General features: G+C 42.8%; 5 protein-coding genes and 1 long non-coding RNA gene across 14 annotated transcripts; 2 read left to right on the top strand and 4 right to left on the bottom strand.

Moving 5' to 3' along the window:
- Positions 1-29,176: 29,176 nt before the first annotated feature.
- Positions 29,177-60,241, bottom strand: LOC311514728 (inosine-uridine preferring nucleoside hydrolase-like). Of its 4 annotated transcripts, none has more exons than XM_084617414.1 (7): positions 60,217-60,241; positions 56,019-56,078; positions 55,207-55,397; positions 35,898-36,077; positions 32,044-32,155; positions 31,271-31,407; positions 29,193-31,012 (listed from the first exon to the last, which is right to left on the bottom strand). In XM_084617414.1, the coding sequence occupies exons 3-7, from the start codon at positions 55,384-55,386 to the stop codon at positions 30,662-30,664; spliced, it is 960 nt and encodes a 319-aa protein (XP_084473540.1). In that variant the 5' UTR covers positions 55,387-55,397; positions 56,019-56,078; positions 60,217-60,241; the 3' UTR covers positions 29,193-30,661. The 4 variants fall into 4 exon arrangements, with proteins under 4 accessions (XP_084473541.1, XP_084473542.1, XP_084473540.1 ...); XM_084617413.1 differs by lacking the exon at positions 60,217-60,241 and adding an exon at positions 58,349-58,497; XM_084617415.1 differs by lacking the exons at positions 55,207-55,397; positions 60,217-60,241 and adding an exon at positions 56,810-56,920 and having other exon boundaries at positions 29,177-31,012.
- A 13,182-nt stretch (positions 60,242-73,423) lies between these two features.
- On the top strand, positions 73,424-74,520 carry LOC311514729. Its single transcript, XR_014709925.1, has 3 exons — positions 73,424-73,497; positions 74,030-74,179; positions 74,348-74,520. It is a non-coding gene; the product is annotated as an uncharacterized lncRNA (long non-coding RNA).
- Positions 74,521-84,305: 9,785 nt separating this feature from the next.
- On the bottom strand, positions 84,306-290,556 carry INPP4A (inositol polyphosphate-4-phosphatase type I A). Of its 4 annotated transcripts, XM_084612411.1 has the most exons (28): positions 290,358-290,556; positions 209,947-210,015; positions 166,137-166,204; positions 165,481-165,535; positions 163,787-164,014; positions 162,729-162,773; positions 158,257-158,375; positions 158,025-158,141; positions 154,770-154,849; positions 153,226-153,337; positions 152,050-152,140; positions 151,236-151,383; positions 147,209-147,339; positions 142,686-142,790; positions 141,650-141,758; positions 138,378-138,395; positions 134,492-134,675; positions 131,991-132,209; positions 128,887-129,154; positions 116,351-116,383; positions 109,646-109,818; positions 105,769-105,892; positions 104,765-104,891; positions 103,024-103,164; positions 102,342-102,439; positions 98,193-98,305; positions 97,422-97,576; positions 84,306-87,306 (listed from the first exon to the last, which is right to left on the bottom strand). In XM_084612411.1, exons 5-28 carry the CDS (start codon positions 163,890-163,892, stop codon positions 87,174-87,176), a joined length of 2,949 nt encoding a protein of 982 aa, XP_084468537.1. In that variant the 5' UTR covers positions 163,893-164,014; positions 165,481-165,535; positions 166,137-166,204; positions 209,947-210,015; positions 290,358-290,556; the 3' UTR covers positions 84,306-87,173. The 4 variants fall into 4 exon arrangements, with proteins under 4 accessions (XP_084468537.1, XP_084468539.1, XP_084468538.1 ...); XM_084612413.1 differs by lacking the exon at positions 165,481-165,535 and having other exon boundaries at positions 129,016-129,154; positions 290,358-290,553; XM_084612412.1 differs by lacking the exons at positions 138,378-138,395; positions 165,481-165,535 and having other exon boundaries at positions 290,358-290,555.
- A 16,462-nt stretch (positions 290,557-307,018) lies between these two features.
- COA5 (cytochrome c oxidase assembly factor 5) lies at positions 307,019-319,912 on the bottom strand. The gene is made up of 3 exons (XM_084642118.1): positions 319,695-319,912; positions 310,788-310,871; positions 307,019-307,775 (listed from the first exon to the last, which is right to left on the bottom strand). Exons 1-3 carry the CDS (start codon positions 319,794-319,796, stop codon positions 307,734-307,736), a joined length of 228 nt encoding a protein of 75 aa, XP_084498244.1. The 5' UTR covers positions 319,797-319,912; the 3' UTR covers positions 307,019-307,733.
- A 35-nt stretch (positions 319,913-319,947) lies between these two features.
- On the top strand, positions 319,948-330,600 carry UNC50 (unc-50 inner nuclear membrane RNA binding protein). Of its 2 annotated transcripts, none has more exons than XM_084642092.1 (6): positions 319,948-320,092; positions 323,132-323,415; positions 326,055-326,175; positions 328,764-328,903; positions 328,988-329,089; positions 330,261-330,598. In XM_084642092.1, exons 2-6 carry the CDS (start codon positions 323,136-323,138, stop codon positions 330,395-330,397), a joined length of 780 nt encoding a protein of 259 aa, XP_084498218.1. In that variant the 5' UTR covers positions 319,948-320,092; positions 323,132-323,135; the 3' UTR covers positions 330,398-330,598. The 2 variants fall into 2 exon arrangements, with proteins under 2 accessions (XP_084498218.1, XP_084498219.1); XM_084642093.1 differs by lacking the exon at positions 319,948-320,092 and adding an exon at positions 322,243-322,696 and having other exon boundaries at positions 330,261-330,600.
- A 4,915-nt stretch (positions 330,601-335,515) lies between these two features.
- Positions 335,516-488,366, bottom strand: MGAT4A (alpha-1,3-mannosyl-glycoprotein 4-beta-N-acetylglucosaminyltransferase A). 2 transcript variants are annotated; one of them, XM_084646887.1, is made up of 16 exons: positions 488,212-488,366; positions 483,222-483,539; positions 427,885-428,052; positions 424,631-424,771; positions 421,814-421,947; positions 384,156-384,202; positions 383,399-383,512; positions 382,631-382,706; positions 377,552-377,666; positions 372,695-372,825; positions 368,929-369,036; positions 368,313-368,506; positions 349,548-349,626; positions 338,863-338,929; positions 336,253-336,365; positions 335,516-336,054 (listed from the first exon to the last, which is right to left on the bottom strand). In XM_084646887.1, exons 2-16 carry the CDS (start codon positions 483,310-483,312, stop codon positions 336,028-336,030), a joined length of 1,605 nt encoding a protein of 534 aa, XP_084503013.1. In that variant the 5' UTR covers positions 483,313-483,539; positions 488,212-488,366; the 3' UTR covers positions 335,516-336,027. The 2 variants fall into 2 exon arrangements, with proteins under 2 accessions (XP_084503013.1, XP_084503014.1); XM_084646888.1 differs by lacking the exon at positions 488,212-488,366 and adding an exon at positions 487,625-487,716.
- Between the last annotated feature and the right edge of the window lie 25,273 nt (positions 488,367-513,639).

Here is a 513,639-nt window from a genome sequence, read left to right as displayed (position 1 = left end):
ACCTCTGCTACTCAGTGCTTCCCCAGCAGGAGCAGTAAAGCAGACAAGAAGGGCATTACTATCAGCTGTTCTTGCTGCCTCTGGACAAAGCTAGAGCTATGAATTTCTGGAAAAGGAACTTTAGAAATGCAGGAGAGGAATACAAGAAAACCTGGAAATTCCTGGATTGTAGAGTCCAGGCTGACAGCTAGATCTTTGAGTTCACCAACCATTCTTTATATACTGTGTTCCATTACCTTTTGGTAACTAGACTGAACCATTTACAAGACCGCCTGTCACCAGCTCTCTATTTGCATGCTGTGGACAAGAGCCACTAACATGTCCTAGCATGTTTTCTCTCAGCCATCCTCCAGCTTTTCCCAGAAGAAAGAGAGCAACAAAACATCTGTATTAAGCACAGGGAGGTGATTAAAGCAGAATAGGTGCTACCTTTTTCCAGCAGGCCTTTGTAAGAAGGTATCAGCTGATTCAATAATGAGCCTCCATCTACAATGGCTTTTAACAAAGTTTATCTATTAACTATACAAAATATCAAAAGCCTAGATTTATTTTGACTTTATCTGGCTAAAGCACCTCAAATGCTAGATGTGACATCAGGAAAATTATTCTGCTGCTTTAAAGGACTGCCACCCTCATAGGCTCTGCTTCTTCATGTTATACAAACAGAGCTCTTGAGTTTTGGTCCTCAGACATGAGCCCTTCTCTGTTCTATTCCAAATGCCTCCGTTCCCTCTAGTTTCTACCCAAGCAGGAAGTGAGAAGACTCTAAAGCAAGAGCTCCCACCCAAACTTCAACTATACACAGCAGCAAGTGTGCATCTGCAGAAGTCACAACAGACCTTAAGAAACAAAAGTATAGGCAATTTTACCTTCTTGACAGACCAGATTCACAAGGTTCCTACTCCTGGAGAGTAAAAAATCTGAGGAATCTTAGCCACGGGTATTTGTAGTAAGTCATGGATAGGTCACGGGCAGTAAACAAAAATTCATAGCCTGTGACCTGCCCATGACTTTTTTACTAAAAATACCTGTGACTAAACCTTGGGCAGGGAGGAGCTGTCAGGGGCTCCTAGGCAGCAGAGGGGCACAAGTGCCAGCTGCCATAGCGCCCGTTGGCCAGGAATCACAGCCAATGGGAGCTGCAGAACTATGCCAGTGGGAGCCCCCCACCCATAGCCCTGATCCCCGTCCCACACACCCAAACTGCTGCTGCTGGACCAGGGGCTACCCAGCTCAGGCAGCCCCTGAGCCAGCACCAGCTGCTACAGAAGTCACAGAGGTCACGGAAAGTCACAGAATCCATGACATCCGTGACAGACTCAGCCTTACTTATGTTCCATTCCATCAGCTGACTCAGGTTCAGAACTGCACAAGGGCTTATATCTTTGGTCATCTGTCTGCTTTTGGATCTGAGACTTGAAAGTGGGAAACATGTCAATGGTATCTAGAAGTCTTTTCTTTAAAGGAGGCTATTGCCAATTAAACCTGAAGTATAGCAAAGCTTTTGGATGTACTGATATGACCCTAAACTGAGAAGTACCGCTAGCGCAGTGGTTCTCAACCTGTGGCCTATGCGCCATCCTCAGGGCCATATAGGTAGTATTGGATGTGGCCCACCATGGTAAATTGGTTGAGAACCACTGCACTAGAGCTTTGGGAGCTGGGCGTGAAATAAGAGATTCAACCTGAAAAAATGCAAGTTATTGTAAAACAGCTATAGGATATTCTAATCTAGAGGTGGGCAAGCAAGGAATGCCCAAAGAAGCAAAGGAATTTTGGGCTACCTGTAACTGCCTCAGAGCTACCACCCTCTTTCTGCATGGCCCTGGAGAGAATACCTGAAATACTGCACTCCATTCTAGGCCTCTCCACTGCAGAAATGTCAACAAGTTTGGAGAGAAAGCAGAGTTTGTTCAAATTGTTCCTTAATCAAGCAAATTAAGAACAAAGCACTTGACCAAATGACAGTAAGTGGGGAATATAAATCACAAAGTTTGCATGTAACGTAGAGAAATGGCCTACAAAGTTACACATGGATGAAACGGAGCAGAAGTTTCCCATTGCTATAGATGAAACAAAGTGCTTTAGAAGCTTATAGTGCAAGAAGCATTGGGCCTGGGCCTGCCCAGGATGACCTAACTCACAGCTATGCTTCCTAGAGAAAGTTTTCACTTGAACTTTACCTTCCCTAATTGCCAAATAGTATAAACCTGCATATAAGTGTTGGAGAGAGTTCATGGTATTCCCTCAATAGTCGTGTACTGAGGTTGTAGTATGCTATACAGCTCTTGCTGCTGCAACTGCTGTTGTCTAAATAATGCTACCAACCACTGTGGGTAGGCAATTTTCTTAAGTATTTTCTCTCCCTTTTTGCTTCTTGCTTCTCAAACAATGCTCCTTCCTGCTTTCTAGGTATTTAACCCTGTGCACCTAGTTTATATAAGCAGGCTTGACTACAAATGAGAGTACCAATTCCTACTCCAACCCAAGAAGTGGCACCCTATTGTGAGCAAGAGCAGCAGTTCGATGGATGTAGAAGCGTGATCTGCTCTGTCCTCCTAAGGAAGCTAGCTGCTATTATACACACAGATCTGTGTGTGCCCAGTACCCAAGGAAGGCACATGATATACACTTAAAACAAGTATTAAATTATTTTCTCATTGGAGAGCACAACCACCCTTTCATTCCAAACCTTCACTGAACTAAGGTGTAGTCAAACAAATACTTGAACAGGTATCTGTACAAAAAACCCTCCCCCCGCATCTGCACAGCCCAAACTCTGTTTTAGCCCCTAGCATAGACCTGAGCCATTTCTGAGTTTTAAGCCACCATGTTTTGTACTTTTAAGCCTGGGACAGCTGTGCCAGAGCTGCTCTTCAGTACTTACGCTAAGTTTTATACAGGCTGCAAATCGCTCAAAGGAGCAGGACAGCTGCCTGAATCATGAAGGTGCTGCGAAGCACAGGCCAGGTACCCCATGCAAATGCAGGAAGAAGTGATGAGATAGGAGGATGCTTGGTAACAAATCCTACACCAGCTTTATGACCACATCTATGAAGCATCCGGGGCCTGTGTGCACTTGCATCTCTGCTAGCTACCTTGCTGGCCCAGAAACTCATTAGCCTGCTAAATAATTGACTGAAGGCACTTTAAAATTTGCTTACAGCAAAACTGACCCATCTGTTTTAACTGAGCAGCATAAGGCACCAGCCAAAGCCCAAATGCTTGGCAGATGCCATTAAGAGCTGACGATATGAGACCATATTTATTAACTTGGACATTGCCATCCCACCTACTCATTTTTACTCTGTCTAGCGCGCACGTTACTTCATCTCCTTAGGATATTCCTTTTACCTCATCCTTTTCTACAACCTTGTCTGGCCACCCTTCTTCCTTCCTCTTTCCAATATACAGTTGGGTGGCTTTGATCATCAAGACTCCTGCGATCTTGGCATCAGTGCAGGCCAGAAGATTATGATGGCCTCTGACCTGCCTTTCCCCTAACTGCACCCCCCAGGGTAGTTTACTGCATAAGGGAAAGTTCCAAGATCCAAAGGAGGTACCACTGCAAAATTATTGTAGTCATCGGGCAGAGGTGTGTGATCAAGTGCCCAGACAGTCTGTGGAAAATGGAAGAAAACACCAGGAGCCCTAGACCTGACCAAGATGACATCTTACCCTAGTTAGAGGTGACTAGCTGAGCAAGTGTGGTGTGGTTAGGGTTTCTGAGCCCTGGGAGTTCTCACTGACCCTGTCTCCTCCCCGACCTTGTTCTCCTAATGTGACTTAACTTCCCTCACTGCCACTTCCTAAACTACTCCTGCTCGAACCCAGTGCAGGGAAGGCAACATGCATCACAGAGAGAGAATCAGGCAACAGGAGGCACGGAAAGGAAGAAGGAGAAAGAGGACTAATGCCTGTGTCCCTCATTCCAGAAGTCTCAGCAGGATGCTGCTGCTCCTGGAGGTTCCTCAAGGCTAATGGTCCTTTATCAATTAGAGACCCCCTACAATTAGGTCAAGTGCAAGCAATGCTGAAGACTTGTCATGGCATGTAAAATATAAGAACAGGGCCTAGGTTTCGTGAGTGCACCAGAGGATTTAGTCAGAATTTTGAGGGACCTCAACCATGCAGGGCCATAGAAAGTGACTGAAACGTGTTACTGCAGTGCGCTACTTGTGTGTGTAGTTATAGCTGCTTAGGTTACTGAAAGGAAAGGAGGATTTTTACCACTGGCAGCATCACAAAGCCCACTGCACTGCAAGAACAAGCTGGAGTCTGTCCTACATCAACAAAATTATCACCTAACTTCTGCTTTTTAAATCTTTACTATTAGTGATTAAGAGTGAGGCTGGAAAGAACAGCATGATTTTCTCTGCAGCCCCTAAGCTGATCCAATATCTGAAATTGTTCTGCCTCTGGAATCAGCTATGAATGGCACAGAGAATACAGATGAAATTATATTTCCCCAGAACCAGTTATTTGTACATAATCCCACTTTCAACTAGAAATCTATCAATGGAGGCCCTTTATTGCAACTGCAGCTCAAAATTGCCTTGCTAGAGGTTGCCCATTTACCTCTCAGGGCCAAATCCCGCTGCCGCTGGGAGGTTTTGCCATTGACTTTGTTTGCAGTATCAGGCCCTCGTTCCTGAAAAGTCCAATGGATCATGAGAAAACATCCAGTGGGAGATTTCCTCGGTTCATCGCCTGGCACAAAGAAAGGAAATCAGTATCATGAGCTTTAAATTCATTAGTGCTTGTAAAGTGACTGGACAGAGAATGCACAGGGAAATGGTACAGTTTAGATAAACTGCAAAAAAACAAGCGCATTTAAAGCAAGTGACAAATCCAGGCTGTGAATATTTCAATGTGTGTGAAAGAAGGTTCCCTTTTTAATGCTGGATGAACTCAAATGGCAAAAAGATGCTATGGTGTTTTTCCCCTCCCAGCTCACAAAATACACAGTGGAAGTCTGTTAATCTTTAAGCAATGACCATGGAGATCTGGTCATTATTGTACAGTTTGTTTTAGAATTACAAATTTTGGAGTCAGGCCCTATCCCTAAGGTTTCAACTGATGCTTACAGCCATTTAAAATGAAAACAAGGCCCATTAAACATACAGTGATACTAAGTCAGCATATAATAGCAGGCAAAAATCTATACTTCAGCTATTAAAACAATGAGAGTAGAATATTGCTGAAATCAGTAGGCTGTTGCCAGACAACTGCAGCAAATCGACAATATTTTATTGTGCTTTCATCTGTGTATCTTAGCGGAGCCTCCTTGAGAAGATTCAGCTATTTAGCCCCTAGGGCAGTGGAAACTGTTAGGGGGCTTATTCCTTCACCCGCTTCCTTCCTTGGTCCTTCTCACATGAACAGAGAGCAACAATACCCTAAGTCCAAAGGTGCAAACAATTCAATGTTTATTGGGGTGAACTTCCAGCAAGCATGATTCCAGTTTCCTTCCTTAGTATCCTCCTTCCCAGCTCTGACACCACAGAGCCTTACACCTGTGTCCCTGTTCCCATTCCTGCCCTTAGCAAAACATTATTCCAATTTCCTTACCCCTATTCCCTGTTCCCATTTTCCCTCTTTAGCAAAACATGATTCCAATTTCCCCACCCCCATTCCCTGTTCCCATCTCCCCCACCCACACACCCACCCTCTCACTTCCTGATTGACTGCAGACTATATAGTAAAACTTGAGTTCGGCTTAGCTATACCTTAACCAATCATTTTCCTGAAATTTAACTAACCAATCCTAACATATTGTAACATGATTATGTAACCAATTATATCCCACCACCTTAATTAGTTTACACCCAGCAAAATTAATTATACAGCAGACAGGAACAATCACAGAACCAGACAGAGATTATACAGACAAACAATAGCAAAGTGGGAACTATAACGACAAAACAATACAGAAGTGAGGATTTCACATCCCAGTACTGATAAGTGAGTTCTTGCCAGACAGGATGCTATCAAACTAAGTTTCCTTTTACATCTTCTAGGCACTTCCCTTTCTCTGGAGGTGATAGGAATACAATCCTGTCCTGATAGTGCCTAACAGCCCAATAGCACCTTATTTCAATGTGACTAGTTTGGAATGTGAGGATGTGACCGTTCGCTTCCTAGCTTATGGCTGCCTCTGCTGCTTAGCCAAAGGCCTTAGCCTAAGAACAGGGTCTCAGACTGTCACAGTAAGAGAAGACCCTTAAACCAGCAGACAGTGATTTTGATTCTTTTCTTTTATACCTCTAGAACTAGCCAAGTGATAAGAATAAACCTAAATTCTTAAAGTACAGGCCTTTGCAGACAGGCCTGAATATCTATATCCTAACAGAAACCACATTGGCAAATTTCCCCCACACTACCAGCAATTGTGATTAAATCAGCGATTTGCAAAGCACACCTTGTCTAACTAATTAAATTCCTCTCTGCACAGCAAATAACTAGAGAGCTTTAAATATAGATCAACAGTACCACTCTGTGGCTTAAGTAAATGTAGTACTTTGAGATGTGTCAGTTTTCAAAGGTAAGATGCAACATGCGAAACATAGGCCTTGTCTACACTACCACAGTAAGTCGACCTAAGTTACGCTACTCCAGCTACGTGAATAATGTAACTGGAGTCGATGTAGCTTAGGTCGACTTACCGCAGTGTCTACACCACACTGTGTCGATGGGAGACACTCTTCCATCAACTTATCTTACTCTTCCCGTTCCGGTGGAGTACCAGAGTCGACCAGACAGCGCTCTGCCGTCAATTTAGCAGGTCTTCTCCAGATCCGCTAAATCGACCCCCATGCATTGATCACAGCAGCGTCGATCTCCGGTAAGTGTAGACATGGCCATAAGGAGAAAGCAGGGCCAGACAGAGTCCATGCAATGAAACAGTACTTACATTTTGTGTTTGTACAATGCTTAGCACGCAACTGGGTCTTGGTCCATGACTGGGCCTCCTAGGTGCTACTGTGATACAAGTACAGTAAATGATATTACTTCCTGTAAATATTTTACTATATACTACTTGTAGGTCAAGTTATCTAACTAAACTGGACACTATGTCTCGTATTAAAGTGGCCTTTTATTTATTCTCTGTGACTAGCTCTACCCTCTTCCACCCTCCTCCAAAAAAGTCAATTTTTCATGTTCCCATTCTGCACCTGCCTACCCACTGTCTATTTTTATACAGTTTAGGTATTTTTGATTTATACATATATATATATATAATATTTTCCCCAATATATACGTATCATATTTTCCCCAATCCTTCAGACTGCTTTTCCCTTTCCTCCCTTCCATTGTTTTTCACCCACCCTTCTCCTAGCACACCTCCTTTTATACACGATAGTTTTACTCAAGTCTCTAGTATCTGGCTTGTAGTATTAACTAGTTTCAACAACAGAGCCAGAGGGTCTAGTTCTCCTTTTACTTACCGCAGCGGAAATTCAAAAGTAACTGTTGACGTCAGAGTTATAATGGTGCAAAAGTTGGTAAGAAACAGTCCCAAAAGCTTTAAAGCAAAAGCCTCCTTCAGAATGATCCAGTACTCTGCTTTAGAGAGGTTTCCACCTTTTTAACTCGCAACAGGGAGTTTCCCCCTTCCCAACACCAAGCTAGGACACTGACCTCCTAATTGGACTTTTAGGCACAAGCCTTGTGTCACTACCTTAACCCTCTACACTTATAGAATCATAGAATATCAGGGTTGGAAAGGACCCCTGAAGGTCATCTAGTCCAACCCCCTGCTCGAAGCAGGACCAATTCCCAGTTAAATCATCCCAGCCAGGGCTTTGTCAAGCCTGACCTTAAAAACCTCTAAGGAAGGAGATTCTACCACCTCCCTAGGTAATGCATTCCAGTGTTTCACCACCCTCTTAGTGAAAAAGTTTTTCCTAATATCCAATCTAAATCTCCCCCACTGCAACTTGAGACCATTACTCCTCGTTCTGTCATCTGCTACCATTGAGAACAGTCTAGAGCCATCCTCTTTGGAACCCCCTTTCAGGTAGTTGAAAGCAGCTATCAAATCCCCCCTCATTCTTCTCTTCTGCAGGCTAAACAATCCCAGCTCCCTCAGCCTCTCCTCATAAGTCATGTGTTCTAGACCCCTAATCATTTTTGTTGCCCTTCACTGGACTCTCTCCAATTTATCCACATCCTTCTTGTAGTGTGGGGCCCAAAACTGGACACAGTACTCCAGATGAGGCCTCACCAATGTCGAATAGAGGGGAGCGATCACGTCCCTCGATCTGCTCACTATGCCCCTACTTATACATCCCAAAATGCCATTGGCCTTCTTGGCAACAAGGGCACATTGCTGACTCATATCCACATATCTCGTCCACTGTCACCCCTAGGTCCTTTTCCGCAGAACTGCTGCCTAGCCATTCAGTCCCTAGTCTGTAGCGGTGCACTGGATTCTTCCATCCTAAGTGCAGGACCCTGCACTTATCCTTATTGAACCTCAACAGATTTCTTTTGGTCCAATCCTCCAATTTGTCTAGGTCCCTCTGTATCCTATCCCTCCCCTCCAGCGTATCTACCACTCCTCCGAGTTTAGTATCATCCGCAAATTTGCTGAGAGTGCAATCCACACCATCCTCCAGATCATTTATGAAGATATTGAACAAAACCGGCCCCAGGACCGACCCTTGGGGCACTCCACTTGATACCGGCTGCCAACTAGACATGGAGCCATTGATCACTACCCGTTGAGCCCGACAATCTAGCCAGCTTTCTACCCACCTTATAGTGCATTCATCCAGCCCATACTTCCTTAACTTGCTGACAAGAATACTGTGGGAGACCGTGTCAAAAGCTTTGCTAAAGTCAAGAAACAATACATCCACTGCTTTCCCTTCATCCACAGAACCAGTAATCTCATCATAAAAGGCGATTAGATTAGTCAGGCATGACCTTCCCTTGGTGAATCCATGCTGGCTGTTCCTGATCACTTTCCTCTCATGCAAGTGCTTCAGGATTGATTCTTTGAGGACCTGCTCCATGATTTTTCCAGGGACTGAGGTGAGGCTGACTGGCCTGTAGTTCCCTGGATCCTCCTTCTTCCCTTTTTTAAAGATTGGCACTACATTAGCCTTTTTCCAGTCATCCGGGACTTCCCCCGTTCGCCACGAGTTTTCAAAGATAATGGCCAATGGCTCTGCAATCACAGCCGCCAATTCCTTCAGCACTCTCGGATGCAACTCGTCCGGCCCCATGGACTTGTGCACATCCAGCTTTTCTAAATAGTCCCTAACCACCTCTATCTCCACAGAGGGCTGGCCATCTCTTCCCCATTTTGTGATGCCCAGCGCAGCAGTCTGGGAGCTGACCTTGTTAGTGAAAACAGAGGCAAAAAAAGCATTGAGTACATTAGCTTTTTCCACATCCTCTGTCACTAGGTTGCCTCCCTCATTCAGTAAGGGGCCCACACTTTCCTTGGCTTTCTTCTTGTTGCCAACATACCTGAAAAAACCCTTCTTGTTACTCTTGACATCTCTTGCTAGCTGCAGCTCCAGGTGCGATTTGGCCCTCCTGATAACATTCCTACATGCCCGAGCAATATTTTTATACTCTTCCCTGGTCATATGTCCAACCTTCCACTTCTTGTAAGCTTCTTTTTTATGTTTAAGATCCGCTAGGATTTCACCATTAAGCCAAGCTGGTCGCCTGCCATATTTACTACTCTTTCGACTCATTGGGATGATTTGTCCCTGTAACCTCAACAAGGATTCCTTGAAATACAGCCAGCTCTCCTGGACTCCTTTCCCCTTCAAATTAGTCCCCCAGGAGATCCTGGCCATCCGTTCCCTGAGGGAGTCGAAGTCTGCTTTCCTGAAGTCTAGGGTCCGTATCCTGCTGCTTACCTTTCTTCCCTGTGTCAGGATCCTGAACTCAACCAACTCATGGTCACTGCCTCCCAGATTCCCATCCACTTTTGCTTCCCCCACTAATTCTACCCGGTTTGTGAGCAGCAGGTCAAGAAAAGCGCCCCCCCTAGTTGGCTCCTCTAGCACTTGCGCCAGGAAATTGTCCCCTACGCTTTCCAAAAACTTCCTGGATTGTCTATGCACCGCTGTATTGCTCTCCCAGCAGGTATCAGGAAAATTAAAGTCACCCATGAGAATCAGGGCATGCGATCTAGTAGCTTCCGTGAGCTGCCGGAAGAAAGCCTCATCTACCTCATCCCCCTGGTCCAGACTCCCACCACTACATCACTCTTGTTGCACACACTTCTAAACTTAATCCAGAGACACTCAGGTTTTTCTACAGTTTCGTATTGCACAATACTTGAGCACAGAATTAACTCTCTGGCTGCCCATTTATGGCCTCTGTATCTCCTTATGCCCCATTCCTACAAACACAGACCCTGGACCTTCCAAAGAACCCTCCCCTGAAATCACTAAAAGTGGTGGTGGTGTTATAAAGGTGGCTGACCCTTCTGCACACAAAGCCCTATGAGTTGATTGGGAAGGAAGCCAAGAAGTTATGACTTTGAAAGTCTTTGTCCCTTATAAAGCATTTTGAGATCTATGGATGAGCAGCACTATACATGAGCTAAATATTATTATAGTAAGACTCAATATCATATTCTGGTCATAGCACATTGGACAACTACAGTTCATGGATGGTCATGAATTTTCTTTTATGTGTGTGTGTGTATATATACACACATATGCACACACACAAACAAGATAAGTGCCTGCATATATCTGCACAGTGAACTGCATAACCCCTACAATCATTCTCTTGGGTTTATGTAGTTCACTGTATGATCATAAGTTGATGTGTTTGAAGAAGAGAGGTGGATGAACTTCCCTTCCAGAAAAAGAGGGAAAAAATTAAGCATATAGAAAAAAAAGACCAAGTAGCTCTAGAGAACAATGAGAAAGAGTTCCAAGCTATAAGAATAACTTTGGAGAAGGGATCATGCATACAGGATTAGTGATCACAGGGGCGGAAGGCAGTGTTAAATAACTGAAAGGAGTCCCAGAATCTGAAATTAGGAAGTGGCATAATCATGCCCAAACATGTGGAAACTTTTCAGTGTACTTTGGTAAGATAGTGAGATGTGGGACATTAGCTCCACAAACAGCATTAAGAACAAAGAACTAGACAAACACAGCTAAACAGAAGTGGATCTAACATCATTCATTCATAGATTAACATTACAGAAAAAGGAATTCAGCCATTTTTCTCCCCCATCCTCCCAAAAAACAACATTCAGCCTGAAGGGTGACTATCTCCAGGGCACAGAGAGAACTCACCTCCTTTTGCTCCCTCTCTTTTCTGCCAAGAAAATTAAGTTACATATTAAATCACAAATAAATGAAAAAAAGCTTACTAACCTTAACGGTCTGTCTCTTCATTTTTTATTTTTTTATATCTAGGCTGAAAACCAGGTACATGGCGTGATTGGCTTTGTAGGTTGGACTAGAGATGCCCTGTACAAGTTTTAAGGAGACAAGTGAGGAGACAAATTTTTGGGCTTTTGCATCTGTGGACTTGTCAATATGCATATTAAAATATCCTAGGACGACAAGTCTGGGGTGTTTCACCACCATCACCAACAAGGTATCTGCGAGCTCCATCAGATACAGATGCCATTATGATCTAGAGTTAGATGCACCAGGGAAATACATGGTAGAGTATAATTTTATTATATCAGCCTAGAAGCAATGGTCTCTCTCCAGATAGACTGGGGGTCAGATGCAGGAGCACTGGCTCCTTTAGAAAACTACATCTTCCATGCCTGTTTTCTTTGCTCCCTCTCTCCTCCATGATATCCTGTAGCTCTCATACCCTAGTGCTTTAAAGGACACATAGGCATTGGAGGGAAGAGAAGGTTACTCATCTGTGCTGTAACAGGTTCTTTGAGATGTGTGTCCTTATGAGTGCTCCTCTTTAGATGTGTCTGCATCCCTGTGCCTAGGATCGGAGATTTTTGGTAGCAGTGCTCATTTGGCCCACAAATGCACTCTCCCTGTCTCATGCTGTGTTCAGCAGCTATCTAGCACTGTGTGGCCAAACTGCCCTCAGTTCCTTCTCTACCGTAGAGTTTATGTCTGAAACTCTGAAGTAGTTGGGAGGAGGGTGGCTAGTGAAGCACCCAGAGAGAGAGACATCTCAAAGAACCTGTTACTGCACAGGGTGAATAATCGTCCCTTCTTCTTCAAGTAGTGTCCCTATGGGTGCTCCACTTTTGGTGACTGTAGAGCAGTGCCTCTCATTGGAAGGATGGGGCTGCGGAGTTGGATTAGTTAGTGATGTTAAAACAGTCAATCCTAATGAAGCATCGGATGATGAGTCCCGCACAATGGTGTAGTGCTCCATGAATGTGTGAGCAGAGCCCAAGTCACTGCTTTACAAATGTCTGTGATTGGTGCATTGTTCAGGAAAGTTATAGAGGTGTAAAGCAATCATGTTGAGCATGTTCAAGTCCGATGGGGAGGGGGCGGGTGTGCAAATTATTCTGATGATAGCAAAGGTTAATACAACCAGAAATCCACATTTCAAAAGTCATTGTTTTGTATGGCTGATCCCTTCGATCTCTCTATAATAGAAAGGAATAATCTTGGTAACTTTGGGTTTGGTTCTTTTGCGATAGAAGGCTAACACCCTTCTAATGTCTAGTGTGTGGAACATGGCCTCCCTTTTATTCCCAGGCAGTCTAGGGAAGAATAATGACAGACGAATAGGCTGATTCACGTGGAATGACTTAAGTATTTTAGGTAGGAACTTTGGATGTGGTCTTAATAGGACTTTATCTTTGAAGAAAATTGTGAAGAGGGGTATGCCCTGAGAGCACCTATTTCCCCCACTCTTCAAGCATGAAAGGGAGTCTTCATAGATAGATGTATGAGTAAGCAAGTCGCTGTGGGCTCTGACAGGGGACCAGTGAGGCATTGTAGCACTAGGTTAAGGTCCAAAGGTGGAGTGGGATCTTATACTTCGGAGTAGAGGTTTTGAATACCTCTGAGAAATCTTTTTGTTATAGGATGGGTGAATACTGAGCGCTTATCAATCTTGTGGTGGAAGGCCATAAGGGACGTGAGATGTACTCTAATTGAACTTCAGGACTGTCCTGACTTTTTTAGCTCTAGGATGTAGCCCAGTACCAGTGGCAAGGGAGAGGTTGCAGCTGTGGCGTGTCTATTGTCACATCAGGTCTGGAATCACTTCCATTTGTGCAAGTAAATATATTGCGTAGTTGATCTTCTGCTATTTAATAGCATCTCCTTTACATCTTGAGAACAGGTCACTTTGATACTCTGGACCCATGCTTTCACATGGAGAATCTTAAGGTTCGGATGGTGCATTTGGCCTGCATCTGAGACAGGAGATGTGGAACTGGGTGAAGAATGACCGGTGGGCATACCACCAGCCATAAGAGGTAATGGAACTATGTTTGTCTGGGTCATGTTGGGGTTATCAAGATGACGCTGGCTTTTTCTTCTTTTATTTTGGGCATTACTTTGTGTATTAATAGGATTGGCAGAAAGGCATATAGCAGATATGCATCTCATTTGATAAAGAAGGCATCCCCCAGCAATTAATGACCCAGTCCTGCTCTTGAGCAGAATTGTGGGCACTTGCTGTTCCCAATCATGGCAAAAAGATCTATGCTTGGGATCCCCAACATCTGAATATTTTGTGTAGGATCATAGTGTCTATTTCCCATTTATGTTCCCGTGAGAATTTCCTGCTTAGTTCATCTGCTGTGGTGTTTTGACATCCTGGTAGGCAAGTAGCTGAGATGTTGACCCTGTGGTGAATGCACCAAATCTATCATTCAGAGCTTCGGCACACAGGGTGGTGACCTTACTCCCCCTTGTTAGTTTATGTAAATCACACAAGTGATGTTATCTGTCATTAAGTTATTGTTTCTGATTAGTAGTAAAGTGTGAACATGCATTCCGGACTGCTCCCAGCTCCAGTAGATTGATGTGTAACATCGACTCTGAAGGGGACCACTTGGCCTGTACTATGTAGTCCTGCAAGTGTGTTCCCCAACCCAGCAGAGATGCATCCATTGTCAGTATTAGTGATGGTGGTGGTTGTGTGAAAGGAACTCCACCACACACATTGTGGAGCTTTGTCTACCAGTCTAGTGAGCTTTTGATTGTGACTGACACAGAGAGAGACTTGTTCAAGTTGTGTCTGTGCAGAACGTATATTGTCCTGAGCCACCCCGAAGGCAACGCATATATACTCTGGCATGTCTTATAACAAAGATGGTCGCTGCCATATGTCCTAGTAGTTGTAAGCATGTTCTGGCTGATGTCTGTGGACATCAAATTGATTAGGGTGGTAAATCTGTGTGTTGCTAAGGAGGCTTTGGCCTCCTCTGCATTGAGGTAGTCCGCAGTGAATTCTAGGTGTTGTACAGGTGTCAATGTTGATTTCTGGGTGTTTATTTGTAGGTCTAGTCGTAAGACAAGGTCCACAGTCATAGATGACGTGGGCGGGGGGGATGTGGGGTCAAACCCCCCCCTCCATTTTTGCTTGGCCTGCCGAGGGGATGGGGGGAGAGGGGCTCTCGCCTTCTCCCGCTGCACCTGCCCACCCCTTCCCTCTCACGGCACACTCAGCCCCTATCCCTAGCAGCCTGGCCCAAGCAGGGAGCTGAAGGGGAGGGAGCAGCCACTTCTCATGCCGGCTGCTCCGGGTCACTGCTCTGGGCAGCATGGCGGCTGCCTGCAAGAGCCCAGCTGGTGAGGCAACAGCAGCAGGCCATGCCACCGCCCAGGCCTGGCTGCTGGGGACAAGGGCCGAGCGAGCTTGAGTCCTCCCCCAGCTCCTGTCAAGTCTCGCTCGGCCTGTCCCCAGCAGCCACGCCCTGGTGGGAGGGAGAACCTGATGCTGCCTCCTCCCCAGACAGGCTCTCTCTCAGGCAGCCGCCACACAGACCAGTGACCCAGAGTGGCCCCATCCCACTCCCTGCCCAGGCCCGGCTGCCAGGGACAGGGGCCGAATGTGCCAGGGGGAGGTGCATCGAGAGAAAGAGAGCACCCCCTCCCGCAGGTAACTCTGGTGGGCGGCGAGACTGCGGTGGCCCCAGGCTGGACACAGGGCAGGTGGATCACTGGGCAGAGGAATCATAGAACCATAGAATATCAGGGTTGGAAGGGACCTCAGGAGGTCATCTAGTCCAACCCACTGCTCAAAGCAGGACCAATCCCCAATTAAATCATCCCAGCCAGGGCTTTGTCAAGCCTGACCTTAAAAACTTCTAAGGAAGGACATTCTACCACCTCCCTAGGTAACGCATTCCAGTGTTTCACCACCCTCCTAGTGAAAAAGTTTTTCCTAATATCCAACCTAAATCTCCCCCACTGCAACTTGAGACCATTACTCCTTGTTCTGTCATCTGCTACCACTGAGAACAGTCTAGAGCCATCCTCTTTGGAACCCCCTTTCAGGTAGTTGAAAGCAGCTATCAAATCCCCCCTCTTTCTTCTCTTCCGTAGACTAAACATCCCCTGTTCCCTCAGCATCTCCTCATAACTCATGTGTTCCAGTCCCCTAATCATTTTTGTTGCCCTCCGCTGGACTCTTTCCAATTTTTCCACATTCTTCCTGTAGTGTGGGGCACAAAACTGGACACAGTACTCCAGATGAGGCCTCACCAGTGTCGAATAGAGGGGAATGATCACGTCCCTTGAGCTGCTGGCAATGCCCCTACTTATACATCCCAAAATGCCATTGGCCTTCTTGGCAACAAGGGCACACTGTTGACTCATATCCAGCTTCTCATCCACTGTAACCCCTAGGTCCTTTTCTGCAGAACTGCTGCCTAGCCATTCAGTCCCTAGTCTGTAGCGGTGCATTGGATTCTTCCATCCTAAGTGCAGGACTCTGCACTTGTCCTTGTTGAACCTCATCAGACACGTGGGTCAGTCATGTGCTCTCCCCTTTAGATTGTGCCCCCCAGCATCAGGGGGCATGAGTCATCTATGTCCACGGTGTTTTGTATAGGTACTAATGTGCCATCTCAAGAGGGGGCTTTGAGTAGGCAATTATCAAAGTATGGGAATATCATAATTCCTTGTTTTCACAGGTGCGCAGCCACCACCTCAAGGACCTTGGAGAACACTCTGGGGTTCCAATCTTTATCATTTGGGGTAGTTTTAGTATGGTATTGTCTGCCCTGTTCATTCACAGCTTCAACCACCAAACTTTGTACTGGTAGTGGTCCTGCCCCAGAGCAAATCTGAGGAATCTTCTGTGGGATGGACGGATGGTAATATGAAAGTATGCGTCTTGGAGGGGGAGGGATAGCTCAGTGGTTTGAGCATTGGCCTGCTAAACCCAGGGTTGTGAGTTCAATCCTTGAGGGGGCCATTTAGGGATCTGGGGCAAAAATTGGGGATTGGTCCTGCTTTGAGCAGGGAGTTGGACTAGATGACCTCCTGAGGTCCCTTCCAACCCTGATATTCTATGATTCTATGACCGAAAACCACTCTCCCTGGTCCAGTGCTGGGATTATTGTTGCTAACGTGACTATCCTGAATTGTTGTACTTTCATGAATTTGTTGAATTTTCTTAAGCTTAAGGTGGATATCCAACCATTGTTCTTTTTCTGAGTTAGGTAATTGTTAGAATAAAACCCCCTCCCTCTGTGCTGGATCGGAACTGGTTTTACAGCACCCAAGTGTAGAAGGTGGTTTATTTCCTCTCGTAAAAGGTGTTCATGAGAAAGGTCATTGAAGAAGGATGGGAAGGCAGGGTAGGTAGGAGGGAAGGATATAAACTGAATTGAGTATCCATTGTTTGATAATTTCTAACATCCACTTGGCCGAGGTGATACTCTGCCACATTGGGTAGAACAGGGTCAGGCAGTCGCCAAACTGATGGACACTTTCTAGTGGTTGCACCACCTGGGTCTGGGGGAGGCATCTCATGGCCTCGATCAAATTCTCAAAATTGTTGCTTTGAAGTGGATGGTTGAGATGTTGATGATTGAGATGGAGGTGGCCTACGTTTTCTTGCCCCTCTCCTCCTTTGAGGGCCATATTTTCCCTGAGGAGGAACGTATGGAGTAAGCCTGGATCACTGTGCAGAATGGTATTTACCTGGCTCTCTCTTTTACACAGGTGTGTAGATACTTAAAGACCGAAGAATTGCCCTAGAATCTCTTAAGGAACGGAGGGATTCATCCGTCTTGTCCGCAAACAATTTGGATTCTTCAAAGGGAATATCCTGTACCTCTTTTGGAACCCTGAGAGGTGAAGCCATGACACCCTTCACATTACTACAGCTGTAGAAATGGATCATGCAGCTATATCAGCTGCATTCGAGGAAGCTTGTAAAGTTGTCCTAGCCAGAAGGTGAACCTCAGAGATAATTGCCTGGAATTGTTCTTTTTTGTCATCAGGAATGTAATCAATAAATTCATTCCACTTTGAATAGTTGGTATGATTATATTTGGACATCAGGGCTTCATAATTGGCAATTCTAGAGCCAGTGATGAGTAGGCTTTGAATCCAAATAGGCCTAAACGCTTCCAATCTTTATCATTTGGGGTAGTTTTAGTATGGTATTGTCTGCCCTGCTCATTCACAGCTTCAACCATCAAACAATTAGGGGAAGGGTGCAAGAATAAGAAATCCATGTCCTTAGAGGGGACATGGTACTTTTTGTCTACTCTTTTACTTGTGGGTGTTTTTGTGGCAGGTGTCTGCCAGATGGCCTTAGCTGGGTCCATTTATGGGAGTGCAATTTTAGATAAGGTTGATGTATGTTTCTAGTATATCCAGCAATTTATGTTGACACTCTCTAACTTCTCTGAGTGGTATTTGTAGTGAGTCAGCAATTCTCTTGAAGTTTCTGAAATTGTTTAAAATTATCGGCTGTTGTCAGTGGAGGAGACATGGCAGCCTCGCCCGGAGGGGATGAGGAAATTCTGGTATCTTGTTTGCACGAATGGATCTGATCTGGTAACTGCCTGATGAGGTGGGGAGTGGTATGTTGATGTGAAGTAAATGTCACTGGAGGAGGAGGGGCACTGACCTGATTGGTAGCATTGAGTTGGTACCGAGTGCACTATGGGTGTGATCCATACCAGGGCAATATCAGTACTGAGAAGCTGAGATTCCAGTGTCTTCGATACGAGCAAGTCATTCTGGAAATGAAATTCTTGCGGTATCGGGATAGGCATCGGTACCAATGAAGATATTGGGGGCAGTACCGCTACAGTTGGAGCGGGTGACAGTGCCGAGGGGACTCTGCGTTCTGTTGAGTGATTGGTAGGTGGTGCCATAATCTGCTGCAGTGTTGATCTAATCAGTGCAACATGTCTGAGCAGCTCTGTTGGTATTGTCATGGAGGAGGTAGGCCTATTTCTGCCACTCCTTTCCAAGCCCGCCCTCCTTGGCTTTATCAACATCAGTGGTACCGGAGGATCCCACTGCTTCAAAGGTACTCAACTGTGCTCCTGTCGGTACTGATGTCATTGAGCATGCCGGGGATCTTTTCTTTTTAACTGGTTCCCTGGTAGGAAACTTGGTGCCTGCTTCTTGGCAGCCATTTGCGAGGAATGCAGCGACTTTCTCTGCAAAGTTAGCAGGGAATGTTCCTCTGAAGCTGTCATCTGGGTCGGTGGGGATTGCTGCCCAAAGTGGGTCTCCAAGCCAGGGTCAGAAGCCAGCCGAAGTGAACTCTCCATCATAATAAGTTTTAACTTGAGCTCCCTGGCTTTTTTGGTGCGTGCCTTGAGCTTGAGGCAATGCATACCCTTTCTAAAGCATGTGTGCCTCTCCTAGACAGTGGATGCACCATGAGTGTCCATCGCTGACAGGAATAGCCTCCTGGGGAACCCTGTTTGAACCCGGGGGAGCCTGGCATGCCCCTCTTTTTTAGTTGTCTTTCCCTAATAGGAAGGAGTATGAGGAGAACAACTATACTACTCTAAGGATAATTAACAAATCTTTAGTGAAAATATTTTTTTTAAATAATAAAGAAATAAAATGAGAGGGGAGAGGGTAAAGCTCTAACACTACACTACACTATAACAACAACATTAGAGATACTACAAACAGGCTCTGCAGAGGGCTCCGTCTCAGGCCAAGGGCAGTTGAGAAGGAACGGAGGGTGGTTTGGCTGCACAGCACTATATAGCTGCAGAACACAGAGGGAGACAGGGAGAGCACATGTGTGACCTGAACGGGCACTGCTACCGAAAATCTCCAATCCTAGGTGCAGGGACGCAGACACACCTAAAGTGGAGCACCCGTAGGGACACTACTCAAAGAACCCTCCCTTAATCTTATTTGGCACATACTCGTGTGTGTGTGTGTCTGTCTGTCTGTCTTCACACTAGGGAAAAAAAGAGTTACCACCACTTGCTAGGTAACGCGTGGTAAAATCTTAGTGTCATCAAGGCAGTTTGTATTCACATGACAGTAGGTCAAGTAAATACTAGGGGGAAATAAAACTGGATTTAATATCTACACCTTATTAATAGCCCTGTCCTATTCTCTGTCCAGTCTCAGGTTTCAAGCTGTCTCACTGACAACTCCTCTTGAATATCTAGCCACTATCTCAAACTCTCTCTCAAAAACTGATCTTATTTTTCCTCTTAATCTTTTACCCCTGCCATCTCTGTCTCTATTAATAGCTTCATTATCCAGGTTCACAACTTGTCACATTTGACTGCTCTCATCAACCATTATGTCAAATCTCTAAGACCTGTAGCTTCCTCCTTTTTAATCTCCAAAAATCCACTCTTTCCTTAAAGTCATCACTACTATATTCTCCCCCACCCCATCTTTAGCCTTGATTACTGTAACCTCATATCTGGCCTCCCCACCTCTCACCACTCAAGCCCATTGAAAATTCTGTAGGTTCCCCATCCCTGCTCCACCACATTACCTCACTCCTTAACTTCCTCTTTGGCTTCCTGTTTCAAATCACATCAACTTTGAGCTAGTAATACTCACAAGACCCTATAGGTGCTAACATACTACCTCTTTACTCTCATTTCCCCTAACTCTCTCCTGCCTAGACTTCTCTCGATTCTTTTGACATATTTTTTCCATCTCCTCCCACTTCCAAATTTGTGCTTTCGCTTCCAATTCCCTCTAATTAATCCATACTGGAATGCCACCAGATGCCTCTTCTGTCCTCTTGTGGCATCTGTAAACCTAGCTCTTCATGCAATCCCTCCAATCCTTTTAATTAGTCAATCTATCACACACTCCTTACCTGAGCTGTTGTCCCATGATATCTATCTTTGATTGTAAACTCTTTGGAAGGCAGGGACTGTATCGTCATTGGTCTGTAAATCACAGTGTGTACATTTCCAATGCTATGTAAAGGATTAAGAATATTTAGGAAATAGTATGTGATCACATAATTAGATTGCCCCCAGCGCACATATGTTATGATACAGAGTTAAGGCTGTGCACAACCTTAAAGTCCTGCTTTAACAATTTTTTTGCATTTAAAATGTTCACAGTACAAACTACTGTGAACATATTAAAGTTCAATAAAGTTAAAAGGTATTGGTCATGAACAAGTTGCAAGAAAGCTGCTGATATCCAAAGAAATTTTTAAATTGAAATCACTTTATGTAAAAGTATTTTTGTGTAGTTATCTTAAACTTAAAAAATAACCACATGCTTTTGAAATGCAGCTGGTGAAATGACTGAACCATATTACACTAATTTCAGAGACTCTGTAAATCACCTGTCACTTCACCCTCTTTAGGATTATTAAAATGCCCTGAATATCTTAGACCTTACCAGGATTAGTGAATGTATATTATGTACAAACCTTAGAAAATGCAATGCACTATTTAAGTGTAAACCATTATTTAGCTAGCTATGAAAGATAAGCAAGGGTGATTTCAGGAACACTTTTGACACAGGGTTTTTTTTTTAAAGTTGGAATAAAATTGTTTACAATGTGTCACTCAGCAAGGTTGCCAATTTTCTATCCACAAATGGATTAGCTGCAATGATCTCCAAAGTAATTTGTCATTATCAACTGAATATTTGAATGTAGTGTATTGACAATCCTCCTTTATGTGCTGCTGTGTCCAAAACTGAAGGGACCTAAAAATTTGGTATTAGGAAATAAGTTACTGAAGTGCTTTGGGGTTTCTGTCTTGGAGTGTTTCGTGGCTGACTAGTTTTAGTTTTGTGCTTTTGCCTCTATGCCATAAAAAAGATAGGCATAATCTTTTAATATAGAGATTGTTATTGAGCAAAGCATCAAAAATATATTCCTTACCTACTCGGCTGGTTAGTTGCTTTTTGTTATATCGAATTTAATTGTTCTTTTCTGAGCCGGCACAATCACAAAATATCTTTTGATCTCAGAATGCCCAATAACTGAAATCTGCATCTAATTACATGAGATTATTCAGTCTTCTCTGAAGCTCATGGAGGAAACACCACACCCAAAACTCAAGTGGAGAGGAAAAAAAGGTCAAATTTGCTGCATCTCCAATTCTCTAATGCTTTTCGAGCAAGTGGTCAGAAAATCTTCAGTGAACAGAATTCAGATTTTAGTCACTCATTTTTCAACGTGTTTCTCCTTCACTGTTGAAGGTCCAAATCTAGGAGGGCTAATCAGAGATTCTTGTACCAACAAAAAAATTACCACCACAACCCTACTGAAAGCAGCTTATATCACTACAGATAAAATATTACTTTATAAATAAATGAAGACAAAGAATATCCCAAGAAATTACCAGGTCATTTTAACACAGACACACACAAATGTGTGGTAAAGAGATTCTTTAAAAGGACCTTTAGAAGAGATGAGTAGAATTTACAGTTACAAAACCCCATGAGGAATGTTCTCTACAATTTTTGCAACCATTGTCACAAACAGTACACTAATTTAAAATAAGTCTCAACATGATGCATACTTTACACAAACATGTAGCTAAATAGGACTTGATCTTGCAATTCCTATGCAGACCAGACTCCTACTGAGTTCGAGAGTCAGGTAACCATACAATTAATACAGAAAAGAAGTGTTGTGAAGCAAACCCCACCGAACAGGAAAATGACGTGTTAAGCCACCTAACGATACATGCCTTCTACTCTTCTACCCAAAACCACACAGCTGCCGTAACGACCATACAGCACAGACCATGCGCGGCAACCTTAGTTCTGTCCTCCCACCCCACCCCACCCCCACATCACCCGTCTGTACATATTCTTTTACCAGAGTCCCCCATCTCCACACAAAACTAGTAGCTGCGGATGTTTGAGAGAGGGTAGTTTGATAAAGGGGTATGTGCAGAAAGGTGGCTTAAAGGGGGTGATGCAAGTCGGGTAAACGTAACTCTGCATCCTTATGGTTGTGGTAGATGGTCTGTGTTGAATGGTAGTTCTGGTAATGGTAAGTTTTCAGGTGTAGAGGTAGACGGTAAGTACTGTTAGGTAGCCTAACTTCACATTTCCTTACTTTTGTAGATCCATGAAAGGCAAATTGTGTGTGTACAGGAACTTTTAACTGCTTTGCAACAATTTTTTTGTATATTAGGTTTCCTAGGTTTTTTTAATGCTTGCTTGGAGGAGGTGACATGACAGATTGAGATGACATCTATATCAAATTGCAAACAGATGTGTGGGTTGAGACGTTCAAGGCCTTTGAGGAACCTGACCGTTATGTTCTGAGCAAAAACCAACCTGCCCTGGAGCAGAGGATGGAAGGCTGAAATAGCAGCCAAGTGGACTTTAACAGATGAAAGGGACAGGCCTTGGAGCTTGAGATGCAAAAGGTATCCAGGATCAACTACAGTAAGGCCCGCCCGAACGCCTTTTTCCAAGGTTGAATATGTGAACCACTTCCATTTGGCCAGGTAGGTCATTCTGGTAGACGTCTTTCTGCTGCCCAACCAGACCTGTTGGACCCCGGCACTTAACCATGCAGCAGCCACACGTTCAGGTGCAGCGCCACCAGGTTCGGGTGCAGAAGACTGCCGTGGTTCTGGGACAGCAGGTCTGACTGGAGTGGTAGCTGTAACAGAGCAGCCACTGAGAGGTCCAGCAGTGTGCCGAACCAGTGCTGGCGAGGCCAAGCCAGGTACTGTATCATAGAAGATTAGGGTCGGGGAGACCTCAGGAGGTCATTGTAGTGGGACTGAGTGGCCCCCCTCCGAACAGGAGAGCGAGGGATCATTACACTTCCCTTGGAGGGCGGAGCCTAGATTGCCCTGTCCCCCACACCTGAAGTACTGGGGTGTGGCTGGAAGTATAAAAGGCCAGCCCTGCAGCACAGTTGGAGCAGAGCCTGCGGAGAAGGACGCTCTGCCACATCCCAGAGGGGAACCTATGCCTGGCTGGTCCAGATCCCAGACGCCAATGAGGACTGGCCCGGAGTGCTTGCCACCGTGTACCCCGAGGAGCCGGAAGAGGCCTGGAGGCCACAGGTACCAACCCCTGGGGAAGCAGGAAGTGGCCCAGGGGCAGCTATGGAGCAATCGGCTGCCAAACCAGGTGTGGCTCAGTCAGCGTGTTGCGGCTGGATCCCCGCCGATGCAGGGGGAGCCAATCCTGCCCCAACCAGGGCCCTGGACTGGGACTCAGGGTGGGCCCGCGTCCCCCTGCCACCGCACCCTGGGGTGGCTGACTCCCTACACTGTGCAGGGAAGCTCTAGCCTTGAAGAAAGCGCCTTCCTTACCAGCTCCCTTATAGACTGTTTGTTTGCTGGCTGCCTGAGCACCGCCCAGGCTAAAGCCAGCCCTGATAGACTGTTTTGTTGCTGGCTGCCTGAGACTCCTCAAGCCCAGGCCCCTGGTATAGACTCTGTTTAAGGGCTGGCAGCTTGAACAACCCAAACCCATGCTAAAGCCTGACGGTGACTATTGGTCGTCCAGCCCTATTGTGGGCTCCTGACGGTCCTGTGGACTGGACTGAGTGGCTAGCCTCCCTCCCCACAGGAGAGCAAGGGACCATTACAGTTATCTAGTCTAACCCCCTGCTCAAAGCAGGACAAACGCCAACTAAACTGTCCCAGCCAGGGCTTTGTCAAACCAGGGCTTAAAAACCTCCAAGATTCCACCACCTCCCTAGGTAACCCATTCCAGTGCTTCACCATCCTCCTAGTGAAATAGTTTTTCCTAATATCCAACCTAAACTTCCCCCACTGCAACTTGAGACCATTGCTCCTTGTTCTGTCATCTGCCACCACTGAGAACAGCTGAGCTCCATCCTCTTTGCAACCCCCCTTTAGGCAGTTGCTGCTATCAAATCCCCCTCACTCTTCTTTTCTGCAGATTAAATAAGCCCAGTTCCCTCAGCCTCTCCTCATAAATCATGTTCCTCAGCCCAGCCCCCTAATAATTTTTGTTGCGCTCTACTGGACTCTCTCCAGTTTCTCCACATCCTTTCTGTAGTGGGGGTCCCAAAACTGGACACAATACTCCAGATATGGCCTCACCAGTGCAGAATAGAGGGGAATAATCACTTACCTCAATCTGCTCTCCTGGACTCCTTTCCCCCTCATATTAGCCTCCCAGGGGATCCTGCCCATCCATTCCCTGAGGGAATCAAAGTCTGCTTTTCTGAAGTCTAGGGTCCGTAGGCTCTCCTTTCTTCCTTTTGTCAGGATCCTGAACTCAACCATCTCATGGTCACTGCTGCCCAGGTTGCCACCCACTTCTACTTCCTCTACCAATTCTTCCCTGTTTGTGAACAGTAAGTCAAGAGGAGCACAACCCCTAGTTGGTTCCTCCAGTATCTGCACCAGGAAGTCGTCCCCAACGTTCTCCAAAAACTTCCTGGATTGACTGTGCACTGCTGTATTGTTCTCCCAGCATATGTCAGGATGATTGAAGTTCCCCATGAGAATCAAGGCCTGTGATCTGGAAACTTTTGTTAGTTGTCTGAAGAAAGCCTCATCTACCTCATCCTACTGGTCTGGTGATCCTTGTTACTCTCGCCTCTAAACTTAACCCAAAGACTCTCAACAGGCTTTTCTCAAGTTTCATACTGGAGCTCTGAGCAATCGTACTGCTCCCTTACATACAGTGCAGGGTATAGCCAGAGGATATTACGTTGAGCACCCAACGGTCTGAGGTCAGTCGTGACCAGACCAACTGGAAGGGACATGGGTGGTTGAGGAAAGAGTAGGAAGGTAGATCTTGGGATGTGACTGGGTGTCGTCCTTGAGCTCACCCTCAAAATGCCTGTTTCTGGCTTTCCTGGTTTCTGGAAGGGCTGGGCTGAGCAGATGAATGGGAAGATGAGGGGTGTCATTGTTTAAACCCTTGCCTCTTTCCCTTTTTTCTATAGGTGCTCAGCCAGAAAGTTCTGCAGGACCTAGGCAGAGGAGGCGGAGGACAGAAGTACTTCCTGGCCTGCTGAGGAGCATGAAGGCCCAGAGAGTGGAAGGTGGCACAGGAGTCTTTCAGATAGTGCAGCCATGCATCCATGAGCTTGGAAAAGAGCCCAGTTCCCTCAAATGGGAGGTCCTGCAGAGTGGACTGCATCTCCTGGGATAACCAAGACTGCAACCAAGAGCTGCACCTCATTACGACCGCAGAGGCAACAACGCTGGCCACCAAATCCGTCATGTCCCAGGCCATCTGGAGGGCACCTTTGGCTAGCTCTGTGCCTTCCCTCCACTAAAGCGACGAACTCCTGAGCTCGATCCTGTGGGAGGACCTCCTTGAATTTACCAAGGGAGCCCCACAGATTAAAATTGCACCTGCCCAACAAAGCCTGGTAGTTAGACATCCGAAATTGCAGGCTGGCCGTTGAATAAATATTTCTGCCAAATACGTCATCTTTAGCGTGCCACTTACCTGGCCCTCTCATTAACAGCAGACACAACCAGCTGGAGGGTGCGTATAAAGGTATTCAAATCCCTTTGCAAGGACTTAATACTTCTTTTCCGCCTTCTTAGAAGTGGGTGGAATAGAAGAGGGGGTCTGCCACAGCGACTTTGTGATCTTAAGTCTGGGAGGGCCCACCACCACTTTGTCTGGCAGCGAAGAGGACAATGGCATCACAAGGGGAGGGGCAGGTTCCCCTTTCCTTTTTAGTGATGGCTCCATTGCCATTAGAGCCTGCTGTGCTTCCCCCACGTCGGATTCCGCATTGTGCTCTGCCCCGGTGCCAGCAGTGCCTTGGGTGGGTTGTCCGAGGTGGCGAGGGAGGAGTGGTGGGAGTACAGGACTGGCATCATCGGTATGCCCCAAGGATTCAAATAAGGCCATTGAATAGGCCACTGTCCTTGCTGCCATGCTGCCGCCACGGATGCCGTGCCAGTCTCGCGGGTCAGCGGTGATTCACCCTTTCTTGGCGAGGGCCTGAACTCCTGCTCTGAACCAGACCATTCCCCTTCCGGCGATGAGGGCGGAGATGTGGAAGCCTGTGTCTGCCAACTGACCCTTGTCGGACACCGGCGTGTAGAGGGCAAGGATCGATGCCTGCCCGACAAGCAGTACCGGGGTGGTGATGACCAGTGCCACGATGCGGAGCAGTCCTGCACTGGTGGAGACTGATGCCTGGGAGATCGTCTCGGTGATAGTGACTTGCACCATGGTGATCTCTGGCGGGAGGTTCACCAGTACTGCGAGTACAGGGACCGGTGCCTCGACACTGGCATTCCATGCCTTACAGAAGGAGAGTGCAGCACTGGGGCCTTCTGCCCGGAGAATGGGGTTGCAGGGCCAGGGTCCTAGGCTGTGGTGATAGGGACCTAACCCTGCAGTTCGGGGATCGATAGTGTTCCACTGCCTTTTGGGCGGTCCCATGACTGGCTTGTCCTTAGACGGTAGGGCCTTTGCCGAGTCTGGCATTTGGCGCATCTGCAGTGTTGGCCGGCCCACTAGATTTTTAGCCACCTGGGCTGCTTCAGGCAACGAAGGCCTTAGGAGGAGCCAGGGTCCCCTGCTGTTCCTGGGAGTTGGATCCCTGGCTGGGCGTGGGGGTCCAACCGCAGCAGGACCCCCTTGGAGCTCTGGGGTGGGCACATGGCCTGACAGGTTCTTTGCCCAAGGCTCTCTTCCCTTCCTTAGGTGGTGCCAGGGAGCCCTTCTGCTGCTGCTTCTTGGGCATTGGCAAGGGGGAACAATGCTGGACTGTGACTGGTGCCGGTAGTGCATTCCGCACCAATGCTCAAGTGCTAGGAGTGGAGTCCAAATGAGAGGGCTCCAACACTGGACAAAGCTCAGCCTCGATGAGGAGGGCCTCAAACGGATATTCCGTTCCTTCTGGGCTCTAGGGCAAAAGTTCTTACAAATCCTGCACTTGTCCTTCATTTGGGACTCCCTCAAGCACTTCAAACAGCTGTCATGGGGGTCACTAATAGGCATCAGCCTGTTGCATGACTAACAAGGTTTGAAGCCCAGGAAATGAGGCATGCCCCGCTCCGGGGCAAAGTCCAATCCGGGACTCTGCTACTAAACTAACAACTAACACTTAAACTAATGGCTAAGTACCTAAGAACTATACACAAAAGAGGTAAAAATAGCTGTTATTACCTAACAGCTAACGCTCTTGCAATGTGAGACAATGCACTCTAACCGACCATTACACACAGTAAGAAGGAACTGAGAGGTCACAGGGCTGGCGGCGCCTAATATACCGGCTCATGGGCGCAGCACTCAAGAGGGTGCTACAGCTGACCTTACGGATATCATTAAGGCAACTGGACGTGCACAAGCTTAGAATGGAATCGACATGAGCAAGCACTCAAAGAACAATGGGTTTAATATCAGAAGGACTGTTGCTTTTGAATGACTCCACATAGAAGTTGTTGGGGGGCGGGGCGGGGAGACAGCTAAAACCCAAAACTTCCCCAGAAGTAGTACGTGGCCAAAAGGGGGACAGAGCCTGCTTTAAAAGAGGAGTACTTCTCTAAGCAAGGTCAGCAAGACCAAACCATCACAACATGCAAGAAAGGCCAGGCTTTGAAGGCTGAGCCTAAGGACTCTGACCAAACCTACGAGTTACAGAAAGAGTGAGATCACGTTTGGGGGACTGCATTCAGTATTTTGTTTTTCCAAAGATCTGTAACTCTCTAGCGTGCTTTGTTAAGAGTAAAGTGTAGGTTGTTGCTAAGGCTTTGTTCCTTGCTTTCCTGTCACACTGTTCCTGAAGGATTTAACTAGAAACCAGAGCTTCCATAGCCAGGTGGACTTGGGGCAGTGGGGAGAGAATGTCTCTAAGCAACTGGGAGTTTGGCAGGGTTGTGGCACTAATTCTATGGTCTGAAAAGGCCAGACTTCAAGATCCACTACCCAAGAAAGGTGTCAGATTCAGTGACTGCATATGGAAGTGTGCCTGAGAGACCCTGAGCTAGGAGGGCTTAGAAGCACATGAGATCTAGCGACTGTGTCCACTAACAACAGATTGGAGTCGGTCCAGAGGAGAAAAGCAGGCCAGGTCATGACAGGGGATTTAAGCAATGTGAGTGGGGACCTGTGGGGAGTAAGAAGTGCAGCTACTGATGTACATGAATCCCTTCTCTGTTGTAGAATAGACTCCGACAAGAGAAATGTAGTACCCGCTGTACATTTAATGTGTGCTGCCTCTCCACTGACTCCATCAACCAATTAGAATTGCACGCACAGTGCATAAACTTTCAGTTATGGGCATGAATAATGGCTAGAAGTGACTCTAAATTCAACAACGAAGAAAAAAGAACAGCCTCCTTCTTGCAACCGTTTCTTGCTAGCATTCCTACCTACCAAGTTTTGTGTAGACAGACAATGTTTTATAAGAGATAATCAGACAACAATGAAAAGCACAACTGCCAAGGGAAAACTTCAGCCAGAGCCCAATTTCAAAGGCTTTCATTTAAAACCGTGTGAAAATAACAACAACAACTACAAAGAAAATTCAAAGGGCATAAAAACTAGCAAGGTCTAAAATTTCACAGATTACCCACCTACTTTTAGAGAAATCCACCCCAGGAAATTATGCCTCATGTTGAAATCATTACCAGGGAGAGCAAGAATAAGTTATAACAGGGATAACCACAAGACTCATGATGAGGAGCATGGATCTTTCCTAATGCATGAAATAACTCATTTATTTCATTTCCCATTTTGCACTTTCAGGATTTTCCAAATAGCAAATTAAAATTAGCATTTGGAAAGAACACAGGCAGGTATTTAATATTTTTCTTTACTTCCAAAATCATACATGCTTCTTATACTAATACAAAATGTAATTAACATACTGATTAGTGATATCAAACATATGCAGTATTCTTAAAGAATCATATGAATTATATATAAAAATACAAGTAGCAAATGTCAAAAAATGTCAAGTTACAGTAGGATGATTTCTGAGTATTTGCCATTACTGTAACAGAAACAGCAACAATAGTTCAGATGTAAGTGTGAATATTTTTAAGTTATTCTTTGTGTTTCTTGTTAAAAGTTTAACCACCCAACAAATTTCCTATTGTTTTTGTTCCTGTTTGACAAACAGATTTGATTTCCCCCTACCTAAAGGGTATGAATTAGTATTCTTTTACTATCTCTTTGCTTTCAGCAGAATTATTAATTTGTTACACAGCTCTAGGAATAGATTTAGCTAATTGCGGCTGCTGTACCAGTATTAAGGCACGATTACAGAAAATACTTAAGCATGTTTGTAACTAAAATGATGTCAGTGGTTCGATTGACTACGTTACACATATGCTTACCAAACATGTGCTTACACATGTATGCACACTGAATCATAACCTTAGAGCATGCAAACTACGACATATTCAGTCCAGGTCCTACATTAACAAGTTGCTATTGTTTAGTTTCTAATTGCTGGAGAGCTTCAGACGCCTCTGAAGAAGTGGTTTTTTACCCACGAAAGCTTATGCCCAAATAAATCTGTTAGTCTTTAAGGTGCCACCAGACTCCTTGTTCTTTTTGTGGATACAGACTAACACGGCTACCCCCTGATACTTTTTTCTTATGTAAACTGGACTCAGGTTACAAACCCACTTTAAATAAGATACATAACAAATATAAGATGATAAAAAACTTTCATTCACTACATTTCTGGACGATTTTAAAATTAGTAACCTGAAGTTAAACAGTTTTGTTTCCCATGACCATGGTCCTTCAAATTCCTCTACATCTTCCCTTTTTACGTGTTTTAAATTTTATCAATATATGTTGAGCTCCTGGATCTTAAAGTGGCTTTTAAATAATACTTTACAAATCCTTAATCTAGATTCTCTAAGTAAAAATTGGCTTGTTTTTCCGTAATAATAAAGCAGTAGGAATTAGAACAGTCTATCTTCTCCATCTTACAAACTGATGACAGACATAATTTATATGCATATTCTAGATTTCAATGCTCTTTTATTGCTGTTTCTGTCTACCGAGTAAATGCATTTTTTGAAACTTGGGTAAGTTAAGTATTTACATGCTAAACTAGAGTACTAGCCTACCAGGTAATAAGTGCATGCAGAGTTATCTAACAATTAGGCTGCCATTTTAACTTGCACTTTGAATTCTCTCACTATTGTAGATTTAAATGGGTCCTTTTCATATTCACTTGAATGCACTTTGTTGGAAACCTGACATAAGAGAAAGCTATTAACTAAAAATAGTTTTATGTTGTCTGATAGTAGCTATGAATCTAAAGTTATCTGTACCACTGTAATGAGACCTACAGTTACAGTTCAAAATTAACAAGATTGGGAAATTTATCAGACAGCCAAATGTTATTTTAAAGCAGCAATGAGAAGTTCCTTGAACTTCTCTAAATCACACTTATTAATGACAAAAGCTTTATTTTTCTTCTTAAGAAGACCGGTCATATCCATTACCATCATTCCTCTAGTTAGTGAGCCATTCAGCTCCACACTTACAGCAACTTCTATGGCTTTTGTGACAAAGCTCTCGTCAATTGCAGCAGCCATAGCATAGGAATCACAAGACACGAATCCTGAAGTCCATAACATGTTGCCTGTATTTTCATGTTTTGACTCTGTGAATTTTATGCTGTGAGCAGATATTTTCTCCATGAATTTAGCTTTTTTGGTGTCCTGATTAACCCACTCACGATAGAATTCCTGCAAACCAAAAGAATAATGTTGGCAATTAAAAAATGAAGAGAAACATTGGGATATAGCTTCATGCCTCCTTTTGCAATTAAGTCAAGACTACCCAGCATTAGAGCATATACACAGCTTTAGATACAGTTATTTTTACATTCAAATTCAGGGAGCTCTGATTTAGGACCCAGTCCTGTAATCTGATCCATTTGGACAAACCCATGCAGACTGAGTTTCACCAGATTTACCTTTAACATTAAACATTTGGTATCTTACCCAAGACAAAGAATTGTGACATGTAAATTCCCATGATGCAATATAAGTAGGGCAAGTGAACTCATTTAAGACAACATAAGCAGCTTCTGGATCAGTTGCAAAATTGAATTCTCCACAGATCGTAGTATTTCCTCTGGCTAACAAAAACCGAAAAAATAACTGTTCAGTATATTTGCTTATTTTCTTCAATCATTTTACTTTTCAGTACCAAAACTTACAGTATTTAGTGCACCTTGTTCATTTTGCTTAGCAAAAAATCATAACACAAAAAAGAACATGTCCAAAATACACCATATTTTTAGCATTAAAATACTATCATAAATTTATCTTCTTATAAAATTCCAACAAAGATTTAACTTCAAGTTAAGGTCGTTAAAAGGTATTAACTGTGAGTGCGATTACTAAATATCAAAGAAATCACATATTATGGCAACATTCACAACTACACCATCTCATTTGGGGGGAGGGATAGCTCAGTGGTTTGAGCATTGGCCTGCTAAACCCAGGGTTGTGAGTTCAATCCTTGAGGGGGCCATTTGGAATCTGGGGCAAAAATTGGGGATTGGCCCTGCTTTGAGCAGCAGGACTAGATGACCTCCTGAGGTCCCTTCCAACCCTGGTATTCTATGATTCTATGATTTCCCATACTTAATCTAATACATAAATGCATGCAGTCTAGCAATCTTATACAAAAGACCACACAGCTTCTGAATAAACATACTGGAGTTATTAGTTCAAATGTTTGCCTACTGATCATTTTGTAAATGACTTACATTCTACATTTCCTCCCATGATGAACATATTTTTAAGCTTCATAGGAAATGTTGGATCCAATTTCACTGCCAAAGCTAGATTAGTCAAAGGACCAGTGGCAACTAGAGAAATCTACAAAACATAAACAAAACGCTTCTCTGTACATGTTACTCCAATGAAAACAAACCAAGAGAGACCCCAGATCACATTTTTCTCAGTGGCTTGTTTTAAATATTTGTTTACAGTTCTGTTAAAGCAACACTCCATCTCTGTGACTTCATCTTCTGGTGGATTAATTCTCCCACTTGCCAGAAGTATTAGCTATGTTGGGGTTTTTTGGAACTCTCACTGCAGATGTCTGGGAATCCCATAGAAGTCACATACTTCTTTTTTCATATGTAGTTGTTCAAGACATTACAGTCTTTTCTTGCTTTTATTGGAATACTGCAATAAAAACTCTACCGGGAGCTATCTATAAAGACCACTCAGAAGCTGCAGCTAGTCCAGAATGAGGCTAGGTGTTGTGAGTTGATATGAGCACACTGTGCCTGGGCTCCAGAGGTTATACTGGCTTCATATCTGTTATGAGTGCAAATTCAAGGTGTTGTTTATCATTGAAACATGATACAGTTTAGAACCTGGCAATTAAGAGAAAAAAATGTACCTCCATCCTTATGACATAAATTAGTTAAGATACTTTTGAGGACTGGAGGCAAGATATTTTCATTGGAGAGTGATCTGAATGTGGGTATGTCTACAATGCAATAAAAAACTTGTGGCATGGCCATGGCGCTTGGACTGTGAGTCTATAAAAGTACCATGTAGCTGTTCGGGCTCTGAGATCCCGTGAGAGGGAGGATCTCAGAGCCCATGCTCCAGCCTGAGCCCGAACAGTTACACTGCAATTATTAGCCTCAAAGTCCAAATTCCGAGATTCCATGCAGCAGGTTTTTTTATTGCAATGTACACATACCCTGTAGAGCTCTGAGCTCACTCCCTTCGATAAGCCATCAGAAGCAGAATCTACTAGCTTTCAAAAGAGGGAAATCTGTATGTTCTTGCACTATTTACATAGCTAGGTAGTAAAATGAGGGGCAGAACGGACCTGTAGGTGATTTTCTTAAAAAAGTTATCCGTGCCCTATATTGGTAAGATGAGGAAGAGAAGATCAGATTCCTCAGTATTTGGTTGAGGAAACATAATAAGGACGACTAGGTTTTTATGTCTTTGGGAAGCAAGGACATCTGTTGGGGAAGAAACTCTAAATGGCCTTCCATTCTGGCCAAAAAATTTCAGAAAGGTTGAAGAAGGGATTTAAACAAGGGGCAACAAGTGGAACACTTAAATCAGGCAGAGGACTGTTAGAGTGCATAAGATGGGTGATTTTATTGTCCAGGCTGAAGAAGCATCTGAAGAGGGGGGTGTTCTATTTTAATGCTACATTAGTAAAAAATAAAATGAGATGATGGCAAGAGAAATGGATTAAATTGTCTTTCCGGGAGTACCAGACTTGGCCATTACAACAACAATCTGATGGCATAAGTAGATAACAAAAAATAAAATGTATGCCATAGACTATAACAAGTAGAACAGGAGGAAATGTAATATATATAGGTTAACATCCACTCATCCACAACATTAACACAGCAGTGAAGTTAGATATTAACAGAATCACATCTATTAAGCATCATGGGATAAAAAGGGCTAGATACCTAAAGACACTTTATAATGTGTGTAAGCTAGGTTTCAGTGACAGTTTTAACAAAAGGAATTCCTCAAGGCTGAAGTCACAAGGGCAGCTAAAGCAGAGAACATAACTGAAATGGGAGGCTAAGCAGGAATCAACTGACAGTAGCGACAAACTTACAGTTCTGAAAGGGCCTCAGCAATTTGCAAGGAAACCTCTCTCTCCAAAGTAGTCAAAGTGGAAGTGGAGGGATGGAGACAGAGCCTACTAGACCTAGTTTCCACTGATTTTGAAGAAATCATTTGGATTTATGAGATTCTCTAATTGCTAGACACAAGCACCTAGAAAAAACAGATTTTGGGAAGGGAGATTTAAAATATTTTTGAGTATACAGAAGTGAACTAACTGAAATAGATATTGCAAAGAAAAGGGTGTTACATAGGCTGAGGTATACTGTAGTCTGCTTTTCCAGTTAAGATTTATCCCTGTTTTAAAAATTTTGTTAGAAGAAACTAACTAATTAACTAACTAAATAAATAAAATCTATAATTGCTTATAATGAAGATTACAAGCATATCATCAAAAGAAAAAGTCTTTATAAAACCTGGAAGAGCAGGAAAAATATAAGAAACTCATTCAACTGAATCTATCTACAGCATGTACAAAAATAATCATTACAGCAAAAATGCAAGGAAAACATGGTAGATACAATTTGTTCTTAATATTTTTTTAATGTACTAAAGGGAAGCCTGAGAAAAAGTTAGTGTAGGTCACCCTAAAGCCTAGAGGTTGACAGAACACATTAGAATGAGAAGCTAAATAAAGTTTTGCCAAAGGTGTACAGATTAGACAAGGAAAACGTATCGTAACAACTATACCAAAGATGGTGTTTGGGAGCATAGGATGAAGACAATATAATCATGAGCAGAGTTCTCTGTAAAACAAAATATTAAAAGAAAATCCCAAAATGCAAGAAAGATAGTCAATAGGATCCTAGGCTGCATTTGAGGAGAGACATTATAAACCAGACTAAGAAAATTAATATTTTAATTTTTCTATAAGTTTGAGAAGAGTGTTAGAATTAGAGACCCGGAAAATCAAGTAATCAGTTTAGCTACTGAACAGTTACACCATTGGTGAAGACAGACACTTCATTATGCCATTCCACCAATGTGCCACAACTCTGACCACCTCTAGAGGCAAGATATTGTTCATAGATTCCATGTCCATTCAATCCTTGGTCTCTGCTGGAACTGTTATCTATCTTTTGTCAATCACTATCAAGTCCAGAGGTGGCTTTTGTCATTTGTCTACTTGTCCATACGGAATTGGACTGAGCACCAGATCCATCTCATTGATCAAACACCCATCAAACAGTAATAGCTTTCAAGCACTACCAATGAGGCCAATCATCTGAATTTGCAATAAAGATGAAACTCTCTATATCCTATCTTCAGTCCCTCCAAGTCATGCAATCCGCCATAAGAAAAGCTATGACAGAGAAACACTGAGGCCCCAAAATGAAGTACCATGATAGTTTATGGTTCTTTTAACTCTGTAGGGATGCAAAAATTCTAAAGAAGATAAAAAAAAAAACCCTGATAAATTAAACAAAGGCATAGAGGGTCTTAGCTATTATGAAAGATTTATACCTTGTGCCTACACAGTAGAAGCTGAGAAAGAGAAGGTAGTAGGAAATCTTATTGCAATATATACCTAAAAGAAGATCACAAAGACATGAGTGAGGACATGTTTGAGGTAAGCAGCAAAAAACAAACAAACAAACAAACGGACTCTCCTAAATATTAAATAAAGATTTTATTTCTCTGGAAGAAAGGGGGATGGTAAATCAGTGTGTCAAATTCTTTTGCCTCCAGAATTACCTGACTAAAGGGACAGTTACTTGGACACCAGTGACTTGGGACTAGATGTTTAATTATGGTTATTCATGTACAGGGTGAGAAGCATGAGAAACAATTTCTTCCAACCCCAGTGTACAACGCCATGGACTACCAGGAGAAGGTAGGTGGGTCACCTTCCACTGAAGACTGAACCTGGATCCTCCATTAGGATTAGACAGGCAAAATAATGTCATATAATTGCAAGGAATTGGCATAAGCAGACTTCAGTCCTGCTTGCTGTCTTCTTTTACTACATAAAAAAAAATGATATAAAGAACATTCTCACCTGACCAGGCTTCTCACTAACAATTCTTAACATTGCAATCACAGCATGTTCTTTCTGTAGATGGTCTAATCCTGGAGCATTCGGATCAGGAACATCACCCAAACCATCTCTTCCATGATACAAAGCCCATTCCACAGGACCACCAAGTAAGGGAGTAGAAGCACCTTGATAAACTGGAATCTAAACAAGGTGCAAAACCAGACTGAATATACCATGGCTGCACATCATCTAAAGACATATTGCCTCTCTTTACATTTATATTATCCCAGTACTGCCACCAACATTTTATTTAGAGTATTAACCCTGTTGTTACAGAAATGCACATAATCTATTGTAAAGAGCAGATTATGTTTGGAGCAAGTCTCAGGAGTGGTTAATTACTATTCATGCTGTCTTCTTGTTACTGATTGAGGGCCCCCCCACCCGCGACTACCAGCTCCTCTCCCTCACCCCCAACTATGGTTCGCCTGAGTGCCTCCAGCCTCAGAGCATCGGGCAGGTGCCCCCACCCCCAGGCAGGCAGCAGCGCAGCCTCCCCTCCCCAGCCCCGGAGCACCGGGTGGGTGGGCAGACGGCACGTGCCCCACTCAACACTGGGTGGGTGGATGGCATGCGCCCCCCCTCCCACCCCAGAGAACTAGGCAGGCGGTGCATCCCCCCAGCCACGAAGCACCAGGTAGGTGGGTGGGCTGCATGCGGCCCCAACCAGGAGCCATACCAAATCCCAGCCGCCCTAGCGCCAGCCCCAGAAGGCTCCCTGGAAGAGGAGCAGCCTGCCTGGTCTGGGGCCAAGGGCAAGCAGGAAGGGCCTCGGGGCGGAGCATGGGCAGGGCCACGTGGGGCTGTTTGGGGAGTCACAGCCTTCCCCAGCCTATGCTAGCTGCCATCCATGACATCAACCATGAATGGGTTTACAAGGAAAGTGAAGCAGGATCTCAGCTTCTGCAAATCTTCAAACCTGTCCTGAAAGTCATCAAGCAGTCCCTGTAATTTACCTTTGTATTCTTTGAGTTTGTGATCTTCTACTTTGATTTCAGGAAATGTGTTTACCCTACTCTTGAAATAGGGAAAATGGTTGAAGTCTCTTGACACTATGTTTCTTTTCAGAAACTTTAACTTGTTCTGGAAGCTGAAGATGCTGAGTAAGGTCAGAAATAATCTTATCCTTCCCTTGGATTGCCAAATTGAGAGTTTGCAGATGCTGTATAATATCAGTGACAAACATAAGATCCTCTATCCATTGCTCATCTCTCAATTGTGGATAGGACTGTTCCTTTTCTTCAATGAAAGCACTGATAGGCTCCAACAGTTCCACAAATCTATTTAAGACATTGCTGGTTGACAACCACCTCACAATACAGTAGAAAGACACATTGTTGGGTTTATCTTCAAGATCCAGCTCTTCAGTGAAATTTTTGAACTGTCGATGAGTCTTCCCATTTGAGCGGATGAAATTGACAATTTCTGGGACTATTTTTGTAACATTTTCATACTTGAAGTATCTGCCTGTGAGATGTTCATGATGGATGATGTAATGAACAAGGAGAAACTCTGGAAATTTGGGATTGCTCTTCAAGAGTCCAATCAGGCCTACTTTTCCCCTCACCACCGCAGGTGTTCCATCAATTGCAACACTGACAAGTTTATCCAGTGGTACATCGGCATTTGTCAATGCTTCGTCAAGTGCATTCTTTGTCAACACCATGGGTTGGTTTTTTTAGCACCGAGTCCAACATTTCTTCTTTCACAATTACATCTGTGGAAACATAGTGAAAAAATATCGCCAGCTGTGGTTTATCTTGAATATCTGTGTATTCATCAACAGCTAGGCTGAATGCTAGAGAATTCTTTAGATCATTTTGCACGTTGCTTGCAACACCGTCACTGATCTGGGAGATCTGCCTCTCCATAATGTGGCATGAAATTGGAATCTGCTGTATTAATCACTGAAGTTTAGTGTTACTTGGATTTAAAATTGCAACCACTTCTGCAATATTCTTCTTAACAAATTCTCCATCACAACATGGACATTTAGCAGGAGCGATATTCCATGCCATAACAAAACTAGCTTCAGTCATTGTGTCAGCTTCCTTACTGAGCAGAGAAAGTAGTGTCTGTTGACTGTTGAGGCATAATTTTAATGTGATTAGCTTGTTTTTCCTTAATTCTGATCTAGGAGGGTACTTAGACGAAAAGTTATTGTGTGTTGTTTCAAGTTGCTCACTTTGTAGTGAGAGCACAATGCATTGCAGATTAGGCACAGGGGGTTGCCATCTTTACTAGTAAATGAAAAAGCTTCCTCCCATTCTGGCTGAAAACTTTGGTTTTCTTCTTCGTAAATGCATTTCTTACAGTTTGAAGATGTCATTGTCATCCATGAAATTAATTTAAAGTTAACACTTAAATCTAAAACTATTCAAATGCAACTTATGAACAGGAAACACAGCCTGTAGTGTGCAGCATGCAGGGAGATCACAGCACACGAGGTCTGCACAGCACTACAGTGATGCAGTTTCCTGTTATAATGAGCATGTACAGTTGCAGTCGGAGCCTAGCACCACCTGCAGGGCTGAAGCCCCCAGCACCAGCTCACCTCCTCCTGCAGGGCTGAAGCTCTGAGCACAGCCTCATTGCCTCCTGCGGGGCTGAAGCCCCAAGCATCAGTGCCCCCATGCCAGTGATGTGGAAACTGTGAGCTATGTGTCACCCTGCTGTAGAGTGAAACCCTGAGCCGCAGCACTGCTGCCCCACCCCCGCACTGGGGCTGAAACTGCGAGCGCCGACTTGCCCCACTTCAGGGGAAAGCCCAGAGCCTCGGGCCTCCCCCTCCACAGGGCTGAAGCCATGAGCGCCGGTTCGCCCTCAACATGGGGTGAAGCCCCAGGCTCTGCAAGCTGCAGCTGACCTGTCAAAAGAGTCGCATGCCGCTCACAAGCTGTGGTTTAGCCACACCTGTCATAGTATCTGACCACTTGATTTTTAAACCATCTATCTATGGTAAATGTGAAACTGCAGTGAAGCAAAATTGCAAGTCTGCTCCGTTAGCAAGGAATGAATGGCTTTGAGATTAATATGCGTTGGCAAACATTTGAAAACACAGCTTGTTAGATTAAAAGATGTCTAAACTATATTACAATAAAATAGGCATTTGCAGTGTTGTTGTAGCCATGCTGGTCCAAGGATATGAAAGAGACAAGATAGGTGAGGTAACGTCTTTTATTGAACCAACTTCTGCTTGCAGAAAGTACAAGCTTTCAAGTGAAGAGGAGCTTTGCGTAGCTCAAAAGCTTGGATCAACTTCTGTTGGCGGAAGGTATAAGGTTTTGAGCTCCTCTTCACTCGAAAGCTTGTACTTTCTGCCAACAGAAGTTGGTTCAATAAAAGATATAACCTCCACCTACACTGTCTCTCTCAATAAACAGATAGAAATTGCTGTCTAGTGATGCAATTTCTGATGTGCATGGTCTTGTTCAGGGTAATCAAGATTTCTAAGACCAATTCATACCAGAACAAGTCAATAAAGTAAGTATCCAGATCTACTCCATAAAATCAGATACCATGCAAGTAATTACTACCAACTGCAAGAAGATCTGCATTATTATGCTTAGGGGAGGAAGAGTTAAATGGAAAAAACAAAGTTTAAGAATCAGACTGGTATCTGTGAGAAAGCAGACACAGAAAAGAAGGTTTCAGAGTAGCAGCCGTGTTAGTCTGTATTTGCAAAAAGAAAAGGAGTACTTGTGGCACCTTAGAGACTAACAAATTTATCTGAGCATAAGCTTTCGTGAGCTACAGCTGAATGCATCCGATGAAGTGAGCTGTAGCTCACGAAAGCTTATGCTCAAATAAATTTGTTAGTCTCTAAGGTGCCACAAGTACTCCTTTTCTTTTTACAGAAAAGAAGATGCTTTTTTTAATTCTGCCATGAAAACCTCTTGTGGTTTAGATCATGGAGATAGGTTCAAAACATTGAGGACCTAGAAGATTGAACCTGCAAACTGATCCCTAGGTTACTTGGACTAAATGTTAGAGACGATACCATATATATGCATTTTGGAAAACTAATATAACGTGTCAATTACCCTATCTGTAAAATGAAAATAATATTTGCTTACCTCACAAAGGTGTTTCATATTTCTAAAGCACTATGGAAAATATGAAGTAAGTTTGTTATGTGAAAAAACGGTTATTTACCCTACAGTAAATGTGATTCTTTGAGTTGTGCTGTCCACATGGATTTCACTCTTATGTCACATGCACACCATCATGCATGTGAGACTGGATACTTTTGACCAGCAGTGTCCATTTAGGCTGTGCTGGCAGCCTAAGTGCCCCTTCGCCCCCAAAGGCATAAACGCAGAGTGGGCTCAACCACTCCTCAGTTCATTTACTAGTAAAGAATCTCATGCTAGTAGGACTCGATAATAGCAGGGTGTCATAAATATAAAGGGAAGGGTAAACCCCTTTGAAATCCCTCCTGGCCAGGGGAAAGCTCCTCTCACCTGTAAAGGGTTAAGAAGCTAAAGGTAACCTCGCTGGCACCTGACCAAAATGACCAATGAGGAGACAAGATACTTTCAAAAGCTGGGAGGAGGGAGAGAAACAAAGGGTCTGTGTCTATATGTTGTTTCTGCCGGGGATAGACCAGGAATGGAGTCTTAGAACTTTTAGTAAGTAATCTAGCTAGGTATGTGTTAGATTATGATTTCTTTAAATGGCTGAGAAAAGAAGTGTGCTGAATAGAGTAACTATTTCTGTCTGTGTATCTTTTTTGTAACTTAAGGTTTTGCCTAGAGGGGTTCTCTATGTTTTGAATCTAATTACCCTGTAAGATATCTACCATCCTGATTTTACAGGGGGGATTTCTTTATTTCTATTTACTTCTATTTCTATTAAAAGTCTTCTTGTAAGAAAACTGAATGCTTTTTCATTGTTCTCAGATCCAAGGGTTTGGGTCTGTGGTCACCTATGCAAATTGGTGAGGCTTTTTATCCAACATTTCCCAGGAAAGGGGGGGTGCAAGTGTTGGGAGGATTGTTCACTGTTCTTAAGATCCAAGGGTCTGGGTCTGTAGTCACCTAGGCAAATTGGTGAGGCTTTTTACCAAACCTTGTCCAGGAAGTGGGGTGCAAGGTTTTGGGAAGTATTTTGGAGGGAAAGACGTGTCCAAACAGCTCTTCCCCAGTAACCAGTATTAGTTTGGTGGTGGTAGCAGCCAATCAGAGGACAAAGGGTGGAATATTTTGTACCTTGGGGAAGTTTTGACCTAAGCTGGTAAAGATAAGCTTAGGAGGTTTTTCATGCAGGTCCCCACATCTGTACCCTAGAGTTCAGAGTGGGGGAGGAACCTTGACACAGGGAAAGAGAGTGGCTTGTGGAATCCATGTGTATAATATCTTGCAAAACCACACGAACTGTAGCATACATAACTGTTCTTTCTTCTTTGAGTAACTGTTCACATGAATTCCACTCTTAGCCCTGGTCTACACTAGGACTTTAGGTCAAATTTAGCAACGTTAAATCGATGTAAACCTGCACCCGTCCACACGATGAAGCCCTCCATTCCAACTTAAAGGGCTCTTAAAATCGATTTCCTTACTCCACCCCTGACTAGTGGATTAGCTCTTAAATCGGCCTTGCCGGGTTGAATTTGGGGTACTGTGGACACAATTCGACAGTATTGGCCTCCAGGAGCTATCCCAGAGTGCTCCATTGTGACCGCTCTGGACAGCACTCTCAACTCAGATGCACTGGCCAGGTAGACAGGAAAAGAACCGCGAACTTTTGAATCTCATTTCCTGTTTGGCCAGCGTGGCAAGCTGCAGGTGACCATGCAGAGCTCATCAGCAGAGGTGACCATGATGGAGTCCCAGAATCGCAAAAGAGCTCCAGCATGGACTGAACGGGAGGTACGGGATCTGATCGCTGTATGGGGAGAGAAATCCGTGCTATCAGAACTCTGTTCCAGTTTTCGAAATGCCAAAACCTTTGTCAAAATCTCCCAGGGCATGAAGGACAGAGGCCATAACAGGGACCCGAAACAGTGCCGCATGAAACTTAAGGAGCTGAGGCAAGCCTACCAGAAAACCAGAGAGGCGAACGGCGGCTCCGGGTCAGAGTCCCAAACATGCCACTTCTATGATGAGCTGCATGCCATTTTAGGGGGTCCAGCCACCACTACCCCAACCGTGTTGTTTGACTCCTTCAATGGAGATGGAGGCAACATGGAAGCAGGTTTTGGGGACGATGATGATGATGATGAGGTTGGAGATAGCTCACAGAAAGCAAGCGGAGAAACCGGTTTTCCCGACAGCCAGGAACTGTTTCTCACCCTGGACCTGGAGCCAGTACCCCCGAACCCACCCAAGGCTGCCTCCTGGACCCAGCAGGCGGAGAAGGGACCTCCGGTGAGTGTACCTTTTAAAATACTATACATGGTTTAAAAGCAAGCATGTGAAAGGGTTAATTTGCCCTGGCATTCGCGGCACTCCTGGATGTACTCCCAAAGCCTTTGCAAAAGGTTTCTGGGGAGGGCAGCCTTATTGCATCCTCCATGGTAGGACACTTTACCACTCCAGGCCAGTAACATATACTCAGGAATCATTGTACAACAAAGCATTGCAGTGTATGTTTGCTGGCGTTCAAACAACATCCGTTCTTTATCTCTCTGTGTTATCCTCAGGAGAGTGAGATATCATTCATGGTCACCTGGTTGAAACAGGGTGCTTTTCTTCAGGGGACACTCAGAGGAGCCCGTTCCTGCTGGGCTGTTTGCCTGTGGATGAACAGATGTTCCCCGCTGTTAGCCACAGGGAGGGTTGAGGGGGTAGACACGCAGTGGAGGGAAGCAAAATGCGACCTTGTAACGAAAGCACATGTGCTATGTATGTAATGTTAACAGCAAGGTTTACCCTGAAAGAGTGTAGCCACTGTTTTATAAAATGTGTCTTTTTAAATACCTCTGTTTTTTTTTCTTCACCAGCTGCATGTGTTTCAATGATCACAGGATCTTCTCCTTCCCAGAGGCTAGTGAAGATTAGAAAGAAAAAAAAACACACTCATGATGAAATGTTCTCTGAGCTCATGCTGTCCTCCCACACTGACAGAGCACAGACGAATGCGTGGAAGCAAATAATGTCAGAGTGCAGAAAAGCACAAAATGACCGGGAGGAGAGGTGGCGGGCTGAAGAGAGTAAGTGGCGGGCTGAAGACAGGGCTGAAGCTCAAATGTGGCGGCAGCGTGATGAGAGGAGGCAGGATTCAATGTTGAGGCTGCTGGAGGATCAAACCAGTATGCTCCAGTGTATGGTTGAGCTGCAGGAAAGGCAGCTGGAGCACAGACTGCCACTACAGCCCCTGTGTAACCAACCGCCCTCCTCCCCAAGTTCCATAGCCTCCACACCCAGACGCCCAAGAATGCGGTGGGGGGGGCCTCTGGCCAACCAGCCACTCCGCCACAGAGGATTGCCCAAAAAACAGAAGGCTGGCATTCAATAAATTTTAAAGTTGTCAACTTTTAAAGTGCTGTGTGGCATTTTCCTTCCCTCCTGCACCATCCCTCCTGGGCTACCTTGGTAGTCATCCCCCTATTTGTGTGATGAATGAATAAAGAATGCATGAATGTGAAGCAACAATGACTTTATTGCCTCTGCAAGCGCTGATTGAAGGGAGGAGGGGAGGGTGGTTAGCTTGCAGGGAAGTAGAGTGAACCAAGGGGCGGGGGGTTTTATCAAGGAGAAACAAACAGAACTTTCACACTGTAGCCTGGCCAGTCATGAAACTGGTTTTCAAAGCTTCTCTAATGCGGACCGTGCCCTCCTGTACTCTTCTAACCGCCCTGGTGTCTGGCTGCGCGTAACCAGCAGCCAGGCGATTTGCCTCAACCTCCCACCCCGCCATAAACGTCTCCCCCTTACTCTCACAGATATTGTGGAGCACACAGCAAGCAGTAATAACAGTGGGAATATTGGTTTCGCTGAGGTCTACGCGAGTCAGTAAACTGCGCCAGCGCGCCTTTAAACGTCCAAATGCACATTCTACCACCATTCTGCACTTGCTCAGCCTGTAGTTGAACAGCTCCCGACTACTGTTCAGGCTGCCTGTGTACAGCTTCATGAGCCATGGCATTAAGGGGTAGGCTGGGTCCCCAAGGATAACTATAGGCATTTCAACATCCCCAACTGTTATTTTCTGGTCTGGGAATAAAGTCCCTTCCTGCAGCTTTTGAAACAGACCAGAGTTCCTGAAGATGCTAGCGTCATGTACCTTTCCCGGCCATCCCAAGTTGATGTTGGTGAAACGTCCCTTGTGATCCACCAGAGCTTGCAGCACTATTGAAAAGTACCCCTTGCAGTTTATGTACTCGCCAGCTTGGTGCTCCGGTGCCAACATAGGGATATGGGTTCCGTCTATGGCCCCACCACAGTTAGGGAATCCCATTGCAGCAAAGCCATCCACTATGACCTGCATATTTCCCAGTGTCACTACCCTTGATATCAGCAGATCTTTCATTGCGTGGACTACTTGCATCACACCACCCCCCACAGTAGATTTGCCCACTCCAAATTGATTCCCAACTGACCGGTAGCTGTCTGGTGTTGCAAGCTTCCACAGGGCTATCGCCACTCGCTTCTCAACTGTGAGGGCTGCTCTCATCTTGGTATTCATGCACTTCAGGGCAGGGAAAAGCAAGTCACAAAGTTCCATGAAAGTGCCCTTACGCATGCGAAAGTTTCGCAGCCACTGGGAATTGTCCCAGACCTGCAACACTATGCAGTCCCACCAGTCTGTGCTTGTTTCCCGAGCCCAGAATCGGCGTTCCACAGCATGAACCGCCCCATTAGCACCATGATGCATGCATTGGCAGGGCCCATGCTTTCAGAGAAATCTGTGTCCATGTCCTGATCACTCACGTGACGTCGCCTCCTTGCCCGGCATCCCTCTGCCAGGTTCTGGTGCTGCATATACTGCTGGACAATGCGTGTGGTGTTTAATGTGCTCCTAATTGCCAAAGTGATCTGAGCGGCCTCCATGCTTGCCTTGGTATGGCATCTGCACAGAAAAAAGGCGTGGAACGATTGTCTGCCGTTGCTCTGACGGAGGGGAGGGGTGACTGACGACATGGCTTACAGGGTTGGCTTACAGGGAATTAAAATCAACAAAGGGGGTGGCTTTACTTCAATGAGTATTTCAGGCAGGACTTCACGGAGGGTTCCAATAAGAAATGGTGCACCTAAGTAATTGTTCTTATTAGAACAAGCAAGTTGGTCTGGCCTCTGACTGATACATGGCTAGATTTACCTTGCTGCACCTTCTCTTCTCTGCAGTGTGACCTAGAGGAATGAGTCCCCTAGACGGGGGGAGGGAGGGAAGCAAATGAGTACAAAACAAATCTGGTCTATTTCTTGTTTTGATCCATTCCATCTATCTTTCACATCTTTGGCTGGCAGCAGACGGTGCAGAAGGACTGCAAGCCATCCACATCTCATGGCTGCTCGGCAGAAGATGGTACAATAGGACAGTTAGCCATCCTCATCTCTTGCCTGCCCGGCAGAAGATGGTACAATAGGACTGCTAGCAATCTGTACTGCCTGCCTGCTCACCATAAGATGGTTCAATAGGACTGACTGCAGGACTAAAGAGAATGACCTGGTCAAGTCACTCCAAATTTAATCCCTGCGCCCATGTCTGCCCAGGCGCTCCTGGTCAACGTGGCCAAGAGCACCTCGGACATGACGATGACGGCTACCAGTCCTATTGTACCGTCTGCTGCCACAAGGCAAGGGGTTGCTGCTGCTGTGTAGCAATGCAGTACCACATCTGCCAGCACCCAGGAGACACACGGTGACGGTTACCTGAGCGGGCTCCATGCTTGCCGTGGTATAGCGTCTGCACAGGTAACTCAAGAAAAAAGGCGTGAAATGATTGTCTGCTGCTGCTTTCACGGAGGGAGGGAGGGAGGGAACGGGGGCCTGACAATATGTACCCAGAACCACCCGCGACAATGTTTTAGCCCCATCAGGCATTGGGATCTCAACTCAGAATTCCAATGGGCAGCGGAGACTGCGGGAACTGTGGGATAGCTACCCACAGTGCAACACTTCAGAAGTCGACACTTGCCTCGGTACTGTGGAAGCACTCCGCCGAGTTAATGCACTTAATGCACTTAGAGCATTTTCTGTGGGGACACACACACTCGAATATATAAAACAGATTTCTAAAAAAACGACTTCTATAAATTCGACCTAATTTCGTAGTGTAGCCATACCCTTAGAGACTAACAATCAGTTATCTACTGCCTGGAGGTGGGTATTAGGAGTCCTACTTAAATGGCTATAAGACAGCCCTAACAAAACCAACATCTGATGTGGGAGCCCTTACTAAGCAAGAGTGTCTTGTAAATGTGTGGTTTAAGCTCCACATAACTGCTCCTCAGATATCGTGGAATGAGCTCTAGTCTGGCTAGATGGATCTATGGCTAATTCATAATATGCTCTCACACATCTGGAGACCCACTTAATCAGGCTTTGGAAAGAAAACCAGGAGATGAAAGGACTGGCTCATATGGAACTCAGACAGTCTGGGGAGAAACCCGGAATGAGGTCTAAGAATGACCCTGTCCTTACGAAATACTATATATAGACAATATGTCACAAGGGCCTGAACCTCCCCTTCCCTGCGAGCTGATGTAATGGCCACCAGAAAGGCAGTCTTCATCGACTAGTGGGGAACAAGCTGCTGAGAGTTCGAAGTGGGAACCCAGCAACGCTGCTAATTACTATATTGCCACACTGTATTGAAGTCCCAAGAAGGGGGCGGGGGGCTCCTGCATTGGGGGAAAAACATGTGAGGCCTTTAAGAATCTTGCTACTATGTAGTGGGAAAACACAGTATTACCCAGGAGTGAGGGATGATGTGCAGACATTGCTGCTACATGGACCTTTATGACCTGATGTAAAGTCTAGACTGTTTCAGGGCTAGCAAATACTCCACTATTGCTGAAACTAATGATGTTAAGGAAGACAACTACCACTGGCATCCCAAGTAGCAGACGCCTTCCATTTAGCATTATAAGTAAGGTTGAAGGTTTCCCTGCTTTGAAGCAGAATGTTCTGAATCTCAGCTGAACAGTTTCTTTCAGTAGATGTCATCCACACAACATCTAGGCCAGAGTGGGCACACTTTTTGGCCTGCAGGCCACATCAGGGTATGGAAATTGTATGGTGGGCCACGAACAAGGGACGTGATAAGTCCAGTCTATTCAGCATTGGTGAGGCCTCATCTGGAGTACTGTGTCTAGTTTGGGCCCCACACTACAAGAAGGATGTGGAAAAATTGGAAAAAATCCAGCGGAGGGCAACAAAAATTATTAGGCGGCTGGAGCACATGATTTATGAGGAGAGGCTTAGGGAACTGGAATTATTTAGTCTGCAGCAGAGAAGAATGAGGGGGGATTTGATAGCTGCTTTCAACTACCTGAAAGACGATGGATCTAGACTGTTCTCAGTGCTAGCAGATTGCAGAACAAGGAGTAATGGTCTCAAGTTGCAGTGGGGGAGGTTTAGGTTGGATATGAGGGAAAAGCTTTTTCACTAGGAGGGTGGTGAAGCACTGGAATGAGTTACCTAGGGAGGTGGTAGAATCTCCTTCCCTAGAGGTTTTTAAGGTCAGGTTTGACAAAGCCCTGGCTGAGATGATTTAGTTGGGGGCTGGTCCTGCTTTGAGCAGGGGATTGGACTAGATGACCTCCTGAGGTCCCTTCCAACCCTGATATTCTATGATTCTGTGAATGCCCACGAAATTGGGGGTATGGGTGTAGGAGTGGGTGCAGGCGGGGGCTCCAGGCTGGGACCAAGGGGTTCAGAGGGCAGGAGGGGGATCAGGGCAGGGGGTTGAGGTACTGGGGAGGGGGGTGAGTGCTCTGGCTGGGGGTGCAGGCTCAGTGGTAGGGCTGAGGGGTTTGGGGTGCAGGAAGGTACTCCAGACTGGGACCAATGGGTTCAGATGGCAGGAAGGGGATCAGGGCTATGGCAGGGGATTGGGGCATGGGGGCTGCGGGGTGCAGGCTCTGGGCAACGTTTACTGCAAGCAGCTCCCGGAAGCATATCCCACCTCTGGCTCCTAGGCACGGCCAGGTAGCTCTTCGCGCTGCCCCATCCAGAGGTGCCACCCCTGCAGCTCCCATTGGCCGAGAACCGCAGCAATGGGAGCTGAAGGGGCGGCGCCTGTGGACGGGGCAGCACGCAGAGTCGCCTGGCCACACCTCTGCGTACTACGTAGGACCCGGAGGGGGTTCATGCTGGCTGCTTTCTGGGAACCATGCAGAGCAGGGCAAGCACCTGACCTCGCTCCCCAGCTGGAGCGCCGGAGCAGGACAAACCCCTGACCCCGATTCCCGGTGGGAGCTGAGGGCTGGCTTAAATGGTCCGATGGGTCGGATGGGGCCCACGGGCCGTAGTCTGCCCACCACTGATCTAGGCTGTCAGGTGTAAAGATACTGGATCGAGGTGCAAGATCTGACAATTCTGGAAGACTGTCAGGCAGAGCAGATAAGGTGATAAAGTGGCTGCACTGAAAGGTTCATGAAATCCAAATACCAGAACTGCTTGGCCCATACTAGGGCTATCATAATAACTCTGAATCCTGCCTCAGTATCCTGAGTATCACAGGGACTGGCAGAAAGGCATACTTCAACCCTGGCATCCAAGGGATGAGAAAGGCATTTGTCAGGGAGCCTTAGCTTGCATCCCTTCTGGAATAGAAGAATGTCTGACACTTGTTCTGGTCTGTTGCTACTCTTGGGAATCCCCATTTACAAAAGATGTTCTGTAAGACTGAGTCTTTGAGCGCCCACTTGTTGTCAGGAAATTGCCTGCTGAGTTGATCTGTCAAGGTGTTCAGAAGGCTGAAAAGGTGCACAGCCACACATGTAACTTGGTTCAGAATGTATCTATTCCATAGTCCCATGGCTTCCTGACAGAGTGAGAATGATCTTGTTCCCCATTGTCTGTTGACATAATCTACAGCTGTGGTGTTGTCTGTCAACACTTGTATTCAGAATTCCTAAAGAGGAGGTAGGAATGCTTTGCATACCAAGCTGATACCTAGCCCTAACACATATATATGGCAGCAAGCTTCCTGAGGGAACCAGAGGTCCTGAATTTGAAGGTCATAATCTAGATCAGGGGTGGGCAATTTGCGGCCCGTCAGAGTAATCCGCTGGTGGGCTGGGAGACAGTGTTTATGTTGACCATCTTCAGGCAGGGCTACCCACAGCTCTCAGTGAAGATCCAAGATAGGCTATCATCCCCCTTTCTTCTTTGTGATCAAAAAAGTAATGGGAGTAAAAAGCCAACCCTTGCATTGCTCCCAGCTGTAAAAGGGACAGTACTTCCTATTTTGATGGTCTTTCACGAGACAGTTCCCTGAAAAGAGACAGGAAAGGAGGCAGTAGGAGGGTGGAGAGAAGGATGGAATTGAAACTGAATGCCCCTTTGTTACCATCTCTGGGACCTATAAATCTGAGGTAACCTCAGCTCAAATTTCTCCAAAATAAAAGAGGTAGTTGCCAAGGGGGGAGGTGTAGAACAAACAAAGTTCTCTGATCATCCTATCAGTTTCTCCACTTTGCATTGCACCTGCTACCTAGTGGAACCCCAAGACTGTGGGGCAGCAGAGGAGGCAGAGGGTTGTCTCCAGTGGAATCTCTGTCTCTTCATTGGCAGTTTTGAAGTACCATGTGACTGACTGTAAAACTGGACTGAGGTGTGCTGTCTATAGGATGTTGATGTGGCTGCTTCCTTTTTGGGTTAAGAAAAGGAGTACTTGTGGCACCTTAGAGACTAACCAATTTATTTTAGCATAAGCTTTTGTGAACTACAGCTCACTTGGAACTCAAAGTCCTAAAGAAAGCAGAGTTGGCCTTGAATCTTTTGGAGGCCACAGGGCTTCATCAAATGAGAGGTTCTTGCTTGGAGTTTCCTGGGGATCCTCGAACACTGAAGCCACAAAGATCTCCTCCTGGCTATTGCAGTAGCTATTGTGTGCACTGTGGTGTCAGACACAGAATCATAGAATATCAGGGTTGGAAGGGACCTCAGGAGGTCATCTAGTCCAACCCCCTGCTCAAAAGCAGGACCCATCCCCAATTAAATCATCCCAGCCAGGGCTTTGTCAAGCCTGACCTTAAAAACTTCTAAGGAAGGAGATTCCACCACCTCCCTAGGCAACGCATTCCAGTGTTTCACCACCCTCCTAATGAAAAAGTTTTTCCTAATATCCAACCTAAACCTCCCCCACTGCAACTTGAGACCACTACTCCTTGTCCTATCCTCTTCCACCACTGAGAATAGTCTAGAACCATCCTCTCTGGAACCACCTCTCAGGTAGTTGAAAGCAGCTATCAAATCCCCCCTCATTCTTCTCTTCCGCAAACTAAACAATCCCAGTTCCCTCAGCCTCTCCTCATAAGTCATGTGTTCCAGACCCCTAATCATTTTTGTTGCCCTTCGCTGGACTCTCTCCAATTTATCCACATCCTTCTTGTAGTGTGGGGCCCAAAACTGGACACAGTACTCCAGATGAGCCCTCACCAATGTCGAATAGAGGGGGACGATCACGTCCCTCGATCTGCTCGCTATGCCCCTACTTATACATCCCAAAATGCCATTGGCCTTCTTGGCAACAAGGGCACACTGCTGACTCATATCCAGCTTCTCGTCCACTGTCACCCCTAGGTCCTTTTCCGCAGAACTGCTGCCTAGCCATTCGGTCCCTAGTCTGTAGCTGTGCATTGGGTTCTTCCGTCCTAAGTGCAGGACCCTGCACTTATCCTTATTGAACCTCATCAGATTTCTTTTGGCCCAATCCTCCAATTTGTCTAGGTCCCTCTGTATCCTATCCCTGCCCTCCAGCGTATCTACCACTCCTCCCACTTTAGTATCATCCGCAAATTTGCTGAGAGTGCAATCCACACCATCCTCCAGATCATTTATGAAGATATTGAACAAAACCGGCCCCAGGACCGACCCCTGGGGCACTCCACTTGACACCGGCTGCCAACTAGACATGGAGCCATTGATCACTACCCGTTGAGCCCGACAACCTAGCCAACTTTCTACCCACCTTATAGTGCATTCATCCAGCCCATACTTCTTTAACTTGCTGACAAGAATACTGTGGGAGACCGTGTCAAAAGCTTTGCTAAAGTCAAGATACAATACATCCACTGCTTTCCCTTCATCCACAGAACCAGTAATCTCATCATAAAAGGCGATTAGATTAGTCAGGCATGACCTTCCCTTGGTGAATCCATGCTGACTGTTCCTGATCACTTTCCTCTCATGTAAGTGCTTCAGGATTGATTCTTTGAGGACCTGCTCCATGATTTTTCCGGGGACTGAAGTGAGGCTCACTGGCCTGTAGTTCCCAGGATCCTCCTTCTTCCCTTTTTTAAAGATTGGCACATTAGCCTTTTTCCAGTCATCTGGGACTTCCCCCGTTCGCCACGAGTTTTCAAAGATAATGGCCAATGGCTCTGCAATCACAGCCGCCAGTTCCTTTACACTCTCGGATGCAACTCGTCTGGCCCCATGGACTTGTGCACGTCCAGCTTTTCTAAATAGTCCCTAACCATCTCTTTCTCCACAGAGGGCTGGCCATCTATTCCCCATGTTGTGATGCCCAGCGCAGCAGTCTGGGAGCTGACCTTGTTCGTGAAGACAGAGGCAAAAAAAGCACTGAGTACATTAGCTTTTTCCACATCCTCTGTCACTAGGTTGCCTCCCTCATTCATTAAGGGGCCCACACTTTCCTTGACTTTCTTCTTGTTGCCAACATACCTGAAGAAACCCTTCTTGTTACTCTTAACATCTCTCGCTAGCTGCAGCTCCAGGTGCGATTTGGACCTCCTAATTTCATTCCTACATGCCCGAGCAATATTTTTATACTCTTCCCTGGTCATATGTCCAACCTTCCACTTCTTGTAAGCTTCTTTTTTATGCTTAAGATCCGCTAGGATTTCACCGTGAAGTCAAGCTGGTCGCCTGCCATATTTACTATTCTTTCGACACATCGGGATGGTTTGTCCTTGTAACCTCAACAGGGATTCCTTGAAATACAGCCAGCTCTCCTGGACTCCTTTCCCCTTCATGTTAGTCCCCCAGGGGATCCTACCCATCCGTTCCCTGAGGGAGTCAAAGTCTGCTTTCCTGAAGTCCAGGGTCCGTATCCTGCTGCTTACCTTTCTTCCCTGTGTCAGGATCCTGAACTCAACCAACTCATGGTCACTGCCTCCCAGATTCCCATCCACTTTTGCTTCCCCCACTAATTCTTCCCGGTTTGTGAGCAGCAGGTCAAGAAAAGCTCCCCCCCTAGTTGGCTCCTCTAGCACTTGCACCAGGAAATTGTCCCCTATGCTTTCCAAAAACTTCCTGGATTGTCTATGCACCGCTGTATTGCTCTCCCAGCAGATATCAGGAAAATTAAAGTCACCCATGAGAACCAGGGCATGCAATCTAGTAGCTTCCGCGAGCTGCCGGAAGAAAGCCTCATCCACCTCATCCCCCCGGTCCGGTGGTCTATAGCAGACTCCCACCACTACATCACTCCTGTTGCTCACACTTCGAAACTTAATCCAGAGACACTCAGGTTTTTCTACAGTTTCGTACCGGAGCTCTGAGCAGTCATACTGTTCCCTTACATACAGTGCTACTCCCCCACCTTTTCTGCCCTGCCTGTCCTTCCTGAACAGTTTATAACCATCCATGGCAGTACTCCAGTCATGTGAGTTATCCCACCAAGTCTCTGTTATTCCAATCACGTCATAATTCCTTGACATCACCAGGACCTCCAGTTCTCCCTGCTTGTTTCCAAGGCTTTGTGCATTCGTATATAAGCACTTGAGATAACCTGCTGATTGCCCCTCATTCTCAGTATGAGGCAGGAGCCCTCCCCTCACAGACGTTCCTGCCCGTGCTTCCTCCCGGTATCCCGCTTTCCCACTTATCTCAGGGCTTTGGTCTCCTTCCCCCAGTGAACCTAGTTTAAAGCCCTCCTCACTAGGTTAGCCAGCCTGCTCGCAAAGATGCTCTTCCCTCTCTTCGTAAGGTGGAGCCCGTCTCTGCCCAGCACTCCTCCTTCATGGAACACCATCCCATGGTCAAAGAATCCAAAGCCTTCTCTCCGACACCACCTGCGTAGCCATTCGTTGACTTCCACGATTCGACGGTCCCTACCCAGGCCTTTTCCTTCCACGGGGAGGATGGACGAGAACACCACTTGCGCCTCAAACTCCTTTATCCTTCTTCCCAGAGCCACGTAGTCCGCAGTGATCCGCTCAAGGTCATTCTTGGCAGTATCATTGGTGCCCACGTGGAGAAGCAGGAAGGGGTAGCGATCCGAGGGCTTGATGACTCTCGGCAGTCTCTCCGTCACATCGCGAATCTTAGCCCCCGGCAAGCAGCAGACTTCTCGGTTTTCCCGGTCAGGGCGGCAGATAGATGACTCAGTCCCCCGGAGTAGAGAGTCCCTGACCACCACCACCCGCCTCCTTCTCTTGGGAGTGGTGGTCGTGGAACCCCCCATCTCAGGACAGAGCATCTCATGCCTTCCAACCAGCGGAACATGTCCAACATGTCCAGCATAGACTGTAGAGAAGTACATGCAGTCACCTGAAATCTTTAATGGCAACAGCACATCTCCTCTTGGTGCTCACCGAGCAATTATAAATTGAGACAATCGATTCCAGTTTAAAAAGTCGTATTTTGAAAGGCTGGATAGTTAGCCACCTTCCTCTGAAGCACAGCTGTTAAATACACCTTGTAGCTGAATAGATCCAGCCTTTTTTGGATCCTCTTCTCTTGACATACATTTAGAAGGTCCCTGCTGTTTTGTTCTCTCCTGTTGTGCGGCCACTAGAAAAGAACCCAGTGTTGGATGTAAACAGAAAATCAAATAAGAAGCAGGAACCCAGTGCCCACTGTCCACTCTTTTTGACATGGACAGGATGGATACAGATGTATGTCAGATGGCTTATGCAGGCTCTAGCAGACCTTCATTAATGGGAATGCTCATGTTGAGCCTCCCTGCTGCAGAAGGATGCAGAATGACCCAGTTTCCTATGATTTTCTTGGTATGTCTCAGGAAGTCGGAATGATTTAATCAAAGCAATTTAAATCAGCAGGCTGGAAACACTGGTTTAAATAATTGGTTTTAATCTTATTTTGCTTTTGTAATTTTTAGTTATTTTGCTAAAGAATGGTTGGCTCTCATTGGTTGGTGACCATTAAAACACGTTGATTTGGAACTAAATACAGCCTTTATACTAAATTTGGTACTACTTTTTGCTAATCAGGAGACTATAATACACACCCACACTTACTTACTTGAGCAACTATATATCTTAACTTACATTTATTCAGATTCTTATTGTTTACATTTTTCTTATGTTAAGAAATGTCATTCACCTTTTTTTCTTTACTAGATAATGAATAATTTTTTACTTGTGATTTGTGTCAATTTGAATGGAAATTCAAATCCATTAAAAATGCACAAAACAGCAATTATTTTATTAAGAAAACTAGCTTAAATGTGCTGGATACATGAGAAAAAAAGTAAATGTATCAAAACATGTTTTACATTTATAACTGATTTATTAAACAAAGTATTATCTGTAGCTAGTGAATTCAACCAATTGCTTCCAACTCAAATTGCTTCCATGTCCCTCAAGATTTTAGAACTCATCCTCTCATACCTATGCTAGCTGCCACAGGAAGAAAGAAGGAGCTAAAGGACAATTGGGCCTACTCCACCCTTTATGCCCATTAAGGGGGAGGTAGAAGGGGGCACAAGGGCACCCAAGGCACAGCATGGTCCCAATGAACACTGCTGGCCAAAAGTATCAAAATCTCACGTGCATGGATGCATACACGCAGTGTATGGAATCCATTTGGACAATCACTTGAAGAAGCAATATTACAGCATCAATTCCAAAAAATATCTTAGCAATGATCAAATTAGTGGCACTAAAATTACAGAGCCTTTATGAAAAGGGCAGAAATTTTACATCAGCCAGGAAAAATATATATACTTATAGGATATTTTTTAAAGGAGCTAGGAAAATTACTATTACTATTCCTGGGATCGATATGATGAAACAACAAACAAGTCAAAAATTACCCTACATCAGCGAAGAAATTATTTATGGAGGAGAAACTATAAAAGGTGACCCTACCCTATGCGAGTTGATGATTTTTAAACAAGACCTGACACAAAGATGAACCCATTCACATACATTTAAGAGACTCATTACCTCAAGCCTGTTACAAACTTGTAGCACACGAAGTACATTTTTGCAGACGTTTTCCAACTGTGTGTTTCCATAACAGCAAGTAATTCCCAGGATTTCAACACTGGGAGATGCCAGAGCCATCATTATGGCTTGAGCATCATCAACTCCACAGTCAACATCAATCAACAGCAACTTTGTCATTTTTTAAATACCTACAAAACAGTTAAAAGTGGATTAGACAACTAACCTAATAATTAAGATACTGTAGATCATGTGGAGAAAACATATTCTAAAGATATGGCTACATTTTAACTGGGTTTCAGTTCAAACCCTGTAGGTTATTTGCCAAAACCTTTTTCTACACACTTTTTTTTATTATTTCAGGTTACATCTGATTTTTCGTGTAATGTTTTATGTACCATAAAATTAATCCACCTCTATTTTAAAAGAAAATGTCAAGAATCACTGATTTGTAGATCAACAGGAAGCTAAAAATGAGTGGTTAACTAACTGGGACTTTTGAGAAGTTTTTATACGTTAACTACAACATTTGCGCAGTGACTTAAAAAAATAAAATCTATCATATTCATTTACACCCAATTAAAATAATTGGGGAAATTATAAATTACCACCTAATACCAGTTTATTTTAAAATTGAGATGATTTCTTAATCCCTATAAAAAAGGGAGTAGTAATGTAGACTCCTTGTGACAATTAAGTAAATTATAATCTGGGAGGTACAGGCAATACCCACATGGGGGGGGGGGGGGGAATCTGAAATCAAGGAAACCAGCACACAATTATAGGAGCTGGGACACAGCTTTAACACTTACCTTCCTCAAAGCTTCCTTCCCAAATAGAAAATAGTTTATGATGGTCTCCACTGCAATTATCTTAAATGAGATGAGGAAATATTATTCATACTCAGTAGAACTGCAACCATTTTCTGCTACCTTACATTCTTATACCTTCATAGGCACTGACTTCTAGTTTTCCCTGGAGGTGTTCCACCCTTGCTCCGTCCCAAAGCCCTGCACCCTTTCCCCGAGGCCCCCAGCCCACCTGCCCCTCCCTGCTTTCCGCCCTCCCCCAAACCCTTCCCTCAGCCTCCAAACAGCTTTTTGATGGCAGCTGCCGATCAGCTATTTGGTGGTGTTGCCGAACAGCTGTGGCTAGTGGGTACTGAGCACCCACTATTTTTTTCCCCTGTGACTGCTCCAGCACCAGAGCACCCATGGAGTTGACACCTATGCAACTGTTAAATCTTGTTGACATTAATGATAGGTTACTCCATTTGCTTTCTGTGACTTAGTTTATCTCTGAAGTTCAAAGCACATCCGCGGACATCTCCCTTTTAATTGAATCTGAGTCAACAAAGTCCCAAATACCTCTCGCAGCCCTCCCACGCCTTTATCTCACATAATCTAATTCAGTGCTCTCAACAACACTCCACTAGCTACACTTTCATGAGACAGTTCTCGGTGTTCATCTTTTGGATCCACCCTTAGATTTGTTTAATACTTCTGGAGAAAAATTGCTATTAGGAATGTGTGTTGACACACTCCTCAATCACACACCCCCAGGCATTCCTGAGACAGCTGTATTCAGTTGTTTTCCCCCCTACCTTCACCTCTAACAAGGTGCTCCTTGCTCGGGCCCATTTGAGAAGTCTTGCGGCAGAGAAGACTGAATTTTTTTTTCTGTCATTGTTTCTCTGCATTATAGCCACCCAATTAATTGATTAAGCAATAATGGGAGAGTAATATTCCAAAACAGGTTCTGCCAGGTGCCTTAGGTAGCCAGTTTCTGAAAATCAGCAGGAAACTCCCACTGATTTTACAGATAAAGGAAACATGTACAACGCCAGGAAAAGCATTTTGCTAAAACATGTCAATCTAAAGCTGTCAACCCACGTCAAATCTCCAGAGACCCATAGATTCCAAGGCCAGAAGGGACCATGTAGTCTGCACTCCTGTATAACACAGGCCATAGGACTTCACCTAAAACAATTACCAGCACATGTCTTTTGGAAAACATCCAACCTTGCTTTAAAAATTGTCAGTGATGGCAAATTGTTCCAATGACCCCAAGCAAAAGTGATATAAGTTGCCACATTCTACTCCTGAGGGAATTCTGTGCTACTGCACAATGCAAAATTTGCAGAAATTAATGTTTTTTGTGTAGAATTTCCTTTCTGCCACAAAAATGAGCTGCAGTGATGCTGGCTGACATTAGAGGCCACTGGATCCTCAGGAGGAGGTAGCAGGTGTCTGGGCTGGTGGGACCCCATGGCTGGGCTCTGGGAGGGGCAGGTTGTGGTTGTCTGGCCTCCCCGGGCTGGGCAAGGGGCCAGAGAAGCAGGAACCAGGTTGCCACAGGGGTTTCTTTAACTCTCTGCTCCTGGGGGAATTTGTGTCTGTATTGTTTTCTGTTTCGGAGTGCAGCCATGTTAGTCTGTATCCCCAAAAAGAAAAGGAGGACTTGTGGCTCACAAAAGCTTATGCTCTAATAAATTTGTTAGTCTTTAACATGCCACAAGTGCCCGTTTTCTCTTTATGTGCTGTTCTATTCATACTTGCTGACAGGTATTTTGACATAAATGACCAAGATAATCGAAACCGGTGGGATTATGTGGCGTTATTTTGACAAATAAAATTTGCAGAATTTTGCAACATTTTAAAATAGGGCGGGCAGAATTTTTCACGTTTTGGAGGCAGACTGCCCCCCCCCCCCGGCGCACCCGCGCTACGCCGCTGTAAGGTCAAGACAGACGGATGCTGCTCGGGCTTGTCCCCGCTCACGAGCCCCAAACCTCCCGCCGGCAAACCACGGGGGCGGGAGTCCAAAAAGCGCCCGCCCGCTCAGCGCCGGCAGCTTTTAGTTGCCGGGGTAAAAAACAGAGCCGCCCACTCCCCTCAGCGGGGCGGGGCGGGGAGGGGAGGGGGGGCGAACCGCCTGCGCCCACCACCGCAGCACCCGGCCGCCTCCCGCCGCGCGTCGGAACCCCGGGGGCGGCGCTTCCCACAGCCGAAGACGCCCCGGCTCCCGTCCGCGGCGCATCCCCCCGCCCCCGGGCCCCTAGCGCCCGGCACGGAGCGAGGCGCGCGCGCGCGCTCCTGCAGTTGGTTTGGGGCTCCAGGGAGGGGCCAGCCCCCGCCCCTACCTGCCGCCGCTCTGGGAGCCGAGCCCGCTGGGCGACGTTGCGCGTCCCACACACGTTGCGGCCAATCCCGAGCCGCCCCCGCCCCACGAGTCTCGCCCCTGAACTGGAAGAGCCGAGGAGGGGTTGGGGGAGGTGTCACGTGAGCTAACGCCCGGGCGAGGGAGGGCGGGAGGGGCGCGGGTGCGCTCGCTCTGCGTGCGGAGGCGGGGCAGCGCGGGCTGGGGGGGGCTGACCACGCCCCTGAGCGGTGTCCTGGCGGCGGGTGCCGGCCTAGCCCCGCCCCCCAGCGCCAGCCGCGGCAAGGGCGGGCGCTCCTGGCAGCAGTGGCGGCACGGGGTCGTGCCGAGTACGGGGCGCCCAGGCGCAGGGGCCTGGCCCTGCCGGGGTCCTCGCGGTGTAGACATTTGTACTTGGGCCGCGCCCGCGCTCTGGGACCCTCCTGCCTGGCAGGAGCCGAACATCTACACAGCAATGAAACAAGCCCCAGAGCCCGAGCCAGCTGGCACAGGGCAGCTGCGGGGTGTCCCGGTGCCATGTAGACGTACCCAGGGTCAGGGCATGCTACAGAACTGCAAAGTTCCCGCCTCAGGCTCTGCCCGTGCAGCATTCCCCCCCCCGACCCCCCCCTCAGTCACCCAGCAAGTCTCCCTCCTCGCCCTGGCCCCACCCTCCAGCAGTCTGGCCACTTAACTGGCCACTCCTATCACTCTGGCCATGCAACCACCCCCCACTCCATCATACAGCAAGGCACCCCCACCACCCTGGCCATTTAACCAGCTCCCCCATCACCCATGGCTCAACAACGCCCTCCCCCCCATCACACCCTCCATCACCCATGTGAGCAGGCCTCCCCCTCACCCCCTGGCCTAGCAAAGAATCCAGGACCTGTTAGCTGGTGGCCTGCCCAGAGCTCCCTGCTGTTCCATGGATGGTGGGGCTAGTCTTGCCACCACAATCACATTCAGACAGGGACTGATTACCTCAAACCTGTTACAAACTTCATAGTATCGTGGCTAACAGCATTCAGCATCAACCTTCTCCAAGCAGGTGGCTGGACCACAGTAGCCATTGAGCCACATGGAGATGTTAAGGACAGGGCTGCACACAGTTTTTCTATTGCTATCTCCTTTTGAAACTGATGTAGTTAGAGCAGAGCAATGGCCTAGTATATATACTTATGTAAAGCAGTATAGTTTATCTCCACAAATTAACACTTGTGACAGTATAGTCTATTCCCACAAATTTATGCTAAAAAACTTTACCAGTAGAACATCCTCATTAGGGTTGATTTAACTATACTGGTAATAAAATCAACCCCATAACAAAAATAGTTAAATTGGTTAAAAGTAACTGCATAGACCCAGCCTAGGAACAAGATTCCATCATTTAACAACATGCCTTGGGAACCTGATTCATGCGGTGTCCTCTCTTTGTATTTGGTTTAAGAAAAACACATTTATTAAGCTTAGAATAGAAACAAGACAGCTCCCAGAAGTGATCTTTAGAGATACCCACCTGGCAAGCCTCCCTGTGGGAGAAGTTACCATTTTAAGGACTTCAAATAGTTTTCATTCCACATAGTTACAATTGAAAGGTGACCATTAGTACCATGTTGACAGACATACTGCTCTGAAACCTTATAAACACACAGGTTTCAGAGTAGCAGCCCCATTAGTCTGTATTCACCACAAGTACTCCTTTTCTTCTTATAAACACAGATTTACAATGCAAGTAAATTAGTCAAGCATGGCTTTTTCTTCTCAAAACTATACCTATGTTGTCACGTCATGTTACTGCTCTTCAAGGTGATCTTATATTAAATTTTCAACAATATCCCCACAACTGACGTTAAATTAGCATATAGTTACCTGGTATGTTTTGTGCTACTTTTCAAATCTGGTGTTTTGCTTGCTGCTGCTTTCCAAGTATGTTGGAATTTGATCTGGAAGTAGAGAACTTTATAACATACCAGTTAATTCATAATTTGCTGAAAACAGAAGCTGTGTGTGTAGTGTTGTATATGAACTTGGGACTTGTCAAGGTTCCTCCCCCACTCTGAACTCTAGGGTACAGATGTGGGGACCTGCATGAAAAACCTCCTAAGCTTATCTTTACCAGCTTAGGTCAAAACTTCCCCAAGGTACAAAATATTACACCTGTTGTCCTTGGACTGGCCGCTACCACCACCAAACTAATACTGGTTACTGGGGAAGAGCTGTTTGGACGCGTCCTTCCCCCCAGAATACTTCCCAAAACCTTGCACCCCACTTCCTGGACAAGGTTTGGTAAAAAGCCTCACCAATTTGCCTAGGTGACTACAGACCCAGACCCTTGGATCTTAAGAACAATGAACAATCCTCCCAACACTTGCACCCCCCCTTTCCTGGGAAATGTTGGATAAAAAGCCTCACCAATTTGCATAGGTGACCACAGACCCAAACCCTTGGATCTGAGAACAATGAAAAAGCATTCAGTGTTTTACAAGAAGACTTTTAATAAAAAATAGAAGTAAATAGAAATAAAGAAATCCCCCCCTGTAAAATCAGGATGGTAGATATCTTACAGGGTAATTAGATTCAAAAACATAGAGAACCCCTCTAGGCAAAACCTTAAGTTACAAAAAAGATACACAGACAGAAATAGTTATTCTATTCAGCACAATTCTTTTCTCAGCCATTTAAAGAAATCATAATCTAACACATACCTAGCTAGATTACTTACTAAAAGTTCTAAGACTCCATTCCTGTTCTGTCCCCGGCCAAGACGACTACAGACAGACACAGACCCTTTGTTTCTCTCCCTCCTCCCAGCTTTTGAAAGTATCTTGTCTCCTCATTGGTCATTTTGGTCAGGTGCCAGCAAGGTTACCTTTAGCTTCTTAACCCTTTACAGGTGAGAGGAGCTTTCCCCTGGCCAGGAGGGATTTTAAAGGGGTTTACCCTTCCCTTTACATTTATGACACGCCCCCCAAATCTCAGCTAGGGTGAAACACTGGCTGGGATTTCTTCCTGGAGCTCTAGGAAAAACAGAGTTAATAAGACACATGCATCTCTAAATATACTACCAAGTACATAAAGACTAACAATATTTTCCATATCTCAAGGACGATTTTAACCAGTTGATTCTGGGAAACTTTCACGGGAGAGTGCATCAGCCACTTTGTTAGAAGCTCCTGAGATGTGTTGGATGTCGAAATCAAAATCTTGGAGAGCTAAACTCCACCGAAGAAGTTTTTTGTTAGTTTCCTTGACGGTGTGAAGCCACTTCAGTGCAGCATGGTCGGTTTGCAGGTGGAAACGCCGTCCCCAAACATATGGCCGTAGCCTTTCCAGAGCATAGACAATGGCATAACATTCTTTTTCAGTGACTGACCAGTTGCTTTCCCTCTCAGACAGTTTTTTGCTGAGAAACACTACAGGGTGGAATTCTTGATCAGGTCCTTTCTGCATTAAAACTGCTCCCACACCACGCTCGGATGCATATGTGGTTACTAGGAACGGTTTGTCAAAGTCTGGGGCCCTTAGTACAGGGTCAGACATGAGTGTCGCTTTAAGCTTGTTAAAGGCCTTCTGACACTTCCCGGTCCACTGAACAGCATTTGGCTATTTCTTTTTGGTTAGGTCTGTCAGTGGGGCAGCGATTTGGCTGTAGTGCGGTACAAATCGTCTGTAACAACCAGCCAAGCCTAAGAAGGATTGAACCTGTTTCTTTGACTTTGGGACAGGCCACTTTTGGATAGCCTCCACTTTGGCCTGTAGGGGGCTGATAGTTCCTTGACCCACCTGGTGTCCAAGGTAAGTCACTCTGTTTAGGCCTATTTGACACTTCTTAGCCTTAGCAGTTAGTCCTGCCTCCCTTATGCGCTCAAGGACTTTTTGTAGATGTTCCAGGTGGTCTGCCCAGGAATCCGAAAATATGGCCACATCGTCAAGGTAGGCGACTGCATATTCTCCTAATCCCGCTAGGAGACCATCTACAAGTCTTTGGAAAGTGGCGGGTGCATTTCGCAGCCCGAAAGGGAGTACATTAAATTCATACAGCCCGAGATGTGTGATGAAGGCTGACCTTTCCTTGGCAGATTCATCTAGCGGTACCTGCCAGTACCCCTTGGCTAAGTCCAAGGTAGAGATGAACTGGGCCCGTCCCAGTTTCTCTAATAGTTCATCTGTGCGTGGCATTGGATAGTTGTCTGGGCGAGTTACAGCATTTAGCTTACGGTAGTCCACGCAAAAACGTATTTCCCCATCTGGTTTGGGAACTAGAACCACTGGAGATGCCCATGCACTTTCAGAGGGGCGGATTACACCCATCTGTAACATATCCTGGATCTCCCGTTCTATAGCAGTTTTAGCTTGAGGAGACACCCGGTAAGGTTGGACCCTAATTGGGTGAGCATTACCTGTGTCAATGGAGTGGTATGCCCGTTCAGTCAGTCCTGGGGTGGCTCAGAACGTTGGCGCGTAGCTAGTGCACAGCTCCTGGATCTGCTGTCGCTGCATACGCCCAAGGGTCATGGAGAGGTTCACCTCTTCCACACCACCAGCACATTTCCCTTCGTAGTAAACACCTTCAGGCCACTCAGCGTCGTCTCCTCCCTAGGCTGTAAACTGACAAACCTTTAATTCTCTGGAATAAAAGGGCTTTAGAGAATTAATATGGTACACCTTTGGCTTTCGGTTGGAGGTGGGGAATGCTATGAGATAATTAACAGCTCCCAGGCGCTCCTGGACCATGAATGGCCCTTCCCACGATGCTTCCATTTTATGGGCCTGGAGCGCCTTTAAGACCATGACCTGGTCCCCTACTTTGAAGGAACGCTCTCTGGCATGTTTATCATACCAGGCTTTTTGCTCTTTTTGAGCATCCTGTAAGTTTTCTTTAGCAAGGGCTAAAGAGGTTCGGAGGGTGTTTTGTAGGTTGGTTACAAAGTCCAGAATATTAGTTCCTGGAGAAGGTGTAAATCCCTCCCATTGCTGCTTCACCAACTGCAATGGCCCCTTAACCTCACGGCCATATACAAGTTCAAATGGGGAAAACCCTAAACTGGGATGTGGTACAGCTCTGTAGGCAAAGAGCAACTGCTGCAACACTAGGTCCCAATCATTGGAGTGCTCATTTACGAATTTACGTATCATGGCCACCAAAGTTCCATTAAACTTCTCCACCATGCCATTTGTTTGATGGTGGTAAGGAGTGGCAACCAAGTGATTTACCCCATGAGCTTCCCAAAGGTTTTTCATAGTTCCTGCCAGGAAATTAGTCCCTGCATCTGTGAGGATGTCGGAGGGCCAACCTACCCTGGCAAAAATGTCTGCTAGTGCCTGGCACACACTTTTAGCCCTGGTGTTGCTTAGAGCTACTGCTTCCGGCCATCGGGTGGCAAAATCCATGAAAGTCAGTATGTACTGCTTTCCTCTGGGTGTCTTTTTCGGAAAAGGACCCAGAATATCCACAGCTACTCGCTGAAATGGAACTTCAATGATGGGGAGTGGCTGGAGAGGGGCTTTGACCTGGTCTTGGGGTTTTCCCACTCTTTGGCACACCTCACAAGACTGGACATAGGTAGAAACATCCTTGCCCATTCCCTCCCAGTGGAATGACCCCCCCCAAACGGTCTTTGGTCCTGTTCACCCCAGCATGGCCACTAGGGTGATCGTGGGCTAAGCTCAACGGCTTGGCCCGGTATTTAGTTGGAACTACCAACTGTCTCTGAGGATGCCAGTCTTCCTGGTGTCCACCAGAAAGAGTTTCCTTGTATAAAAGTCCTCTTTCTACAACAAACCTGGATCGATTAGAAGAGCTGAGAGGCGGTGGGTTGCTCCGTGCTGCCGTCCAAGCTCTCTGGAGGCTTTCATCTGCTTCCTGTTCAGTCTGGAACTGTTCCCTTGATGCTGGAGACATCAGTTCCTCATTGGATTGTGGACCTAGGCTTGGTCCCTCTGGAAGCGATATAGAGGATGGAGCTGTTTCTGTTGACTGTGAACCGCTCTCCGCTGGTGCACTATGTTGGGATTCAGGCTCCGGCTGAGCCTCTTGGGTAGGGTTATCGGCTGCTGCCAGTTCAGGTTCAGTGGGGCCCTCTGGTGTTGAGGTTGCAAGTACTGGATTCAGTGCTGGCACGGGGTCTGGTGTTGGTTGTTTGGCTGGTTCCGGTTCTGGGACTGGTTCCGTCTGGGTCTCTGGGACTGGATCCACTACTGCTGTTGCAGACATTGGCCTGTGGTCCGGGTCCATCACCTCTGACTGGGTCCTGATAGAAGTTTCCGGAACAGAGCTAGGCCTCACGGCTTGTTTAGCCTGGCTGCGGGTGACCGTTCCCACCCTCTTGGCCTGCTTCACATGATTGGCCAAGTCTTCCCCCAACAGCATGGGGATGGGATAATCATCATAGACTGCAAAAGTCCACATTCCTGACCAGCCCTTATACTGGACAGGCAACTTGGCTGTAGGCAAATCGAAAGAGTTGGACTTGAAGGGTTGAATCGTCACTTGGATCTCTGGGTTGATTAAATTGGGGTCCACTAAGGAAGCATGGATAGCTGACACTTGTGCTCCGGTGTCCCTCCACGCGGTGACCTTCTTCCCGCCCACACTCACAGTTTCCCTCCGCTCCAAGGGTATCTGGGAGGTATCTGGGCCTGTGGACCTCTGGTGTGATTCCGGTGCAATGAACTGTAATCTGTTGGGGTTCTTGGGGCAGTTGGCCTTTACATGCCCCAGCTCGTTACATTTAAAACATCGTCCAGCTGATGGGTCACTGGGGCGAGGTGGGTTGCTGGAGAACGGGGTGGTGGGACGATAAGGGGTCTGGAGGGTTCTTTGGGAGGTAGGTGGGGCTTTGGGCGGCCCCCGGTAATAGGGTGTGGTCTGGGGTGGTCCCTTCTGGTCTCCGCTCCAACTGCGACCAGTTTTCTTCTTCTCTGCCACCTCCACCCATCTGGCTCCAATCTCTCCTGCCTCGATTACAGTTTTGGGCTTCCCGTCTAGGATGTATCTTTCTATTTCCTCAGGAACACCCTCTAAGAATTGTTCCATTTGCATTAGGAAGGGCAAATTTACTGGAGATTCAACACTTGCTCCTGATATCCAGGCATCCCAATGTTTCACAATGTGGTAGGCATGTCGGGTAAATGACATGTCTGGTTTCCACCTTAGGGCTCGGAACCTCCGACGAGACTGCTCGGGTGTTATCCCCATTCTGACTCTTGCCTTGGATTTAAACAGTTCATACTTGTTCATGTGTTCTTTAGGCATTTCAGCTGCCACCTCAGCTAAGGGTCCACTGAGCTGCGGCCTCAGCTCTACCATGTATTGGTCAGTAGAGATGTTGTACCCAAGGCAGGCCCTTTCGAAGTTTTCTAAGAAGGCCTCAGTATCATCACCTGCCTTGTAGGTGGGGAACTTTCTGGGATGGGAAGGGGTACCTGGAGAAGGATTGCTAGGGTTTGTTGGTATATTCTGCTGGACCTTTATCCTCTCCACCTCCTCCACATGCTTCCTCTCTTTTTCCTTCTCCTCCTCCACATGCTTCCTCTCTTTTTCCTTCTCCTCCTCCACATGCTTCCTTGCCTCCATTTCCCTCTTGTGGGCAGCCTCCTGTACCTCCTTCTCCAGCCGCATGAGTTCTATCTGTCTTTCATGTTCCCTTTGTTTTTCCTCAGCCTGAAATTTGGCTAATTCCAGCTGTAGTCGAGCTGAGGATTTGGTCATTCTAACCTCTCTGTTTTTAACTAACTTTACACCCGAGGTTTAGAAATAAACAAAACGTGGCTGTAAAATTTTGCTGTGCTGGAATAGAATACCTATTCTCTGATAGTGACTGTCAGCCTACAGAAAAAGACAATTCCCTTGTCTCTGCTCTGGGCCCAAATTAAAGCAAAAAACCTCCAACTACTTGGAAACCTGCTTACCCAGCCCAAAGAAAAAGCAAATGGGTAGAACACACACCCCCTATTTACTTTTAGGAAGAAAAGAAAAAAAAACCTCTGGGTTGGAAGACTGTGAATTTCCCTGCAGGAGTTAAGTACCCTGCCTCCAGGCAAAGAAAACCTGCAATTCACAAAGATAATCCCCTTTTGTCTCTGCTTGGCCACAGTTTCAGCTTTCAGTTTCAGCTGCTTTCTGGACTTTCTTTCCAAAGAAAAAAAAATTTCCTTTTTAAAATCTGTATTTCTAGTTCAAAAAATCTCAACTGGATCTCAAAATGATTTCAGGTTAATCCCACCACTGTGCCACCATGTCAAGGTTCCTCCCCCACTCTGAACTCTAGGGTACAGATGTGGGGACCTGCATGAAAAACCTCCTAAGCTTATCTTTACCAGCTTAGGTCAAAACTTCCCCAAGGTACAAAATATTACACCCGTTATCCTTGGACTGGCCGCTACCACCACCAAACTAATACTGGTTACTGGGGAAGAGCTGTTTGGACGCGTCCTTCCCCCCAAAATACTTCCCAAAACCTTGCACCCCACTTCCTGGACAAGGTTTGGTAAAAAGCCTCACCAGTTTGCCTAGGTGACTACAGACCCAGACCCTTGGATCTTAAGAACAATGAACAATCCTCCCAACACTTGCACCCCTCCTTTCCTGGGAAATGTTGGATAAAAAGCCTCACCAATTTGCATAGGTGACCACAGACCCAAACCCTTGGATCTGAGAACAATGAAAAAGCATTCAGTGTTTTACAAGAAGACTTTTAATAAAAAATAGAAGTAAATAGAAATAAAGAAATCCCCCCCTGTAAAATCAGGATGGTAGATATCTTACAGGGTAATTAGATTCAAAAACATAGAGAACCCCTCTAGGCAAAACCTTAAGTTACAAAAAAGATACACAGACAGAAATAGTTATTCTATTCAGCACAATTCTTTTCTCAGCCATTTAAAGAAATCATAATCTAACACATACCTAGCTAGATTACTTACTAAAAGTTCTAAGGCTCCATTCCTGGTCTATCCCTGGCAGAAACCAGCATACAGACAGACACAGACCCTTTGTTTCTCTCCCTCCTCCCAGCTTTTGAAAGTATCTTGTCTCCTCATTGGTCATTTTGGTCAGGTGCCAGCAAGGTTACCTTTAGCTTCTTAACCCTTTACAGGTGAGAGGAGCTTTCCCCTGGCCAGGAGGGATTTTAAAGGGGTTTACCCTTCCCTTTACATTTATGACAGGACTCTTTTCACTGTTTACTCAATGTGCTGGCATAAGATAAAATTCCATTGATTATGTATTTGAAAGCTCAGACCTTTGAACTTCTCAGTTTTACTGCACAATAAAAATAGATGTCAAATAACTATCAGTCCTACCATGTTCTAGATTTTTTTTCACAGATTCAGGGTGTGTGACTGGGCAACAAAAAGACAGATGAAATTCAATCTTGATTAAATGCAAAGTAATGCATACTGGAAAATATAATCCCAACTATATATACAAAATGACGGGGTCTAATTTAGCTGTTACCACTCAAGAAAAAGATCTTGGAGTTATCGTAGATAGTTCTCTGAAAAACATCTGCTCCATGTGCAGCGGCAGTCAGAAAAGCAAACAGGATGTTGAGACTCATTAGAAAAGGGATAGAAAATAAGACAGAAAATATCTTAATGCCACTACATAAATCCATGGTATGCCCACACCTTGAACAACACATGCAGTTCTCATTACCCCACCTCAAAAAATATATATTAGAATTGGAAAAGTCCAGAGAAAGGCAACAAAAATAATTAGTGGTACAAAACAGCTTCCATATGAGAAGAGATTTAAAAGACTGGGACTGTTCATCTTAGAAAAGAGGTGACTAAAGGGGGATTTGATAGAAGTCTATAAAACCTTGAGTGGTGTGAAGAAAGTAAGAGGCGATTACTCACCCTGTGCAGTAACTGTTGTTCTTTGAGATGGGTGTCCCAGTGGGTGCTCCACTTCAGGTAGGGTCGGATTAACCTTTTGTGGGCCCCTATATAGTCATTGTGGGCTCCGAGTGTGGGCCTGGTGTGGCAGTGCGATTGGTGCCATAGTATACCCGGTACTGAATCTCAGAGACATTTTTCGTTTTGATCACACACCTCTACATGACTATCTGCATTGCCATACACAGCTCCCTCAGCCCCCAGTTTTTCTCATTGAGCTGTACACCCATGTGGGCAGAACTTTCATAGTGATTAGGGAAACTCCCCACAGATTTATCTCCTTCCTCATTCAGACCTTCTATAGCCATGTCTCCAGTACCCCCTGTGTCACCAGTCACCGTATGTGGTCCTAGTCTCAGCTCAAAGTTCCAAAGCAAGCAGATACCTGATCAGTTCTGACAAATCCCTCCCGCAGCACCCATTTGAGCAAGCCACTTGCAAACACCATTTCCCCAAAGTGAGGACTTAGCCCTTGGGAATCTGAAGACACCAGCCTTTCTCCCTCTGCTCCCTTCTACATGCTAGTCTACTACCTGATCACCACTACCTCTCCCCATGCTTGTTTCCTTTCTACTTTGGACATGCTCCCCAACCAGCTGGGGCTATCCTCCCGCTGCAAGCCTGACCTGCTTCCTCTTTCCCTGCTCCCCTTGACATTCCTTTCCTACTGGTGACCTCTGTTCCTTGAGGTTAACTCCAGTTTCTTTATCTGCTCTAGCTTAATGGCCCCCAGTAGTCACAGAGCCACCTGCAGCTTCTCTGGCTATAGCTATGTGGCCAATTGCCAGAGGCCAGCCTGAGATAGCTGCAGCTACTAGTCAAGGGAGGGGTGGCTATTCCAAGGCTGAGAATGCTTGAACCTTGCAATGGCGGCACTAGGGACTCTAAATCCTCAGCGCTGGCCCTAGGCAGCTGCAGACTCTGCAGTTATGCACTTCCCTCCTCTAGGCTATGGCTTTAAGTACCTGAGATACCCATCACCTGCAGCAGAGGCCAATTCCCATGCACCCCTCAGCTAGCACATAGTCTTGCAGAAAGTGCAGCCTGAATGATTTTGGAAGCTGGGGTGCCAGGAGGTTCCCATCCCTGAGCAGCAGCTCTGCAACAAGCTCACATGCCCCCCCCTCTGCTGTGGGACCAGGACCCTGTGAAGACGGTGGAGTTACCCAGTGTATAACCAGTTCCATCCAAAGCCTCTTGAAGTGAGTGGGAGTCTTTTCGTTGTTGTTGATGGGCTGCGTATAGAAGCAAAGGACCTCATTCTAGACTCTAGAAGCAAAGTGCATTCTATGCTGCCCTGGTTTACTGTTGTAACAGGAAGGTCTCACATTACCGAGTGAATAAGCAACACTTCCTACGGCACCTAACTTTTTCTGAGAGGCTTCCCACCCAATTACTAAATGTAAACCTGCTTTGCTTACCAGGGCTGAAAATATCAGGTAGTATGGTCACAAAAGCCAGGCACTTCTGAATTCAGTAAGAATTTTGGATGTGCACAGAACACACACAGGACTGGTTCCCGCCTGGTTACAGAACTGCAGCAAAGTGGAACAATTTTCAGTTTGTGTGACTGGAGGATATCTGGATCCATATAAGACTGTCCTACATAAATGAGGAAAAGTTGAGGTGTCTTTATTATTCTTTTGTTCCACTCTTCGTTTCTATGGGGAATTTGCCAATGCAATATTACTGTCTTCCTTTTAAACAAACTAAAAAAAAAAAAAAAAAAAAAGGTAATGGCTGTTGAAAAGAGCTATTCCAGTCCTAGTTAGCACTGGGAAGACCCCAGCATTTGTTGCTCAATTTTATCCTACTTTTTCTACAGCAAATTACAGTGGATCAGCATATTTGATTTGGGAGAAACAAAGTAACAGTTGCCCAAATTGAGCTTGAGAACTCCTGAATTTTGAGGGTGTTCAAACCTGGAAGGCAGGTGCTAGATTTCCTTTCTGAAAATTAGGTAAATCTGGAAAGGAAAAGTCAATTTCTATTTTCATGGTTCAGAAGTGGAAATCCTCCTGTACTGTATCTGAAGCTGCCCAGGTCCTCCTCCCCTCCCTTACTTTTCATGTTAACTTCTGGTGGGATCCACATATCTCCCTTGCTAGGCTTCAGACAGAGAGGTGCACTGTCCATTTAGTCCACCCAGTTCCTCCTTTGGGGGCTGCCCTGGTGAGGGCACACCAGCATCCCTAATCCAGTCTGGGGAAGTCTTCTGAGGGTGATATCTGGGGCCAAAGCGTTCTACTCCTTGGGCATACATGTTCCCCATTCACAGTACCACCCCCTTTTAGCAGCCAGCTCTCCATTCACAGCAAGCTGCGGTGCATGGGGTCTCACAGCTTCCCCACTTCCTCCCCCTCCCTTTCCTGTTGATAGCAGCCAAGGGAATGCTGGGAAATCTAGTTCCTTCCCTGCTCTAGGGCCAGCACTATAGGCAGGGAGCTGGCCAAGAAACGACAGTTCCCAGGGTCCCATAGATTCTCAGCTCCCATGCTGGATCCCTGCTGCTCTGAGGCTCCATTTCTGCAGCGCTACAAGAGGGGAGAAAGTGAGTGTTAGCCCCCTTCTGAGCTTGGGCCTGGCGCTATGGCGCCATTGACACCATGGTAAATCCGGGATGGACTTCAGGTCAAGGTGCGTCCCAGCACCTTCGATCGGAGATTCCTACAGCAGTACCCCTATGGGCCACACACGCACAGTGCCTGCCTCACGAGCTGTCAGCGTTTGAATAGCACGTGCACGGCCCGGGCTCCTCAGTTCCTTCTCTACAACGGAGTGCGTTCCAGATTCCGAAGTAGAGGGAGAAGGGTGGGTAGTGGAGTACCCACAGGGACACTCATCTCGAAGAACGTCAGTTACTGCACAGGGTGAGTAACCTCCTCCTCTTCTTCTTCGAGAGATGTCCCTGTGGGTGCTCCACTTCAGGTGACTGAAAAGCAGTACCTCTTAGGATGGTTGGGACTTCAGATCAGATAAGAAGGCTGTTGACAAGACAGCTCTACCCATCTTGGTGTCAGATGCTTCAGTGTGCATGAGCACGTAATGATCGGCAAAGGTAACGTTCGATGCCCAGGTGGCTGCCTTGCATAGGTCAGAAAACGGAACATTACGGAGAAAGGCAGTGGAGGTGGAGACAGCTTTAGCAGAGTGTGTCCTAATTGATGTCAGAGGGTGTATTTGCTTCAGTTGGTAACAGAGACGTATGCAGTCTGCAATCCATTTGGAGAGTCTCTAGGTAGAGATAGCTTTTCCCTGTGATTGCTGAGTGGTAGAGACGAAAAGTTTGGGGGCAGGTTTCTAAACGGTTTTGTTCTATCCGGGTAAAAGGATAGTGCCCTGCGCACATCGAGAGTGTGCATTGCTGTTTCAAAAGCATTAGCATGAGGTTTTGGGGAAAATGTTGGTAGGTGTATTGGCTTATTGAGGTGAAAGGAAGAGCGTATCTTAGGCAGGAACTTTGGATGTGTGCAAAGTGTGACCTTATCATGGAAGAACATGGTGTACGGAGGTTCTGCCATGAGCACTCCCATTTCTCCTACTCGTCTGTCTGATAGCAATCACATCTGCAAGGCGGTCTTCATGGATAGGTGGAGAAGGAAGAACGTAGCCATTGGCTCAATGGGTTTATCCCTCAGGGCTTTGAGGACCAGGTGGAGGACCCATGGCACACCAGGCGGTTTCATGTTTGGATGCCCTTCAGGAACCTTTTGGTTACTGGATGGGCAAAGACCATAGTGTTGTCGATCTTCTGGTGATTGCAGTGAGGTGGACCTTGAGCGAGCTCGTGGAAAGACCTGATGTTTTAAGGTCCAGCAGATAATCCAGTATCAGTGGGAGTGGGGCGGAAACTGGGGAGGTCTGTTTGGCAGTACAGCAAGATGTGAACCTCTTCCATTTATGTAGGTAAGTAGTGCGCGTGGTTTGTCCTGCTGTGGAGTAGAACTGTCCGCACTTGCTCAGAACATGTTAACTCCTCATTAGAGAACCATTGATTAGCCAGGCCCTCAGGTGGAGTCATTGTACGTCGGGGTGAAATAGCTGGCCCCTGCGATGTGATAGGAGGTTGCTGGGGAGGGGGGGGAAAATCGGTGGCTTGACCGACATCCACATGAGGAAGGGATACCATGGTTGTCTGGGCCATGATGGGGCTATTAGAATGATGTTGGATTGGTCTGTTCTTGTCTTCTGTATTACAGAGGTATTGGTGGAAACGCATACATGAAAGGTTCCATGGGAGCATGAACGCATCTCCTCAAGAGTGTTTCCCTAGGCCTGCTCTGGAGCAGAATGTCGGGCGTTTTTTGTTTATTGCCATGGCAAATAGATCCAGTTGGGGATAACCCCAGGTCTGAAAAATGCAGGACAGAATGGTGTCAAGTTCCCACTCGTGCTGGGAAGGATTGACTGAGCTCATCTGTGGTCGTGTTCTGAGAAGTGGGCTGGTATGAGGTGGAGATATGGATATTGTATTGAAGGCACCAGTTCCATAGTTTTACCGCCTCTGTGCAGAGGGTATGGAACCGGGCTCGGGTTCTCCCATGTCTGTTCACATAAAACATACATGCGATATTGTCGGTCATGATCCGAATTCTGCGGTTTTGGATAATGGGAAGGAAATGGAGGCAGGCATTGCGTATGGCTCTGAGCTCTAGTAGATTTATGTGAAGCTTAGTTTCTATAGAGGACCAGAGACCCTGAGTGGTGAGGTGCCCATTTGCGTGCCCCATCCTGTGAGGGATGTATCTATAGTGATGGTAATTGAAGGGGGTTCTTGTCAGAAGGGAACCCCAGCACAGAGGTTGATAGGAGAGTTCCACCACAGGAGCAAGTCCTTGACTTTCGGGGGCATAGTTAGCAATTTGTTTAATCTGTGGATATTTGGTTTGTATACTGGGGCTAGCCACCTGCGAAGGCATCGCATGTACAGGCGGACTTTTGGGACCACAAATGTGGAAGCAGTGGCCATGTGTCCTAACAGCTGCAGGGAATCTCAGACTATAACCTGTGGGCTGACGCATATCTGGGTAATGAGGGTGCCCATTGTGTGGAATCTGTCCTGGGGAAGAGAGGCAAGACCCGTGGTGGAATCCAGGTGGGCCCCGATGAAGTGGATTTGTTGGGTAGGTTGTAAGGTAGATTTGTTTCTGTTTATTTGCAGACCCAAATGGCGTGGAAGCAGTGCACGGTTGCAGAAGTCACTTGGATCGCCTCCAATTGAGTGGGGCACTTGAGGAGACAATTGTCTAGGTAAGGAAAAATGAGGACTCCTTTCTTTCTGAGATGTGCTATTATGACTGCTAGTACTTTTGAGAAGACACATGGGGCAGTGGAAAGGCCAAAGGGCAGGACCCTGTATTGATAATGTTCCACTCCCATGGCAAATCTGAGGAAACGATGATGGGCAGGATAGTGACATGGAAATATGCATCCTGGAGGTCGAGGGTTGAAAACCAATCTCCCTGCTCTAGCGCTGGAATTATTGTTAGCGGAGTAACCATCCGGAATGTCTGTTTCTTGACTAACTTGTTTAGACATCGAAGATCAAGGATAGGGTGCCATCCACCATTTTTCTTTTCTGCCAAGAAGTAGCGTGGGAGTAAAACCCTTTCGCTCTATGTTGAGCTGGTATCTGCTGTCTCACTCCTAGTTGTATGAGGTGCTGTACCTCCTGACGGAGCAAATGTTCATGGGAGGGGTCCCTGAAGTGGGAGGGGGTGGGAGGGTGAGTGGGGGATAAGGAGAGGACAGGGATGGCATAACAAGATCTGATCATTTCCAGGACCCATCTGTGCGTAGTGATGGCTTCCCAATTGGTAAGAAACAGTCGTAGATGATGTCCAAAGAAATGGATGGTTGAAACTGGTGCTGAAGAGGGTGTGAAGCTTTCTTTCTATACACTCAACCAAGACTTCAAATTTGTTTATTTGAGGTAGGAGAGTGGGTCGCCGTCGATTATGGAGGGCAATGTCCTTGGGTTCTGGGTTTATGGCATTGTTGTTATTGCATATCATATTGTCTGAAATGTTGATTTTGCGCAAAAGCATGGTAGCACGACCGTTGGTATGGCTGATATCTGTACTGCCTCTTTTTTGGGCAGGTGGCTGGATGCCTAAAGATCTGAGTGTGGCAAGTGAGTCCTTCATGGAATGGAGGGCCTCATTGGTCATAGAGGTGAAGAACTTGTCCCCATCGAAGGGGAGATCTTTGACAGTGCTCTGTATCTTCTTGGGAAAGGAGGAAGAAGCAAACCATCAGGCATGCCGCATGATGATGGCCACGGCTGTGGATCTGGTGGCTGCATCAACAGCATTGAGGGCAGCCTGAAGAGCTGTGCGGGAGATCAATTGGCACTCAGACACCACTGCTTTGAATTGTTGTCGTTTGTCTTCTGACACATCGTCAATAAATTGCATTACTTCAGCATAATTTTTGTGGTCATATTTTGCTAAGAGTGCCATGTAATTAGCTACTCGATATTGCAATTTGGAAGATGAATACACTTTGCGGCCAAAGGAGTCCAGTCTCTTGTTATCCTTGTCAGATGGGGTAAATTGGAAGTACTGGTGCTTATTTTTCTGATTGGCCCCCTCAACCACTAGTGAATTGGGTGATGGGTGTGTAAACAGAAACTCGGAACCGTTCAACAGGACAAAATATTTGCGGTCCAGTCTCTTGCTAGTGGGGGTTATTGTGGCCGGGGTCTGCCAGACAATTTTAGCGGGTTCCATGAAGGCCCCATTAATTAGTAGGGCTATTTTGGATGAGGTGGTAGCTTGTAATGGGTTGGTAAGCTCATGGTGGGTTCCTGGTACCTCCTCCAAGGTAATCTTGAGCTCATCGGCTACTCTTTTAAATAAGTCCTGAAAATGAGCGAGCTCATCAGTAGTGGAAGGTGGTGGGGACACCATGGCCTCCTGTAGTGGTATCGCCTTAGGAGAGGTGTGGGGAGCGATGTCCTGTGAAGGCGGAGCAGCTACTTCAGGTCTTATCTGCTTATCAGTTAAGAAAGCTTCGGGGAGGATCTAACATCTTTCCTATGGGCAGCACAGTGAACACCCGACTGTGTCGTGGTGTAGTTCCATGGACCCCGGTGTGGCCATTGCCCACAAAAGGGCATAGGTGGTCCCATCCAGCAGTTACCATACCAGTGTGGGTAGCCACTAGGATAGGAGGATCGTGCTTTAGTTTGTCTCCCACTTGCAGAAAATGGAATGTGGGAGGAACATTGTGAGGAAAACGTTCACCATCCTCCTCGTTCTCCTCCTCCTCCTCGCCACTTGAGAGGCTTGAAGCGGTAGGGGAGTACTGTAGATAGGGTGCTGACGGTCTCGGTGCCGAGTAGCGGAGATTCAGGGGCATGGGACACTCAAGTCCCCTGGATGTAAAAACTGAGGTGGTGCAGTGACTCCAGGTGCTGAATGATAAGGCAGGAGAGGAGTGAAGGGTGACTGAAATGGAGCTGGTGCCACTGCAGTTGGTGCAGGCAGAGTCTGTGGAGGCATCTGCTGAGGCGGCATATGTGTCTGCACCGAAGGTTGCCCTGGGGGTGCATATTGTGCTGAAGGAGTAGGTGCCCCAGAGGTGGGCACTGTCTGGCAGGCAGGCGACATTAGGCGGCTCGGGGCTGGGAGCGTCGGCTGCGGCGGGTGAGAAAGCGGCACCATAAGATTAAACGGTGGCACCGTGACAGCTCTCGGCACCGTGCTGTCAAAGGTGGCCAAGGGAGAGCTGTAGGAGGCGGGCAGCTGAAAGCCCTGAGCCTCGGCACCAGGTAGCTGAGCAGCCCACTCACGGTTGGTGCCTGAGGTGCCGGCAGAGTCAAAAGTGCTGAGCTGCGGGCACTGGTGAGGTGGAAGCCATCTGAGACTTTTTTGTTGAGGAGCAGCTGCTGAGGGGGGAGGAAGCTGGCCATTTTTTGTTTTGTCCTTCTCCCTTGAGGGTTTTAAAGAGCTTTTTTGGCCAGGGTCTGAGGGAGTTTTTTAATAGGAGCAGTTTCAGTCTGAGCTCCCCGTCCTTGCGGGTCCACGCTTTGAGCTGGTTACAGTGGATGCATTTTTGGGGTACATGAGACTCCCCCAACCTGCATACACACTGTGAATGACCATCCGAGATGGGGATGGCATCTGTGCAGGAGGCACATCTCTTGAAACCTGGGGAGCCGGGCATGTCCGTAGCCGAGGAGGTTTGGTTGGTTGGTTGGTTTTTAAATAACTCTAATAATGAAACTATTTTTCTTAAATAGTAACTCTAAAACCTAAACTGTCTAAATTATACTGAGAAACGAAACTAACTATGACTAAATCTGAAAGGACTGCTGAACTCCGTCTCTAGCCAAAGATGGTAGAGAAGGAACCGAGGAGCCTGGGCCGTGCATGCGCTCTTCAAACACTGACAGCTCATGAGGCAGGCACTGCGTGTGCACGGCCCATAGGGGTACTGCTGTAGAAATCTCTGATCGAAGGTTCTGGGACGCACCTTGACCTGAAGTGGAGCACCCCCAGGGACATCTCTCTCAAAGAGGTGTTATTTACCTCTTCCCATAACACAAGAACCAGGGTCCCTCAATTCGATTAACAGGCAGCAGATTTAAAACAAACATAAGGAAGTACTTCACACAGCACACAGTCAACTGAAGAAACTTGTTGCCAGTGTATGTTGTAAAGGCCAAAATTATAACTGGGTTAAAAAAAGAATGAGAAGTTCATGCAGGACAGTTCCATCAAGAGCTATTAGCCAAGATGGTCAGGGACACAACCCCATGCTCTGCATGTCCCTAAGCTTCTAACTGCCAGAAGCTCAGACTGAATGAGAGGGGATGGATCACTTGATAAGTTGCCCTATTCTGCTCATTCCCTCTAAAGCATCTGGCAATGGCCGCTGTCAGAAAACCGGATACTGAGCTAGATGGACCATTGGTCTGACCCAGTATGGATGTTCTTATGTTCTTATCACTTTAAAAAATAAAAATTAATGTTATAATCAAGTAATTACACAGTTGAAAATGCATCAAGCATATTAACTTTTGATGCTAACTTCAGTTTATTTCTCTCATAGGTTTAAATACAAAAAAATAGGAATGTAAAAAATTATGAACCTAGAGTTATACATGAAAGGGGACTGGTGTCCCCTTATTAAAACTCGGTGGGGGTGTTTTGGTTGGCTAGCTCCCAGTACCAAAAGAAAGTGGAAGGGTCGATGGGAAATCAGGACTCTGAGACTGACAGTCCCCAGGAACACTGAGGCCAATGCTCCAGGTCAGCCTGATCGACGGGGCGAGCAGGCTAATCAGGGAGTCAGGAGGCCAGGGGGGTCCCGTCCTCCGTGTGAGCAGGAATTGCCTGGAACAGAGAGTGGGGCCGAGCTAAGCCAGACACTGGGGCCAGAAAAGCAGCCCAGGAAGCAGGTCAGTGCTGGGAGCAGAGTCACAGAAGCAGCCTACAGAGCAGACCTGTCATGGGAGCAGAGCTGTAACAACCAGATCCAGACGGCGCCAGAGAAGCAACCCAGGGAGCTGGAGGCAGAGCTTCAGTAGCAGCGTAGCTGAGGCAGAGTGGAGCTGGGGCTGGAGCAGTCTGGAGCCGGGTGCAGTGAGCAGCTGGGGAGAGCGAGGGGGACCCTGGGCAGTGGCCCAGCTCAGGGAGACGCCCCCCTCCAAGAGGCCTTGCAGGCCAGACTTGGAGGGGGATTGTAACCCCAACAGGGTGGGGGCGACACTGGGAAGAAAGGCCCTGCCACCTAAAGCCTGAGAGCATGTGGCCATCGCCAGAGCAAGTGTCCAACCCACGGCATCCCTGCAGCACAGCCAGGGCCTGAGAAGAAAACCTGGGACTTGTGAGGAACAGACGGAACTTCCCTTACATTCCAGAGACGCTGGTTGTGATGTCCCCGTGCCACAGAGTGGGGTGACAAGTTTTCCTTTAACCTTTCCCGTTTTTTCCTTATTTTTTAAAATTGATTGCTGTTTAATAAATTGTATTTGCTTTGAACTGTATGTAATGATCAGTGGGTCAGGAAAGCATCCAGTGCAGAGAGAGTACCCTGGAATGGGGACACCCAAGCTCCTGCCCTAAGTGACCACGACAAGGTTGGGGGTCGAGTCCCCCAGGAATCCTGGGCCCAGCCCTGTGGGGGTTACGAGGACTCTGCCACACAGGAGAGTGGAAGGGGAGCCTGGAGGTCAGGCAGGCCTCCAGGTTAAGGGAGTGGAAGCGAGGACTCAGATCCTTTCGCTAGCCCATTTCACCGGGGTAGTGTATAAGCCAGGAAAGTTCCCCACAATAGCGGGACCATTCCCCCGCTTACATACACAAGTAATAATAAATAAAATTCCTGAAGGAGGAAAGAAACCAATGTAGTTCCTACTTAATAGTAAGATTTTTACTGATCCCTTGATGTACACATCAAAGAAGCTTTCCAAGCTTGTGTGAAGTAGCAAATTTCACCAAGGTGGAGCAACTAAGTACTCATCCTAGTTGTTAATAATGCATTTGCACATTTATAATTTAGATGTAATAGAATTACTAAAATAAAACACATTTAAAAGGACACACAAAAGGTTATTTTCAACATCAGGATCTGCTACTTTCACTCTGCAGGCTCAGCATTTGCACTAGCAATTCTTTTGATTTCCAACTCCAGATTTTCTACCATTATGCTTCAACTCCCAGTGTACTCCCTTCACACTCAGCCCATCCCTCTTACAAGACAGTTCTCCACTTTAATGGGACTACACACCTCCACTAAGATGATATCTTCCCGTTCCCACTGAAGCCTCTTCTAAAATTCTATATCCTCCCATGATCTCTCCCCCTCCGGCCATCTGAATTAATGAGCACAAATGAGTAAGTCTTGAGTTCTAATCCAGGCTCTGCCACTGACTTGGTGTGTGGCCTTTAGCAAGTCACTTCACCTCCACACCTCAGTTTCTCCATTGGTAAAATAGGGATAATTATACATACATTACCTACCTTATTGGATGGGGTGAATATTAATATTAAATGTTTGTGACACATTTTGACCACGTCAAGGGATATATAAATGCTAAATTATCCTGTGCCTACAGTTATTGGCACTTTGTAAGCAGCTTAAATAGATCATTTTTACAGAGAGAGAGAGACTCTTTCAAATTCCCAATCTAATAAACAAGGCTTCATTTTGGTTCAAACGATTCTGATGATCACTGCAAAGACAAGTATGCACATTATCCCACAGAGAAAGAAGCCAACACTTAATTGTATGTACAGTACTTGACACAATGGGAATCTATTCTTTCTGGGGCCTTTGGGTGCCACCATAACACAAATAAATAAATACACACACCTCAACTCATACATATTGGTTGCAGAAGCCAGAACTTTATAATAAGCATCAATATTGTTGAAGGCTTAATACAAGAAAATACAGAGAATGGCAGATATTTATAAATAGAATACTAATGCTGATGTTAATAAATTTTTTTTTAAGATGAAATACCAGTTATCGTGTTTTGGAAATGTCAAACTTTGCAACTGCATAAAGGGAAAACAGGGATTCTATCTACACAAATATTTAACCACACAAATAAGAGCTATTAGCCATCACAAATTCCATGTCTTGCTAATATAATTTCCTGCTAACACAAGCTCCTAAGTACACACAAAAAATATAGGTGTGACGGGTTTGGTCAGAGAGCCCCCCCTGGGACTGTCACCTGATATGCTAAAATTACCTCTGATCCTGTTTTCCCTGATGGCTTGGGATTCCAGAATCCTGCTTTGTTGAGCCAGACACGCTAGCCTGCTACAACACAGACCCAGGTCTGAATCACGCCCCCAAAGCTGCAGACGAACTGAAAACCACTCAGCAGGTCACCTATCTCCAGCACACAGACACCCAGTTCCCAATGGGATCCAAACCCCAAATGAATCCATTTTACTCTGTATAAAGCTTATACAGGGTAAACGCATGAATTGTCCGCCCTCTATAACACTGATAGAGAGATATGCCCAGGTGTTTGCTCCCCCAGGTATTAATCCCTTACTCTAGGTTTACTAATAAACAAAAGTGATTTTATTAAGTATAAAAAGTAGGATTTAAGTGGTTTTAAGTAAGCACAGACAGAACAAAGTAAGTTACCAAGCAAAATAAAACAAAACACACAAATTTAAGCCTAATACGTTAAGAAACTGAACAGAGGTAAATCTCACCCTCAGAGATGTTCCAATAAATTTTTTTCACAGACTAGACTCCTTCCTAGTCTGGGCCCAATCCTTTCCCCGGTGCAGTCCTTGTTAACTCCAGTTCTAGGTAACTAGGTAACATTTCTCATGACTGGCAGCCTGCTTTTTTCTGTTCCACCCCCTTTTATAGCTTTGGCCCAAGGCGGGAATCTTGTCCCCACCCATCCTTCTAAATGGAAAAGCACCAAGTTTAAGATGGAATCCAGTTCAGGTGACATGATCACATGTCACTGTAAGACCGCCTCCTTCATTACCTAGTAGCTAGAAGACAAGTACACAGGAAAGGTTGCAGGTAAACAAACCCATTCACAGTTCATTGATTCTGAAGCACCCTTAATGGCTTCCACTTAACATGTATACATCAGTAATACAAGTTTATATCTTATTCTCCTAACATAGAAATAATACATGCAAAGAAATAGGATGACCACACTCAGTAGATCATAAGCTTTGTAATGATACCTTACAAGAGACCTTTTGAATAAATCATATTCCAGTTACATCATATTCACACTCATAAGCTATTTCCATAAACATATGGAGTGCAGTGTCACAATAGGAACTATACATCAGACAACAAAGTTTAATACTGGCAAAACTTATGAAAAAAGATGTAAGTAAAAGATGTAGAGCTGCCATTATACAAATAATCTCTTATGTCATCAGCAACTGCGAACCTCCACATAACAGGCCACAGACCCACAGATAATTGTTGCACTACCAAATGGAAATTTGAGGAGCAGGGGAATAGAATCACAGGGAATGAGAGTCGTAGTGACATAGCAAGAAATCTGTCTGCACTTTAAAATAATTTGAGAGAGCATGTGAGCACAATTAAACTTGCACTGAGCCTTCCCAGTCACAATTTGAAGATCCTTCAGTTCACACCACCTCTAGGAAAATGGATGATGATGGCAATGGTGTAGCCAAACATGTTTCTCTCTTGGACACTGAAAGGATGGGAACTCATCAATAGAGAAACAATATGGTTATTACAAAACGAATTAACAAATACAGTGAAATAAAGACATCTTCCCTAAATGGCAGAATTCCAAATAAAGACAGAACATATTCAGACAGCATTCCCCACAACACCAAGCACATACCCAAGAAGTCACGTAGCAACATAAGCAAAAGTTACATACACATAAATCTACACATTCTTTTCATTGGAAATCTTAAATAAGATTTTTATTTTTGTTAAAAACAAGAGCTGTGTATTCCACATTAAACCTATTTTTTGTGGTTTCTTATCTTGCCCATTCCATATTGCATCAATTTAAAAGTTTTCTTTTATCAACACAAAGGCACCTTTAAAAGATACTTTGAACTGGTAAAGGGGTTTCCCTGTTAAGCTATTTATCCCTTCAATACTATATAAAACCTTTCTGAAGTGCAATACACATCCTTATAAAGAAGGCCAAATTCTCTCTTTGACCTATATGTTCACACAAAAAAGCAGTGACCAAGAGGAGAATCAGGAGGAAGAAATGGTACCCCTTCTGGTTTCACTCCAACCTCAACTCAGGAGTATTAGTTCCTAAAAGAGGTTTATGTCTTGATCCAGTGTTGGTTCCACAAACCTGCCAGAGCTCAGAAACTCCTGTTCCTGGCAGGAATAATCTGCACATGGAAAAGCATAACATGGGGCTGCAAAGAGGCAACATTTGGCTCTTACTTTTTTTTTTTTTTTTTTAAAAGTTGGTCTTTGATGATGTCAAGTTTCCCCTCCCCTCCCCATCCATCAAAACACCTGGGTACAAGGAATAAGCAGCAAAGTTTTACTGAAATGAATGAGATACTTATGTATTTGATCTTGTAGGACAGTGTATTAAATCTGAACTACTGTCTCTGGGGATTCTTTGAAAGAGCATAACTACATCAAACAGCGGTGTAGTTTCATTACACAAATTCCTATCAATAAAACAATTACACCATTAATACACTTTTGTAGCAAGTTTTATGCATACTGTATAAAATGTTATACCTAATTTTTTCTCTGTTTGCTTAATCCAGTTCCATAAACAACATTTATGCTACTGTTTTGATGGGACCATGTGCCAAGAATTTGCATTAATGTGCAGAAAGATAATGTGCAATGGGTGCAATTCTCTACCAGTCAGAGGGCCAGCATAAGGCCTAAGAACCCTTAGCTCCCATTTAAGCCGTAGCCCGAGGGCTTAAGTGGTGCATCAGTCTTGTGCGGTCTGCACAGGGGTGAATTACATCCAACCAGAATACGGCAGCTCGTGTCTTACAGTGTTTTCTTATTCAGTTGTACGTGGGATATATTTTCAAAAAGTAGGAAACTCAACAACAAAACTCCAGCACAAATAATCAAGATTAAACTTCATCCCACAAAATAAAGGAATTCAGTATTAAAGTTCCATCTTCATCTGTAACTAATCCTCTCATGCTTAGGGACCATTTTGCAATTTATACCGCACAATATCTGAAGCCATCTCAGAGCCCATTTCCCTAAGCACAGCAAGATAAGCTTGTGGTGGAAGTGTGAACTCTGCTCTTGTCTTCGCGGCAGGGTTAACTCAGGGTATCAACACCTGAATTAGCTTAGCTCAAGTGAGCGAGGGCACACTGACTACACACTGCGCAAAGCGATTGTGTCTGTAGCTGATGAGTGGTGCTGACTCAGGCTGTAGCATGTATCCACTCTCAGGCCAGCCACCTTGAGTTAAAAGCCCCACTGCACTTGAGTTAAGGTTAGTGCGTGTGGCGGGGTCTCAAGTTAGAGGCAACACTTGAGTTATAACTTGAGTTAACTCAGCAGTGATGTCAAGCCTGGGGTATCCTTATTTCTGTGGGTCCACATCAAATCCAAAATGGTATTTTTATACAGATTCCAAAAATCGTGTTAAAAAGGACACAGATAAATACTATTTTATTATATCTAGTTAGAAGCCTACTAATGACTTTTTTGCCTTCCACCAATCAGGAATTTTTACACTTGGCAATCATGATTTCTTTCTGCATTTTGGATGATGCTGAACATCATTTGGTTGTTTTCTGCTACAATTGTCCTTCCATTGTGAGTAGAAAAATAATCTTTCCAAAAACAAATACAGTTGCATTTGCCATTCTTGAAACACTCAGAGACAAAGCAAAAAATAACAGGAGTGAACATGAAAAGCTTTGCTTAATTCATGCAGAATTTATTGCAACTGAACCAAAATGAAGTTCACGCACTCAGAAGGGGCCCTGTTCCCCTCAAGATCTAATTCATATGGATGGTGAGGAAAGGGACTTGCAAGCAGGATGTTTGTATTATGTAAACAATGAATGCCAGTCGATTCAGGGTAGGGAGGTAGCAGAGGAAACAGGGAGGGATCAAATAGGTAAAGTTGTTCCAGGGGAGAGCTGGCTGTAGTGGAAGCAGGAACAAGAAGAGAAGAGATTCTGGAATAGAAGGGAAGCAGCAAGCAGTGAGGATGGATTGGGAAGTTAGAGAAACTGGGGAGATGCAGTGGCATAAACCACCTCATTTAGCTTGTTTGCTAAATGTCACTGTGAAGTCTACGCAGAATATTGGACCAAATTTGTGTCTGGTTTAAACTACACTGATGGCTGTTCTTCTATGGCGTACACAATGTTTTAGCAAGATCTAAAAAAATAAATAGCTCCATTTTATTCATATAAATGTGTAAAACATATCCATAAAAGATCCAGTGCCTTCCCCATTAGATAAATGTTATCAGATAGGTCAAGTCTGGAGCCAAAGACCTTGAAAGTATTGATTTAATTTATCTTAAACTGATGCATTTAAAAACAAGTCACCATCTCAATATTCTTGTCAGTTTTTTATTGTTTTTCATCCTAAAGACGAGCACATTTACAGCATACATGGATTGGATGAACTAGGAATATATAAAACACTAACCATATGTTTATGATATATTAATACTGCCCAAAAACAAATAAATAAAAGTATTTAAGTGCATAAAGCCTGGCAAATACAACAGTTTTGGGACAAAACAGTATTGTATTATACAATAATTTTACATATATAAATGAAACAAAAGGCAACTGTGCTGTGGGTGCTTTCACGGAACATACACAGAACATACTTGGCAACATTTTTTTAAACCTTAGTATGTTTTATAATTTAAAAAATGTACTCAAAAAGAACATTAGACAGAACTTCATTTTACAATAATCCTTAATGTCTTTCCTGTGCAACAGAAAAGCTTAAACTCTCATGTGAAGGTTCCTATATGTTTAGTTAAAGTTTCACAGTTTTTCTTTTTCGATGAACTGCTCAAAATCTTACTGTTCAATATGCCCTTTAAGCAAGCCTATTTATGTGCATGTAATAACAATGTTGTATATATAAAATATTAGCCGAACAATGATGCTTTACATGAAGTACATAGAAATTGGAATATTCTCCACAAAATAATGCAGTACTTAAGTTTGGTGTTCCACCGCTTTAAAAAGGTGAGCAAAAAGCATGCACATAAAGAGTTTTGGAATTCTTTTAGATTAGGTGTGTATATAAAATAAATAAAGGTCACTATAATTTAGAGTGGATTTAATTATTAAGAACTCCATAATGCTAGTGAGCAGCTCTAGTAATTGTAGTAACTCTCTTGCATTATTCCCCCTCCAAAACTGAACACAGAGTTCCAGTGTAACAATGTAAGAATTTATAAATATGCTTAACTACATGATTGAAAAATATATGAAACAAACTGATCAACTAAATGTCACCAGTGAGAAACTCTGAGTTCTACAGAGTACAGATTACATAAAAAGAAATGTGGTGTTTAATAATGGAATAGGGATTGCAGATTTAACAGAATGAATGGAATAATATAAATCCAAAGGATTCTTACTGAAAGTTGCTGGGTTTTTTTTTAACGTGTATTTGTTTTACATATTGTCAAAAAACAAACACAGGTTGTTTCATTTGGGATGAACAGAGACAGTGGAGTTCCCAAGGATTGTTTCTGCTATAGCCATGAATTAATTATTCAAAACAGGGACAGGACCATAAATACTTTTTACAAACTTCTAGACATATGCATATCTTACACAGTATTCGCCATTTTGCTATCTTAGTAAGGCTGAAATAATAATAAAAAGCTAGGTCAACAAAACAGTCTAACTGGCACGTGTGACACTGTTAAATGTTGAACGGCAAAAAGCAAAATGTGAAAACTACGGTACTTAAAACCCCCAAATTTATGTGGGAGCAGAATGAACATGATCAATAGAGCAGTGAGAACACAGACGAACACCAGGAAGACAGAGAAAGAAATGAGGAACTGCCACATACATACCTGGCTGTTGCTATTCTATTATGAATAAACTGACCATATTTCCCATTCTGAAGCCTACTTCCTTAAAATCCCAGGGGGAGTGAGCACTTGACTATTGTATATTGGGCTAAATGTGGCTAGGGAAGATTAATCCTGATAAAATCTGGAAATTAATGTTTACATTCATTTTTTAGAATCCATACCCTTTACAGAGACTATTTTCAAGGAGATCTGTTGAACATTTCTTATAAGATGCTTATCTGGTCACCTTAGTCATGAGATGGAATAAGTATGAGGTTTTAACACGTTAACAGTTACTTGTATCAAAATAGGACATTGCTAGATTCACCAGAAATATATGTTACGATAATAATAATCCCTGTGCATTATTCTGACAGAGCTCAGCTGGGCAAAATGCAATGCTAAACAGAAAACAAATTTTTGTTATGGAAGGATTTGGGCAGTTGTGGACATTTATAGACCATCGTTTGGTTAGCAGGTATTGAAAATATCATCAAAAAAATTTTTAGATACTAACACGATTGACCTGAAGTGATATAAAAAGCCATGGAAAAATGCATTACTTAATACACAATACCATGATATTTACTGACTTGCCTGTTATGCTATAAGTTACACTACTGTAATGGGGAGATAAAACTGTATTTGAATTTTATAATATTGTTTGTTAGCATTCACCACTAATCAAATGCAATCACACAAGTGTTTGAAAAATTTAAAAAGTTTCTGAAATCAAATAAGGTGATTGTGGGTCCAATCCTGAGCCCAGTAAAGTCAATGGGAGTTTTGGACTAAGTTGGAGCAGGATAGGACTTCATGTCAGTATCTGGCCTTGTACATTACTAACTCCATGTATGAAAGACAGCATTATATATACAGTAAAACATTTTAAACTCCTGACTTTTGTTTTGACATTCTTTTTTAAAAATTAAACCATTGTTGCTTGATTGTAACAATTCATTCTACACTCATCCGACTGCCCAGGGTCCAATTAATTTACTATTTACAATGTTGAGATTTTATTCTCAGTTTTAAAAAGTATTATGAAAAGCTTACTCTCACGTCAACTCAGTATAAAAAGATGTTATGTGAAACACCTGCCTAAACACCATTCATAAAGTCCTTGACGATCCTGGAGGTACCAAGCTATTTCCATTTAGGTAATTATTCAGTGCTACAGTATTTGTGCATTTTACATACACTGAAGGCTATTTAAATGGGCAGAGAGTCATCAAGCTAAGGTGTCAGAATAACCTTCATAGATTCCAATTCAATAAAGTAACATGCTCAATATAACCTAGTGAAATGTACAAAAATTGGTCATCTGGTCTCGATGACAAATTCATATATTAAACTAGAGTATATCCCTGTGTTTTAATGGAACAGCTAATTACAGGACACAGTATGCTTATGTTTCAACTTTTCCATAAGTTCCTTCTGGAGGCCTGTAATGCTTTGGGAAAGCCTTCAGTTGCAGGGAATTAAATGCATACTTGCGACATCCAACATTCTTCATTGTATTTTCTCTTCGACAACCCTCACTGGGGAAAAAAACAAGCACAAAAAAATGACAGCAGTAAAAAGGAAAATAAATAAATAAAAGACTTAAACTAAGATGAAATGAACTGGTTATTTCATAGCATTAAAAAAAGTTGATTAGTTTCAATGGGTGTTTGTGGATCATTTGCCATTGCAAATATTAAAAATGGTGGATCATTAAACAATGCTATTAAGAAGCACATAGAATGGACACATGCTATGTTTAATTGCTAGTTTTGCATTTCTAAAAAGCAGCAGTGTATCTAATGGAACAAACTTTTATATTTGAGATGGTTTCATGTATTTCAGGATACTTTTACTGTGAAGTTTAAATGCCATTTCATTGCACATGGAATCCAAAAAACCTGCTGAAATAATTTACTAACAAATTAGCAGAATTGTAAGTTGAAAAAGAAAAACTGCTGATCTCTGAACAGAATTTTTAAAATAATTTTATTGTCCCCTGTATGGCAGTATTATCAAAGCTTACTTAAAGAGTGAATACAAAAATAATGACTTTTCAGATAACTCTGCATGCATAAATTAATTTGAAAATTAACAAACTGTACTAGCAGAATCTAAATCCTGAAACGGCAACTTTGTATGGGTGGAAAAAAAGATTGGCTCCATGTACAGTCATCACACAAAACTGTTCAGAGTTTAGATTGCAAACCTAATGTTGCTATGCAGTTGCTCTATACCAGCAGAGGAGGCTCTGTGCTATAATGAAAGCTACCCCAGCTATAAGGCTTCTATATAATGGTTCTGAAATCTACTGCAAAGTTCCTTTGATTGTATGCAAAATCCTTGTTTTCCAAAAACAGACTTACAAAGAGGAAGCACTTTTTTAAAAATGTAGGTTATAAGTTAACTTAGATTCTCACGAGAATGTTTTCTTCTCTCTTTACTAGAGAAGGTAAAAAATGGATAATGATAATGGTTTAATGCTCTAGCTTGATGGTGTAATGTACACACCACCATCTTACGGCTGAAATGCTATATTATTCCCGTTTTAAAGACAGATGAAAAGCAGCATGTAACATACTCCAGATAAACCATAGTGACAATTTAAAAGGTTGGTTTGGGGTTTTTTACCTTTAAAAATCTTCTTCCAACATTGGCTCATGCTCATTGCTGGGCTTATTTGATTTTGATTAATTAAAGTGGTTGTAATTTTATTTGTTGCCTGTTTTAAATGCATTTAGCATTCTTAACTTTGTCTCCTAAAACCACCCTATTTAAAGTTTGAGGACTGCCTACTACAAATGTGCAGTAACTGTTTTTTATAGTATGGATCCCAATATGTACATTACGCCATTATTTTGTGTCTTTACACAAAATACTGCAAAAATTGTTACAGCCAATTAAGTGAGTGAGATATATTGTGAAAATTTCTTGAATATATTTTCATGTCATGGACTTGAATTGCTTCAAAGGAGCCATTAAAATACACTTTCATAAAGGATTTGCTTTCCTTTTCTTGGACAAATTGTTTTTTTAAAATTGTAATTAAAACATTAAGTTTAATTGTGTAATGGTCTATATTATTATGTTCACCACTTTTACAAGACTAGGATAAATTTTGTACAAGGTATGTTTTGTGAAATCATTTGAAAACTCAATCTGCTGAACATTATTGTCTGCTGATCATTATTGTCCTGGTAAAATGTGTGTATCAACATTGTATGTGAAGTTATAAGATTTGGCTGTATAGCATTGTTATACATGTTTCAAGGTTAAGAAAAGCAGGCCCAAGCCAGTTTTTCCAGAGACAAAGACACATTGACACCTCAGCCAAGTGTTAAAGAGCTATCACCTGCTTAAGCAGCCATTCTCCAGCAATGGGAAGGTGTGAATAAGAAATTTACATTCCATCACAGGGACTTGTCAGATCTCATGTCCACAAAAGACTACTTGTTGCCTGCACTCCAGCTGGGGGCAATCCTCAAAGAGGGGAGGGTGATATAAGAATGATGGCTTGGCTACACTTGCAAGTTAAAGTGCATTAAATCAGCAACGGGCTCCCTAACTCCTGAGATGTCCACACTGGCAAGGCACTTAGAGCGACTGGACTATGCAGCTGGAGCGCTCCTGGTAATCCACCTCCACGAGAAGCGTAGAGCTTGCTGTGCCCCGGCTGAAACAACCGGGTGTCAGTGTGGACGACGCGGTGCATTACTGTGCTGTGATTGGCCTTTGGAAATGTCCCATAATCCCCTGAAGTGAAGTGGCCACTCTGGTCATTGCTTTGAACTCGGTTGCAGGCATGCGGATATCCCCTTTCAAAGCTCCGTTCTGACAGCCGGCTGCTAATCTGCTCCGGGACACAGAGCAACCATTACTGTGGAATGCTGCTGCTGTTGCCGAGGCAGGTGTTCGTGTGTGTGTGTGAGAGAGAGAGAGGGGCGGGGGGGGGGAGGGAAAGTCTGCTGCTGTCTGAACTTACAAGACAGCATGCTGACACACTCTCTGCCCCCCAAAACACACGGTCTCTCCCCCCCACATACACACAACACACTCCCTGTCACACTCCACGCCCACACCCTTTTGAAAAGCATGCTGCAGCCACTTGCACACTGGGATAGCTACCTCAATGCACTGCTCTCTGTGGCGTTGCAAGAGCTGCTAATGCGGCTACACCACTGCGCTTGCAGCTGACAGTGTAAATACACGGCAGCATTTTCCCTGCTGCTGTCTCCGAAGGCTGGTTTAACTCCCAGAGCTCTACACCTGCAACTGTAGCCAAGCCCTGAGAGATTGTGGCCTCCCATTTTCCTCTCTCCTCCTTCATCTCTGCTCATAACATCAACGACTCTCAAAGAAGTGAACTAAGGGGGCAGGATCTCACGCTGAAAGTAGACCCAGCCTGTGAAATTTACTGCAGCGTATGGTGAGACAAAACCTTTTGCTTTTAAGTTCACTTAGCTTGTTAAGTTAGGTATTAGCTTGCGTTTTACTCTTATTTTCTTTTGTAACCAATCCTGACTTTTATGCATCATCACTTGTAATCACTTAAAATCTAATCTTTCTGTCGTTAATAAACTTATCTTATTGTTTTATCTTAACCAGTGTGTTTGGATTACAGTGTGTGGGAAGCTCCATTTGGGATAACAAGGCTGGTACATTATCATTTTCCTTTGATGAAATGACAGACTTCCTATGAGAAGGTACTGAGCAGTACAAGATGCACATTTCTGGAGGAACAAGGCTAGGACTAAGAATTTGTGGGTGTCACCCTATATGTAATTCATGAGTGACTGGTCAGAGCACAGATGTAATTTATCTGGGAGTGATTTTGAATACTGAAGGCTGTGAGAGCAGACCAGGAGTGGATGTTCTGACAGCAAAGAAGGGTAAAAGACACCCAAGGCTAGAGAATTAAGCTGTTCAGCAGTCCAGATTGCACCCTGGGTAATGTCACAAAGGGACAGTAGCATGGGACACAAACCAGAAAGTTAGGGTATTCAATGGTAAGTTTAGTACTGTTCAGAATTCATCCCATCATGACTAGTTATTGCACATGTCTGAAGTGAGTCACAGTGATGGCGCTGCAAGGGCTTTTTCCCCCTCCTGTGAACGTGAAGACAAGATATAATACGCTGTCACATATCATCCTCTGTGCCAGATTTTTAACTGCTGTATACCATCGACTTCAATGGAGCTATGTCAGTTTATACCAGCTGAGGATGTGGCTTACTGTTTGACTGGAAACAATGGTGACCAGAAATATTAATTCACGGGTCACTTTTTCTTTGATGACCTAATAGTGAACATAAATCCTTATTTCACCACTGAGATTCCTAGACACAACTGAATGAGTTAGTAACAGCATACTGCACCAACTGGTATCAAGCTTCCTTAATTTTATTATTTTTAGTCCTACCTTTAATATAACCTTAAACATGATCTAAAATATATTTTGATATGTGACCACAAAGGCATAACAATAATTGGTATTTTTACCTTAAATGTAGGGGTTATCTTTACCTTAAATTAATTAAAATAATATCGCACCTTTACCCTAGTATCTGTCAACATTTAATTAAATGAATGTGAAAACTCCTGCCCAAAGGTAACCAGCTGAATTAGAAGGTTACAGTATTGCTCCTTCATGCCACCACCCAAAGTTACTAAAGAGTGTTCTAAAATGCAAAGAATGGAGATCTCGTGCTGCTTAATACTTCTGAACTAATGGCACTTATGTTTATTACGCGGTCATTGATATGACATAACAGCCATCTCCTCATTAGAGATCCTACGCAAGGGTTTGGATCGAGCAAGGTGTCAAGTACTCCTATGAAGTGCTGAGCATCCTCAACTGAGCATCCGCTGAGTTCATTGGGAGTTCAGGCACTTGGCACTGTGCAAGACTGAGACCGTTGTAAAGAACCAGAATCTTAACTTAATTATGTGATAGTTTTTGTGAAGAATTAATTTCTTCTGGTTGAGATCTGTTTGCAGCATGCAGTAAACTTTTCAGTTCTGGAGACCTGAGTTTAAATATAGGCTAGGTCACAAACAAAGGATGAAATCTACGCCCAAAGAAATGAAATTGAATTAAGTAGGCCTAGGGTTTCACCCAAAGTAAGACTAATCGGCTTCTTAAATTAGAGTTCGATTTTGCAAGATGATGAGCATGTTGGCCCCAATCCAGCAAAGCATTTAAACTTGCTTAATTTTAAGCACATGAATAGTCCCACTGACTTCTATGGGACTAGTCATGTTCAAAGTTAAGCACATACCTGTTAGATTGGGCTAGTGTGCTCAGCACTTTGCCGGATCAAGGCCTTTGTCCATACTGGATGTTTATTCACATAATAAAAACACAGAATTTGGCACAAAAGGCAGGCCGTTCAGGGGACAAATAAGGCTGGAATCAGAAGTGTGTGAAGATCAGGGCTTAGATGCAGTGGTAGGATAATTTATACCTGCCACCAATTAGCTTTGTATTTTCTATTGCTGGCATGCCATGGCTTCAATTTCATTAGCAATAAGCTTTCCCAGACTCACTCCAGTATGTTTTTATAAAAATGAAATATAAATTTAAATAAATAGACTCACCGTTTTTTAAAAAAAACATAAGAGGGTATCTGGGGTGAGGGAGGGGATGGAAACCAGGAGACATTGTACTATACAATTTGATTTGGTGAAGACAAAGAAAATATAGCCATGTACTTTCTGATTTTGTTATAACTGGAAATTAAACATTTCCTGAATTTAAGAGTCTATTCTAACCTCAAAATTACATAGCTGCTTTTTCATCTTGCATTATTACTGGTCAGAAATGCTTCTAAAACATTATAATGAATGTATCAAAGTTACAGCTATCTAGGCTTTCTGAATGCTGCTATGTGCCTATTTGAACGAATTATAATAATAATGATAGAAATTACATATTAATTCACTGTCATCTATTTACCTACCTAGGTCCTTATGTGGCTCCCATAACCATAATATCTGTGCACCTAGCAAATATTTAAGAATAGAAATAACAGTAATACTTTGTCTATTGTCACTGCACAAAACCCAAATGCTTTGGCTTTGTAGTTCAGTGTAACCATGCTAAGGGAGCTAACTGATATACCTCTTTTCTTGCCTGGTATATTAAATGTCAACATAATTAACTTATAAGTAATTATCCTGATTCAGTATTCTCTTTTTTTATAATTTAAAAATGGACCATCTTTCCCCAAGGAAGCATAAATGGACAATTGATCACTATCAGTCTATTTTTACTACATACTCCTTTTCTGAGAGTCATTCACTTAAATAGGTTACAAAAATGTATACCTGTAAACATAATGGAATAATATTGCATGCAGTACACTGCAATTCAAGGGTTTTTTTTTAGTGGGTACAGTATATGCTACTGAAATAGATTTAAACATGAGAAAGGAACAAGACTATGGGTTCTGCGAACTGTTTACTACTGTAATTTAGCGATTATGCTTTGAAATGGAAGTAGAAAGGTGTCAGATTTGTTTATCTAGGTACATCTGTTATAAACCCCACCTATTTATTTTAAATTTTTCTCTTCATACCTCATAAAAATGAAAGGCAAGGTTAGCATACACTTAAAGATTATACAAAAAGATACAAATTCTTTTCAGACAGAGTTCCTTTCTCTGGAATACATGAAACAAGTAACACAAAACTGTATATATGAGAGAGACTCTTAGATCTGAAGGTAAGAGAAATATTTGGTAAGAGAAACTGATCTTCAGGCCAGCTAAAGTAACGAGGTAACAGCCAACTTCAGACTATGTTACAAGCACTGAAAGCATAACAATGGTTTAAACTTCCAATACAATTCCTCTTTGATAAAATAATTTGATGTATATTTACACTTTAGTACAATATAAACGTAAAATTGTAAGGCATAATAATAATTCTTGGCAGACATTGCTATGACACATTCCTTTGTCCAGCAGGTATCAGGTGGCAATACATATTTAAGCACTTTTATCTATTTTTGTTTTTTTAAGCTTGTCTTCATTTGCAACGTAATCGGGCCACCAGGTATGCTACACTCAGAAACAGCCACACAATCAGTAAATTGGGGCTCAGAGCTAGTAAAGGAAAAGAGTAGAGGAGGCTGGGGTCTAGCCCGAAATCTCGGATGGGCACCAAGCCACTCAAGTTCTTCTGGGTGACTACCTCCCGTGTTCCAATGCTGTGAAAAGGAAGAAGTTTGGGAGAAGGGAAAATAAAACAGAAAGGAAAGCAGACATGCAACAAATGTATCAAAAGAGATGGGAAAACAAGGTGACCAAGAAGGGAAATGAAAAACATGGAAGAAGCCACAACAAAATTAAAACATGGAGTAAAGGAAGAGTGGAGTAATGCCAAAAAAATCACCACAATTACAGATAAAAAGAGAGAGAAAGAGAATAAAAAGAGAAAAATAAGAAAAAATACTGTCGTCTACTGAAAAGAAATACATGTAGGTTGAACAAGAATGGTTTTCCATGTTCATTTTCTCAATTGGCCAAGCAATATTCCATGCTGCCCTGCCATGCTTCCACATGCTGCAAAGAAATGGAGCTCCGAAAAGCAACCTGAACATGAATAACCATTGTAATATTTGACCATTTCAAACATGCTTCAATATGAGTTGCAGTGAATTAATTCAACAGCCTCTGATCTGTCTGTTACAATGCAACAGATCAGATATTGTGCTTCAAAATGAATTCTACTTGTTCTCAAAATGCTTTTCAACACACACATTTGGGCAGTGTTTGATTTATGCAACTGTGGACATGGGCAATGGGGGAATCCCCAGGTCTCAGAATAATCATCTCAGAATGGACCCTCACTGCCCAGACTGTTTTTGAGCAAAGAGGGCCAACAGCAGAGAACACCTGTCCAGGTTAGCTGAGGTTTCTCAGCCCAGCTCTTTCTTTTGGATCACTAGTCTGTTCTTACTACTGTCCTTTTTCAAAGCGCAAAGCCACAAACACCTGCAAGTTTGGGACCTAATCTTGTGAGTAACAAGTGCCTCTGTGCAAGATGCTAAGCAAACTCAACTCTCTTTGGCAGCTAGTAAGATCTCAGAAACTTCCTGGAGGTCCCTCAGGTAAGCAGGAATGAGATGGACAGAGGAATATCTCTGTCTCCCCAACCCTTAGAAAGAAAGTGGGCACAGGAACATACCCACAGTAGCTTCCCCTGCCTGGCCTGCTACTGGTGAAGAATGGTGGTGGATTGAGGAGGAGTGGTATATGTGAAGTTAAGGTACAAAAAGGTGAACGTATTTGGGATAAGTGGGTGGGAATCAATATGTACTGGGGGGCAAAATAAATGGAGGGAGAATGCTGGGGAGTGGATGAAGGGAATGTAAATGGGTTTGAGTGTGAGTAGTGGAGGCAGTGAATGGAGAGCTAGAGCTGAATGGAAAATGTGATCAGTGTTAGAGAGAGATTAGACTGAATGGGTTGGGTGAGGGACAAGGAAAAGAGTTTTGATCTTGAAAGATGAGAGGAGAAGAAACAGAATACGGGGAAGGAGAGAGAGAGAGAACACAACATGAGGGTAAAGAAGAAGGAGGGAGGGAAGAAGCAGCACTGAAAGTGACAGGAAGACATACATCAAGGTTGAAAAACAGAGAACGGAAAACGAAGAGAAGGATGGGAAAAGGAAAAGAAAAAACAAAAGCACAGGAGATGTAGGGCTTGTCTACTCTTGAAATGATACAGCGGCATGGCTGCACCACTGCAGTTGCGCCACTTCAGCAGAAACGCTACCTATGCTGACAGGAGGGATTCTCCTGTCGGCCTAGGTAATCCACTGCCCCGAGAGGCAGTAGCTAGGTTGACAGAAAAATTCTTTCATCGACTTAGCGCTGCCTATACTGGGGATTAGGTCAGTTTAACTACACCACTCATGGATGTGGATTTTTCACTTTCCTGAGCAACATAATTAAGCTGATTTAATTTTCTAGGGTAGGCCAGGCCATAGGAAGTCACCTCTTTACCAACTCACGTAATATAAAACTGAATACCACAGGCATCCAGGTCAGTTACATTTATCCCAGGCTCATGCAGACACTCCTAAAGAGCAAAAAATGCTACATTAGGAACATACTAGATTGCGCCTAATAGTATGTATTTCATTTGACAAAGTGAAATGCTCATAGTGAGAATAACTTTACAAAGGAAAGAGAAATGGAGGAGGAAAGTTCCTCACTAATCTGGCACTTGAATGTGACCTAAGGCTAACTGCAAAATTGCACTTTAAAAACAGATCCATTTCCCTCCATGTTATCCGATGGATAGTATCACTGAAAAGATCCAACTTAGCTATACTAAAAAGGAACTATACTGCTGACGGTGATTAGATCCAAATACCTTGGATGACAGTCAGACTTCGGATCTGGAGGTGTCTGGCTTTATTGGCCTTTTGTTTGCTATTGTGTACAGAATTTCTGCTATATAGTACTTTGTAACATTATTACTACTTAAGGTGCTGTGTCAAGATACCTCAGGTTCTAACATCAAGGGATTGCACAGGTTTCATACATAGCATGAATGAGTCCACTATTACAAAACCATTAAACTAAGTGAGAAAAAGAAAGACTACTGACAACCAATCAAATCTAGGAGTGAAATCATTTAAAAAACAAAATTTACCAGAGTAAGAGGCTGTATCATGTGAAGTATTTTCTTGTAGGCAATTGAAGATTAAGAAAGGGTCAAATAGCAAAAACATACAGAAAGGATAAGAGAATTGAACACTTTAGAGAATTTGGTGAGAAGACACACAGTACAATACGTTCAGTAAGAGTGAATGTCAAAAACAGGACTCAACAGCATTGCTGAACTACATTAATAGAGACTAAAACTGGATTTCTTATCCTTTCTTTTGGTATGTGAAATACGGAGTTTTCCAGCAGTGCTTGAAACAAGGCATTGAACAACAATAAACAGATATTTTTTTTTAGTATTTAACTCTGCAAACATGTCTGCTGCTTCAGAATACAGAACATTGTTAAATTGATGAAAACAGAACACTGACAGGTTTGATGGGGTTTGGTTGCTGTATCATGAAACACTCATAATGACAATTTGCCCAGTGAGCAAACTGTTTCACTGCTAAGGAGTAAGCATAGCAAACCAGTGCAACCTGCAGATGCGAACCCTTCACATAAGAAAGAACAGAAAGGTCATCTCTGAGAAAACCTCCTGATCAAAAACTAAATTAAAAAGATAGCACCATAATGGCAGCCAAGGGTATGTCACAATCATTGTGACTTTCAAGGGGGCATTAGTCTTCTATGCTCAACTGGTAGCTCAGCACTGACAGTCTGTTTGAAAGTTCTCTCTTATGTGCTTCTCTGAACACTTCCAATACATTGTCGAAAACTAAGGTTACAAATTGTTTCTTTGCCCCTTAAAGAGCACGTTGTGCAAATTTGGCAATAATCAATTTTACTTTGCACAGGTCAAGGAATTTAAGATTGAAAGAGAGACAGTCTGACAGCCAGCTATAGCCTGTGGGGTTTATTTTACTTTATTTTTTGATGGAACTGATCCTTTCCCAAAGAGAGACAACCACTCATCTGCAGTTTACATGGATCCTGAATTAGGAATAAGTGACAAGTGAGCAGTCCAACTCTTACCTCCTCATGCACTCCAGTGCCTGGGTGAAGACCTGAGGAGCCATTCCATGTTCATGCTGCAGGATCAAACACTGCTCTAGAGTCACTGACATGGCTGTCCTGTCCTTGGCACTTTTACAACTTGTAAATCGAACACCATTTAGTCTCCGGCATATCTAGAAGTGGGATACACAATTCATTATTTCTTCTTTGTGGGAAACACTCTGGCTAAGAGAACACACTTATTTTCCCTCTCAAATTGCATTTTGCACCAGCTCACACTTTAGATCTCCGATGTCAAAGTCTTAGTATTAGAGGCAGCGTGATGGAACCACTGTACCTTTAATTACTGGTGTTGTGGGAAAAAGTTATTTTGGAAAGACATTTCACCAAGATGGTAATAAGATTTGTCTTTAATTTTGGACAGAGCTTTTAGATAGTGTTTTACATTTTTAATCTAGTGATTTCTGACATCTGCTTGTCAGACTGGTCTCTTATTCTATAGGCCAGAGGAGAATGGTGAGATTCTCTATGTGGAAAGACATCTTCCAACCCTTCCACCAAAACACCCTCTAATAGCTGTGTGAAGAATTTATTGGATTTAAAAGTGGATACTTTCCTTTCCCACCTTAGAGATTTGGGTAGGGGCCGCTTAAAAATTTACTTGCAAGACAACTGGGAAATTTGGAAATATAGGTTATAAAAATAAACTTGAAAGAAGAAAGGGGAGTATATACTGTACATGTACAAAACAGACTGTCAGAGCATGGCAATAATCAGAATGATAAATACCTCAGCAGCTTGCCAAAGAATATCAACATTCTTATTTTTTCTTGCATGTACATTCTGTCCCAAAAACCTTAACAGTTCAGGCAGGCACGTCTGACTACGAGATCGAGGTAGGCCTACAAAATAAAAACAACTCCTACTCATTAGTGGCCATTGGTTACACAATGATAACTTCTCAGGGCTGAGCTGAACTGTTACATGTACCAGCTAGAACCTCAGCCATGTTCTCCTCAACTCATCAGAGCTTTACAACTCTGAACTACTTAGCACTATTAAACAGCCCAAATTAAAGCTTCATTTAAAGCTAAACTAAACTGCAATATTTACAGTATATTCAGAGGATTTCAGTCTCTGGGAACTCAGAATATGACTGCAAAGTAATCACACAGGAAAACAGGATCAGTTTACTATCCTATATGTTGGGTGTCATATTTCCCCCCTCAAGAGGCCATAGTGGATTGCACCTGTCCCTGCAATAACTCTGGAAATCTCATTTTACTTTCTGCCCTCCCTTCAATGTCCAACATCACAGCATCCACAAACTTTCAGATTCCTGTCAGCATTATTCAGGTGGTCAGAGAAGTCATTACTGAGTGATGTCCCTGCAGGACTCAGCATTCTGTGGATTGTTTATTAATACTGAACTCAAATTAATTAAGGTCTTTGATTAAACTCCTACTGAAGGAAACTGACAGCCCTTCAAAATGCCATGGAAATTTCAATGGTCACCTCTCTTTATAATCCAAGTGTTATATATTATTTAGTACACAAGTATCAAGGTCCTGTACAGCAATTATTACATAGTAACGACATTGTACACATCTTAAAGCTGCAACTGGATAAATGAGGTGATATATACTGTTAGAGAATTATTATCTGACAAAATAACATGCTGTGAACCATGTGATTCAGTTTTTGGACCACGGCTCTTCTCTCAGATGGTATCAGGGCACCAGCAAGCCATGAGAATAGCTACTCTTAATGGTCTGCCCTGCTGGCTCCCTACACAGAGAGATTGCCTGCTGTGAGGAGGGTGTACATTCCAAATGTTTCTCAACAGGCCAAGAGGATAAAATAGAGGAGAAACACACTTCATATCCTCTCTCTCCAGCCAGGAGTAATTCATGCACTTGAAATCCTGAGGTGCTTAGATCTTACAAGTCTGGAGGGTCCTGCAGGAAGTTTCTTCTGGCAATAGGAGAAAAGCAGAGAAGTTGCTTTTGGGAGGCATTGACCCTGGTTGACTCCTCCTGAGTCTCCATTTAAGTAATCTGTGTCTCCCAGAGCACTTTTTCCCTTGAACAAAGGACCAGCAGTCTCACCAACGGCCATTCGTCCTTTGCACTTATGTAGTTGCTGATACCAACCATCTGCTTTGCAGCCCGACATCAGCTGGGGAAATTGTTAGACACTCTCCTTGCTCTGCATGAGTTGGACATGGGTTCATGGAGAATAGTGCCTGTTTCAGCTTGTAACCCTACTCAAATAATGCCACTCTGTGCTTGGAATAGAAGCAGGAAGAGAACTGCTCTGACTTCCTTCCCTCCTGTAAGCATACATCTGGTTTTATCCCAGCTTTTCATAGGATGTCCCAGAAACTTTTTCTGAGGCACCTGAAATGTCCCAATTTTTCACATCACTAATCAGAGTATCTGGTTAATGTATAATCACAAAACATTTGTTCAAGATGTATTGTAATACCAAGCAGAATTCATTCCTGGTAAACACAGAGCAAACACTCCAGTGGCAGGAAATCCAGTGTGATGAATGGTACTTGGAGTGAAGAGAAAAGCCAAATGGGTATAGACACTATCAAAGCTGTTCTTTCGCTCAAAGTACATATTAGTGACACTTTTTCAATGTTTGTTACAAATTATACCTGGTAGGACACGCGCACAACTGCTGCAAATTATACCTGGAAGGACACGCACACAACTGCTGCGAATTATACCTGGCAGGACACGCACAGTTCGAATCTAGGCTGAGGCACATGAACGAAGTCCACAACTGCAGAGTTCCCAAAAAACACCAAGTTTATTACGCTCGAGCGCGGTGCCTCCCTGCTAGCCAGGAGGGGACCCCGAATACAGATTATACAAAGGTTATATACCTCTTAGCAAAGCATGTTGCCCTCGTGCATCAGAAACCTTAGCCAATAAACAAACCCTTTTCTCATCTACCACCTATCCCTGCTTGGTGCATTCCTCGTGCTAAACTAGTATGTTAATTACACAGCATGGTCCTAAAGCAATGCATCAGTAACTTTTATTATCAGGATGGGAGGCCTCACATCAAAGGCCAGGAGATAGGGAGTTAGGGACAGACAAAGAACAGATACCGGGAGTCAAGGCAGGCTGGAGACAAGGAAGAGGATTTTCACAGGAATGCAGTATCTAAGGAACACTCCTCCTGGAGCATGATGTGCTTGCTTTTAGACAATGGTGGGCCCTAAACCAAAATGGAATCACATGTGCTAACTTTTCCTTAACAAAGTTTCAAGATAAATTTACTCAGAACATTAAGTTACTGTACGAAAGCTTCTAGTGCAGAAAATATGTACATGTTGGTATTGAGGTGGAAGCTGGAAGTATAGCACCAGACACCACTTTTTACAATAAGATGTACTTTTGTCATTTGAATGACTATTTCACCATGCTAAAGACACCATCAAAGAGGTGTCCCAGGGTTTTAATTCAGAAAGTATCATACCTCCTTCCAGCTCCACAAAGGACACAAACAAGAGACGTGTAGGAGAGGAAGACACTCTGAAGGTAAGAGGAGGGACAATGAAAAAAAGATGGAGCTGCAGTGAGTATCAGAAAGAGACTAGGGAAGATCAGAAGAAGATAAAGACTGGTGGACAACAGGACACGGTCTGTTCTTCCTAGCTTAGTTCGTCTCTCACAGGGGCACGAAAACAGACTGTAGGATAAGGAATGCTCAGGAAAGAAAGAGTGAGAGCTAGCAAAGCAAGAGACAAGAGACAGAATTAAATGAGCCAAGGGAGAGAGAAGGGAGAGGAGTGAACAAAACAGAGAGGACAGAATTGGAGAGGGAAGAAAAAATGATTTGAATAATTCCTCACATAGACAAGAAAATAAAGAAGAATGAAGAGAGAGGAAAAACAGAAGGAGACTGAAAGTTAATTATATTATTTAACATGTGGCACCAAACTATTACATTAAAATCAAATGTAGTTTTTGTAGGTGAAGTCGTCACAGAATGTGATTACGCGGGATTAATGGGAACTTGGAGACCAGGGGCCAGATTCTGTTCTCAACTGCACCAGGATAAATCCAGTATAATTGAGAATGCAATCTGGCCTCTGACTGTGATTAAAAAGGTGGGCAGTGTCCCATATTCCTCTGTGCAAAGGAGGAAGGGAATAACATGCCTTAGTTTGGGGAAGGAGGGATCTCCCTGGCATTGTTACCGGCCTTTCAAATGCTTATGTGTTTGTTTCTGTGTATGTATGTGTCTGATGCAAATCCCATAAATGTGGTTTGGAGCCCACTGGTTTTTGTGTATGAGGAAAGGTTGTGACTTCAGAGTTGTGCCAACTGATTTCTATCTTATTTTGTGGTCCCGTGCAAAGTCCCTGCCTCCAGATAAAAGAAAAGGAAAAATGTACAAGAAGTTTGCCCTCATGCAGAGTGGAATTTTGACTTGTAGCTTCCATACCTGCTCTAGCAGCTGGTTCTCCACTCTTTAAAGCAACCTCACTGGCTACAAATGCTAACATTTCACAGGAGCTTAAAAGGAAAGGCAGGAGGGATGGACTGTGTCCAGGGTGTGGTGTCTCGATCTCACAACAGACCATCATGCATGTGAAGAATACTACCATAGCAGCAGGCAGAGTTTCTGCCATGGTACCAGCTGTGAAAATATTCACTCGTCTAATTTTCCCCCAGCAGTCATATATTTTATAAGTAAATATACCACTCAGTGAAGGATAAAAATTGAATCAGAGTGAGCCTCAAATCATTTTATACAACACTATTTAACTCTGCAATTGCAACACATAGTTTCATCACTGCTCTGATGCCATTGATACTGCAGTAGTTTCAACATTTAATTTGATACAAACTAGTCAGCTATTTAAATGAAAAATACTGTATTAGGTCTACCTGCTATAAGTTACTGAGTACTTACAATCATCAGGCAAAACTTCCTTGAACTGCTCAAAATAGGAATTCAACCGAACTAAACTCTCCATATTAATTATTTCTTGTAACGACGTGTCTCCAAACCTTTAAAGATGAGAAAAGGGAACAACATTAGCCCAGAGATACCTTTACTCCTTTTCTTTTCTGATATTTAAGCATGAGAGGGTGACAAAGATTCAGCCTGTGAAAATCCTGAAAGTTCAAACCTCTACTCAGACAGTGAGTACAGTACACAAAGATAAAGAGATTTATTCCAGGAATAAAATTATATGTAGGTGCATACACACACGCACACACAGGTTATGGCAGTTAATACTTAAAATCTTGGTTTCTCTATCTTTCAATATTAAAAGCCCATTTATTTAGAAATTTCAAGTTAATTTTGATTGGGAAAACACCATCTGAAACTTTTGCTGAGAACTTTTGCCCTGTTGTTTTGCCAGAGACAGGTAAAAGGGGTACAAAACAACGACGATCAGGACTAAGGAGAAGGCTGTAGTCACTGATCCAAAGATATGTGACTGAGAAACATGCTTTTATTTATCCAGCATTCATTTTCTTTTATGACAATAATGCAAGGTATTCCATCATCGCAGAAATGTATTTCCAGCAGGGTAAAAGATTATCTAGCATCATTTAAGGTTGAATTTTTGTGATTGGATATGTACTTCTCTGCTAGGGTTTGCTGCTCATTAATTCCCACGTTGAAAAGAACAGGCTGAACTCTCAGTAACATGCCGCTCTGAATTTCCCGGGGCAACGAATCAAACAAGGCGCTTGGCAAAGGAATCCTCACATTAAATCCATCACTTCAAACAAACAAATGGAAAATATTACAACTGAGACATTTGCTTACTGACCTGTATTTTTAAAAATGTGACGCTTCTTTTTCAAAGAATAATAGCTGAACATACAGCAAATTATTAATAGGGTATCAAAGACACGCTAGTGCTTTTAAGCTTCGTACTGATTAGAAAAGAAAGCAATTTAAAAACTGCAGCACTTAGCTTACGTCCTGATGTGTTTATCTTTTGTATTTTATCTGTTTACCTCACTGTCAAAAATTAGTTTTCACTTAATTTAGTACTGCAGAGCGCACACAGCTCTGGGAGAACAAGCTGGATGTTAGTGAGCCTCACACAACATCAACAGTCTGGTAATTTTGATTTCAAAAATCTTTATTACTAATGATGATACAGAAGCAAGAAGAACCCAATTGACTTACAAGCCCCAGGTTGAATTTGCAGGACTGCTGTTTATGGATTGGAGGGTGGGGTACATGTCAAATGGGCAATTTGTTAGGGAGGACAATGAAAGAACAAATATGGAATTTTTACAGCATTTTTCTGACCACAATGGTAATTTAAAAAGCTTTCAAGCACTGCGCTAAGGAGCTTAAGAAAATATTGCATTAAAAAAGTCAGTCTGTCTTACATTGGATGGAGGGGAAAGAGCATTGTTTAGACCAAATTTGTAATTTTTAGTGGACAAAAGCAGAACACACAAACAGCAATTTCCCCTCAACATAAAGCTAACACAAAAATTACAATTTGGTTTTAGAAATGATGCTTCATTTTCTGTAGTCTAACTGAAGGTGAAAAGACACGCTTATGTCTATATTTAATGTCCCCAATATCTTGTTTTGCCCTTGTGTTGGTTTAAAATAACATTATTTCCTGTATTTTTCTTCTCTTATTGAACTAAAAGTACATCAGTTAAAATCTTAACTAAATTGCAAAGAAACACATTCAGTTCAGCGAAGGTCCTGCCCTTCCCTAGCTAAAGCCCCGATCTCGATACCAGCTCCCTATGGGCAGATCCCTGCATTTGTGCAGAGTCCTGCTGATTGCAATGGGACTCCGCATGGATGCAAGGGTATGCTGGTATTGTGCCAGGAGCAGGACTGCGGTGTAACTGACTAGAGGGCAGGTTGCAGTGTCTGATTCAATGTGTTGTCCTGGCGGTGTGAAAGCTTTGCTATTCTCACCAGAATAATGCTGTAACAAATCCTAGTGCATATTGGAGAACAGCCTTTTGTTAATTCAAATAGACTTTTTATTTTTTTATCTTTTTAAGATGAGACTTCAAAAATGCTTAAAACCCTTGTGATTATGAAAAGCCAGGACAACTTAATATTTACACTTGATAACAAGTTTGTCATTTTTCTGGCTTCATCTTCTGATGCACTTATCAGTTTAGCTGTTAAATTTTTACTATTGCTATATTTTACTATCAAGACCAGCTTCAAAATCATTTGGTTTGAAATGTTGGGATTGTAAAATATATCCAGATTTTGGCTGTTTTCCACCTGAGGTTCAAGTATATTTTTATCTTTCCTTCTTCAAGTCCCACTGCCCCCCTTCTCCTCCGTTCGGGGTGTGGGTTTTTTGTTTTTTTGGTTTTTTTTACCGATTTCCTGTAATGACTGGCAGCATGTCAGCAGATGCATTTGATGTGGCCTGAGTTACTTTAAAGGTTACATTTCTCAAATCCATTATTCCCAAATTCATGTCCTCCAGCATTGCCAGCTCTTCACCTAAATCAAGGAGCGGAAAAGTGGATTGCAGTAATTACTTTCCATGAATAAACAATTTTCTCTTATCCAGTCTCATATACATACTTGATATGATTGGGGTTCACCAGCATTATGAAGAAATTAGGAGACCCTTATCCTTCAGCTGGATCTACCTGGATAGCCCCTTGCCTCCATGCTAAAAACCTTTGACATTAATGAGCCTCTCACAAACATAAAGATAAATAAACGTTGATCTGATTGCAAGACTGGAGTCTTAACTGGCTTTATGAATCTTGGTAAAGATGGAAAACATATGCATGGCTACAACCTTAAAGTATACTTCATATTCTTTTTCCATTGTTAAATAATGTTAGCAAATGCTTCAGAGGCTGGTCATATCCATAACCACGGTATTCTTTCTATTTGTCATCAGCTCAAAAAGCATTAATTCCATACTGCACAGTAGTATGAGTGGATACTGGATTTATTCATAGAGTCATAACTCCTAATACCGCTTCAGTCTCTCTTTCTATTATGTATTTAAGGAGGTTCAAGAAAGTGCAAATTGTATTTTTTGCAAGTAGTTCCTCTTAACATGGTGGAGTTTAATTCCATTTCTCTTCAGAAAAGAAGAAGTATGATCAAGTAACCACAATCTTTTATGTTATGAAATATAAATCATTTAAATGAAAGAAATACAAAGCTTCTATTTCAGGAGCTGACTAAATATTTAAACAATAATTTTGTTTTATGGTTCAGTTCAAAATTCTTTTTTGTTGCTGAACTGCAAATTACTCCAAATCCTGCACACTCATTTTGCAACTGTGGTCTATATTAAGCTGAACTTGTCAATTCATAAATAATGTCACCCGCCTTGACCCATGTAGAGTGATTTTACCATATGTGCTCAAAAGGCTTTCAAACTGCGCCAGCAGACCAATGGTGTAGAGCTGCCTTAGGAATCCATCATCATGCAGGCAGTTCCTCAACTTGATAATGAAACCGCAAATAAGAGCTGTCAGCTACAGAAGAGAAGAAATACAAAAGTAAAATAACTCTAGATAATATGTCTCTCTAATCCAAAATGAAAGCATCGTAATATCTAAGAGATGCTGTAACAAGCTGTCAAACTGATACTCTTTCTTTAAAAGTGACACTCCTTCCTCACAGTTAAAGAGAAATATTAATAAAAAATGGGAAATATTTTATTTGATTTACAGGGATTCCTGTTGCCTTCAGGTCTATTAGTTTTGTTCACATGACCAGTTGTATTAGAATCTAGGTTTTATTAATCAATCTTCAAGATTTCCTTGGAAAACAATTTCAATTACAGGTATAAAAGACATAACTAGTTTTAACTCTGAAACTTAGATTTAATATTAATAACAGATATAATTCCACTGACATTTTAAAAAAAGTTTAAAGGCTACAATGCTTGTTTTTATTATGCAAACATTTCTCTATAGTGTTGTGAACCACAGAACACCTGCTGACTTCAGTGGAAGCAGCTGGTGCTGAGCACTTCTCAGGATCAGGTCCCAGTACTTTGGTGGAGTCTTAATTCCGTGTTTGTAACAACACAGTCATTTCCAAGGCAAGTGACTGATGCCACTAACACAGGATTATGACTTCACTGCAAAATTAAGCCGAAGGAAATAAGTTTGATTTATGAGGGGGACTTTTTTTTAATTCAAAACAGATCTTGTTAACAGCAGCAAGTGGTTTACAGAAATTGCCCATATTATCAATTGCTTTTTGTATAAAATAGTCTCTGAATTGATCCCCATATGAAAATTCCTTGGGGGATCATTTAGGCTGAAAGAAGATGGCTAAGGGCTGTTTGAACTATTTAAACTAGGTAATGGTTACTGTAAAATTAAACTTGATGATTTGAGGTTATTAGACAAAGTATAACTAGAGCACCAAGATTTAAAATCATAAGGAGTATCTGTAAGGAGAATTTGAGTACGTTTTTTTCTATGGCGTGTAGTGAGTTAGCAGAATGAACCTCCAATTTAGCTGATGTCAAGTAGCACTGATGTGTTTAAGCAAAGACTGTGTGACTATGAGAGGGCATAGAATAATCTACTTGCCTACTCGCCAATGGCAAATTGTCAGCTTTCCCTGGTGAACAGGAGGAAAGTAAGTATAAATTACTCAAAATTTAAGCTTTAATTTAAAATATTATGGCACCCAATTGTAGCAAATGTGAACCAATACTCAGACTTCTGAAACTGAACCCTAGAGGAAATATCTATCCGACACAGCAGAGAGATGGCTCCAGCACCTGTGCTGCAGCTCCTGCTAAGAGCTATGCCAAGCGGCAGCTGAGTGAAAACTGAAAAGGAGGACTTGTGGCACCTTAGAGACTAACCAATTTATTAGAGCATAAGCTTTCGTGAGCTACAGCTCACTTCCTCAGATGCATATCGTGGAAACTGCAGCAGGCTTTATATATACACAGAGAATATGAAACAATACCTATTCCCACCCCACTGTCCTGTAGCTCACGAAAGCTTATGCTCTAATAAATTGGTTAGTCTCTAAGGTGCCACAAGTCCTCCTTTTCTTTTTGCGAATACAGACTAACACGGCTGCTACTCTGAAACCTGAGTGAAAACTGACTCCCATCAAGTTTTCATTTCTACTATTCAAAACCCCAAGAGCAACAGTAAAACTAACAATAACCAAGTCAGTTTCACTCTGCTGTTGTTTGGGAAAGCTAGGAGAAACAGCAGAGATGGGCTCTGGAGCTATTCACAGGAGGAGGAGACCCTGGAAAACGGAAGCCTGAGGAGGAGGGCAGAAGGCACAGAGTAGTCAGGAGGCTATGGGCAAATCTACACTGCAGTGCTACATTGGCGCAGCTGCACCGCTGTACCACATCTGGCGAAGACACACTATGCCGACAGAAGAGCGCTCTCCCATCAGCATAATTATTCCACCTTAGCGAGAAGCAGAAGCGATGTCAGTGGGAGACGCTCTCCCCCGACATAGCACTGGTGTGGATAGTGTTTAGGTCAATCTAATGTGCGTTGATCGGGGATGTCTTTTTCACACCCTTGAGTGATGTAAGTTAGATCTACTTACACGGTAGTGTAGACTGGCCCTATCAGGTGCGAGAAGAGAGTGCGAAAGTTCCTTCTGTCTTTCAGCAGACAGACATGTGGGAAGCCCTTTAAATTTATCAGACATCTTCTAGTCAGAGGCAGACAGAAAAGTCTGAGCCCCCAAGCGGTTCCAGGGACAGCACTTGAGTAGAAATCCCAGCACCCTTACCTTTCCAACCAGCTGGGGTTGGGAGCTGGACTTCTCTCCAGGGAATTACTCTCAAGCCATGTTTACACTGCAGTCAGAAGTGTGACTGCAGCTCAGATACACATAGCCACTCTAGCTTAATCTAACTATCTCACTAAAAATAGCAGCGAAGACACAGCAGCACTGGCTGCAATGCATGCAACATGAGCGCATGGCCAGGGGACCCAGGAGGGCTTGTAATAGCCCATGAAGCCATGACTTCACTGCTATTTTTAGCTGTGCTAGCTAGGTAGTGCATGTATGCCTGCCTAAACTTCAAATTACACCTTCAAGAATGGCATAGACATAGCCTTAGACCTTGTTGGTTCTCTCCTCCTCAAATCCTGCCACTGATATCTGATACATTTTGTAGCCCTGCTTTAAGTAACATATTAAAAATGATATTTGTCAGTTTTGCACTTAATGCAGGCAATAATCTATTGCAGGCCATGAAGAAATGTTTTGCTGATCATGAACATGAAATATATGCCAGAATGTGGGTAAAAGAGAGCAGGGGACATACAATTCTCCCCCAAGGAGTTCAGTCACAAATTTAATTAACTCATTTTTTTAATGAGCGTCATCAGCATGGAAGCATGTCCTCTGGAATGGCGGCTGAAGCATGAAGGAGCACACGAATGGTTAGCATATCGGGCACGTAAATATTTTGCAATGCCAGCTACAAAAGTGCCAGACAAATGCCTGTTCTCACTTTCTGGTGACATTGTAAATAAGAAGAGGGCAGCATTATCTCCTGTAAATGTAAACAAACTTGTTGGTCTTAGCGATTGGCTGAACAAGAAGTAGGACTGAGTGGACCTATAGGCTCTGAAGTTTTACACTGTTTTGTTTTTTTGAGTGCAGTTATGTAACAAAAAAATCTACATTTGTAAGTTGCATTTTCCAGACAAAGAGATTGATTGCACTACAGTACTTGTATGAGGTAAACTGAAAAATACTATTTCTTTTATCATTTTACAGTGCAAATATTTGTAATAAAAATAATATACACTTTGATTTCAATGACAACACAGAATACAATATATAAGAAAATTTAGAAAAACAGCATATTTAATAAATTTCAATTGGTATCCTATTGTTTAACAGTGCGATTAAAACTGCGATTAATCGCGATCAATTTTTTTAATCACGATTAATTTTTTTTAGTTAATCGTGTGAATTAAATGTGATTAATTGACAGCTCTACTAAACTAGCATAATTTTTAAATGAATATACAGGACAGAGATGGCAGACAATTCATTTTATTGGTAGGTACCTATATGCAGTACTATTTTTCCTATGGCTATATCCAAACAGCATGGTGCACAAGCGGGGAGGCTGCATTTGATTTCTACACTGCTGTTAAGACAGTAAGTATAAAAGATCATTATCAGTTCTAACTACATTAGTCTCTCAGACTCCTAGAAAACCCACCACAAGTCTAACTGTAATCATATCAGGCAACTTTCTTGCTTACAGTTTGGCAGAAGACAACATCCCTGCGATATTGAAGGCTCAGGCACAGAGCTATTGTAGGAGCGCTATCTTGCATTAACAAAAAGACCATAGCTTTCTTCGCCTTGTCACTCATCATGGCTACACAGTCCGTGAGCGTTGTCAGCAAGGGATAAAGAGCTTCACTCCATTCACCTGGTTAAAAAAAAAAAAAATTTAAAAAGACATTTTAAATACTTTTATTTTGAAAAAGAAAAAAAATGTTAAAGCCATTGTCCTAAGAAACCTTCTGGCTCAATTTGAAGTAGAACTCTATTGATAACAGGGTATTTAGCACAGTCTAATAGCAGCTTATTTTTCCTGGCTGGCCCATTTATTTCCAGTGCTATTCAGTACCATACTGTAATGTCCTTAAAAAGACTTGTTATTACAATAGATCAATAAAGAATGCTCTCCTGTGCAAGGCTGGGGTGGTGGATATTCTTCAGCATATAATAGCTGCCGTATTTGCCTACAAAGAGCAGGCAGCAGAATAACTGATTTATAAAGCACTATGAAAGAGGAGGAAGATAGGAAGAAAGAAAGCGAAACTGTATTCTATGACAGATACATAGTATAGCTAATTGCTACTAAATTTCTTCTGCCCCTTGGTGTCAAAAAGGCTTCTCCTAAATCTGTTTTACCCTTCTGTGGTACTTACATGGCTCCCAGCACCTCACAATCCCCAATGTATTTATCCTCAGAACACCCCTGTGAGGTAGGAAAGTCGTCTTATCCCCATTTTACAGCAAGACTAAGTGATTTCCCCAAGGTCACCCATGAAGCCAGTGACAGAGCAGGGAACGGACCCTAAGATTCCCATGATTCCCATGCTAGTACCCTAACCATTACACCACCCTTCCTCTCTAAAACTCATTTACCATAAGAAGTCCCAGTAGTTCAGTTTTTCCATTATTCTACTCCTTTCTTCCCTCCCCACATCTTAACCATCCTCCAATTTTTTAAGCCCACTTTCATCATTCTGTGAAAAAAGTTAATCAGACACTGTGCTGAAACTTTTTCCACAGTACAAGACAGGGTAGAAAGGTGTTCTGCTTTTGGTCTTTTTTAAAATAGAAATTTAAAAAGGGAAAACAGCTATTTAAATCACTTTTATTTTTAACATGCAGTACAGTCCCGAAATGGAAGTCATATCACCACCAGACTGGCCGCACCATACAAGGTGATGTTTTTGCATAGTTATGCAAAAACAGGATCACTTCAGGCCTCTGACAGGAAGCTGTCAGGATTTCAATTGAAGTCTATGGTTAAGAGCCAACAACAATACAAGTTTCCCTGATAACCATCCAAAGAGGGAAGTTATGGAAACTTGCTAACAGAAACATCATAAATGACAAGTCCAGAAGTATTGTGCTTTTCAAATCTCTGTCCTATGCAGGAGACAGATAATCTAATAAACTGAATGAAAGGAAGTTATTTGGCTCTGTTCCACTAGATATAATTACCTTACTTTAGTAGCAGGAAAGCTCAGAAGAGCTAACAAAGAATTACAGCTTGTCTTTTATTCTCTATTATACAGTTTTTCCAAAATAATCAAATGCCCTTGTGATGGTGCACTCCATATGCTTTATGAAAATATGCCTGGAATGTGAATATAATGCAACTGGAATATGCTTTATGCAAAAGGTCTCTTGTAAAGTATCATTACAAAGCTTATAACCTACTGCATGTGTTCATCCTATTTGTATGTATTTATCATTCTTGTATCTATAACTAGAAATATGAAGTTAACTCTGAGGTCCTATTGTAATTATGCAAAGTGTGGGCCATTAATGATGGCTTGGAATCTTGATGGCTCCCATTGACCAGGACAATTGGTTGTAAATGGCTCTGTTTACTTGTAAGCCTTCCTGTGTTCCTGTGAGCTAGACCAGGAAGAATGTCACCTGGTACTGGAATCCATCTTAAACCCGGTGCTTTTCCATTTAGAAGGAGGGGTGGACACCCAGAGACACAAAAGATTTCCACCTTGTGCCAAAGCTATAAAAGGGGGCGGAACAGAACGAAGGGGACTGCTGCTGCAGTCATGAAAAAACTACTAAAGACCACCTGAGCTGGAATGAACAAGGACTGTACCAGGGGAAAGGATTGGGCCCAGACTAGGAAGGAGTCTAGTCTGTGAAAGAAGCTTATTGGAACATCTCTGAGGGTGCGATTTACCTGTATTCAGTTTCTTAAATGTATTAGGCTTAGACTTGCGTGTTTTGTTTTATTTTGCTTGGTAACTTACTTTGTTCTGTCTGTTATTACTTAAAACCACTTAAATCCTACTTTTTATACTTAATAAAAAACCACTTTTATTTATTATTAAACCCGGAGTAAGTGATTAATACCTGGGGGAGCAAACAGCTGTGCCTCTCTCTATCAGTGTCATGGAGGGAGGACAATTTATGAGTTTACCCTGTATAAGCTTTATACAGAGTAAAATGGATTTATTTGGGATTTGGATCCCATTGGGAACTGGGTGTCTGGGTGCTGGAGATAGGTGACCTGCTGAATGATTTTCAGTTAAAGCCTGCAGCTTTGGGAGCGTGGTTCAGACCTGGGTCTGTGCTGCAGCAGACTAGTGTGTCTGGCTCAACACGGCAGGGTTCTGGAGTCCCAAGCCATCAGGGAAAACGGGCTCAGAGGTAATTTCAGCACATCAGGTAACAGTCCCAAGGTGGTCTCTGTGACCGAAGCTGTCACAGCCGTAACCTGGAACTATGAACCCTCAGAAAGCAAAATACAGATGATTTTAAAGAAAATATTTCTCGTTATTTTCTTTAAAGAGCTTTGTATAAAATGATAAAAAGAATGGAAAATATCTTCTAGAATGTAGCCATTCCAACACATGGCAATATTTAAGTTTTTAAATAATCCAGGGGGAGTTAAAATTCAAAATTATTATATGTCTTTGTCAACAAATCCATTTAAAAAACATGGATACCTGTTTTATCAAACTGTAAATCAGTAGCATTACAAAAAGAGAATTCACAAAGAGATAATGCAATTCTTGGATTTTTTCCCAAGGTTCAGCTGTCATGTAACGTAAGCTCTCATGGCTCAGTGGGAGTGCACTAACGTTTCCTCTATTGGTATATTTTATTTATGGTTTGGAACATCAATACTGAAATTGAAATCCTGTCATTTAACAGTGTGACACTGCTTTTCCCTCTAAGTTGAGAGGAGAGATGCCACACATGTAAATTAAAGAAATCTGACAGTAGCAGCAGCAACTGACTATAAACTAAGAGGAAAGGAATAATAACTGACAGATTCACATCAGGATTGGACAGCCACTGGCAGTTTTAAAATAAATTGTCTTTAGTACTCATATATACACTTTCCTCAATCAGGTTTTTGTTTGTGTTTTCTTTAACAATATCCTTAATAGGATTTTATTGTTGGAACTATACATTCTATAAAACAAAAGATTCTGAAACACTGTCAGGTACTTTAATTCTGTTGTGACAACACAATACACTTGAGCTCTGTGCTTACATTTTATGAAATCACCAGAACACTTTAATGGCAATACATTCTCTATGGGACAATTAACAGGATGGCTTGCCTCTGAAGGGCTGGAGCCAACCAATTCCGATATTAAGGGGCCACACCTGGGTATGGATCAGGTGATTTCCCTAGAAAGAGCAGCAGGAGGCTGCAGTGATGTGCAGATGCTCAGGGAGATCACAGATGACTATGAGTGATGAGACTTCAGCAGGGAGTCCTGGAACCTGGGACTGAGGCTCCAAGCAGGAGAGGCCTGGGAATGACCTAACAAGAGGCTAACATGGATGGATTTTGTTTTGGAGCAGTGAGTTTTACATTTTAGTTTATTTTATCTGAATAAACCCAGCTCCCAAGAAGGGGTTTGTGAATGGACAAAAAGGATGTGTGGAGTCTAAGAAGGCCCAGGAGCCACAACGGGGCTCTCGGGAGGCGCCCGATCTGGTGACAGGCAAATCCATAGCTAGGGTAAATTATCATAGCTCCACTGAAGTCAATATAACTTTCAAAGTAAATGGAGGTGTGGATGGGAGTGAGAGGGGCAATTACGCTGATTTACAGCAGCTGAAGATCTGGTCAAAAATGTTCAAAGTTGCCATTTGTTTATTTTGTTTATAAATATCCCCTTTTTACCAAAGTTTCTAATTTATCTTAAAAAGTTGCTTCAGACTGAAGGCCAAATCTCAGAGTACCCACTAAGAGGCAGTACCCATGGAAGTCGAGGACAGTCTTGCTTGGTAAAGGATGTCAGGATTTGGCTCCATATGTCTTCTCTATTTATTGCTATTAGGAAGCCAGGAGGAAGGCCTAAATGGGAGACACCTCCAGGGACATTTTGCTTTCCATAGGGAAGAACCTATGGAAATAATGAGATTAAAAGAATGCAGCCAAGGCAGAAAAACACTGCATATGGGAGGAAGAGAAAGAGCTTCTATAGGTGAAAGGCTGTGATGATGGGACATGGAGCACAGAAATTAGCTACTGAAAATGACCCACCAAGACGTATAAGTAGCTCCTCTCAGGACTACTGCATGCAAGCCCTATTGCTTTTATCCCTGGAAAGTCTATTAAAGTTAATGTGTACACACAGAGGTGTACTGGGGGAAAGGTGTGTGTGTGTGTGTGTGTGTGTGTGTGTGTGTGTGTGTGTGTGGTTTAGATCTTCCTTTTCAACAGCAGTAAAAAGAATAGAGCAATAAAGGCAGGGTCATATATCAAAGCATTGGGCACCTAAAGCTGCACTTTTACTCAGCAGCTCTGAAAACCAGATTATTCATTCAGGATCTGACCTAAGCGTTTAGCCCCTGATTCAGCACAGCAGGGCTCAAGTCCATCCATATTCAATAATATATTTAAGCATGCCTTGAAGCCCCACTGACTCCGATGAGAGTTAGGTACATGCTTAAGTGCTTTTCTGAATTGGGTATGTCTACACTACAAAATTAAGTTGACCTAATTTATGTTGGCATCCAGCCATTGCAATAATTACATTGTTTGTGCGTGTCTACACTTTGCTTCTTGTGTCAGCGGTGCGTGTCTTCACCAGGAGTGCTTGCACCAATTGAACCGTCAGTGTAGGGCATGGTGGGATGGCTTCAGAAAGCCAGCAACAGTTGATGTAAGCAATGCAGTAACTACACTGACACTGCGTTGACCTAACTACGTCTACCTTGACTCTATGCCTCTCGTGAAGGTGGAGTTAAGTCAGTGCAGTGGGTGAGCTACATTGGTGGGAGTGAAACCTTAATGTAGATGCTTGCAGAATTGGGTCGATGTAAGCTGCCCTGCATTGACGTAACTCTGCAGTGTGGACAAGGGCTTAGTTACGTAAGTTTAGGTACCCCGTTTTCAACATGATGATTTGCTAACTGATTTGCTTCAATTTATTCCTCTGCAGAAAGTGGATACTTCTCACCTACCTACCTCACGGGGGTGTTACAAGATAGCAATACTACGACGACGACGACTGTCTGTATTGCACTTTGAAGATTAAAATCACTGTATCTTGTCTACAACAGGGAATAAGGATACACATACGCAGTGTATAACAGAGGAGAATTTTTACATACTCTAGCTATGGTGCAAAGAGATGAAAGTTAGATCAGCATGGGGGTCAGTTTAAAGGACATGGTTTTAATTTCTTGAAGATTTCATTTGGCCCAGAGGATGTGACTGCTGTGTCAGTTCAGAAATCAAATCTCTGCCCCACTCCCAAACTGATCTCCAATAGGAGAGAGAAATCACGGTAGTTTAATATGAGACAGAGGCAATATTTAAGCAGAATAATTTAGAGACTGTGAATAAACTCTCTGGTGTTGTGAAGAGGAGAGGTAGACTATGAAATCAAACTCTTTCAAATTTGTGTTCTGAACGTTAAGTTTGCGATGGCCTACAATGCTGTGGTATACCCACAAAGCAATTACTTACCCTCTATCATCCAATCAGATCGCTCCATTTCCTAACGCCCATTCAGAATACTAAATTTAACACCCAATAAATGGCATTATGTAAGGTCCATTGAAATAAATAATCACATTACAATTGATATCCATGGCCTTTGGAACAGGTCCTACGTTAGCACTTCTCAAATCAAGTTACTAGAACTTGTCAACTAGAGAAATTAAAGGTAATATCACTGAACATTTCTCATCAACATATAAAGCAGTAGTTCTCAAACTTTTGTACTGGTGACCCCTTTCACATAGGAAGCCTCTGAGTGCAACCCCCCCTTATAAATTAAAAACACTTTTTTATGTATTTAACACCATTATAAATGGTGGAGGCAAAGTAGGGTTTGGGGTGGAGACTGACAGCTCGCGATCCCCCATGTAATAACCTCATGACCCCCTGTTTGAGAACACTTGATATAAAGCTACCAGACTCTATAGTGAGCCTGTTCCACTTCTCCTTAGGAAATAATAACCTATCAGATTTCATGGTGAGACAGTATGAGTTTATAGAAGTTAAGCAATACTTGTAGCTATATTTACTTCCATGTCTTCCTCCTACCGTGTTTTTATTTGGTAAAAAGGGGCTCACTGGGGAAAAACAACACTTTTCCTTGTACGTCTTTCCAATGCAGTATTAGATAACGTATCAGCAAAACACTTGTTCCATTGTTAAATACAAACAAAAATTGCAATTTGCAGAAGCCATGAATGGAAAACGCACATACCTGGGCTGGACTCTTCAGGAGGGGGGCTGCAATCTGCACAGAAATGGAGGTGCAACATGCATGATTAAGGAGCAGCAACACAGTCTCAACATAAGCAACTCAAATGCTCAGTGCAGGGTTCTCAAACATTTTCCACAGAGTGGACCACAACTCAACAGATATTGCCTCATGGACTACCTCTCCGCCCAATATGATTATGTGGACTACCTCTCCCCACTACTCATGATCACATAACCACCATGTAGCAACTACAGCAATTGCTTCCCTAATATTATTTTCCCCTGTAAACATTTTTAGCTGCTTTTAAAATTTGATTTGGCAGTTGAAAAGAGGGTGGAGAAGCCAGTACCATGAGACCAGCTTGCTGTTTGTGGACCATCAGCAAGTTTTCCATAGACCACCAATCCACGGACCATAGTTTGAGAACCACTGGCTCAGTGCAACTGTAGAATAAGCTTGCAGTAAGGCAGCTAAAACAGAACAGCAAAAGACCAGCAATAAATTTAAAGTACCAGAGCACTTAACAGAAAGTGACATTAATGCACTCAGAAGGCAGCAATAATTAGAATCACTACTCCGCTATTTCATAATATTTAGTTTGTATTGTACAATTTATAAATCTGTTCACTCTGACCAATACTGGGCGTATATCAAAGGCCCAAATGCACTCCACTCTGAAGCTTGTGGGAGTTTTGCACTGCGTTCAGTGGGAGGATTGAGCACTCAGAAAGGAATATAGTCAAAGTTTAATAACCTGAGTCACAACGTGTCCTGAAATATTCAATATTAGTTTAGTAGATTAACAAAACTGAAACTTGTGTCATGTTAATATCAAGAATTATTGGTCAAGGAAGTAGATAATAGAGGAAAATAACAAACTCAATAGTAGTCCTGGGGACTACCATCTGAGCTAGGAGGACTATTTTGGATAAACAAAACCTGCATAACATTCAGTAAAGATTTTAGCAGAGCAAAAAAATCAGCTTTTAAAGTGACTATCTGAGTCAATTGCAACATTTTATTTCTAAAATATTTCTTAGGCTTTCTGGATAAGTCTCTCCTTTCACTGTTTCAGACAATGTTTCCCCTCACAACAATTCACCCTTAGAATAAGCATGGCAAATACTTTCAACAGTGCTTTACTATGCCACTTTCACCAAATTTAGAACTGTTTGGGGGGGGGGGGGTTGGTTTCTTTAATACCGAATTATCATTAATCTCTAGCCAATGGTCATGGTTAAATAAATTAAATACTTTTCCCACACAAGTACTTATAGAAAGGAGGGTATTTCTATTCTGGATGTATATCAGTCAAGGAAATATGATGCTTTTGAGAGCTTGTCTTCACATACAGCACTACTGTAGTTCTGTATGTGAAGACGCTCCTATGCCAAAGGGAGAGTTTCTCCTGTCAGCATAGTTAATCCACCTAGCTGAGAGGAGGTATCTATGTCAATGGGCGAAGCCCTCCCATCTGAGCTTGCTTAAACCTGTTGATCCATCAGAGGCAATTTACCGGCAGGTCTTATGATAGGCCCCACGCCGTTCAGTCAATCCACAGGCGAACACCCACCCAGGTGATTCCAAGACAGATATATAAGCTCCTAAGGGAAGCAGTTGCTCTAGTCTGCTCAGCGTCGCTACCTGACTGGGAATGCTCCCATTGTCAGTAGTTTCAACAGACTGCTCCTGTTCCAGCTCTGCCTCATTCCATGCTAGTCAGCCCCTATTCCAGCCTGCACTGTAGCCTGATGCCTAGCAACTCTAACAGGAAGAATTTTAAAGGTGCCATAGTCCTAAATTTTGCGTGTGAGCCTCTCTCAGGTTCACTGCACTATCCTTAATATTAGTTGTTGGAAACTGCTTCTGACATCCAGAAAAAAAACCCAGCGATGCATGGCTTGAAAATTTAAAAAGAATAGGTGAAATCCTAGTCCCACTGAAATCAATGGTAATATTGACTTCAGTAGGGCCACAGTTTCACCCAATATCGGGAACCATTTCCCTACCAGGAACTTCTAGGGTCCAATCCTGCTCCCACAAAAGTGAAAGGGAATTAGCAACTGACTTTGATGGGTGCATGATCAGGCATTTTGTTGCAGTGGCTTCCAATTCATTTCTGGTACAATTCAAGTAGTTGTTTTTGACCTATGGAACAGCTGGGGTCCACGCTACTTCAGAAACTGCTTCTCTCCTCATAATCTTATAGCTGGGATGAACACTCAGATTGACAGATTTGTACAACTGGAAGACAGGCGCAGGGCATTCCTGGCAGAGTGCCCACAACTCTGGAACTTGCTGTACTTCTTATGTAATTGTTGTTCTGATGCTCAAATAGTTGAAGCAGGAAGAAAATACTCAAACAATTCTAATATGATATCTTAATAATACAAAATACCCAGAAATGTAGAATATTCTCGAAACCCCCCTTGGCAATTTAGAACATTCATCAAATCATATGTAACAGACATTCAATTCTATATTATATGCTGTTAAAAAGTTAATTTTTAATACAAATGTTGTTTAGTTTTTAAGTTAACATCTCTTACTGCGCTAAAATATTAATAGTGGAATGAACATGAAGTTACAGGCATGCAAAAATAGTGGAAGGAAGAGCCATGAAATACCACAGAGTATGAAACATGGAAATGTTCAAAACTCATATGACCTTTTCTAAGACTAAACACTGCTTGATCTGTTCTATGAAAATGACTGTCATAAATATAAAGGGAAGGGTAAACCCCTTTGAAATCCCTCCTGGCCAGGGGAAGCTCCTCTCACCTGTAAAGGGTTAAGAAGCTAAAGGTAACCTTGCTGGCACCTGACCAAAATGACCAATGAGGAGACAAGATACTTTCAAAAGCTGGGAGGAGGGAGAGAAACAAAGGGTTTGTGTGTCTGTCTGTAGTCGTCTTGGCCGGGGACAGAACAGGAATGGAGTCTTAGAACTTTTAGTAAGTAATCTAGCTAGGTATGTGTTAGATTATGATTTCTTTAAATGGCTGAGAAAAGAATTGTGCTGAATAGAATAACTCTTTCTGTCTGTGTATCTTTTTTGTAACTTAAGGTTTTGCCTAGAGGGGTTCTCTATGTTTTTGAATCTAATTACCCTGTAAGATATATACCATCCTGATTTTACAGGGGGGATTTCTTTATTTCTATTTACTTCTATTTTTTATTAAAAGTCTTCTTGTAAAACACTGAATGCTTTTTCATTGTTCTCAGATCCAAGGGTTTGGGTCTGTGGTCACCTATGCAAATTGGTGAGGCTTTTTATCCAACATTTCCCAGGAAAGGGGGAGTGCAAGTGTTGGGAGGATTGTTCATTGTTCTTAAGATCCAAGGGTCTGGGTCTGTAGTCACCTAGGCAAATTGGTGAGGCTTTTTACCAAACCTTGTCCAGGAAGTGGGGTGCAAGGTTTTGGGAAGTATTTTGGGGGGAAGGACGCGTCCAAACAGCTCTTCCCCAGTAACCAGTATTAGTTTGGTGGTGGTAGCGGCCATTCCAAGGATAACGGGGGTAATATTTGTTACCTTGGGGAAGTTTTGACCTAAGCTGGTAAAGATAAGCTTAGGAGGTTTTTCATGCAGGTCCCCACATCTGTACCCTAGAGTTCAGAGTGGGGGAGGAACCTTGACATGGTGGCAGCGGTGGGATTAACCTGAAATCATTTTGAGATCCAGTTGAGATTTTTTGAACTAGAAATACAGATTTTAAAAAGGAATTTTTAGGAAGTCCAGAAGGCAGCTTTGAAACTGAAAGCAGCTTGGTTTCTCTCTGCTTTGTGGCCAAGCAGAGACAAAAGGGGATTATCTTGTGAATTGCAGGTTTTCTTGCCTGGAGGCAGGGTACTTAACTCCTGCAGGGAAATTCACAGTCTTCCAACCCAGAGGTTTTTTTTTTTTCTTCTTTTCTTCCTAAAAGTAAATAGGGGGTGTGTGCTCTACCCATTTGCCTGGAGACAAAAGTGGCAGGGTTTTTTTTTAGGATTTTGATTTTTTTTTTTTTGTTTTACAAGGAGCACAGGTTTGAAAAGAAATTTTTTTTTTTCTTTGGGCTGGGTAAGCAGTTTTCCAAGTAGTTGGAGGTTTTTTGCTTTAATTTGGGCCCAGAGCAGAGACAAGGGAATTGTCTTTTTCTGTAGGCTGACAATCACTATCAGAGAATAGGTACTCTATTCCAGCACAGCAAAAGTTTACAGCCAAGTTTTGTTTGTTTATTTCTAAACCTCGGGTGTAAAGTTAGTTAAAAACAGAGAGGTTAGAATGGCCAAATCCTCAGCTCGACTACAGCTGGAATTAGCCAAATTTCAGGCTGAGGAAAAACAAAGGGAACATGAAAGACAGATAGAACTCATGCGGCTGGAGAAGGAGGTACAGGAGGCTGCCCACAAGAGGGAAATGGAGGCAAGGAAGCATGTGGAGGAGATGGAGAGGATAAAGGCCCAGCAGAATATACCAACAAACCCTAGCAATCCTTCTCCAGGTACCACTTCCCATCCCAGAAAGTTCCCCACCTACAAGGCAGGTGATGATACTGAGACCTTCTTAGAAAACTTCGAAAGGGCCTGCCTTGGGTACAACATCTCTACTGACCAATACATGGTAGAGCTGAGGCCGCAGCTCAGTGGACCCTTAGCTGAGGTGGCAGCTGAAATGCCTAAAGAACATATGAACAAGTATGAACTGTTTAAATCCAAGGCGAGAGTCAGAATGGGGATAACACCCGAGCGGTCTCGTCGGAGGTTCCGAGCCCTAAGGTGGAAACCAGACATGTCATTTACCCGACATGCCTACCACATTGTAAAACATTGGGATGCCTGGATATCAGGAGCAAGTGTTGAATCTCCAGTAAATTTGCCCTTCCTAATGCAAATGGAACAATTCTTAGAGGGTGTTCCTGAGGAAATAGAAAGATACATCCTAGATGGGAAACCCAAAACTGTAATTGAGGCAGGAGAGATTGGAGCCAGATGGGTGGAGGTGGCAGAGAAGAAGAAAACTGGTCGCAGTTGGAGCGGAGACCAGAAGGGACCACCCCAGACCACACCCTATTACCGGGGGCCGCCCAAAGCCCCACCTACCTCCCAAAGAACCCTCCAGACCCCTTATCGTCCCACCACCCCGTTCTCCAGCAACCCTCCTCGCCCCAGTGACCCGTCAGCTGGACGATGTTTTAAGTGTAACGAGCTGGGGCATGTAAAGGCCAACTGCCCCAAGAACCCCAACAGATTACAGTTCATTGCACCGGAATCACACCAGAGGTCCACAGGCCCAGATACCTCCCAGATACCCTTGGAGCGGAGGGAAACTGTGAGTGTGGGTGGGAAGAAGGTCACCGCGTGGAGGGACACCGGAGCACAAGTGTCAGCTATCCATGCTTCCTTAGTGGACCCCAATTTAATCAACCCAGAGATCCAAGTGACGATTCAACCCTTCAAGTCCAACTCTTTCAATTTGCCTACAGCCAAGTTGCCTGTCCAGTACAAGGGCTGGTCAGGAATGTGGACTTTTGCAGTCTATGATGATTATCCCATCCCTCTGCTGTTGGGGGAAGACTTGGCCAATCATGTGAAGCAGGCCAAGAGGGTGGGAATGGTCACCCGCAACCAGGCTAAACAAGCCGTGAGGCCTAGCTCTGTTCCGGAAACTTCTATCAGGACCCAGTCAGAGGTGATGGACCTGGACCCCAGGCCAATGTCTGCAACAGCAGTAGTGGATCCAGTCCCAGAGACCCAGACGGAACCAGTCCCAGAACCGGAACCAGCCAAACAACCAACACCAGACCCCGTGTCAGCACTGAATCCAGTACTTGCAACCTCAACACCAGAGGGCCCCACCGAACCTGAACTGGCAGCAGCCGATAACCCTACACAAGAGGCTCAGCCGGAGCCTGAATCCCAACATAGTGCACCAGCGGAGAGCGGTTCACAGTCAACAGAAACAGCTCCATCCCCTATATCGCTTCCAGAGGGACCAAGCCTAGGTCCACAATCCCATGAGGAACTGATGTCTCCAGCATCAAGGGAACAGTTCCAGACCGAACAGGAAGCAGATGAAAGCCTCCAGAGAGCTTGGACGGCGGCACGGAGCAACCCACCGCCTCTCAGCTCTTCTAATCGATCCAGGTTTGTTGTAGAAAGAGGACTTTTATACAAGGAAACTCTTTCTGGGGGACACCAGGAAGACTGGCATCCTCAGAGACAGTTGGTAGTTCCAACTAAATACCGGGCCAAGCTCTTGAGCTTAGCCCATGATCACCCTAGTGGCCATGCTGGGGTGAACAGGACCAAAGACCGTTTGGGGGGGTCATTCCACTGGGAGGGAATGGGCAAGGATGTTTCTACCTATGTCCAGTCTTGTGAGGTGTGCCAAAGAGTGGGAAAACCCCAAGACCAGGTCAAAGCTCCTCTCCAGCCACTCCCCATCATTGAAGTTCCATTTCAGCGAGTAGCTGTGGATATTCTGGGTCCTTTTCCGAAAAAGACACCCAGAGGAAAGCAGTACATACTGACTTTCATGGATTTTGCCACCCGATGGCCGGAAGCAGTAGCTCTAAGCAACACCAGGGCTAAAAGTGTGTGCCAGGCACTAGCAGACATTTTTGCCAGGGTAGGTTGGCCCTCTGACATCCTCACAGATGCAGGGACTAATTTCCTGGCAGGAACTATGAAAAACCTTTGGGAAGCTCATGGGGTAAATCACTTGGTTGCCACTCCTTACCATCATCAAACAAATGGCATGGTGGAGAAGTTTAATGGAACTTTGGGGGCCATGATACGTAAATTCGTAAATGAGCACTCCAATGATTGGGACCTAGTATTGCAGCAGTTGCTCTTTGCCTACAGAGCTGTACCACATCCCAGTTTAGGGTTTTCCCCATTTGAACTTGTATATGGCCGTGAGGTTAAGGGGCCATTGCAGTTGGTGAAGCAGCAATGGGAGGGATTTACACCTTCTCCAGGAACTAACATTCTGGACTTTGTAACCAACCTACAAAACACCCTCCGAACCTCTTTAGCCCTTGCTAGAGAAAACTTACAGGATGCTCAAAAAGAGCAAAAAGCCTGGTATGATAAACATGCCAGAGAGCGTTCCTTCAAAGTAGGAGACCAGGTCATGGTCTTAAAGGCGCTCCAGGCCCATAAAATGGAAGCATCGTGGGAAGGGCCATTCGTGGTCCAGGAGCGCCTGGGAGCTGTTAATTATCTCATAGCATTCCCCACCTCCAACCGAAAGCCTAAGGTGTATCATATTAATTCTCTAAAGCCCTTTTATTCCAGAGAATTAAAGGTTTGTCAGTTTACAGCCCAGGGAGGAGACGACGCTGAGTGGCCTGAAGGTGTCTATTACGAAGGGAAATGTGCTGGTGGTGTGGAAGAGGTGAACCTCTCCATGACCCTTGGGCGTATGCAGCGACAGCAGATCCAGAAGCTGTGCACTAGCTACGCGCCAACGTTCTCAGCCACCCCAGGACTGACTGAACGGGCATACCACTCCATTGACACAGGTAATGCTCACCCAATTAGGGTCCACCCTTACCGGGTGTCTCCTCAAGCTAAAACTGCTATAGAACGGGAGATCCAGGATATGTTACAGATGGGTGTAATCCGCCCCTCTGAAAGTGCATGGGCATCTCCAGTGGTTCTAGTTCCCAAACCAGATGGGGAAATACGTTTTTGCGTGGACTACCGTAAGCTAAATGCTGTAACTCGCCCAGACAACTATCCCATGCCACGCACAGATGAACTATTAGAGAAACTGGGACGGGCCCAGTTCATCTCTACCTTGGACTTAACCAAGGGGTACTGGCAGGTACCGCTAGATGAATCTGCCAAGGAAAGGTCAGCCTTCATCACACATCTCGGGCTGTATGAATTTAATGTACTCCCTTTCGGGCTGCGAAATGCACCCGCCACTTTCCAAAGACTTGTAGATGGTCTCCTAGCGGGATTAGGAGAATATGCAGTCGCCTACCTTGACGATGTGGCCATATTTTCGGATTCCTGGGCAGACCACCTGGAACATCTACAAAAAGTCCTTGAGCGCATAAGGGAGGCAGGACTAACTGTTAAGGCTAAGAAGTGTCAAATAGGCCTAAACAGAGTGACTTACCTTGGACACCAGGTGGGTCAAGGAACTATCAGCCCCCTACAGGACAAAGTGGAGGCTATCCAAAAGTGGCCTGTCCCAAAGTCAAAGAAACAGGTTCAATCCTTCTTAGGCTTGGCCGGTTATTACAGACGATTTGTACCGCACTACAGCCAAATCGCTGCCCCACTGACAGACCTAACCAAAAAGAAACAGCCAAATGCTGTTCAGTGGACCGGAAAGTGTCAGAAGGCCTTTAACAAGCTTAAAGCGACACTCATGTCTGACCCTGTACTAAGGGCCCCAGACTTTGACAAACCGTTCCTAGTAACCACAGATGCATCCGAGCGTGGTGTGGGAGCAGTTTTAATGCAGAAAGGACCTGATCAAGAATTCCACCCTGTAGTGTTTCTCAGCAAAAAACTGTCTGAGAGGGAAAGCAACTGGTCAGTCACTGAAAAAGAATGTTATGCCATTGTCTACGCTCTGGAAAAGCTACGCCCATATGTTTGGGGACGGCGTTTCCACCTGCAAACCGACCATGCTGCACTAAAGTGGCTTCACACCGTCAAAGAAACTAACAAAAAACTTCTTCGGTGGAGTTTAGCTCTCCAAGATTTTGATTTCGACATCCAACACATCTCAGGAGCTTCTAACAAAGTGGCTGATGCACTCTCCCGTGAAAGTTTCCCAGAATCAACTGGTTAAAATCGTCCTTGAGATGTGGAAAATATTGTTAGTCTTTATGTACTTGGTAGTATATTTAGAGATGCATGTGTCTTATTAACTCTGTTTTCCTAGAGCTCCAGGAAGAAATCCCAGCCAGTGTTTCACCCTAGCTGAGATTTGGGGGGCGTGTCATAAATATAAAGGGAAGGGTAAACCCCTTTGAAATCCCTCCTGGCCAGGGGAAGCTCCTCTCACCTGTAAAGGGTTAAGAAGCTAAAGGTAACCTTGCTGGCACCTGACCAAAATGACCAATGAGGAGACAAGATACTTTCAAAAGCTGGGAGGAGGGAGAGAAACAAAGGGTTTGTGTGTCTGTCTGTAGTCGTCTTGGCCGGGGACAGAACAGGAATGGAGTCTTAGAACTTTTAGTAAGTAATCTAGCTAGGTATGTGTTAGATTATGATTTCTTTAAATGGCTGAGAAAAGAATTGTGCTGAATAGAATAACTATTTCTGTCTGTGTATCTTTTTTGTAACTTAAGGTTTTGCCTAGAGGGGTTCTCTATGTTTTTGAATCTAATTACCCTGTAAGATATATACCATCCTGATTTTACAGGGGGGATTTCTTTATTTCTATTTACTTCTATTTTTTATTAAAAGTCTTCTTGTAAAACACTGAATGCTTTTTCATTGTTCTCAGATCCAAGGGTTTGGGTCTGTGGTCACCTATGCAAATTGGTGAGGCTTTTTATCCAACATTTCCCAGGAAAGGGGGAGTGCAAGTGTTGGGAGGATTGTTCATTGTTCTTAAGATCCAAGGGTCTGGGTCTGTAGTCACCTAGGCAAATTGGTGAGGCTTTTTACCAAACCTTGTCCAGGAAGTGGGGTGCAAGGTTTTGGGAAGTATTTTGGGGGGAAGGACGCGTCCAAACAGCTCTTCCCCAGTAACCAGTATTAGTTTGGTGGTGGTAGCGGCCATTCCAAGGATAACGGGGGTAATATTTGTTACCTTGGGGAAGTTTTGACCTAAGCTGGTAAAGATAAGCTTAGGAGGTTTTTCATGCAGGTCCCCACATCTGTACCCTAGAGTTCAGAGTGGGGGAGGAACCTTGACAATGACTATCATGAAAACGGTTTTTAAAAAAATCAAGACACAAAAATAAAGTCATTCTGAAATTTCATGCAGAGGTAGGAAATTTGTAAACCTAAAATAGAGCTTAAAAGTAGGATGAGTTTAAGAATTTCTCTCACTCACATGCTTAAGGCATTATTTATTTACAATATATTTAGCACCAGTTGAACTAATAGTTTTGATAATGTTATTGAGTTTACAGCTGCACTAGCAGGAGAATGGACTACAACGATCTTTTCTTTCCTACGTTTTATGCTTGTACTATAAAATCTGACTGATTGATTACTTTGATACCACATATTACCATAACTTTACTTAAATTCCTGAGCCAATTTTAAGGCAACCTTACCATGCAAACCAACAGTTACTTTTAAATAGCTGCATGCATTATTTTCAGTCAGTTTATACACGCTAAGATACAGATAACCTCACAGTTACAACTTAAGGCTGATCAAACTGCCATTTAACTCACTGAAAAAGCAGTATGATTGGGCCCCAGACAATCACATTGGTGGCAAGGGGAGAAAACTTGCCAGGAGCCCCTCCTTCCCTCATGCTTCCTAATGGGACAAAACCATCAACTGGAGTGCAGCAGGGGTCTACTAGCACTACTGACAGCCATGACTAGCCAGTAAGTCTGTTGGGATAGGGGGTGCCTGGAGAATTGCACTAATGGAAAGATGAGAGGGAGCTCACACTACACATTTCCAAAACGCGTTGCAGAGGCCACGAGTAAGTGTGCTTTGCCCTTCTCTATCCCTCAGGGCCCCTGAAAGCATTTTGTCTGTTCTGCCATTTTACAAATGGGTGAACTGGCACCTAAAAAGATTACAGCCAAACTGTTCCAACAAAGGTGCCTGTATGTAGGCACCTAAATGCATATTTAGCCACGTAGGTCAAAGTAGCTTAATTTTCAAATTCTCATTGACTTCAGTGGGAACTACAACTTGGGCACTTCTGAAATTCAGACCACTTTGATTTAGGTACCTAAGTACAGATTTAACTGCCTCACTTTAAGGCACCCAGACTTGAAAAAATAAGCATAAGTGACCTGCCCAACGCCATACAGCAAATCAGCAGCAGAGCCAGATGTAGAATTCAGGAGTTCCTGGTTCCTAGTCATATGCTCAGTCCACTACACGCTGCTGCCCTTCATAAATAAATGGTAGGAACAAGAGCACGTTATCCTTGGTCATCAGGACCCGTAGTTATGCTTTAGTCAGACAGTAGCGTGTAGTAAGATAGAAGGTGCCTTTCTCGTGCTGGTTCTCCAAAAGTCCAAGTGTCTCTCACTGGTATCCTAGATTTTTTTTTTTTTTTTTTTTTTTTTTTACAGGCTCATGGAACAAGTTTTCTTGCTTATGTATGCCTCCAATGTGGTAATTCACCTCAAAATCATTGCAGCCTTCAGTTTGCAATTTTGCAGTTTGTGTGTCTGGGTAGTACAGAAGTGATAGTAGATGATGATTTGCCCATGAAACATCAGTTTCTGACCAGACTATCCTCTCCTGCTATCTTCCTGTACTCCCCAAAGAGTAAAGTTTATATTTTTCCTCTTTGTCTATAATGCATACACTAACTCCAGCTGATCCCTTGGGATGTTAACTACCTTTAAGTTCTTGTTGGATATTAAGGCTGCTATGGTTTAAGCATGTTCATGTTTCAGATCCCTTGTTAACTTGCGGTAATAGTCTTAGCTAGGTGTTTTGAGACAACAAGACTGCTTTCTGTTGCTAAAGCAATTTGTGAAGCTCTGGACAGTTGGTATTTAGGTTGGATATTAGGAAAAACTTTTTCACTAGGAGGGTGGTGAAACACTGGAATGCGTTACCTAGGGAGGTGGTAGAATGTCCTTCCTTAGAAGTTTTTAAGGTCAGGCTTGACAAAGCCCTGGCTGGGATGATTTAATTGGGGATTGGTCCTGCTTTGAGCAGGGGGTTGGACTAGATGACCTCCTGAGGTCCCTTCCAATCCTGATATTCTATGATTCTATCATCACCAGGTCACCTCATTCACCTGAGAAATACTCATTCACTTGAGGAGCAGATCAGTAGGAGGATAAATATCATACACATCTTAAAAACCCAATGCACCTATCTGTTCTTAGCTCACTCTTCTGGAACCTCTCACCCAGCAGTACTTCCCTTCCACCTTCCCTGCACTCTCATTTGGCATTACAGTCTGGCAGCTCAGCTCTGTTCATCAGCATTGTATTACTGCATGGGCCACTTTCATGTTTTATTTTATCTTTTAAAAGGTACACCGGAATAGCCCTGATGCAGCCGACAAGCTGATGCCAAGAGAAAAAATAATGAGGTACTGGCATAACTGTCACAGCCTGACCCATATGCTGAGTATATCCGGCTATGATATTTTCCAGATTCATTCTATTCATCTGAAATCTGGAACCGCAGCTCTCAGAACACCAAGGGTGAAATTCTGATCCCACTGGAGTCAGTAGGAGTTTTGCCATTGATTTCAGTGGGGCCAGGATTTCACTTCAAAGATTAGCAACTCCAAACTCACCCAGGCCCCGTTGTCTGGTATCTTTACTATTTAAAAAATTTAGAATTTGACATAAAAGATGGATTAAAAGGTTTAAGAAATATGCCAACATACAGCAAAGCGGTGTCTGTCATACGCACTTGTGTTTCTGTGAGAATGGCATGCAGAGGATGATATGGTTGAAGATGGTGGTGAGGATGATGAAGGTGAGGATGAGGTCTCATCTAAGCCTTTTGGATTTATCCAGTAGGCACGAGTATCCCGATTACCTTTCTTACTAGTACAGCTGATGTCACACTGGAAAACATCTTCACAGCTATCGCTGTGCAAACGCTCTTTCTGGAGAAGTTTGTCCACTCTCTGAATAATGCACTCCAGACTTTTGTCAACATTCAACCAAACTTTTTCCTTGAAAGAAAAATGTCCCCTTTTCAATTAAGAAGATCCCAACATTAGATGACAAGAACATTTGCAAAAAAGAGATACTTTGCATGCTGTGGTTCTAGACAAAATTGCTTAGGAAAGTTTGCGCTTTGCCATTGCATTTCTACATACATACTCCATATGTATCTACGTAAGTTTAAAGTGACATCCAAATGTTAAGCTGCAGAGCTGTGTGATAAATTTGTCATACAATTCTGACTCTCGTAAGCCGTCTGCCCACTAACCCATTTCCCCGGTTATTATTTCAACTTCAAATGCACATTTTTTTTAAACCATCAACCTAACAGGGAAAATGTTTCCTCCTCCTTCAGCCAAATGTGGAATTTTCTTCTCAAAAGTTACACCTGTCTGAGGTTCAGAATGGATAAAGTTTAGTCTGGGCCAGTGACAGCTTTTCCATCCCTAAAAAATTGTTACTTTAAATTCCAGTGCCCAGTGTTCTTGCATAACTAGAAATGGAACTTAGTACCACTGGAAAGGGAAGTCCCCAGCGTCCCAATGGGATCCATCACTCACTTCTAGCTTTAAAATGGCTAGAGAGCGCTTACTTTAAAGCCATGCTATTTTTAGGTACAGAAAGACTATTTTAGTTCATTTTAGAGGGTTTTTTGGTGTCTCCCTTTTGAACTCTGCATAGTTTGACTCATTAGCTAAAATTTTCAAAAGTGGCCTCTAATTTTGTTGCCCAAATTGAGACACCTTAGGCCTGTTTTTCAAAAGTGCAGAACACACATCTGCAACTTCAGCTGAAGTCAATGAGATCTGTGGGTAATCAGTAATTTGAAAAATCAGCCTCTAGGTCTCCCAAGCTTGGCACCCAGAAACTGAGACTTCCAAAGTCACAGACTACTTCTAAAAAAGTTAGCCAAACTAACTAAGGAATCTGAATTTACAGCTGGAGGGATACAAAAATAGTTCCAACAACAAATTTTAAAACTAAGACAAGACATTCCTAAAAGATTTTCCTTGTAAATCCTGTAAATGGTATGAAGATTTTATTGGCATCCATTTGGGATGACCTGTATAACACACTTATGAGTAATGTGGCCATCCAAACTCATGGTGATAAAACCTTTATACCACAGTATCAAGTACTTTTATATGTAGCTGGTGTGTCTATTTACACACACACACAGTACATATGTGAATATAAAAATACATGATATTGTGGTATAAAAGTTTTTATATATATATATATATATATATATATATATATATATGTACACACCCATAATTTCCCGTACATACTATTATAGCATAATGTAAAATCAATAAGCCATCAGATACAGAAGGGAAAGTTTACATCATCATTATTAGCTCTAAAATTCACTGACATTATTTCTTTTCCTCCTGTATTTCATAGGGTTAATCACAATTCTAATCAATTTCAACAATTTTAATAAACACTGCATTCAATTCTGTTTCACTACACTGTTCGGACAGCTCAATTCTCATTTAAATTGGCAACATTAGATGGAAAGTTATTTAATTCTTGGTGCGACCTGTTTTAAAAGGCAGCTCATAATTAAAACAGAAACAGACACCTCACTTAAATATTTAGATTAAAAAAACAAGGAAAGCCTTTGAAAAGCTGTTTTTCAGAACTAATATCTAAGCGTATACTGCAAGAGTTCTATTTTTTTCCTTCTTTTTTGGCTGCGTATGGAGATTGATAAAGGGACACCCTGCACAATGTTTCTTAATTGTTTCATTAAAAAGAATACTCAATTAACTTTCAATATAGAACTGACTGCAGTACAGCCAGGTGGCCCAAGTGACTGAGGGCAGGTCTGCACTTAAAATGCATTGATGCAGCTGTGTCACTGTAGCGCTTAAGTGAAGATGCTCCTGCACCGATGGGAGAGAATTCTCCTGTTGGCATAGTTAATCCACCTCCCCGAGAGGCAGTAGCTAGGTCAGTGGGAGAAGACGTCAACATACCACCATCTACACGGGGTGGGGTTAGGTCGGTATAACTTACTTGCTCGGGGGTGTTAATATTTCACATCCCTGAGCAACAGAGTTATACCAGCATAGGTCTGTAATGTAGACTTGATCTGACTCTGCTATTATGCAAGAAACTCAGGCTAATTTTTCAGTGCCTGCTTCTGCTCCTGCTGCTCAAAGGGCAGACAGAGAGAGGGCAGAAGGAGCACTTCAAGACACTTATCAGTGACCCCTTTGGGCAACTAACAACATGTCTACCTTCGAGGACTACAGTGACATAGCTATGGCACCATACCCCATAGTGTAGATGCAGTTTAGAGTGATGGAAGGCATTATTCCCTTGCTGTAGGAACCCCACCTCCCTAAGCTACAGTAGCTAGGTTGAGCACAACGACATTATAGAATATCAGGGTTGGAAGGGACCTCAGAAGGTCATCTAGTCCAACCCCCTGCTCAAAGCAGGACCAGTCCCCAATTTTTTTTGCCAAAGATCCCTAAATGGCCCCCTCAAGGATTGAGCTCACAATCCTGGGTTTCGCAGGCCAATGCTCAAACCACTGAGCTATCCATTCTTTCATCAACCTAATTGCATCAACACTTAAAATACAGGTTGGCACACAGGGGTGTGGATTTTTAACACCCCTGAGTGCCACAGCTATGTCAACATACATTTTAAGTGTAAACCAGGCCTAAAACATGCAGTGATGTGCTCCAAAATAAGACTTGTAGATATCGGTGACAAGTGGCTAGTAGCTACATGCTAAGGGTCATAGGGCTAGGGAATAAAGGGATACTAAAAGGGAAAAAAGGAGATGACATCAGCAGACATCATCCCTCCATTCAGCAAACCTACCCATTCCTCTTCATGCCAATCCACCTGCAGAGAAGATCGGCTATTTCTTCCTGTCCATCTTGCCACAAGGGTGTCTTGATCATTCCTTAGCATCACTTGTTCCCCCTCTCCAGAGGTTGGAGATGCCTTTGAGGCTATATAATCTGGCCTTGCAGCATTTAATCCATGTATTGAATTTGCCAATAACTTGCAATCACAGACAGTGACAAGCTGCCGCGTCTAAAAATGATAGAAAACAGAATTTGAAAGCATTTTCACTTTTAAATCCTTACCTACATTCTTATTTTTTCATTTAAAAAAAAAACTACCCTCATTTTGAGTTTGTGCTGCTTATTTTACAGCAGGGCCTTAAAAGGATGTATAGGAAGCAAAAATGTGAAGTGTAATTTTCAAAAATGTGTACTGACATTTTAGGACTACACATGCTGAATATTTAACAAATACCTACAGTTCCTAGTGCATCTACCTAGAACCAGCACTTCATTTTCTGTTAAGTGAAACAGTCTTTAAAAAAAAAAAAAAAAACACACACCACACCTCAGGCACCTTTCTACAGTCCACAGAAATTGGTCTCCTCTGGTATGGCAATGTTCCATTTAGTTTAATATCCTGTCTCAGCCAATGGCTAATAATACATGCTTCAGAGGAAGGCATGAAACATCCATCTCACTGTGCAATACTGTATCCTGGGGGGAATTTCTTCCTTATTCTGGCAAATGATGTACGTAAGCCCTGAAGCATGAGGATTGCTGACCTACCTTTCTCCTAGATAATATAACTTCAGATACTATTCTTATTCACCTATTTAAAAAACACCTTACTAAACTATGTGCCTTAATATCCAGCAGCAGAGAATCCACAGGTCAGATATACACCATGTACAAGTATTTTTCTGTATATTTTTAACTTTAATTTCATCACATACATTCTTGCATTATGGGAAAGTATACAGGCACCCCAAGTGGGTATACTGTAAATTAACTATCAAATGCATTCTCTGTCAGAGTACTGCTTATTTATTAGCTATGCTTTCTTAGAACTCAGACTACTACAACAAAAGAGTTCTATAAAACTGCATTTGTTCTTGTCCTTGTGAAGAAGTTTCATTCTGATTGCCTGTTCAGTCCATTTTTATTGAGTGGAGTGTAGCCCAGTGGGCTAGTTTACCTCTATTATATTCACTGCTTTGCATTATATTCTGCTTTATTATATTCAGCAGTAATGCAAGGAACCTACAGGCTTGTATCCTGTAAGTCATTGGCTTCAGCAGTTAGCATGAGGCCTATGACCTTTGGCATAGATAAACGTAGGTAATTCATAAGTTCTGGAGAATTGGAAGTAGAGTGTAGGGGTGGAATCTTGTCCATAATGGACATCAGTCAACCACAGAACATAAGTGATACCAGCTTCTGGTCGGAACATCCGACCACAAGAGTGCCATGACAACCAATTGACACGTATGATAATGGAGAGAAATCATAAATGCACTGACCTATAGAAGGACACCTTAACATTGGTAAGGGAAGGAAATACAAATAAGGAAGAGGGGAGAAACCCTTACTGAATATGCATTAGACATGGTAACATCAGCGTAACGTATTATACAAGTGGCATCCCAAGGGCAGTTGGGGTAGAGCAATGTAGCCCTTGGGAGGGGCCAGAATGATGGCCACTGATGAAGGTGACGGTGACGAGGAAAATAATGGCTAACATTTCAGGTTGTTCTGCAAGGGATGGTGAGAGTATGGATGTTCAGATGTACTTTCTGTATTATTGCTATCTACCTTACTGAGTTAGAGTGTTTGACTTTGCTAAACATATTAATAAATTATTTACTTGTAAATATAAAAGAGAGTTCTTATAGTGTGAGTGTTGCACCTGTGCACATCGGGGTTCCCAACAATAAAATAATTTAAATAATACCGGCCCTGATCTTGGGACAAGAACCTGTCAACCCTCAAAGTGATAACTGGGGATTTTTATTCATAATCTACAGATCAGGCTACAGGAGTCAAGTATTAATTGAACAGCATCACTACAATTTGCCCCAAGTTCATGTCATTATTATACAAATGAAACGATAATGAATACTCCTTGTGGTGTTCCAGTTTCTTCAAGTTCCAGTTGCATGATATGAGCGCAACAAACCAATCAGTGATTATAGAGACATGAGTGTGAAAGTGAATTTAGGGTTTTCTGGACATGTGGTGGAGATGATACTTTAAACTTGGGGAAGGAAGTCAGTAGGTATCACTCTTCTTTCTCGGTCCTCACCACTCCATCCATAGGAGGTGGAGGCAAGAGTGAGTGGAAGAGAAGAGAAAACCTGAATAAAGGGTGGCAAATTCAGAAATTCCATCTGGATTTATCTTCCATTGGGGCTGGGTGGGGCCACAAAAGAGACCATTTTTGGATTTTTCAGGGAGCTCACAAAAAAAGGGGTGCTTCAGAACATGTCTCACTTCACTTTTATCAGTGATTTTGTTTTGGTGTTCTCGTACCTTATCTGCCAAAATGGCAAGTGATCTTTCAAGGCCATTAGCTGATCTATCCTTGGCAGCTCTCGAGAGCCTTTCGGCATAGTAACTGACTTGAGTTTTCAGGGTGTTGATTTGTGCAATAATTTCCTTTGCTCTAATAATGTCCTGTGGTATGTATATTATAGACTGGGAGCTTGTTGAAGTGCTGAAAAAGAAGAAACAATTTAAAGACAATCTATCAGAAGGTATAAACGCTCTAGTCACACTTCTTCATGCCGAAAAAGGAATTGCAGACAACAAAATTTACCTAAGCTAACAATTAACCGTGGAAGGCCAATTGCGCAATTAAACAGCAGGAACACTTATACCTGAGCACCTCTGTATTTAATGAAAACGTTCAGATGCAAAATTACTAATGCTAAATGACTGTGCTCACAGACCACATACAGGAAGGACAATTTTCTGAAGAGAATGTGCATGACAAATTTTGTCAGCAGCGACAGAACCAGTTTCCTTAGGTTGCTTGCTCCACTCTCTTCCCAAAATGCAGACACTTTACACAGTTACACCTGATATCTCCTTGCCAGGTTAGGAATTTTAGCCTTGTCTGCACACAGCTATATCACTTTAACTACACCAGCAGAGTTAAAGCTGTACAACCCACCCTACTGTGGACACAGTTACATTGATATCATAGTACTTACACCAGTACAGCTTATTCCCAGATGAAAAGGAGAATAGACTACACCAGTAAAATGCATCTTTATATCAGTGTAACTGCATCCACATTAGGGTTGACCCATTATAACTATTTAGGGGGGAAAAACCACACCCTGAACTGAAATAGTTATACCAGTAGAAAGTCTCTAATCATGAAACTCGGGCTGTGGAGCTACAAAATTGCAGTGTAGACGTTCAGGCTCAGGCTGGAGCTTTGGGTCTAGGATTTCGTGGGGCTTCAGTCTGAGCCATACATCTCCACTGCAATTTTATAACCCTGCACTCAGAGTCAGCTGACGTACCAGCTGCATGGAACAGCATGCAGATGTTTTATTGCCTTTGTCTCTGCTCAGGGTGTGACAAGCGTGCTTTCCTATTCTGGATGAAGTGTCAAGTCAGAGATGCCTAAACTGGCACATGGTAATTTATTTCTCCTCCGCCTCACTTTTTCCTGTCATTAATTGCTTCATTGTAGCCATTAGACATAAAAGTACCTATTGTTAGTGTAAACGCCAGCTGTTGTTTGGTGGACAAAGCCATGCTTAGCATATCAGAGAGCCTAATTTCCCAGGTGCAATTGCCTCAAATCACTCTCTCTGAGTCTGAATTCTTTTGCTCTGGGGGAAGGGTGGGGGGAGTTAAGCCACTGATGGGGAACATATTTTAATTTTTATAAACTTTTGCAAGGAAACTTGAGGAATGTATATTCTATTTCTGGGGGAATTCTGCACCACTGCACATGTGCATAATTAATGTGCCATACATATTTTAACGTTTTTTGTGTGCAGAAAATAGCTTCTGCCAGAAAATTGTTACAGTTCTGCCTTTTGCCCACCGGGGGGCGATGTGGTGATAGAACAAAACAGCCGCTCCCAGCCAGATACAGAAGAGAAAGCGCCTGCAGTGCCTTCTTCACAGTGCCTGTTGGGCCAGGGCAGGAGACAGGATATATGGGAAGGCAGACAGCCCGGGGCTGCTGGGGAGTCAGACAGGGACTTATAAGGGCTAGTTGGGGAGGACAGACTGCAGCAGGAACTGAATGGGAGTGCAGGTGCAAAGCCACATGGGGACAGGTGCAGGGCCACATGAGGGAAGGGGGATGGCTGAGTGGGGGCACAGAGACATATAAGGAGAGGGGGAGGGGTGAAGAGACACATGGGAGCAGAGGGGGGGTGCAGAGACATGTGTGGACAGGAGGAGGGGTGCAGGGACATGTGGAGATGGGGGAGTGGGTGTCTGAATTGGGGTGCAGGGACATGTGTGGACAGGAGATGCAGGGACACATGGGGATAGGCAGATGTGCCAGACTGAATGGGAGAGGCTAGGGGTCAGCCAGGGTCTACATGGAGGAAGTTCCCTAACAATCTCTTCCCCACCCCACCCCAAAAAACCTGTTCCATACTTTTCCCACCTGTACCCAACAACCCTCCAAGTTCACATCCAGGCTCCTTCCCAGCAATTACTTTCCTCTCTCTCAGCTCCTCCATTACCCCTGACTCCCCCAAGCCTTTGCACTACTTCTGAGGGGTATGGGAAATATGGTTCTGTATTGTAGTTTAAATGAATTATTACTCAGAGTTCTGAATTAATATGCCTAGTAAGGAATCTATTTGTCAAAAAACATTTCCTGAATCTTTTTTTGTTGTCTGTATTGTTACAGACATACTTGCTGACAGGTATTTTGAAATAGATTACCAAAATAATCGAAACTGGTGTGATTATACTGTGTTATTTTGACAAATAAAAAATTTACAGTATTCTAAAATATAATACGCAGAATTTTTAATTTTTTGGTGCAGAATTCCCCTAGGAGTAATATTCACTTTTACAGAGTGCTCATGAGATAATGCAGGATCCTCTCATGGGGCACACTTAAAAAGCAATTGTCCTAGAATTCAATCTGAAGGCATTTTCATAGATAAATAGATTTTAAGGCCAGAATGGACCATTATGATTATCCAGTCTGACCTCCTTTAAAAGGGTAAGTATCATGTTTGAAGGATGTAAAGCAGCTGTAACCCCTGAAACGGGCATCATTCTATGTTCCTCTGGTCACACACACCTTTCTACAGGGAACAGAAGGACATTTGATCCCCTACACTCTATCCATACATGAAACAGAGCTCCTTTTTAAGTGCTTTTACTGCATACTGATTCAGCCTACTCCTTGGTGTCCAGTGTTATTGTTGACAATTCCTCTGATAAATTTCTTTCCACTATAGAATGGTTAACATGCAGAAAGATGATTTATTTGGCAGGAAGGCCATGCAGCATGTTCAGATTAGACTCTTACTAAAAAATAAATACATTTCCCTGGGATGGTCAGAGGAAAGAAACTATTATGGCATGAAGTTCACACGTATTCATTTTCCAATCTGCAATCACTCTTTCAAATGAACAGCTGTCATTCTGCACAAGTAAGCTATATTATATGCTTAACAGATCCTTATCCTTAAATTTTTTTAAAAAAGAACACACAAGCTGCACGTCACTAGATGTGTAAAGTTATAAATAAACAATTTGCATTCTGTGGTGCTTTCAGAAGACATGCATAGTCTAATATGTGGACCTGATCCAAAACACACTGCAGACAATGAGAGAATCTTTCTATTGACTTCAATGGGCTACAGATCAGGCCACAAGAAGTATGGTCATAATAATCAGCAAATCAACTCCAAGTACTTTAAGGGGAAAAAACTGCACACGGGTTAGGAACATGTGTGTAAGTGTAGAGATAAATTTCAAATATATAAACCAGGCCCGTTATAACATTATAAAGGCTTAAAGTCATGTGTTATCTCATCCAGTAGAAGTGAAAGGTTCAAAAACTGTTTTCTGTAGCTGTCTCTCTTCCCCTCTGTTATCTATTTTTCTTTGGAAGTAACAGAGGAACAGATGAACACATTGTATTATTCTAATTTGCAAAGTCTCCTGACTTCATAAAAATCAGAGGCAGGTATGAAGTTAGCTGTTCATTACAAAATAAAAGTTGCAGTTGGAAGGACAAATTCATTCATATATCGTGTTCTACGAAGCAGCTACAGACATTTAAAGCACAATTAATGGTGTTATGATGCACAACATTAAAAAAATCTGCACACTTTAAAATACACCAATGTTTGCCCCATCCCAAAAGAAAAAAAAACAAAAACCTCTCTCTCCAAACTCTCAGAAACAGAAAACTCACCAACATTCCTCATAACTGCTAAAAAAACAAAACCAAAATAAAATTAGCAATTGTTTGCAAATACTGAAAGCAGAAAACAAAGCAAAGTAAGTTTGGGAAAACGTTTTAAATTGCTTAATATTTTCAAAAGGCATGTGCATACGATTAAACTTGTAAGCAAAATATACATATACTGCAGAATCACAGGAAAATGGGTTTTATTTGCTCTGGGTGCTATAAGTGTACAAGGAATACTCTTGCCAATAAGTGGAAAAAATAAAAGTCATCTGTACATAACACTGAAAATGAAAAAGATGGCACTAAATTCTAGTATACTATGGTTTGTATAGCAGCAAAGAAGTCCACACAAAACTGACTTCTAACTACTACTCGTTTTTTCTATCTATTAATAGTGGATTCTGTTCTCCCCTTTAGAGCACTTCATCCCTAAAAATGTTAATGAAAGCTGTATGTAAACAAGGAGAGATTAGACTCTCAATACATTTTATTTAGTTACCAAAACATGCTCTACAGATTTTAATATAACATGTGATAAGGCATCCAAATGATGGGATCTTGCTATTGACACTCTCTTGGCCTAATGACATTCAGAGATTCATACATTTTAAGGCCAGAAGGGACCATTATGAGTATCTAGCCGTATCTCCTATATAATACAGTCCAAATAGAACTAACACTCGCTACAGAAACTGACTCTGCCACTGCAGATTGACTACCCAGTCTTACACCTGAGATACAGTATTTTTTGCATTTACCGAAGTGTTACTGATTTCTTTTACTTTATTACAATATTTCTGGCTTCTTTCTCCAAAGATGAAACCCTGGTGCTTTTTTTAGGAACTATTTTATGGTTCTAATTTTATACATTAGGTTTAGGATGTGATGCCTGAATTACACATACAGGTCAAGCCCCTTTAAGTCAATGCAGTTTGGTTTTCCAAGTTCCAGGACATTTCATTTTTCATTCTGCTTGCAAGGCCCCAAACAATCAGAGTAAGAAATGCTCCAAGACAGTGATGTCTGGTTAAGCGGTGAGGATAAAATGCAATAAGCATACTTGATCTTCTATGCTTCTGATCAAATATATTTTAAGATTATCTTGGTAGGTACAGTATTTGTCCCTGCTCACTTTTATATGATTTGGAGATCGTCTCAAGCTTCATTACAAAAGTACTCTACATTAATATTGTAATAGGAGATACCCAATAGACTGAATAAGGAAACTTAGGTCCAACAGAGAAAGGGCCTGTAATTTGTGCTACCTTCAGGCAAACGATATTGCCGACAGGAAAGTTATTCTCCAGCATAGGATCAGAAGACCTGCAACTTTGTGAAGGCCCAGAAGAAAAATGCAGGATGGAAATGGAGGTTTTGAATAGATTTGATAGAAAAAAAGACATCAGTGGTTTAGGTGCTTAGATAAGTCAGTGATGAGGGCCCTGTAAGTAACTAAGTAGACGGATCTCCAATGCTTCTGAAGGCAGATTTTGGTATCAACAACAACAAAAAGTTCAGCCTAGCCTATTGGATTTACAATCTTTGCTAATACCATCCTGGAACATCCTGTATGTCAGACACACTTATAGGAGGCAGTTGTTAGTACTGGTCTCAATACTGTACCATTACATGTACTAGTCTGACTCTAAGGTTTCAACTGGCACTGCAAGTAGCCCTATCCATTACTAAAATTAGTGCCACTGATGGTACAATTCAGTAGCCTCCAAAAATACTGAATCAGATCATCCCCTCTCTCTGCGCCTTCCCACCAGCTCTGACTCCGAGGCAGGCTGCATTCCCAGCTTCTTGAAGCTGCACTACTAAAGTCTCCCCTTGGCTGCAGCTGCTCCTGTAGCCCCGAAAGGGGGGTTCTACAGTAAAGATAATGCAGCCCGGAGCTGAATTATCTTTCTCTTGTAAGTTCCTTGGGTATGTCTACATTGCAACTGGGAGTGCGCCTCCCAGCCTGGGTAGAAAAGCCACATGCTAGTTCTACTCAAGCTAGCAGGCTAAAAATAGAAGTGTGGACACTGCAGCACTGGCAATGGCAAGGTCTAGCTGCCCCATTCCCTGAGTCCTTTTATTCAGGTGGCTAGCCTGTGCCACTCTACGCTGCAACATCCACACCTCTATTTCTACAGTGCTAGCCCAAGTAGTCACCTGGGCTGCAAGAGCATGCTTCCTGCTGACGAGCAGAGATACCCCAGGAAGCCTGAAGGGAAACTGTGTCTCCCTTCCCCTTCAGCACACCTGGCCTTCTCAATTTCTGCCTCAGCCTGCAGTGTGAATGGCTAACCCCCAGAAAAGCCACGGTGAGATCCGAAGGTGATCTCACAGAGATTCACAGAGGTGAATGATTCCCTCCTGCAGGGTAGAAAGGGGGAGATCAATGTATAGTGGGTCCTTTCTAGGCATGCATCTAGGGGGCACATTCTGGCCTAATATTTTTACTTTAATATGGATGGAGAACAATTAGTAACTACACAGCAGCAAAAAACCTGGGGCAATATAGAGAAACCTGGAGCAACTGGGCCCATAACTAAATCCAAGCTGTTAATAAGAAACTTGCATTTGAGGAACTGCTGCTGCCTCTTAGGGAGAGTAGAACAAGTCAACTGATCTGTCTTTGCATAGAGTTCTGAAGCTCTAGGGGAAGGATCAGAGGTGGACGACTCCAGCGTAGAATGGGTGTCTAAGCATGTTGTGGTTTTAGGAAATTAGTAAGAGAAAGAGGCTAAGAAATTACTTTAGCCAACTTCTATCTGACTTCAGAAGGTAAATTAGAGTAATGCTAATCTCAGTTCTTCAGTTAACACCAGAGTCACAAATTAGGATATAGCCCAAGACAAAATTTACTTTGATTTGGAAAATGCTTCCCAGATGCGCTGAGGAAGCAAGCTAAAGGGAGTGGAAGTATCAAATGTAACATATTTAAAGAGATGCCAATGATATTTTCTACCTCCACAGCCAGACAGAACTTAAATTGAATTAAGCCCAATTCAACACTTAAATTGTTCAGTTTAGCTAGTTTAACAACAGTCTTGTAATATTAAATATTCCACAAAAAGTAATTTGAAAAGGAACTATCAGTAAACAAAAAACAATGGAAAAACTGTTTTTCTCTTCCCCCTCTTTGAGAAAAGCATAGCATAATCTTCATAGTATTTGGCAGAACTTCCAAATGGAGGTGCAACAAAATCATGGAATGGGATGATTTTACAAAGCCTGGAGATTAAGAAAAGGCAGGTGATGCATTTTATAACTCTTCTACTTACTGTTTCTTTGCCTCTTCAAATTTATGCAGCTTTTTCCGTAGACCCCCTGATTTAAAGCCTTGACAGTGAGCTGCTGGTGCTCCTATGGTTACTATGTCATAATTCTGATCTGGATGGACAAAAAGTGCTTACAGATGAAAGTTCATCATATTTACTTTGGTTGAATCTGTGGAAATTCAAACTACTGAAATATTCAAATATTCCTGAAATATCTCAAATATTCCTGACAGAGACTGAAGTCTTCAGAACAATTTTGAGTGTTAAAAAGTTTGGAATTGCGTTAGTGGTGAGAAACTCCCATGTGCTACGAAGTAAAAGACCCTTGTTTGAAACTTGGACCCCTGTTTCTTGTTCTGGAAGACATTCTACAATATTCTACAAAGACAATATTCCCATGTCTGGAGATGAAGGAGGATTAACGTTGATACCTCAGCCTATCATCCCTCCTATCTGAAGGATACACAAGGCCGCTAGGGTCGACAGGCGGATGGGGCTGAACATTAAATGAAAGGAGAAAATTAGGTCTTTTACAAAGAAGCAAGCTCAACCTAAACAAGTTAATGGCTTTTTACACATTTAAAGTGCAGCCCCTCACAATTAAATTAAACTAAAAAAAAAATAACGGAGAGGGCCTCTGATGTCATGCCAACCAGAAAAGATCCTGGCAGCTCCTAAAACCAAAGGGGATCCAGCAGATTAATCCAGTACATACAGCACAGGGATGGAAGGTGGGAGATTTGGGTTCTGTTTCCTAGCTCTGAGGCTGATGTGCCACGTGACCTTTGACAAGCTGATCTGCCCTTTGGTTTTGCCATCTATAAAACAGTGGTAATGATACTTACTTTACTTTACTAAAGTGCTTTGAGATCTAAGGATGGAAGCTGCTATTAAAATGTTAAATATTATTAGTACTGCACAGAAGCTACACTGGTTTGGGGGAAACTTAGCTCTGGATGGTGGAAACCCAAAAAAGAGAATAATGTGTATATATATACACACACATATACACACACACACACACACGAGAGAGAAGTACCTGATCCTCCATCATCCTGGACTCTCATTCTCTGTATGTGTAAATTTGTGGGCACGAATTCCAATTTTTTATCAGCTTTCAAGCTACTTGCTTTAAACGAAGGGCCTGAGAAATGTAACAGAAAAATATTTATTCTATATCTGCCCTATAAAACCATGACCAACTGCCAGTGTCAAAATACCAACAAATGGGGATTGGGGTTACTTTCAACACTGGTTGCACATTAGGTGGGAAGTAATACTGACAGAAAGTATGATTTGCTGACTAGCAGACTTTTAGTTGTAAGTATATTTGCAAGGCACATGCTGTTAGCTACAAGAGCCACTCACCCGCCTAAATGGCTGGGGGAACTGGATGGTGCCAGCTGCAAGGAAGGGAGATACCCACTGAGGGCACCAGGTAGGCTCCTCCCCTCTTGGAGTTTCTGGCACTCATTCGCCAGGTGGGGCCAAACTGTATGATCACAAAAGTGAAGGGGCAACATAGGCTTAATTTAAAATCCACTTTCAAGACCCTGTGACCAACCCTCTGGTACGAGAAGACTCCGTAACATTGGGGGGGGGAAATGCCTATTAAAACACAAACCAATGCACAGTCAAATACATTAATTTTCATTGTATTTTGATGGAACATGGTCTCTCTGTACACAAGTGCTGGAAGAGCATACAACAATACAGTGCAAGAACCTGGAGAATGTATTCTTTTAAAAAAAATACTAAAAATCTTCTGATTGCAAGGGGTGAAGAAATCAGTCCCACCAGAAGAACATTTACGACAGCAATAAGCAGACAAACAACTCTTCTAGTGCAGTCCATCTCACCAGCCTATGAGAATTTGTTTGTTAGGATTGCTATACTCACTTCCACTCCAATTTTGAGTAATTTATATATTGTATAGTATGGGAAAATACAACTAAACTGGAGGATGTTTACAGTTGAGGCATTCCAGGTCCCTGTACAATTATTGGATTACTTTATTTATTAGTAATAAATATTACTAGCTACTGGATCTGGTGGAGTCCAAATACTAATCTAAGAAGAATGAGTTGGAATTAGATATGCACTTAGGCCCTATAGCAGGGTGGTCACCTGCTCCCTGGTCTAGAAAGGGTTACAGCCAGCCCTGGGAGAGGGCTGGAGCTGTGGGTTAAAAGCTAGGCTGATTGGGGAAGAAGCCACAGCTGGGCCACGCCCCAATCAGACCTCAGCTGGCCCTGATAAAAGGGCTAGGAGCCAGGAGCTAGACACACACTCCCTCCAGCTTCAGAGGGAGAAGGACCTAGCTGCCTGGGAGCAGGCAACAGAGCAGGGCTGGGGAAAGGCGAGAGAAGCTGGGGAGCTCCTGCCTGGCAACTCCCCAGGCAGCAGGCCTGGTGCAAGGCCAAACCAGGTACTGGGGTTGCAGAGGCTGCAGCCCAGAGAGTAGACAAAGGCAACAGGTGCAAACTCCCCTTGGCTACTGATGAATGGCTTGTACACTGAAGTCTGCCCCAGTGAGTGGTGGCTAGATGCTGACTGGCAGTAGCCATAGACTGAGGCAAGGTAGGGATAGAGGGTTGGAGGTTCCCTGGGGGAGGGGGTACTGCCAGGGGGCAGCACCCAAGGTAAGGGACATGGGGGCCAGCCATATGCGAGACAGTGGCCTGGAGAGGGCGCCCTGGAGGCTGGAGAGCTAATTCCAGGACAACCAGTGGGAGGCATCGTGCCGGTGAGTCTCCGCCTTGCTACAGGCCCCAATTCAGGAAGCTTTAAACACATGCTTAAGTCCCTTGCAGAACTGGGGTCTAAATGACTAGCAAATTAAGTTTATGTTTTAGCACTGGACTATTATTTTCTCTTACTGTTGACGATCCCTGGAATCAATCCAGCAAAGCACCTGAGCACATACTTGACTTTAAGCATGGGAAAAGTCCCACTGACTTCACTAGAATGTTTATCATGTGCTTAAGTGCTTTGTTGGATCGAGGCCTTAAACAAAAAAGGTAAAGATACAACAGTGTCAAAGCTACAGGTGAATTTAATGTTTACCACAGACAATTGCTCTGTGGGTTCCAATGATCCATTATGCACAGACCAATACAAGTTCTGTGCTCAGTAATTAATATTGTAATATACTGTCACCTACACACGCCTGCCTTTCTAACAATCTGAGGTGGGATGCATGCTACAACGTTAGCATTGTGTACACTGAAACTTTGTTTTACTTTCCTGGGGTTTGGCTTTATTCTCATTGACTGGTCAGTGTCTTTTGAACTCGCGTATCACATGAAAATCACCCTTCCTCCCATTGGTCACTGCTGTTCTGTGCTTTCAGAGATAAATTCTTCCCCTCTGCAGGGAGGCCAGCACAAAGCCTACATACCACTTATAGCAAGTCCCACTTAACCCTTCAAAATAGAAGTTATGTGATGCCTAGACCTTTATGCTGGCCCTCTGTACAGAGTGGAATTTCACCACAAGTGAAGACACTATGTTAAAACAGCACCTTTGAACTATGAATGAACCCCATCCTTCTCAACGGTTGTCAACAGGAGTTATGGATGTAGAACAAGGGTATAATATGGCCTAACACGAATACATAATAGTAAGAGAAGTATAAAAGCAAACAAAATACACCCGATCATTTCCCCCATTCTGAATGAAAAACTGGACTAATATTATTTACCTATATAATATTAGGGTAAATAAAGTTACATCATTCCCCCATTTGTGCATAACTCAGTCGGTTATAAACTGCCTTATTTCCCATTTAGTTTTATTAAGATTTTGAAATAATTACACACATACATGCACACTCCTTAAAAAAGACGAAACACGGAAATCAAATAATTCCCATAATACTTTAGAGAGAGCTCAGTATAGGGGGAAAAAAACCCCACTGAGAATCTATCAAACAAAGATTTGGGGTTCTTGGAATAAAAACTAAAACCTAGATCATATAATAATATTACATTATTATATCTAAGATATTAAAAATTCTAAAATTATTATTAATATAAAGAGTCAGAATGTATTGGGGATTTCTGAAGACAGTTCATTACCTACAGAAAGTTAGCTCCTGTTTATTATTATTATTATTAAGCTGAATCCGCTCAGCAGAATTTATATGGTCAGTTTATATTATTCCTGAGGGAATTCTGTGCCAAAAAATTCTACACAATATTTTAAAATTCTGCACATTTATGAATAAATAAATGTAGAGGCTCCAAGCCGCTGGCTGCACACAGGTGGGAAAACATCCTGCAGCCCTCCCCTACTGCCCAGGGCACAGATTTGGCAGTGAGGCTGCCCCCAACACTGACACAGTGCAAGGGCTGAGCCTGCCTTCCTACACCTGATGTGCCTGGTGCAAAGGTGCAGGGCCCCAGGCTATTTCTGGGGTGGGCTCAGCCCAGCAGGATCCAAGTGTAGAGAGGTTTAGTGTGTGAGGATCCAGGCATGTGTACGAGGGTTGGGCGGAGGGGGGAGGGCATCGGGGTGTGGGTGGCTCAGTGGCCACTCTGGGTTTATGTGGGATCTGGATGCACAGGGGCTTGTTGGGGGGTTCCGGGTGCAGGGGCAAAGGGACTCTGCAGGGAGTCCAGGTGAAGGTGGTGGGGGCTCAGCAGGGTGGTGGTCCAGGTGCAAAGGTGGTCCAGGTGCAAGGTGGTCAAGGCGGTCCAGGTGCAAAGAGGTGGGGCTCCTTGGGGTGAGGGTTCAAGTGCAGGGGGTGGGGTGGGTGGAGTTTCCTGTAGCCAGGAGAGATTTCTGGGGCTGGTTCTGACCTGGCCCAGGCCCTGGCCACTCCCTGCAGGAGAAGAGTAAGTCTCGTCCTCCCCTGCGCCCAGTCCAGCTGGCACTAGCAGCTGTGCCCAGTGCATGGTAGGAGCCACCAGCCAGGGCATCCCCAGCCACCCCGCAGTGATGTACCTCCCCACCAGCTGCACCAGGAGCCTGAAACAATGTGCCCATGCTTCTGGGGAGGGAGGTGTGACCACTCTTGCGGCTTCCCTTTGCTTCCCCATTAGAAGTCATTTTTCTGCAGGGAAGCAAAGAACTCTGGGGGTGGGGACATGAATTCTGCATGCGCATAGAAGCGCAGAATTCCCCCAGAATATATTATAGCACTTATCATTAAGCATATAATAATTACTTATCATTAATTACATGAAATATAGAGGAGAGTAATGCTAATGGAAATCCACAGAAGAGAATGCAGGTGATAAAAATAATAAAATAACAAGAACAATTTAATGTAATTCATTTTTAAGGAAATTGCAGATTACTTTTTCTTTTCCAGACCTCACTCATTATCCCCTCTTTTGTATGTTAAGTTGCACAAATGACTATGATATTTATAAATTAGCTTCTTTGTACAATCACTATAAAACTTTATAATAGAGAGTACAAATATTTTGTCTGTTGATTTTTCCTAGCAAACCAAGAGTAAAACCACTTTTTTGGTTCTGAATTTTTGTTTTAAAAGGAAAGTAAGATGCATAACAAACATATTATCTATTATTACTGAAAATAAATCTTGCTGACCTTTGTATTGATGCAAGTCAGTTAGGTTTTCTTGATAAGTCAGTATAATTGTTTGGTACTGAGTAACTATTTGTCGACGAAGGCTCTCCCAACAGGGAGACAGCTCTCCCAGCTCTTCTAGTTCACAAACCCTACAAGAAGAAAGCAATATGTTTTCAACTCAGTTGTACACCTGAGCAAAAAGAAAAAATGCAAGTGATGTCACACAGCAGACTCCTCAGGCAATACATTCTGAATTCCATGAAAAGAGTTCCAGGCGCAAGGGAATGTTTCAAAATGTACCTCCCAATACACCAGAATGGGCAAAATTAAGGCGCCTACTTTCTTTCCCTCCATTTATCCAGCGTTTTCTATAAGGGATAGATCCCAAGTGGGCCCATATGTGGCCACATGGGGGTAAGCAAGAAGCCTTCCCTCTTCATGTGGCTGCAGAGTCTCTGTGCTCTGGGAAGAACAGGAACTGCTTGCTTCTGCTCCCCCTAGAAATAAGGAGAAGGGGGTGGGACCATATCTATGCCCTGAATCCACCAGTGCACTGTGATGGGGAACAGCTCATAGCCTATTAGGCTGCTTCCCTGCCTTCCAGATCCTATATTTCCTCTTCCCTCCCCTCCCCATACAGAGAAGCAACTGTCTGCAGTTATCACCTCCCCTTTCTCTGTATGGGGGGGTGGGGGGGGCGGGCGGTTGGAGAGGGAATATAGAATCTCAAAGGTGGGGAAGGAGCCTCATAGGCTATGAGCTGCAGACAGCTGCTTCCCTGCCTTTGAGATCCTATATACAGTACACACACACACACACACACACACACACACAGAGATGCTCCTCCTGAGAGGCACTGTGAGACAGCGTACTGCTGCAGGTGTGGGGCAGATACAGATAAAAGAGAGTGCACAACAAGGTTTGGATACCAGTTGATTCTTAGAGATGCGGACCCAGAGCGCAGGGCTCTAGTCATCTTAAACACAAATTTGGGATAGTAGGAATCAGATCTAGCAGTGTCTTTTGTATGCTCTCTCAAGATCCATGATCCATAATTTTTACCAATTATCTGTGTATAACTTGAAAGTCCATTTATGGAATTGACAGAATAATTCTCTATTAGTTATATAGTATTTTAGCACATTATCAAAATTAAGCAAGTTTGTCCACCCCACAATAATCCAATGTGTTGACTGCCAACAGGCAACATATAGTATCTACCAATAATTCATAGATTTTGAGGCCAGAAGGAACCATCATGATCATCTAGTCAGATCCTTCTGCATAACAGGCCATATAATTTCATTCTGTGATTTCTGCAGCAAGCCCATGGTTTAAAGACTTCAAGTGAGGTGGAATCTATCACATCCTTTAGTTAGATGTACCATGGTGGCATGGACATACCATGGAGTGTAGTATAAATGTTAGGTAGACATATCCCCCTGGCTATATGCATCCTGTTACTCTTCACACAGAGCTGTTGTGCAGAAGAACTTTACATGAGTGGCACCATCAGCAGGCAGCTGACCCTCTGAGGGGGTCTCAGACACACATAGACAGAAGGGACCATTGTGATCACCTAATTTGACCTCCTACACATTGCAGGCCACAGAACCCCACCCACCCAGTACTGCAGTAGGTTCATAACCTGTGGATGAGTTGCTGAAGTCCTCAAATCATGATTTAAGGACTTCAAGTTACTAGAGAATCCACCATTTACTCTAGTTCAAACAAGCAAATGACCTGTGTCCCATGCTGCAAAGGAAAGCAAAAAAAAAACCTCAAAACTGCTAGGGTCTCTGCCACTCTGACCTGGTGAACAATTCCTTCCCAACCCCCCCTCACAAGCAGCAATCAAGATCAAGCAATCAAGATCACCCAAGTACCTTTTAAGCTGTTATCTTAATGGTAGACAGGAGTGATTATACTGGCGTGCCACCTAAAGCTTCATAGTATTTCTCAAGGTTTCAGTACAGAGAGGAATACGTGGGTAGATCTAACGTATCCTGGGAGCATATACTATTAAAGTTTTCAACCCAGATTATAATACAGAAAATAAAATATACAATAAAAATATGCATAACTGAATTTTTTTGCAGAAAGCAAACCTACAGACAATAATTCATCTTAAAGAGAATTGTTTATTAATTTAACAATATAGAAGATACTGGATGAAAAGAAGAAAAAACTTCTATCATCTGATACTCTGCATACCTTAATGGAGAGTAAAGATATGTCAATGCCTTTCATCTAAGGGCCCATTTTTCTTAAATTACAGAAAGTCATTTTCACCTCTAAGCCATACTGTTCAGTATTTAAAAGCTTGTATTACTGGTATTTGTTATGAAATCAGAATTGGTCGGAACATTCATAGAACTTCATTACTCTACAGAAAGTACCCTTGACTGGTGACATTTTCTCGCTAATGCTCGAGTGAATTCCACTGACTAAAGTCTAATACCAAGGAGTAGCTTGTCCTGTTCATTCTAATTCTCTTCGGTTACATTTAGGTTCTTTAGCATGTCTATCTAAAGGGTCTACAGCGGGGTTCTCAACCTTTTTCTTTCTGAGGCCCCACCAACTTGCTATAAAAACTCCACGGCCCACCAGTGCCACAAATGGTTTTCTGCATATGAAAGCCAGGGCTGGCGTTAGGGGTTAGCAAGCAGAGCATGCCACGGGCACCCACAAAGCTAAACTGCTCAAGCTTTGGTGTCAGCCCCGGGGGCGGGGCTCAGGGCCCTGGGCTTAAGCCTCATGCGGTTGGGCTTTGACTTTCTGGCCTGGGCCCCAGTAAGTCTAATGCTGGCCCTGCCTGGCGACCCCCAATGGGGCCTTGGACCCCTGGTTGAAAACCACTGATCTAAAGGCCACTGAGCAGGGTCCAAGAATCTGGGTTCCAGCCTGAGCCTGAATAGCCCAAGACCCGCAAGGCCTGAGTCAGTGGGCACAAGCCAGCTGCAGGTGTCTAATTGCAGTGTAGACATAGCCTTAGCCAGCAACATTCTTATTAATGTCATTTAGCCTGTGGCAGACAGCACATCGGCCAGGATAGATACATACATCCCTTTACTCTTTTCACACTACTTTGTGAAATTTTAATATCCTCAATAGCTATAAAAAGAGGTTGCTATTAATGTCCCCTGTTACAGGGCACAAAGAATGTTAGATGCCAACAACGTAGTAACTACTTACAGGCCCCACCCACACTCCTTGTGCACCTAAAGCCTCGTGGCCAGGTACCTGGAGGATGCACCATACAGTGCAGCAGTTGGATAGCCTCCACTGGCAGAGGTTTCACGGGAACCCCCTCAGAAGGTGGTAACAAGCCCTCAATCTATCTAGGTATTCATATCCCACTCCTCATTGCAGAATTCAAGTGCCTCAGGTACAGCTGTCCCAGCTGGCACGTATGAGTTAGGAACACCCACAGACCCATCATATTGTGCAGCCTTTTACCTTTCAATTGGACTAAATAATGACTGCTGCACCAAAATACTAAAGATAGTTAAGAACACTTATTAAAAATTTACTTCAGTATTTAAAGATGCTTTTTATAGAACTGCACATCATTATTTGAATAATGCAATCTCCACAACCCCACCTCTGTTATCACTGTCCATTTATCCTGACCACACTGTAAGTTACTCTGTGGGCTAGACCTTCCTCTACATAGACACAGGTGAAAAATCAAGGGTTTAAGTCAATGAGTCAGCCCCTGACCTGTTGTAAAATGTCACAGCTCCATTTGACTTCCACAGAGCTCTGCCGATTTACACCTGCTGAGAATCTGGCCCAACAGAGTTAAAGCAGTGTAAGACACTCCAAAGTGAGAGAAGCATCAGGCCTGTGCAAGATACAGTTCATGGCCAATCTAGTGGTGACATGAAGGTATTGACTTTGTTAACAACAGGGCAGCGACCAAGTTGCTGCAGTCACTATTTCTGCTGCAGTCTCTTTGTCGTAACAATTTATTCTCTGCCAGCTCAGCAAAGGATGCACATCACTGCTGTATTACAACACATGTACATTTGTTCACCATTACCTGGCTGCATCTTCTTCAAGCAGAAGCTTCACAAACTGTCTGGGGACGTGCAGTGACAGTACACTCTCAGCCATCTGCTCTAAGATTCTCAGGTGGTTCCCATCAGTTGTGGGGAAACGATACATCCGACAAATGGCACCACCAAATACTAAAATATTAAAACCACATTATGTAAATGTGTGGTTTGAGTTCAGCATTGACAAAGTCTCCCTTAACCCATTACATTAAATTACACTGACTAGATTCAATATTGGCTGCTTGTAAAAATCCAATTTAAGTCATTTACCTATCTAGCTTTTTCAAACGCTATTTTTATAGGAGGGAGCTTTCCACACATAGTCAAAGAAAAAACCCCAAATCCAAAAGGTATTCCAAGTATTTTAAAGGAAAAAAGGAACAATTAATTTTTTGAAATTTCTTCACATATTGAATTTTTTCTCCCAATACACAAGTCTGTAGGAGAAGGAAGGACTGGCCCTGGTAGATGAATATAATGGCAAACAACATGCAAGATATTTTGCTTCATAAAGTATTGTTTGTACTACAAAGTGCTGTATATACTACAAAGTGCTGTAGTGCAGGTAACAAAATAAATTATTCTTATGGGTCTCAATTCAGCAACCAATCCCTATTCAACTTCAAACACACGCTTGAGTGCTTTGTTGAATGGGGGCTATGATGGAGGCAACAAGAGATTAGCTGTCACCGATATTGTAAACATGCTAAGTATAGTAAGAACTGTCAATACACATAGAGCAAAGATATTAATCTGATAGTAGGTGAGCTATCAATATCTGCCCAGTTAGCTGCTTACCGGATTTTAGTAACACATCTTTCCTTAATGAAGCATATTTAGATCTGATTCCTAAAGATTCTGTTAAACTTTCATCAACTGGCAGTACAGTCTAAAAGACACAAATAGTAAAGTCTGTACAATGTAAAACCTCAACACCAAAACTCAAGCTAAACTGGTGAGACTCAACATAAAGACATGAAGGTAATATTCAAAACAGGGAATGTTTAAAATACATATTCCAAACATTTATCATGGACAATAACTATCCTGACCTCAAACTGAAATACTAAAAACATCTATCAGATCTTCAGATAAGGGACCTAGTTTTTATTTGTACTACAAAGCACCTAGCACACTTCTGAGTGCTGTAAAAATGATGGGCCAGATCCTCAGCTGCTGTAAACTGGCATAGCTCTATAGTCTACATCAATTTACTGGCCCAATAAATGATGATGATAATCCACATTCTGAACACAATACAGGTATACAGATTATATGACTTCACATGTATTCACAATACAGAGTCTGAAGCATTAAACTTGTTCTCTAAGCAGGCAGGCAACTATAAATATCTGCTCTAGAGAACACAACTTGTTACTATCAGAAAAGATCCAGATTTCAGATAATAGTGTGGTCTGTTCTTTTAAACTATTTGATCGTATTTCTACTTCAAATCTGTCCTTCTTGAACTTCCATTTTCACGGACAGCTTCTAATAATCTAGTTTATGCATTTGCTTGGTACTGCCTTCAGATTCACAAATGGACATCACTGAATTTCTTGTAAAATCGGCTACTTCCCATAGGCATGCATCATGCACAGTAGGTAGTGGGTTTTTTTGTTTTGTTTTTTTAAAGGGTATACTGCAATACAAGCCAGTGTAATTAAGGGCACATAGAATAAGAATTACCACAGACAAGTTTCCATTCCATCATCTTCAAGAACTCACAGCATTACAAAAGACTGTATATCACAGCCTTTACCCGAAGTATTTCATCAACATTGAACTGTTTGTTACAGATTAACCAGCTAATATTTGTACAGTACATTGAAAATGTAAAGGACTGTAAGTGCTAAGTAGAATTAGTCAGTGATTGGGTAGAGGGAGAGACAATTTGCAGATTACAACATTACCTATAACATAGATACAGGATTACTGAAGACAATCTGAGGCTGATACAATGTTTACACTCACCCTCCCATTAATGGTGTCAGGAGACCTTGTTACAGGAGGCTTTTGGTCCGTTTTTTCTTCCATTTGCCATCCTATAACTGTGATGTTACCTACACGATCACTTTCAGCAGACCTGCAACAAAAAGTTTTTTTTTTTAGAGAGAGATCTGGTTGTCAATAGGAGACCAATTACTACTACGCACAACATACTGATCTGTGAACTTAATGAACTTCCTTTTGTCTCTTGTCCATACCTTGGTCATCTCTTACCTTCACTAATGCAACCTCCTTTATGCTTCTCCCACCAATTCCTTCAGGGCTTTCAATATGCTGCTGCTGCAATCATCTTCCTCTCCAGTGTCTCTGACCATGCTAATCCCCTACCAAGATCCCTTCACTGATTTCCCTTCGCATCACGTTCAAGATTCTCACCTTCACCTTTAACCCTCTCTAGCAATGTCACCCACAGTTACACCTTTGAGCTCAGTTCCTTCTAATCTCCTCCTGCTCCCCTCACTCTGCACAAGCTTCCTAACTTCTCCCACACTTGATTTCATACCTCCAAGCTGACCCCTAAGGGTTGGATTGTGTCCCTGTTCTTTGGCACCAAACTACCATCCCCACAAGACACTCTCCTCCCATGACGCTTTTCAACGTTAATCCACCCAGTAAATTATTTTTTAAAATAATATTGAAGATATCTGCTCTGCTTTGAGACTGGTTCTTCCTATAGCTAGAGTGTTGTAAGGACAAACACACTAAAGTCTGTGAGATGCTCAGATACTACAGAAATGGAGACCATATAAATACCTTACATAGATAAGTAGAGAAACAAGGTAGGTGAGGTAATATCTTTTATTGGACCAATTTCTGTTGGTGAGAGAGAGACACTTTCAAGCTTACAGAGAGCTCAGTAGCTAAGATATCCAATGTAAATAAGAAAAGCTTCTGGTTTTCCAGGGTCTCCTCTGTCTGTCTCTCTCACTCTCACACACCTTAGATATCAGTATAGTTAAGAGTAGCCAGTTTTGCCAGTGTGTGTACTGTGTGTACTGCAGTACACACACACACACCCTGCATGCCAAGGCAATTTGATGAAATACACAAAGAGAAAAGAAATTGCACTTGTGGGTACACTTTCAACTTGCGGAATTAAAGACAACTCCCAACAAACAATTACAGCTTTCTCATTCCTTGTTCCCTGCATGCTTTGCCACCAAAAATCTATCCCAATATTTGAAAAGGTTCTTATGTTCTACATGTTTTAAACATCACCCAATAACTGATTTTCATTAGTAGAGCCCCTGAACTTCGAACACTTATTTTTAATTAAAAATCAAAAACAATTTTCACAACCTGCTCTCGGGCCCTACTAATCACAATGTTAGGAATCAGAGTAACAGCCATGTTAGTCTGTATTCGCAAAAAGAAAAGGAGTACTTGTGGCACCTTAGAGACTAACCAATTTATACATTGGTTAGTCTCTAAGGTGCCACAAGTACTCCTTTTCTTTTTGAGAATGTTAGGAATGTTAGTTTCTGATGGACTGAAACGGCATTACAAACCTTAGTGTTAAATGCAATCTATGGCTCTTCTCCTGAAGTAATTCCTTTACAGTGAACATTCCAGAACCCAATAAATACATCTGAAAAGAGGAACATTATTAGTGCAGAAATTTCAATTCATAAAGCACCTGTCCATAAGCGCAAGTCGTGTACAAGGAATAAACATTACAATTATAAATAAACATTTAAGAACAAAATACTATTACGAATAATAATAAACTACCCAACCAGGCCCAGAAAGCATAAAAAAAACAAACAAACAAAAACCCCTACTACCTTGGGGATTTTTCCCTTGAGGAAAACAAGACCTTCGCTTTTGCTGGGCTTGAGGAAAAGGACTCTCCCAACACACACAAGCCAAACCAAAGGCATGGAAATGGTGCAGTCTTGCATGGAAGAGCAAAAGGGGTGACCTTCACTCTCTATGTTAATGGGTCAGAGAACAAGCTCAGTATTTCCATCCAAGCAATAATAATGAAAGTCCTGACTGTGCCCCCCACCCCAAAGGCTTATGGGCAAAAGAGAAGATTGGGTAGGACCAGGGAGACATATCATCCTCCTATTGACTCTCAAAGACTCTACAACCTCAGACTGTGTCATCTATTCTGCACAGCCACCCCACTGAGACTCTGAGGCAGCCACAGATAGGGGGAGTCGAGTCATGGGATACCCTGATGGAGCCACAGCGCCAGGGAGTCATGGGAGAACAGGCAATGGGGCCAGAGCCAGTGCAGACAGAGGCAGATTAAGATTTAGTGAGGCCCTGGGCACAAAGCACATTTGGACCCAGGAGCACCAGAACCAGGGGGAACCACGGGGCCATGCCCTGCCCACTTTTTACCATGGGCATAGTAGCTTCAGGCAGGTGCACAGCAGCAGCAGCAGGGGCAAGCTGATCACCTTCCTGGTGGGGGGAGGCCTCAATACCCCCTTGCCACGAGGCTCGGGTTGCCAACTTTCTAATTGCAGAAAACCGAACACCCTTGCCTGTCCCCTGTCCCCACCTCTGCCTTGTCCCTTCTCTGAGGCCCCACCCCTGCTCACTCCATCCCCCATCCCTCTGTTGCTCACTCTACACCACCCTCACTCACTTTCACCAGGCTGGGGCAGGGAATTGCGGTGCAGGAGAGGGCTCTAGGGTGGGGCCAGAAATCAGGGGTTCAGGGTGAAGGAGGGGGCTCTGGGCTGGGGCAGGGGGTTAGAGTGCAGGAAGGGGTGAGGGCTCTGGCTGGGGTGTGGGCTCTGGGCTGGGGATGAGGGATTTGGGATGCAGAAAGGGGTTCCGACCTGGGGCAGGGGGTTGAGGTGCGGGAGGGGGTTTTGAGCTGTGCCAGGGGGTGCAGGCTCTGGGAGAGAGTTTGGGTGCAGGAGGGGGCGCAGGCTCCATCTGGGTGGCACTGACCTCAGGCAGCTCCCGGAAGCAGCAACATGTCTAGCTCCTAGGCAGAGGGGCCGGGGCCTCTGTGCACTGCCCGCGCCTGCAAATGCCACCCCCGCAGCTCCCATTGGCCATGGTGCCCGGCCTCCCTGGCCACCCCGAGCCTACAGGCCACAGGGACATGGCAGTCACTTCCAGGAGCCGCAGGGAGCCTGCAGTAGCCCCGCTGCACCGCCCACTGGATTTTTAGCAGCCCGGTCAGCACTGCCGCCAGGGTCCCTTTTCAACACGGCAATCCAGTCGAAAACCGGACGCCAGGCAACCTTACACAGGGCCCTGCCCCTGCTCCTCCTGTTCCCAAGGCCCCGCCCCCTGGCCAGGCCAAAAACCAGAGCCAGACCATGATAAGAGCTCCCCGGGGAACTCAGACTACTGTGGGGAGCCCCAGGCCCTCCCTCTGCCCTGGGCAGCATGCCCTGGGGTGCGAAGACATGGGCTGGGGGCGACTCTCAGGCACCCTGGCACCGCCCAGGGAAGGTGGAGGGTCCAGGGCTTCCCACAGCAGCTGAGGTTCCTTGGGGCGGCTCTTACCATAACGTGGCTCTGGCTTTTGGCCTACCCAGCAGGCAGGGACTCTGGGGAAAGAAGAAGAGCAGGGGGTGGGCCACAAATCTGGTGCCGGTGGCCCCCCATTTCTACACAGTTTCCAGAGCTCCTGAGGGGGCCCTGAATTGGCCAGGGCCCCTCACCTTGGCCACCTGTAGAGTGAAGGCGGGGTCTGAATCTATGGATTTTCCTATGAGGAAGCAAACCCCACCCTCTCAATGGGGCAACGCCAGGAGTGGGGGGAACTTCAGTGTGAGAATCCATCTGAAGACTCCCTTCTCCAAAATTTTCTTTTGCTCATTCTTCTGCAGAAGGGGACGAGCTGGGTCGAAGTTATTACTTTTTCTTGGACTTCAGTTTGTTAGTAGGTAATACACACGTCAGAGGGTGAGTGTCAATCATAACATTCACTTCAGGCTGTCCTTTACTGAGATGATGTTTGAACAGAGAATGAGTAATTCCTCAGGCATATAAATTCAAGGGCTGATCCAGAGTATCCTTATGTCAGAAAACAGATTGCATGGTTGCTTTCCTGAATGCATCTTCTGGCATTTTTGCTTCAGAAACAACCCTCTATTTTGCAATTCAGGAATTTTTGAAAAGCAAGACTGAGGTGTCAGAAGGTTGCAAGGATTTTGATGTTGTGGAACTCCATATGCTGCTAAGCAATGATAAACTGGCAGTGCTAAGTGTTTTTGAATAAGAGGATGCACAGTGTTCATACTGAAATTAAAAACTACTCAAAAATCATGGAGCTTCCCCCCCACCCCCAGTTTTCATCAAGAACTGGAAAGTGGGCTCATTTTTGAGAAAAATTATCCTAAGATAGGCCCAATTTTGAGGGAAAATGGCTTTGCATGCAGATTCTTAGGTTTTTCACTTGTTTTCAATGAACAATTGTAAAGAAAAAATTACTGTGAAGCAAAATTTGGGGTTTGTGGAATTACACACAGCCAAATTGCAATCATTTTCATATAAAAACCCTCAAAACACTTTTTTTTTTAAATTTCACACAACTCTAATTTGAGGCCAACAGAGACTATCATTCTAATTTAGAACAGAGTGCCACAAAGATGGCACCTTTCACTTTAAACGTGTAGGGCATATTTCAGCCTTTAAATGTGTAGGACACACCAAATTAAGAGCTTTGCAGGGGGCCCCAATGTAAGAACAGGTTTCATCGTACATGAGGTGAAAATCCAGAGCTTTGGTTTAATTTAGAGCAACAGAAATGACAGAAGGATTATGAAGGAATACACAAGTGCACTTACTGTTCCCTGAGATCTATCTTTGACGTCGTACACAGAAAGTTTGATTTGCGTCATTTGATTGATAAGAGAGTCTTGAAAAAAAGCAATACTGCTTAGAAAGATAGGATTATTTGTTCCCTATGATTATAAACAAGAAAAAAGTAATATTAATGCAGTGTGATGTATGTTGAAATAAATGTTCCTTATACTAGCTTCAACCTTAAATCAAGAGCAATAATATACCACCACTTACCTCAATAATCTCTGTCTGTGCATGCTTTGTCCAGAATGCCTGAGGAGGTGTAGTGACACTCACTGCGACAAAAGTATTTGGTTTTCGATCTAGCGATGGTGTGAGCAACTCACTGCAAACTTTAGAGGTTTAAGAATATAATTTTTAAAGTCATGGTCTTTCTGACATTGTCCAAAATTCTACAGCTCTCATAAACATGTATAATACAAAGAGTGGGCAAGTGATGAAGGGCCAAATTTTCAGTATGCTTCTGTTTTGTGCATAGGTACAACACTCACGTTTGTGCATGCAAAAAACTACTGCACACAAAGATCAGGTAGTCAGATTTGCAGTTACCAACTATGCATATGCAAATGTGGGTATTTTTACACACACAAAAGATAGAACATACACAAAACTGGAACGTGCTGTGGGGTCCCAGCTGCAATTTAAAATTAGTCTCCCCCAGAAGAACCACTGTGAGAGGCTGGTAGTGCAACCATCACCCTTCCCCTCAGGCACTACTGTTCATAATGGCACAAGGGGGTATTTCTCCAGTGGAAAGCTCATGGGCACGGTGTGCATGAAATAAGCCTGCATTCTGCTGAACTCTTTGATCAATAGTATCTTCTCAAGGATATCATTGGGAGTGCTTGAATACCAGCCATGTGTCTGCATTGTAAACAGAAGTAAATGATGGTCCATCAAAACAAGAGGGAACTTTATTTCCTCTAACAAAATTATTGTCCTTTCATTCACCTACAAAGCCATTATTTTAACTACTGTGGAGGGGGACACGGAAGAGGAATCTCCTTCCAAAAACTTTGTATGTGATTGCCTTCCATACATAGCTAAACAGAACTTTGGTATTAAGGCTGATAATCCATGTTGTCTCCAGTTGGAATGCCGTCATTGTGCCTAGAGATACAAGGTGATGAGGTAAAATCTCTTTTTGTACCAACTTCTATTGATGAGAGAGACAAGCTTTCAAGCTTACACAGTGTGTAAGCTCAAAAGCTTGTCTCTCTCACCAACAGAAGCTGATCCACTAAGACAGGGCTGGGCAAACTACGGCCCGCGGAACACATCCAGCCTGCCAGCCATCTTAATCTGGCCCTCAAGCTCCCACTGGGGAGCGGGGTCTGGAGCTTGCCCTGCTCCAGCACTCCATCCGGGGAGCAGGGTCGGGGGGCTGCTCCACACGGCTCCCAGAAGCAGCAGCATGTCCCCCCCTCTGGCTCCTCTGCACTCCAAACACCACCCCCACAGCTCCCATTGGCCGAGAACAGTAGCCAATGGGAGCTGCAGGGGCAGCACCTGTGGACGGGGTAGCATGCGGCAGCGCCTGCGGACAGGGCAGCACACAGCAGAGCTGCCTGGCTGTGCCTCTGCGTAGGAGGTACATGCTGCTATTTCCAGGAGCTGCTTGAGGTAAGTGCCGCCTGGAGCCTGCACTCCTGAGCCACCCCCGCATGCTCCAACCCCCTGCCCCAGCCCTGATCTCCCTCCCACCCTCCGAACCCCTCGGTCCCAGCCTGGAGCACCCTCCTGTACCCCAAACCCCTCATCCTCAGCCCCACCCCAGAGCCTGCACCCCCAGCTGGAGCCCTCATGCCCCCTGCCCCACCCCAGTGTCCCCTCCCGCACTCTGAACTCCTCATTTCGGGCCGCACCCCAGATCATAGAATCATAGAATATCAGGGTTGGAAGGGACCCCAGAAGGTCATCTAGTCCAACCCCCTGCTCAAAGCAGGACCAATTCCCAGTTAAATCATCCCAGCCAGGGCTTTGTCAAGCCTGACCTTAAAAACCTCTAAGGAAGGAGATTCTACCACCTCCCTAGGTAACGCATTCCAGTGTTTCACCACCCTCTTAGTGAAAAAGTTTTTCCTAATATCCAATCTAAACCTCCCCCACTGCAACTTGAGACCATTACTCCTCGTTCTGTCATCTGCTACCATTGAGAACAGTCTAGAGCCATCCTCTTTGGAACCCCCTTTCAGGTAGTTGAAAGCAGCTATCAAATCCCCCCTCATTCTTCTCTTCTGCAGGCTAAACAATCCCAGCTCCCTCAGCCTCTCCTCATAACTCATGTATTCCAGTCCCCTAATCATTTTTGTTGCCCTTCGCTGGACTCTCTCCAATTTATCCACATCCTTCTTGAAGTGTGGGGCCCAAAACTGGACACAGTACTCCAGATGAGGCCTCACCAATGTCGAATAGAGGGGAACGATCACGTCCCTCGATCTGCTCGCTATGCCCCTACTTATACATCCCAAAATGCCATTGGCCTTCTTGGCAACAAGGGCACACTGCTGACTCATATCCAGCTTCTCGTCCACTGTCACCCCTAGGTCCTTTTCCGCAGAACTGCTGCCTAGCCATTCAGTCCCTAGTCTGTAGCTGTGCATTGGGTTCTTCCGTCCTAAGTGCAGGACCCTGCACTTATCCTTATTGAACCTCATCAGATTCCTTTTGGCCCAATCTTCCAATTGGTCTAGGTCCTTCTGTATCCTATCCCTCCCCTCCAGCGTATCTACCACTCCTCCCAGTTTAGTATCATCCGCAAATTTGCTGAGAGTGCAATCCACACCATCCTCCAGATCATTTATGAAGATATTGAATAAAACCGGCCCCAGGACCGACCCTTGGGGCACTCCACTTGATACCGGCTGCCAACTAGACATGGAGCCATTGATCACTACCCGTTGAGCCCGACAATTTAGTCAGCTTTCTACCCACCTAATATTGCATTCATCCAGCCCATACTTCCTTAACTTGCTGACAAGAATACTATGGGAGACCGTGTCAAAAGCTTTGCTAAAGTCAAGAAACAATACATCCACTGCTTTCCCTTCATCCACAGAACCAGTAATCTCATCGTAAAAGGCGATTAGATTAGTCAGGCATGACCTTCCCTTGGTGAATCCATGCTGGCTGTTCCTGATCACTTTCCTCTCATGCAAGTGCTTCAGGATTGATTCTTTGAGGACCTGCTCCATGATTTTTCCAGGGACTGAGGTGAGGCTGACTGGCCTGTAGTTCCCAGGATCTTCCTTCTTCCCTTTTTTAAAGATTGGCACTACATTAGCCTTTTTCCAGTCGTCCGGGACTTCCCCGGTTCGCCACGAGTTTTCAAAGATAATGGCCAGTGGCTCTGCAATCACAGCCGCCAATTCCTTCAGCACTCTCGGATGCAACTCGTCCGGCCCCATGGACTTGTGCACGTCCAGCTTTTCTAAATAGTCCCTAACCGCCTCTATCTCCACAGAGGGCTGGCCATCTCTTCTGCATTTTGTGATGCCCAGCGCAGCAGTCTGGGAGCTGACCTTGTTAGTGAAGACAGAGGCAAAAATCCCACACTCCCTGCCAGAGCCCTCACCCCCTCCTGCACCCCAACCCCAATTTCGTGAGCATTCATGGCCCTCCATACAATTTCTATACCCAGATGTGGCCCTCGGGCCAAAAAGTTTTCCCACCCCTGCACTAAGAGAAATTATCTCACTCACCTTGTGTCTCTAATATCTTGGGACCAACACAGCTACAAAAACACTGCGTGTATGATTATGCCTAGATTTTCCCCACCATGGTCCACGTTATGACTGAAAGTTGGTGACTAGATGTACAGCATTAACTCTAAAATTTGTCTGTGCTAGGCAACCTCTTGATGTAACCTAAATAGTATTGCAGTGCTGAATACTTTTTTATTTTCTTTGCTCATCTATCAGACTGTAGCTGAAGCCATAAAAAAATAAGTAATTCAGATTCTGTGGAATGACAACACACGGATTCAGATTCAGTATTAAACATACCTATTACTGGTTTCCAATTTTCATTTAAAAACCACTGTCAGATCATAAAGCTTTCAAACTTTTGTAAATTAGTTACTCAGCCAGGAACGTGCTCCACAAACGGAACTTTTGAATTTTCATTGAGAAGCTGCGTTTCTTCTAGTTTTCAGACAGGTTAACTGATGCACGAAGAGGTCAAAATAACTTGTCCAAAGTCATTCAACCAGCCACATTTTTAACCATGTTAGAAATCAGGACACTTCTGGGACTCATATTAACCACGTGACTGCAGGAAAGAATGTATAACTGGCAGTGGATAACCACTGGAAAACATTCTGTCCTAAAATATTTGTCATCCATTTATGCAGGTGTGTAATTTTCTTAAAGATTCATAGTGCTAACAAATTGAGATTGAAGCAACAATCTCAATCTCGAACTCATTAAATCTAAAAGTACAGAAGAAGTTTTAACCTATAGACTTCCAAAGTATAGCATAGTTGGTTCACTCCAGCCTATCATGCTATCTGTCAAGACCCTTTTACAGAAAGCAGGGAAAGCTCCATACAAATGCAAGTGCATATCCCTCTCAACACTTATTTGTATGGTAGCCCTTTCCAGATCAACACTGGTAAAAAAATATTCAACAGCAAATCCCATGAAAACCAGAAACGGTTTTAAAAAGTGTCATTAAAAACTACTGACCTAAGCTGAACTCTAAAATTGGCTCATCTGGATCCTGGATGTTTCCTGTAGAGCAGAAAAATTAGTAAAAGGTTAACTCTCCATTGTTCTCATACAATTCTTGAATTGAAGTTACAGTTAGAGAGGGGAAACATTTTAGGGAATCTATAGAACATTTTATGTGACTTTTTTTTAATTCAGTGAAGCTTGAAAAACTATTTTAAAATATTTACATATTACATCTTTAACACCTGCAAAGCCACTGGATTAAAAAAATTTAAGGCAATGGTTATGGGTTTTTTTTAAGTGCCTAAGTGACTTAGGAGCCCAAGTCCCATTTTCAAAAGCAACAAATACTTAGAATCCTACATCTCATTGAAAGGCACCTAAATGAGATTAAGCCTTGTCTATACTAGAAAGTGGAACCATTTCAATACTGACATAGTTAAAATGGTTTAACTCCCCTAGGGTGGAAGTAGTTACACAGGTATGAGTGTGCTTATACCAGTATAATTATCCCCTTACAGGAAGGGGAATCAGCTATATGACTATAAGGCACCTTTATAATGGCTAACACTAGGGCTTGTACCAGTATAATCATATCAGTTAAAAAATATCACATCCCTAACCAAATTGGGATCACATTCAAGTGTCGTCCAGGCCTTAAGTTACTTAGATGCTGTTGAGGATTTTACCCAATGCCTAAAGTGCGGGTTACCCAGACAGTTCGCACACACACATTCACACTTCCTCTCTTCCTCCCATCCTCTTCATCTCTGAGCCTTGTTCTGGAGCTTTGTTTTCCTTTGGCTTGTCCAATGATCATGGAAGATCTAGCCTAATCTAGCCTTCTCCTCCCTGCTGCCACTTCTAGTTCCTTGTCTATAAAATAGGGCAAAATAAGTTTTTAAAAGGCAGTCTATTGGTATTTGAATTTCAGGATAATCCCTCCATCGCATGCACTGAGGATAAACAGGAATGTTTAAAACTTCCAAAAAACAACAAAGATTTTGAAAAAATAATAATGTAAGTATGTCTGAAAGGAATATGTAGGCACCAGATGATGCAAAGGTGCTTACCTGCCAGAGACAGACCTAGCATGTCAGAGGCAATGTCAATAGTGGAGGCCCGTTGCACAGTGCGGGATTTTGCACCATGGCGGGGGCTGTGTTCTCTTGCTGTCATTTTGTCATGAAGAACACGTCTCTTCTTGCTGCTAGACGTTAGTGATTTGTCTTGCCGAAGTATGAGAGTGGAGCAGATTGTCGCCAGTCGCTAATCCTCCAATATCACCGTGCTAAGCATAACTAAAACAAAATTAAAATGACCATTGTCAACTCACTGTAACAGTGGCAAATCTATAGATTTAAAATTACCTTAAGTAACTCTGATAGAAAGCTAAATGCTGGTAAAATGCAAGGTAACAATTCACATGATTCATGCTTCTGTAGGACTTTTAATGAAAACTGTCTAAATACAGTACAACTTGCAAAAAAGGCTTTTCTGTCAGGTATCTCTCAACCCTGATCTCTATTAGACAAAGGGAAGAGAGCAGCTGCTGTGTTAACTTAAGTGATTACATCTTTAATGACGTTTGGTGGTTCTCATAACCCCAGGGGATTGAGAGTAAATTTGTCTGATGTGGCCTCTTTCTGTAGAAATAGGACAATAGATAAGGTCAGAGGGAGAATGGCCAGCAGAATATAAATAGAAGACAGGAAATGCTGTGGTTAGCAGTCAACAAACTCTTCCATTTTAGAATCTACCACCATTAAAAAAGGTATAAACCTAAAAATATGACAGATCAGGGATATTTTACTGTGCAGCATTGTACCCTGTTGTTTTTAAAGATTAATTATTAATAAACCTCATTACCATCAGGCAAGTTATTAACAATATTAATAATCATTACATTTTATAACTCACATTCCAACTGCAGACAATTTTAAAATGGAAGAGGAAAGATTTTCATGCACAATTAAGCTGTTGAACTCCTTGAACATGATATGAATTAGTCCAATAATATATAAAAATAATGCCAACATTTCCGGTGCATATTAGACAAGATAAATACAAGGGAGCTGTGATCTTCTTCCCCAAATGGTGCCAGAAAGAAAGATGTGGGCCAGTACAGGCAAGGAGAGAAAAGTATGATCTAAGGCCTGCTAAATTTGATTAGGTTGATTAATTTGAAGGTTTCCTTCCTCCCTCAGTTACATTAACACTGCAGTTATGAAACTTTTCTATATATTTCATAACATTGTTGTGGCAACTCTTTCCAACTAAGAAGAACAAGAAGAAAAATACAACAAATGGAAACGTAGTGACTGTGACCACACACGCATTATTCTTGCTTCTAATGCCTCTATAACACTTCATTCTATCATGAAACCTTTCAACCACTCTGGACAGAGATATTTTTTTCCTTACAGGATTATGAGACAAATAATAAGGCCAACGTTTGTGAGCACAGAACTAACTAAATTTTAAAACAGGAAACTCACTTTGGGGTGAGTTGAGAGAAGGAATTGTTGACCATCTGCTCCCAGAACCAGCAGATGGGCCACCCTATAATTCAATTCAGAATGAATAGCATTCCTTGCACATAAGAATTTATGCATCAACTGAAAGTGCCTATAAATCAATGAAGTGATGTAAATCAGTTCCAAGTGAAAAAAGGAACACTAATTAAATCAGTAAACCAAAAGATGAGAGACTTGCATACTTCATCCCCAAAAGTGTTAGCATGCATCATAACGAACTATACTCTTACCATAGCATGACAGTAAGCAATTGAAGCAGATAGTTTTCCAATTCTTCTAATTCATCTGATGGTTAATAAAGAGGCAGTCATCATAGAAAAGTATTTAATTTCACAAGATTTGCTCAAGTAGGAGATCTGTCATGACTCTCCACCAGCTTCCAAATCCTCACACTCCCCCAATTTGTTTTCCTTTGAGTATTAGATTTTAGCTGACTGCTTCTGTATATAAAATGGTCTCTTACTGGTAACTCTGTTAACGTCAGCATTCTAGTGGAATGTAACATTGTCACAAGAGATATATGGAGGGATCTAGGCTCAGTGCCATAAAAGAACAAATCATACAAATACTTTAATTTTGTGGATAAATAATATGTTCTTATGACAGTAGGTCAAGAAACAGCTTGGGCAGATAAAGGAGACTGCCACTTCTCCAGCCAAAACCTCTGCAACTGTTGGAGCCCTTAAAACAGATCAATATTCAAAATTGAAAGACAAATTATCTTAGTTTTCAAGCTGAAGAACTCCTATTTAAAATACCAAATATGATCATTTTCAGAAACCTTACATACCCTTGATTATTCATCTAAATTACAAATTAAACAATTTTAAATTCCACTTGGTGATACATTTTTATTTCATAGAAAATTCATACAGAGCATACTCACTGAGGGCTGTTTTCCTCCTGTGAGACAGTGTTGTTTTGCATTTCTTAAAATCAGATTTAAGGTCACATCTAAAAATAAACAGTAGTATTTATAAATGCATGCACTTACAGTTTTATGAAGACTTACACCATTTCAAAGTTGTATTTTATCAAATAATTGCATTTGTACTCCTAATTGTAGCCCATTCCCTTATAATTAGAGAGCTGCATATGTGCTTCCTAGTTGTCACATAGTTTTGCTGTGTGATAAGCGTTGCAACAGGTTTAGCAAAAGCATGTAAGTTTGACAGACAGCTTACTTCCAAACAAAATTAGCAAGGGCAACAGCCAATCATAACAGAAACAAAGAGTAACAAACTAACACTAAGGGGGACTGATTTCAAATCAGCATTTGGTGAGTGGATGAGACAACAGGAAGAAAAATATGCTAAAATATTTACACAAAAGTCTAAAAAGCTGTAAGTATATAACTGTCAGAATGTGAGTGGTGGGTTTTTGTTTTTTTCATACTACCCTTGCTTTTCTATAGCTAAGTCTGGACTCAAACCCACAATTTTTACAATACTTTGTAATGGCGGGAAACAAGCATTGCAAAAAGAAAGAGAAAACAAGTTATTTATAAATACATCATGGGATAACTGGAGGTTTGTATTTGTTAGTGGTTCAGTTTCTCCAGAGTAAATTTAAGGCCCTAAAAAGCAGAAAAGAGAACTAAATAACTTTAAACTTAAAGGAGTATGAAAATCCCACCATACTTAAGCATCTTGCAAAGGGCACACTATGATGAAAGTGGGTTGGGAGAACCGCACTCTATATTTTTTGCTTTTTACTAGAGTCCAAGCAGGCCATGTTTGTGCTACAAATTGTAATTGGCGCAAACTGTGGTTACATCAGCATACAGCTGCTAAAGTGTGTATAATTGCTTGGAGGTGTACATTATTTGGTTCTGCGCCATAGGTAGCCCCACTGTGCCATGCATAGCTGTCTGGCGAAATGCCTTTTCAAAATTTTTGCAATATGGGATATAGATGACTTAACTAGGGACCTCTGGGAGCTAAGGGTCAAGTTCAAAGCATGCAACTTTCTCCATCTCCTCATCCCATCCATAGCCCATAATTTTTGCACCTTTTTAAAAAAAAATCCCACAAACCCACGCGGCACTTTTTGGTCTCTGTCATTTCTGACAGAAATGGGTGCTTCGGGGCTTGAGCACCCACGTTGAAAAATTTGGTGGGTGCTCTGCACCCACCAGCAGCCAAGCTGAACACTAAATACGTTCTTATAAGACTAATACCTGTTTTGAGCAAAACTAACACATGGGTGAACTGGTCTGGTCTCTAGCTATAAGTTTGTCAGTTCTTAGCTAATGCCTGTAGCCTGGGCAAGAACTAGCATCTGGTTTGCCAGTATCACAACCGGATTTACAATCACAACAGAAAGGGGAAGATAAGTTTCAAAATTCTTTTCCCTCATTGTCATAAACACTTCTGATAAGACCCGCTTATTGAGACTTCAGCTTTGGAGCACCTCAGTATGGCACTGCTCCCCAGCCGCAGCCATGGTGAATATAGCTTATAAAAAGTGAGGAGAGGAAAGGATTTTCCGTTGCATGAAGCTAAGAAATTTCAGTCCCTATTCCATGGGTACTAACATAGGGCAACGGCACTGGATGTTGACACTATTTTCCACAAGCGGTGGTGATTTTAGCCAATATCTCACTCCTCAGGGTAACAAACGCACAGAGCTCAGCTGCGACTGGCATCTGGAAGCTGCCCAGACCCATATGTTGCTAGCCTTTTTATTACGACTCCAGCCAAACTCACTGCACAGTGGCATGGGAAAGTGCCCTACCACAGAGGAAGAAATAAGGCAGCCTTCCCTAGAAGCCCTCGGAGAAGATTGCAGAGTATCTCCATGAAATTTGCATTGAAATCTGTCAGGAGAATTAAAGGGACATCCCTATGTACATAAAGAAGTACACCATATCCTCATCCTCCGCCCCCCCTCCCCCCACCGCCAATCCTACAGGTAAATAAAAAGCAGAGGCAAACTCTACCTCTGTTGCACCCATACCTCTTCTTGATTGAGTAAAACAATGAGAAGTCAGGTTTCAGAGTAGCAGCCGTGTTAGTCTGTATCCGCAAAAAGAAAAGGAGTACTTGTGGCACTTTAGAGACTAACCAATTTATTTGAGCATAAGCTTTCGTGAGCTACAGCTCACTTCATCGGATGCAATACCGGTCTTGTTAACTCAATACCGGTCTTGTTAACTTGGGGACAGGCTGGTTGCCATCTCTAAGTTTAAACCTTGCAAGGAAAAATGGATGCACGCAAGTTACCCAAGTCCCTTCCCCTTCACCAGGCTCATCCACACTCATCTGGTGGGACTGGCTAGACTGTGGCAGAGTCTTGAACAGGTCCAGGCTTGTCGTATGGCTGGAGTCCCCCACTGCATCTCTGCCTCTCCTCCTCGCGGTTCACACCACAGGACTCTGTCGTGGGCTCCTCCAAGGTATTCACAGTGGTTGCAGTGTGCAGGTGGAGTCCCTGCTAACTATGACATGCAGTTTGTTGTAAAAGCAACAGGCCTGTGGGAGCAGCATCAGATCTATTATTGTTCTCCCTGGTCCTGTGATATCCCTGGTGAAGTTCCTTCACTTGCATGCAAAACAAATGCTGATCCCAGTTGTACCCCATTGTCTGCTTCACCCATGCCATCTGCTCATAGATGTCCACTTTTCTATGCCTGGTCTGTAGCTGTATTTGCACAGCTTCTTCCCCCACAACCCAAGGAGAGATCTAGGTCTACTCTAAGCAGGAGTGTGTCTAGTGCATGGAGTTGGCCTAGTTGGTTGGGAGAGTGGCACACAACAAGATGAGCACACCTGGCAGCTCACGCAAGGTGGGCAATCTGGAAAAGGCATTTCAAAAACACACACAGGAGGGGTGTGCCTTCCAGTCTCTGTGACCCCCGGGCAGTGGAGTTTAAAATTTTAACCAGAGAGGTGACTGGCACAGGGAGTAGGGCACTGTGTGACAGCTGTTGGAGGACTGTTAGGGTTTATACAGGTCACACAGAGTCCACACTTGCGCTGCATCAACCTCTGGAGGTCGACCATGGCTCAACATTCTTCAGGGAGGCGGTTCTACTGCATTGTTGTAATAGGGTGCTTATGTCTGCCACAGACAAATTTGAGTGTAGACACATGCACAAATAGGTTGACGCAAGGTAACTTACGTTGCCCTAACTTTGTAGTGTAGGACTAGGCCAGGCCTTGTTACTCAAGCTTGCTTAAGGACATGGTCCAAAAGAGGACAGGCACAGGAGGTTAGGTGGAAAGAAACAGGCTGCAGCTTTATTAAAGTAGTTCAGGTACAAATCAATGGAGGCATAATCCTTTCCAAACTAAAGCTTATATAATACTAATGGACTAGGTTGCTTCCTTCTGCTACCCAAAACCGCTGTCCCACCGAATAAACCCAGTGGCCCCAATGATACACATAATCCAGTCAGGATGCCTAGCCACACCCAGTCTGGAACATGCAAATTGAGCCATCGCATATGTAGATTATGAGTTTGTTCACTGAAAAAAAATGACCCATCGCTGACAATGGGTGTAACTGACTCCGTACCGAACATGTTTTTGCTGCAAGTGAAGGCTTCATCCATGGTTTCTGAAGTGGTGCGGAATACAGTTTGCCTTTGTCACACTAACCGCCACACTATGTTCATCATCAGCTCAGCAGCACCCATTGTTATCACTATGGCCAGCAGTAGCTCATTTTTATTGTGCAGAAAAGGCTTGTGACAGACTGTATTCTGTCATATGAGCAATACTGAGTACCGCCGCCTACCACCCCTGTACTCAGGCTCCAAAAAGCTGATCTTTATCAGATGCCATTTCAAGAACCCTACAACACTCACCAAGGACTATCTGCTTGGCTGCATCTCTCCATATGCCATAGGCTTAAGATTTAAAACTATCAACTCCACAACTGTGATATGCATCCCAACAATCTGAATGATGTTGAGGAAATGCAGGTTACCTCTGTGCCCCAAATTCGGACCTTCACAAACAGAAACTAATATCCTCACTTCCATCTCAGTCACTTTGCAAGTATAAAATCACTCACAGCTGTTTAGTCTGCTTCAGTCTTCACACTCTTCTGGAAAACAGCTTAACCATCCCCATGAAACAGCACACAAGTCAGCAAAGATCAATCCCTTTTCATCCTGAAACTCCCTCTTCTTTCCTAGCCCCTTCTCCTCCAACTCTCCCCGCACATGCACCATACATAAATAATTATGGGAACAAGGGTAACCAAAATTCACACAAAGGCAGGAGAAGGAGACCACTCCACATACAACACCACCTGAAACCAAAGAAGAAACCCTACTTTCTCTCAACTGTCTATTTCAACATGTTTCAAACTTTTTGAGCTAAGCCACAATTTTTGGTTGCGCCCCCTCCAACCCAGACAAAAATAGACACATGCAAGGCTGGGTGGCCACCTGGTGTGAGTAAGGGGGTGGACATGTCACTCCCTCCCCAAGCCACACTGCGTGGGCTGGCATCACAGATAGCCGCCCGAGCATTCCTCTGTGCTCCCCTACAGGGGTGCGCCCCAGTCTGAAAACCTCTGCTCTATTTCTATGCCATTGCACATGCTCTGGCCACAGAGCTACATCCCAGGATTGGGGGAGAAGAGTGGCAGAGGAGGAATCTCTATCACTGACTTACATGTGTGAAGAAAACAAAAGAGAATCTCATAATCACTGACACTCTATCACTGAGGTCTGGATCCTTACAAGTGGGTGCAACGGTTCTGTCCAGTCAAATCAGTGCAGATCACCACATTCCTACCAGAGCACTACATTCCAAGTGCACTTGTGGACCAACCAAGAAAGGACAAAATACTTCTGAAAATGGCCGGGGGTTGTGACCATCCAAGGAATTTATCATCATTTCCATGAAGGAGTTGTGGGGTGGTGGAGGTCGTGGTGAAGATTGAACTACCATAATTATAATAACTGTCAGGACTTCATAAATGCTTCCATTACCACACTGCCAAATCAGACTAGAGAAGCTGTTACTGTTCAATGTGCTTTGGAGAATCAGAGAAGTAAAGCAAATAAAAACCTGAAGCAAATACTCACCAACAACCACATACCACACAACAGAACCACTAACCCAGGAACTTATCCTTGCAACAAAGCCCGTTGCCAATTGTGCCCACATATCTATTCAGGGGACACCATCACAGGGCCTAATAACATCAGCCACACTATCAGAGGCTCGTTCACCTGCACATCCACCAATGTGATATATGCCATCATGTGCCAGCAATGCCCCTCTGCCATGTACATTGGTCAAACTGGACAGTCTCTATGTAAAAGAATAAATGGACACAAATCAGATGTCAAGAATTATAACATTCATAAACCAGTCGGAGAACACTTCAATCTCTCTGGTCACGCAATCACAGACATGAAGGTCGCTATCTTAAAACAAAAAAACTTCAAATCCAGACTCCAGCGAGAAACTGCTGAATTGGAATTCATTTGCAAATTGGATACTATTAATTTAGGCTTAAATAGAGACTGGGAGTGGCTAAGTCATTATGCAAGGTAGCCTATTTCCTCTTGTTTTTTCCTCCCCCCCCCCCGATGTTCTGGTTTAACTTGGATTTAAACTTGGAGAGTGGTCAGTTTGGATGAGCTATTACCAGCAGGAGAGTGAGTTTGTGTGTGTATGGGGGTGGGGGGGATGTGAGAAAACCTGGATTTGTGCTGGAAATGGCCCACCTTAATTATGCACATTGTAGGGAGAATGGTCACTTTGGATGAGCTATTACCAGCAGGATAGTGAGTTTGTGTGTGTGGTTTTTTTTGGGAGGGGGGTGAGAGAACCTGGATTTGTGCAGGAAATGGCCCAACTTTATTATCATGCACATTGTGTAAAGAGTTGTCACTTTGGATGGGCTATCACCAGCAGGAGAGTGAATTTGTGTGAGGGGGTGGAGGGTGAGAAAACCTGGATTTGTGCTGGAAATGGCCCACCTGATGATCACTTTAGATAAGCTATTACCAGCAGGACAGTGGGATGGGAGGAGGTATTTTTTCATATTCTCTGTGTATAAATAAAGTCTGCTGCAGTTTCCACGGCATGCATCCGATGAAGTGAGCTGTAGCTCACGAAAGCTCATGCTCAAATAAATTGGTTAGTCTCTAAGGTGCCACAAGTACTCCTTTTCTTTTTGAGAAAAGTAACTGGCTCTCTCAGATCGCTTCCTAGGAAGAACACTCCCATGCTCAGAGACCATTTCACTAATTTGCAACGAACCATGAAAGCCACTTTTCCAAGAAGCTTGTAAAAGTAAGCATTCAGACCCACACTTTGACAACTTGTGGGGCAGTGGGCAAAAGAACCAGTTCTGTGGTTTTAAGCCAACTGAGAGTACCTCCCCACCACGAAAATTCTCACCCACCAACTATGGCCAGGTTCTAGCCTTTTTGCACAACCTGAGCAGCACAAAGAGGCTGTATCCTAACTGAGACATTGGTCCTCTGTCTATTATCAAGGGAACCCCCCCCCCCCAATCTACTGTTAATTGGCTCAACGATCCCTCGTTGAAAAGAGTTTTGATTACCATGAACCAAAAAGGTCCTCCCAATAGTGCCCAGCCAGGTACCAATCATTCTTACTCTTTATTATGCTAAAATTGAGTGCCTGCAGGTGGCAAGAAGCCACCAGCTGGAGGGCAGGAAGTGCATTAAAGAAAATGAATACAAATACATTCATGCAGTGTGGAAATCCCCCAATACATCCTTTCACTGACAATTCGACTAAGTGCCGTGTAAACTACAGGAAGTGGTTTTCTTCCTTTTCCCACACCCTTCTCCACCTACTTAGATATGACCTATAAATCACACTGTTTTTCTTCTTGATCATCCTACAAAAGTTATTAGAAGCTTTAAAAAACTCAGTTAATCTAGAAACTAATTTTAACCACACTGTGATATTTGGGAGCACTTAACTGGAAACTGCAATTTAGGCCATTTAATTAATCATCTCCTTGTGTAAATGAAGGCAATTTGTATGTATTCACAACTGAAAAATAAGCAGCAGACTCATTTTTTAAAATTTAATTTACTCATGATCAAAATATTGCCATTTCTTTAGTTCTATCTCCATTAATACAAAATATGTACGCCTACATCTGAAAGCAAATATTAATTACAGAAATAAATAGCCCGTTAAGCAGAAAGATCTGTATACAATAGCTAGAAAGAACAAAAAGCATGGTTATGTTCTGTTTTGTAGAATTTTTAAACATCTTCATCAACTAGAAGAGAGAACAACGCAATTAAAACCATAAGTCTTGCTACAACACAGTTTGAAATTCAACCACCAATCATTTTACCACAAAAAGAAAAACAAAAAACAGCTTACAGTATCTATCATTTAAATGAATTTTTACCTTTTTCCCATGAACTATGGCGGCTACATTCTGATGCAGTTTCTCGTTCATGGAGTGATTTCTCTATGATTTACAACATGGGTACAGGGCTATATAGGACCTCTCTGGAAATCTACAGTTGTGTAGAACTTGAGTCTCCCACTGTTTTCCCACTTGTATCATGCAAGAAAGAGATGAAAGCCTGCTCACTTTCTCCATGGTGTAGGCTGCTACAAGCACAGCAGGCTACGCTCCAGTTTCTCTACTGGCTCCCAGTCAATTTCAGATGCCAGTCTCAGGCCTTGGTCCCAACCTTCAAAGCAATTCATGGACCAAGACCATTCAAGACATTTATTGGCCAAGGACCAGCTACATTCAAGACCAAATTTTTTATCTATGAATTGCCAAGACACTTGCGCTCTTGTGGGCCAAAGCACAGCACATGAAGCCCAGGACAAACTGCATGAGAGCTGGTAACAAAACATTCTCGGTTGAGGGGATCCAGCTCGTGAACAAACTTTTAGAGCAGCAGTTCTCAACCCACTGCCCGTAACAAACTGATAAACCAATCAACCAAAACAAACCACAAGGGAGGCAGGCCATATGCTCTATGAAGTCCATTAAGGATTTCATTATGGTTATTGGTTTTATGTGGAAGGCACTCAAATTGCCGTCCATTTCTGGGCAAACAGATAATGTGAATGAGCTGGGGGGAGACAGGAGAAAATACAGAGAAAAAGCACTGAAATGAATAAAAATACATTTGTAAATCAGAAATTTGACACTCATTTTGTTGGAATGCAAGCGTGACTTACAGCAAAATCAATAAATTGAACCATAAAGATTCCTTTCAACCACCCCATATGCTAGTGTACTATATTTAATAAAGCCATTTTATTCTGATCACAAAGTAATCCAACAATCATAGAATCATGTGTTGATACTATTTTCTTAATTTTGCATATATGTTTAGTGCATTATATCCAGGTTCTGCCTTGTCTTCCTAGCATACAGTAGGCCACAACTCTGCAATAGGACCCTGCACTAGGGACATGAGAAAGTATACCCCAAGGTTTAGTCTGCTATTGAGGTTTGCTGAATGACTACAGACTGCTGAATCGGGACATAGGTATGTTGAAGTGTCTCACTAGTTTTGTCCATTTTACATGGCACTTCTGTAACTTGCAATTATTCAACACTTATTTTTAAATGTCTAAAAAATGCACACATATAAATATGCCAGAGGACAAGCTTAAAATATGTGATTTCTTTGAGTTTCATCCACTGTAACTAATTGACCCAGCAAATGAAGCAATTAATTGGTAAAAAAAATCAATGATAAACAAAGGAGCTATATTCCACAGCTGTTATTACTGGGATTAATGCAGTGTAATTTATGGCACTAATATAAATATATAAATGCAATTTTTCCCAACAGTTTTCAATTGGTACTGTTACGAATTATACGGCCCAAAATAAAGTCATATATGCAGATATGCTAACTTTTCCTTAACAGTACTTAAGTCTTCAATAACCACCACCCCCATATATATATTACATAATTAAATGTTTGTTATACATAGCATAAAATATGTGCACTGCTGAAACAATATTCTTAGCTTAACCATTTAAGAACAATTTATAAGTACCAGAATATTAATATCATAGTATTTAGGGTAAGAAAAATATTTTGCTACAAATATTTCATATATTATGCAGGCACTGAGTGCAGTAATACCTCATATCGTCACTGATCTAGGATTATGTTGATATCTTTCTAGTGAAATAACTGTTTCGGTTCCAGAGGTCTGTTACCCTTTTTATTGCCTTCATTGATAATTTCTGGTACATTAATAGATTGTACTGCGTTGAGATATACAAGAGCTGGAATTGCAAACTCAGTATTTCATTAATTTCACAGTATATTTTGCTGTAAAATCTGTTCAGACGACATTCAAACAGCATGTATGGAGTCCTAATTTGGATGACATTGTTCTAGATTTGGTAAACTCATACTGGCTATTCATCGTTCTGGCCAGAGTTCTGGGGACTGTGTCAACTGCCACCTGAGGATTTGTTTGTTTCTTTGCAACAATGCCAGCCTCGCGCCACGAGACGGCACAATGTAGACCAGCTAGGCAAATAGCTGGTGACAGTCCACAACGTTCTGTTCACTCCGCTCCTCTTACCTGCTGCAGGTGGTGTCTGCATGCAGAGAGGCAGGAGGCTCACAGACAGAGAGGGGCATAGGCAGCGAGTTATATGGGCCCATGGTGCCTTGGCACCAGCAATATTCAGAGCCCAGGGGCCCAGCTCCACCAATATTTGGGGCTGGGTGTCCCCCCCACTGGCCCACCTGCCACCACCCCGCGCCTCCTACGAGTGTCCTCCAGCCTTCCCTTGCTGCCCCCACGCACCCGGAGCAGAGCGTCCCTGCCTCTGCTGTGCAGCTCCATGCTGCCTTCCTCCAGCAACTGCTGCCGCAGGGTCCTAATGCCCCCTTTCCCCATCTCCACTGCCAGGGCAGACTGACTCTGAGCCTGCCCTTCCACCTCAGACCCTTCCCTTTTCCGGCGGGACCCTCCACCAGCACAGGTGCCCCCCCCCACCCGCAGTCACCGCTTCTGCCCCATGATGGGCAAGGAGGCAGCCCCATCCCTCACCCCCAGTGAGGCTACAGTCAGGGGCAACAGCAGGGGAGGAGGCGTACGCAGCATCCCCCGGCACCCACCATGGGGGAGGCGAGGGAGATTCCTGGACCTGAGAGAGGCCCTAGGAGCACATGCAGTGACAGTGGTGGGGGTGAGTGTGCTGCTGAGGGGGCGGAAAAGGGGGGCTCCTCCCCCAGAGCTTGCTGCTCCCAAGAGGGAAAGGGCTGGGGGGAGTCCTCCTCTCTGGTCCCTGTCCTGGAGCATCCTGCCTGCACCCCAAACTCATCCCCAGCCCTGCCCCACCCCAGAGCCCACAACCCTAGCCAGAGTTTTCACCCCCCACACACACCCTCAACCCTCTACCCTAGCCCTGAGCCCCTCCAGCACCCCAAACCCCTCATCTCCAGTCCCAGCCAGAGCCCTCATCCCCCCCCCACCCTAACCCTCTGCCTGAGCCCTGAGCCTAACACCCCAAACCCCCACCCCAGACAGAGCCCTCACCCCCACACTCCTACTGTCACCCTGAGCCCCTCCCACACCCCAAACCCCTCATTCCCAGCCCCAGACAGAGCCATCACCCCCTACACCAGTACTCTTGCCCTGAGCTCCTCCCACATCCCAAACCCCTCATCTGCTGCCATACCCCACAGCCCTCACCCCTGCACTCCCTCCCAGTCCCAAACTCCCTCCCAGAACCTGCACCCCCTCCCTCCACACCCTCTCCCATCTCCAAACTCCCTCCCAGAACTTGCACCTCCTCCCATCCCCACACTCCCTCCCAGAGCCTGCACCCCAATCCCCTGCCTCAGCCTAGGGCCTGCACCCCAGACCTCCTCCCCCACCCAAACTCCCTCCCAGAGCCTTGGGCAGGTGGGGGTGGAGTTTGGGCAGGGGCAGATTCTGGGCATCACCAAAAAGTACACAAACATGCCGCCCCTTAGGAGGGGGACAGAGCATTTATCCTCCACGGAGATTATGTGACCGGGGAGGGGAAGTACATCCCTCTCACCAGTTTACCCTTCCAGGATCTTGTTGGGGGGTTAGGGGAGAGAGGCCACTGGAGGAAAGAAGGGGACTGGCCCCACCCCGATATAAAGTAAGTAGGAGATAATGCACCATGAAGTTGCAAGCGGGGAATGGGATCAGGCCTGCTTTTCTCCCAGCATACTCTAGAGGGGGCTAGAAAGCCAGTGGGTCTCCAGAGAAGCACCAGGAATTACTGGCATATCCAATAAACTAGCCAGGAAAAAATACTACTGACCAGAGAAGTCTGGGACAAGTAGAAGTGCTATCTGAGCAAGCGACAACCCCAGGTTTCCTGACTGCCAGACCAAGACACGAGGGCAGCTGGATGCAAGCTGAATGAGGTCAGGCAGAGCAGCAAAGGGAAGGTGGGCTGGAAGGGGCTGAGTGGGAATGAAGTGAAGAGAACTGAGCTTCCCCTCAACAAATGGGAGAAGGCACTGAGGCTGCAGAGCTATTGGACTGAGCTCATTATCTGTACGCCATAAGTAATACCTTGGAAGCAGAGCCAGGTACACTGCTGAGCATGCCTGAGGCCAAGCCTCAGTTTGTATGTATTCAATAGCATGCTGATCAGAAGTCTATGGGAATGGGAACCATGGAAGCGACTGTTTGGGTCTGAACTTTTCTGTTATAATTCGGGAGTTCAAAGAGTCCTTTGCCATAAAAGCAAATATTTTCATTTTCTAGCCAAGCCAGAATAGCCACGTAGCAGTTTTCAGAGCAGTACAACCCCCCACTACAGGTCATCATCAGAAATAGAACCCAAGACCTCAAGCACCAAAAATACAGCCCTCAACTATTTGAGCTAAACTAAGAACTCCATTAGCAAGCACTAGTCATGGGCTCTTATCCTCTATGCGAACCATCAACTAGGAGGAAATAGGACACAATTTAGCCAATGTGTTACACAAAATTAGTTGCCCTAGACACTGCTGCAGGACAAGAGTATAATTTGGAGAAAAAATAAAAACTATAGGCCACAGCTAGAGAGTTCACAGGCAGCTATATTTTTGCCAGAAAGATAAACAACAATGTAATTTGCTACCCAAGACAGCATAGGTTTTATTGTAAAATAAACTACTATTTGGTTATGTGCTGCTGCAAAAAACACAATTTCAGGAGAGAGAGGACTTCTTAAAACATTATTACAGCCATTGGCAATTCCAAACTTCTAATGCCACTGCCAGGTAGTTAATTTCCTAGATCAATCCTTGCCTTTAAAAACATCTGTAAGAAAAAGTTACATATACACAGACTTGGGTGGTTTACAAATATTTTGAAAAAATATCAGACTACCCAGTTTGGATTTTGGGTTTAGAAAAACCAGTAAAGGTTGAATCAGCAGAGGGTAATGCCAAAGACATGGGCTGAGTAAGTGAGAAGTACGTGAAACACAAGAGTATACAAAGGAATATGAGGAACTTAAAACTGCATATACTTGAAGAAATGGGAGCTCTCAAGATGGAATCAGACCAAACATCAGCAAAACATTTTATATGCTTAGTTTAAATAGTTCTCCAATATAACTGAGTCTGGAATTCAAATATTTCCTGTATGAATATTGTTTTCTCACCAGTCTTCCCATATGGAATTTTTTTCCCTCCCCACATGGAAGTTTTCAGAATCAATTGTAAGATTTGGATTTGGCCAAAATAAAGAACTATAGCTATTTGCTAAGGTGTGATTACACAAGGCATCTACTGTAGAAAATAAATTTATTGTAGCAGGTATTAAGGTGCTTTCCATGTTAAATAATGGTACAAGATTACGTTAGATAAGAAAGCTTGTAAGGGATAGCAAGAGTCCTTTGAACTAATATCCAGAGTTTACGGTGTGAAATCAGACATATCTGAAAACTGTGCGGTAGTTCTCTATTTAGAAAGTTTATTCCTCCTCATTCTTTGAGATACTCCAAGGGGAGAAGTTTATTCAAGAGGAGAGGGAGTGATTTAGTACATCTGTGTGGATTATATTATTTGCCTAGAGCACTAATTCGCTTAAGGGCCAGACAGATAAACAGTTCAGTCAAAAGTTGAGAGAGAGAAATTAACAGTCCTATACATAAGGGCTGAAGCTTTCAAACTTCTTGAGTCCAGGGCCTCTCTCCCACTGTTTTCCAAAATCCAAACCCCCCCCCCCACCACCACCACCACACACTCCCACCCTAAAACCCACTAGCTTTCAGTGCCTAGTCAAGTCGCTGCCAGAGGCGCAATGACCATACCACTATTTTTAGCGTGCCAACTTGGTGGCCAGTAGCCGTAGTCTGTCACCCAGACTGAGAGGCCTATTCCTAGTAGCACTGTAGATTTACCCTCAGCAGCATGCACTTCCCCTTTAAAAAAAAAAACTACAAGAGGAAGCAGAATTCAATGACCAACTTTCCTCTAAGCCTAGCCTGGTATGCACTAGAAGGATGACCCATTGCTGAAACCTGATATCAAACATAGCTTGATCTTTGTCTTTGGTGTTCTGCTGTTAAGCTGCACTGTGGACAACTTTCATTAAGAACAGGTTATTTTACTAGAGTGGAGAGTAGGCCTGGGTGTACATTTCAAGTGGCATTTTTAAACCAGAAATTGCCAGTCGCGCTAGTATTATTTTTGTGTGGTCTAACAATTTTGAACAGTTAGGGCTGACAATACTGCTGTTTACAGGCTCCCCAGATTGCACTGAACTCAGCACTGTATGCAGAGATTGAGTAAAAAGTCCCTACAGACCCACAATTTGAGAATCCCTAATACGGTTGCTAGGCATCTGGTTTTCTACCAGAATGCCTGGTCAAAAAGGGACCCTGGTGGCTCCAGTCAGCACAACTGACCGAGCCATTAAAAGTCCGGTCAGTGGTGCAGTGGGACTAAGGCAAGCTCCCCTGCCTGCTCTGGCTCCACATGGCTCCCGGAAGCGGCCGCCATGTTCGGCTCCTAGGTGGAGGGGCAATCAGGTAGGGTCCATGCGCTGCTCCCGTGCTGAGTGCCAGTTCCGCAGCTCCCATTGGCCAGAAACCGTGACCATGCAGAGCCATCTGGCAGCCCGATACCTAGAAGCTAGACATGGGGACCACTTCCGGGAGCCACATGGAGCCAGGGCATGCAGGGAACCTGCCTTAGCCCCACTGCGCCGCTGACCGGGAACCACCTGAGATACGCACCGCCCAGCTGGAGCCCAAACCCCCTCCCGCACACCAATCCCCTGCCTCAGCCCTGAGCCCCCTCCCAGAGTCCACACACCACACCCTCTCCCGCACTCCAACCCCCTGCCCAGCCCTGAGTCCCCTCCTGCATCCAAACTTCCTCCTGGAGCCTGGACCCCGCACCCTCTCCCACACTCCAACCTCCTGCCCCAGCCCAGTGAGGGTGGGGGAGAGTGAGGGAGGAGTGAGTGGGGGTGGGGCCTCGACGAAGGGGTGGGGCAAAAGTGTTTGGTTGTGTGTGATTAGGAAGTTGGCAACCCTAACCCCTAAATTAAAGGACGATAGCCATAGACTGCTCTTTAAGATCCAGCCTCTGATCATTGTGAGGCGTTCTATGCTCCTAGCATAATATATTTGCTTACACTAAAACATGAAGTGATCCCCCACACACAGCCACCACATAACCAAATCACACAAACCTTTGGCAAATGAGATATTGTTATTCCAAATATCATAAACCCGTAACATTTTATTTTATGCTACTTCCTGATTAAAGGGGATTAAACAACCTTGTGGAGAAGATACATTCTTTAAATGACAGGTTTCAGAGTAGCAGCCGTGTTAGTCTGTATTCGCAAAAAGAAAAGGAGGACTTGTGGCACCTTAGAGACTAACCAATTTATTAGAGCATAAGCTTTCGTGAGCTACAGCTCACTTCCTCAGATGCATATCGTGGAAACTGCAGCAGGCTTTATATATACACAGAGAATATGAAACAATACCTATTCCCACCCCACTGTCCTGCTGGTAATAGCTTATCTAAAGTGATTTCCAGCACAAATCCAGGTTTTCTCACCCTCCACCCCCCCACACAAATTCACTCTCCTGCTGGTGATAGCCCATCCAAAGTGACAACTCTTTACACAATGTGCATGACAATCAAGCTGGGCTATTTCCTGCATAAATCCAGGTTCTCACATCCCCCCACCCCCATACACACACATATGGGGGTGGGGGGATGTGAGAACCTGGATTTATGCAGGAAATAGCCCAGCTTGATTGTCATGCACATTGTGTAAAGAGTTGTCACTTTGGATGGGCTATCACCAGCAGGAGAGTGAATTTGTGTGGGGGGGTGGAGGGTGAGAAAACCTGGATTTGTGCTGGAAATCACTTTAGATAAGCTATTACCAGCAGGACAGTGGGGTGGGAATAGGTATTGTTTCATATTCTCTGTGTATATATAAAGCCTGCTGCAGTTTCCACGATATGCATCTGAGGAAGTGAGCTGTAGCTCACGAAAGCTTATGCTCTAATAAATTGGTTAGTCTCTAAGGTGCCACAAGTCCTCCTATTCTTTAAATGGTTGATCTGTTGGAGCGTTTGCTTTTTTTCTAAAAGACAGATAGATACCCACTTCTATGAAGAGTAATCTATAAAGTGACAGAACTGTCTAGAAACCTGACTAAATTAGCATGATTCAATTCCTATAATAGCAGGTCTTCTTAAATGTTATATGAGTCACATAGCTAGCACTGTAGCTAAGGTTGCAAAATAATTTCAGTTATAACCTATTTTCATATGTACAACATGTTCCAAAACATTCACCTTTCACTCTGAAATTTTCCATGTTTGGTATCTATCAAAAGGTGAATTTGTTTTTGGAAAGTGTGAGCAAAGTCCCTTCTGGGGATTTTGAGTTTTGTAAGGGAAAGTAGAATAATGACAATCATTTTTCCAACTTAAATAAAAAGAAGTGCCATGCTTTTTTCAACCAAGAAAATTGAAAACAGCTGTAATGTGTAAACTCGGCAATGTAAATGGAGCTTAATGAAGTTCACGTCTGTGACCAAATATAAAAATAAAGATGGATTTGATAATCGTGACATCAGTGAAAAAAAATCATTGCAGAGAACGCTCAGTTGGCATCTGCTAAGATTTTTTTTAAAGCAGAGGCTAATGAAGTCCTCTCCAATCCATGGTTTCACAGTGCCTCAGTTTGGAGACAACACATATACGTTAAAAGGTCCTGAACCACACACCCCAAAATCATGAGTCTAGCTCAAAAATCATTAAATTAAAAAGAACTAATCATAGAATATCAGGGTTGGAAGGGACCTCAGGAGGCCATCTAGTCCAAGCCCCTGCTGAAAGCAGGACCAATCCCCAATTTTTGCCCCAGATCCCTAAATGACCCCCTCTAGGATTGAACTCACAACCCTGGGTTTAGCAGGCCAGTGCTCAAACCACTGAGCTAGAACTTCTTCCACACACTCACAGTTGTGCATACGTGAGAGAGAAAGAGACAGTGAGAATGCTGTTAACTCTTGCAAATTTATAGTTAATAAGGTGTTGGCCCATGAGGCAGGAGCTCTAACCAGAACCCTGTTTTTCAACCTTTTTAGATTCAGGACCCATTTGTAAACCATGATGGCCGGTTGCAACCCAGAGATCCACCTGGACGTGCCCTCAGACTTGATTCCCCCTCCCCCTGCCCCGTAGAGGTCCATTGAAAGGGAGGGGTCCAAACCAATATTTCACATACCCACAACAGACGTTTCTGGTAGGGGGGCTTCCCCAGCTGTTAACTGGAGGGAGAGGTGAAAAGCCGAGATAACTCCCATGGAGGGACAGAGGACAAGGGAAGAGGGGGATTTGGGAGCCTGGGAGTGAATCTGGGGGTGTAGTGAGGAAGGAATTGGGATTCTGGGGGAGATGGGGCAGGAATTGGGGGAAGGAGATGGGGCAGAGGGTTGGCAAGTCAACAACTCCCCAAAAGACACACACACACAACCCATGGGAGGCAGAAGGTAAAGGGGTGGGCCTGAAGGAAGGAGCTGGGAGGCAGCAGGGTCCAGGATGGGTGGTTTGAAAGAGGGGGAGTCGCCTGGCTAATGGGAAGGGTACATGGGGGGGTCCAGACTGGGGAGCATAATGGGGGTTTGGAAGACTGGGTGTTGTCTGGCTGTGGGGCATGGGGCAGTGCATCATATGTGGGGGGAATACTGGAGAACCTGAAAACAATTACTCCCTCTCAGCTCCTGTCCTGTGGGGCTGGCTGGGTCGGCTCCTCGCTCTGGGCATTGCAACTTCTGGGGACAGCCAGACCACATTTGTAAGAAGGGTTTTTGAGACCCGGTGAATGGGGTTGCAGTGCCATTCACTCAAATTTGACCAGTCCAGCCCACCGTAATCATGACAGAAAGGCCAGATCTGAGCGGTGCTGTGATCCCATGCAGCAGGTCACAATACCCAGAGCGGGGAGCTGAGCCCAGCCAGCCCCATGACCCTTTGACACATTCTAATGACCCAGTTTTGGGTGGCAACCCATGGGTTTAGAAACTCTGTACTTGAGGACTCAGCTGAGCATGGGGCTGCTTTGAGCTAACCACTGTACGAACACATAGTAAGACACAGTCCTTGCCCCAAAGAGCTTGCTGGCTAGTGCCAAATACAGTAGTGAGTGTGCCATAGGAATGGTTACTGAGATCCATGAAACTTACCTTACACAGGGGCCATGAAAACATCCATTGGATGGGAGCAACTTTTACTCTCTGCTGAGCTGGGCTGGATTCAAGCTGGTTGAAAGACTCTACAGCTCATCAGTAGGGCCCTACCAAATTCACGGTCATGAAAAACACATCACAGACTGTGAAATCTGGCCTTCCCCCATGAAATCTGATCTTTTGGGTGCTTTTACCCTATACAATACAGATTTCATGGGGGGAGATCAGCGTTTCTCAAACTGGAGGTCCTGACCCAAAAGGGAGTTGCAGGGAGGATCACAAGGTTATTTAGGTTTCAGAGTAGCAGCCGTGTTAGTCTGTATTTGCAAAAAGAAAAGGAGTACTTGTGGCACCTTAGAGACTAACCAATTTATTTGAGCATAAGCTTTCGTGAGCTACAGCTCACCAATTAGGGGAGTCAGATATTGCCACCCTTCCTTCTGCGCTGCCTTCAGAGCTGGGCAGCCGAAGAGCAGCACCTGTTAGCCGGGCACCCAGCTCTCAAGGCAGCGCCCTGCCAGCAGCAGCGCAGAAGTAAGGGTGGCAATACCATACCATGCCACCCTTACTTCTGCGCTGCTGCCTTAGAGGTAGGCGGCCAGAGAGTGGCGGTTGCTGATCAAGGGCTCAGCTCAGAAGGCAGCAATGCAGAAGTAAGGGTGGCAACAACATACCAGGCCATCCTTACTTCTGTGCTGCTGCTGGTGGCGGCTCTGCCTTCAGAGCGAGGTGCCTGGCCAGCAGTCACTGCTCTCTGGCCGCCCAGCTCTGAAGTCAGAACCACCCCCAGCAGCAGCGCAGAAGTAAGGGTAGCAGTATAGCAACCTCCCTACAATAACCTTGAGACACCCCCCACACACACCACCATGAAATTTCAGATTTAAATATCTGAAATCATTAAATGTATGATTTTTAAAATCCTATGACTGTGAAATTGACCAAAATGGACCATGACTTTAGTAGGGCACTACTCATTAGCAATACCCTGAGGCATTCAATCTCTCCCGTAAATGCTAGAGTTACACCTTGAAGGAGACTTGCATTCTGGAATGATATGTTTATTAAATCTAGTTCTGACATTTTGGAAGCTTATTTACCCAGGCAGGGTCGTCCACTTAGGACAAATAGGCAAGATTTCCCACATTGCTCTCAGTCTTAAACATACTGTATAATGAAGTGCCACACCCTGTTCTTAAAGGAGCAGCTCCCTTTAATCAAATAAGAATATTTGAAGTGCAACAGTAAAACAAATATTAACACCACACAAATTCAAGAGAATGTTGAGCATCTTTCTTTTCCTAGCTCTGGGAGCAGACTGTGGTCTAGTGGTTATAGACTAGCACGGCCAGATGTAACAATGCCTCTGTTTGGCTCTTTTCTGGGGAGTTAACTCAGGACCCCTAGGGATATGTCTATGCAGTCCACAGAAACGGGTCTCCCAGCCTGAGCTGACAGACTCGTGCTAGTAGGGGTTCACAACAGCACTCTAAAGGCTCACTTTTTTGAACTCTGTAGACCCATCCTAGAAGTAAACACAAGATTCTTCCACTTGATCGAAGCCAGTGGTTCTCAACCAGTACATGTATCCCTGGGGGTATGCAGAGGTCTTCTAGGGGGTACATCAGCTCATCTAGATATTTGCTTAGTTTTACAACAGGCTACATAAAAAGAACTAGCGAAGTCAGTGCAAACTAAAATTTAATACAATTACTTGTTTATACTGCTCTATATACTATACACTGAAATGTAAGGACAATATTTATATTCCAATTGATTTATTTTATAACTATATGGTAAAAATGAGAAAAGCAGCAATTTTTCAGTAACAGTGTGCTGTGACACTTCTGTATTTTTATGCCTGATTTTGTAAGCAAGTAGTTTTTAAGTGAGGTGAAAATGAGGTTACGCAAGATAAATCAGATTCCTGGAAGGGATACAATTATCTGGAACGGTTCAGAGCCACTGACCTAAGCAACCAGATCCCTCAGCATGGAAGCAGTTTCAGAGTCAAATCTCTATGTCGTCTAGCTGCTACAGGATGACACACACGTTGCATTAGTGTGCCTTACTGTAACAGAGAACACCTGTCTGTTGAGCACCTTCTGCTGCTGCATGCAGTACTACGGTCCTTTTCCCGCTCCTAGCGCCCCCTGTAGGTTGTCAACCTCACTTAGCAAGTCTTCGGTGTCTTGGTCCTCCAGCTGGGTTACACAATCAAAATGAACCCCTTCCAGGGTAACAAAAGTCCAACAAAACCATCTATGTGCACTCACCAGCATCTTGAGCCCAGGCTCTGGGCCCTTTAAATTCAGCCCTTCACTGAGGCTTCCAAAGGACCCTTGTTCCCTTCTTGGGGGTTTATACCACTTCAGCAGTGGTCAGTGAAGGAAGCCAGACCAACGCATTGCTCTGTGTTCCAAACCAGGGACTCTATAAACAGCAGTCGTGTACCACTCCCTTCAATTGGTTGCTGCTACTTCCCTAGGCCTTTTCCTACTTGGTCCCTTTATCTTCACCCATTATCTCCGGGTTAAAGTTCTCAGGTCCTCTCTCTCGCAGCTTAAGCCAATGCAGCTAGCACCAAACTCTGGCTATCCCTCAAGCTCCTCTGGCCAGAGAGGAGCTCTCTGCCTTGCCCCTCTGGTCCCAGCCAGGAACTGACCTGCCTAAGGCCCTACAGCTCCTTCTATTGACTCTGCTGGACTCTGGTTGGCTGCTTCCATGACATCTCTCTAGGCAAGCCTGGAGGACCCAGCTTCACTGCTCCTTTCCTGGGGTGGAGTGTAATAGCACCATGGGGCCTCCAGCAGGGGCCACAAAAGCCTGGTACAGCCTGTCACAATTAACAAGCACTTAATTTTATTTGTTCCTTTGCAAAGCTGTGTGGCAAAGAAAGGTGGTTATGTCTTATTAGAGATCTGGGTTCTAATGCCAGCTTTGCCTGAAGTGACCTTGTGCAAGAACCTTAATCTGTGTGATTGGTGAATGACAGTTAACTTTGAGGTATGAAACATCTAGCAAGGGACATAAAAGACAATAAGAAAAAGTTCTTTAAATACATTAAGAGCAAGAGAAAGAGGAAGGAAAGTGTAGGTCCTCTATTTAGCAAGGAAGGAGAGGTAATAACTGATGACATGAAGAAGCCTGCAGTATTTAATGCCTATTTTGCTTCAGTTTTCACTAAAACGGTTAATGGTGGCCAGATGCTTAATACAATTAATATTAACAACAAGGGGGAAGGAACACAAGCCAAAATAGGGAAAGAAAGGTTAAAGAATATTTGGAGAAATTAGATGCATTCAAGTTGGCTGGGCCTGATGAAATTCATCCTAGGGTACTTAAGGAACTAGCTGAAGCAATCTTGGAACCGTTCGCAATTATCTTTGAGAACTCACAGAGGACAAGTGAGATCCCAGAGGACAAGTGAGATCCCAGAGGACTGGAGTAGGGAAAACATAGTACCTATCTTTAAAAAGGGGAACAAAGAGGACTCAAAGAATTATAGACCAGTCAGTCTAACTTTGATACCTGAAAAAAAACTTTGATACCTGATACTAGAACAAATTAATAAACATTCAGTTTGTAAGCACCTAAAGGATAATAGGGTTACAAGGAAGAACCAGAATGGATCTGTCAAGAACAAATCATGCCAAACTAACCTAATTTCCTTCTTTGACAAGGTTACGGGCCTAGTGGATAGGAGGAAAGGAGTAGATGTGATACATCTTTGAGCTTAGTAGAGCTTTTAACAGTCCCACATGACATTCTCATGAGCAAACTAGGGAAATGTGGTCTAGATTAAATGGTTTTAAAGTGTGGGCATAACGGGTTGAAAGACCGTACTAAAAGAGTAGTGATCAATAATTTGCTGTCAAACTGGAGGATGGAGGGGTGTATCTACTGGGGTCCCACAGGGTCAGTCCTGGTTTTGGTACTATGCAATATTTTCATTCATGACTTGGATAATGGAATGGAGAGCATGTTTACAAAATCTGCAGATGACACCAAGCTGGGAGGGGTTGCAAGCACTTCAGAGGACAGAATTATAATTCAAAATGACATTGACAAATTAGAGAATTGGTCTGAAATCAATAAGATGAAATTCAATAAAGACAAGTGCAAAGTACTTTACATAGCAAGGAAAAATCAAATGCACAACTACAAAATGGGGAATAACTAGGTAGGCAGTAGTATGCTGAAAAAGATCTGGGGATTCTAATGGATCACAACTTGACTATGAGTCAACAATGTGACGCAGTTGTGAAAATGGCTAATATAATTTGGGGGTGTATTAGCAAGAGTGTTGTATCTCAGACAAAAGAGATAATTCCCCTGCTCTATTTGGCACTAGTGAGACCTCAGCTGGAGCACTGTGTCCAATTCTGGCACCACACTTTAGGAAAGATGTAGATAAATTGGAGAGTCCAGAGGAGAGCAACAAAAATGACAAAAAAAGATTTAGAAAATCTGATGAGGAAAGGTTAAAAAAACTGGTCATGTTCAGTCTTAAAAGAAGACTGAGTGGGGACCTGAAAACAGTCTTGAAATACGTTAAGGGATGATCATTTGTTCTCCATGTCCTCTGAAGGTAGGACAAAAACTAACGGGCTTAATCCACAACAAAGAAGATTTAGGTAGGATGTTAGGAAAACTTTCTAATTATATGGGTAATTTGTTCTGGAATAGGCTTCTAAGGGAGGTTGTGGAATCATCAGTGTAGGTTTTTAAGAACAGGTTGGACAAACACCTGTCAGGGATAGTCTAGGTTTACTTGATCCTGCTTCATTACAGGGGACTGGACTTGATGACCATTAGGGGTCCCTTCCATCCCTACATTTCTATGATCCTATTGTAATTATCCTGTACTTCTGGTGCTATTCACTGGCAGACTTCAGACACAGGAATACTGGTAATGTTTGAAGTTTATATTAATAAGTAGTAGCTTTATAGTAGATCACTTTCAACTTTTGTAGCCAGAAAAAAAAGATTTAGGACCAAAATTGGATCTCAGTTACAATACAATAAATCCTAGCGTTCTCTCAAAGACCTCACTGGAGCTATTCCGAGGTCTTATCTAGACTGGGAAAGTGAATGGCAGTTAAAACGGTTAGCTAACACCACTTCGCTCCTAACATAGGCAGCCATGTTTAAAAATGTATTTTCTGGGAGTGGTCAACACCTGGAGGGCCTACCTAAACAGCTTTAACACACACCCTATCTCCCTAGCCTAGCCGTGCTAAAGATTCACTCTGTTATAAGTGAGGACAGAGTTTGGCCCATGCTCCTTTGACTAAATTTTTCCACATCCCAGTCTGGTAGATTATAAACAGAGTACAATGTAGGAGTTAGCATTTTACTGCCTGCTATGTTTTGTTCGGCACTCCTTCTGGGGCACAGACCACATGGGCTGGTACTTCTCAGGCACAGGATATTTTTAACGTTCACATTTAATTTTTTTCCTTTTGGTTACTTTTAGGGAAAACAAGTTCAGGGACTTTGTTAGGGACTTTGATTCAAACTCTCCTACTTACTCCCTCTTTCTCATCTAGCCCTTTCCCATTTCCAGTCACTATTTCTCTGGGTATGTCTGCACTGCATCTGGGTGTGTGCCTTCCAAAGCGGCTATACAGATACACACTAGCTCTGCTTGTGTTAGCATGCTAAAAATAACTGTGTGGCCTCAGCTGGCTGGGCTAGCCACATACCCGGAGGGTCAGATGGCCACTGTCAGTAGACAGGATACTGGGCTGGATGGACCTTTAGTCTGACCCAGTATGGCCGTTTTTATGTACGTTTTTACAGTCTCAAATAAAAATGCAAAGTTAAAATCTGAAATATTTACAAAACAAAAAAAACATTTATTTTCATTTTGGGTCAATCAAAATGTTTCCTTTTTGATTGTTTCAAGGTGCTTTGATTTGGAACATTTGAAAATATCTTTTTCAGTCTAATTAGCTCAAATACGGAAAGAAAGTCATTTTTAACCCAAAAACAGCAAATTTTTTTGTTTATAAACTGTCCAAACAAATCATTTAGACTATTTCAAAAGGTCTTTTTCTCCATTTTTTAAAAAAGACCCTAATTTTGCATAGTTTCAACAAATCAGCATTTTTCAACAAAAACATTAATCATATTTTCCAACCAGCTGTAGTTCCAAGTAAATAAAGATACTTGTATGTCTTTCCAGAGGCAGCAGTGTAAACTTGGCTATAGGGAGGGGCTTGGTTTGTTCAGAAGCAATAAGTACTAGCCATTCCTGGAGAACAAGGTGTTAAAACAAATGTTTCTGTGGTCTGACCTGGAAATGTATGTCTTTCCTGTCTTTCTATACATATCTCTCTTTCACAAGTCAGATTGTAATTTTTGGATTTAATTATAACAGGAACATCAAACAAAAAGCCTACAAGGAGCCTAAAGAATAAAGATGCTGTTTTGAGAGATTACAAATATTTTATGCACTGAAGTTAGTAACTTTACTTTATTTTTAATGCAGTTTTAGTGCTACTTTTCTCTTTCACACAATTGTAATTTACTCCTGAAACAAAAGTCTAGTTTCCCTCTCCCACTGTCACTAGCCTCTCAACACCATCACAATAATACACTTGTAAAGTTACTGCATTATGTTGAGTTATGGCCTACACTCACATATTGAAAGAGTTAGAACAAAAAGAATCCCAAAATATCTCTACTGACTTAAAGAATAGCAATGCTGAAAAATGTTATAATGTTTGTCTTTTTCCACTACCTAAAACTACTGCTTTAGTCATTCACTTCTAGAGTGAATATCGAAGTCTTCTCACACTGACTGAACCACAGGGAATAACGCTGTTTTTTACTGTTCAATCAGCCACAGGTTTTGCAGAGTCCAGTATGAAGTACGATTTGTGAAGACCTCTGGAGGACATCTACAGGTGTAAAACATAGCTGAAAGTGTGGCGGAATGGAGGTGTAAGACACTACTGGATGTTGGAGATGTCAGGAGGATTGTGTTAGATGGGAAAAGATTCAACTGATGTGCTTGTCATTAGAAGGTCATGGTATCTGTATGAATATGCAAATATGGTTCATTAAATGTGGCCCTGTACAATCTCATGAGATTAAATTAAGAAATGGGACAATTTAGAACTGAATATCAGGAAAGACTCCCCAAGAGTAAGATATATTAGATTCTGTAACCAGCTCAAAAGGAAGTGGTGGAATCCCCATTGTCAGAGATATTTACAATTACACTGCACAAAAGGCTACTTCACATACAATAGAGAACAATCTTGCATTGAAGAGGTACAAATGACTTAACAGGTGTTTTCCATCTCTAGTTTGAATATTTTATGACATTTGGCACATGCTTGCATCAACCCTGATAGTACATTAAAGAAGTTATAACAAATGTGGCTAAGGGAATTTCACCAAAGTGGAGGTGTATAATTTTAGTGAAAATTCCCTTTCTTGGGAACACTAGACCAAAACTGTGGTATGTAACCTACCATTTAAATCAGCTTCTGTATCAAATGCCTGGAGGACACCAATTTTTTTAAAGGCTCCAGAGGCGATCCTGGCAATTATAGGATTATCAGACACATAGTGAACACAATTTGTTGGGGAAGAGTCAACATGGCTTTTGTAAAGGGAAGTCATACCTTGCCAATCTATTAGAATTTTTTGATGGTGTAAACAAACACATAGACTAGGGTGAATATAGTATACCTGGACTTTCAGAAAGCCTTTGACAAAGGTTCTTAAGCAAAGTAAGCAGCCATGGGATAAGAGGGAAGGTCCTCTCAGAGATCAATAACTGGTTAAAAGGAAACAAAGGGTAGGAATAAATGGTCAGTTTTCAGAATGGTAAATAGTGGTATCCCCCATGGGTCTGTACTGGGACAAGTACTGTTCAACATATTCATAAATGATCTGGAAAAAGGGGTAAACCAGTCCAAAGCAGACTGCAAGGGGTTACAAAGGGATCTCACAAAACTGGGTGACTGGGCAACAAAATGGCAGACGAAATTCAATTGATAAATGCTAAGTAATGCACATTGGAAAACATAATCCCAACTATACGTACAAAATGATATGATCTAAATTAGGTGTTACCACTCAAAAAGTGATCTTGGAATCATTGTGGATAGTTCTCTGAAAACATCTGCTCAATGTTTAGTGGCAGACAAAAAAAGCTAACAATGTTAGGGACCATTAGGAAAGTGATAGATAAGACAGTAAATATCATAATGTCACTATATGAATCCATGGTATACCCACACCTGGAATACTGTGTGCAGTGCTGGTCGCCTCATCTCAAAAAAGATACATTAGAATTGGGAAAGGTACATAGAAACAGAAATTATTATTATTAAGGGTATGGAACAGCTTCCATATAAGAAGAGATTAAAAAGACTGGTATTATTCAGCTTGGAAAAGAGAACACTAAGAAGGGATATGATAGAAAGATGTGGAGAAAGGGAGTAAGGAAGTGTTATTAATAGAAGCAATAGGCACGCCCTTTATAGTCTCTTTCTTTGTTTACCTATATTTACATGAAACAATTAAAGTCTGCAGTCTCCTCCTGCCCATAATCGTGTAGACTGTAGAATACATTTTTAAAATACTTTCTTAGCAACTAAGTCCTCAAAAATATTAACCACACATTTTAGAGTAGTCCCTCCTGGGTTCTGTGCATCCTATAGAGAGAGTTATAGCAAGAGTCGCACTAAGATTTTCTATATGGAAGTTACAGAACAATCTTAGTCATAATTATCTCAAAATAGCCATATTTTTAGTTTTCAAAGAAAAAGTAGCATGGAAAACATTTGACCAGGGACTTAATATTCTCCCAGTCTCTCAAATTTGGCTATAAGGCACCAAAAATAACTTAGCACTCTTCATTTTTATTTTCTACATCATAAAAGATATACCTAACTAGAAAATTTATCATAGTAAAAAAATACTATAGGAGAACAACCCAAATGGGACAGAGCAACCTTCCATTTTGTAATTACTCCCAGAAGAATTCTGTACCAAAACATTAAAAATTCTGCACACTATTTAAAAATTCTTCAAAATTCTGCATATTTCATTTGTCAAAATAAAGCAATATAATCATGCTAGTTTCAATTATTTTGGTATTTTATTTAAACTACAATACAAGGGATGGAGAATGGAAGTGGGGAGCGTTGGAGGAAATCACCAACCCCCCCCCACCCCCCAACAGTAATGGAGCACATTTTGATAGGAAATTTTTTCAGTCCAAAATTTAGACCAGTTCTAATCACTAAAGCATCATAAGCATTTATAAGGCCATACTGTCCTTTACACCACTCTGGCAATGTAAAGGAGCCTTCAAACTTTTACACCTGTGTTATACTCCTGGGGGAATTTACAAAGAAAATGGGAACAATTCACTAAGCAGGCAGGCTGCTACATTCTGCTCTGTCTGAGGGGACAGAGCCTGCCCCACACCTACCTCCTCAGAAACACCCCAAAGGCCTGCCCCTCCATGCAGAGTGTGTTGTAATAGCGAGCAAGAGGGACAGAGTATCTCCCTCTCTCACACACACAACTGCCTAGCCTCCCCTCCCCCCCACGGTGATTTATGTCTCTACCGGCTACTCCAGGTGCCTGAACCAGCCTCCCTGAGCTGCTGGGGAGGAGCGCATGACTGCTCTTGTGACTTTTTCTGCAGGAAAGCAAAGAAATCTGCGGGGGACATGAATTCTGCACGTGCACAGTGATGCAGAATTCCCCCAGGAGTATGGCATGTGAACAATCCAGTAGAGCGAGAGTTCAAGAATTCTTAGGTCCTATCTAGATGAAGAAAAAAGGTGTTTTATTTTTCTACCTACTGTTTAAAAAATAAGTACCTAGTAAAGGTTGTGTTTAGCATGATGAGCTTATGTATGTATAAACATATTTTTAAAAAAATCTACTCTAGAGGTGCTAACACCTATGTAAACAGCATTTTCTTAAAACATATGAGCTAATTTAAAAAAAAAATTTTTTTTTCCTAACCTGGTCAGGGCCTCTGGGGAAAAACAGCAAGGAACCATCTTTCTGGCAAAGGGGAGAAAACTTCAATAAGTGTGTGGCGGGGAGGTTGTTCTTATCTGTTTTCCCCATTCACTAAGGGCCCAATCTTAGAAACTCTGACTCCAAAGTCTAATTTTAGGTATGGTGTACACATAAAATGTATATTGGCACAGCTGTGTTTGTCAGGAGTGTGAAAAACCCACAGCCCCTAACATAATTATGTCACCAAAACTTCCCATGTAGACACAGCTGTGCTAACAAAAGAATGCTTTTAGCTAGCTAACGTTGAGAGTGATGGTGCTCCTACACCAGCAGAAAAACTCTTTGTATGGTGTACGCTGTATCTACTGGAGGGGACTATGCCAGTACAGTCTCTGTCATGTAGCCTCTCTCACATGTATAGTTCCATTGACTTCAACTGAATTATGTGGAAAAGTAAATATCAGAATTGGGCACCAGGTATGGCCCCAATGAAGCAAAGATAAGTCATGTCATTCATTTCAATGAGGGACAGATCAGGCCTTTATTGGAATCATCATATGTGGTGAGAACATAAAAGCCACACACCCCCTATTTTATGGAGTTCACATACCTGACGTCTATATATACACTGACATGTTCACAGTATTGTATTGCCTCATTTTTTCCTAAGAATTTCATGTCAAGTGCAAACTGGTGCAATATGCACAAAACTGGGAAGTGGTTTGGATACTATGTAATTGGAATAAACAAAAAAATGCTGATAAATACTAAGTCTATTCATCACTGTACAGGAATAACAAGTAGGCAATGAGGCACAAGGAACCTCTCTCCATTCCATGCCCTGGACACAGACCAAGGTCAATCACAGTCCCTGCTGCTGCTACTCCCTTCCTCTCTCCCAAAAGCACCTCTCTCCAAAGGGAAAAATGGGACACTTCCATGCCCTTCCACACTAGTCCATAAAGGCACTATTAACAGCAAAGTGCACCAGTCTAGAAGGCTTATGCAATCTATGTAAACCATCCTGCACACATGAGAAGGATTGTGCTTTCCTGAGGCACAGCCTCTCCCCCAGTTCCCCTAAGGCAGGACAGCTCAACACTGCCCCAACACAGGGCTGGGCCTTAAAGCACAGTATAACCTTTGTAAACTGCTTTAAGATCTTTGGATGAAAGGTGCTTTAGAAATGGAAGGTATTTTATACTACTTACCTTCTGTTGGTAGTCATGTCAAAATTTATTGTCCCAACATTACAGACGTTTTCCCTGCCTCTGCTGTACAGTGCCTCAATATTTACTCATCCAATGTTATTTTGAAAAGTAAAAGAAGAAAAAAAATCTGTTTATTTGAAGAAAGGGAGAAAAAAACCCCAAGGACTGTAAAGGACAACAAATAGCAACAAATTGACAAAAAACAAAACAAAAAAAACAACCCTGTTTCTCTTAGTTATGTTACTAACTCCTTTTTGGAAACAATACGAAATCTGCCTTCAACTCAGATCTGTATTCTCCAGTTTTCCAACGCATTTTTATATGCTCCCTCCAACACAGACTGAGAGGGTTTGTTTACATGTCCCAGTACTGGCTCCTCACAGACACCATACACACTGAGGACATGATGAAGATCACATGCAGCTCTGAATCTCCTGTGCTTCCTCCCCCATTCATAATGCCATTTCTTTTTTTTGATACATCTGCGGGAAATTTAGTGTTTATTTGAAAGTTTAAAAAAAAAAAGGTAAAAACTGATAAAAACCAAAAACGAAGGGCAGCGGTCAGGGTGGACAGGTGCTCAGTAGTTATATGGGCCACATGCTGTGGGGGGCACTGACAATGCAGTGATCAAGTGGTCTCTGATCACTCCCTGCCTGTCTTGCTCCACCACTGTACAGAGGAAGTGGATGAGGCCATGCCGAAAGGCTGGGATCAGGTGGGGTCTCTGCCCAGAATGGGGGCCAACACTCAGAGGGTGCATCCTTTGGCTCCCTGTTCGCAGACTCCCCACCTGCCTCCTCAGCATGCCAGCGCAGATCAGAGTTAACTGTTGACTGGTGGCTGCTGCAGCTACACAGCAGAAAAACAAGATGGACAGGGACCCAGGAAGTGGACAGGACAGTGCTGAAGGGCCTGGGTCAGGAGGGGGCTCTGTCTGGCATGGGGGCCAGTGCTCACAGAGTGCAGCCTTCTCCTCCCCTCTTGACTCTGGCCCTTCAGCACAGCCCCACCTACGTTAGCTGTGAAAAATTCCTGAGCCCCAAAAATCCAAAATTTGGATGAAAATTATTAAAATCTGAATACTGGCTTTGTCAAAACCCAAGAAATCTTCTGAGAGAATAGGTAAATACTGAAAACGACCCCTACCCATTCACTCTGCAGGAAAGGTATAAAGAGAGCTCCAGGCTGTTACGGGATGAAACTGGTATTCAGCATGCCATTGCTAACTAGCATTTTGAGGGGGTGTCCCACAATAGCTTTGGGGGAAGAAGGAGGCAGGAGGGAAGGTTTGCCGTTGTTTCCAGTTTCTCTCTCCCCTCAGTGGGAAGGGGGTGTCTCCCAGTCCAACAACAGTAACCTTCCCCCAGATCTCAGAGCAGGAGATTCCTTAGGCCTGTACATCTTCACTGATCTTCCATGGCTTCCCCTGGAGCTGCTCCCCTTGTGTTGCAGGAGAAGCCCTGTAGCTGGCAGCAACCCAGGCTTGTAGGACAGTGATACTACATGTGTACACTCTCAAGCTGTTGTTTACACGGGTTTCAGAAACAACAGACTATGTTTACTGGCCAGAAACAAAAAAGTTGGAGCAAAATAAAAAACAAACAAGGCAGACAGAAACTGTTCCTGGGACAGGGATTCTAAATATACATGATTTACAACTAGTAAATGTTAAGATGACAATATTCCTTTAAAAACAAACCTGAAAAATTACTCCCACATTTTAGCACACGGCTGCACTATACTCTTTACCATCATATTTGATTCTCACTCACAGCACTGCTGTTTTGACAGAACATTTCTCTTCCAAGCTACTGACAATTCAGTCCATAGACAGCGTTTCTCCTTTTTTGTGGCAGTGTTCCACAGAAGGACTCTGAGATCATCATGTACTTGTTTTCACAACAGAACAATAACTACTCAGTACATTTATGTCATCATTAATTATAAAGAGAAAAAGAAAAGACATGTCACTCTCTCCAGAGCTTCCTTCCAAGGATTTTACAATCTCAAAGACTTCATGGGCTTGGAATAGTCACCAACCACTCAGTTTAAAAAAAAAAATCTTCTGGCTATCTAATTGCTTGTAGAACATATTAGGAGAGGTGGTTGGGGAGGGAGAGAGAGATTCTGAGAGGGGAAGGAAAATAAAAAGAAATGAAAGGTGGGAGCCTAAGGCAAAATAACCTAGACACTATGAAAGCTCTCAAAACACCCCTAATGCAGTCACCTGCAATGTGAGATAATTTAAACTAAGACCCTTTTTTAAGCCTGCCAGTATAAATCTGTGAGATGCATCAAGGATGTAAGCTACATAATCACCCTCTACGAGACATACTGTACATTAAACTCTGTCCACACAGTGCACTTTCTAACTAGGATGACATTCATATATTGATACTTGTATTCATTTACACTCTATATAGTAATATCACTCTTTCAATTTCCAAGCAGTTAAACTCTGGTTGAGCCTGAGGGCTAAACAAAGGCTTACCTGTGCCCTACCAACAATAAATAGCTGCCATTTAACAAAATAGGTCATCTCAAAACTGTGATAAAAATGAGTGTGAGCAACAAGGAATATGAAGCTAATAAATGAATAGGTGCTAGATCTCTTTTTATCTAATCTGATTACAAAAGGGCTATATTAATCCTGCGACTGAAGAGAAGATCACTTTACAAGATCCTTGTTCCTACAGTTTAGAGTAATATACTTGGAATATTTTTCCAATAATATCTTTATTGGCTGAGATGAAAAGATCATATTCCTTTCCTATTCATTCTATCCATTGGTAAAGTATACCAAAACATGAATCTATAGTGCATCTATTTAATCAAGCTTCATTTTTATGGGCAACAAACTACAGATTAATTTGTTTTTCAGCTGATGCAGTTAAAGTACATCCATCTATCTACCTAAGGCATTTTGTAAAGTGCCAGTCGCCATGACATGTGTGTTTTAATCTGTATCACATACCATGCAGTGAGACATGATCAGCATCTCTTCTAACAGTCAATATTTCCCATGCTTAAGGAAGTCACAGACAAGCAAGCATCAACGCAGACACTAGTTTGCATTTTCTACTATGTAAGAATGTTCTTTGTATGAAGAGACAATTTTTATCCTTTTATCCCTTTAAACTCCATCGATCCATCTCTACAAACTGTAAAGTCTGCAAAAATACTACTAAATACAAATTACATCTACCCTGAATCAACAGTTTTAATGCTTCCAGTATATTTGTAAAGAACTTTAAACAACATATAAAACAACAATGTCAAAATCTGGGGCCAACCCTGTGATCATATAGGAGTGTTCTACATGGTCATGCAGGACAGCTGGATTTCATGATCAGTCCCTCTCTCATTCCCTTGGCTGGCAGAGGCAAGGAGTGTAGAAGAGGAATGTCAAGGTTCCTTCCCCACTCTGAACTCTAGGGTACAGATGTGGGGACCTGCATGAAAGACCCCCTAAGCTTATTCTTACCAAGTTAAAAACTTCCCCAAGGTACAAACTTTGCCTTGTCCTTGAACCATATGCTGCCACCACCAAGCGTTTTAAACAAAAACCAGGGAAAGAGCCCACTTGGAGACATCTTCCCCCATAATACCCCCTCAAGTCCTACACCCCCTTTCCTGGGGAAGGCTTGATAAGAATCCTCACCAATTGGTACAGGTGAACACAGACCCAAACCCTTGGATCTTAAGAACAATGAAAAATCAATCAGGTTCTTAAAAGAAGAATTTTAATTAAAGAAAAGGTAAAAGAATCACCTCTGTAAAATCAGGATGGTAAATACCTTACAGGGTAATCAGATTCAAAACATAGAGAATCCCTCTAGGCAAAACCTTAAGTTACAAAAAGACACAAAAGAAGGAATAAACATTCCACCCAGCATAGCTTATTTTACCAGCCACTAAACAAAAGGAAATCTAACGCATTTCTAGCTAGATTACTTACTAATTTAACTGGAGTTGTAAGTCTGCATTCCTGATCTGTTGCTGGCAAAAGCATCACACAGACAGACCAACCCTTTGTTCCCCCCTTTCCAGATTTTAAAGTATCTTGTCCTCTCATTGGTCATTTTGGGTCAGGTGCCAGCTAGGTTACCTTAGCTTCTTAACTAAGGAAGGATTTTATAGCACTGTATACAGAAAGATGTTTACCCTTCCCTTTATATTTATGACAAGGAAGCATTTCCAGTTCCACATAGAGGGATAGATACAAAGAAAAGGAGTAGAGAAAACAGCGTGTCTCATCTTTTTCAGCTAATCAAGGAACAGCATTGGCAGGTTCTGAAAGGAGTTATGGAATAGAGAATTTTCTTGAACTGAGAAATGGATTAGATCAGAGACAGATTTTCTTCCTTATTAAGAGCTCTAAAGGGGGGAGGGGAATTATTGGAGAAAATGTTTACAATAAGATTGTTTACATTTATCTGGCAAATCATGTCTCACAATAGGTTTATCCTAATAGAGTACATTTATATAAGATATGGGATTGACCCAACAAAAATAATAGAGATTTCCAGAATTTACAAAAAAACCCATTGTGCTCAGTCATATTTTTCAGAAAGTTTGAAATAAAAGTTTCTGACTCAAGTTGGCTTTTGTGATCCTCCATGTGACAGCAATCATCCTTCTGAAAAGTGATATTTGGGATAGCAATATTTGAACTCATTGCCTATTTCAAACAATCAGGATTTGATTTTTAAGAGGTGACCTCCTTTTTGTGCATGCAACATGGCACATGGAAACATTCAGGATATGTCTACACTTAAAGCGATGCAGCTGCATCGCTGTAGCGCTTCGTGAAGATACTACTTATGCCAACAGGAGAGCTTCTCCCGTTGCAATGGGTATTCCACCTCTCTGAGAGGTGGTAGCTATGTTTATGAGAGAAGTCCTCCTGTCAACACAGCATTGTTTACACTGGGGATTAGGTAAATTTAACTACATCGCTCAGGAATTTCCACACCACCGAGCAATGTAGTTATGCCAACGTAAGTTGGTCACATATAGACCAAGCCTCAGGCACACATTTTTCAAACTCTAACTGTGTGTTAGTGGTTGTTAGAACTTGAAAAGTGCATGTGCAGGTTGTTGGATGTGCAAAGTTACATATCCACAAAAGGAGGGTGATGTGAGATCCCCGTGATAAAAAAAGCACAGCTAAAATTTTCAAGCTTGGGTGACTGAAGTTAACCACCTAAATCCATAATACTCTGGAGGTACCTCAATAAGCCCCAATTCAGGACAGTGCATAAACATATGTTTAACTTTAAGCACATGTTTAATCCTACTGAAGTCAATGGGACTTGCTCTTTTCTGATCTGAGATTTTAAAGTGGCCTGAATTTCAGACACAGTGAACAGACAGTTGCCATTGACTTCACTGTGAGCTGCAGGTGCTCAGCAAATCAGGTCACTTTTAAGGAGATACCTAAATACAGATTAGGCACTCATATCTGAGAAATCTAGTTTCAGGTCTTTCATAGTCAACTGCCAATAAAAGCTGCCAGAAGGCATATTCTAAAACTCAAAATAAGCAGAAATCTTTCTTGCAAGAAAAACACAATCCTAGGTGGGTTCCATTTACAGAGCTTCCAACAGTCACAGTATTTTGGTAGACAGTTGACTGTGAAGGTGCTCTTTAGGTAGATTTGGATTAAGTATTTATCCTTTCAATATGCTGTAATTAAACATTTAGTACTGCAATACTACTAGCAATCCTATTGCAGAATCTATGGATAAAATAGGAGTTTTTAACAGATGGGTTCTGGAAACTTGTAACCCAAATACTGCAGTATTTTTACAATTAAAATGAATAAATGGAAATAAAAACCATGTGATTTTCAGTGAAGTAAATTTAAACAATCCAAACTGTTTTAATTCCTTGATACAAGAGTTCCATTTAATTCCAGGAAATCTCTCGTTCACTTTTCATGCTGAACAGAATGCAGAATTCAGAGTGGTAGCCATGTTAGTCTGTATCAGCAAAAACAACAAGGAGTCCTTGTGGCACCTTAGAGACTAACAAATTTATTTGGGCATAAGCCCAAAGATCCAGCCATCTACGAAACATCAAATTGCCCCCGACTTAGACATCTGGTTCCTTGGTGGAATGAGGATTGCAAATTAACAATCAAGGAAAGAAATAAGGCACACAAGCACCACTGCAGTACACAGGCTAGTGGCACGCAGGCCTGGGTGGCTTCAGGACACCAGCAACAGCTGTGCTCTCTCTGCCTTTATTATCCTGAGGAGTGAGATATCCGCTAAAAGCACCACCACCTGTGGAAAACGGTGCTGCAACCAGTGCTATTGCTCTATACTCGTGTATAAATATAAAGGGAAGGGTAAACACCTTTAAGATCCCTCCTGGCCAGAGGAAAAACCCTTTCACCTGTAAAGGGTTAAGAAGCTAGGATAACCTCGCTGGCACCTGACCAAAATGACCAATGAGGAGACGATATACTTTCAAAGCTGGAGGGGGGGCGGGAACAAAGGGTTCTCTCTGTCTGTGTGATGCTTTTGCCGGGAACAGAACAGGAATGGAGTCTTAGCACTTAGTAAGTAATCTAGCTAGAGATGCGTTAGATTCCGTTTTGTTTAAATGGCTGACAAAATAAGCTGTGCTGAATGGAATGTATATTCCTGTTTTTGTGTCTTTTTGTAATTTAAGGTTTTGCCTAGAGGGATTCTCTATGGTTTGAATCTGATTACCCTGTAAGGTATTTACCATCCTGATTTTACAGAGGTGATTCTTTTACTTTTTCTTCAATTAAACTTCTTATTTTAAGAACCTGATTCATTTTTCATTGTTCTTAAGATCCAAGGGTTTGGGTCTGTGTTCACTTATGCAAATTGGTGAGGATTTTTATCAAGCCTTCCCCGGAAAGCGGGTGTAGGGTTTGGGGAGGATTTTGGGGGGGGGAAAAAGACGTTTCCAAGGGGGCTCTTTCCCTGTTATATACTTGTTAGATGCTTGGTGGTGGCAGCAATAAAGTCCAAGGGCAAAAGGTAAAATAGTTTGTACCTTGGGGAAGTTTTAACCTAAAGCTGCTAAAAATAAGCTTAGGGGCTTTTCATGCAGGTCCCCACATCTGTACCCTAGAGTTCAGAGTGGGGAAGGAACCTTGACAACTCAGTTTCATGCAACCGAGTAATTCCCTCCTCATTCAACCTCAGCCCTGGAGGTCCGAACACACCCAGGCAGGTGCTGAGAGCGGTGCTATGCACAAGCACTCTGAAGCAGAAGTGTCAATAAGCATGTCTTGTTTGAAACTTTAGGGGAGCTAGGGAAGGGAGTTCTGAATCTTAACTCTCACTTCCCATTGTGACTATATTGACAATGGTACCTCTGTGTGTTTTAGCTTCAGCTGATGCCGTTGTGGCCTTGAGGGCTTCCCCCTCCACACCTGCAGAATGCCTGAGCCACATATGGAGAAGAAAGAAGAGAACATGAGATGACATGTTTAATGAGATCCTGCGAGCCAGTGCTGCATCAAACCATAAGGATCAACACTGCAGACAGCCTGGAGAAGGGAAGAGCACACAGGAGGAAGGCCCAGCATTCCCAGCAGGAAAAGGAGAGGGAGTGCATGATGGAACTTCTCGGGCAGCAAACACAGATGCTGCAGACTCTTGTGGGCCTACAGGTTCAACAGTCACGGGTTCGCCTACCTCTGAAGTCCATGGAGAACTCCATTACAGCACCTCCCGACACTCCCCTCCCTTTCAACATTCCACATGGCCTCAGAGGCTTCCTCCCTATCACAACACCCCAGGGAACATTAAGGACAACCACAGCTTCATATACACTGACCTGTGCAGGTATTGCAGGTATTGTGTTGCTGTATGTGCAGGTAAAATGGACATGAATGTCCTTTCCACTTGTTAAGTTCTGTTCCATTAATTTATTAAGGTTTTAAGTTGCACAGACTACTTCTTGCACAGGTTTTGTTACTGAATAAAATACTATTTGGAAAATAATTAATCTTTTATTAGTTCACAGCATATGCCCCAGAGTGCCTAGCAGTTCGGAAAACACCACTTACTTGGTACAGTACAGTTTGACACAATTCATAGGATCAGTGACAAAAACAGTGTAATAATCAGAAATGTACAGCAAACACTGAAAAATTAATACGTGCATTGACAGTGTTGTAGTCATAGACGTACACCAAGCACCACACCATTCCTAACAGGCCCCAAAACAGCAGGGCCAGGTGTATCACAGTACACCATACATTCCTGTGGCTCACTGTTCAAGTGCTCTTTTAAAGCTTCCTGGAGCAGCATAGCTCCTGTGTCTGGCTGTTCAAACTCAGCAGACAGCAATTCCACCTCTATCCTCCACCCTGGAAGCAACTTTTCCCCTTTTGATTCACAGATATTATGCAGGACACAGCAGGCAGCTATAACCATTGGGAAGGTTTTTTTCACTGAGATCCAATCTTGTGAGTAAACAATGTCAGCGTCCCTTCAATCTACCAAAACTGCATTCAGCTGTCATTCTGCACCTGCTGAGCTGTTAGTAAAATTTTTCCTTGGTACCGTCAAGCTGGCTGGTGTATGGTTTCATGAGCCACAGGAGCAAGGGGTAGGCTGGGTCCCCCAGGATCACTGTTGGCTTTTCAACATCACTAGTGGTAACCTGCCAGTCAGGAAAAAGAGTCCCTGCTTGTAGCTTTGTGAAAAGTCCTGAGTTCATAAACATGAGAATGTCATGCACCTTCCCTGACAAGCCAACACGGATGTCAGTGGATCACCAGGGTTTCTTCACCAACACTTGCATAACTGTAGAAAAATAGCCCTTTTTGTTGATGTACTCTATGGCAAGGTGGCTGGTGTGAAAATAGAGATATATATGCTGTCTACTGCCCCACCGCAGTTTGGAAACCCCACTGCTGCAAATCTATTCACTATGTCCTGCATATTGCAGAGAGTCACAGTCCTGCATAGCAGGAGGCAATTAATGGCCCTGCATACTGGCATAACAATGGCCCTCACGGTGGATTTTTCAACTCCAAGATGGTTTGCCATCAACAGGGGTAGCAATCTGACATTGCAAGTTTCCACAGTGCAATCGCCACTTGTTTTTCCACTGTCAGTGTAGCTGTCATTCTGGTGTCTCTGCGCTGGAGCAATCTCAGCACACATATCCAGGAATATGGCCTTGCGCATTCAAAAGTTTTGCAGCCACGGCTTGTCATCCCAAGTTTGCACTACAATGTTATCCCACCAGCTAGTACTCGTTTCTCAGGCCTGGAAGCAGTGCTCCACCATATGCAGCTGCTCCATGAATGCCACCAACAACCTTGAATTGGTTCTCACTATGTCCCACAACCATCTGTCCTCCAAGAAATCATCATGTTCCCCGCTGCTGTGGTTCTTCTTACAGCTCTGCAAATACCAGAGAATCATGCGTCTTGTGCTTGCAGTGCTTATGACAATAGTGCAGAGCTGTGCAGGCTCCATGCTTCCATCAGAGATGGCGGAGAGCAAGAACCACACAGGTTCATAAGAATTTTTTAAAAGGTGCAAAAATTATGGAATATAGATGACATTCTGTGATGGAGACACTTGCATGCTGGGATGTTGACCCCTTGCTCCCAGTCACCCCTGCACGACTCATTTCTGCCCAACCATGCATTGCCAAAACTTCCCAAAATACAGTAGGGCTGGACAGTGGCAGGTTACACACTGAGTTACTTACCTATGGTGCACTGCACTATGCATTGACACAAGCAGTCCTGGTGAACACATGCAATGCCGACGCAAGGAGCCAAGTATGCATGCACATAAGCGATTAACTGCAGCAGCTTTATGTCAACATAACTTGCATTGATCAAAGTTTGTAATGTAAACGTGGCCTATGTCTACACTTAAAACCTTATAATGGAACGGCTGTATCGCTGCAGATACGCCACTGTAAACACTCACTACAGCAAGGGGAGCAGCTCTCCCATTGCTATAGTTAATCCACCACCTCAAGAGGCACTAGGTAGGTCGATGGAGGAATTCTTCTGTCAACTTAGCACTGCCTACTGTGGGAGGTAGGTTGGCATAGCTACATCTCTCAGGGGTGTGAACTGTTCACACCCCTGAGAGACAGCGCTATGGTAATGTAACTTTTCAGTGTAGACCATTCCTGAATGAAAAGATATAAATTTTAAAAACTTGGCTAAAAATGAATGATGGAAGTGGTGGTCATAGCCTCATGGACAAGGCTGCTGCACCAAAAAACAAACAAAGAAAGCACAGGGCGGGAGACCCAGGAGACAGGAGGTAGGGAGAGTTCTCTCTCCCTGGCAAGGGCCTGGAGCCCATTAGTTTGGGACTGGCTGTGGCCAGGAAACAGAGTTGCAGGAAGTTTTTCCTAATGTCCAGCCTAAACTGTTTTTGCTGCAATTTAAGCCCATTGCTTCTTGTCCTATCCTCAGAGGTTAACGAGAACAATATTTCTCCCTCCTCCTTGTAACAACCTTTTATGTACTTAAAAACTGTCATGTCCCCTCTCAGTCTTCTCTTCTCCAGACTAAACAAACTCAATTTTTTCCAACCTTTAAATCATTTTTGCTGCTCTTCTCTGGACTTCCTCCAATTTGTCCACATCTTTCCTGAAATTTGGTGCCTACAAGAATACTCCAGTTGAGGCCTAATCAGCGTGCAGTAGAAAAGAAGAATTATTTCTTGTGTCTTGCTTAAAATACTCCTAATACCTCCCAGAATGATGTTTGCTTTTTTGTTGTTGCAAGTGTTACACTGTTGACTCATATTTAGCTTGTGATCCACTATTACCTCCAGATCACTTCCCGCAGTACTCCTTCCTAGGCAGCCATTTTGTATGTAGGAGTGGGATTAACTCTGGTGGTGGGGCCCTGAAGAGGAGAGGAGCCCTGAGCTAAGATCTGCCAGGACCAGGGATTGAGGAAGAAGCCCAGGTGGGGCAATGGACTTTTTTTATTCAGAGTTGAACCCCAGAAAGGGACTGAGCTGTTAAAAATTTGGCCAGAGGGCCGAGCCACAGAAGATCCAGTAAGGCAGTCTGCAGAAGGGACTAGCTGGGACTGACCATCGTGGCCAACAGAGGGAGTGCAAGAGGCAATGTCCCCTGCAATGCCGTGTCCAGGCAGGAGCGGGTGCCCATGTCCACGTAAGGACATGAATTTACACTGCCATTCTCCCTCTGCATTCAGGCTCTTGCTCAGTCTGATTATTTCATCTCTAGAGTATTAACATTCATCCTTTCAGATCTGTTGCTACTGCTAAAATACTAGTTATCTCAGCTGGACTAGCAGTGTAAGAGCCAGATGGAAATGACCTGTTGGGCTGTATTATTAAAAAGTCAAGTACCTCAGGCCAGGTATCAGCCACACATGCAGTTACTGCACTTCTGCATAAAAATGAGGTGTTCTGCATGCAAAGTCTTAGAGATAAGGGGATGGCCACATTTTTGAATTTCGGTGCCCAAAGCTAGGCATTTAAATCCACATTTAGGCATCTAGATAAAAGTGATCTGTTGTTCAGAAGTGCTGAGCATCTCCAGATTTCACTGAAGTCAATGGGAACTGCAGATTCTCAGCAACACTTCGTATCAGGTCATTTTACCTAGAATTAGATGCTTACGGGTAGACAAGTTATGGGTCATGAAGTTACATAATATCTCTTTAATAAGGTCTGACATGTTTCATGAAATCCTTCCCATCTTTTTTTCTAATGCTCTTGCTTTTTGGGAACTATTACTACCTCCATTATTCCATCCTACTAAGTGGCTTCAGGGCAACCATGCAATTTTGTGTCCTCTCTTTAAATAATGCAAAAACTACTTTCTTAGACACCTTAACATTCTCTAATTTCTGTTGCCTGCTGCACTCTGGATAGCTCATCCGTCACCCACCTGAGGTTGAGCAATAGGGATATTAGCTAGAGAGTACTAAATATTTTCTTGTGTGTGTGTGAGATCAGCTGCAACTGACACTTTTGGTCCAGTTTGTGTTTTGCCAGATTGCTTTTCATCTATGTTCCTTTTCTTTTACATATTAGTTCGTACGCCTCATACTCTGTTGTGTCCCCGCTTTAGCATGATTACTTCATTCGATAGTATATATGTAGAGCGCCAATGCACCTATGACATTGTCTTACTTCTTTGATTCAGCTGAATTGTTGGCATCAAAAGGTCTTTTTATCCTTCAAAATCCCATCAGAGATGGGGTTATTAAGCTACAATACCTTTTCCATGTGGTACATCTTGTATGCTTCAGAAACAAAGCTGAAATGTACTAGAACGTTAGGTGCTTGGACCAGACAAAGTTATACAAAAAAGGGATAAAAAACCCATTCAGCTATGCTCACTACACATTTAACCCTGCAGTAGGCACGTGTATGCTCTCTTCTGTGTTTTCAATGTATGTTGCCCTTTGTACTGGCAGAAAAAAAAGAGATCGGAGATACAAGGGAACAGGAGCAAGCTATTAAATATGGTTTGTCAAAAATTTGTAACCTGCAATAACATTTAGCATTATAGGTGCATTATATTTAGAAATCTTCAAGATGTATTGAAATAGTTGACAAATGTTTTAAAGATACTTGCCGTTCTACTTAAGAAATCTAGGGCAAAATCCTGCCCCCTCTGGCTTCAAAAGGGCCAGGATTTCACCCCTATTGAATTACTTACTCCCCCACCCTTTCCTTCTATCACAATGTACTGGACTCCACTTACTTCAGGATGTGCTTTATGAGGGCAGGTGCTTTACTGAGGCATCTCCCAAGTAACTGATTTAACAACAGGCAGAAACTGCTCCTTAATGAGGACAGTATTGGCATAAATTCTGCTTAGCTGGCATGTATCATGGAGACATTACTGAAAGTGTTAACTGGTGCTAAATGTGTGTAATATTATATCTAATATTAAATCTGAGCTCAGATTTTTTTTTTAATGCAAAAGCTGCTAAATAAAGATTAAAAGAAAAAGAAAAAACCAAAAAGTGTACTCTAGTATTGCATTTCAAAACCTTTTCAAACTTATTTTTAAAAGGCGTCTTCTCTTTGGCTCCTGAAATGAACTTCAGATGGGTGTATGGACCTGCTTATGTGGACCTCATTGCAGGATCACGGCCTTAGCTGTGAGAGACACTTCATTAGGACAATATGCTGTCCCCATAGAGCTGTCCCAAATGCATCTGACTTTGCTGTTCTACCCCTTTTCTTATAGATTTCTGTGACTGGATGTATAGGGGTCCCAAGTGGTCTGTGATGCTCTGTTCTAATTTCATCAGTAAGAAGCACTGCTGAACTGGATGGCAGTGCAGGATAGCTCCAGGCAATGCTTTTAATGCAGAGGGTATCAGACAATGATTACAAGGCGAAGTAAAGATGAAACGAGTCACTTGTTTTATTGCAATTCATTTTAATCCACATATAGCTACTAAGCTAAGGGGTCTGGCAATGCTTCCTGTTACTGGCAAATACCACCACAAAGGCCCCCTTTTAGAACCTGGAAAGGCCCTCATATCCATGCACAGTTCCCAGATTATTTTTCGCTGAACTATTCTGGATATACTATGGGGGAAAAATTACATATAAGCCAATGAAGCATGCAGTTGTGCATTGTATTTGCATTTGTTCAGTTCCCTGGCTCAAAATATTCACAAGCAATTTGAATTCCAGATTTACGTACACCAGTAATAGGTCGCTTATCCAGGCTTTCAGATCACTGCCCCAGCAGTCTCTATCAGGACACATTTCTGATACAGGCAGACCCCAGTTATCACATGAGGGAATGGATTCACTGACTGCTGTAGAGGCAGATGGTGCAGTCTGATCTTCCAAATAAGCTTGCTTCCCTACTTACACAAGGGCCCACACCACCACACAGCAGAAGTTGGACAGGGGAACTGCAGGGAAACCATTACTGACCACAGCTCACTGTACAGCACAGCAGTTCTCCAACCTGTTCATTCCATGCAGAACTCCGCAACAGAGTGCTCTGCTGTCCTCTAGTGGATAAAGCACTAGATAGGGAGTCAGGAGACCTGTATTCTGTTCCCATCTCTACCACTGGCCTGCTGTGTGATTTACACTGTCAGCTCTGTGGGGCAGGGACTGTCTTGTATGGTGTGTTTGTACTGTGCTTAGCACAGTGAGGCCCCTATCTTGGGGGGTGTCTCTAGGTGCTACTCTAACAATAATAATGAATCCGCCTTCCCTCTCACTCTCTCATAACTTGCTTGTGAGAATGTTTCATTCTGTAGACCATCTCAAAGAGCTCTGCAAACACACTGGTGCTCCAAGGAACATCCTCTGAGCACCCGTGCACTAAAGCTATCCCTGTGCTTTCCAGGATGAGCAGGCTGTGGCAGCTTGGGAAGTAGGCAAAGACAGAACGTGCCTTGCAGGGTGGATAATGGGGGAAGAGAGAGTGCAAAGAGCAATGAAAGGAGGGAAAGGAGAGAACTTAGCAGACTGGAAGCCCTTTCGAGGGAACAAGATTGCAAAGCTAGGTCTTCCAACAAAGACTTTTTTTAAAAAAAAAATTTAACCCCTGCAAATTTTCAAACATAACAAAGCCTCTGGTAAGCATAAAGAATTATCCACAGCATTCAAATAGCATAGACGTCCACAGCATGAGAATGCCATTGAAACTGAAATCCAGAATTTGTGGGATGTTGTTAAAACCTCATTGCTTGAGATGTTGAAGCTCCCATATACAATGTGTGTAGCTGTTTCCCTGCAATTTACCTTTAAAACTTGCTATTATTCAGCACCCTAAAGCATCATTTACTATAGTAATAACCACTAAAATGATGTTACATTACCTTACTCCATCTTCAGCTGCTAAAATCCAGCACTGGCATCCAGACTCAATTTTCTTTTTTAAATAAAACCTGAAAGACAATAAGAAAAAGAATCTCTGTGTGGAACCGTAATAATGGAATAAGAATATGGAAAATAACTTTGGTATGAAATGAACATATAGAATCATAGAATATCAGGGTTGGAAGGGACCTCAGGAGGTCATCTAGTCCAACCCCCTGCTCAAAGCAGGGCCAATCCCCAACTAAATCATCCCAGCCAGGGCTTTGTCAAGCCTGACCTTAAAAACTTCTAAGGAAGGAGATTTTACCACCTCCCTAGGTAACGCATTTCAGTGTTTCACCACCCTCTTAATGAAAAAGTTTTTCCTAATATCCAACCTAAACCTCCCCCACTGCAACTTGAGACCATTACTCCTTGTCCTGTCCTCTTCTACCACTGAGAATAGTCTAGAACCATCCTCTCTGGAACCACCTCTCAGGTAGTTGAAAGCAGCTATCAAATCCCCCCTCATTCTTCTCTTCTGCAGACTAAACAATCCCAGTTCCCTCAGCCTCTCCTCATAAGTCATGTGTTCCAGACCCCTAATCATTTTTGTTGCCCTTCGCTGGACTCTCTCCAATTTATCCACATCCTTCTTGTAGTGTGGGGCCCAAAACTGCACACAGTACTCCAGATGAGGCCTCACCAATGTCGAATAGAGGGGAACGATCACGTCCCTCGATCTGCTCGCTATGCCCCTACTTATACATCCCAAAATGCCATTGGCCTTCTTGGCAACAAGGGCACACTGCTGACTCATATCCAGCTTCTCGTCCACTGTCACCCCTAGGTCCTTTTCTGCAGAACTGCTGCCTAGCCATTCGGTCCCTAGTCTGTAGCTGTGCATTGGGTTCTTCCGTCCTAAGTGCAGAACCCTGCACTTATCCTTATTGAACCTCATCAGATTTCTTTTGGCCCAATTTGTCTAGGTCCTTCTGTATCCTATCCCTCCCCTCCAGCGTATCTACCACTCCTCCCAGTTTAGTATCATCCGCAAATTTGCTGAGAGTGCAATCCACACCATCCTCCAGATCATTAATGAAGATATTGAACAAAACCGGCCCCAGGACCGACCCTTGGGGCACTCCGCTAGATACCGCTGCCAACTAGACATGGAGCCATTGATCACTACCCGTTGAGCCCGACAATCTAGCCAACTTTCTACCCACCTTATAGTGCATTCATCCAGCCCATACTTTTTTACTTGCTGACAAGAATACTGTGGGAGACAGTGTCAAAAGATTTGCTAAAGTCAAGAAACAATACATCCACTGCTTTCCCTTCATCCACAGAACCAGTAATCTCATCATATGGTCAAGTCCACAAAAATATCATTCCATTAAAAAACAATCAAAAAGATGACTTTTTTTTTTCCTTTTGTAAGCTAACATCTCAATAGTTGGAGAAGGAATCTAGAGTGGGGACCACTTTTGAGAAAAGGAAGCATGTTAAAAGGTGCAAGAGAAATTTCAGAAGTCATATATTATTGTAAAGTCTTATGCTTAGAGACTGTGATTCATGTGTCCCTTACACTATAAAAACATTAGTGAAAACAGAATACATATCGATACAACTAGATTTCCAAAGATTGTCACTCGGTGTGTCATCCTAGAGCCTATTATATCTGTAGAGCGTGAAGTGATGAAAACAGCCACAAGCATGGCTGAGGGCTCTTTTTCATCAGAATATCACCAGGCTGAATCATCACCGGGTTTCACAGTATGTCACCATCGAATTGTTAAGTTCGCAGCCATTTTGGCTTTACTAATTACACTCGTTGTACAGCTATAATAAAGGCATGTATCTATGCCTTGCCAAGAGTCCTAAGCCACTGTGATATCAGAGGTAACTCAACGAATCACCACCGTACTCTACAGTTAATTTGTATGTAACAATTTCACTGGTTCCCTAAAGGAGACTGCACAGATGGTGGATTATTTGGCCCAACCACCATGTCCGTGTGCCCTACTTCCACCCACACAAAAACACCAATATCCCAGCACAATCCCAACTAGACACAAATCAACACAACCACCCACACAACACAACCAATAAGCCCAAACATCACAGATTGTCTGTTGTGTCAGCGTGAAAAAATGGAAACAACTGCAAGCATGGTTGAGAGCTCCTTTTGCAGAATATCATCAGGTCCAATCATCACTGGGTTTTTCAATCAGTTACCAACCAGTATTTAAGTTCTCAGCCATTTTCAGCTTTTGCACACAACTTTATGAATTACACCTGTGCGACAGTCCAGGATTTCAGTTACTAATATATACTAAAAATGCTCTTTAATCACTATTAAATTCTGCAGGCATACTCAGAGTACATCCACCCCACAAAACCAAACAAATAAAAACAAACCAAAGCAGCAAGGAGACCCATTCAACTTTAATGCCACACTTCCCTATAGACCTGCAAATCACATAACAGGAAAGGCAGGCCCTTAACACTAATGCAGCAGAAAAGTTCTCTCCCATGAAGATTCTGCCTCTGGCTCCATTTCTGTACCCAGCATGCACCATATGATGATCCTACAGCAACAAGGGAATTGCCCTGCACATGCATAGAGTCAGCTCACCACTGAATAAATATTGTCTGAGTTTCATACACGGCATGAGAAACTGTGGAAACTCTGCTCTGTCAGAAAGAAACAGGAATTTATCTGAGCCCATGTGGGCGGGCTGCCTGCATCAGTGTTGATTCCCCAGAAGCAAGGACATCACAGCATGGTGTGTGCTGGGACAGCACAGTGGACCCAGAACTAGACCCAGTGGAAGCAGCTTCAGGGGAACTAACTAGGCTGGTAAGCAGGGCATTCATCACACTTCGCTGAAGTACAGTCACTTCCCTTTAAATGGAGACTATATTCCCAAGCAAGCGATCGTGCAATATAATCCCATTACAAACTCCCGCTGGAATTAGTGGTGTGAGTGTCATACATTGGCAAGGACTGTGCAGAATAAAAACTAAGTTTTACTGCACTAATGCCGCATCATATTGCCTGCAGAAACATGTGGGAGGAGCCAAAAAAGTACCTTTGTTATCCCAGTTTGACATCTTTGCCTGTGTCCCCATACCCAGAATAATAAATGCCAAATGTCTCAACTGACTGTTAAGGAGCCAGAAAATTATTTTATTAATTAAAACATTTTATTTGAAGAGCAAAAAAAAAATACTTCAATTTGACCTATTTTATGCATAATACCAGGTAAAATATTTCAGCTGAAACATTGGAGCCATCCTGCTGCACGATTGCACTGTAAACACATTTTTATACTACATTGCACATAATGGTATAAAGGTAACAGGTGCACATACTCAACGGGCATTCTCAAGCAAGATTCTTAGCCATTTTGAAAAAAACAATTTAAACAACCAAAGGCATCAATTAAAAATTAAACAACCAGAAGCCTCTTAAACATCAAGCTCTTAAAACTTGTAAAGTTTGGGGAAGACTCATACATAAAAACAATTAACATCACTGGTTTTACGTGATATTCCAACTAAAAAGTATTAACCACTTTATGTTATTATTTGTAAATACAGTCTATGACATAGGTATTTACATTGCAGTTATCATCAAGGTATTGGAGTGCCTTTTAGAGCAGTGGTTCTCAACCAGGGATACATGTACCCCTGGGGGTACTCAGAGGCCTTCCAGGGGGTCCATCAACTCATCTAGATATTGCCTAGTTTTATAACAGCCTACATAAAAAGCACTAGTGAAGTCAGTACAAACTAAAATTTCATACATGGACTTGTTTATACTGCTCTATATACTGTACACTGAAATTAAGTAAAATATTTACATTCCAATTGATTTATTTTATAATTATATGGTAAAAATGAGACAGTAAGCAATTTTTCAGTAACAGTGTGCTGTGACACTCTTGTATTTTTATGTCTGATTTTGTAAGCAAGTAATTTTTAAGTGAGGTGAAACATGGGGTACGCAAGACAACTTAGACTCCTGAAACAGGTACAGTAGTCTGGAAAGGTTGAGAGCCACTGTTTTAGAGAATTGTACCAGTTCATATGAGAGGTCTATACAAAAGACCTTTGTTTTCTTTCCCTGTTAAAGGGACAGGCAGGCTTGTCTAGAGTGAACTTCATTTCTTACTTCTAAGCCTATCTGACCTTCAGGTCACACTGCAAAAGATTTTTTATTTAACTCTAGCTTTTGGAGAGAAAGGGTCTTGATGATGGCAAAGGCTTACACAGAGGTGGGGAGTTTTGTTGGTGGTCAAGTTTGGCCAGTGGGGTGAGCTGTTAGTTTTAACTGATTTTATTTTTGTTGGTAACATCAATCACAGGTGCCTAGAAGGTCAAGTAGGTGCCTTTTGTATTTTTAAAAATCTAAATAAATAAATACAAATATTTTTATTTTTTCTGTTTTCCCACGGTGAGAACAGGCTAGGTAGGGTGAGGCTTGGTATTTTTCCTATCCAGACTGACAGTTCCTATATACTAAAATAGTTATTTATAAAGGAAAGACTGAAAGTCACTATTAGCTACAATCACAGTAATAGGTCCTTCTATAAATTTAGATACCAAGTTATAACCCTTCAATGGAGAGTGCCCCAGCTTAGCTGCAGGACATTTTATATGTTGCCAACATTTAAAATAGACAAGTCACTACTGGCTTCAAATTAGAAACAGGGAGTGAAAGAGATAAAGGAGATAATGGAGTGTACTGAAGCTAAAAATTCAATTAAGTTTCTAAATGGCTCAAAATGTGGTATCTAATGCTTATTCTTAGGGCCGTACCAAATTCACGGCCATGAAAAACACATCATGGACCATGAAATCTGGTCTCCTCCTGTGAAATCTGGTCTTTTGGGTGCTTTTACCCTATACTATACAGATTTCACGGGGGGAGACCAGCGTTTCTCAAACTGGGGGTCCTGACCCAAAAGGAAGTTGCAGGGGGGTCATCAGGTTATTTTAGGGGTCACAGTATTGCCACCCTTACTTCTGTGCTGCCTTCAGAGCTGGCGGCATACCATATCATGCTACTCTTCCTTCTGCGCTGCTGCTGGCAGCGGCTCTGCCTTCAGAGCTCGACTCCCAGTCAGCAGCTGCCACCCTCCAGCTGCTGAACATTGAAGGAAGCACCACCACTAGCGGCAGTACAGAAGTAAGGGTAGCAGTACAGCAACGCCCCCTACAACAACTTTCTTTGTGACCCTCCCCCCCACTCCTTTTTCGGTCAGGACCCCTACAATTACAACAATTACAACTGTAAAATTTCAGATTTAAATAGTTGAAATCATGACATTTACCATGTTTAAAATTCTCTGACCATGAAATTGACCAAAATGGACCGTGAATTTGGTAGCACCCTACTTATTCTCCAACCAGCCTCTTCCAATAATGAATAGGGTTTTATAATGAAGGTGTATGGTACATTTAACATATAACTTCACCTGCTTTATTGACAAACAATGGGAAGTTGAGCCAAATTACATTTGCAGCAAATGCAGACTATTATCCAGCCAATGACAGTATAGTATTGTAAGAGTGGCAGTGAGGTCCAATGGACTGAGCATAAGGCTAGGAGCTAGGATCTCCTGAAGTTTAACCCCAGCTATGCCAGTAACTACCTCTGTGGCCTTGGTCAAGTCAATTCATTGCTCTGCCTCAGCTTACCATCAGCAAAATGGGATAATGCTACTTACCTACCTTACAAGAGGTTTGTGAGGATGAGTTAATGTTTGTACATTGCTCCAACAAAAGGAGGACACTACATGAACCTTAAATTTCACTCAGGTTATGTCTAGACTAGAAAAAATGGTCCTGTTTAGAAATGTGTTAGCTAACTCTATTTTAAACAGGATCTTTCACTTAGTGTAGAAAGGGCAAGTTATGCTTAAAAATGTGTTAGCTAGTTTTAGTCAACCCTAGCATCCCTACTGCTCTGAATTGTACTCAAAAGGTAAGATTTTATTATTAATTATTATTATTAAAATTGCTGAGCACTTGCTTGGGCGTTCCCATCTTGTGACACAATTACAGCGGCGTTCCCATCTTGTGACACAATTAGGGCATGAATCCAATTTAAAAAACAAAATCTAGGTCCATTTCCCCGGTGCTTTAATTCCGGCTATAACTAATTTAGAATATGACCTTCACTGCTTATTTTTCCATTCGTTTGGGTTTTTCCAATTATTAAGCCAGGGTAGTCCAATGTCATTTACAACAGAAAGAATCTAGTTGGCCACTGAGCCCCGGTGAAATCTCTCCTGCTCAATCACCATATTGTATTTATAATTAAATTGTTTTGCAATAGCACTGACGTGGCTGTGTGTGAAAATGCTCTCTCATATTACACCAGACCTAGGACTTTTTGCAGACATTCTACCTTTGGCTTTCCGCACGAAGAAAAAGATGGTGACACATAGAAGGTTCTTCATGCCCTGATGTGTCTTACTGCTTAAATTAAAAGCCTATGGAAATTGGCTTGCAAAAAATACAGTTATAAGTCCAGTGCTTGCTGCCAAATTTTGAAAGACTTTTAAGTCCCTCCCTGCAGGAAATGTGATGCACGTTTCTCAGCTCCCCTGTTGACAGGACTGCAGACTCTCCAAGTCCCTTGCCGCAGGTCTGGGAGAGAAATAAACTTCTCAGCTGTTAAGATAAACATTGAGGCTACTGTACAAATGGACAAAAGCACCATTCTGAGCTCCAACTGCTGTCAAATCTTGCTTATGCCATTACCCTTATTGCAGCACATACGGCATGTGACACCACCCACTGCAGAGGAGACTCCAGAAAGACAGGAACAAAGGGGTACATTTACTATTGTGAGGATGAGTATTTGTACTGAAAATTCCCCACTTCTTCCCCATGGCTGCTCACTCCCTCCATGTCCCACAGACCAGGGACAACAAAAGCCACTCTCTTCTGGAAGGAGCAGGCAAGTAAGCATTTTCCCTTGTAATGAAATGTGTAAATACCACTGAAGTGTGTCTGAAACAACCCATGATACTGTGCGGGTTTTGTTCCCTTACAATGGGCTAGTTTATTCCAGCCCTTACTGAGCTGGGCAGTAAGTCTCCGCTTCGTGGCTTATTCATGTTCTTACTCCAGTCATAGGGTGGGAGAACAGGCACTATCCACCTGACATTCTGGCCTGTGAGCAAGGAGGGAATGGAGGGAGAAGAACCATCTACCCCACCCCCTTTATCATAGACTCATAGATACTTAGGTCAGAAGGGACCTTTATGATCATCTAGTCTGACCTCCTGCACAACGCAGGCCACAGAATTTCACCCACCACTCCTGCAAAAAACCTCACACCTATATCTGTGCTACTGAAGTCCTCAAATCGTAGTTTAAAGACTTCAAGGAGCAGAGAATCCTCCAGCAAGTGACCCGTGCCCCATGCTGCAGAGGAAGGCGAAAAACCTCCAGGGCCTCTTCCAATCTGCCCTGGAGGAAAATTCCTTCCCGACCCCAAATATGGCGATCAGCTAAACCCTGAGCATATGGGCAAGATTCATCAGCCAGATACTACAGAAAATTCTTTCCTGGGTAACTCAGATCCCACCCCGTCTGATATCCCATCGCAGGCCAGAACAGCTGATGTGCTTCATGAAAAGGGGTGAAAGTTGCTCTCTCCTCTCCCTGAGTAATGGGGATGCCAAGGAGGAATTGTGACTGTATGAATCACTATTCTTTCCCTGGATGGCTCCTGGGGCAGTGCAGCTACACACTGCCCCTTACTCAAGGCAGATTGTAAAGTTACAATCTAGCTCAAAAGGAGTTTCCTGCTAACACATGTTAAGCACTTGTATTTTCCTTAGGCAGCCTACAAATTTGGACAATGCTTTTCTTTCCTAGGTCAAGCTGTCCTAACTCCGGCTGTGATCTGCAGTTGAAGGGCGGTAGGCTATACTGTATATTGCTATTGTGTTCTGCCTGCCCCCATTCTATTTATTGTTTCAGAATCTTAGCCCATTTTCAAAATAGGCAGTAAAAGTTACAGGGGGGTTAATTATTTTCCAGGGCATTTCTAATTTTACTGAATGATCATCTTGTTACAAAGAGGAAGGTGATAAACTGTTCTCCTTAACCACTGAGGACAAGACAAGAAGCAATGGGCTTAAATTGCAGCAAGGAAGATTTAAGTTAGACATTAGGAAAAATTTCCAAACACTAAGGGTAGTTAAGCACTGAAACAAATTACCTAGGGAGGTTGTGGAATCTCTATCATTAGAGATTTTTAACAGCAGGATAAACAAAAACCTGTCTTGGATGTTCTAGCTATTAAGTTCTGCCCCAGTGCATGGACTAGGACTAGATGACCTATCAAGGTCCCTTCCAGTCCTATATTTCTATGATCTGTAACGTGCCCAGGCACATCCCCACAAATATTAACACTCAGTATTCATGTGGCTCCTGTAGTGACTGTTCTTGAAAATACTAATTTATACTTGACAATATCACAATTTCATCAAAACATGCATGTAGAAAAAAGCAGAGAAAACATTTTCTTGGTCCAACTCCCACAGAATGATTTCATTCTCACTTGCATTAAATACAATACTTGTACTTCAGCTGCACTAAAATCCATTTCAGCTCCCCTTTTGTGTATTTTGGGATGAGAGAAAACACATGACCATGGTAGCTCCTCCCAGTAAATACTTGTGTAACCCATGTGCCTACTAGGGAGATCTCTTTAAGAGACCCACTGGGGGAGGTAGGAGTAAATTGTGTCGGGGTCATTGCTGCGAGGCAGATTAAGCACTCCACATCCAGACGCTTCTAGAATTGGGTGTGGTAGTTTTGCTCCAATAGGTTCCCTGTTGCTGGGGTCAGACTCCATGAGGGCAAGCAGTCAGGGCAACTGCTTTGCAGAAGGCCATGTGCCCTGTGTGAGTTGGGAGAAGCTGAGCCCAGGAGCAGAAAACAGGCTGTTGTCCCTAACTCAGAAGCATTTTGCAACAGTGATATTGTTAACCCTCTAACAGGGAAGCATGGGCAATGCTAATTAGAGCCAGGGGAAACTGGGAGAGGAAGGTAACTATTTTAATTGTATGCTTTGAATGTTGTTTTGATTTTAGCCAAACTGTTAAATTGTCTCAACTAATCTGAGTCACCAACTTTTCTTTAAAAGTAGTAATGGGGAAAGAGTCATTTTTATTTTGCTATTCCCAGTTTTGTGTTTTCTTGTAACAGTGTAAATCTATACACTTAACTGAATGGTTGGTTAATCAATTAGCTGACTGGCTAGTGTGATTTCAGCAGAGGAAGAGTCTGCTTGGATTCCAACTGAAGATACCTACAAGCAAGTAGAGGGAAGATATTATTTTAGACCAGGGGTCAGCAACCTTTCAGAAATGTTTCAGAGTAGCAGCCGTGTTAGTCTGTATTCGCAAAAAGAAAAGGAGGACTTGTGGCACCTTAGAGACTAACCAATTTATTTGAGCATGAGCTCGCCGAGTCTTCATTTAGTCACTCTAATTTAAGGTTTCACGTGCCAGTAATACATTTTAACATTTTTAGAAGGTCTCTTTCTATAAATCTATAATATAGAACTAAACTAATGCTGTATGTAAAGTAAATAAGGTTTTTTAAATGTTTAAGAAGCTTCATTTAAAAATTAAATTAAAATGCAGAGCCCCCCCCGGACCAAGGCAGTGTGAGTGCCACTGAAAATCAACTTGCATGCCGCAGGTTGCCTACCCCCATTTTAGACTTAGCAGACTATAGATTTGGTGATCAAAGACTAACTGAGACTTATTTCAGAGTAGCCGCCGTGTTAGTCTGTATTCGCAAAAAAAAAAAAAAAAAAAAAAAAAAAAAAGGAGGACTAGTGGCATCTTAGTGACTCTTATCCTTGGTTAGTCTCTAAGGCACCACTAGTACTCCTTTTCTTTTAACTGAGACTTAGGTGAACAAAACCTAAGCTTCTGGGAACTTTCAGTTTCTTCGGGGACTGAACTGTTCAGATTTTAATGTATTTTCTTTAATTATGTTATATATAACAGTGATGGGAATGTCTGGGGATTATAAAATAGCCAGGTCATGCTGTAAAACATAGATTATTTGTTTCTTTATCATAAGATTTTATAAAGTTATTTAATTAAATTCATTTCTTTAGTTTCTTTTGGGACTTGAATGTGGGGAGGTTGACCCTGTGCAATCCTTGCTGAAAATCCTTAGAGACTGAACTCTAGGTCTCCAGCTACTTTCTATGGGAGTTGGGTTTTTTTTTAAGGCACTGGAGACTGGAAATGAAGTGAACTCTAGCCCAAAGGTTACACTTGCACACCTCCACAATTCAATCATATGCCAAGTGTACAGTCATGGCCTGTAAATTAATAATCATGGGAAATCAGATTACAAAATAAGGCCCCAATCTTGCAAGCTGCTCTGTCTGAGCAGATCCTGCACTTGTGTTCTCTTTTAAATGTTAAAGGAAGGCTCTGTTTTGTTATCACAGCTGTATATTATGGTCCAGCCCAATGACTCAGTAATACAGAGTGACATCATGAGACAGACTGGAGAAGGAAGGGAGTGACTGAGGAGAACACAGAGAGTGAGAAAATTCTGAATGAGGACAGGTCACATCTGCCTGACTTACAGGAGCGAGGGTGAAGCACATTCTGAATTAGTGGACACCAACACACACAAAAATAGATGTGTTTTATAAACAGGGCTCTCACTTTCTTTAATTCTCTTTCAAATGTGAAATTCAGTGCTGGTGTAAGGAATCTGTCAAAACTTGGCTGCAATGTTCTATGACATCTCATCCATATACTTCTCCCTACCGCCCCTTATTTTGTCAGTTTTAGAGATCCTGGTTAACAAGCACTAATCCAGATCAAGCCAAAGTGTGCATTACCTCCCCAGGAAGCCTCTGAGAGAAAAAGAGGTTTCTATCTTCTGAATTTTTTATTTTAGTGTATTTATTTTACAGTTAAAATTCCCTCTTTCTGCTGCGTTATCAAAATTTGTCACAAAGCATCGTACTTCTGCCACAAAGAGAGCCTACAGTCTTTTGACAAAGAGCATACAGGGAGTGAAAGTAAAAGTGACCAACTCTACCATCCTGTTCAATCTCACTATATGGAGAAGCATGAGAAGCAACTACAGAATAAATCTCTTTTTTCTCCAATGGACACAACTGATCTTAAAATTTGAGCATAAAACACAGCCTACACACAACATCTGGCTATAAACCATCTTTCATTTAAAGTTTTAGTTTTTTCCAAGGCATTAAAAGAATGGTGTCTAATGTAGACTAAGTAGCTATGGGATACAAGGGAAGTAATATACATTAAGTAGCCATGGGATAAGAGGGAAGGTCCTCTCATGGGTCAGTAACAGGTTAAAAGGATAGGAAACCAAGGGTAGGAATAAACAGTCAGTTTTCACAATGGAGAGAGGTGAACAGCGGGGTCTTCCAAGGATCTGTACTGGGACCGGTGATATTCATTAATGATGTGGAAAAAGGGATGAATTGCGAAGTGGCAAAGTTTTCAGACAAAATTTCAAAATTATTCAAGACAGTTAAGTCCAAAGCAGGCTATGTGGAGTTCCAGGATCTCACCAAACTGGTTGACTGGGCAACAAAATGGGAGATGAAATTAAACGCTGATAAATGCAAAGTAATGCACATTGTACAGATATAGTTGGGATTATTTTTTCCAATGATGGGTTCTAAATTAGCTATTACCACCGAAGAGAGAGATCTGGAGTCTCCATGGATAGTTCTCTGAAAACACCCACTCAGTGCACAGCAGCAGTGACAGATACAGGTAAAAGACAGACAAGGTAAAGGGTGTAAATGTATTAAACAGTAATCGGGTTAAACAAAACATTGGAAAAACAGGAAAAAATAATTCACACCGTTTCTCATTTGAGAAAATGGTGCACTCTGATAGATATAGCCGTGGTACCTCAAGTGGAAGCACTATCAGTGCCCACAATACAAATAGCATTTAGCTGGCTCAACACTCGGGTGGTAAGTCTCCAGAATAAGACCCCTAAGTGCTTCAAGAAACGACGTTGGTGATTTAATAGGTGGCTTACTTCCATCAGAGTCACTACAGTACCCAATACCCAAGGACTCTAATTTTATGCACCCCCTATTAAAGTTCACTTCCCTGAAGCTTCAATTGGACACAAAATTCTTCACTCAAATTGAAAAGGAGTACTTGTGGCACCTTAGAGACTAACCAATTTATTTGAGCATGAGCTTTCGTGAGCTACAGCTCATGCTCAGATAAATTGGTTAGTCTCTAAGGTGCCACAAGTACTCCTTTTCTTTTTGCGAATACAGACTAACACGGCTGTTACTCTGAAACGGTTCACTCAAATTGTAGCATTACATGTGCTTTTAAGCAGCCACTACGTTTCACAGTTTCCATTAGTGTTGGGGAAAGCTATATAGATATATTGTACATAAATAGTTTGCACACTCAATCAACATAATCTGTTAAACACTTTGGGATTTTTGGGGAAAAGATGAGCTCTATAAACAGAAGTTGTTCTAAATCTGTTGCTCTCCCACCAAGTTTTTCAAGAATGCTCTACTCACATGAAAAATGTTAAGGCAAATCATTTCTGTACCCCAGTTAGTCCTGAAACATCTCTTAATTTGTTTCTCCATAATGACACCTCACTCAGGGAAGCAGAGGAAATACTCTTAAGGCAACAGATGTTACTCATGCTATATTACAAATTCTAATATTGGCCACTTTCCATACATACCATTGTCCATTTACTATTTAAACTGATAGCACAATTTCCTTCAACTCAGTGTTTATAGAGTAAACCTCCTGTTCGGCCCCACCATCTTTTATTTTATAAACAAGCTTTGCCATCTAAACTGTAGACTCCATAGAAATGCAGTTGAGGATACATAAGACGTTGAACTCCATCTGCTTTCACCATTTGTTTTTTGAAAGCATTGCCTTTCTGAGAGTCTAGATTACATGTCACCTTGGCTGCATCTGCACTGGGGAAACAGTAAGCATTTCTCTGTATACATTTTTCTCTGTACAACACCACCACAACAGTAAAAACATCTGTGCCTTCCAGAGGACCACTTCCACCAATGAAGCTGCACCAGCACAGGAAAACAACTACAGACCTTTGTATTGTAGATACCACTATGGGAGCCATACTCCTATTATGCACACTTCTCAGGATTGAGCATTTATTGTCTCAACTTTATAAGTTATATACACAGCAGATTTTATAAGACTCGCTTTAAAATACAAAAATCTAATTAATACTAATACGAATAATAGAACACTAAAAAAGCGAAATTCCTTATTATCACCAATACACACACACACACGCACACTCACTTCCAGGCTTTGAATCATTTAAGAAGACTCCTCATTGAACATACACAGCTCAATATAATTCTTTTGACCAAACCTTTAGGAAATAGAAAAATCAGTACAAAACGATTGTGCTATTATTATTCTATATTTTTCCAAGGAATAACATTGCTATTAGTGAATAATATGACTTTTGGGATTAAAGTCAGATCCCTAAGAGCCTGAAACATTATAGAAGAAGTATTTTGGAGCATGTTATAATTTAAGAAACTCAGGATTAAAATACATTTGTTACCTGTCACATAGGAATTTATTCTAGTTGCAGACTATTTAATGCCATCTAAAACCCAGGTGTTGAAAGGTAATTCCTCTAACCAGGGGTATTTTCTAAGCTGAGTCATTGCCCAATTCATGGAAGTTTATATGTTCCTTAATTCACTTTTACCTGTAACATTTCTACAATCAACCCTGTGGCATTGCTAAATACTACCCAGAAAATAATCAGAATTAAGTGCCTTTTTTTTCTTAAATTAAAACACACAAGGTCACTCCCCAATCACGTGTGACTTTGTACTTTACCACTTTACTGCCATCCTTTGAAGCCTGAACAGCATATGCAAGATGAAATGCAAAACCAAAATGAAAACTGAGCTAATCCCAGACTTCTGCATTCTACCTGACTGCAGGGGATATTCAGCACAGAAATAACATGGCATGAACTGAAGCCCCAATCTCGTTTACACAGAGCACACTGAGCCAGATTCATCCCTGGTGCTGGCTCTGAGGTGGCTATTAAAAGCTAGATTAGCAGCAGCTCAGTCCTTGAGGGTTGACCAAGCTTGTACCCCCTGCTCCCAGGGCACTGGTCAGTCAGGGAATACTACCCAGAAAATAAGGGACCTTGTTCCATTAAGGAATAGGCACAGATTTGTTCTGACAATGCTTTCTCCCATCCTTAGCATGCCCCCTGTAACACCTCCTACACAGGGGACTCGTGGAGAGGGAGCACACAGAGGGCAGCACTAGTTCAGTACCTGCAGAGAGGCCCGCTATGCTGCTGATACTCAGTGTGGGGAGGGAGGGGACGGGAAGGGGGGGTTTGCACATATTTTATGACCTCTTTCCGCTATGTCAGCGCAAAGGAGCCTTAGGGCAGTGATGACTTGGGTCCTTCCAGAATACATTGGGGAGCAAAGAGACCAAGCTTTACTGGTCCTTTCCCCCCGTCTTTTAAAACCCAGGGAACAGTTCTAATCCAAACAGGCGACTTATCTAGAGACCAGGAAAAACTATAGAAACAAAAGCAAATACTTCTGCCTCTCCATGAAATACGTGTCTGTAAAACAGTTAATTTAGCTTTCTATAGCTTGACACCATGACTAATTAGTCAATTAGAAAGAAAATTAGATTTTTAAAAAATGAAATGGTTCAGAATTACAAACACCAGGTTGGGCTGCTCAAGTTCAGGAATTTCATTTCCATTACACACACCCAATTTCCAATTGTTTACCTCTAACCAAACCAAACCAAACCCCCCCCCCCACACACACACACACCAAAAAAAAAAAAAAGTGTGTCTAAATCTACTAAACCAATTCCCTCTTTTGTTCACCCCACAATAATTTTGAGTTTAAAACAAAAATAGCATGGCTGTTTTGAGCCACAGGACTAGTAAGACGGACATGATTATTTAGTTTTATTTAGTGGACTGCAGAGACATTCATTTAAAAGAGTCAAGTATCACAGAAAATTTGTTTCTAAAATGCATCAATCACTACCTTTCTCCCCCCCCCCCCCATTTTGAAAAAAAGAAATAGTAATTTCATTTCAGTAACAGGACTAATGTTCCTCAAGGGTCTTAACCAGTCTCTTTAGAAAACCTGGGCATGATTATGGGCTGGGGAAAGTACCTGTGGGAGAGAGTGATGGGGATACACAGCAGGTGTGTCTCACAATGTCAGGTGTCAAAGAATTCAGGAATTTAAGTTTGGTCTGAGATGCTTCTATTTTCTCCTTGCTCCCCTCCTAGTTTTTCAGTTTACTCTCAAAGACAACACCCATGTTTTCTGTGCAAAGTATTTCTCAAGCTCCCTCTCCCCCCGCCGCGTGGTGGGAGGGAGAAGCACAGTGAATAAGTAAAGAGAGAGAGTCATTGGGCAAGCAAGCAAGCATGAAAATGACCCTGTAGCATGGTGATTAGAACACTCAATAGACCCCTTGCTCCAATTACTTTTTAAATTACTTATCTGTAGTGCAATAGCTGCAACAGGAGATATTGAGGAAGCCCTACCCGAGAATATCCTATAGTTCAGTGATTAAGACACTCACATAAGAGGTGGCAGATTCCTACTCAAATCCTTTCTCCCCTTCAGGCGGGGGAGGGGGGGGACGACGGACGAACAACTTGAAGTGGGGATCCCCTGACATCCTAAGTGAGTATCCCAACCCCTTCGCTAAAAGTTATAAGGGAGGTGGTCCTTCTCCTCCTCCTCCCCCCCCCCCACACACAAACCCAGCCAGTTTGTGTAAGCTCTCCCAATGCAGCAGGTGAGTTACCAGACTGAGCCCCACAGGTGAGTTACAAGGTTTGTGAATTGTTGTGGGGCTTAGACATTTGAACGCCTGGTGTAGGGCTTGCAGGGTGCAGGCGCAGAGGCAGAAACAGACATCTAGGGAACTTTTACTACAAAAGTGTAGGCACCAAGTGAGTTTAGGTGCCTAAAGGGCTCAGCAGCAAATGAGCACGGGGCAGTGAATCCCAGTGGTATCTGATTCTGGGATTTAGGCACATAAAGTGGTAGTTTAGTGCCTAAATCCTTTTGTGAATCAAGCCCAAATTGCCCAGGTACCCTGCAAGGTGGGGGATTTTTTATTTATTTATTTTTAAGTTTTGCTCTTTTTAAATTGATGTCCTTTTCCATGTAGGGGTATTAATCCAAACCCCGAGTTGAGAGAAAGAGAGAGAGAGAGACAGACAGACAGACACACACACACACGATAACCAGCAGCCCTGGAGTTAACATAGCACTCTGTTGCACTGCAGTGGTTGCTCTTCTGAGGTCACAGAAAGCAAGTGTGGGTTGTGAACAAAAGCAGGGGGAAGAGAGGCTGCATTCAGGACAGCTATTGTCATTTATACTAAATACGTTAATTTAATTTGTTTCGAAAATGTTAACCACTAATAGTTTAACTGTGTGTCTCAACTGCAGTATTGCAAAGACTGAACAACTCCCACTGAAGTCCTTAAAAGGATACTATTTTTTTTTCTTACTCTGTTTACAGATTGGAACTAGACAGAATACACATTCTACATGCTCATCATACACATATTCAAAACTAAGTGCACGTACACACACACACGCGCGCACACCCTCCAAAAATGCAGAGAGGTTTGAGAAATGTTTTCCTTATTTCAGGTTTCAGAGTAGCAGCCGTGTTAGTCTGTATTCGCAAAAAGAAAAGGAGGACTTGTGGCACCTCAGAGACTAACCAATTTATTTGAGCATGAGCTTTCATGAGCTACAGCTCACTTCATCGGATATCCGATGAAGTGAGCTGTAGCTCATGAATCCGATGAAGTGAGCTGTAGCTCATGAAAGCTCATGCTCAAATAAATTGGTTAGTCTCTGAGGTGCCACAAGTCCTCCTTTTCTTTTTCCTTGTTTCAGTCAGTTCAGATACCCTTCCCTTGGTGTAGTAGATACTATTAAGGTTCCATCACAAGAGAATCCAGGAAACAACCATAATTTGCCTCCATAATATTATATAGCTAGAGAGATGTAGACATAGGTTTTACATACCTAAACAAAAGGACTTTCCTAAATCATGAAATTACTCATTGACTGAAAAATCTGCTCTGAAAGAAGGAGAGCCAAGAGCTGAACTTTCCAAAGACCATTCTCATGCTACAACTTTTTAACTCCAATGGCACCTGAGGTCTAGGACTACAACAAGCACACTGACTGAAGTAAAGACATGTGTTAAGGCTCACCTTCCATAAAGAGATAGGAAACAAATTAGAACCTCCCTAATTCACAGCAATGACAGAAAACCATTGTGAATCAGTACATTTTGTAAATTCGCAAGTAATTAATAACTCAAGGGGAAAAAAAACACATGGATAAGGTAGCACAATTCTGAAAATTGTAATTTACATTGTTTTTAATGCTTCAGAGTACACAAGCAAACAAGGCATGGTATCTTCCGTAAAAATCAGTGCATCTTAGTGGTGTGAGACCTCATTACAGAACCCTCTCTGCTCGTAAATCTTTGAGGAACATGTGTCCCTTTTGTACAAATTATAAAGTATGGAGATTAATGCAGGCTCTCTTGTAGTCAAAAGTGAGTCAGCCAGTGGCCAGCCTTCTAAGCCACCTTCTTTCTGAGATTAACAGTGTAACACAACAAATGATCAGGCTGCAATAGGTTATTAAGAGCAATTACCACCTTCATTGTAAGGTGCAACCTAAAAGACAACTGTCTTCTAAATCCGAAACATATAAAGAAATAAGCCAAAAGCATAAAACAAAGTTGAACACATGACTGCAGCTGGAAAGGAAAGATTAATAGAAGGATTTGTGAAAGAAAGGACACTATTTCAGACCAAAACTGATGATATACAGTAATCAGTTATGAGGAGTACAGCAAAGTCTCAAAACTTAGTAGGATTCCACATGAGGATTAGCAGCAATTTTGATACGATACAAAAACTACTTTTTATAGTGAATGCCAACTTATAAAAACACTACTTTCATCACTTTACAAATTTAAGCTAAAGAAAGTCAAGCTTCTGAGCCTGAGGAATTGACTAGCACATGTACTATTCTTTGCAAACAACAACAATTAGAGCAGTATATATTGTAAATGTGTGTTATTTCGGGGCACAAAAAAGGGAAAAAAGCAGCAGCTGGAGATACAGTTTTAAGTACTTCAAGCAACGGAGTTATCCTAAGCAACATTTACATTGAGGCAGTGAGGTACAGGTCACACCCAGCGCCATACATGCACAACCTTAACATGCAAGGTAAACTAATGATGTGATTTCAAATTTAAATAGTTATTACAGTGATCCTGGCTAGGCTGTTTTTGATTCTGGAACTGCAGAAATTCAGAAGTTGGAAAATTTGGTTTTAATGCATGAACTTGAAGAAGAGTGCTGTCCAAATAATGAACAGAGTACTGTGTAATGACTCTCATTGCCCTAATACCTAACAGCTCTGCTCCTTTGAAAGAGGTCCTCTATCCTTAACATGGCTGCCATGCATTATATAACATAGGATGCACTAGTGAATGAGTGTATCATTATTTTGTTTTGTAGCACATGTACCACCCATTAGCCATATGATTCTCTGTATGCCTTTTCAAGCAGCAAAGATGATGCTCAGCAATAATAAGGTTGCAAGGATCAGCACCCTCTGAGGAAAAGCAAAGCATATGAAATTCAACCTTGACAAGCTATTCATCTCCCTTTTCCCATCTCTCTCCCCCTATAATGAACAACAAACATTCTTACCTTTAAAAAAAAATTACAAACATAAACTGATCTTGCTCAGCAGAGCCTCCCGAGTTTCAGCCATGCCTGCAAAAATATCTTGGCACAATTGTCTCCTGCAGCAGCTAATCAATATCAGTCTGCTTCTTCTACTGTCAGACCTGCTCCATCTGAGTTCTAGCTAATGTGAACACGGACAGCGTGCGTCATATCAGCGACTCACAGCAGATGCAGAGCTGCAGGAGGAGTTTAAGTTTCAGTGTTTCTCACATACATTTATATATGCACACACACACAGGAACAGCCCACCCTAGCTCTATGCTGCTTCTTTCACAAGAGGTGTTAACAGCTTCATTTCCCTCTGTGTACGTTTACTACATCAATTCAGCATAGTTATTAACTGCAAATCCAGGAAACCACTTCTCTCCTCACCAGAAACAGTATTTTTATTTTAAATGTAAAAGGTTACTGTGCAAGTGTCTAATACTACAGCTACTGAATGTACAATCCTGGCAAAAGTCTCAACACAAAAAATTCTGAGCTCAGACCAGTAACAGAGAAGATGTGGGCTGGGGGGAAATTCAGGTACCCCGCAGGAATTTCCTAAACCCAAAAAATTTCACTGGGGTGAATTTCCTTCATCTACATAAGCCCAATCCATCATGCTTCTACATGGCAAAGTGCCAAGGGGAAAGCAGATTTGGGGGTGTGAAAACCATTGGATTTATCTATATATTTCTAATGCATCAATCACCATAGAATCTGTGGGCAAGCCCACCTCCCCAACCTGGGAGCAGGAAGTGGGGCTATGCTGCTACGCCCACAACCCCCCCCACCCCCGTACTCCAGCCACTTTACCTACATGTGTGGGTGTTGGGATCACACGATCCAAGAATGGACCAATCCCATGGCCCCTCCTACAGCCTGTCTCCATCTCTGCCCTCCTTGAGGAGCTAGCACAGAAATACTTTCTGCAGCACTGGAGAGGAACAGAGGCCCTTGACCTGTGCTCTACCTGCACAGCCCTAATGCAGGACTTAAGCAGCACGGAGGCCCTTACGCTGGTGAATTTCACCCTGGAAAGGGTACATTTTTTAAAAGGCACCAGTTGCATACACAGAATAATGAGGACACTTAGTTACCAATCTACTTCTGAATTGGCATGTTACACCAGAGCAGTCAGTGTGCTGAAGCTCTCCTCCTTGCAGCTCAATAGCACAAAGTAACGAAGAACTATGGGACAACTAGAACAGCGTCATAAAACCTTTCATACTTGGATTTATCTTTTCTTAGTAGGACGACTATTCTTTACAGCAGAATCTGCTGGCCAAGGTAAAGGTGCCATTAAAACTCAGACCTGTGTATCAATCCTTTTATATAAACATCCTAGATAATTTAAAAAAAAAAAAAAGAGAGAGACAGACAGACATTTGGTTTCTGTCAAAGCATTTATACATCAGGAGATTTTCCTCCCAACCCCAGTAAACATCTGACTGGATATCACCCAGACAGATAGATTTCTACTGAGGTTTCTCATTGAAGAAGGAACGCCCAAAGCAAAAACCACAAGAAGAGACTAAGAAAAGCTTGTATGACCAAGAAAACATGGTGCATTTCCTTAACAGTGCAAACACTAAGGAAATCATGAGTGAAAGAAACAGTCACATTCAACACAATACCAATCTACAAGCCTCACCCCACTAAACTCATGACACTCAACCACACCAACATAGTAACAACAACTTTAATACACTGAATTTCAGTTCAATAACACTGTCCTCCCTCTCTGCTTACAAAGAATTGAGTCAGACCTATTTCACCAACGTGGCTATTGGAGCATTTGGTGGCTGCGAGTGGTACAGAAGGAGACGGTGGTGTTGGTTTCCACTGTGCTCCCTTTTGTGGAAGTCTGTCCTTAGATGAGAAAGAGCATTTGCATTTACACTCCCCGTAAATGTTGAATAGACACAATGAGACAGATGATGATTATCCCAAAGTAACTGCAAACATCTCTTTTCTCGCCTTTTCCCTTGTGAACTGAAGCACATCAGAGAGACTTAAAAATGCCATTGGCCAGTCTTTAGATGATACATGGCAAAAATCTATGTTCTGCAGTCTTAGAAAGTCATCAAACGCTACATGTTAAGCATGACAAAAGTAGTAACAGTATTTCTTTTATATTGTTGCATAGATAGGGGTTTGATCTCTCTCTCTCGTGTCTTATTGAATTTTTTTTTAATGTCACTACTTACTCTCTTCAGGTCTTAAAACACAAATACACAATAAGACAAGGTTCACATTATCGCAGCTGGGCTCTCACTTTACTTCATTTTGTTCGTATTTCTCACTGACTGACGACACGCTGCCCCTTATATACCCGTGAGGGCCTGGCTGACAACATTCCAAGAGGTTCAAGGAAAAATGTTCTTCTCGGAAAGTCTGGAAGGTTCAACAAGATTCTACAAAGGCCCAGAACATTCTGGGAGGTTAGTGAAAAATGAATCCACATACAGAATACCGAAGTAATAGGCAAGGGTGCATATTAATGCTAGAATTAAAATTCAGATTTGCACATGGTTGTAGGGGGAATCATTTTAGGGAACCACTAGCAAAAATGTAAAAGGATGAAACAATACAAAGAAATCAAATTTATTTCACTGAAACTCTGCTGTGGTTAATCTTAAAAAGCCAATTGTTTTTCACTGTTTAGTTAGACAAGTAGAAAGCACTTCTGTCACAGAAGTTACTTAGCTGGGTGAGATACTTAAAGAGAAGTTACAGTCTCATGTCCCCACTGGATGCCAGACTACCCCACAGTAAGCTCATCCTCTCTCCTTTTCTTCCTAAAGGATTGCTTCCCAGTTCTTTGGTTAACAACCTCAGTAACAGGAGAGGAGGGTCTTTCATTCCTGCTGAAAATCCTGATAGTCATTCAGGTCTCCTGGCAAGATGTGCCCTGCATAGAGGAAATTTCTCTTTCATTCTGTCTCATTCCCAGATAACCTATATATAACACAAGACAAGCTTGCTCAGTAAAAGTAGAAATCCTGCCCTGTGGAGTGATTTAAAGATCACAAAGTCAACATGCTAATTAGACTGACACATGAGTTTCTAAACACAAGGATGTATTTAAAACAGCTTAGAATACACAGGCACTTTCGTTCTAGGGTATCTCACAACAGTGAGTTCCGATATACTATTTCATAGCAGTGCCATATACACAAAAACATTAACAATCTCCATGTTATATACTTTTCTCCGTCATGCCTTCAGATGCACAGTCCCCCACATGCCCCATAGATGGACATTTGTGTGACGCTATGGGTATAAATTATGTGGTTTCCGTATCAACACACACAAAAGAATTATTGGATTCTTGAAGGTGTGGCCACTGGCAAGGCATAAACAAGGAGTTTTAGAGCAGCTCATGCCTCATGAAAAACAATTTCATTTAGAAAGATTCTTTTTCCCCCCTACAACCATTGTTATCTCAAGGGATGAGCACGTCCAGGGAGAGCTGTAATTCCTGCCCTGTTTTTTGGATTTATTCTGAAAGTGAATCTTTGTGAGCCCCTATCAAGCTTGGATAGCTTTCTTTTTCCAACTGAAATGGCATATTTGGGCTGAGGCAATGCAGCACAGAGTGTTTGCCCTGGAAAGAAAGCTATTGTGCTTTAATAAGTGACTACCAGGCCTCTGAAGCATGAATTCAAATGTGATCTACAAGTGGGGTAATAAGACTGAGGTGCCTCTAATGAAAGATTTTGTGTAGAAGGCACTTTCACATAACAGACTGAGCTACTTATCCTTTTACTTTTATCTTTCAGAATTACAAAATCTAAAGACCTTCTATAGCACCCACGATAGCAGTATCTAAGCATTTCCTAAGCAAATGAAATCCACGTAGCGAAGTCCCTAGTAAAACACATTCTTCTCCTCTAACTGTCTAAAAGAAGCTGTGAATGAGGAATAACCATCATCCTGCCGAATATGGTGGAAATGCTCTGCCAAAGAGAACAGTCTTGCAGGGTGCCCTGAAGGCTGTCAAAGTCTGGATTAATCTGATCTCCCCTGGAAGCTCATTCCATGTCAAATCCCCTCTACTGAAAACACTCCAGTTCTTATGGGCTTCATCCTGGGTTTTCTTAGCTGCATAGTCTCGGAGAAGTGCAGCTATCTTGCTGGGAGATGTAGCCATTGATGGAGCTGGGTCGTGACCCACTGATGGCTTGAAGATCAGAACCAAAGCCTTAATCTGGCAATGGAAGCATACTGGGAACCAATGAAGGAAACAACAATGAACTCTCCTGCCACGCAGCAACATCATGCACCAGCTGGAGCCTCTGCACTATATCCTCCTTTTGCCCTAGATACAGCAAGTTTCAGTAACACAACCTGGAAGTGATGAATACATGTGTCACTGTAGCCAGATCCTCGATCAAGAGGAAAGAGCAAAATTTCCTAGCAAGCAAGAGGTGGACAAGAGTTTTTTGCCACGGGATTCTACCTGGGTGTCCAGGCTTTACAGAACAGAACCCCAAGGCTTTGCAGTACTTTGATAAGGGTGAACAGACACCTTTGATAAAAGAGGAAAACAGTCTTCCCCCTCTGACCAGGCTCATATTGGTCTTGTCTTTATTGTTATTTGTGTTACAGCAGCACCAAGAGTCCCAGCCGGAGATCAGAACCACGCTGTGCTAGGCACTGTACATATACAACGTAAGAGAGACCCTGCCCCAAAGAGCTTACCATCCAATATATACGAGACAAAGAGAGGGACAAACGAATTATTATCCCATTTGCAGATGGGGAACTCAGAACCCAAGAGGTAAAGTGACTTGCTCAAGGTCACACAGGAAATATGTAGCAGAGCCAGGAATTTAAACGAGATTCACAGTGTCCAGGGTCTTAGCAACAAGAGTCTTACAAGACTGTCAGTCCTTTTGTTCAGTTTCAGCCAAGTGCTCCTCCTTCAGGTGATTATCTTTTGCGGACGCTGATAGGCTTGTGATGGTGCTGGTTGTTTCTGTGGAAAATTAAATGTACAGCTGGGAGTATTTTTGGGAATGGAGTCTGTGGCATCTAACCTCCTCTCCAAGCGGAGAAGTGTAGACATTGAAGAGGAGGATCTGCAGAATGGATCCTTGAGGAACTCTTCATGTAAGGGTTCTTGGGGTGGAGCAGTAGTTACCTATCACAGCACTCTGGGGATTGGTGGAGATGAATGACTGGAGGTACTGTAGTGGTTGCCATTTAATTTTAGCTATGTCACACGGGTGTGTCAGCAGTACCTTGTGGTCATCTCTGTTAAAAGCTACAAAGAGGCTGAGTACTATGGGGACTGAGAAAGGACCTATATCCATTGCCAGGAAGAGGTCACCTTTCAGTGGTAATAGGGCTGTCTCCTTAATTATCCTACACTGAAAAGAGACAATAGTGTCAATAAGCCAGAACATACTGTACACAGATCTTAGAGCAATGTACTTTTGTCTCTTTGGTGAAAATGCATTTAAGTGACATAATCACCCATTTTCTTTTTATGCTCTCTATTAACATCCCAGGAAAGTCCATCCCGCTTCAAGAGCGACTTCACTGAATTGTAAAAGGACTCTATAGTGAGTGACAAATGATACAAGGTTGCTGTATGGACAGCCAATATGTCAAGACACAGAATGCATTTCAGACAAAACATTTGCTCCTGCAGCTCATTGCCTATCTAAAACCAATCCTGTGACAACTAACCTGTGACTGTGAAACAGACTCTGATTCTAGGCAGGCAATAAGCAGCAGGCGCAGATAGCTTTGTCTGAGCTGCATTCCATGTCCTGACATATATTTCTGTCTACACAGTTCCCTTGTATCTTTTATACCTTTGCCACTCCTTGTACTCCTTTAAAAATTCAGTAGTGGGCCAGACTCAATTATCTTGTTCTTATACAGGTCTCTGGTAATAAAAATAAACAAAAAAAACTCTGGAAAAGGAAGAAAAGGGTTTTTTAAAAACTCTATTTTTGTAACATACAAGTTTGAAAGACCCAGGCATTCTACATGTATTTGTAAGTTCTCAGCACATTTTTAAAATGATATAAGAAGATAAAGTTTTTCAAAACTTTCCAGACCTATAAAATGTCCACATAACTTGTTGGTCAAAAGTGCTTTTAAAAAGAATTTTATCAATAAGGGTCAGATTGTGACTTGGGCTACACACCCGCACAAGGCAGTAAAAAAGAGTAATTTCCTTACACCTACAGTACAAGGCTGATATTGGGTGTAGGTACACAAGAGTAAGTGGAAACTGCATGCCTGCTACTTCCACCCTACCAGAGCAGGTGCTGTCTGCATGGGTTTTCCTCTTGTTAGGACTCCTATATTAGTCCATGGTAGTCAAGGTATTTGGGGCTTTTTTGTCCCTTATTGGTAAACTAGTTCTTTGATGTTAAATGTACACATGTAGGTAGTAAGTTTTTTTGGGAAAGGCAGTCTTTATTAATTATTATTATTATTATTATGTGTGTGTGACATGCATAACACAATGGAGCCCTGTTCCCCAATCGGGGCCTTTAGGTGCTACTGGAACGTAACATAATATGTTCTATTATTAACATCAATATGTTTTCATAGCTAATTTTCCATCTGCATTTGGCTGAAAACAAGCATCATTTGAATAGAGCCTCTAAAAGCTGAAGTAAACCCTGAAATATGTTTAAACCTGTTCATGAACCTAATATAACAACTGTTAGATGCTAAGAAAAATACAACCTAAATCAGGGATCGGCAACCTTTGGCACACAACCCATCAGGGAAATCTACTGGCAGGCCAGGACGGTTTGTTTACCTGCAGCATCCGCAGGTTTGGCTGATCGCAGCTCCCACTGGCCGCGGTTCACCATTCCAGGCCAATGGGGGCTGCGGGAAGCAGCGGCACATCCCTCGGCCCATGCTGCTTCCCGCAGCCCCCATTGGCCTGGAATGGGGGACCGCGGCCAGAGGGAGCTGCGACTGGCGGAACCTGCGGGTAAACAAACCGGCCCGGCCCACCAGCGGATTTCCCTGACGGGCCATGTGCCAAAGGTTGCCAATCCCTGACCTAAATCATCATTCAAATTTAATAATTTTGGGTTTTGGCAGGAAGATTTTTTTCTTATGCTTTGTTCTTAGCAGATGAAGCAAATCGCTCAATTTTCAACTCTTAATGATTGCTTCTCAGAAACAAACTAACTCAAGACAAGCAAAATATTACTCATGGCAACAAAGATAGTATTAGCCAGATGGACTGACAGACACCGCTGCAATATCAGTGGGAGGGAGAGTAGGGGGAAGGATTTGAAAGACAATGAATGCACTAGCTGAATGTGATGGGTCGCCCAGAGGAAGGGTACGGTTCCCCAGAACATATTTGACTGCAAGTCTAACAGGGGCTGGGTGTGTGGCATCTGCTTGGTCCACATGTATCTACCCATTTCCATGTTCTTTAATGCTAGTAAGCGTCCATGTCTTGTCTAGATAGGGACAGTGAATAAGGTCTTGATGATGTCTTAATTCTGATCACCATACTATGAAACTTTTTCAATTAGCATCATACAATGTGTTCACACCAAATCTGCCTTTTTATTAATTTCCTCTATTAGGGCCTGATCTAGTTCCCATTAAAATCAATGGAAAGACTTTGAAGGCCCTGACCCTATCCTAAAGGCTTCCTAGAAAGGTTTTGAAGATGTTGGTAACCTGAAATCATAGCTTTGGATAACAGAGGCAGCACCTCTGAAAACCATGTCTGGCCTTCCCAACTTCCTTCAACAAATAATTGTGTTCTAGCTTGTTCTAGATGAAAGGACATTTCCTTAAATGTGTGTGATGCACGCAAAGTTCAAAACAAAGCATGCTTATTTTTATCTACTATGACGGATTGTGTCCAATGCATCTTTTCTGATGAATCTTCAACAATTGCACAACTATTTCAACTGAAAAGCTATATTAATCTGTGAATCCTAACAAAAGTGAAAGTCAGCCCCAAGAGTGAATTCATTTTGTCGCAATGACATGCTATTGTGTATCTTGAACATCACAATTCCATACACTGCTGAACAATGCTATGGTCTTGTGAATTGTTTACATACACCAGTTCTGTTCATTCAGTGAACACTATACATTCTCTGGGTCAAGTTTCCTGTGTGCTCACAATGCAGGACTTGTAAATCTTATGCTATTTTGTGCTATACATTGATTGTTAGGTTCTTCGGATGTCAGAGAAAGCATCATTGTTCATGCTCGAAAAAGTATACGCAGATATTCCATTGTTTGCTTTAAGTGCACTTTCTGCCTTGTGTAAATCAAACTGGAAAAAAAAAGAACCAAATGTAATGATATTTTGCTTTATCTTTTCATGGTAATGTATTATCAAACTTACTTGTCTTTTTTGGTCACACTTAAATTTACACAAAATACACCACAGAATATCAAGCCTTGTTTTTAAAAACTATTTTTCAAAGAATGCAAAAATGGCTTCCCAGTTTTCTTTCTGATAAGCAATTCCATCCGAACTCATTTGCATTCTGTTGCAAGTTAACCTGCCGCAAACCAACGCTACTATCTGCCTAACAATACCTGCTTAGCACAGACCTATGGGCTCAGTTCTGCTACTCTTACACATGTTTGTTGATACCTTACCAGGAAAGCAATCCCATTGACTAGTGAGAAAAAAGCTTTCAAGATTGGGCCTTAAATGTCTGTGGGCTAGTAACAGATTTAAAAACAATGAGAGTCAAAAGTATTAAAGAACAAGTTCCGCTTTCACTCTAGTCAATTAGTTCCCTTCTCAAAAAGCAACTCATGATTCAGTCAATTAGAATGTTATCTGCAAGATGGTAAAAGCTTCTGTTACTAAAAGTGGACCAGATTCACCCACCCTTAATCATGCTGAGTAGAAGTAACCTACTCCTCAAATTAGTCCCACTGAAATCATTGGACAACGTTCAGAGTAAGGTACTAAGCAATTTTCATGAGGGGTATCAGTACTCAGCCCTGTATGAGCCTGAGGAGGGAAAGCTTATTAAAAAATGTTAATAAAGAAAACTAATTCCTTCATGATTAATCTGAAGATTGACATTGAAAACGTAATTGATTTTAGATCATTTGGGATTTTTTCCAAAATTAGGCCAGGCAAATTTAAAGGAAAAAAAAACAACAACCTGACTTCACTAGACAAAAAGTGTCACCTCAGCATTGTTAATGTGGCTCCTACAAATCCTGATCTCACGTGCCAGGTGTATTTGTCCATAGGAAGGTCAACCTTAGGCCCAGTCTTTCAGCACTCAACTGAAACAGATCAGATAACAGTAGGGTAAGGAAATAGCAAGATGAACAAAAGATGGTGCTTCAGAGTAAAAATAAACCATTTCAAAACCTTCACATTGGAACAACCCATTTTAATATTTTTCTTGATTAAAACAAAATATTTAAGTGGTTCCATCAATACATTATTTTTGTTTTCCAAAACGATGGAGGCCTCATGGTCTGGGATGCTTACAGTTGAATGGGAGAAAACAATAAGACTATACAGTGTAGAGAAACAATCCTACACTGACAAGGGTAAGGATTAGGTTACTTTAATAGATCTTTTCCACCTCTAAATTCCCTTTGATTCAATCCTACGAGGCAAGGTAGATGAAATGCTGAAAAGCTCCCTACTATTATTTTCGCCACCAAACCATCCCAACTCTGCAGAAAAATCACGACAATAGCACTACCTGTAAACTTTGGCTTAGTTCCACCAGCCCAGGCCAATGAGAATGCCTACAGCAGTCCATTAAATTAAAGTGAGGCAATTTGTGGTTTTCACTCACTCTGTTCCACTAGTTTCATCTTCTCTAAATTCTACCTATCTTTGGTACTTACATGGTCCCCCATACCTTAGTATGTGAGCACCTCACTATCTTTAAACCACAACACTGCTGTGAGGTAGGGAAGTGCTCTTATTCCCATTTTGCAGATAGGTAACTGAGCCACAGAGACACTAAGTGACTTCTCCATAGTCAGACAGGAAGTTTGTGGCAGAGCAGAGAATTGAACCAATGTTCCTGAGTCCTAAACTATTGCTCTAACACTGGGACGTCTTTCCATCAAGATGATACAAGGTAATTGCTCAATAATACGTACCTTTGGGAACAAAAAGAACTACTAATTCACCACCCACATCCTACAAAACTGGTTCTAAACTTGTTTAGGTTTGTTTTAATAAGATGTTACCAATACTATATTGTCCACGTGGTATAGCTGCAAAGAGCTGGTCAGAATGTCAGGAATGTCACTGTGGCATTACACCCCATATTCTTCATGGTAATATTATATATATATGATATGATTCAACTATGATGTATTTTATGCAAGATAGGTCATGTAAGGTAGAATTGAAAAGGTTATGATTCACTGAATGTGATTATCCTATTTGTATGCATGTATCATTTTGGTATCTGAAGTTAGGAATATTGTCTATGCATCTATTACAGATGTGTTTACATCTGGGGAATGCCCACTAAGAAGAATGCAATCAGTCTAGATGGCTGGCTGGGAAGGACCATTAGGGAGAACAACAAGTCTTAGAAGATGCTAATCTCCCACTGGGGAGCCTTCCTGAGGATGCTACAAACAGCCTCTGACTCATGACTACTATGGCCCTACAGAGACATTTCACCAAGTCACCTGGTACTGGACTCTATCACAGAATACTAGTGTTTTTCCACTGAAAGGTGTGGGAACTAAAGCTGGAGACAAAGGGTTCCCACCATATGCAAAAGCTATTTAAGGCAGGGGCGTGACATCATTGGGGTTCTTCTTCTGACTCCCCGCCCAAAGGAGACGCTTGAAAACACCTGAGAAACAAACACTGAACTGGGGGAAAAGGGCTGAACCCAGGCTAGTGGGATTTCTAGCCTGCGAGAAGAACACCTCGGGTTTTAAGCTGCAAGCAAGGGCAGTTGGTCCCAAGAATAGCTGCAAACTGCTTAAATTATCATTTAGGGCGAGAATTTGCTACCCATATCCAATTTCTTTAGTATATTAAGCTTAGATTGTGTTTTTGTTTTATTTGCTAGGTAATCTGCTTTGATCTGTTTGCTATCCCTTATAATCACTTAAAAACTCCCTGTGCAATGTAAGATGGTATAATTTTGGGTTTACCCTCCAGAGAGGGGTGTGTGCCTCAGAAGCTGGTAAGTTCCCTAGCTGTATAGCCTTCCCATGCAGGGGCTGGTCAGAAAGCCTGTCTGCAAGTTACAACGGCTGGGTGTGTCCCTACCTATGTGTATGCTGATTGAAAGAACAAGCTTGGAGACTTAGCAACTTGTCACAGCAGCACAGTGTCAGAGGGAGCCCAGGCTGGTGGGTCGGGTGGCACGGCACCCCAAGGGGCAGGAACCCACCATGACCTTTCATTTGTAGGATGTCATTGTGATTGTTCAGTTTCCTTATGGATCATTATCTTTAGGTGACAACCCTTCTCAGCATAGTGTATAATCAGATACAGCCACTCTCTTTCTTACAAAGATGTGTCTAAAGTGCCTTTGTTAGCCATAGATTTTGGAAAAACTCAGGAAGTGATTTCAGAAATCCCTAAGGAAGAGATATTGAAAAGAGATGAATGTGGGTGCAAGATCACTTGTGTAAGTCAGTCTGGGGAAGTGGGAATTAAGGCGCAATAATACAGGGATGATCTAGTCAAGACGTCTTCCTCATCTTGATCCAAAATCTCATTCATTTTCTGTTATCTTTTCTTAGGAAAGAATGACTCTGCAAAGACAGTCACTAAACCCACAAGAAGGGCCTTCTCAAATGCAATATGGACACATTCTTCTGGTCAATTGTCAAGTTCATCAAGCCTGAACAGATGTTGGCAAAGACACCATACTGAGTAAGGGAAAAGATGACGAAAGCTGTCGTGTATTTTGTAAGAATGACAAAGGGGTTCTCACAATACATTCTTCCCCAAATTTTGCTCCAGAACCATTAAACTATCCTGATCTCTGTCTGTTATCTCCTACAGGCTGCAGCACTCCCACACTATTCAGCTAGAAAGAACGAGGAGTACTTGTGGCACCTTAGAGACCAACAAATTTATTTGAGCATAAGCTTTCGTGGGCTAAAGCCCACTTGTGGATAAGCATAGAGGAAGTGTCCGAGTCAGAGTGCAGCTCCCTTTGCCATCACCATGCACAGCAGTGTAACAACCAATCAAAAAATACCAGCCTGTTTAAAGAAACTTTTCTATGGCCTCCACCTATGCCTGTGGGAGGACTCTGAAAATACTCAGACTGTAGTTCAGTCTAACAACTGTAGTTATGATGAAAAAGGAAACTGACGCAACATTGAAATTAAAGGAAGAACAGCTAAACTACTCTATCATATCATTTTTAAGGAGTGATTTTTTTTATCCGGTTTAAAAAACAGACAAGACCCTCACCGCAGCCAGCATCTTTTTTGCAGCAATCTTAGACAGCCTCCCTTTTTAGGAAGCGTACAATAGATTGAAATGTTACAAATACTGCTCTAACACCAATTCAAAGAGTCCCACTTGCAGCCAACTATTACGCAAGTGAGCTAAGAATTTATTTCTATAGAATATGCTTTAGCCAGCAACTCAGCAGGATTTGCCAATTTATTTACGTATTTATTACACATTTTTTCCACCTCACCCTTTCTCCCCCCACCCAAGAAATGACATAATTGCAGGTGCAATTTTTTAAAAAAAAAGTGCAAACCCCCACTGAACCTTTTTACAAAACACAGAATCCAAAACTTCACCATCTGTGTGAGAAATGTCAGCAATTATGAAGTCTTAAAGGAAAGACACAATCATTTTTTAATCCACAGAAATAATTAGACAAACTTTGCAAATTGTTAGGAAAACAAGAGGGTAGGGCCACATTTTGAGTTTAATAAGTCTGATGATACTTATTTAAAAGCCTATTCAAACCTATTAGCCTGATGTGCCAAATCAATACCTAGTAATCTGCAATATAGGTGTTTTAAAAAAAGGAAAAAAAATATGCATCTCTTTTGTAAAAGTTTGTCATTAAAAATGTTTCAGCAAAAAGGGGACTATATTAAAAAGGAAACTGGAAAGCAAAGCCAGAAAAATCTATTTATTCCCCCTACAAATGCTGAATGCCCCTATTGATCAGGACCAGAAGAGCATTTAGAACAAACAAGTAACATTACCTTTTAAAATTCTAAAAAGGTCTGAAACTTTATACTTCAGAATTTTGAAGGCAATCTGCCATACGCTCCCTTGGTCTGGGTTGGAGAACTATTAAACAGAATTAACAAAAATGTCCGAGAGAGAATCAGAGGATACATGTGCTGTAATCTCCATTTATGAGACCAAACAGGAAGAGGTCAACAGAGGTGATGAAATCCTGAGGTATAAGTTTGTGCGCTAAGGCAGCCTAGATACTAGTCAGTCAGGCCAGCTGGTGAAAGACGGGCTCAGAATAAGATAAGTTATAAACTGAGATGAGTGATCTGATAATTAGCTATGGGATTTTTCTGAAAAGTGACAGGCAGAACAGGAGAAGAGGTCAGAGCTTGAGAACCAAGTCTCTCAGTCAGACGAGAGAGGCCAATGTTATTAGCAAGGAGGTAGTCTAAGCAGTGGGTTTCTGGTTAATACAGCAAGAAAGCAAGCCTGAAGGCAGAGGGCAGTTGGGTCTAAAAAGTGGTCTTGGCAGGGAGGAGGTTACCGTATTCCTGAGGCAGAGAAAGGAGGTTAGTGGAATGGTGGGGCTTAGCAGTGGCCGCGTAGTTTAAAAAGGAATTGTAGAGACAGGAAGGCAAATTGCTTGAGAGAACAGGCACTGGGCAGGAGATTGCTTACCTCTGTTGTGGAAGAGAAGAATGACTGGGACCATACTAATATGGCAATAGGAGTGTGATGTGAAGGGAGAAAATAGGTGGTAAAGAAGGGCAGACAGAAGGGCAAGAGAGGATGATACAAGAGAAAGGCTGCAAAGACAAACTAGGCAAGATTAGTAGAGAACAGATACACTTGGTAAGGGGAATTATGAATAGGTAGGTAGGTTGACAGGAAAAAGGCAGGCAGCATAGGACAATGAAGTGCTTTGGATAAGGCTCTGGAATGGTACAGGGAGAAAGGCAAAGGGGAGGTTAAGTTGGAACATCAGGACAAACGGGGAGATGGGAGGAGACAAATCCAAACAAACTTTATAAAAATGGCAATTAGACTCTCTTTGGGGGAGAGTCTAACATTTGCCAAGTGTCGTGGGAAATCATCTTTTTTCACTCAGTGAAACTGTCCACTCCTCCAAAATTGTTATTTTTTAGAATGGGGCCAAAGACTTTAATCGCCTTTTATGATGAGATTACTGGTTCTGTGGATGAAGGGAAAGCAGTGGATGTATTGTTTCTTGACTTTAGCAAAGCTTTTGACACAGTCTCCCACAGTATTCTTGTCAGCAAGTTAAGGAAGTATGGGCTGGATGAATGCACTATAAGGTGGGTAGAAAGCTGGCTAGATTGTCGGGCTCAACGGGTAGTGATCAATGGCTCCATGTCTAGTTGGCAGCCGGTATCAAGTGGAGTGCCCCAAGGGTCGGTCCTGGGGCCGGTTTTGTTCAATATCTTCATAAATGATCTGGAGGAGGGTGTGGATTGCACTCTCAGCAAATTTGCGGATGATACTAAACTGGGAGGAGTGGTAGATACGCTGGAGGGGAGGGATAGGATACAGAAGGACCTAGACAAATTGGAGGATTGGGCCAAAAGAAATCTGATGAGGTTCAATAAGGATAAGTGCAGGGTCCTGCACTTAGGACGGAAGAACCCAATGCACAGCTACAGACTAGGGACCGAATGGCTAGGCAGCAGTTCTGCAGAAAAGGACCTAGGGGTGACAGTGGACGAGAAGCTGGATATGAGTCAGCAGTGTGCCCTTGTTGCCAAGAAGGCCAATGGCATTTTGGGATGTATAAGTAGGGGCATAGCGAGCAGATCGAGGGACGTGATCGTTCCCCTCTATTCGACATTGGTGAGGCCTCATCTGGAGTACTGTGTCCAGTTTTGGGCCCCACACTTCAAGAAGGATGTGGATAAATTGGAGAGAGTCCAGCGAAGGGCAACAAAAATGATTAGGGGACTGGAACACATGAGTTATGAGGAGAGGCTGAGGGAGCTGGGATTGTTTAGCCTGCAGAAGAGAAGAATGAGGGGGGATTTGATAGCTGCTTTCAACTACCTGAAAGGGGGTTCCAAAGAGGATGGCTCTAGACTGTTCTCAATGGTAGCAGATGACAGAACGAGGAGTAATGGTCTCAAGTTGCAGTGGGGGAGGTTTAGATTGGATATTAGGAAAAACTTTTTCACTAAGAGGGTGGTGAAACACTGGAATGCGTTACCTAGGGAGGTGGTAGAATCTCCTTCCTTAGAGGTTTTTAAGGTCAGGCTTGACAAAGCCCTGGCTGGGATGATTTAACTGGGAATTGGTCCTGCTTCGAGCAGGGGGTTGGACTAGATGACCTTCTGCGGTCCCTTCCAACCCTGATATTCTATGATTCTATGACTTCACAGCACTTACTTGTTCTCATTCACAGTGAGAAGGACTCTGCCGATGACAAGGCCAACCAAAGAGCCATGCTACAATTATGGCTGCTCGAGTCCTGCAGGTTTCAGTTTGGGAAAGGGTCCAAACTGAGTCTTGCCATTCGGTTTGCAGGTTTTAGAGGGAAACAAACAGCTTCTGGCATGATTAAAAGTTGGAGTTTGACCAACAAGACAGTGGATGATGGAGGATTCCATAAGGTTCTAAACCAGGAGTTCCAAAACTCTTTCCCTAGCATGGAATGTGTCTCAATGGAGAGACTGCCCCATAGACCCCACTTTCCCATTCATAGTCAGGTAGTATCTTTGTCGCTAAAACAGCAATTGCTCACATGGGAAAGTAACATGAGCAAAGTATTCAATGTATGTTAGCCTATTTTAATGCAATATAGAAAACAGGAAAGCCATGTGACCAGCCACCTCTCCATGGGCCATAGATTGGGAACTCCTGGTCTGAACTATATCTTAGAAGCGGATAAATATTTTGCTATAGCGGCTGCAAAGGGCTAATACATAGGTAAGCAAATCTCCCATGATTCCAGTAACTTGTTCCCATTATATGGTAGCTCAGTTATAGGAAAACCAATGCTTGGAATGTTGCATCTGGATGTGGCAGGGGTTCATTCATCCCTGCAGCTACTGGCCTTTGATTCCTGAAACATTGTGTTATAACCTTTAAAATGGTCTCATGAAATATCTTGCTGTCACCGATTGCTGCAATGGGACTTTTCAGAATTGCCAGGCTTTGGTTGTAAAACAGCTGGAGTGGCTTTAAAACAAAGACTTGTTTAAAAATAACTTTTCAGGGCATTTGTTCTGTTATGCAATGACTTGGACAAATATTGTCAGAATATTTGCCCTCTGAAAACCTAGCACAAACAAAAACAAGAGAATGAAAGCCTAACTTGGGAAACAGCTGCATACATAGACAGGACACTAATTGGCACCTGAGGCCACAGCATGCCAACAGGAAGAAAAAGGGAATTCAAGTAACACAGAGTGCCACTACATGGAGCTTCGGCAAAATGTTTCAATGTGTGGGTTGCGGCCCGGAGATGGCAGAGCCTCCAATAGCCCCCAGACATTCATGGGGGAAAGGAGCTCCAGTCCCACAAAGCCTGAAGCTTCTGTGCTCCATCACCAACCGCCTAAACTTACTGGCAATACAGCTCTCTGAAGCTGTTGTCCTGCAACACCCATGCACTCCTTTACCATCTGCAGGGAGCAGAGGGATGCACAGTGACAAAACAGCATTAACTTCTGCCAGGAAACTCAGATGAAATTCAGCTTGTTTTGAGAAAGATATATTGCACACAGTGGCTGCTCTCCAGCCCTGGCCGCTTCCTGACATGCTTTCACCCTCTTCCCCCTCAACTGAGCCCTGACCATCAGGAGCTGTCACAAAGCAGCTTTCTTTAGCTCCTGGGAAGAAAGGTGATGAATATGGGAAGAGGGAATATGCCACAGAGCTGCTGCTTTCCCCTTCAGTAGGTTTTGGAGTCTTTCCTCCCCTTTTTGGTTCAGCAGAGGTCCCTTGGACTTTTGTTGGCTAGCAACATCAAGGCTTGGGGGTGGGAAAGAAGAACACCACAATATTAGCAGCAATTTTGTGTGCAGATCTCAATCAGTGGCTGCCTATTTCCTGAAAATGAATGACAGCATTGGACACATGAGGTACAAGCATCTGATTCAATCCCAGTGGATTCAGAGAATAAAGCATCAGAGTGAAGATTTGCCCTTTTCTTGTATAACCCTCAGTGTCTTGTAATTTTTGTGTCAAACAGGTGAGACTTACGGTTTCAAAATAGCCTAAAATTAATCCTAATGAGACATGACCTATTGGACAGCTTCCATGGAATGCCCTGCTATTCTCCTGTGGGCAGCGTTGAGAGCAGCTGGGGTTGAGCGTGAAGTCTCTAAGCTAATCACTAAATTGGTGCCAATGTCCCAGTGTGTCTCCAGTATCATTTATATGAATAGATATGAGACACTTAGGAAATTAGTATTACTCTCCCCTCTTTATCAAAAGCAAAAAAGACAGACTCCACTGTTCACATATAATAAATGGTGGAAGTGACATTCCATGTTTTAGAAAGAGATCATACAGTGGAGCATCAACAAACAGTGTTAAGTCCTCTGGAAAATATTTATCATATTAAGGGTCTGATTCAGCATTCAAAATATGGCCCATTTCCCACACCATGGAGGCTCACACATGGCCGCTAAAGGAGATTTTGTGAGATCTCTTAAAGCTTCTAAAATGTGGTGTTTTCTGTCCAATCTCCCAGAAAAAAACTCTGAGCTTTTAAGTGATAAAAAGACAAGATGAAACCAGTCAGTTAGAACAAACTAATTAACAAACACTTCAGAGGACTATTTTTCATGGTACTGCACAGTTCAACTCTATCATGCCAAGTCTGTCATCTTTATCACCTTTTCATGATTAAAATAGACTTGCCACAAAATTATGCACAGCTGATTACTTACCTGAAAATGTGTCTGTAGGCAAGTGCAACTTTTAGTAGTATAGGCAAAAAACAGAATATTCTCTTGACAGCCTTTAAAGAAAGTAAACTTTATGCTGAGGAAATGACAACTACATTTACAAGAAATCCTGTAATGACCAGGGGACATCTCACTTAGAACAAGAGACTATACAGCCTACAAAGCTGGCATTATTTTAGGACTGGATTTATCAAGTACAACAAATGTATGTTTACAGTTTTGACACAGGGGTTATGTTTTTGCAGTGATGGGTGTCACGAGGTGGCTGGCTCGTTAAAGGGAAATGGACCTAGCACCACCTGTGATACAATTAGTTTGCTTCCCAGATGGGAAAGATCAAGAAGAGTGTGACTGGTGGGACACATGACTCAAACAAGCCTTCTGGGAAAGAGAGAAGAGCAGAGGACTGCAGAGGAGCTGAAGGGAGTTTTCAGAAGGTTCCTGCAAGCTGCAGAGAGCAGGAACCCTGAGAAACAAGGGGAGGGCCAGGAGAGTAACAGAAGGGGTTTGTCTGCTGGCCCCTTGAGTCAGAGAGCAGAGAGATGTAAAGAGCACCCTGAAGGTAGGCTGAAGAAGCCCAAGCAGGATTAAATAACTTTTGGTTTGTTTGTACTTTTTTTGGTCTCTTGTTACCCCAAAAGGGGACTGAAGTCTGAAAGTGACCCAGCCGCAGGTCTGAATCACATGAAACCCTGGAGGAGTCAGAAAACCCTGGGGAAACAGACAGGGCACTGCAGAGCCACCCCAGGCCACAAGAAACTGCTCCAGAGGTGGCATACCTGACCACAATGGGCCAGCTCTCAGCGCTGATGGAAGCCTTCCAGAAATAGTGTAATGCTGCAGAGAGAGAGAGGGGATAGGAGAGGAGAATGCAGACAGAACCATCAGCTGAAATTAACAAAAATATCCCAGCCCAGAGAGGGAATGGGCAGGATCCTCCCCCATTCAAACCTCGGCCCAAAGGGCAGCAGCAATAGAATAGACTGCTCTCTTGGGCTAGGGGCAGGGTAGTAGCAGTGTCAAGAGTTTCAGAGACAGTATGGAGCAGCTGGCATTGTTGCCAACTCTTGCAATTCTGTTGCAAGTCTTGCTGTTTTTCTTAAAGGCTCAGTTCCTATAGTTATGGAATTATGAGGGAAACTCAGATTCAATTAAAAAATTGTAAGTCTCACTCCCTCATGATTGTGCAGAAAAGCTTGAAAACATCATCCCTAAAGGCTCAGGCACTGTAATGCAAATAAAAGGAATCCATATTTTTGATTTTTTTAAATCTCATGATTTTTACACCTCTGACTCATATTTTTAGTTGACAATACTGCAGCTGCTCCCAGCAGTCTTAGAGTTTCCTGGACTGGAGTACTGCAGCAGCACTCCAACCCATACTTGCCCAGCATAAGAAGAAAGGAGCCCTCGCTGCTACACATGGTGAGGGACTAGGTTGCCAATTCACCTGTTGGCGGGAGAATGTGGAAAAGCAGCCAGTCAGAGAGGCTTCTCCGCCTCAGCTAGGGGGTTTTCCCCACAGAGCCTGCAAGAGGGTTTAGAAATCTGAAGACTTGGCAGGTCAACCAACCATGAGACCAAAAGCACCAGCAGCTACAGCAGAAACACAGTAATGCAACATGCCTCCACAAAATCCCTTGACCAGCAGTTCCAACCACATAGTGAAACTAACTAGTCTTGTGTCATGTGAGAGTGATGAATTCCTTACACTGATTCACTGCATTACAGGGAGTGTTTGCTCCTCCCCCACTTTCTTCATATGTAAATTTATCCACTAATTAAAACAAGCATATTACAGTTCTCAGCTGCAAAAGGTCAGTATAATTTCTGAAAATGAACCTTTGTTCTCTCTTTCTAATCAGCAGCCAGACAAAAATAAGAACTAATTCACTATCATCAATAATTCTAGACAGATTCATGAGGTAGAATGAGTACATCTTATTTTTCATAAGCTGCAAGTGATCTAGCAGGGTAAAAATTAAGTCTTAAAAGATTGATCTGAATAGGAGACTGAGCAAATATGGCAGATGTCATGCAGTAAACTGAATGTGTACCAAGGCTTACCTCCAACCCACCCACCCCACATAATACTTTTATAAAAACAGTATTTTCTCCAAAGAACATTTTAGAAAGTTCCTCATCAATATTAGACAAAATAGTTTGTAAAAGGGGTGGCTCTGGAATATACACATAGCTGCAATTCACCTGAAGAGTAACATTAACATTTCAGACTAGGAAAGTCCAGCAACAAGATTAGGTGTTGTTTTGCATTTGTCACTAACCTGTGGAAACCACAAAGGAAGATAAATCTGTTGACCTAAAATACAATCTCAGGAAGAGACCTTACATCACATAAACAACAATAATGCAACAGTTTCAGAGGCGACATGTAGTGGAGCATGCGGGGTCAAGTGCCCCCGCCCCCCAATTTCTGCGAGTGCTGCAGGGCTTGCTCTGCTCCAGCAGGGAAGGGGGCTCTGTCCTTCTCCTGCCGCACCTCTCCCTCGGCACTTCCAGCTCGCTTGGCCCCTGGATAGACTGGCACTGCCTCCCCAGCAGGCCTCTCACCGGCAGTCGCCATGCTGCCCCGAGGGAGGAAGGCAGAGCAGCCACCCTCAGCTGGCGTGAGAAGCGGTTCCATCCTGCCCTCTCTGCTCCCCGCCTGGGCCTGGCTGCCAGAGACAGGGGCCGAGCCTGCCAGAAAAGTGCTGGGGGAGGCGCAGCAGGAGAAGGACAGAGCCCCCCATCTCCAGCAGGTAACACTGGCAAGGAGAGTGCAGTGGCACAGGGCCACAGCGTCGCTGGGGAAGGTGCGAGGAGCAGGGTCCCTCTGCTCAACAGGAGGTAGGGGCACTGCCCATGCCCCTCCCCCTGCTGAGGTGTCATGAGGGCACAGGAGCTCCGGGGAGACACTGGCGCTGTGAGTTTGCCTGGCCCAGAGGCATGCCCTCTTCACTCCTGTGGCCCCAAACCTCCAGGAACCAGTGGGATTAGCTGCCCTGGCCCAAGTAGGTGGGGCTGGAAGGATCCTCCCAGAGGCAACACGTGGGGCAGTCACATGGCCTCCCTTTACATTGTGCCCCCGCACTATCACCACAAGTCGTCTCTGCATAAGGTGATTCAGAAGACAAGTGAATCAAGGATTAAACTGAGACAGCTATAACCTAGTGCTCTTTTGAATAACAAAAGGAACTTGTCATTCACTGCCACAGATTCTCCAGCGGCAAGCCACCATCCTGACCGGATGGATTTCAAAGCCTCATTTTTGGTAGAATATGATAGTTGCATGAATAAGGTCAATTTTGCCATTTAATTTAATATTTATCCAGACAATTCAATGATTCATCAGGCTCTTCAGATAATTATATTAGGGAACCTTCTTGGCACAAATCTGTTGTATCAAAATAAAAGTAAAAATGCCAATGAAAATTAGAAACAGTACTGTGTTTTATTTTAACCAATTAAAATTATTTGAGATTGGGTATACAGAACTGTACTTACAACATCTTTATTAGTCATATAATGAAAGTATCACATTTGAACACACCGTGAAGAGTTTTTTGTTTTTTTTTTTAAAAGATCTTGGAAAGCACCACTGAGCTTGATCCTCCATTAAAAAATCATCCCTTATCCCATGGGCATGTCTACATTAAAAACTTAAGTCAATCTACATTAGGTCAACTTATAGTCTATGGTGGTTCACGTCCATACTACCCTCCTTCGATCAGTGGTGTGCATCCCCACCAGCAGCGCTTCCATTGATCTAAGAGGGGCAGGTGGGGAGCTGAGAACCCAGGCTCTTGACCTGAAATTCCCTATGTTAATATATGCAAAATGCTTTGAAAATGAAAACTGTTAACTATGTACTAGACAGGCATGTTACTATTATTCCCCCTCCCCATAGGCTTTGCTTTAATATTGCAATTAGTGCCCACTCTTGCACAACAAAAGTGAGGTACAAGGGCAGAGTTCTACTCCAGTGGGTCTGGGGGGAGGGGCACGGTGTAATCCGAAAACCTAGCGGGAGCAGAGGTAGAGAGAGGGCAGGAGCCAGCGATTAAGGGGAGGGACAGGGCAGGAGCTGAAACAGTATTTTTCCTGTTCTTCCACCAGCAAACACGCACCGGCAAGAACTAGGCCTTTGATACTTCGTTCTCAGACCCCTGCCATAGAATGTTCACCATTTTGTTTTCATTTTCGTTTTTTCTTCTCGATTAAAATAAAATCTGGCAAGTCCAAGTAGTGGTTTTCATTCTTTTTTACTTGGCTTGTTATCCTGCACGGTGCTTGCCTTCCCTGTTTTAAATTTTCCAGATTTACATTCCATCAACGAACAACAGCCCAGTTAATACTTGGATATGGATGGACCCTTTGATTGTTCTTTTATGGACAGCACAATTATGTCCTTATATTTTCATGAATTTTTTGTACCTGTAATGATGGATGCACCCTATGCGTATAAATATGATATAAACCATTTCCTTCCTTCCCAATCATGTTGTGGCTTAAGGTTCTAAATCTGTAGCAGCAACTACTAGATTTAAAAAAAAAAAAAAAAAAAAAAATCAATCACAGGAAATGGTTATAAGAATTGAATGAAAAAAATCTACATTTTCAGAGTACTTAATACAAAATTAACAGTAAAGCTTCTAAAAGAACAGGACGACTTGTGGCACCTTAGAGACTAACAAATTTATTAGCGCATAAGCTTTCGTGGGCTACAGCCCACTTCATCGGATGCATAGAATGGAACATATAGTAAGAAGATATATATATACACACACACATACAGAGGAGGTGGAAGTTGCCATACAAACCATAAGAGGCTAATTAATTAAGGTGAGCTATTATTAGCAGGAGAAAAAGACTTTTGTAGTGATAATCAAGATGGCCCATTTAGACAGTTGACAAGAAGGTGCAAGGATACTGAACATAGGGAAATAGATTCAATAGGTGTAATGATAAAGCTTCTATAAACCAAAACAGCTGTTAAAGATCCAAAATCATATATAGAGATTTCAAGAACACAGGAAGTCAAATACCCCTCAGATGTCATCCAAGACATCTTATTCTTCAAAGACAAACATCTAGGACTGCAGAATTGGCCCTTAAAAATATAATGAAAGAGTTTGCATTTCCTGTGCTACAGAAGACATCTGTCTCTGCTTAAAACTTCAAGGAGTGAAACTGGACTATAGATCATGTGACTTACAGGTTTAATTGCCTGCAAACAATCATGACTGATGCAACCCTCAATAGGAAGTCAATTAAGTAAACTGCAAAGCATATAGCAATTGCTAAATATATACTAAATGAAGAAGATGCTCTAGAAAACACAAAACACCCCACCCCACTTCTTACATGTTACCTACATTTTTCCTGCAGCTATATTTAAACATCCTTTTTCTACACCAGCCTCTGAGATTTTCACAGCACTGAGGGCCTGATCCAGCTCCCATTGAAGTAGATGGGAATCTTCATCATAGAATCATCTTTCCACTGACTTCAGTGGGAGATGGGTCGGGCCATAATAAAGGAAAATAACCCTGGTTAGAAAAGATCAGTGTGACCTGCTCAGTTTCTGGCTTTAGTTGTTTGTGGTACAAAACATCAGGAGCAGAGCACAAAGAACTCTGCATTTGAGACTTATCAGGTAAAGGAAGGGCTGATTTTCCAATACATTCTTATTTTATGCTGTATCTGTCATCATTAAGTATATGCATACATTGTGACCTACTTATGATCTTGCAACAAAAAATAACTTTGCAATTACGAAAAAAATGTAATTGTTAGAAAAATTAAATTTGTCACTCTGTCTTGCTCTTCTCCATACTTCCCAACTTCTCAAGTTCCCTTTCTTCCACTCTGTTACATTGATAAAGCACTTGTTATGGCTACTAAAGCCTAACTACAATATTTTTCCCCCTGGAAAGGTATGTGTACATGAACACTCAATAACATGATTGTGTTAGGCAAGTCCAATCTGTAGATCCTTATTCTTATCTGCTCTAGAATAAGGGATCCAGCTTATTAATGCTTTTTCTTATAAAGGCTGCCTAGAAGAGGAAAGCTGTTGACAGATCAAAAGGAAAGGAACTTGTACTCCTTTGATATGTTTTTCTACTGTTTGGAGAAGGTCTCCAGGTAAGACACTGCACAGTTGCAGATGTGAGCAGCTTTTTTACTTCAGTGAAATTAAAAACCCATTTTTAAGCTTAACAGCAATTATGCACCAACAAATAAATTATTATAATAATTTATTTTCACTGTCTAGGCTGTTTCCTTTTTTGCACTTCACTTTGCTTGTGTAATGAAAACAGATCAGTCAGTACCATTTTTAGGTTCCCATGTATTAGCACAATCTTGCTCTCTTAACATTCCCAACCCTACCCGGAAATATTTTCACAAAAAACATATGCACAGAATCGTTTCCATTGCAATTACAAAACAACACCTCTGGTATTATTTTGTAAAATCGTACAAACATTTAAAACATGTAAATAACTACATTTGGGGCCTAAAATTAGTCAACTTCATCTCATTCAAATCTCCAAAATGCATGGCAACCTGACCGCTGACTAGTAATGTCTGTCACAGCCATCTAGGAAAGTGGTGCTTGATCTCACCTCCTCAAATCAGCAACACCGGAAATCTTGTATTCTAAGCCCAGCGTCAGGAGGTATTTTGTGCCACTTACTACCAACCTGTCTGCTTGTTGGGAACAGAATGGCCAGTTTCCATTCAATCCAGCCCTTCCTGGTCGGAAGCCTGGTAGCAGCACACGCACACGAGTGGAAATGGGCATGGTAAAGGAGGGTGGAAATGGGCATGATAAAGAAGGGTGGAAATGGAGGATACTGATACGGATGAGTACTCACACGAAAATAAGTACGTGAATTCTTACGATATTTTCAGTATTTTAAAAAGATATTCAAAGAAAAATATAAATAAATCCTCATCAGCCAATGGAAGCATATAGTCTATATTAAAGTCTGTCACCCTCCTTGTGCATGCAGCCAAAAATTAGATCTGGGATTCAAAAAAAAAAAAAAAAAGAATCTTGTAGGATTTGTTTTGTTTGGGGGAAAGGTTTAAAACATTTAATACGTTTAATTTATGTTCACCTTATCACATTCTCTGGAATTTTCCCTACAATGAATTGTAATTTCAGGGTTTTATTGTGAGGGTGGGGCTAGTGGATGATACAGAAAAGAAACAAAGTAACATACAGAACAAAAAGTCTCATTGGTTTGAACAAACTAAACTGAAACTAGATCAGCCAATTTACATTGTGTCTGAAGTAAAACACAAACCAAAACACCTGAAATGTCTCAAATCCAGAATAGAAAATGAATGCTTGTCTGATATAAATCCTATATCTGCCAATAGTGGATCTCTATTATTAATTGCACATGAGAATAAAATAATCCTCTCTTCCATCCTCTGCCTATTTAATCTACAGATAATGTGTCATTCTTCAACAATATATCTGAAGACAAACAGGAAGCAATTCCACTACCTCACAGATTGCATTTCCCCATGCATGGTCTTTACAGGCTTCTTTTTCACCATGAAACCACCACAAATTCAGGCACAAGAGAAACAGGAGAAAAAGATCTCTTTGATCAGATGTGGCTCAAATATAATTTTACACCAACTCATTAAATTAGTTTTTCCTCATCCTCTCCCTTTCTTCTTTACTATATCATAGAATCATAGAATATTAGGGTTGGAAGGGACCTCAGGAGGTCATCTAATCCAACCTCCTGCTCAAAGCAGAACACATCCCCGACTAAATCATCCCAGCCAGGGCTTTGTCAAGCCTGACCTTAAAAACTTCTAGGGAAGGAGATTCCACCACCTCCCTAGGTAATGCATTCCAGCACCACCCTCATAGTGAAAAAGTTTTTCCTAATATCCAACCTAAATCTCCCCCACTGCAACTTGAGACCATCACTCCTTGTTCTGCCATCTGCTACCACTGAACAGTCTAGAGCCATCCCCTTTAGAACCCCCTTTCAGCTAGTTGAAAGCAACTATCAAATCCCCCCTCATTCTTCTCTTCTGCAGACTAAACAATCCCAGTTCCCTCAGCCTCTCCTCATAAGTCATGTGTTCCAGTCCCCTAATCATTTTTGTTGCCCTCTGAGGGACTCTTTCCAACTTTTCCACATCCTTCTTGTAGTGTGGGGCCCAAAACAGGACACAGTACTCCAGATGAGGCCTCACCAATGTCGAATAGAGGGGAACGATCACGTCCCTCGATCTCCTTGCTATGCCCCTACTTATACAGCCCAAAATGCCATTGGCCTTCTTGGCAACAAGGGCACACTCGACTCATATCCAACTTCTCGTCCACCGTCACCCCTAGGTCCTTTTCTGCAGAACTGCTGCCGAGCCATTCGGTCCCTAGTCTGTAGCGGTGCATTGGATTCTTCCGTCCTAAGTGCAGGACTCTGCACTTGTCCTTGTTGAACCTCATCAGATTTCTTTTGGCCCAATCCTCCAATTTATCTAGGTCCCTCTGTATCCTATCCCTACCCTCCAGCGTATCTACCACTCCTCCCAGTTTAGTGTCATCTGCAAACTTGCTGAGAGTGCAATCCACACCATCCTCCAGATCATTTATGAAGATATTGAACTAAACCAGCCCCAGGACTGACCCCTGGGGCACCCCACTTGATATCGGCTGCCAACTAGACATGGAGCCATTGATCACTACCCGTTGAGCCCGACAATCTAGCCAGCTTTCTATCCACCTTATAGTCCATTCATCCAGCCCATACTTCTTTAACTTGCTGACAAGAATACTGTGGGAGACCATGTCAAAAGCTTTGCTAAAGTCAAGGAACAACACGTCCACTGCTTTCCCCTCATCCACAGAACCAGTAATCTCGTCATAGAAGGCAATTAGATTAGTCAGGCATGACTTGCCCTTGGTGAATCCATGCTGACTGTTCCTGATCACTTTCCTCTCCTTTAAGTGCTTCAGAATTGATTCCTTGAGGATCTGCTCCATGATTTTTCCAGGGACTGAGGTGAGGCTGACTGGCCTGTAGTTCCCAGGATCCTCCTTCTTCCCTTTTTTAAAGATGGGCACTACATTAGCCTTTTTCCAGTCCTCCGGGACCTCCTCCAATCACCATGAGTTTTCAAAGATAATGACCAATGGCTCTGCAATCACATCCGCCAACTCCTTTAGCACTCTCGGATGCAGCGCATCCGGCCCCATGGACTTGTGCTCGTCCAGCTTTTCTAAATAGTCCCAAACCACTTCTTTCTCCACAGAGGGCTGGCCACTTCCTCCCCATTCTGTGCTGCCCAGTGCAGTAGTCTGGGAGCTGACCTTGTTCGTGAAGACAGAGCAAAAAAAGCATTGAGTAAGTTAGCTTTTTCCACATCCTCTGTCACTAGGTTGCCTCCCTCATTCAGTAAGGGGCCCACACTTTCCTTGACTTTCTTCTTGTTGCTAACATACCTGAAGAAACCCTTCTTGTTACTCTTAACATCTCTTCCTAGCTGCAACTCCAGATGTGATTTGGCCTTCCTGATTTCACTCCTGCAAGCCTGAGCAATATTTTTATACTCATCCCTGGTCATTTGTCCAATCTTCCACTTCTTGTAAGCTTCTTTTTTGTATTTAAGAGCAGCAAGGATTTCATTGTTAAGCCAAGCTGGTCGCCTGCCATATTTACTATTCTTTCTACACATCGGGATGGTTTGTCCCTGTAACCTCAATAAGGATTCTTTAAAATACAGCCAGCTCTCCTGGACTCCTTTCCCCCTCATGTTATTCTCCCAGGGGATCTTGCCCATCAGTTCCCTGAGGAAGTCGAAGTCTGCTTTTCTGAAGTCCAGGGTCTGTATTCTGCTGCTTACCTTTCTTCCTTGTGTTAGGATCCTGAACTCGACCATTTCATGGTCACTGCCTCCCAGGTTCCCATCCGCTTTTGCTTCCCCTACTAATTCTTTCTGGTTTGTGAGCAGCAGGTCAAGAAGAGTTCTGCCCCTAGTTGGCTCCTCCAGCACTTGCAGCAGGAAATTGTCCCCTATGCTTTCCAAAAACTTCCTGGATTGCCTGTGCACCGCTGTATTGCTCTCCCAGCAGATATCAGGGTGATTGAAGTCTCCCATGAGAACCAGGGTCTGCGATCAAGTAACTACTGTGAGTTGCCAGAAGAAAGCCTCGTCCACCTTATCCCCCTGGTCTGGTGGTCTATAGTAGACTCCCACCACAACATCACCCTTGTTGCTCACACTTCTAAACTTAATCCAGAGACTCTCAGGTTTTTCTGCAGTTTCATACTTGAGCTCTGAGCAGTCATACTGCTCTCTTACATACAGTACAACTCCCCTTACATACAGTGCAACTGGGAGGCCCTTCCTGAACAGCTTATATCCATCCATGACAGTATTCCAGTCATGTGAGTTATCCCACCAAGTCTGTTATTCCAATCACATCATAATTCCTTGACTGTGCCAGGACTTCCAGTTCTCCCTGCTTGTTTCCCAGGCTTCGTGCATTTGTATATAGGCACTTGAGGTAACCTGCTGATCGCCCCTCTTTCTCAGTATGAGGCAGGAGCCCTCCTCTCACGCGCTCCTGCTCGTGCCTCCTCCCGGTATCCCACTTACCTCAGGTCTTTGGTCTCCTTCCCCCGGTTAACCTAGTTTAAAGCCCTCCTCAGTAGGTTAGCCAGCCTGCTTGCGAAGATGATCTTCCCTCTCTTCGTTAGGTGGAGCCCGTCTCTGCCTAGCACTCCTTCTTGGAGCACCATCCCATGGTCAAAGAATCCAAAGACTTCTCTCCGATATCTTAAAGATTGTTTTGCTTTCACCCTTAAATTCTTTACTAAATTTGAAATGAAAACAACCCGAACAGTGTACATGTAAAAATAGGTTTAGGAAAAGTTCTGAAAATATCTATGAAAAGTATTGTTTAAATTACAAATGAAACCTCTTTCAAGGCATAAATTAAACCCTGCTGTAGTATTTTCTTCTCAAACTGAAAATAACCATCCTCCCATTTTCAGCTCACCACTCATCACTTTATATTTCTGAAATAAGAAATACCATTTGAATCATGACTATGTTATTAAAGTTTTTTTTTTTAAAACTATAAACTTAGAGCAGCAAAAACAAACAGTTGGCCCACAAGAATTTGCTAAAGTTTATTTTTATAGGGAAAAAAAGGAACTTCCTACCCTAAGGTATTCTTTTTAAAGTATTTCTGTTGACTAAGATTTGATACTGTCTTTTATTACTACAGAGGCAAGGTACAGGCCATTTAATAATAGCATCTTAGATTAGTGGAGATGCCTTTTTTATTAAAAGGTGCATTAATCAAATCATCATATCAATAACAGATGTCATTTCAGGCCATGTTGCAAATTTTTGAATAAACTGTTTTCTCCAGTGACATGTGTAATGTGCACTTCAACTCTTCAGGCTTGACTACACAAACAGTTTACAGCAAAATGGGATGTGAATCTGCCATGCACGGAAGCCTGGTCTATACCTAAAACTTAGGTTGACCTATCTACGCCACTAAAATTCACACCCGGGAGATGTAGTTAAAATAACCTAAGCCCTGGCAGAGACACTAGTTAGTCAACAGAAGAATCCTTCTGTCAACCTAAAAAGAAAAGGAGGACTTGTGGCACCTTAGAGACTAACAAATTTATTTGAGCATAAGCTTTCGTGAGCTACAGCTCACTTCATCGGATGCATTCAGTGGAAAAATACAGTGGGGAGATTTATATACACAGAGAACATGAAACAATGGGTGTTACCATACACACTGTAACGAAAGTGATCACTTAAGGTGAGCTATTACCAGCAGGAGCACCGTAGCTGTCCCGCTGTAGCATCTGTAATGTAGACATACCTTAAGTGTCCATGTGAACTCTGCTACTCACTAAAAGTTCCCAACTGCCCTTTAATTTACTCTGATTTCAAAGAGGGATAGAAGAAAGTGCACAAGGGAACCTTCAGTGAGTGACTGCAGGGTCCACACAGACAGTTAGTGTGCAGCAGGCTAATGCCGGGTAAATTTACACCCCAGCTTGCAAACAAACTAATTTACACCCCAGCTGTGCAGACAAACCATTAACAGGTTAGAAAGTTTTTACATCTCACAATCATAGGACTAGTCTACACAGGGATACTTAAAGTTAATCCAAATTAACTGAAGATGTGAATTTAAAGTGGATTAGTAAAACTGCATTAAACCCATGTGTAGACATTCTCATTCAGAATATAAATGGCCTTAATCCAGTTTATCTCAATTCACTTACAAAGACTTCATTCCTCAGAGCTGTCAATCTAACACTTTTCAACTAAATTCCCACACAAAGATTCATAAGAATAGCCATACTGGCTCAAACCAATGGTCCATCCAGCCCAGTATCCTGTTTTCTGACAGTGGCCAGGTGCCAGATGCTTCAGAGAGAATGAACAGAGCAGGGCAATTAGCAAGTGATCCATTCCCTATTGTCCAATCCCAGCTTCTGGCAGTCAGGTTTAGGAAGACCCAGAGCACAGGGTTGCATCCCCGATCACCTTGGCTAATACCCATTGATGGACCTATCCTCCTGGAACTTTATCTAGTTCTTATTAGAACCCAGTTATACTTTTGACCCTCACAATATCCCCTGGCAATGAGTTCCACAGGTTGACTGTGTATTGTGTGAAGAAATACTTCCTTTTGTTTGTTTTAAACCTGCTGCCTATTAATTTCATTGGGTGACTCCTAGTTCTTGTGCTATGTGAAGAGGTAAACACCACTTATTCACTTTCTCCAAACCATTCATGATTTTATAGACCTCTATCATATCCCACCTTAGTCGTCTCTTTTCTAAGATGAACAGTCCCAGTCTTTTTAATCTCTCCTCATCTGGAAGCTGTTCCATACCCTTACTCATATTTCTGTTGCTGTTCTCTATAGTTTTTCTGAAATGGGGTGACCAGAACTGCTCACAGGTTGTAACGCTGCCTGCAGTGATCCAAAAGCATGAGTCCCAACCTCAGGGCAGACTGTTAGGAATCAGAGCCACAAACACCAATTGGTTGGGAATTCTATACTTAAATTTCACCAACCAGTTATTCCCCAGGTACTATAACAGCTAAACATGGAGTCTCCATGATAGTCTCCTTGGGTACTCGGATATATCTCACCACCCACAGAAGCAAATCTTTGTGACAAATGGTCCCGTACACCAGAGGCTCTCAACCTGTCTAGACTACTGTACCTCTTTCAGGAGTCTGACTTGTTTTGCATACCCCCAACTTTCACCTCAGTTAAAACCAACTTGCTTAAAAAAATCAGACTTAAAAATACAAAAGTGTCACAGCACACTATTCCTGAAAAATTGCTTATTTTCTCATTTTTACCATATAATTATACATCAACTGGAATATAAATATTGTACTTACATTTCAGTGTATAATATATAGAGCAGTACAAACAAGTCATTGCCTGTATGAAATTTTAGTTTGTACTGACTTTGCTAGTGCTTGCTATGTAGGCTGTTGTAAAACTAGGCAAATTTCTAGATGAGTTGATGTACCCCTTGGAAGACCTCTACATACCCCCAGGGCTATGTCTACCCCTGGTTGCGAACCACTGCCTTATACCAAGAATCACAGCAATATCTAGATTACCCCCAGTCCCAAAGGACCAGTCACTTATACCACGTCATTTGCACCTTAAGTCTCACACCAGAGACAATGCTTGTTATTAATCCTTTAATAAACGACAAAAATTATAAAATAGGAAAAGGAAATTAGAGAGTTATTTACAAAGTTAAAACAGGTAAACATCAGTACACAAATGAGTTACAATCTTAAGTTTCAAAAGGCAATAGAAGCTTCTTTAATCAGAAAGCTCTATATGTCCTCTAGGGCTGACTCAGGTGAAGCAGCTGGGGATCTCTTGTTTATGCCTGGAACAACCTTGCCCCCAAAATCCATGCAGCATAAAGGTAATTAGTTTCTTTTGTTTGGGGTTTTTATCCCCCTACTGCTCTGAGCTGCATACCCAGCTGATGGGAGGAATCCACCTGCATCACTCCTCTTCATAGGGAGGAGAGCTAAAACAATAATCTTTTGTCCTCTCCAATGTCCCAGAATAGTCCATCTGGTGTCGATGGACCTTTCATGTTGGAACACCTTCTGTTGCAGATCAGCACTTCAAACTCATTAATGTCTCTCTCTCCTGTCTGATTTACATAGTTACAGAGGCTCACAATACAACTGCTCAAATTTAATGCCAGATACTCAAGTTCACCCATCTTAGTGTTTAAGAAAACCCTGCAATTGGCATTTCTGAACACATTGAGGTTCTCTTGCTAGAGACCGCATTTGCAAGTAAGATACTGCAAGAACCTTGAAATCTGGTTTCTATCCAGAATTAGCAGTAGCCTAACAAAAACTACAATCTCATGACTCAACAAATTCTTTCCCAATTTTCAAAATGAAATGCTCACACCCAATATAATGTATTGTGTTGGTCTCTTTATATAAAACCAAGATGGTAAAACTGGAAAGAGCAGAGAATTGCAAACTCTGATTTATTTGCTGTTTTCACTCCAGATTAAGAATATAATGTGTCTGTCACCAAGACTCACTATAGTAATGCTGATATAACTAGATCCCTACAAGACTGGATTAAGATAATGTGGGTTTCAAGGCACAGGCTGCCGCATTTGGATGTTGTTGATGGCCTCCTTTCCCTCACCCCCCACCCCCAAGCAGAGGGTCTCAGAGTTAACACCTTCCTGAGATGAATGGAGCATTTACAACCTTTCAGAGCTATCATTTCAGACTGTTCCCAGATTCAGGCAGATGTCACTGCATTGGTTATGTTCAGCTCATGTTTTCAAACTTTTCTTCTCAACCATAAGGGCTAGAAACTTTCATTAAAAAAAACAAAACAAAACAAAAACAAGCTAGGATTTTGGATCTAAACAAATGATTCCTGGAATCAGGACCCTAAATACAGGCCTGTAGTGCCTACACTTTAACTCTGCCCTGGTTCCACAAGGGTTAAATCATGAGTAATTTAAAGAGAGAGAGACACCTGTCAGCCTTTCCTAATACCAGGTTTTAGGCTGCAGTTTTCAGCACTGAACCCACAGTCAGAGATCCTAGTTCCAAGGAAATGGAAGTGTAACCCAGTTTAGGAAGTTAGATGAGAAGCCTGTTCAGAACACACAACAGAACCTCATTTCACCAAGACAAGGCTTCTCAAATTATAAGAAAGCCACTATGGTTTCCCGCTCTCCCTCCTTACAGTCAATGGATTGAATATCCTTCTGTGTCTAGAAAAAAGTATCTACTACACACAATTCTAGACTACTGCTGCTAATGATTCATATAAGGACCATTACCAATCTGGGATCTCTGCCATCATTTGACAGTCAGCACTGATTGAAGAGATTCAGCAATACCAAAAACATAATTCAGCATCTCTCACACTGTTTTGAAAACTGTGATTGCAGTTTCACACATACTAAGTCTAGTAGGTAACCATCTGCAAAATCTCATACTAATGCATTCAAAGATATCCAGCTAGGCCAGGGGTCTCAAACTCAAATGACCACGACGGCCACATGAGGACTAGTGCATTGGCCCGAGGGCCGCATCAGTGAAACCCCCACCCTTGCTGCCCCCGGCTCCTCCCCCACTCCACCCCTTCCATGAGGCCCTGCTCCGCCTCTTCCCACCCCTTCCCTGCCCCAATTCCAACCCCCTCCCCAAAGTCCCCACCCCCTCCCTGCCCCCAGGGGGAGCAGGAGGTGTGCAGGGCAGGCAGTTGGGGTGTGGGGTGCAAGAGGGGTGAAGGGTGCAGCAGGGGATCGGGGTGCAGGGTGTGGCAGGGGGCTCCGGGCAGGGAGTGCAGGAGGTATGCAGGGTGCAGCAGGGGGCTCAGGGCAGGGAGTTGGGGTGCAGGAGGTATGCAGGGTGCAGCAGGGGGCTCAGGGCAGGGAGTTGGGGTGCAGGAGAGTTGAGGGGTGCAGCAGGAGTTCGGGGTGCAGAGTGTGGCAGGGGGCTCCAAGCAGGGAGTTGTGGGAGCTCAAATAAAATAAATAAATGGTACACTGTAATACCATTACACAGAAGCCTTTATAAAAAGAGATTAAAACCCCAACTTTAAAAAAAAAACTACACTTTATTTTTTATTATCAAGGTCCAAAAGAAAGACATCTCAAAGTGCTGTACATACTTACAACTCTGAGTGGTATAAAATGTATTGCTATTTCTCCAAATTAAAATAAGATTAAAAGACAGGATGACTTCTAAAAAGTCAGCCAGTTGATTACGATATGACATTTCAGATTCTGATCGATTATTTAAATTTGGTGTCAAATTCCAGGAACTCTGTATTTTCCTATTTCCTCCTGTATTTTGCCCTGTGCACAAAGTGAGAAAGCTACCCACAGGGTGAGCAAATCTCCACTACTGCATAGTACTTTTCCAGCAGAATGAGCAAGAATGGAAGTAGAAAAGGCAGTAGCTCATAGTCCTAATCATTTTACAATATTGCCATCTTGGCTTAAAAGCCAAGGTCAGCATGGTAAAGGAGCAGACAGCAGCAGACTTTCCTTGATTCACTTTTTATCTTAAGAGTTCCAACTGAATTTCCATTTCTAGCTAAAAGTAAAACACAGGTAAAAATCTAGTGGCCTGGATATGGAAATTCAGTTAGTCTAGGAGGCAAAGCAAATTCTCTTAGCTTTTACTACCAGGAGATTGCAGATGTGAACAAGTAGAGCAAAGATGCTTAACTTTCTATCAAATCTGAAAAAAAAAATAAAACTTCTAATATCTGTTTTCTTCTGTGTTTCAAGGCTCCATTATTTTTATATTGCTAGTCCACCAATCCAGACTGACAGGGCACTGTCATCTTCACTCCGAGGCCATGTCTACACAAGATTTCTGAGGGAATAGCAATGTTCATTAGGGGCATGATTTTTTTTTTAAACAATATTTCTTAACTGCTAAAAGCCCCCATTGTAGATGCAGTTATACTAGAAAAAAGTGTTTTTGCCAGTATAGTTTATTTTATTTGGAGAACCAGTCAGTATATGCTGTGTCTACACGAAGAGGATTTGCCAGCACAGCTATCCTAGTAAACCTTTTCTAGTGTAGGCTAGGCCTAACTACTAGTCAGCAGTGACAAATGGCAGCTACACATTTCTGGTGCCTTCCAGCATGTTCTGTCCCCCTCTCTCCTTCCAAATTCTTTCTAAGAAGAATTTTCTCCACTACATCCTCTGTCTCCAGGAGTAAGGGTCACACAACACTGCTTCTTCCACTGCTGCTCAAATCCCACTTCTTCCCCATCTTCTCTACACATGATCCTCTTTTCCACTGTCCACCTCCCCCGTCAACTCAAAAGATACCCCTACCCCTTCTTACAACCATGTGCCTTCTTCAGGTCCCCACCTAAAACCCTCACTTTTCCTTCCAACCACACTCCCCCATCCATATACCCTACTCCTCTCCACACTCCACTTTTAAACACGGATATGTTGACGTGTATAAATAGAACACAGATAAATATTGATACGTACCAACATTTAAAAGCTGAACATTGCAGGAGAATAAGGGGCTTTGTGGGTGTCTGGGTTGGTGGGTGGGAGAAGCTCAGTGAGCAGGAAGGAGACTGAACAGGAGTGAGCAGGGCGTTTTGTGTAGAGGAAGCTATGGAAGGGATAGAAAAGAGGACTTTGACGTGGACCTGGGAAACAGTGTGTCTGAGGGGGGAAACGGGAGCAACAAAGGAAGGAAAATACATATTCACCTGGACAGATACCAACACTGATGACTTTCAGCACTGATTAACACTTCCTTAACACTTGGTATATCTCCCCCCCCGAATAGAAGTCTCCATTAAATACTGTTGAGGTTGACCAAATTAATGTTCCACAATCATTAAAAACCATCACCACCACAAACAGGAAATATGTAGCTACATCCTTCTCGGCAACCTACAACCATTATTTCATCTTCTTCGCATTACCTTCCCCATATCTCTTGCCTCCACCTCCATGCAAAATATGCAGTCCCTTAACGCCAATCACAAGTATCAAGACTGAAAGATATAATTGTATTTTTCCTCATTACACCATAGATATCGGTATTACAACCAATAACTTCTCTGACAGGGTCGGGCCAGATGGCTACAGGAGAGTAATTTTTTTTTTTGAAGCAAAAGATGTTTTTATTTGCATAACACACTTACAAAGTAAAAACAGCAGCATACGCAAGGTGTAACACAGTAACCAATCACAATTGTTTTCTCATTAGCTTCAGGGGAGGGAAGTGTTCAAGCTTGCCCGGGCCCAGAGCAGGGGGCTTCCTCGACTCTTGTGGTCTTCCACCCTTCCGAGTTACCTGGCGCCACGCCCGAGTGTCACCAACAATTCCCTCCTCTGAAAGCACCCAACCAAAGGGGCAGGCTGTGGGGTGGACAATCCAGGGGGGGAGGGACACGTGCACCCATGTGTGAAAGGATCCCTCTAAAGTGGTAGTGTCCGCAGCAGCAATGGCTGGGGCTGGGGTCCCTTACTCTCTTCCCCCAATCAAAGGGTCAAACAAAGGGACCCGGACGGGGACACCGAGCAGAGAACCTCGGACAGCACCCACCGCTCCTCAAAAGCGTCAAGGGAGTCGGTGGACGCCGCCCAGAGGAACTCCGCCCGGATACGTGAACGGACCGAGAATCGGAAAACAGCCCCACAGTCACAGGAAACTCCATCGGCCAACCTCCTCTCTCTGGTTTTATAGATGGCCGTTTTAGCCAGGGCCAGGAGGAGGTTAACTAGGAGATCCCGCGACTTTGTGACGCCACGGATGGGGAGTGCATAAATAAAAAGGTGAGGGGAAAAATGTAACCAAAAACATAATAGGAGATTTGTGAGGAGCTGGAACAGGGGCTGCAGCCTGGCGCACTCCAAATATACGTGCGCCAGGGTTTCCCTCACACCGCAAAAGGGACAAGTATCTGGGATGGGGTTGAACCACGCCAAGTACGTGCCCGTGCTCACAGCTCCGTGAAGGAGCTGCCAACTGATGTCCCCAACGGGCCTCGGAACCAAGGTGGAATATAGGCTGGCCCACCGGGGCTGCTCACCCTCCAAAGGTGGCAGAAGGTCTCACCACTTTATGTCGGGGCGGGACACTAGGGTGAGGGCGTGGAGGGTGTAGAGCATGAGCGTGTATAGATGTTTCCTCGGTGCGGTTTGGAAGCATACCAGCTGCAGTTCATGCAGCCAGCTAGCCGTAAAAGAGTGAAGGGGTCAATTGGGTCTATGGGGTAGGGGTCCAATTAAAAGGTCTGGCGGGCGTGGGGTAGAGGGTGGGCGGGGCATGCCCTCGAGCAGGACTCGATCAAGGTAAGCTCTAGCAGCGGGCGGCAAAGCGGCCTTCACCTCCTGAAGTATGCGCCGGGGGGTACGAGGTCTGGAGAGCCCCATGCGCCGAGCAAGCGTCAGGGGATCCAGCCAGTCTCCCCGGTCGTAGTCCAGGAGGTCTCCAACTCTTGTGACTTCTGCCAGGATCAAGCTCTGGTGCACCAAGCGGGACTCCGCCACCTGCACATGGAGCTGGGGGTTGTGTAGCAGGGGCTCCGCAAGGAGATCTGCCCCCTCGGTGGCCGCCATGGACCTGGTCCTTAAAAACCGTTTCCAAGTCCAGAGGAGGTCCTGGTAGAAGACCGGCAGCCCAGAGAGGTCTCACGGAAGACCTCCCGGACAGATATAAAAGAGCTGCCGGTCATATCGGAGCCCTCGGATGCGGCGCAGGATGGCATGCGCCAGTATGCTCCACGCCGAACTGCCTGCACTATAAAGGAGCCTCTGTAGGGCCTGGAGGCGGAAGACGCAGACCTGAGTGTGCAGACACTTCATCTACCCCTGAAGGAAGGAGGACAGGGCCTGAAGAACCCTACAGGGGCCCAGTGCATTCCTGACCAAAAGAACCCCAGAATCGATGTCCGGAGGTTGGTCAGGAAACCCGGGGCTGGGACCAGGGTGTTGAGCTGATACCAGGGCTTGGACAGGACTAATTGATGAAGCACCAGCGCTCTCCCACGAAGGGAGAGACATCAGAGTAGTCCCGTCCATTTCCGGAGCCGCTCTATCACCCCGCCCTCTAAATTTTCCCAGTTCTCCAGTGGAGAGGGATGCGTGGCAGAAAGGTAAACGCCGAGGTAGAGCAGCGGACCCGCGCTCTACCGGATGGTTTGAAGCCAGTCTCCTACCACCAAGCCAGAGCTCTTGACCCAGTTGACCTGGGCAGAGGAGGCTGCCGAATAGATGGCCTGGCAAGCCTCCACCCACGCCAAGTCGCCCGAGTCCTGGACCACGAAGAGCACGTCATCAGCGTATGCTGACAGGACCAGCCGCAGCTCCGGCTCCCGCAGCACCAACCCTGTCAACCTCCTGCGGAGGAGACAGAGGAAGGGCTCGATCGCCAGAGCGTACAGCTGGCCCGAGAGGGGGTACCACTGCCGTACTCCTCGCCCAAAGCTGACCGGTTCAGTCAGGGTCCAGTTGAGCTTAACCAGACACTCTGCGGAGGCGTACAGCATCCGGAGAAAACCCACAAACTGGGGTCCGAAGCCAAACGCTCGCAGAGTGTTCAGGAGGTACCCATGGTCCACCCTATTGAACACCTTCTCCTGATCTAGGGACAGGAGGGCGAACGACAGACTATTTCCACGCCAGAGTTCCAAAAGGTCCCGAACCAGAAATAGGTTATCAAAGATACTGCGGTCCGGGACAGTGTAGGTCTGGTCTGGGTGGATTACGTCCGCCAGCACAGACCCTAGCCGCAGCGAGATTGCTTTCGCTACGATTTTGTAGTCCATGCTGAGGAACGAGACGGGACGCCAATTTCATAAATCGCAGAGGTCCCCCTTCTTTGGCAGTAGGGCGAGCACAGCTCGCCTGCACGAAAGAGGGAGGACCCCACTCTGCAGAGACTCAGCCCATACGGTGACTAGGTCTGGGCCAACGACGTCCCAAAACACGCGGTAGAACTCCACAGTCAGCCCGTCCATGCCTGGAGACTTATTAGTGGGCATATGACGGAGGGCTTCCGAGAACTCGGCTAGAGTGAGAGGCAACTCTAGCTGGTCTCGGTCGCTCGCGCTGACCATAGGGAGCTCCTCCCAGAGCACTCTGCAAGCTCCAGGGTTAGTCGGATCCGGGGAGAAAAGACTTGTGCAGGAGGGCCCGAGCCTTCTACGCATCTCCACCGGTTCCGTGAGGGGGGTGCCGTCTTCTGCCAGGAGGCAGGTGACGTTTTTCTTGGCTCTCCTCATTTTCGCTAGGGCATAGAAGAAGCGGGAGCCGCGATCCATCTCCCGAAGGAGGCGGATGCGGGATCGAACAAAGGCGCCCCGGGCCCGATGGTCCTTGAGGGCCCGGAGCTCCTCCCACTTTTCCCGGCACGCTCCGCAGAGGAGCGGGTCCTCGGGGCTGGCGGCCAGATGCCTCTCCAGCTCTAAGACCTCCCGTTCCAACTGCCCTATTGCCGCATTTCTCCGTCGGCCGGCGCCCCGGGTGTAGTCGCGGCAGAAAAGCCTGGCAGTCCAACCGGGAGTGGCTCAACCGATGGGCTTCCACCCAGACAAAGGTGAATGTGGAAGTGTCATCCGGGTGGTGGTCACGCCAGGTGTCCACCAGGGAGTGATGTTCAACTATCTGCCGGAGGATATCCGCGGCGGCTGGGCACTGCTCGGTCCCCAAGCGGTCTCGCTCCTCGAGGGTGGTATTAAAATCCACCCCCAGGACCAGGCACTTGTGAGAATCTAAAGTGCCAAGGAAGGCGGATGCCTGCTGATAGAATTGCAGCCGCTCCAGGCCCAATGTCGGGGCATAGACGTTAACGAGGTTAACCACGAGCCCCTCTATACGGACCCGGAGTTGCAGCAGGCGACCCTGCACGGCCTTGGTGACCCCTAGCACCTCGGGCCATAGGTCGGTGGAGAACAGGGTCGCCACTCCAGCCTGCCGAATCGTGGAATGGCTAAAGTAGACCCTGTCCCTCCACTCCAGCCACCAACTATCTTCGGCGGTCGAATCCGTATGGGTCTCCTGCAGGAAACTCACAGAGTATCCTCCCTCCCAAAGGAAGGAGAGCACCTGGGACCTGTGGAGAGCCATCCTACAACCCCGAGTGTTCAACGTTGCAATGGTGAGAGGTGTCATGGGGAGGGCCGGGGGGTGGGGGGATCCTCACTGGCAGGGACGCTCGCATCCCCCAGCAGGCCGCGCAACAGTCCCTGACCCATCCCGTAGGTGAGTAATTGGTCACGGAAGACGCGGACCCGCCAGTAGGCCGCGGCATCCTGCTTTCCGGTCCCTTTACCTTCCCCCATGAGGGCCCTTGTGACCCAGAGGATTTGAAAACAATCCCCCTGTCGCTGGAGAGCAAGCTGTATCTTGTTGCGGGAGCCACGGACATCCTCTAAAAACTTCCGCAGCTCTCCTCGCAGCTCATGGGGGGGGTGGGGTTACAGTTTCCCGGTTGTTCCCTGGCAGGGCCCTTGGTGCAGCCCCGTGGCCCACTAAAACGGGCAAGCAGAGTGCGGACCCCCGACGGGGTGCCTGATGGGCTGGAGCTTCTAGGCCCGCCTCAAACCCTGGGGCGACAGGGGGCGGTGGAGGGAAAATAGCAGCCCCTAATGGGTCGGGGCAGGAGAACACAAAGGCTGCTCACTGGGGGTCATCGGTTGCAAAAGGGAAGGAGACAGCCCCGGGGCGGCGATAACATCACAGGAGGTAGACTGGATAGGGGTAGGGGCAGGGGCGAGGTTCTGGGTTTCGGGAGGCAAGCAGCTGGATGGTGGCGCCTCCCGATCAGGCTCGAGGGTTAAGGGGGTAGGGAGGGAGCTTTCAGTGATACCGGGCGCGGGCTCTATGGTGGATTTAGCAGCTACAGCATCAGGAGGTGGATTATCTTCTGTTGGGCCCCCGCCTGGGAAGGAAATCGATTGCTCCGCAGCAACAGGGGGTGCCCCTGGCGGCTCATGTCCTGGCCGCGTGCCGCTGGCTGTCACCTTAGCAGGCTCGGTGGTCGTCAGCGGGGTGCCATCAGTGGCCAGGTCGATGGAGGAGTCCAGGGGCTCCTCAGAGGCGGGAGCAGAAACAGCAGTTGGGGGAGGGAGCATGGGGAAAAGAGGGGTGGAGTGAGGTCACCCAAATCAAGGTTTGCTGGCAAAAGGTTGTCCTCCCCCTGAGTGACCGGGGTCAGATCTAGGGCCTCGATCTCCTCGAACATGGAGGAGAGGACACTTTCCATCGCCCCAGGGTTCTCCCCGCTGGCACCCGCCACGACAGTTGCCTCGGGGTTCATGGGGGCTTCGAGTAGTGTCAGGATAGAAGGGGCTTCCTCAAGGGTCTCAGTGGGGAGGGGAGACACTACCTTCCGGTGCTACCACGTCGTTCCTGGCCGACACCAGTGGATGGGATGCACTCGTGGGCAAAACGGAAGGTTCGGCATCGGTGCCCCCCTTCCTGGTCTTCCAGGGGGCCTCCGCCTCGGGTAGATGAGGCGGAGCTTGAGCCTTCCGCTTGCCTCGCTTCCCCTGGACTAGGGCCCAGCCCTCCATGGCATCACCTGGGGGCTGGTCAGCAGGGGTCATCTCAGGGGGTAAAGACGATGGCTCAGGGGCTTGGGGGGGGACGACGGTGGGGCGGCATAAGGGAGGGAGGATTCTCCCTGGGGCAGGCTGTCTCCCATGCCTGGTGGTATCTCTGCCACACCCTCCTCCATAGGCCCTGCCAGATTGTCAGCAGCGAGGGCGGGGCTCTCCCTCTTGTCTGGGCATTGTAGCGGAGGTGCCCCTTGGGCCTGAGCGAGAGAAGTAGTGGTCCGAAGAGGAGGGGGGGCGGGTTCAGGTATTGGGCGGCCAGGGGCGTCGGCAATGATGGGGCCGATGTCCTGCCGGGTCTCGGGACCCCTCCACGGTGATTTGTAGATTCCCCGGGAGGTGTTCCTCCAGTAGACGGCTGTTTCCCTTCCTTGTCCGGGCTTTCTTTTTCTCAGCTCCAACATTCCAGGGATGCCGGAGCAGATGATAAGAAATTCTCTCAGCCGGAGACGGGTCCACAAACAAACAGCAAGCGGCTGGGTCTGGGTCCTTCCACTCCCCACCTCCGGGGAGCGGGTCAGCAGGCCCCCCCCTCTCTTGGGCGGGGGTTTCAGCTGGAGCGGCAGCAGCATCTGAGGGCAGGCAGGAATGGGGTGGGGGGGGCTAATAGCCGGCCAGCAGCCGGCCAGCACTCTAGCAACAGCAGAGAAAGAAAAAAAAACGAACAAAAGACAAAAAAGGGGGAGGGCGTCTGGCCCGGTCGGGGGGAAGCCAAAGCAGGGGCAAAAAGCAAGAAAAGCCCAGGCCAGAGGGCAGCAGTAGGAGAGCAGGCTAAGTAGGTCCCTTTTCCCTGGGTAAGGTAACAGGGAAGAACAATCAGGAACTTTCTGGAAACAATTAAGGCAGACAGGCTGATTAGAACACCTGCAGTCAATCAAGAAGCTGCTAGAATCAATTAAGGCAGGCTAATCAGGGCACCTGGGGTTAAAAAAGGAGCTCACTTCAATTTGTGGTGCATGCGAGGAGCTGGGAGCAAGAAGCTGAAAGTGAGAAGGTATACTACTGGAAAACTGAGAAGCATCATCAGACATCAGGAGGAAGGTCCTGTGGTGAGAATAAAGAAGGTGTTGGGAGGAGGCCATAGGGAAGTAGCCCAGGGAGTTGTAGCTGTCACAGGAGCCACTGTAGACAGCTGCAATCCACAGGGCCCTGGGCTAGAACCTGGAGTAGGTGGCAGGCTCGGGTTTCCCCCCATCCTTCCTACTTGATACCGGAGTTGAACTGGACTGTGGGTTCCACCAGAGGGGAAGGTCTCTGGCCTGTTCCCAATCCACTAGGTGGATCAGCAGAGACTGCGGGGATTATTATTCTTCCTTTCCCCATGCTGGCCAGTGATGAGGCTAACTGAGTAAACGGCAGATTTGAGCTGTGAAAGTGGCCAAACTGAGGGCTGCTGTGAACCTCTGAGGCGAGAAAATCCACCAATAAGCGCAGTACCCACCAAGGCAGAGGAGGAACTTTGTCACACTTCCCATAAAGAAACTCTTATTGCAAAGTATTTCCACTTTCAAAAATGTGCTCCATTAACAGTCATCTAGCACAATACATTTAAATGGGTGAACTAAATATCCCCCACGCAAGTCTTCAACTTCAGAAGAGTATCAATATGTTATACAGGAGGTCACGCTAGATGATCACACTGGTTCCTTCTGGCCTTATAACCTATGAAACATTTTCCATCATTAGAAAACGTTCCTGTCTAACCACGCTACATGGTCAGCAATAGAGACTGCCCATTTGCATAGACATAGAGAAGAAAGACATGTGGGGGAAGTGGTAGATGTGAGCAAGATAGTGTGGAGAAAATAAAATCATAATTCTGGGTTTCAAGGGATGGCTTAACTGGGGCCTTCCTGGATTTTCAGTGGTTTTGTTGGTACAATATTCATAATTGTTTTTAACTACTTATTTCATTTGTGAAAATTAATCATAATTAAGCAAGCATAATTTATTTTTGCGCATAGTAATTTTAAAAAAAAAATACATGAGAAAAACATCTATTTTTCCATGATCAATTTTCATAGTAAACAGATTTAGTATCTGGGACAGTATATTTTTATGCCAGTTTTGCAGTGCTAAATATCTTATTTGCACGTCACCCACAACCAACATCTGGTTCTACAGCTGTCCCTGCAGAAGCTAATATAGGAACTCTTGTTTATTTCTGTTTTGCTTTATGTTGCTGCTTCTGAAGCTATAGCAAATTCCTATCTGTAATTCTGATTCATTATGGTGATAGTCTACATATCTCCTCTAGGATCTCCTACTTTTATATTAATTAATTTGCACAGTGCACTACCATTATTAGTTCAGTTACTTCCAGACTTTAATTTACAGAAGGTCTGTCCCTTCCCCCTTTCATTTTCTTTCTGAACAGAGTAAATCCCTCAATTCTGAGCTGCCCAGTTGCTTTCACTTTCCCACCATCTGTTTCTATTAATAAAATGTTGAAATTCTCTTTGCATTCACAGTTCCAGGTCCCCTATTTTTTTATTGCCTTGCTTCTTGAAATTATATGAATATCTAAACTCCTTTGTGATTTTACTCCCATAATTCTGGAGGATCTTTTAATATTCCCTCCCACACCCCACTATGTTACTAATACAAATTGGTAGTTTTATCGCTGTCTGACCCATTGTCAAGGTTCCTTCCCCACTCTGAACTCTAGGGTACAGATGTGGGGACCTGCATGAAAGACCCCCTAAGCTTATTCTTACCAAGTTAAAAACTTCCCCAAGGTACAAACTTTGCCTTGTCCTTGAACTGTATGCTGCCACCACCAAGCATTTTAAACAAAGAACAGGGAAAGAGGCCACTTGGAGACGTCTTTCCGCAAAATATGCCCCCAAACCTTACACCCCCTTTCCTGGAGAAGGCTTGATAATAATGCTCACCAATTTGTACAGGTGAACACAGACCCAAACCCTTGGATCTTAAGAACAATGAAAAATCAATGAGATTCTTAAAAGAAGAATTTTAATTAAAGAAAAGGTAAAAGAATCACCTCTGTAAAATCAGGATAGTAAATACCTTACAGGGTAATCAGATTCAAAACATAGAGAATCCCTCTAGGCAAAACCTTAAATTACAAAAAGACAGCTTATTTTACCAGCCATTAAACAAAAGAAAATTAACGCATTTCTAGCTCGATTTACTAACTTTACAGGAGTTGTAAGGCTGCATTCCTGATCTGTTCCCGGCAAAAGCATCACACAGACAGAAAAAGCCCTTTGTTCCCCCCCACACACTCCAGCTTTGAAAGTATCTTGTCCCCTCATTGGTCATTTTGGGCCAGGTGCTAGCAAGGTTATCTTGGCTTCTTAGCCCTTTATAGGTGAAAGGGTTTTGCTTCTGGCCAGGAGGGATTTGATATCACTGTATACAGAAAGCTGGTTACCCTTCCTTTTATATTTATGACACCCATTCATCTTGTTTCAAATGATTTTTAATCTCTTTCCTGACTTCTGCATGGACTTTATTTTCCCTTTTCCCCATCCATTAGTTAAACTGTCCCACACAGAAGTCTCTCCTCTTAACCAGCACACTGTTCAGATGCAGTTCATCCCACCTGCCTAATGTAAACTCATTTTCTTCCAATTAGAACCATAATGCCCATTTCTTAACCTTTCAGACTCTGCAGGCAGAATTGCATTTCTCAGAAAATTACAGATGGCTCCACTTTCTTTCACTTCAGGGATTTGTATTTATTTCTTTCCTTCTACCCCAAAATCAATTGGCACACTGCTTAGGAGGGTTGAAGATACACACCCTCCAGACCCATTTAATGTTACTCTAGAGACAGGGACTGTCAAAGGGAAGGGGAGGTGCTTCATTTTCCTCATGGCTGGGCAGGCTGCCTCCACAGCACTCCCAGCCCAGAAACCAGGGAAGAAGGGCAAAGGCAAAAATGGTTTATACCACCTCTGGGTTCCCCCAATCCCTGGGGCTGCCAAGGGTCAGTTTGACCCCTAGCATAAATCAGAGCTGCCACAGACTCAGTCTAATTGACAACAGCTTGCAATGGCTCCCAAAGGGCCATTGTAGCAGACAGGAACAGGCAGTGCACAGTGTGCCCCAGACATGGCTCCCTGCACATCTCCTGTGTGCTTGGAACGGGTGGGGGTGGCACAGAGCTGGCTGTGGCAATTCCCCAGCTTGCCACTTTGGCCAGATTTAAGGCTTCCTTATGAGAACCTGGCCCAGAATCTCTCACTCAGAGTCCCCATATTGTTCTACTCCTGGTACTCCCCTGCAGGGTCTGTTCCTTACAGCACTCTTTACTAATCCCTCAAAACACTTCCCAAGTGTTTCCCTGAGTGAATCAATATGGGTAGATATTACTGTCCACTCCCCAGTCCAGATCAGGAAGCTTGCACATAATCTTGCATCATGAACACCTAAAGCAATGAATCATGTACAATTCAGTCTCACCACTATATGAATCTGCACACTTTTAGGAGCCCAAGAAAGGTGGATTCATACTATCAAAGGGACACAGGCTTAAACACTACAGTGATGGGCAGTCTAGAAAACCCAGAAATTGACAGATTTGATAGAATTCCCAGCTCTTCCTCTATACTCAAGAACTGTTATCTTTAATGGTGCCTCAGCTCATAACTTTACTGAGAGTCGCACAATATTTGGGGGTTTTCCTTAAAGCCCAAGATCCTGGAATCATGCTATTATGTGAGACTCTCCACTTTCATTTTAAAAAATAAGCCTTTAGGCCTTCATGGTTGTGGAAAAGAGCTTGAAAATGTGATTCAGTGAACCCTAACGGCTCAAAAGCCAGGATGCAAATACAGAATGCAAGATGTACTATTTTTAAGCCACTCATGATTTTGGGGGCTCGACTCATGGTTTTTGAGCAGAGGGTTGGCAGTGGTGTTAACAAACATTCCCCAAATTCTCCTTCACCTGTTACAAATAAAAGCCAAGTCCTGCAACCTCAACTGGTCAAAAGAGAATTATTCAACACCTGTTTTTCATTTGGGGCTTGGAGGCTCTCAGAGCTCAACAGTTTCAAAGAAAACCCCTCTGCTTCCAACACCACCCAGACAGGATCATAATCAAACTACAGATACCAACCTGAGGTGTGACCTTCTTACCCAGGGAACAAGAAATACTCACAAATGATGATGAGAGAGAAAAATGCACATCAAAATTCCTAAGCTGAGAGCCATCAGAGTGGCCCCTACACAATGGTCACTCAGGAGGAACTCTGCTTCCATGCTGCAGCTCCAAGGGAGGTGCATTCTCTCCTTCTACAGCCACCCCTCCAGCAAGCCCAACTAATCAGACCTGCCATGGAGGAAGGAAGATACGGTTCTAAGGGGTTATTATACCAGACATTACCTCTTTTTTTGATCCTCTGATCTCCATCCGGGCGGCTTTTTGAAATATGAAAAAATGTCTGGGATTTTTCCTTGTTCACTGCAGATCAGAAAGAGCTGTTTCTGTGCCCCAATTGGTCCCTCCTCTGCATATGCAGCTGCTGGCCCCGCCCAGCCTGGCCCTGCCCACCAGCTAAGCGGAGCTGCCAAGCGCCTCTTGGCCAGGCCGCCTATCCTGCTGTGGGGCCTCAGAGCCCTGCCAGGAGGGCGACAGGGCCAGGCCCTAGCTCCCTGCCCTGGGGATGGGGAGAGGCCCACAGAGAGGTGCTGACTGGTAGGCTTGCGCTGTGTCCTAGGCCTGTGCCAGCCGCCCTGCCATGGAACGACACTGCCACCCATCTCAAAAGTAAGGCCACAGGTACCCCCTCCAGCACCTCCCAAATACCCCTCCCAGTACGCACATCCCCCTCCTGCATCTCCCAAATACCCTCTCCAGCACCCCCTAACTGCACCACCCCCTCCCCAGCTCCTCCTCTCTCCGGCAGCATCCTCTATTTGGGAACTTAAAATATGGTAACCCTGTTCTAAGAAATTATAACCATCTCTATGACTAGCTAATTTGACCACACATGCACCTGCATTTTGCCTTCTTCATACAAAAGCAGATCACCCAACAGAAACTGAACATGTTCTGTGGGTTCTAATGCACTGAGGCTGAGGGCTATTACATCCTTAGTGGATAAGAAGCATTATCTGGTGCTGGATTTGAATCCACTATTTCCTTTTTGCTACAGCAATTCGGCTATACAACACATCAGTTGTAAGTGCAGTAAAAGCTGTCTGTTAAAGACAAGTGACAGAAAACTATAGATTAGAAAAGAGGTAGGTTACTCCTGGCAATATCCTGTTGGGATCAAAGAGCTAACTTCAAGGGGTTAATTCAGTATTGTGCTGGAGGGGGCTTGTGGCAGGCCCTTATAAAAATTCTGCCACTAAAATGAAGGCCAGTTTGGGAGGATTTCCTTATCTCTGACAAACTCTCCATTACATCCATCCCTCCTCTTTGTAAACATGCCTGCCTGCCACACATGGCTTATCAAAGACTGGGGGGCAAGGGGCACAGCCCTGGGCTACTTTTGTGTGTGTCTGGAGAGAAAGAGGCAAAATTCCACACACGTTGCCACATGGAAACAGAGAAATTTATTTTAAGGACCAAAAAAGGGGGATTTGCAGTCACATCTTGTTCCTGTTCTTCTCTTTTTTCCTCCCTTTTTTTGCATCTGCCAAGCCATTTAACCCAAACAGGCTGCCACTAAGGCCAGCAGGGTCAGCCCCACATCCTTTTGTCTATCCTTGGACAGTCACATGAATAATGGGAACATCCAGATTTACTACTGTAAGAATCAATTGACTGATTAACTGACTAATGGGGGCAAGGGAGAAACTTCCACTCCAGGCAAGTTATAACCTACAGGGAAATGCTATGTGCATGGGCAGCAAAGATGTAATTCTCCCACAGGGGAATCTGTAAATTAACTTGGAGCACAGCAGTGGAGGTAAAGCAGGAAAATGGAACATTTTTCTGCTCTTGTGTCACATTTGGCCCCCTGAAATTTATAATTCTCTTGGCTAAGTAAGAAATAAGATTTATTAGCAAAATTTTGGGACAAGCTAAATGTCACCTGCTGCTACAAAAGCGAGGAAGAAAAGTAGTTTCAGATCACAAGATGGGGCTTTAGCATGTGTGCGTGTGAGGAGGAAGATCAACCCCAAACCACTGGTACCTTCCAATGAGGAAGGTTGATTAAAAAGCTTGTGTCCTCCATTTTATTTCCTTCCATTTGCACCCCACTTATTCTGCTTCACACTGCGTCTCTAGAGTAGCTCTTCTGTAACAACTCTGTGTATAGGAGATTGGCTTGGCAGCTGCTCAGGGGCAGAGCCGATACCCTTGCTCAGCAGGAGCCTAGTCTCCCCAGGCAGGATTATCCTGCTTGAAGATAAGTGGCATTGCAGTGGCCATTGAAAAGCAGTGCAATTCCCTGCACATACAGATAGCTAATTTAAAGCTCTAGTTGAGCCTGTGATGTTTCTAGAATGGCTTTATTTATGCTCTGCCAAATCACTGTTATAAGTCTAGTCATCCTATCTAATAAATGTTGATGCAGTTGCTAATTTTGGACCCAATATTACAGAGTACTGAACAGCGCAATTCCCCCCGAAATCAATAGGTTCCCACAGTACCTAGAGACAATGGGCTTTCTACCATTCCTGGGCTACTGTATTTTGACCAGCTGAGAAAACAGAATTACTGACCATTTTACCCAATCAAGACAACCTGTTTCAAAAACTATATATGTTTTTTTTCTGAATGACTGAAATTCTCTCAAAGTTTAATCAGTCAATAATATGAATTAAGGCTGCCACTTTTGGTTGGATGTATTCCTGGAGGTTTCATCACATGACACAATCTCTAACTAAAGATTCATCTTTAATTCCTGGAGACTCCAGGACAATCCTGGAGGGCTAGCAACCCTAACACAAATCCACCCAGCAATCTCAGTACAAGATTCATTTAGTACAGGAGACCACCTTTACATTTCTTATTAATTACATTTCGCTGTGCTAGCTTTTTATATATTATATAAACAAGAATGAGACATCCTTCTGGGCATAACAGATGGTTCTCTCCTGGCAGGAAGGCTTCTTGGAAACAGAGTTGTAGCCTGACCTTAGTGTATTTAGTATCGAACATTTGGATATTGAGACAGAGATCACAATGTCACGTAGAAAGCAACATGAAAACTCGATCTCTGTTTAACCTAGAACCTTTCACAAAATGAAGCAGGAAACTTGAATTTAAATCTTGTGTTGAAGGCCTTCTTATTGTAATGCAATTGGTACCCCTACACGTTAAGTAATCTTAATAAAAATATAGTTCTTACCAACTCCTCTTGGAAAGTGAAATATTTAACTTTGCTAAAATATAAGGGGCTAAACCAGGCCAAGTTAATATGGGGAGGGGAATCAACTATACCTTGTGAATTTTCTTCTTGCAAATATTTGAAATGTACAAAAGTTTTAATTTTACTAACACCATGAAATAAAGGTCTATTCCCTCAGGCTACTGTTTTGTCAGGTCTCATAAGCTAAGCAGGATCAGGCCAGTTCATTATTTGAATGATCAAAAGCCTAGGTACTATTGGCAGTTCATTTGGTAGCACTTGGATCTTTGAGTTCATACTGAACAAATGTTTTTCCATGGTGTTCAGAGACACTGTGCTGATCACAGTGCCATGTGTTATAGTTTTGGGAAGAGTGGAGGAGCCTGAGGAAGATGTTATGACACGGGACATAACACAGAGATCCTGGCACTTCACATTCTTTAATGTTCCCATGGCACCTAACAAAAGGGGAGGTGCCATTGTGTTCTCACCAATGCACACTACAAGTATTATTAAGGTTGCCTGACACCTCCCATTACAAGACTCTATTTTCAGTTGCCTATAACTTTGCCAAACTTTAACCATGTGGGCTGAAGTTTCCCATGCCAAAATGGTTCAGCTGTAGCCCGTTTCCAAAAACAAAGCTAGGAAAGAATACATTTTGTCTATATTTAAAAAATTATTGCACCCTTTTCTCTGAAATGATCTAATGCCCCTATGCTACAGGGCAGGGATTTGAAATTTGGCAAGGGGGGTGGGGGTGGCCTTTGTGTCAGGGAGGTGCCCTTTGACATCCCAGGGGAAATCAGCCCAAATTTAGACATGTTATAAACCATTGAAAAAAAACTGCAGTTCACACCCGCCCACTAGACTTAGCTAGAGCTTAAACAGCAAAAATCTCCAAAGATTCCATCCTCACTGAGCATGCTCGAGCCTCTCAGTTCTTAGGGCTGACCAGACTGCACATGTGCCATCCCCACACTGCAACTGAGCATGCTCCAGCCCAGGGCTACCAAGCTGAAGCTGGACTTTCCCTATTTTATAATGGCCGCTCCCAGCTGCTCTGAGAGCAGGGGAGCCTGTGCTTTCAGTGACTCCCTGCCACCCCCACCGGCGCCTGATCAGCATGAAGGAAGAAGCCATCTGATCAGGGGAAGAGAAAGGAGTAGATTGGAGTGAGGAGTCTGGTGAGACTGGAACTGAATGAGGGAGAGGAACTGTGCCCGGGAACTGAAGGGGAGACTGGAACTAGTTACACAAGAAGCCTGTGATGAAAACTGGGATTGGACAAGATGAAGCTGGGGTGACTAGGAGAGACTGGGAAGAGGAACCAGTGGAGCTGTTAAACAGAGGAGAACTAGGATTGCCTGGGCAAAGAGACTGGGAGAAAGACTCATGGAGAAGGTGGGGTGGCTTGAGATTAGATGAGAAGTCTGAGTGGGGAGAATGGTGACACAGATCGGACAAGAAGCCAGGGTCGGGAGGAAAGTAGGACAAGGAGGTGGCCCTGAGTGAGACAGTGAAAAGGCTGACAATCTGACTGACACACACAAACAGAGGGTCCAGGTCCAGACTGTAAACCGCATAGGCTAGTTCTCCTAGCTTGGAAACTGGCTAGAGGTGAAAGTAGATAAGGGAAACAGGCATATAGGTTTCTGTTATTTTAAATCCACTTCCCTAAGCACTTTGCATACACATCGAAGGGTTTTGCCTGTTCCTTTTTTGCCTTCATAGCTTTCCACTAGTCAATCACTGCCCAGGGCCCAGATATAATTCATGAATCTTCAGTGGCTCACTACTTCCTCTGCTATCTCAACTACCATCTTCTTCCAATCTGACCATCTGTGTCCTCCAAACTTTCATTGGCCTGGTCCTGCAAAACACTGGAATGGTTGCAAAGTACAACCTGGAATCTGATCTGCATTTCTTTGCCCTTGAAATTCTCTACTGCTATAAACACTCTTGTTGTCTGGCTTCGTGATCTTTTTTACTTGAAGTTGTAACGTACCCACTAAAAGATAATCTGAGCCAACATCTGCTCCTCTGCTTACTCTGACATCCCTCCAAAAAGATGTCCATCTCTTATTTATACACTCATGATCTATCTGGCTGACAATCACATTGTCTGGTGATCTCAATGTGACCTTGTGAATCCTCTTGTGCTAGAAGAGACTGCCTCCTATCTTTCGGAGGTTTGTGACACAGAAATTCAAGAACTGTTTGCCATATCAGTTTGGATACCTTCTGCTGCTGTGCCCATAACACCTTCCCAGCCAATAGAGCTGTTGCCAATTTGTGCATTGAAGTTGCCTATCAAGTTAATGTCATGGTTAGGCAAGCCATCAAATACTTGCTGCACCTGCGCAGAGAATGTATCCTTTTCACTGTCACCTACTGCATTTGTTGGTGCATATACTCGGATTATTGCATGCTTGACGTGTCTTGTTGGCTGTCTGCCTGTTCTGTTGTTCACTGGCTCCCACGCCAGCAGAGGCTTTGTTGTGATGTTATTCAACATAATTACACCTCTTTTGTCCATTCCACATCCCAAGTACAGTAGAACTGTTTAACCAAGCCTCCATTATCCGGCTCTCTGTATTAACCAAACCAACAGCTGCCTGGGGCTGTTAGCGGCTGAGGCTCCAACTGTCAGCATGACAGCAGGAGCCCCACTGCCCGGAGCTGATAACCTGAGCCCTACAACTCATTCTCTGGTTTATCTGGATTTTTGGTTATCCGACCTGGCCCCACTCAGATAATCGAGGTTTCACGGTGTAAGATTGTAGCACCATCACACACCATCTTCCCACTCCCTGCCCATCTTGTCTCACTGACACCAAGTATGGTCAGATGGTACTTTTTTCATTTCTCACATAACCTGTGCCAACTTTCCCAGACAATACAAAGAGCTGACAGAGCAGGACATCACAGAAGATATAACAGAAGGATATCAAAGAAAGCTCAGGTGGTTGCGACATGTATGCCCTATGGAACGAGCAAGACATCCTGTTGCTACCCAGTGGCACATACAGAGAAGAAGACAAAGAAATAAAGAGGAGAGGCAGGTAAGATAGAAGTGCCTAGTTTCAGGAGAAGGCTGAAGAGGCAGAGAAGCAACACAGAGGGGAAGACATCAAGCAGCTCTACAGAACAGTGATAGACCTCTCAGGAAGAACCAGACAGTCACAGGTTGTGCTTACCAGGGATTCTAGGGTACAGGCATTGAAAATGCATGAAGAACAAGCCAGACAATGGTGAAAGTTTCCATTCCATTAAACGGCCCAGGGCAGATCATGCTCAGGTTTAAGAGAAATGCCAGTACTAAATTAGAAACAGAAGAGGACCAACAATATCTAATTAAATTAAAGCAACAGTCCAAGATTTTAAACAGGGGAAAGATTTTTGTGTTTAACAGAATTCAACTTTGGCGAAAGAACAAGTGCCACAAGACTGGAAAGACAGTATCACGGTGTCATTGACAAAAAAGGGTGATCACAGTCGCTGAATGAACCTGGGAGCTATTGTACTGCTACCAACCTCGGGTAAAGTATTGGGCACCATTATGCTGAATGGACTGAAGTAGATGAAATATTAAGAGAAGAATAGGCTGGGTTCTATCCAGGCACATCACGTTGTGAACAGATATTCACCCTTTGAGAGATCGTCAGAAAAGCTGCTGCTTGGCAAAAGCACACCTTTATCAAATGTATTGGCTTTAAGAAAGCATTCGATACCCGGTGGAATATTGCTAGCTATGGGATCCCAGACAAGCTGATCAACATAACAAGTTTGTATGATGGAAGTATACGAGCAGTATAATCAGATGCAGGCCTGGGTGAGTGATTCGATATTGTGACTGGAGTTAGACAAGGGTGTGTGCTACCACCCATCATCTTTGCACTAGAAACACACTGAGTGATGAAGCAGGCAACAAAAGGCACCATGGGTGAAGTAAAATGGGTTAGTAGAGATGAGTTATACAACCTTGACTTTGCAACGGCAATCTTAATTCTGATATTGCCTAACTTTTTAATGTTTGACTTTGCAACCTTGATAATGTTCTATTAACACAGAAGTTCTGTATGTGAGAAAGATGTAAGTTATCACAAAGGATAAAAACCCAGTGTCTCACTGCCACCATAGTGAGCTGGCTTGCTTGCATGTACAGCATTGCCTTCTACTCTGCCCTCAACACTGTAACATTCCCAGAATCCTTGAGCTCAAGTGGCAGGGGCCTATGATTTTGGGGTAGGAATTAAATTCTAACCCTACTGTCCTCCTGAAGTTCCAAGTAGACATAAGGTGCATAATGATAAGCACAAAACCCCAGGTAGCCACAATTTTATTCAGGTGCATGATCCACAGAGAGCAGAGTGGTCCCATGTTACTGGCTTCCTGCTCCTGGTTTCCATCTGTTAAACTGGTTTTAAAGCCAGCTAAATGCATTAATTCCCTAGCAATTTGTTTTCATGTAACTGTCTATTGAGTGTTATATGATTGTGATAAAAGAGGGATGGGTCAACAGAATCATAACTGGAAGGGTAGAAGGTCCACAAAATAATCCCTTTTAACATAAAGACCATACTAGGAAAGCATTCAAGAAATCCTGTAGCAATTGCTGTTGTGGGTAGCTTTCCAAAACAAGGCCAGATTTTATAGAGTGAGACACGTAACATTTCCACAGGATTTGACATGAAACATTCTTTTAATAAATGCTATAGTGTTTGTTTAAATAATATTGATACACAGAAAACTGCCAGCAGAACTTGCAACACACTTATCAGCCTCAACCTATGGTGAAAATACAGCTTTTAGATGACAGAATTCATACTGAATAATTTTCATGTTTCATGAAAAGCTACATGAAGAGGCTGTATAATGAGCCTTTCAAAACACCAACAGAAAGTTTTTGCATTGGCGTCAATTCTAGCTGCCGCCAACATACAATTTCAAAACCAAACCACTGCATTGCTGTCCTTCCTTCCAACACCTTCTTCACAGAAATTGCCTTCTAGATACAGACAAATTAGAAATTTAAAGTGCTTGTTCCTTTGTGTTCTCCATTAAAAGTTCACAATATTCATATTAATTATCAAAATGTAGTTTTGTTTTTCCTCAACTAATGTTTGGTCATTGCACTCATTGTTAAGGACAGACAATTTAGTTTATCAATGGGAGGCTGCATATTTAAAAATGCAAATTAAAGCAAGATTCGGTGTCTTTCTTAAAAGTGATACTCTAGCTCAACCACAATGTATGGACCTGATGCAAGAATTATAGGGTGAGGTTCTATGGCTTGTGTTCCTCAGGAAGTCAGACTAGATGATCACAATGGTCCCTCTAGCCTTAAAATTCTATGAAATATGGTATATAATCCACTTTGTTTGGCACCAGTAGTGATCTCAGCACCATACCATGCATAAAAATAAAGACAGTTCCTGCCCAAAGGAGCTTACAATTTAAAGATTACATGCATAGACAGACTGCACGGAGAAATCCAGGAATATGGGACAATTTAGTTTTCCCCTTCCCTCATTATTAATTCAGTTCTTGCAGGCATCAGAGAAGAAGTGTTTTGTTACTTTTTTTTTTTTTTTTTTTAAAAGGGCAATGTGAATGAAGAACCTGAGAGAGACCATTCCATGCATATTGGACAAATGCACAGAGTGTGCGGAAAAGAATGAACAGGGCACTAAGGCAGGCACATATTAAAAAGCCTGATGAAAAAACTGTTCACTTGATGCAGTTTGCTAATATTAAAATTTCACTACAGCTCTCATTCTTGAAGGTTATTTGTGAAAATACTTACAAAGCCTATATCCACACCACAGACCAGCAATGGTTAATGCTTTAAACGGAAGCAATGTTGAGCCATAGGACAACAGAAAGACAATACCTCATCACTAGCAGTAAAGAGATACTACGCTTTTTCCCAATGCAAAGCTTCTAACTGTGAAGGCAGAGTAGCAGAACCCATTCTTGGCAAAGCTAATAGTTCTCTGACTGCTATTACTCTCAGTGATTTAAAGGTTATGCATTAGAAAATTCCCTCCAGGAGAAATGCCAGTCACCAGATTCAATCTGTTTATGTTACACCTTAGCTTTGGAGCTGTACCTATTACAGGAAAGCTCACTTATATGGAGTGGTATTACCTTGCAAACAGCTTATTCAAATATAAGATTAGTATTTGTTTCTTAGCACTGAGAAAGAAAACGACACATTGTAGAAGTGTTTGCAAACAAATAGAGACATAATTCATAAGTTTATGATACAATGTGGTTTACTTCATTGTATTTGTAACTGCTCATCTACAAACTGCCCTAATTCATTCTAGATATGCTGCCAAGCAAAGTTAGGATCAACTGTAAAAATAAAACAATTTATTTTAAATTCTTCTTGAATCTTTGCACATACACTGTCAAGGATCAGAAACATTAGGGTGCAAAGTGTAATGTATAATTGTTCTTAAAATGCTAAACATAATTGTATTGTATATGTGGGGAAATGTATTTTCCCGACAAAGACATCTGTGTTTGTGAGCAGATGCCTTTCCTCAACTGCTCCAAGACACTGACCACTACCCCACCTACAGTCAAAGTTCACCCTCTTCCTGCTTTTTGACTTTCATTAACAACCAAAATGGATGAAAAAGTCTAGCCTAAGGCTGCTTCTAGGGTTCCTAACTTGGGGCTGATAATCAGCCTACCACTAGTTGCTCTATGCCCAGACCCCAGATCCCTCTGTCAGGAAAGACCAGCTTAGAAATTGGCTTCCTCTCTTCTTATTTCCTCCAGGATTGATATTTCTGGCAGAAGTTGTGGATCTAGGCCCACTACAGCCCAACTGCAGGGCTATTAACCCCTTCCTACACTGTTCACCCCATCACAAATTACAGTCTCCAAAGACTCCAGCATTGAGCCCTGAAAGACATAAACCATGAATCTCTTCCCATGGTATCTTTATTTCCCAAGTGTCCCATAAGTTCTACCTCCCTTGTCCTTCATTTCTCCTCTCTCTCTATTCTGTCCCTTCCTACTCCTGTTCTATCCACAGTACGGGAGGGCTGTTTCTTTCCACTCTGCTGGGTCTGGACTGCTCCACTACATTTGTCTGCAACATGTGAGCAGAACTGACAGCAATTAGAGATCGCGTCAACTTTCACACTGCAGACCTCACTATCAGCATGACAAAACTGCAGGACATGGCCAAGACTGTGGCTGTCATGATAAATGCAGGACAACTGAGAGGTACATATTCTTATCAATATGCAAGACGCTACCAGAATATCAATGGTCCCCTTTTAAATAAATGTATCCCATTTCTTTAGTAGTCTGTCTTAATGAGATTTCACTGTTTATGAGAATAGTATTGATTAATTGGACATACAGGTCCAAGGACTGTGGGCAAGATTCTGTGCCTTGCCTCTAAGTGGTAGATCAATGGAGGAGGAACAGTATTTTCTCTTGAAAGAGTATAGGATGAAGGCTCAAGAAGGATCTTTTAATTTTAAAAGGTCAATCCTAGGTCATAATTTATATGAGTGTAAACTGGAGCAGTCTACCATTTTGCGGGGAGGGGGCTCCAGTTCTAACAATAAGTAGATACTTCTCAATATTGAGAGATGGACATCATCATCATCTGTTCCAGGTTACTTACCCCACAGCTATGCTTACCAAACAAAGCCAGACTGTGGACAATATTTGGCAAAAGTATTTTTATTTTCTGAGACTGGGAGAATTCTCCAATCTCTTATAATAAGTGTTGATCAAGGATATTGGGCAGTAACTAGCATATTTACCTGGGCTTTTGCAGTACTGAGATAAGGGCAGTTCATGGGAATGGAGCTAGGACACCATCTTTTGAAGAGTCTCAGAAATACCTGTCAGGAATGGTTTAGTTATTCTGTAGCCCTACCTTGAGTGCAGGGGACTGGACTTGAAGACCTACTGAGGTCCCTTCCCGTACCATGCTTCTATGATTCTATGCGAATTAGGGGAGGGGGTGGAGGGCAAGTATTTCAGCGTTTCTGTACTGAGAAACTATCATTTCCAGGTTTGCCAGGCTGCCTGCTCTGGATTGCTCCCTGGACCCACAGCTCCTAGTCGTCATCTTCGGGTAACTAAATGAGGCTTAGATGCAGGTGATCTGTGCACCCGATCAAAGTCTGTGTCCCAAGGCAGCTTGATTAATATGCAATGAAGGAATCAGCATGCTTGCTAGGACGTTCATATTGCAGTGCTGAGATCTATCCCCTTTGTCCTGCAGGGCTTTTATCAAGTCAGGCAGGTTTTGCCTCCACCTCTTGTACAGCCCAGGATTGGTCTTCAAAGCCAAAATCTGTTCTTCAGACTCTGCTGTCCACACAGTCAGATCCTGCAGCATCATCTGAACTGTGTCCAGAAGGGACTGCATGCTGGTGATGTCATCAGAAGTAGTCCTGCACGAGTGAGCCTGCTACATGGTTGAGATTCCATTCTCAGTCTGCGTTTTGAGGGGCAGAGGTGTCATAGCTGTTTATATCAACTCTTTCAAAGTTCTTCTCTGATGGAGCGATTTGAAAGGTTCTGCTATCATCCCTGTAAGTTCAAGTGCTTCTTAAAACTGCTGTAGAAACTTTTTGGGTAAGGATGTTTTAGGTAAACACCTAATTTGTCTGGATCTTGATCGCAGAGTTCAGAATCAGGCAGCCATCTTCCTTCTACAGCTCAAATGACTCCTTGTAAGGATTATTTCATTCATATTTTCAAAAGGTACTAGTGCACATTAGGGATTATATTAAAATTTGATCATTAAAAACAAATTCACTCCAGTGTAAAGCTGTCATATGTCAGTCTTTAGGAAACATGTATGGCACAGGTGCAGACAGCTGAAAATAGAGTACTACAATAGACACTAAATGAACCTGGTACTACTGGCTGGGAGGGGAGCAGCAGCAAGCTCCACATCTCAATTTGGACTAGCCAACAAAGTGCTAAGGTTTAAAAATATTGAAGTTTATACACATGTAAAGACCTATTGCATTTCCACACCAGTCTCAGCTCCCCTCCAACATTTAACACTAGTGTTGAGTTTAGTGAGAAACTGAGAGGAAAATAATTGGCTTATATTCACCAAGGAGTTCTCAAGCCAAGCAACCTGTTGAACTGAATCTTCAGAAGAAAAACAGAGCTCAACAGTGAGCTTTTAAAAACAGGAGGTTTTGAGACAAACACAAGTGTAAAGCTGTTTTCCAGGACAACCTGCACTTTTAAACTCACGTCAGCTGACATGACTGAGTCAAGAGTTTGAATCAAATGCACATACCACCACCTCTATATCATTCCCTTTGGTTTAGAAAACCAAAATCAAAAAAGAATTAGATAAGTTAATGGAGGATAGGTCCATCAATAGCTTTTAGCCAGGATGGGCAGGAATGGTGTCCCTAGCCTCTGTTTGTCAGAAGCTGGGAATGGGGGACAGGGGATGGATCACCTGGTGATTACCTGTTTTGTCCACTCCCTCTGGGGCACCTGGCATTGGCCACTGTTGGAAGAAAAGATACTGGACTAGATGGACCTTTGGTCTGACCCAGTATGGCTGTTCTTATGCAGACAGATCTCCGCTGTTGACATACTCTGGTCTTGCACATGGATAATAAAATCTAAGATATGTTATAAGCAATCTGCTTCCTTTTAGGGCTTGTCTGCATATGGAAATTGACCAGAATGATTACTGCAAAATAAACTATTCCAGAATAGCTCCCAGTGTGGACACACACATTCCAGAAGAAGAATGCCTTTTTCCATTTTAGCTTAATCCACTTTTAAAGTGGACGCTCTCTCAAATTTTGTATTCCCTCTCCATCATCTACTCCACCCACCTGGGTTTATCATTATTTGTCATGTAACTGTAGTCCTGATACTGTGGCCTCTTTCTGCCTCTTGCATGAGAACTTAAGTGGAAAGGCAGAGATCACAAAAGCCCTCAAGGCACCCCAGGTACAAGCAAGCAATTGGTTTGCAGATAGGCGTTTAGAACCCTGCTCCAACTTATTTTTTTCAATTTGAGTGATGGGAGTTGCATTGGATGGGAGGAAACTCCTCCCACTCAAGCTGTGGAGTAACATCAGGTGGAGCTTCCAACTCAGAAGAGAGTCACTTGCAAAGGATGGGTTTCAGAGAAGCAGCTGTGTTAGTCTGTATTCGCAAAAAGAAAAGGAGTACTTGTGGCACCTTAGAGACTAACCAATTTATCTGAGCATAAGCTTTCGTGAGCTACAGCTCACTTCATCGGATGCATACTGATTAAGTGAGTATGCATCCAATGAAGTGAGCTGTAGCTCACGAAAGCTTATGCTCAAATAAATTGGTTAGTCTCTAAGGTGCCACAAGTACTCCTTTAATTTCGATTGTAAATTCATCAGGTGAAAAGACCTTGCCATCAAGTATTTCTGTAAAGTATTATGTACACGAACATCACTACACAAAAGAGGTGCCCATGCTAATGTCAAAACACAGGCTCTGTGATAAAATACCCAGAAACATGGATGAAAATAAATGACAATGCGACTGTCACATAATAATAAATTCAAATGGATTGTTGGTAGGATTAATTACAAAAATCAGTTTTGAAGTTCTGCATCTGTCTGCAAGATAGTTATTTATATGCATCTATTTTTTCCTCCAAAACACCAAAGGCAAGGCACAGCTATTTTAAAGTGATCACAGTAGCCCACTTCTCAAGATCAACAATACAGAAAACAAAATTATGCTGACATGGAAAAAAATCACCATGGCCTACAAACAGCTGGACTAGTAAGTGGGAAGTTGGAAGAAAATGATTTTTGAAATTGGAGGGAGACCTTGATAGTGCCTGTTAAGTAAACAGCAAGCATCATAAGCCTGTTCAAAATGGATACTGCATATGAACACCTTAACCGGCGGGATTAAGTAGGGAAACTCAACATTCCCCCTTATTTGGGTAGCAAATACAGCATACCCCTTCACTCGCCCATCACTGGTTCCTAAGCTTACGAGGAGCAGAAGCCCCGGCATCAGCCCGCCAGGCCTGCAGGGCAGCCCAGGCTCCGGCAGCCCAGCAGCTGCCGCGCAGACACCCGGCGAACTATTCACAAGTCAGGATTTGTCCCCGCCCTGCCAACTGATGCCCTCGACCTCGGCACCCGCCAAGCACCAGGCGCGAGCCGCGCGGCGGCCACATCCCGCCCGGGCCCGGCGCGGGGCATCGGCGGCGCCGCCGCAGCCCCGGTCACGAAACGCCCCCACGCGCGGGCTGCGGCCATCGCGGCGCTTCCCCCCGGCCCCCGCCCCGGCAACCAGCCCTGCCCACGGCGGGCAGCTGCCCAGGGCTGAGGGGAGCCGAGCGTCCCCTGGCCATAGCCGGGGCGCGGTCCGGAGCAGGGACCGCTGCCCCGTCCTGCTGCCGCCCGCTGGTCCCCCCCGGCCGCTGCCGCACCTCCGAGCCCCCGCAGTGCATCCGCAGGCTGGGGCACAGCCCGGGAAACGAGCCGCCGCCTCCTTACCGCCGCCGCCGCCGCCCCGCTCCTCCGCCGCTCCCGCCCAACAGGGCTCGCAGCAGCAGCAGCAGCAGCAGCGCCCCGCTCCGCCGCCCGCGGCTCCAGCGGCCGGAGGCGTCGACGCGCTCCGCAGCTCCCGGTTGTGACGGCAGAAGGCAGCCCGGCCCCTCCTCCCGCCGCAGGAGCGGCGGCGGCTCGGCCCCCTGCAGGCCAGCTCCTGCCCGGGCGTCCTCTGCCGCAGCGCCGCCCCCCCGGGGGTGGGTCTCAGGAGAGCTGGTAAAATCCCCTCTGCTGAAATCCCCTCCCGCTCCGGCAGGGCCGGGAGCCTCTTGCGTCCGGGGGCGCTGGAACAATGTGGGGAGTGGAGGCGCTGAGCGCTATTGCACTCAGCTGTAAACCCTGTATATGGTGGAAACCACGTCAAGCCGGGGGGCGCCCCTAGTTCCTTCCAGCACCTCTGCTTGGGTCTCCGCCTGCTGCACGCGTAGGCCCGCACTTTCAACATGAGGGGGCCCTGCCCTGCTCTGCTTGCCTTGTGCAAGCCAAAACGGGCCGCTGAGCACTATCCATGCAATCCGCACTGCGTTACCTAGAGCCAGTAGGGTGCTCCGCACTGTGCAAGGTATGAAAAGAGCCGCTCCCTGAGCCAACCTGCTCTTGGCACTGTAGCGAGCACATGCTATGGGCAACCGCACCCACAAGCTGTGGCCATCCAAGCCTGTGAACAGTACTGCTGCCAACCTCAAACTGTTGGAACTGAGTCAGTCTGGTCCCCACCCTATGAATTGGAAATTCGTGAATGTCTTAAAAATAAATTGAGGTTTTGCTTATTTGTGTTCAGGTTTTGGAGCCTTCTGGGTGCGCTCAGCCACATCTTCAAACTTTGGTTTGAAACCATGAAGGCTAGAAAGTTACTTTACAAAAAAACAATTAAAGCTGAGGTTCTCTCCTGAGTCTCCAGGAAGCTGAACTTTAAGTAAACATTGCCTATCATAAAACCAGTAATTAAATTACACCTGTTGGCAACACATACAGGTGTGTCATTTGCTTTAAAAAGGGGCAAAATGAAAGGCATCCTAAGATACACAGGTATTTAAGTTTTGTATTAAACATAACCTTACTGATTTCCTCTTCAATTTTTTGGGTTGATTTAAACATTTCCTTCAGTTTTTGAAACATGAGCATCTGAAAACAAAATTGACCAGTTTCTCTCCGTGTCCAATTTAAAGTTCAAAAGTAAACTAACAGCACATGTAGGGAAAAAAAAAATGTTTTGACTATTGATGACTTTTTATTAAAGTTATGCATTTTTAACAAGATAGACTAGGATTTAAGATGAGACATAGCTCCAATATCACTATAAAATAAAGAAAACAAGTCCCAATCCTGCAAGAAGCCCTGTCTAGGTGGACCCCTGTACCTGCAGGTAGTAGTCTCATTCTCCACACATGAACCCTGCATAAAGCCCCACAGAAGTAACTGATGATGTGAATGGGCAACAGCATTTACTGATTTTTAAGAGGATATAATTCAGGCTATAGAAGCAAGTACAGCGTATTTCTTATCTCTCCTCTTATGTGGCCATGGTCAACTGTGCTGCCTTGATAACTAGTGCACTTTCCACACGACGTTTATTGAAAATGCTAAATCAGGAATTTTGACTCAATTTATCAATCAGTGTATACCATAAAAAGAAAAGGAGTACTTGTGGCACCTTAGAGACTAACAAATTTATTTGAGCATAAGCTTTCGTGAGCTACAGCTCACTTCATCGGATACATTCATTTCCACTGAATGCATCTGATGAAGTGAGCTCTAGCTCACGAAAGCTTATGCTCAAATAAATTTGTTGGTCTCTAAGGTGCCACAAGTGCTCCTTTTCTTTTTGTGGATACAGACTAACACGGCTGCTACTCTGAAATTTATACCATGTGTCTGTCAGTCACCGTAGGCCAGAGCTGTCCAAAATAGCCAAATAGGGAAGCAGGGGTGCAAAAGATCTATCTGGCTTTAAGATTAAACTCAATAAGTTTATGGGGGAGATGGTATGATGGGATAACATGATTTTGGTAATTAATTGATCTTTAAATATTAATGGTAAATAGGCCTAATAGCCTGTGATGGGATATCAGATGGGGTGGGATCTGAGTTACCCAGGAAAGAATTTTCTGTAGTATCTGGCTGGGGAATCTTGCCCATATGCTCAAGGTTTAGCTGATCGCCATATTTGGGGTCAGAAAGGAATTTTCCTCCAGGGCAGATTGGAAGAGACCCTGGAGGTTTTTCGCCTTCCTCTGTAGCATGGGGCACAGGTCACTTGCTGGAGGATGCTCTGCTCCTTGAAGTCTTTAAACCACAATTTGAGGACTTCAATAGCTCAGACTTGGGTGAGAGGTTTTTTGCAGGAGTGGGTCGGTGAGATTCTGTGGCCTGCGTTGTGCAGGAGGTCAGACTAGATGATCATAATGGTCCCTTCTGACCTTAGTATCTATGAACCTGTTCAGCTAAAGGCCAAACATATTACAGTGGAACCCCATTTATGCAATCTAATTGGGACCAGGGAGAGATCCACTAATCAAAAATTTGGATAATCAGGAGAATGGGCGAGGCTCCGGCAGTCAGCCCTGGGCAGCAGCTGGGCTCCAGCTGTAGAACTGATCAATTGTTTTTAATTGTTCTCTTTATTAATATCACTTCATAAGCAAAGTTTTATGAATGAAACAACATTCATTCATAAAACCGGTTACCCCAATAACTGCCTAATTGAGTTTCACTTTCAATCCAATTGCTGCTTAAATCGCTGAAACTTGCACTGTTTCAACTTTGTAACTTCTGCTCACTGTTTGTCATTCCTTACACTTGTCCATATTGTAACTCAAACTCCATTTTAACTTGTTCCAAACTCCATTTTAAAATGCTCACTCCATTTTGTAAAAGCTTGCTGCAACCTTCATTTTTGCAAAACCCTACTGTAATCTTATTAGTTTAGTTTAGATGTGTGAATGAGGTATGTATGGATGATGGAATCAACCTCCAGCCCCAGCCTGTCCTGATGAAATAAAGTGTAAACACCCAAAGGCTGAAGATGCAGACAACAGCCCTGACAAAGTAAGAGGAGTCCACCGTCAAAAGACAAGAACAAAAGTACAATTGAAGAAATATCAAAGCCAGGTCCTAGGCTGAAAGTCATGTCTGCAATTGACGGGTGATCAATCACACCGAACCCAGAGGCAGCATGACACAGCAAGACCTATCAACTCTGGATTCAAACTAAAGCCTACAAAAAGGATGAGTGAGATGGAAGACTTTGAAGGGCAACATTCTGCTGCCAACATGGAAGGGCATCGGTGCATGCCCAACAGAGACCCAACTCTTCCTTGTGCCTGGCTTTCCTGGCCAGTTAGCCACCACAAGCTACGAACCCAAGCCACAAACTCAAGCTACATTCAGGACTGGTAACTATACAGCAGCTGCAGAACCTGTGTGTGTGTATGAACGAACCTGTGAATGAATGTGAAACTGAATGAAATGTTATAGCTATAACTGACTGCCTACTACGATTCTTTCTGTATTCACAATAAATGTGACATTTTGTCTTATCCATTTTAATAAGATCCTGCTGGTTTTTATTTTATTGGTATAACACAGCTGTCAGCCCCACCACTTAGTTCAGTTAATACAGACAGCCAGATAATGGAGGCTCAGATAATAGGGGTTGTACTGTATTTTGAAAAGTTCAAGGGGCCACAATTGATATTTTAAGGCAAGCTTTCTGCCTCATTCCATTTCCTTTACATAGCTCAGGGAATACAAATGGAGCAGGTTCTACCCCCGCAAGTCACCTGCTGTGGATTCCCCTTAACAGTTGACAGCTAGCTCCTGTGTGCAGGGAACATGTTGGGATGAAGAGTGGCAGGAGTATACTACTACCAGCAGGACAGTGGGGTGGGAGGAGGTATTGTTTCATATTCTCTGTGTATATATAAAGTCTGCTGCAGTTTCCACGATATGCATCTGATGAAGTGAGCTGTAGCTCATGAAAGCTTATGCTCTAATAAATTGGTTAGTCTCTAAGGTGCCACAAGTACTCCTTTTCTTTTTGCGTATACTACTACAGTAGAACCTCAGAGATACGAACATCAGAGTTACAGACTGACTAGTCAACCAGACACCATGTGAAACCAGAAGTAAACAATCAGGCAGCAGCAGAGAGACACACACACACACAAAAAGCACTGTACTGTGCCTGTATTGCATCTTAAAGGTAGGCACATCTGGACTCCCCACCCGACTTGTGGGGTAGACACAGCAAGACACTGCGCTTTCTTCAGAGTTACAAACATTTCAGAGTTATGGTTAACCTCCATTCCTGAGATGTCTGTAGCTCTGAGGTTCTAATGTATATGGCTATCTCCAACTGATATGTATGGCCTGTAGAGGACTGTTGCCAGTTGCTGACTCAAGATAGCGCAGGCCACAGGCTACTCTAACCCAGCTGGAGCAGAGAATCAGGGAGCCATAATTGTCTGTTGGTTTGTTCTCAGCTTCTCTTTTCTTTTCTCCTAAGCAACTGTGCGGAGGAAGGAGCCATCTTTTGCTAGGTGCTCCCCAAAGTTGAGGCAGAGCCAAGAGAGCTCCTACCCTGCTCTTCCACCCAGTGCCCAACAATAAAACAGGCAATGGAGCAACCAGAGCACCTCCCTCTCTCGTGCTGCAGTAGTCAGTCAGCAGGGGAGCTGTGGAGCTGCTTAGAGTACTCATGGCTCGCACCCAAGCTACTCCTAGGGCTACAGGGAAAGTGGTGGTAGGCAGGGCCTCATATTGTCTCCCTGCATTGACTTGGCTGATTCAAACACATAAAAATCACAGAATGTAGCTCAGAGAGCCTATTTTCAATTGATAATCAAACATAAATGTTTTTAACATTTGCCTGTAGCCACAGGTTAGAGCCTTGAGGGCCACAGGTTGGACACCACTGATCTAAACTAAGAAACAATACATGTTTAAAAATGCATACAAACATTATTTAAATTAACCATCTTAAAAACAAAAAGAAAATCACTACACAGATTTCCCATGTCTACCATAAAAAAAGAAAGAGTCCCTCCAAAACAAGTCATCTGCTCATAAAAAGCCTGAGTGCACAGCCAGAAGATCATCAAACGTGCTCTGTCAGACCAAGATGGGAAATGAGTTTCAAAGTAGGGGGCTCTCCACTGAGTATGCACCACTACCAGCACCCATAAGTATAAATCTAGGAATTTCAGCTCTAAGGTCCCTGATGATCTCAGTTGCCAGGAGAAAGAGGCAGTTCATCTGATACCCAGGACTCAAGCCATAAAGGGCTTTGTATACATTCTATCCTCGTACTGAAAAACATGAATCTAAAGAAAGGATTTTAGACAAGTAATGTTCTGTGGTCCATGCCTGAAGCATGCACTCTTCCCATTTATTCTCACTGTGCCCACCATGCCAAGGACCCACAATTGGTCTCCTCTGACCTAGACCTCCATATTTACAATTTGCAGTAGTATTGTTCAACCCCCTTGATCACCCTGCAGCAGTCATTGAAGGAGTACAGCTGGGTATGTGAGTAAAAACCACCAAGATATGTTGCAACAGACTTCAACTGAATAATGACCCTCTCCCCCCTCCAATCCCCCCAATAAAAAACTTGTGGGAAAAACACATCCCTGGCCCAAATTCACAAAACAATAACCTATTCATAAACCTTACCCCCCCCCAGGTGTGAATTAAAAAGAAACTATACAATGGAGTAATTAGCATCATTTTACAAGAACACATTTTAAAATTAGAATCTATGAAATAAGAAACCATCTTCAGCCTGTAAATAAGTGGGGAGAAGTAGCTGACTTTCAGTACTCCCAAAAGGCCAACTTCGCAGTTTCAGCATTCAGTTGGCCGTATTTAGTTACTGTTTCTTTCCCAACTGTTGTTAGATTCCTATTAAAAAGAAATCAACAGTAAAAATAAGAAACTTTCAATTCTGGGCTGGCTGTGGTGCCATCATAAATCAATTGAGATTTAATTGTGTGATTTATCTCACCAAAAACCTTGGTGGAATTACTGCAATTACTTCCTTCTGTCTCTAGCAGCCCATTGATTATTCCCTACTCATTAAGAACAGAGAACATCAAAACTCTCATCAAAAACACAAGTTCATATGAAAAAAACCCTAAGAAATATTTATTAAAATACTGCATCAGAAAAGTGTCTTAAATACATCACCTGCTAGTGACCTCATTGTGGTTACTCATAAGGGTGTTCCTGTCTCTAAACAGCGGCTTCTTCTCCCTTCAGTATCTATGAAAAATATTATTAATCAACCTATTTTTTTATCCTGAAAATAAAACATAATCCAGTGCAAGAAACAACGAGAAGCTGCTGAACTTGAATTAATATGCAAACTAGATACCATTAACTTAGGTTTGAACAGAGACTGGGAGTGGCTTGGTCATTACACTAATTGAATCTATTTCCCCATGGTAAGTATCCTCACACCTTCATGTCAACTGTCTGAAATGGGCCATCGTGATTATCACTTCAAAAGTTTTTTTTCCCCTGATGATAATAGCTCCTCTTAATTAATTAGCCTCTTACAGTTGGTATGTTTCAGAGTAACAGCCGTGTTAGTCTGTATTCGCAAAAAGAAAAGGAGTACTTGTGGCACCTTAGAGACTAACCAATTTATTTGAGCATGAGCTTTCGTGAGCTACAGCTCACTTCATCGGATGCATGTTTCCACGGTATGCATCCGATGAAGTGAGCTGTAGCTCACGAAAGCTCATGCTCAAATAAATTGGTTAGTCTCTAAGGTGCCACAAGTCCTCCTTTTCTTTTTACAGTTGGTATGGGTACTTCCACCTTTTCCTGTTCTCTGTATGTATAAATAGCTTCTTACTATATGTTCCATTCTATGCATCCAATGAAGTGGGTTGTAGCTCACAAAAGCTTATGCTCAAATAAATTTGTTAGTCTCTAAAGTACCACAAGTACTCTTGTTCTTTTTTGCTGATACAGACTAACACGGCTGCTACTCTGAAACCTGTCATAATGTATGTCTTGATTTCATTTTACCAGCCATCCTTTTTGGATAGCAGAAAGGAATGACCCTCTGGGACATTGGTAGGAATGCATCTGACAGACTGCCAGTGTCTGTACTGATGTAAAAGCAGGGACAGACCAGAACAATCCTTATGACTGATTATGGTCACCCTTTTGTTTTAGGATAAGTTATAATGTCTACTATGGTTTCTTTCCTATATGTATTACAAATTAGGCACTCTAGTTAAATGTACATTTCTTTGTTTTAAGGTTTAGTAAGTAAAAGACAGGATCTTGTATTGTGTCTATGTTAAGGGGATTCAAAATAAACTGACACTGCTTGTATTTTCAAAGGAATGAGGAATGTATGCATCAGGAAAAGATAAGGTGTGAAAGCCATTGTTATAACCAGATGGTCAAGGAAAAAGGAGTAAAGAGACTTAACAACACCAGAAAATCATTAATGCGCATCCATAATGAAGGAGGGGCAAATTGACGACCCTGAGGTGAAGGCTGGCACCCCTAAAGACAGGACAATTGACTAAATTGGAACCAGGACAGGATAACCCTCTCAGAGGTGTATTGGAATGTTTACATCAGAAGATAACACCAATTAAGAAGTAACCTGTCACAAACTGACACAGCAAAATCCATAAACTTCAACAGAGAAAAGGAACTATAAGAATAGGGTGCTTTGCCATGGGATTTTGGGTTCGTCTTGCCACTACTCCAGGAGCATCGGATAATGACTGACAAAGCCCGGCTCCCCTCTGCGACCAATCTGGCTGGCCACTAGATTGATCCAGACTCCAAACAGGTAACTATAAAAACATCAACTGGCAGGACTGTGTGCATGATGTGTATGTGTGTGTGGCTGAAAAGCATATGCTAACTCTTGTATTTTCAATAAATATGGTGTATATGCCTTCTCTCTTATAAAAGATCCCGTGTGCTTTGTATAGCATAACAATGCTTCCAGTGCATTGTTAAGTGTTTGCAGGATTGGGACCATAGACAGAACACCATGGGAAAATTAGATGTAGTGATAACCTACATATTTATTTAAAATTTATAATATATGGTTGGAATATTCATAAGCACCCAACATTGGCTGACTTTCCTCCTGTTGAATCAATAGGAGTTAGGCCAATGATGAGTGCTTTAGAAATCTGCATCCTAAATTAATTCTTATTACGTAATTACATTATTACTATCAGATATAGTGGAGACAACTGTACTGATTCTAAAAGTGAGCTGTAGCTCACGAAAGCTCATGCTCAAATAAATTGGTTAGTCTCTAAGGTGCCACAAGTACTCCTTTTCTTTTTGCGAATACAGACTAACACGGCTGTTACACTAAAAACAAACAACAACCCTTCTGAACCTGTGATAAATGAAGGGTGGGGGAGGAAGTAATTCCCTTTTATGGACCCAGCCAGCCAGTTAGCTATAAAATCCCTCTTAGCAGCTGTTCTGTACTTGCTTTACCTGTAAAGGGTTAAAAGTCTCACTGCTATGTATAGGTAAAAGGAACTGAGTGGGCACCTGGCCAAAAGACTCAATGGGAAGGCTAGAACTTTTTAAAATTGAAACAAGACACCCCCTGCCCCTGAGACTGTAAGCAGCTCCCGTCCCTTCCCCCCAGCACGGTGCCAAAAGGCTGCTGCTGGCCACATTCTGGTGCGAACTGTGGCAGAAATCTGAAGGGGAGGGGGCCATGTGACCCTGTGTTTCCCCCCCCCCCCCGTGTTACCTCAAGAAGACACCGTACCAGATACCAGGAGAGGCAGGTCAGTCCTGGGGGACCAGCCAGGCATGGAGGGTGGAGAACGCCAGGCAGGGAGTGTTGGGTCTGACAAAGTGGGTATTCACACATGAAAGCTTATGCTCCAATATGTCTGTTAGTCTATAAGGTGCCACAGGACTCTGCCTCTTTTACAAATTTAAAAATGTTTTACCTAGAAACTTGAACAGCTCTCAGCCATGGCAGAGTGGTTCAAATCTCCTGGGCAGTTATGTAATTAGACATATATTTAAACAGAACATTATGTTACCCAAGATTAGAGTGTAGCAATGCCGATCTCTTGAGTAAATCCGCATTCAGAGTAATTTAAAAATGCATATTATGTACATGTTTCTATGGTGTCCTAGAAAGTATAACAAACAGGTCTGGTTCCAGGCTCTGAAACTATGACAGTAAGTAGTCTTGTCCTAAATAAAGTGCAAATGAGACCCCTATAATACAAAACAAAGCTAACCTCAAGGCACCAAGTATTTATAAAGTACTGAAATCTCAAATTACAAATATTTTCCTATTAAAATTTAAAAATATTTGATCAACTGTCCACTGTATATTTGAAAATAATGTAACAGTTACCTACTCATGTTCTGCCAGAACTGTCTGTCAAACGATTTCCAGATGAAGTTTATGGTGTTGGTCTTAAAAGAAGCTTGAATGATTTAGCTGGCACCTTGAAGACTGCCTCCCTGCCTCCTGAGTTAGGTGCAGTCATCTCAACTAAAGCATTCAGACTAACAATCCCCTCCTTTAAGAGAGATGGTGGCACAGCACTCGCATGTGGGTGCCCTTGACTCAGCAAGTCATATACACCACCCCACTGACCTGCCACAGCTAAGATTTGATTAACTTTAAGATATATAACAAAGCCTTATCTTCTCCTCCACCCCAAGACTTTCCTACAGAAGAAGGGAATGAGGCACATGCTGCTTAGCATTGTGTCAATTTGTTTTATACCTACTGTGATATTTTATTCCATATTCTTTATGAAAATATGCTTATGATATGAATATGACCTAACTGAGATATACTTTATGCAAGATGGCTCATGTGAGGTATCATTGGCAAGGTTATGATTTACTGAATGTGATTATCCAATTTGTATGCTTGTATCCTTTCTGTATCTGAAGTTAGGAATATTAACTATGTATCTGTATTTCAAATGTGTTACTTTGCGTGTCACATCCCCTCCCCACCTCACCCCACCCAACCCCTATGCTTCAGGTACAACAATGAAAAACCCAGACAAGGCTAATGGGCCATTAGCAGAGACAATGGACTGTGAAAGAGTTTAGTCTGCCTGTGGACACTGGAGACAGCCTATGAGCAATGGCTGCCACAGCCCTGCAGAGACATGGGTCTTGTCACCTGGTACTAAACATTACCTGGGACTTCTTGTAACTTTCCACTGGAAGGGAAGGGAGATCAAGTTTGGGAAAGGAGGATTCCCACCTTATGTAAATGCAAAGGGGCCTCCTCCTTCTTGCCATGGCTTTCTACCCAAAAAGAAAGACTGCAAAAGCCACCTGAAGAGAAGGCAAGGGGGGAGTCCGACTGAGACGGGGTCCAGTCTGAAAAGGAATACAACTGGAACTCTGAACCACGGAAACTTTGCAACCTGCCTACAATAACATTTAGGGTGAGAATTTACATTTTGTAACCTGTTTCTTAAGTATATTGAACTTAGTTTGCGTATTCAGTTTTATTTGGTCAGTAATCTCTACTGACTTCGTATTGTCTGTTATCTCTTATATTCACTTAAAATCCACCTTTGGTAGTTAATAAACTTATTTCTTGTTTATAATATAACTCAATTTATATAATTTCTAACTGGTAGCTGGGGTGGGGGAGTAGTGTGCACACCTCTCTTCACACTGAGGAAGAGGGCGGATTTTTATGAGCTTGCACTGTGCAGATTTTTCTATACAGCGCAAGGCAGTATTATTTTGTGTTTAGCTCCCAAAAAGGGCCGTGCATGTGAGTCCAGGGGGAGTCCCCTCGCACAGAGCTGACTTCAGTCTGTGTCTGCAGTGGGGTGTGACCCTACATGTGTGTGTGTACTGCAAGAGGCTGAAGAGCCTGATTCAGCAAAGCAGGGAGAGGGAGCCCAGGCTGATTGAACAGGGGAGGCTCAGTTAAACCCGAGTACATCAGGTGGCATCCCAGAACGGGGGGGTCCAACCCACCACACATACCATGTAACTCTTGGGAGAATTCTGCACAATGGTGTGCATATAGAATTCACATCCCCTTCAGATTTCTTTGCTTCCCCACAGAAAAATGATTTTGTGATGGGGAAGCAAAGGGAAGCTGCATGTGTGGTCATGTACCCCTCCCCAGCAGTGCTAGCATATTGTTTCAGGTGCCTGGAGCAGCTGGCAGAGAAGTAAATCACTGCGAGGAGGGGCTGTGTGCAGTGGCTGGGGACACCCAGGTCAGTGGCTCCTATCGTGCTAGTCTCAGGACAGGACTTCCTCTTCCCCTGCAAGGAGTGGCCGGGGCTGGGTCAGAACCACCCACAGAAATCCCCCAGCACTGCACTGCCCCCAACTGCTTCCTGCCTGAATTGAACACCTCTCGCCCCCCCTGTCAAGCCTCACCCGCTGCATCCGGAGCCCTACTGCACCCATATCCCCTGCTGAGCCCTATCCCACTACCCCCAAACCCACCCACTGGGCTCTGCATCTGGACCCCCACCCCTGCATCCACATCACCCCGTGCTGACTACCCTGCACACATACCCCCATCGCCAAGTCTCACCCCCTGCATCAGGATCCTTACCCCTGCACCCAGACCACCCCCCACTGAAACTCCCACCCTGACAAGCCTCATCCCACCCTGCACCTGGACCCCTACTAAGCCCCACTCCCCAGCACCCAGATGCCCCAGCTGAGCCCAACCACCTTCACCTGGACCCCTCTGCAGTCCCATTGCCCCTGCATGCAAAACCCCCAATGACAGACTGCTGAATTGGAATTTATTTGCAAACTGGAGACAATTAACTTAGGCTTGAATAGAGACTGGGAGTGGATGGATCATTACACAAAGTAAAACTGTTTCCCCATGTTTATTCCACTCCCCACTGTTCCTCAGATGTTCTTGTCAACTGCTGGAAATGGCCCACCTTGATTATCACTACAAAAGGTTCCCCCTCCCCCCCGGTAATATCTCACCTTACGTGATCACTCTCCTTACAGTGTGTATGATAACACCCATTTTTTCATGTTGTGTGTATATAAATCTCCCCACTGTATTTTCCACTGCATGCATTCGATGAAGTGAGCTGTAGCTCACGAAAGCTTATGCTCAGATAAATTTGTTAGTCTCTAAGGTGCCACAAGCCCTCCTTTTCTTTTTGCGAATACAGACTAACACGGCTGCTACTCTGAAACCAATGAGACCCTGTACATCCAGATCCCTCCTGCACCTGAACCCCCCACTGAGCCACCCACACCCAGATTTCCCCAAACAGAATCCTCTCAACCCCCACCTGGATCCCCCCACACTAAGCCCCTTCACGCTTGGATCCTGCCAGGCTGAGCCTGCTTGCTCACACCTGGTGCCGAGGGGCAGTGCTCCAGGGGGTTTCTGGGGTAGGCCCAGCCATTGCGCTGTGTCAGGGGCAGCCTCACCCCTGAGTCCATGTCCTGGGGAGGAGGGCTACACGTTGATCTCCCAGCTTCATGCAGCCAGTGGCCTGTACTCCCCACTGCCATGCTGGAGCTCCCACATTTATTTATTGACAAATACAATTTGCATTTTGAAAATATCATGCATAGAATTTTTATTTTTTTTTGGCACCAAATTCCCTCAGGAGTAATACAAGATAGACACTATCCATCTAAACAAAGAGGAAAACTCCGTAAGAAAAACTGTTTAAAGTTCTTGCACAAAACTACCAAATTTTATCTATTTCAAAAACTATCAAATGCTTGAAAAGACATTGTTTATCATTAAAAACATCTGGCCATTCTTGGGGCTGGCCTTCTAGTTAGCAGTGTATGTATTAATTATCCATCAGAGGAGGTAGGCAAAAACTGGTAGTTATCTTTATCCTTACACTCATTTCCTGATTTAAGTTCTAGTTTACTAATCAGGCTGGCTAAAATTACTTTGATTTCCCCCATTTTAAGAGTTAAATTATCATTTTTGAGGCTATTTAGCTTTTAAAGGGCTCCAAAAGAAAAAATTGCCCCCATATAAAGCAGCTACTTTTAAACTGCTTTAACATTAGCTGAAAATAACTATCTAAAGGTATATAGCTAATTTAACTGAATATTGCATACACCAAGCAATTTTTGGGCTAGTACTTTTTAAAATTTCATGAATCTCCTTGCCTGTTTTATCGTGTGTTTAGACACATTTCTTTTTATGCTCAGATCGACTTGGTGAAAGACAAAATGTGATAAAACTGATCTCTGCAACATTAATCTTCCATAAAAGGAATATGAAGAGTTGTCACAGTATTTCCCCATGATGCCTCTCTATATTTTGGGTACAAAGGTGCCCTGGTTGTAAGGTACAACTATTCACAGAAAAGATGTCTTTGTTAGGGAACCAATGCAGTTTGGAGGGGATTTTATGTTTGTTTTTAAAGTACATGCCCTTGAAAGAGCTCTGAGAAACTGTTAAGTTTTCTTATTAAATACAGAGTTGAGTATTAAGAAGCCTTTTTCAGAAATTAGTTCTTGGGTAACCCTAAGTTTTGCTTACAGTATGTTTTGTGAGTGCCTCACTTTGTTTAACTACTGGTATAAATCTTGTTTTGTTACCAAGACGGATCATGGCTTAGATAAAAGGGTATATAAAGTGGCAAATTGCCTGGTTTGGTCCCCCTGGAGCCATACTACATGAAGAACAGAAGTAAAGGAATCCCACTCTCATGAATAGATATAAGTGATTGGGCAACAAAATGGCAAATGTAATTTAATGTGGATAAACGTAAAGTAATGCACATTGTATGTATAATTGGGATTATTTTTTCCAATATGATGGGGGCTAGTTTAGCTACAACTAATCAGGAGAAAGATCTTGGAGTCATCATGGATAGCTCTCTGAAGACGTCCACACAGTGTGCAGCGGCAGTAAAAAAAGCAAACAGGATGTTAGGAATAATTAAAAAAGGGATAGAGAATAAGACGGAGAATATCTTATTGCCCTTATAGAAATCCATGGTTCGTCCACATCTTAAATACTGCATACAGATGTGGTCCCCTCATCTCAAAAAAGATATACTGGCATTAGAAAAGGTTCAGAAAAGGGCAACTAAAATGATTCGGGGTTTGGAACGGGTCCCATATGAGGAGAGATTAAAGAGGCTAGGACTTTTCAGCTTGGAAAAGAGGAGACTACGGGGGGCTATGATAGAGGTATTTAAAATCATGAGTGATGTGGAGAAAGTGAATAAGGAAAAGTTATTTACTTGTTCCCATAACGTAAGAACTAGGGGCCACCAAATGAAATTAATGGGTAGCAGGTTTAAAACAAATACAAGGAAGTTCTTCTTCACTCAGCACACAGTCAACCTGTGGAACTCCTTGCCTGAGGAGGGTGTGAAGGCTAGGACTATAACAGGGTTTAAAAGAGAACTGGATAAATTCATGGAAGTCCATTAATGGCCATTAGCCAGGATGGGTAAGGAATGGTGTCCCTGACCTCTGTTTGTCAGAAGGTGGAGATGGATGGCAGGAGAGATCACTAGATCATTAACTGTTAGGTTCACTCCCTCTGGGGCACCTGGCATTGGCCACTGTCGGTAGACAGGATACTGGGCTGGATGGACCTTTGGTCTGACCCAGTATGGCCGTTCTTATGTTCTTATAAGAAAACTGAGTGGCAACATTAGGCTTGATAAACTGGTCAAAAAAATGCCAGTTGACCACCTATTATTTGATCACACTCAAATACAGTAACTCCTAGTTAACGCAGTAGTTACATTCTTGAAAAATGCAACTTTAAGCAAAACAATGTTAAGTGAATCCAATTTCCCCATAAGAATGAATGTAAATGGGGAGAGGGGGGGATTTAGGCTCCAGGGAATTTTTTTTGCCAGACAAAAGACATTATATACATATACAGTATAAGTTTTAAACCATTTTAAACAATGTAATATAGGTATAAGTTTTAAACAGTTTAATCCTGTAATCAGCAATGATGTTTGTGAAGCTTGGTTGAGGTGGTGGAGTCAGAAGGTGAAAGAGGGTGGATTGTTTGGCTGCTCCTCTTGCTGTTCTTTCTAAAGTGCTGGAGGCTGCTCAACCCACAGCTCTGCCCCTGGCCTGCCCCCACTCCACCCCTTCGCCAAAGGCCCCATCCCACCCCTGCTCAACTCCCTCCCCCTGAGCACACCGCGTCCTCGCTCCTCCCCACCCTCTTGAATGCTGCGAAACAGCTAATTGCTGGGTACAGGAGGCACAGGGAGGCTGCACACCACATCCTCATTCCTCCTCCTAAGCCTCCTGAACACTGCAACACAGCTGATTGCTGTGGGTGGGAGGCGCAGTGAGGGAGTGGGGATTCACTGATCTGCGGGGGCCCACTGTCAGGCTGCGTGGTGGTGGTGATGGTGGTGGAAGGGAGCTGATAGGGGGGCTGCCAGCCAACCCTGATTCCAAGCTCCCACCCACCCACTAGCTCCAAGGGGCTGCTCTTCCAAAGAATCCTGCAAGTAGTAGACAAAGTACTGTACTAGCAGGTGGCAGACAAACAATGTTATAAGTGAACATTGCACAACTTTAAATGAGTATGTTCTCTAATAGATCAGTGATGTAACAACAAAACAAAGTTAACTGGGACAACGTTAAGTGAGGAGTTACTGTACTGTCACATGTTCCAGCAAGAAAAAAAGTGATGTAGGTGGTTGCCTACATTTTTGATTGCATTATGGTGCCATTCTTTCATTTTTTAGAACTTGGTTTCATTGTGTCTTGCATTGTTCTAAGATGAAATAACTCAGTTAAGTAATTTTTTTTGTAATTAGGAGTAAGTATCTGAGCTAAGCCTATTAGAAACAAAGTCTTCCTCTCTTTTGTTACTGTTGTTCCCATTCTAATAAAATAGTGCTTTAAAATATATGACAAGCCAACTGACCAATTATTTTTGGACCTGTGAAATGCTTAACTCTAGGCAGTATATATCATAAAGAACATCCTCCAATACTTACATGTTACAGACAGATTTGGCACTGGGAGGAGACATCCTTGATTTCAAAAAACAAAAAAAACCGACATTTTTTCTTTTTCCCCATTTACAGTTTAGTCTTCCAGTTGAACTACATTATGACTTACTTATGCAATTATACAAACTTGTGAATTAAGTAGTACAAATGGAACATATGGAAATGCTAAGAGTTTAAAAAACAAGTTTACCATAGAAAACCAGTCATAATTTAAATGAATGTGCATGGATATTTGAAAATTATACACCCATATATACATTTTAGAGTACAGAAAGGAATAAGAATGCAGGAATAAGACAAAAAAACAAAAAATTGTAAAGTTTGTGATACATAATGAATGTTTAATAAGTTAAGAAAAAATGTGATTTTGAATTGTGGTCAAGTGTGTAAAGTATATTTGTTTGGGTAGTAAGGGGGAAGTCCAGCATAACCTCAAAGGAATCTAGAGGATGTTGTCGGCACACTATGATAAAAATGACAACCGATATCTCTTCAGCTGCATGTCTGGGTGAAAAACATGACATTTAATTACCCTTACTCCTCATACGCAAGTCTTCAGCTATACACTAGTACTGGTCAGATGAACTATATTTCTCTTAAAAGTTGTTTTTCGAAAAGAACAATCACTTTCAGACAGACATATTTTAACTTTAATTTAGCTCTTCAGTAGTGAAGTCTACAATGTATGAATGAATTTACACCAACCATCATATTAAAAAGGGAATTCTGTGGAGGGATGAAGAGATGCTGTCACAGTTCTTGGGGACTGGACAGGTACCAACTGCACTCTAACTGGAACTCACTATTGAGCAACATAAGCCACTCTCTTCCCCAGAGGCTAACTGTACATTCAGTGTGTGTTGGCCCTGCCAACCTGGGAAACAAGAGACCTATCTTAGGTTTCCTGAATGATACTGCAGAACACTACTCAAGCGGCCTACCAATTTCAATCATTTTATAGTATTTCATTCTGACAATGTTTTATGATTTTAGATAAATAAAACTACAAACCTAAAAACTGAAAGGAAATCTCAATTTCAAAACAAATTGACTCAGCTAAAGATTGCTACAGCTTACTTTGGATTTTGCATAGTTTATTTAAAATGCATTAGGGCGTTTCATATCACTCCAAACTGCCAGCTTAATGTTCGTTTTCTTTTTAGTATTTTAGGTGCATGCCAGCCTCAATTGATCAGAGTTCTTGAAAGCAGGTATTTTCCATGAGAATACTTCATGACTGGGAGGATGCAGCAGACATACTCTTCTTATTTTAGTCTTTGTGTTTTGCTTAAAGCACTAATACACCCACAATTCCCCATGCTTGGCTCTCTTCAGAAAGGCTTCAGTATCCCTTCCTTCCTCTGAATCTTGCTCTGCCATCCAACTAAAGATTGAAGAATAATTAAGTCAACATATTGCAAAATGTAAAATACTAGTATTAGAACTGCTTTGAAACACCTGTGTTTCTATTTCTGGCACTTTACAAACAAGGATACCATAAGGAAAAAGTCACTGAAGAGAATAAATGGTTTCTCCATAAAAAGACTCAAGACTGGTGTGACAGTACATGGTAGCACTATCTTCAGAAATCTTACTCATAATTAATACCAGGTGACTGATTAGCACTATCATGTAGACTTCAGATTTGCTGAAGGACCTTAGACAGAATAATAGTAAGTGGTACAATAGAGCCGCGAGAGTGAGGAAGCTGTGTACGTGGGGTACTGTAGAGAATACTTATTAGTCTTATCTTACTGATCATCACTCGTGATCTGGAGAATGTGCTACACAGCAAATTCAGAGTAAGCTAAAATGGAAGGTGTTGCAAACACCTGTGAGGCTGGGGTAATATAAAAAGGAACCTACAGTGTCTATAAATATGGGTGAAAAATAAAGTGAGATTCAATTTAGGAAAAATGCAAGTTAATATCTAAGGGAAGTAATACATGGATATATAATTGGAGAAAAAAGCCTAAAGATTTACTGTACACCAGCATTTCCTAAAGCTGAGAGTGGAGAGCTGCTGTACAGTAGATTGTTTTTAGCACTGCAGAGAGATATGGCAGCAAGAAGGGCCATGTTATTTTGGCCTGGCATAGTTCCTCTGAGCTTAAGTTTTCCATTTTCAAGGTTGCGATGACTGAGTATTCTTGAATCCAACAATAATTCAGCTAGTATGTTCTAGACACTTAAATTTGAGGAACAGATTACTACTATGCAAAATCATTAACTAGAATTCATTGCTATAGGACAAGAAAAAGTTAGGTAAACATAAGATTGACCATATTACAACAGTCACCATGCCATGTGGAGAGAGAGAACGTGTACACTCCCTGCCCATTTGTGTATCTAATTGCTAGCACAGAAGCATACTTTATTCTTTACCCAGCTGCTGATCTTCTTATGTCCTGAAATATGACAACTGAAAACCCTAATCATTTTAATCTAGTGTAAATGTTAAAAGTATTTGTTTTTGCATGCAGTGCCAAATCCTTTAAAAAATGTACTAAGTTATTTGCCTCACTAGTACCCTGAGATAGTAAAATTCCAGAACACAAAATCTTTTAAAATTCCATTTTAAGTTTGTTGCCTTTTAATCTAATTGGTCTACAAACGTGTCTTTTTCCCCTATATTACGGGACAGGTTAAGCAGAAGCACACAAACAGCCTTTTCTATTATATTCCTATTTAAATATAATTATCATAATCGCTCACTCTTTTCCTTTCCAGAATAAATAATCTAATCCAGAGGTTCTCAAACAGGGGGATGAGGCTCTCTGGGACAGAGGGTGGGGAATGCATTCTGGGGGGCATGAGGTGCTTGAGGTGGGGGAAAAAAACCTTACTGTTCACATTTTACCCACAGCAATAAATAACTAGCAAAGCTGATTCCTTCAGACATATCAGGTCCTCAGATGGTGCTGTGCATTTTGACGGTTTTCTGTTAAGCTTGCAGAGCATTTAACAAAGATGTTGCCATTTATAGATTAATCTGTTCGCTACAATGTAGTCTGCACATTTAATTGTAAGCATTGGCCACAATCACAGGTTTGCTTTTGCTGTTACAATGGGTCGTTGGCTCCGTTTGAATCAATGCCTTACTGTTTTTAATATTTAATCAGAGGTGCATGTTGATTTTTTTCTAATCCGTGTACGTATCTGTGTGGCGGGCGGGGAGGCATAAACCACTACAGACACAAAGAAGAGGGGCGCAATCAATTAAGTTTGAGAACCACCTACCTAGTCTTTTTGATCTGTCCTTGTTACATACTGAACTATAATGAGAAATATTTGAAGATTGGTACAGTGTTGTTGTAGACATGCTGGAGAGTAAATAAGATATTTGAAGACACTTTTCTAGCATATTTCTAGCTTAATTCTATTTTCCTTTCTAGCTGAATTAAGACAGTTTCCCCTGGAGAAGGGTTGAAGGCTGGGAGGCTAGAGCAGCAGAGTGGGATGAAAGATCTTAGGTATGTTCCATTTCTGCATCCCTCCTTAATCTAAAATTAAAATCAGGGTTTATTCATTATAGAGCAAAGTAACACGTTAGGTAAGACCAAAAACAGGCTGTGTGCCCATCATGTGTGGAATGGTTTGATATCAACTTTGCTGTCTCTACCCTATTTAAAAAAAAGCGCTTTATGACCGCAAAGGTCAACATTTCCATACAAGAAACTCATAGCCAGTCTGGGGAAACTCCTCCTTTTCTATCAAGGTAGGTACTTATAATAGTATGCTGTGGTACTTGAGCGCTCACTCCCAAAAGGAGAGTTTGTCACTCAATCATAAAACTGACTTATATCTCCTTAAATTAACAGTCATCCAATTACCTAAGCACATTACAGTAAAAATACAAAACTTCAAGTGGAAAGCAGAAGTCCATTACCACAGTAAAATGATCCTTCAATGAGTCTCCTCTAAACTTAAATCAATGTCCCCCAGTTCTGTTTCTTCCCATGATCTCAAATAGATAAGATTAAAGTATGGCTAAATATCAATCCTAAATATTAAAAAGCTATTTTACCTACGGCTCTTTCATATTTAAAATAACCCCAATTTTGTTTATCATTTCCTATTTTTATTGCAGCTGTCACACTCTGAGCCTTCTCCAATTTAAATATGAATATCTTGTTGGATTATACCCACAACCTAATTCATTGTTTTGCTTGAGTGCAAAAGATGCGCTATACTAATGTTCACAAGAGCTAACATTTATTAAGGACCAATTACAATTATGACAAGTAAGGAGCTATTCTACTAAATGATGTCAATTTGATTCATTTCAATGGTGTCTTCTTCCTCATCAGAATCTTTTAGAAAAGGAAAAAAAAAAAAAAAAAACCAAAAAAACACTGGCAACAAAGACTAACAAACAATCAAACCAATCACTTACCATTGACCTTTTGCACTCAAAAAAAGAAACCTGCAAACTTCTGCAGTGTCCTTCCTTCAAGCATTGTCTGGGGCTTTTTCCTTCCTGTCACATGAAACATAAAAGCATAAGAATACAGTGTATTTCTTCAGTGGAAAGGACACTACAGACAAGGCACCTCTAAAAAGTCCTGTGGACACTGTTGAAACTTTGTCCAAGGTCCTTTAACTTGTGTTCTTTGCTGTGGTAAATTCCAGGTAAGTGGAACTGAGAGTTGTGAAAGTCCAGATAATAATTCTTTCCCTTCTCCTCCCACTCCCAAGACATGTGCTTGTATCAGTAAAATGAAGACCAGGGTGGATAAAAATCAATGTTTAAAAAAACAACAACAACAAAAAAAACCCACCTGATTTTTTTTATTTCAACTGGATTTTTTTGGATAAAATGCTTTTTGAGGAAAAAACCTATCTAAAGATAATTTTAATTAAGATACATGATAGCTCAAAGCTATCTCATCATGGAATAGGGATTATAAATTCTAATTCTATAGTATGAGACAATATATTCATATAATTTTTAAGAAAAGTTTTGTAAATGAGTTCCAATAGTTCTTGGATTAGGGACCCAATCTGATGGGATTCCAGGGGCTTCTGTACAGATTATTTAGGTTAATCTTTCTATATACCCAATGGGACTCAGTGCTCAATCTAGAACAGTGGTGGCCAACCTGAGCCTGAGAAGGAGCCAGAATTTACCAATGTACATTGCCAAAGAGCCACAGTAATATGTCAACAGCCCCCGCCCACTTCTAGCACCTCTCACCCATCAGCAGCCCTGACGATCAGCACCTCCCCCTCCCTCCCTCCACCTCCCGGTCAGCTGTTTCGTGGTGTGCAGGAGGCTCTGGGGGAAAGGGGATCGGGAGGGCATGGCAGGCTCAGGGGAGGGCGCGGGAAGGGGTGGAGTGGGGCCAGGCCTGTGGCAGAACCAGGGGTTGAAGAGTGAGCATCCCTCAGCACATTGGAAAGTTGGCACCAAGTTGCCAACCAAGGAAAGTTGGTTAGTTTTGCAGTTCTCAAACTGTGGATTTGTGTCCCCAGAGATAACATGCCTGTTAACAGCAAAAATGTTTTTAAATAAGTATATAGAGGTGAGAAATAACTGACCTCAACCCTATTGTCCCTCTGCAAACTTGTGTACACACAGTCAATCCCTTACCTCTCTCTAAAAGTACAAAGTTTCAAAAAGTTCAATGAATAGAAGATTCTTGGGGATGGAATAGATCTGGACAAGGAGAAGAAGTCTGGAGATAAATGTGAGAAGGGAGGAACAGGCAGTAGAAACAAAAGTGAAACTGTTTGAGCAGCATATTCCGGAAGTCTTGAGGTCTTTCCGAGTGTAGCCTTCATTGATTTGAGATCTAACATACCATTCTCTCACTAAAAGGGAAAACCTATAATGGCAGCAGGCCATAAGAGAGACCCAGTTTGGGGATATTTTAATTAAGTTCCTCTACTTGTGGGTAAAACAGGCATGCGTGAAAAATGCAAACTGTGGAACAAAGAAATGCAAGGCCTGGTTGCCCAAATGAAACAACATCATGAAAAGTGCTCCTTCTCAGGAGGAAGCTGTGTTGAACATGATGAAAAACATCTTTCCTGTGATGAACTTTTTGAAACTTTGTACTTTTAGAGAGAGGAAAGGGATTGACTCTGTGTACACAAACATCCTGAACGTGCAGGATTTTCAGGTTGGTAAACTTTTTTAATTCATACTTCTTTCTTACGGACTGATTGTCTTCTCTCTGGACTATTCCTGAATTCTCATGTTTGAGCAAAAAATATAGTGGTTACTTTATGGTACTATCATTTTAGATGCAGTTGCGATAAAAAAAAATAGCTGAAATAAACAGATCTTACTTGTACAATTTCATATTTAAAGTAGTACTGAGCGTCAGTGAATGCTAAATGAGCAGTACGGTAATAATAATTAAATAACTACACTGACTTATTTTGTTTAGGAGAATCCATCCTCAACATACAAGATTCTGAAGACTATCCACCTTCAAGATCACCATCATTTTCTATAGTTTCAGAGTTATCTGACAGTGATAGTGGTTTAGTCACATCAAGTACGTCACACAGCCATAGTATATAACCTGTAGCAAAAAGAAAAAAAAACTCCATCATCCACAAACCACCATAGACAAGTTTGTGATAAGAACCAGCAGATTACAAAAAGAGCTAATTGATGAAAAAATTGCCTGATTTGTTTATGCAACAAACTTTCCTTTTCGTATGATTGAGAACCCACACTTCATTAACATGGTTCAGTCATTAAATAGAGTCACAGTACCAGCAGATGTCACAGGCAAATTGCTGGATAAAGCGTATGAAAGAGAAATTGAGCAGCGCGCAAAAGGTCTAGAGGATGAAATCGTTAACCTGAGTCTTGATGGGTGGAGCAATGTCCACAATGATCCTGTTGTATGTGCTTGTGTGACAACAGAAGAAGGAAATGTCTTCCTTGCAGAAACAACTGATACATCAGGAAATGCACACACAGCAGAATACTTACAAGAAGTAGCAGTAAAAGCTATAACAAACTATGAAAAAAAATTCAAATGTCTAGTACGCAGCTTGGTCACAGACAATGCTGCAAATGTATCCAAGATGAGAAGAAATTTAGGAGAGAGTGAAGAGAGTCCCAAGCTAACAACATACGGTTGCAGTACTCATTTGATGCACCTCCTAGCCAAAGACTTCAATGTTCCAGAAATAAAGGTTAATGTTGCTGAAATTGCAAAATACTTCCATAACAACCACTTTGCAGCAGCTACTCTGAAAAAAGTGGGAGGAACGAAGCTAACTCTCCCTCAAGACGTGCAATGGAACTCAGTAGTGGACTGTTTTGAGCACTGTATCAAGAACTGGCCTAATCTGATGACAGTTTGTGAACAAAATCATGAAAAATGAGATGGCACTCTCACAGCCAAAGTTCTCAACATTGGGCTTAAGAGAAATGTTGAACACATGCTGAGCACCCTGAAGCCTATTTCTGTAGTCTTAAACAAAATGCAAGGAAATAGCTGTTTTATTGCTGATGTTGTTGAAAGTTGGAAGGAACTGAGTGAGATCTTAAAAAGAGAAATATACAATGACAGAGTTAAATTACAAGCATTAAAAAAACGAATGGGACAAGCACTATCTCCAGCTCATTTTCTTGCAAATAGTCTCAATACTTGGTATCAGGGTCAAATCTTAACTGATGAAGAAGAGGAGTTGGCTATAACATGGACATCCAGCAATCATCCCTCCATAATGCCAACTATAATAAACTTCAGAGCTAAGGGTGAACCATTCAAGAAATGTATGTTTGCTGATTATGTTTTAAAGAAAGTCACACAAGTGAACTGGTAGAAGTCACTTAAGAACTTGGATTCAGAGACTGTTGAAGTGATAATCTCTCTTTTAACAGCAGTAGCTCCTTCTGCCGTTGTAGAAAGAGTATTTTCTTCCTTTGGACTAATTCATTCCAAATTGAGAAATCATTTGGAACCTGAAAAAGCAGAAAAGCTTGTTTTTCTTTTCCAGATTATGAACAAACAGGAAAATGAAGGTGAAGACCACTGAATTAGCTGCAGCAGCGAATATTTTGAGTTTCTCATGTTGACATGGATGACATAGTCTATTTAATTTTTGTTTAAAAAAAATCAAGTAACTATTTTAGTGAAAAACAATTTTAACAAAAAGAAACCTGATTTTAAAAAACGTGAATGTTTAATTACATTCAAAAATTCATATGCTTGCTTTGTTAAAATATTATATGTTTGCAGTTGAACAAAAAAATCCAGAATACATAATGTTGTTGTTTTAGTTAAATAAAACAATTTAAATGTGTGTCTGGTGATGTTCTCCTCCTAATGCAGCCTGGCAAGAAAATCCTCCAAATATTAATGATTAACCTGTTGAATTGGAGATCTTTATGAAGTCATTGGGAGGTGAACTATCTGCTTCAACTACCTTTGGTAAATGAAATAACCAATCGTTCATTTTCTGATATAGCTGTAAAACTAATCTGAAAAGTTTTCAAAATAAATCAGTTTAAAAATGTATAATGTGTATCTTCTAAAAATGAAACCTACATCTAACTCTGAGTTGTGAAGAATATGTACTAAGATAACAACCAACAAGAATGCATTTTTATGTAGAAATCCATAATTAAATAGAGTCTTCCTGACTAGCGATTTAAATCATGACTTTAATCAATTTGATTTAAATCAAATCCACCCTGACAGAAGAATAATCTAACTGGATACACATCTTTTGAGGGGTTTTAGATTTATTCAAACTGGACTTAACGTAATGCTAAAAGCAAGCTATCGTCACCAGAAGACCAAAAACAAAACAAAACAGTGGTAATTGTGCTGGTGAAAGGTGTCAACAAGACAGTCTTGGAGACAGACGTTTTCTACTTATCTACACAACATAGACAGCAGCAGGGCAAGCTTCCCTACAACATTCTGCTGATGTGCTTCAACCCCAATTGAAGGGACCACCTTTAGCGGATGAAAGTTTTTTTAAGTCTCTATTTCTATTCAGTCCTGAGGCTCCTATTCAAGTAGCCAAGCAAGGGTGCCAACTCTGATGGGAGCTTTCCATATGAACTTTTTGTTTCAATGAACTAAAATTTTATTAACAGTACAGAACTTCTAACACAACCATTTGACTTTTATAGAAAAAAAATCACACTACCACACCTGAAGTTCTGTATGATCAAATTTTAACATTTCTGTTTCAATTCACACACATTTTCCAAGCTCATGATCATACACAATAAACTAACCCACCGTGACACTTTCTTGGGGTGCCCAGGACTGTGAGTTACCTTGTTAGCCCGTGTTTCCAGTGAGAGAGAGACTTGCTGGTGCTTAATTGGGTATTACCTCCTTGACACTTCCCGCCTGTTAGCCACCCAAAGAACCTCCACTGGGCAATTCTAGCCTTCACTTTTCTTGTTATGATAACTTAGCAGGCTAACCTTCTGACTAAGGAATTTTATCTCACCCAAAATGTCTTTTGTAGTGTTTCCAACCAGGACAGGTTGGGATCCTGTTTTCATGAATGAAATCCCACCGAACGATTACTTCCTCAGGTGCAGGATAAAGATAAAGTCCTTTTGCCTTCTCTTTTATCCCCCAAAATTAATTATTGGATACTGAAGTTGGGATGCCTCCCTAGCACCCCAAAAAGTTTATTCCATATTGTGCTGACTTCACATCCCCATGCTGACTTTGTATGCAAAGAGGGCTTCCATTGTATTGGCTAACAATGCTTAATTTACATTGTGAACTGCGGCAGACAAGTGATATAAAATCTTTGTCTGGTAGATACCTCTTTGTCAACTCTGCCTTGATTCAGACTGTAGGAACATATTTCCTTTATACTGTACATATAAAGCTTTTTACATCATATCTATACAGACATTTCACAAGCGTATTTATGATCAATGTGTTTTCTGGCTTTAATTTAAGATGGTACATGACATCTTTTATAAAAAGCAGTGAGTCTGGCAGGTCTGTCAAGAGTTACTGTTACAGAACAGTGAACCCTTTGCCAGTTCGCACTGAGGGATTCTTAGGGGTCACACACATCTTCTCTTACAATGATTCTGTTTATTTATACTTATCTCTATTGTAGGTGCCTCCAAAGTAAATAAATCATTGTGGAATTCTCATTCCTACATTTCACTTTCTCTTCTATTTGCCCTCAAATGCAAGATACTGGAAGTTTTCTAGGTTTCAGTTTATCATGAAAGAGGGCAAGATTTTCTGGTCTATTTAAAATGAGATGTCCATAAAGATAATATAGTGAGCACTGCATGTTTTCAAACAGTAAGTTGGTAAAGAAGTTTAAGTATCAATGCCATCACAGCAATTGAACCTATTTGCATACTTGGCATATATGTAGCAATTCACATGTTCAGACAGTGTTTTACAAACATTAACAGTTCATTTCTCCTTTGGATTTTAGATGGAAATATGGCAATTCAAAAACAAAAGCTCAGGTGTACAACAATCTGCATTTTTAAAATAGAATCATAGAATATCAGGGTTGGAAGGGACCTCAGGAGGTCATCTAGTCCAACCCCCTGCTCAAAGCAGGACTAATCCCCAACTAAATCATCCCAGCCAGGGCTTTGTCAAGCCTGATCTTAAAAACCTCAAAGGAAGGAGATTCCACCACCTCCCTAGGTAACGCATTCCAGTGTTTCACCACCGTCCTAGTGAAAAAGATTTTCCTAATGTCCAACCTAAACCACCCCCACTGCAACTTAAGACCATTACTCCTTGTTCTGTCATCAGCTACCACTGAGAACAATCTATATCGATCCTCTTTGGAACCCCCTTTCAGGTAGTTGAAAGCAACTATCAAATCCCCCCTCATTCTTCTCTTCTGCAGACTAAACAATCCCAGTTCCCTCAGCCTCTCCTCATAAGTCATGTGTTCCAGTCCCTTAATCATTTTTGTTGCCCTCCGCTGGACTCTTTACAATTTTTCCACATCCTTCTTGTAGTGTGGGGCCCAAAACAGGAGACAGTACTCCAGATGAGGCCTCACCAATGTCGAATAGAGGGGAACGATCACGTCCCTTGATCTGCTGGCAATGCCCCTACATATACATCCTGAAATGCCATTGGCCTTCTTGGCAACAAGGGCACACTGTTGACTCATATCCAGCTTCTCGTCCACTGTAACCCCTAGGTCCTTTTCTGCAGAACTGCTGCCAAGCCATTTGGTCCCTAGTCTGTAGCGGTGCATGGGATTCTTCCGTCCTAAGTGCAGGACTCTCTGCACTTGTCCTTGTTGAACCTCATCAGATTTCTTTTGGCCCAATCCTCTAATTTATCTAGGGCCCTCTGTATCCTATCCCTACCCTCCAGCGTATCTATCTCTCCTCCCAGTTTAGTGTCATCTGCAAACTTGCTGAGGGTGCAGAAAACGATCAGGTAATTATTGGCATCTAGTGTTTATAGATTTTCAGCAGCTGCACATAAACCTACTCAGAGGCTCCATCTTCAACAGGAAAAAAGGTTTATTGCTAGCTCATGTTAGACAGTGGGCATGGCCCTTTCAGGTTATTTATCCTATGTAATTGAAAACATGGTCTAAAACTTCACCACTTCAAACTTTCATACCTGGTCGCTTTTTTTTATTTAATTTTCTGCAATTTCACTCAGTGAAAGTCTCTCTGTACAAGGATTTTTTTACAAAGCCTCCGTAGCCTATTATTCAAGGGATAAAAGGTTATGGTGATCTCACGTTGGTGGTGTTGCCTGAAGTGGCAAATTCTTTGATTTTTATTGACCAGCTGGTTACAGCGTTAGCTCTGGAGGTACTCGGTCTGGAAATAATCACAAGGTCTGAAATATTTAAAGACGTTTTAATTCTTCTATTGACATTGACTTTCCATGAATTCTCTTCTTTGATATGCACTAGAGTTTCTAGCTTTGATACTGACAGTTTATATACTAACGATCAATTTAGCAAACAAAACAAAGAGCGCTTTTATTTCCAGTACTACCGAGGTTTAGGGCTTGTCTATATTATCCGCAGGATCTATCCAGCGGGGGGAAGGGGGGTGGTGGTGTCGATTTATCGCATCTAGTCTAGACTAGACACCATAAGTTGACCGCTGAGTGCTCGCCCATTGACTCCGGGACCGAGAGGTGTGGGAAAAGTCGACAGGGGAGCATCAGTTGTCGACTCACCGTGGTGTCAACTTCAGCTATGTTATTCACATACCTGAAGTTGCGTAACTTAGATTGATCTCCCCTGCTCCCAGTGTAGAACAGGCCTTCCCAGTGTAGAACAGGACTAAGACGTAGGCCTGACTAAGAGAAAAGGTATTATATTTTGAAGATTGCTTATTAGCAACTTCAAAATCTCCTGAATGTCAAAATGAGCATTACAGTTCCCTTTAAATTACAACCCTAAAGTCACAAATCTTGACAGCTCAGAATGTGATAAATCATGTGATAATGGTTCTGTCATGCAAGACATCACAAGAGGTGGCAACCAATGACAGAATAAAATACAGACAATATGTTATCCCAGAGAAAATAAAGTAGATTGATCTAATAATAATACAAAGCGCTCTATAGGATTTTCACTTTGGAAGTGCTCAACAAAGTCTAACAATACTCTTATATTATTCCCCACATTTTTCAGATGAGAAAACAGTCAAAAATGTTAATAGCCCAAATGCATACAGTGAAACCCCTGGGATTACAATTCTGAATTCTTCCTTTGCTTGGCTATTTGCCCGAGACAAATAATATTTTATTAGTTTTATCACCATCATGTGCCGCCTGGTAGATTTTAATCAGGCTTTCCAAGGCTCCTTGGAACCAATTTCCCATGTAAGGTGGGGGAACTCAGCCAGTGACCCTTCTGAGGGAGATGGATCACGTTTTTTGCCATTTACGCTGGGGCACGAAGGCCTTCAGCGGTGTCGCACGTGTGTAAATAAAGGCAAGGCTTCGATACGTTGACCTGTGAAGGTGTAACTTGTTGGGACGGTTCTGCTGATGGCAGATGGGGAAGACAGTGTCCAGCTCTTCCCTTGTAGTTGTGCCAACTCCACGGGGCTCCGAGGCGCAGGGACGGTTTCACCCACATCCGTCCAGCCTGGGGCCGACTCGCTGCTCTATGTAGATGGTCCCTTGTCACAGGGGAGCCAGGCCCAGTGCGGCCGGGAGGACCCAACCGCTTTGCAGCGGCAAGGACGCTGCGGGACCGGGCGCGAGTCAGGTGCAGGGGCGCGGCCTAGCCCCTCACCCGGGGGTAACAGGGACGGGGCCGCCCAGCCCCCCACATTGACTGTATGACGCCGGGGTCTCTCAGCAGGCCCCGCCCTCCCCCGTACCTGTGTGACGCAGGAGGTCTCGAGCAGACACTGTCTCAGGTCCTCCCGCACCCCGGCACAGGCCCGCCCGTCCTCCTCCTTCTCCTCATAGTATTTGGGCATCGCGGCAGCGCTCCCCGCACACAGCCTCTGGGCTTCTCACTGCAGCAGCGCCGACGCCGCCATCTTGTTGTCCTTTGACCCAGATGCGGCGCACGGGCAGACACCGCCGCTGCGCTTTCCCGCCGGGACAGGAACTACCGTACCCAGCATGCTCCGCGCCGCAGGGTCACGGGCCGGGTCAGGGGGCGCGCGCCGTGCTACGTTGCCGGAAGCAGCTGGAATTTGCTGGGGGTGCGCGCGGCCCCGGGAGACCCTCGCGCTGTGTGTGGTTGGGAGGGGCGGGGCTGGAGCGGCAGGTGAGCGGGGCAGCTGCGGACGGCGTTCTCGCCCCTCGGGCGCGTGGGCCTGCGCAACGTGCGCGCGCGCGCGCGCTGCCTAGGCAGGGCGACCCAGGGTCCCGCCTGCGCCACAAACCGTTGGCGCCCCCGCGGGAACTGCTGGCCTTGGCTCGAGACACCCGTGGCTCCGCCCCCAGCTCCTGCATGAGCCGGCCCGGCGGGAGCCACAGCGGGGCTTGGGATCTCTGCGGGGCGGGGGGTCCTTCCCTTGTACTGCTGCGCGCGGCCCTTCCCCCGCCCGTCGGGTCCTCAAAGGAGGCGTCGCGCCTTGGAGCCGCCTCTGGGCCGGTGCCCCGGGCAGATGGTTGCCCGGGAGGCCGGAGCGGAGGCCGGCACCGCCCCCACCCCAGTGTCTCCCCCAGGGGGCAGCGCGCGCGCGGGGGGAAGGGACTTGAACCCGGGTCTCCCACCGGCCAGGAGCTGCCCGAAGCACTGGGCGCTGCGGCTGGCGGGGGGGGAGGGGTCTCCCTCCGCGCTGCCGAAGCTGTTCCACTTTGCGGGGACGCTTAAATAGGCTCGGCCTGAGCGGGACTGTGCTCCCCAGCGTTAAGGGGGACTTGCTGGGTCTCCTTCCTCCTTAGTGGCCTCCTGGGTGGCCGCTGTGGAGGTGGGCACTAGATGGCTTGGGTTGGTGTCTGAGGTGTCTCAGAGCATTTTCTCTCTCTCTCATGTTCAGGGTCTAACTGTCCCCGTATTTGGGGTCAGGCAGAGAGTTCCCCCAGGTCAGATTGGCAGTGACTTCAGCGTTTGGGGATTTTTTGCCTTCCCCTGTAGTGTGTGAGTGTGGGTCACTTGCTAGGATTATCTGGGTATATCTCAATCACTTCCCTTCCATTGCAGGGGCCTCAGGCATTGGTCCACCTCAGACTATGTGTACGCTACCGATCTTACAGTGGCATAACTGTACCACTACAGCTCCGCTGCTGTAAGGTCTCCTGTGTAGCCACTCTATGCTGGCGGCAGACAGCTCTCCTCCTGGCATAATTAAGCCACCCCGATGAGCATCTCGCACTGACATAGCGCTGTCCACACTGGCTCTTGTCAGTGAAATGTATGTCAGCTGGGGGTGTGTTTTTTTCCCCCAGTCCACTTGTCCAACAAAAGTATTACCGACAAAAGTGCTAGTGTAGATATATCCGTAGTCCCTCCTATTCTCTGCCTGTGACGACACATAGTCTAGTCTCCTGTGGGCAATAATATTTTGGTTGTTGAGTTTAGTGTGGGATTCTGGGTGATGTTGGTGGCCTGTGATATACAGGAGGTCGAACTAGATTATCTGGTGGTCCTTGCAGGCCCTTAAACTATGACTGATATTCAGAGACCCGAGTTCAAGACCCTGTTGCAATAACTCTTTATTAATATAAAGTGGAACAGCTTCAACAGGACAGATTGAGAGACCCACCGAAGAATACCCAGCAATCAGAGGGCACTCATCTGAGACATGGGAAACCTGTGTTCTCCCCACCTCAGGCAAAGGGGGAAGTTTGAATCCAGGGTTCCCACAGCCTAGGTAAATGCCCTGCCCACTGGGCTCAAGTTTATAAGGGGAGACTCAATCATCTTGTCTTCGTTTTGTTTTGTTTGTTGCAAGAAAGAGCTTAGGTGGGGAGAAGGTTCATAGCTTTGAATCCCAAGCAAACAGAGGTGCCTCCCTCCAACCCAGAATTACATGCCTATGTTTCTTTGAGGAGTGGGGCACACTGAATTTTTATCTGAAATAATTAAAATATAATGCAGTGTAAAATAGAACATCTTTAATAGTAAAAACATTCAAAGGCAATTGTAAAACTGTACATTTATAGATTAATAGATTCATAGATATTTAGGTCAGAAGGGACCATTATGATCATCTAGTCTGACCTCCTGCACAACGCAGGCCACAGAATTTCACCCACCACTCCTGCGAAAAACCTCTCACCTATGTCTGAGCTATTGAAGTCCTCAAATCATAGTTTAAAGACTTCAAGGAGCAGAGAATCCTCCAGCAAGTGACCCGTGTCCCATGCTACAGAGGAAGGTGAAAAACCTCCAGGGCCTCTTCCAATCTGCCCTGGAGGAAAATTCCTTCCCGATCCCAAATATGGCGATCAGCTAGATCCTGAGCATATGGGCAAGATTCACCAGCCAGATACTACAGAAAATTCTTTCCTGGGTAACTCAGATCCCATCCCATCTAATATCCCATCACAGGCCATTGGGCCTATTTACCATGAATGTTTAATTACCAAAACCATGTTATCCCATCATACCATCTCCTCCATAAACTTATCGAGTTTAATCTTAAAGCCAGATAGATCTTTTGCCCGCACTGCTTCCCTTGGAAGGCTATTCCAAAACTTCATTCCTCTGATGGTTAGAAACCTTCGTCTAATTTCAAGTCTAAACTTCCTGGTGGCCAGTTTATATCCATTTGTTCTTGTGTCCACATTGGTACTGAGCTTAAATAATTCCTCTCCCTCTCTGGCATTTATCCCTCTGATATTTTTATACTTAGTGCTTGAAGAGTGCTTTGTTTCCAGAGCATTTTACAAAGATTGTCACAGCAGCCTATGCAGTAGGCAGGTAATTGTTTGTGTTATACATGGAAAGGGGAGGGACAGAGAGGTTACATAATTTGTCAAAGGCCACACAGTGAGTTGTTAGCAGATTGGAATTTTAATTTATGTGTTATTGGCACCAATCCTGGTGTGCAAGTTTCTAAACTATGCTATTTTAATACATTGTTTGTAGGCAGCAGAAAGGTGACTCAATTAACATACATAGCCAAATTTTGAAAGGGGCTCACTCTAGCTTACAGTTTTGCACGTACAATCTTGCTGGCACAAGTGGTAGTATTTAGCTACCTACTTGCCTAATTACCCTTGCAAATCAGATTTAAATCTAAATGCCATAATTAACACTACATAATTTAAAACATTTCTGATTTTACATCTGCTGTCTATCATTTCTAAGATTATGTAAAATAAATTAGTTTTAACTTTAAAATCTTTTCTTCAGAAAAATGTTGCCGACCACTTCAGTTAGTTCCCAAAACCAGGGCAATGGTGCGTTAAACTCCAGGGATGCAGCGCGACATACAGCGGGTGCAAAACGCTACAAATACCTGAGGAGGCTCCTTCACTTCCGGCAGATGGACTTTGAGTTTGCTGTTTGGCAGATGCTCTACCTGTTCACTTCACCACAGAGAGTTTATAGAAACTTTCATTACCGGAAACAAACAAAGGACCAGTGGGCAAGAGATGATCCTGCTTTCTTGGTATTGCTGAGTATCTGGCTGTGTGGTGAGTGTCTATTTCCATGAACAGCAAAAATGAGGTGGGAAAAAGGAAGAATTGGGCATTAGCCTAAGATTAGGGAGGCCTGGGTTCAAGTCCTTGCTCTGCCACAGACCTTGTGTAACCTTGGTCAACTCACTTAGTCTCGCAATCCTCACTTCCTCATCTGTAAAATTGTGTAAATAGTAGTTCCCACCCTTACATGGGTGTTGTGAGGATAAACACATTAATTGTGACATGCGCAGATACTGTAGTGGTGGTGGCGGCGGCTAGATAAGATCTTTCTCTTTTCAATAAAGTTGCAGGAATGTATCTTCACAGGGTTTTTTTCAGCACCCTGGGTTTTTGACTGTAGAGGCCCTTAATCAGAATGGAAAAGAAGCTGATGAGCTATCTACACTCAAAGGTTACAGTAACCATTTAGAAATTAGAGAACCATGGTAAACCGCAGGGTCTAGCTGTATCTAGAATCCTCTAAAGACTCTTCTTTATGTTTGTTGTAATCAAGTCTTGTTTCTGTCTGTGTTTCAAACTGTGTCGGTTTCAATCATTGTGTCATAGCAAAGACAACCAGAGGAATGAATGACTATTCTTTTTTAAAAAAAAATAGTTGAACATTTGGATGATTAGAAACTGGGATGTATTATTATGTGTATTACCTTATCACATAAGCAGCCAAATTGTAGACTAGGACCATTGTGCTAGTCACTGTGCAAACACAGAAAAAAAAAGACAGTCCCTAATGTTGAACCCATTACAGGCAAAGTACCCTTTACACAGTGCTCTGTCCTTGCTCCCCTTCTCATCTCCATCTATACTTTATCTCTGGGTCATCTTATCTACAAACACAAATATGCTGATGGCTCACAGATCTACCATTCTGTCCAAACTAAAATCTTGAACTGTCTCTCTGACTCCCTCATGGATGTCTAGCTGCCAGCTCAAGCTAAGCATAGCTAAAACAGAGCTCCTATTCTGCAAACCCCCTCCCACCCCCCCATACCTTCCTGCTACCTCCTTTCTTGGTCACTGTGGACAAACCCCACCATCCTGCCTGTCACTCAGACCTGTAACCCAGACATTATCTTGACTCAGACATCTCGCTAGGTCATTACATCCAGGCTGTACCTAAGGATAGGCCTTTCTTATCCATCCATACAGCTAAAACTCTTGTCCAAGGTATCCTCATCTCATGTTTCAATCACTGTAACATCCTTCTCTCTGGCCTTGACAAATGAATCTTGCCCCACTCCTATCCATTCACAATGCTGCTGCGAGGATCATTTTCCTAGCCTGCGCTTTGACCACATCACCCCTCTCTTTGAATCCCTCCACTGGCTGCCTCTTCACTATCACATCAAACATAAGCTGCTTGTGTTCACTTTTGAGGCCCTTCATGATCAGCCCCCAGTCTTACTGATCATCTCTTATTCGCTATCAACCTGTGGATGCTCACTTCCTTTCCTGCACTGCCAGCCTCCATTGCCCACTACACCACTGTTAAATTTTCAGACAGCGGCTTCATGCTTTCCCTCATGCTGATCCACGCGCTTGGGAGGAGTATTCCGTAAGCATCAGCAAAGGAACGTCATTATCCACCTTCAAAGGCCTTCTCAAAACTCTCCTTTGCTGTGATGCCTACAGTACCCTTGGCAACAATTAGGCTGCTTGTATGCTGAGACCTCTGCCTATCATGCTGTCCAGTATTGTCTCATTGTTTCCTTGGAGACTCCGTCTGTCTTTATCTATTTGTTGTCTCTTGTCTGATACTTAAGATTGTAAGTTCTTTGGGGCAGAGACGCCCTTTTTTTACCGTACCTAGCACAGTGCTGTCGTGGTCCACAACTAGGACTCCTAGATGCTTTGATAATACAAAGTTACACAGTGAACAAAGCCTCAGCGAGACACTGTGGACGTCGGCCATCACCAAGCCAAAGAAAATCTTTTGCATGTAAGCTTCAGGTCAAATTGTCTTTTAAAAGGCAACAGTGAAAACACTACACCCAGTCCATTTTTGACATGGCACAGTACCTGCAGTCACTTCTGAAATTTTAATGTTCTTGCAGTTGGATGGGAAATATTTCCTAGATCCATATGTGTTTCATGGTTGTTTTCCCAAAGCTGCCAAAGGAACTCAATAAGAATGTGTCTTATGTGTACTGCATTTTCATTCAACTAAAATGGACTGGAAATTTGAATGGCAGTCTGAAGGACAGCTGAGTCTTCAGAGCCAGAAAACTATGCACTATCACGTGGTTTTGTTGTAACTGAAAGCAGTGTGTCTTCAGCTCTGCTTGTTGCTCTTACTCTGCACTTCTGCTTAACAAGGTATCTTCTTCATAAAAAGATTCTAAGTTTAAAAATGTGAAATGTGCCACACGCTGAACGTAAGCCAACCACATTATACACAAGTGGTACGGTATGCAGCATTTTAATAGAAGAAGGGGCTGCCTTGCAGAAGATCTTAGGGGTGAGGCGGAATAAAGGGGAAAATGCTGAGATTTCAGGAGACCTCCAAAAAGTTAATCCCTGGAATGTCAAAGTTTGAGTGATTGGCATTGTTTGGTGATGTAGCATTTTTCCAGCTAGGAAGGATTAATTTCTCTTTTTTTCCCCTTCTCTCTCTCTCTTCCCCCTGCCCCCAGTTTCTACTATAGGATTTGGATTTGTGCTGGACATGGGATTTTTTCAAACGATAAAGCTACTTCTTTGGGTTGTGTTTATAGACTGTGTAGGCGTTGGCCTTCTAATAGCAACTTTAATGTGGTAAGTAAATAATTCCATCTAGAACTAAGTTAGGCATTGCTACAGGGCAGTTGACAGTTCCCTGCTGCTGAGGCATTGTACTTAAATCTGTAACAATATGACTTGGCTCAGAAGAGAGGGCTAAGAGTTTTCATTGGCTGTGAATAGAGCTCTATTGGGAAAGAGCATTAGAAAATACTTATTTTGCTTGATCTCTTTCTGCAAAAAAAGTCACTACTTAGAGGAAATTTATCAGTTGCACCTCTCAGTGCCTATTTTCCTGCTGAGTTGGTCTTTATCAACAATGCTGGAGGGTTCAAGAGATTTTTTTATTGCTTTTTTGGGGCTTTTTTAATAAATCACATGCTTGTAAACATGTAACAGATGAATTCTTGTGTTTAGTATTCTTAATGTTTAATGGCACAACATTGTAAAGTCAAGCCACCCTTCTCGCTGAACTATTTTAACTATTGTTGTCACAAGTAATTCCGGAGGTGATTATAAGAGTTTGCTTTATGCATTTGTCAGCTTCTCTGCTCCTGTGGTCACTGTCACTTTTGTCTCCTGCCATATTATGTATGCCACATGAGTATTATGCCCTGTGCTGGGCAGAGTTCATGTGCAGTAAGAGGATGTTTCCCAGTAACATAGCAGCAGTGTTTGCTCTTTCAGAGATGTGGGCAGGTTCTCCTGTTCCTCAAACCATTGCAGGAGCCTGGGAGAGTGGCTGGGATGCTTCCTTTTTATCCAAGCCCTTCCCTTTGGGACACCTGCACGGAGTGGTAGTAGCTTCCCTTCATTATCCCTGGTGCCCTGCATGGGATTGGGAGAGGAAGGGAACGAGCAAAAAGAACCGCACTCTTCTCGTGTCCCTGTACTTGACCTCTCCACTGAGCCACAGTAATAATGGAAGAGGTGCAGCAGAGAAGTGCTCCCTCCCCCTCCATGGGTGAGGGGAAACAGGCCCCTTTCTTCACTCCCCTCCCCTCCCTGTAGTCAATGGGAAGGACAAGAGGGAATCAAGGGGCCTCATTAACTGCCCAGAGCTTAGTGCAGGGGTTCTTAGTGCAGGACTTTTGTACTGGTGACCCCTTTCACACAGCAAGCCTCTGAGTGCGACCCCCCCTTATACATTAAAAATACTTTTTAAATATATTTAACATCATTATAAATGCTGGAGGTAAAGCAGGGTTTGGGGTGGAGGTTGACAGCTCGTGACCCCTCCATGTAATAACCTTGCGGACCCCTGATGGGTCCCGACCCCCAGGCAGAGTGAGTGAAGAGCCCTTCCTACTTCCTGTGCCTTTGTACAGATATAGTGTTCCAATTCTAAGAACCTTGTCAGGATAGTGAGGGCCAAGAATCTCCCTGCAGACACGGGAGACTTTTCCAGTACTTTAGGGTATCACCTGATGGGGCAATAGTTGAGAATATGTCGAATGCTGGTTCCTCTGCAGAATTGGGCCTCTGAGGGAAACAGCTGAGAATAGTGGTAAGACTTTCCTGTCAGAGGAGACCAATAGCAGAGGCAATCTCTTGCCTTCAGTTGCTTCTTCGAGGCACACGCACAGGAAGGGCTCAGTTCTCACACATGCTCTTTTCTCTGCTGCTTGTATGGTTCACTTGAACCAGCAGGGAGGTGGGGAAAAAGGCAGGGAAGCTGTTGTCAAAAATGAAAAGGAAATCAGGGGCACTTCAAATAACTGATTTCTTAGTGAAAATGACATTTTAAAGTAGAGTGCCCTTGAAAAAGAGATTCAATATTTGATTCAAAAATGTCTTTGGAAGTTTGTTGATCATACGAGGAATGTTCTGCTCTTATTCCAGGTGTAAGTCCAAAATGTATAATCAAATTCTTTGCTCTTTACTCAGGTTTTAATTAGGCAAAATTTCCATAGACTTCAGTGGAAGTTTGCCTGAGAAAATTAGGCTAAGCTATGGATTTGGTCCATAAGCTCAAGACCAGAAACCATGTTTGGCCTGCTTTGTTTTTGGGTGCAGCAAGTAAGTTCGTACCCATATTTTTAAGTATTTTGTTGCCTTTTTTGGTGAAGATGAGGCATTTATTAAATAAGGTAACCGGTGTGCCTTCTGTCTCTAAAATTAAATGCAACTGAGAGATTTTTGTAACACAGGAAATGTGAAGATGTAGGATATAGCCAGCCTTTTGGGAAGTGAGTGGATGGGCCAACTGAAAGACAGTGCTGCTTCTGTCTGTAGTGACAGCAGCAGTCTTTGCTCTCCTGTGCACAACATTTGCACTTTTTACTTAGCATCAAAGAATGTGACTACTGCTGAGAGAGAAAAAGGCTAACAAAAGGCTGGTCTGCGCTGTCTTTTTGAGGAAATACTCACCTTTGCTTAGGCTACTATGTTTTATTCACATATTAGGGAAATAATTTTCAGTCAGCTGAGGTTGGCAATTATGCAGAAACATTTGAAAGGATTGAATTTATGAATTAAATGGTAAAGACTTGAGGGTTTTTCCTGTATGTGACTTCATTACTTTAACTATAGGTGGAATGTCAAGTCAGCATTATAACTTCAGGAAACATGAAAGTGTGAAATTGTTTCACAACTTATTCCTTTTGAATTTCTTTTCCAATTAGGTTTATTTCTAATAAGTACTTGGTAAAACGACAGAGCAGAGACTATGATGTGGAATGGGGATATGCCTTTGATGTTCATCTGAATGCTTTCTATCCACTTCTAGTCATTTTGCATTTTATCCAACTGTTTTTCATCAATTGTAAGTAGAACACCCTTTTTAATGCTTTTTGCCCTGGTGCTGGGCCTCATGCAGGTCACAGAGCAACTGTCTTCTCTTTTACAGATGTTATCTCAACAGCCTCATTCATGGGATATTTTGTTGGGAATACAGTGTGGCTGATTGCAATTGGTTATTATATCTACGTAACATTTCTAGGGTACAGTGGTAAGTAATTTCAAAAGCTTTTATTAATTAGGCAACTGACTATAGGAAAACCAACAAGCCTTGACCTAGTAAGCTACTTTAATTTAGAACTCATATGTTTGAAATGATCATCTCAAATGCAGAAGTAGGAGAAGAATTCAATGCTGATTTATTTTTAAGCTATCCTTCCTAGATAGATGTCTTGCAGTCTTCACTGTCTAATGAAGCAATTCCACTTGCTCCATTCTGTTAAATTTTTTCTGAACATAACTTTTCCCATTCCCTTCCGAATCCAATACTGCCTCTGTCCTTCGTGGTTGGAGTTATTTGTAATCCTTTGCCAAGAATGCTAGATACACCCTTATCTAAATGTCCAACTGGGTTAAAAAGTTTATACCTAAAGGACTTGTCAGTTTATGTTGTGGTGTTAAAACGCTCTTTGCACAGAAGATATTGGTACTTATTGATGCTCGCCATTGTGTTGTACTATAATCCAGTTAATATACTGCTTCAACCCTCAAGACCCTTACATTAGTTTTGGACTCCCAGATTGACTAGAGAGGAGGGTAGTAATGCAACAAAATCATTGAGCAGGTTGGCTGTACTAATGTATGCAGACCTACCTCAGTTACTCCTCTACTCTGATAGAAGCTATTCTGTATCTGGGCTAAGGGCTGCAGAATAAGCATGGCAGGGATGATAAACAGGCACCTAGTTTTAACCAAGCTGTTAAGAAATAGATGAAATGCTGACAGCCTCTCCCCAGGGTCCTTCTAGATCAGGGATCAGCAACCTTTGACATGTGGCCTGGTGGGCTGGGCCAGTTTGTTTACCTGCTGTGGCTGCAGGTTTGGCCAATCACAGCTCCTCCTGGCTGTGGTTCACTGCTCCAGGCCAATGGGGGCTGCGGGAAGTGGTGCAGGCTGAGGGATGTGCTGGCTGCCACTTCCCACAGCCCCCATTGGCCTGGAATAGCGAACTGCGGCCAGTGGAAGCTGCGACTGGCCAAACCTGCAGATGCAGCAGGTAAAGAAATCGGCCCAGCTCACTATAGGGCTTACCTGGGTGGGCCTTGTGCCAAATGTTGCTGATCTGTGCTCTAGATGTAAGAGTTCATGGGTTTGGTCTATTAATACAACTAATTGCTGGTTTTAAATTTTGTACTCTAATCATAATTGTATTTCTTTTCTAGCATTGCCATTTTTGAAGAACACAGTTATCCTTTTGTATCCATTTGCACTCTTAATTCTGCTATATGTGCTCTCATTAGCACTGGGATGGAACTTCACCAAGACACTTTGTACTTTCTATGAATTCAGAGTGAAATAAAAACAGGATTTCATATTTCTGTGTATTTTGTCTTAGCTGCTGACAGTATGAACATCTAAGATCTCTTGTTGTAAATGGTTGTAAATTTTCTTTGTAGATAAGTGTAAAAAGCTTGACCTGTCTATTGCAATTTTTAATGATTAAATGTTAGTAATTCTGTATGAATACTTTTGCAGTACATTCCTCAAGATAAACTACCTGTACATTTTTGTAATAAATCTAACTGAATAAGTTGAATAGCATAATTCTCACTGTTAATGTTTTTTAATGGGATAAGTACTGTATTTTAGTGGAACAAATAGATGGAGGCTAGTTATTTTAAAGATGCAGTGCTTGGTTTATTATTGTGTGGTTCTCAGGCTTAATGCTTCTACAGTTTAGCTACACTAATAATGCCTGACTGCTGCTCAGAGTCATGTTCTAGCTCCATGTCAATATTATGTGGGTTATCATCCTACAGTGCATCAGCCACTCCAAGTAGCTGGAGTCAGCTGCTGAAATTGGGCCCACTTCTATAGACTCAAAGGTACAGCTATGACCCCCCACACCTGTACTGTAGGGATATTAAGACCCAGGTGATGCCTCCCCTGCCATACAGCCTTGGGGCAAAAAAATGTAGACACTCAGCATGAGACTTCAGCCCCTAGGAGCAAAAGCACCCAACCACCAAGACCACTGGCCCTTCAGAACATTCTAGAATTTTGCATTAAACTATTTTTGTTCTATGCTGATTGGCTGTTTGCTCCAACCATGTCCCTCCCTTACCTTCATTTCACCCATACCAGTCTCTCCCCCCCCTCTTTCCATTATCCAGTCCTAAACACAAACACGTCTCAAAAGTGTGGAACTGACATAACTGTTCACTACATTGTTCACCCTTTGGCTTGTCTATTTAGACTGTAAGCTTTTAGGAACAGGGACTGTCTGCTACTATGTTTGTACAGAGCCTAGCCCAGTGGTACTATTGTGAAAAAGCTAGCAGTTGTTGTTGTTATTACTAACTTAAATTCTTGGCCAGCACTGAGGTTTTTGTATGTCACTTCTTATTGAACAGCAGCCACTGTTGTTCAATATGGAAGGCTCTACAGTACTTTAAATACATGGCATTTAAAGTACTGTATTCAATCCCTATTGAACATGCCTTTTGACTTTGAAATTTGGACTCAACACCTTCGGTCTCTTGGGGACAGAAGTATTCTCTCTCAGCTTATGTAAGAACTACAGAATTTTTTTTTAAAGCCTTTATTTCAAATATACATGGATAGCTGCGGCACATGAAACATTGATGAAAGGCACAGTTGACATGACCCATACCAGGTTTTCAAAGATAGCAGCAAGTTTTAAACAAATCTAACCAATTTATAAAAATCTGTTACAGCAGGGATTGGTTAACAAAAAGGTGGGGGAAAATGTACAGAACAAGTTTTGCCAGAAAATAATGTTTCAGGATCTAACAGTACTGGATTCTACAAGGCAAGAGTACAAACTGACACCCCCCCTCCCCTGCCAAAAAAAACCCTGAAAATGAAGATGGCAATTTTGCAAAAGCAGTGCTCAGTATCAAACTCAAGCACCAGGTTTTAAACAGGAAACTAGTTACAATACAACTTCAATATTTGATCTTTTATAGAAAAAAATACGTTTAGCTTAAAATGCCAAATCTGCTGGCAGTTCATTTTACAGTTGTGTATCAGCCCCTCTTCAGGCTTGAAGAGAATGCACTCCACGTCATCTATTGAAATCTCAGCAAACACTGAGCAACAAAGAAAAAATTACCATTTCAACAAGTAAAGCATACTACTTTTGATCCTGGGGAGGCTGGGAATTCCTGTTGTGACCTGCTGTACACTGGCACAAAGGGAGAGCTCCTGACCTGCAGGCAGCCACCAATTAACACTTTTTTTTAAAAAAAAACAACCACCCTTCCTTACTTCATAGGAACATTTAGCACCAGTGATGATCATCATGCCAGCTACCATTAAAGTTAACAGTAATGATGTTTTGAAATTAGGAGCTTGATCCTGCACCCATAAAATTAGTGGGAGCAGGATGACTCGCAGTCATGTAAAGATATCAAAGTTTGTCCCCTTGAAACAAAGTTTCATAGTTCTCAACATTAAGCTACCTAGAGTTCTAGCTCACTGCTTACAGCAGAAATCACAAGAGAACACTGAAATCTAAAACTTAAGCAAACACTTGATTTCATGAAACAATGGTCTTGGAATGAATTTGTATTCTTGTTCCCAGAGGAAAGCACAGATTAGAAGCACAAGATGTAAATTAATACTGTACTCCTTTTGGAGCAGATATTTCAAACAAAAAAAAAAAGGAATTACTGAAGAAATTTTATACTTGCTTATGGGAAAAATGAAGGAAAAAGTACAAAATTGTCTAGTCTTGCCAAAAGACTAAACGTGATCCCTCAACATACTCAAAGGTATACGTATTGCATATTATAAGGCAGAAGTACAAAATCATTCTGCCTTAAATTTAGCCAGTATCTTATCTCAAAAAACCGGAGGAGTACTTGTGACACCCTTCCTTCTTTTTGCTGATACAAAGCTACCACTCTGAAACCTATCTTATCTTATCTCAGACTCACAATGGACCCTAATGATTTTCTAGTTTAAATTTTTAAAAGGCTGAGAAAAGCAGTGATGGGATGAGAATTCTAATCTGGTCCATAACTACTATACCTGCCTTGAGCTTTGCCAAACCACCATGGCTAGCAAGAAAAAAATCATTACATTTATCCCTATGAGTATAAATAGTCAAATAATGCAATTAAATTAAGTTTAGGTCCCTAAGAGAGCAGAAAGCCTGTAGAAGCTTGTTCAGAGGGGGGATTGTTTTCATTCATGGGGGAATATTTCGACATGAGGCCAAATCTTTCTTACATCACTCACACAAAAAGTCTTCAGCAGGACTATTCACTTAATAAGCCAAACAGGATTTCATTATGAATAGGCCAAATCTTTGTAATTGTTGTGGGCCCTGCTAAAGGTCATTGTTAAAAAAAAAAAAGCCAGTATTTTAAGAAAAAGCTTTAATTGGCATAAAATCTGGGGATTTAAACTCAATTTGATCAGAAAATTAAGGTATCTGGAAATGCCAGCTGCTCGAAAAAAGACCTACATTTCCTTAAGCTATAACATCTATCATCTATAGTTTCTGGCTGACATAATGCACATAAGTAGATTTGGAGTGTCTATTAATCAAAAAATTATGGAGGAATGTAATACAGAAACTGGCTAATGTCCAGCAATATTTGAAATACTCTTATTCGGCCATATAGAGGTGGATCTCCAAAAAGGAGAGCAGACCACTTCGGAGTGATTTGTGAATCAGAATTTTTGAGAATTTAGAGTCTAAAACAATGGTGTGTAGAGATAGAGAGAATTTTCTTTAAACAACAACACCACAAGCTAAATTTTCTCCACCCCTACCTTCTTCTAATTTAAGGAACAAACTCTCAGGAAATCAATGGAATTATACCTGATTACATCAGGTCTGAATCTACAAAACCTGCTCCCTAAATGATTTATAATAAATTCACTTCTACTGTTGTGGCACATTCATTTACTAAGAGTGCAATCTGTCATAGCGTCCCAGGGTATTTCTGGGTCCTGCTAGTAAGATCCAACAAAACAGAATATAAATTCATCCTTTTAAAAAAAATCAGTTTATCATCAAGGAGGTAATGGATGATAATTGACAAATTTCAGTTCAATATTTTGACTTCTAGAAAAAAGTTCTTCAAAAAAAATATAGGGTAGAGCTAACAAAAAAACAACACAAAAATGTGATCAGTTTGGGGTGAGTTTCTACACATTTAGAGATGTTGTTAGGAGTTTCTTATATGTTGAACGTTGCTTTAGGAACAGCTGGGCTGACAGAATAAACCCATAAGAAGACACTGCTCAGAGGAAAGGCACCTAACAATGGTATTGGTAAATTTATTATAAATCATTTTAACTTCATGGAACAATAAGACAGTTGGCATTGCTTGTTATATTCAGAAACATATATCTGACTCAAAAATTAAGTAATGATATAATTTAATAAATAGCTATAATTTAAATTATTGGCATCATTCGCAGATACAATTGGGGGAAAACTAAACCCAAATAATTTCTCAGATCTATGCTGAGATGTGATGAAAAAATTACTAGATTTTAATGAACTGTTAAATGGCATTACATGTTATGAACAATGCTGTAGCAGCACAAAGAGCTCACACTGTCTGGGCTGCTCATCAGTTAAACAAGCATTGTTCTTTTCCTTGAAGCGCGAAAGGCAGGAAACTGACTTTGGGCCTGATTCTATTAAAATCAGTGGAAGTCTTTTCATTGATTCCCATGGAAGTTGGACATGACTCACCCTTTAAAAAAAAAAATCACCCACTACAACATTTAAGTAAGGTAAATACTGAAATAAAAACATTTAAAGAGAGACCTATAATGAGGTTACTTAGAAGTGTCTGATTACTATTATTTTCCTGATAAAAATATCATGTAGGATTGTAGTCATTCAAGGTACTGAACAGAATTCATATGTCTGGACATGTGAGACAAGATTCAAAATTTACAGCACAAAGATAGGGAATGCTCTTCTACACAGAGAATGAATTCATTCGGTTTAAGAACTGTCTACAAAGTTTTTAAAAAGTGATAGCTTGGTATCGAAATCTCCCTCTAAAATGTGATGGATTAAATTTAAAATCATTGCAGATTTAGCACTTATGTTATACTGAAATATTAAGATATTTCAACATGCTTTTTATGTGGCTATGCCCTGTAATCAGTGGAATATGGTAGCCCCCAAGAATAATGTTCTTCAGAACTCTGGCAATTAAGGCATGCTTATGCTTTGAACAATATCTTACAGATTTTGTGGTACAAAAGTACTTAATTTAGAAACTCAATTTAGTTTTCTTAGAATGGCAGGATAGCTGAAATATGGTATTAATTTTTTATGTTGTTTGCAGTTGCAAAGAAAAACATAGAAAGATAATTTAAGCTAGATAATCCATAAAAAAACCTATATCCATTTAAAATTTTACTGCATAAAAATATGTACTTTTCAAATTTTAATAAATTAAATATCCCTAATGTTTTTAATATATATCTATATCTATATATCTGAATCTAGATATAGATATAAATATATCCTGATAATCTATAAAAGAGGGTTTTGTTATAGCAAAATAAATGGAACCCCGAGAGTACCCCCCTTCATAAAATTTATTTAATTATATTTTTTCATCTTCAAGAAATGTAAGAATATGTACAACTTCTCCGTATTACTATACTATCAAAATAGTACGGGTTAAGAGTAGCAGGCTTCGGCAACCATAAGATGGTAAAGTCATGTAAAAATGGACAACAACTTGGATCTCAGATGAACGTTATCAGTGTGGAGCATCAGTTTCTGGATGGATATGACAGGCAGGGTTACTTACAATCTTCTTATCTACAGTAGATTTCACAAGAGGTAGAGTTCGAGTGAAAAATAAAAGACAACTGGAATAAGGTGCATGCTCAGTATTTTCAATTTTTGACTGTTAAAGATGTAGGATATTATAGGAAACGTTTGAAAAGATTTTCTCTTTTCTTCCAAAGAAATTTTGATCAGGTTGTGACTTTTTTAATGTGAATCTAAAATGAAGAATTGAGAAAAAAAACACATTTTAGTACATTACAGTGAATCTTAATGTTTAGACAATTATAAAAGAGAAACAGCTTTCTGATTAATCCAAAAATTCTTAGCTTCAAATATGTTGATGCAATTAAGAGACATCTCATATTTGATATTCTGATTTTAAAAGGGAAGGGGTAAAGTATACAACATCTCACCTCATTCAGAATTGCCCAGACTGCTGAGTTTTGTATTACCGAAAGCCGAAATGATAAAATAGGGTTTAGACTTGGGTCAACTGTTCCTTCTGCTATACCACTTTCAAATTTACCTTTAAATGAGCAAAAGCATATCCTGAATAAACAATCTCCAGACAAACAAATAAAAGATCTGGTTTGTAGAAAGGTTTCTAATGAAAGTGAATATTAGGGCTTATTAGGAATATTAATTAAAAAATTAATCACAATTAATCGAATTTTAAACAATAGAATACCATTTATTTAAATATTTTTGATGTTTTCTACATTTTCAGATATATTGATTTCAATTACAACACAGATTACAAAGTGTATAGTGCTCACTTTATATTTATTTTTGATTACAAATATTTGCACTGTAAAAAATCCGAAGGAATAGTATTTTTCAATTCACCTAATTCAAGTACTGTAGTGCAATCTCTTTTACATGAAAGTTGAATTTACAAATGTAGAATTATGTACAAAAAACCTGCATTCAAAAATAAAACAATGTAAAATTTTAGAGCCTGCAAGTCCACTCAGTCCTACTTCTTGTTCAGCCAATCACTCAAACAAATAAGTTTCTTTACATTTGCAGGAGATAATACAGCTCGCTTCTTGTTTACAATGTCACCTGAAAGTGAGAAAAGGCTTTCTCATGGCACTGTTGTAGCCGGCATCGCAAGATATTTATGTGCCAGATTCGCTAAAGATTCATGTGTCTCTTCATGCTTCAGCCACCGTTCCAGGGGACATGCATCCATGCCAATGACGGGTTCTGCTCAATAACAATCCAAAGCAGTGCAGACCGACTCATTTTCATCATTTGAGTCAGATGCCACCAGCAGAGGGTTGATTTTCTTTTTTGGTGGTTCGGGTTCTGCAGTTTCCGCATGAGAGTGTTGCTCTTTTAAGACTTCTGAAAGCATGCTTTACACCTCATCCCTCTCAGATTTTGGAAGGCACTTCAGATTCTTAAACCTTGGGTCGAGTGCTGTAGCTACCTTTAGAAATCTCACACTGGTGCCTTCTTTGCGTTTTGTCAAATCGTTCTTAAAATGAACAACATGTGCTGGGTCATAATCAGACTGCTATAACATGAAATATATGGCAGAATGCGAGTAAAACAGAACAGGAGACGTAGAATTCCTCCCGCAAGGAGTTCAGGCACAAATTTTATGAACGCATTATATTTTCATGAGCATCATCAGCATGGAAGCATGTCCTCTGGAATGGTGGTCGAAGCATGAAGGGGCATCCAAATGTTTAGCATATCTGGCATGTAAATACCTTGCAAAGCTGGATACAAAAGTGCCATGTGAATGCCTGTTTTCACTTTATGGTGACATTGTAAATAAGAAGGGGGCAGCATTTAAATATAAACAAACTTATTGGTCTTAGCAATTGGCTGAACAAGAAGTAGGATTGAGTGGACCTGTAGGCTCTGAAGTTTTACATTGTTTTGTTTTTGAGTGCAAAAAAAAATCTACATTTGTAAGCTGCACTTTCACAACAAACAGATTGCACTACAGTACTTGTATGAGGTGAATTGAAAAATACTATTTCTTTTATCATTTTTACAGTGCAAATATTTGTAATAAAAAATAATGTACACTTTGATTTCAATTACAACACAGAATAAAATATATATGAAAACACAGAAAAACATCCAAAATATTTAATACATTTCATTTGGTATTCTATTGCTTAACAGTGCTATTAAAACTGCGATTAATCACGATTCATTATTTTAATCGTGATTACTTTTTTTGAGTTAATGGTATGAGTTAACTGTGATTAATCGACAGTACTAGTGAATATCTATTCAATAAATGGATTTGCAATGCTACTGTCATGAATTGGCTGCAGTAATTCACCATAAGTAAGTTTTTGAGGGTTTTTTATTTTTTTGCTTAAGTCTAATAGTAGGAAGATGGAACCTTAAACCATGACCCAAAAATCTTCCGTAACGCTCAGAGCTCTTTGCCATAAGCTTCAGTTTTTTACTGGCAAATACTGCAGTATATATAGCCTCAGCACACAGACTAAGCAGCAGGGGCACTAATAAGGAATAAAAAAGCTTAAATTCAGTGTAGGTGTGGGTGTTCAACACCTCTGAAAATCAGGGCACTTTTGGTTAGGAAACTAACTGTGGATTCAGGGGTCAAATTTTAAGCAACCAACTATTAAATTTTGACTTAAATATATTCAAACTACATTAAGCAGGTACAGATATTGGTATTCCTACAGGTAGAAACTTCGATTATATCAGGATGAATAAATATGATATAAAGGCTATTAACAGACCAAAATAAAAATGAATTAAAAACTAATTAGAATACTTTAAAAAGTGATGAATAAAATCATTTTTTTTCCACTATAGCTAAGAATCACATCAGAACGTCATTCATTAAATCAACCTGAAAAGGGCAAGTAACATTTACAAGATCAGTTACGCAATGAGAATGATCAGAACCACATAAAGGCTTTAAAAAAAAATAACATTTTACTAATTGATATAGTAATAAAACAAATTTTATTTCCATGTTTGTAAAAGAACGAAAATTGCTGTTCTATGGTGCAGAGTATTACCTATCCTGAAATAACCGTCCTCTAAGCGTTTGTCTTTGGTTTCTTTGCTTAATACCAAGTCTTCATTCTAAAATGAAACAGGCACAAAACAAAATGAGAGCACTTATTTAAATGTATCTAATAAATTTGCAAGCTAGAGCAAAATGTGGGTGCCCTCGTTCTCTATTTAGAGCACTTTCCTAAAAACTTTGCACCAGCCTACTATTTCTATGAGCAAACAGATGTTATTGATAGCATAGACTTTTCTTAAAACAAAACAAAACAAAACACCTGTTCCAGAACTGACTGTATTTGGCTTCAGGGTAGAAAAGAAAAGTCCCCCTCATAAGAACTGATATGCTGAAAGGACGAGGATATTGCAGATACTGGCACACACCAGAAAAGACCCTCGGGGTAAAGCCTGCTCCATGGCTGATTTGGGGAGAGAAAGATTAAAAAACCTCTTCCCCACACAAAGGACACTCATGAAACCATACAGCACACTTTAATCTTAAAATAGGACTAGCTAATCTGCCTGCTGTATTCAGAAAGAAATTGGATACTTGCTGATTTCTCTTTTGAGTATTCAGGCTTATCATATTCCTATAGTTGGTTTTTGTTCTCATCTGCAGTTTGAGGCGGCAGGATCAGAAACCTATGACCCACCACACTGGGGCTGGCTGCTTTTTCTACAAACTAAGAATACTTCCAAAGCTAAACACAACTCAGTTTGTAACACTAGAACAATAATTAACAATCTACAGAACAATCTGTCGTCAAACAACTTTTACTTACTTCCAATTAACAGGTGGGTCAGAACATAGTGCCCGGATACTCGGAGAAAAGCTATTAGCAGTTATCAACTTTCTAATTCTTATCCAGGTTCACCATTCCTATAGTGGGAAAGCCCCAAGCAAGGGTAGGCCCCAAGCAAGACTACTGAAGTAATGATACTTTAAGATATTATTAGATATCACAGGTTTCAGAGTAACAGCTGTGTTAGTCTGTATTCGCAAAAAGAAAAGGAGGACTTGTGGCACCTTAGAGACTAAACAATTTATTTGAGCATAAGCTTTCGTGAGCTACAGCTCACTTCATCGGATGCATACTGTGGAAAGTGTAGAAGATCTTTTTATACACACAAAGCATGAAAAAATGGGTGTTTACCACTACAAAAGGATTTCTCTCCCCCCACCCCACTCTCCCGCTGGCAATAGCCCATCCAAAGCAATCACTCTCCTTACAATGTGTATGATAATCAAGTTGGGCCATTTCCAGCACAAATCCAGGTTTTCTCCCTCCCCCCCTCCCCACAAACCCACTCTCCTGTTGGTAATAGCTTATCTAAAGTGATCACTCTCCTTACAATGTGTATGATAATCAAGGTGGGCCATTTCCAGCACAAATCCAGGGTTTAACACGAACGTCTGAGGAAGGGGGGAGGGGTAGGAAAAAACAAGGGGAAATAGGTTACCTTGCATAATGACTTAGCCACTCCCAGTCTCTATTCAAGCCTAAGTTAATTGTATCCAATTTGCAAATGAATTCCAATTCAACAGTCTCTCGCTGGAGTCTGGTTTTGAAGTTTTTTTGTTGTAATATCGCAACTTTCATGTCTGTAATCACGTGACCAGAGAGATTGAAGTGTTCTCCGACTGGTTTATGAATGTTATAATACTTGACATCTGATTTGTGTCCATTTATTCGTTTACGTAGAGACTCTCTGTATAAAAAGATCTTCTATACTTTCCACAGTATGCATCTGATGAAGTGAGCTGTAGCTCATGAAAGCTTATGCTCAGATAAATTGGTTAGTCTCTAAGGTGCCACAAGTACTCCTTTTCTTTTTGCGAATACAGACTAACACGGCTGTTACTCTGAAACCTGTCATTATGCAAGGCACTGCATTTAGCCGTATGGAGTGGAAATCTATCAACTGCATGAAAAAACTTGTACAGATACAGACAGACAATCTTCCTTTCCAAATGCAAACAGATGGACATCGTACCAAAAGGACTGAAGGTAAAAAATCCATTACAATCTACATATCACACAGACTATGCTGACAGCTTGTGTCACACGCTCTCCAAGAAACTGCGGAACCGCCTGATCAACATCTCTACAGCAAACAGGGAAAGATAAAGAATGAGCTCTCAAAAATGGATAGTCTCATAGAAAACCAACCTTCCACACAAACTTCCTCGTGGCTGGTCTTTACTAAAACTAGACAAGCCATTTACAACACACACTTTGCTTCTCTACAAAAGAAAAAGGACACTAAACTTTCTAAACTACTACATGCCACAAGGGGCCACAGAGATGGTTCCCTCAACCCAACTATACTCTTAGCCCAGCAGAAGCAGCTGTCCTATCTTGGGGCATCTCCTTCTGCCCCTCCATCCCCACGAACATGACACAGTTCTGTGGTGACCTAGAATCCTATTTTCGACGTCTCCGACTCAAGGAATATTTCCAACACACCTCTGAACAACATATTAATCCACAGAGACCTCCCTACCAACACTACAAAAAGAAGGATTCTAGGTGGACTCCTCCTGAAGGTCGAGACAGCAGACTGGACTTCTACACAGAGTGCTTCTGCCAACGTGCACGGGCTGAAATTGTGGAAAAGCAGCATCACTTGCCCCACAACCTCAGCCATGCAGAACACAATGCCATCCACAGCCTCAGAAACAACTGACATCATAACCAAAAAGGCTGACAAAGGAGGTGCTGTTGTCATCATGAACAGGTCGGAATATGAACAAGAGGCTGCTCAGCAGCTCTCCAACACCACTTTCTACAAGCCATTACCCTCTGATCCCACTGAGAGTTACCAAAAGAAACTACAGCATTTGCTCAAGAAACTCCCTGAAAAAGCACAAGATCAAATCCGCACAGACACACTCCTGGAACCCCGACCTGGGATATTCTATCTACTACCCAAGATCCATAAACCTGGAAATCCTGGGCACCCCATCATCTCAGGCACTGGCACCCTGACAGCAGGATTGTCTGGCTATGTAGACTCCCTCCTCAGGCCCTATGCTACCAGCACTCCCAGCTACCTTCGAGACACCACTGACTTCCTGAGGAAACTACAATCCATCGGTGATCTTCCTGATAACACCATCCTGGCCACTATGGATGTAGAAGCCCTCTACACCAACATTCCACACAAAAATGGACTACAAGCTGTCAAGAACACTACCCCCGATAATGTCACGGCTAACCTGGTGGCTGAACTGTATGACTTTGTCCTTACCCATAACTATTTTACATTTGGGGACAATGTATACCTTCAAATCAGCGGCACTGCTATGGGTACCTGCATGGCCCCACAGTATGCCAACATTTTTATGGCTGACTTAGAACAACGCTTCCTCAGCTCTCGTCCCCTAACGCCCCTACTCTACTTGCGCTATACTGATGACATCTTCATCATCTGGACCCATGGAAAAGAAGCCCTTGAGGAATTCCACCATGATTTCAACAATTTCCATCCCACCATCAACCTCAGCCTGGTCCAGTCCACACAAGAGATCCACTTCCTGGACACTACAGTGCTAATAAACGATGGTCACATAAACACCACCCTATACCAGAAACCTACTGACCACTATTCCTACCTACATGCTTGCAGCTTTCACCCTGACCACACCACACGATCCATTGTCTACAGCCAAGCTCTGCGATACAACCGCATTTGCTCCAACCCCTCAGAGACAAACACCTACAAGATCTCTATCAAGCATTCTTACAACTACAATACCACGTGCGGAAGTGAAGAAACAGATTGATAGAGCCAGAAGAGTTCCCAGAAGTCACCTACTACAGGACAGGCCTAACAAAGAAAATAACAGAACGCCACTAGCCGTCACCTTCAGCCCCCAACTAAAACCCCTCCAACGCATTAAGGATCTACAACCTATCCTGAAGGATGACTCAACACTCTCACAAATCTTGGGAGACAGGCCAGTCCTTGCCTACAGACAGCCCCCCCCCAACCTGAAGCAAATACTCACCAGCAACCACATACCACACAACAGAACCACTAACCCAGGAACCTATCCTTGCAACAAAGCCCGTTGCCAACTGTGCTCCCATCACAGGGCCTAATAACATCAGCCACACTATCAGAGGCTTGTTCACCTGCACATCCACCAATGTGATATATGCCATCATGTGCCAGCAATGCCCCTCTGCCATGTACATTGGGCAAACTGGACAATCTCTACGTAAAAGAATAAATGGACACAAATCAGATGTCAAGAATTATAACATTCATAAACCAGTCGGAGAACACTTCAATCTCTCTGGTCACGCGATTACAGACATGAAAGTTGCGATATTACAACAAAAAAACTTCAAAACCAGACTCCAGCGAGAGACTGTTGAATTGGAATTCATTTGCAAATTGGATACAATTAACTTAGGCTTGAATAGAGACTGGGAGTGGCTAAGTCATTATGCAAGGTAACCTATTTCCCCTTGTTTTTCCTACCCCTCCCCCCTTCCTCAGACGTTCGTGTTAAACCCTGGATTTGTGCTGGAAATGGCCTACCTTGATTATCATACACATTGTAAGGAGAGTGATCACTTTAGATAAGCTATTACCAACAGGAGAGTGGGTTGGGGGGGAGGGGGGGAGGGAGAAAACCTGGATTTGTGCTGGAAATGGCCCAACTTGATTATCATACACATTGTAAGGAGAGTGATCGCTTTGGATGGGCTATTGCCAGCGAGAGAGTGGGGTGCGGGGAGAGAAAACCTTTTGTAGTGGTTTGTTTTATACACACCCATTTTTTCATGCTTTGTGTGTATAAAAAAAATCTTCTATACTTTCCACAGTATGCATCCGATGAAGTGAGCTGTAGCTCATGAAAGCTTATATTCAAATAAGTTGGTTAGTCTCTAAGGTGCCACAAGTACTCCTTTTCTTTTTAGGTATCACAGTATGCAATACCCTCCTGCTAAGGCAGCATCTGTCAAGGCCCGTGTCCATCTCCTACGCCCTGGTGAATGCTTAATTAGGTGACTGTTGCTGCCCTACCAATGCCTTTATTCAACACAAACAATTTACCAGTCCAGGAAGTAAATAATGTCCTTGTCTGAAGAGCTTTATCTTTCCTGTAAGCCTGCTTCATAGGCTTCTTTAATGCAATACTTCAGCTATCTAGCAATTAATGCTTTAGATGCTTTTTTTTGGCTCTTGTTGCAGGATGACTTTTCTATACATTTACATTCTTGCCAGGTAGATCTTAACAGCTTGGTGGAAATAAAATATTTGCTGGAGATTTTCTTTTGGATGCGTAGACTTTGTAGAGAATGATGGGAGGACTATCTCCTGGGATCTGTGAAATTCCTAATTTACTTTTGGTAAAAAAATATTTGAGATGAAGAGCCACCTGATCAATATGAAAAATACAATATTTGTGATTCTTCAATACACAATGCCTCTAGAAAAGGCACAATGCCTCCATGTACAAAGGGGATGGACACCAGTAAACTCACTTTAATAAAGAGATAGAAAAATGAAACTGAAGAAAGCAATGTGAACAACAGTCTAGTAATTTCATCCAGGGTCAGATGATCTAAATCCAAAGGCTCTACTCTGGGGAATTCCTGGTGATTAATCAAAAATGCTTGATAGGTGGATGAGAGGAAATCCATTAAGGTTTGCTTCTTCTATTACTAAAAAGATGGCTGAAAATGGTTTTTGGAGTGTGTTGCTTTAAGACCTAGAGCCAATCCATCCTGTAGGAATTCTGGGATTTGAAAGATTTTTACTGAACTCAGCTTTAAGTTTCTGTCCGGCATCAGCCACTGAATTTGGATTCAGCCCTGCTGGAGTCTGTGGTTCACAGGTCAAAACAGAGCTGGAAATCCTTGGGGCCACCTGAGCTGGGTCTGCTTCCTGCAGGGCCACCAGCCATTGTAGTGCTGTTACCTTAGTGCTGGTAGGGTGTATGCTTCGTGCTGTGGCACTGTGCTGAGAGCAGGGGAGCTGTTCCTACTGGTGGCCAGCACTGGGAGCTGGTAGTTATAGCTAGCAGCCAGAGCAGGAGAGCAAAGGCTGCTCCTGGGTATAGAAGATGCAAAACTCCCTCAGCCAGGCAAGGCTGAAGGGGAGATGATCTCAGGATCCCTTTGTTCCAGGCTACTTCTTGGGTTTTGCTACTATATCTCGAGCTCCTGTGGGTGAGGCTGTTGACGCATGCTTTTGAGCAAGCCTAGCCTAAGCCCTGAGAAACAAAACCTGAAAGCTTTATCATTAAACATGACGGGGAAAAAAGAGCATGATATTCAGAACCAAACTGGCAATTTTAAGTAGGCTTTTTTCCTATGCTCTCTATTTTTGGGAAGCAGGAAGTCTGGAAACAGCCTGTTTCTGCTCACAGAAGGCAGACTGAATTGCAGGTTTTTTTTTGAATGGGGAACCAGTCCCTACCCAATGATTGACAAAACTGACCCTGCCTCGGCAAGAACAAAGCAAAGGGAAAACTGAACGCAGGAATAACATGCCTGGAGAAGTGGGGAATATATATTCGGTTTATGGATGATCTTTCCTTTCTTGTATGGAGGATTTTTGAATAGAGCAGTTGAGTCTATAAACTGTTGGCTTAGAGTTACAGTATTGCCAAACTCAGGTGTTCAAACATCCTATGTCAGGCCTCAATAATTAGGAGTTTATGTGAAAAATAATGAGTTCAAATATATGTTGAGTTCTTTTTTTGCCTTTTATATTATGAGCCTTTATGGTATACCAACAGCTATCTTACATGGGGACATCCAGGAAAATTAATCTAAATTATCTAAAGGTGAAGTGGTTTAATTAAAGCACATTAAATCACTGTTTGGACACTGTTATTCAGAATTAAAGTGGCCTTAATTGGGTTTATTTTAATTCACTTTGGAAGTGAATGTGGTTTAGCTAATCTCCTTCAAATTCACACCTTTAGTTAATTTGGATTAATTTTTCTGGATATCCATATGTAGACAAGTCCTCAGGTCATAGAATCATAGAAGATTAGGGTTGGAAGAAACCTCAGGTGGTCATCTAGTCCAACCCCCTGCTCAGAGCAAGACCAACCCCAACTAAATCATCCCAGCCAGGGCTTTGTCAAGCCAGGCCTTAAAAACCTCTAAGGATGGAGATTTCACCACCTCCCTAGGCAACCCATTCCAGTGCTTCACCACCCACCTAGTGAAATAGTTTTTCCTAATATCCAACCTAGACCTTCCGCACTGCAACTTGAGACCACTGCTCCTTGTTCTGTCATCTGCCACCACTGAGAACAGCCTAGCTCCATCCTCTTTGGAACGCCCCTTCAGGTAGTTGAAGGCTGCCATCAAATCCCACCTCACTCTTTTCTTCTGCAGACTAAATAAGCCCCAGTTCCCTCAGCCTCTCCTCATAAATCATGTGCCCCATCCTCCTAATCATTTTCGTTGCCCTCTGCTGGACTCTCTCCAATTTGTCCAAATCCTTTCTGTAGTGGGAGGCCCAAAACTGGATGCAATACTCTAGATGTGGCCTCACCAGTGCCAAATAGAGGGGAATAATCACTTCCCTCGATCTGCTGGTAACGTTCCTACTAATGTAGCCTAATATACCGTTAGCCTTCTTGCAACAAGGGCACATTGTCGACTCATAGCCAGCTTCTCATCCACTGTAATTCCTGAGGTCCTTTTCTGCAGAACTGCTGCTTAGCCAGTCGGTTCCCAGCCTGTTGCAGTGCATGGGATTCTTCTGCCCTAAGTGCAGGACTCTGCACTTGTCCTTGTTGAACCTCATCAGATTTCTTTTGGCCCAATCCTCCAATTTGTCTAGGTCACTCTGGATCTTATCCCTACCCTCCAGCATATCTACCTCTCCCCCCAGCTTAGTGTCATCCGCAAACCTGCTGAGGGTGCAATCCATCCCATCATCCAGATCATTAATGAAGATGCTGAACAAAACCGGCCCCAGGACAGACCCCTGGGGCACTCTGCTTGATACCGGCTGCCAACTAGACATTGAGCCTTGATTGCTACCCGTTGAGCCCAACCATTTAGCCAGCTTTCTATCCACCTTATAATTCATTCATCCAATCCATACTTTTTTACCTTGCTGGCAAGAATACTGTGGGAGACTGTATCAAAAGCTTTGCTAAATTCAAGATATATCGCTTTCAAACTTTTCAAAGTTTTCTCTGCAATCAGAAGGGCTAGAAAATTACTTTATTTTTTGTTTTCCTTTAAAAATGCTAATGCCTTCATGTAATCGCTTGACTTGAGAAACTAAGGATTTAAAAAAACAATGAATATGGCAAGACTCACGATAAAAATCACAAGAGTTGGCAACGTATTTTAACCCCGTTTAAAGGCTTCTAATTGTCTTTCTATACATCTTTGGGCTTTATTTAGACATGTAAAATAGTATGATGAAATGTAAACTGTATTAAAATTAATAATTTTAATGATGTTTAGAATTGTATACATGATAAATATATGGATTTTTTAAAAGAAAAATTTTCTTGACGAAACAACAAGAATCAAACACCAGGAGAAAGGGATATCAAGATTGTCATAAATATAAAGGGAAGGGTAAACCCCTTTGAAATCCCTCCTGGCCAGGGGAAAGCTCCTCTCACCTGTAAAGGGTTAAGAAGCTAAAGGTAACCTCGCTGGCACCTGACCAAAATGACCAATGGGGAGACAAGATACTTTCAAAAGCTGGGAGGAGGGAGAGAAACAAAGGGTCTGTGTCTGTCTGTATGCTGGTCTTTGCCAGGGATAGACCAGGAATGGAGCCTTAGAACTTTTAGTAAGTAATCTAGCTAGGTATGTGTTAGATTATGATTTCTTTAAATGGCTGAGAAAAGAATTGTGCTGAATAGAATAACTATTTCTGTCTATGTATCTTTTTTGTAACTTAAGGTTTTGCCTAGAGGGGTTCTCTATGTTTTTGAATCTAATTACCCTGTAAGATATCTACCATCCTGATTTTACAGGGGGGATTTCTTTATTTCTATTTACTTCTATTTTTTATTAAAAGTCTTCTTGTAAAAAACTGAATGCTTTTTCATTGTTCTCAGATCCAAGGGTTTGGGTCTGTGGTCACCTATGCAAATTGGTGAGGCTTTTTATCCAACATTTCCCAGGAAAGGGGGGGTGCAAGTGTTGGGAGGATTGTTCATTGTTCTTAAGATCCAAGGGTCTGGGTCTGTAGTCACCTAGGCAAATTGGTGAGGCTTTTGACCAAACCTTGTCCAGGAAGTGGGGTGCAAGGTTTTGGGAAGTATTTTGGGGGGAAGGACACGTCCAAACAGCTCTTCCCCAGTAACCAGTATTAGTTTGGTGGTGGTAGCGGCCAGTCCAAGGATAACGGGTGTAATATTTTGTACCTTGGGGAAGTTTTGACCTAAGCTGGTAAAGATAAGCTTAGGAGGTTTTTCATGCAGGTCCCCACATCTGTACCCTAGAGTTCAGAGTGGGGGAGAAACCTTGACAAAGATACACCACTCTTTACCTGCTCCTGTCTGAAATGTTTCCTATCTTTTCCAGCTGACCTCCACGGTAAACTAGTGAACTTAAATCAAATTAACTCTACCCAGTTGAATGTAAATATGATGAGCCAAATTCAGGCCTAATTCGGGTACAACTCCATTTAACGCCTCTTTATGCCAGTTCTGAATTTGGCTAAAGATATTTCTATTGTGAAATTATGCAGCTTTCCAAATAATTTTTGCATTTTGAGCAGTTATTTCTTTTTTTATAATTTCACTCTTGTAATATATCTATGAGCATCAATAAGTTTGGCCTCTCACAACACAAGGAAGTGGGGAGAGGAAAGAGGGTCTTGTTTCGATTAAAACTGTGAAGTAATATCTCATGAGTGAAGGTAGGATTTGTGTGGGGGAGGCAGTGGGAATAAAGTAGGGGAGAGTGGAATACTAGCAAGATCACTGCTCTGATATCACTTTGAATCATCATATGTTAATCTTCCAGACACAATGGTCAGGGTTCTTCCAGCTAAAAATATCTGCATCAGATGTGTATCAACTGCAATGAAATTGGACACAAATACTTTAGATTACTTCAAAAAGAGGGTTATTTCAGTCAGTATGAAAAGAGTAATGTCTTTGCTATTGGAATAGAAATTTTTGTGGTGAAAAAGACTAAAGATTCTCCTTTAGGTACAGTGGTTAGAGTCTGACATCAGACTGGAATGGTCTTTATTCACTGCATTGCCATCTTGAGGTAAAATCCAGGTTGGTTGTGTAGAAGGAACAGAACGTTTCACACTCTGTTCTATTAACTTGACAATTAAGATACCAAAATATCTGCTTAGCTGGATTTATGCAGGATCTTTAAGGCTGGACACTCAGTGGATGAAAAATGAGGAAGCGGAGTGAAGCCAATTCCTCCAAAATCCAATTCTTAAAACAAAACAAAACAGCAGCTAAACAAAAATAGATGAATAAAGACTGTTCTCCTCCAGATTACCTATCTTCCTTTTACCAAGCTTTCTTCTGAATGAAAGTCTGCTCTTTGTAAATAAGGTCTGTTTAAAGTAAAGAGGAATAAATGTGATGAGATAAGAGGTTTTCAATTCCAATAAAAGAGACACCCATAATTTTCCCAGCCCAATGATGTCATTAGAAATTAGGAGTTTTGCTTTTACTCTAATATAGAAAGGAGAGATATTAATGTATTCATACCTTAAAAGGCAGAACCTCCACTGTAGTATTTAGTAGAATATCTCCTGGATGCTCTGGATTGCCACTACGAAAGAAGTATCTATAAATGCAAAAATTAAAAATAAATGGTCTGCACACCTCAGCCACTGTTGACTTAATAAGTAACATTAAAAGACATTATGGAAATTACACTGGTAGATGATCCCAGTTCAACTATGAAAATCAACTGAAAATTAGTTTCATATACTAATGTACTAAAAAACCCTGCTTTTTAAAAAAAAGTGACTAGGCCAAGTTTTTTAAATAGGATTTGCATATTACTAGAACTTGCCCCTAGAAAAATAACCATATAGAGCTGGTCTTGACACCACAAGGTTATCCTGTGAGACAAAGGGGACTGGGAGACAACAGGTCCACTCAATAGAACACAGGATTGGGAGTCAGGAAAATTGCATTTGTTCTTAGCTCTACTGCTGACCAGCTGTTTAACTGTGGGCAATTAACATAAGCCCACTGCACCCCATCATTCCCATCTGCAAAACTAATACTAAATAACTTCTTTCATAACATACTTTGAGATCTAGGGATGAAAAATGCTATATAGTAAATGCTACATGTTATTGTCATCTGTATTGAAATTTGCTGGTCATGGCAAAAGCTACTGAATAAGCACTAACCGAGATCATGAATGCAACAGCAAAGCTACATAGTTTATTAGCATAGTTGTAGTTACACATGTCTGTATTCATAACTATAAGTATTAGTCTTAACATTTACATAGTGTTATGGCTCATCAAAGCTACAACCCCTTGATCACATATTATAAACAAACATACAAAAAACCTACAAACAAACAAATCCCCAAAAGTAATGTAGTGCAGTAGACAAAAGCTACTTTCCCCCACCCTAGTTGTGGAACAGTTTCCCACTTTTAATGGGGTTACGGATTTATTACGAGAGAGAAAAACAAGGTGTGTTAGGCAACAACGGTACCCGTGTGTATTTTACAGAGTAATTTTAGAGACCATATTGCGATGTGCATCACAACTCTGAAAAAAGAAACTAGAAAATTTCCCTGTAAACATGCATATTGGATGGATTATATTACATAAAAAATGTTTATAGCACTTAAACCCTCATGCTTCAGGGCACAAGTAAACCACTAACAACATGAGAAAAGGAATTCACTTCTCCCATGGGCAGGTTATTCCGTAATTGATCGTTATTAAGTTTCCTGGACCTTACTCTGAAGGAGTTGGTGCTGGACACTGTTAGAGACTGGACACTAACCCAGAGGAACCATTGGCTTAATTCAATATGGCAGTTTCTAGGTCCTAAACCTAGTGGCAGCCAGCTTTCTGGCTGAGAGGACTTAGAGGAGCTCATGGACTATGGAACTCCCTACCACCAGAGACTTGGATGAACCTGAGATGTGCTACTTTTAAGAGTCAAGACACGATTGTCTCTTTGAGCAAGGCTTCCCCTAATAACGGTGGGAACAGAATGTTCCAAAATGTGACAATGAAATGGAGGAAAAAGACAACAATTCCACTTTCAGAAAGTAACGTAACAAAGCTGGGATGAACTGTGTGACAGAAATTACATTTTTAATTATGCCTATGACATCTGGTAATGGACACATTTCAAACAGACATTTGAAAATACACATTTGTAAGATCTCACTTTGCTAACAAAGAACACTCAATTTAAGTGCCTGCTAAATTTAGCATTAGGTTTATTAGGACAAAATTGGATGTTTCTCATCATTAATAAATACATTTATCTCCACAGTCAAAATTTTTCCGCAGTGTAGGCTGTTTGAACCGTGGTTGCATTTATTAATTATACTTTATTTTTTTAAACGATGTATTAATATGATTATAAAAATAAATGTGTATGGCATATATTAAGAGTAACTAACTGGAATTTTAATGCAAAGTTATGGGAGAATTCCAACATAGGGATTCACAGACCAGGACACACCAACTCAAAGCAGCACCAGACCCTGCCAGAACAGATACAACACCTGCAGACATATCTTCACTGCTACAATGATCAACAACCCCCACAACACACCCTTCAAGATCTGTGGATCCTACACATGCCTGTCACAACATGTAGTATATCTCATCCAGTGCACTAAGTGCCCCAATAACAACTATGTAAAACCAATCACTACGCTCTCAAATTTAACTCACACCGGAAAATATAAAAGACAAATACACCCTATCACCTGTGAACGAACACTTTTCACAAAGCCATCACTCTATATCAATCCGCATCCTCAAAGAAAACCTGCACAACACATTCAAAAGATCAGCGTGGGAGCTTAAATTCATAACTCTGTTAGACAATAAAAATCACAGACTGAACAGACACATTGGATTTATAGCTTATTAAAACAATCTGTAACCCAACTAAACCCCTCTTTTTGTCTTGTGACTGCAGGGGTGTTAACTGGTCACTTCACCTTGAATGATCCCTTACATTACTGTCAAGGTTCCTTCCCCACTCTGAACTCTAAGGTGCAGATGTGGGGACCCGCATGAAAGACCCCCTAAGCTTATTCTTACTAGCTTAGGTTAAAAACTTCCCCAAAGTACAAACTTTGCCTTGTCCTTGAACAGTATACTGCCACCACCAAGCATTTTAAACAAAGAACAGGGAAAGAAGCCACTTGGCGACGTCTTTCCGCAAAATATGCCCCCAAACCCTACACCCCCTTTCCTGGAGAAGGCTTGATAATAATGCTCACCAATTTGTACAGGTGAACACAGACCCAAACCCTTGGATCTTAAGAACAAAGAAAAATCGATCAGGTTCTTAAAAGAAAAAATTTAATTAAAGAAAAGGTAAAAGAATCACCTCTGTAAAATCAGGATGGAAAATACTTTACAGGGTATTCAGATTCAAAACACAGAGGATCTCCCTCTGGGCAAAACCTTAAAGTTACAGAAAACAGGAATAAACTTCCCTCTTAACACGGAGAAAATTCACATAAAACAAAAGATAAACTAATCCGCCTTGCCTGGTTAACCTATACTGGTTGCTATGTTGGAGACTTGGATTAGGATGGGTTGGAGAAGATGGATTTCTGTCTGGCCTCTCTCAGTCCCAAGAGAGAACAAACACGTAAACAAAGAGCACAAACAAAAGCCTTCCCGCCCCAAGATTTGAAAGTATCTTGTTCCTTTATTGGTCCTTTAGGTCAGGTGCCAGCCAGGTTAGCTGAGCATCTTAACCCTTTAAAGGTAACAGGATGTTGCCTCTGGCCAGGAGGGATTTTATAGCACTGTATACAGAAAGGTGGTTACCCTTCCCTTTATATTTATGGCAATTAAAATATGTGCTAGCTACTTATGCTAAACAATCTGTTCCATCTTGCATTTAGCTGTCATGCTGGGCGTTCCTTTCCTGTAAGGATAAGGCCTTTTCCTGTAGCCATATCGTAAGGCCTAAGGCCTTTGTCTGCAGCCATATTAGGACAGCAGCAGCCATTAGCTAAGCAGCAGAAAGTCACATCCTCACATTCCATCTAAAATTACATTAAAACAGTGGTACTCAAACTTTTGTACTGGTGACCCCTTTCACATATCAAACCTGTGAGTGCGAGGTTTGATATGTGAAAGGGGTCACCAGTACAAAAGTTTGAGTACAAAAGTACCCTGCTTACAAATTAAAAATACTTTAAAATACATTTAACACCATTATAAATGCTGGAGGCAAAGCGGGGTATGGGATGGAGGCTGACAGCTCATGACCCCCCATGTAATAACCTCACGACCCCCTGAGAGGTCCCGACCCCCAGTTTGAGAACCCCTGCATTAAAACAATGTAATATCGGCTGTTAAGGTGATCCTAATAGCACCCACCATTACCAGAGAAAGGAACAAATCTTAAGATGGTTAAAGAAAACTTAGTTTGATAGCATTCTGTATGGCAAGAAATCACTAGTAGTGGTTGTGAAATCCCCACTTCTTTATTGTTTTATCTTTGTGGTCCCCACTTCTCTATTGTTTATCTGGATGGTCTCTGTCTGGTTCTTTGATTGTTTCTGTCTGTTACATAATTAATTTTGCTAGGTATAAATCAATTAGGGTGGTGGGGTATGATTGGTTAAATAATTGTTTTACAGTATGTTAGAATTGGTTAAAAATTGTTTAATAATATTTTAGTAAAATGATTGGTTAAGGTACAGCTAAGCAAGACTCAAGTTTCACTATATAAACTGAGGTCCAAAAGGAAGTTCTTTGGAACCAACTCCAGGACACAGCCCCAAGATCAGAGGTACCAGACCTCAAGATTACCTGATCCTGACTGGCCAGCAGGAAAAGTGCATCTGCCTTATTGGGAGTGGTGAGCATTGTGTGCTTAGCATGTGCATTCTGTTTTGGTGATTGTTAATAAATAGAGGTTAAGTAGGATATTACTGTGTAAGTCTCCTTCACCCGTAAATCCCCAAAAGATTAAGTCCACAGGGAATGGGTGTTTACCTGGAGCCCATGGAGGAGTAGAGCCCAGAGCCCACGGAGGGATAAAGTTAGATGCCTTTTACCTGGAGCTCTAGGAACTGGGAAAGGGTGGGAGTGCCTAAATCAACCGGGTTACGCCTTGAGCCCGAGGAACTAGGTAAGGGCGGGTGTCCTAGAGTGTGTGTAATAGAGAATTTTGTACGGGTAACATTTGCAGACCTGAAGAATAGCTCCATGTGACTTGAAAGTTTGTCTTTCTCACTAACAAAATTTGGTCCAATAAATGATATTACCTCACCTACTTTGTCTTTCTAGTATCCTGAGACTGACATGGCTTCAGCTACACGCATGCCTTTTAACATTGAGTTTTCAACACGCACTGTGTGAATGAGAAACGCCAGCATTTTTTACCACTAGGTGGTATCTCTACTTGGGAATTTATTAAGGCCATTCATTTATACAAATAGAACACGGACTAGTTTCCTAAGATTAATGTCTATGTAACTGCGTATAGAAGTGACATCTAAATACACTACTTTAACAGGCCTCTGTTATTCTTAATGCATCTAAATAAATATGTAAAATCTATTAGCACTGAAGCCCTCATTTCAACTGAAATGTAAAGTAAGCACCATCTAACACACTACATATGCATCATCACTCAGTTAAAACTAGTTCAAGAATTATCACTTAACTAAAATTATGAAAAATCACTCAATTTACAATTTATTAAAATGTAATCAGACATAAAATTTCCAATTTGTCAGTGTTAAATATGTCTAGAGCTGGATAAGTAGTTGCCATTAATCCACAAAATCTTTATCTGCAAGAAATTATTTTTTTCTGTGATTAATGATCCTTGCAGAAAGCATCATTAAAAGAAAGCAGAAGAGGAAAACAGGGCTCTCTAGTCCTGATTTGGGAAAACATCTCTATTCAGACATCAGCACATGCTTAACTTTAAGCACCTGCTTTCTCAAACAAGGAAATTCTCTGATAAAGTGATAGGTGACAAAAAAAATCCTAAAACAGGATCAGGGCTCTGAAAGAGACAGAGCCAAATTCTGTTGTCAGATACATGCATGCAAGCTCCATTGACTTCAGTGGCATACACTGAGTTCAATAGGAATTGCACAGGAATAGCAGAACAGAATTTGTTTCAGGGACATGGGCTCTGTAAACTCTTCAAGAAAAATATTTGTTCTTTTTAACAATTGTTGTTAAATGTTCAATACATGAGTTTACACAATGCTAACACAGAAACAGAATTTATCATACACAGGCCTCGAATCTACAGATTTTATCAAATAAAACTCTTATTGAAATTAATGGAGAGTTTTGCCTAGATTAAGGACTGCAAAACTGAATTTGTAGTCTTTTTTCTAAACATTTATGAAATCTCAAAAACATACCAGGAGTACATTTTCCACCTTTTCCTACAGGTCTCAGTGATAAGTAAGCCAAAATTACAGCAAAGCAGCCCAGAAAGATACTTGTTTAAAATGTGCATTTAGATCTATTCTGATGTCCTTATGCATTCTAACATCCTAATCATCAGTGGGAGTTTTACCACTATATTAATGAGATAACCCCGATGAAGTGAGCTGTAGCTCACGAAAGCTTATGCTCAAATAAATTGGTTAGTCTCTAAAGTGCCACAAGTGCTCCTTTTCTTTTTACCACTCTCACGCGCCAATATTTTTTCATAAGGGAAACTCTAGAAACTCCTTTACAGTCATCATGCTCTCTGAGTTAATGGTGAAAAAATTGCAATGGTAACAGTGTTTTTCCTGCTGTGCTATTAACATTTAGACACTAGGGGGTGATTTTGTTCATTTACAGCAATTATCAGCTCCACTGTAGCAACACTGCAACACACACAAAAGTTAGCATAATCTCAGTATGATATGATTTAAAAAAATGATTGACCTAAATGAGTTTCCAGGCTTCCTTCTATCCAAAGTTGTCCTTTTCATTTATCTCTCTTCCTCTACGTAAACAACACATACACATCTGTAATTTCTCTTTGACAGATCAGGTCTATTACCATAATCAAAGAATGCATACAAAATACAAATAAAGTTATGCATGATAGTTAAGTCTACGTTTTAGTCATGGGTATTTTTAGTAAAAGTCATGGACAAGTCAAGGGCCGTAAACAAAAATTCACAGCCATGACCTATCCATGACTTGTACTATATACCCATGACTAAAGCTGGGGGCAGCGCAAGTGTTTGGGGTGGAGGGGGTTGCAGCCCAGGGGGTGCTGCGGGTGCTGGGGGAGTGGGCATGGTCCAGGAGCAGTGGATCACAATGGGTGCTCGGTGGGTGCCGTGGGTGGTCTGTGGGAGGGAGTATTGGGGCATGTTCCCTAGCCGGCTCCTGGGAAGCAGCAACCTCCACCTCCTAGCTCCATGTGCTGCCTTCAATTCGCCCCAAGCCTCAGTTCTGCAGTTCCCATTAGTTAAGAACTGCGGACAATGGGAGCTGCGTGGGCGGTGCCTGCAGGCTGAGGCAGCACATGGAGCTAGGAGCTGAGGGAGGGGAGTTCCTGTTGCCCTTCTAGGGAGCACCCCCCCCCCCACAGGTAAGCACCGTCCCGCACCCAATCCCCAGCCCTGAGCCCCCCCCACCTGAACTCCTGTTGCTGGGGGGAGAGGGTGTGAAGGGCCTAAGACTGCCCCAAGGGCTGCCCCGAGTGGCTCAAGCAGCTCCCAGGCCAGCCGCACAGGCCGCTGCGGAAGTCACAGAGGTCACAGAATCTGTGACTTCTGTGACCGCGGTGACAAACACGGAGCCTTAATGATAGTATATTCTTGTACTTCAGATTTATAAGAATTTTATTTCTCTTAAAGATAAAATTATTTGACAGCAGATCAAAACTCTATTGCTAGTACACTGGTTGCCATTTAGCTAGGTGTCCTGCAGTAAGCTTGCCTTCCTCTCAGTGGATAACGAGCACAAGGCCCAAGAGGAGTTGAACTACAGAACATTTTCCTAGCTGCAAGACCTGACTGATGTGTAGAGATGTGCTTTTGGTTCATGAATTACTAAGACATCTGGCCTGGGATTTAAGTGGTGTTAACCCATGGGAACGGTCATAACCATACAGCTAAGGGTAGCCTAGAATTTGTCCTTACCTGTAAGGGGTTAAGAAGCTCAAATAACCTGGTTGGCACCTGACCAAAAGGACCAATGGGGAAAGAAGATACTTTCAAATCTGGGGAGGGGGAGACTTTGTTTGTGCTTTTTGTTGGGTATTCTCTCCTGGGACTGAGAGAAGCCAGGCCGAAATACATCTCCTCCAACCAATCCTGAACCAGCTTCTAATATTACAAAAATAGTAAGTAAAGCCAAGCAAGGTGTGTTAGATTATCTTTTGTTTTAGCTTGTGAATTTTCCCTTTGCTAGAGGGAGGTTTTTTCCTGTTTTTTGTAACTTTGAACTAAGCCTAGAGGGAGTTCCTCTGTGTTTGTGAATCTTTTGTTACCCTGTAAAGTTATCTTCCATCCTGATTTTACAGAGGTGATTCTTTTAACTTTTCTTTAAATAAAATTCTTCTTTTAAGAATCTGATTGATTTTCAGTGTCCTAAAACCCAGGGGGGGTTGATCTGTGCTCACTTTGTAACCAAGTGGTTAGGATATTATTCTCAAGCCTCCCTAGGAAAGGGAGTGTAAGGGCTTGGGGGGATATTTTGGGGGAGATTGGGCTCCAAGTGGCCCTCCCTGAATGTTTGTTTAAATCATTTGATGGTGAAGCATACTGTCCAAGGACAAAAGAGATTTGTGCCTTGGGGAATTTTTAACCTAAGCTGGTAGAAATAAGCTTAGGGGGTTGTTCATACGGGTCCCCACATCTGTATTCCAGAGTTCAGAGTGGGGAGGGAATCCTGACAGGAACATTGGAAATATGTATTTTTTCTGCTTGAGTGGCATTTTTCTTGTCACTAAAATCATTAACAATAGTGTCTCATCTATCTGCTATTTCTACACAATAGCCTCAGAATCATTATTTAACATTAAAATTCAGAAAAGCGTGTGCATGCGTGTACACACACACACGTATATTATTCCAAACTGAAGTGAAAATTGCTAAATTATTCTCTTAAAAATAAAAGCTGTACAAGAATATTTTAGTTACAAATTTAAACATGCAGAAGTTTGGAAATTCTAAAATAAGTTTGTCAATGAAAAGTAATATTAATTTCTATTTTGTAAATGTAACATCAAGCTACCTCAAAAATGAAACTGTAAAAAGCTGCTCTGTCCCTGACACCTTCCTTGTATGGAGTATGGGGTCAGGGTTAATAACTACCTAATTCTGGTGTCATTTAAAAAACCTCAACCATTTGTACAAATCTATGTCAATACTTTTAACCTCCATTTGTGATTTTAATCTTCTCCATTCCATACTTAAACTGTTTAATCTCTAACAGCAGTTCTTCATCTCTTCTTGTGCAAAAGCATGTGCTGATTGTACCCTTTTTGATCAGCTATTGATTCTGTAAGGCTCATAAATCAGGTCAGGAAATAGAAGTAATCTTTTCTAGCAAATAAAAACTGTAGTTTCCAGCGTTTCAAAAATCTATGCTGGTTGAGAGAATTAATTATTGTTTCTCTCAGCTCAAGTTCTGTCTTTAGGTTTCTGCCTCATGTCCTTTCAAATTTTATGTACTTATAAAATGTACTTATTTTACACTTTTGATGAAGACAAGGCTTTCCTTTCTTCACAGCTGGCCTTAAAGATACTAGTGAGCTTGATACTGATCAGTATCATGTAGTTCATGAAACTACATGAACATCACTTGTAGTTTCATAAAGTTTAGTTTTATATTCATTTCTTGGTAATTCAATATAAACAACTACAATTATACTAGAGAAAAGGAAATAATATTTCCCTTAAATTAAAATTCTCTATCGATGGGTGATACTTATTGGACAGGTGTTATTTAATTTGATTTTTTTTTTTTAGAGTCTATTGTTGTATAACGTACAACTGCATTTTAACTTAGTTGGAAAAAGTATTAGTTTTTTTTTTTCCTGTCTTGTTTTTATGTGCCTAGTGAACTGTTTGATCTATTTATAAAATCCCGGGGGTGAAAATCTGGCCCCACTGAAGTCAATGAGAGTTTTGCCGTTGACTTCAATGGTGCCAGGATTTCGGCATTAGTGGTTTTTCTGGACTCCAAGCTCTTTTTATCATGGTTGTAGTTCTTGTTATTTAGGTTATAGTATGTGTTTCGTTTCTCTATACATAGATTTTAAAACGGCTCTGGTTTTGATAATCTTCTCTTACTGATTGATGTTTACATGATTTTTAAAAATAAAATAAGGAATGTTCTATAGAATAATCAGATTACATGTATGTTAAAATGTGTCTTCCTCTGAGAAATCACCATAGCAGGCTTACTGTTCTTTTTCATTGTTCTAAAACACCATTTTTTCTCCTTTGAGTGATTGTGCACATATACATTTCGCTGTGGGTGACTCACCAGCCATTTTCTTATAAGTGGTGGGATTTTGCATTATCTGAAGAGAGACTGATTTGCCAAAGCAGGAATCATCCCAGGAAGCTTGAGTAATAATATTGTATCTAGAGAAGCTATGTACAGTTGAGCATGTTGCTGCTTTGCAAATGTCCATTACAGAAATAAAGAAAAGGAGGACTTGTGGCACCTTAGAGACTAACAAATGTTAGGAATGTTGCTCAAAAAAGACTGAAAGTGGAATGAGCCCTAGTGGAGTGGACCATTATTATGGTGGAGTAAGGACTTTAGCAAGACCATAGCAAAGCTTGATATAGTCAAAAATCCAGTATAAAATACACTGAGCTGGAACAGGTTCCCTTTTTGATCCTTTCAGCAGAGACTTCAAAGAGTCCAGCAGAGGATTTGAAAGACGTTTTGTGGTTGAGGTAAAATGCCAGAGCCCTCCAAACATCTAAGATGTGAAGCTTTTCTTTGGCCTTGGAACTATGACATTTTGGAAAGAACAGTGGGAGATAATACTCTGGTTGAGGTGGAATGCTGATACCACCTTAGGCACAAACTTGGAGTGCGGCCCAAGAGACCTCTTGTCTTTGCAGAAAACTGTGAAAGGAGGGTCTGCTAAAAGTGCCTGCAGTTCTGAGATTCTCCTTGCAGAGCTAACAGCCATCAAGAACATGGTTTTCAGAGATGTTATCAAAGGTTCAAAAAGGGAACCAACAAGCAAGACAGCATTAAATTCAGGTCTCATGAAGGTAATGGATCAGACACAGGATGGTACATGCTAAGAAATCCCTTTTAAAATCTGGAAATGACAGGCTGTGAAAAAAGATAGAAAATCCATCCACTGGAAGGTGTTCTTCAGAGATGCATGCTAGATGGACTCTCACTGAACTGACAAAGACCAGAGGACTTCAGATGCAGTAGATAATCAAGTACATTATTTCAGTGATAGGTTACATACTATAGTTAAAAGAAAAGGAGTACTTGTGGCACCTTAGAGATTAACAAATTTATCTGAGCATAAGCTTTCATGAGCTGCAGCTCACTTCATTGGATGAAGTGAGCTGTAGCTCACGAAAGCTTATGCTCAGATAAATTTGTTAGTCTCTAAGGTGCCACAAGTCCTCCTTTTCTTTTTGCGAATAGAGACTAACACGGCTGCTACTCTGAAACCTGATACTATAGTTAGTAGTACTGCAATTTCATATCTGAGTTTTTTCAGAACGCTAAGGTAAATATCATATGGTCCTGGTGACTTCTTATTGTTTAGTTTATCAAACTGTTCTCAAACCTCTTCAACTGACAGAGATCAATTTGGGACAGTACTTCAGATTTGTTGCCCAAAAAATAGCTCTGATGTGGGTATCTCCCCCATAACCTCTGAATTGAAGATCAGTGCAAAAATTCATTTAGCTTCTGTGCAAGGGCAGTGTCTTCCCGGAATCCTCCTTTAACAGCTTTGTCATCTACTGGTTCCACTGCCTGTTAAGTCGGCTTCCTGCTTCTGATGTACTTTAAACAAAATTACTGTTAGTTTTTCCATTTTTAGCAAGTTGCGTCTCAAATTCTTTCTTAGTCTGCTTTATTATACTTTGACATTTTACTTGTCAGAGTTTGTGATCCTTCCTATTCATCTCATTAGGATTTTAGTTCCAATTTTTAAAGACTGTCTTTTTGCCTCTAACCATTTCTTATTCTGCTGTTCAGCCATGGTGGCATTCTTTTGGTCCTCCTTCTGTCTTTTTTTATTTGGAGTAGACATTTATTCTGAATGTCTACTGTGGTGTTTTTAAGTAGTCTCATGCTGCTTGAAGCCATTTTACCCTTGTGACTGCTCTTTTTAATTTCTGCGTAACTAGCATCCTCATTCTTGTGTAGTTCCTTTTCAAAGTTAAGTATCACTGTGGTGGGTTGTATTGGTATTTTCCTCCCTACAATGATGCTAAATTTAATTACATTATGGTCACTATTACCAAGTAGTTCAGCTATAATTACCCCTTAGATCAGATCCTATGCTCCACTTAGGACTAAATCAAGACTTGCCTCTCTCCTTGTGGGTCCAGGACTAGCTGCTCCAAGAAGCAGTCATTTATGGTGTCTACAGATTTTATCTCTGTATCATGCCCTGAGGTGACATTTACCCAGTCAATATGAGAACAGCTGAAATCACTCATTATTATTGCGTTTTCTGATTTTTAACCTCTCTAACCTCCTTTTCGTTTCACGATCACTGTCATCATTCTGGTCAGGTGGTCGGTAGTGTATTTCTACTGCTATACTCTAATTATTCAAGTATGGACTTTCTATCCATAGATACTCTTAGGTACAGTTTGATTCCTTTAAGATTTTCACCTTATTTGACTCTACTTTTAAAAAAACTTATTGCCTCCAAAAGGTTCCCCAGTTCCTAATAAACTTAACTCCCTCCTTGCTACACCATCATCTCATCCAGGCATTTGACCCTTGCAGTTCTGCCTGTCTTACTAGGCTTGTGCATGGAACTGGAAGCATTTCAGAGAGTGCTATCATGAAGGTCCTGGACTTTAATCACTTACCAAGCAGCCTAAATTTGGCTTCCAAAAGCTCACTCCTACCTTTCCCTGTGTCACTGATAACCTACATGTACCATGACTACTGGCTCCTCCCCAGCACAGCCTATAAGGCTACCTAGATGTATCATGAGATCCACTACCTCTGCACCCAGCAGGCAATTCACCATGCAGATCTCCAGCTCATCAAAAACCCAACTATCTATATTTCTAATAATCAAATCCCCCACTACTTTGTCTGCCTCTTCCTAATAAGTGGAGTCCCTGCCCCTGGAGGGATATCCTCAGTGCAAGAGAATATTATGACATCTGGACTGTGGATCCCAGCTATGGGATTGTTTCCCTCTACTCCAGCTTCATGCTCTCCCTCCCCAGACTTTCATCCTCCTTAGCAGCACAGGGACTGTTGGACAGGAGGCTATGTCCCTAAAAGTCTCCTCTATGTACCTCTCTGTTTCCCTTTGCTCCTCCAGTTCAGTCACTCTGGCCTCAAGAGCCCATACTCTGTCTCTGAGAGTCATGGGTTGCTTACACCTCACACATACATATGCCCCCTGCACACAAGCCAGATAATCAGACGTGTTGCACTCAATGTAATCAACTATGTAGCTCCCACCCTGCTGCTGGTTTTCTGCCTGCATTTCTTTTACTCTTATGGCTTTTTTTTTTTTAATATAGTTTAAGTTTGGGGTATATTTGTTAGGTGTATTTTTTGTTTTTTCCATGTCAGTTACTTTTCTTCGGGATTTGGTGTCTTTCTAATAGTTATAATCCCTTGACCTCCTCCCCCTGCAGCCAAACTTCTCTTTACCTTGGCAGTGCTCTCACTCAGTTGTAGGCCTGGAGTATCAACAGCACTGAAATCAGAGGCAAGTGTTCTGTTGCCAGTGCCACTGGTACTGGACCCAATGGCACTGCAGTCAGGAATCTGTCTGGTAATGATGAAGGCATTCTTTATGGCCCCACTGAATTCCAGAGTCAACAGTGCTGCCTCAGACAGCAATGGTGAGTGTCTGGATTTACAGTCAGACTTTGACTTGGCACTGGAGAACTTTTTAGAAGATTTTCTGTGGGGTGACACTTCAAAGAGGCTGCAAGGAAGGAAGATAAGTGGTGTTTCCCACCTAATTTGGGCTTAGAAGCTGGTGCAGCTAGATAGGTGCTCCTCATGGACAGACTGTCCATCCTCTCATGGTTGGGTCAGGCTCTGAAGGAGGACGTATTGGCTTCTTTATGACATGTACCTTAAGGTTGAAATCCCTCTGCTTCTTCATCCTCATTGGAAAGGAAGAACAAATAGGACATTTGTCCTTCACATGTCCTTCACCTAAGCAAATTAGGTAGCTTTAGTGTCAATCCACAGCTGGGACCTTGGCCCTGCATATGACACATTGCTTGAGTCCTGCGGATTTCTGCATATCAAACCCCTAATAGGAGAACTACTTAAGTAAACTGTATGAGATTAGCACTAAAACTAATTATAACTATACACAAAATAGAGAAAATCTCTTTTTAAAGGTTGGCTAACTGCAGCTGAACAGCAACAGGGGAGCTCCAACTCTTGCCATGGCTGGTAAGAACAAACTGTGAGGAAGGCGGCAGTCATGCCCCCTTTTACCCTCAGATCAGTGCACAAGGACAGCGAGGGCACATGCGCCACCTGTTGGTAATGCTGGCAAAAGTCTCTGACCCAAGTGCACTGGCACACACACACCTACAGTGGAATTTGTGAATGGATTTTTATTAAGTCTGATTCAGTTATGGTGTAAAATCTGTGGTTTTCTAAAAACTGCTCTAGCTGAAACGAAAACTATATGGTATCCCTATTCATAGTAGCTCTTCCTCTTTAACTGCAGGCAAAAACAATAGGAAGGGAGGACTCCTAATGTATGGTTTTTCAGAATATTGCTAAAACCATTTTCTAAATTATATAGTACACTAATGACATGAGGAATCATGACCTAATGTAAAATATTTCCTTCAGATGGACTCATTTTATATTCTTTAATTCCTTGAATATTAAAGACGGATATATTGCCTTTTTCTTCTCTGCACTGGAGATGAAACTCATGGAAAGACCAGTAAAAATTTAACCAGTTTTGCCAGTATTAGACAGACTGACAGAGAACGAAATCCTGCTTGTTTTATTCATGTGAGTTAATCCCACTGAAGTTCTGAACCTGCAAAAATGGGAATAAATGTACTTCCCTACAGCACAAGGGGAGCTGCAAGGATAAATTCATTAACATTTGTGAGGTATTCAGGTACAATGATGATGAGCACCATAGATAGCCAATACATTTACTGACAATGGTTGGGGAGGAAAGGAAAACCCAATACTACTAGAGGATAGAATATATTTTTGCATTTTTTCTTGAAAAATTTTCAGTAAGATCAAAGTTGGAAGCTTTTTTCTCAAGCTGAGAAGGAAGAGCCAGACTTTGATTTTGATGAAATGTTTACTCTGAGTTCTCAAGATAACAAGCTCTCATTTATAATTGAAAGGTGCCAAGTTTTGAAAAGAACAAATAGTGATCACAATGTATGTGTTCCAAAAAGCACATCAGCATTATTAGTGTTTTCACAGTCCTGTGTTATCATTAGATTTGTGACAATGAAACATTTGTGTGTACTATGCAGGGTGGGGTGTTCTTAAGGCAATGGTTACAATGGTGCTAGATGTAATTGAGAGCCAAGGGACAGCAGCCTTAGAAAGTGCTGTAGCAGAAGGTTTGAGTGTGGGATATATATATTTTTTTAAAATGGGAAGCACATTTATCTTTTATTTGTTCTCTCCTCTTTTCTTTTAGATTGACTGCTAAGCTAAAAATACTTCAATGATTCCTATAAAAACTAACACTAAACCAGACTAAGTGGTGTCCAAATTCAAACCTTTTTTACAACAGAACATACAGGTGCAGTGTTTCTCATTGACATCACTAAACAAAAGAGTAAATAGAAGGGAAAAGGGGTATCTATATTTTTTTACAAAACGTGAGAAGCTAAAAAAAGTAAATGTATCTTTGACACAAAAATTACAGTGACAGAACGGTCGAGCATTCAAAGCTACTTTTAAATGTGGCTGTCATTTTTAGTTCAGAAAAGTGCATTTGGACAACAAGTAGCATATATCAAAATAGCTAAAGGGGACTTCAATAGCCCAGTAACAACTTAAAGTGACAGCATCTTTTTGTAATCTTAAATGTGTGATCTATTTTGAGGGTCTTAACATCCAGAATTAATGAGGGATTTATTTTTGCAAACAATCCACAAAATGTTGATGTCCAATTTACTATCAAGAATAAAACTAATGAATTCACAGTATCCCATTGGTACAGCACTGAAACAGAGAGATGTGTGAAGCAGCACATCAGAGACTGCAAAGATGACAGTGTGATTCTAGCTTACTATATAGGGGGTTCAGTGCTCTGGATGAGGAACTTCAGTTGTAAGAACTGTTATCGAAATGGAAAACTAGTTTCAGAGTCTTGTTCAGTTCACTCCATCCCTATTGTAGTATGGTTGGCTTAGGACAAGAAACATCTGCTGAAGTTATGAAGGGATAAAATAAACAGTGGGTTTCTGTGTGTTCAGTTTTGCTCTTACATTTTCTTATACCTTTATCCTTGCTAAATAACAATTTTTCTGATTCTCAGAAGTATGGGGTTTTAAAGAAAAGGATCAAAAGTTTATAGCTAACCAAGCAAACTACTACAGAAACAGTAAATTCGGCACAGTAAAATGTTTTATATGGAAAAATACATTATGGGAACAAGTAATTGCTGTGTTATGCTGTTACAGAAGCACCATTCATTTGGTCAGTTTGGTTGTCATTATTTCCATCAGAAAGCTCATTTATCAGGATTTTACTAACATACCTAGCTATTAACCAGTAACTCTGGGATGGAGCTTGGCAGACAAGGTTTCATTCAGGTTCAGAAGGCTTTTTTCACTGGTTTCAAGAATCATAGACAAAGAAAAGACACGCATACTAAAGGTCATCAAGTTCCCTTCCCCCACAAATCCAGTATTGTTCCCAAAGGTATACTTTCTAGTGTTTATATAGTTTAGTTTTATTCCACATCCTACTACATTTCACCATCAGGAAGGTTTTCCTGATATTCAGCCTAAGTTTTCCCTTTCTTAATTCAACCCATTACTCCCAGTTATAACCTCTGTGTACTTCAGCAAATCATTCCTCTCCCTCATTGGTGTTTAGACCCATGATATATCTGCAAACTTATTTCTCCACCTACTTGTCACTTGACTTCCGTGGAAACAGATTTAGGCCAATACTGAGTGCTTTAGAAAATCCCACCACTTAAGTGCATCATATCCCTGACAATTCTTAGCTACAGTAGTAACTCTCCCAAATCTTATGACATTTCAAGAAAGGTAAAAACTGCATATGTGTGGACTTTGGGTAATGATATAAGAGCCCAAATAACATTTCAATACTTATTAGAAATTAAGAAAATGGCCTCATGTCAGATTAAAAACTACTTAGATTTAGAATGTTATACCAGTCCAGTCAGTGAACTTCCTTTGAGAAAGCAAGAGAATCTGAGATGTTCACTTTCTTCAGAAACTAAATTATCTTCATTGAATAGAGATTATTAAGTCATGTAATCCTCATCTCTTCTGAATGTTACTAGCACCCGAGATATGGCAGTACTGAGAATAGGCTTATATTAACCACTTTGCCTAATTACAAAAGAATGGACACATTCCCCCTTTCTTTGCAAAAATGACTGACACTTTCTCTCCCTCAACACGATAAACTGAGGTGACACTCTTCAGCAAATATATGGTCTGAGTCATGTCCATTTTTGAGGCACAAAGTTTACTTATGACATTTCCTAGCAAGTTTAGAGCATTTGTCAAAACTGCCAGGTTGCTTCTGACACATCTTAATAAAACAAATATCTAACCAAAATAAAAATTAACTTGTTCCACCCCCTTTCCCTGAAATTCATATCCTACAAAAGTACACATTTTTTTTTCAAAAATGGATAAATAAGTAAAAAAACCCAAACAACATTGTTCATTTCAATATAACTTTGAAACAGAAACTTTGCAGTTGATCAAAAACCTTCCACTGAATGTATACTCTCTAGCTGAAAGGTGTCTATTTCATATTATTGCCACAGGTAAAAGGTATTGACTTTTATATGATAAGGTGGGGTGTATGTACCCCCTTAAGGTACATTCCATGCAGGCCTAATAACCACACTGGAAGAAAAGACTTTTCTAAGCAACTGAAGAGTAATTTTTAATTCTTTCACCTCTCAAGTGATCTGCATTTCACTGGTCAGAATCATTGGAGCAAAAAGTACAATGTGGGGAAAATACCAAACTCAATGAATCTGAGATCTTTAAGATCTGTTAAGGTGATGACTCAGTCTTCAGCTAGCTGCCAATCCATGGAAGAAGTTGACCAATTGGGTTCACTTCAAGAATGCAGAAAGAGCAGCTTGACAGCCTGAGATAGCCTTCACAAGGAAAGTATCTAGTGAGATTACTCCAATAGTAGTTGTTAGCACTGCAAGGCTCTGGGTCTGTAGAACTGGGGAAGCAGAAAGGCTACAATGTGCATGAAAGGAGAATATAAGAGGAATATAAAGATACCTTAAACAAAAAATTTCTTTCGTAAGTCTTGGGCTAGAGTACAAGGAAGACAGGGTGAAAAGAAAATAAGCAAACAAAAGAGACTCCAACTTAACTAGAGAGAGAGGACAGTGGCAACCTAGCAAAACTAAAATTACCCCGTTAAAAAATAAAAGCAAAAGAAGTATTTCCTTGCCTTAGCTGGCCTAAAGGTTAATAAATAGAAGAGGTCACTTTCACTCCTCTGTGTGACTGTAGCAAATCATAAATTCAAGCACAAATGCAGATAAAAAAACCACACACATCGAGTTTGAGTAAGATAAAGGGCTTGAAAAAAAAGTCACCTTCAAACCAACTGGAACAGACTCAATTTGGCAGTCTTTTTAACTGCTGGCAGGGCACTGGCTGTGGTGTTATACTTCTGGAGAAGGTTACAAAAATAGATTTTGTAGCAAAATAGTCTAAATAAAATACAGAGTCAACTATGAAGAACAAAGTTGATTGAAGCACATTTTAAACTGAACTGCAAAGTATCCATTTCATCTGACACCTTGTATGAAATTAGTTTTTCCATTATGTTTAATTTATTTTTCCTCAATTCTATCCTCAAGCATACTTGCTTAGCAAGCATCTTTAGCTGTGAGACCAAAAGACAAGTGATTACTAACCTTTCTACGTTGACTGGTTTGTCAAATTTAAATAGGATATAATCCCCAGCAATTGGTGTAACAGCCCAGAAAAAATCCTCTCCCATATAGGTTTTTTCCAGTGTATGTCCTTGGTAGACTTTTAAAGATGTAGAAACTTCTGCCGGTGGATTCACATGAATTTTATGTAATAATGGTTTCAGGAAGTCTTTATCCTAATTGAAAGAAAGACAAACATGCTATTAAGTTGGTCAGGCAGTCTCTTTTCTTTAGTGGCTAATTTTGCTAGTACTTAAAAGCAAATGGAAAACAAAGGGCAACTAATGTATTATCCATTTTCTCCATTGTACATCTGAGACCCTGTATTGATGAATAAAAGGTCACAGTATTACAGATAAAAGGTTAGAGATTTAAAATGAGAGACTATATGCAGGAGTCATATAAAAATATATGAGTTGACCTAGAAATTCTTCTATTCTATGGTAGTCAGCTTTAATCAGGCTTAATTCCAACTAGAGTATAATATATTATACCTGAAAATGCTAAACTATAGCAAAAAGTTAATTTTCTGATCTGATGAAAAATCACTTATCAATCCTGTCTGATATGGAAGGGAAGGGAAGTTTTAGCTACTAACCGTGAGTTTCTGGATCTTTCCTGCTAGGGAGGAGTGCAGGCCAACATGTTGGAAAAGGGAAGGCCTGAAGCGTATTCGTAGATTAGATTTCTGTCTATCACAATGTTTCTTAAAATAAAATCAAGAAAACCTCACATTAGCAAAGATAATAAAGAAAGATCAGTGAGTTTTTATTGAAATTGTAGGATAATCCATGATTCATGAACCAAAACAAATTACAAGAAACTAGAACTATATACTTCATTCCTGATGCTATCTTATTTCATTGCATAAGAGCACCATTGAGCTATTCATTCTGGTTAAAATTTACTCCTTTCCTCCTGCAAAAAGCCTGAATAAATGGGCTCTGTACAGAGGAACTACATGAGAAATTATTTACCAATCAGTAGGTGGGTGCAGGGCAGCCTGTAACCCCACCACAACTACTTCTTGAGTCAAATGGGAATTTCTGTACAGCCTCCATATGATATGTGACCAGTAAGTCTGTATAGTCTCAGACATAGCGCTCTCCTCTCTCCCCTTTCCACCTGTGACATACTAATGGGGCTCTCCTGTCGATCCACCCTACCTAGCTGGTATTGGACCTGGCATAAAGCTGCTGAGTAAATTCTGCTCATTCATTGTTGCATGTGGGGCTTGTTAACTCTATAGGGATGTAAGGAAGGTGGAATTAATGGCACCTGCAGGAATACTTAGACATATGAAACTTGGGCAGAAAACTCAGGCTGAGATTTATGATGTTTAATACTTGTTTCTAGTACCAGGAAATCCAATTCTCAAGTATGGGATAAATCTGGACTATACTCTGACTACAAGTATTCTGTTTAGAGCAATCTGCTCACATGCCCCATATTCTCCAGCTATACTGGTCTACATGCCAACTGTGCCATACACTGAGACCCTTTAATATACTCTCTCTCAACACTTGCCCTGCCCATGCAGCAGAACTGAAGTGGTTCAGCTACACTTGGCCCCTTCACTGATGGGTGAATTTTACCCCTAGAGTTTTCACAGACAAAAACCTCAGCCAAAAAAAGCAGTGTGTAAAGTTAACCTGGAAACACTCTGCAGGCAAACACACATGCAGAATAGCACCCTGGAGATAAAGCTTTTTTATTGTAATAAGAGTCCTCTTGAGGATCCACCGCACTAGCAAAGCACCACTGATAATTACAAAATGTCTCTTAAGTGACTAACATAATGCTTGAAGAGCAAAATTTTGATTGGTTAAAGGACTGCCTAATGTTACTATGGTAGAAAAAGGAGTCTCCAGTATTTTAAAGACCTGCAGCAATTCTATAATATATGTAAATAGTTTACCAATTTTAGCAGATAATTTTAAATATTTTTTCAGAGGACTCCTAAGGTTTCCCCCACACACCTTCAAAACTCCATATTGTAGCCATCATTCTTTTGGTTAATGAGACCTGGATGAGATTTTTAATGGAACTAATCAATACAGCTTCTTCACTGGACAGAGAGAATCATAGAATCATAGAATAACAGAGTTGGAAGGGACCTCTGGAGGCCATCTAGTCCAACACCCTGCCCAGAGCAGGACTAATCCTAACTAAATCATCCCAGCCAGGGCTTTGTCAAGCCTGACCTTAAAAACCTCTAAGGAAGGGGATTCCACCACCTCCCTAGGTAATGCATTCCAGTGTTTCACCACCCTTCTAGTGAAAAAGTTTTTCCTAATATCCAACCTAAACCTCCCCCACTGCAACTTGAGACCATTACTCCTTGTCCTGTCATCTGCTATCACTGAGAATAGTCTAGATCCATCCTCTTTGGATCCACCTTTCAGGTAGTTAAAAGCAGCTATCAAATCCTGCCTCATTCTTCTCTTCCGTAGACTAAACAATCCCAGTTTCCTCAGCCTCTCCTCATAACTCATGTGTTCCAGTCCCCTAATCATTTTTGTTGCCCTTCGCTAGACTCTCTTCAATTTCTCCACATCCTTCTTGTAGTGTGGGGCCCAAAACAGGACACAGTACTCCAGATGAGGCCTCTACAATGTCGAATAGAGGGGAACGATCACGTCCCTCGATCTGCTCGCTATGCCCCTACTTATACAGCCCAAAATGCCATTGGCCTTCTTGGCAACAAGGGCACACTGTTGACTCATATCCAGCTTCTCATCCACTGTCACTCCTAGGTCCTTCTCTGCAGGACTGCTGCCTAGTTATTCGGTCCCTAGTTTGTAGCAGTGCATTGGATTCTTCCGTCCTAAGTGCAGGACTCTGTACTTGTCCTTGTTGAACCTCATCAGATTTCTTTTGGCCCAATCCTCCAATTTGTCTAGGTCCCTCTGTATCCTATCCCTACCCTCCAGCGTATCTACCACTCCTCCCAGTTTAGTGTCATCCGCAAACTTGCTGAGGGTGCAATCCACACCATCCTCCAGATCATTAATGAAGATATTGAACAAAACCGGCCCCAGGACCGACCCTTGGGGCACTCCGCTAGATACCAGCTGCCAACTAGACATGGAGCCATTGATCACTACCCGTTGAGCCCGACAATCTAGCCAACTTTCTATCCACCTTGTAGTGCATCCATCCAGCCCATACTTCTTTAACTTGCTGACAAGAATACTGTGGGAGACCGTGTCAAAAGCTTTGCTAAAGTTGAGGAATAACACGTCCACTGCTTTCCCTTCATCCACAGAACCAGTTATCTCATCATAGTAGGCAATTAGATTAGTCAGGCATGACTTTCCTTTGGTGAATCCATGCTGACTGTTCCTGATCACTTTCCTCTCGTCTAAGTGCTTCAGAATTGATTCCTTGAGGACATGCTCCATGATTTTTCCAGGGACTGAGGTGAGGCTGATCGGCCTGTAGTTCCCAAGATCATCCTTCTTCCCTTTTTTAAAGATGGGCACCACCATTAGCCTTTTTCCAGTCTTCCAGGACTTCCCCCGATCGCCATGAGTTTTCAAAGATAATGGACAATGGCTCTGCAATCACATCCGCCAATTCCTTTAGCACTCTCGGATGCGACGCATCCGGCCCCATGGACTTGTGCATGTCCAGTTTTTCTAAATAGTCCCGAACCACTTCTTCCTTCACAGAGGGCTGGCCACCTGCTCCCCATGCTGTGCTGCCCAGTGCAGTAGTCTGGGAGCTGACCTTGTTCGTGAGAGCTTTCTGTGTGGCTACATGAGGTACTCCCTATAGGGCTACAAGAACTACCTCCACAGGGATATGATAGTCTGAAGATGAAAAAACCCTGGATGAAATCCTGGCCTACTGAAGTCAATGGAAAAACTTTCATTGACTTCAAAAGGACCAGGAATTTACTCCAAGTCTGTATATTCAATGAAGAACTCCTTCACTGAAGTATTGAGCACTCCCATTGAGCTATTGGGATGAACCTTTATAATTATTTTCAAAAATTGAAGTGGACTCAAATAATTTTGCTGCAGAATGTTAAATATAGCTAGTGCAACTGCTAGTTATCTTAGGCCTGCTAGGCACAAAAAATTTTGACCTCTGTTTTCCCCCAAAAAGTGCATTTCTAAGCCTCCCAAATCTGAAACATTAAGAAATGTAAGAAAGTAATTTCTCTGATCTCTGAGGTCTCCAAAACTTTCTCACAGATTCAGATTTAAAAATAGACTGAAATTTGTATTGGGATATGAAGGAACCATGAAAAGAATCAGCATATCACATACTACTTAGATTCACAGAAAATAAAGCTTTTTTTTTTTTTTTTAATCAAGAAGAGACATTAAAAGCTACATAACAAAAATTGAACTTACTGCATCTTTTTCAGGGTTGCAGACTTTCACCCAGAGTATATGATCTAAGAGCCAATCAATAGGTTTCTCCTTATAAAACATAAATATGAACTCTACAATAAGAGTGATATCTGGAGCTTGGAACATTTTACCTGTAAAGATATTATTCTAAATTAATAATAGTAATTCTGAAACAACTCTTGAGATCACGAGCCTAGAGACCATATTGTTTGTGCTAAGGCAAGTTGTATTACCACCTCACAATTGGAAATCCCAGCTGATATCACAAAGGGACATGTCAACAAGTTGAGCAAAACTATATAAACAGGAAAACTTCACAAAATAGCTCTTTACAATCTTACAACTCCCAACATGTTTAAAATACTCAACTTGCATAATAAAACACAACTCAATGTAAATACAGAATTTTTCAACAATTCCAAGAACAGAGAACTTTAGAATACAAAAGTCAAACTTAAAATAGGACCAGATTTCTGTAAACCATTAGCAATACAATGTTGAAGATTATTTCTCCATATTAAAAATATTAATTTTGTGTTTATATAGAGAAGAGGGCAAATGAGAGTTTGGGATTCAAAAAAGGTATACAGTGGAAAATTTACTATTACCTATTATGACCTTCTATTAATTTATTAGTTCATTGGATTCTCAGTATATTTTAACTCTATTGTAAATTTATACTATTCTGACTGCATAGTATTTAGTTGGTCAGTATTAATGTAAAAGATACAATTCAAGAGGAAACACTTTGTTTTCATTCGTCTCTGAATTATAGATATTTAAATAATTCATTAAAAATCTCTAGTAAAAACATAGTGTTAAACACAGAGTTAATTACAGCCATAAATCAATTCCAAAACCAATTTTATATCTCCAGAAACACATTCAAGTGAAAAACTTTTAAACTATTTTTATGCTTATATTCTGCAAATTATTGAAGTTCTTTGACTAATATTAAAATGGATCCATCGACCGAATCTGTCTGGCAGCTGGTGTTGTTAGACTCCAAACTCATCCAGAATTAACTTTTTGATCTCGATATTTTAACTGGAAAAAATTTAAAAACTTGAGTGAGCACCTCACCCGTGCTACATGGCGCCTTCATGTTAGGGGTTCTAAAAATCTCTAGATCCAGCCATGGGAGGATTCCCCCAACATAGGAACTGCGGAATACAGTTGTAAGGCTGCCTTCAGAGGACTCCCTTGCAAGCCTTGGCATAGGGGACATGTCCAGGACAGGGCTGTAGCACTTGGTGCTCAGAATCTCTGCTGTGCAAACTGCAGGTCACAGGCAGCTGGAGACAGGCTGCCATAGTTCAGACAGGACCCCAGAGCTGCCTATGATATACCATGGACTGCCCAGCAGCCCAAAATTGGGAGGGCATCCTCTCCCTCAAAACTGATGACTGTGCTGTGCTTCTTAGAGGTGAAGCACAGAATTCCACTCTTTATAATTTATTTAGTTTAAATGACAACACTTAACGACTACATATTCAGCACAGCATACAGAGAATGCAACTTCTGTTATGATGTATGGATGGTAGAATTCTAATATTTTTTGGCTGTCAGTCAAAACCTCTCATCAACAAGGATGAATTTGTCACCTCTGTGTATAAACAATTTTTTTTCTATCACACTTTTTAAAAAAACAGATTAGATGTATGCATAAATAAGACTTACAGCCAAGACAAATTTTTAACAAAAACAAAACACCATTTTTATAAATGAACTTGTAAGCTAGCTAAGGCTTTCAACAGTGTATGGCTAAAGCCACATCTCTATTAACATTTCAATTATTATTTTTCTATGTTAAATCGATAGGGAGAAAGTGATATAACAGGTCATCAATATGCTAGCCTTTTGAGATCTGGATATAAATCTCATCCCAAGTCATAAATAATGATTTATTTGGCTGCCCCAACATCTTTGTTTCTTCACATTACCAAAATTGTACAACTTGTAGTATGTGTCCACATAAAGAACCAGAAATGGAATAGCAGAGATGGCAAATCAAGAATAATGATAACTGTGTGAAGAATTTTGCACTGTGGATGATTACACTATGTCTACATGTCTCTAGCCAATGCTATTAATCACACACTTTCATGAATACTACATTCATTCAACCTAAAAATAGAATAAGTAGCTAAATTGGGAGCATTAGACTCCTGATTTAACTCTCTCAATAAAAACACTGTTAAGATGTGGTGTAGTCATGGGTAAATCCTGCTGAAGGCCTACTAGCAATAACATCTGAATGAAATGGTTACAGAATGGAGTAAGCAGTAAATATAACACATGGGAAAGCAACAGATAAAATGAGAGAGAGCAGCTGGAGACAATTAATTAATTTAGTATTTAAAGTAATTATTTTCAGAATCCATATAAAGAAAAGCCAACAAACAGGCAGGCAATCAGGTATAACTCAACTTCTAATCCTTGAGTTCCAATCAGTTTTACTCATGATTTAACCAGAAACTCTATGAAATAAGCAAATTGTAATAAATAATGCTTATTTATTATTCCCCAAAGGTAGGGGTGAGTACAGAAAGGTGCCCCTTTTAAAGATGATCTGTAAATATACTTTAAAAAGTAACTCATAGGTAAGCCTGCAAGTCTGTCATGGAGGTCATGGAAGTCACGGATTCGTCCGCCTCCCACCAAGTTTTAGTTAGGGGTATATAGTAAAATTCATGGACAGGTCACGGGCCATGAATTCTGGTTTACTGCCTTTGACCTGGCCATGACTTTTACCAAAAATACCCCATGACTAAAACGTAGCCTTACTTATAGGTAGAGCCCTGGAAATCTGCAGATATCTGCTTTATATCTGTGGACCATGTTTGGGATCTGATACAGATACAAATTTTGTATCCACATAGGGCTCTACTCATAGGGTTATAGGCTGCATGTCCCAAATTGCAAGTGTAAACTAAAGATTCAGCACGATAGATTTTATATATTTTGCCTTTTCAGTCTTAAAAAACTGCAGATCACAAGCTCCCGCATGCCACAAGACATTCCAGCGTATACTATGCTAATTAAGAAAATCTACAATTAATTTTACATTACTTGTAAAACCACAGAATTTCATACAAAAATCTACATTAAGAGAATGGTTAGATTGTGAAGCAAATTCCAAAACCCAAGTAAAATTCATAATTAAGGTTTATCAGCACAACCCAGAAATTGAGATCCATGGCATTCTAGTTCCAGGCCAGTCTCCCGAGATAAAGTTTGGGCAGTCACAGAGAGTTACAAGGTGTACACAAAACTGCTTAGCAGGAGTAACAGAGCTGCTTGGAGGACAGAAGTAAATGAACTCTTAGCTCTCCACTCGAGACTGGTCCTTTTCCTCTTTTGGAGCCATGAAACTAATAGGAGGTATTTCAGCTGGAAGGAACCCTAACTGTGTAACTCAAGATAAAGAGAACACTTGTTCTTGCCTGGCTTAAGAACTGGAAAATTTCTTCCTCTCATTTGGGGCAGTTCCTGTCTCCCCATTGCTTTTGTTGTTTGATCCTACCACCTCATTGTCAAAGTATGGATCACCATCTCCTCCCGTTTTGGTTTGGGGGAAGATTGCTGACTGATGTTTTCAACCCAGTGGACACCCATTCTGCTTGCTATACAGCCCTGTTAAGGATCATATCTCCCTCACTTCCTGTGCATGAGAGGAACATATTAAAACCACATTTGATATCAAGCTGACTTCAGGGGAATGCAGGTTCTTTAATTATTGACCATATTCTGAAATCAAGAGTCTAATTTTACATTCACTGTTTCCCACCACCTTAATACAATGAACTGAGACACAACTTCTTTTGCAAACAAATATGTGGGTAGAGATCTGGGTCTTTAATTGAAATGTTGGAAAAGAATGAAAAAAAACCTCAGGGTTACATTCCACTAGCCACATTTCAGATTATTCTTCCTGTTCTGGGCTCAATTTATGATCTTTGTATTTGGGATCAGTAACGTTGACTAACTAATGGAAAGATGTCATAGCTTCTCTGAATCAGTTTCCAATTTTATCATTGTGTGGCTCTAGTTCATTATGGTTAATTAGATCAAACCAGACTGTGACTCTAGTTGTATCAACTTTCAAAGTGTTAAATTCCTTTGAAAGCTCTTTCAGCTGCATTTATGTAAGTTTTGTGCCTCTCAGTAAAATCTATTATTGTGTAGGAAACAAAGAACACTAAAATTACTCTCATGACATAGTGGTGGTCAACCTGCTAAGATTCTGGAGTCTGCATTTTCTGTCTCAACATTGTTGTAATTATCCTAATCACTGTAAATGACAGGTGGTATTTGTGACTTCATCCCTAGAAAGGGGACAGGCTCTGGAAGTCACATGGTTGCTTCAAGTGGTAGCAGGAGGGTAGGATAGAACCTTTTTGCAAAAGAGACTAATTTTTATGGCTGCTGACCCTTGGAAACTTATGAGGTTTCTAATGGCCAAAAGACATCATATTTACTTTGGGCTGGGTGAGTTTTCTTGATTTTGTCCCTTTGCTTCACATACGCAATCTTCTTTTAACGTCATTTTTATTTTGCCAAAAATTAGATAATTAGAAGACATATTTAAAATTTGATTTTCCATATTTTTAAAAGCAATTTAATTTTTAGTTATAAAAATGTTCTCATTTTCCATAGCTTAATTCTGACTCAAACATCCATAAGTAACAGCAATTATTGTAGTGTATAGTTACAGCATATAGCCATAAAAGTCAATCCATTTTTATTCCCTGTTCCATTACCAGTACAAAGGTGGCACTTTTGAGATCATAGCACTATTAATCAGAGATTCTGTGGCTGAACTTTTCAAACTACTAAACTGGACATTTTTCTTACCAATGAAACCCAGCTGAGAAAATTCTAAAATCATCCAATCTTCAGAAGAGAGTTGAAGTGCAAAATTTTTTATCGTGCTGAAATAATTCTGCTTGACAACAATGTCATCTTCAAGCTAGGGGAATCAAACACTTGTATTAACACAAAGCAGGAAGAGCAAAGCAAAAATAAAAAGTACAGCAAGGAAAAAGTAGTCCTAAAATATATTTATCCATAGATTTCTAGTGCAATCACCACCCTAGTATCCAGGAATCGTACACAAGAATTATTACTGTAGAAGCATGATCACTGTTCACTTATTTGAGGATAATTAGTTTGGAGACTCTTTATAGCAAAAATCCAGGGATATATACATCAACTATCTGGGAACACACAAGAGTGAACTGGATAGGAGATAGTTTTAAAAAACTTTTCTCTTTACAAGTGTATAATATCTAGATAAAGATTCCATTCAGCATGTACTTAACTGCTGTTAAAAAAACAACGAGGAGTCCACTGGCACCTTAAAGTGGAAAACCAGTGTTGACAGGGCCAATTCAATCAGGGTGGATGTAAGGTAACTCCCTTCTCTTCATGTGTCAGTATATTTATGCCTGCATCTGTAATTTTCACTCCATGCATCTGAAGAAATGGGTTTTTTACCCATGAAAGCTTATGCCCAAATAAATCTGTTAGTCTTTAAGGTGCCACAGGACTCCTCGTTGTTTTTATGGATACAGACTAATATGGCTGCCCCTCTGTTACTTAACTGCTGTTAGATTATAAGCTATCAATAATGATCTCTCATCCTTGATCAAAAGGCTGTGGCAATATTAAATACTTTAGTACACAATTGCTTGATGTTGCTACTTTCTGGCATATAACAGAACTGTACCAAAAGGGAAAGCACCATCTTTTAACTTCTATAATATTTTATTTGGTATTTTCCCCGCACGTTTCTTAGATGGGAAAGTATGTGTGCATTTTATAATGGACAATAAAAATAACAGCTTGAAAACAGAAGCTATAGTCCCATTCCCTCAATAACAATTGTCTCAGCAAATATAGAAAGCAATTATCATGGAAAATAAGCATAGAAATGTTTACATAACTCAAAGCAGTACAATCTCCATTTTAGAATTATGCTTATGAAGCAAATACTGGCATGATTAAACAATTTTTAAAAAAATTTCAAATGTTCCATAGTAGTGAGAGTTTTGGACTCTATCCCCAAAATTGCCCACTTCTGCTTACAACTGTTGCCCATAGTGGAAGCACTGAACACTAGCACCCATACATATGTTTCCTCCTATCGCATGTGTTGTTTGTAGGCACACAAACGACTAAGTGTGAGTTTCCAGATATAGATTAATTGGTTGTATTGTTTACTTTACTTCACATGAATACATGTATTATTTGTAACAAAACTGACATCATAGTATGTCATAGTCATATCATGATGACTTCACAATAATTTAGAAATTGGCATAAGACACACAAGGTGGGTGAGGTATTATCTTTTATTGGACCAACTTCTGCTGGTGAGAGAGACTAGCTTTTAAGCTTACATAGAGCTCTTATTTCAAGTCTCACTGAAGTTGGTCCAATAAAATATACTACCTCACTCACCTTGTCTCTAATATTTGGGACCAACATGACAACAACACTGCATATATAAAATGGCATATCAACAGTGAGGACCACTAAAGTTACATGGGAAGAGAAACAAACAGCTAAATGTACCCCCCCTCCAAAAAAAAGGATGAATCTCAACACTGATTTTTTATTCTTCTTCATGTATTTATTGTCACAAATATAACTAATTGGTAAGAACCAGTTTGAGTGATTCAACACAGTGTGAAAATAAGATAGGCCATAACATGCATTACTTCTTATTTACTAAAAAAGAAAAGGAATACTTGTGGCACCTTAGAGACTAACAAATTTATCTGAGCATAAGCTTTCGTGAGCTACAGCTCACTTCATCGGATGCATCCTTTTCTTTTTGCAAATACAGATTAACACGGCTGCTACTCTGAAACCTTCTTATTCACCATATGTAGTGGGATAGCATTCAAAGGCTCCCATCAGGACAGGAGCCCCACTCTGGTAGGTGCTATACAAACCCAAGGGCAGGATCAAATCTTCCTAATAGCTTAAATTCTAAAATTACTGTCTTATAACTGCATCTATTGGTGTACTGTGAGACAGAAGGCCAAAGTTTATGTGCTCTCAACCATCCTGATAAGAGATACTACAGGACAACACTGAAGGGACTAGGTATATTGTGCAGAATCTGAATAAAGAGAAGGAACTTTACACTTTTTTGTAAGCTATTAACGCCTTTATTTCTACATGTTTATGGTAGGATCTAACTGAAAATTTCTTCATGGCCATGATTCCTTAAAGGCCATCAGATCATCATTCTCTAATGCCATTTTTAAACAATAAAGGTAGAGTGTAATATTGGTATTGTTACCCCTTTTTGATCTGAGCAGCTAGTCAAATTTTGGGGCTCTGGCAATGTTCCAGTTGCAAGTAAAACTGATGGAGTCCGGTAATCTCCTTGATACAATCTTGTTTATTTACAAGGATTGTACAAAATCCTGCTTGTCTGAACATAGAAGGAACAAAGAACAAAAGGGGCAGTTTCTTAGTTTACAACCCTAAGCATCTTTAGCCAACACCACACCCAAAACTCTAGCTTTTTCCAGAGTCACATTGTGCTCACAGGCTACTGCTTGACTTTCTTGCTTTTTACCTCTGCCTCTCTTTCTGTTCTTGTCTGTTCTAAGTTTGTGTTCTCTCTCTCACACAATACCCAGTGGAACCCTCTGTTCACATGGTGCTAGTTTCTAGACAAAATCTAATAAGCTTTGCTTTAGGTGTGGGGCCTTAACTATATCTTACAACCAGGGGTGAGCTGGAGCCGGTTTGCATGAACCGGTTGTTAAATTTTGAAGCAGTTTTAGAACTGGTTGTTAACCTGCTTCCCTGCAGGGGGTGCTGAGGCTTTCATGGGCTCCGGCCGAGAAGTGATGTAACTCCTCCTCCGGCTGCCGGGGCGCTGTGGTGCGGGAGCCATGTGGGCTGCCATCTAGCCCTGGGCATGAGCCCTGTTGCTGCTGCTGCTCCCCCGACCCCTGGCCCTGGGGCTCCCGCTGCTGCCTGGTGGGTCCGCAGCTGTTCTGCTGGGCCTGGGCTGCATCCTACTGCTTGGGCTGCTCCGAGCCGCTCTCCCCATGAGTACCCACCACCCTGCCCGCAGCCAGCCCATCTCCAGTCCCTGCCGCACCCCCTGCCCTTCCGCAGCCAGCCCCTGCTGCACCCCGTCTCCAGCCAGCCCCGCACCCCCTGCCCGCAGCCAGCCTCTGCCGCACCCCCTGCCCTGCCCGCACCACCCCCGCCAACCTCTGCCGCACGCACCCCCCTGCCCTGTCTCCACCCCCTGCCGTCGCACCCCCTGCCCTGTCTCCAGCCAACCCCTGCCACACGCACCCCCCTGCCCTGTCTCCAGCCAACCACTGCTGCACCCCCTTGCCCCACATCCACTGGTGCCCTGCAGCTCCCATGGCAGTAACCCTGCACACCTGCTTCAATGAGGGGGGCAGGGAGCAGCTGGGACCCACACATGTGCACACCCTAGGGTGACCAGACAGCAAGTGTGAAAAATCAGGACAGGGGGTGGGGGGTAATAGGAGCCTATATAAGAAAAAGACCCCAAAATCGGGACTGTCCCTATTAAATCAGGACATCTGGTCACCATAGCACACCCCCAGGGAGTGGCGGGGACCCACACATGTGAAACGGAGCTCATTTCTAGTTCAGACCCATCTTTTTAAAAAAGAACTTTAGGTAGGGTTAACATACATCTGTATTTTCCCGGACATGTCATACTTTTTGGTTCTTAAATCGCTGTCCGAGAGGAATTTTCCTGGGAAAATACGGACGTATGGTAACCCTACTGGTACAAAAAATACAGACTGTGGCACATCCTTTAAATCAGAACTTTTTATAGGGAACCGGTTGTTAAGATTTTGACAGCTCATCACTGCTTACAACTATCAAAGAAAGGGTGTGCTCACAAACCAGTTTGAATGAGATTTTAGCTCAACCCATAACAAGGTTTCACCCAGCTCATAACAGTATAACATACATTTTTTTAAATCTATGTACATTCAATCTTTCGGATGTCCTGCCAAGTCTTAAAGCGTCACTGGACTCAGTGGCCTCCCATTTTAGAAAAAGGGAGTCATGGTTAGTTAAACACCAAGATAGGTCAGTTTTTAAAAAATTCTCACTTTAATTCACCTTCATTTTGGGACCCCCACAGCTAATTTTCTTCTTTTCTCCCTGTGTATAGATATAAGTTCCATACTGTGATTAGGTGGTTTCATATGTCAGTAAGGGGCAGTGTTGGCAGCAAATGTTGCCTGAAGAAAACATGCTGCTGTTTCTTCTAATAGCAACTCAAGCCCTAAATGTATTTGAGGGGGAGGAGAAGGTGGGGTTCTACCTGAAAGCAGGAATAAAAGGTGAAATCGACTCAGGGCTACATTTAAGTTTATTTTAAATTTTTCAGAACTGTTACAGCTTTTACCACAATCTTATCTTTTAGTTAAAAGCAGTGAATCTAGCAACACACTTAAAAGAATCTGTATTCAATACACACAGTCACATTAGCTTATGTGCCAAAGGACACAAAAACTGTATCTAGGCCTCTTCAAAACCAATTAAAAATAATGCAGCATCTAGAGCTCTACTTCCACCAACAACTATTCTATTGTTTCTTTGCATCATAGAGGCTCCATTCCTATCCCTTTCTTTGGCATATGAAAAAATTAAATAGTCTGTGTTCCTTCATGTTTTTTGCCACATCAGCAGTTTTTTGCCACACTTATGCATATAGACAACTGGCTTTCCAGTTTAGGCAGTGTATGTAATTCAACTTATACACATTCACTAATACTATAATATCCATAATTGCAATCATGCTACAAATATATAATCATTCTATTTATATTCTATTTAGGTTTTTATGATGTACCTATCACCAAGGCATCTTTGAATAGCTTTACACATCAAAGAACAGTGATTTACCTGAATATAATAAATGCCCTTTTTCTGGGCATACATCATAAGAAAACAATAGTCCAAGTTTTGTTTTGTTCGCCATCTGAAATTAAATGTTAAAAAAAAAGTCAAGGAATTACAAAATAAAAAAAATTCACAATACATAGTGAATTGCATAACAAAGAATGACAAGTTACCACACATTATTTGAATGATAGAACAATTATATCAGGCATTATTCTCCCAGGAAAGCCTCTGTCTGAAAAAATCCAAAAAAAACAGGTGAATGCCCCCCGCCCCTTGTATGCTGTAACACAAAAAGAGGAATGACCCAACTGAATCTGATATTTTGCAGCTATTTAAGCTTTCTCTAAAAATATATTGGGTATTTCAAATGGTAAGTGAGCAATACTGTTGAGTTTCATACACTGTTCTATTCCTGACAGCACAAAGGAAAACAGAAAACAAGAACAGACAACCTACATGATGTTATGCAACAAAAATTTTATACGCTGTTATATTCTGAACTCCCACTGCATCTTCCCAGAATTTAACATTAAAGGAAACCCACAAAGCTTAACATTTAAGCTTCAATCCTTAAGAAAAAAACATGCAGGAAGTGCTTCATGCAGATGCAGAGATTCACCCATGCGGTTTTTTTGTTTGTTTGTTTTTTTGTGCAGAATTAGGGCCTTTTTTCCCCACATAATTTAAAGAATATATGAAAAATGTTTCCAGAATTCACACTCAGTCTGGCATTACATAAACAAGAAAGGTCTGAGGGAAAAATCTTACCTGACTCTTTCTTTTGAGTCTCCAAATGTCTCTTTTAAATTTGTCAAGTCAGGATAGTAAGTTGCAGGTGGGGATATTATTTCCACCAAGCCAGAACTGATTTCTGTAGAAAATCTATCATCAGAAACATCAAGTAAATAAGTGCAGTAGGACTATTTATTTATTTATTATTGGTGCAGTTACTGTGTCTGACATAAAACATATTTGTAATCATTTGGAACAAATGCATAATGTTACTTCACAATATATCAGAATGAAGGCTCATCTTCTAACTTTTATGATATGCAGGATTTATGTCTGGTAAAATTACGTTCTTAATTTCTGTTGACAGCATAATACGGCAGTACAATTTTTTAAACAAGCAACATAAAACAAAACTAGTATTAAAAGTTATTTTCCTAAGTGAGTCTTCCAGAACAATAACTCCTCCTCTCTACACTATATTCTAGTTAATCTAATGATGTCAATTTTTAAAATACCTGCGCTTTCCCTTCTATAGCTCAGTTTGAGCATACCACTGCAAAGGATAGCATGAATGCAGATGTCAGAGAATCCATTTATGTCACGCCAAATCCACTTAATCCCATTTACTGTTTTACAGTTTAACCTACTTAATTACTTCCCCTTGGTTTGTCTTCATGCGCTTATTTTTTCTGAAACCAAAACCATCCTGAGGAAAAAAAAGGAGTAACCAAAACATTTCCTTCACACCACAGCTTTGTTAAGGAAACAAAACAAAACAACCCCCACAACTTACTCTTTCTCCAGGATTGCTACAACGCTGTGTACATAGTCAAGATCTGTCTGGAAAAGAAAAAAAAAGAGCAGTTTTGGAGCTACACTTTTCCCCTTTAAAAAGAAAAGGTGTTTTAAATTGTGACATTTCACAACCATAATTTTAGAACACAAGGTGTTCAAACAACAGAGAAAAGGGATTTTTTTTTTAAACTGGAGACGTAATTAAAAATAGTAACACTTTTTAAATGTGTGCTGCAAAAAAAGTTTGGTGGGGACTGACGTGAAATGAGATTCATGCCAGAAGAATTAAAAGTTAATCATATTTATTTTTTTCTAAACCTACAAAAGTGATATTACGTCTATGAAGTGTTCTATGTAGTGAAACTGCTCATTAAAAAAAATCATAAGAAAAATTTAAAGTCTAGTATTTGCACTGCTCAGGTGAATTTGTAGTGAAGTAACTAGAACCAACTAGCTGCATTAGATTTCAAGACACCCTCATAATTTGAGTTTTTTGTTTTGGCAGTGGGATAGTGCCAATATCTGTGCTGAGAGGAGCAGTGAGGGGGGCTTGAAGGCATATTCTGGTACTGGGAAGTGTTCTGGCTCTAGTGCTGGCACAGGTTTCAGCATGGATATTGGTGGGCCTGTCTTTCTCGCTTTAGATGGCGGTGCTGGTGCTATCCTTCGTTGATGCTGAGGGCTTCTTTCTCAGTCCAGAATCATCTCTGCGGGATAGACGTATTGCCTCTCCACGCTGTGTTTGCACTCGGTGTGGGCGTGCCTTTCTGCTCTGGAGGATGGAGTTGGGTCTTTCTTCCCCACCAACCCAAGGTAGACACGGTCAGTATCGAAGATGCCAGTGCCTGCACAGATGGTTTTGGTGCCTTCTTCACCTTCCTTTTCCTTTGGAACCAGGGGTGTGGCGCCTCGTCATCAGAGTACTTTCCTAAGACAAACTTCTCTGTTCCTATCTCGATCCAGGAGTGGAGACATCCTCCAAAGTTACCCTCCTGGATTGCTCCAAGAGGTGTAGTTTGAACGTGACATCCCAGGATTTCTGGGTGCGGGACAAAAAGAGCAGCAGATATACTTACTGGGGATGTGTGCTTGCTTCCCCAAGAGAGAACAGGCATCTGCTCTGTTAGTCTACCACAGGCATTAGTACACTGAAGGAAAGACAGGGTTTGAACCTAGTGAGTTTTGAATACACCATAGCTAGTGGTTGCCACAAAGCACCTCATAGAATCATAGAATATCCGGGTTGGAAGGGACCTCAGGAGGTCATCTAGTCCAACCCCCTGCTCAAAAGCAGGACCCATCCCCAATTAAATCATCCCAGCCAGGGCTTTGTCAAGCCTGACCTTAAAAACTTCTCAGGAAGGAGATTCCACCACCTCCCTAGGCAACGCATTCCAGTGTTTCATCACCCTCCTAGTGAAAAAGTTTTTCCTCATCCTGCTGTACAGGGGCATGTCCAGGAGGGTCTCCCCAATCTGCCTTAACTACTACTTTTTTTTGGGGGGGTAGGGTTGATGAATTGGGGGGAGAAAGACCAACAAAACTTAAATGAAGAAATTAATTAAAGGGAGAATCGAGAAGACATTTCTTCACTCTTCAGAGAAGAGTTACAGAAATCAGAAGTGGGTTGAGTCACAGGCCAGGTTCTGTCTCACTACCATGGGCAGAAGAGGGAGCTGAGGGAGGGGCCAGGCCGCTCTGCCCTTTATTCCCTTGTATGGCTCCACTAAGAGGCACAGGGCATACCAGACAGTCCCACCAGACATTGCTAGTCAAAAGATTCCAAGCTTACAACTATGGAGTGCTTGCACACCTACGGTGGGATCCATGCATACCTGAAGAATTACTAGTTTTAGGAAAAATATTTACAGATAAACAAGTTTTCTACAAATAGACAACTCGAAGTCAGATTATTTCTCTTGGAAATAAAGACATTAAAATGGTCATTTATAGTATCTATTAAGGCCCCAAATCACATGCTTAAGTGCTTTCTTAAATAGAGATGGTCTTATGAATCAGGGTCTAAATTTTACTAGAGACAAATTTCTACTAGCAATCTCTTAAGTCTGATTTAAATAATGTTGCAAAAATAACAAAGTTTTACAAATCACTTCAATCAAATCCTGACCTTCTATAAGGTAAAGGTCACCAACATTCTAAACCTGCCATATCATACAACCTATTCTTCTGTAATATGTACCCAATTCTGGAAAAAGTGAGCCTTTTAATTTATAAATCAAAGCTGAAAATCAGTCTTTGTTACAGTTTTTAATCTAATACTCTGAGGAACTGATTATCAATTTTCAAAAGAAAATTTTTAGCCTTTGACAAATCAAAGTAGATTCTGGAAGTTCATCAGAATGCTTTATTTACAGCCTCTTGCTGGTTACTCTTACAAATGATGGAAAACAAAGGGATAATTTATGCTCTTCTGTTGATGTGCCCATAACTCAGATTAGCATTAATGAGCTATGTGCACTGAAAGGAGAATCTGCCCCAAGAATTTCTATAGCAACATTAATCCTGTTTGATTAAGGTTACGATCCTTTGATTTTCATCACCATTTCAATTAAGAAAACCTGCTTTCATATTAACTAAAGTCCATTATAATGCCTAACAGAAAGCATCTTGAAATGTATGGGAATAAGTTTCCTCCTGAAAGAATTCTGAATGAAAACTTTAAATATGTCAACATGCCTCATATCAAAAGCATACAAGTGTTAGGTAGTCTTCTCTGTTCTCAAACTGAATCAGGTTAGATCTGACTAGTAGGTGTATGGAAGACCTAATACAGCAAACATTCAGTAGACAGCACTATTAAACCTATGCCCCGGAATAGTGAGAGAGGTTATTGCTGCTGGAGGTGCCACCCTCCGAAGGAAAAGACACGTAGTGATTAAAAGATTCAAGGCCAACTTTTCACAAGAGCAGAAGCATTAGACGTGGTGTCCTGGAAAAATTACAACTCAGGTGGTTATACTCTTATCTGTTAGCAGGTGTTAGCCAATCCAGTGCTAAGATTTTTCATACCCAGTGCCTCCTCTTAAGAAGGCTGGCTGGCAGCCAGGCAGGCAATCTTTTCCCAGGTAAGACCTTCCAGAACTAGAGAGAAGCCTTTTTGCCAGCCAGCTCTAGTCTAACTAAGCAGCCACTTTGCCAAAGACCTTTTGTTTTGTTTTTTTCGGTCTATTAGTAGGTTCTTAGTGGGTGCATATTGCCACATTGTGGCAAGCACAGCAAGTGTGACAAATTTGTTTTTCCTTGATATGGCTGCCACCAATATATACAGTCACTATGTGTGACGAAGTGGGACTGTTCTTAATGTTTTATCTGAATATTGTGGGGGTGCCTCAGTTTCCCCTATGCAGTTCTTAAGTATCTAGGTGGTGGGATAAGGGTGTATGATCGTTGCAGAGTCCTAGAGGGCAGGAGTGTGCAGGGATCTGGACACAGAGAATGGCCAACACCCTGTTTCCTGGCAACTGATGGCCTGGCCCTTCCCCCCTGCAAGGTGATAGCTAAACGGTTGGAGAACAAAGGAATTAGGTGACCTCCTGGCCCGGGAAAGGAACAAAGCCCAGAGGAGGAGGGGCTGGAGAGAATTTCAGTTTGAGGCTGGCTGGGGATGAGGAGTGAAGTGCAGATGTGGTTGTCAGGCTCACTGCCCCCCAAAATGGACCCGGCTGAGGGGTCCTGTTCTCTGTACCTACAAGCTCTGTTTCAGAACATGTTCTTGTCGTCTAATAAACTTCTGTTTTACTGGCTGGCTGAGAGTCATGTCTGACTGTGAAGTTGGGGTGCAGGACCCTCTGGCTTCCTCGGGACCCCACCTGGGCAGACTTGCTGTGGGAAGCACACGGAAGGGCAAAGGATGCTGAATGCTCCGAGGTCAGACCCAGAAAGGTGGAAACTGTGTGAGCTTTTTGCCCTGCAGACAGTCTGATCACAGAGAGGAGACTTCCTCAGAGTCCTGACTGGCTTCGTAGGGAGACACTATGCCCATGGGAGAAAATTAAACACAAAAAGAACTAGACAGGAGAAGGACAGGAAACAGTCAGGAGTTGTTGGGCTGAGTGGGAACTACTCTGAGAACCATCTGACCAGCGTGGATAGATTCAATTAGTAACCATGAGAAATTGTGCAAACTGAGACCAGCAGAGTTAGTTCACAGAAACTTCCTGCTTTTAATGGAAGAGGTGACTAATGTCCTGGTAGAATGAGTTCTAAAGCTCCTCTGCATAGAGAAAGCCTCCCAAAGAACCAGAGTGCTGGAAACAAACTCCACTGGGCAAGGACAACACTTTCTGCCTTTTCAGAGATTCCTCAAACAGGACAAAGAGAGATCTATAATAATCAAAAGGAAGTACTCCAGGAAAAACAACATGTAAGGGTTCTTCAGGCTTCCAGGGAAGGCTACTTAGTATCCATTCCATCTTGGGCTAGAGGAAGATCTGGTGAACTTAAGCTCTGGCTCATAAAAATAATGTTCATTGGGGCTTATATCTAGGGCCCTACCAAATTCAGACCATGAAATCTGGTCTCCCCCGTTAAATCTGGTCTTTTGTGTGCCTTTAGCCTATACTATTACAGATTTCATGGGGGAGACCAGCATTTCTCAAATTGGGGGTCCTGACCCAAAAGGGAGTTACGGGGGGGGGGGGGGTTTGCAAGGTTATTTTAGAGGTCATGGTATTGCCACCCTTACTTCTGCCAGAAAGCAGCAGCTGTTGGCCAGGCGCTCAGCTTTGAAGGCAGCACTCTGCCAGCAGCAGTGAAGAAGTAAGGTGGCAATGGTGGCAATAACATGCCACCCCCACCCTTACTCCTGCGCTGCTGCCTTCAGAGCTGGGCAGCCGGAGAGTAGTGTCTGCTTACTGAGGGCCCAGCTCTGCAGGCAGCAGTGCAGAAGGGTGGCAATACCATACCATGCCGTCCTTACTTCTGCACTGCTGCTGGAAGAGGCTCTGCCTTCAGAGCTAGGCTCCCGGCCAGCAGCCGCAGCTCTCCAGCTGCCCAGCTCTGAAGGCAGCACCACCACCACCAGCAGCGCGTAAGTAAGAGTAGCAGAACTGCAGCCCCCCCTACAATAACCTTGCAACCCCCCGCATAACTCCTTTTTGGGTCAGGACCCTACAATTACAACACCATGAAATTTCAGATTTAAATAGCTGAAATAATAAAATTTACTATTTTAAAATTCCTTAGACAGTGAAATTGACCAAAATGGACCGTGAATTTGGTATGGCCCTACTTATATCTGACTAGTGACTTCCTTTCAGAGACATCACCTGCTCATCCTAGAGGAAGAAGATGACAAAAGCTTTTGTCTATTCATTGAGGAGGCTAACATTTTCTGAACACTCTTTCAAGGATGAATCCAAGATATCTCCACAGAGACAGATCCCTCAATGTGTAGGGGAGAAAATGAAGATATAAACAAATTTCCCCTTGAAAGGGATGAATCCAAGGCTGTGCTGAGCCAGAGCAGAAAAGCCAAGAAAGTGAGTCTCTAAAGAGATGGGACATATCAATGAGTGTGCTGGAGAGTCACCAAAGAAAGAAACTTGGGAAAGGATGTCTTGTTAGGTGGAACTCCATAAGCCAATGAACTCCCACCTTATAGGTGTAGCAGGCATAAATAGCCATGGTGATTTCAAAGCCCACCAGTTCAAAGGCTTTCTCGACCATGCTTTGAATCTTCTTGTGAAGGTAGTCAGAAAGGATTAGGCTGATCTCCAAGGACAAAAGTCACACCGTGTATAAACCTTTTGGTGTATAAACTACTCCTGGGCAAATTCTGCGCCAAAAAAATAAAAATTCTTCAAAATTCTGCATATTTTATTTGTCAAAATAACAATATAATCACATCAGTTTCAATTATTTTTGGTCATTTATTAATACCTGTCAGCAAGTATGTCTATAACAATACAGACAACAAAAAAGATTCAGGAAATGTTTTTTGACAGATAGATTCCTTACTAGGCATATTAATACAGAACGCTGAGTAATAATTCATTTAAAATACAATACAGAACCATATTTCCCGCACCTCTCAGAAGCAGTGCAAAGGCCCCGGGAGTAAGAGTAGTGGAGGAGCTGAGGGAGAGGGAAGTAAATTGCTGGAAAAAAGCCTGAATGTGAACTTGGGAGGGTTGTTGGGTATGGGCGGGAAAAGTATGGAGCAAGTTTTCTGGGGCGGTGGGAAGGGATTATTAGGGAGCTTCCCACATGCAGACCCCTAGCCTTTCTTATTTAGTCAGGCACATCTGCCCCTATCCCCATGTCCCTCCACCCCCACTCAGACACCCACTCCCCCCATCCCCATGTGTCCCTGTACGCCTTCCCAGTGTGTCTCTGTGCCCCCACCCAGCCACCCCATCCCTATGTAGCTCTGCACCCCTCCCCCATTGCCATATGGCCCTGCATCTCCCTCCCAACTGTGGCCCTGTGCCTCCACTCCCATTCAGCCTCTGCCCCAGTCTGTCTTCCCCCACTAGCCCTTATGAGCCCCTGTCTGATCTCCCCAGCACCTCATGCTGTCTGTCTCCCCATAATCCTTGTCTCCTGACCTGGCCCACTCCCAGAACACGCATGGCCCCCTGCCCAAGTTTTAGTCACAGCAGGTATTTTTAGTAAAAGTCATGAACAGGTCATGGGCCCGTGAATTTCTGTTTACAGCCCGTGACCTGTCCATGACTCTTACTAAAAATACCTGTGACTAAAATGTAGTCTTAACTATGAGACTACTAGTAACTAGTAACTATGAGAACTAGTCATAGAACGCCAGAGTTGGAAGGGACCTCAGGAGGTCATCTAGTCCGTCCCCCTGCTCAAAGCAGGACCAATCCCCAATTTTTGCCCCAGATCCCAAGTGGCCCCCTCAAGGATGGAACTCAAAACCCTGGGTTTAGCAGGCCAATGCTCAAACCACTGAGCTATCCCTCCCCCCCCCTTTTTTTTACATTGTAAATGGTATTTTTTTTAATTCTCGAGATAAGTGACATGTAAAGAACCAGTAGAGATTTCTGAGCAATGTAACCATTAACACCCAACAAAGTTCAAGCCTTAATAGCTTGTCCCACCCTCACAAACAACCAACATTTCTTGGGACTGGCACAGTATTACTGATGTTTAGTGCCATGATTTGCCACTATTGCAGTTCCCTTCATAGATCTAGTAAAGAACAGATGTTCAAAAAGGTTCCAGTGATCTGAGGCCAGCGACAAGGCCTTTAAAGACTCTAAAGGATTGTGTGCATCAGGAACTAGTTCTTTTTAATCCAAACTTTTCAAACAGGTTTACATTGCAAACTGATGCCTCAGATGAAGGGCCAGTGGCAGTTCTTCTGCAAGAAGTTTAGGGAGAAGAATTCCCCATTCTCTACATCAGTGGTTATCACCAGGGGTATACCTACCCCTGGAGGATATTCAGGGGGTACATCAACTCATATAGATATTTGCCTAGTTTTCCAACAGGCTACATAAAAAGCGAAGTCAGTACAAACTAAAATTTCATACAGACAATGACTTGTTTGATGCATGCCTGAAGGACAAATGGTAGATTCTGCTGAATCATCTGGTGTCTTCTGCTTGATACAGGAGATCTTCAAGGTCTTGGTGAAATGAGCTTTAAAGTACCTTTATTTTTCCTAGGATGCTAATTTAGGATTCTCTAGAGCCTTGAGCATAGATGAGATCAGATTACATTCAATTCTCTCCCTCCAAAATGTCCCCTTCTGAAAAAGGAAACAGTGAAAAGCACTCTATTTTTTTGCCAGGGCAAAGGGGGCCAAGAACAGATTCTTACAGACATTTGATGAGAGGGAAAGGAAGATCTCAAGTGGGCAGAAGTGGCCTTTCTTTGGAAGTTTCTTGGGAAAGGAGCAGGATGAGAGAGCAAAGAAGCAGACACCCAGCTGATCCAGTCCACGTTTCCTTCGTGAAGATTCTCCCCCTCACTCAGAAGAAGAGGGGGTCAGTCTAAGAGGGGGGAGAAACTGGATGTCTCCTAGATGACTGAATCTTGAGACTTCTGATCACTCTGGTCTTCTAGTTTGCTATCCTACAAATCCTCTGTGTCAGCAGGAGGGTGCTGAAGCATGGCACAGACATGCAGGTTCAGAGTCACTACTTTCACTGCTTCTACCAGGCCTGGCAGAGGCAGTTCTACCTGAGGGAATGAAGGAGAGGGTCAACTTGCACAGAATGCTACTGTTATGAAAGGCTTAAAAGAGACAGTAAAAGCATCCGATGAAGTGAGCTGTAGCTCACGAAAGCTTATGCTCAAATAAATTTGTTAGTCTCTAAGGTGCCACAAGTACTCCTTTTCTTTTTGCAAATACAGACTAACACTAACTACTCTGAAACCAGTAAAAGTAAAACATTTTATTTCTGCCCTTTCTCCACTGCTTCATCTGTGGGTCTTCTGTCACCTTGCTGCTGCGGGTCTCTCCTAAGGCCTTGGAACAAAGATAGTGCCTTTCTAAAGAGACACCAGCTATAGCTGCTCCAGTGACCTGATATTACACTTAGAATTGATGTGAAGAGGGATGAAATGGAGGGACTATAGGTGAAAATTACTGAATCTGAATTGGCTCCCACCTGTTTGATTGGTAGATGAGAGAAGACACACCCACTGTACATAAAGGTGGGCAGTTACATCAAGGAACAGCCATATTATAGAAAACAAGTAACAATCCTTTACTAGACTTTGTTTTCAGTTGCTTATAATTCTGTCAAAATTTAACTATTTGGACTGAAATTTTCCATGTTGGGTGTCTGTTTCAGGCTAATTCCTCCTCTCCTGCTCCCCACTAAAAATGGTTCAGTTATTTCCTAGAGTGAGGTTAGGGAAAATAAGTTGTTTCCCCCCCATGTTAAAGAATTTTTACTACAGTTTCATTAAGAACTGTAGCACTTCTGTGCTTTGGAGCAGGGACTTGAAAATTGGCAAGTGGGACTGTCCTAGTGTCAAAGATGTACCTTTTGCCATCCCCATGAAAATCTGCTCAAATCTAACAACGTCATTAGTCTCTAAAAAGTCATCAGTTTACACATATTCCGAGGTTTATTCTCAGCATTATTCTCTTAAGATTCTATCTGCACGGAGCATGCTCCATTCCCACACACCTCCTATAGGCCAACCAGACTGCACATATAGCACCCCCACAGAATGACTAAGTATGCTCCAGCCCTGGGCTGGAGGGAAATGGGACTTTTCCTGCAATTGCTCCTTCCAATTGCAGAGACCCACTGTAGTGCCAGGCCTCAGAACTGAGAGCAGGGAAATGATGTCTCCTGTGCTCTTAATGTTCCCCTTCTAGTGCCTAGGCAGTATGGAGGAGGAGAAGGAAACAGTCTGACTTGAAAGCCAGGAGTTGAGGAGAAAGCAGGGGCAGGGATTGGATGTAAGCAATGAGCAGTGGAGAACTGAGATGGCTGTCTAACCACTTCAGCACACTTATCTTCAGAACCTGAAACCGAACCTAGAAGTCCTGAGACTCTGCATTCCTCAGTTCTCTAGCAAGCATTTGTGAATCCTACTGGCAAAATCTGAATCTCTTCCCTCCTAAGGGCTGTTCAACCTAAAGGATAACAGCCTACTCCTGCTACCAGTTACTCCATTAGCTCAAGCAATAGAGGTATACACCATGGACCTAAATGTCCCAACCCCAATCACTTATGTAGTGGACAGTATGGTTCCACTTGATGGAATTTGTTTGTCCAGTTTGCTAGTAAGTCACATGGAAAAATATGGCAAAGGAATATTATGTTCGCAAAAACAAAGCACTCAAAATTCAGGAAGTGACAGAATTAACGGTTGCCAGTGCAATCTTAATTTGCCCCCCTTGTTGTTATGATATGTTGATGCACAATAATGATTTCTATATGCAATAGATGATTTTAAAAAGAGCTGGCTGAGGAGCTCGCTGGACCATGAATGCTGATTTTCAATAAGTCTTGGAGAACTGTAGAAGTGCTAAAAGACTGGAAGAAAGCTAACATTGTGCAATTTTTTAAAATAGGTAAACAGAATGACCCAGGTAATTGTAGGCCTGCCAGGCTGACATTGATTCTGGGCAAGATAACAGAATGGCTCAATATGGGACTCAATTAATAAAGAATTAAAGGAGGGCAATGTAATTAATCCAAATCAAAACAGATTTATGGAAAACAGATCCTGTCAAACTAACTTGATATCTTATTTTGATGAGATTACAAGCTTTGTTGATAAAGATAATAATGTAGAGGCAATATACTTAGATTTATGTAAGGCGTTTGACATGGTACCACATGATATGTTTATTAAAAAAACAGAATGATACAAAATTGACATGATACACATTAAATGAATTAAACGCTGGTAACTGACAGGTCTCAAAATTTAACTGTAAATGGGGAATCATCATCAAGTGGGTCTGTTTCCAGTGGAGACTCAAAGGGACAGGTTCTTGGCAATACACTATTTAACATTTTTATCAATTACCTGGAGCCATAAATAAAATAATCTGTAGGACCTCCTCTTTACTGGAAATTGGAAGCTGTGTATACAGTTAATGAGAGAGAGGACTACAGGAAGAGAAAGGATGCTCTCATGCTAAGGCAGCTGAATGCCATGCTGGAGAACAGGATTCTATCCTTGCCTCACCCACAAAGTTACTATACTGATGCTAGGTACATCGTTTAAACCAAACTTTTCACAGGTGGCCATTAAGTGTTACTAATTTTCGAGGTGCCAACCTTTAGGCACTTAGGGCCTGATTTACATAAGTGCTGAGCACTCAGAACTGCAACTGAAATCAATGCCAGCTGTGCTTTGAACATATAAAGTTCTATACGAATGCTAAGATACTCTCAAAAATTAAGTTCTAGATAGGCACCCAAAAATAATGGATATTTAATTTTGGCCTCGATGTCTTTGAGCTTCAGTTCTTCAGATGTAAAATGGGGGTGATAATACCATAGTACTTCACAGGGATGATGAAAGAATAAATTGAACAGAAAACCTTCATTCTATCATTTCCTAAATTTAAGTGCTTGAGTTTCCAACCTTAACATTTTTTCAACATAATATGAATAAAGTTCAACCAGTATCAAGGTAAGTCTATAGGAGAAGGAAGATGAAAACGGTTAGTGACCTTGGGGAAGTTCAAATATGAGATTTTAAAATATGATTATTTAGCATGGAAAGGAGGCATAGGAGAGTGAGAGATAGTGTGTTGGGGGGAGGGAGGAACAAAAACAGAGGTGTACATTATTATATTTTACCCAGATGTCTGATGTAAAGGTCACTGATTATTTTAACACGGACTTTGAGACTGTAGTATATTAATATTGATTGCTTTTCCCTCCTCTGTAAACAGTGTCTCACTTTACATACTAACTGGATGTAGATGGCCTCCAATAAGACATGCATAACTTTGCAAATTAGTTCTGTTCCCTCACCATCCTACATTCCTGGAACTGCATTTCATACTAAACAAATAATATAGGGTTGCAGGAACAAAACCAGACTTGTATTAATAGATCTGGCATATTTGGTTAGTGAAGAAAGCATGTTTTCAAAAGTGTTGAGAAATCTCAGTGCTGCTTTTGTGGAGATCAAGACACCATATGAAGGAGCGCATTGTTGTTGCTACAGTTAAGGTTGTTTTAGGCAATCTCTTACAAGCCTCACATTTATTAGTTTATACTACAACTCAGCCATAATAATTCATTCTGGGTTGAAGTTTGGCATTCAGTTTCAGTCCTGGAGAAAACTGTTTTCATGATTAGTCTAAACTTTAAAGCTTTTAGCTAAAAACATGCTATGACCTGGAACACTTTAATATTTATTTGTATTTTAAGATCTTTAGGGCTAAAAGTAAAAATTTGCAAGCTATTAACTCATAACCTGGCTTGTTTTTGCAGTTAGTACACAGGCCTGGAGAACTGGGTTAGAAGTTACTGGATCAGCTACTGGCTCTTTCACAGACTGTGTAATCCTGAGCAAGTGCTTGTCTACACAGTGCAGCAATGTGCACTACATCGGTGTGATTTTTAAAGCACATTAATGTGTTGTCCACTAACTGGTCCGTGTAAACCCTGCTGGTGCACACAAAGTTCCCTATTGTGCTTTCCACATAGTACCTACATTAAAGCACCCTAGAGAACTTGTAGTATGCACCAGCAGGGTCTACATGGATCTGCTAGTGCACTTTAGATTCACACCCCTGTAGTGCACAGTGCCGCACTGTGTGGACAAGCCCCAAGTCACTTTCCATGTCTGTGTTCTGTTTTGTAAAAAGGGATAGCAGTATTCAAACAATATTCAACAAGATGCATAAACACATACAACAATCTTTGCCTCTAAATGCATTTTTTCTAACACAGTCTTTCTTGGTACTTTAATTGGATTTTTGAATGTTCATTGTATAACACAGAACTGCAAGTATAGCATATGCTCTGTATCCAAAGAGAAATGCTCCTGCCAACAGGCTGAGGTTTGTTTGCAGCAGGGACTGTGCTGGTGCTCTGTACTTCAGTTTACTATCTGCTGCTTCTGCCTACTGATATTGATGCCCTGAACCGTTCCGAAACTGGAAAAGAATTCCAAGATACGATAAAGATAAACTCTTATGTATGCAAACACTATTTACTGTAAAATAATTTAGAAAAAGAAGTTCTGGCAGTATATTTTAGAATAATCATCTGTGTGGTGCATTGATGTACATATTGCCTTTCAAAGAGAGTAGGAGATGTTCCCTACCAGGACATGCTCGCAATTTAAGGAGTACAAGAACCGGCTCTTAATCACGTAAAACTCTCCAATTGTATTCTTATTGAGTCACATAGCAGCTATCTAACTCTGTGATAGTAATTGTTTTACATTCTAATTCCTTGCTTCGTCCTATATGCTTTCAGGATGCAATTTTCAGAAGCACCTAAGTGACTTAGGAGGACTTTTGCTCCTAAATCACTTAGTTTCTTTTGAAAATCCTTTCCAGTATGAAATCCTGAATAGGTATTGAGGAATTTTTTCCCTTGAAAATTTTGAAATGACTTGCTCATGAATATATATTGTCATCCTTTGCTCACACTGTTTTAAAGGTGGCAAATTAGAGATGCAATTAATATTTGGATTTATATTCACTTCATATGAATAGTTGCTATTTATAGGTATTTATATTTGAACAAATACTGAGAAACAAATAACCAGAGTGAAATCTGGCCCTGTTGAATTCAACAGCACAACTCCTATTGACTTCCATAGGGGCAGGATTTCACCTTGACTATCTATACTGGCAGCCATATTTCCTAAATCCTAAATCTCCTTCGAATGATTTCCCCACCCCTCACCCTACAGCATAAGTCAAGTTCAGGCAGAGAAATGCAAAGGGAAGCAAGCAAGGCACTAACGTCAGGGAGAGCATTAGGACACTGACTGGGAAAGGAAACAAAGCGAAAGGGAGTCAAGTTACTGTAAATTCAGAGAGAAAAGCTGCAGGGATGATCCAAACACTATCTACACAAGCCATACTGTTTAAAATGGTTTTTATCTAGGCTCACAAACTACACAACCTGTAACTATAAATAAATACATTGGAAACCATCGAGAGACATCTTTAAAAAGCAAAGGAGAAAATGATCCAACTCTGCCAAAACCAGTCATTCTATTTGTTGCAGTCATTTCTTCAAACTTACTGATCCCTTGCATCATATAGGATGGGGAGGATGAGTACAGTATGAAAATAAAACAAAAGGAATTAACTACCACAGAAGTAGTTTCCCTAAAATATGAATCTAACATTGCAAAATTGACAACTCTCTAAATTTTGTGTAATATGCAGGAAACAAGGAAAAATATGTTTCGGGGTGGAAATGCCAATGAATAACTACTTAGAAACTTTGGTTTGTTGTGCCTTTAGACATAACAGTTTAGAACTGCAGCCACTAAACAGGCTTGTGGTGTTTACATATAGCATGCTGCAGGAGTGGTGAATCTATGTAGGACAGTGAAGGAGAAAGAGAACGAAAGGATTAATCTTCAATAATAGTTTGCTATGGAGATGTAAATGGAGAAAGCATATATCCTCACCAAAGGGAACAAGGAAAGAGGATGGAAGGATTTGTGAATAGTCAGAATCGTGTTTTGGTTAAATTTGCCTACAATTCACCTTTCCCACTGAAATTAGCTGAAATGCTTCCAAGAAGATATCTTTCAATGTAGCAGCTGTGTTAGTCTGTATTCGCAAAAAGAAAAAAGGTGCCACTAGTACTCCTTTTCTTTTTAAGAAGATATCTGTCACCAAGGCAACAAAATATAACAAAAACAAAACCCAAAGCAATCTGCAACCAGGATAAATGTGGCTAGTTGCTGCTCCATATTACAGCCAGAAAATGTGAATGGCATAGTTTAGCAAGACTGCATTTTGTTATATATTTGTATTTGTAATACCATTCCCTTTCTTTCACCCTCAGATTGGGCAGAAAAAATGGTTACCTACCTTTCGTAACTGTTGTTTTTCAAGATGCGTTGCTCATGTCCATTCCATTCTAAGTGTGAGCGCACCCAGATATACAGTTATCAGAGATTTTTGCCTTAGCAATATCCGTAGGGTCGGCAGTAGCGCCCTCTGGAGTGCTGCGCTCATGCGTCTGTATATTAGATGCCGCCGGCCCTACGCCCTCTCAGTTCCTTCTTGCCAGCAACTCCGACAAAGGGGCAGGAGAGCAGGTAATGGAATGAATATGAGCAACACATCTCGAAGAACAACAGTTATGAAAAGTAGGTAACCATTTTTTATTCTTTGAGTGCTTGCTCATGTTGATTCCATTCTAGGTGACTCACAAGTAGTACCCTTGGAGGTGGGCTCGGAGTTTACGGTTGTGCGGCTTGCAACACTGCTCTCCCAAATCTAGCATTGTCTCAGGCCTACTGGGTAAGTGCATAAGACTTAAATGTGTGGACGGAAGACCAGGTAGCAGCCCTGTAGATATTCTGGATCAGCATCCAGATATTCTGGGCCAGGAAAGCCACTGAGGAAGCCTGTGCCCTAGTTGAATGGGCAGTCACAACCGCTGGTGGAGGCACGTTCGCCAGATCATAGCAGCAGCAGATACAGGCACTGATTCAGGATAAAATTCTCTGAGTGGACACTGGACAACCTTTTATCCTGTCTGCCACCGTGACGAACAGCTGTGTTGACTGATGAAATGGCTCGGTCCTCTGAATGTAGAAGGCTAGTTCCCTCCTGATGTCCAGAGTGTGCCATCTGCACTCCTCCTCCGACTTGAGGTTTTGGAAAGAAGAAAGGTAAAAATAGGTCATGGCCTGTAAGAAACTGCGAAATCACCTTGGGCAGGAAAGTCAGGTGCAGACACAGCTGAACCCTGTCCTTGTGGAACACTGTATAGGACGGTTCTGAGGTGACCACCCTCATCTCAGAGACCCTGCAGGCTGTTAGTGCAACTAGCAACCAAACTTTCCAGGAGAGAAGGGAGCAGAAAGCCAGACGCTCAAAGGGGGGACCCATGAGCCACGGCAGCACAAGATTCAGGTCCCAAGGAGGGACGGGGTCCCGGATGTGGGGGTAAAGTCACCCCACACCCTTGAGAAACCTGATCATCATGTCACGAGTGAAAACCAACCTGCCCTGGAGCAGAGGGTGGAAGGCCGAAATGGCAGCCAAGTGGACCTTAATAGATGAAACAGAGACCCTGGAGCTTGAGATGCAGAAGGTAGTCCAGGATTGACTGCAGCGAGCCCGCTTAGGCCTAATACCTTGGTCCGAGGATAAGCCCGAGGAGTGCAGTCTAGAGTTGAGCCTCACCACCACCACGGAGGCCAAATCCATGGCTGCCAAATCCATAGTGTCCCAGGCGATCTGGAGAGTGCCCCTTGCCACTGCTATGCCCTTCTCCACTATTGTGGCAAACTCCTTGGCGTGGTCCTCCTTGAACTGGCCAAGGGAGTCCCACAGACTAAAACTGTAACTGCCAAACAGGGCCTGATGGTTAGATACCTGAAATCGCAGTCTGGCCATTGAATAAATCTTTCTGACAAAAAGATCCAGCCTCTTGGCGTTTTTATTCTTTGGGGTGCCGCTCGCCTGCCCTTTCATTAACTGTGAACACAACCAGTGACCCAGCTGGTGGGTGCGTATAGGCGTATTCAAACCCCTTTGCAGGGACATAATACTACTTTTCCATCTTTTTGGATGTGGGTGGAATGGAAGAGGGTCTGCCACAATGCCTTAGCGATCTTGAGGACCCCTGGGTGGACTAGCAGCATGACGCGGACCGGGGTGGTGGTAGAGATGACGTTGAAAAGGTCATCTGATTGCGCCTCAATTTCTAGATTTAGGTTGGCAGAAATCCTTTTAATGAGGGCCTGGTGCTCCTTAAAATAGTCCGGGGGAGAGAGATGGGTTATCACTCTGGGAGACAACCGCCGCTGCTTCGTCCAGTGACGGCATTGCAGGGGGACAGGCAGGTTCCCCTTCCCCTTCTGGGGATGGCTCTCTGGGCATCAGCACCTGATGTGCTACGCTCGCGTCAGGTTCCATACCGTGCTCCAAATACTGTGCCAGTAGTACCAGGGGCAGTTTGCCTGAGGCGGCCAGGGAGGAGTGGTGGGAATATGGAACTGGCATCATGGACGCACCCCAAGGGTTCCAACTAGGCCACTGAGCAGGCCACTGGCTCTGCTGCCACTGCAGATGTCATGGCTTTTTTTTGGGCCAATGGGGATCCTTGCCTTCTCGCCAAGGGGCTGAACTCCAGCTTCGACTCAGACCATTCCCCTTCAGGTGACCAAGGCGGAGCTGTGGAAACCTGAGTCTGCCGGCTGACCCTTCACAAAGACCGATGCTTAGAGGGCAGAGAGTGGCGTCTGTCCATCGAGCAGTATTGAGGCGGCAGAGACTGGTGCCTCGATGGAGAGCAGTCCCATGCCGGTGGGACCAACGCCTGGGAGATCATCTAGACAATAGGGACCTGCACTGAGGCAATCTCTGGCGAGAAGCTGGCTGATACCAAGAGTATGGAGACCGGTGCCTCAATTCTGGAGTTCCATGCCTCGTGGAAGGAGAATGAGGTGCCAGAGACCTGGGTCTTCTGTCTGGAGGCTGAGATTGCGGGGCTGAGGTTCTAGGCCATGGGGCCAGGGATGTACGCCTACAATCTGGGGACCAATGGTGCTCCATTGCTCTCTGCGGGGGTCCCATGGCCAGGTTGCCCTTGGATTGCAGGGCCATAGCCATATCCAGCGCCTGGTGCGGTGTCTGTGGTACCAGAAGGCCCATGAGGTCTTTGTCCACCTGGGCAACTTCAGGTGTTGATGGTCCCAGTAGTAGCCAGGGTCCCCTGCTGCTCCCAGGAGTTGGAGGCAGATCCCTGGGTGGGCTAGGGGGTCCCACTGTAGCTGTACTCCCTTGTAGCTCTGGGCAGGCATGTGGCCTGAACTAGGTCCTTTGCCCAGAGCCCCCTGCCCCTGCTTAAATGGTGCCAGGGCACCTCTTTTCTTTTGCCATTTTTTTGGGTACAGACGAGGAGGAACAGTGCTGGGGAGAGCTTGGTGCCGGCAGGGTGCTCCACACCGACGCCGAGGTGCTAGGAACAGAGTCCAATCGGGAAGGCTCTGACACCAGACGAAGTCCAGCCTCCATGAGGAGGCCTTCAAGTGGATATCCCGTGCCTTCTGGGTTCTGGGATGAAAATTTTTGCAAATCCCGCACTTGTCATTTATATGGGATTCCCTCAAGCACTTCAAACAGTTGCTGTGGGGGTCACTAACAGGCATCAGCCTGTTGCATGAACACAGTTTCAAGCCTGGGGAACAGGGCAAAGTCCCAGCCAGGACTCTAACAACTAAACTAACAACAAACACTTAACTAAATGGTGAACTAAGTACCTAAGAACTATATACAGAGAGAACAACAGTGGGCTGTTAAGAACTGCTAATGTTCTTTCCATGCAAGATAAAGCGATCCGAACAACCATCATGGGCACTAAGAAGGAACTGAGAGGGCGTAGGGCCAGTGGTGCCTAATATACAGATGCATGAGCGCAGCACTCAGGTTACTGCTAAGGCAAAAATCTATAACGATTGTGCATGTGGGTGTGCACCCAGCTAGAATGGAATGGACATGAGCAAGCACTCAAAGAACAACAACTTTATGGTTTTTAGTTTTCAACATTTGCCAAGTTTACAATGAACACCAAAATGGAGGCATTTATTTATTTATTCTTGACTTTTCCTAAAGAGGCTTGGATTTGAAGTGCAGGTGACTCAATTTCACATGAATACATCAATTATTGAGTTAATCTCTTAAAGCAATGAGTTTACTTCTGACATTTTAAAAACTAAAATGATGTTGGATTGTTTCTTTTGTATTGTTTTTTGGCCCCTAACTCAATATATAATGATCTACTGACAGTCTTCTTAATTTTAATTAAAAAGATATTTTTATTACTCCATGTTGACAAAAAATAAACTAATTCTTAGACCAGGGGTGGGCAAACGTTTTGGCCTGAGGGCCACATCGGGGAATAGAGATTGTATGGCGGGCCATGAATGCTCACAAAATTGGGGTTGGGGTATGGGAGGTGATGTGGGCTCAGGGGTGGGGCTGGGGATGAGGAGTTTGGGGTGTAGAAGGGTGCTCTGGGCTGGGTCCGAGGGTTTCGGAGGGCAGGAGGGGGATCAGGGCTGGGGCAGGGGTGCGGCCTCTGGGGTAGGGCTGGGGATGAGAGGTCTGGGGTGCAGGAGGGTGCTCCGTGCTGGAATCAAGGGGTTTGGAGAGTGGGAGGAGGATCAGGGCTGCAGGCTCTGAGTGGCACTTACCTCAAGTGGCTCCCGGATGCAGTGGCATGCCCCTTCTCCAGCTCCTACATGTGGTGTGGTGCGGCCCTCAACCCTCAGAGCGGGGCCATGCAGCTGCTTCCAGGAGCTGCGTGGTGTGGCCCCCAACCCTGCGCCCCAGAGTGGGGCCATGCCACGGCTTCCGGGAGCTGCGTGGTGTGGCCCCCCACCCTGGCTGGAGCGGCTCCTGACCCGATGCCCTGGCTGCCGTGCCAGAGCAGGGCTGAGCCGCGTGGTGCGGCCCCGGACCTGGCACCCCAGCTGGAGCGCAGCAATCCCCAGAGCACACTCCCCAGCGGAAGCTCGCAGGCTGGCTTAAAACAGGTGATAGGTAGGGTGGGGAAAGGCTGCTGGATCTGGCCCGCAAGCCGTTGTTTGCCACCTGTCTTAGTACTGGATATAGAAGCAAAAGGTTACGTCTTGTCGGCTTTTCCAAGGCATTGCCATGATGGTGTTTGAGCTTTACAAAAAATATATAAGAATCAAATGGTTTTGATCATTCTTGTAGGTAATTCTCAAGAAACAAATGTGGAACAGTTTTCCTAATTTTAGTCTCTAATTTAATCCAGTAAGATTATAAAAACATAAATATAAATAAATTAAATATTTTCAATGAAGGATACAAAGTAATTTGATTATTATACCAAGAACCTTTTTGAAATAGATACGAGTGGCATACTGAAGGTAAACTACTTAGATTATACTCTCCTAAATAAGGAAAGAGTGAAATGCAAGTACTCTGGAATTTCTTCCTTATACCACATCAATGATGAATTCAGATATTTTCTTCTTTTCTTTCTTTAGATGAACTAGTACTCAAGAATATTCACATTCACAATACAAGTAGTAATTCCACATAATGATAGTGTTTTAACTTATTTATAATGACACTATTATCAGGGCTGTCCCTACCCATACACAAAGTATGAAGCTGCGTAGGGCCCCAGGAAATTTGGGGTACTGCCCTGCGCAGCTGCGTACTGCTCCAGCCTCTGCCCCAGCTCTTCCCCATGGCTCCAGCCCCTACTCCGCCCCATCTCCTCCTCTTCCCACCCTTGCTCTGCCCCCACCCCGCCCCCACTCCACACCTTCCCCAAATCCCCCGCCCCTACTCTGCCCCTTCCTGCCCCTACTCTGCCCCAGCCCTGTCCCCACTCCCCTGAGGACTGCAGCAGGGCCGGGCCTGCACTCACCAGTGGCACAAAGTGCAGCGACCCAGCCCCAGCCACGCCGCCGGTGAGTGCTGGGGGGCGGTTCCCGCTTGCCTCCCTAAGCCAGACCCCCCCCCCCACAGGGGGGCTGTGTAAGGCCCCACAATAGCTAGGGACAGCACTGTTTATTATTTGTGAGAGGCAACATGGAAGAAGCATGAAGATGCTTGTTTGAAAATTTAACAAGTAGGAGATGGAGGCTGGGTGAGCACTGGCCTGCTAACCCTGGGGTTGAGAGTTCAATCCTTGAGGGGGCCATTTGGGATCAGGGCAAAAATTGGGGATTGGTCCTACTCTGAGCAGGGGGTTGGACTAGATGACCTCCTGAGGTCCCTTCCAACCCTGGTATTCTATGATTGGCTAACTGGAAGCAGGAGTCAACATACGGATAGTGAATGAGAGGTGATAGGTAGGGTGGGCTCCAAAGGGCCTTGAAAGTGAAGTAGCTCATGTTTGACACTATAGAGAAGGGGGAACCTATGGAGTGATGCAAAGACAGCAATGACATGGTCAAAGCAAGAGGCTAGGAAAATTATCTTTGCAGCAGCAGCATTCTGAATGGATATGAGTGGGGCAAGACTGCATTTGTCAAGGTCAGAGAGAAGGATGTTGCACTAATTGAGACATGGGATGACAAAAGCCTAGACAAATGTTTTAGATGCATGGATGGCCATATCCTGGAGATGTTATGCAGAAAGAATCCATGAGATATAGACACAGCCTGGATATGAAGACCTGTACAGAGGTCTGCGTCAAAGATGATGCCCAGGTTATAAGATGAACTGACGGGCAGGATGGGAATGTTGTCCACAGTCATCAAGAAAAATGATAGTTGGGAGTATTTTTGGCGGGGGAACATTAAGAGCTGTGTTTTAGCCATGTTGACCTTGAGCTGGCAGACAGACATCCATGAGGAGCTGTCAGAGACACAAGCTGAGATTTTAGTTTGGACAAAAGGAAACAGGTCTGGAATGTACACATGGTTCTATAAATCATCCGTACAAAGATGGTAGATGAATTTGTGTTTGCGGTTAAGGTTACACAGAGATATGGTGTAGAGAAGGGTACGAAGGACAGTCTTTTGTGAGGGAGAAGGAGGTGAGAGGGAGATTATGAGGATCTGCCAAAGGACATGATGAAAGAGTGATAAGAGATAGCAGGAGAACTAAGAGAGGATAAAGTCACAGAAGCTACGAGAGAACAGGATTTCAAGAAGCAGAGTATAGTTGACAGTGGCTGACAGATCAAGGATGATGAGGGTGGAGTACCGATGCTGAGATTTGGTTAAGAAGATGTCATTAGAGAGACTTTGAAAAGAATGGTTTCAGTGGAGTTCAAGGGGCAAAGCCAGACTGGAGAGGGTATAGGATGGAATTGGAGGAGAGCAACTCCAGACAGCAATTGTAAATAGTGCATTCCATGAGCTTAGCGATGAAAGGGAAAAGAGGCAGAAGTTGGAGATGCAAATAGGGTCAAGGGTGGATTTGTTTTTTTAAAATGGGATTGACTAAAGCATGCTTTTATTGTGAGGGGAAAGAGCCAGAGAAGGGGGAGAGTTTAATGGGAAGAGTACGGGAGAAAATAAGTGGGCACAAAGAGATCATGATATGGTGGTATTGGATGGGGTCACTGGGGCAAATGGAGAGTTAGAGGAAGAAAGCAGATGAGAAACTTCTACATCTGTGAGAAGGGAAAAGGAGGAGAGATTTGTAGGATGGGAAGGGAAGCCAAGGAGAGAGGAAAGGTCATTGTGCAATATTTTATCAATTTTTTCTTGGAAGGAATTCGTGAGATCCTATGTGGAGAGACAAGTTGAAGGAGGACAGCATTTGAGGAATGAGTCAAAAATGGTGAAAAGATGGCTGGGGTCAAGAGCATGAGATTCAATTAAAATGGAAAAGCAGAATTGTTTAGGTAGGAAGACGTCAGAACTGAAGGAAGAGAGAACAAATTTGTAGTTGAGGAAGTTAGCCTGATCATGGAATTTCTACCAGGGATGCTCTGAGTCAGGAACAGGGGTTAGCAGGATGGATCTTAAGAAGGGAAAGAGTCAAGGGTGGAGGGGAGTGAACCCTGGGGAAAATCAACAACCATATCAATGGAAGAAAGGGAAGGGATGGCAAGGAGGGGAGGACTGAGAGATTGGAAGTCATGGAAAGGCTGAGTCACAGGGCATGATGAAGGGGGCTGATGGGCAATGCTGACTGATACCAAGTGACATTTAATATATTAGCACAAACAAAAAAAAATCTAAGAAGTTTGCTTTGTGGATTTTAAAAAAAATGTTACTAAAAATGTGTAATTCTGCTGTGTGTGTTCAAGAGTTCTTTATGCATTTTGTAAGCATACGCGTTTACCCTCGTGTCACTATAAAAATATCCCCTTTCCCACTTCCATTCTACGATCAATCTGCAAATGAGTCCAAGCTAAAGTATTTCATAGCCCAACTCCATTCTCCCAACATTCTAAAACACTCTAAGTTTGAGCTGATAAAACAGAAAAAGTTTCAGCATGATGATTGCGAAGACTCATAACTTTAAAACTACTGATCTCCGTTTCTTCTGATGACTTGTTTTGTAGCACCAAAGACAAAAAAAACAAGCAAAATTTGAAGACTGAGCTGTAATTTACAGTATACAAGGTTGTATATGAATTCAAATTTGTGTTTTATATTGTATTAATTGACAATGACATAAAAGGAGACCATATTTTAAAGACAAAAGCACAAAGATACAGCACTAAGGTTGGAATGTGCAGCTTTAACTGCATTTTCTGACTTTGCATACTTTATTTCTCAGCCTTAACACTGCAAAAATGAACATTAATGCAAGATATCTGTCATCAAAACATTCTACTGGCAATTTATTAAGGGCAAGGGGGAAAGAGCAAGGAAATAATACATATTAACTTCTATGAAAGATATAAATAAATAGCATTTTACATGTACACACACAATATTATATTAACATGAGATTTCTTAAGCAAGAGAGTTAATATCCTAATGGGGTACAGTTTCAATGTGGTCCATGAAAATTCAGGTCACTAACTGGTAGTACCAAGACTTGATTGCCCAATTATAATATATTATACATTAATAATTGGGCAAGCAAGTCTGTATTCAGGTTATATATATTATATATAGAGAAGTTAGACATGTGCTTAAATACCTTGTTGAATCAGGCCTATGATTCCAAAAGTGTGCCATGTGCTTTACAAATAGGATTTCACCACACACAAGAAAAGGAATTTACTCGAGTATCCAGACACAAATACACTATGTATGTTAATAACAGATTATTAGCACTAATTAGTAGGGCTGTCAAGCGATTAAAAAAATTAATCACAATTAATCATGCCGTTAAACAATAATAGTATACCATTTATTTAAATATTTTTGGATGTTTACTACATTTTCAAATGTATTGATTTCAATTACGACACAGAATACAAAGTGTATACTGCTTACTTTATATTTATTTTTAATTACAAATATTTGCATTGTAAAAAACAAAGGAAATAGTATTTTTCAACTCACCTAATACAAGTACTGTAGTGCAATCTTTTTATCATGAAAGCTGAACTTACAAATGTAGAATTATGTACAAAAAAATAACTGCATTCAAAAATAAAACAATGTAAAACCTACAAGTCCACTAAGTACTACTTCAGCCAATCGCCCAGACAAACAAGTTTGGTTACAATTTGCAGGAGATAATGCCGCCCACTTCTTCTTTACAATGTCACCTGAAAGCGAGAACAGGTGTTTGCATGGCACTGTTGTAGCTGGCGTCACAATATTTACGTGCCCGATCCGCTAAAGAGTCATATGTTCCTTCATGCTTCAACTACCATTCCAGAGGACATGCATCCATGCTGATGATGGGTTTGTGACATTGCACTCCATATGATTTTATGAAAATATGCTAGTGAGTGTGAATATAATGTAACTGGAATATGCTTCATGCAAAAGGTCTCTTGTAAGGTATCATTACAAACCTTATAATCTCCTGAGTGTGTTCATCCTATTTGTATGAATGTATTATTCTTGTATCTGAAACTAGGAATATAAAATATAACTCTGAGGTCCTACTGTAGTTATGCAAAGTGTGGGCCATTAATGGTGACTTAGAAGCTTAATGGCTCCCATCAACTAGGACAATTGACTATAGATGGCTCTGTTTACTTGCAAGCCTTCCTGTGAGTCAGGCCAGGAAGAATGAAGGCTTGGGGTCTCACAGGACATGTGACCATGTCATCTGGTACTGAAAACCATCTTAAACCCAGAGCTTTTCCATTTAGAAGGAGGGGTGGACACCCAGAGACACAAAAGATTCCCGCCTTGCACCAAAGCTATGAAATGGGGGGTGACATAAATATAAAGGGAAGGATAAACCCCTTTAAAATCCCTCCTGGCCAGAGGAAAACTCCTCTCACCTGTAAAGGGTTAAGAAGCTAAAGGTAACCTCGCTGGCACCTGACCAAAATGACCAATGAGGAGACAAGATACTTTCAAAAGCTGGGAGGAGGGAGAGAAACAAAGGGTCTGTGGGTCTTTCTTTATGCTGCCTTTGCCGGGGATAGACCAGGAATGGAGTCTTAGAACTTTTAGTAAGTAATCTAGCTAGGTACGTGTTAGATTATGATTTCTTTAAATGGCTGAGAAAAGAATTGTACTAAATAGAACAACTATTTCTGTCTGTGTATCTTTTTTGTAACTTAAGGTTTTGCCTATGTTTTGAATCTAATTACCCTGTAAGGTATCTACCATCCTGATTTTACAGAGGGGATTTCTTTACTTCTATTTACTCCTATTCCTATTAAAAGTCTTCTTGTAAGAAAACTGAATGCTTTTTCATTGTTCTCAGATCCAAGGGTTTGGGTCTGTGGTCACCTATGCAAATTGGTGAGGCTTTTTTATCCAACATTTCTCAGGAAAGCGGGGGGTGCAAGTGTTGGGAGGATTGTTCATTGTTCTTAAGATCCAAGGGTCTGGGTCTGTAGTCACCTAGGCAAATTGGTGAGGCTTTTGACCAAACCTTGTCCAGGAAGTGGGGTGCAAGGTTTTGGGAAGTATTTTGGGGGGAAAGACATTTCCAAACAGCTCTTCCCCAGTAACCAGTATTTGTTTGGTGGTGGTAGCGGCCAATCCAAGGACAAAGGGTGGAATATTTTGTACCTTGGGGAAGTTTTTGACCTAAGCTGGTAAAGATAAGCTTAGGAGGTTTTCGTGCAGGTCCCCACATCTGTACCCTAGCATTCAGAGTGGGGGAGGAACCTTGACAGGGTGAAACAGAACAAAGGGGGCTGCAGTCATGAGAAATCCCCTAGCTACCACCTGAGTTGGAACAAGGACTTTACCAGGGAAAAGGATCGGGCCCAGACTAGAAAGGAGTCTAGTCTGTGAAAGAAGCTTATTGGAACATCTCTGAGGGTGAGATTTCATCTGTATTCAGTTTCCTACAGTGTTAGGCTTAGTCTTGCATGTTTTAGTTTATTTTGCTTGGTAACTTACTTTGTTCTGTCTGTTATTACTTGGAACCACTTAAATCCTACTTTTTATGATTAATAAAATCACTTTTGCTTATTAATTGACCAAGAGCTCATGACTAATACCTGGGGGAGCAAACAACTGTGCATCTCTATCAGTGTTATAGAGGGTGGAAAATTTATGAGTTACCCTGTATAAGCTTTATACAGAGTAAAATGGATTTATTTGGGGTTTGGACCGAATTGGATATCTGGGTGCTAGACACAGGAGCACTTTCTAAGCAATTTTCTGTTAAGTCTGCAGCTTTTGGGGGACGTGGTTCATACTTGGTCTGTGTTTGCAGCAGGCTAGCGTGTCTGGCTCAGCAAGACAGGGTACTGAAGTCCCAAGCTGGCAGGGAAAACGGGATCAGAGATAGTCTCAGCATATCAGGTGGAAGTCCCAAGGTGGTCTCTGTGACCCAACCCGTAGCAGGGTTCTGCTCAGTAATGATCCAAAGCAGAGCGGACTGATGCATTTTCATTTTCATCCTCTGAGTCAGATGCTACCAGCAGAAGGTTGATTTTCTTTTTTGGTGGTCCGGTTCTGTAGTTTCCCCATCGGAGTGTTGCTCTTTTAAGACTTCTGAAAGCATGCTCCACAGCTCGTCCCTCTCAGATTTTGGACAGCACCTCAGATTCTTAAACCTTAGATTGAATGCTGTAGCTATTTTTAGAAATCTCACATGATACCTTCTTTGTGTTTTGTCAAATCTGCTGTGAAAGTGTTCTTAAAACAAACATGTGCTGGGTCATCATCCGAGACTGCTATTACATGAAATATATGGCAGAATGCAGATAAAACAGAAGAGGAGACAGAACTCTTCTCCCAAGAAATTCAGTCACAAATTTAATGATGGCATTATTTTTTAACGAGCATCATCAGCATGGAAGCATCTCCTCTGGAATGGTGGCTGAAGTATGAAGTGGCATACGAACGTTTAGCATATCTGGCACAGAAATACCTTGCAATGCCAGCTATAAAAGTGTCATGTGAATGCCTGTTCTCACTTTCAGATGACATTGTAAATAAGAAGCAGGCAGCAGTATTTCCTGTAAATGTAAACAAATTTGTTTGTCTTAGAAATTGGCTGAACAAGAAGTAGGACTGGGTGACTTTTAGGAGTTAAAGTTTTCCATTGTTTTGTTTTTGAGTGCAGTTATGCAACAAAAAAAATCTACATTTGTAAGTTACACTTTCACGATAAAGAGATTGCACCACAGTACTTGTATGAGGTGAACTGAAAAATACTATTTCTTTTGTTTATCATTTTTAAAGTGCAAATATTTGTAATCAAAAATAATATCAAGTGAGCTCTGTACACTTTGTATTCTGTGTTGTAATAGAAATTAATATATTTGAAAATGTAGAAAAACATCCAAAAATATTTAATAAATTTCAATTGGTATTCTATTGTTTAACAGTGTGATTAATTGTGATTAACTTTTTTATTCTAGATTAAATTTTTTTAGTTAATCATGTGAATTAACTGCGATTAATTGACAGCCCTACTAATTAGGCAACAGTGTACAAAACTACTAAAAAATGTTTAGCTAATATGAGATGTCTACTGACTGATTGAAAGCTGCCAGAAAGTCAGCTAATGTCTTGGGACAATCAATCAGAATGCAAAACAAGATCTCAATAGTTCTGAATATATCCTGATTACGATTTTTATCAAAGGTGTTAGAGGGTATTCACTGATTAAAGTGGGTAGACATAATGATTTGTGCTAGAAATATCTCTAGAATAAATTATTGAGAGGTATATTTATTCAGATTAGTTTGCAGTTATTTAAGCAGGCATGCTTCACTGAGACAAACCTGTTCGGGGAGCCACAAAATATTTTTCACTTTTAACTATGTGGCAAAGCCCACCAAAGTTTTTAAACAAAACCTATTATTTAGTAATGTTTATAATGGTAAAGACAAATTCAAAATAATACTTCCCAAATTAACTACAATCCCTTCCATAATAAATACTGTATATAGTTAATGTAATTTGGAGTTCATCATTTCTGCAATTCAGTACCTCAAGGGTATTCTGAAGGGCAATACTTAGGTAAGATAAGATTAAATAAATATTTTAAATGTCACAAACTGAGCTGGCAAGTATATAAACTAGTTACATAGTGAAAAAGAACCCAAGAGTTTCAATATGTAATGGAGATGGAATACAAAGATGAATCATGCCCACTTTTAAAATAACTGATAAAATAAAAATAAAATTTGTAATCCTTCCTAATTAATGAGCAAATTCTTAGTCAAATATGATTATATGATTAATTAATCCAAGTTATATGAAATACAATTGTCTCAGCAAATCAAAGAGCAAGGATGCTGCAGTTATTGAGGCATAACTGGATAACTTTCTCAGTTATACAATTCCAGCACTTGCCTAATTTGGTGCTTAGCTATCAAGCTGACAGGCACTTTAGAATTCCCTGAACTCTGAGTGTGGATATCCAATTTGCATAATCACTGCATAAAAAAGTTGAAGGCAGTTTAGGGACAAGTGATCATGACTTAATTTCATTTATAATGTGAAAACAGAATAAAGTCCAGACCAGTAATACATACATATATGTGTTTGTGTATGTGTATACACACACACACAGACATACACACAGAGGAGTTGGTGCTTTAAAAAGGCCAGTTTCACATAGCTGAATAATTATGAGCCAAATCTGCTGCGAGGAAGAATTTAATCAGAAAAATGTGAATGATAATTGGGGATTGTTTTAGAACAATTTACTAGACACCCAAAAAACCATAATTGAGAAAGAAGGTACTCTTTCCATTCCAGTTGTATCTCAGAAGGACGTGAAACAGCAACTACTGAAGTTAGACATTTTTAAATTAGCAGGCCTGGATAACTTACATCCAAGAGTTTCAAAAGAAATGGCTGAGGAGCTCACTGGACTGTGAATGATGATTTTCAATAAGTCTTGGAACACTGGGGAAGTTCCAGAAGACTGAAAGAAAGGTACTATTATGTCAACATTTAAAATAGGTAAATGGGATGACTCAGGTAATTATAGGTCTGGCAGTCTGACATTAATCCTGGGTAAGACAATGGAACAGCTAATATGGGACTCAATTAATAAAGAATTAAAGGACAGTAACATAATTAATCACAATTAACATGGGTTTATAGAAAACAGATCCTGTCAAATTACCTTGATTTTTTTTTATGAGATTACAAATTTGGTTGATAAAGGTAATAGTGATTATATAATACACAGATTTCTATAAGGCATTAGATCTGGTATAACATTTTGATTAAAAAACTAGAATATAAAATCAACATGGTATACTTTTAAACTGATTAAACGCTGGCTCAGTGATAAAGCTCAAAATATAGTTGCAAACATGGGATCATCATAGAACAGGTATGTTTCTAATGGGATTAGTTCTTGGCCCTACACTAGTTAATATCTTTATCAATGACCTCAAAGAAAACATAAAATCATTTCTGATAAAGTTTGCAGTTGACACAAAAATTGGAAGAATGATAAATAATGAAGCGGGTATGTCACTGATTCAGAGCAATTTGGAACACTTGGTAAACTGAATGCAAGCAAACAATATGCATTTTAATATGGCTAACTGTAAATATATACATCAAGGAACAAAACATGTAAGCCATACTTACAGAAAGGGGACTATCTTGGGAAGCAGTGACTTTGAAAAAGATTTGAGGGTCATGATGGATAATCAGCTGAACATGAGCTCCCTATCTGACCCCGTAGCCAAAAGGGCTAATGCGATCCTGGAATGCATAAAGAGAAGAATCTCCAGAAGGAGTAAGGAGTTTATTTTACCTCTACCTCTATAGTTGGCACTGGTGTGACCGATGCTGGAATACCGTGTCCCGTTCTGGTGCCCACAATTCAAGAAGGATGTTGATAAATTGGATAGGGGGTTCAAGGAAGAGCCATGAGAATGATTAAAGGGTTAGAAAACATGCCTTATAGTGATAGTCTCAAAAAGCTCAATCTATGCATTTTAACAAAGAGAAGGTTAAGGAGTGAACTGATTACAGTCCACAAGCATCCACATGGGGAACACATTGTTAATAATGGGCTCTCTAGCAGAGAAAGGTGTAACATGATCCACTGGCTGGAAGTTGAAGCTAGACAAATTCAGACTGGAAAAAATATGTAAATTGTTAACCATCAGTGTAATTAACCATTTGAACAATTTACCTAGGACCATAGTGGATTCTCCATCACTAACAACTTTTAAATCAAGACTAGATGTTTTTCTAAAAGACAGGCTCTAGGAAGTCAGACTAGATGATTACAAAGGACCCTTCTGATCATGGACTCTATTAATATGGAGGTTGCTGACTTGTAACTGGAGGTTCTTCGAGATGTGTGGTCCCTGTCTGTTTTCCCACACATGGGTACCCATGCACACCATGCACCTGAGACCAGAGATTTCTAAGTGATGTCCGTTGATCCATGGCTGGGCAGTTCTCCTCATGCTCTGACATGAGGGAGTAAGTGACATTGGGGACCAGTGCCTCTCCAGTTTTTCTCATCACAAATCCAAAGCAGAGGGGAAGGAGTGCAGATAGTGGAATATATACTGGAAACATGTATCTCGAAGAACCTCCAGTTACAGGTTAGTAACCCCCATTTCTTCTTCAAGAGTTGGTCCCTATGTGTATTCCACACATGGGTGATTAATAGGCAGTATTTTAACAGGAAGGCAGTGCACGGATGCCGTTGGTAGAGGTTCTTGTAATACTACAGCCCCAACAGCTGCAGAGGACACTTGAATAAATACATAATGTTTCATGAATGTATGGATAGAGCTCTGGGTAGTCGCTCTACTGATGTCCAGTACAGGTACCTCTCAAAGAGATGCCATTGAGGTTGCTTGTGCTCTCGAATGGGCTCTCACACCATCCAAAGGAGGTATATGTATCAGTTGGTAACACAGAATGATGCAGCTGGAGATCCACATATGATCTGCTCAGAGACTCTATGTCTGTCCTTGTGACCATTCCGCTAAGCTGAGAAATAACCTTGGTGATTTTCTAATCCATTTCATCCTTGTAGGTAGAACAAGCTAGAGAACGAAGTCTTCTCTCCTGATTGAAAGCATGAAATTTTGGGAAGAATACCAGTAAGTGGACAGGTTGATTTATGTGAAAAAAACTACTTTTGGGACGATTTTCAGATGAAGGTGAAAGGAAATATACTCCTTATGAAAAATAGCATAAGGCAGGTCAGCTGTGAGTGCTCTCAGTTCACTCACCCTTCTGGCCTTTGTGATGGCAACTAAAAAGTTAACTTTCATAGAACATGAAAGGTAAGTCATAGAACATGTGGGCAGTGATTCAAATGGTAGTCTAGCAAGTTCTGATAGTAGTATGAGGTTGAGGTCCCATTGTGGTACAGGTTTCACCACCCGTAGAACGATCCAAAACAACATCCCCAATCAAGGCCTGTGTCTTGGACAAAATTATTTAATAGTTTAAAAAACTCTTCACCAGTTCCTTGTGTTGGAAGTGGACACCAAAACAGAAAATCCTCATTTAATTCTGTTGCTACAGAAAAACAAATATACCCGAGTAGCTGTGCAGCATTTGATATATTGATAGACTCATCTATTTGAATTAAATAATATGGGCTCTGATTAACACTTTCTAGGAGCTGGTCTTTTACATCGGTGGCCATCTCCACAATACAGCGTGAAACTCTCATTAGAAAATGGGATCACATCTAGCTGTGATGCTGCTTTCTCTCCTACCATCACCACGCACATATCCTTTGCAGCTAGTTATTGTTTCTCACCTATGTCATTGGCTTTCCATCTTTGGCAATGCACAAAGCCACACGGCAAGAAGCCTTCCTATTAACAGCGCTATACACTTCAACAAGTTTTGTGTGTGTCTTATAACTCATTAAGCTTCCGCTGGAAAAACTTTATGGGTTTAGATACTAAGCTAGTGTGTCTTGTTGCGAGATGCTGGTGTGGCTTGCAGGGCCATACACTGTTGTTCACCAGTACTTCACCCCATAAAACAGATTGAGGCATCGGTGCATCGCTGGACCCACTCCACGTAAAGCCCAGCTTGAAATAAGCTGTCATATTTTCAGCTTCTGCATTTTGCTAGAACTTCCGCTGCTGCCCTCACTTTGGCTTGTGTTGTACGCTTTTCTCCCTTAGTCACAAAATGATCCATTTCTCATATAAAGGTTTGTCATTGTAAGAACGCTGCTGATAAAGTTCTTGGGAGGGAACCACACGAGACATTTGACCTGTCACAGTTGCTCAAAGAGCCCTGCGTGGGACTAGTGGGAGAGGTACGGTAGAACTCATGGATGGAATCAGGATGCCTGCCATAGGGATCCCATGGGCCCCACTAGGTCTAATATGAAGGGTCGACTGGTTGAGAGGGCCCCCACGGCATCAACGCTATAGGAGATGGTGGATGTGATTGCAGAGCCATTGGCCATTATCTTTGAAAACTCATGGCGATCGGGGGAGGTCCCGGACGACTGGAAAAAGGCTAATGTAGTGCCCATCTTTAAAAAAGGGAAGGAGGAGGATCCTGGGAACTACAGGCCAGTCAGCCTCACCTCAGTCCCTGGAAAAATCATGGAGCAGGTCCTCAAGGAATCAATTCTGAAGCACTTAGACGAGAGGAAAGTGATCAGGAACAGTCAGCATGGATTCACCAAGGGAAAGTCATACCTGACTAATCTAATTGCTTTCTATGACGAGATAGCTAGCTCTGTGGATGAGGGGAAAGCAGTGGACGTGTTGTTCCTCGACTTTAGAAAAGCTTTTGACATGGTCTCCCACAGTATTCTTGCCAGTAAGTTAAAGAAGTATGGGCTGGATGAATGGACTATAAGGTGGATAGAAAGCTGGCTAGATTGTTGGGCTCAACTGGTAGTGATCAATGGCTCAATGTCTAGTAGGCAGTCAGTATCAAGTGGAGTGCCCCAAGGGTCGATCCTCGGGCCGGTTTTGTTCAATATCTTCATTAATGATCTGGAGGATGGTGTAGATTGTACCCTCAGCAAGTTTGCGGATGACACTAAACTGGGAGGAGAGGTAGATACGCTGGAGGGTAGGGATAGGATACAGAGGGACCTAGACAAATTAGAGGATTGGGACAAAAGAAATCTGATGAGGTTCAACAAGGACAAGTGCAGAGTCCTGCACTTAGGACGGAAGAATCCCATGCACCGCTACAGACTAGGGACCGAGTGGCTAGGCAGCAGTTCTGCAGAAAAGGACCTAGGGGTTTCAGTGGACGAGAAGCTGGATATGAGTCAACAGTGTGCCCTTGTTGCCAAGAAGGCTAACAGCATTTTGGGCTGTATACATAGAAGCATTGCCAACAGATCGAGGGATGTGATCATTCCCCTCTATTCAGCACTGGTGAGGCCTCATCTGGAGTACTGTGTCCAGTTTTGGGCCCCACACTACAAGAAGGATGTGGAAAAATTGGAAAACGTCCAGCGGACAGCAACAAAAATGATTAGGGGACTGGAACACATGACTTATGAGGAGAGGCTGAGGGAACTGGGATTATTTAGTCTGCAGAAGAGAAGAATGAGGGAGGATTTGATAGCTGCTTTCAACTACCTGAAAGGGGGTTCCAAAGAGGATGGAGCTAGACTGTTCTCAGTGGTAGCAGATGACAGAACAAGGAGTAATGGTCTCAAGTGCAGTGGGGGTGGTTTAGGTTGGATATTAGGAAAAACTTTTTCACTAGAAGGGTGGTGAAACACCAGAATGCTATACCTAGGGGAGGTGGTGGAATCTCCTTCCTTAGAAGTTTTTAAGGTCAGGCTTGACAAAGCCCTGGCTGAGATGATTTAGTTGGGGATTGGTGCTGCTTTGAGCAGAGGGTTGGACTAGATGACCTCCTGAGGTCCCTTCCAACCCTGTATTCTATGATTCTATGATCAGGTACCATCAGTCCTTTGGGTAGTCATGTCTAGGTGAAGGACAGACCTGAATTGCCTTGAATCTCTCTCTGAACTCACCTCCCTGTGTGGGCATAAAGCAATGTCTGGAGCCTCCAATTCCTCTAAAGAGAAGGCCGGTTCCTGCTCAACCAACAGAGCCATTGGTACCAGTGGGTGAAAGCTTCTGCCTAAGGATTTAGGAGGGGAACATTCCCATCTCCTCGAGGTAGTTTTCTCCTCTGGTATCACAATGTTTCTCAGGAGGGTGAGACCCGAAAGAAAAGGAAACCAAGGATAAGGCAGGGTACAGATATCCTACAGTGAGGGGCAAGTTTCAGTTAGTCCCAGAGCCCAAGGCATGCCAGTAGTTGGGACTGACAGCTCTGGCACATCCATGGTCAGTGTAGGAGGCAGGTCTTGCAGAGAGAGAGAGAGATCAATACCACCAAAGAGTCTACTTTGAAGCTCTTAAATAGTGTCAGGAGGTGCCAATATTTAGGCTTATGAATCAGAACCTACATCGGTATCAGCAGACCCTTTTTCCTTCACACTTTGACCTCATGATCGGAGGATTTAACCGAGCCTAAGTATTTAGGGACCACGTATGAGGACTCACTAGACTTGGATGGAGTCAGGGAGGGATCCCTTCTCTTGAAAGAAGATATGTTCTTATACTTATGAGAGTGCCCCTTACTGTCATGAGAAGCCCTGCAGAATGATGCCATGGGCTTAGCGGGTCTGGTTTCTCCTCCTGTGCTCATTCTTGAAGGGGCGCTGCACTTGAAGAATTAGAAGTTATTTGTCAAAACATGAGTGAAGATGCAGATCTCTCGCTCTGACAGGCACCCTGCTCCAGCCACCCCCACCTCTGGTGCTTGTTGTAGAGAAAAGGGTTTTTCAAGGGCTGCTCCTTTGCAATGGAGGGTGTTCTGCCTCACATAATCAACCAGATTAAGGGGAGAGCTCTTGCATGGGTCCAGCTCGCATCACTGTCTAATCCAGGGATGGACCTCACAAGCAGGGAGCTCCAGCTGCTGGTACTACTGCCACTTTGGTGTCTCATGGGGAGAATCTGGGGTCAGACCTATACAGACCAAATCTGGTGGTGATGAGGTAAAATAAAACTGAAAAAGCAGAGAAAAATATTTTTCCATTGAATTTTCAATTACAGTATCTTAGGTGTTACTTGTAACTAGGTAAAAAAATGTAGGCAGAAATGTTTTTCAAGTTGACCATGTCCCTTTATAAACTAATGTATATCTCATTCTTCACCAACTTGATGGTGGCATAATTTCTTACCCAGAGAAGGCAGACCCTAATGGCTGAATCATTTCCTCGCTACTAAGCATGCTCTCCTGCTCTTCTTGAAGTTAGTGGCAAAACCCCTATGGGCTTCACTAGTTATATAACCGCAGCCCAGGACTGGGAAGAGGCAAAGATTCTGAATCTGCCTGCTCTATAACTAGCTTACAGGTATATATAAAGAACTGATGATCCCAACTCCAGTCATTCCTTTACATTTATGAACATAAAATATTCATCTAGAAAAGATTTTGAAATAAAATGCAGGTAAAAAATGAGAAACAATGAAGGGGTCGGGGAATGGCAGAAAAGGATCGTCTGGCTACTGAAGTAAACTTCTGACAAATGAGATGTGGAGGCAGCATAGCCACTGTATAGTTATTGGGAAAATTAGCTTTGCCATATACTGATATTTGGATGAAATAAAATCAATAAGCAGTGAAAGACCCAGAGCTACAGACATAATTACCACAGATGGTAAGCTGTTATATTTGGCACCATCTTCCTCTCTGTTAGATGTAGCTGTACAAGTTTTTTGTTGCAGGCTTCCAACAGTGCATCAGAAGCCTGATCATATTTCTATTACATCAATGGCAAAATCCTCACTGACGTTAGTGGTGCAAGATCAGGCTTTTAATTAAACAGTAGCGGTCTATCCTTCAAATAACCAAACAAGACTCCTAATAGAGCTACCAATTCCAGCCTGCAGAAGCTGGCAAAAAGTTGAAGTATACCTGGCTTGCTCAGTGAGAAATATTTCTTAAACAGTTTTGGTTGTCAAGGAAAGTTTCCTGAGGCAAATTTTACACTATGCCCACAAGAAGCTGGATCTTAAGAAAAATACAAAATACAGCAAAAAGAATGGTAAAGAAAGAGGAAAAAAGAGAAAGGAAGGAAAGCAAGGCCAGTCCAAGAGTTACAGTGGCAAGTACACTATGCTTAGACATGCCAGGGATTCAAATTCAGGTTCTCAGCCTAATCTTTCACTCCTGAGCCAACAACTCACAAGGATGAGTGTGAGAAGTTCATGGTGTTGTTCCTAAACAACATCTTGAGTACAGCTGATACATGGGTCACCAGTGACCGACTCCAGATGAAGCCACATCCAGCCCTCTTCTGCCAGAGAAAGTATAGCTGCAGTTTTAAATTTTGCAATTTGCTTATCTACAGGCATGTATGTGGCTTTTATTAATCGGAATCTTGGAACACCTCACAAATATGAATGATTTTCACATCCTCATCACCATTGTGAAGAAGGGAAGAATTACCCAGATTCAGAGATGAAAAACAGAGGTATGGAAATGTGATGTGTTTAAAGTCACACAGGATATCTGTGGTAGAACTGAGAATTGAACCCAGATCTCGACTCCTTTTCTTTACCTTTGGAAAAGAGTGGATATCAGATAATTGTTATCCTCAGAGCAGAGAACAATCCCTCTTCTTCACCACCCCAGCAAAACAAAATAGAAAAGGAAAGTGTCTAAATTTTATAGGTTGAAATGAGAAAAACATTAACTAGAAGTAATTTTATCGTCTTTAATATAATGCAGGAAAAAAATGCATGTAGCAATAAATTCACTATGAATTTTTGTCTTAATTTCACTTACACTCTTATCAATCTGCATGAGATGCTCCAAGGACATTTTCTGCAGCTTATGGAGATTGAGAGCTAACCAAATGTAATATCCAGACTGATGGTCATGGTTGACAGGCAGGAAAAATGGAGAGCAATATGACCTAGAATTGACTTCCAAGTTGTTCTAATTTAACATTTGAAGAGGAGTAATCTAAAACTTTTAAAAGGAGGCCTTAGAGTTTGCTGAATTCTCAGCGTGTTCTGATAACAGAACTAGAACCATCTGCATGTCTGTTTGGCTCTGCACTTACTCATAGAAAGGTTCTAGCTTATATAAGTTAAAATAAATAGAGCCACTATACAATTGTAGGCTCATACAATAGAGACCGTTTTCACAATTGTCTATATCTAATGGATTCAGGTTATGAGCCCCAGAGGTGATCACACTGCTTCATGAGTAAATTATACAGTTAGAGGAGTAAGAATAAGTCCTTTATAAACTCTCCCAGATTCTATAACTCAGACCACAATCTGCCAGGGAAAGCACACATTTCTAAAAAGAGATTTTCAACCCTTGCAGCAACTGATAAAATCATTCCTAAGAGAGAATGGGACCCTGTTGCCCTTAGGATCTGAGGTAGAACATCTAGTGTAATCAGCAACAATAAATCAGCTTTCAAACTCTCCAGTGAATCCTGTTTGAATGGTGTCCACCAAAAGACAAGGTTCAAAAATAATGATCTTTTAGCAGAAGAAACATATTGTCCATAAAAATAAAAACAGCAAAACATTTGTCAATAGGCTATTATGCATTTTGGACAAAATCCTAAGCACAGTACCCAAAGCAGGAGGATCAGGCACTTGGATGATGTACAAGAGAGGAATTCTCCCCACCAAGCTGGATCTCTGCAGAGGCTACTTCACCCAAATAGCTGCAGTAGTGCTCTCCAGCATCGATACATGCCACCATCACCAGTGGGAGCAAGCACCAGAGGATCTGCAAAATGATGGATCCCCTGTACCTTCCTCCACCTTCTCTCTATTGAGCAGAAAGTCCTTCTCTCACACAACTTCAATGTGATGTGTCTCAATATAACACATGCACCATACATTCTGCCTCTTCATGCACTACCACAAAATCAAAAACATTTTTCTATAACAATGTATTTGTCCTTGTAAAACATTCAAAACAATTCTTAGAAATTGCACAATAAACTGCTATGTGATACTAATGATGTAAAAACACATAAGTGATTACCTCTCCTATGAAGACAACCATAACACAATCCAGTTTCTCTTCTGGAGACAATTTATCAATAAGGGAGTGAAGAGTTTCTGTAAGGTAAGACTTTACTTTTCTCTTCACGGTGGGAATTCCCATTACAATTGAAACTGAAAATAAATAAAAAAACACAATCAATATAGAAGTCTTTATATAACAAAGCATTAATTCAGAAATACACTCAAAATATTAAGAGATAACACAGTAACCAAAAACAATTTCAAAGCATACCAGTATCTTTGGGAATATAATTAATAGTAACAACATCAACTCTTAGACTAAACACACCTGCCCAAAAAAAAAAAAAAAGCAAATGCTGAAAGTGTCACAGTATTAATATAGGTGTATTGTTAAGATGCATACAACTGTGGTACCAGTTAGTTAAGGTTGCACTTAGACTTACACAAAGTACACTAAAATCCCTTTCCAGAGTTTAGTCTCCAAATTTAGTACAACAGTTTTTCACAAACTAATCTATGTTTTTTTTTTATTAAAATACTTAACAACATTTGCAGAAGAAACTTATTAAAACCTCTTCTTCCCCATAAACTACCCCAAATACCATCACTCTGACTCCCACCACATTGATGCTATCCCTATCTTCCACATGGCTGTTCAATCTTCGTGCTCCTTAGCCCACCCCCAATACAAAGGGCTGCTCTCCCACTGGGAACAGAATGGGTGGGGGGAATAAAAGGGATGAGTAGGACTGGATGCAGTAATGAGGAAGTGTCGTGGCCCTGTGCTGAAGCAGCTGTACTTAGAGGGATCTCACCTTTAATACACAAAATCAGGTTAGAGCTGAAAATGCTGATTGGCATTCTTAACTCATCCTCTTGTGCTTACAAACTACAGATCTCCTAGAAAGGTATGTGATGTTAAATTTGCATTGAGTAGAAATGCCTATCCAGCAAGCACAACAGAAAAAGAGAAGGATGGTGAAGCAAATCTTAATTTCTCTACTGTTTTTAGGACACTTGATTTTAAATAATTTTTTTTGCAATTTAAATTTTGAAATAATATATGGTTGGCTTAAACCGGTGGAAGAAAGTCTGAATCCTTCACTTTGCTAGTTAAATACATATAAATAGGCCCTACCAAATTCACAATCCATTTTTAATTTCAGAGTCATAGCATTTAAAAATCTTGAATTTCAGTTTCAGAAATTTAAATCTTAAATTTCATGGTGTTGTAAGAAAGCATGAATATGTATTTTAAAACAGAAAAATACAAACCTGTAAAGCCCTTAAGTCAGCATTTCTCAAACTGGGGGTCCTGACCCAAGAGGGGGTCACAAGGCTATATGGGGTGGGGGTCGCAGTATTGCCACCTGTGCTTCTGCGCTGCCTTTGGTGTTGGACGGCCAGAGAGCAGATGTCTGGACGCCAGCTCTGAAGGCAGCGCCACCAGCAGCAGCAGCGCAGAAGTAAGGGTGGCAATACACCCTACCATTCCATCCTTACTTCTGCACTGCTGTTGATGGCAGTGCTGCCTTCAGCACCCAGCCAGCAGGTGCCGCTCTCCAGCTGCCCAGCTCTGAAGGCAGTGCAGAAGTAAGGGTGGCAATACCGCAACCCCCTTACAATAGTCTTGCAGTCTTTTTTGGGTCAGGACCCCCAGTTTGAAAAACACTGTGTACTTTTGTATACTTTTCCCCCCTAATATAGTATAGGGAAAAAGTACACAAAAGGCCAGATTTCATGGGGGAGATCAGATTTCACAGTCTGACACATTTTTCACGGACATGAATTTAGAAGGGCCCTACATGTAAAATACGTATTTCCATTTTGTTAGTGGGTGTGACTGTGAATATAAGACTTGATTCTGCACATTGATATATGGGCATGCATCTTGTTATAACAAGGACAGAATCAAACACACAGAACACAAAAAAGAAGACACTAACTACTATCTATCTACTATCTTGTAATACTACTATCAAAACAAGGAAGCTTCCATTATGAGAGAATCAGCAGCTCCAGATCAAAAGGCAGACAGACACATATGGATTAATATGTGGGGTCTTTATGCCTTATAGACATGCAGACATGCTTCCAAGTATATGACCCTGGTTGGGCTTTATCTGCTTTAAGGACTGCAGCTCCAAGAATGGAATTATGTGAAGATCTACTGATGAAGGAGCGGAACTTTTGAGGATTAATCACTTGTTTTGTATTTACGAAGCATAAGGAATTAGTAAGAGTAAAAATATGTAGTCTAATAGTAGACGTGTTTTTCTCCTCCAACCAAGGTCCAACTTTTATGGAAAGGACCAAGCCAATTATCATTAGGTACCCATAATTCCAGGTGTTCTGAGTTATACACTAGAATTCATTGGTGGGAACACCAGACACGAACTTTGAAACAGTTAAATCCATGCTCGATTTACCTATATATCTGAGTAGCCAAAGGGATGTGTCAGAAAAGTAGTTTCAGAGCCTGTATTATTTCCATGCCTTGTTAATTTTCATAAATCTCATTAAAAGATAAAACAATTTGATCCAGATTAAGTGCTTTTTATTCTATACCTTAGCACCGGGGGTAGTGTGTGATCTGGGACTATGCAGTAAAGAGCAAAACTGAAGACAACTCCTTTTATCTTGGATTCAGTGCGAGTTCTAAGAGATGTACAAATAAAATTGCAGCTACCAAACAATACTTTAAATTATGATATTACCAAAACAAAATTAGGAAGTCCTTCAGACATATTATTTTTATATAATATATATTATTTTACATATATAATATACGTTTATAATATATATAAATATTATTTAAATAATGCCAGCATACCGCCTGTTCGTCCCAGGCCAATCTGCACAGAAGGCTGAAGGCTTCCTTCATTCTTCAACAAATGAGGCAAATGGTAATAGATATTCGGCACTTGAAGAGATTTTCTGCTTATTAGCTCTTTTAACAATTTCAGTGTTTCATCTGCAAACACATATAAAACCAATAATGAAGAAAATTAATCAGAGAGGCTACATGTTTATGCAGGAATAAATCATATGCAATTCCAAAACTGATCATTCATTCATGCTTTGTTTGAGTTAGGAACCATTTTTAAGATTTGCGTACCAAGAAGTAAAACCTTTTCTGTTTTTAATTTTTAAAAGAGTTATGAACAAGATTGATTTTTAACAGTTTTCTGGAAACAGGAACATCATACATCATCGCGTGTGAGTTACAGTGTGCTATGACCAATGACAAAGAGGAAATAACTCACCTTGAGTAGAATCCTCCATAAATTTTTACCTTGGATGTGTCTTCATATTATACAGTATATTGGGCTTATTATACCCCAAACATTCAAAATAATCTGTATCTATTCTCACAGGAGCTCAAGCAACAATTTAATCCTCAAATAAATAACTTTAAAATTGCATGCACATTTTTACATACATTGCACCCAAATATATTGCACAGAAATAGGACTTCACAGAGTATACGGTGCAACGGTCCAGGGATTAAATTTGGATATACCTTTTGTAATAAAAACAGATACACCTAACAAAAGTAGACATATAAATTATTTACTACAGTTAAATACGAAAGTTAAACCAGTTCTAAAGATGTTTCCACAATGGAACATAAATATCAGCTTTGAAATTCCCTTGCCAGTATGTGTCAACTCTCTTAAATCAAATATGAAAACCGTAGCCAATTTTTTTAATTAGAAAAAAAAACCATAGCACCTCATATTGACCTTTGAGATCTCATGAATCTCATAAAGATCAGGTCAGAAACTGGTTGGGAGACTTCCAAAGAAAACCTACCTACCTTAGAAGTGATGGTGACTCAGTAGATATCACTCTTTCCTGGGATGTTGAAATGAACCAGTGTTTCCTATACAACTGGAGATACCTTTTTTTGGATTAAATCTAAAACTAAACTCCTGACTACTTATAGTCTTGAAAAGGCCCTTGTACAAAGTGCAATGAGTAGAGATGTTAGCTTCCATGTGTGGGCTAAATTCCAATTTGAGTGATTACACTCTTCCTGCCAAAATTTTCTCTGCAGTTTCAATTGCAGAAGTAGACGTGGAAGTTCACCCAAATGTATTCCAGGGTGGATGAATGATAAGATCTGTAAAGCAATTTGGATTCCTTCTAGATCTAAGGTACTAACCAAATACAATATAGATTTGAGAATTTATATTTTATTTAAAATATACCTATCATAGTAATCTCTGGCACATTTACAATTCATTAAATTTAACACAAGAATTCGTGAACCAGTGTCAACCCAAAATAAGAGGCAACAATCCCAAAATTACAATGTTAAAAATAATTATACCTAGCCCATACATCCCCCAGGAAAAAGTCACAGTGAAGAGTTAGTCTTTATGTTGTGTCCAAAAAGTCTCGACTTGGGTTCTGTCAAACCAATGCGGTAAGTGAATTACAGAGTAGAAGGTTCTCCAGCTAAAACACACTGCCACCATTCGTTCAAATCTGAGATTGTTAGTGAGAATACCACAACTGACTTAAGAAGGCAGGACAGCACACGGAAGGGGAGACTATCTTTCAGGCAACTATGCTGAAGCCATATTGAGTTTTAAAGATATATATTACTATTTTTAATTGCACCAAGAAGTGAACAGAAAAAGACAGTGCAGTCTTTGGAGAACTGGTATAATATGATTTCTTATGGCCAAACATTCTGTACAAAAAGGCCAATACATTTTACATAAAGACAAACACGAACTAAAACTCCAGATCCAACCATCTCTGAACTTCGTGAAAGTTCAGATTAAGATCCAGATCCAAACTTTATGGCTCAGGGACATCTCTAATTCTGCATGATCTCTAGCTTCTAAATGTTCTACAGTCTTAAACCACTATGGAGAATGCATTGCAATAGTCCAATGTTGATATCACAATGACATGGCTAACAACGGCAACGTACACATCAGAAAGAAAATCACAAGATATGTTACATGCAGATTTTAAAAAGTAATGTCCCCAGTGCTCCTAGAATCCCAGGTGGCTACCTAAAATCCAGAAGAGTGAGGCATTAACATATTGAGGGACAACTTTTTAATCAGTACCTGGCTGGAGGACCTAAAACATGAGCTGTAGAATACGGAGTAGATTCATCTTTCTATAAAAGGCACTACTTGTCCAAGTTTTTCAACGTTCTATAGTAGAACTAGGAAGTGACAGCAGACCTCAAATAATATTTGTTTTAGGTGTACTTCTCTCACATGAAAAAAATCAGGGAGTATTGGTTTAATTAGCTAGACTGAGGTCCTTTGGAACAAAATTATTTTTGGCAATTTTGACTTTTTAGAGACAAGTTAAATCTCAACGTCAGGGGAATATATTTCAAAACAGAAACAGTGACAAAACTGTTACAATATGTTTGTGCTAGGCTACAAGCTAATAATCTTTCCATATACAGCTCTTGTTAATTTTGAGGATTTGCTTCATAATTTGATGAAAAGGAATAAGAGGTAATTATTTTTAAATATTTAATTATTAGTTTTGAAGAAAAGGTTAACAAATGTTTGCTGCTATTTACTATGCTTTGCATTGCTTAAAAGGCAAACTTTAGAAACACAGACTCCCCAAATCAGATCCTGGCAGGTAAAGAGGATTTCATTCTACTTTTAACCTTTGCATGGATTGATTACTAGTTCCCTTTTTTTTTTTTTTTTTAAAGTTGCTCATCAGTTTTAGCTTAAAATGTGTAAAAATATTATACAAATTGCTGCCCGACCACCTGTACTGAATAGCACCCAGAAACCCCAAACCTATTTTACTAGGCACTTGAACAAGTATATAGTCCTTGAAGAGATTACAATCTAATTTAAAATATGATACAATGAGTGAATATAACAAACAGAGGGAAAGGAGGATGAAGGAAGGGGGAGAGGTACCAGAGATAAGAACATGTTTATATAAACTAGCTATATGCACTGTTGGATGGTTTTCAAGCATTTGGTTTTTTAGGATATTTTCTTTTAATAATTATATACAATAGACATCAGTAATCTAAAGACGTAAAACGTTAAGCATAAAAAAACCCTGTATCATGGCCTGTACCTGAAAAATTGTTTAATGCATCCTTACTTCCATTTGTTTCTGCTACTGCACGTCTGAATTGCTCCAAGATGGCATTTAGCTCAGAGGAACGCTGCAGGGTCCTATGCTCAGCAATGCGAAGACGTTCCTTTAAAGCATGAAATTCCCGTTGATAAGCAATCAGCTTTTCTAGAAGGAAAAATAATGTCTGGTTACTTACTTCTGAAAACATTTCATCTGCTTTTCACTCCCCAAATAACGTCCTTATATAAAACAATTTTGTTGCAAACTTTGGGCCTAGAGTCTCTGAACAAGTAGAAAAATAATTTCTTTTGTGGAAGGCTGAATGACAACCTTTATCAAATTATTAAGTTAAATGCAATATACTCCTGTTAACTCCAATGTTAGAAGAATTTAGATCAGTGGTTCTCAACCAGGGATATGAGGAGGTCTTCCAGGGGGTATATCAACTCATCTAGATGATATTTGCCTAGTTTTATAACAGGCTATATAAAAGCACAAGAAAAGTCAGTACACTAACATTTCATATAATTACTTGTTTATATTACTCTAAATACCATACACTGAAATGTGAGTACAATATTTATGTTCCAAATGATTTATAATTGTATGGTAAAATGAGACAGTAAGCAATTTTTCACTAATATTGTGCTGTGACACTTTTGTATTTTTATGTATGGTTTTGTAAACAAGTAATTTTTTTTAAGTGAGGTGAAAATTGGGGTACATAAGACAAAAATCAGATTAGGGTTGCCCCATCTCTGGTTTTTGACCAGAATGCCCAGTCGAAAAGGGACCCTGGCGGCTCTGATCAGCACTGCTGTTAAAAGTCAAGTTGGCAGCGCAGGCAGTCTCCCTACGCACCTTCATGCAGCTCCTGGGAAGCTGCTGGCATCTCCCTCCAGCTCCTAGGCATAGGGGCGGCCATGGGGGCTCTGCGTGCTGCCTCTGCCCCCAGCGCCAATTCAGCAGCTCCCATTAGCCTGGAACCATGGGCAATGGGAGCTGAGGAGGTGGTGCCTGCAGGCGCAGGCAGCGCTCAGAGCCATGTGGTGGCGCATCCGCCTAGGAGGCGGAGAGAGATCCTGGGAGCCACCTCAGGTAAGCGTCGCCCGGAGCCTGCACCCCTCATCCCCTCCTGTGTCCCACCCCATGCCCTCTCCTGCACCCCAAACCCCTCATCCCTGGACCCACCCAAGCCCACACCCCCAGACCAGAGCTTGCACTCCCTCTCGCACCCCAACCTGAGCCAGCCTAGAGCCTTCTCCTGCACGACAAACCCCAGCCCCACCCCAGAACCCACATCCATAGCCCTCACCCCCCTGCACCCCAATCCCTTGCCCCAATCCCTGTCCCATACCCTGAACCCCTCATTTATGGCCCCACCCCAGAGTCTGCACCCCTAGCTCAGAGCCCATACCCCCTCCAACACCGTAACCTGGAGCCTTCTCTTGCACCCCAAACCTCTCATCCCTGGCCACACCCCTGAGCCACACCCCCACCCAGAGCCCTCAGTCCCTCCTGCACCCCAACTCCCTGCCCCAGCCCAGAGCTCTCTCCTGCATCCCAAATCCCTCATCTCTGGGCCCACCCCAGAGCCCTCACCCACCCACCCTCACACCCCAACCCCCTGCCCAGTGAAAATGAGAGACTGAGCAAGGGTCGGGGAGAGCGAGTGACAGATGGAGACAGGTAGAGATGGAGGGAGCGGGGGGGGCATGGCCTCAGAGAAGGGGAATGGTGTGGCATGGCAAGGGTGTTCAGTTTTCTGCAGATAGAAAGTTGGCAACCCCAAGTCAGACACCTGAAAAAGGTACAGTAATCCAGAAAAGTTGAGAATCACTGATTTAGATGATGTGGTAATTATGCAGACACTTCTTGTAGCAGAGTCTAAAACACCAAACTTTTTGGACCAAAGTACCAGATAAATTTTAATTTCAGAGTGAAACAACACAGAACCTATTTATTATTTGAATCATTCAGAGGAGTTAGTGTAGCTGTAGCAGTATCAGACTTGGCAGCACTACTGACTCATAAAAAAAGACTGAAGCAGACATGCATTTGGAAATTGTTTGCAAAAGATATGTATCTTTTGAATAATTTGTATGAATGAATAAATGGAGTTTGGCAATATAGTTCAACTTTAATTATTTAATCCTTTAGTACTAAGTTACCAGCAATCTCCCGTGACTAAAACTGTGGATTCCTACTCGTATTAGTAAGCAAATGTGTTTGTAGGTAAATACACATACATTTTTTTCTTTTTTTGAGGTGTAGAAAGAAAGGAGGGCTGCAGTAAACACAAGAACCTCTCAGTGATATCCTGAGTCCTAGGACACAACCACCCAAGAAGCTAACCATCTTCCCTTCATTGTTGCCCTCTTCACTTTGCCAGCCTGTCAGCTCCCTGTTTTGAAGTCCCCACCTCTGATCTCAATCCATTTAATCCCTTTTATCTAGGGAATGGATGTTCCAACTATCCATCTGTAATCCAGTGGTGATCTCCCATGCCAACTTCTGAAAAGTGCAAAGTTAACTCTACTTAACTAAATTAAAGTTTTGCAGGTAAGTTATCTTTTTGGTTGTTAAAAGACTAATACAGTACAATTCCTTCTCTATCCATGCACTGCTCATCTTTCCCTTGTTCTCCATTAAAGATTGATTATACTGTATTTCTTTCTTTGTCCTTTTTTACCCCTATTTTACATTTATTTTCTCTCTGTAGTTAGGATGTATTATCCATTTAATATTTTGAAAACATAATTAGTTAGCTAAGATACCCTGTGTTTAGAAAAGAAGGAACAAAACACAGTTCACAACCAACCTCTTGATATGTGTCAGTTTGTTTTGCACAGAATAATACACACAATGGTCTATTGCTTCCTACCAAAAAACCCAGGCAGCTAATTGAAATAAGAATTATTGCTTAGTTAGCAGTACCAAAATAGCTCCTAGGGATCTCTTGACACAAGTAGGAAAACTTCAGATTTTTAATTATTTTAGAAAAAAAGAAAACATTAAAATTTAAATAAGTTAGAAAAACAGGTCACTAAAGGATCAATAACTTAAATGAAAATATACTTAAGTTTCCACCATATTACCGAATGCTTCTTTCCTTCTATTTATGTTGAATCTTACAATAATTTAATAAAACAGAGGAAGAAATTGAGATACCAAATTACTAGCCTCCATAAAGCTGATGGAAGGACCCCAAAAGAGATCTATCTGATGAATAAAACACCATTTGTTCCCGTACAGAGAAGCAGCAAATGAGTAGAAAATTTAATGGAAGATTTGGTCTTCAAAAATTCTGCAGGTTTTACAGCTTGATCCTTGATATTTTTATTTAAGAAGCATTTACCATTTTACTGTAAAAATGTGAAGCAGACGTTTTGCCATACACTTTGCTTTGGAAGCCAAAAGGATCAAATAAAAATATTAATACTCAATAACTGCTAATAGAGATGATTTTCCTGTTGAGAAATTACATAAGAACTGAATGTTTTAATTCTTTGTCAGTTATTTTCATTCAGCCAGCATAACTCCAGTAATTAAAAGTAAATGTTTAATCTGTCTTAATGTTCTGAATTTCCTGGAAAATTAACACTGTCTGCTAGTTTAGCAGTTAGGTTTCTCCATCTTTTTTTTTCTTGATCCAAGCACTGCTCATAAACAGGCAGAGTCAAAAACCCAGACATGCTCTTTTGGGAGTTTGATTCTTGTGTGGTGCTCATGAATGTAATAGGAGTTCCACTGGCACCTCAAGAGAAGAACACACTCCACAAGCTACAAATGCTGTCCATTTTCCTTGCAGCCTCAGCCCCACACACATTCTATATTATATAGTTAGGGTTTTTTTAATTCCAGTTCCGGCCAGCTAGCAAGCTATTTTTTACAATAGATGCCAATTTTCTAAACTCAGCAAGAAGAATCTGGAAATATTAGTGAGTTTTTCACTGGTTTTTAAGTTATATTTTCTTTATTACTAGTCCAGTGTGTTAAAATGAACCCTTGATGATTTTAACAGTTAAGTGGTCTTTTTTCCCTTAGCAAGAAAAAGGGGTAGCAAAAAAATAAGAAAAACAGGAGAGAAAAACCATAGTGTAGTTTCATTTTATATATATGTCTGCCAGAATATCTGAATACTGTAGCAGAAGCAGCCTAAATTGTAGGTTAATAGTTTGCATGACCAGAAAGTTTCCAACCCTGATATTCTATCATTCTATGAACTCTGAATATCAACATTTCAAATGAAAAATAGTCTGAACATTAAAATGGCTAAACCTCTCTCCAAACTTCGCCCAAGTCACTCTGCTGCAGTAATGTTACAATGTTGAAGATTAAAGCTTCAGAGTTCTTAAAGCTGTCAATAGCTTTTAGATTAAATGGACAAACTACTGCAGAATAACCTTTATAATTGTACATTGAAAGACTCCATAATACAATGAGTAGAGTTGCAGCCCCTGTGGCTATCATAGGTTTCACAATACACCAGTCTTGAGAGTAGGAATCCTACAAAGAAATCTAGAAAGTATAACTGGAAAAAGACGGTGCTACAACTACAGCAGGAAGTTGTTTAAGAACAAGTTCTCACATTACTGTTTAGAGGTATTCTAGTATTTTTAAAAATCTACTAACAAGGGTGCAGAAGATACAATTAAAAGTATAAGTTTCTGACTACACTACTGCTTTTACCAAAAATTGTAATTGTGTTCACATATATACATATGGTTAGCACATGGTTCCTAACATCATGGTAGGTGTGGACAGGCTAGAATCTAAGGCCAGAAGGGAAAATCATGATCCTCTAGTCCAGGGGTTCTCAAACTGGGGATTACGACCCCTCAGGGGGTCATGAGCTGTCAGCCTCCACCCCCAAACTCTGCTTTGCCTCCAGCATTTATAATAGTGTTTAATATAAAATGTGTTTTTAATTTATAGGGGGGGGGTTGCACTCATAGGCTTGTTGTTTGAAAGGGGTCACCAATACAAAAGTTTGAGAACCACTGCTCTAGTCTGACCTCCTTCACATTGCAAGCCACAGAATCTTATCCACCCACTCCTGTAATAGACCCATAACCTCTGGCTGAGTTACTGAAGTCCTCAAATCCTGATTTAAAGACTTCAAGTTACAGAGAATCCACCATTTATACTAGTTTTAAATCAGCAAGTAACCCATGCCCCATGCTGCAGAGGAAGGTGAAAAACCCCCAGGTGGGGAAAATGTATTTAATAGAAAGCTGATGGACGTTACAATTAAATGTAGTGCCAATAGAGGAAGTTCACACCTTTCCAAGTTATTGTTTCAGTCTCTATGCAGGCTCAGGATAACAGCACTACATTATTGCTATACCTGAGTTCACATCTGAAGGTTTCTTTTGCAACCATAAAGGTCACTTTTAAAAATACAATGAAATCTTAAATAGGGGAGCACAAGAAGACAGTAGGGAGGAAGTGGGCATTTGGCATTTACCTGTGTACAATGCCAGATCAGTCCCGTTAGGGGGAATTGCCAAATGCTAGCCCTTTAAGAGGAACAGATTCCAGGATTCAAAACTAACAAGCAGACTCAGCAATACTTTAGTGAAGCAAATATATAAAAATGGGTTACATTGGTATGTTTTTATTAGCCTTATACTCCAGGTCAGTCATCAGATGGCGATAGTTAAGTCTTCAGATCCTGGAAGAATGTCTCACTATTGGAGGCAAAAGACCAATCTGAAAGAGAGAGGAGTGAGAAACAAGCCTTTGGTTCTCAAAAATCTGATTACAATTTTGTTCATGCTGCTGTCCATCAATTTCAAACAAAAACCAGCAACCCCTCAATCTGGACTGGTAAATCTGAAGATCCAAAAAAGTCTTCCAATCATATCAATTTTTGTATTCATTTGTTATGAACATTTATATCTTGTTAAAAAAAGTGAGCTATGCAGATCTAAAATACCTTTTTGTAATTAGTTACCTATTTTGAAAAAATGAATTAAACCCTACATATTACTTGCAACATGAAAGTATCAGTAGAGAATGTGGCTGTAAAACAGTCTTGCACTTTGCTACCTCAGGTTTGCATCTAATTTATATATATTTTCCTAGCTGTATTATTTATGGGTGAGAGGTTTTTCGCAGGAGTTGTGGGTGAAATTCTATGGCCTGCGTTGTGCAGGAGGTCAAACTAGATTATCATAATGGTCCCTTCTGACCTAAATATCTATGAATCTTCCCCTGTAAAAACAAGGAATCAAAATAAAGTAATTGGTCTATTTAACAGATGTCAATAGTCTTATTCATCTAATGTTTGACATTTTTGTCATCCTGCAGGTTTTTTAATTGATTGAGTACTAAAACACATGCTTTCAAAACAAATTGTACAGTAGGAGATTGTCAGCAGGCATCCTCAGAAAAATAACAGCCCTTGCTACATTAATTCTCTCAGACTGCTATGCCTACTAAAACTCAGACTGAATCTTTTCCAGTAGAGTTCAAATTCTTATGTGAGATGTATGGGTCTTCTTCAAAAACAAAACTGTAGTCATAATACTTCAGAACCGAAAGTAAAAATGTATTTGAAACAATTCCTACCCATGTTTCCAGCATAATGTAATCATGGAACCACACTTAATGTAATACTTAACAAAATCTGCATAGCAAATTTCATAGATTCATAGACTATAAGACCAGAAGGGACCACTGTGACATCTAGCCTGAAATGCTAATATGAAGTTTACCAATCTGTATTTAAAAAGTGCATTGTCAAGTTAAAATTCATATTTTAAGAACAAGTCTCCTCACAACTGATGCTACTCTTATTTTATTTCTTTATAGGCATTTCTATGGGGATTATCACCCCACACGAATAACAGGTTGTCAAGGTTCCTCCCCCACTCTGAATGCTAGGGTACAGATGTGGGGACCTGCATGAAAACCTCCTAAGCTTATCTTTACCAGCTTAGGTCAAAAACTCCCCCAAGGTACAAAATATTCCACCCTTTGTCCTTGGATTGGCCGCTACCACCACCAAACAAATACTGGTTACTGGGGAAGAGCTGTTTGGAAACGTCTTTCCCCCCAAAATACTTCCCAAAAACCTTGCACCCCACTTCCTGGACAAGGTTTGGTAAAAAGTCTCACCAATTTGCCTAGGTGACTACAGGCCCAGACCCTTGGATCTTAAGAACAATGAACAATCCTCCCAACACTTGCACCCCTGCCCTTTCCTGGGAAATGTTGGATAAAAAACCTCACCAATTTGCATAGGTGACCACAGACCCAAACCCTTGGATCTGAGAACAATGAAAAAGCATTCAGTTTTCTTACAAGAAGACTTTTAATAGGAATAGGAGTAAATAGAAGTAAAGAAATCCCCTCTGTAAAATCAGGATGGTAGATACCTTACAGGGTAATTAGATTCAAAACACAGAGAGTCCCTCTAGGCAAAACCTTAAGTTACAAAAAAGATACACAGACAGAAATAGTTATTCTATTCAGCACAATTCTTTTCTCAGCCATTTAAAGAAATCATAATCTAACACATACCTAGCTAGATTACTTACTAAAAGTTCTAAGACTCCATTCCTGGTCTATCCCCGACAAAAGCAGCATACAGACAGACACACAGACCCTTTGTTTCTCTCCCTCCTCCCAGCTTTTGAAAGTATCTTGTCTCCTCATTGGTCATTTTGGTCAGGTGCCAAGCCCTAATACTGTAAGAGAACTTTGCTGTGACTTTTCTGCATTTACCTTGAGATTTCTTATCTATACAATAAAATTCCAGTATTGTCACAGTGTGTCACTCAAGGCTACAATGTCTGTTGAGTTGGTGTGAAGCCATGGAAAGAGCTACAAGCATGGCTGGGAGCTCTTTTTGTTCATAATATCAACAAGTTCAATCATTACGGGGATTTGCGGTGTGGTATCGAAGTTCTCAGTCATTTTGACTTTTTACTTTTTGACAAATTACATCCATACAACACCAAGACATGTATCTATGCCATGCCAAGACTCCTAGATCATGATATCAGAGGTAATCACTACCTTACTGTACAGCTAATTGGCATGCAACAATTTCACTGGCTATAAGAAGGAGACTGCTCAGATGGTGGATTACTTGGCTCAATTGCCACACTGATGCAACAGCATGGGGTTTTGGATTCTAGTAGTTTAATTACTTTCCCAGATTTTCATTCTTGTTTTCAAAGTCTGATGCATTTTCTTTTTAAGACAGAATTACATTTGGTGTACAATTTTTTGTCAACAAAGTTTCTAATTGCCAAATATCATGACTCAAGGAATCATTCAAGTTTTTATCTATTCCACGAGAAAAAATGACATTGAACTGGAGTTTAGGTTGAGTATAACTGTAATTTAAGAGCAGAAAATATTAGAGGCATGTTGTAAGTATTCCAAATCCAAGCACTACAAACCAAGGAAATTCAAGATTAAGGTTACATTTTAGAAGAAATCCAAACATGTTAAAATTAGGACTTTCAAATGATTAAATAAATTAATCGCAATTAATCACGAGATTAAAAAAACATGATTAATTGCAGTTTTAATCACACTGTTAAACAATAATAGAAGAATAGAATACCATTTATTTAAATATTTTGGGATATTCAGTTCAATCACAAATTTAATTAATGCATTTTTTTTTTAACGAGTGTCATCAGCATGGAAACATGTCCTCTGGAATGGTAACCGAAGCATGAAGTGACATATGAATGTTTAACATATCTGGCACGTAAATACCTTGCAATGCCAGCTACAAAAGTGCCATGCAAATGCCCTGTTCTCACTTTCTGATGACATTGTAAATAAGAGGAGGGCAGCATTATCTCCTGTAAATGTAAACAAACTTGTTTATCTTAGTGATTGGCTGAACAAGAAGTAGGACTGAGTTGACTTGTAGGCTCTAAAGTTTTACATTGTTTTCTTTTGGAGTGCAGCTATGTAAAAAAAATCTACATTTGTAAGTTGCATTTTCACGACAAAGATTGCACTACAGTACTTGTATGAGGTGAACTGAAAAATACTATTTGTTTTATCATTTTACAGTGCAAATATTTGTAATCAAAGATAATAATATAAAGTGAGCACTGTATACTTTGTGCTGTGTGCTGTAATTGAAATCAACATATTTGAAAATGTAGAAAAACATCCAAAATATTAATAAATTTCATTTGGTATTCTATTATTAACAGTGCGATTAATCACAATTAATTTTTTTAATCCAGGTAATTTGTTTTGAGTTAACCACTTGAGTTAACTCCAATTCACAGCCCTAGTTAAAATATGAGAATGCAAAGTTAAGGCACCCAAGCAACTTTAACACTGCCATATTGTGATGCCATATAACAATACAATTATGATTAGGGCATTTAGTGTGTGTGGTCACCAGTTAACTGAAACTGATTTTTAAAGATATATTAGGTTTTTTCCAAGTATAATTCTGTTATTTTAATCACGTAAAGATTTTTTGTTCAAATTTTAATAAAAAACCTTTAAGAAAGTTTCAGTACTTTAGTACAGTAACTCCTCACTTAACACTGTAGTTATGTTCCTGAAAAATGCTACTTTAAGCAAAACAATGTTAAGCGAATCCAATTTCCCCATAAGAATTAATAATAAGAACAGGAGTACTTGCGGCACCTTAGAGACTAACCAATTTATTCAATTCAATATGTGTAATGACCCAGCCACTCCCAGTCTCTATTCAAACCCAAGTTAATGGTATCTAGGTTGCATATTAATTCAAGCTCAGCAGTTTCTCCTTGGAGTCTGTTTTTGAAGCTTTTCTGTTGCAAAATTGCCACCCTTAAATCATTTATTAAGTGGCCAGAGAGACTGAAGTGTTCTCCTACCAGTTTTGAATGTTACGATTCCTGATGTCAGATTTGTGTCTATTTATTCTTTTGCCTAGAGACTGTCCGGTTTGGCCAATGTACATGGCAGAGGGGCATTGCTGGCACATGATGGCATATATCACATTGGTAGATGTGCAGGTGAACGAGCCTCTGATGGCGTGGCTAATGTGATTAGGTCCTATGATGATGTCTGCGAGGACTGGTCTGTCTCCCAAGATTGTGAGAGTGAGGGATCATTTTTCAGATAGGTTGTAAATCTTTGATGATGCGTTGGAGAGGTTTTAGTTGGGGGCTGAAGGTATTGACTAGTGGCGTTCTGTTATTTTCTTTGTTGGGCCTGTCCTGTAGTAGGTGACTTCTGGGTACTCTTCTGGCTCTATTAATCTGTTTCTTCACTTCAGCAGGTGGGTATTGTAGTTTTAAGAATGCTTGATAGAGAACTTGTAGGTGTTTGTCTCTGTTTGAGGGATTGGAGCAAATGCGGTTGTATCTTAGAGCTTGGCTGTAGACAATGGATTGTGTGGTGTGTCCTGGATGGAAGCTAGAGGCATGTAGGTAAGTATAGCGGTCAGTAGGTTTCCCGTATTGGGTGGTGTTTATGTGACCATTGCTTATTAGCACAGTAGTGTCCAGGAAAAGGCCAGCTTGTGTGGATTGGTCTAGCCTGAGGTTGATGGTGGGATGGAAATTGTTGAAATCATGGTAGAATTCCTCAAGGGCCTCTTTTCCATGGGTCCAGATGATGATGATGTCATCAGTGTAGCACAAGTAGAGTAGTGGTGTTAGGGGACAAGAGCTAAGGAAGCATTGTTTTAAGTCAGCCATAAAAATGTTAGCATACTGCGGGGCCATGCGGATTCCCATAGCAGTGCCACTGACTTGAAGGTACATATTGTCCCCAAATGTGAAATAGTTGTGGGTGAGGACAAAAAGTCACAAAGATCAGCCACCAGGTTTGCCGTGACATTATCGGGGATACTGTTCCTGATAGCTTGTAGTCCATCTTTGTGTGGAATGTTGGTGTAGAGGGCTTCTACATCCATAGTGGCCAGGATGGTGTTTTCTGAAAGATCACTGATAGATTGTAGTTTCCTCAGGAAGTCAGTGGATGTCTGGAAGATAGCTGGGAGTGCTAGTACCGTAGGACCTGAGGAGAGAGTCCAGAGAGCCAGAAAATCCTGCTGTCAGGGTGCCAATGTCTGAGACGATAGGGTGTCCAGGATTCCCAGGTTTATGGATCGGGGTTCTAGACATGTGTCTGCACAGATCTGTTCCTGTGTTTCTTCAGGGAGCTTCTTGAGCAGGTGGTGTAGTTTCTTTTGGTAATCCTCAGTGGGATCAGAGGATAATGGCCTGTAGAATGTGGAGTTAGAGCTGCCTAGCAGCCTCTTGTTCATATTCCACTCATATTCCTGCAAGTCCACTAAGTCCTACTTCTTATTCGGCCAATCACTAAGGCGAACAAGTTTGTTTACATTTGCAGAAGATAGTGCTGCCCAATTCTTGTTTACAACGTCACCTGAAAGTGAGAACAGGTGTTCACACGGCACTGTTGTAGCTGGCGTCGCAAGATATTTATATGCTAGATGCGCTAAAAATTTGTATGTTCTTTCATGCTTCAACCACCATTCCAGGGAACATATGTCCATGTTGATGACGGGTTCTACTGGATAACAATCCAAAGCAGTGTGGACGAATGCATGTTCATTTTCACCATCTGAGTCAGATCCCACGGGCAGAAGGTTGATTTTCTTTTTTGGTGCTTCGGGTTCTGTAGTTTCTGCATCGGAGTCTTGCTCTTTTAAGACTTCTGAAAGCATGCTCCACACCCCGTCCTGATCAGATTTTGGAAGGCACTTCAGATTCTTAAACCTTGGGTGGGTTAGAAATCTCACACTGGTACCTTCTTTGCATTTTGTGAAATCTACAATGGAAGTGTTCTTAAAACGAACACGTGCTGGGTCATCATCCGAGACTGCTAGATGTGGCAAAATACCTTGTTCGCCTCAGTAGGCTCAGTCCTTTTTAGCCTTGGAGACTCAGGTTTGGGGCAAGGCAAATCCTTATAGGTGGCACAGGGTCCTGCTACTCCTCTCCTCTGTCAGTCCCTTGTGCATGTTTTCCTTCCCTTCTGGGGAGCGAGTGCAGCCTCCCTACTGGGAAGGTCTGATGTCTTGCTGCAAACAGCCTACTGGCAGCTTCCCTGCTCCTCTCACTCCCTCACTCTCCCCCTCCTACCACCCAGGGGAGGGTTTAAAAAGGTCCCAAGTAGTTGGAGTCAGCAGAACCTAATTGATTCCCTAGCAACCCCTTTTCCAGCTGAATCTTATTGCCCTGTGGTTCTCTCTCCGCAAAAGGGAGGAGCCTTTTAATCCCCTAGGACTAATTACTACCTCCCTTTTGTAGCTGTTTGTCCTGGGTTTACCACATATAACATGAAATATATGGCAGAATGTGGGTAAAGCAGAGCAGGGGACATACAATTCTCCCCCAAGGAATTCAGTCAAATTTAATTAACTCATTTTTTTTTAATTAGCATCATCAGCACAGAAGCATGTCCTCTGGAATGGTGGCCAAAGCATGAAGGGGCATACGATTGGTTAGCATATCTGGCACATAAATACCTTGCAATGCCAACTACAAAAGTGCCATGCAAATGCCCTGTTCTCACTTTCTGGTGACATTGTAAATAAGAGGGCAGCATTATCTCCTGTAAATGTAAAACAAACTTGTTTGTCTTGGTGATTGGCTGAACAAGAAGTAGGACTGAGTCGACTTGTAGGCTCTGAAGTTTTACATTTTTTTTTTTACATAACTGCACTCAAAACCAAAACAATCAATATTTGTAAATTGCACTTTCACGACAAAGAGATTGCACTACAGTACTTGTACGAGGTGAACTGAAAAATACTGTTTTCTTTTATCATTTCTACAGTGCAAATATTTGTAATAAATATACACTTTGATTTCAATTACAACACAGAATACAATATATATGAAAATGTAGAAAAACATCCAAAATATTTGATAAATTTCAATTGGTATTCTATTTTTTAACAGTGCAATTAAAGCTTTTTTTTAGTTAATTGTGAGAGTTAAATTGACAGCCCTATTATTAGACAATATAGGATGACATCCTAATATTGAAACTGAAATGCATCAAATGAATGAAGCATATTTTGTGATTCAGCATTAGATTGTTTTTTTTTTAACTATATTAATTTAGGATCAGATGCTCCTCCAGTTGAAGTCAATGGTCACTTTTCCATTGATTTAAATTAGAGAAGGAATGGAGTCCTTACTACCCAATTCACAAATTAGTTTGCAATGGGTCTCAATTTATTAGCACTAATTAGCATGTTCTACTTTACTGCTGACTCTGTTCAAAGTCTTTTATTGTTATAGCCATCATAACATGTTAGAACAGAAGCCAGAGATGTCAAGAGTAACAAGAAGGGTTTCTTCAGGTATGTTGGCAACAAGAAGAAAGCCAAGGAATGTGTGGGCCCCTTACTGAATGAGGGAGGCAACCTAGTGACAGAGGATGTGGAAAAAGCTAATGTACTCAATGCTTTTTTTGCCTCTGTTTTCACTAACAAGGTCAGCTCCCAGACTGCTGCGCTGGGCATCACAAAATGCGGAAGAGATGGCCAGCCCTCTGTGGAGATAGAGGCGGTTAGGGACTATTTAGAAAAGCTGGACGTGCACAAGTCCATGGGGCCGGACGAGTTGCATCCGAGAGTGCTGAAGGAATTGGCGGCTGTGATTGCAGAGCCACTGGCCATTATCTTTGAAAACTCGTGGCGAACCGGGGAAGTCCCGGATGACTGGAAAAAGGCTAATGTAGTGCCAATCTTTAAAAAAGGGAAGAAGGAAGATCCTGGGAACTACAGGCCAGTCAGCCTCACCTCAGTCCCTGGAAAAATCATGGAGCAGGTCCTCAAAGAATCAATCCTGAAGCACTTGCATGAGAGGAAAGTGATCAGGAACAGCCAGCATGGATTCACCAAGGGAAGGTCATGCCTGACTAATCTAATCGCCTTTTACGATGAGATTACTGGTTCTGTGGATGAAGGGAAAGCAGTGGATGTATTGTTTCTTGACTTTAGCAAAGCTTTTGACACGGTCTCCCATAGTATTCTTGTCAGCAAGTTAAGGAAGTATGGGCTGGATGAATGCACTATAAGGTGGGTAGAAAGCTGGCTAGATTGTCGGGCTCAACGGGTAGTGATCAATGGCTCCATGTCTAGTTGGCAGCCGGTATCAAGTGGAGTGCCCCAAGGGTCGGTCCTGGGGCCGGTTTTATTCAATATCTTCATAAATGATCTGTAGGATGGTGTGGATTGCACTCTCAGCAAATTTGCGGATGATACTAAACTGGGAGGAGTGGTAGATACGCTGGAGGGGAGGGATAGGATACAGAAGGACCTAGACCAATTGGAAGATTGGGCCAAAAGGAATCTGATGAGGTTCAATAAGGATAAGTGCAGGGTCCTGCACTTAGGACGGAAGAACCCAATGCACAGCTACAGACTAGGGACCGAATGGCTAGGCAGCAGTTCTGCGGAAAAGGACCTAGGGGTGACAGTGGACGAGAAGCTGGATATGAGTCAGCAGTGTGCCCTTGTTGCCAAGAAGGCCAATGGCATTTTGGGATGTATAAGTAGGGGCATAGCGAGCAGATCGAGGGACGTGATCGTTCCCCTCTATTCGACATTGGTGAGGCCTCATCTGGAGTACTGTGTCCAGTTTTGGGCCCCACACTTCAAGAAGGATGTGGATAAATTGGAGAGAGTCCAGCGAAGGGCAACAAAAATGATTAGGGGACTGGAACACATGACTTATGAGGAGAGGCTGAGGGAGCTGGGATTGTTTAGCCTGCAGAAGAGAAGAATGAGGGGGGATTTGATAGCTGCTTTCAACTACCTGAAAGGGGGTTCCAAAGAGGATGGCTCTAGACTGTTCTCAATGGTAGCAGATGACAGAACGAGGAGTAATGGTCTCAAGTTGCAGTGGGGGAGGTTTAGATTGGATATTAGGAAAAACTTTTTCACTAAGAGGGTGGTGAAACACTGGAATGCGTTACCTAGGGAGGTGGTAGAATCTCCTTCCTTAGAGGTTTTTAAGGTCAGGCTTGACAAAGCCCTGGCTGGGATGATTTAACTGGGAATTGGTCCTGCTTTGAGCAGTGGGTTGGACTAGATGACCTTCTGGGGTCCCTTCCAACCCTGATATTCTATGATTCTATGATTCTATTTAATAAGGTTCCGCCAATGCAGAACACAAGAGCAGCTGCACACTTGAAAATCTAACTTTTGCTGTTCTTGGAATTGCTTGTATACATTTACAAAATGATGCAAGTTAGATGTACAAACAGATATATACAGCTTTAACAGGATAGGTGTAATAGGCTGCTGTCACGGTTCCTCCCCCACTCTGAACTCTAGGGTACAGATGTGGGGACCTGCATGAAAAACCTCCTAAGCTTATCTTTACCAGCTTAGGTCAAAACTTCCCCAAGGTACAAAATATTACCCCCGTTATCCTTGGACTGGCCGCTACCACCACCAAACTAATACTGGTTACTGGGGAAGAGCTGTTTGGACGCGTCCTTCCCCCCAAAATACTTCCCAAAACCTTGCACCCCACTTCCTGGACAAGGTTTGGTAAAAAGCCTCACCAATTTGCATAGGTGACCACAGACCCAAACCCTTGGATCTGAAAACAATGAAAAAGCATTCAGTGTTTTACAAGAAGACTTTTAATAAAAAATAGAAGTAAATAGAAATAAAGAAATCCCCCCTGTAAAATCAGGATGGTAGATATCTTACAGGGTAATTAGATTCAAAAACATAGAGAACCCCTCTAGGCAAAACCTTAAGTTACAAAAAAGATACACAGACAGAAATAGTTATTCTATTCAGCACAATTCTTTTCTCAGCCATTTAAAGAAATCATAATCTAACACATACCTAGCTAGATTACTTACTAAAAGTTCTAAGACTCCATTCCTGTTCTGTCCCCGGCCAAGACGACTACAGACAGACACAGACCCTTTGTTTCTCTCCCTCCTCCCAGCTTTTGAAAGTATCTTGTCTCCTCATTGGTCATTTTGGTCAGGTGCCAGCGAGGTTACCTTTAGCTTCTTAACCCTTTACAGGTGAGAGGAGCTTTCCCCTGGCCAGGAGGGATTTCAAAGGGGTTTACCCTTCCCTTTATATTTCACACTTGAAAATCTAACTTTTGCTGTTCTTGGAATTGCTTGTATACATTTACAAAATGATGCAAGTTAGATGTACAAACAGATATATACAGCTTTAACAGGATAGGTGTAATAGGCTGCATTCAGTTTTTTGTTGTTTTCATTTGGGGAGTGGAAGCGGGGGACGTGCACAGCCAGGTCTCCGTCTCCCTCATCTCTCCACACATAAAAACCATAAAAAGCCTCAAAATGGTCTGGTATTTTCATTCATTTAATAAGAGAAAGTTCATGTATGTGTTTATGAGGTGTGCACCTGTTTTTTTTCTGGTGACTTCCCTACCTCCAATTATGATACTGGATATCAGGTATATTGCACAATGTACTCACACACTCTTTTTTTTTTTTTTAAAAAAAGCAACAAATTGTTGATGGTCAGTATAAGCACTCCCATTAATCCAGCCAAAGTCAAATTTTAAGTTTTGTGCAAGATGTGGACTCTAGGGACCTGATCTTCCATCCAGTGTGATGCTCTTCTGGCATCTTCCCCTCATGGAAATGGGGAAAGGGAAGCTGTTTATGCCTGAAGCCTATTCTTTTCCAATCCTGCCCGGCTCCTTTCCTGGCCAGGGGAGTAGAACTAAAGCATGCCAACCCAGACTGGGCTGCTGAGACAATGCCTGTACCCTGCCCACCAGAGCCAGCCACCCATCCTCCTTGGATCCTTTCCTGCCCTGGGGAAGGTACAAGATAATTCCACCTGGACTGGGCTCTGAGTGGTAAACTGCACTTTGCCCACTAAGCCAACCAAGATCCCCAATGCAATGCTTCGTACTGGGGTGAAATAAATTGGGCCTTCCTTTTGCCTCTGGCTTTTCTAGGCCCAGCTCACTCTATGAAGTCTGCAGGGGCACCAGCTGATACAAACGCCTCAGAGGGGGGAACAAAGCTGAGGAGATCTGCTCTAAAATCAAATGTAGCCTGGGTTATAGCTGGGGCTTAACAGTCAGTTTAAAAAAAAAACCTAGGGCTGTCAATTAATCGCAGTTAACACAAGTGATTAATGCAAAACAAATTAACACTTTTTTTTTAAACAAGCGTTAATTGCACACCTCTGTTTTGGCCCTCTTCACTTACTGTACTTAATCTCTTGGCAGAGATTGGCACAGTTCTACTATGTTCTGGAGTGATTAAATATCAGAAAGAGTTAATGGAGTAAAGCAGAGCAGTTCAGGTCTTTTGAATGGGAAGTTTATTTTTAAAAAAAACTTACGGATGGTTCTCTGGATAAAAAGACTTATCTGTAGCTATTGCAAGGTTGAGATCCAACACCATCAAAGTACTTAAAGTCTGCATGCCACCTATGCCCTAAACATACTTTCACCTCTACTTCTTGCACTACAGATAGCCCACCAACAGAAATGAATCTTGCCAGCTGTGACAGAGTACGCTTACAGAGTTTCAGGATCGCTACAAGCCCATGAATCAAACAAAGTACAACCTCTTAACCAATGCTGTTGCAAAGTGGATAGCTACGGACTGCAGACCTTGCAACACTGTAAACGTCAGAGTGCTAAGAGATGTTATTCAAATTGCATCTTCCAATCAGTCATGCAATTTGCCCTCCCAAGGAACCATGTGCAACCCAAATACAGGACATCACAACGGGAAGACTACAAAGTTGGAACTTCTGAAAAATGCACTAGCTGTTGTTTTGATTGGTGATCACTGGACATCCTTGAGCAATCACAGCTACCTTAGAGTCACGGAACACCTGACTGATGCTGCATGGACACTGCAGTAGTTTGCTTTAACAGAAACGCACACTGAAGAGAGACAATATGTTGAAACTTGTGCAAAGTGTTTCTTGGATGTTGCCAAAGAATGGAATATTCAAGAAAAGGTAACAATTAGTACTAACAGTGCACATAATAATAATAGCAGCAGCCAGTCATTTGCCTTTTGAACATGATGTGCATCGCTCACAATCTGCAGCAATCCATTACAGTAGCACTCGGGGGTTTTGAAAACCTGCTGGCAAAATATAGAAAACTTGTTGGCCATTTCAAAACATAGTCCAGCTAACAATACAGAGCTAGAAAAACAACAAGCTGCAAATGGACACAAACAAGAACCTCTTGTACAAGATATTTCAGCCAGATGGAACTCCACATTAGGTATGGTTCAGCACCGCGATCACAGCCACCTTAGCTCTTCAAAACACAATCTATCAGTGTCAACAAGTAATGATTTTGAAAAACTGCAGAAGCTGAAAACACTACTAAAGCTCCTCAGGTTTGTGACTGAACTCCTTGAGGGAGAACCGTATGTCTCCTTCTTTATGGTTTTACCTGCATTCTGCTATATATTTCGTGTTCTGGCAGTCTTGGATGACGACCCAGCATATATTGTTCAATTTAAGAACGTTTTCGTTGCAGATTTGACAAAATGCAAAAAGGTGCCAATATGATATTTCTAAAGATAGCTACAGCATTTGACCCAAGGCGTAAGAATCTGAAGTGTCTTCCAAAATCTGAGAGTGACAAGGTGTGGAGCATGCTTTCAGAAGTCTTAAAACAGCAACACCCCGATGCAGAAATTACAGAACCCAAGCCACAAAAAAGAAAAAAAATAATTAAACTTGCTGGTGGCATCTGACTCAGATAAAAATGAACATGCGTCAGTCCACACTGTTTTGGATCATTATCGAGCAGAACCCTTCATCAGCTTGGAAGCATGTCCTCTGGAATGGTGCTTAAAGCATGAAGGGGCATACAAATGTTTAGCTTATCTGGTACGTAAACACCTTGCAGCGCTGGCTACAACTGTACAATCTGAACGCCAGTTCTCAGTTTCAGGTGACATTATAAACAAGAAGAGGGCAGCACTATCTCCTGTAAATGTAAATAAACTTGTTTGTCTTAGCAATTAACTGAATAAGAAGTAGGACTGAGTGGACTCGTAAGCTCTGAAGTTTTACATTGTTTTATTTTTGAGTGCAGTTATGTTAAAAACAACAATTTTACCTTTGTAAGTTTCACTTTCACAATAAAGAGATTGCACCACAGTACTTATGAGGTAAACTGAAAATACTATTTCTTCTATCTTTTACAGTACAAATATTTGTAATTAAAGATAATGTAAAGTGAGCACTGTATACTTTGTATTCGGTGTTGTAATTGAAATAAATATATTTGGAAATATAGAAAAACTTTCAAAAACAGTTATAATAAATTTCAATTGGTATTTATTTATTGTTTAACACTGCAATTAAAACTGTGCTTAATCACTACTTTTTAAAATCTTTTGACAGCCCTAAGATAAACTGAAGTGAAAGGAGTTTACTGCTGCCACATGTACCTTGAGAGAGTTGAGAGTGACACCCAATGCATTCAAAGACAGGAGGTAATCCAAAAGGAGGGGAATCTCCAGCTCTTCTGGGAAGAGTCTTCTGTTGGGCCAGGAGGCAAAGCATTTCCACTTCGCTTGGTAGGAACGACTCGTGGACTGCCTCGTGGACTCTTTCCTGCTGCTGGAGAGGATGTTTTGCACTTCTGATGAACAAGGGACCTCGAGAGATCATCTAGTCCAGTCCCCTGCACTAATGGCGAGACTAATTATCTAGACCATTCCTGACAGGTGTTTGTCTAACCTGCTTTTAAAAATCTTCAGTGATGGAGATTCCACTACCTCCCTAGGCAATTTATTCCAGTGCTTAACCACCAACAGGAAGTTTTTCTTAATTTCCAACCTAAACCTTGATGCTTCAATTTAAGCCCATTGCTTCTTGTCCTATCCTTAGAAGTTAAGAAAAACAATTTTTCTTCCTCCTCCTTGTAACAACTTTTTACATACTTGAAAACTGTAATGTCCCCTCTCGGTCTTCTCTTTTTCCAGACTAAACAAACCCAGTTTTTACAATTTTCCCTCACAGGTCATGTTTTCTAGACCTTTAATAATTTTTGTTGTGCTTCTCTGGACTCTCTCCAATTTGTCCAAATCTTTCCTGAAATGTGGCTCCCAGAACTGGACACAATGCTCCGGTTAAGGCCTAATCAGAACAGAGTGGAGCGGAAAAATTACTTCTCATGTCTTGCTTACAAACACTCCTGCTAATACATCCCAGAATGATGTTTGCTTTTTTTGCAACAGTGTTACACTGTTGACTCATATTTAGCTTGTGATCCACTATGACCCCCAGATCCCTATCTGCAGTACTTCTTCCTATGCAGTCATTTCCCATTTTGTGTGTGTGCAACTGATTGTTCCTTCCTAAAGGGAGTACTTTGCATTTGTCCTTATTGAATTTCATCCTATTTACTTCAGACCATTTCTCCAGTTGGTCCAGATCATTTTGAATTTTAATCCTATCCTCCAAAGCACTTGCAACCCCTCCCAGCTTGGTATCATCTGCAAACTTTATACGTGTACTCTGTATGACATTATCAAAACCACTCATGAAGATGTTGAACAGAACTGGACCCAGAACTGATCCCTATGGGACCCCACTCATTATGCCCTTCCAGCATGACTCTGAACCACTGATAACTACTCTCTGGGAACAGTTTTCCAACCAGTTTTGCACCCACCTTATAGTAGCTCCATCTAGGTTGCATTTCCCTAGTTTATTTATGAGACGGTCGAGTAAAGAAAAGGAGTACTTGTGGCACCTTAGAGACTAACCAATTTATTTGAGCATAAGCTTTCTTGAGCTACAGCTCACTTCATCGGATGCATACTGTGGAAACTGCAGAAGACATTATATACACAGAGACCATGAAACAATACCTCCTCCCACCCCACGCTCCTGCTGGTAATAGCTTATCTAAAGTGATCACTCTCCTTACAATGTGTATGATAATCAAGGTGGGCCATTTCCAGCACAAATCCAAGTTTAACCAGAACGTTGGGGGGGGGGGGTAGGAAAAAACAAGGGGAAATAGGTTACCTTGCATAATGACTTAGCCATTCCCAGTCTCTATTTAAGCCTAAATTAATAGTATCCAATTTGCAAATGAATTCCAATTCAGCAGTTTCTCGCTGGAGTCTGGATTTGAAGTTTTTTTGTTTTAAGATAGCGACCTTCATGTCTGTAATTGCATGACCAGAGAGATTGAAGTGTTCTCCGACTGGTTTATGAATGTTATAATTTTGACATCTGATTTGTGTCCATTTATTCTTTTACGTAGAGACTGTCCAGTTTGACCAATGTACATGGCAGAGGGGCATTGCTGGCACATGATGGCATATATCACATTGGTGGATGTGCAGGTGAACGAGCCTCTGATAGTGTGGCTGATGTTATTAGGCCTAATCATCATGCACATTGTAAGGAGAGTGGTCACTTTGGATGAACTATTACCAGCAGGAGAGTGAGTTTATGTGGGGGGGGGCGGAGGGTGAGAAAACCTGGATTTGTGCTGGAAGTGGCCCAACTTGATTATCATACACATTGTAAGGAGAGTGATCACTTTAGATAAGCTATTACCAGCAGGAGAGTGGGGTGGGAGGAGGTATTGTTTCATAGTCTCTGTGTATATAATGTCTTCTGCAGTTTCCACAGCATGCATCCGATGAAGTGAGCTGTAGCTCAGGAAAGCTTATGCTCAAATAAATTGGTTAGTCTCTAAGGTGCCACAAGTACTCCTTTTCTTTTTGCGAATATAGACTAACACAGCTGTTACTCTGAATCGAGTAAAGAAGAGTCCCATCCAAATACCATGCTCCGAGGTGAAGTGTCTGTACATTGGGATGTCTGATCCTCCCATGGTGCTGCGTCAGTAGCTTGGGGAAACTGGGAATGGGAATTGGGGGATGGGCTGACATGAAGGGGAGGTTGGGAAACCAGAACGGTCTGGGCCAGCATGTCGCTATCAGATGAACTCGTGGCAGGAATGGCGGGGGGGAGACTTAGTTGATCTGCTATGATCAGCGGAGTATGAGCACGTCGCTTTGAGGGTGGGACCAAATACCCTCCCCACTCCCTGGAGCATTTGTTGTTGGGAGGGGAGGCAAAGAGCTCCCTGATCAGAGTCCCACATTGGTCAAAGATGTCATATACTATAGTGTTGTAGAGTTGCCACTTGTGACTGATGACAAAACGGTCTGCTGAATGGGTCTGCGATCACGTTCTGAGTGCCCGGAAGATCGACTGCAAATAACAGGATGGTGGGTGATGCACCAATTCTGGAGCTTGACCACCTTCATACACAGAGCTGTTGATCTAGTGCCCCCTTGTTTACTGAAGTAGTAAACAGTGATGGTGTCGTCCAAAATGATAAGACATCATGCGAATGGATGGATGGGAGAAATGATTGACATGTCTTCCTTACAGTCCAGAGTTCCAAAATATTGATGTACATCCTAGATTCCCAAGAGGTCCATGTTCCCTGTGTCATGTGATCTCCCATGTGTGCTCCCCATCCTACAAGGGATGCATTGGTGATGATCATCTTTTCCGGTGAGGATGGGAGAAAGGGGACCCTACACAAACCTGTTGCAGGTCCATCCACCACTGGAAGGAAAGAGTACCATAGGGGGAACTGTCAGCATAAGGTCCATGGCATGGCGCGTGGGTGAGTAAACTATCTGGAGCCACATCTGGAGGCAAGTGAAGGCGGTGACATAGAATCCTCTCCTTGATAGACTATCACCCCTCTTTGTAGCAAGGAGTCCATCCCTAGGGTGAGGAAGCTGTCATGAGAGTGGTCCCTGTAGAGGGATCAGGGAGGGGGTTGTGCATGAGATGAACTCGTGTGTGAACTAGTGAGATGAACTCGATCTTACAGCCATAGTGGATGACATTTAGCACCCATTTGTCTATTGTTATTGCACTCCATGCTGGTAAAAAAAGAGTGCCAGATGACCCCCAAAGGTGGTTGTATGGCAGCAGGCAAGATGGTTGACAGCTCTCTATGGTTCCTTAGAAATCTCTCTACTACCGGGGTTGAATCTGAGAGGAGGAAGGCAACAAAGGTGGGCCTTGAGGACGATATCTTTGAGTTTTCTGATGCTTCCTTGGTGGTTCATAAGGTTTCTGATGGAAATTCTGTAACACTGTGTGGGCTGCGGGCGGTAGAATTAATATTTTGGCACAGGTGTATACCGAAGGAATGGAGTGTAGCTCTTGAATCCTTGAGTATGTGGAGCGAATTGTCTGTTTTCTGGTTGAAAAGATGGAATTAATCAAAAGAGTGGTCTTTGATGGTATTTTGTGTCTCCCTGGGAAAACCAGAGGAATGGAGCCACATCTCTCTCATCACAATGCCCGTGGCCATTGAGTGAAATGAGGTATCTTCCGCGCCCACCACTGATTGGCACCATTGTCCTTGCTACTAGCTTCCCCTCCTCAATTATTGCTCGGAAGCTGGCCTGGTCCTGTTGTGGCAGGGTTGTTTTTTTTTTTGTTTTTTTTTTGGCAAAGTCCTCCAATTTGCTGTAATTCAAGAAATTGTATTTGTCAAGTAATGCCTGATAATGAGATATCCTGAATTGAAGGCTGACTGAGGAGAGGACCTTGAGGTCTAAAAGGTCCAGTGGCTTGCCCTCCCTGTCGGATGGGGTGGAGTGTGGGTGCTATTGCCTAGCCTGTTCCATCGCTGGCTGGAACGCAAGTGAATTGGGAGAGGGGAGTGAGAACAGAAGAATCAAAACTAGTGTGAAGGATACGGCAACGATGTAGAAGGCCTCTATTGGTACTCATAGTAGTGGGAAGGGATGGACGGTCCCCGTCCTCATGCAATTCCTCAGAAGATGAAAATTCAGAGATCTGTTCCATCAGTGGTATTATCAGAATCATGTAAACCATCAGAGCAGGGAGGGTGGTGAGGAGTGCCTCAGATGTGGCTTGTCCTGTCTCTGAGATAAAGTCTCTCCGGAGATAGAGGATCCTAGAAGGCATGGAGACCTTGGCTCTCCCAGGGCGAACACTTCCTCGGGCTCTGGTGCTTTTCCCAACCTCCCCAGAGTCAAGGGTACTCTTTCAGTCCCCGGAACTGGTCTAGGAGCAATTGTCTTCCCTGGAACGGATAGCTCTAACTCTGAGGGATGCCAATGTGTGCGGGTCCGTACCTGGTACTGGCAGATCTATAGATTTACATGGCCTCTTTTTGTGCTTGTGTGCATTAGAGTGCACTCCCTCCCCACAACTGGATCTCGTGGAAGGAGTCTCTCCTTTCTTAGGTTTAGAGGAAGACTTACTGCCATTCTTATGTGCATGCTTGCTTATCTCACGACTAGGCCCCACCACGGGATCCATAGTGGTGGTACCACTGTTGGCCTCGGACTCCATAGCTGTACGTGCACTCCTGGCAGCCTCAGGCTTATGACAGGTGGGCTGCCCGGCCACGGTCCGAATGAGGTCTCGTGGTGACTTCCAGGAGGGGATTCCAGATGTGGAGAGCCCAGCCTTCTTAGGTACGGCTGGGGAAGGATTGGCAGATACTGCACTTGGATGAAACATGGGCTTCTTCCCCTCAGAGTTGATGTTCGTTGCTGACCGAGAAGGAAGGTGGGCAGGAGGCACAGATTCTAAAGGCTGGGGTCTTTGGCATAGTCCAGTACCTGCATGTGGGTACCAGGGAGGGGTGTTCATGCAGAAACAACCCCCCCCACCCCCAAAAGCCCCAGCTCTACTACTAGAACTAGCAAATTACTAAAACTACTACATAAACAGTAAAAACAGTAAAATACTCAAGGTATGTACAACTATATATTTCTGAAGTCCATCACATGCTAGAGAACACTAATAACTGCGACCTGGACCACGCAGCAGTCAGAAGGAACTGGAGACGCGGTCGATCTGCTCGGCCCTTTATCACCTCGGACAAAACTGTTACGTGTTCTTGGGACCAGCCAAAAAATAACCACAAAGGTCGAACTAAAGCAGTACTGAGGGTTGATTAATTATTTGCGCAGTTATACTCACAGGCACATCCCATTCATACTCTGACAGGCTGAAGACACGGGTGTTACTTTTGATCTTAGGTGACTAAGACTGGCCAGGTTTTAGCTGCCCAGAGATCGAACCACTAGGTGATGAGAGTCTCCGAAGTCCCTTCGGATCTGCAGGAGGGCTCTACTGCTTCCAGTCTGGTCCCGAGCTCTTTCTGTCATGGGTTACATCTCTCTCTGGCCGCTACTGCCGTAGGTATATATACAGCCCCATATACACCTTAGTTCCGTAAAAGGCGGCATTTGCTTCTTTACTTTGCCACTGGCTGTCACTCACTATCTCACTCATTCCTTACATTGACCGATTACATGTTCATAAGGATGAATACAACTGGTGATACAGAGCATTGCAGCTTTAAGGACCTTCCGTTGTTTCTAGTGGTTTTGTAGCAGAACAACAGGAAACCGTACAGACTACATGCGAAAGAGCAAGTTAGGGGAGAGATAAGAGGGGGCGCGTGCAGCAGGGCGTGTGGGGGCTGTGTCCGGCTACAAAAACCATGAGGTGAGCCACGGGCATATGTGCAGACCAACAGACGCTACTACTTTCAAAATCTCTGTCTCCAGCTGAATGGTGTGCATGCAAAAAATCAGTGCAATAGAATAGGGACCATCACTTGAAGAAAATCTGTATTTTCTTTGAATATATACCATCATGCTCAGGCTACAATATCTGAGAGTTTTACAAATCACAGTACAAATTTCATCACCTGGTCTAGTCTCCTTCCTTCTCCTTGGAGCCAACTGGCCTCTTTTTTTAATTAATTAAACTACTTATGTGGAAGCGTATACCAGACAAAATGGTTTTCAGCAGCATTTCAGAAAAAGACTGAACCTCAGTAATAATGAAAATATTTTTTTCTGCTCTACATTAGCGCTTAACCCATTTTCAATACTGGCTCAGGGGAACTCGGTTGAAAACCATTTTCAGCAATGGTTCAGCTTCCTAGCATAGAGAAGGCTTTTGTGACACTCATCTGACAGTTACATACAAAAAGTTAGGGTGTTAAAAAAACTGTGTTGACATAATGCAAACATGTGTCATCCATGTCTGTGCCTTGAAACTGCTTAAAGTTGATGTATGGTGTCCTTGAAATGTTAGAAGTGTACTGACATGGATGACTGCTTCCTGTGGGCTAATTAGCTGCCTCACTCCTGACTGAAATGAGCTCCTTTTAAGAACAAAACCTTTTAAAGGAAGTTCCAGAGGGTTATTAAACCTGAAGCAGAAGATCAATCAGCCATGCATAAACAAAACAAAATATAGATCCTATAAATAGATGTTCTTAAAGAAACTGCCTGGGATCAAATTTCATTAGGCATTCTTGACAATTTTATTCTCTAGGCCTCCAGAACTATGGCTATTCATAAAGCTGCTCTGCATATTTTTATTATTTTGAAAGTAGTAAACTGAAAAGCTTATTTTTTTAATTGAAGACTTTAAAAAAAATATTTTATCCTATTCATCTACGGAACTCAGGATAATTTTCCTGATGCATTTTTAGATACCTCAAAGCTATCAAAGCTCTGTTATCCTTCAAGTGAAATAGTCACAATAAGTTATGGAACATGGCTCTGTTAAATCTCTCTATATTAAATATACATCCCAATCACAGAACCCCTTCCCTTCTCCATAAATCAAATAAAATTATTTTCCTGCAAAGACTTGTGAAGGAATGGAGTATTCGGTGTCCCACACATCTGCAGAGAGCAGTGCAAGGCAGCTGAGCCAGAATGCTCCCACAAACATCCAGTAATAGAAGTGTAGCAGTTACTAGACATACTCTACAGCTGTTTCTGAAGCTTCATAGCAAGTTTTCAGTGCGGGCAAGCCACTTGCCAGGTCACACCTAGTCACGCTCTGAGCGCTAAGCATATCAGAGCACAGGGGGTGGGGAGGTTACAAATATAGGAGTTAAAGACAGACCTTTGGGTTCAGTGGCTGATCAACACAGGACCAAACGATGTGCTTGCTATGAGGGCTGGGTCCCCATCCTTGTACCACTTTGGATACAAGTGAGTGTTTATTCCAGCTTTACTTAGTAGAGAAGCCCTCCATTAGAATAAGGTTTGGTCCAACCTGGTGTGTTTTATGGCCCTAGAGGAAGACCTAGTTGGGGTGCATTTGTTACCCTGGGTCCTGGGGTATTGAAAGGACTGAGATGCTGCCATTCTTCTCAAGCTCTGAAGAGACCAGGTGACACACACCCCATATATTACGACAATACTATGAAGACTGAGAAATCGTCTGTGAGAGCAGATCAGAGGGGAATGCATTTTGATATGTGCATTAAAATACAGGCGTGTAATGTTATGTTGATTATGTAAAAGTAGGGATACCTGTAAAAATAACACCAGTAGATTTACTACCTAACAGCTTTTGTTTAAAAGTTATTCATAGTAGTCCAAATACTATTTACCATATTTCACGCCATTTATAATGTTTTCTGTATGCATTAAATGTTTTATTAAGAAAGTGTAGGGGGTTTCTCTCTCTCTCTCTGAAATTGTCTAGTACTTGTCAGGGTTTTAAACATAATAGCCTGTACTGAAGCAAAGAGTTAAGATGAGAAGCAGGAAGAAGGTGGGTGTTGCAGAATTATACATAATATTGCCTTTGCATCCCTCTTCCCCATTACATTTAGAAGATAAAAACATACATAAAGCAAAAACAGTTCTTTTTTCATATTTGATATTCCCTGAAGTAGCTCTCAGAATTTGACTAAGTCTCATGATATTTAGTATTTTTCTTCGAATCCTAGTTACAGGAATCAAAAGACTGAATCTCGGATTTCATTTAAAAAATAAAAAGCAACTTCATGGTTGTGGCAAAAAGCTTGAAAACATCAAACCATTGAATCCTAAAGAGTCAGCAACCAGAAGATAAATAAAAATCCCTAAGGTTTTTTAATTAATCATTTCTAAGCAAATGTAGTCTCTGTGACCTGACTTAAGATTTAAAATGTTTGAATCTGGTTATAGTTTTACAATGATTTGGACCCAAATCCAACAGCACTGCGCTAGTGCACATAAAGTGAAACTAAAAACAAAATCTGAAAGTGAACTATTTTTGTTAGCAATTTGAGTGAAGTGCCAAAAGTTTTAAACACCCACACAGTGAGATAATTAAAAATTTGACACCTACTAGGCCAAAGGTTTAAGTCTAAATTATATGACTCAAAGCAATAAAACGTGTAGTGGTGGCTGTGCAGTGTATGAAGATAATATATACTGCCACTCAACTTCCTAAAATACATTTTTAAAGTGTTACTTTATGGCTCCTGCTTTTCTTAAGCCCTTCCCAGCTTCACTCCACTTTTTCTTTACTATAATTCCCACTTACTCTCTTTCTATACATGGAGTGTAAACAATTCAACAGATATTTAATAGACGGAACTTAAAATTTGAAGTTCAGGGGCAATATGCAGAGAAGTCAAAAACCTTTCCCCTCCTCTCTCCAAACCATTTAGAAAGTACTGCAATTTTTACCAGAATACTGGCCCTAAAGCCTTAGGCTATGTCTACACTAGCACTTTTGTTAGTAAAACTTTTGTCGGTCAGGGGTGTGAAAAAACACACATCCGACTGACATAAGTTTCATCGACAAAAGCAGGGGTGTGGACAGCAGTAGGTCAGCAGGAGATGCTCTCCTGCCAACATACCTACCACTGCTCGTTCGGGGTGGTTTAATTATGTCAACAGGAGAGCACTCTCCCATCGGCATAAAACGGCTACACAGGAGACCTTACGGAGACCTGTGCCGCTGTAAGGTCTGTAGTGTAGGCAAAGCCCTTAGCACGAATCCATCTTTTTTAGTAGGTGTCTGAAAAATTTGAAGCTCTACACACCCATCCTCCCGACTGCTGCTGGTAGGTATAAACACACTCTCCCCTCAAAACCTTTAGGGTAGTCTACACTAGAAGTGCTACAGGAGCACAGATGAAGACGCTCTTTGCCAATGGGAGAGAGCTCTCCCATTGGCATAATAAAACCACCTCTGCGAGAGTATACATGTCGGCGGGAACAGCTCTCTCACTAACATAGCACTGTCCACACCAACATTTAGGTCGGTATAACTTACGTCAAAGGGGTGGCTTAGTCACACCCCGTGAGTGACATAAGTTATACCAACATAACCTGTAGTGTAGATCATCCCTTGGCCTGACTGCTGGTGAAAGGGTGGTAGTAATTACTTCTGATCTATCATTCACAAAGCTTCAGTTTTTGGGAAAGATTCTTACTCATCATAAGTGAGTGGATTTTTCAAACCCAGATTAAAAAAGGAAAGAATTTTAACATCTTGTTTACTTTTCACTATTTTTTGTAGCCTGTTTACTTTTTGCACTTTAAATCATCTTGACCTACGAGTATAATCCAATCACTCCTGGTTTAGTTTGTTTTCCACCCCCACCCTACTTTCTGGTTTGAATGCATTAGCACAGTGCTGAAGTGTCTGAGCTGAAAACTTTGGAGCTCGATTTTATGAGGTGTTAACCACCTTCACCTCCCATTATAAGGGAATATTTAAAGCAAACAAATCATTTTCACTGACTTAAAATTGCTTGAATAAAAACATTCCTATTAATGAGAGGTGGTTAAACATCTTTATAAAAACTCTAAATTTTAGGCTTCAGCTATCTGAAAACATTTCTAGAAAATTGTCCCAACTGTGATTCTATTTAATCATGAAACAAAGGAACAGAAATAGAGTATAAAAATAGGATAGGCCCTTACAATCTGTACAATTTTCCTGTAAAATTCTAAAATAACTGAGTCACAATTTCATTGACACAGAAGGAAAGAAAATTAAGGGAAACAGATGAAATGGTTTAAATCATCATATATACTGAACTAGGAACTAATGATTGTCACTGTGAAAGTTCATACAGATTTGGCAGACTTTTCATATTTTATTTGTAAAAACAACATACAGACTTGAGTTGTTAATTATTTTCCTTGACACCTTTAATTCAATATACTAAAAAAAAATTTGATTGTCAGTCAAAAAAGAAATATGACAAGTTGTTTCTAAATATTAGATAAACAAAAAAGTTTTCCTAGAAGATTAGACCTTGTTCAAATTAAAATCTTGACTTGATTTTCTTGTTGTCTAACTGAAGCAGTTGTGTCTGCACTTTGAAGGACAGAGTAAGTAACCTCACAGACTTTTCATTCTTCAACAATAATTTAAGGACCCCAATGAAACAAGTTCATAGGGAAGTTTTGCTTTCAAAAACAGATGCAAAAATGTAGCAGTCAGTTTTTCAATTAACACACAAAAAACAAAGTAATCGCTCAAGCAAGGTGATAAAAATTGTAGGACTCAAATCCAAATTTAGGAACATGTCCTTGACGCAAAATACTTCTGAACTGACCTCAAAAATTCTTTCACAGATGATTTCCTGACACGAGTCAAGCAGCATTTTAAAAAAGCAACAGACAAGTAGCTTCCCTTTACAATAATATTAAAATCTTAAATTGCACTTTTCATCCATAGACCACAAATCACTTAAAGAAAAGTGAGTATCATTATCCTCATTTTCAGTTGAAGGCACAGCTCCCACCTGAGGTACAGATTTAGTTCTGCCCACTAGTTTCAAGGAGAATGGAAACCCCACAATAGAACTGTAAGACACACAAAAGAATTCTCAGTTACAATCAATTCCAAGAGTAGTTTCTCCATTATAATTACTTATAGAATTGGCAACTGAATCAAAATTTAATCTTGATGCATGTTATTGCTTACACAATTTCTAATTCTTTTTTGAGGTTTCCTTGTGTGCAGGAAGCTGCCAGTCCACCCCTTCCTTCTTTCCTTACACAAGTGATAACAGTTTTTCAGATAGTGAGCTGCATTTATATCCTGCTTACGACTGAAATGAAGATTAATATGCAGCAAAGGCATTTAAAATATGTTCTCAAAAAAGAAAGATTCTATGAAATGAGGAGACCCTAATTACCTTCCAAATAAGGAAAAAAGTTACAGTAAGCTACTTGTTATTTTACTTCCAAATTCTGATAATTTAATTCTTTAAATACTGTACTATTCTCATTTACACCAGGGTCCAATCAACAGGATAAATTTTTTTAAAGATTTTTTTATATATTGCAAATCCTGTTTACTGAGGCTAAATACAGGAAGTAACACACAGACACCGAACTAATAACTATGAGCAACAAATCCTCCTGAACCAAAGATGAAAACAGTTTACCTGGAGCGTAGATAGGATAAAACCTTGGTCAGCACCAATTGGTAAAAAGCCAAATCTTCACCATAGTTCTTGAAATTTTGTCTCATTGTTGACAACTAATGTCGCTAAAGGTTCTGTTTCACATCAGAAAATTAGATAAACCCAGCTACATCTCTCAGGGGTGTGAAAAATCCATATCCCTGAGCAATAGAGTTAAGCCGACCTAAGTCCCAATGTAGACAGTGCTAGGTTGATGGAAGAATTCTTCCACTGACCATGCTACCGCATCTCACGGAGGTGGATTACCTATGCTGATGGGAGAACCCCTCCCATCAGTGCAGTCAGTGTCTATACTGACGCGCTACAGCAGAACGGCTGCAGCTATGCCACTACAGTGTTTCAAGTGTAGACAAGCCCTAATACCCCAGCCATACTTGGGAGGACCAATGAACATAAAAGCATTTAAAGTGATCTCTGCAATAAGATTTGGAAGGTTTAAAAGAGGTGGGACTTGTAAATTACTTTTATATTATAGCAGAAATTTGATACGTAAGTTGTAAAACAGTTACAGTGTTTAAAGCAGCCTAACACTAACAGTGTGGCACAGTTGCACATCTATCTAGGAGTTTTTGTTTTTTACAGCTGGATAAAATAAATGGGAACAGGTTTTAATCTCTTTTGATGTAATTGATTTTTCTATGTACCTCTACATATTCATAGTTCAAAACAGAAAGGACATAAATTTAGGAAGTTTGCTATTTTTGTTTTCTTATAAAGCTCAAGACCTCATGCTCTTCTTTATCTCACTAATGAGAGAGGTGGTGGGCCAGCCATTTGTAGGACATAATATCACTGTACGAAAACAAAGCATCAGAAAATCTAGACTCCTATTAAGGAGCTCATGTCAAGAGAAGCATATGGTTCGCTGTCTGTGCCTCGGCTACAGCCAATAAGGATAATTAAGTACATGTTGTGTGTGGAAATAATTCTTGCAGCTTAAATGTTGCCCATTACTTTATTTCATTGTAGCTTAGGTTTCTCCCCCCCCCATTTTAAAAAAATGTCTCATTTGATTTTTTTTCCATCTCACTGCTAATTTTACCAGTGTTCATACTTGTTGCTCAATGAACTCAACAACATACTTGTTCTGCTGTCTTGTGTTCCTATGTACGAACACGTTTTTCTACTTCATTGTTCAAGTCCCAGTTATTTGGTTTGTACTTCAGTATCAATATCAAGAAGTGATGTTGACTGTGTTGTCATTTCCTCCTGACAGGATGAGATAGCAATACAAAAAATTTCTCATATTCTGAAGTCAAATGTTGAATGAGTTCCACAGTAAGCACCCAACACTTAAAATACCTCTGATCCTCACTGAGATCAGCAAGAATTAGGAGGTTTCATATAATTCAGTTCCTCCCCCTTTATTTCCGCTAAAGCTGATGTCTTTTCCAATAGATTACACTATTTTCAATCACAGAGATAAAACAGTCCCTATTCATAATACAGCAGATTAACTGAATTTTTGCATTTTTAACTATATGCATCAGAAAAGTCCCACTGCAAATCATGGTTTCTTACAATTTGGAACACATTTAATACAGCTTTCTTTTGATCACGTTCACCACACCTCACGTCCATGTGTATTTGGCTCATTACCATAACTTACAATTTCAATTTTGCAAAAATATCTTTCATTTTAAAACCAACAAAATCAACAGAAACACACAGCAGTGCTTAAAAAATACACACACTGATTTCATTCAAAATAGTCATGACGCAGAAATGAAATTCTTCCAATTAATTTTCTGAGCAGGGTAAACTTAAGTCATTTTACAGTACTATAAGGGATCAAGGTATTTATTATTTTTCATTAGCTTGTAGGGTTTTTTTTAATTACTTGAATAGGTTATTATCAGCTATGTTGAGTGCCTAGAATCTTGCATATTGTGCCTTTCATCCCAAAGGAATGGATATTCCTAATGTAATAAAGTTATATTTTAGGAATTAGTGTTCTAAGTGAATTCTTTTACAATTCCACTGAACATGCATTTTTCAAAGATTACTAATACTTCCCAAATATAAAAAACCAAACAGTTATGTACCTCTCATAACTGTTGTTCTTTGAGATGTGCTGCTCACATCCATTGCAAGTAGATGTGCCCATGCCACGTGCACAGTCATCGAAAAGTTTTCCCCTTAGCAGTACCTGTTCGGTCAGCTGTGAAGCCCCCTGGAGTGACTACTTCATGGCGGTGTATATAGGTCCCTGCCAATCCGCCACCTCTTCACCTGCCACCACTCCTTCTTGCCAGAGTACTCCAACAGAGATGTAGGTGGGTGGGTCTTGGAAGGGACATGAACACCACATCTTGAAGAATAGTTACGAGAGGTAGGTAACCGTTTTTTCTTCTGCAAGTGCTTGCTCATGTCAATTCCAAGTAGGTGACTCCCAAGCAGTCCCTAGGAGGAGGGGTCGGAGTTCACTAGTCACAGACTGCTGCACCGCACTGCCAAACGTGGGATCATCTCTGGCCTGCTGGGTAATGGCGTAGTACGACAAAGGTGTGGATTGATGACGTCGCTGCCCTGCAGATGTCTTGAATGGGGACATCTGCCAGGAACGCTGCCAAGGAAGCCTGCAATCTTGTGGAGTACGCTGTTATTGCTAGGGCAGGTATTTTTGCTAGGTCATAGCACGTCCTGATACAGGCCGTGATCCATGAAGAGATCCTTTGGGACGACACCAGAAGCCCCCTCATCCACTCAGCAATTGCAATGAAGAGCTGTGTTGATATTCGAAACCGCTTTGTCAGCTCAATGTAAAAAGCTAACACTTGTCTGACATCCAGGGAGTGGAGCATCCATTGCCAGTTACTAGCATGCGGCTTAGGGAACAACACTGGAAGAAATATGTCCCAATTCGCGTGGAATTGTGAAAGTATCTTTTGGAGGAAAGTCAGGTGTGGCTGCAACTGTAGCTTGTCCTTATAAAAAACAGTATAAGGGGGCTCGGAGGTCAAGGCCATAAGCTCAGACACCTTCCCTGGCTGAAGTTACTGCCACCAGGAATGCCACTTTCCAGGAAAGGTAAAGGAGGGAGCATGTTGCTAAGGGCACACAAAGAGGGCCCATCAGCCTCAAGAGCACCAGGTTGAGATCCCATGGGGGGATTGGCTGTCTTACATGAGGGTACAGTCTATCTAGTTCCTTGAGGAAGTGGCCAACCATGGGGTTGGCAAATACTGACCAGTCGGCAGAACTGGGATGGAAAGCAGAGATGGCAGCCAGAAGCACCTTTACTGATGATACTGCCAGGCCTTGCTGTTTCAGGTGCAGTAAAAAGTCCAGGATGAAGGGAATCGATGACTGTAATGGTGGAGTGTCCTTTTTCAGTTACCAAGCCAAGAACCTCTTCCACTTAGCCAAGTAAGTGGCTCTAGCGGACGATTTCCTGCTGCCAAAGAGAATCTCCCTAACAGAGTCTGAGCATGTGAGCTCCAAAGAATTTAGCCACAGAGTTTCCGTGCCATGAGGTGGAGAGACTCTAGATTAAGATACTGGAGGCGGCTGTGGTCCTGGGTGATCAAGTCCAGGACCAGGGCAATAGGTGTGTCTACTGACAGGTCTAGAAGCATGGTGAACCAGTGGTGATGTGACCATGCCGGTACTGTCAAGATCATTGATGTTCCCCCTCTTTGGACTTTCAGCAGGACCTTGTGCATGAGCGGAAAGGGTGGAAATGCATACAGCAGGTGTCCCTTCTAAGGAAAAAGAAAGGCATCTGCGAACAAGCCCGGGCTGTGATTCAGGAAGAAACAGAACTGCTGACACTTCCTGTTGTACCATGTTATGAACAAGTCTATCTGGGGAAATCCTCACCTTCGGAAGATGTTGATCACGACATCCGGGTGGAGGGACCACTCGTGATTGTGGAAGGACCTGCTGAGATGATCAGCCAGTTCATTCTGAGAGCCCGGAAGGTACGATGCCTCCAGATGTATCAAGTGGGCAATGCAGAAGTCCCACAGCTTGAGGGCTTGCTGGCACAGGGGAGAGGAGCAAGCACCACCGCCTGTTTATATACACCATAACTTGTATTGTCTGTCAATATGGATACACACACCTGCAGATGGGTGTGAAATGTCTGGCAAGCAAGGCGAGCTGCACATAACTCCCTGACATTGAGTGCAGCAAAAAGTTCTGCTTTGGACCAGAGACCTTGAGTCCTGAGTCTTCTTAGGTGCGCCCCCCCCGCCCCGCCCAACCCATTGCTGACACATCCATTACTAGAGACAGCAAGGGTTGGGGCCCGGAGAAGGCCGCTCCCGCACACACCACTTGCAGGTCAAGCCACCAGGGGAGGGGCTCGATAACTGAAAGAGCGTGACCAACTTGTCTAGGCGGTCTCAATTCGGCCTGTATACCAAGGCTATTCAAGCTTGAAGGGGTCGGAGCTGAAGCCGTAGTAGTGGGGTATCGCCTCTATGATGGCACCCATGGCAAGAACACGTGTTTCCAGAAGGAATGCCCTGGCTTGACTGGAGTCTAGGAGAGCTCCAATGAACTCTATCCTATAAATAAGGGTTAGGGCTGATTTCACCACGTTCAGTATCAGTCCGAGCCTGTCAAATGTCACCTGAACCAGGCTCACGTGGTCCTCCACTTGGGCCCTAGAGTGGCCCTTGATTAGCCAGTTGTCTACGTATGGGAATACTTGTACCTACCGCTTCTGGAGGAAGGTGACTACAACCAACACCCAAGGGGCTGCCAAGAGGCCGAAGGGGAGAACTGATAGTGGGCATTGTTGACCAGGAAGCGGAGAAATCATCTGTGGGACGGGACTAGACATGTAAAAGTACACGTCCTTCAAGTCAAGGGCAGCGTACCAGCCCCCCAGATCCAGGGAGGGGATAAAGGAAACCAGGGAGACCATGCAGAACTTCAGCTTCATGAATCTGTTGAGGTTTTGCAGATCTGAGCCCACCCTGGCCTTCGGGATTAGGAAATAGCGGGAACAGACCCCCCTGAATTCCAGAGGGTCTCTCTCTACCGCCCCAATTTGTAGGAGCATTTGCACCTCCTGCATGAGAAGTTGTTCATGGGAAGGGTCCCTGAACAGCGACGGGGAAGGTAGGAGGAAACAGAAACGGGATAGTCTCTCCAATTCTACCATTGTCACACCCCAGCCCCCCCCTGCCCCAGGGGTCCCCTGTGGGAGACAGATCAGCATTGTATATGCATTGTATATTGTTAACACTGTTGCAGGGCAATTTGGGATGGGTCAAAGGTGTGAGTGGAAGATTCTTTTGCTTGGGGGCTGAGAGCTGCCTCACTGAACCGTGGCACTGGTTAGAGGAGGACTGAGAAGGTCTATTACTCCTGCCCCACTTCCTGCTATAGTCCTGTCTTGGGGGAGCAGGGTAGAAGTGAGGGGTAGGCTGCAGCTTAAAATGTTTCCTCTGGGGGGCTGATGTATGAAGCCCAAGGAACTTCAGTGTTGCCCGTGAGCCTTTAAGGCTATGGAGCTTAGAATCTGTTTGCACCAAGAAAAGCCCTGAGCCACTGAAAGGCAAGTCTTGAATTGTCTGCATAAACTTCATGCGGAAGTCCTGAAGCCTGAAGTCAATAGCCACTTCTCATAGCAATGGCTGTTGAGTACACAGAATCCAGGGAGACCTGAAAGGAGGTCCTCGCAATGACCTTGCCTTCCTCAAGAACAGCAGTAAACTCCGAATGAGAGTCAGCCAGAAGCAGCTCCTTGAATTTGGACAACGTGTTCCAGACGTTAAAGCTGTGGTGGCAGAGGACCACCTGTTCATTGACAATGTGAAGCTGGAGCCCCCCGGTAGAATACATCTTCCTATTGAAGAGATCCAACTTCTTTGCCTCCTTGGATTTGCAAGGGCAACTGGGACTGACTCCCCTTTCCTTTTTGTTGGCAGCCGCCCCAACCAATGTGCCTGGCTGAGGGTGAGTGAAAAGGTACTCATAACCTTTTGAAAACACAAACTACTTCTTCACTCCTTTGATTTGGGGGGGGGGAGAAGAGGTGGGCATTTGCCACAACACTTTAGTAGTGTTCTGAATGAGACACAAAGCTACCCTCGAGGGACCTTCAGGCACCAGAATATCAACCATGAGGTCTGTCCTGCTCTTCCTTCTGAGTAACTCCTGGTGGGCTCTGTTGTCCATGGCCAGCAGCGTGGTAGATGTGTCTGCCACTGCCTCATCCAGGGAGAATGAGGATGCCGCCTGCAGGGCCACTGGTGTTGTACCAATAAAATAAAAACCAGCAGGATCTTATTAAAGGGAAAAAGGCAAAATACCACATTTATTGTGAATACAGAAAGAATCATAGTAAGCAGTTAGTTATAGCTATAACATTCCATTCAATCTCATATTTATTCACACATTCATTCATACAAACACACATACACACACAGGTTCTGCAAGGTTGTTATCATAGTTACCAGCCTTAGAGTTGCTCATGCCAAGCCACTGGCCAGGTGGCCTGGACATGAGGAGGGAGCAGGGCCTTGTCAGATGCTCATCTGATGCTCCTGGAAGTTGGTTTGCAGAATCAGACCCCAAAGTTCTCACTTTTTAGAGTCTATTTTTATAGGAATTTCTTCCTATGCCAGTCTATGGGAATTGCTTCATCATGCTGTTGCTGAATCAATCAGCAGATAGCACATTCCTGACGGCTCCGTGCTGCCAGATGTTATCTTGTTCTTTGGTTCTCCCATTCTTGAGGCTGTTGGGTGGATTCCAGTCTGCCCTCCGGGGGGTCCTCTGGTTATTTCCACTTGACGCCTTCTTCAGCCGATGGACACTGGATTCTTAGGCTGGCACCTCCCTGATCATTCAGTTATTATCCACACCAAGCATCCATCCACAGACATCCTCTATCTCTATTTTAATCACAATTGTTAATACAACAAAAGGGTGGGGAGTCTCTGGGTGCTGTTTCTGTTGTTAGAGTATTGCTTTGAGTCTCTCTCTCTTGTGAATTGCTTTGAGAATAGACTCTGTCTTAGAATGTACTAACACAATTAGCAGCTTGCAAGTTTCACACACAGAGGGAAAGAAACAGTACCAAAACCCAAGAGACCTCTTAATTAGTAATACCCTGGAATTTAAACTCTGGGGAATCAAACTCATTTGTGATTTTAATACAGAACTTCTTTAATATGATCCAACACAATCCCCCTTTTGACACTAAGATTTATAATCGTCAGTGTCACTTTCTATGTAGCCTATTCAAGAGAAAGTACTGTGAAGCAATTTGAGTTTGTGATTCCAATTCATGCCACATACATCACTAGGATCATGTATCTTTACTACAAGGTTCTGGGGCAACAGGCAAGGTGAGGCACACCCACTTTTGAGGAGTCCATTCGGTACAACCTCTAGTGTCCAATAGCTTCACTCCCTCCCCAGCCCACTGGCTCAAGGTCCAGGGTAGCCAAAAGGATCCCATGTGTAATATGGGGAGTGGGTTAACCTTCAATACCTTTGCCTCCAGGGACTGTTGGTGTGCAATTTTGACAACAATTTCTCCCATTAACAAGTCTGGTTTACAATAGTGGAAACATATTGCATCCATTCATATTGATAAGTGTCAAACAATGATCTCTTTCTTTTTTAACAAATGCATCAAACCCTTAATATTTCCCAATATGACCCAGAACATTTTGTGTTCCAAAGTAGCTAGTGCAAGTATCTGCATTTCAGTGCATCCCATAGCTATGGCTGTGTAGTTTCCTATTTCTAATATTTTTTTTTCTTATGGATAAGCCATGTGGTAGTATTAAGCCATTACTAAAGATTCCATTGGCCTTTTAGGTTACCCAGACCAATTTGGACCAAGTCTACATTGGCATGTACTTGTTTTTGTATCAGGCTGTCCTGTAGCTGGGACAGAAAGCTTAATTTATTTTTAAGTTCCTGCAGGTCTTCAGTATTTTTTTTTTAAACACACAACAGTGCTAGCAACAACACAAAACACAAGACAAAACATAGAACACAGAACACAATTTCTATTGTGACAGTAGATGCATGGTATTGGGTTGCTTTTCAGCTGGCAGCTTTTCCTGATTTTCTGAAAGACAAAAAGAACATGTTTCTACCCCTTTTGGGGTGGCAGATTATTGCTTAAAATATTTCTTTTACAAATACCCTTGCTGATTGCAGGCAAAACAGAGAAATTGCCCCCACATTTTCCTGTTTTTGTTCTATAGGCAGGCCAGGTTTCAAAGGCTTTTATCTTTTAAGGGTTATGGGGAAATTATCCCACTGTTTAGTCATTAAATCCCTGAGTTTTCCTTCTTATACAGGTTTCAGAGTAACAGACGTGTTAGTCTGTATTCGCAAAAAGAAAAGGAGGACTTGTGGCACCTTAGAGACTAACCAATTTATTAGAGCATAAGCTTTCGTGAGCTACAGCTCACTTCCTCAGATGCATATCGTGGAAACTGCCTTTCCACGATATGCATCTGAGGAAGTGAGCTGTAGCTCACGAAAGCTTATGCTCTAATAAATTGGTTAGTCTCTAAGGTGCCACAAGTCCTCCTTTTCTTTTTCCTTCTTATACAGCAGACCAAGTTTATAATGTGTTTTTCCTGCTGTGTTAAGCTTTAAGTTTTATTTACAGGTAATAACTGAGAAGCATCATTACCATACGACCTTAAAGGATTTTTCCAAAAATCATACACACTATACGTTGTTACAGGGATACTTATTATCATTAAATTTATTAAAATTATCTTGTTATCCCATGCCTTTTATTTAGACAATTTGTTTGCTGACCAGGTATGTCCTTTATCTGCAGCTCCTTTGTGCTGCTAGTTCTTTCCTTCCTTTATCATTTAGGTAATTTGCATTTTCACAGAAACTTCCTGCTTTTGGATTTAAAGCCATCAGCAGCTCAGAGACTCTATCTTAAAAGGGACACAATCAACTTTCACCAGAGTTTTGATTACTTTTAACTTCTGCTTCCAAAACACACAGCAATCTGAAAAAGAAAACCCAACCTATTGTGGCTCCCTTTGGAGCCCTAATAGCATTTTAATTAAGTAGCATGGTATGTTTGCATTTCTTTTGCCCCTTCTACAATATACCCTGCACATGTTCTGGGGCAAATGCACATTCCTTCCATAGTTTAACTTCTATAACATTATCCAGATCCATTTTTACATAAGGTGTCACTATTTCTTTTTTTGCTTACAGAGTTTTCATGTACCTTTATCAAAGTGACAGTGATTACTCAGAGCCATTTTAAGACTCAGTGTTTCTAACATTGCTTCTTTTTGTTTTGTGCACCTCACCCCTGCTGTTGCTTCAGAGAGGCACTGTCTTTTTTTAATTTTTTTACTACAACTCTCATCTGCTATTTTGTTACAAAAACAAACAAACAAAAAACAAACAAAAAGAACCCCAAAAAAATTTTTTTTTATATTCTCCTGATTTTGACTGCCCTGCTGCAGCCACAACTTAAAAACATTTTAAATTTTGTAAAGCATTGAGTTACCTTTTAAGGGTTAAATGCCAAATCCCAAAGCCAAACAACACTAATTACCTGTGTCTACCAAAAAGGTCTGTCAGTTTTGCAACTTTGAATTAAAGAGTCAAATGGATTTTTAGTGGCATTATTTAAAACAAAAACAAAACTAACTGGTCCTTAGAACTTTACATATTTACACACACACAGACAGATACATACACATTTTCTTTTCCTTAACATCCCTTCCACACTGCTCTGTTTTTTACATTTTACATTCCCTTTATACATTTGAGGCAGTTAAGTTCCAATAGAACCCTCTTATGTTCTTTTAGCAAATTTGACTAAATTGTCCAGTCAAATGATTTTAATCAGATAGTTTATTTTTGCCTGGCTAATTTACAGACATTCCTTTGGAAAAGGGCCCATTTTTCTTTCAGAATGGCTGCAAAGAAACCAAGAATGCTCTAACACTTTTCCTTTTTAACATTTTCGGTTAAAAGTTGTTTGGGTGAAATACAAAGTTTAACTGCTTAATTCCCTCCAGCCTCTGCAGAGTTAACTTTTTTTTTTTTTTACTCTCTTTTCTCTTTGTAATTATGCCTGGGGGTGCCGTACATAGGACCTTCTCCCCCTTTACCTGCCTCCCTCCAGCCTCTGCAGAGTTAACTTTTTCACTCTTTTTGTATTCCTGGAGTGCCTCTTTCACTATTTTCAGCTGGCTTTGGATATTTGTAGCCAGCACCTTCCAATTGTCTGCTCCCTTTTCCATTTGTGCCTTTTCCTCTTTACATGAAGACAAGCGGAGGGAAGAATCCTTACATGCCTCCCACAACAACCAAATTGCTGCTGCATCTCTTTTGGCAGCACTAGAAGGTTTGTATATGAGGATATACTGAGCCAATCTATCCTCTAGGTCCGAAATAGTGCAGACATCAGCTAGGGCTTGTTTAGTCCAAGGACTGTGTCCAAATTTTTGAAGGATTTGTTTAAAAGGTGTAATTTCTTTAACAAAAGGTGAGGTTGGAGTTCCTTCTGACTCCATTCCTCCCTCTAGTACTGGCTTACCCTGTTTTCTTTTAAACATCTTAACATGGATATTTCAATCTCTTTGTCACTGCTGGTATTACTTAGCAAGTGACAGCCTAGATTCTGAAATCATAGCTTAATCTATGCATTTTTCCCCTGCTACCTTCCCGGAGGCCAGCAGGTCCCCTGCTACCTTCCCGGAGGCCAGCAGGTCCCCTGCTACCTTCCCGGAGGCCAGCAGGTCCCCTGCTACCTTCCCGGAGGCCAGCAGGTCCCCTGCTACCTTCCCGGAGGCCAGCAGGTCCCCTGCTACCTTCCCGGAGGCCAGCAGGTCCCCTGCTACCTTCCCGGAGGCCAGCAGGTCCCCTGCTACCTTCCCGGAGGCCAGCAGGTCCCCTGCTACCTTCCCGGAGGCCAGCAGGTCCCCTGCTACCTTCCCGGAGGCCAGCAGGTCCCCTGCTACCTTCCCGGAGGCCAGCAGGTCCCCTGCTACCTTCCCGGAGGCCAGCAGGTCCCCTGCTACCTTCCCGGAGGCCAGCAGGTCCCCTGCTACCTTCCCGGAGGCCAGCAGGTCCCCTGCTACCTTCCCGGAGGCCAGCAGGTCCCCTGCTACCTTCCCGGAGGCCAGCAGGTCCCCTGCTACCTTCCCGGAGGCCAGCAGGTCCCCTGCTACCTTCCCGGAGGCCAGCAGGTCCCCTGCTACCTTCCCGGAGGCCAGCAGGTCCCCTGCTACCTTCCCGGAGGCCAGCAGGTCCCCTGCTACCTTCCCGGAGGCCAGCAGGTCCCCTGCTACCTTCCCGGAGGCCAGCAGGTCCCCTGCTACCTTCCCGGAGGCCAGCAGGTCCCCTGCTACCTTCCCGGAGGCCAGCAGGTCCCCTGCTACCTTCCCGGAGGCCAGCAGGTCCCCTGCTACCTTCCCGGAGGCCAGCAGGTCCCCTGCTACCTTCCCGGAGGCCAGCAGGTCCCCTGCTACCTTCCCGGAGGCCAGCAGGTCCCCTGCTACCTTCCCGGAGGCCAGCAGGTCCCCTGCTACCTTCCCGGAGGCCAGCAGGTCCCCTGCTACCTTCCCGGAGGCCAGCAGGTCCCCTGCTACCTTCCCGGAGGCCAGCAGGTCCCCTGCTACCTTCCCGGAGGCCAGCAGGTCCCCTGCTACCTTCCCGGAGGCCAGCAGGTCCCCTGCTACCTTCCCGGAGGCCAGCAGGTCCCCTGCTACCTTCCCGGAGGCCAGCAGGTCCCCTGCTACCTTCCCGGAGGCCAGCAGGTCCCCTGCTACCTTCCCGGAGGCCAGCAGGTCCCCTGCTACCTTCCCGGAGGCCAGCAGGTCCCCTGCTACCTTCCCGGAGGCCAGCAGGTCCCCTGCTACCTTCCCGGAGGCCAGCAGGTCCCCTGCTACCTTCCCGGAGGCCAGCAGGTCCCCTGCTACCTTCCCGGAGGCCAGCAGGTCCCCTGCTACCTTCCCGGAGGCCAGCAGGTCCCCTGCTACCTTCCCGGAGGCCAGCAGGTCCCCTGCTACCTTCCCGGAGGCCAGCAGGTCCCCTGCTACCTTCCCGGAGGCCAGCAGGTCCCCTGCTACCTTCCCGGAGGCCAGCAGGTCCCCTGCTACCTTCCCGGAGGCCAGCAGGTCCCCTGCTACCTTCCCGGAGGCCAGCAGGTCCCCTGCTACCTTCCCGGAGGCCAGCAGGTCCCCTGCTACCTTCCCGGAGGCCAGCAGGTCCCCTGCTACCTTCCCGGAGGCCAGCAGGTCCCCTGCTACCTTCCCGGAGGCCAGCAGGTCCCCTGCTACCTTCCCGGAGGCCAGCAGGTCCCCTGCTACCTTCCCGGAGGCCAGCAGGTCCCCTGCTACCTTCCCGGAGGCCAGCAGGTCCCCTGCTACCTTCCCGGAGGCCAGCAGGTCCCCTGCTACCTTCCCGGAGGCCAGCAGGTCCCCTGCTACCTTCCCGGAGGCCAGCAGGTCCCCTGCTACCTTCCCGGAGGCCAGCAGGTCCCCTGCTACCTTCCCGGAGGCCAGCAGGTCCCCTGCTACCTTCCCGGAGGCCAGCAGGTCCCCTGCTACCTTCCCGGAGGCCAGCAGGTCCCCTGCTACCTTCCCGGAGGCCAGCAGGTCCCCTGCTACCTTCCCGGAGGCCAGCAGGTCCCCTGCTACCTTCCCGGAGGCCAGCAGGTCCCCTGCTACCTTCCCGGAGGCCAGCAGGTCCCCTGCTACCTTCCCGGAGGCCAGCAGGTCCCCTGCTACCTTCCCGGAGGCCAGCAGGTCCCCTGCTACCTTCCCGGAGGCCAGCAGGTCCCCTGCTACCTTCCCGGAGGCCAGCAGGTCCCCTGCTACCTTCCCGGAGGCCAGCAGGTCCCCTGCTACCTTCCCGGAGGCCAGCAGGTCCCCTGCTACCTTCCCGGAGGCCAGCAGGTCCCCTGCTACCTTCCCGGAGGCCAGCAGGTCCCCTGCTACCTTCCCAGAGGCCAGCAGGTCTAGTTTAATCTGTTTTCCCTGCTACCTTCTCGGAGGCCAGCAGGTCTGGTTTAATCTGTTTTCCCTGCTACCTTCTCGGAGGCCAGCAGGTCTGGTTAACCTAATAGAAATGCCTAGCTCACTAGAGCTGGCGGTGTGCACACCAATATTTACAATAACTGAGGTTTTTTACCAATATTCCCCCTTTCGCAATTCTCCACCAAAATGTTGTACCAATAAAATAAAAACCAGCAGGATCTTATTAAAGGGAAAAAGGCAAAATACCACATTTATTGTGAATACAGAAAGAATCATAGTAAGCAGTTAGTTATAGCTATAACATTCCATTCAATCTCATATTTATTCACACATTCATTCATACAAACACACATACACACACACACACACACAGGTTCTGCAAGGTTGTTATCATAGTTACCAGCCTTAGAGTTGCTCATGCCAAGCCACTGGCCAGGTGGCCTGGACATGAGGAGGGAGCAGGGCCTTGTCAGATGCTCATCTGATGCTCCTGGAAGTTGGTTTGCAGAATCAGACCCCAAAGTTCTCACTTTTTAGAGTCTATTTTTATAGGAATTTCTTCCTATGCCAGTCTATGGGAATTGCTTCATCATGCTGTTGCTGAATCAATCAGCAGATAGCACATTCCTGACGGCTCCGTGCTGCCAGATGTTATCTTGTTCTTTGGTTCTCCCATTCTTGAGGCTGTTGGGTGGATTCCAGTCTGCCCTCCGGGGGGTCCTCTGGTTATTTCCACTTGACGCCTTCTTCAGCCGATGGACACTGGATTCTTAGGCTGGCACCTCCCTGATCATTCAGTTATTATCCACACCAAGCATCCATCCACAGACATCCTCTATCTCTATTTTAATCACAATTGTTAATACAACAAAAGGGTGGGGAGTCTCTGGGTGCTGTTTCTGTTGTTACAGTATTGCTTTGAGTCTCTCTCTCTTGTGAATTGCTTTGAGAATAGACTCTGTCTTAGAATGTACTAACACAATTAGCAGCTTGCAAGTTTCACACACAGAGGGAAAGAAACAGTACCAAAACCCAAGAGACCTCTTAATTAGTAGTACCCTGGAATTTAAACTCTGGGGAATCAAACTCATTTGTGATTTTAATACAGAACTTCTTTAATATGATCCAGCACTGGGTCCTCCTGTCCTTCTGGCTCGCGGAGATCCCCCTGCATAGATGGGTTGTGTGGTGCCAGCTTCTGGACACATGCTGGCCCCTGCTGCAGCCTGGGTACCCATCTCATGGCCTCGAGGAGGTGATGACGGAGGGCCCTGTGCCTCCTTTACAACCACATGAGCTGGACCGTTGGTGGTAGGCCAATGGGGTCCAGAAGGGCCATTGAGCTGGCACCTGCCACTACAGTGGCCACAGCATCATAGGCAATGGCTGCCCTTCATCCCGTCTGGAGTGGTGCCGAGAGCGCTGCTGGCTCCGCCTAGAGATGTACGACTCTACCTCTCAGTCCGATGAAGACTCTGACCTCAGTGGAGCAAGGCAGTGCCAGGGAGCAGTGCCGAGGCCAGGGAGAGCAGTGCCACATCATTGCCGGGTTGCCTTTAGAAGGCACTCTTTGCTGCACCGGTGCAGGGGACTGCGCTGTCATCGCTATAAGGTCTCTGGCCACTCAAAGATGTCCAGAGTGGAGGGAAGGTCCAACTCCTCCAACTGACACTCCCACACTGAGGATTCCACAAGAACCAGACTCGACGGACCTCCCTACAAGGCTGGAATTGATGGTGCCGGCTGACCTAGAGCAGGGCATCCCAGCGCAGGATGCATCCTGCTAGCATCTCCTCGCTCTGCTGCTTTAGTGGGAGAGCAACCTGAGTCGGTCTTCTTGTGCGGCACCAGCAAATCGGAGCGGAGCCATGCACTCACACCAGAGGAAGTTTTCGGTGCTGGGGAGTGGTGGTGCTGAGGGTCTCTGGAGCCCGAGTCCTTTCTTGGCACCGCAGCCTCTTTTACTGAGGCCAGTGCGCTCCGAAACTGAAGTGCTGGGCTTGGGGTCGGATATCAACTGAGGATGAAAGGCTGACTCCACGAGAAGCAATTTTAGCCTAAAGTCTCTCTCCTTCTTAGCCCTTGGGTGGAAGCCTTTGCAGATTTTGCACTTCTCAGTCTGATGAGCTTCCCCCAAAACCACTGCAAGCAGGAGACATGAGAATCTCCCTTTGGCATAGGCTTCAGACAGGACTCACATGGTTTGAACACCTAAGAACAAGGTATGCCCCCGGTCCCTGAGAAGGGGAGAACGTGGTGGTTGGGGGTAGAAACCACCAACTAAAACTTATCTTAACTATGAGTTAATGAAAACTAATCAATCCTAAGTTTAACTATTCACATATACAGCAAGAGAAAGTCCACTGGGGATCGTTTGCCATAGTAAAAGAAGAGAGCGGCTCCAACGACTATCACTAGTGGTAAGAAGGAACTGAAGAAGTGACACCTCGGCAGGGACCTATACACACACCGACATGAAGGCGTGACTCCAGGAGGCTCCACCGCTGACCCAACAGGTACCGCTAGGGAAAAAAACTTCGAACAACTGCACGTGGCATGAGCACACCTACTTTGAATTAACATTAGCAAGCACTCGGAGAAATATTACCTTTCAGTGACCTAGGGTTGTCAACTTTCTAATTGCTAAAAACTGAACACCCCTGCTTTGCCTCATCCCCTGAGGCCCCGCGCATCCCACCTCTTCCTCTAGGCTCTGCCTCCATTCACTCCATCCCCCTTCCCTCCATCGCTTGCTCACTCACTCATTTTCACTGCAAGGCCTAAACAGGCACCAGAAGGCCAGGAGTTGCAACAGTTTGAATGTGGGAGATTGAATCACACATTCTAATACCCTTCACCTCACCAAGGAGGTATTTTAATCACTACTGCAAAATTAATTGCCCCCCAAAAGAGTCCCACCACTCTCAATGAGAGAGACTAAAGAGACTATTGCAGGAGCTTTGTTTTCCTTGCCTCACCCAACTGTCCTGGTAGGAGATCCAGCAGTGCTGCAGCCACTGACTGACTCCTTCCCTACCTGACAATGAACTGTTTAGTAGGGGAAAAAGTTATGTTGCTCCATGTTTAATGACTAGTTAAACTGTTTAAATGTATGCTTTAACAGACAATATATGCAATGTGCACAAATTAATGTTATGGGAGTCTTAATGTTAATATTTCCACACACTTATGTTTAACCTTAATATTACATTGATGTTATTTTATTAATTCATTGTAGCTCTTTAGTGTTAAGAAGATGAGGTTGCATAAAATGTAATTCACGACGCAGAAATGGACCCCTCCCTATTTTACCATCCTGCTAACCAACAGATTTTCTAGTGTTCTTCGTTTCAAGTTTTTTCATGTGTACTATGTCCCAGATTTGTCCCAAAGCAGGTTGAGAGGGAAGATGTTAGAATGTCACACACAGCGTGACCACCTGTCCTTTGTTCCATGCCCAATGTTCCATATAAATCAATAAATATTGTCTCATATACACTAATAATCATGAAAAGGATTGTACACTGTAATAAAATATGTTATTTGTATATGAGTGTGTGTCACAAATAAAAAGTTGGGGAGGTGCCCTTAAAAATAAACTCTCTCCAAGTTGTCCTTTATTTGAAACATGAAGGGTCTGTATATGGGTGAGAGGGAGATTACCATAGCCAGGGAGTAGCTCTTATGTTTCAGGAACATTCCCTGTTGCCAGGCCCCTTTTGTACTGCCCATGGTTTTGGCACCATCAGACCATATGACCCACTTACTTTTTGCAGACTCCAGCGGGTACCGACCAGTGCCAAGTGCAAGGCTTTGTGCACAGCGATATCTGGCTGCTGGGGTGGCTCCTGATATGCCCCACTGACTGGGTGGGTTGCAGTGGCCATTCCACTGGCGGAAGCCCGAGCAGCCCCAGTGCACTGACCCTGGATGAAGTGACAGAGATACACCCAAAACCACACTAACCTACATGCACCTCCTGTAGGGACTGGCCTGCACAGCCACCTAGACTAGCAGTTGCTGTGACCTACTTGCTGGGAGAGGGTGTGGGTGGGTGTATCTACACATCACTTAAACCTGGCTACCCCCTGTCCACTGACTGGGGCTCGCTGTGGGGCTGTGTTTGTTCAGAACTTGAGGTTCAGCTAGAGACTCCCAACAGGAGAGGGACTCGGAGAGCCCAAATGTCTACACAATAATGTTACAGCCCCAGTCCGCTGAGCCAGGCCAGCAGGGCATCTAATTGCAGCACAGACAGCTCAGTGGGGCTAAAGTGGAGGCCTCTGGATAGGGACTACCAGGGAAGGGAGCCAAAAATTTGGAGCATCTCCCTCTGACTCTTCCTCCCCAAGCAGCTGCTGGCCACTTGTGGGAAACAGGGCCACTAACTGGGGCAACTCCTAGGAAGAGCAGGAGGGTGCTTGGGGCATGGGAGGAGGTTAAGGATGGGGGAGCAGGATCTGGGCTGGGGGGCAAGGTGGTATGGGAAGGGGTTCGGGGTGCAGGCGGGACACTGGCTCTGGGCTGGGGTCAGAAATGAGGGAAAATGAAATTAAAAATAACTAGAAATGACAGTACAACTAACTTCAATTTTCATGATCTAAGATAAGTGAAATGCAAAAAAAACCCAAATTAGAATTAATGGCAAAAATGCATTTTTCAAATTGAAAAATTGAATGTATTATAGGTAAAGAAGCTAGTTTAATACCTATGTAGCCTGATTCTCCACTGCCTTGTACACTGCATAGTTATTTGTAAAATGCTGCCGAATCACAATGCAAGAATCAGGTCTGTGAATTTTAACAAGATAGTGTCCCTTTACAAAAGGTCGACAGAGTAAAGTTAGTGAGGGCATCGCTCAGATTTTGACAGCCTATCCATAGAGCCATTGCAACACAAATATCAGCAGAGCCGACGACAATGTTGCATCCGGAACTTAAAAGTTTGTGGGGACAAGGAAATGAAATTTACGTTTTGATTTTTACATATGAAGCAACCAACGTCGGGCAGAGCACATGCCCTGGGGGATCAGTGACCACTTGACTGCCCCCCAGAAAGTGCCACACAACTAGCGGTGCACAGGAGCACCAAATTGTGCCTCTGAAGGCAAAATTTGCCAAAAACGCAACTCCCTCTGAAGTCCCATACCTGACTTCAGCCCTCAAGGCTCCAGGAGACTCTGGTGTCAGGCCCAGGTCACTTGTGTCCCGCAAAACCCAGTAGCAGCTGCGGGCTCCCCATGGGCACCCATGGGCCAGAGAGCGGCTGCAGTTGCTGCTCCCCAGGTGGCACAATGGCTCCACTGCCTGGCTGTCCCCAGCCACTTGGGGATGGTGGCACTGGGGTGCAGGCTCCTGGAGGGCATTCGGGTGCAGGAGAAGGATCCAAGCTAGAGCAGAGGTTTGGGACACAGGTGGGGTTTGGGGTGCTGGCTCCAGGTGGCTCTGTCTGGTGTGGTTCATGGGGGCTCTGGGAGGCTGCTGCTATTTAAGGTGGCCTCTTAAATAGCAGCCACACTGGCATTGCCCAGGAATGGAGGAAGCTGGATGCAGCTGCGGCACCCCACTTTCACACCCATCCCAGATTCCCAGGCTTGGAAGCTGCGGAGCCAGTGCTTGGGGTGGCACCTGCAGGCTGGGGCAGCACGTGGAGCGCCCCCCCCCCAGGCTGTCCCTCTGCCTAGGAGTGGGACATGGCAGGGCAGCCACCGCTGCTTCCCCAAAGCCAGGCACAGAGCCTGCCTTAGCACCGCTGCCCCCAGAGCCTAATGAGGCCAACCGGACGCTGCCAGACCCCTTTTCGACCAGATGTTCCAGTCGAAAACTGGATACCTAGCAACCCTACAGTGATCTCTGGCATGGCCTTCAACTTCTAATAATCTCTCACACTGTTCATTCAGGAAACCCAAAATCAAACATATGATAGTATTGATTAATCTAGGCATATTAAGTAGTGACAACACTATTACCTTAGACACCAGGATTTTGCATTCCATAGACAGTTTGTAAAAGATAACTATCTGATTATATTCATTTGGAACATTCCAAGCTTCCAAACTGTGCTGTGGTAGGATCTTATGAGGAAAGGGACTTGGACTGCCTATTAAGAATTTTGGAAAGTAAGTGTGAAATCAAAGTTGTACAAATCTTCCTGTGATACTACCAGAAGGTAATTTATTTCCAAGATGCAGGACAGCTATGCAAACCAGCCTGGAAGGAGATGGTTAGTGTCCAGATGGCCTTTGTGGTCATAACAGCGAAGAACTTCAAAGTAGACTGAACAAGTCTATTCACTATACTATTTTGTTTCAGAGGAGAACCAACAAGCAGTTATTTTTTCCCCACAGATTCTTTCTATGAAAGTGTTTTCCTCTGCAGTAAGTGTACGTAGTGTTCCTGTTCCTATTCTTACACCTCTGTTGTGTTTAATTTAGCCCATACATTTATTACTTTTACCAGCACTCAAAGCTATCTTTTTATCCCCCTTAAATTATGCCTGATTATTCACAGTTTATATGGGATTTAGGGCAAAAGCCATCTTTGTGCCTGATCCTGAACCTGTGTGCTACTATAATTTAAATGTTAGATATAAAAATTACCCAGGATAACAGATTACTCTTTTACATTTAGTAATAGAGGGACCAGGGGAACCACTTTTGTCCTGAGAAATTTACAAAAAGATGAATATTTGCTGAGTGTAAAATTTAATTACTTTCAAGAGGAAACTCTGATCACTTGTTATAGTTTTGTCTAGAAGGCACCATCTGTGACACTCATGTTTCCCCTCTGAATAAGATTGACCAATATGTTCTGTGACTTTGGACATACAAAACGATGTACTTGCATTAAGATATTAACTGAAAACTTAAATGTTTGTGAGTGGCCCCAAATTCCTAGTCAGCAAGACTGGTCATATAGTAATACCACCTTTCTTTCAAAAATATCAAAACATTTTACAAAACGTTAATTAAGCTTCAAGCCACTTGAGGCCAAGGGAGGTCAAGAAGTGATTTGTCTAAAGTAACACTAGAAATTTGTGGCTAAGTAATGCACTCATCCTTTTGTGAATGCATTCCAACATCCCAACCACCATTTCCACTGAATTGCAGTCTACTGTTCAAACTCTTGAATGACTCGCTAGCACCAACAGAATAAAACCTTACATTAGGTTATTACCTAATGTGTGTATCTAATACTGTAATACTGTAACTGTACAGACTGTAACTAATCAATGAAAATAATAAAAGGTGATTAATAAATTTGTTTTTCCCCCCCCATTGTCTACCCAATGAGTTCCTTAAAATTACAAAAGACATCTGAAATTAGAGACAAGAGTTTTTTAGTTGAAGCACATAGTAATAAAAAAAATCTTTGGAATAGTAAACAAAACTATTTTTCTTATAGGAAAACCAAAGTGTAGGTGTAATTGATGAAAAAGTGCCCGGTTTGTTTACGCAACAAACTCTTCTTTCAGTGTGATTGATAACCCACACATCATTAACATGGTTCAGTGACTAAGACCAGGATACAGTCCCCCCAACAGAGCAGATGTCTCAGGCAAATTGCTGGACAAAGTATATGACAAAGAAATTGAGCAGCGTGCAAAAAGTCTAAAGGGTGAAATTGTTAACCTGAGACTTGATGAGTGGAGCAATGTCCACAATGATCCTGTTGTATGTGCTTGTGTGACAACAGAAGAAGGGAATGTCTTCCTTACAGAAACAATTGATATATCAGGAAATGCACACAGAGCAGAATGCTTACAAGTAGCAGCAGTAAAAACTATAACAAACTGTGGAAAAAAATTCAAATGTCTAATACGCAGCTTGGTCATAGATAATGCTGCAAATGTATCCAAGATGAGAAGAATTTATTTAGAAGAGAGTCCCAAGTTAATGTACAGTTCCAGTGCTCATTTGATGCACCTCCTAGCCAAAGACTTCAGTGTTCCAGAAATAAACGCTAATATTGTTGAAACTCCAAAATACTTCCGCAAGAACCACTTTGCAGCAGCTGCTCTGAAAAAAGCGGGAAGAATGAAGCCAACTCTCCCTCAAGACATGCAATGGAACTCAGTAGTGGACTGTTTTGAGTACTGTATCAAGAACTGGCCAAATCTGACGATAGTTTGTGAACAAAATCGTGAAAAAAGAGATGGCACAGCCAAAGTTCTCAACATTGGGCTTAAGAGAAATGTTGAACACATGCTGAGTACCTTGAAGCCTATTTCTGTAACCTTGAACAAAATGCAGGGAAATAGCTGTTTTATTGCTGACGCTGTTGAAATTTGGAAGGAACTGAGTGAGATCTTAAAGAGAGAAATATGCAATGACAGAGTTAAATTACAAGCTTTTTCCAGCTCATTTTCTTGCAAATATTCGCAATACTCAGTAGCAGGATCAAACCTTAACTGATGAAGAAGAGGAGCTGGCTATGACATGGACATCCAGCAATCATCCTTCCATAATGCCAACTATAATAAACTTCAGAGTTAAGGGTGAACCATTCAAGAAACAGGTTTGCTGAGGATGTTTTAAAGAAAGTTACATCAGTGAACTGGTGGAAGTCACTTTAGTACTTGGATTCAGAGACTGCTGAAGTGATAATCTCTCTCTTAACAGCAGTAGCTTCTTCTGCCGGTGTAGAAAGAATATTTTCTTTCTTTGGATTAATTCATTCCAAATTGAGAAATCGTTTGGGACCTGAAAAAGGAGGAAAGCTTGTTTTTCTTTTCCAGATTATGAACAAACAGGAAAATTGAAGGTGAAGACAACCGAGTTAGCTGCAGAAGCCAATATTTTAAAGTTTCTCATGTTGACCTGGCTGACACAGTTGACTTAATTTTTTTAAAATATTTCATTTAACTATTTTAGTTTAACACAATATTAACAAAAACAAACCTGATTTTAAAAAACTTGAATGTTTAGCTAAATTCAAAAATTCATATGCTTGTTTTGTTATAATATTATATGTTTGCTGTTGAAGAAAAAAAATCCAGAATACATAATGTTGTTGTTGTTTTAGTTAAATACAACAATTTAAATGTCTGTCTGGTGATGTTCTCCTCCTAATACAGCATGGCAAGAAAATCCTCCAAATATTATTGATTAACCTGTTGAATTGGAGATATTTATGAAGTCGTTGGGAGGTGAACTATCTGCTTCAATTACCTTTAGTAAATGAAATAACCAAACAATCATTCATGTTCTGATATAGCTGTAAAACGAATCTGAAAAGTTTTCAAAATAAATCACTTTAAAAACGTATATCGAGTACCTTCTAAAAATGAAACCTATGTCTCTCTCTGAGTTGCAAAGAATATGTATTAAGGTTATAACAACCAACAAGAATGCACTTTTAAGTAGAAATCCATGATTAAATCAAATCTTCCTGACTAGTGATTTAAATCAAATCCACCCTGGCTAGAAGTCCACAGATATGTATCAAGGTATTTATAAACAAAGACATTGTCATCAGAATTTGCAGGAACAGCATATTGCAATATCTTTGTCCAAGTTATATAGCATGAAACTTTTATTAGAAAGGGTACGTGTATTTTAAAGCCAAGATGCAAAATTCAGCATTTCTGGTACAGTATTAATATCCTTCTGTTTTCATTGTTTGTCAAATTTAGATTTCTATTGCCCAATTAAAACAAATTTACAGTATCATGACCTCAAGAATCCAGCCGTTTCATTGATGTTTATGTTCAGCAGCCAAGCCCATTGACCAACTGTTACAAAACAGATTAAAGGATACAGCATCTGTTTCTCCTACAAATGCCCAATGAAGACAAATTAGCCAACCTGCAACACAGCCCGTATGTTTCTTCCCAAAGGCTTTGTTTCTCTTTCTTCCCACAGATTTTTTTAAAGAAAGACTCTAGGTTGGCTCTCTCTGTAACAGATGGGATTCCTGGCAAGTCTTGGCTTGCTTTCCGGTAAGTCAATGCTTCAGTGGTGCAGGATCAGACCCCCAAAACAGCACTCTCTTAGCATAGGGGTTCCCAGCCTTTTTTTTTTTTTAAACCATGCCCCACCTTAGTATTTTTTAAGTTTATTTTATTTTTAAAAACTTGGATCCCCCACCCATCCTTACAATGCGAGTAGACTGCCACCTAGTGTTCCACATGTATGCTCATGGACTACTAGGCAAATTACTGAAAATGCAAGTCAAATGGTGCTATAAAAACATCCCTACCTGTTTAGAAAGGGTCAGATAAGGGGCGCTGGAAGGATGGCAAAAGTAATAAGTGCCAAGTCACAATGCCACTCACTCAAATGTAACCTGGCTGTCCCTTCCCAAAATCTGAGAGAGAGGCATTGTGATCTGGTAATTGCCCACCCCATGGCACTTTTCTCTGAGACTCACTGTGTCGCCACCAACCCCCTGCTCCACCAGAAAGTTTGATGTGCTCACATCCCGCACTGAGAAAGTCTTAGCAGGGACAATTAGAGCATATTCATCATTTTGAAGTGACTTGAGATAACGGTAATACAATCCTCAAACATACATATCAGTTTTGTAAAAATCTAATATATAGAATTCACTAATTCCTTATTTAAATTACTAGAAAAGGAATATTTAATATAAACAGGTCAAACTGGAAATACTTTACATTTCCCCCAAAGGGCAAGTCAGAAGGGAGAAAAATCTCTCAAAAGATGTTGAGTTGCAGTTTGCCGTTTCAATCACCAAATCAATAGGAAAAAATAGAAAGTGGCACCAAAAAGTAATGTTTATATTCTCCAGCCTGGCCCACTGGGCAACTGTCACAGGAAAAATTAAAGAAGACCATCTGTTTCTCCTGCAAGTGTGCAATGGAGATACTGCCTAACATAGCCCTTTTCCATTACGGGAAAAAAAAGTCTTTTGTTTATCTCCACAGAAATATGTTTTCAAACAAACACAATAGGCATCCCTCCAGGTTGATTTTCTGACTGCAAAAACAGATGCACATTACTCATCAAGGTAATACTCTTGAGCAGAAGTAGTCAACATTCAGTTTACAGCCTACTAGCATTAAGAAAAGTATTTTAAAAAAACCAGCATATGTTGCATCATTCACTTCTCCTTCACACATAGCTAGAGTTCAGTTTCTTTTCAGAAAATATTTGTCTTACCTTTACCATTTTGCCATGCAGTGTACCAGGACAAACTGAGAAAAGTGATGAAAACTAACACAGTGGCCACAGTTCCATTTCGGAGCCTCATCTCATTTCAACATCACACTTGTTTATACGGTACTTGCGATTTGGATTGATCAGTTGTACTGAAGTCAGTTTATTCCACCATTAGCGTCACTTGACCAACAAGAATGAGAGATGTAGATCTCTCGTTCCAAAAGCTCTGTAAAACCAGTCCAGCAGTTATGCCGCTTCAAACTGTTACTTGAGTCACTCATTAGCCTTCATAAAGCAAACTTCTTTATGCTTCTACTCCTGTTTACAAAGGGAACACAATTGATCAGTTAGAGGCACAAAAATATATCATAAGCAGTCTGTGTAGTGCAGGAGAGTGAGTGGTCCAGCAGCCTCCAACTTTCTTTTAACCACAGCTTTAGCTCTAGCATGGGTTACACCAAAGCCTCAGAGCTCCTTCAACCTACACCAGCTGGCAGCAGTCCACAAGGAATCATCTGAGAATACTACACTCTGCCCATGCCCCTACCTGTCTCCCCACCACTACCCTTCATACCAGGGTGTAGTGCAAGAGCTAGCTATGCTAGTACTGCCCAGTCAATAGCTCAATTTACTGGAAAATTCTAAGTATTCAGCCTTTTTGCACTACCTGAGCAGATCAAACGTCCCAAAACAGGCCAATGTCTGGTTTCTGGGATTTTTTTTTTTTTTAAAGTACCAGAGAAATCTGGAGGACTTTCCTCATACCAGACTACATAATTATGAAATGGCATAAAAATGAAGCCTAAGTACCCGATATTGTTCTTTAAGATACTGCCAGATCTTCTATTTCAAATTCCATCTGACAGAAGTTTGTTACTCAGCTGGCGAGAATTTCTTTGGGTTTAAGTTTTCCAGTTCAGAATTGATAATTTATTTCTCATTCAAATAGGTCATCACTTAAGAGCAAAAGAAGAACTTTTTTTATTACACTGGCACCTTAAGACTCTAATCAACTGGGGCCCCATTGTGTTAACAGCCATAAAAATACATAGCAACAGAACGACTCTTATGTAGAGAGCTTACAATTAAGACAAGATGCACCAAGAGTGTGTCACAAACAAATAGAGAGAAAGGGGTAACAGTTATAGGAGAACATGATTACGCAGACTACCACTGCACACAACTTTCAGGTTACAAGTCTTTTCATAAATATTTTTTTTATATCTTCTAAATCAGAAGCCTTCCCAATCTTTTTCACTTGGTAATTTACCATTAGTATAATCGCTGTAGTGACCCTTGAGGGAATTTAAAAACAGAGTCGGGCAGGTGCTTTACATATTAGTTTGCAGAGGGCATTCCACATGTAAGCAGCATCAAGAAGGTACTTGTGGGAGAAGTGGACAAATATGCGATAAAGGCGGACATTGAGAGAGCACTTGGGACAATGCCATATAAGAATAGATAAATAGGAAGGACAGAGTTGTGAAGGACTTTTAAGGTAGACAAGAAGATTGAATTTGATGTGAAGGGAGAGAGAGAGAGAGAGAAAAAAAACAGTAGGGAGATTCAGAGAGAGGACTGACACTGTTTGAATTATAGCTCAGGAAAAATTATTTATCACCCTCATTTTGAATGTTCTAAGGGAGATGAGATGGACATAAGGAAGGCCAGAGAGTAGGTTGCAGTAGTTAAGTCAGAAGATGAAGGCCTAAATGAGAGTTAAAGTAGTGTGGACAGAGAGAAAAGATCTTGGAAGTGTTAAGGGAAAAAAGTAGTGAGATTTTTATATGGCCTAGATGTGTAGGATTGGAAAGAGGGAGGAACCTAAAATGACTCTCAGATGACAGGCCTAATTGACTAGGAGGTTAATGATGTCAACAATGCTGACAGTAACAGCATTATGTTGATTTTAGAGAGCTATTATGATGTTCTGCAATAACATCTAGAGGTCCCAATCAAAACTGGGATCCCACTGTTCTTTGCAAACACATAAGATGACAGTCATTGCCCAAAGAGTTTTTATAAGACAAGGAATGATATATGAATGTCTCAAACAGCAGCAGAAAGGGGAAGGAAGAAAGTACAAGCCACAGTAATATGTGCAAAACTAGATGTTTCCAAATGAAGTAAGTAGTATTGTGGATAGTTGGTTTTGCTCTTATGCTATTCTTCTCTCCCCCAGGCCCCACATTTTTCCACCCATAACCTAGTTATTATTTAGGGGTACAGTAACTCCTCACTTAACGTTGTCACCTCACTGATCTATTAGAGAACACGCTTGTTTAAAGTTGCACAATGCTCCCTTATAACATTGTTTGGCAGCCGCCTGCTTTGTCCACTGCTTGCAGAAAGAGCAGCCTGTTGGAGCTAGGTGGTGAGGGCTTGGAACCAGGGTGGACCGGCAGCCCCCCAAGTTCCCTGTGTGGCAGCCACCCAGCAGGCTATCAATTGCCAGGCAGTTCAGGTGTCCCTCCCCCCACTGCCGTGTGCTGCTCCTGCCCTCTGCCTTGGAGCTGCTTCCAGGAGCCTCCTGCTTGCTGTGCACAGCAGGGGGGAAAGAGGAGTGCTAATGTCAGGGTGCCCCCTACTCAAGTACCCCATCTCCACAGAGCGCGGGGCGGGGGGGAGGAGAGACACAACAGGGTTCAAGACGGAGGGAGCTTGCTGGCAGCAGCTGCTATCTCAACCTACTGATCTACATAAAAGGGCAGTGTACTTATAATGGGGTCAGTGTACTTAAAGGGGCAATGCGCGTCTCTCTCCCTCACACAGTGCATGTGTGTCTCCTCCCTCCATTTGTGCTGCCTTGTAGAGTGTGAGGCTACATTAACAACTTGTTAACCCTTGGGGGGTCAGCTGACTGCTGCTAGTTCATCATTTAGCAGTAAAACATTCCCTAGGAAATATCCCACCCTCTGACTCCACCACCTCAACCAAGCTTCACAATCCTCATTGCTATGTACAGTATTAAACTGTTTGTTTAAAACTTATACTATATATATATATATATAAATAAATAAATAAAAGTCTTTTGTCTGGTGAAAAAAATTCCCCTGGAACCTAACTATCCCATTTACATTAATTCCTATGGGGAAATTGGATTCGCTTAACATTGTTTCACTTAAAGCAGCATTTTTCAGAAACATAACTACAATGTTAAGCAAGGCGTAACTGAACTACATTGCATCAGAGACTACACATTCTAAGACCTTATCAATACTAGAAAGGTTGCACCAATTTAACTAAAATTTTAAATTGATCTAGTTAACCCAGTGCATGCTCCAATGTTGATGTACTTAAACCATTTAACCCTCAAACATCTATTCCATTTGCTTAAATTACTGATTATCATAAAGTAATTTAGCAAACTAAGCTGATCTAAATGAGGGGTCAGCCAGTTGAAGTATAATTATATGGTTTCTACCAATTTATCTAGATGTATTTAGTTAAACTTGTAAAACTTCTCCAGTATAGAGATGGCCTAGGCTTCCCCACTATGGACGATGTGACTAAAGGCCTGACCTTGCAAGACGCTTAAGGCAATGGCAGTTGAGAGCCCTCAACATCTCTCAGGAGGTGCTCCCTAGCTTACTGAATCAAACAATTGGCTAATGTCTATATGCTTCCAGACTTCTGGTCTATAGACATGAGGTAGTTTCAAATGTGTGCCAAAACCTGATATGCGTTAAGGCCCCAAACCTGCAGTCCAACTATGCATAAGTCTCTGTAGGATCAGGACCTAAAGTACCTTGTGGTTCTGAGGAAACCTTAACACATATTGGAGCACAAATGCCTAGAAAATGAAATTCACAATAGCAAAAAACCCAACAACAAAACCTTAAAAAGCTCTTTTGTATAATATACAAAAAGAAAACTTATAAAGAGAAAAATAAATGGGTACATTCTCATTACAGCCATTTTTAAACCTTTCCTTTCATTAGAACGTTTTACTGTATTTAGGGTTGGGAGAATGAGTGTAAGCACAGGACTGGGAACGAAAACCGAATTAGTCCTTATCTCAGTTGACACTGGCTATCACTGTTGCTTACAAGCAGGAAACCTCGTTGCTACAGTTTCCTCCTCCTCTGTAAAAATGAGGGCACTAGTACCGACCGGATGGCTGTGAGGATCCAAGGTAAAATCTGTAAGTCACTCTGAAGGAAGTCTCACGTGTACCACGCTCAATAATATAAATACTTTTATCACTGAGCATTAGTAGAGTGCTCAAGACTGATAAATAATGTAACCATCATAACAACCTTAGCAAAAACGAAAAGCAATTCAGGGATGATCAAAGGCCAGACCACCCTGTTGTGCTGGGGTTTTGCAGCACACAGGCTTGGCAGGACCAACCACCGTGTCTAATTCCTAGAACACAAGACAAATTAAGGCTGGATTTTTACCCTTGCTCCCTTCAACGGTCTTGCTCGCATCCGTTTACTGATGTAGCTTCTCTCTCTCACCATCACCCCTTAGTTTTCTTTACAGCTACATCCCTTTACCCTGGTGTCCCACAGCGCCGGGGGGAGAAGCGGAGCTCGCGGACCGGCCAACCGCCCCCACGCGTCCCGGGCTGCGCGGGTGCCGACCGGGCAGCTTCGGCAGCGGCGATAAATAACGGTCGCCTCGGTCCGCGGGGAGGGGCAGCCCCTGCGGGGAGGAGCCTCGAAGGATGCGGTCCCTGCTCCGGGGCGCCCAGCATTTCCCCCCACCGCCGGGGCGGGGGAGCCGGGCTGGGGCACTGGCCGGGGAGACCCGGCTTGGGACCCCCCCAACACGCAGCGGGGCGCGGCCCCTGAGGCCGGACGGGCGCTCGAGGGACAGCCGAGGAGGGGGAGTCCCAGCCCCCGAGGCAACGGCACGGGATGGGCTGGGTCCGCCGGCGGCTCAGCCTAGGGGTACCAGCCCGGAGCCCCCGCAGCGCGGCCCCCACCTGCCCTCCGCCAGGCCCCGGGCTGAGGAGGGGGCGTGTCCCGGCCGCCACGCTCACCTGGGTCCGGGCCACCTGGGCTCTCGGGGGCGGGGGGGGGGGGGTGAGCCGCCGCTGCTCGCGCTTCCTCGCCGACAGGGGCTGAGGCGGCGCCTAAAGGCCCGCGAGCTCCTCAGCCCGCACCGCCCCCGCCCACCCTGTCGAGCGGCGGCCGCCGCTCCATCCGCCAGCTACTCGAAGAGCCCGCCCACTGCAGCTCGCCTGGCTGCCCATTGGCCAAATGGTCCGCCGCGGCAGGCCAACCGCCAACTTGCCGAGAGGCGCCCTCTCATTGGCTCAGGCTCCTGTCAATCTCGCTTCTGGAGCTATAAATATCTCTCGTGCGCCTGAGCTGGTGTGGTGCAGTGTCCGGGGGGGGGGGACGGACGGACGGACGGACTAACTATCGTGCAGGTGGGTGGGGTCCGTGCGCCGCCTCTAACAGGGTACAGCTGCCCCCAACTGCCGTCCAATTCCGGCTCTGTTCACAGCGGGCTCTCTCCACTTGTGGCAGCCTCAGGGCGTCTCTCGTTCGTGTGCGGGCGGGCGTGACCAGGCTCGCTCTTGGGTGGTGCTCACACAGATGCCTGGCGCTCTGTGGGGGTGTCCCTCCTGGGCTAACTGGGGCCCTGTCTGCTCCTGCAATCAGATATTGCGGATCTCAAGAGACGTTTAAAAAAAAAGGGGGGGGGGGTTGCTGTCTCTACAGAACTGGGTTTTTTTCAGCTCCCAAAACCAGAAAAACCTCCCCCACTTGAGCTAAAGAACAACACTGTTGCTTCACACTAGTGTATAGCGTGAGAGTATTTCAGGTTCCCCAAAAGAGGGCACTGCTGGGGGGGGGGGCAGTGTCACTCCCTATCACAGTGGTAGGGTAGCTAGGGCAAGCCCAGGATGTAGCAACAGCCCTCAGACAGTGCCTCCCTGTAGGGCCCGCGCTCCCCCGTGCAAGGAGCTGTGGTGTGGGTTGGTAGGATCCAGCAGTTGTGGCTTGCAGGGGAGGGACCCATGGGGAAGTGCATCAATGCGGGCTCTTTCTGAGCTGCAGCTTGTCTGCTCTGCAAAAACCTGGAACATTTCTTGTTATTTCAAAAATTTACCTGGACAGAGAAAAGAAGCTCATAAAAGAGGCTATGTCCAGGAAATCCAGACCTATGGTAACCATAAGTATGTAGGCCCTATAGCCCCTGCATCATTCCTATTGTTAGAGAGGGATTTTTGAAATCAAACATAGGCTAAGAGACAGGGAAGAGCAGGCTAAGGCCTTGTCTGCACATAAAAGTTCTGTCACTTTATACCGGGTCCCCCAAAAGTTGTATCACTCTAACTGTATCATTATAGTTAGAGTGGTATAACACCTCTATTGTGAGTACCATTACACTAGTACAAAAGTGGTTATACCACTACAGTTTATTCCGAGATAGGAAGGGGAATACTCTATACACAACATGAAGATACTAGTTATGTACAGTATGGCTTCACATTGTGGATACCAGAAAATCAGCAAATCAATGTCTGAGAGCCTTTTGTTGTACTAGTCCATAACACGTAACTGCAGCACTGTGTGAAAGTTGTCATCTTGCCCCCAACTGTACTGGCATAAGTAGGGCCCTACCAAATTCGCGGCCATGAAAAATGCATCACAGATGGTGAAATCTGGTCTTTCATGTGCTTTTACCCCATACAATACAGATTTCATAGGGGGGAGACCAGTGTTTCTCAAATTGGGGGTCCTGACCTAAAAGGGAGTTGCAGGGGGTCACAAGGTTATTCTAGGGGGTCACAGTATTGCCACCCTTACTTCTGTGCTGCCTTCAGAGCTGGAGAGTGGTGGCTGTTGGCTGGGCACCCAACCCTGAAGGCAGTGCAGAAGTAAGGGTGGCAATACCATACCATGCCATCCTTACTTCAGTGCTGCTGCTGGCAGCAGCTCTACCTTCAGATACTTTACAAACACACTCCAATAGTCAGGTAATACCCAGATGAGCACAAACCTCAATTGCATTTGGTGGTTCCTCAGGAGTCCTCGCCCCACACCCAAGATCCTTTATTCTCAAAGAGCCACTTCCACCTTCCGTACGTGCAGGAGATGCTACAATCCACTTAACCCTTTCCCAGTAGAATCAAACCTGCTACAAGTGTGAGATGTTTCAGACAAACACTGCCAACCTATTATACATACATACTGTTACACAAAAACCTGAAATGTAGATACAGCTTTGAAGTAATGAAAATTAACTAAGCACAGTTGACAGCTATCTCTGTTCCTCCCCAGTATCAAAATACTGTGTTTTACAACAAGCTGAATAAGGTCCATGGTAATTTACTCAGTATGTCTGACTGTCACATTTTTTATCCTTTAACTCAATCATCAGATATCAGCCTGCCATTGTTTCATTGCACCTGTCCCAAAAGATTTGCAGACTGTGAAAGCATGCTTGTATGCTATCATCAAAATCAAACAGCATCATCAAAATTAGCATGGATAGCAACCCTCCAGACTTATGACTGTAAGCCTGCCATATGGTTCTAGTTAACAATATCCAATCCTTTTCCCTCTCCAAGTGTCACACAGTAACTCTTTTGTGTAATAGTCTCTTGTCGTCTGTCCAGCTTAGGCCAGGTCAGTGCTAGAAACTTTAGCTAGTTTAGTAATGTCAGTTAGGGGTGTGATTTTCTTTACAACATTTCTATTCTGGCAAAAGCTTTAGTGTAGGTGCAGGTATACTCACATAAAAGAGATTTTTCCAGTGTAGCTTATTTCACTCAGGAAACCAGTATAAACTGTATTAAAAGCCATTTTACATGGCAATTGTTTCAAAAGGACACTTTGTCTTCATTCAGTAAGGCCAAATTTCATTAGGAAGGTTTGCTGGTATAGCTATGCCACTATAGGTACACTTCGACATTCTCTCTTTAACTATAAACTTCCACCCTAAATAGAGTAACTAAAAATAGAGCTTTCCACAATATCCAGCTTTTCCCCCTTGGGTTAGTTGCATGAGAAGAAAGGCAAAATAGAGAACAGAAAAAATTCAGAGTAAGGACACCAACCATCAACCTGCCACAATCCAACAGTAAGCAAACATCTACAGGCCTGTTTTACCGTTTGAAAAGTAGAAAATTGCACAGCTCAGGACAGTTGTGCAGGTGGATCTAAAATAAAAGAAATTCGGGCTCTTTGACAGAAGCTTCGTAATAGTAATTGTTTCTGGTAAGAGTGGCCGTACACTTGGAAACTGAACAGTGTCTCACACCTGTAATTCCTCAACAAATCTTTTCTTTCTTCTTGATAGTCCTATGTATTCTCCTATAAGCAACTGAAGTTTTGAAATATAGTTCATAGGTCTACAATGTTTTAATTTGAAAATGTAATTGAAATAAATTCACTCTTCCAGTAAAACAGGTTCATTTTTAAAATCAGAGCTTGAAGAGAAATCACTATAAAATGAAGAAGCCTTGGTCTACACTAGGAGTTGAGGTCAAATTTAGCAGCGTTAAATCGATTTAACCCTGCACCCGTCCACAAGACGAAGCCCTTTTTTCGACTTAAAGGCTTCTTAAAATCGATTTCCTTACTCCACCCCCGACAAGGGGATTAGCACTAAAATCGGCCTTGCTGGGTTGAATTTGGGGTACTGTGGACGCAATTAGACGGTATTGGCCTCCGGGAGCTATCCCAGAGTGCTCCATTGTGACCGCTCTGGACAGCACTCTCAATTCAGATGCACTGGCCAGGTAGACAGGAAAAGGCCCGCAAACTTTTGAATTTCAATTTCCTGTTTGGCCAGTGTGGCAAGCTGCAGGTGACTATGCAGAGCTCATCAGCAGAGGTGACCATGACGGAGTCCCATAATCGCAAAAGAGCTCCAGCATGGACCGAACGGGAGGTACGGGATCTGATCGCTGTACGGGGAGAGGAATCCGTGCTATTAGAACTATGTTCCAGTTTTTGAAATGCCAAAACATTTGTCAAAATCTCCCAGGGCATGAAGGACAGAGGCCATAACAGGGACCCGAAGCAGTGCCGCGTGAAATTTAAGGAGCTGGGGCAAGCCTACCAGAAAACCAGAGAGGCAAATGCCCACTCCGGGTCAGAGCCCAAAACATGCCGCTTCTATGATGAGCTGCATGCCATTTTAGGCTACCCCAGCCGTGTTGTTTGACTCCTTCAATGGAGATGGAGGCAACACGGAAGCAGGTTTTGGGGACGAGGAAGATGAGGAGGAGGAGGTTGTAGATAGCTCACAGCAAGCAAGCGGAGAAACCGCTTTTTCCCGACAGCAAGGAACTGTTTCTCACCCTGGACCTGGAGCCAGTACCCCCCGAAACCCACCCAAGGCTGCCTCCCGGACCTGCCAGGAGAAGAAGGGACCTCTGGTGAGTGTACCTTTTAAAATACTATACATGGTTTAAAAGCGAGCATGTTTAATGATTAATTTGCCCTGGCATTCGCGGCTCTCCTGGATGTACTCCCAAAGCCTTTGCAAAAGGTTTCTGGGGAGGGCAGACTTATTCCGTCCACCATGGTAGGACACTTTACCACACGAGACCAGTAGCACATACTCGGGAATCATTATAGAACAAAGCATTGCAGTGTATGTTTGCTGGCGTTCAAACAACATCCATTCTTTATCTCTCTGTGTTATCCTCAGGAGAACGATATCATTCATGGTCACCTGGTTGAAATAGGGTGCTTTTCTTAAGGGGACATTCAGAGGTGCCCATTCCTGCTAGGCTGTTTGCCTGTAGCTGAACAGAAATGGTCCCTGCTGTTAGCCATGGGGAGGGGGTGGGGCTAGCCACACGGTGGGGGGAGGCAAAATGCGACCTTGGAACGAAAGCACATGTGCTATGTATGTAATGTTAATGGCAAGGTTTACTGTGAAAGAGTGTACCCATTGTTCTATAAAGTGTGTCTTTTTAAATACCACTGTCTCTTTTTTTTTCCTCCACCAGCTGCACGTGTTTCAAGGATCACAGGATCTTCTCCTTCCCAGAGGCTAGCGAAGATTAGAAGACGAAAAAAATGCACTCGCAATGAAATGTTCTCTGAGCTCATGCTGTCCTCCCACACTGACATAGCACAGATGAATGCGTGGAGGCAGACAATGTCAGAGTGCAGGAAAGCACAAAATGACCGGGAGGAGAGGTGGCGGGCTGAAGAGAGTAAGTGGTGGGCTGAAGAGAGGGCTGAAGCTGACAGGTGGCGGCAGCGTGATGAGAGGAGGCAGGATTCAATGCTGAGGCTGCTATAGGATCAAACTAATATGCTCCAGCATATGGTTGAGCTGCAGGAAAGGCAGCAGGAGCACAGACCGCCGCCACAGCCCCTGTGTAACCAACCGCCCTCCTCCCCAAGTTCCATAGCCTCCTCACCAAGACGCCCAAGAATGCGGTAGGGGGGGCCTCTGGCCACCCAGACACTTCACCCCCAGAGGATTGCCCAAGGAACAGAAGGCTGGCATTCAATAAGTTTTAAAGTTTTAAACTTTTAAAGTGCTGTGTGGCCTTGTCCTTCCCTCCTCCACCACCCCTCCTGGTGCTTCTCTCCTCCACCACCCCTCCTGGGCTACCTTGGTAGTTATCCCCCTATTTGTGTGATGAATTAATAAAGAATGCATGAATGTGAAGCAACAATGACTTTATTGCCTCTGCAAGCGGTGATTGAAGGGAGGAGGGGAGGGTGGTTAGCTTACAGGGAAGTAGAGTGAACCAAGGGGCGGGGGCTTTCATCAAGGAGAAATAAACCGAACTTTCACGCTGTAGCCTGGCCAGTCATGAAACTGGTTTTCAAAGCTTCTCTGATGCGCACCGCGCCCTCCTGTGCTCTTCTAACTGCCCTGGTGTCTGGCTGTGCGTAACCAGCAGCCAGGCAATTTGCCTCAACCTCCCACCCCTCCATAAACGTCTCCTCCTTGCTCTCATAGATATTGTGGAGCGCACAGCAACCAGTAATAACAGTGTGAATATTGGTTTCACTGAGGTCTAACGGTGTCAGTAAACTGCACCAACGCGCTTTTAAACGTCCAAATGCACATTCTTCCACCATTCTGCACTTGCTCAGTCTGTAGTTGAACAGCTCCTGACTACTGTCCAGGCTGCCTGTGTATGGCTTCACGAGCCATGGCATTAAGGGGTAGGCTGGGTCCCCAAGGATAACTATAGGCATTTCAACATCCCCAACGGTTATTTTCTGGGCTGGGAATAAAGTCCCTTCCTGGAGCTTTTGAAACAGACCAGAGTTCCTGAAGATGCGAGCGTCATGTACCTTTCCCGGCCATCCCACGTTGATGTTGGTGAAACGTCCCTTGTGATCCACCAGTGCTTGCTGCACTATTGAAAAGTACCCCTTGTGGTTTATGTACTCGCCGGCTTGGTGCTCTGGTGCCAAAATAGGAATATGGGTTCCATCTATGGCCCCACCACAGTTAGGGAATCCCATTGCAGCAAAGCCATCCACTATGACCTGCACATTTCCCAGGGTCACTACCCTTGATATCAGCAGATCTTTGATTGCGTTGGCGACTTGCATCACGGCAGCCCCCACAGTAGATTTGCCCACTCCAAATTGATTCCCAACTGACCGGTAGCTGTCTGGCATTGCAAACTTCCACAGGGCTATTGCCACTCGCTTCTCAACTGTGAGGTCTGCTCTCATCTTGGTATTCTTGTGCCTCAGGGCAGGGGAAAGCAAGTCACAAAGTTCCATGAAAGTGCCCTTACGCATGCAAAAGTTTCGCAGCCACTGGGAATCATCCCAGACCTGCAACACTATGCGGTCCCACCAGTCTGTGCTTGTTTCCCGAGCCCAGAATCGGCATTCTACCGCATGAACCTGCCCCATTAGCACCATGATGCCCACATTGCCAGGGCCCGTGCTTTGAGAGAAGTCTGTGTCCATGTCCTCATCACTCTCATCACTGTGCTGAGGTCGCCTAGTTGCCCGGTTTCGTTTTGCCAGGTTCCGGTGCTGCATATACTGCAGGATAATGCATGTGGTGTTTAATGTGCTCCTAATTGCCAAAGTGATCTTAGCAGGCTCCATGCTTGCCGTTGTATGGCATCTGCACGGAAAAAAGGCGCAGAATGATTGTCTGCCGTTGCCCTGATGGAGGGAGGCGCGACTTACGACATGGCTTACAGGGTTGGCTTACAGGGAATTAAAATCAACAAAGGGAGTGGCTTGGCGAGAAACAGAATGGCCCCCTCAAGAATTGAACTCAAAACCTCAAGGAGAGAACTCAAAACTGGGTTTAGCAGGCCGTTGATTTTATGGAGGGAGGGAGGAAAAAATGAATACAAAACAAATCTGGTCTATTTCTTGTTTTGAGCCACTTCATCTATCTTTATACGTCTTGCTGGCAGCAGACTGCAGTACAACTGCTAGCCGTCGTCATCTCCTGGGTGCTCGGCGGAAGACGGTGCAGTATGACTGCTGGCTGCTGATTAAAAGACAGTGCACTGCCAGTAAGACTGAATTGCCATGAGACGAAACTTGAAAGGGAAATGATCTAGCTGAGTCACTCCCATGTTTGCCCAGGCGCCCCTGACTTCATCGAGGTCGGTTAAAAGAGCACCCAGGACTACGTCGACGATGGCTACCAGTCATACTGCACTGTCTACTGCCAAAAGGCAATAAACTGCTGCTGTGTAGCAATGCAGTACCACATCTGCCAGCACCCAGGAGACATACGGTGACGGTTAGTTGAGCGGGCTCCATCCTTGCCATGGTATGGCGTCTGCACAGGTAACTCAAGAAAAAAGGCGCAAAATGATTGTCTGCCCTTGCTTTCACGGAAGGAGGGAGGGAAGGGGGGCCCGACGATATGTACCCAGAACCACCCGTGACAATGTTTTAGCCCCATCAGGCATTGGGATTTCTACCCAGAATTCAAATGGGCAGTGGAGACTGCGGGAACTGTGGGGTAGCTACTCACAATGCAACGCTCCGGAAGTCGACAGGTGCCTCGGTACTGTGGACACACTCCGTTGACTACATGCACTTAGAGCATTTGTAGGGGGACACACACAATCGACTGTATAAAAACGCTTTCTACAAAACCGACTTCTATAAATTCGGCCTAATTTCATAGTGTAGACATACCCTAAGTTTAAACCTTTAGTGTTCCACTTTAGCCTGGTGAAAGAAGACCAAGGGTAGTCAGTCTATTCTATACCAACGTTAAAGAGACAAAAAGAAAAGGAGTACTTGTGGCACCTTAGAGACTAACCAATTTATTTGAGCATGAGCTTTCGTGAGCTACAGCTCATGCTCAAATAAATTGGTTAGTCTCTAAGGTGCCACAAGTACTCCTTTTCTTTTTGCGAATACAGACTAACACGGCTGTTACTCTGAAACCTGTCATTAAAGAGACAGTGGCAATCAATGGTATCTCAGCATAATAAAGATCTCCTGCTGCAAGGCATCTGCCAAGGCATTTATCAAAAGTAGATGTCAAACAGAAGTCAAAGTGTTACAAGAAACATCAGACTTGTGGTGATTTTACTGTAGATAATGATTTCTGTAATACTGAATGACTGGTTTACATTCATATTATCTAACGGAGCCATAATGTTGTCACTATTCATCAAGTTTGGAGCTCCTTTGCCAGGCACCTGTACTTTCTCCTAATTCTTTCAGCGGTGTGGATCCTTGTTTGTGCTGCTTTCATACTGGCTTTCCCAGAGAGCAAGAGCAATGGAACAAAAATGGTAAAATGGGTAAGAATGGGGAGAAAAAGACTATCTGGCTTTACATGTGGTTTGGTGGAGGGGCAGGAGTGAGGCTAATTTTGAGTTTTGCTTAGCTGAAAAACAGCAGCCCAAGCAGACTGACAACTGCATTTAACTGGTTCAGAGAACAAACTTCATGTGGTTCAGCCAGTCAGAAGCTAGCTGATAACTGGAATCTCTTCCCACTTCTGTCACTGACCTGCTTCCTGCTTGTGTAATCTTGGGCAAGCAACTTCACCTCTCTGTGCTTCTGTTCCTTCCCACCCAAACCATTGTCCGTTTAAACTATAAACTTTTCAGGGCAGGGATTGTCTTTCACTATGTGTTCATACGGTGCCTAGGACTATGAAATCCCTATCTCCACTGAGGCCTTGATACACTATCATACTACTGCAACTGCTAATAAAAGTACAGAATGTTTGTTATGGTTTGTTGGTATATTTTCAGAGCATACAAATAACACGTCATTCCATCTTTATAGATGTAAAACCAAAACAAATACATGTTTTTAATGAATAAGCTTGTTTGCAAGAGACAGTTATTGGTTTTCAGTATTATAAACTGCTTTTAGATTTTAATCGGCTAGGAGCAGCAATCATGTCTTCATGTGTTTCTTTTGCAGTGCCTCTCTTATTGACAGTATTTAACAAATAAATAACTCCATACAAAATTCCATGTAAAAGGTGAAAAAAGGTTGCAGAGTGATGTGATCAAAGTCAGAAAATTCATTGTCTGCACAACCTTTATCCTGGCCCTTGGGTGCATGCATTACAATACAGTCTTTTGTTATATGACCTTGCGGAAAAGAAGAAAATTTTAATAGCATCTCTGCTATTGCATAAATCTGAAATCTGGAAACCCTGAATTTTATTTGGTGTCTCTATTGCTCAGAGAGATTTAGGTCCAAAACCCAAAATAGAAATAGATGAATTTGTTGTTGAAGATGAAATCCTTGATGGGTTCAGGCAAAGAGAAATCATATAAGAATGAAGAATTGGGATTTCCGGCTCAGTCAGTCCACTGACATATCAACAAACACAAAAAGAAAAGGAGTACTTTTGACACCTTAGAGACTAACCAATTTATGGTTAGTCTCTAAGGTGCCACAAGTACTCCTTTTCTTTTTGCAAGTACAGACTAACACGACTGCTACTCTGAAATAAACACAAAGATTTACTCCCAAATGTGACTTCAAGCTGAAAATAATGCTCAGCCATAATTTTAATTTAAAAACAAGCTTACGCTAATAGGGAAATTAGCTTCTTTCAAGAAGCTTCGAAATTTAAATGTTAACCAACTTCATGTTGCAATTTGGCGTGTCTCTTATTCATAGTTCATGTTTTCTCTAATACCTCTAAGAACACAGAAAGTGTAGTTCTGGAGTATTTTGCAGAACTAGACTCATCATTTATGAAACTCCTAATGAGTAAGTAAAAAAAAACCCCCACACTAGCAATGATTCTCCTTTCACTGACATTAGTAAATTAGAGGTTGAGTTCCTGGGGAGAGGATGAAGAAACAGTGCAGGGGCATGAATGTGGCAGATGTTGGGAACAGTGCTGAACCCCCCTCCCACTATCCCCTACTGCAAAGCTGTGATCCCCTCCTTTCCTCACCACTCTTCCCTGCACTGCTCCGACACCCGCATAATCCCTTTCAGTGCTCAGACCTTGCTATACTCCCCCCAACTGCTCCCACATTTCCTCCAACATGGACATTGCTTTGACAAGAGCCGCACTGCTCCGATCACACCCACCCACACTGCTTTGAGCCCCCAGCTCCGCACTCTTCCTTGCCCTTCCATTTTCCTAGTAAGCACGGAGGGGTCATGGGGACAGTGCTTAAAGTGATCAGGGGTCACCACTCCCATATCTGACAGTCCCCTGGCCCAGCAATTATTTCTGCCTCCAACTCCCAAATGAATCCCCTCACATCACTTCTCCTCCTCCTGCAGCTCCTGGGTTCTTCACCCCTCCCCCTCATACTTCTCCTAAGCCTGACCAGGGCTGCAGGATGGTTTTCTTCTCCCTCTTCCCAGGGGAGCAGGAAGGAGCAGGAGGAATGGGGAGCTGCTGGGTTCTTTCTGCTCCCTCCCTGCCCTGCATGGGAATGGTGTGAGGTTGCCATTGAGGAGAGAAGGATGGAGCTCTGCCTGTTGCCTGCAGCACCACGATTGGCTTCTCCTCCCCAGGAAACAGGGCAGTAAAGAAAGCAGCCAATCAGAGGGGGTTCCCGCCTCCCCTCTCCCCCTCCTCCCCCCGGCCCCCAGTACTAAAAATGTAGGCCCTGGAATAGCCTGGCTTGCTTCTTAGCAATTTTATTTCTCAGGTCTGAAATCTGTTGCAACCTGGCACACTTTAAGCCCCGCATGCGGAGGTGGGAATGGGGTGAGGATGTGCGTAGTGCATGTGCCAGCTGGAGGCAGGGCGTGGCAAGGAAAGTAGAGATGCTGCATCCTTGGCTCAAATCAAGGCTTAGTGTATGGAGAAGGGGCTCTACACATCCGTCTGCATCGGGAGGCTCAGAGTCATGAAGTGGTCGACTGATCTCAGTGAGATGTTCTCAGCTGAATGGGAATGCCCCATGGAGATTAATGCAACCTGAAACAATAGCTCAGACTTGGGAACTGCTCCATTCATCTCAGTGCGTGTTCCCCCCCTGCAAGTTTCAGCACTTGTGGGCCTGCGTTACATACCAGCCATGCCTCTTCTCAGCTCCTCACCCTGGTCTTTCCATTGTATGCCTGTGCCATGCACCAAACATTTCTGTTCCCAGCTCCTCACCTCATCTCAGCACTGTGTGCCTGTTCCATGCACTGAACAAGCTCATTTGCATCTCCCCATCCCAGTCTCATCCCTGTGGCTGCATGTTTTGAAGAGAGGACAGAAATAGGGGGCATGGAAGTGTGTGTGTGGGGGAGCAGAATCCCTTCCTACATCCTTCACTTCATAGCTCTGATGCCCCTTCTTTCCGCTCCACTCACTGTTGACACTTTCTCTTTCTAGCTAGAAGCAGCAGCATTGGGGTATGGGTGAGTCTAGTGTTCCTCTCCCACTGCTGGAGGCAGCATGGAGACGGTGGGGAGTTCTAGGTTCCTTCCCCTGATCAAGAAGCAGTCTGGGGGAGCAGGGGGATACTAGGTACAGATTCCTGCATTTTAGGAGATTTTAGACCAAGGTTTTAGGCAAAAGGCAGACAAATCTCAAACAAACAGGAAGCCTATGGACTAATTATTAGTAAATCTAGAATAGTTTGTAGCTGTCAGACACCAACAAACATGCACCAAAAATCATGAACCTCAAACATTTATGTAGTGTCTGTCAGACACACACACACAAAAAATAGTGTTAACAAAAACCAACAACCCCAAAACCTGTCAGCACTTAAGTATATATATTAAAATTAAGTAGGCTATTCCCTTTTCCACAGATCCAGTAGGAGCATTAGATGCCCATATCCAGATGCCAGCCAAAAGCCCAAATCTGCCCCTACTGTATACATGTAATTTCCATTGTAGTCAATGGGACAACAGCTATTTAAGTGAGACATGTCAACATTGTATCCTATAAAAGAAATGCTGTTTGATATTAAAGCCCCTCCTCCCCCCGTGACACTAAAACCCAAATCCTCAAAGATATTTAGGCATCTAACTCTCTCTGAAATCATCAGGAGTTAGGTGCCTAAATAACTTGAAGGATCTGGGCCTAAGTACTGTGTGACCATGGAGATGAATGGTGCTCCCATCCACCAACTACACAGGTGATTAGAATGAATGGAAACAGGGCCAGGAATAAACACAAATCAAAGTCAGAAGTATTACTGGCAGCCAGAGTACACTAAGCAATTAATAAACTGCTTCTGAGGCTGATAAAGTGCCAGAGATCACAAGTTTGATAACTTCAAAAGCTGTATTGCTAGCATACGCATATCATGAATAGTATTCCTGTGTTCCTATCTCAAGAGAAACAAATCTACAACAAAATTATAACATTTGACACGTTTTTAATAACATAATGACACTCTTGCTGCAATAGACAGATGTGTACAGTGTATTCACTAATGTGTTAACCAAACATCAGGCCTCAAGGTGCTGCCTACTACACCATAATTTAACCATTTATATACATAACAATCTTAAAGCTATCCAGGGACAGATTGTGCCCCCAAAACACAGCATTGAGTAGGGGACTGTGGAGTCACACTACCTCAGGGGCGAGCTCCTGTGGCGAATGGTCACTGCACCTCTGGCTATGAGGCTGTCATGTACACTCACTTCGATAGCTGGGCATGACCTTGTGTCTTCCCCATTCTTTTTGGAGAGGTTAGTGCCTCTAGGAATATTCCTGAGCTGCCCTGCCCTCAAGGGAGTATGTGGACTGTGATGTGATCAGCTCTTAAACAGGAGATGTAAGGGAAGAAAGGGGGGAGCTCCTCTTTCCATCCCTATAATGTAGAAGCTAGCTACAATCTGGCCTTAAACCTATAATGTTATGCCTTCCATTTTGCCTAAGCCTGCGTTTAGATTAGGATAAACTAATATCTGCTGCTAGCGTAAACAAATTCAGTGTACACACAGGGGTATCATCCAAGCATTATTTCCTATAACCCGAACACTGGGATTGTTGGCATTTGCATAATGTTTAATTATTTAGTCAGAACATAAAATGTGTCTCTCTTTTAAAACAGATTTTTATAAAATGTCTCCATAATTAAACACCACCACAGTTATTAGCAGTAGGGAAGTCTTTCAAAATATATTAGTCAAAGCAAATAAGTAACTACATCTAATTCCACTCATCAAAATATACCACTTGGAGAGAAATCCCCAAGAGGGGTCAGGGGAATCAATACAGACTACTGCATATGAGTGAGCAAAAAACCCCAAAATATAGCAGGTTAGCCACTGTATCTGGCAATTTCAAGTAGACAGAATTCAGAGGCTTAATTTACTCATTAACCTGTATAGCTGTTCCTTAAAAGACCAAATCAATAGTATAGATCTTGCTGAGAAGTTCATCTATACTTATTGAGGTTAAATTCAGGGCCAGCGGAAGACCTATATGAGCCTATTGCATATTCTGGAATGGGTGGACATAGGCCCAAAACTAAAGGCCCAACCTCTCAGTCAACAGAGACAAAGAATGAAAAAATAAGGACAAGAGTGACTGTGATAGGGATAAAATGAGGGATACAGTGGGGGACAACAAGCAGAGAATCCTGAGCAGCACTTGCTGCTCCTCAAAGGAGTCCAAGGAGCCAGTGGATGCTGCCCAGAGGAACTCTGCCAAGAGACACACAACGAAGTGTCAGAAACATGCCCCACAGTTGCAGACCCCCTCACGCCAATGCATTGAGCTTTGTCCTCCTAGTCTGGGGAATGGCCATCTTGGTCAGTACCAGGTGGAGGTTGACAAGGAGATCTTGCAACTTTGTGGGGCCATGAATGATGTGCGCAAATACCAGGAGTGTGGGGAAACATGCTCAGCAGGAGGTTCTGGATGAGCCGGAAAAGGGACTGCAGCCTGACACTTTCTACATAGATGCTCCATGGTCTCCCTCTCGCTGCAAAAGGGGCAAGTTTTGGGAAACTCCATGAGCCATGCCAACTGCACAGCTGTGCTCAGAGCTGCATGGAGGAGCCACCAAATGAGATTCCCAGTGGACCATGGGACTAAAGTGGAATACAGGCTGGCCTCCTGGGCTTCTGCAGACAGCAGCAGGTCCTACAACTTTGTGTCATGGCAGGACACGAGGGCCAGGAAGTAAATAGTATGGAGCATCAGCATCTGTAGAGATTTGTGAGGCATGGTTCTGAAATGTGTTCAGCCTGCTTAGGTGATGCGTCAGAGGCAGACAAGGGGGCCCATGGAGTGGGGACCTGATGGCAAGCTCTGGAGGGCCAAGCATGAACAGAGAGTGATCTTCCATAGGACTTGCTTAAAATAAGTGAGAGAAGCAGGGGGCAAGACTGCCCTTATTTCCTGAAGCACAGAGTGGGGTTGTGTGTGGGGTGGGCAATCCCATGCACTGGCCAAGCACCATGGCACTCCAAATGTAGTCCAGGAGGTCCATGATTCTGGTGACTCCAGCCAGGACCAACCTCTGGTGCTCCAAGGAGAACTCCACCACCTGCACACAAAAGTGTGGGTTATGGACCAGTGATTCAGCAAGGCAGTCCTCCCCTGCAGTGGCCACTACAGATCCGGTTGCTGAAAACAGATTCCAGGTCCTGAAGAAATCCTGGTTAAGACTGGCAGCTCAGAGAGATCTCACAGATGGAGATAAAAGAGGGTCATATCAGAGCCCTCAGAGGAAGGTGTGCACCAGCATACTCAATGCTGGATTATAAGCACCAAAAAGGAGTCTCTGCAGGACCGGAAGGCAGAATGCATAGACCAGGCTGTGAATGCAAACCTGGCCCACTCCGCTCTCTCCCAAGGCCCATGTGGGGTATGATGGCCTGGGGACTGAACCCAAGGCCTTTGGCTCTAAAAACAAGAGCCTCTACTGCTTGAACTAAAAAACCCAATCCTGGCAGCTTAACATCCGTAAAACTCCTAAACCTCTATATGGACCAGTCATTACAGAAGGAAACTGGTGAAGTTCACTGGATTAGAATCGGATTTCCAAACAAGACAAAAAAAGGAAAAATGTAAGAGTTAGCCAAGGACAGAGTTTGAAAGCTACTGTGATTATCTGAGAAAGGTTTAACCCACAAAATTATTTACATAATTTGTCATTGAGATAGATAATCAGATTCTGGTCTAATTTAGACCTGTGTAAATACTGAATAACTGTATTGAAATCAATCATCAGCGAAATCAGGGTTATTTTATTTAGCAGCAATGGAGATTTTTATTTTTTCTTAAAAATCAGACTTTATGCTGGAGCAGCATTTCAGTACTCTTTTGCAAACATTTAATCTCATGTCCTTCCACCTTCTTCTAAAATCACCTATTACCTTCAGCTCAGGGCTCTATTTTAATTAAAGGAGACTTATAAGAAATCTTTATTTTTAGTGTCACCGCTGGTCTCATCAGGCTGCATAACACAGGCAAAGAAACCTCCTTTTCCCTCCTGTATCCTTGGGGTAATTTCTAAGGGTCAATATGAGTGTTAATATTCCAGAGCACTCCAGCTGCAGTCATATCAGACAGGAACTAGGTGAGAGACTTATCTAGAAAGGTTGAGCCAAAGAAATTATTCACCAGCCTAGAACAGGGAAAAACACCTGGGGAAAACTAGCACAAATTTGCTTTTTCATATAACTGACCTCCTGATCTCCATTTTCCTCATATCAAATCAAAATTTAAGTACACATAAATAGAGCAGTGCCCCCAGGGTTTTCTCCCTGGAGCCTCTAAGTCCTGCCCTTCACTTGGGCCCATAGGCACTGACTCTGTGGGTGCTCCGGGGCTGGAGTATCCACGGGAAAAAAATATTGGATGCTCAGCACCCACTGGCCACAGCTATTCCCGCTCCCACTCATCAGTTGATTGGGGGGGGACCGCTGCCGCCACCAACAGCTGATGGGGGTTGTGCCACCGCCTGACAGCTGACGGGGGGAGCAGAAGCACTGCCCAACAGCTGTTTGGCGGCTCAAGGAGGAGCTTAGGGGAGGGCAGAGAGCAGAGAATGCGGGGGACCTCGGGGAGGGGGCAGAGTGGGGGCAGGAAGAGGTAGAGCAAGGGCGGGGCCTTGGGGGTGGGGGCAGCAGTATGGGGGAGAGGGATGGAGCAGGGGCAGGAAGAGGCAGAGCAAAGGCAGGGTCTTGGGGGAAGGGGCAGAGTGAGCGTTGAGCCCCCCTGGGGAAAAGGAAAAGTCAGCACCTGTGCTTGGGTCTCTAAACAAGCCTTATCCCCTTCTCAGGGCTTAGGCCACCCTACCAGTGGCCTGTGGGTGTCCCAGGCCTGCCCACAACTCTGGATCCCAGGCCAGAGACCCTATAAATAGCAGCTACATGCTGCTTTCTGTAATCGTTGCTGGTTTATTCCCTGGGCCACTTCCCACATAGCCTCTTCGTCTTCACCCTTACCGCAGGGCTGAAAATCTCAACTCCTCTCTTTCCTCACCCTTGTGGTCCCAACCAGCAACTGGGCTGCTCGGGCCCTGCAGCTCTTTTTAACTGGGCCTGCTACACTCTGATTGGTCGCTTCCCTGGTCGCTTCCCTTTTGAGGCAGGCCTGGAGGACCTACCTTCACTGCTCCTTTTCTGGTGTGGGAGTGTGGTAGGACCGAGAGGTCTCCAGAGTATACCCCATCACACCCTGCTTTACTTCTTTTTCAGTAAAATAGATCAAAGCAAGGTCTACCTGCCCTGATCTGCTATCAGTGATTTCAAGGTAACTTAAATTCTATATCTCACTGTAGTCTAAAGGGAAAATGTGGAGTCAAAAGTAAACTCAAAAACCAGGAATCTCTCTGGAGGACAGCCAGAGGCACTATTCACCACCAAGGGTGTTTTGAAACCAGTTGCCCCAGATAGTTATTGTCCTGTTTTCTTTTCCCCTTGAATGGAATGTACTCAGTATCTGAATCAGACTTTAAAGAAATAAAGTTACTATTCAGCAACAGGCAGCCTACTGCTGGACTGTGGAATCACATCAGGAAAATGGAGAAAGCAACACAGGACAATCTCGGGAGGAGCTCCTTGTAAACATCAGCAAACCCACTTCACATCCCTCCTTAAAACTCTCCTTTGCTGTGATGATTACAAAAACCTTGACAACATTTAGGCTGCTGGTGTCCTTAGGCCACTACCCATCATGCTACCCAATATTGTCTGATTGTGCCCTTGTTCTTCCCCTCTTCGTCTGTCTGTAGCCATCTGTTGTCTCTTGTCTACTTATACTGTAAGCTGTTTGGGGGACTGTCTTTTTATTCAGTGTTTGCACAGTGCCTACCACAATGGGGCCTTGGTTCATGACTGGGGCTCCTAGGTGTTACAATTAATACATAAGTAATAACATACGAAGGGAAGCCTGCAAGGAAGCTTCACTGCACTGAGACAATGCTCTGTTAAGCCAGAAGCAACTGGCCCTGTCATCTCATGTTCTTTTCTTCTTTCTTTTTAAACTTATAGTGTTGTTTTTGCCTCCCTTCTGGGTATTGGAAAGAGAATTATGATGGTTCTTTGGATTTTCCACTGGTATTAAACTGGATGGGAGGAATAAACTGTAGGAGGGTGTGTATTCTCCTTTGCATCCATCTCATTAGCTTGTTTATATGTTGCCCTCCTGAACTATTACAGCTATCTACCTACTGCTCTCTTTGTGTTTGTCATTCTTACTTAACAGTCAGAATGAACCACTGTAAATAAAGGCATGTTCCAAAGAAAGGACATAATCCTACGAACACTTATGTACATAGTAATTTTACAAACTTAGTAAGACTGTATTCACATATATACAATTACTCGTGTGTTTTTGCAGGGCAGGCTGAAGTGTATCCTTCCAGTGTTATTCTAAGAAGATGCAAAATGCTACAGGTGAATAAAAAAAAAGTGCATAACTGTTCAAAGGAGGAGCCAGGTTGGACATTCTCAGGACCCTATTCTTTACTTCCTTCTCTGTACAGGTAACACACCAATAGAAGTTCATTCCTGCACGGGGAGCATAGAATAAGGTCCAACGAGTAATAAGGACTTCAAGGTTATTTTGGCTGAGAAAAGAAATGAGTTTTTTTCTGGGCTGTGATTAGCTGAAATCCTTTTGTTATAACTGTGGAGGCTTTCCATTGCTCCTTTCAACACATGATACAAATTCTGGTTGGTTTATTGACATTGGCCAAAGTAGCTAAATGAGCCTAAGTTTTTGAGGTGCGTATGATAGTCCCATTAAACAAAAGTCACTGTCTATTTGGGTGGAAACAAATGAGGTTGGAGGCTGAAATGAGTTCAGGAGACACACATGCCAGAGCTGGGGTTGGAATGAACTTGGGTCTCTCATTCATTCGCTTCTGTGAAGAAATGCAAGTTTACTTGATGATGATGCAACCCTTACTCACACTGGACACTTACTCATGCAAATAGTCAATTGATTTAAAGGGGACCAATCACATGAGGAAACAATGTTGCTGTATCTCAGTGTAGGCAGTTATCAATCATCTAGGACAACTTAACTCTTAAATGTGGTTAGGAGGGCCTTCCAGGATTCCCTTTGTGACTTCGTCTCTCAGCCTCAGATCTGTCCACATTGCTCCACGTGCCAACACAAGAGCACAAGAGCAATATGAGTTGTCCCAGTTTCCTTCCAGGGCTGAGCACCCCATTTCATTTGTGCTCCCAGCACCTGCCAGTAGGGACAGCAAGGGGCAACAGTCCAAGTCCACTAACCTGCCCAAGCCATGAAGTAGAATTTAATTTTCTAGTAGACAGTCACCAAGGATTTATTTTCTGATCCTTCTCAAGGCAGATGATGGCTCCTATATTTTCTTTCCATGCCTTTTTCTCATTAGGATATTTCTCCACTAGATTTTGTTTTCAGGCAGCTTAGTAGAGTTAATTACAGATTAATTACAAACTCCAGGAAATCAACAGACCATAAAGAGTCCCAGAATCCAGTGGGTATACCAGGCATTAGTATGAATTAGTAGGCATTCCGATACCATCTGTAGAAAGGTGCTGCCGTCCCAGGGCACCCCTCATGACCTGGGATGGTCCTGCAGGCACCCTGCTTCCGTTTTCCTTTGAGGTTCCTCTGACAGGTTTCCCTCTCCACTCATGACACCTTCTGCTGGTCATTCTGGGGATTAGTTCCATCTGTCAGCTGCACCCTCCCCAGTGTTCTCTCCACCTGTCTTCTCTCTGTATGTGGCTTAATCATAGAATCATAGAATATCAGGGTTGGAAGGGACCTCAGGAGGTCATCTAGTCCAACCCCCTGCTCAAAAGCAGGACCAATCCCCAATTAAATCATCCCAGCCAGGGCTTTGTCAAGCCTGACCTTAAAAACTTCTAAGGAAGGAGATTCCACCACCTCCCTAGGCAATGCATTCCAGTGTTTCACCACCCTCCTAGTGAAAAAGTTTTTCCTAATATCCAACCTAAACCTCCCCCACTGCAACTTGAGACCATTACTCCTTGTCCTGTCCTCTTCTACCACTGAGAATTGTCTAGAACCTTCTGTTGCTCTTGGTGCTGCCACTTCCAGTCTGTGGCTTGGCCCTCCAGCCAGGTCACTAAGTCCCTCCCCTTCTGGGGAAATCACAGTCTTTCCGTGCCAGCTGTCCAGCAGGTGTCTCCCACGCCCTGAGTCACTACCCAGTGGTTGGTAGGGGAACCCAGGCCCGCCCTCTACACTGGGTTCCAACCCAGGGACCCTATAACATACAGCCTAGACCTGTACTGCCTGTGGTCTTAAGGCCGTTTCTCCGGGGCTTTTTTCTACCTAACTGGCTTGCTACTTCTCTGGGTTCACCAGCTCCTCCACTCCCTCCTCTTACGGAGTCTGTGCAGCCTGCCTTCCTGCAGCCACAAACATTCCTCCCTCTTTCCAGGGAGTGACTGCCCTTCCCTAGCAGCCACCTCTCTCTCTCTAGCTAGCTACCTGGCTTTCTACAGGCCTCCCCGCCCCCGGTTCATGTCCCGGAGACATTGTTCCTCAACAATTTACTCCCTGGCTCGCAGCCTAATTAGCTGCTAGGGCCCATCTGGCCCCACCTAACTCTTGCATATCCCATCAGAGTTCCAAAAAACCCCCAAACTCTACACTTACATCCAGAATCTTTAAAATAATATTCCCTCTCTCATGGAGTCTAATTTATTGAACACCATGCAGCTCCCAAAAGAGCCCCTTTTGGTGCCCCTCCCTGAGATTCAGGGTTTAACAGACCTCCTTCTAGGGACTATGCTTCAAATCCTGGCCTCCCTGGCCTGCAAACTCTTCCCCTTCAGTTCAGGAGTTGCACAGACCTCCTTCCTGGGGCTGGGTGGGTCCTGGCTGAATTCCTCCTCCTAAACAGCTCCTCCAGCAGCTCTCTCTGACTGGGCTTGGAGCACCCTATTGATTCCCTTGCCCAGTCATCTAATCAGCCTCTTGATCCACCGCAATAACCCCAAACTCCTGTCTGCGCTGGCTAGGAGAGAGAGGAGCCTTGCCCCACCCCCTCTACAAGGCTCCTGGTTCCAGACCTTTAAAGAAACAATCGTTTGGGATGTCCCCCATACTTTCCCCTCTCCCAGACACTGACTGTTTCCCGGAACCATCTTCCTCTCTCCCAATTACGGCTTCAGTTATTTTCCAGCTTTCATCTGCTTCCCTGGACACAAAGAACGTGGTAACTGGACTCTCACATTATTCCCTAGGGTCTTAAAGAGCAGTACCCCATTACACCATGACACGCACGTGTTATAAGAACTTGAATAGAACAGAGTGTCATTCATTAGAATTATTGACATACAGCATGTACAATTTTATTTGCAAAGAATCCATAATAAATAAATCAAAGTCACATGAGGATTAAAAATTTGAATAAATCCTCATATTTCTGATACTGAAACATAATGAAATCAACAATGAAAGATATAGAGAGCAAAGGTAAAAGATAGAATGATTTCAAAATCTACTTTGTATCAACAAAATTTTCCACAGACCTTACTGAATTTACCCACAGTTCTTGGGTATATTTTGGATCTTGCTGCGAGGAAATTGTTTAACATTTTCCTGGATGACTTCCATTTAAGCTGCTTTAAACCAGGTAGGGAAGGTTCTGAAAATAAAGCCAATGTACATAAAGAACTGGAATGTTTAGGTAAAATATAGACAATGAAAGATATTACAAAGCAAAAGGCTATGGAAGGGATTACAGACATACACCTCACCTTGGTACCCCTGCATTGAACAGCATCATGAGATGGAGACTTATCTGTGTATTAGAATTAATAAAAGTCTTCTGACAGCGTTTTCAAGTTTTTGATGTCAGACAATAAAACATCATACAGAAGAACCTCACCAATTTACACTAATTACTGGGACATCAATGAATGCTGGGAATATGCAAGTGAGGGTGAAATTCAGCCATGTGAAGAAAGCGAGCATAAGCCTATGCATCACATAAGACGCACATAAATCCTATTTTGGGGACTTAAATAGTACACAGACCTTATTCTGGCTCTCTAAATGGGTGAATTTCACCCTAGGATTCTATGGAAGGTGCTGCACTGCCAAATCTTCTCAGAGTTGCTTGTTTTTTTCACAATACAAACCTGTAAAGTTACAACCATAAACAGAGTCCTGTAATTAAACCCTTTTCTCCCACAGTAGAGTGCTCATCATTTATATGTAACCCTTCTGCCCGTCAGAGTTGGCAGCAACAAGGGCCGGGTTCAGTATCTAGGGGTTCTGTTTCAATAACACAATGCAAAACCAGCTCGAGCCCCCACCCAATGATCTGGGACAATTACATACCACCCCCCTGGGTGCCTCTAAGAGGCAATACTTCCCCTCTCGCAAGCACAGAGCCTGAGTGTAGCAAAAGCCTTTTAATAAAGGAGGGAAACAATGTGGCATTATGTCGGGGAAATACCACAAACAGGACTCATAACACCAACCATGAGCAAAAGACCCACCCCCAAGTAAGTTTGGCAGTGTCCTTTTCCCCTCAGGGTCTTAAGTCCAGCAACCCAATAGTCACCCCACCCCCAGTTTCTGTCCTTGGTCAGTGCAGCCCCCCCCAGAGTTCAGAAGTTCATCTGCAGAGTTTACCTCCCAAACTGGGTGGAAGTGGAGGGAGGTAAGGGGGGCATCTTATGTGCTCTGCTGCGCGGGTCGACGGCTGATTGCCACGCCTCTCCATGGGGTTCTGCTGCAGTCTTCACCACCAGCTGCACCTCTCCTCTCCACCAGCCGCCCAGCTATCTGCTCCACTCTCATAAGCTTTCATGAGCTACAGCTCACTTCATCGGCTTTGCTCAAATAAATTTGTTAGTCTCTAAGGTGCCACAAGTCCTCCTTTTCTTTTTGTGGATACAGACTAACACTGCTGCTACTCTGAAACCTGTAATTCAGCTCTTTAGTGATTTCTGCCCTCAGTGATTTTTAGCTGGTAGTAGGGGAGCCTCAGTGCTGGTGCACCACTAATCCAAAGTAGGTCTAATGTTTAGACGTAGGTATCAGTGATTTCAGCTCCGCAGCATGTAACAAGACTCCTAATAGAGGCACAATTAACTTTGTTATTACACAGTGGAGAGAGGAAGGATCAAAGTGGTGTTTGGGATCCTCAGAAGGGGCCCATGCTACCAGATACATATACCTATCCCAGCATCTCTCAATTCTCTGTGTTCTGGAACCCATGTCCCTTGTCTAGCAAGTGCTACTTAGTTGAGGGAGAGTCCCTCTGTCATAAAATGCCAAGTACAGTTCTGCTGTCCTTGATTCACATAACCAGGATAACAACCCTTTATTACTTCTGCCCCAATAACAAAGAGACTGGGGATCCCACAGCAGCCAAAGTGACCATTTTGGGCAAGCAGTCCATCATGCTAGGCAGGGTGGGTATGCCCATGCAACTGAGATCAGCCCCTGAAGTCCTTTTCCACAGCTCATCACCAGATATCAGGGTAGAGCTCATTCTGACTCTGCTTACATATATGAAGCAAACATGTTGGCAATTTTATTATACTCTTTGAGACTAACAGGCTATTAATGGTGTCACAAAACAACAAGCTGTTTGCTAAACTATTGTTGAACATTTTTACTGGTAAGACTTCAAATATCTATTTGTCTCTAAAAAAAGTGAACAGATTTTGTAACGGTTTTCTCTGTTAAATACAACAGATGACACAACCCCATTTTGAAGTAAAGTCCAGAGAGATGTTTTAGCCTTAAAAATGTATTTATTACATTTTGCTATACATTAAAAATGGTTTAGATGTGATTTTTTTACTTAAAATTACTGAGCTAAAAGTTAAGAGGTAGCTATATTATAATAAGCAAAATAGTAAACACTGTTTAAGTCACAAAAATCTACAGTTTTCTGCATTCAGACACATACAATATACAATTTAATTTACACTATATTCATTACTTTAGCCTTGGGGGTGATAGCACTTCCAAAACTTGAACTTGATCATTAAACAGTAAGCAGAAGAATTGGTTTTAAACAACATATGGTCCATCACTTTGGGGAGAGAAAAAAGCTTCTAAGGATTTCTGGTCTTCACCTCTATATTTTTTTTTCTTTTTGTTTGTTTGTTTGAATTTAACTAAAGCTGTATTACTTTATATGAAAAGGCCATGAATTATCTTTGGTTTTTCCAATATTATTTCAGTAGATTTGCTACTGGATACTGTATTGTGCTTGTTGCAGTTGAGTAAAATGGATCATGTTGAGTCAGTCATATTGCTTCTGGGCTGGAAAAGTAGAATGACATCTACAGTAAAATTGATCACAGTTCTTTCCATACAGTCAAGAATATAAACCATAAATCAGTTTGCCCAAATACATTTGTATTACATCCTGGGATTGCCAAAAACAGTCCATTTGGCTGAGAGAAAATATGCAGGATCTGAAATAGTTTTGCAGTATTTTCCATGTTGGTGGATAATAGTGATTGTTTAGCAATTGGCTATAGCAGAGTCACATGACCTTTTGTTCTAAAATAAAGAAACTCCAGCACTAGATAATATTGATACAATAACCTATTTGAGGCAAAATCAGGCCCGACATTTAAGATACTTAAATTGATGCCATTCTGATGGACTAATCCTTTAAGGTCTTAGCACGCATCGTCTACTACTGACCACCCTGTAAAACCAGAGCTTTCTCGAATGGAAATCACTGGAAGTTTTAGTTTGATTTCAGTGGATCCACAAGCAGGCCTATAGGAGCCAATTGTCACTGTTCCTGGCAAAGTCAAGTTAGTGAGAGTATTGAACATAAAGGATGCTATCCTGGCCCCACTAACTTCAAATTCAACTAGAATTTTATCCAGAAGGTGGCAAGATCAAGCCCACATTAGAGTTAGGGCTGCACTTTGTGGGAATTTGCTCATCTCTCAAAACTATGTGTGGAGTCCATTCTTTGTATGTTTGTGAGTCTAAGAATATTGTGTAGAAAACCCTAGATCACTCTATTAATAACCTCCTTTATCTTGTACATTTGCCTGTCAAACAGAGAATTTCCTTAGAGATATTTGGAATTGTCCCATGTAGTTGGACTGCTCACTCCCCAGAAATTCAGCTGAGATCAGATACATCTTAAATAATTTATAACAGAGAGAAAACTTTAAAGCAATATAACATACCACTAACTCTAGTTCAAGTTAATTTCCAGAAAACATTCTACTCTTCAGCGAGGATCTGAACAGGCAATAATCAAAGGATAACATCGATTTTTTTAAAATGTAATTTTATGTTTTACATTTTCCCTTTAATGTGGAATAGTTTATTTCCAGAATTATGCAAATTGTAATGCAGTACTTTAAATAAACTTTGCATTGTGATTTCATGAGTTATTTCTTAATGTTAGTTTTTGGGGCTTTTTAAGACTGTGTTACGGTACCTGAAAAGTGAATCTGTTTATATTAGAGAGTGTCTTACAATACATTTAAGAAATAACTGTAGAATAAACTGTGATTTTGTATTCTATGATTTGAGAAATGAATGATTATTAATTGTGATTAAAGACTATATGGGAAATGCACATGCACAAAGGGAAGAGTGAAGGTTGCTCATGCAAACAATCTTGGGACAGTTTGGATTTGAATCCGAATTT

The sequence above is a fragment of the Lepidochelys olivacea genome (assembly GCF_965140295.1).
Source record: "Lepidochelys olivacea isolate rLepOli2 genome assembly, chromosome: 1".
NCBI lineage: Eukaryota > Metazoa > Chordata > Testudines > Cheloniidae > Lepidochelys > Lepidochelys olivacea.
Note: the sequence above shows the minus strand (reverse complement) of the source record. Positions and strands in the feature narration are given on the sequence as shown.

What these genes read in the sequence shown, in the direction of transcription:
- UNC50 (XM_084642093.1), top strand. Translation starts at nt 323,136, where the DNA reads ATGTTGCCGACCACTTCAGTTAGTTCCCAAAACCAGGGCAATGGTGCG. An exon ending in CCAACTGTTTTTCATCAATT is followed by an intron (nt 328,904 to 328,987) that starts GTAAGTAGAACA and finishes TCTCTTTTACAG; the next exon opens with ATGTTATCTCAACAGCCTCA. An exon ending in AACATTTCTAGGGTACAGTG is followed by an intron (nt 329,090 to 330,260) that starts GTAAGTAATTTC and finishes TTTCTTTTCTAG; the next exon opens with CATTGCCATTTTTGAAGAAC.
- COA5 (XM_084642118.1), bottom strand. Translation starts at nt 319,796, where the DNA reads ATGCCCAAATACTATGAGGAGAAGGAGGAGGACGGGCGGGCCTGTGCC. An exon ending in AGACCTCCTGCGTCACACAG is followed by an intron (nt 310,872 to 319,694) that starts GTACGGGGGAGG and finishes TTCATGTGACAG; the next exon opens with GAAGGAAAAAGCCCCAGACA. An exon ending in TTGAGTGCAAAAGGTCAATG is followed by an intron (nt 307,776 to 310,787) that starts GTAAGTGATTGG and finishes TTCAATCTTTAG; the next exon opens with TTGGATGGCAGAGCAAGATT.
- MGAT4A (XM_084646887.1), bottom strand. Translation starts at nt 483,312, where the DNA reads ATGAGGCTCCGAAATGGAACTGTGGCCACTGTGTTAGTTTTCATCACT. An exon ending in GACTCAAAAGAAAGAGTCAG is followed by an intron (nt 382,707 to 383,398) that starts GTAAGATTTTTC and finishes ATTTAATTTCAG; the next exon opens with ATGGCGAACAAAACAAAACT. An exon ending in GGACGGTTATTTCAGGATAG is followed by an intron (nt 336,366 to 338,862) that starts GTAATACTCTGC and finishes GCTCATTTAAAG; the next exon opens with GTAAATTTGAAAGTGGTATA.
- INPP4A (XM_084612411.1), bottom strand. Translation starts at nt 163,892, where the DNA reads ATGACAGCAAGAGAACACAGCCCCCGCCATGGTGCAAAATCCCGCACT. An exon ending in AATTTTAGAGTTCAGCTTAG is followed by an intron (nt 158,376 to 162,728) that starts GTCAGTAGTTTT and finishes AAACCTCTAAAG; the next exon opens with TTTGCAGTGAGTTGCTCACA. An exon ending in TCCTGAAGAGTCCAGCCCAG is followed by an intron (nt 109,819 to 116,350) that starts GTATGTGCGTTT and finishes TTTTTTAACCAG; the next exon opens with GTGAATGGAGTGAAGCTCTT.
- LOC311514728 (XM_084617414.1), bottom strand. Translation starts at nt 55,386, where the DNA reads ATGACAAAGTTGCTGTTGATTGATGTTGACTGTGGAGTTGATGATGCT. An exon ending in TTAGTGAGAAGCCTGGTCAG is followed by an intron (nt 32,156 to 35,897) that starts GTGAGAATGTTC and finishes TATGTTTTGTAG; the next exon opens with ATTTCTCTAGTTGCCACTGG. An exon ending in GTCACAATTCTTTGTCTTGG is followed by an intron (nt 31,013 to 31,270) that starts GTAAGATACCAA and finishes TTTGGTTTGCAG; the next exon opens with GAATTCTATCGTGAGTGGGT.